At 43.3% G+C, this 432,848-nt stretch overlaps 3 protein-coding genes, 1 long non-coding RNA gene and 1 pseudogene across 53 annotated transcripts; 3 read left to right on the top strand and 2 right to left on the bottom strand.

The window, feature by feature from the left end:
- The first annotated feature begins 1,419 nt into the window (after positions 1-1,419).
- On the top strand, positions 1,420-256,177 carry SORBS1 (sorbin and SH3 domain containing 1). 50 transcript variants are annotated; one of them, XM_021943495.2, is made up of 36 exons: positions 1,420-1,531; positions 74,558-74,643; positions 125,145-125,199; positions 128,801-128,866; positions 131,642-131,737; positions 133,750-133,878; positions 144,060-144,086; positions 144,204-144,316; positions 149,810-150,526; positions 151,140-151,508; positions 155,219-155,363; positions 159,816-159,845; positions 166,819-167,003; positions 168,741-168,804; positions 170,952-171,026; positions 171,357-171,419; positions 181,763-181,810; positions 181,932-182,061; positions 184,414-184,528; positions 190,332-190,415; positions 194,335-194,400; positions 194,974-195,075; positions 198,717-198,766; positions 208,602-208,774; positions 209,281-210,759; positions 211,419-211,504; positions 215,090-215,257; positions 220,111-220,157; positions 225,230-225,344; positions 225,498-225,623; positions 227,610-227,804; positions 229,640-230,413; positions 244,097-244,156; positions 244,755-244,945; positions 248,800-248,912; positions 252,394-256,177. In XM_021943495.2, exons 3-36 carry the CDS (start codon positions 125,190-125,192, stop codon positions 252,459-252,461), a joined length of 6,279 nt encoding a protein of 2,092 aa, XP_021799187.2. In that variant the 5' UTR covers positions 1,420-1,531; positions 74,558-74,643; positions 125,145-125,189; the 3' UTR covers positions 252,462-256,177. The 50 variants fall into 50 exon arrangements, with proteins under 50 accessions (XP_021799187.2, XP_021799200.2, XP_021799191.2 ...); XM_021943508.2 differs by having other exon boundaries at positions 244,887-244,945; XM_021943499.2 differs by having other exon boundaries at positions 166,819-166,991.
- On the bottom strand, positions 157,845-186,557 carry LOC108580430. The gene is made up of 3 exons (XR_001891478.2): positions 186,502-186,557; positions 181,720-181,829; positions 157,845-157,947 (listed from the first exon to the last, which is right to left on the bottom strand). It is a non-coding gene; the product is annotated as an uncharacterized LOC108580430 (long non-coding RNA).
- A 20,076-nt stretch (positions 256,178-276,253) lies between the features above and the next one.
- PDLIM1 (PDZ and LIM domain 1) lies at positions 276,254-330,319 on the top strand. Its single transcript, XM_003904034.4, has 7 exons — positions 276,254-276,761; positions 295,987-296,138; positions 298,494-298,581; positions 303,299-303,498; positions 320,524-320,675; positions 329,220-329,337; positions 329,777-330,319. The coding sequence occupies exons 1-7, from the start codon at positions 276,666-276,668 to the stop codon at positions 329,961-329,963; spliced, it is 993 nt and encodes a 330-aa protein (XP_003904083.1). The 5' UTR covers positions 276,254-276,665; the 3' UTR covers positions 329,964-330,319.
- Positions 330,320-333,870: 3,551 nt separating this feature from the next.
- Positions 333,871-337,105, bottom strand: LOC108587658 (annotated as a pseudogene).
- A 41,143-nt stretch (positions 337,106-378,248) lies between these two features.
- Positions 378,249-394,517, top strand: LOC101026117 (cytochrome P450 2C31-like). The gene is given in 8 exon segments (XM_031652614.1): positions 378,249-378,462; positions 381,449-381,576; positions 383,278-383,438; positions 384,698-384,871; positions 385,805-385,946; positions 386,992-387,179; positions 391,483-391,624; positions 393,841-394,517. Coding segments are annotated over 8 exon segments (1,263 nt in total). The 5' UTR covers positions 378,249-378,316; the 3' UTR covers positions 394,023-394,517.
- Positions 394,518-432,848: the final 38,331 nt, after the last annotated feature.

The following is a 432,848-nucleotide window of genomic DNA, read 5'->3' on the forward strand; positions in this document are numbered from 1 at the left end:
CCCCAGTGTTTTCTCATTTGTACAGTAAGCTTCCAGACGGCTAGGAGTCTTCTTCTTCTTCCTTTTTTTTTTTTTTTTAATACACAGCAGAGGACACCAGGTGGTCACCAAAGACAAAGGGTCACCGTTCCCTGACATCTAAGAATCTTTGCTGATGAGCTTCTGATCAGTCTGTGCAGTCATCAAGGCCAGTCTTTTCCCCACCACCCACAGCCTGTTCACTGGGAACGTGTTCTGGCTGGCTGAATATTCTTGCAAGGGCAGTTGACAAAAATCAGTTGTGCTCAGCCCAAGGGGCGACTGTCTTATCTTCAGGGATGTGGGAAGCTGGGCATGGAGGGAGCAAGTTCCACACCAGTACTTGCTGGCTCTGCGACCTTGGGCCAGCAGTTTCCCCACTCTGATCCCTGTCTCTGTAACTCTGAGGGGAACTAGAGGAGGTTAGGAGAATGGTATAGCACAGTGGTTAGCGCTGAACCCCATCTAACACAGTGCCTTCCCTCCACTTGCAATGACCCTGTTGCATTGTATGCACTCTACTTTTCACATTGCAGAGGATCTTATTTATTTACTTGTTTGTCTCCACTAAAATGGAAACTTCCTGAGGGAAAAGGCCTTGCCTGTCTTGTTCTCTGCAGTTAACACCGGGGTCCAGCAATGCCACAGAGCCTCTAAATATATGTGTGTTGCATGAGTGAAATCTCAGAGCCTGGGTTCAAATCCTGGTTGCACCACTTGCTGTGTGACCTCGGACAAGTCACTTAAACTACACCTCAGTTTTCCCGCATAAAAATTGTAATTATTTTCAGTTTTCTCACTAGGAAAATATGGATTAGTAATCGTTCCTCTCTTATCAGGCTAAGAGGATCAAATGAGGAAATATCCAGCAAGCATTAAGCACACTGGTTGGTACAGAGCACACGAATGATAACAGCAAACGTTTATGTAGCACGACGGCCAGCAGGCACTGATCTAAATGCATCGCCTATGTTAACTATGTTAATCTTCACTAGATTTTACGAAATCGGTACTATTATGCCATTTTACAGATGGGTAAACTGAGGCCCTGGGGTTAAATAATTTATCACTGTTATTTTACGTCTAAGGTTCCTTCCAAGCTCCCCGTGGGCGACCCTTCTGAAGAACCAGAAGGCACGCCAGGCCAGCGTCCGGCCCGGCCAGGATTGAAAGGGTCAGTCGGCCCGCGCACCCGTTACCGGCGGAGGCCGGCGGGCTCACAATGCCAGGAGCCAGGCGCCGGACGCTTCCTCGCCTCCCATCCACGCACACGCCCCTTCCTGTCACTGCCGGGCCCGGCCCCGCCCCCTGGCTCCGCCCGCTAGCCAGGCGCTGCCAGAGTGGACGGTTCCAGAGGCATGCTAATGAGGGGGCGGGCACCGCAGCCCATTGGTTGTCCGCGGAGTGTCGGTGAAGTCAGCGCTGAGTCCCAGAAAAACAGAGCGGGGCCAGCTGCAGCGTGTAGTGCGAGTGGGGCGGACGCGCGCAGCCCGCCTGCCCGGCGACCAGCAAGGTAAGCTCGCGCCCGCCCGCCCGGCCGCGCTCGCCTGCTCAGCAGCGGCGGCGCCGGGGGTGTGCGCGGCCCGGCCCCCGCGGGCGGCGCCTTTGTTCAGCCCTCGGAGGAGGCGCATTTAAAGGGCCAGCTGTTGGAGGGACTTGGGGGACCCCCTCCCCCAGAGCATCCCCCTATGGGCACAGGGAAAGCGGTGGTTCCCCGCGGTCGAACCGTCCATCCTGCCTGCTCGGCGGATCCCCAGTCTTTCAAGGGAAGTTCCCCACGGTGCGGAGGATCTGGGGGCTTCCAGGGTTGGGTCTTTTTTTAATTTCCTTTTTTGGTGGGTGGGGGGTAGTGCGATCGTGGCCTCTGCTAGGAGAGAATGTCCGCCCGTCTCAGGGTGGCTGCAATATGGGTGGGTGGAGGAGACATCAAAGCCCGGATGGGTTTGTGCTGTAAAGTGAAACTACCAAGGAGGGGCACCTCTGCAGCAGCCAGAGGAAGGCGGAGGGAGCGAGCGGCAGGATGGAGGCATCTCAGGTGTGTTCATTCATCAGCATCCCCTGGAGAGGGCGGCGGGAGGGGCGCAAGGACGACGCGGCTGGCCGGACCCGCCTGAATGAACGGGGACGAGTATGCGCCGGGGACACCGCGCCTGCCTGTGCCGCCGGTGCCCCTTTTTCTCCCCAAGTGGCTGACAGCATCTTGCTAGGCAGCTCATCACCGACATGGACAGCAAGCAACTCCTTTCTCCGAATTCCCCGGGCATCCCCTGCTCCCACCTCGCTGCTTTCCGACGTGGCTTCCTTGATACGTGGTAGCGCCATTCAAGATAGAAGGGGAAAGAGACTTGAAGTCATTATGTTTCCTTCATGGGGGAATGTGCTGTCGAATTCTGCATCCCCATACATCCGCTGTCGTAAGATGGCTTTGAAATTCACCAGTGCCTGCTTTCTCCAGGCAGACAAGAATTTATTACGCTATTACATTGCTACATAAAAGCAGAAGGGATCCCACTGAGCGTGGCTCGTTTTATCCAGTCCTCGGGTTTTCCCAGCATGTTCTGGGCGAGCCTTTGGATTTTTGTTTTAAACACTGAGCGTTGGGATGCCCCTGTTGTCACAGGGGCCGACCTGCTGAAATTGCTGGAATTGGTTTCACCGTCAATAGGAGGGAGGTTCATCTAGAGACATCATGGAACCTATCTGGCATGTCAGGCCTCTGACTCCATCTCTCCCCTCAACCCCCCGCCCCCGCCCAGCCCCCCGCGCCCTTTTTCCTCTCTTAAGTGGAGGCGGGGGATGTCTTCACTCTCCTTGTGTTTTGAGCTCCTCTGCTTAGATTCAATTCTGTGTTTTTGGTTGGAAAGGTATCTTGGTGGTGATCGAAGAAAGGAGGGTTGGATTAAAAGTGGGGTGGGCAGCAGAGGGGTCAGCAGCATCAATGACAGAAAACAGATGATGGACATATCTACAGCCTTCAGACACCCATGAGGTAGATGGCTGTCTACAGAGTGAGGGGCATGTGTTTGGGCTGTGAGGGGGAGGGGTGGAGGAAGAGGATGCCCCCAGCAGTTTTCTGCCCCGCCCTCTGGATGCTGCCTTAAATAGCCCCTTGCCAACCAAGCTCTGATGTCTCCTTCTTGGCCTGAGGGGAAAGAAGGGAAGGGTTGGTCTGTTGGCACCTTTGCCCTAGGCACTGTTGGAGCAGATGGTTAGGAAACGGTTAGTTCTCCAGGGGTTGCAGAGAGCACATTTCTCAGCTGGAGGGCCCTGAGACCACTCCTCTAGTGACTTCCCTGCAGGGAATTAGCAACTGAAATGAAGTGCTGTCTACCCTCTGGGGTAAAGAGTTGGGGGGATATTGTCATCTTGTGGACTATACCCACCTTGTTGTGCCCTTTCCTTCTCCTGCTTGCTTTCATTTGTTGTAGTTGGAGAGTTTCTGTAAACTTTTCAGAAGAGATTGGGCATATTGGGTAGTGGGTAGGAGTTATGGGAAAGGATGAGCAAATTCTTCTTCCTGGTAGAACAAAGCACTGCTCAGCTATTCCCATCTTTCCCCTTCTCTAAAATAGAGTTCAAAACAGATAGCAGAGTCTAGGGCTTTCTTTGCAAAGAATGAAAGGGCAGGGCCAGGAAAGAAAGTTTTTATTGTTCAGCATTGATAATCATCGGGTCATCCAAACTTATCTCCTGACCCCTCCCTGGATGTGGAGATAGATTTGCTGTAGAGGGCACTCTATGGTAATTTAGGATTTGACCTGTCTCTAGGAGAAAGGCGTGGATGGTCTCAAAAAGCTTTGGTGGAGGAGCTCTGGGCCAGAGGCAGGACAGCTGGCTTTGGTCCTGGCCACCAATCTTTGGGGTTTGGGCTTCTGCTCTCTGGGCCTGTGTCCTTGCTGGTGAAGTGGAGGATGATAGGGCAGAGGGTCTTCCAGGGTTCCTGACAACTCCCCTGTTCTTAGAGTCACAGTTTGTGATGGCATTTTCAGGTTCTTTCCTGTTTGCTAAACTGATAATAAATTCAAAGTATTGCACAATGGCGTGAAGGAAGCATTCTAGGACGCAGGCTTCTGTTGGATTCACATCTACCTTTTCCTTGATTAGTGTGATTGGTGAGGTTTTACTGTAAGTACATAAATAATTCAGAGCTAGAATGGCCCAGAGTGAGAGGCACAGAGAGAGACCCCAGAGTGAGTGGTTGTCTGTGGGAGATGAGGATGCGATGATAGATTGCTGAGGAAAGGGAGTTTTTGTAATTTGTTCTCTTTCCCTGTGGATGTTTAACTTGCTGGTTTATTTATGGTTCTACAGGTGAACGTTTACCTATCTAGAAGATGAGAGTTATAAAAGACCTCTGTGATTGCCATGTTCCGCCCCCTCCCCTGCCAAACTGAGGAATTTGAGGGGTTGGGAGGTTTGGCCATTTTTCCAAGGTCGCACAGCTAGCAAGACGTGGAGCTGGGGTGGGAACTCAGGTGGAGAGATTGTAGATCTTGTTTCCACATGTATCTGGGTTTTTTTGTTTTGTTTTGTTTGTTTGTTTTTGTGTTTTGGTGGTGGTGGTTGTTTTGAGACTGGGTCTCACCTGTCACCCAGGCTGGAGTGCAGTGGCACAGTCACAGCTCACTGCAGCCTCGACCTCCTGGGCCCCGGCAGTCCTCCTACCTCAGCCTCCGGGGAACTGGGACCACAGGCACGCACTACCACACCCAGCTAATTTTTATGCTTTTTGTAGAGACAGGGTTTTGCTGTGTTGCCCAGGCTGGTCTCAAACTCCTGGACTCAAGCTATCCGCCTGCATCAGCCTTCCAGCATGCTGGGGTTATAGGCTTGGGCCACTGCGCTGGCCTGTATGTATCTGTTAAGCCTCCTCTTCCTCTGAGAGAAAGGATCCTAAGATGGAATAGGAAAACATGAGGAGTAAATAGGAGCACAGGAAGAGAGAGATTGGAGAAACAGACAAGAGAAAGGAGGAGGCTGGGGACAGGTTATGTGGGGAAGGGAAAAACACAGAAACCAAGCTTGGAGGAGAAAAGGATGGAGCTTGAAAGGGGGAGGCTCTATTGTCTCTGAAACAGCTGAGCTCTTCTGCAGCCCTTGGGCTGAAGTGAGGAGAGGTTTGGTAGACTAGAATGGCGGGTGGGGGAGTGGACTGAGAGTTCAGCCTCAACCTGAGACTCACTTGGAATCTCCTTGGGATTGCTGCTGTTGACCCTCAGATTGCAGTGTCGTGGAGGCTGCTCAGTTTCAGGGCCAACTGAGGCCTTTAGATCCATGGGAGCATGCAGAACGTGGACATGTGGAAAGTCAGGTGTGTGGGTGGTGATGCTGGCTGATGCTGAGGTGGGACTCAGTTCTGCTGAAGTCCCGGTTTTTTTGTAAATGCAAAACTCAAAACACTTTTCCGTGGATTTCTTTTCCGTGCAAACGGCATTTTCTCCTTGGATTTTCAACATTTGCTTTGAACGTTTTATGAGATGGTGTTTCACATACTCCCTTTTCAGAGGAGATACTTGGAGATGAATGATCTACTGAATTGTGGCTCATTTGGGGGAGCTTCTGGCTTGTGACCTAAGCTAAGCCTCAGAATTTTCAATGAGCAATTAAAGAGCTGCGAACAGTGGTTGACCAGAGCATTAACCATTCGAAGGCAAGGATAAAGGGTGATAATAGTTCAAGGTCTGGAGCTATAGCCAACAGCTGGCCATGAACAATGTAATTGACTTTGGCTAACTCTTCAAGCCCAAGGAAGTATCTCTGTGGGTCCTTTGGTGGCTGCCCGTTTTTGTGTGCGGTTAGGCATGTGGGCCCGTCCTTGAATCTTGCTGTCCCCCATTCTTCTTTTCCTACCTCTCCCTCCTCTATCCATTTCTTTTTCTTACCTCTTTCTCCTTGCCCTCCTCCCTCATTTTTTCCTTATTGTCAACAATATATCTTTGTAGTTTCTTTTAATCTCTTGCCATTAAAATGTAATGTTCTCTGTTCTTCATTTCAAATCAGTTGAGGGCCAGGCATGGTGGCTCACACCTGTAATCCCAGCACTTTGGGAGGCCGAAGCGGGTGGATCACCTGACGCCAGGAGTTCAAGACCAGCCTGGTCAACATGGTGAAATCCCGTCTCTACTAAAAATACAAAAATTAGCTGGGTGTGGTGGTGGGTGCCTATAATCCCAACTACTCAGGAGGCTGAGGCAGAGAGAATTGCTTGAGCCTGGGAGGTGGAGGTTGCAGTGAGCTGAGATTGCAGAGTGAAACTCCATCCAAATAAATAAATAAATAAATAAATAAAATCAATTGAGTTCAGTCTTTTTCGAATGTGTATGTGTTTTACACACAAAACAAAAAAGAGGCAAATGAACCAAATCCAACTAAATTGCTTTTTACTTCTGTGTGGCCTTCCATTGATTTATCCCCCCCACTTCTCCTGTGGTCAGCAGTGGCTTTTTATAGAAAAAAAAGTTCCCAGGTCTCTGTCATGCGGTTATTGTTTTTACAACAATAGAAAAAAGTTTCCACCCTTGTATTGTGGACCACAAGGGACACCCTCTCTCAAGGGGTGTACCCTGTTTCTAGGCTTCCTTCCATGGAAAAAGTGTCTTTAATGCATTCTGTAACAGAGGCCTGTACTGTAAGGGCTAGGGCTGCTGATGGCAGAGGTGGGGCTCTTCTCAGTGACTGCTGTACTGCTTAGAATAGGGGCTGGCAGGCTATGGCCTAGAGAGCACATCTAGGAAGAATTAGCATCATTGTTTTCTCTGTTTCCTCAGGCTGAGCTAACCTAACTGGCTGTAGCAGGACCCAGACCCTTTTGGAAAAGAATGAGATGCTTGTTAACTTTCTGATTAGTGTTGAGTGGGACCCAAGGTATGCCTTCTGCCCACCTTGGGAGGGTGGGCACCCACCAGCAGTTGCTGGTGTAAAGTCCCCAGATGCTTTGATGGATGGATGCTGTACCGCTTTATGCTTTTCTTCTGACTCTAATTAGTTACAGAGAGGATTGACTCTTGATGCTCAGTGGTCAGCAAGTACTTTAGAATCTAAAGTGGGCCCCGCAAACAAGAAGTCACCTTGAAGTTTGCAGTTTTGTATTAAAAAATCACATGAGTTTTATATTCTCTGTAATATATCTGTGCTGGTTTTAGTATAAAAGTATTTAAATTGCTTTACTGTTGAATACAATTGACGTTCTAGGAAAATGTGTTTATCGTGGGCCCTCATTTGTCCCAGCCCTCCCTAAATACGCGTATCAGTCCCATACCCCAGCTGAAGAAGCCAGGGAAAGGGTAGGCATCAAACCTGCTGGTGCTGAGCCTCCATGCTTTCCTGCTGGCTCTGCCAAACCACCAGATGCCCAGTCATTCTCTACTACAGGTCCCCAAAGGCCAGGCCCCCCTGCACCTCCCACCAGGACTGGTTCCCTCACCAGAAGACTTTTTTCTGCGTTTCCTGGCTGATGCCTTCTTCCCTCAGACTCCCCTCACATCTTAAAGAGATGCCTTTCAGCCGGGCGTGGTAGTTTATGCATGTAATCCCAGCACTTTGGGAGGCCGAGGCAGGTGGATCACCTGAGGGCAGGAGTTCACAACTAGCCTGGCCAACATGGTGAAATCCCGTCTGTACTAAAAATACAAAAAAGTAGCTGGGCACAGTGGCGCACGCCTGTAGTCCCAGCTACTCAGGAGGCTGAGGCAGGAGAATCGCTTGAACCCAGAAGGTGGAGGTTGCAGTGAGCTGAGATCACGCCATTGCACTCCAACCTGGGTAACAAGAGCGAAACTCCATCTCAAAAAAAAGGAGATGCCTTTCTTCTTGCGTTCAGCTTTCTACTTCTGTTGTTATTGCTGGTTCTCTTGTCTGTTTCCTCCCCCATATTTTGAGTTCTAGGAATAGAGTGAGTCTGTGTTTCTTCTCTTTTTAAATTAAATTTTAATTTGTATAAAAATTTTGCATATATATGTGTGTATGTATGTACACAGAGAGTTTCTTTTTTGTTTGTTTTGAGACAGAGTCTCCCTCTGTCACTAAGGCTGGAGTGTAGTGGCGTGATCTCAGCTCACTGCAACCTCCGCCTCCTGGGTTCAAGTGATTCTCCTGCCTCAAGCCTCCCGAGTATCTGGGACTACAGGAGAGCACTGCCACCCCCGGCTAATTTTTTTATTGTTAGTAGAGACAGGGTTTCACAATGTTGGCCAGGCTGGTCTCGAACTCCTGACCTCAAGTGATCTGCCTATCTCGGCCTCCCTAAGTGCTGGGATTACAGGCACGAGCCACTGTGCACCCCTGCCCCACACAGAGTTTCGAAAGTCAAATAGGCTGGGTGTGGTGGCTCACGCCTGTAATCCATTGGGAGGCTTAGGTGGGCAGATCACCTGAGGTCAGGAGTTTGAGACCAGCCTGGCCAACATGGCAGAACCCCGTATCTACTAAAATTACACAAAAATTAGCCAGGCATGGTGGCGGGCGCTGGTAATCCCAGCTACTCTGGAGGCTGAGGCAGGAGAATCGCTTGAACCAGGGAGGCGGAAGTTCAAGGGAGTGCAGTGAGGGAACCAGGGAGTGCAGTGAGCCGAGATCGTGCCACTGCACTCCAGCCTGGGCAACAGAGCCATACTCCGTCTCAAAAAAAGAAAAAAAAAAAAAAGTCAAATAATACTACTAGAAAAATATAAAGGCTGGCTGGGCACAGTGGCTCATGCCTGTAATCCTAGCAGTTTGGGAGGCTGAGGCCGGTGGATCACTTGAGGCCAGGAGTTCAAGATTAGCCTGGCCAACATAGTAAAACCTCATCTCTACACAAAATACAAAGAATTAGCCAGGCATGGTGGTTAGGATGTAGACATCTTTGAGGGGCTGCTGTTACTCTGTTTACAACAGTTACTTCTAATGCACTGAGCTGTTTCTCCTGATATTACTGTCATATTTATTGTTACCTGTTTACAATGCTGTTTTCTGATTGTTCATTTTAATGTTATTTTTGTTTTTCCTTATTTTTGTTTTTGTAGAGACAGGGTCTTGCTATGTTGAGACTTTGCTTGAGGCCAGGGTGGACTTTAACTCCTGGCCTCAAGAACTCCTACCTCGGCCTCCTAAAGTTCTGGGATTACAGGTTTGAGCCTAGAGGTTACTTTTAGATGTTTTGTCTTGATGTCTTACTATGGATTGCAGCCTCTCCTCTGCTCTCCAATACTTCCCTTTCGCCCTATTCTTTCATTATAGATAAATCACAATTTTTGATTACATTGATATTTGGTGCTGACATTATTTTGGCTGTGTAAATAGTGTTCATGACAGAGCCATATAGTATACTATAATATTTTCTTTCTTGTACATTTTTTGAGTTAATAATTATCTTACATTTTCTATTTACTTAGTTTCTATGTACTTGTTGCTAATTTGCAAAGTATCTGACAGCATCTTAAAACATTTGTTTTATAACATGTGTTCCTGTTTATTTATTTATTGAGATGGGGCCTTGCTCTGTCCCCCAGGCTAGAGTACAGTGGTGCGATTGTAGCTCACTGCAGCCTTGACCTCCTGGGATCAAGTGATCCTCCTGCCTCACCCTCCTGAATAGCTAAGACTACAGGCACCACCATGTCCAGCTAATTTTTAAAGTTTTTTGGTAGAAATGGAGTTTCACTAGATTGCCCAGGCTGGTCTCTAACTCCTGCCCTCAAACAATCCTCCCTCCTCAACTTCTCAAAGTGCTAGGATTACAGGCATGAGCCACTGTGCCTGGGCTTGTTCCTTTTTATTTTATTACCGGTTTTTTGGTTTTTTTTTACACCCCTTTGGAGACTTCCCTCCTATGGGTCTCCATTCTCTCTCCTTTGTCCTTGCCCATTGACCTCTAGGTCTGTGGCGTGACTCATCCTGGGAATTTCCTCACCTTATCCTGGGTGGAATCCTGTTTCCTCTGTTGATTTATTCCTCCACAAGTTTCTGAGAGAGGGTCTGTGGAAGTTGATCATTTTAAGCTTGCAGGTCTGAAAATGTTCGTATTCTACATTCATATTTGATTGGTGATTTGATTCATCTAGAATTTGAAGTTGAAAGCCATTTCCCTTAGAATTTTGAAGCCATCATTCCACTGTCATCTAGGTTCCGATATTACTATCAAAATTTGGATACCATTCTAATTCTTGATCATTTATGGATAACCTGCTTTTTCACTGAAAGTTTTTAGGATCTTCTTTCTTTTCCTGTATTTGAAATTTCCTTGCTTTAAAAATGATTGGCCTGGGTCTTCGGTGTGTGCCTTTTTTTTTTTTTTTTTTTTGAGGCAGAGTCTCGCGCTGTGTCACCCAGGCTGGAGTGCAGTGGCGATCTCGGCTCACTGCAAGCTCCGCCTCCCAGGTTCACGCCATTCTCCTGCCTCAGCCTCCGAGTAGCTGGGACTACAGGCGCCCGCCACCACGCCCGGCTAGTTTTTTGTATTTTTAGTAGAGACGGGGTTTCACCATGTTAGCCAGGATGGTCTTGATCTCCTGACCTCGTGATCCACCCGCCTCGGCCTCCCAAAGTGCTGGGATTACAGGCTTGAGCCACCGTGCCCGGCCTTTTTTTTTTTTTTTTTTTTTTTTTGAGACGGAGTCTCACTCTGTTGGCCAGGCTGGAGTGCAGTGGTGCAGTCTTGGCTCACTGCAACCTCCGCTTACCAGGTTCAAGCGATTCTTGTGCCTTGGCCTCTCAAGTATCTGGGATTACAGGCGCGTGCCACCACGCCCGGCTAGTTTTCCCATTGTTAGTAGAGACAGGGGTTTCACCACATTGGCCAGGCTGGTCTTGAACTCCAGACGTCAGGTGATCCGCCGCGGCCTCCCAAAGTGCTGCGATTACAGGTGTGAGTCATTGCATCTGGCCAGTGTGTGCCTTTTTGATCTGAAGATTGACGTCTTTCAGTTTGGGGAAATTTTCTTAAATAGATATCTTTTAATAATTTCATTTTCTCCATTTTCTGTGTTTTGTCTTTGGAATGCCTATTAGTTCAATGTTGGACTTCCTGTATCCAGTTTATAATTTTAAAATGTTTTATTTCCTTTTTTCATTTTATTATATTTTTGTCTTACTTTCAGAGAGCTATCTTCAGCTTTATCTTCAACCCTTTTCCATTTTAAACTTTGTGCTTTCATGTATTTATATGAAACATATTTGCATGTTTTACTTTCTAAGAGCTCCCTAGTTCTCTGAACACTTGCTTTTCTTTTTTAGATGACATTCTATTCTTGTTTCATGGGTGCAGTAAATTCCTTTATATTAGCGGTTTTTTTTTTTGGATGGTTTTCTGCTATTCCCTGCTGTCCCTTGGAAGATGTTGTTTCCTCTAAGTCCCTTTTTCCGCTTGTTTTGGTTACTGTATCTTCCATTGCAGCCATCCTTCCATGCATGCTGATCCTTGATTGTCTATGTATATTTTAAGAATGGACACCGAAATGCTGATTGGGCATCAGTGCCACAAGGAAGGGACTTGTTAACTTCATTGTAGAGTGATCCAGCAGAGAGCCCCCTTTTTCTCTACTGGAGCAACCTAGATATCAGCGCTGGTAGATCTTTTCTCTGGGGCTTTCCTGGATAGGGCTTTCTTGGAAAGGATTTTACCTGGGTGTGGGTAGGGTGGAGTGGGGTGAGTAACAGCCTGGCCTTCTTGGATTCTGGGAGCCTCCATGGGGAAAGGGGCTAGGTATTAGTCTGTTTGATATGCAGACTTTCACTCAATCCCTGGGTCTTTTGAAAGTTGCCCCCACCCACCATCCCTCTCTCCCATCTCTCTGCCTCCCTCAGCTGTGTCCCTCCCTCCGCTGTGTCTCTGGTGTAAGTTACCTGATCAGTGGATCTCCACCTTCTGCTGGCTGAGGCAGGGAAATCACCAGGCTGAGAAGATTGCAAGAGGGACCCTGGGTCTGACTGCTCTTTGTACCAACTTGCAGGCAGGCAGGCACCCTTCTTTTTAGCCCCACCCTGTTTCCCTTTAGAGTCCTTGGTGCCTCCAGTTCCTGAGCCGTCTCTGGATTCTGTGCCATGAGTTGGGCACTTGTTTAGTGGCTCCTGCCCTGCTTGAACTTAGCAGAGCAGACAACGCAGAAACCTAAATCAGCTACTGCATGGTGGTCAGCTCTCCACTGCTGTTGACATAGCTCATCTGCTGGGGTCTCTTTTTCATTAAGAAATGCATCCATCTACTGTCCTTTTAGTGGGAGTCCAGAAGAGAGCAGAGATAAACATGGGTGTTCAGCTCTCTGATTTGACCAAAAGTTTATTTCATTTCTTCATTCACACACTTAAATTTGTGCCTGATATAGGGTGTATTCTCAAGAAATGTTTGTTAAATGATTGAATGCCCGTTCCTAAGATGATATGTGTACATTTAGTCATCAGATTTCAAGAGACCCAAACAGAGAGTGTTACAAAAATAAATCCGTCGCTTATTCTGAGATAGACATAATAACAGGCAGCAGATCCTGCCTATTCTCCCCATGCAGTGGAGGATAAGACACATTGGGAGGGAGACAGTGTTCCAGAGTGTTGCTGTCTTCAGCCCTGTCAGTAACTACCACGAGTCACTTTGAGAAGTCCCTTAACCTATCTGGACCTTGGTTTTCCCAGCCTTACAATGAGATGTTGGTCAAGGCTTGATTCGGTTCTGTGCATTGAGCACCTGCCGTGTGCAAGCCATGATGATGGGATTCTCCACGTGTCTCTTCTAAGGCAGCCAGTGTGGTGGTTTGTATGTGTGTTTGTTTTGGCATGGGCCACACTGAGTTGATTGTGTTTGGTTTCTATGTCTTTCTCCTGGCTTAGTTCAGTGCCTTGTACAGAGTAACTCCTTTGCACATTTTGACTCTCCCTTTTTCTAAACCGAGGGCTCCTTGTGAGCACCACATCGCCATCCTCTGTATCTCCTGTGTCTGCCACCGTGGTTGGTACAGAGGGGGTATGTAGGAAATACTGGATTTTTCCACTGAGGAGTGGAAAAGAACTATGGGCTTGGAGAACAAGGCTAGCTTGTTGAGGGTCTAGCTGCACAGTCCCTGGCCCACTTATGGAGTTGGGGGACTCAAATGCATTGGTATTAAAATCAATGGAGACAGCAATTCTGGACCCCAGCCCTGACACTAGAGGATTGTTTTCTCCCAAACAGATAGTAGTCATATATTTGTTTCAAACAGCACAGTGGAGTGGAGAAAGACTGTTGTTACCAGTTGAGATCAGATTCATCTTAACCATGAAAATGAATTATAGATGTATCCCTGCATTAAGGTGTTTAAAAACATTTAAGTGTTTTTTCATAACTTCTTTTGGTTTTCCCACACTTGTGAGTTTATGTGCCAGGACTAGTGACTAGAAATTTTAGGGAGATTGATTTAGTTCAGTGGAAGAAATTTTTTATTGTAAGAGCAACTTCCTACCAGACTGCATTAGGAAGCCCTGAATTCTGTGTCAAGCCGAGGCTAAATGTCCACTCGCCAGGGAACATGAAGAATTGATGCCTGTGTGGGAGATGAGGTACTATTAGAGCACCTGTAAAGTCCTTTGCTTTTGATTTGTTCATCAAATAGTTATTGAGCACCAGTTATAGACCAGCGTCCATGCTGGGCTCTGGGAATATAGCAGCGAACAAAGAGAAATGGCACCTACCCTCTTGGAATTTATAGCCTAGAGCTGAGCTGTCCAGCATAGTAGCTACTAGCCACATGTGGCTATTGAAATTAATTAGTTTGAAATACCATTAAAAATTCAGCTTCTCAGTCATGCTAGCCACATTTTGAATGCTCAATAGGCACGTGTGGCTAGTGACTGCCCTATGGTCAGCATGGGCAGTTGTAGAGTGTTTCTGTAATCTCAGGAGGATCTCTTAGGCAGGCTGATCATAGAGCTAAGATTCTGTGTTTCTAGATCACATTTATGATTAGCATTTCATGGTGGAGGCAACTGAGGTACAGAAAAGCCATTTGCTTGAGGTTATGTGGCTGGATGGGACTGAGCTAGGAACAGGTCTCTTCTCTTTGAGTGTGGCTCTTCTCTCCCTGAGGTGAGGTGGGGCAACTGAGAGTGTAGTCTTTGCACTCAGGCTGCCTGGGTTCAATTCCTGGCTTTGCTACTTCCTAGATTTGGGTCTTAGGGCAAGTCACTGCCCTGTGTGCCTCAGTTGTGTCACCTGTGAAATGGAGGAAGTAATAGCAATAGCACCTGCCTCACAGGATTGCAGGGAGGATTAGATGATCCAGTCATTCCAGTCTTTAGAACTGTGGGCTGGGCGTGGTGGCTCACACCTGTAATCCCAGCATTTTGGAGGTCGAGGTGGGAGAATCACTTGAGCCAGGAGTTCCAGACCAGCCGGGGCAACATAGGGGAGACCCCCATCTCTACAAAAACTTGAAAAATTAGCTGGGTGTGGTGGTGCAAGCCTGTAGTCCCAGCTACTTGGGAGGCTGAGGTGGGAGGATCTCTTGAGCCTGGGAGGTTGAGCCTGCAGTGAGCCATGATCACAGCACTATACCACTCCAGCCTGGGCAACAGCAAGACTCCATCTCAACAACAACAACAACAAAAAAAAAAAAAAAGGGAAAGAAAAGAACTATGCCTGACACATAAATAGTAATCACTCAGTGAATTCTGATTACTATTATTGAGACTGAGAAGGGGACAGAAGGTATAGGGAGAGCCAAGGAGGCATTTTCAAACAGCAGAGTGGAGGGGAGAAAGACTGTTGTCAGGAAAGGCTATGCTTTTAGAGCTGACCGACCACCTGGGGAGGGATATGCAATGGAATGTTTCTCAGCCAGGGGCTGCTTTAGTCATGCAAGCTGATGTGAAAATGCCAGTATGTCCACGAAGCCCTCTGAGTGTCACAACTGGTCACTGGTCCTCTGAATAAGGATCCTTTCAGTGTCTCCTTTCTCCTGGCTTGTCCGCATGTAGGCTGGTCCCCACAGCCCTTTCCCCTGTCCCCATACATTTTTTTCTCCCCTCACTACATCTCCATCATGGAATGGGTGGGACATTTACCATCACCCCTGTGGAGCAGAGGGCTGCATTGAAGGAATGCGGAAGAGAGCAGGGACAGAAGCCCAGCTGGGCCCTGGTATTTTCTTGGAGGTTTCTCTCTCTTGTTGGTGTCATTCCCTCTGTTGCTCAGTCTTTCACAGTGTTCTAGGGGTGCTCCATTTTGCTGGATGAAGAGACAGAGAGCTCTGATGTTAGCGCCAGGGATGGGAGGGTGCCCATTGGGTAGGTAAATCTCTGCTTATATGTGGAACTTTGGCTTAAGAAATACTTTATTTATTTATTTATTTATTTGAGACAGCATTTTGCTCTTGTCGCCTACGCTGGAGTGCAATGGCATGATCTCAGCTTACTGCAACCTCTGCCTCCTGGGTTCAACCTCAGCCTCCCGAGTAGCTGGGCTTACAGGTGTCTGCCACCGCACCCAGCTAATTTTTTGTATTTTTTTTTTTTTTGAGACGGAGTCTCGCTCTGTCACCCGGGCTGGAGTGCGGTGGCGCTATCTCGGCTCACTGCAAGCTCCGCCTCCCGGGTTCACGCCATTCTCCTGCCTCAGCCTCCCGAGTAGCTGGGACTACAGGCGCCCGCCACCACGCCCGGCTAGTTTTTTGTATTTTTCAGTAGAGACGGGGTTTCACCGGGTTAGCCAGGATGGTCTCGATCTCCTGACCTTGTGATCCGCCCGTCTCGGCCTCCCAAAGAATTTTTTGTATTTTTAGTAGAGGTGGGGTTTCACCATGTTGGCCACGTGGGTCTCGAATTCCTGACCTCAGGTGATACACCTGCCTAGGCCTCCCAAAGTGCTGGGATTACAGGTGTGAGCCACCGCGCCCAGCCAAGGAGTACTTTAACAGAGCAGTCTCATCAACAGTGTAGACATGGCCCCCGCCCTGCACGAGTTTATTTCTTCGTGAACACCCAGAGGGCAGGGCTCTCGTCTTCCCCAACAGACATCAACAGTGCATTTCAGGCAATGAAATAGGAAGGTTCTAGTATGATACAGTGTCCGTGGAGGTGCAGGTAGTGAGGGTGCTCTAGAGGTACATAGTGGATGTGGCAGCTTGCCTCACCCAGGGGAGGCACACAGGGAAAGTACTATAGGCCAGAGATGTATCTGAGGTCAGGTGTCTAGTAGTGACAGACCCTGGGCTGACCTGTGAGGAGACTGTTCCTAGCAAGCCTGATTCTCAGCATGACATAGAAATACAGGTTCTCCCTGATTACCAGTGATCAGGAGTATTGAGTGCTTGGCTGGGTGCGGTGGCTCACGCCTGTAATCCTAGCACTTTGGGAGGCCGAGGTGAATGGATTGCGTGAGCTCAGGAGTTTGAGACCAGCCTGGGCAATATGGTGAAACTCTGTCTCTAATAAAATTTAAAAAATTAGCCAGGTATGGTGGCATGCGCCTGTAGTCCCAGCTATTCGGGAGGCTGAGGCATGAGAATTGCTTGGACCCAGGAGGCTAAGGCACAAGAATCACATGAACCCAGGAGACAGATGTTGCAGTGAGCAGAGATCATGCCACTGCACTCTAGCGTGGGAGACAGAGCAAGACTGTCTCAAAAACAAACAAACAAAAAAGAAGTATTGAGTGCTTGAGGCTTCACCTATGGTACAGTTTGGATGTGTGTCCCCACCCAAATCTCGATTGAAACATAATTCCTAGTGTTGGAGGGGCCTGATGGGAGGGGATGGGATTGTAGGGGCAGTTTCTCATGAGTGGTTTAGTATCATCCCTTTGGTACTGTCCTCACGATAGTGAGTGAATTCTTGTGAGACCTGGTCATTTAACAGTGCACAGCACCTCCCTCTTTGCTCTCTTACTCCTGCTGTGGCCATGTGACATGCCTGCTCCATGCCTGCTCCATGCCTGCTCCATGCCTACTCCTCGCCTGCTCCTCCTTCACCTTCCGCCTTGATTGTCAGTTTCCTGAGGCCTCCCTAGAAGCCGAGCAGATGCCAGCATCATGCTTCCTGTACAGCCTGCAGAATCATGAACCAATTAAACCTCTCTGTTTATAAACTGCCCAGTCTCAGGTATTTCTTTATAGCAATGCAAGAAAGGACTGACATAGCCTGTAACTGGCTTTGCCAGTTCATTCCTGTTTCGGCCTTGACCTTCCATCATCTTGGGTGGTGGTCTAGCTTGTAACAGTTATGATAGGAGTGGGTGCTTAGTAGATCCCGGAATTGTCCTTCTGTTTACATGTCAGTGTGAAAGCTCATTACACATTTATATAATGGCTCGTGCATTGATTATTAACATCAGCCTTTGGGCTGACCTCGGTTTCCTGGTATGAAAGGCCACTAGGACATACCTTGTGAAATTCAGTTTCTCTTATTGCCTGGAGTCTGTGAAACCTGGTGGCTGAGCATATGAGCAGTATGTCTGACGTGTAAAAAGATAATTCATTTGCATATTGCTTTTCTCCGCTTAGAATTTGTCTTTAGTTGGGGCAGATCCAGTGTTGGGTGACTGTTTCCTGTGAGCATAGAATTATGGCCAGGGGTTGTAATTGCTTTTAACAAATTGACAGGGAGGAAAATGGAACTATCTGCCTGGTACATTGATGTGAGGGAGTCTTTCCAGTGCTGCTGTAAGATACACAATGCTGACTCTTCTGGGCTTGGGCCTTTCTTTCTCTCTCTTTTTTTTTTTTCGAGATGGAGTTCACTTTGCCACCTAGGCTGGAGTACAGTGGCACGGTCTCGGCTCAGTCTGCCTCCTGGGTTCAAGTGATTCTCCTGCCTCAGCCTCCTGAGTAGCTGGGACTACAGGCACCTGCCACCACTCGTGGCTAATTTTTTGTGTTTTTAATAGAGACGGCGTTTCATCATGTTGACCAGGCTGGTCTTGAACTCCTGATCTCAGGTGATATGCCCACCTCGGCCTTCCAAAGTGCTGGGATTATAGGCGTGAGCCACCACAGGGCCTTTCTTTGTAGACAGTGCACACAGGAGGCTGGTGATAGGAGACTGGGCAGAGTGTAGAAGCCAGGGATGAGGTAAGAAAGGCTGGAACTGGAGCTGGGAGATCTGAGTCGCTGCCCCAGTGGCCTGGCCAGTGGGGAATGTGGGTGGAGAGGTGAGGTAGGAGTGGGAACTGCTTTTAAGCAGGACAAAGTGAAAAGAGGCTCTGGAGAAAGAAAGCAAAATCCCAACAGGGACAGAAATGAGAGTAGCTGGAGAAAGCTGGGGCTTGGGAGAGCTGAGGGCCTAAGCAGAGTCTGGTGGTGGTTGCTGAAAGTCAAGTTGCCAGGTCCATGAACCGAGGCCAACTCAATGTTAGGCCTTTTAGGACTATTCTGTGTCTGCTTCACAGGGCCTCTATGTTGGACGTGGTACATTAGAGAGCCAGCAATGGCAGGTGTGAGGGGGCGAGGCCCCCTAGGAACTGGGAAATATTAGTCATGCCTGAGCACTGATAGAAGATACGGCTTCTCATCAAGACAGCTGCTCCGGGAGGAGGCTCTGCAGCCGCCAGCCTGCATTACAGTTTATGTTCTTGGTTTTGTCTTTAATTATTAAAGGCATGGGCTATTTAAATACTCACCTGAAGCGTCATTGTGAGTAGTTTTCCCTTCCTGGGGTCAAAGATGCTCCAGCAGGGAAGGGGTTTGGTGGCCTATGGTTCTGGGTTCTCCAGGTGCTTCCCTCAAGGATGCAAGGATGTCATGAGGACATCGTAACATGCCCTTGACAGTAGGGTGCAGACCGCCCTGGGCTGTCTTGCAGATTGGCATTTATTTTGAGTGAGTCCTTCATTTGAGGAGTATAGGGTGTTCCCTTTTGTCGTAGGCAAGGAAGAAACAGTGTTGCTAGAAGATGTAAAATATTTAACACTCTCTTTAAAAAAATTAACTGTCCAGGAGCCTTTGATTGGTAGTGCCTGTGGCAACATGCGTGGTTTGCAGGAGTGTCTTCTCAGAGTCCCTGGGCTCCTCAGAGGGGTGATGTGGGGGTCCATGGGTTAGGGGTGATGTGGGGGTCCAGTCTTGTGAGGGCTGGCTGGGAGGCCAAGAGCCTGCCTGTTCTGCCTGGCTTAGAGGCTGGGCAGTAGCGGGGCTGAGCCACTCCGTCAGAGGGTAGTAGTCGAGTGTGGTCTGTTTTGACAAGTGGAGAGGAGTGAAGGGGAGAAGGAAAGCTCGCCGTCCTTCTTGGCTTGCTGAGTTTATGCATTTGTTTTGTTTTGCTGGCCTCTGTTAGTCCCTGGTGCCTACCATTCTCCGTCCAGCCTCAGGACTTTTGCACGTGTGGTTTCCTTAGCCTGGAGTGTGAAGGCAGCCTTCCTCCCTTATCTGGTTAGGGCCTCTTACCCCTCAGATCTCACCTGGAGCATATGTTCTGGGGAAATTATCTCTGGTCCTGCTTCCTAGGTGACACTCTCCTGTTTGAGGGCTCTTATGGTTCAGTGGTCTTTGTTACACTTGTTTGGAAAATCATTGTTTGCCCACCCTACCAGCCTGTAGGGTTATGACGACAGTGGTCAGGGCTCTTTCTTGTCAGTGGTATGTCCCCAGTACCTAGCATGGGCCTGGCCTACAGAGGGGCCCCGCTATCTATTAAGTAAATTAATTCATTGTTTCATTTATTGTGTTTTGGGTTCGGTAGAGATCCTGGGAATACAAGGAGAATAGAACACCCCTGCTGTCCTCACCGAGCTCCTAAACTAGAGCAGTGGATAAGCCGTGCTCAAGATAGCCATGGAGGGCAGGAAGAAAGCTTTATCAGTCGGAGTTCTGTTTATGCTTTAACTAAAGGAAAGACTTAGCTTTCCTGTGTATAGGAGTACAGATTTTATAATTACTTTGTAAGTATCCTCAAAACTATTTCACAAATAGGAAGATGTGATCAAAAAGTTTGGAGACTACTGGTCTGAAGGGAGAGGCAGGCAAATGAAAGGGTAGCTTTTTTTTTGAGACGAAGTTTCTCTCTTGTTGCCCAGGCTGGAGTATGATCTCAGCTCACTGCAACCTTCGCCTCCCAGGTTCAAGTAATTCTCCTGGCTCAGCCACCCGAGTAGCTGGGATTGTAGTCGAAAGGGTTTTTATGCCAAAGTGTGATGAACAATATGTTAGGGCAAGTACAGGGTACCATGAGGGCATGTGGGCTGGGGGGTGAGCTGGAATCCAACCAGAGGACAAATGGACCAGCACATGCAGGCTTAGTGGATTGGGAGAAGGGCATATACTTTAGTAAGGCAGGAGGAGGGCTTGCTACTGGGATTGGGAGGGGTTAAGAGTTAGGAATACCAAGAGAGATGAGACTGGGCCCCTGCCTGCAGCACGGGCATAGTCTAGCAGTGGTGCAAATGTGCCTTAGGAGAGACACAGCATGCGGAATACTTGGCATTCAGAAGAGGGTAGATATTTTGCTTAGGAGGGATCGGGCCTGGTCATGCTTTAAAAATGGAACATGCTCAAGATCACAGAGGCCCCTCTGTTCATTGTAGAAGGGGAAGAGGAGGGCGCTGGAGGTTGACTTCAAGGCTCTTTAAAGCCCATCTCAGGAGAATGACGTTCTCCTTGGTCTCCTTCTACCCAGGGGGATTTTTATCGTAATGTGATTTAGACCTCTCCTCAGGTTTCATTTTGCAGGTTACAACATTGTATAGGAACAGGAAAATGGCATATGGTATATATAAATAAGCATATTTGGTGTGTTTACTTACCTGTGTAATCATGCACACTCCCGGTAGTACCATTCAGGACATAGGCATGGGCAAAGACTTCATGTCTAAAACACCAAAAGCAACGGCAGCAAAAGCTAAAATTGACAAATGGGATCTAATTAAACTAAAGAGCTTCTGCACAGCAAAAGAAACTACCATCAGAGTGAACAGGCAACCTACAGAATGGGAGAAAATTTTTGCAATCTACTCATCTGACAAAGGGCTAATATCCAGAACCTACAAAGAACTCCAACAAATTTACAAGAAAAAAACAAACAACCCCATCAAAAAGTGGGCAAAGGATATGAACAGACATTTCTCAAAAGAAGACATTCATACAGCCAACAGACACATGAAAAAATGCTCATCATCACTGGCCATCAGAGAAATGCAAATCAAAACCACAATGAGATACCATCTCACACCAGTTAGAATGGCGATCATTAAAAAGTCAGGAAACAACAGGTGCTGGAGAGGATGTGGAGAAATAGGAACACTTTTACACTGTTGGTGGGATTGTAAACTAGTTCAACCATTATGGAAAACAGTATGGCGATTCCTCAAGGATCTAGAACTAGATGTACCATATGACCCAGCCATCCCATTACTGGGGATATACCCAAAGGATTATAAATTATGCTGCTATAAAGACACATGCACACGTATGTTTATTGCAGCACTATTCACAATAGCAAAGACTTGGAATCAACCCAAATGTCCATCAGTGACAGATTGGATTAAGAAAATGTGGCACATATACACCATGGAATACTATGCAGCCATAAAAAAGGATGAGTTTGCGTCCTTTGTAGGGACATGGATGCAGCTGGAAACCATCATTCTTAGCAAACTATCACAAGAACAGAAAACCAAACACCGCATGTTCTCACTCATAGGTGGGAACTGAACAACGAGATCACTTGGACTCAGGAAGGGGAACATCACACACCGGGGCCTATCATGGGGAGGGGGGAGGGGGGAGGGATTGCATTGGGAGTTATACCTGATGTAAATGACGAGTTGATGGGTGCAGCAGACTAACATGGCACAAGTATACATATGTAACAAACCTGCATGTTATGCACATGTACCCTACAACTTAAAGTATAATAATAATAAATAAATTAAAAAAAAAAAAAAAAAAAAAAATCATGCACACTCCCTTCTTTTCTTTTTTTGTTTTCAAGTCCCAGGGCTTGAAGTAATTACGTAATTAGAATCCACAAAGAGTGTGGCTAGATAAGGTGTAATTAAAGAGGAAAGCCTAATTTTGGAAGAATGATAAGAGGTCATTTGACTCAGTCTGGGCCCAAATCCAATCTTGGAAGAACAGTGAGAGGTCATTTGGATGTAGGGAGCTTGAGGCCACCCCAGAGCCCAGACTGGCCTCAGAATTGGACAGATTCGGTTTCAGTTCACTGTGAAAGCCACTCATTGAGCATCCTTTTGGTATACGGTATTGTGGGAGGCCCAGCTATGAGTAAGGAACAGAAGTCCTAGATCTCAGGGAGGTAATGGGGGAATAGGGCCTGAGCATAAAGTGAAGAGATGACTCCTAGGGGTGGGGTGGGGGGCGGTGTGAGGAAGGATTCACAGAACAGGTGGCATTTAACTTGTGCTTTGAAACATAAGGAGGGTTTCTTTTTTTTTTTTTTTTTTTTGAGACGGAGTCTCGCTGTGCTCCCAGGCTGGAGTGCAGTGGCCTGATCTCGGCTCACTGCAAGCTCTGCCTCCCGGGTTCACGCCATTCTCCCGCCTCAGCCTCCCAAGTAGCTGAGACTACAGGCGCCCGCCACCACGCCCGGCTAGTTTTTTGTATTTTCAGTAGAGACGGGGTTTCACCATGTTAGCCAGGATAGTCTCGATCTCCTGACCTCGTGATCCACCCGCCTCGGCCTCCCAAAGTGCTGGGATTACAGGCTTGAGCCACCGCGCCCGGCCAAGGAGGGTTTCAAGAACATGGACAAGAACTTTCTGGGTCTGTTAGAGACACTCAGAGAATATTTGTGGAATGAATGCCAGGCTGAGGCTGGAGGTGGAAGGAACATGGCCATATTGATGGGTGGTCATTTTGCAGTTTGGTGATGGGGTCAAGCTTGTACAGCTCAGACAGTGTAATGACAACTCAGAGCCAGGAGGCCAGCAGGCTTGGGCGCTGACTGTGCAGTGGAGATTGTGTGCAGAGGAGTCAGAGAGCACTGTGGAGGTCATGGGAGGCCTCCGTGTGGAGGGAAACTTGGACAGAGCCTTGAAGGATCAATAGGAGGGAGGAAAGGGGAGAAGGGAGGACCCTCCAAAGGAAGGGAATGACATGGATACCTAGAGAGGGATTAGAGAGGAGATCATCCCCATAAGAGGGGAGGGGCACATACAGGAGCAGGGTGAAACCAGCTTGGCAGGGGTGGGTAAGACTGGTTTCTGGGGTTTGGGTGTGTTGGGCAGGATTGATCCAGTGGGATGGAGGAGCCATGGTAGATTGTTGGACAGGTGAGTGGCATGAAAAAGACATGTTAGGGCCAGAAGAATCCGGCCCTGTTGGTGGGATGGGCTCTGGGGAGCTCAGCCTCAGCTCCTGGGCATGAGGTGGTAGGGACCAGGCGTTAGGCTTGGGAGGTTGGGGCCATCTGCAGTTTCTTATCACGGAAGGGTTCTGGTCTTGGTGCTGAGAGGATGTGAGAAGGCAAGGGAAGAGCCGGAGGTGTTTGCAAGGTCCCAGCCTGGGAGAATGGAGATACTTGAGACAGGAGGGGTACCAGCTGTTGGGGAAAGAGGGCATGAGTCTGGACTTGGTAATTTGAGAGCCCCAAGAGCCCTGTTCTAACCCCTGGTTGTGATCTAGTGGAGAGACCTCAGGCCAGTCCCTTCATCTCCTGAGCTCCATTTCATTGTCAGCAGGAGTTGCTGCCTTAATGGTTCCATCTCACCTCAGTGCAGTAGTTGCAGCCCTGGGCTCAGGCAAGGGGAAGGGTCTAGGCTGGGGATTTCTGAGGCCATCCCTTAGAGTGAGAGAAGAAACACATTGTCCTGTTCCTTGTTATGGAGTGAGCAGGAGCCTGGGGGAGGGTCTCTGGCTGACCAGCTTGGATGAGGAGTTGTGGGGAAGAAGGGGCTGTCCTGACTCAACCAGCCCATCTCAGGGTGGTTTTGAGACTCTTTGACGAAGGGGTGTATGAATTCTAAGCTTATGCAGATGTTGAGGTACGTGCAGTATTCTGGGGCACAGCAGGGAAGGGGTTAATCTGCCTGAATTTGCAGAAAGGAAATTCTCAGGGTAGGGAACTGGTAGCTCGTGAACTCCTACCCAATCTCCACAAAGCTAGCCTTTGGGAAACTTAAGGCCTTGGGTCTTTAGAGACAGAGTCTACAGGGAGGGCAGAGGAGGACTTGGACAGAGTCATGAAGGATGAATAGTATGTTGGAAAGGAGAGAAGAAAGAACTTTCCAGAATGACATGGAGTTATAGTACAAAATTCACGGAATAGATTCCAGAAAGGAAAGCATACGTTTTTTGAATACCTAGTATGCCTACCAGCTCTGTTTGCCAGGTGCTTTCATGATCTTTGTCTCGTTATCTTTACATCATTTCTGCCTTTCTTATTATTAGCCCATGTTACAGATAAGGCAGTAGGATTAGAGGGGTGAGCTACTTTGCCCAGGGTCTCAGTGGTAGGGTGAGATTTCATTTTATTCAGATTTCTGACTCCAATGGCAACAAATACCCATGCCACTATATTCTGCTGGCTCTCTGGGAATATAGGAAAAACAGATAGTGATTTGTCTACATGACTTTACTCCCAAGTTAAACAGTTACCTAAAATGCGGCTGCGGCTGCCACCCCTGCTGCAGCTTTGCAGTACTGTGCAAATCTTAGAGAGCAGTGATGGGAGGCCCTTAGAGCTCCTTGGAGTCTGAAACCCTCATTTATAGATGAGGAAACTGAGGCCCACAAAAGAGAAGAGAATGTGCCAAGGTCAGGGGCAGAATGGGAATGTTCTAGAACTAGAAGAGTCTGGAGACTTTGGCTTTTGTGGTTGTTTAAATGCTTCCTAGGCTCCCTGTGTAAAAGTTTGTTTTTAGACAACAATGGGAACCTTTGTCTGGAGAGTTGGTCTGACCAGGGTTGAATATGAAAGGGTGTGTGTGTGTGTGCGTGTGTGTGTGTGTGTGTGTGTGTGTGTGTGTTTCTTTCCTTTGCTTTAACCTCAGATGCCTTTGAACTAGCAGGAAGGATTCTTTCAGACCAAAGGTTAAGACTAAAGGCATTTAACAGGTGGAAAGAGCATAGGAAGGAGGGGGAAGATCAGAAGCCACAGAAATAGAAGACTAAACTCCAGGCTTGGATAAAAGGGATTTTCCAAGCCTGTAAATAATCACTAACATTTATTGAACACCCACTGTGCCAGGCAGTCTTTACGTGTCATTTTATGTAACTGCCATCGCTTCCCGATGAAGTAGGTGCTGTTTAATTGTTCCCATTTTGCAGATGAAGCAACTGAGGTTCCAAGAGTCTAAGTGACCTATTTAAAGTCATAGAATTAGTACAGGTAGAGCCAGGACTTCAACTCGCCAGATCCTAAGCTCTCCCTTTAACTCCCAAGGCATTTTATTGGACTAGGTGTTCCCAGGTGCCTGAGCATATGAGGATATATGAAATAGCAAACTTAAGGAGGTCATCCTTTGGCAATAGTTCTCATGGGGATGCAGATTTTACCCCCGGGAGACATTTGGCAGTGTCTAGAGTCATTTTTGTTTGTCACAAATGTTACTGGCATATAATAGGTAGAGGCCAAGCATGCTTCTGAACATCTTAGAGTGCGCAAGATAGCTCCTTGTAACAGAGTTACCCCAAGCAGAATGTCAGTAGTGCTGAGGTTGAGAAACTCTGGCCTTTGGGAACCTGGTTGTATCGTTACCACTCAGAGCACAGTGCTAGCGGAAAGTCCCATCTGAGGAACGTGAGTTCTTGCTTTAGCTCTAGAGACTTACATTGTACCTTACTGAATATTTATAGTTTGGGTTTGTCACTGAGTGCGCCTTGATGGGCCAAGGTGGTGGGAGTGGTGTGTGGAGGCTAGAAAGAAAAATTCTAGCAAGGTGTGACCAGCCATGGTGGCCCAGGGCAGCATCTTAGTTGTAGCAGGTGAGAGGTGGTTGGGGTCCACTCCAGGCCACTGAGAATTGATTTGCTTACTTCATGTGTAACTGAAATAAGAATCCAGATGCAGCTAATTGTGCTTTTGTAAAATTTATTTTTATTTTTTTGTGAGACAGGGTCTCGCTTTGTCACCCAGCCTGGAGTTTAGTGGCGCAATCACAGCTCATTGCAGCCTCAACCTCCTGGGCTCAAGTGATCCTCCTGCCTTGGCTTCCCAAAGTGCTGTAATTGTGCTGTTTTTTAAAAAATTAAATTATGGCTCTGACTGCTCAGCATCAGAAACCTCTGAGGAAGGGTTACATGTTGCAGATACACTCAGATACAAGTATGCTGCTTGCCAAATTCCTCTGTTACCAGTTACTGTTTAATCTAATGCTAGTCAGCCCCTATCCACTTGGAGAACTGCGTACAAATGTGGGAGCCCCAGGACCCTTGGCTTTTACTGGAGCTTCCCATGCTGAACCCGTCAGTCAGAGCAGCCTCTCTCCTGAGGGCAGTGCCGAGGAAAGGGACCACTGCGTTACCCTGACTGCTGTTGCGTTCCTTTCCCTCTTCCAAGTCAGACATGGAAAGGTGGCTCTGTGGGCATGTCTCAGATGGTGACCTCCCCAGGCCTAATTTCTGGCCCAGAGCCCCTCCCTCTGTAACACTGGTTGAGTGCTAGCACTGCCTTGCCAAGTGACTGCTCTGGCCACAGACACATACTTATGGCCCTGCCTTCACCCTGCCGGTCACTTCCTTTCTATCACCTGGGACTCACCCCGAGGCCTCTTTCACGAAGCTCTCTGATCATTCCAACTAACAGTGTCCGTTCTCAGGCACTCTCTGCTCCAGTGACTTCTTTGCTCCTCTTTTTTTTTTTTTTTTTTTTTTTTGGAGGCAAAGTCTCACTCTGTCCCCCAGGCTGCAATGTAGTGGTGCAGTCATGGCTCACTGCAGCCTGAACTTCCCAGGCTCAAGTGATACTCGCACCTCAGCCTCCCAAGTCACTGGACTGCAGGTGTGAGCCACCATGCTTGGCTAATTTTTCTTGGAGAGATGGGGTTTCACCATATTGCCAAGGCTGATCTGGAACTTGTGGGCTCAAGTGATTCGCCTGCCTTGGCCTTGCAAAATGCTGGGATTACAAGTGTGAGCCCCTGCACCGGCCTCTTTTGGCTTTTTACCCAGTCGTTAAATTCTGAGTCTTTCCTGGATCACCTTCTGACCTCTCCAGTGGCCCAGCCACTCGCTAGCTATGTGACCACAGGGGAAGCAGCATAGCACTGAATCACTTCCCTTCCAGCATTGGGGTGGAATGAGAGTCATAGTTGTGGGACCTGGGGTGGTGTTCCTCTCAGGTCAGTGGAAATTCAGGTTCTCCTTTGATCTCATACAGATTAATGAAGAATTGAGAACTGGTTGTTAGCAAATTCTCTTCAGATTAAGTAAGCAAGCTTCTTTAATATTAATTCTTCATCTAGCAAGTGTTTGTTGAATACGTGCTCTACCCAGGGGCGTGTGGTAGGTTCAGCAGGGGCGGGAAATAGACCTTTTTGGCCTTGCCCTCAAGGAGCTTACAGCCTTGTGGGGTGGTGGTTGTGTCTGGTCAAAACCATAACAGGGTGGCCTCTCCAGCATGCCACTCTGTGTCTTCCTTAGGACCAGTTATCACTGTTAGGTGAAAGTGCCTGCACCCCCACCCCCAACACTTGAATTAAAGTTCCGGGGAGATGGAATATTTTCAGTCTTATTCACCATGTGCCATGATAAGCAGGCAGTACATATTTGTTGGATGATTGCAGTAATGAATAGTACTAGTTAAATTGCGTTTTGAATGCATGATGAGATTTAGACCTACCTAGATGGGTAAGGGGGCGTTACAGACTGGTGGGGGATGGGGATGGGTGGAGGCAGGAGGAGGGACTGGCATGAGCAAATGGACAGAGGCAGTGAAGCCCAAGGCATGCTGGGCACCTGCAGGCCCACTGTGATTAGACCATGTGGCACAGTCAGAATGCAAAAAGACTGTGAAGTAAGTCAGGCCCAGATGGTGGAGAATCTTGAATTCAAGCCGTTAGAGGGATTGGATTTATTCTGTATAGTAGGATGACCTTGTGGTCCAGTTTCCCAGGGTGCTTCGTCCCAGTGTGACTATTACTAGCGCCCCCTTTCCCTCTCAAGTGTCCTTGCTTGGATGATAAATTACATGATCTTGCCATCCTCAAGGCCATTTGGCACGCCTGAAGGTTACACAGTGGGCCATGGTCAAGCTGGCCTTAGGAAGGTCAGTGTCCACAGTGCCTGCTGGAGCCTAGGGGCAGGAGATGAGATGTCCCCTGGTCTAGGCACTTCAGGCCTGAGCTGGAGGAGTTGTAGTGACTTCTGAAAGGAGGAGGTGGTTACAAACGAGACTGAAAATCCAAGTGACACCCACACATGGTCTCTAAAAAGGCTCCAAAGTGGCTCTTCCAAGATAGACCCATTCTAAAGTTCAGGGATCCCAGACAGGCATTTTTCTGACTTGAGGTTATGACTGATTAAAAAAACCAAAAAACAAAAAACAAAACGAAAAAACATTGTGCCCGCTTCCTGAGCAATTAGCAGTTAAGAGAAGCTTCTGCCCAGACTCCAAAATGGCCTAGTGGAACTCACTGGTATTCACTTTCCTAAACCCCGGCATTGTTCCTTGGAATTCAAAATAGGTTATGAATGTGCTTGATGTCAGGAAAGATAAATCTGTGAGGAGGACTGTAGTCAATACATTTCCTTTTTAAGTAGAAACAATATAAAGAGCTTAATTCAGCCCTGAATCAATCTCACTTTGTTGCCATGATTGTGTAAAACCTGAACTGCTTTACGTCTGTCTTACAATGTTTATATTCCCCTGATGTTCCCCGTCTCAGCCGGCCCTGCAGAGTCCCAGCCTTTTTAGGCCATGTGCGGCTCTCTTCTTGAGGCTGTTTTCTTGGGTGCTGCCAAAGGTCTGTGCGATGAGCAGTGATTTCATTTCATATCTAGGGGTTCTCTTCAGGGTGGCCGTTCAGTGGTGCCCGCAAATGAGCTTCCTTGTCTAAGCAAGTTGGAAGGCTAAATTCTTTTGCCTTTTCCTTTCCATTAAAAGATTATTAAATGTAAAAATAGTTTGATACATACACATGGTTTGGAAATTAAGGCATTATAAAAATGTATATGTTGAAAAATTTCATTTTTATCCCTGCTGGGTCCACTATACTCCCTCCCTCACCCCGCCCCCATTAGCTGGAATGAAGCAGTTTGTCCAGAGCAGTTCCAGTTTACCTTCTTCGTTCCAGTGAATGATCAATCACACCCTCTTTCATTTTCAAAAGCGTCCCAGTTTAGGTGATGAATTATATATTATCCAACAGATAGGTAATTACTTTTATTAATTTCTTGCGTATCCTTCCAAGATTTCTATATGTAGATATATACATGTATATAATATATATATTGCTTTTGCCTCTTAACAGTGTATCCTAGAAAACTCTTATTAGTACAAATGGAGTGTCCTCATTCTGCTAAACTGTCTTTGGAGAGTCATGTTTGTAGAGACTGATAGTTGCCTTTCCCTTGGTTTATCAGTTTAATTGCTGTTTAGGGCTTGCTTCTCTTTACCTAGAGAGAAATGACAGGCTATAGGAAGTGAAGGCAGATTCCTTTACTTAGGAAAACTGAGTTCAGTAGTAAACCCATCCAGGATGTATTTATGAAGCACCAACTTTATGTCTCCCTAACATGGTACTAGGGACTTTGGGTGAAGTGGTCTCTTCTTCATCTTTACTTGTTTACATCCTTCAAAGCCTAGCTCAGATGTCTTAGCCCTCATGAAGCTTTCCCTGATTTGCTGACCAGAATTCCTTGGCATCTGTATCCATCCACTCATCCATCCATTTCTCCACCCCATCATCCATCCATTCATTTATCCATTTCATCAACCAGTGCTTACAGAGTCCCTCCTTGTGTCAGGACTTGCGCTAGATAAGGAGGATGAACAAGATGGTGAGCTTCTTGCTACGGGAGACAGAGACAGATATGGTGCAGTGTGGTAGCTGCAATGATAGTGATATGTCCAGGGTGTTGGGGAAGCACAGAGTGGAGGATTCCTGATCACTGAGCTTGGGAGGGTAGAGAGGTCTTCTGAAGAAGACACTTCCCCTAATGGGACTTGCTTTTCACTTTCTACTCTGTGTTTGCTTTATCCTTACTGTTAGACTGAGATGCTTCATGCTTTCTTCAGCTCTGGCCCCCACCCTTGTCACTGCAACCCCTAGTGTAGTCTTCTTCATTTAATAGTCACTCAAATACTTATTGAATGGGGAAAAAAGCCAAAATGAATTAAACAGGATCTTAACATCAAAAAGAGCAGGTGAGATGTTCTTTGCTGCCCTTGGCCTTCACGGTTTATTGATGTAACTCACGTCCTGAAAAGGGCTTCTCTAAATTGGTGCTGGGGCCTCCTTCCAGTCTCCTTTTATCCATGCCACACAGTCTCTGCCCATTGATCATCCCTTAGCATTGCCGTTGTAGGAAACCCGTATGACTCTGATTAGTGTTGAAGGAGCTGCATGGGCTGGGCGTGGTGGCTCATGCTTGTAATCCCAGGACTTTGGGAGGCTGAGTTGGGTGGATCACGAGGTCAGGAGTTCCAGACCAGCTTGGCCAACACAGTGAAACCCCGTTTCTACTAAAAATACAAAAATTAGCTGGGCGTGGTAGCAGGCGCCTGTAATCCCAGCTACTAGGGAGGCTGAGGCAGGAGAATCACTTGAACCCAGGAGGTGGAGGAGGTTGCAGTGAGCCAAGATCGCGCCACTGCACTCTAGCCTAGGCAACAGAGCTAGATTCTGTCTCAAAAAAAAAAAAAAAAAAAAAAAAAAGAAATAGCTGCATGATTGGGGGCCTCAAGTCATACCCCCTCTCTTGTCTTGGTTTCCCCCTTGGAATTAGGGGCATAGCTGTGACCCCTTAGGATTTCTGGATTTTTGACATTTCAAAAACAATGATTTCTAGACAGTCTTGTGGCTCAGCCAGCTCCTTCTTTTATCTTCTTCTAATAAATCCAGCTTCCTTTGCCATTTCCTGGTGCCACAGGGGGTGATCTGCCCAGGATAAGAGATAACCAGGACAGGAAAATGACCTTTTAATAAAGTTGAAAGGGCTACTGGGAGAGCGGGACGGCCAGTCATGTGGCCACGAGCCTCTTTGCTGTACTGTGTGCTGGGGTCCACAAGAACAGAGGTCCAGGTAGACTCCAGCTGTGCAGCTGTGGAGGCAACCAGCAGCAATGGGTTGTCCTGGAAGATAATTTTGGCTGAATGTTAGCAGACGGTTTCCTAAAACCATGCAGAAGCAGCCTTTTAGGGGAAGAAGTGCTATTTGTTTTTGACAGCTCACACTCCCCTTTCGGTTGTCCTCATCTGTTCTTTCTGCAGTTTTTCACAGGAAGTGAAAAAGTGAGATGGTGTTTCTCTGGTAAGTCCATTTTGGACTGTGGCATAGTGTTGTCTGTGTGCCTGGAATTGCACTGGACATCTCTACATTCCATTAAATCACTGGTTCTTAAACTTGAGGAGCGTAAGAATCCCCTGGGGTGCTTGTGAAAAATGTATATTACTCTCTGGTGGGACCCCAAAATCGTGATTTATAACATATTCCCTAGGTTATGCAGGTCAGACCCAGATTTTTTCAGCTGCAAGTCAGAAACCCTAAGTCAGATTGGCTATGTCCTGCAGTGGGCAGGCCTATGCGAACCTAAGTTCGAGGATGCTGAGAGGCTGAAGAAGGAGGCTGATATATCTGGTTTCTCAGAAACATTCAATAGGGACTTGCGAACAGAAACCATATCTGTGTTTCGGATGGTGGTGAGACAACATGGTGGATCCCTGCGCCATTACCCGCTAGACCCGTGGTTTATATACCGTACCATAGGGAGGGAGTGACTTACGAAGGGATGTGTAGGACATTTGAAGCATGATAACATCAAGGTTGTTCACCTAAGGGCAGGATTTATGTATGTGCTCTTAGACAAAGAAGAACCGATACACTGGAAATCTTAGAGGCCTTCCATGCACAGTGGTTAATCAGAAGTCAACGTGACGGATTAATATCCAAGATGGAATTGTCTAGGCTGCACAGGAAGACAATAGGGAAATTCATTGTCTTTCAAACAGGAGTGGTTTCATGTGGACTGCAGTGCGAATCATGCCCCCTGGAGTTGTGCAATGGGGCCATTCTTAATCCAGACACAGGGCAGGTTTGGGATTGATTGTTTCAGTGACTTGGTGATGTCAACGAGGCCCCAGCTTCTTCCCATCTCTGTCATCCTTGGCATTATCTTCATTTGCAAGCTGGGAATGAGACGGCCACAGCATTTCCAAGCATCTCAGACACAACATTCTTGGGAAGAAGGGTATAAATGGATTCTGGCGCTTCTCAGGAGTCAGGAAGCTTTCGGAGGCACCATCAGCACTCTTCTCATCATGCCCTCTTGGCTGGAGTTGGGTCACATGTCTTCCCCTGAATCAATCACTGTTGACTGAAAGGGGATCCTATTTCCTGAGCCATCTGGAGGAGGGGCAGGTACCCAAACAGAGTGGAGGCTCTGTCAGGAAGGAAGGAGCAGGAACCAGAGGCTGGGAAGGTCCCCAGCAGGGCCTGAGCTGCAGGTGGTGTGCAGGTCACACTTGGAGAAACCCTTCCTTCCACCATCCTGGACAGTTGGGGGTTGTTGGTGAGGTTATCTGTGTCGTGCAGATGAGGAAGTGAGGCTCAGTGAGGGTTAGTGGCTTGTCTTAGATAACAGGCCTTGTAGGTTGTGGAGGTTGGGACTGAGGGAACTGGGGCATTTGAGAGGCCTTTTTAGCCCCAAGAGAGTAACCATCACCTTTTGCCTTCCTAAAGTGTCCAAGCTGCCCCCTTCATTTCTGATTTCTCCTCCATGACTGCATTTATTTGTGGCAGGAGGCCTTCCTGAGTATTTCCTATGGTACGAAATCTCAGGTCATGAGAAAAATATGTATACTGTGTTTTCCCCTCCAAGTTGACTTTGCCTGAAAGTAATTGAAATAATATCAGTTCCTATTCTGGGGGGAGTTAAAATAATAAAACGTAACTTAAGAGGTCGTTGTTAGGATTTAAGTTCACACAATGCACATGTTGGCCCCTGTGCATGTTATCTTAAATCCTAACAACAGTCCCTTAGGTTAGGTTTTATTATTTGTGTTGTGTGGGTGGGGAAACCGAGACTTGGGAAGGTGAAGTTGACTGTGGTGGGTTACATAGCTCGTCGTCGGGAGTGGACCTGGAGCGGGGTCCTACCTGGTTGAAAGTCCATGCTGCTTCTCCATGCCACGCTGTGGCTTACCAGCTGCAGCCAGCCTTGTTTTGCCCCTGAAGGCAGGTTCTCAGGGAAAGAGGTTTTAGTGTCAAAAGAGTTCCAAATGAGCTGAATGTTTCCTATGGGAATAAGTCTCAGAGCATTAGGAAAAAATATCCTGAACATAATAAACACATGAAAGAATCAGGAAATCTGGTTTGTTATATGGCAGCTAAAATACAAATAGGGAAAACTCTCAAAAAGGCTTCAAGGGCTGTTGGCTTTAAAGTGGAAGGCCCCTGTTAAGATGGTGAGAAAACCATACTGGGTCCAGGAGATGACTGATACTTGTGGCCACTGTGGCAGCAATGAGTGGAAAGTCTGCACACCTTGCTGTGAGCCCCAGTATTGCTGCTTTTGAGCTGTGTGACCTCTGGCAAGTCGCTTAGCCTTTCAGGGCAGTTTCTGCACATGTGAAATGGGGCTCTGGCTGGCAGTTTGGTGGGCAGAGGGAGGCTGGCCAGCTGCACAAGGCCTTGCAAAGGTGAGGCAGTAGCAGGTGTAAACCACAGACCTGGCACCTCTGAGTTGGAAGTTTAGTGGCTGCTCTACCTGGCTGCGAGCTGGTAGTTGCCTAGAGCACAGGGGTGTGGCAGAGCATGGCAGAGCGGGCTGAGGGCAAAAGTCTGGCTTCAGCCTCTCAAAGAGAAATCATCTTTGTCTGAAAAGCCCCTCTCTAGCTCTGGACATTTGGAGAGCCTCCCTTGGTGCTTTGCCTGGCACCAGGGAGTATTGTATGGGGACCGCTGCCTCTACAGATGCCCTAGGGCAGATAACATGTACAGGGTGGGCAGAGATAAGTGCCCAGTTCTCAGTACAGAAGGTACAGACTGTGGCAGCTGTGGGAGGGTCTGAGGCTCGGGACGCTCTGGCTAAGCTGGGAGGTGGGAGTTGAAGGAATGTGTTGAGGGTGGACCACAGGTGTGTGGGGGTATTGACAGGGGAGGACCTTTCCAAATGCTGCCAGAACAACTCTCTGGTCATGGTGGCCTGAAGAGAAGGTGACTTGACTTTCCAGATTTGAGCAGAGGAAATGCTTAAGTATTTCTTTCCCCCAGCAGAGCACATCTACACCTTTGTAGGGTTTTGAGTCTGTAGTGAGATATTTTAGGTTACTTTCTCTCTTTTATTCTTCCCGCCTCCCTCCCTTTGTTGAACACCTCTAAACATTTGTTGAGCAACTTCTGCATGGCAAGCTGAGCTAGGGGCTGAGGTTTCAAAGACAAAATCATCACTCTCAAGGCATCGTCTCATAGGTAAACAAGGTGACTACAAAGCTGTGTGATAAGTGCTAACAGGTAAGTACAGGGTCCTCTGGGAGAGGTAGGAAGGAACACCTGGTTGTGTCTGGTGGGAGGAAGTGACACCTGAGCTGGAGCTGGGATGACGGGAAATGCGGCAGGTGAACCAGCTTCTTGGAAGGCATTCTATGCAGAGGGTGGTAACAGCATTCATTCTTGGAATAAAAGAGTTCATTAAGACTTCATATGTGACAGTGGTGATGCAGAGATGGATGGGACCCAGTCCCTGCCATGCAGGTGTTCACAGTCAGGTGAATAGGAAACGGCGGTGCAGGTGACAGTGTTTGGGGTGTAGACAGAGGTCTGTGGCAAGAAACACAGGGGCCCTGCTGAATCCAGTTATTGCTATTTGCTTATCAATCTTCCTCCCAGGGGACCTCTTTTGCAGGTTCTCTCATTGGGGAGAGGCTCTGTTTGAGGACCTAGCTTGCTGTCTGCTGCCCTAGGGGTTGACCATGCCCTTCAACAATTTGGGTTATACTGTGAGGCATCTATTCTTATTTCTAGCTTTCTTCCTTGTGGAGCCATTATTGGACTTAGAAAGTTGGACTTGGGCAAGTCACTTCACTACTTTGGGCTTCATTTTTCTTACAAAAATAGCCCATTGGACCAGGTCAATGTTTCAAGAGTTGTCTAGGGACTACCTACCTTTGAATGGCATGGGGTGCTTACTGAAATATAAAGTCCTTATGGGTAATGCCTTTTTTGCATTCATACAGGTAGCCTCTTTAGGGGCTGGTCCTGGGGTTCTGCATTTATCGGGCACTCCAGGTGATTCTTAAACATCTTAGAGTTTTGGGACCTCTGGGCTACAACATTTCAACCTGCAATCTTTTCCTCACTAATCTCCTCAGCTGTGTGTCTACAGGAACTGGACAAATAAAATGTTAGCTTTTTGAATGTTTTATTGTTGCAATGATGCCCTCGGCAAACTGCTTCGTAGTTTAAGTGTCCAGAATCTTGACAATGTGTGCTTATGAGCTGTTTCTGCAGGCTGTTTTTGATATTCCTTAAGGAAGAAAAGCCTTGTTAACAGGCACCCGAATGTGGCTGTCAGAATCTGTTTAAGAGCTGAATCATGACAGCAAACACTCATCTCAGCCTTTCATGTCTGGCTTTGGAGTATATGACTTGCTTCCCTTTTCTGAGTCATTCTCTCTTGGCCTCCTGCATTCTGAGGAGGTCATTTGCATTGTCTAACATTGGAGCCAAAGGTTTCAACTTCTCTGACAAATGGAATCTCCGCTTTGGTTCCAACCTGACCATCTTTGTAGGGTCCTCCAGGAAGGTTCTCAGTGTTTTAATAGCTGCTACGTGGGTTCTCATTTGTTGGTACCGTGTCTGTGGAAACAGTTTTTTTGGTTTTTTTTTTGAGACAGAGTCTTGTTCTGTTACCTAGGCTGGAGTGCAGTGGTGAGAACTCGGGTCACTGCAACCTCTGCCTCCCGGTTCAAGCAATTCTCCTGCCTCAACCTCTCAAGTAGCTGGGATTACAGGCACCCACCACCACACCCGGCTAATTTTTGTATTTTTAATAGGGATGGGATTTCACCATGTTGTCCAGGCTAGTCTGGAACTCCTGACCTCGGGTGATCCACCCACCTCAGCCTCCCAAAGTGCTGGGATTACAGGTGTGAGCCACTGCGCCCAGCTAGAAACAGTTTTTAATGTACAAAGTATGTAAATAAAGACTCTTAAGCTTTATATAGCTGGCTGGGAGTCTTCCCCAGTTTCTTATCCTTTCCGCTTGGAAATCTCCTAGTTGCTTCTAAGACTTCACAGTGTTGGTGATGTTGAGAAGCTGTTGCCTAAGAACCACTCTCAGGATGACCCCTTTATATCATTCAGGTGTGAGTGAAATGGATTTCAGACAAGGGCTGGACCAGGCACAGCACTGTATTCTGACGCGTTATGAAGAGGTAAACCTTGACAACTGGTATCCTAGATCTTAAAAATTAAAAGTTTTCCTCTGGGTCTTGGTTCACTCCTCATTCTATTATTCTGTGTTTTGGTTTTCCTTGATGAAATCAATCAATCTGTAAACACAGAACTCTACACTAGTAAATTTTAATGAATCCCTCGACATTACCCAGGTCGGGGAAATTCAGAGCTATCTTTAAACAATGTGGTAGATGCAGGTACACACTCAAGAAGGCAGAGCAGGGCGTGAGCCTTCTCTCTATTCTACAAGGGTCTTGCATAGTGTTCTGCCCACAGGGGGTGCCCAGAAAGTGGCTGTTAGAAGAATGGACTTTTAAAAAGTAATAGACTGATAATTAAACTGGCAAAGGTATGCAATTCAAAGGGTAGCTCAGTGTGGTTTTGCATTTGCCCTTGGTTCTTCCTCAAGTTTAATTTTCATGGAGATACCAATTAGATGCAGGATTAGTTGCGATGCAGAATGGCAGAGAGGGGAAAAGGCAGACGCTGCATGCATTTTAAGTTCTTTGGTACATCTGTTAGTTGTTTATTATTTGCCAGTCACTCTGTTATACAATCCCAAGAGATTGAGAAACCCCTTCATTTTGTGTCCAGGGAAACTGAGGCTGAGAAGTGCAACAATTGGTGTAAACTTACGTAGTGAAGCTGTTGGCAGGCTTCCTGATCAGTAGTCAAGGATTCATAGAGCGCCGGCTCTCTACTGGATCACACAGGAATTAAATTTGGCTTTGTGAAAAATGTTAGAGGTGATGGAGGTCAACTATACACTGTCTTGGGGTGTATAGTTGCTTTGTGACATTTCTGTTACATGGCTATTTGGCCTCTGCTTGCGTCTTTCCAAGGACAGGGAGCTCACTACTTATTGAGTCAGTTCATTTTAGTTTTGAATTATTTCAATTGTTAAAATTCTTCATTAATTAATTAATTAATTTTTTTTTTTTTTTTTTTTTTTTTTTTTTTTTTTTTTTTTTTTTTTGAGACAGAGTCTCACCCTGTTGCTCAGGCTGGAGTGCAGTGGTGCGATCTCGGCTCACTGCAACCTCCGCTTCCAGGGTTCAAGTGATTCTCCTGCCTCAGCCTCCCGAGTAGCTGGGATTACAGGCACCTGCCAACATGCCTGGCTAATTTTTGTATTTTTTTTAAGTAAAGTCAGGGTTTCCCCATGTTGGCCAGGCTGGTCTCGAACTCCTGACCTCAAATGATCCGCCTGCCTTGGCATCCCAGAGTACTGGGATTACAGGCATGAGCCCCTGTGCCCGGCTAATTGTTAAAATTATTTCATATGAGCTGAAATCATCCTGTAATACAGTTTTCTCATTTAGGACCCATGTCACACTAGTTTTTACACCCCATGATTCATTCCGCCATTCAATCATATGTATTGAGCAGCGACTGTTTTAGGTTCAGGAGGAATAAGAGTAAACAAGATAGATAAGGTTTTTTCTCTCTTGGAATATAGAGCCTGGTGTTAGTACAGTGGAAAGAAGATTGAACTATATGTCACAAAACCTAAGTATCAGCCAAAGAATTTTACAGAAAGAAAGAAAAGAAGAAATGAAGGTTATATAACACTTATAAACTTGGCTAAGACACTTGAGTATCAGTTTTCACTTCACTTAACAGAGGACATTATCCCATTGGACCTTCCAGAACAGTGAAGGCTCGCTGGGATAATGTACCTTGAAAGATGTTAATTGCTATGTATTACTAAGAGAAGGAGGAGTAGCTCTTGCGTCTATAGAGTAGTTCTTAAAGCATGGTCCTTGGACCACTAGCATCAGCATCACCTGGAAACTTGTGCAAATTCTCCAGCCCCACCCCAGACCTACTGATTCAGAAACTCACAGGGTGGGGGCCCCAAAATCTTTTTTACAAGTAATCCAGGTGAATTTGATGCCTTTCCTAGCTGGAGAACTACTGCTGTGGGTTAGAGCAATAATTCTCAGCCTTGCCTGCACATTGGATTTGCCTGAGGGGGGCGGGGGGCCGGTGCGCTTTCAAAACTGTCTGTTCCCCGCAACTCCCCTCAAAAGTTAGATCAGAATCTGGGGCGGGGCCTGTGCAGAGGCTGCTGGGTGATCTGTAGATGCGCCAGGTCTGAGAATGCTGCTGTGGCCACAGGGCCCAGTCCGGAGGGACAGGGGCTTAAAGTAAGGTGCGGCAGCCTTGGAGTTACCTGGTTTGGTTTGAGTCTGAGCTCTGCCCCTTCCTGGCTCTGCGGCCTTTGGCAGGAGGACTCTGGCCTGAGTTTCCTTTTCTGCATAGTGAGGATAAAAATGTCCATCTCTCAGGGTTGTTGTGACAGTCGATCAGATGATGTATGCAAGCCCGCAAGCATGTGTCAGGCACAGGGTTGGTGAAGGAGGACTGAACTTATTGATGGTAGCTGTGGGTATCTGAGGGTGATGGTGCTCACCTTTCCCTGCAGCCCTCTTTGCTCCATACTAAGCCTCTTTAGCTCTTCCATCTGGGACATAAATTCCAGTCCCCTTTTTTAGAAAACTCCATTTTGTCCATTTCTCTCTTTAAAAGCTGGTATCCAATTTGACAGACAGTATCTTTCAAAATTACAAAGATACCCACTTTATCCTATAATTCCACTTGATGGAATCTGTCCTACAGATATACCTGCATATGTGAAAAAAGATGTGTGTCTTTCTGACAGCATTGTTTGTGGTAGCAAAAGACTGGAAAACCTAAATGTCCATCAGTATAGCATCTTCTTGCAATTGAAGACTGTGCAGTCACAGAAAGAAATGAGGCAGCTTTTTAAGTACTGACATGGGACTCTGTAGCATATATTTTTTGTGAAAAAATAATGTGCAACTGTATGGTGTGCTACCATTTGTGCAAAAACAGGACAGGACATTTGCTTGTATGTGCATATACTACGCCTGGAAGGGTACAAAGGAAATGGGTAATGTTGGTTGCTTTTGACTTCAGGGTGGAATAGGGACTTTTCACTATAAACCATGGGGTGTCTTTTAAACCATGTGATTGGAATCTATTAAAAACAATACATTAAAAGAAGTGTGATGCCCTGAGCTGAATCCTCCGCTTGTGGCCTGACCACAGCAGGGTACAGTGTGAGTATTACTATTTTTTCTGTGAACCGGATGCTGTCCTACTTTTAATGCCATTGAAGATTGCATTACCCTGGGCACTGTGGGCTCTGATGAACCTTGTGGTCAGGATGGCACCCTTCTCTGTTTCCCATGAATGGTTGCCAGGGCAGGTCTCGTGGACTTCAGGAAGTTTAGACCTGCCCCCAGCCTGTACTTGCACAATCGCCTTTGTTTTTGGCCCAGAATGCTGGGTTATTAGGGTCATTTGAATCTTGATTCTGGCATCTATAGCATTAGCTCTTCTTCCCAGTTTTGTGCCATCTAAGGGTTTGATAAGCCTACCCTTCATATCTATCTCTAGTCCAGTCATTGTTAAAAAGACAGTGGAAAGTGTGTGCCTAAGAATTGAACCCTGCATCATGCCACCAGTGACCCTTCTCTAGCTTGTCATCAAGCCATTAGTGATGCCAGTGTATGCATTTACTCACCAGATGTTTATTATGTGCCCATTATGTGCTAGGCACTATGCCAATGCCGAAGGTACAAAGGAATAAGACAACTGTCCTGCTTGGAAAGAGATCATCAGCTTGAAAAGAGGTCATGATTGACGCAGTTTTTCTCTAAAGGGCTAGATGGTAAATATTGTCAGCTTTGCGGGCCATACATTCTCTGTTATAACTAGTCAGCTCTGCCATTGTGGCACCAAAGTAGCCATAGACAAGATGGAGACAAGTGGCGTGGCTGTTCCTATAAAACTGCAAAAATAGGCGATGGGCTGGGTTAGGCCTGTGGGTGATTGTTCGCTGACACCTGTTCTAGTAGAAAGACAAGTAACTCAATTAAGTTTAATAAGTGCTCTGAGAGCGTATGCACAGGGCACAACGGTGGCCCAAAGGAGGGAGTGATGTATGGTCAGTGGGGTAGTAGTAACCATCTGGCTACATAGACAGTAGTGCAAGCAGCTTCACTCTAGTTCACTGTCTTATCTACAAGTGAATCGTAAGAGGTTTTTCTAGATGCTTTGCTGAAATCTAGGTGCATGATATCTTTGGCATCTCACCTGATCTACCAACTTGGTAACCACAAGAGAAAAATCGATTGGTTTTTGGCATGCCTTTGTCATTGTGGACGCACATTGCCTTTTCCCAACATTCACATTTTTTTCGAAATGTTCCCAAACCATTAGTTCTACAATTTTGCCAGGAGCCATTATTGGTCTATAGTTGTCCAGGCTTATTCATTTGTGGATGTCATGATCACCCACTTTCCTGCTTTAAAATTGAGACATTGGCCTGTGTCTCCTACCCTTAGACCCCGAACTTTGTGTGACTTTGAAGTTGATCAATAGCAGTTCTAAGAAACTTATAGGCTGGGCGCGATGGCTCATGCCTGTAATCTCAGCACTTTGGGAGGCCAAGGCGGGTGGATCACGAGGTCAGGAGATTGAGACCATCCTGGCTAACACGGTGAAACCCCGTCTCTGCTAAAAATACAAAAAAAATTAACCGGGCATGGTGGCGGTCACCTGTAGGCCCAGCTACTTGGGAGGCTGAGGCAGGAGAATGGCGTGAACCCAGGAGGCAGAGCTTGCAGTGAGCCGAGATCGCGTCACTGCCCTCCAGCCTGGGCAATGAGCAAGACTCCATCTCAAAAAAAAAAAAAAAAAAGAAACTTATAATCAGCTAAATATGCATGCATGAAATTATACGTTCTCAAAAGAAAAATCGGAGCCACATCAAAAAGTGGAAATCAGCCATGGCCTTGCTGCTCCAGTGTTATCCCTGCTAACATGTTGGTGTTGCTTTTGCCAAATATATGAGAAGTCATCAAAGCTCACAATTATATTGCTCTGGAAGGGGTATGGCTTATAGGGGAGCCTGATGTGTAAGTTACTTAACCTTTTAGAGGGGCACAATTCGTATGTGTTTAGGGGATAGTGAAGGCAGAGAGGAGAAGGGGGTTTGTTTCACCTGAACAAGTGGATGTCTGGGAAAGGCTTCGTGGAACAGATGACCCTTGATAATCAAGTAGAAGTAGCCGAAACAAAACAGAATTGCATACGAGCTATGGTTACAACCATGTGCTAAATGTATTCTTTAAAAACTGCAGGGAACTGTCCTAAAATAATACTGTGGTTGGAATATTGTGGTTGGAATGTTGATGAATGTGGTTTTATTTTCTCTGGGTTTCCAAATGGGAGTCTATTGCCTCTTATAATTATTTTTCTTAATGCAACACATGCATGTCCCTGTCCTCGGGAACTCAGGGCCGCAGAGCTTGGCTGCAGTCTGCTGCAGGGTCAGGGAGCTTGGAGCCGTGTTCCATGCACCCCTGTCTTTTTCATTAGTGGTAGCTGAGGATGAAGTAGTGAATCGAATACTTCTCTGATAGCCCAGCCCTGGGAGTAGTCTAGTCTTAGGCTTGGAGCCTGAAAGTTTTAGACAAATCTTGGAATAAAACTCGAATACAATAGTGCAGATTGCTTCTTTGAAACCCAGTCTAAATAGGTGAGACCTTGCTTTTCCATGCTGAAGTATTTTACTTAGCAAGAATTACTTGCTTTTAAAATGTTCAACTGGGCCGGGCGCGGTGGCTCAAGCCTGTAATCCCAGCACTTTGGGAGGCCGAGACGGGCGGATCACGAGGTCAGGAGATCGAGACCATCCTGGCTAACACGGTGAAACCCCGTCTCTACTAAAAAATACAAAAAAATAGCCGGGCGCGGTGGCGGGCGCCTGTAGTCCCAACTACTCGGGAGGCTGAGGCAGGAGAATGGCGTGAACCCGGGAGGCGGAGCTTGCAGTGAGCTGAGATCCGGCCACTGCACTCCAGCCTGGGCGGCAGAGCGAGACTCCGTCTCAAAAAAAAAAAAAAAAAAAAGTTCAACTGCAGAAGCGTGAGGTATTGGTTCGGGAGGTAAGTGACATTATTCAGGGCATAGAGAAAATGTTTACACGTTTATTTCTGACGCACAGATTTCCCATCCCCAGCATTCGTTTCCACCTGCCTTATCCACAGGCAGAAGAGAGGGCACCCGGAACTGAGGAGGGTCTCCAGACATTCTGAAGTCCTGTCTCACTCCTGTCCACCTCTGGAGAAAGGAGAAGTGTAGTGTTGCATTGTCTAGGGTCCAGACTTTAGTGCTGCTTCTTAACTTGCTGTGTGACTGTGGGCAAAGTCTTGGCGCTCAGCTTTTCTTCGCTATTAAATTGGAATGATAAAATTGGCCTCAGTTGTAAGGATTGATTGAACTGGATAATGTATGTAAGCACCAGCTTAATGCCTGACCTGTAAACAGGTACCTAATACAGCGTGCCTGCTTTTATTCATTATTACTGTTTGATTGTTAGTGCCAGCCTTGGAAATCAGCTCTTGTGTGTCCCCTAAGTGGTCATGCAGAAAGAACCCTTGCCAAGCATTCATTATCAGTATTTTGCACCCATATGAATGATCTGCCCCATGGTTCTAAATATTGACTTGAAGTTGGTGAGCTGTGGAGCACTAGCGGGATGTGGAGCACTAGTGGGATTTGTGGTCCAGCAACACAAAATAATGTTCAATGACATTTCTCTTCAGAGATTATTTTTCACAAAAGACTTTCTTTTTTCTTTTTTTTTTTTTTTTTTTTGAGACGGAAGTCTTGCTCTGTTGCCTCGGCTGGAGTGCAGTGGCCGGATCTCAGCTCACTGCAAGCTCCGCCTCCCGGGTTTATGCCATTCTCCTGCCTCAGCCTCCCTAGTAGCTGGGACTACAGGTGCCCGCCACCTCGCCCGGCTAGTTTTTTGGTATTTTTTAGTAGAGACGGAGTTTCACCGTGTTAGCCAGGATGGTCTCGATCTCCTGACCTCGTGATCCGCCCGTCTCGGCCTCCCAAAGTGCTGGGATTACAGGCTTGAGCCACCGCGCCCGGCCCACAAAAGACTTTCTATAAGATTGCTGAAGGGTTGTGTTCATGAAATGTCAGGTGCTATGTGTGTGACGGCATTATGTTGATGAAGGCAGTGTTAAACTGCATGTGTTAAGTAGGGACTCAAGAAGTAAGTACGGGTTGAATAGAAGAACAAAAGGGAAATAATCAGCAACAAGGGGAAGGAAAGGGAGAAAAGGAGGCACCTTTCGGTTGGGCGGTGGGACCCTGTCAGAGTTTCCACACCTTTCCTGTCTCTCTTTAACCTATAACCACACTGGGACCTGGCTATGAGCTTTATGAGGCCTGGCAAACTTGTGTTGTTGAAGTTAGTGATGTGTCTTCATCCTTTTTCCAGACGCCCCCATTTCACTTTTCTGCCACTCTGAGATTCTACTAAATTCCAGATTCAGTCTTATTGGTGACCAGAAACAAGATAAAATTAGAGAAGGAAGGCCAGGTGCGGTGGCTCACACCTGTAATCCCAGCACTTTGGGAGGCTGAGGCAAGGGGATCACTTGAGCTCAGCAGTTCAAGACCAGCCTGGGCAACGCGTATCGAAACCCTGTCTCTACAAAACATACAAAAATTAGCTGGGCATGGTGGCGGGTGCCTGTAGTCCCAGCTACTCAGGAAACTGAGGCGGGAGGATGGCTTGAGCCCCAGAGGTTGAGCTGCAGTGAGCTGTGATCATGCCACTGCACTCCAACCTGGGTGACAGAGATGAAACCCTGTCTCAAAGAAGAAGAAAAAAAATTATGGGAGGAAGCTCTGTCCTCAATCAGGAAGGCCTAAAGGGTGGGAAGATAGGCTTATAAGTTAAGAGAGAATGCTAGGCATGGTGGCTCACACCTGAATCCCAGCTAATTGGGAGGCTGAGGCAGGAGAATCCCTTGAACCCGGGAGGCGGAGGTTGCAGTGAGCTGAGATCGCACCACTGCACTCCAGCCTGGGCTACAGAGCAAGACTCCATCTCAAAAACAAAAACAAAAACAAAACAAAACAAAAAAAACAAAAAACGCTAAGAGAGAAAGGAAGATGAAAGAGTTACTTTTGTCAGCCTCTTAAGATGAAAAACGATAACTTAGGCTGACATGCTCCTTGGTTGCACTGAGCACCTAGCTCTCTGTGTGCCGTTCGCCTCTGCCTGCTGGTAACTATCAGCTGTATCTGAAGGTGTGGTATGGCATTCAGTCCCTCTTCATCCTTAACCTATCATGGCCATTGGGGACTGGGAAGACAAAGGGTCAGGCAAAGGGGGTATCCTATTAGCACTGAGGTCTGGCACATAGTAGGTGTTTAATAAACACTTGTCTGTCTGGTTTCCTGGTTCAGAATCCATCTGTGGTAATTACTTTGAATTCAGGGCATGGATAGAACTGGAACCATTCTTTGTGTGTGTGTTGCTTTTAAAATATATTTGAGCAGTATGACAGATGGTATTGAGAGTACTGAAGTTAATATATAAAAAAACACTTTAAACATCTTTTTGTAGAAATGTCCATTTTAGCAAATTTTACAGAGAGTAAAAGTCTGTTGATTTCAGTTTAGCTGCCAACTACCCTTTTCCCTAATTTGGAGAACCATAGCTAGATCTAATAGATTAGTTTCTCAGTCTTTCTGCATCCTCTTAGGCCCCCAGGCATTTATTGCCAGATTGTGGGAGCATTTTGTGCCCTTTGAGTATGCATGCATAACGCTTCCTTATTTTTAAATACCTTAAAATTTTAATTTCATAAAGTTGCATTTTACTATTTAATTTGAAGGGGTTTACTTAAGTATATTTAGGCATTTATAAACTTTTTTTTTTTTGGAGATGGAGTCTTGCTCTGTCACGTGGGCTGGAGTGCAGTGGTGAGATCTCGGCTCACTACAACCTCTGCCTTCTGGTTCAAGTGATTCTCCTGCCTCTGTCTCCCAAGTAGCTAGTAGCTGGGACTACATGCATGCACCACCACGCGTGGCTAATTTTTGTATTTTTAGTAGGAATGGGGTTTCACCATGTTAGCCAGGCTGGTCTCAAACTCCTGACCTCAAGCAATCAGCCCACCTCGGCCTTCCAAAGTACTGGGATTATAGGCCTGAGCCACCATGCCCAGCCTAGAAGCTTTTTTTTTTTTTTTTTTGAGACGGAGTTTTGCTCTTGTTGCCCAGGCTGGAGTGCAATGGCGTGGTCCGGGCTCACTGCAACTTCCACCTCCTGGGTTAAAGCGATTTTCCTGCCTCAACCTCCCGAGTAGCTGGGATTACAGGCATGCACCACCATGCCTGGCTAATTTTGTATGTAGAGATGGGGTTTCTCCATTTTGGTCAGGCTGGTCTCGAACTCCTGACCTCAGAGGATCAAACTGCCTCGGCCTCCCAAAGTGCTGGGATTACAGGTGTGAGCCACCGTGCACAGCTTTTTTTAAGAAGCTGGAAATGTCTTCAAATTCTGTGTCTGGTATTTATGGTGGTCCACTTAATATTTGTCAGTTTGCTTTTCTGATTTTGCAGGAGATTGGGTGCTGACTTAGTACAATTATTTTGTCAGGGTTTGTTATGTCTTTGGTGTGTGATGGTTAGAGTGGAATTGCAGAACTCCCTTTTGAAAGGCCTTGGTAAGTAGGGGGAGAGGAGAGCAGGACCAAGGCTACGAGGCAGCTTCAGGTTGGGATGACTTAGCATGGGACTTTGTCTTTACCCTGTTCCCCTTTCTGTATTTTCCATTCTGCCCCTCTTCTTTCCCTTGTTTCTCCCTACTTTCCTGCTCCTGAAATATTTCATATACATTGCTGGATTTAGTGCATCTAGGATTATGGTAAAGAAGAGGGATTTTCCTTCCTTCTTCCACTCCTCCCCTTCTGCTCTTGCTTAAAATTCAGGTTTGATTTTGAGGAACATTTTACAAAGTATCTTTGGCCATTTCCTCCATACCCTGCCATACGTGTAAAAGTCAGCATGGGTTTTGCAGAGTATGGAGCTCAGGAGTCATCTAAAAATGGATGTCAGTTCTTTTGTGACTCCTATTTTGGTTCTGGGGTGACTGTGCTCACTCTTAGTGGGGACAAGCAGGGGGTGGTAACATTCACAGGCGCTGGTGGCAGGACTGGTCTGTGTGCTGGAGGGGACCAGCAGGAGGTGGTGACATCCACAGGTGCTGGTGGCAGCGCAGGCCTGTGTGCTGCTGAAGCCTGGCCAGCACCAGGTGCCTTGGCTGCAGCTCTGCCTGTTGCTAACTGCATTTGGCTGTTGGGTTTTGGCTTTCTGAAGTGTCGTTTGTATCGGCCATTTAGCCTGTTCTGTTTCATAGCCTTTTCATCCGAGGAATCACACAACTTGAGCATTTTTGACCTTGTAAGGCTTTGTAGAAGAGACTGTAAATTCCAGATCACTCTGTACAGCAGTGCAGGGGTTGAAGTGAAGGAAGATCTGTTACTCAGACGGATGGCCTTGGCCTCTGAAGGCAGTCCCTGCAGTTGGTCTTGGGTGTGTGTTGAACACATCCCAGAGGGAGGTGGGGCGCACAGAAGACTGCCGAGGGCGTGAGCCCATGGGAGATTTGGAGACTGACACCTGCTTCTTTGGCAGCATATGGTATTTTTTCAGTTCTCCGCAGGAGGGAGGGAGGTTTGGGTATTTAAATGTATGGTAAACAGTCTCCTTTCCCTTATTACTTATCCTTGGTTCATTCCAAGCCAGTTTCGGGGGCCTAGTAGAAAAGTAAGCGTCCTCTGTCGTTCCCTCCCTACCAGAAAGCTCCAAGTTTCCGGCTAGCCTCCAGTTTGGATGAGAGAGAGAGCTGAGAGGCAGTGTGGCTGGGTCCTGGGTAAAGGCCAGGCAGATGTGGTTTCATGATAGGTTCTGACTGGCAGGTGTTTTTATGTGCTCAACAGCATCCTATCTCTTCTCTTAATGGCCATCTAGTTCATCCTTTAACATTACTGGGGAGGAAGCCTCCCTGGGGCCCAGGGAGGTGAAATGACTTACTCCGGGTCACATAGTAGTGGAAGAACCCACACTAGAATTGTATCTCTTTTCTGTTTTATATCATGTTGCATTGAGTCTCCAAGGTCTGTACATCCTTCACAGACTCTTAGAGAAACTTATACGTAATATGGTGATGGATAGCTGAATATGGGAATATGGCTAAGAGCACAGACTTTGCAATCTGATTTGGGTTCTGTTAATAGTTCTGGCTGTGCTACTTATTCATTATGTGATCATGAGTATGTTCCCGGTCTCCCTGAGTCTCAGTTTCTTCATCTGTAGAAACGGGACAATAACTACCTCATTAGGTTTTGAGGATCACCCAGGACTATTGCTTGGTGCATGTAGACACTCAGTACATTGCAGCTGGCAGCATTATTTTCCATACCTTGCTGTAGAGCTCCAAAGTGTAGTGAGGCTGCCAGCTGTGGTGAGGCTGGCATCCCTCCACTTTGAGATTGAGGTAGGGAGAACTGCGGCACGTCCCAGACCTGCCTGGATTCCTGTGCCATCTTTGCTTCATTCAGCACATGCCCTTTGAGCAGCCTGGGGCATGCGCACCCATTGGAAGAGGATGCCTTTGGGTTTAATAACTTGTGCGTTTAATAATCAACCTTTTTGGCTGAGTGATATGGCAGCAGCAGATTGATTTTATTGGGGCAGAAAAAGAGCTGTGTACTTCTCCGAGTAACCCTGAATCACAGACCGCCAATTTGTTATCTGCACGTATGCATAGTCAGCTGCGCACAACCTCCTCTTTCCTGCCCAGCTGCTCTGGTGTGATTCATTCTACAAATATTTGAGTACCTACTGTGTTCCAGGCACAGGACAAAGTACGAGGGGAAGATACATTGATGAGCGGAAACAGACCTGAGCCCTGACTTCATGGAGTTTGTGAGGTTGTGGAGAAAACAGGCATTAAGCAAATGAGGGTAACATTATAATCAGTGCAAGGCTATGAAGAGCAAGTACATGGGGCTACTGAAGCAGGTACTAGAGAGATTTGACCTAAGCTGGAAGTCCACGGAAGGTTCCCAAAGAAGCGGCAAGTGAGCTGAAGGAAGGCCAAAGTGGTGAGGAGTGGGTGAGGGCAGGACCTGACTCTTGTGCTGTCCCCTGAGCCCAATACCCTTCCTTCATTTTCTTGGTCCTTTAGGAGGCAGTTAATCCTCTTGCAATCAGTCTTGCAGTCAGTCTTCAGATGTATGTTACTTCTTTTTAACTGCATAGTTTTCAGGGCAAAAATAAAGTATGGCCTCTACTTTAGGAGTTCAGCAATGTAAACTGCAGCCACTTGTTGGATATCAACTGCGTGCCAGACACAGTATGCATTTTCATTGAATCCTCTCAACCCTGGAAGGTCAGTATAAGGATTCCCAGGTGAAGAAACTGAGGCTTGGAGAAAGGCTAAGTAACTTGGGCTTTTGTCTCAAGTTGGTTACTGATTAGAAAGCTGGGATTTTAACCCTTTGGCCCATTGCCAAACACTCTTGTGTCCTCTGCGTCTCCCTCTCACAGACAGCTTTGTGGCTTGACCTTGGGATCCAACCACTATCTCCATGTCACGTCCAAGGAAAAATGCAATCTGAGTTCCAACCCTCCAACATGAGCATGAACTTTTGGCGCATGACCTGTTTATCAGTTGAGGGCTGTTGTCTTAATTCTGTGTCAGACTGGCATTGAGACTAAGTGGATCTGTCTCGCAGTGGTTTTAAAATCACCTTTTCAGTTCAAATCCATAATTAATGGAAGATGGTCTTGGAAATAGTCACCTGAGGTGAGTAACAATGGACCAGATAAAAAGAAAGTCAATTTCACCCCTGTTGCGGCCAGTATCCCCATGGACCGTGGGAAAAAGAAATGGGTGTGGGCTGGTAACTTTTAATTATTTAGAGTTAAGTCTCTCATTTTCATGCGCTTTGTTAATGAGTGGGCTCTGGGTAGGGGTAATCTATGCCGGTTACTTCATCTATCTGAGCCTCGGTCTCCTCTGTAAATTGGGATAATGCAGCTTATCTGCTTCAGCATTGCTGTGAGATTCAAATGAACTACAGAGCCTTAGGATTAGAAGATAATACATTTGAAAGTGTTTTGTAGGCCTGTGTATACGATGCTACTTTTATTGATTTACCACCATGGTTCATATTATTATTAATAGCACAACACACTGGTTCTTAAACTTGAGCTATATTAGAATGACCTGGAAGGCTTGTTAAGACACAGATTGCTGGGCCCCTCCTCCAGAATTTCTGATTCAGAAGCTATAGGGTGGGGCCAGAGGATTTTTATTTCTAACAGGTTCCCAGGCAATGCTGCTGGGCTGGTGACCACACCTGGAGAACTACACCACCCAGATCTGGAGCTGCCAGGCCCAGTTGGTGCCTCAGGCCTAGAGAGTGACAGGTAAAACTCACTGACCGTGGTGGAGGGTGGGTGTGGATGTCAATTCAGGGCTATCGTGTGGCCAGACAGAGCTGAGTTGGCATTGGCGAGCCTAGGTCAGGGACTGTGACGTCTGGAGCAGGGTGGAGGCAGCTTCTCTGCTCCCTTGGGTCCCTCAGGACTTAATATGGCCACTGGCAATCACCATTTCTTGGGGCTATGGTGTGTGGTGCAGAAGGTACCTCTCTCATAGGGTGCTTTAGGCCAAACTTAGATAGACCTATCCACATTGGTGAACTCCTTCCTTCTTGAGGCTAACTCTGATCCATCCAAACTCAAGCCCTCTTGGGCTTCTGTAAAGAAATCACCTTCTTTCTAATGATTTTCCAAGGGTGCAGTGAAGGGAGAGTTTCCCTGTGAGGCTGGGTTACTGATCATCATATCCTGTCTCTCATCCTAAGAGATTTCCTACTTCCTGCTCCAGCCACACTCCTTCCTGCCCCCCAGCCCATGTGTGATTTCTTCTTAAATCTCTTTCTTAATTGAGATAGACAACTTTTTACAAAATTACCCCGTATTTCAGAAGAGGACAGGCTGGAGCAGGCTAGTAGCAATTTTCGCACTTTTGGGATCATATCGAGTGGCTTGTTAAAGATGCAGACTCCCTGGCTATCCCCTCAAATGTTTTGATTTCTCGGGTCTGGAGAGATCTCAGAAATTCTGATGCAGGGGTCTGAGAACCATACTTAGGGAGATAATCCAAGAGAATTGGATTTGCTTTTCAGTCTGCTGATATGTGCATACCACTATACTCCAGCTACCCAGTGCCCACGAGCCCCTGCTTGGACATCTGTCCTCTTTAGAGTCTCTGCCTGAAAGCCTATACCCCATATTTGAGAGACGAAGCCGTAGAGTGGGAGGGGAGTGGGGCTTGCTTAATGGTTGCTTTCTTGGTCAGCCAGCTTCAGAGTTTCCATTATGGCCTCTAAAGAGGTCTTTTTACCTGCAGTATCTTCCATCGATATTCTGCCTCGTATACACGCTATTTCTGCCTCAAGGCCCAGTATGACTCTGAAGTCACAGTGACTTTTGTAGCCCATACTTGGTTCCTTCTCACAACTTCTCTGAATGATGATGGGTCTTTTGGTTTTTCTTTTGCCTTGTATGGCTGTCTGATTAGCTTCCATTGGACTGATTTTATTTCTGAAATTATACTGTAAGCGTCATGGAGATTATGGGGTTTGCATGGTGTTGGGCATGCAGTTATCAGTGATTATGGATAACTTGGTTCACCATGATGTTTCTGGGATGGAGTGACCTCTGTTTGATACCTGGTTTGACAGATATCAAAACCATGGCAATAAGGGTCTAGAATTGGCCTGATCTCCACAGTATCTCTTAGACGCAAAGACATTTTAGGCACAGGGCTTTGAGTATCAGTGCCATCAAATAGTACTTCCAGGGGGAACCCCAGGCAAGTCTTGGTCCTAACTGAAACCAGAGGTTTTAGCCAGAAATAAACCAGCATCAGGAAGAGAGCTGGTCAAACACTGTTCCACTGCCTCAGTGGGTGGCAGAGGCTGCTGGCAGGACAGAGTTAGCTGGCATCAGTCACAGCAGAAGATGACTCATAAGGCTAGTTGAATGTGTGTGTATGAGTGTGTGTGTGTCAGAGAGAGACAGAGAGAAGAAAGATTCTTACTTCAAACAGCGTTCTTCCCGTGTCTCCTGAGGATGTATTTTTTCCCCTCAGATGTTTCTTTTTTTCTACATAATAGTCAATGTTCAAGATTTTGACAAAAAAAAAAAAAAAAAATTAGGAAATAATCCAAGAACCCAATATTCAAAAGGGCCTGGGCAAACTGTCAACATTTTGTCAATGGTGCTTTCTAGCCTGGGTTGCTTGTGTGGTGGCGTGCCAGATCCATCCAACAAGATTGCCATTTGCTTTGCCTGTTCTTTGCTCTCAGTCTAAATAACTTCTCAATTCATTCTAGTCCTTTTAAATTTTCATGGCTTGCTGCATTTTGTTAGCTCACTTAAATTGAGAACATGGAATCAATACAGCACAACCACAGACCCAAAGATGGTTAGACTTGCAAGAGTCTTTTCTAGATGGTCCCATCTGGCCCACAGAGATCTTGAGCTCCTTGGTGTCAGGGTCCTAAGCCCAGTTGTCCCATGTCTGGTGAATTTAATTTTCTTCTCCCAGCCCTGTACCTGCCATCTTTGCAATCCTGCTTTCCCTCTGCTCTTCCGTCAACCAAACTGAGGTCTGGCCTATAGAGAGAAATACGTTTCTCAGGCCTGAGGTAGATGGAACCATTTAAAAGTACAAGGAATCCGGTGTGGAAAGGGGTGTTGTTCAGATTGCGTTTAAAAATGGGTTGGGAATAACACTGGCTGTGAAAACATTATCAAAAATCTGCAAAATCAACACTCTTTCTTCCTGCTAAACATGAAGGGCTCGGCAGCTGCACCTCCCTCACATGTGTTTGGCCAACTGCTACTCGGGACATTGTGCCTCCCTCAGCGGCTCATGGGTGCTGATTGAAGCCAGGATTGGCTCTTTGCTGGATCGAAAGGTGTCTCAATGCTCTGAAATGCCATACCAGTCAAGGGTGCAGTTGAACTTAACTGTAGCATATACCTGTCCATCTGGGTTACATGGACACTTTGATGCTCCCCACATCCCTGTTGAGGTTTCACTGCGTCAAGACCCAGGGCAGGCAGAACTGACCCTCCTGCTTAGGCAAAGGTGACTTGTGGGTGATTTCTTTCCGTCAGAATCCTCATCCTCTCAGTCACCCCATAACCTTATACAAGAGAATTTGTTTATTTCGGAGAATCAGCCCACACACAGGTTTGAAGCAAATCCAAAAGGAACATTTGCCACTGTATGAAACTTGTCTCATCTTGCTGCTCTTCGATGAGAACTGGTCCACTACTTCTCCCTGACCCCCCAAGTTGCCAATATCATTTGCGGAAAACTTACTGTTTGGAAATTTACTGGTTTCCCAGAACAGGAGCTATTTGCTGAGTTTCTTTTAGAGAAAGTTGAACTGCCTTTTTGGCGCTCCTAGTCTTCCTTTCTTTTTCCCCCGTGTGTCTTCATAAGGAGATGGCTTGGAAATAGTTACCAAGAAGAATGCAGCTGTGTACTCCAGTCTGATTTCCTGGAGCGTGAGCTGTGTCAGAGGGCTCGGATTCTGTTTTTGACATGGACTCAGGGATGTGCTGCAGATACAGCAGCAGGTGGGCTGAATTCAGGGAAGCATCTAACCAGAAACCTGTGGCTGAAATAGGATGTGGGCGCTGGATGATAAGGCTACAGGTAGATGCACTGTTGGCTGAATTATTAGATCAGATTTACATCCTCGATTCAGGAGGCTTCATATGGTGCTTAGAATTGTGCCTGGACCTGTTCTGGTCTTTTGGTTTTTTTTTTTTTGAGACAGTCTCGGTCGGTTGCCCAGGCTGGAGTGCAGTGGTACGATCTTGGCTCACTGCAACTTCCACCTCCTGGGTTCAAGCGATTCTCGTGCCTTCAGCCTCCCGAATAGCTGGGACTACATGTATGTGCCACCATGCCTGGCTAATTTTTGTACTTTTAGTAGAGATGGGGTTCTGCTCTGTTGCCCAGGCTGGTCTCGAACTCCTGATCTCAAGTGATCTGCCTGCCTTGGCCTCCCAAAGTGCTGCGATTATAAGCGTGAGCCACCACACCTGGCCCTGGTCATTTTTGATCAGATACTGGAGCTCTGGAGGGCAGCCCTGTGAAGTGGGCAGATCTCTCAGAGCTGGGAGAGAGAGCTTACACTTCAAAGAGTGATCAGCACCTAACAGCTCTTTTAACATGTGTCTAGCATCTAGGTTACAAAAAAATCCTATATGTATAGGATGGGGGTGACCTGATTTTAAAAGAAGCTCTTGTGAAGAAAGACTTAGCCATTTTGGATGACCAGAAAAAGAAGGCCCTCCTTAGAGGGCTGGAGGAAGAGGTGGTTCTTTAGCAGCGTGCTCTGATAGCTTTGGGTTTGTCTTCTGGGGCAGTTGACTCTCCTGAATGGGTGATGCTGGGCTCGTACTTCAGGAGCAGAGTAAGTTGGCTCTGACACTAGCCGTCTTCCCACTAGCTGTCTCTCCTCTAGAAAACTACCCTCTCCCCGATGCAAGGCCTCTTCCGTGTCTACACTGGCTTCTCCAGGCAGGAGCCAGCGCTTTTCTCATTTCTGAGGGTTTCTAACTCAGTCCCAAAGGCTGCAGCTGCCTTTGATGTTGAGAAACAACAACAAAAACAAGCAAGAAACAAGGCAGCAACATAGGCTTTAGGAGACATATCAACAGGACGGGCATGGTGACTCAAGCCTGTAATTCCCGCACTTTGGGAAGCCAAGATCGATTGATTAAGGCCAGGAGTTCGAGACCAGGTTGGGCAACATAGCATGACCTCATCCCTGCAAAAATAAAAGTAGAATTAGCTGGATGTAGTGGTGCTTGCCTGTAGTTGGAGTTACTTAGGAGGCTGAGGTGGGAGCATGGAGCCTCCCTTGAGCCTGGAGTGTCGAGGCTGCAGAGAGTCCTGATCTTGCCACTGCACTCCAGCCTGAGCAACAGAGTGAGATCCTGTTGCTCAGGAAAAGAAAAAGAAAAAGAAAAAGTTATAAACAGAAGGCTTTGTATTTCAGTTTATAACTTACAAATAAGCAGCATTTAATTTGATTTTGCAAATGTAGTAAGGATGTGATCTTAGTTCCACATTGCATCAGGTTACAGGTGGCACGGAAAAGGTACAGGTGTGAGAGAGTGGAATAAAACAGGAAGTTGGGGTGGAGAGGAAAGCTAGTGACAAGTAGGGTTGTGGGGAGGAGAAAGCAAAGACAGGCTTGCATGGAATGAAATAAACGTGCATGAGCGGGCTTGTGAGCAGAGTTAGAAAACAGCACAATTTGAGGGGGAACCAGATTTGGTTCTCTTTTCCTTTCCCTTCCCATCCTCATAAGGGTCCTCTCTTAATGCTGTAATTTATGTCCAGAAATTCTGAAAAATTACATCTTTGCTTTCATTTTTTTCCCACTTAAAAAAAAATTTTGACAGGGTCTCTATGTTGTCCAGGCTGGTCTCAAACCTCCTAGGCTCGAGTGATCCTCCCCAGTAGCTGAGACTATAGGTGTGAGCCACCATGCCTGTTAATACCTTCACTTTTCAAAAACTTTTGACAACCTGACATACCTACCTGTCCTTTTAGAATGAACGCTTGATATTGACCGATGGTGCTGTAAGAAGCAAAGACGCAATTTATTTAATAATCTTCCAAATAAAATGCTTTTTCTCAGGAGTTCAAGACCAGCCTGGCCAACATGGTGAAATCCTGTCTCTACTAAAAATGCAAAAATTAGCTGGGCGTGGTGGCAGGTGCCTGTTATCCCAGCTACTTGGGAGGCTGAGACAGGAGAATCCCTTGAACCTGGGAGGCGGAGGTTGCAGTGAACTGAGATTGCACCACTGCACTCTAGCCTGGGTGGGAGAGTGAGACTCTGTCTCAAAAAAAAAGCTTTTTTTCCCCCAAACAAAAACCTTTTTGTCTTTGGATGAGCCCAAAGAGTTAAAGAAAATTGTCTGTATTGATACATGAATATACATATACACATATATATAAAGAGAAAAGGAAATACCTTCATATCATCCAGCAGTTTTTTTCTGGGTGGTAATTTTATGACTATTTTTTCTTTTTTTGTGGGGGAAGGGTGAGTTATTTTCTATCTTTTTAAAAACAGTGAACAGTATTACTCTAATCAGAAAAGGAGTTATTAAGATGTAATGCTCTGGTTGAAACATATGGATAAACAATATTTACATACAGTATTATCATTTACCAAAAGTATTATTTACTTTTTATAGCTAAAGTTTGGAAATGCATGCATTTAGTGTATATTAGCCCTTCCCCTGCTTTCTTCTAGCTTTTAAAATTTGTAGTTTTTACCAAAGTTACACAGGCATAGAGTTTCAAGAATCAAATATTTCTATAGGACCACAGTCTCTGGCACCGTCACCTTTAGCCCCCTGCTGCCCGGGTGGCAGCCACTTTAAACTCTTAACTGATTCTTTTGATATTTACTTCCACATTTGATAGTAACCTGTATGTTTTACTTCCTTTTGGTAGTAAATCTGTCTTTTGGACATCATCTGTTAACTTATCACCATGTAAGATGAAGATTTGGTTCTCTTTTCCTTCCCTTTCCATCCTCATTTTTTTTTTTTTTTTTGGAAGAAAAATCCTGTCTTCTTCTCTGAAAATCTTGGGTGTCAGGCCTTATCCGAGAGGGACAAGGTTTCCTTATTTGGAATAACGTGTGCATTCTTTGGCCTTTTGTGATTTTGCCACTAAGACTTTTAAAGTCTGCTCCAAAACTCTAAGTTATTGGCTTGAATTGGGCCATGTGTTGCTATGAGCTCTGTAGACCAAATGAAACCAGGGGATTGTCAGAATCTGGATTGAATTTAAGGCATCTCCTGGAGGTTATTTTTTGGACCAAATTATAGATTACCAATTATTTTATTATCCTTTGGTCATAAAAGTAGAGTGTAGAGAAAATATACAACCCTAGTAAATTGTTTGCTAGACTCTGGAAAACTTGGCGGGGGTGGGGTGGGGTTCCTAGAAGGCACCTTCCTTGAGCTCTCAGTTTCAGAAAACTCTCAAAAGATGTCTTCTGTTCATATTTGGTGATGTACAGTGTTTGTGGGGCAGTGGTGGAGATGCCTGTGTCTGGGGGACCCAGCTGGATTTCTTTAAAGTCCTAAGAAGTGCCCCTTTTCCAGAAGGGCTGCTACAATCCAATCTCTGGAACGTGGACTGTTATCTGAGTTCTGACAGTTTTACTTTGTTCCCAGGGCCACCCCCAGTCACCTCCAAATTCTTTGTATAATTCCAGAGGCCATTCCTCTGGGTTTATCCTGCTTCCTCCACGCTAGTGAATAACTCCCACCTCCTGCCCTTTGTCTCTCTATTTATGGCCCTTCTGAGTTCTGGAGAAGACTTCACTGGGACTGACGTCAGTGAGCTTAACATCTTTCTCATGAATGAGGAATGAGAGAAGGCAACAGGGCAATGCCCCCATGGCTTCCACTGTAAGAAACTTGAAGACTCTGAATCTTAAAGTTATTAGAGCAGTTGGAAGCCACATGGTTTTAACAGCTCTACTTGTGTACCTCTGGTAATGAGCAACTCACTGTCTAGGAGCCACTCTTTCTAATGTTGGATAGCTCTTCTCATTGGAAAGCTCTTTCCCGCTCATCTGACATTCTTGTCTGGAACTTTCATCCATTTCAGAGGATAGGAGCATTCTTGACGGTACAGTTTGTCCAACCAGTCAACATATTACTCTTCCTTTTGTTCTGACATAAGTGGTATAAAATGAGGTAATAGATGCATTTTGGAAAAAGTAATGGCACCATACAAATGCAAGAAACATTATTGATTGGCTTTTATGGCTTAGATGAGTCTGACTTGAACTTTCAGCATCATATACTCCATTAGTTGAGAACATTGCAGTGACCTTTTTTAGGAAACAGTTTCCTGGAGATTTAGTCAGTGTAGAAAAATACCATATTCAGCCTTTATTCCACAAAAGTGTCACATATTTATATGTCTGAATAGTCTGGGCTGGGTGTGCCAGCTCACACCTATAATCCCAGCAGTTTGGGAGGCTGAGGTATGAGGATTGCTTGAGCCCAGGAGTTCAAGACCAGCGTGGGCAAAACGTCAAGATCCCGTCTCTACAAAATACTAAAAAAATTAACTGGGCATGGTGTTGCACGCCTACAGTCCAACTACTTGGGAGGTGGAGGCAGGACGTTCTCTTGCATCCAGAAGTTTGAGGCTGCAGTGAGGTATGATCACGCCACTGCACTCCAGCCCGGATGACAGAGTGAGACTCTGTCTAAAAAAAAAAAAAAGTCTGGGCCACTACTGTTTTGACTTAGATGCCCTTTAATGTCTTCCTTTCCCTTTCCCTTTCCTTTTTTTTTTTTTTTTTGATGGAGTCTTGCTCTCTTACCCAGGCTGGAGTGCAGTGGTGTGATCTTGGCTCACTGCAACCTCTGCCTCCTGGATTCAAGTGATTCTCCTACCTCAGCCTCCTGAGTAGCTGGGATTACAGGCGTGTGCCACCACACCTAGCTAATTTTTGTGTTTTTAGTACAGATAGGGTTTTGCCATGTTGGCCAGGCTGGTCTTGAACTCCTGATCTCAGGTGATCCACCCTCCTTGGCCTCCCAAAGTGCTGGGATTACAGGCGTGAGCCACCGTGCCTGGTAGCCCTTTAATTTCTGTGTGTCCCATTTTGTTTTTCACATATCTCCCTCTATGTGAACGTGTGTGTATGTTTAGTTTTAAAATTCTGGTTTTTTTTTTAGAGAAGAAAGATATTAAGTAAGAGCTAACTATGGTACCTTTAAAAATGAAATTCGGAAGTTGAAGATTAAATTACTTATACATTTTATTAATTGATACTTTCCAGGAAGAAAGTATCCTGTTTTGTGCAAGGGAAGATCAGGCTGCTTTTCAGGAAGGGATATCAGAAGGTTAAGAACAGGCTTTTTGAGTGGTGGCGGCTCTGTAATTCCAGGGCCTACCCATCCCTCACTTCTAGGTGCCTGTATTCCTTCCCAAGTCCTCACCCACCTGTGACTAGATATGGTTAGGGAGGAGGACCAGTTTTGTACATACCAGAACAAGTATCTTCTAACTGTATTTGAGTCTTGATAAAAATGAGTCTAACACGCAGCTGTTGTCCGGGTGCGGTGGCTCACGCCTATAATCCTAGTTCTTTGGGAGGCCGAGGTGGGCGGATCCCCTAAGGTCAGGAGTTCGAGACCAGCCTGGCCAATATGGTGAAACCCCGTCTCTACTAAAAATGCAAAACTTAGCCGGGCGTGGTGGTGGGTGCCTGTAATCTCAGCTACTTAGGAGGCTGAGGCAGGAGAATCACTTGAACCCGGGAGGTGGAGGTTGCAGTGAGCCAAGATCATGCCACTGTACTCTAGCCTGGGTGACACTGTACTCTAGCCTGGGTGACAAAACAACAACAACAAAGAAAGCATGCAGTGTTACACGTTCTCCCACCTGCCCTAGGACTTCTCTTACCTTCACCCTTAAATGCTTTCTCTTTGGAAAAATCACTTGGGTGCAGTTTGTTGAAACTGGTCAGCAAATTATTGTTTCCATAGGTCTGGCATAAGTCTCATTAGAAATGATTTTATGAGGCAACCGTAAAAGGAGCTGGTTTTCTCAGTATTTAGAAAACTCTTGTTTTCTAAGTAGTGAGTGTATTGCCAGAGGTTCAGTTTTGTTTTTCTTATGATTTTGATTTATTTGAGTCTGATAGAATGGTATCAGTGACATAAGGAATAATTACAGCATCTTTTGAAATTCTATCCTGGAACCCCACCAGGAACTGACCCAGATTGGTGCCAAGGTACACATAATAGGTTTTAGGTTTTTGAAAATTGGAAATGCTAGGCTTTTTGATACTTAAAGACCATTGTTTTAGTGGGTGGAGTTCTTTTTTGATCTTCTAAGTTTAAACTTTTTAGTTCGGGGTGGCCAGTGACCGTCCTGTGTTGTGAGAGTTTAAGAGGCCTCTGAGAAGCAAGACCTGCATGTGTGTGTGTGTGTGAGTGTGTGTGTGCACACATGTGAACACTCACATTTGCACTGTCTTCATTTTGCTGACAAGTTTTAAGCTTTTCTGGACTTTCTGCTTTTACTGAATCTTCAGGATGCTTGCTATCTTAGGAAATTTAGTATGATATTAAGTCTTTAAATAAAGATAAAAATAATTTGCTTTAAACCAAGAAAAAGAAAGAGAGAAAGAGAGAGATTGGCAGCAATAAATTAACATGTTAACATTGGTGGACAGATTCTTGTGTTTTCTCTGAGACTTCCTTTGTTTTCCCAGCTTTCTATGATTAACATGTATTACTTTTATATTAGAGAAAATGATTTGTAAAAAAGCATGGTTGCTTTGAAGTTCATTCTCAGTCTGCCGATGGGATAACAAGGTAGAGAATACAGGAGGGATGACAGATTGGAGCTTAGGGACGTCGGGAGCCGGGGCTGCCATGGGAACTGTTGTTCCCAGCCTTTTTGTCATCAGAGACGCCCTTCTTTTGTTTTTATACTTATTTATTTTTCTTCTAAATACCCCTTGCTCTGAAAAATTTCATCCAACCCAACACCATGTTTATTAAGTAATAATATATTTCCCCACTCTTGATCAGTTGAAGATAGACTTAACTGCCTATTAGAGTTACCTGAGCCTTTATGGAGTTGCTACTGTTCCAGCTGAGAGTAAAGATGTGTGATGTTTGAATTGACTCTTGTGTTAGACATTCATCTATGTCCTCTACATTCGTTTCTACCTGAGTGGAGTTTTCTGGGCTGTGGACCCAAGGCTGAGGCTCTGCGGTTAGGGCTCCTCTGTGTTTTGGACCTAGGATCCCCGTATTCCTTCTGACACTGGAGGCCAGAAATAGGCATTTTTTGTGGCTGGGAAATGCCTCCTCCAATCCATGTTGGTCCTAATCTAAATGAGAAAGAAGAGAGCCAAATTCCCCAACTCCAGTGTCCACATACTCGGGTTTAAACCCACTCCCGTGGAGTCCCGCAGAACACGGGAGGAGGAGCTTCTGGCACCGTTTCCCAGCCCTGTACTCCAGTTTTCTGGTCACCCTTTCTGACGCTTCTGCTGGGGAACTGTGAAAACAAAGAATGGTAACCATACAAGGAAGCAATCCAACTCAAACATAATCAAAATTAATTTAAAATGTTAGTGGATCTCTTGTTGAACACCAACGGGAGAGAATTAAATTATTAATGCCTAGGAAAATGAAATTCTTTCTCCGTCTCTACCACTTGGTATCTCGTACACGATGGCAGCTGCTCTTCTAGAAACTCCCTTTTACTTTTCATCTCCTCACTCTCCACAGCCCTCCAGGAATAGGGGGGCGTAGAAAGCCTCCCATCCCTTTCATCTGGACAGGTGCCGAAGCTAGAGGGGGCACTTGTGTTCTTACAGGATGACCTCAGTTCCATTCCAAGGATAGGGTATAGAACAAGAGTTTTTAGTTTTTATTGGAACATGGACCCCTTTGAGAATCTGATGAAAGCTTTGGACACTTCTTCCAGAAAAATTATATGATAATAACTAACATTTATGTTGTAGACATTGTGCTAAGCACTTAGGTGTATTATCTCTTTTGATGCTCATCACAACCCTGTGAGGTGTAGGCACTGTTATCTCTGTTCTGCAGATGGGAACACTGAGCCACTGAGATGTTAAAAGATTTGTCCAGGGATACACGTATAAAAAGTTGTGGAGTCTTTGCATATAATTTTAGTTGGTGCTCAGGTTAAGATCTTCAGCTCTAGATTATGAGCCACCACCTGCAATCACTTAAAGACAGATGTCTGTACATGTAACAGGGTAGCAGGTGGATACTAATCCCCAGGGCTGGTGACCAACCTGCTTGGCAGGGTGGTGAAGGAAGGGAAAGGCTGCTCTTGGCTCCCCATTTGCAGAGTCCTCCCCCGTCCTCTTCGACCAATTAGGTGAATCTGTGTGTGGGTTTCTAAGTGTCTATGCTTTGCAGCGATCCCACACAGTTATCTAATTGGCATTTAATGTGAGCTGGGAAGTCAGACAATCCGGGCTTCTCTCTTGGTTTTGTTACCACCAGACTGTGCGACTTGGGTAGTCATTCAGACCCTGTGCGCTCATCTGCAGACCAGGGAGAATGAACTCTGGACTTCACTGGATTGGGAGGGTCTTGCTACAGTGAGAGGAAGTCACTGCGCTTAATGCATCTTCCTGTGGCCCGTAAGTGAATGGCCTGCTAGAAATAGTGTGCACATCTTTTTCTTATTAAGATTAGGGCTCCCAGAAACTGACCTGTGACTGCTGACCACACTTGACATCTGCAGTTTTTGGAGTTGCAGTGAATGTTTTCTTAGAGCTCCAATCAATGATTAGTAATAATTAAGATTTTGTAATAGCTTGTACCCCCTCTTCTGTCTGCCCTTCTTCCCACCCGTTTGGCCATGACCCCCATGGCAGGTATCCTTAAAATCACAGAGCTGTGAAATGTCAGTGCTGGAAAGGAACTTGATCACCTGTGGCCAGCCATGCCATTGTGCAGAGTTGGAAATAGGCTCAGAGAGGTGCAGAAACTTGCCCAGGGCCACACAGCTAATCCATAGGAGTAGAGGCTGGGTCATATTCATCATAGTTTCTCTGTTTTCGTCCTCACTGCCTCTCAAACTTCCTCAGTGCATGGAGAATGGAGGAACAAACTATTTGTACAAGCAGAGCCATTTTAGAAGTTCTTCATGGCGCTAGGCCCACAGTTCCTCACTTTCAGGTCATTGTTAACTTCTCCAAGCACCAAGATGAATCTCTGCTATAGACAGAGACCTGGGAAATATCCCTGTCTATTTACTGTGTTATCCCAGGTAATGTAGAGATGGATATAGCCAGGCGGTGTGTTGAGAGACTTTTGGAGGTCAGGGTGGTGTGGTTTATTAATGGCTGTGCTGGAGCTCACTCTGCAGCAGAGGTCTAATTTGGATATAAAGAGCATCTTTTCTGAAGCTGGGTCCAGCTGATCTGAGTGGTGACATTCAGCACTACTAGGCATTAGCTTCTAGCATCTACCACCTCTTGCCACATGCCACTGTGAGTATTCATGGACTTTCTCCTCTTCTCTCTGCGAAAGAGAATTCTATTGCCTATTACTCAACGTTCCTGGTAACACTACCTTCTAAGGAGAAGTTTCTCTTGGTTAGTTTAGTGCCTGGGCCTTTTTCATATGGAGTCAGGGCAATGAGTAGAGGCTGAATTAGAGAGCTAGGAGGTAGGGATGGTCCGAGTGTTTGTGTGTGTGTGTTTGTGTGTGTGTATGTGTATGTGTGTAAGCAGCTACTGGCATCTGAAAGGGCCAATAGTTGTAGGTGAAAAGAGAGAATGAAGGCCAAAGGAAAGGAGGAGGGAGAGGAAAGTGTTTATCAACTGGGGTTTAGGGAGAGTGAGGAGATGAAAAGTAAAAGGAAGTTTCTAGAGGAGCTGTCTGTGTTTAGGATATCAAGTGGTAGAGAAGGAGAAAGGACTTTGAAGATACTTTCCTGTGCATTAATAATTTAATCCCCTTCTTTTGGTGCTCCACAAGAGATCCTCTAACATTTTAAGTTAATTTTTATTATGTTTGAGTTGGATTGCTTCCTTGTATGGCCACCAAATGGACGCTGGGCTACATGGAGACCCAGTTATGTTCAGGCAACACTGGTCTGTTCTATCTGGGGCTGATGGTGAGGCAGTAGAGTGTGAGAAGCACATTCTGGAAGATGGGTGATGGCGGAAGTGCTCTGTGGCGGGGGGGGCCTCGGGCTGATTTGCTGAAGTCAGCTTGTACTTAGTGTTACTTCATTCTGCACAAATCCCAGATCATTTTCCTGTGTTAAAAATAAAGAAATATGTCAGAGTTCTCAGATTCAGTGCTTATTTACTTCATACCCTCTCTTCAAAAATAATTTGAGGCAGTTTGAATTTAGTGGGGAAATGTGGTAATTCATTCAGACTGTATTTTTTCCATAAATAGAAAGGAAATTTGCTTTGAGAAGAAAGAATAGGTTGAGTTTCTAGGCCACATTTTGCTGAAAGAAATATTATTGGGGAAGGATATTTTAATTTTTGTTCTCCAAGAAATTGCTCTTTTGTTCTGCTTTGAGGTGGAGGTGGTTTAGCACAGAGAAGATTTTTAGACCAAGGCAAGGAGCAGTGACTGTTTGGCTTAGATAAAGAGAGTGCTTTCTTCTGTGTGTGCCTCGTGGGGTCGAATCGATCTGTGTGAGCTGCCTGTCCAACATTCACGTTCAGTGAGATGACTTCTTTGAGTGGCTAAAGGCCCCAGAACAAACAGGCTGCTGGGACTTGCAGGTCTGTGCATGGAGCTTCTTTCTGTTGCCTCCTAGAAGGGCAGAGCAATGCTTCTGCGGAAGAGTAACATCCAGGAGACTGACACTCAGATTTCAGGCAAGAGTACCAGGCAAGAGCAGGAAAAAAGACCCGCCTGGTACTGCTGGTAAGTAAATAAGCATCACAGTCTTATTTACTTATTTATTTATTTTTTTAGAGACAGGGTCATGCTATGCTGCCCAGTCTGGAGTGCAGTGGCTGTTCACAGGTGCGATCATAGCACATTGCAGCCTTGAACTTTTGGCCTCAAGCCATTTTCCTGCCTCAGCCTCCCGAGGAGGTGGGACTACAGACCCACACCACCATGCCTGGCTTCAGCAAGGTCTTTTTAGCCCATTGGCCAAGCTGTTGGGTACCTTGAAATTGTCTATATTTTTTGACCCCCGTAAGGGGCCTTGTGTGAGGGCAGGAAGTGTCAGCTGCCTTCTGATGTTTGAAGCAGTGCCCAGGGCAGACGGTGATTGCCTGCCTAGGTTTGAAAGATCTCAGGAAAGCAGCCCTATGCTGGCAAAAGGCCTGTGACCAGTTCCTGGTCTCTCCGTGGGCCACACCTGCCTTGTTCAGGCTGGTCTGTCTGACTGGCTGGGGAAGTCCCCAGGGAGTCTTGCTGATATTGGTCACTATTTCTCAGCTGTGTCAGTGTTTCTCAAAGTGACTTCTAGACCCCAGGCATCAGGATGTTCTGAGGCGCTCATGGGAAATGTGTGTGCCTGGACCCATACCGGCTGGACAGAGTCAGAATCTCTGGGGGGTTCGGGCATCCCAGATGATTCCTTTTACCCTGTAGATGGAGAACCACTGTCCTACTTCCTGCCACTGTGCAGAACTGGACATTGTGGTGAGTAAGTTTGAAGCCAGATGATCCTGAACTCAAATTTTGTGTCCTTAAGGAAGGCGGGGAAGGAAGAAGGGCCGGCAGTGTGCAGGTGTTGAGTACCAGCTGGGAGAAGATGTGTGGTTAGTGCTTCCAGCTCTCTTCTTTTATGTGCGCTCAGCAGCAGCCCAGGGTGTGGATGTTATCGTGCCTGTGTACAGGGGAGGAAACTGAACATCAGAGATTGAGAACTCGTTTAACATCACACATTTGGTAGGTGGAAACCAGTGTGGCCAACCTTCTTGCCTTTTCAGTTATGACTGTAATCCCCACTCTAGAATGATGAGTGCCTCCTTGAGTCTGGCTGTGCATAGGTAATTTAAGACTTTCTAGTAGCCACGTTAAAAAAGTAGAAACAGACAAAATTAATTTTAACAACACTTTTTTCTAACTCAGTATATCCAAAATATTATCATCATTTCCATATGTAATTGTATAAAAAAAACCTCTCAGATATTTTACATTCTTTTTAAAAATTCTGAGTCTTCAAAATCCAATGTGTGCATGACTCTTACAGCACATCTCAAGTCACATTAACCATATTTCAAGGGCTCAATTGCCACCTGTGGCTGGTGGCTGGTGACGTATGTCCCACCCTGCTGTCCAGGTAGCCAGGCATCAGAGTTTTCTAGATCACTGATTTCCAGGCACCCCAGGATGGATTCATGCTGGGCAGACTGCTTGCGTGTCACCTGAGGAGAGGATATTAAAATTCATCCATCAGGCTGGAGCCCCAGGTGATCTTTTTGTGTAACCTGGTTGGAAATGGCTGTGCTAAAAACATTCACTGGCAATTTACTTGGGTTGTCTGTGACTATGCCCGCCCCCTTTTCAGGGACAGTTGCATTCCAAGCACGTTCTCTAGGAGTGGGGGGGTGGTGGGGTGGTAAGAAAGGTGGGAGAATGCACACCCTGAGGGTCTTTTCCCTACCTTACTAAATAGAACTATAGTTTCAGTGGAGAAAAGAAATCCTATTTATTTTTCTGAATGTGATCTTGCATAAGGGGTGGAACCTTTCCTTTTGATGGCTGAGAGCAGGATCCTGTGTTCTCAGGAAAGGCGAGATGAAAGAACCAACATACTTAGGGGAGAATGAGATATTGTGTACTTAAGCTGTGTTCTTTTCCAGTGGTTTGATTTTAAAGTTTATTTGCTGACTTAGAGTAAGAAATTGGGTCCAGGAGTCTAAACCTCAAATGCTTCAGAGGTCAGGCAGGTAGCACGAGATGAAGGGTAAGAGATTGAAGACCAAACTGTTAGGAATGTTCTCCTCTCTCACAAAAATGTTGTGGTCTTCCTTTTTTCTGGAAACATAAGACTCTTGACCTTTCGTTTTCCTGTTTTTGATAGATAAATATTTATCTTTTGTAAGAGAAAACCCGGTGCGTGCAGTTGGGATCAATGGCAGCCAACACTCAGCTTTGGTGTTAGGGAGATGAATCGGAGAGCCATGGCCGTTTACAGGGCAGCAGCTACTACCCGGCTCCATCCAGTTGTTCTCCTTGAGGCCCAGTGTTGCCAGATCCTGTTATTTTTAAGGAGAAGCCACATTTTGAAATTATAAAAGGTTTGGCTTTATAAATTTTATCGTAATTTAAAAACCATTATAAGGCCAGGCATGGTGGTTCGTGCCTGTAATCCCAGCACTTTGGGAGGCTGAGGCTGGCAGATCACTTGAGGTCAGGAGTTCCAGACCAGCCTGGCCAACATGGTGAAACTGTATCTCTACTAAAAATACAAAAATTAGCTGAGCGTGGTGGCGGGTGCCTGTAATCCCAGCTACTGGGGAGGCTGAGGCAGGAGAATCTCTTGAACCTGGGAGGTGGAGGTTGCAGTGAGCCAAGATTATGGCACTGCACTCTAGCCTGGGCGGCAGAGCAAGACTCTGTCTCAAAAAAAAAAAAAAAATCATTATAGACTCACAGAAAGTGGCAACAAATGGTACAGAGGGATCCTGTGTGTCCTTCACCCCACTTCCCCAGTGTTAATATTTTAGGTAGGTATAGTGTGACATGAAAACCAGGAAATTGACATTGCTGCAATCTATAGTTCTAATTCAGATATCACTTGTGTTGTATGTACTCATTTGTGTGTGTGCACACATGTATGTAATCCTATGCAGATTTGTATAGTCACCACCATAATCAAGAAAACCTTTGAGGCTGGGCACTGTGGCTCATGCCTGTAATCCCAGCACTTTGGGAGGCCAGGCAGGAGGATTGCTTGAGCCCAGGAGCTTGAAACCAGCCTGGGCAACATCATGAGACAATATCTCTGTAAAAAAATAAAATAATTAAAAAGAAAATCTTTGGCTTTTGAATTATTTGTGCAAATATAACATATTGAAAACTTTGTTTAGGTCTAAAGAACATGCCATGGGCCTGGTGTGGCCTGCTGGACCTCCAATTTTCAACCTCTGTTCTAGTCTAGCCCTTTCTTTCTTTTATTCAGATAAAATTCACATAACACAAAATTCATTGTTTTAACCATTTAAGTAGACATTTTTTTTTTAGCGTCTTCACAAAGGTTTGCAACCATCACTACTAATTCCAGAACATTTTTGTCACCCCAAAAAGACGCTCCATTCAGCATTTTCACTCCATTCCCCTGTATCCCTTTCCCTGACAACCAACAATCTACTTTCTGTCTCTATGGATTTATCTATTCTGGACATCTCATGTAAATGGAATCATATAGTATGTGACCATTCGTGTCTGACTGGGCCTTTTATCTTACAGAGGAAGAGACTTAGGGCCAGAGAAGGAAGGTGTCATGCCCATAATTATACTGCTGGCAAGCACCCTAGTCTGGACTTGAACCCAGAACCAGTACTCTTTGTACCATACCTTTCTGCCTGTTAGCATTCAGGTCTTCAGTTTGATGACGATGATGGTGAAACTACCACCCCAGCTATTTCTTATCAGTTGGCTTAAGTAAGCATGCATAATAACAATAGTTCTGTTACTTGTACTGAGTATTAATATTCTGCAAAGAGTCACTTTGGAAATGGGAATTGTCAAGGAGCAAACAAGATAGTTTAGTTCAGTGTGTGTTTATTGAGTGCCTACTATGTGCCAGGCTCTGGGCCAACAGGGATGAATTGGATGGGTCCCAACCATCAAGGAGCAGTCATTTGGGGCAAACAAAGAGATTAAAGATAATTTCCAGATGTTGAGGGCAAATATGACTGTGGGGCAGAGAGAAAGGGTATCAGTTCTGGCCTGGGGGTGGGGTGGTGGTGGTGGTGAGGGATGACTTAAGGGGTGGAAGGAAGCTACCAGGTAATGAGGTAGCAGAAAGATGTTTTAAGCAGTAGAGACCTGAGCAAAGGTTTAGGCATGGGATCCAGAGAGCTGAGCCATGAGCTCATTGGTGGTGATGGAGGGCGAAATGGGGTATTGGAGATATGGTTCGAGGGGTGGGCTTGGGTTAGAGTCTTGAAGGTCTTGAAGTCATAAAAGGTCAGACATCCCTGTGGATGTCTGAATTTTTCAAGCTGAGGATGGCTGAATGGAAGCAGAGTAAGAGAAGCCAAACATGGGAACTAGGTTTCCTGGGAAATACCCAAGTCTGAACAATTGGGGTGGAACTGGGGGTATATGGTGGTGGAACCAGTATCTAAGTAGCAACAGACTTGAGAAGAATCAAGGCAAGAGAAACCAAGAGACCCAAGAGAGGCCATGGTGAAGTCCTGCCCATGCTTCATGCCATGATGAAGATGCCACGGGGCATCTTTAAAGGGCTCTTAGGCCTGTTCCCACCGGCCTGCCGCCTCCTCCTTGTTTACCCACCCACCCACTCAGCAACATTTTACTGAGTCTTGCTATGTGTTGTGTTGCTGGGGGTACAGCAGTAAACAAGTTGGGCAAGATTCTTACCGCCTAAAGGGAAATATGGATAAATAAGATAATTACAGATTGTGAGAGGGTCTACAAGGAAAGCGGCTTTTGCTGGCGAGAGTAAGGTTAGGGAGTCTGGGCTGGCCCCAGTGAAAAAGCATATTTGATCTGAGCTCTCAAAAGTGAGAACGCTCTCTTTCCCTGGTGAGAAAAAGGGGGAGAGCTTTGCAGGCAGAGAGACAGCAAATGCAAAGACCCTAGTGGGGAAGGACCCTCTGGCATAGGGTACCCTGGGCTTCGTCGAGATTTTTTCAGGGGGTCTCAAATCAGATAGAAGAGGTTTCTGGAGATCTGGCCCTACACTGTCTTAGGGAGGGGGAGGAGAGAGAACCATTAGCTTTGGGAGGAAGAATACATATCCTAGTGGAGGAAAAATTGTGAAGTCATTGTGAATCATTGAAAGTAGGCATGCTTTCCTTTTTTTTTTTTTTTTTGAAGGGGGAGCTAAACTCATTTTGCTATTTTTCAACTAATTTCGTTATACTTTATGAGCTTTGTGTCATTCAGAGAACTTGGAAACATTCATTCTCCCTCCTACTAAATCAGCGGAGTAGGTGGAAGAGCTTTAAAAAGCTCTTGAGAATTCATCTTCCTTTGCCAATGGATGCAGGAGGAGGACAGCTGGGCAATGGGAACACAGCCAGGAGGTGGTTGGGAAGTGGGAGCCACCTCAGCACTGAGGACCCGGGAAGCTTCAGCGGGGTTCACATCCTGGAGATGTTGGCACCGGTTATGGCCCCAGTGGGTTTTGTTATGGAAAAGAGAGAAGTCTTTTTCAAGGTCAGAAAAGGGATTCATTTTGCATATTAGAACATCATCATCTTAAATAAAATAATGCAGTGTGATTTTAAAAAACACTGCCCATGGCGGGGCACAGTGGCTCATGCTTGTAATCCCAGCACTTTGGGAGGCCAAGGCAGGCAGATCACGAGGTCAAGAGTTCGAGACCAGCCTGGCCAACATGGTGACACCCCGTCTCTACTAAAAATACAAAAATTAGCCAGGCATGGTGGTGTGTACTTGTAGTCCCAGCTACTCAGGAGGCTGAGGCAGGAGGATCGCTTGAACCTGGAAGATTGAGGTTGCTGTGAGCTGAAATTATGCCACTGCACTCCAGCCTGGGCAACAGAGTGAGAGTCTGTCTCAAAAAACAAACAAACAAAAAACAAAGAAGAAAAAAACACTGCCCAAACATGAAATAGATAACTTCTGATTTGTTTCCTTCCCAAGTTGGTCAGCCTCAGGGCCAGTTGGGTATTTTCTCCCCTGGACTGCCTGTGTTTGTTGATGGAAGAGTTGGAATTTGTGGAGGGAGAAGGAGAAGAGAATATGTCGTGAGCTCAGAAAGCAGCTTGGGCCTTGGATTTGGAACAAGGAGAAAGGGACCAAGTCTGAGCTGAGTGGCATGAAATTCAAGGTGTATTTTGAAGGAAACCTGAGGGCTCCAAGGTGCTATATTGGGATACAGTGAGCCAGTCAAACAAAGACCCCTTAAAATTTTAAAACAACAGCAGTAACAAGGCAAAGCAGAAATGATTATATGGATCCCTGTCCATATATAGGCTAGTGGGACAACAAGTGAAAATATAAGTGATTCATGCTAGGAAGGAGAGATATATGGGCTATGAGAACTTGTAACAGGAGAGGCCAGAGTGGTCCAGAGTGGGTTGGGTGGTCTGGATTGATGTTTGGTAGGAATGAGGGTGGCAGAGGCAACTTTCACAATGGTTGGTATTGATCTGTATTTTTGGGATGGGGGACGAATAAGGGAGATGATGGTTCGAGGTCTTTGGCAGGGCCTGGGACGACTCTTGTGAGGTCTTTTGGAGAGCTGGGACAGAGAAAGGTCTTGTTTTAGGCCAGAATATAACAGTACTGCAGGGAAAATTAGTGAATCTTTTAAAAATTGAGGACCACCACCGGGCGTGGTGGCTCACGCCTGTAATCCCAGCATGTTGGGAGGCCGAGGCAGGCGGATCACGAGGTCAGGAGATCGAGACCATCCTGGCTAACACGGTGAAACCCTGTCCCTACTAAAAATACAAAATATTAGCCAGGCTTGGCGGCGGGTGCCTGTAGCCCCAGCTACTCAGGTGGCTGAGGCAGGAGAATGGCGTGAACCTGGGAGGTGGAGCTTGCAGTGATCCGAGATCACGCCGCCACTGCACTCCAGCCTGGGAGACAGAGCAAGACTACTTCTCAAAAAATAAACAAATAAATAAATAAATAAAAATAAAAATTAAAGACCACCAAGAAGGGGCAAATTATGATCTTGAGCTTTTCCTAAACTTCCTCTTCCACCATGCTTTTCCAAGTTTGCATTATGGCTCACATGGAGGATCCTTAGGTTGATGGGAACACCTGCCTGTCTCCTTGTTCCTTGGAAGGATAGTATGGATTGCTGCTGGGCCTTGCAATCAGGAAGGTTGACCTTGGTCAGCTGTGGGTTTCTCTGGTGCTGGCTGCTGCCTGAAGGTCACCTAGTGGCACCTTGTAATGTTGGGGGAAGAGATTTCTGCAGGCTGGTGCATTCAGGGAGCCAGTTTACTCTGATCCGTCCATCATCTTTGCGGTACACAGCATTTACTTTGCCAGTCTTAGCTTGAGATTGCTCAGGTTGTTACATGACCACAAAGTGGAAATCTGGAAAGAGAAGTGCTCAGCCGGGCTTGGCAGGTTTGCAGGTGCTGCATTGATCGGTAGAGTCCTGCCCTTTGGTGGGCAGGAAGGACCTGATCAGAGTGCTTTGGAGCTATTCCTCGAAGGCCATCTGCATAACTGGATGCTCCCACATCCTTTGTTCTGCCAGAGCAGTGAACCCACACAGGTGTATGAAGGCTCAGATCTGCTGCTGAGATTGGACACCCCCAATCGTTTATCAAGAGGCACTGACATTGGGTCATGGTGTACAAGGGATGGGGGCAAAGAGGAAGGCCACTTCACTACCCATTTGCTATTCTGGCTGCTGGCATTCCTTCTTTTTTTTTTTCTTTTTTTTTCTTTTTTTTTTTACATTTACTTAAAAGAAGTTGTGATTGTTGTCATAGTGTGATGCAGAGAGTAGGTAAACATACCAGGGATGTGCTACTCCCCTAAAGATCTGGATCCTTGGCTCCTTCCTGGAGGATGCTGAATTCATGTCCTTGAAGAGGTTTTGGAGCTTCTGAGACCTCTAGGTGAAATACACTATTTTGATAGTGGACATCACCATCATGTGTGAGGAGGTTCTGGACAGTGCTTGGACCTCCAGACCATAGATTCTGATTTAATGGCACTGGTATGTAGGGGATTATTTTGTTGCTGTAGTTCTGCAGGTGTTTCCAATTTTCAGCCATACTCGGGAACCTGCCCACTAGTTACTGATCCAGGGAGACTCTTCCGATTCTTCAGGTGAATTCTGCCTCTTTGTTTCCTCATATGGGCCTTGAACTGGAACCCTACCCTTGACCACCTGTTTGGTCTTTACTCCTCTGTGTGCTTCTTTCCAGCCTGTGTTTTGGAGCGCTTTTCCCCAGCTTTGCCTCAGTCTAGATCAGGGCTGGCGACTCACTTCTTTCTTATCTATGAAGAAAAGGAGGACTCTATGTGCGGATTTTGATGGGCAGATATTCTGGAACATTTTTTCACAAAGCTTCCTGCTTGAGGCTCAAATGCATAGTAGCTTCTTGCTGTGGAAATCCAGGCCCTGGGGTGGAGATAGACAGGGCAGCCTTGACTGGTATGAGAAAAACATCTTTATTTACTGTCTTCTGTCCATCATGAAAGGCTTAGTATTTCTTTATTTCTTTTTTCTTTTTTTTGAGACGGAGTCTCACTCTGTCACCCAGGCTGGCGTCAGTGGCGCTATCTTGGCTCACTGCAACCTCCGCTTCCTGGGTTCAAGCAATTCTCCTGCCTCAGCCTCCTGAGTAGTTGGAATTACAGGCATGTACCACCATGCTTAGCTAATTTTTTATTTTTAGTAGAGATGGGGTTTCACCATGTTGGTCGGACTGGTCTCAAACTCCTGAACTCGTGATCCACCCGCCTCGGCCTCCCAAAGTGCTGGGATTACAGGTGTGAGCCACTGCACCTGAAGGCTTAGTATTCCTACCACCACGTTTCTTACGTCCTGCGGACTCTGGGACAGCAGACTCCAGGGAGTCATAGGTAGGCATTGCCAGGAAGCAGGGCTGAATCGGTGACATTTTTGATATGGGCACTTGTCAAGATAAACTTCTGTAAGTGCATAAGTAGGGCTGTGGATCAAGTTCCAGCAGATGTTGGGTTACGTGGCATTAGGCAGGGGCTTTTAAGACCCAAGGCTAATAAGAGATCTGGACAAGACCAAATTGTAGGGGCTGTTCTCACCTCCTTGCTTTTGCCTCCATTGTCCTCCATTTCTCCCTGTGCCTGGTCCACTCCCATCCAAGCGTTAGGATTTCCTGAGGCCTCTGTCCATGCTAGGAAGTATCTTTTCACCTCCACTATATCAGGTGCCCCTGCTCAGTGCTCCCGTAACACAGGTGCATACTGAGATCACTACACTTACCGTAGAGGGTTTAGCTCTGGGGCAAAGCATTTGACTGCAGATCACTACACTTACCCATTATTTTATAATTCATTTTGAGTGTCTGGATCTATCTTTTATTCAGATAGAGCAACTTGAGGATCTTGTTCACTTTTGTATCTCCATCACCTTTCATACTTCCTGGAGTGTAATGGGGCTCAATAAATATTTAAGTGAATGAATCAATAAATTCTTTGTGGGAGTGATATAAATAAGTACTATCAAGATCTTATTGTTGAACATTGCTTTCTTATTACAGTGCTGTTACCTTGCACATAAACTTATTTACAGTCTTGTATTCAAGATGCATATTAAGGGAGATTTTCCTAGCAGACAAAGTATTCCAGACAGTTTGGGACACTGAGCACTTTTGATGTATGGCAGGCATTTTAGTGGAAAGTGGGGTGCTTCAACTGTATTTCCTTGACTTTGATACTTCTCTGAAAGTATTATTTTTGATAATTATTTTTAATTAGTTAATTGTGTGTATTTGTTTATTGTATTAATTTTTTTGCTTAATAGTATAACACTAGTATGTAGTCCAGCATAGTGAAATAGTCCTGGATTAGGCAATCGAGAGACCTAGGTTGACCTCTGCATCTAACTATGGGAGCGGGCAAGTCAGTTTCCTGCTTTCATTTAATTCATGTGAAGTGGGAGTGTTGTACTTGTTTGGGGGTTGCAAATGTCTGCAGGAGTGAGGCCACCAACTTGAGTTACTGTATGTGCTGTACCATTTTTTTTTCTTGGAACTAGGCCCCTTTTGTTTTCCCACTTTTGTTAGAATTATAAGTAGAAAATATTTCTGTACCACAAGAAAAACAATAATGCAAGGGTAATGACTAATGACAACCCCAGTTCTTCTCTGTGTTGAGGACACAGTAGCGAGTGGTGGGAACTGTGGTATGTTGGAGCAGCCAAGCCTGCCTATGAAGTGTGACTGCTTTTAATGCTTAGCAACACCTGATCATTTTCAGACATAAATGTGGGCCATGTTGACAGGTCTGATTTTTTTTTTTCTTTCTTTAAGAGAAGCCAGAAATCTGAGTTTTTGGGTGATAGCTCTGATTTTTATGTTTGGCTCAGATTTTCTAAACATATCCACAGATGAAACGTAACACTTCCACCCTGGATGTCACCCCTTGTGCTTTCGGTTTGTGATCTCCATTAAAGATGATCTGTGAAGCTGCCTTCTGCGCAAGATCCTGTGATTCTAATGAGTACCATTTCAGCCGGTGAATTAAAGATTCTTGTTCTGCTTTGGGAAGTCAGAGTGGGGAAGGAAATTGGGCTAAAAGAGATAGGGGTTTAAGCCTAAATTGCCTGGCAAATGGTGTTTAAATGAGTCCCCTTGGGGAGAGGCCACAGGGTGCCTGTGATTCACACCAGGTGTTTTGTACATTTGTGATTACAGGAGTTGGCATCGTTTGGAAGAGTTCGTGAAACCTTTCTGCCCAGAGCTCCTGGACCAATGCGTCTTCCCACCACCTTAAACCACTGGTGAATATATGTGTTTTTTTCCTTCTTCTCAGTGAAGGGAAATACTTTGTTAACTGTAGAATGTAATTTGTCCTTCCTATTAGAGAAGGAAGGATACTGAGCTGGGCCTAGGCATATCTGGGTTTTGGTACTTACTTGGTTCTGCCATTTTTACTGTGGGATTGTAGGTGAATTCTTTGACCTCCCAGGCCCCAGACAGAGAAACATATCCTGCTGTTTAAGGATATGTTTGCTTTGCAGACTAAAAGAGATAATCTATGCAAGAAGTAATGTATGCACAAATGCTTATATTTGCCCAGGGAGAATAAAGTCCTAGGCAAATAGAAGGTAATACTGTTTGACTCTGAGATGTAGAGCAAGGCAATTCTCGCCCTACCTGCTACATTTATTAACTTTATTAACACACTTTTTCAAGTTGGAGTTCCAGATGTAAGTGTTACAGTGTAGCTGCCATACTCAGCCCAATTCAACTGACCACCAGTTTGGGGCTTTCTACCTTGACTTTTGTGATGTTCATAGACATCTTCATCTGCTAGTCTCATAGGGGTATTCAAGCAGCGCACTTCTGAGCCAACAGATACATTAAAGTGTGAAAACTGATATGTTGGAAACAATGGGGTTTAAATACTTATTTTCTGAGACTTCCAGAGTGGTTCTTCAACAGATTTCCATTCTCTCTCTTTTTTTTTCCCCTTCCTACCAGTATAGCTACCATTTTCTTGAAAGATGAATTAACAACATTTCACAATTACTTTCATTTTTATTTGAGATCAGAGAATTTCACAGTTAACAAATGTTCTTCTTTTTCTGAAAGAAACTTAATTACTTATCACAGCAGGTACATGTCTTGCTTCTATGACAGTTGAAAGAGGCAAAAATATGTCCTTAATAACAGTGTGTTCCAGTGCTGAGGTGAGAGTGCCTCCAGGTATGATAGCTAGTTGATGCTGGAGGTCTTAGGTGAGATACTGAGGGTAAGGACCACCGTGGGCCAGGGACACTGAACAACGCTTGCATCTTTATTTCAGCTACTCTTTGTAGAGAAAAGCTGGCCTGGTTAACACTGACTACCTGGTCAGCTCCTATGATGTGGATCAGGTGCTCTCGTGACCCACTGAGACAGATCCCAGTGGGATGGTCACCTGGTGAGTTTGCAGGGTGCTGGGGATTGGAACAGGAAGGAAGGGCAGTCAGGATAAGCAGGCCCAGGATTAGGAAACCAGCTCAGCCACAGGAGGCTGGCTGTCCAGACTGCCCTGTCCAAGGGGACATAGTGACATTCTGAGTCCCAGAACCTGAATTCCATCTGGTAGGCAGGAAGAGCTCTGTAGTGGAAGTCCTCAGGGAAGCAGATGGCATCAGGTAGCAGGACACTTAATGCGTTCAACAAATATGTATTAATGCCTGCTCTGTGCCAAGGCACTGTTCTGGGGATTCAGTGGTCATAAGACAGACCGTGTCTGTGCCTCCCTGGACCTTAGATTTGAGTGGGAATGATAAGAATGTGAGCTCCATGAGGGCAGGGGTCTTTGCGTGTCTTGTCTTGTTTACTGTTGTATCCTCAGCTCTTAGAAGAGCACCTCACACCTGATGGGTGTTCACTAAGTATTGTGAGCAATACTATGAAGGAAGCAAACAAATAACTAAATAGACAATCTAATTTCAGGTGGTAATGCGTGGTATGAAAACAGTAGAACAAGGTGAGGGGCTGGCGGGGCTCTTTTTAAAGAATGGTCCAAAAAGGGTTCTATGTGTGTGAGAGAGAAAAAGAAGATTGACTTTGTCTAGAGACCTGAGTGGAGTAAAGGAATCAGGGGAGGAGGAGGAGTGTTCAGGCAGAGGGAATAGCAAGTGAAAAGAAAGGCCATTGACATAGGATAAGGTTGGCTTGTTAGGGGAACAGGAAGGCAGCCAGTTTGTCTGGACTTGGTCTGGGGGTGTTGATAGGGAGGGAGAGTGATGTGAAATGAGAGTGGTAGGTGGGAGCCAGACCCTGTAGGCTATGGTAAGGAGTTTGATTTCTTTTCTTTTTTTTTTTTTTTTTTGAGGCGGAGTCTTGCTCTGTCGCCCAGGCTGGAGTGCAGTGGCAGGACCTCCGCTCACTGTAAGCTCCGCCTCCCGGGTTCATGCCATTCTCCTGCCTCAGCCTCCCAAGTAGCTGGGACTACAGGCACCCGCCGCCACGCCTGGCTAATTTTTTGTAGTTTTAGTAGAGACAGAGTTTCACTGTGTTAGCCATGATGGTTTTGATCTCCTGACCTCATGATGCACCCGCCTCGGCCTCTCAAAGTGCTGGGATTACAGGCGTGAGCCACCGCATCTGGCCAGGAGTTTGATTTTTACTCTGAGAGTGATTGGATTCCATAGTCCATGTGATCTTCTTTGTGCTTTAACATTTTTCCTCTGGATTCTGAGTGCAGAATAGATTCTAGGGGCAAGAGTAGAATCTGTATAACCTATATCACTGGTCCTTCCAGTGATCCAGGCAGGAGATTAGGGTGTGACTTGGATTAGAGTAGTGATGATTGAATGATACAAAGAAGTGGTCAGACTCAGGATACATTTTGAAGGTAGAGCCTTCTAGGTTGCATGTGGGGTATAAGTAAAAACAAGAGTCAAGGGTTAGTCCCGTGTTTTTGGCTAGGTGAATGACGTTGCTGTTCACTGAGATAAGGAGCAAAGAGGGACCCTAAGGGTTCTGTTGTGTCATCTTAGGTTTGAGATGCCCGTTCAATATTCCCATAGAGATGTAGAGTTGGCTGGGGCTGGAAATGGTATCTCTCAGAGTCATCGGCATATATATGATATTTAAAGCCATGTGACTGAATGAGATCATCTAGGGAGAGAAAGGAAGAGATACATAGGATTTTTGACAGAGGAAAGAGGGAAGGCGAAGGCAAAGGGTAGATTTTCCATATCAAGTCCCTACTAAGAAGTAAATGAAGACATGCTAATGAATATGGTTTCTACTTTATGCAAATATGAATTATACAAATGAGATAATGTGATATAAAAGCAGTCATAAAGTCTCACCTTATGTAAAAAATTTGAAGTGCTGTGACTTCCCCAAATCAAGAAAATTAGTTTCAGGATTGCATCATTATAAATCTGGTCAGCTGAGTGAATTATTAGCAAGCAGGAACATCCAGCAGCCTTTGCCAATAGCCTGTAAGCTACACTGCTCGTAGGCAATGGAATTCCACAAGCCATTTCAATGACTAAGTTTAATTTACATTTCAGGTATTTTTACATTTTAAATTATTACATTTCAGGTATTTTTCTCATTCAATAGTTATATCATCCAAAAGTTCATTAATTGAGGGCTCACTAAGTGAAAACATACCTGAAAATCAGTAATTTTGCAATGAAAAGTTAGATATGATAAAATTTTCTGAAGAAGGCCAAACAGGCACCATGACTTACAGGGCTACAAGTTAGAAGATATTTGTGATTATCTTCAAAATATCAAGGATAAATGCTACAAGATAAAAAGTATACTGTGTTTGGGAGGCCGAGAAGGGCAGATCACGAGGTCAGGAGATCGAGACCATCCTGGCTAACACGGTGAAACCCCGTCTCTACTAAAAAACACAAAAAACTAGCCGGGTGAGGTGGCGGGTACCTGTAGTCCCAGCTATTCGGGAGGCTGAGGCAGGAGAATGGGGTAAACCCGGGAGGCGGAGCTTGCAGTGAGCTGAGATCTGGCCACTGCACTCCAGCCTGGGCGACAGTGAGACTCCGTCTCAAAAAAAAAGTATACTGTGGTGGTTGTGGTAGATGTATGCATTCCACCTGTACCCCTCAACTACCATTGACTGATATGCGAAAATCAGTTCTGACTCACACACATCTTCATCTATTTGTGGGCTTCTGGCATAAAATGCAGCTGCTCCATATTTGCTTTGTCTGTTTCCCAGACAAATCGTCCTATTGAGCTTCTTCCATCTTCTCACTGGGCACCTGAGTTTTCCCATTTTGAGGCTCCTAGTGAGTTCCTTTAGTCTTGCAGTCTCCAGCTGCCATAGACATTTTTGCCTCTTCCCACCATCACTGGCTCCAAAGCCTATTTGCCTCCTCCTCCCTCTGACTGCCTTTGTAAGACTTTCAGATTAGGATCCCCCCCAATCCCCCTGCCTCCAGAGCTTTTTAATAGCCTCAAGATTTCCTTCTTTGAAAACATTTTCACTCCTTCCCTCAACCCCAACTCCATGTGGTCTTCTCAGGCCTTTTGTGGAAATGATGACTTAAGAGAGGGCAGGATGATCAGCAGCATTCTGGAATGGGGTCTCTCCCTCCCGTGGGCATGGGCAGTGCTGACTTGCTTCTACATGTGTTTAAAGACTCCCCAGCTTGAGTGAAAACACTCTGAGTGGTACTTCCGGAACTTGGAATCTCTAGAAAATGAGCATTGATTATGTAGTGTTCTCTGTCTATGACCAATGGTTTATGGCAAATGAGGGTTTCAGTGGAATGGTATTTATGACGAATGGCATCAACCCTGGTTTTCATTTGTTGTCTTTTCTCACAGAATGGAACCTAAATAAAATTAGAAAGAGTGAAACTTACTGGTAATTACAGGGGGAGGATTTTTCCTTCTGCTTCCTCCTTCAGTAAGTGATTTCAGGAATTAAAAAGGTATGGGACCTTCCCATGCCCCTGGAGACTTAGAGTGGTTGGACATTTAGAAACTGGTGGTATCCTTCTTAAGTTAAACACACACACACACACACACACACACACACACACACACACAGCTGAGGCTGTAGAATAGTCTTCAGTGCTTGTATATTTGTAGACCATCTCAGGAGGAGATGCCTGAGATGGGTAGCTACTTTAAATTTTTTTTGTGGTATGTTTATGTATTATCTTTAAAAAAGATAATAATAGTATCCCTTTTATTCTTTATAAATGATCTAGAAACATTGAAAGCTTCCTCACCAGTTGGCTTCATAACTCCTCTTGCTCAATGTGTTTTGATTGAGGGCATTGCCTGTTCACAGTGCCTTTAATTGGTCTGAGGCTTCACATTTATTAACAACTTGGGACTTGAGTACTTTGACTTGAGTTTCAAATTTTGCATGTATGGGGATATGTCAGTCAGGCCAATTTCTTTCTTCCATCCTTTCCCTTATTTCTATAAAGGATTTAAAGCTGTTTGTGCTCAATATTTTCTTTATTCAGCAGCTTTAGACAAATATGGATTTGAAATGAGGTGGTTGCCATGAGTTGAGCCACAGATTATTGCCATTTCAACTGAACGTCTCACTGCTGCCCTTTAGGGAAAGGTCTTCTTGCATTGTGGAACAGAACAGGATTTGGAATCCTTTGTGATTGATAGTTTCTAACTGCGGAGTTCAGACACATTAAAAAGCAATTCAAACTCATTTTCTTTCTCTTAAGAATCCCAGCTTCCCTAGGAAAATGCTCAAAATAGAATTGGTATAAGTTGCCACCTCTCTGAAAGAGTAGGGTAGAATTCAGTGTCCAGAACCAATGATACCAGTCACCACACTGCTGTTTGGAGTGTGTGCTTTTGGGGGCAGCTTCTCAGGGGTCATTGGCTAGAAGTATCTCCCTGGGCTGCCATGTTGCTTTATGTCACCAGAGGTTCATAAGGCCACTTTCTGGCCAAAGTTATTGTGACCTACAATGACATCATATCCATTTCATGCGACAGCGACATCTCTTAGGTGTTGGTGTTTCTCCAAGAGATTTACACATTTGAACTTGTACTTTTTAAACAAACAGGAAGTTGTAGCACATTTGCCAGCCACATGTAAAAACAAGATACTTTCTCTTTTTCCATCTAGTGACTACAAATACTGAGTGGAATACATTTTTTGTCTTTCCTTTTTTTTTTTTTTTTTTGCCCTGGTTTGGAGAAGTAAACATGAAATTGTGTTGGGGTCGTCACTAAAACAAGGAGATCAGCATCATCTCCGGTGATTACTGCACGTCATGGGAAGAAATCATTCTGATTGTTCCACTGACTAATTTAGACAAGGCACCATCTGATGCCTACTTCACAGCAGTGCCCTCATCCTGCTGTCTCCTTATCAACATAGAGATGACTCACTCCATGTTTTCCTCACTCAGAGAGAATTTCTCTAGTCTGCTGATTACAGCAGTGATTAAATAAAAAATGGTTCCAGCAGAGGTATGCTTGAAAAAAATGACTATTATTTGTGCTTGTTGAACTTTGGATAATTCAGCATTCCCTATCATAATCAGTAAGGTACTGGTTTTTAGGCTTTTCAGGTAAAGGGTCAGGAACCCCTTTAAGGTACATGTGCACATACACAATTTCCATATATAACACTTCTACATTTTTAGGAGATGACATTCCCCTGCTCAGTTATCATGCTTAGTCACACATCCCATTCTAAGTGTGTCTGCTTCTGGATAGCTCTGTGTGGCAGGTAGGTGCCTGCTGTAAAGGATGGCTTTTCTGATTAGATCTAGGTGAAAGATTGGGGAAGATAGCTATGTTCAAGGCAGCCTAACTTCAATAAAATTTACAACTTCCAGAATTGTCCCAGCATGGACTCAGAAGCTGGAAATAGTCTCTTATATAAGTTGCTAATTCTTTTAATTAAAAAAGGAGGCAGAAGCACCTTTACACTTTCTGTTTTCTTTCTATTTGAGACAGGGTCTCACACTGTTGTCCCGACTGGAGCGCAGTGGTGCCATTATGGCTCACTGCAGCCTCGACCTCCCAGGCTCAAACAATCTTCCTGTTCAGCCCCATTAGTAACTGGGACTACAGGTGTGTGCCACCATGCCCACCTAATTTTTGTATTTTTTGTAGAGACAGGATTTCACCATGTTGGCTAGGCTGGTCTTGAACTCCTAGGCTCAAGCTGTGCACCCACCTCTTCCTCCCAAAGTGCTGGGATTACAGGTGTGAGCCACCGCGCCCGGCCTGATACCTCTCTTTTTAAATAACGACACTAAAATGTAAATGATAGGGAAAAAAATATTGGGACAGTAGGGTAAACCAAATATTTTTTTCTTTAAAGAAATTTGTGTGTTTTATGGCTGGGCCTGGTGGCTCATGCCTGTAATCCCAACATTTTGGGAGGCTGAGGTGGATGGATCACCTGAGATCAGGAGTTCAAGACCCAGGCATGGTGGTGGGCACCGATAATCCCAGCTATTTGGGAGGCTGAGGAAGGAGAATTGCTTGAACCTGGGAGGCGAAGGTTGCAGTGAGCCGAGATGGCGCCATTGCATTGCACTCCAGCCTGGGCAACAAGAGCGAAACTACGTCTAAAAAAAGAAAGAAAGAAAGAAATTTGTGTGTTTTTAACTAAGGGGAAGGAAAGAAAGCAATAATACAATTTTTAAAAAGTATTCTTTACAAAAATCAAGTCATTATATTAGTTTTGAAACATATAATGTCCTTTGTATAATGTGATTTACTCATAAAAATACCATGTTGGGAACATTTATACAAATTTACTCATTACATTTGCTCTTAAATATTTTCATTTTATTTTTCAAATAGAAGTGAACTACTGAACTCAAAGGAGTTGAACATTTCTTAGTTTTTTTTCCTTTTAATAGTCAGACAAAAATATAAAACTGGATAATAGAAGTCGCCAGTGTTTTAATGAAAGAAAGAATTAGTTTTTGGGTCTGGTACCTTCTAAAGCATCTGTAGATTCTAGAAAAGGAACTTCACACCACTACCACCAACAAAAAAGCCCAACGAACCCAAAACTTGAATAACTGAACTTAATCCGAGTTATTCCTATTTTATGAGCCATCATGATCCACATTTTCTGTTTCTTCTCATATCACCATTGCCTTTCTGAAATCATTCTTCTAGACTGCTGAAGACTAAATGCTAGCCCAGATGGAGACTGAATTTCAACGTTTTTCATTTTTAGCTTCTTGGTTTTAGGGTGAGAGTTCATCAGACTGTTGGTATACGTGCCTTGCCACCAACCCTACAACAACCTGCTGTCTCTGAGATTTAGTTGTTTCTGATATAAATGAGATCATGTCTGGGCCTTCCTCAAGCTCAGACATTCTAGAATTCCGCTATCCTGTCCCATGCCGCACACACTCAGTGCTGGGGAAACTTGGAGTACTGGCCATGTAACAACTTCTGTGGGGTTCAAAGGGCAGAGTCTCAGTAGAGATGGGTTCCTAATGTCATCGTTTATTTCATGGCAAACACCAAAGAAGAACTAAATACAGTGAATTATATACTCACCAGCTCATGGTATCATCCTGAACTTGCAGCACTGGGAGGAAATTCTGTAGCTCTGTTTAGTAGATGGTACAGAGTAAACCAGGAAGAAGGGTTTTCATCTTCTTGTCATCCCACAGAATATTTCTGATGACTAGAGCTCTGACGTCTGTGAGCCTACCCGTGTTCACTGGTGCTCATGAGACTTGGACTACTCTAATAATTGGATTTTACAATCCTAGGTTATATTTTTTCTTGATTTTTTTTTTTTTTTTTTTTTGTGGTGGGTCCAAAGCCAGTTGAACACCATCTCTTGGCCGTGATGAGTCAAAATTGTGACCAGTACAAAAAATAAATGGCACAGAGCTTTAGCAGAGGAAACAAAACATTTTGTAGAACATGCTCAGCACAGGATGGTGTAATGGAGGCTGCAGTGGGTGTCTTGCTGTGGGCCTATGTCAGCAGTCATTGGCTAAGAGCTTATAATGGCACTTAGAGCATGGCACAAATGTATATATACACCCACAAAGTATAGTGTACTATATGTGCAATATACTAAACCTGTTGTGCTTATATTTTATACTAAATATATTGTTTTAGGAAGTTATTTCCAAAATAGCCAAAATACATCATTAAAATGATTCAGCACTGCTCAGGTTGGCATTAAGTGGGCTGTGTGTGTAGGAGCAAAGGAGGCATCAGAGTTTTGAAAACTCTGGTTTTAGAAAGGATCCTCTTGGCTGAATTCTAGACTGCATTCCTGGTCCCTGTGCTGATGATACTGTGTATTTTGCAGCTCTTTAGATTGCCTCAAATTCATTGATTTTTTTATTCATTTATTCAACCAACACATATGGAATAGCTCTAATATTTACACAGGGCCTTTTGCCATGCAGAGTACATTCATATACCTTATCCCACCTAAGTGTGCTTGTTTCAGAGCCCAGTCACATGCATGGGCAACAGCCTGCATTGGTTGATGAATGCAATCTCTATTTCTTCCTAGAGTTTTTCTCTTTGCTTTCTTTTGTGCTTGTAAGCAGAGATACCCATGGTTTTGTCTGCACCATTTAGGAAGGAACTTAGGACAGGTGGGCAGGAGGGTTGCTATGGGAGTTGTGCTGGACAGTCATTCCCAGGAACAGAGGAGGTGGGAGTCATCGACTAAGTATGAGAGTGGGGTGGGTGGGAGGGATGTGGTTGTGGCTTTGAGGAAGATGGAAACTATTTGGAACAGCTGACATGGGTTGGGCACTGAGGGCTGAGCAAGAGCTGAAAGCAAGGCCTGCTGGGTGACTGAGAGGAAGCTTCTGTGTCAGCAGGTGTGGCCTAGATGTGCAGGGCGGCAGGTGGAGCTAGATGAGACTCGGGGACAAAAGGAGATGACTGGGGGCAGGGGTGGCATGGTTGCTTGACTGTCGACATAAGGGGACTTGGAGGAGCTGTTTCTGACCCTGATGTGGCCATATAGGGAGTTGTTGAGGTGAACAGCAGGGGAGGTACAGGGGCCTGGAGGTGCTTGGCAGTAGCTCTTCTTAGTTTAGCTTATAAGGCCTTTGATCTCTTAGCACTCGTCCCACCCTGCATGCCCTACTGGGCCATTCCTGAGTGCATACTATCATGCGTACATACTATTCCTTTTTTTCTTTCCTTTTGCCTAATTACCTCCTACCTCAAGCGTTAGCCCAGGAATCACTCCTGGGCAACTGTTTCCGATTGCTGTCTGCCCTGTCCACTGCTAGAACCCTTCACCCTGTCCACACACCTCTCCCTTTGTACTGTACAGACTCATTTACAAGTCTCTCGCATATGTGGATTGGAAGGTTCCTTGGGTGCAAGATTGTCCCTCATACCAAGCGCGGAGTTGCTGGCATGCAGAATGTGTTCAGGAAATGATTGCTGAGTGGATGCATTAACACTTTTGTTGCATCATTAGTGGCATAACAGAATGATAGAACTGAAAGACACCTACAAGATCAGCTAGTCTAAGTCATTCGTTTCATAGTTCACAGAGAATTGAAACCCAGAGGGGTTGAATGCCTAGCCTGAGGTCACACAGCTTGTTCTAGGCAGAGCCAGGACTCAAGTTCACCCCCTCTGACTCCAAATGCCATGCTCTTTCCACCACACCACAGTGGTCTCCAAATGCTTTTTATGTGTGTGAAGACAGCAGCCCTCTGCCTCTGCTTAGCGCCTGGATTCAGCCTAACATCACTATTCATACTGTTATCTAACTTTTCTCATCGGGAGGAAAACTATGTCCTGACCACGCGGGGAGCTTTTCCTCTGCATGCATGGTGCCAGGTTTACAACAGCCCTTACCTCACTGCTTCCCCTTCCCTTTCCGGTTTGTCCTAGTTTATCTTTGGGCCGGGTAAGCATCAGCAACTGTTTCTAAGTAAACAGAGGAATTGCAGATTCAGGATTTGTGGTTTCAAGTATTCAGTGTCTTTTGCTTCGTCCTGTCCCCTCCTGGCTGCCATCACTGCCTCCCCTGTCTCCACATTGCCCCGATTTAGCATGTGTTGAAGACTGATAGTGCATGATGGAGGTTTCTTGCTTGGGGCAAGCAGAAGAACGGACAGAGCATTGAAAAGGGAATCTTTGAGACAGAGAGAGTGGGCACATCTCCGAACCATTTTGTGTCAGTTAAAAAAAAAACAAACCAAAGTGTATCTGCTGGTTTCTGGACCCCTCCCTGGAAGATGGCATACAAGACGGCCATCTAGAAAGGCTTGTGTGTACACCTCCCTTCTCCAAAGTGTGTCTCTGAGCTTTTGAGCAGCACTGATGTTTAATATGTTCTGTTTAGGGTTAAATTTGCAGCGTGACCGAGGCTGGGGTGTGGCTAGTTCCCTTACAGCCTGTCCATGGATGACGCAGTTTTGTGAGGTTGGTTCCAGATCGCCACGGATCATCTGACCTCTCTCCCCATCACCCTGGCCCGAAGTACCTCAGGGTCACTTCCAGGACTGAGTGCTGGGAGTGGGGGTGATTGGTTTGAACCTTTTGTCTCCTCGATTAATTAACTAAACAGTGCGTGGCTAAAAGTGTCTATTTTGGGGAAAAGGACTCTGGAGACCAGTCTTTAAATCCTTCGCTACTTTAATGAACTCTGCAATACTGTTTCCCTGAGTACTTGTATATTCCCCTCACCTTTTTCTTTTTTTTTTTTTTTTAAAGTAAGATGATGTTCAATCCTCCCATTAGCTTGGAAATCCTATGGCTTGGAACAAGCCCAGTGTCTTCAGTCTTAGAGATTTCTGAAGCCACTTTGGACCTTCTTGGCTTCTAGCCACATGGGAGCCTGTGTCTGATCCTCCCTGGGCTGGTCCTGAGTTCCAGGCATTGAGCTGGAAGTACATCAGCCAAGGATTTGGCTGTGTCAGGAAGTATTTTGATTTGCTATATTCTCTGCTTGGCATCTACTCATTTCCTTCAGGGACGTCCCCTTCCTTGGAAAAAATAACTCCAAAGATGCTTGTCTGACTGATGAGCTAAGAAGGAGTTCCAACCAGGCGTTTCCATTCAGGGATCTTGGCTTGGCAGTCACAGGTCACTGAGTGAGGAGGGTGTCACCACACTTAAAATGTTCTTGACATCCCCCGTCCCCTCCTGCCTGCAGTGGTCTTTATGCTGGCCAGTTTTGAGAATGACAGTCTGGAGACAGATCCAGCTTGGACTAGCAGGCCTTAACAATCGTGTATTTCTAAGGTGTCAGCCATCACACTGCTTGGCTGTGACCTTTAGGGGATATCCTCAGTGGTGTCCGTCCTTGCGCCCTAACCTCAAGCTCTCCTCCAGGTGTGCATCGTTTTCCCGTGTGGTGCCAGGGAACTGTGGTTATAAATGAGAGAGAAGGGGCTGTGTGGGGGTCCCAGAAATGTGTTGGGATCCTGTCTGTGAAGTTATGCTCATCTGAGCTGTTGGTCTAATAATTCTATTTTAAAAAGGGAAATTAATTGATACCTTTTCACAGTGAGCCTGTGTCAGTTCTTGGAGTGACACCAAAAGAAAGAGTCACCACTTTCTTTTCTTAGCTATTCATCTATTTAATATTCCAGGCTAGAATTCTTCAGGATGTGGATGCCAAGCTTCTCAGTGTATACTTCTAGACCCTTCTTGGTGTTCATTATTTAGTTCCTCAATTTTTATCACCTTTCCTCCTCTCAGAGGTTTCTGAAAGATTACTGATAGTGATTCATCAGTGACAGTTCAGATTCTTTCAGCTGTCTATGGATGTGGTTCACCTGAGCCTGAAAACCTGAAAAGGAGTAGCTGTCACTCAAAGGGGCTGTGACTCTCCTAGCTCCACACCTGTCTTCTGCCTCAGTCACCTCTTACCAGAGTCTCCCTTTCCAGCAAGATCATTCTCATCGTTGGAGGAGGTGGAAGCAACACGGGGAGAAGTGGCTTCTCTTATAATATGACGAGGGCTTCTTCAAGCAGGTCTGTTATCATACGCTTTGCTTGTCTTCTTGGTCTGATCATAGATTTTTTAAAAAAGAACTTCCAAAACAAAAACCCTGATAGTTATTTCGATTTCTCCTGTTTTAACTCTTCCCGGACCTTAGACCAAGCTTGTCCAACCCAAGGCCTGCGGGCTGTATGTGGCCCAGGATGGCTTTGAATGTGGCCCAGCACAAATTTGTAAACTTCCTTAAAACATTATGGGATGTGTGTGTCTGTGTGCATTTTGTTTTGTTTTAGCTCATCAGCTATCACTAGTGTTAGTGTATTTTATGTGTGGCCCAAAACAATTCTTTTTCTTCCAACATGGCCCAGGGAAGCCAAAAGATTGGACACCCCTGCCTTAGCCTTTTGGACTTTCCTGTGACCATAAATGCTGCTGTTCTTTGGTCAGCTTTGACTCCATTCCTTCTTCCTGTAGCCCAGACATGCAGATAGGGCATTCCAACGTTAGGAGTGCTTTGCAGCCCCTTAAAGGATTTTCTAGTACTTTCCTGGCTCCCGACTTTCCCCACCCTCTTTGGACCACAGAGTTTTTCTCCAAGCTCAGATAACCTCTGACTCCTCATTTGCCCTTCCAAAAACTTTGCTTCTCACCATGGTGTTCTCTCTCATTTTAAGCTGTGACTGGCCCTCTGGGCTGCCACGCATAACCATACAGGGCTGAGTTAGTGACTCAGGTCAGGATTCAGCTGTGCTGACCACCCAGAACTTATTCCCACTCCTACTCCCCAAGAGACCAGCTCTTCGGGACTCCCACCCAGGGCAGGGCTGGGCTGGGTCCACCAATGCCTCTGCCAGGGTTGAGTTCTCCAGGAGCATCTGGGCCTCTCCCTGAGCTGAGGCACAAGACCAAGGCTGCCCAGCCCCTAGGTCAGAGACGAAAGGAAGGAACAGGCTAAGGGTGGGCTGGCCGAGAGTTCGGGCTCCCCGAGCTGGGAGTAGAGTATTTGGGGAAGGGAAAAGAGGAGGAGGTTGGAAAGTTTGTGATGACTCTGAAGACTCTCGGGTTTGTCCCAGGGGGACTCGGTCCACCAAACTGTTCACTTTTCTGCAGCTCGGTGCTGGGAGTGTGCTTTCTCTTGGAGTCACCAGTCCTATTTTGGGATGATTGAGTCAAAGGGGTAGCTCTATCTTGGTGCCTGGAAGTGCCTCACATTTCCTCGTTTTAGACTTGCCATTCCTATAGAGAAAAGCAGCTTAATTCCATTATTAAAGATTCAGGATCATTAAGACTCAGGCTGGATTGAAATTTATCTCTTTAGTGTCTATGGAAAAGGATTTAAGGAGAAAAATCACTGTGAGGGATGTCGATTTAGGAAAACTTTCTAAAGAACCCACTTTAGGAATGTGCATTTGCATACAAACAATGAAAGTGCTAATTAAAATGATTCTCACATCGTCATTTTAGCAGTGCAGGGACTGCTGCTTGGCAACACTTATGAAGTGGAAATGAGTGTACTTTGAAAATAATAAAATATTGTTCCACCCATTGAATCCACTAAGACATTAGGTCCTTTTATTTGCAAGGCACTGTGCTAGAACCACTGTGTGTGTTTGTATTGGTCAAGAGTATAAAACCTAGCCCTTGCCCTCTAGGGCGACCAACTGAGGGGTTTCCCTGGGATAAAAGACTATCAGGAAAGCCTGCGAAGAACCAGGTTGAGTTGGGCAAAACCTACCTTGGGAGTTGAAAGGCTGGCAGGAATGAGCAGTGTTCCTCAAATATTTCACCTGTTGAGATAGGCCACACCTGTTCACATTGTTTTAGAAACAGCATTTTGCCCTGAAGGATGTTTTTGCCCTGGAAATTGAGTAGTCTAATTCCCTTTTGAAGCAAGAGTCTAACATTTAAAATATTTCTGTCGTCATTGTCGTTATTGGCATCAGCTATCACTGGGCACCTGCTGTTTGAGGCCGGGACTTTGCCCTGGAGAGCGGGGGTGGGGCTGATCTGGCCTGGAGATGATGTGAAAACCTTTTAGCTCCTGGGCGAACAACTGCCACCTTATCTTTTTTAAAAAAAGAATTGTGTTTTAGAACACGGAGCCCGGAGCGCAGTAGATGCAGAGTCAATATTTGTGGAGTGAAGTTTATTAACTTTGTGGTTGAGAGTTCAGGGTCTGCAGTCACATAGACTCAGTTTCAAATCCTGGCTCTGCCATTTGCTTGCTTCACGATCTTAGCTTGTGACTTACCTCTCTGAGCCTCCTTTTCTTCATTTGTGAAATTGAGATAAACATAACTTTAGTTATTATATAATATTAATGTTCATATGATAATTATGACAGGCTGCATATTGTGGTATATAGTACCACAAACTCGAGTCAGGCTGCTAAAGTTCAAATCCCCCTTACTAGTGTCATAACTTCCAGCAAGTTATTAAACCTCTCTGGGCCTTAATTTTCTTATCTACAAAACAAGGATAATAATAGTACCCTTATCAGAGGGTTGTTAGATGTGAGAATTGTCAAGCACCTCATCCCAGCCATATGAAAACATTATATACATGTTTGCTGAGCCTTAAAGACTGTGAAACTATTATTAATTATTTCATTTTGGTTCTTATAGAAATCCTGTGAGGTTAGATACAGGGCAAGTATTACTCCCCACTGCCTCATTCCCTGTTTGTTGTTATTGCTTGTTTTGTATTTGAGGGGGAAAAATGAAGTTCTGAAAGGTTAAAGTGGTTTGCTGAAGGGAACCTGGCTAGTATATGTTATAACTAGAACCAGAACCCATGGTACTTGCTATAAAAGATACAGGTGCACCTGTACACATTTATCAAGGGCATGAAGATATTAAGGCTTTACTGTAATAAATCTGAAGACAAGTGACTAGTGTATCTCCCTCTTCTGCACCACCGCCCCCACCACCATGTGCCAGATCTGCTGGCATACTGCTCACTGATGTTCTTTGTGAATGATGGCATTGAGCTTGTGCCCTCTCATTGGGTCTCTGGGGCTTACTAAGGCAGCCAGTTTAAACCTCTTCCAGATTCTAACTGCATCAAAGTTCGTGTTACCTGCTCTCTGGCTGGACTTCCTTTGGAGACCAGAAGATTCTACTATATTCCAATACCTGATTTCAGAACCCCTTAGAGGAGCCATGTCATTTGCTGGAAGCTCAGGCTTAAATAGGAACGCTCCCGTCCCCCTGCCTTTCTATTTGCGATAGAAACTCTTCATTGGTCTTGAGAAACTTAATTAGGAGAGCCATATTATCAGGGAGTGTAAACATAGCTTTAAAACACTTGCCAATCTCTTGTCACCTAGGCAGTTATCTTTAGATTAAAACATTCTCATATTTGTTCCCAAACATGGGCACTTTAACACATGCTGCCACATGAGGGGTTAAAACATAAATATTATCCTATATGAGCAACGAAAGGTGCTTTAGTACTTAAGTCCTATTTTTGAGCTGTGGAATTCAATTCCTTCCTGTTGCCAGCTGAACCTGGGACTCTGATGTATTAGATGAAAATATATTCCTATCTTCAAACATGGACAACAGGACATTCTGTCCTCCAAATTTCAGTGTTTGAATTGGGTGTTACAGGAAACTTGGCACCCTCTCTCTTCAAAATAATAAACAGACATGATGTGGCTTCATGTTTCATCTGATAGGGCTTTAGATGCTATTGCCTCATAAAGGCTGATTCACAGACAAATGGAAACTAATTATAGTAACTTAAAAATAATATCCCTGTTTAAATTTGGCAAGGCAAGATGCCTTGCATGCTTTGTGGGACATGAGAGACTCCGTTTCTTTGGTGGCATGGAGGTGACATACCCATTTCTATTTCAGCCACACAGCGGTGGTGCTGGTTCATTACCTGCCATCTTTATTCTTTTTTAAGGATTTCTTATGATCTCTCACATATACCCCACGCACAAACACTGAACTCCTTTTCCTATAATCTATACAGGGAGTTCTTTCCTGCTATCTGTCCACTGCATTTTTAAGAAACAAATGTCTGGGCTGAGGGAAGTGAATGGCTTTTTTTTCCTTTTTCCTAAGCATTTCAGAATCTCTACTGTGAAAAATTGCAGGAAGTTATTCACTTCTCTCTAAGGAATGAATAGAGGATGTCTGTCATAAGAGACCGTTCTGATTACTTTTATTCTATCCATCTTCCCCAAAACTGTGCATTAGGTTGGAAAACAGTTTTAATTTGTTTTTGAATTTGCTTTAAATAAGTAGGTGATATACGAAATTGACCATGTGCAAAATGTAAAAATTAGTAAAAACATTTTCAGTGAAAAGTAAATCTTCTACCTCTCTCATATCTAGGATCTAGGTACTCTCTTCGGAAGAAATCTTGAGCACCATTTTATTCTATACTCTTCTGGAGATTTTCTAGATATTTATAAATATGTATGTGTGTGTGTATATATTATGCATATAGTTCATATAAATGACACATATTATCTACAATTTTTTTTTTTTTTTTTTGAGATGGAGTCTCACTCTGTCGCCCAGGCTGGAGTGCAATGGTGTGATCTTGGCTCACTGCAGCCTCCACCTCCCAGGTCAAGTGGTTCTCCTGCCTCAGCCTCCCGAGTAGCTGGGATTACAGGTGCCCACCATCATGCCCAGCTAATTTTTGTATTTAATAGAGACAGGGTTTCACCGTATTGGTCAGGCTGGTCTTGAACTCCTGACCTCAGGTGATCCATCCACCTCGGCCTCCCAAAGTGCTGGGATTACAGGCGTGAGCCACTGCGCCCGGGGATCTACAATATTTTGAACCATTTTTATTTAACTCTAATCTTGGGGATCATTCCACATCACACATTGAGATACCTCATTCTCTTTAACAGCTGTCTAATTTTCCATTGAGTAGATGTGCCATAATACATAAACAATTGCCTACGAACGGTAGTTAGGCTGTCTTAATCTCGTGCTCGTAAAGTCATGATATAATGAATAATCTTGTACATCTGCTGTAGGATAGGTGGTCTGTCTCAGTGGTTACAAGCAGGGCTCTGGAGCCCAAGGGCCTGGGTTTAAACCCTAGTTTCTTCATTTACTATTGAAGTATGTGGTCTTGGCCAGTTACTTTATCTCTCTGTGTCTCAGTGTCCTCATTTGTAAGATAGAATTTATCTTGTAGGCAGGATGTAATGGTTAAAAACACTAGTCTAACTAAAGCTTATAGACCTGTGCTGGACGTGTAGACAGGCCTGTTTGTATTTACTAGTGTTATTTCATATGATCTGGAAACATACGAATCCTAAGCTGTTCTTATCTCTGCATGTTTCTGAACCATCTGAGTGGCTTTCAGAAGCCATACCACAGTTGTTGGGTCTCTGGGTTATATCTGTTTCCTTGATTTGTTCAGATGTCACGTTTGTCCTCCTGTCCTTCATCATTCCCTTGTAACTTTTGTGTAACATCCTGGAGGAGAATAGGGAAGATGGTTTTTCAGGCCACTGTACTCATGTGTACAAACCCCTTTAGAGGTATAAAATGTATTGTCAATGGTGATAATTTTAAACAAATTGTCTGACTCCCCCCCGCTCCATTCATAGTTAATTTAGAACCTTACAATACTTAAATATTTACATTTAGGCAAATATATAGGTCATGTGTATGTATGACTCAATACTTAGTAAATCATTTCATCAAGTTTTAAGTTATAAGTTGAATCTTTGGAAAAGACTGCACAGTGTCCTCACCCTCCTTTAACCGACTTTGGAGGTGGATGTTCCAGGGCCTTACATCACCTTAAAAGACTACCAGTTGGATTCAGACAAACCAGAGCTAAAATTGCCACAGCGGGGTTTGTTAGCTGTCTGACTGTGGGCAAGTCACTTAAGCTTCCAAAGCTTTGGTTCTTCATTTACAAATGGTTCCACCTCATGGAGCTTTATGAGGATAACAGGAGAGAGCAGGCAAAGGACTCAGCAGTGTGCAACAGAGGGCAGGTGCTCAAGGGCCATCTGTTCTTCCCTTCCCTCTTCTGCCTTCCACTTCCTCCTGTCACTGCCCCACGGTTGCCTGGAAGTACCCTCCTTCACCTTTTCTTTTTGAGACAGGATCTTGCTCTGTCACCCAGGCTGGAGTGCAATGGTGTGATCAGAGCTCACTGCAGCCTCACCCTCCCAGGCTCAACTGATCTTCCTGCTCAGCCTCCCAAGTAGCTTGGACTACAGGCGTGCACCACCATGCTCAGCTAATTTTTATTTTTATTTTTCGTAGAGATGGAGTCTCACTATGTTGCCCAGGCCAATCTCAAACTCCTAGGCTCAAGCAGTCCTCCCACCTGGCCTCCCAAAGTGCTGGGATTACAGGTGTGAGCCACTGCACCTGACCCTACTCCATCCTAATCTCAGTGTTCTTCCTCTCCACTCTCCTCCTGACTCATGCCCTATGATTTACCAGTGTGCTTTTTCTGCCTTTACTGGGAGGGCAGTTTACAGCTCAATTGTTGTCAATAGCATCCTACCTTAAATGTTAACCAAATGTTCAATGAATGAATGCCTGTACATGAGTGAATTAGAGGCAGGCTTATCATTTCCCTACTCCAAGGAGGTCATTACTATTTCTCTGACAGCAGTAACTAGCAGTGGCATTGTGAAATGAGAATTGGGGGCACAGTGATGTATGGTAGCCCCTGAAGTGATAATAGAGAATGGTAGTTTCGACCTTGATTATTCCTTTGAAGCATTTTGCCATGGCCCACTCACAAAATCCTTTCCCCAGATTTTTTTTTTTTTTTTTTCGAGACAGAGTCTTGCTCTGTCACCCAGGCTGGAGTGCAATGGCGTGATCTTGGATCACTGCAACCTCCGCCTCCTGGGTTCAAGCAATTCTCCTGCCCCAGCCTCCCGACTAGCTGGGATTACAGGCACCTGCCACCATGCCTAGCTAATTTTTTGTATTTTTAGTAGAGGCAGGGTTTCGCCATGTTGGCCAGGCTGGTCTCAAACTCCTGAATTCAGGTGATCCGTCCGCCTTGGTCTCCCAAAGTGCTGGGATTACAGGTTTGAGCCACCACGCCCGACCCTTTCCCCAGATTCTATTGGTTGTTGTTGGGGAATGTGGCAGGACGTAGAGGCAATGTCAAGAAACGGTTTCATCTCATCAAAGCTCTATTAGAATCGCACTTGCGTGAGAACTACTTTGACTCCTTTGCTCTCCACTTTCAAAAGAAAGCATGAACTGTTGGCTTGCAGATTTAGTGGTCCTTAGTTTAGGTTGTTGGGGATGGGCTACAAGGCAGTGGGGGTGGTGACCTGGGGAAGTAAAGCTGCAGATGGAAAGGGAGCAAGAAGACCTTTGCTAGCTCCTCCAAATCACTTATTTGTAGAGGAACTACTCTATTTTGCATTAAGTGTTTTGCTGTGAATTTTTGAGATAGCAGTCACACCCATATTTAAATGTAAGAACCAGTGTGTTTTCCAAAGACATACAGGCCAGGTCTCTTCCAGCTCCAAAAGCTATGATTTTACAAACACAAATATTGGGATAATAGGAACCACTGTTTCCACTTGGAATGCTCTTCCCATTCTTCATCTCTTCCTTATACTGACCTTTCTATCCTTTAAGGTCTAGCTCAGTTCTCACTGTAACTTTTGTAGTTCTTTGACTCTGGAATTTTTGGCAGTTAGTTAGATATGGCATTTTATGTTGAAGAGTAGTTCCTTAAACCTGTTGTCATTTAGGTGTTTTCATGTGTTTATGCCTTGGTCACCCACTAGGTCTTTACTCTTTAGGGCAAGGTGCTACCCATCTCCTGTACCCCTGCAGATGGATGTAGTTCAGTGGTTCTCAACAGGTGCCTCCTAGCATCAGGATCACCTGGGAACTAGTTAGAAATGTGCTCATACCCACTGAAGTAGATAGAAAGTCTGGGGCCAGAGCTCAGCAGTCTGCCCTTTAACAAGCCCTGCTGGTGACTCTGCTGTATGCTGACTTTTGAGAACCTCTAGTGTAGTGGTATGAGCAGGGGACTGAGGGTCTAAGAGACCTGAGTTTGAAGCCAACTTCACCATTTACTCTCTGACTTTGGGAAAGTGAATTTGTCTGTCTTCTCTCCCCTTCTAGGGGTATTTTATGAACATTTATGATGCGGGATGTTAATGGGTACCCTAAGGGTAGGGGTGGGTGAGGGGTCCTGTGGCCAAATAAGTTGGTGAAATGCTGCTGTGGCTAATTTAAGCAGGATTCTTTTGGGCAAAACTTTTCAGATGCCTCAGTATGTGACTGAAGGTCTCTGAGAGTCTCCATGGATGTTGCAAACTTGCGAGCCCCTGGAACACATTTTCTGCTGCATACCTGCTTTTTCTGGGAACACACAGTGTTTTGTGGAACACATTTTGGGAAATGTTGGCTTAGCTAATCTAAGGGTGCTTTGAGCCTCGAGATTTTATGACCTTGTAAATCAGTGAGACATTTAGAAACTTCAAATACAGGTTTAGTCAGACCCGGTGCCAGAATCTATAATTTGGGTAAACCAGGCTTATACAGCAAGTTGAAAATTGAGATGATATGGAAGTAATTAAACATTAGAGAGTAAAGGGTTATATTTTTAAAAGAAGTGAGTTTTTCTTAGGTAGAAAATGGCGTATTAGGGTCAAGGTGGGGAAGATAAGGAAGGGAAAATGTCATTTACTGAGCGTTTTGGAGGCCTGGCAGAAAACATATGGCACATTTAAATCGGTAATTTAATGCGATTTTAATGAAGGAACTATTTATAAAGGATGTGGGCAGGGCTTGGGAAAAGCATCGGCAATGATGCAGGACTTGATTCCTCTGTGTACCCAAGGTTTTACATGTCTCACATTGTCATCGTCATAGCCCCAAAGCAGGTCTTATTATTTCATACCTTGCAGAAGAGGAGTGAAGCCCAAGGAGGCAAAGCAAAATGCCCTTAGATAGGACCTGAGATGGAGGAGACAGAACTCCATTCTGCTCTACCAGGCCCCCAGCCTGCGCCTCCTGGTTCTCATTTCTTTAGGCTGAGCCCCCTTATTTCCTTCAATCTTTCTCTATGTAATGAGGCTAAAAACATTGCTTTGTAGAAGCTCATGTTTGGAGCTAGGTGCGTTGCACTGAGCAATCAGTAGACAGGAGAAAATAGCACCTTAGGCAAATATGTACATTAATAATAAAAGCGTGCAGGTTCCATACGTGGGAAAGAAAGATCGTAAACACGAATTTTCATGTCTGGCCGAGTTGGAGCTGTGGAAATCTGTCATCCATTCTTTCCTAGGATCCATCCATCCTAGAAAATCTTTCTGGAGGAGGTAGGAGCCATGTAAAGGACATGATGTGGCAGCTTAGCTAGTAGGGGCTGGGAAGAGGGAGAGGGAAAATTTTTCAGACAAGGGGGCGCTGCTGGGGAAAGCCTGGCAGTGAGAGTGGAAGGCAAGGGTTCTCCTTGTGCGGGTGCCTTAACCAAATGGCAGTGTGGGCGGTTTGGAGAAGGGGTCACCGTGGGATCTGAGGGTGCTGCTGACCACCAGTTTTTACATCTGGGCCATGCTGTTCCAGTAAAGTCTCTTTAGCCTAACACCTTTGTTAGGAGACGGTAAAGACTGAATTTTCTAAGAACTGATTTTGCTTCCTTTGGGAAGTTTCAGAGTATATCAGTGCTCAATTTCTCTTAAGCCCAAAGACAATTTAGAAGTCATGTTTCTGTGGAGGTTTCTTTTCCCCATGTGAGTTTAAATTTGGGTTGGCTTTTAATGCTCAATTAGAATACTTCTTATGGTTAAGTACTTTCTATTCCAAAAAACAAAAACACCTCTCAAATCCTCTGCACAAGACCTGCCTTTGAAAACATCTGGTAAAAATAACAAGTCACTTGGAAAACTGTGATTCTCAGATGGACCCCCGCCTCTTGGTTAGTGGGAAGTCACTGGGGTAAACCTTTATTTCCTGTTGCTTCCACACAGCCGGCCCTTCACGGAAATATTTCACATGTTTCCTCAGGCAGCAGGGAACCTTGAAGGGCAAACAGAGGGCTGGGGCCCCAGATAGGAACACAGTTGCTGTCTTTGCCCAATAGCGCCTCAGGGTGCGTGGAGAGCCAGCCTCGCTCGGCCTTTGAAGCTGGGCCAGCTCCCTGCCCCAAACTGCTGAAAACCCCAGCTCTCCCCCAGGCTCGAGCAAGGCCCAAACTTGCCACACCTCTGGCTCTTTTTGCAAGAGAGATGTTTTAAAATAGTCTTAAATGTCAGACATATTTTTTTTTTCACAACATGCCTCAGACATCTCATAAATTATTCTGCAGTAAAACTTTAATAGGAATGCTTAGAAAACGAAGAGTTCTAGTCAATGGAGTTTTTGGTAACTTATACAACTGTTAACCCCAAATCACCCTACTTTTTCTACCCCAGAACTCGTTGAAGACAATAATTTAAAAATGGAGATGATTTTTCTGAACCCATGTTGGAGGCTGTCTTTGATGACTGAAGTCTTATGTTTCTTCATAATGCTATATGTTAGTTTGAACAACATGATATTCCAATATTTGACCATTTTTTACTTTAAAAAGGTTATTTGAAATGGTTCAGACTGATAATAATGTAGGAAGTATAGGAGTTGGAGTTCAGTGTTTTCTGACCAGAATATACCTATAAAGTTGATTTTATTTCCTTAGGGGGAAAAAAAAAGAAATCTGTGATATCCACCTTTCTTGCCATTTGCTTCTTTCTCATGAATATGGGTAATTAAAGATTCTGGTTGCAGAATTTGCATTGTTGCTCAAGCTGTGTCTGCTGTCACATTGGCTCCACATTGGGGCTCTTACAAATATGTGTCACATCTATAGCTGTAGATCTAACGAGCTCTTTTTCGTGTGCACATGCTTCTGTACATGAGACTGTGAGCCTTCCTTCCTTTTGTGGTTTTTCAGTGTTGTGGCTTAGATTTATTTCTATTTATAATGCTTACTGTCTTGATTTATTCAGTTACTAGTTCCTGAAAAGTTGGAATTTGGGAAGAATTTTTTTTTTTTTTTTTTTTGAGATGGAGTCTTGCTCTCTTGCCGGGCTGGAGTGCAGTGGCGTGATCTCGGCTCCCTGCCACCTCCACCTCCACCTCCAGGGTTCAAGCGATTCTCCTGCCTCAGCCTCCTGAGTAGCTGGGATTACAGGCGCCCGCCACTACAGCCAGCTAATTTTTTGTATTTTTAGTAGAGACGGGGTTTCATCATGTTGGCCAGGCTGGTCTCCTTCTGAGACCGGCCTGGTCGAACTCCTGACCTCGTGATTAGCCCACCTCAGCCTCCCAATGTGCTGGGATTACAGGCATGAGCCACTGTGCCCAGCCATAATTTTTTTTTTTTTTTTTGAGTCTTGCACTGTTGCCCAGGCTGGAGTACAGTGGCACGGTCTTGGCTCACTGCAACCTCTGCCTCCTGGGTTCAAGCAGTTCTCCTGCCTCAGCCTCCCAAGTAGCTAGGATTACAGGCGCCCACCACCACGCCCTGCTAATTTTTTTGTATTTTTAGTAGAGATGGGGTTTCACTATGTTGGCCAGGCTGGTCTCAAAACTCCTGACCTTGTGATCTGCCTGCCTCGGCCTCCCAAAGTGCTGGGATTACAGGTGTGAGCCACCACGCCTGGCCCAGAATTTTTCATTATTGGGACAGAGGTAGATAATTTGAGCTGGGACTGTCATAACAAGTCTGGAATACGTGCTACATCACAGAGTCATGGTCATCAGTGCCCAAAGTGATGCTGCATAGATGCCTTTTTGTCCATAGGAAGAGTCAATGATATTTAGATGCTAGCATACTTCATTTCATGATATTCCTCATTCTTTAAAAATTGAACTTGATAATTTACCAGTATATTTCCTTATCTAGAACATTCCATTAACTCTGTATTTGGCAAGTGTTTAAATTGACTGGAAATTTCAAAAGTGAGGGTATACGTCCTAGTATATTTTTGTCTTTTTTTTTTTTTTTTTTTTGAGAAGCAGTCTCGCTCTGTCGCCCAGGCTGGAGTGCTGTGGCATGATCTCAGCTCACTGCAAGCTCTGCCTCCTGGGTTCACACCATTTTCCTGCCTCAGCCTCCTGAGTAGCTGGGACTACAGGCACCCGTCACCACGCCCGGCTAATTTTTTGTATTTTTAGTAGAGACGGGGTTTCACTGTGTTAGCCAGGATGGTCTCGATCTCCTGACCTCGTGATCCGCCCGCCTCGGCCTCCCAAAGTGCTGGGATTCCAGGCGTGAGCCGCCAAGCCTGGCCTCTTTTGCCTTTTTATGTGAAATCAAAGCAACAAAATGTCTCTTGCCCCTTTACTTCATCCAAGGCACCATGTTAAAATTCAGAAGGCATATTTGCAGTGACTAAAGAATTTTGCTCCTCTTTAAACATGACACTAGCATGACATTCTCCTTACCGTTTGGTCTGTAGGAAAGCAAAGCCAGTTATCTGCGACTTGACTCAGGACAGCATCCTTTGGGGGAAGCAGTGCTGTGTTGAAAGTTAGAGCCCTTGTTTCATTCCTGTCCAGGTCCCAAGCTCATTGTGACTTTGTGGCTAGACTTTCTCCTTTTCCACCTGAACTGCTTCCTCTTCTATACAGTGAAGATGTCAAACTAGATCATTTCTAAGGTCTTTCACAACACAGTAAACCCAACAATGTTTTTTATTGACTACTTTCCACTTCACAGGGTCCTGAGATAGTTCCAACTGTAAGAGAGCATGTCACACCTGGGTGTTTTCAAAGGTCCCTCATAGATAAGTAAACCAAGAAAACATGTTTGTTGGTCATCCTGCAAGAGCAGAGAGAATGCCAGAGTGTGCAGAGTATTCAGCCCCTCCAGAGAGTTATGTGTGGCTTGGAGAAGAATAAATGATACAGGACCTGTCACATACGTGGGACAGAGAGTAGGCTAGACAGCGAGTGCCCTGAGTGACAGCTGTCGTTTATCAAACATTTGCACCATACCCGACTCTTCCAGGTGCTTTTAATTGCTTTACCTATAATATCCTAATCAAGCCTCGTAGTAACCACATGAGAGGAGTGCTGTGTTTACCCTTTCTTACAGATGAAGACACCAAGATAATTTGCCCAAGTTTCCATAGCCAGCAAGTGGTGGAGCTGGTACTTGAATTTGAGCCCACTTTTTTTTTTTTTTAAAGACAGAGTCTCGCTCTGTCTCCCAGGCTGGAGTGCCGTGATGCAATCTCTGCTCACTTCATCCTCCACCTCCCAGGTTCGGGTGATTCCCGTTCCTCAGTTTCCCAAGTAGCTGAGATTACAGGCATGTGCCACCTTGCCTGGCTAATTTTTGTATTTTTAGTAGAGGTGGGGTTTTGCCATGTTGGCCAGGCTGGTCTTCAACTCCTGGTCTGTAGTGATCCTCCCGCCTCAGCCTCCCAAAGTGCTGGGATTACGGGTGTGACCCACTGCCCCGGCCTGAGCCTACATTCTTAATTGCCTTGCCTCTAAGAGAAGATGGAGGCATGGATAGAGAGAAGAAAAAAGACTGTCGCATTAAAGGAAAGCATGAAATTGCCAGGGGTTAACAATGGCAGGAGAATCGGGACATTTGTGACCATGGGCTACTTAGGTGGACCCATTTCCTGAGGGTCCTCTCACCTTGGTTACCTGTCACTGCCTTGTGGGCCCTGGGGGGTACTGCCTGTCTATTAAGACTCTGGCTCAAGCTTGGCCAGAAAAACCTCCTGCCAGCCCCCTCCAACACTCTGCCAGTGCTAAAAAGAGCCTTGTGTTTACTGGAACTTGGGATATCTTTTCCACTTGAGTTGGCCAGAGCCAAGTCAAGGGAATAAAGAGCTGGACTGAAACAGCCACTTGGGATTGGAGGGTGACCCCAATAGTATAACTATGCAAAGACTTTAAAAATCCCTTTCCAAATTTTCCAAAACTTGGTTTTACTTTAAACTGATATTTTCCTTTTAATGCCTCCATTTGCAGAACCAAAAACTCCCAGTTCTGGAATTTGTGCTGTGAAAGGGTCGGTCAGAGTGAACAATGCGAAGCATCCTCATTAGCTTTCAGTTTATTTCTTGGATGGAAGGGATCACTTGTATCTGCTCAGGGGGCTCAGGACAAACTTCTGTTCACTGTCACTCTCTCAACAGCCATCATCAGTGGGACACTGGCCAGGCATCACATGGCTTAAAAAAAAAAACAAAAAAAAACCAGTGTCTTGCTTTTAAGCACCCTCTGTGCCTTGGATTGTAAGACCACTGCTGGCTGGGCACACTGGCTCATGCCTGTAGTCTCAGCACTTTGGGAGGCCGAGGCAGGTGGATCACGAGGTCAGGAGATCAAGACCACGGTGAAACCCCGTCTTACTAAATATACAAAAAATTAGCCGGGCGCAGTGGCAGGCGCCTGTAGTCCTAGCTACTCTGGAGGCTGAGGCAAGAGAATGGCATGAACCTGGGAGGCAGAGCTTGCAGTGAGCCAAAATCACACCACTGCACTCCAGCCTGGGCGACAGAGCAAGACTCCGTCTCAAAAAAAAAAAAAAGAAAAAGAAAAAGAAAAAGAAAAAAGAGTACTGCCTCCTTGAGGGGCAGTGATAATGTTCATCTCCGTAGCCTGGCACTGAGCACAGCATGTGGTACCAAGGAGACACTCCATAAGCACTTGGCAAATTATTTGTTGAGCACATTGTTTTAATCACCATACAAACAAATGCAATGGAAAGATGTTTTTAAAATGAGGTGAGTGCAAGGAAGGGAAATGCATTGCAAGGCACAGCTTTGTAGTATGAGGCATAATAGTTCTTTTTTTTTTTTTTGAGACGGAGTCTCGCTCTGTCGCCCAGGCTGGAGTGCAGTGGCCGGATCTCAGCTCACTGCAAGCTCCGCCTCCTGGGTTTACGCCATTCTCCTGCCTCAGCCTCCCGTGTAGCTGGGACTACAGGCGCCCGCCACCTCGCCCGGCTAGTTTTTTGTATTTTTTAGTAGAGACGGGGTTTCACCGTGTTAGCCAGGATGGTCTCGATCTCCTGACCTCGTGATCCGCCCGTCTCGGCCTCCCAAAGTGCTGGGATTACAGGCTTGAGCCACCGCGCCCGGCGAGGCATAATAGTTCTTAAGCGCCCTGGGATTTAGGGTCAGATAGATTGGGTTATACATCACAATTCCACCATTTACTGGTGGGGTGACCCTAGAGAAGACACTGGATCATTGCCTCCTTTCTAAATTGGTAACAGTGCCTACTCAGTAAGGCTACTAAGATTAAATGAGATATTGTATGTAATGTGCTAAGCATGAGGTGAGGTTCTTGATGATAACAATAGGGTTTTTTCCCCCTAGCAATAAATAAATTACATCAAATTTAGCTGCCATTCAAAAGAAGTGGGAAGCAGAACTTGTGTATATGCTACCTCCCTGACCAAAGAAAAAAAGTTTGCATGTTACAGAGTGGTATAGTACTGAATATTTTGCAATTATCTGGATCAGAGGCAAATTCAGCAGGATATGAGTGGTCGTTGTGGAAATGTAGTTCAACAGATTTCTGAAGTCTGGAAAACTCTTTATATAGAAAACATGCAGAATTAGAACCATATTTCAAAGCTTTTATAGCAGGAAGAAAAATACTTATGAGATAATACTATTCATATACTGTGAACATAACCAGATAATATAAAGAAAGATTACAGGGAAATTCAGCAAATAATGAGATTGTGTTAGGGTAGTGACATTATAGATCTTTTTATTTCATTTTCAGATGTTTAGTTGTGTGCTTATATTTCTTTTGTAGTTTAAAAAATGCTTTCAAAAATAAAACAAACCTATTCAAAAAAAAGCTTCACTCTTGAAATGAGATGAAAAAGAGTCTTCTTAAAAAAAGTTTGATACTTGAATGGCTGCTTTTGAATTTTTTGGTTTTTATTGCTTTTCCAATTGTTTTCTTTAAGAAACTTTTTCTATTGCAGAATAATTAATAAAGACTATACTTAGTGAAAACACATCGAGAAGTTGGGAATTTAAGAGTTTGATGCAAAATGGAAATTTTCCTTTGAAAATAATATGATAGGATAAAGTATTAATGGACTATTAGAAATCAAAGCCTGTCTAATTAAAAAGTAAACACTCTTTAGATGGCATCACAGATGTGTCAAATATATCCATTTTTAAAGTTATAGTCATTTTGTAGATTATGATATGAAACAGTCTTAAAGGTAGGGTGCCTTTCAATTCTTTGCTTTCCTAAACGTCCAGTCTTAGAAATATTTAAGTTAATGGATGAGTATACTCCTAGTAAACTTCTCACTTGGAAACCCTGTGCCAGACTGTGTGCAGATGGGGCAGCAGTCATGACTGGCAGGCCCAGCAAGTAGAATCACATTTGCACATTGTTTTATTCACTGTGAACATTTTTGCAGGAAAAAAAGAAAAAACTGTCTCCCTGCTTAATGCAATTCTGATATGATCAGTACAAATTATAAATTACATTTAAAGTGATGGTACAAATTAATGAACATTTCCAGCTTTGTGTGACAGTTTAGGGTTGAGCATCATTGTTTAATACTTGGTGTTGCAGTCACTTGGTTGTATTGACCAACATTTCTCAAAATATAGCCCTAAATGACATCTGCCAGAAATGCAGATTCCAGGGCCCCTTGGAACTTCAGAATCAGCGTATCTGGCTGCAGAACTTGTAATCTGCATTTTAAATAAGTTCCTCCCCAGATGATCCACGTAAAGCAGTTTTGTTGAGGCCCTCTAGTACAGTGGGAACGTTTGCAAAGATTATTTGTTATATCAATTTAAGATATTTAGTTTTAAATCCAGAGAATACAAATGTATAATGAAAGTTTGAGAGCAAAGCTGACTTATTTTGGGTCCATATTTCTACTTATAAGTGAGATTTGAGACTTCAAGGCACTGTGGATAGTGTCTTCAATTTGTGCAATAAAATTAATTTTCAAAGTACAAGTTAGAAATTTAGTTGAAGGGCACATGTGAGAATAATTTAAAAATGTTCTTGCTGTTTTTCCAAATTCTCCAATTCATCAGAGTTGACTTGGAACAGCATTGCAAGTGGTCATTTAAAATGCTTTCTCAATATCAATAAGAAAACTTGCATTTGAGAAAATCTCTGATTATTAAATCATTTGTGAATTCATAAAACAGCAAATTTGGAGAAAAAGGGATGAAGACAGAGACCCAATGTTATATCAAGGATTGTAACTAATATTTAGTTCAATAAATATAATTGAGGGTAAATGTAAAGAGAATATTCAGTTATCTGCAAAAGAGATGATGATGGTTTTATTAGGGTCTTCCAACCACATACTTACATTAGGCAGCATTTTTGGCTTTTAAAGTAAAGAAATCAAAGCCAAAAAGGGGTCGGTTTGTATCTGGCTATACTCTGTATAAAGTTATTAATTTTTATTTTTATTTTTTTTGGAGACAGGGTCTTTCTCTGTCTCCCAGGCTGGAGTGCAGTGGTGCGATCACAGCTCACTGCAGCCTCGATGTCCTGGGCTCAAGCAATCCTCCCACTTTAGCCTCCTGAGTAGGTAGGACTACAGGCACTCACCACCATGCCCGACTAACTTTTGTATTTTTTGTAGAGATGGGGTTTTTCCATGTTGCCCAGGCTGCTCGCAAACTCCTGAGCTCAAGCAGTTCACCTGCTTTGTCCTCCCAAAGTGCTGGGATTATAGGAATGAGCCACCACAACTGCCTAAAGATGTTTTTAAGGGATTGACAATTGGGATTAGAGAGAAGCAATCACTTTGAATGTCTTAAAACTTCTTTGAGTTTAAAAGTGATCTCACAGGCCGGGCGCGGTGGCTCAAGCCTGTAATCCCAGCACTTTGGGAGGCCGAGGCGGGCGGATCACGAGGTCAGGAGATCGAGACCATCCTGGCTAACATGGTGAAACCCCGTCTCTACTAAAAATACAAAAAAAAAAACTAGCCGGGCGTGGTGGTGGGCGCCTGTAGTCCCAGCTACTCGGAGGCTGAGGCAGGAGAATGGCCTGAACCTGGGAGGCGGAGCTTGCAGTGAGCCGAGATCGCGCCACTGTACTCCAGCCTGGGTGACACAGCGCGAGACTCCGTCTCAAAAAAAAAAAAAAAAAAAAAAAAGTGATCTCACATAATGTATCTGGGCTTAAATATAATTTCTTAATGTCACTTGTGTAGACTTCAGTGATAGAATAAATAAATAAGATTTAAATAAACTTTAACCCTCCGTTTAGCGAATAAATTTATATATATTTTTATCTTCATAGTTTAATGATTCTTATAATGAATTGGCCTTTCTTTATCCCCTGCTGAAATAGTGTTTGGGCTGGGAAACATTGGTCTCTTTTTCATCCGCTCTGTTTTGCTTGTCTCTGGGGACTCCTTACCCCCATGTCTCATCTTCCTCCATCTCCTGTCCCTGCTTGGCAGCAATGGGGTCAAGGAGACTGAGTGTGGACCTGACACATCCTACAGAGATCAGGCAAGATCAGAAGTACTTGACTAGGCAGCATTTTGGTTTTGCAGCTCCCAGGCAACCCCGATGCTGCAAAGGCATCTTCACATTGGAAGAGGCACACTTTGAGGATGATTTCCTTATCTTCCTGACAGTTGCCTGAAATCTCCCTTCTCGCACTGTGATCTATGAGCTCTCAGGCACTCAATTTATTTTCTTTGCTAGGAATTTCTAGAGCCATGGCTGGGTCACCCTTTGCTTTCCCAGCAGCTGGCTTCACTCTGAACTTAATGAGGTTGCAGAGCTGAGGGGCCACGGAAGGGTTTCCCCCGTTGGAAGGACTCTGCTGCTTGTCCCTATTAAAAGAGTAAATGCTCACTGCTGGGTGACTCCAAGGAAGGGCTTTTCCAGCCAGTTTCCATGTGGTCAGTGTCTAGTGCACATTCCTGAGCCTGCCTGCTCCTCCTTTTCTTCTCTTTGGACTTTAGTGTAAGCAGCAGTGAACAGGAGTGTATTTTAGATCACATGTAGATGTAACTTTTGGAGTCGCTGGGATTTTCTGTCCCTATCCACTGGTCAGACAATTTATCAAAGCCTGTTGGCAAACTCGTGTAACCATCCAGGATTTCATGCTACCAAAGGCCTCCCTGCACCTGATTCTCTGCATTCGAGCTTGCTGGTTAGTTGTTAGAGCTGCGATATTAGCAGAGGGGAATTTGAAATGCTTCGTTGCCATTCTGAGAGTTCAAGTGTTTTTTATTTCTGTTTTTAGTAAGTGCTTAAAACACATATTTTAGTTTTTTTCCCTTACAATCTAGTGTATAAAAATCTTTTTAACTTAGGCTTTATATTCTTACAGAAGAAAAAGCTTATTTATTTTTGTACTTTTATTATTAAACAGATAGGAAAAAAGTCTACAATTATATGCTTCTTAAGCTGGATTTCCTCCAGAAGTGTAATATATTCACCAAACTCCACAAATACCAAAGCTCCCTTTAAGCATATTGGGAACCAACCCAAGAGTTCTAAAGTTACGATTTTCCTGAAGGATTTTTGTTGAATACTTAGGGGAAAAAAAAAAAAAAAGGTGCAGGGGAGGTGAGGTGGGGATTCTTGTGTGGGACCTTTATCCTTTCCCACATCTCTATAGTCTTCTTAAAATGCCCTCTGTCAGACTTTTTGATGGTTTGCTCTCTAGATATTCAAGACGTAAATTTAAACAGTGAGATCCACTATTCAGTGCCCCACATTTAGTTCACATTTAGTGAGCTTTTACTGAATGAATGAGCTCAGAAGCACCAAAGGACATTTGTTTGTGGACTTGCTTTAAGTTAAGGATTTTTTTCTTTTTCTTTTTCTTTTTTTTTTTTAATTTTTAGGAGAAAGCTGACCTGAGCAAGGTGGTGCATGCCTGTAGTCCCAGCTACTTGGGAGGCTGTGACGGGAGGATCACTTGAGACCAGGAGTTCAAGGCTAACCTGGGCAACATAACAAAGCCCTTTCTCTAGATAGACAGACATAGCTAGATAGCCATTTATGCTCCAACTCAGTACTTGTATATATGACTTTAGTTTTAGAGACACTTGGACCTGTATAAATGTTAAGAAACCTTAGATTTTAATTCTCAACTGCTGGCTTTTCCTTTTTAAGAGAGGAAGGGAATGCCACAATGAAATTTTAAAAGCAATTTAGAAATATTTTAGTGCCCTCGTGACTGAAGAAACATCATACAGCTAAACATAGATGACTGTCTTTAGGGAGTGTAACATCTAGAAAGCAGAGCGGGACTACAGACATAGTAATTGTAACATCTGCTGCTGACATGGCTTGCTCCTTGTCCTGTTGGAAGGGCTTGGCAGGATGAGAGTTCTTTGTTTTAGGGAGGACGCGCACCTGGACATTGCATTTTCTCATCTCAGTGGATTGATCAGGACTGTAAAGCCCATGACATTTGGAAACTGTGGTTTTTTCTAGCCCTGAAATGCTTTTTTTCTTTTTTGGTAGAGATATTTTATTTTTTTTTTATAGACTTAGGGGTGCAAGTACAGTTGTATTACATGGATATATTACATAGTGGTGAAGTCTCCAGCCTTGAAATTCTATGATGCTCTGAGACCTTTGGCCTCATGAAACATTCTTAAAGATGATAGTGCCTTGTTTTTGGTCTTGTTTTTTTGAGATTGAACTCAATTACTGGCTTGTTTTGCAGGCAGCCAAGGGCACTGCTGTCCTGTAACCTGCAAAGTTCTGCACAAATGCAAGGTGTTGGATGGGGTCACTACAAGATTTGTGTTGAGTTTTCTCTGCCCAAGGCAAAAAGCCTTCATTCCTGGCAATGCCCTTGTCTCCATGCAGGGTTCAGTACATTGTTGTTAAAGTAAAACAGTGACTAACTGGAGCCTTTTATTAACCAGGATTCCTACTTCTGACTCTCCTCACACTTCATTTTTGGAGTTAGAACAGGATAAATAAACCAATTATGTCAATAGGTGACCATTTACTGAGTTCTTCCTGTGTGTCAAGCACTGTGCTATGTGGGTAAATGGTTATCTCGATTAATCCTCACAACAAGGAGGTTAGTGCTGCTTTTATTCCTGTTTTTCATGTAGGGAAACTATACAGTGGTAGCGTCACTGCCTGAGCACCTAGAATTCTTTGCTAACAGGGTTGTGTGTGAATAATTTAATTAGTCTCTTAAGATCTCAACACACTCCCTCCCTGGCCCCTGCTGTAAACATCCTACACTGATTGGAATAGAATACATAGTTCTTTTCTTCCAACATGGTGTGTTCTATTGATACAAGTTGTGAATTGTGATGACAAGGCCATTTTGTATTGAGAACCATTCTCTTTAACATTTATTAGTTTGGAAATGCTCTAAACATCCCTAACTCTGTCACCTTTTATTCCATTGTAGTGGTTGATATCATAGTGTCTTCATTTAGTTAATAAGCTTCTTTGAGTTCTAAAGGATTTTTCGACACCTTTTATTTTCTGATAATTTTATGTTGTCATACACCAAGGCAATTGGGCAGAAAAAAAGCTTCACTGTGGACAAAAGTGGCAAAATGAGATTTAGGGAGTTTACTCAGAAAATCAGATTCTCTCTTAGCAGCAGTTTTTTCTACCCATAAGCAAGAGAAGACAAATGTAGAAACTGTCACCTATGGTTGCTGCCATCGAGGCTTCTATGGAGTTTTCACAGCCAAATGAGCAGAACAAGTTTGCTGGGAACTCCTCTTCTGGGCAGAGAGGGTGTATATGGTTGAGGCATATTTCATTTTTTTTTTTTTTTGGTCTCATAAAAAGCACTGGGCACCATTGCCCCTCCTGTGGCCCAGCCAGCTCACAGGCAGTCAGCCTGCATGCCCTCTCTGCCCCAGGGCCCCGCCTCTACAGTGCATTCTGCCTGCTTCAGCTGGATCAATCATTGTCTCAACTTGTTTCTTGCTATATAACAGAATACCACAGACTGGGTAATTTATGAAGAGTAGAAGTTTGTTTGGCTCACAGTTCTGGAGGCTGGGAAGTCCTAGATCATGGAGGGGTTGCATCTGGTGAGGGCCCTCTTGCTGCATCATAACATGGTGGACTCATCCTTTTATCAGGAGCCCACTCTGGCAATAACTAACCCACTGTCTTGATAATGACAGTAATCTATGCATGAGGGCAGAACCTTTATGAACTAATCACCTCTTAATGGTCTACCTGTTAATATTATCACAATGACAACTAGATTTCAACATGAGCCTCGGAGGAGACCTTCAAACCTTTGCAATCTTGAATTTGGAAACTTCTCTTCTGCAGAACTCTCCTTGGTTTCATGGCCCAACAGAATGTCATTGCCTGGCATTCAAGGCCATTTTATGGTCTGTGTACACCATCTTCCTAATGTTATTTCCATATACTCTGCAATACAAACCCTTCGTGTGTTCTGTGCTATGTTCCAAACATTACCTATGTGAGAACTGCTTTGGAAACTCTAGACACTTTGTGAGGAAAATAGTTTGTTAAAAGAAAAAGACATGGTACACAAGTTTTTGTTTGTTTGTTTTGAGACAGGGTCTCATTCTGCCACCCATGCTGGAGTGCAATGGCAGAATCATGGCTCACTGCAGCCTCGACCACCCAGGCTCAAAATCAGTCCTCCTGCGTCAGCCTCCTGAGTAGCTGGGATGACAGGCACAAGCCTCCTGAGTAGCTGGGACTACAGGTACATGGCACCATGCCTGGCTAATTTTTATATTTTTTGCACAAATGGGGTTTCACCTTGTTGCTTAGGCTGGTCTCAAACTCCTAGGCTCAAGCGATCCACCCACCTTGATCTCCCAAAGTACTGGGATTACAGGCATGAGCTGCCACAAGCAGTGTGGAAGACAGGTTTTATATATCCTGGAAGAAGTGGTAAAGTTAAAAAAAAAGTTTTATATGTAAATCAAATAATACCTAGCCAGTAACATCCATGAGTATTAACTGTGGGGAGAAAGAGGAGACTAGTTACTTTACTTCTTATGGAAAGTTATGAGAAGATTGTGCTGTTGGGGAAAGACGGGATATGTCACCTCATGAGGGAGAGAAAGGTGCTGTAAGCTCTTAAAAGGAGCACTGACCGAGACTATTCTTTTAATTAGCTTGAAAAGACTCACCTCTCTATGTTGGACATAGAACATCTGCTGCTACTCAGAGAAACCAGATGAGGAGAAAGTGGTTCAGACCCCCGCCCCAGATGCTATTGATGATGATCATTATGCTGAACACAGCTAAAATTTATTAATCATTTTCCAACGTTGTAATAGGCACTGGATGTACTGAACCTTATTCAATCTTTCACCATAATGCTATGAGATTGATGGCTGCTATTATTCCCGCTTTATAGATGAGGAAACTGAGACTTAGCAAGGTTAACTGACTAACTGCATGTAGTAAGCGTCAGAATAGCAGCCCAAATCCACGTTATACTAAGTCTAGGGATGTTGATGGGTGTTGTTGCTTCCTAAAATCTGTTAGAAAATGCTGTATGTGATCTTATTCCCTTTTAACTTCCCCTAATGAAGACTTTCTATGAAGAAATTGATACCATGAGAAGTACGGGCTATTTTGTGCTTTTGTCAGCATGTGCTTGGGTGTTTCCCAGGTAAGTTGTGAAGCTTGGCATTCTCTTAGCTGGAAGATTCCTGCAGCAGAGGGCAGTCCATGGATACTCTTCCATGCTGTTTGTAGTAACTCATCAGGGTTTTAAGGGTTAGTCTTATCTCTCCAATTAGAATATAAAGTCTCTGAGGGCAAGCACCATCTCTTATCTTGATTGATAACGTTGATAATTTAATTGCCACAGCTGGATGAAAAAGCCCCCAAAGACAATCCATTTATCTTTAAGTCTGTATATTCTCCAAGCAACCTTTGTACACAAGAGCATCTTGCTGCAGGCAGGGACTGTTTTGTGCCTCCTTGGCTGAGGTCATGTGGCAAAGTGGAAGGAGCCTGGGTTGAGGAGCCGGAGCCAGGACCTGTATTCCAGCTTTCCCGCTTGCTTCCGCAAGACTTTTCAATGAGCCTTCCAACTTTTATTGAAGCTCAGTTTCTCCATTTGCAGAATAGGTGCAGAAACCTTACTAGGTGTTCTGAGGAGTAAAAATAACGTGATGTGTCAAGTGGCTGGTTCACAGTGAGCATTTAGGAAATGAAGAGACGGTTCACCTCTGTTTCTGTCGTGTGAGCACAGGGCCTTGCGCAGAATGCATACACACTCAGTGTGTCTTGATAATAACGGTTTGGTTCTTTGGCACCTGCACCTAAGGAGGGAGCAACTGTGAAGTCTTTTAAAATATGATGCTTTTTATCAAGAATGTCCTTCATTGCCAGACTTGGCATAGGAAGGCAGACCTGGAAACTTTTGACTGTTTGGTTCTTGAATCCTGCTTCAGTTCATAAAACCTGATGTTTGGTACAGGTAAGTATTAGTAATCTATCAACCTCATAATCAGATATTCAATGATCACATTCATTAGTCTGTTAAAATAATAAACAAAGGATAACAAAGAATAGACCCAATACCTTTGCTAGAATACTTTTCCTTTTATAACACAATTTACAGTGTTTCTTATATACAGTTATCTCTCAGTATGCAACAGAAGTTGGTCCAGGACCCCACGCATACCCAAATCTGAGCAGACTTATGTCCTGCAGTGGGCCCTGCAGTACTCACAGGAAAAATTGGCCGTCCACATATGCAGCTTGCACATCCTACAATGCTGTATTTTTGATCCGAGTTTGGTTGAAAGAAATCTACATATAAGTGGACCCTCACAGCTGAAATGTGTGTTGTTCAAGGGTCAACTGTATTTTAAAATTTAATCTTAAGAACCACTTAATGGGCCGGGCGCACTGGCTCATGCCTGCAATCCCAGCACTTTGGGAGGCCCAGGTGGGTGGATCACCTGAGGTCAGGAGTTCGAGATCAGCCTGGCCAACATGGCGAAACCCTGTCTCTACTAAAAATACAAAAACTAGCCAGGTGTGGTGGCGCGCGCCTGTAATCCCAGCTACTAGGGAGGCTGAGGCAGGAGAATTGCTTCCACCTGGGAGGTAGAGCTTGCAGTGAGCCAAGATTGTGCCACTGCACTCCAGCCTGGGCAACCGAGTGAGACTCCATCTCAAAAAAACAAAACAAAACAAAACAAACAAAATGCACTTAATGTAAGTAGGGTTTTTTATTTTGTTTTTGTTTTTTTGAGACAGTCTTACTCTGTCACCCAGGCTGGAGTGCAGTAGCACAATCTTGGTTTACTGCAACCTCTGCCTCCTAGATTCAAGAGATTCTCATGCCTCAGCCTCCCAAGTAGCTCGGACTACAGGCGTGCACCACAACACCTGGCTAATTTTTGTATTTTTAGTAGAGACAGGGTTTCACCATGTTGGCCAGGGTGGTCTCGAACTCCTGACCTCAAGTATTCCACCTGCCTTGGCCTCTCATAGTGCTGGGATTATAGGTGTGAGCCACCATACCCAGACTAAAGTAGTATTTTAAATTCCCTTTTATGGACGAGTAAACCGAGACTGACAAATTAAGGGACTTCTCAATTTGCACAGCCCTGCCAAAATTTGGATTCTAATTGAGTTCTTCTTACCCAGCTTTTTGCTGCTTTCCTGCAGCCACCAGGCACATATACAACTCAAATCAGAAGTGTGTGCCAGATGCCAACTGAGGCAGAGTCCTTGTAAGTCTATAATATAGGCAAATTGTATGTATGTGTGTTTGTATAAATATAAACACAGAGATACTAATTTTTATATATTAATATATAAATGTATAACGCCAACCTATTTCTAAGTAGTCTGGGAGACAATATAGATTTTAAAAAAAATACTTTCATTGGATTTTTGCTGTGACCTTGATATTATGTTGAATGTTTTAGTGGTTTTATCTTGGTTTGAAGAAAACTCATTACAGAAATTTGTATTGTAATTTCAGTGGTTGGATGTCGTCGCTTTTATACCTGATATATTCAAAAGTTGCCTAAAATTAGGGTAAAAATAAATGAGGATAGGTAAAAGTAGCTAACATGATATATTCACTGGATGAGTGATGGGAGCCAAGGTCTTGCATTTATTACAGTGAGGTGCTAATGATCTGACGTGGTCCATGGCCCCAGAGCCTGTGCTCAGGGATTATTGATTTTGGGCCTGTGTATATGTGTTCCACCTCAGTTATTAAACAAATGCCACCGAGAAGAGAGCTTTTCTCAGAAAAGACGGTGTTTACAGTGTTTCGTATTACCTTTTTGGTAGGTTAGTGTATATTCAGTTACAAGTTCAAAACTTCTTAAGGAAAATAAGCAATTCCTGAACAAGCCAGTGTTATGAACTGAAGTATTTAAGTTATGTGTTTGCAAAAGACCCAAAGTCTTTTTACTGAATGGAGCCTCTGTTCCCTCTTTCCTGAGCATGGTATGGGTCTGTACTGCAGATGTCTGTATAATATATGATGTGGTAAATACATAGCCTCAGGGATTTTGTGGTTTAAAAGAAAAGTTGAGAGGGAACTGTGGATTGTCTGTAAGAGCAGAGCCCTCTCCTGCCATATCAAACCCACCCTGCTTTCCCATTTTCAAGCTCTTAACAGACTGCTTTTCAGCTTTTTAACATTTTTTTTCCCAGCCATACACAGTACTTCTTCATCTCCTTTGCCTACATTGTGGACTATGGCCCAACCTGGATTCTCCTGAGAATCCAAAATGCTTTCATTCATGACCTCTCACTGATAGACATTGTATAGCCACTGCTGCAGAAGAAAAATGGCTTCTGTGTTCTGGGCTTGCCTTTATTATTTTGAGGTTATGTATTTATGATTTAAACAGAGTTAAGATGTCTTGCTTTTATCTCATGAATTTGGGAATCTGCCCTATTTTGAGTTATCTGGATTGTCTAAGGAGAAGGCTCCAAATGTGCTGAATGCCACAGTTAGACAGCTTTGTTTTGGTTCTGTAGACACAACCATATTTGGGAAACACAAATAGGCCAGTTTTTGCTTTTAAGACTTGTCTTGGTTAACAACGCGTGTTTTAGAAACTGTGTGTGCCCGGAGTTTTACATATAAAGGATTTGAGAAGGAGCTCAGGGCTCTGGAATGCCATGAAGTGGGGTTAGAAGCAGGGACTTGGCAGTGAGCAGGCACTGGGAGCAATGGGGGTGGTTTGTGTGTTGTCACCTGGCAGCTCCTGCTGACTATTTTAAGATGAAATGTTTTGGTGCGATTGCTTCTTTAGGAAATCTAGCTGAACAGTCGAGTCCGTTTATTGCCCCTTCATCCTCCTAAGGAACTTCATGGGAGTAGTTTGGCTTCATTAAACAAAAGCAATCACTGATGATGAATGTTAGAATCCCACAAGTTCTGTGGAAGATGGCATCAGGTGGCTCTGCCATGTTCTAATGGACATGACTGTCAGTGGCATTTTTAACTTCTCTCCTAGAATTTTTTCTTTCAAGTTCTAAATATTACACAATTGCATATCAAATGTCATGTAGGAGCTAAAAAAAGATACTTGTCATTAGAAAAGAAATGTATTATAACCACATTATAAACAGTTTGGAAAATAGAAAAAAAAAGTTACCCATAATTCCATGCTACCACAATCACTATTAGAATTTGGACATATTTTCTTTTAACTGTATACATGTGTTTTGCCTATTATGTAATTATAATAACAGAGCCGGGCACAGTGGCTCATGCTTGTAATTCCAGTACTTTGGGAGGCCAAGGTGGGCAGATCACCTGAGGTCAAGAGTTCGAGACCAGCCTGGCCAACATAGTGAAACCCTGTCTCTACTAAAAATACAAAAATTAGCTGGGCGTGGTAGTGGGTGCCTGTAGTCCCAGCTGCTCAGGAGGCTGAGGCAGGAGAATCGCTTGAATCCAGGAGGTGGAGGTTGCAGTGAGTACAGATCGTGCCACTGCACTTCAGCCTAGGCAACAGAGTGAGACTCCATCTCAAAAAAAAAAAAATTGTAATCACATATGTCACACAGACTTATACCCTGCTTTAGTCACCTAATCTTATGAGAAGTCTTTTCCCATGTTGTATGGTCAATGTTAGTTTTTCTCATAACTGTTCAACAGTCCCCCCAGTGGGTATGTGGTCAGGTAATTAGCCCCTCTGTTATTGAACACCAGAGGGTTTCAAGGCTTTCACTGTTACTAATAAAGCTATGGTAAACATCTCTGTATGTATAGCATTATTGTCATTCAAGGTTCTTTCTTTAGACTAGATTCTCCTAAAGCACAGGGGTATGAGGTGCATAGCTCTTGGTGTGTATTGCTGAAGATAATGATAAAAATGTAGTGTCATTGGCCGCATAGGAAAAAGCCAATGTCTTTGCATTTGCCCACATTATTAGTTTTAAAAAAATTTTGGACTAATATAAGAAGTAGAAAAAATGGTTAGTCATTATTTTTATATATCTATCTTATATATATATATATATATATAGTTTGTTTGTTTGTTTTGAGACGGAGTGTTGCTCTGTCGCCCAGGCTGGAGTGCAGTGGTGCGATCTCGGCTAACTGCAAGCTCTGCTTCCCAGGTTCACGCTATTCTCCTGCCTCAGCCTCCTGAGTAGCTGGGACTACAGGCACCCGCCACCATGCCCAGCTAATTTCTTTGTATTTTTTTTAGTAGAGACGGGATTTCACTGTGTTGGCCCAGATGGTCTCCATCTCCTGACCTCGTGATCCGCCTGCCTCGGCCTCCCAAAGTGCTGGGATTACAGGCGTGAGCCACCCCGCCCGGCCTATATTTTTTAACTGGTTGGGTTAAGTAAACGTTTTCTCATAGATTTGTTTATTATTTGCATTTTGTCTTCTGGGAATCATTTCTTCATGTGTCTAAAAATATTTTTCTTGGCAATTAGTATGATTACATTAGATTAAGGATATTAACCCGTCATTTTGTTTGCTGCAAGCCATGCATTTTAATATGTTAGACAATGTAATATATCATTACAAATTATCTCCTAAATTCTGTTGTTTGAAGCTCAAATAATACTGCATTTATAAGACTTGAAACTGTTTGGGGGGCTGAATTTGCTTATTGGGATGGAAGTCAACATTTTATATTTATTTAAAGGCTCCACTCAAGTATTTTAAAATGATTGCAGATTTATTGGTGGTGAATGTTCTAGCTCCAAATCTGCCCCTTCTCTGGCATGAACCTGGAACGAAAGTTTGATGTTGATAGTGGAGTTTGGGCATGGGCTTTCTGAATATTGTGATCATAAATAGGTCTTATTAAAATGAGTTCTTGGCTAGGTGCAGTGGCTCATGCCTGTAATCCCAGCACTTTGGGAGGCCGAGGCGGGTGGATCACTTGAGGTCAGGAGTTCAAGACCAGCCTGGCCAACATGGTGAAACCCCATCTTTTTTTTTTTTTTTTTTTTTTGAGATGGAATCTCGCTCTGTCACCCAGGCTGGAGTGCAGTAGCCAGATCTCAGCTCACTGCAAGCTCCGCCTCGCGGGTTTATGCCATTCTCCTGCCTCAGCCTCCCAAGTAGCTGGGACTACAGGCGCCCGCCACTGGGCCCGGCTAATTTTTTGTATTTTTTTAGTAGAGACGGGGTTTCACTGTGTTAGCCAGGATGGTCTCGATCTCCTGACCTCGTGATCCGCCCGTCTCGGCCTCCCAAAGTGCTGGGATTACAGGCTTGAGCCACCGTGCCCGGCCGTGAAACCCCATCTTTACTAAAAATACAAAAATTAGGCAAGGTGGCACGTGCTTGTAATCCCAGCTATTTGGGAGACTGAGGCACGAGACTCACTTGAACCCGGGGGGCGGAGGTTGCAGTGAACCGAGATTGTGCCACTGCACTCCAGCCTGGATGAGAGGTGAGACTCTGTCTCCAAAATAAAAGAGTTCTTCATCTTCATGACTTTATATGGGGATCAAAACCAAAACTATTTCCAGCCAGTGTGACTACAGAAAATAAAATAAAATAAAATAAAAACTAGATGAAAATAAAAACCTTTAGTTTTTGTTGAACCAGTGCATCTGGCTATTGGGATTGGCCTTAAATTTGGGGAGATGAGGGAAAGGGCATTAGTGGGAAGCAACAAGATTAAAGGCTTAGAAATGGGAACTCTTATCATAATTCAGTAGGAATAGCAAGTATGGTACATGTACAGTTTAGGACTCATGGGAGGATGTGAGGGAGATGAGACTGGAAAAATAACTGGGACGTGATCCTGCAGGGCCTTATGGCACATTATATTTGGACTTGAATTTTTAGATCAGTGTTTCCAAAAGTGTGACATTTGAGGTGATTTTAGAAGGTATGTCCATGAACTTTGGGACATTTTGGTATTTACTCATTCCTTGATTCTCTCTCTCATTGTGCTCCCATGACACTTAAGCCAGATTGCTAGCAGAAGGGTTATCTCATTGTGTTACATTTAAAAGGGCCATGTCTGCCACCCTACAACCCTGTGATGGCCTCAAAGACAGCAATCCTGTCTGATCCTGTTGGCCCCCACTGGGCCAAGCACTTTCCTGGATGCAAAGTAGGTACTAAAGAATTGTTTTTGAATTGTATCATCAGGCCTGTGTTTTAGATATAAAACTCTTTCCCGGAAGCTTTGCTGCCTTTCCCTTGCCCGCCATACTGCCCAGCCAACCCCTCTGAGTGTATAGGAGCCCTGTGGATTTTTTTTCCCCGTTGAAATTTGACCCACGTTGAAGTGAAAGCTGGAGAGTACATAGGTGGGTGCCAGCACAGTGGCTGGAGGGGGCTCATGGAACCTCCTTCCAACACAGCTGGAAAACCAGGAAAATGGGCTGGGTAACCTACATAGACGCTTCTGGTTCTAAAGAAGTGAGCATGTAGTTGAAACAGAATAAAGACCAGCTTAGGGCCCTCTGGCTCCCTAAACTCCTGAAGAACTACAGCGGCCCTGTTCTAGAAGGATCCTCATGGCCCAATGTAAATCAGTTCACAGTGACACTTAGAAATCAAGACCGGAAAGTGTGGGGAGGAGGAAGGAGTTAACTGTCTTAAATGCAGTGGAAAGATCAGTGAAGCCCGGACCAGTGCAGAAACCGTTGGACTTGGCCATGCATGTGCACTGGAAACCTTTCTGAAGGCCATTTCAGATAATTGGTTAGAACGGAAACCGAGTTGGAGGGACTCCAGGAGGAAATGAGAGGATGTGGAGGATGGCCTTTCTGATGTGTTTTCCTATTGCTCCCTCTCCAGAAACATTGGTCTTTTTACAGAAACTTCGTGCTTGTTGTGTTCTGAGCTCCCAGGAGTGTCATGGGATTCTAGACTGAAGTTAATGTCAGGGTCAAGTTTATCCCACTTTCTTCCCCTTGAAAGGAAGTATCAGCGACTCAGTGTTTATCCTTTCTGGCTTCTGAAGAACCTTCTGCACCCTTTGCAATAATGTAGAGGGTGCATTTGAAGAGAAATGACATTAATAGAGATTGAGAAGAGAAGGCGCTGTTGAAAAATTGGAGAAATGTGGCTCTGCTAGTGGATCCGCAAAGTACAAAGAAATAAGGCCAAGCATTTATTCTGGGGCTCTGTGCGCTGTCTCTGTTCTTTTCAAGCTGTTGGAAGTAGCTGTACATATATAAAATCAAGTCCCAGATTATATATATATATATTTTTTTAAATACAGGGTCTCACTCTGTTACCCAGGCTAGAGTGCAGTGACGCGATCTTGGCTCACTGCAACCTCTGCCTCCTGGGTCCAAGCGACCCTCCCACCTCAGTCTCCAGAGTAGCTGGGACTACAGGCATGCACCACCACGTGCGGCTAATTTTTGTATTTTTGGTGGAGACAGGGCATCCCCATGTTACCCAGGCTGGTCTTGAACTCCAGACTCAAGCAGTCTGCCTGCCTCGGCCTCCCAAGTGCTGGGATTACAGGTGTGAGCCACGGCGCCCAGTATCAGACCGGGTTTTCTTTTTTTTTTTTTGAGACAGAGTCTTGTTCTGTCACCCAGGTTGGAGTGCAGTGGTGTGAGCTCAGCTCACTGCAACCTCCGCCTCCCAAGTTCAAGTGATTCTCCTGCCTCTGCCTCCAGAGTAGCTGGGACTACAGGCGTCCACCACCATGCCTGGTTAATTTTTTTATTTTTAGTAGAGATGGGTTTCACCCTGTTGGCCGGGCTGGTCTTGAACTCCTGACCTCAAGTGATCTTCCCACCTCAGCCACCCAAGGTGCTGGGATTATAGGCGTGAGTCATTGCACCCGGCCCAAGATTGGATTTTAAAGCTAAGGCATAACCAGCATTTTGTCCAAGTCGGGAGCTGGCTCCCTTTTAAGGAGCCACAGTGAAGTTAAGGAGGCTCTTGGCTATCTTGAAGGTAAGACTCTGAAGTTAGGTTCTGAAGGTTAAACAGGGGCGAGAAAGGCCATGACTGAGCACCTCCTGCATGCCCAGTGCTGAGGATGATGTAGTTTTTCCTTTCCAGATATTTACAATCTATTGTTGGGGATGGGGGAGCTATGGAGGCAAAACACCATAGAGCATAGGAGAAGCTGGAGCATGCTGGCTGGGAGATTTAAAGGCTCTTTGTTTTCCAAGAACCTTTGCAGGACCTTGAATTCATTTTTACAGACATACTCAATTTCTCCCTAGTCATATATCCCTAAACTATCCATATAAGGACCTTCTTTCCTTTCCCAGCAACCAACCCATATTTAGTTGATTGTTTTTCAGCTGGAAGCATGAGTATAAATTTGGCTTTTTAGTAATTAATCACTTTGTGTCATCAAAACTTGTCTTAGTATAGGGTCCTGGAATTGGCGGGGTAGGTGGACAATATGGAAAGATTAATTATCTGGATGCTTTCTTAACGACTCTGGCCACTTCACATCTTGTTCTTCTCATGGAATGTCTGTGTTGATGCTGTGGTACTTGGACCAAGTACGGCAGGTCCAAGCAGCTCAAAGCGTGGAATGGCGGTTTGACCCCCCGCTGGCACACCCAAGCTGTAACACTGCATAGGCTCCTGCAACTCACTAAGGGAATTAACTGCCCACTTGTAGTTATCTGATTTTGCCACTAGATGGTACACTGTTCGTCCTTTTGGCTTTTACCCAACGGTGCCTGGCTCATTTGGAGGGGGGACTTGTAAGAGACATTCCAAAGTCATGCCATCATGTACTCAACCAAATCAGGCTCTTTACAGCTTAGTTTTTAAATAAATATTAAGTGTTAGAGGTTTTTTATGTAAAATAAACTCTCAAGTTCTCATCTGATTGTAATGACCCTTATTACCTCTAAATAAACAGCAGGGACTAGACTATGATTTTCAAAGCTTTCAGTGTTCTGGTCAAGCTCAGTTTGTGTAGTTTCATGGATGCATCCTCACTTCCCAGGCTCTGAGCACTTAAGGTTGTAGAGACACAACCACTGCCAAGCCACTTGGGATTCAGATCTGGTCAGCCTCATGTCAGGAGACAGGAATGAAGATTCTCCTCTTCAGATGAAATCTTGGAGACTTCTCCCTCCCATCTTCTACTGGTCAAAGTTCTTGGGTGGCAGATAACCAGAAACCACCTCTGGTGAACTCAAACTGAGAAGGGATTTATTGGCAAGATCTTGGGTAGTTCACGGAGTTTATGGAAGGTTGGAGAACTGCACTCAGAACTGGGGCAGGAATTCCAGGAGGCTGAGCTGGCTGGGATCAGAGCCAGAATCAGGCCCTGGAATAGTCTGGATAGGATGTTGCTGCTGTTGCCACCACAGGGGAGGACTGGACACGGGGCACTGTCCTTGGCACTGCTGCCATTGCTGCAGTTCCTTTTCTTCAATCAGCCCGTTCATCCTCAGCACTTTTAATTTTATTTTAAAATGTCCTTGTTTGTTAGTGTCAACTGCTGGAGATTTAATCGCCAGAGTGAACACACAACAGAACCTGCTACTCAAAAAGTCCTCGTGTGCAAGAGCTGGTACTCACCTGTGCATTGTCATTGTCACGTACTATCATCATACTAGGTCTTAAAATATCAAAGTAGTCTGTTAACACCCAGGATCCATTCGCCTTCTACCCTCTAACCATCCAGCCATTAAATGGTTAATAGCAGGCACAGGGAGGGGCCTCCCAGAGAGTGCTACAACTGGTGTCTGCTCCAGTTGGTAGACATTTGTGGCAAACTGATGGTTAAATATTTTGAAGATTATCTCTGACCATGTCTATTTTAGGTCAGTTTGTAAGTAAGAGGGGCTGACACTTAGAAGTTAGTAGTTTCTATATTGAGAAATGTGAAATGTTCAAAGGGCGACCTGCATATGACAGTGATTACTCATCATGTATGAGTTGAGGTATCCCTTTTTGTTTGGTTCATAAGACATCTCCATTCATTCCTTCTCCAGCCTAAGAATGCTGTGTGCTTTGTACTTGTTTTTAAAATTAAGATGAATTAAGCTATACAAAGGAAATTGGTAAATGGATTATGGAGTGTTATTACAATGAAATACAGCCATTAAAATGATGGATATGCTGACTATGTAGAATCCTAGAAAAATGTTCATGAAATATTTGATTTAAAAATTAGAACACAAAGCTGTCCAGATAGCATGTTTACAGCAGTGTACATGCTATTTATGTATCTAGAGGCTAGAAAGGACTCCTAAAAGAATGAAAATAGTTTCAGTTAAGATAGCTTCACAGTTGAATCAAGAAGATTTCTTCAATACTGCTTTAAAAATTGAGGAAAGGCCAGGTGCAGTGGCTCACACCTGTAATCCCAGCACTTTTAGAGACTGAGGCAGGAGGATCGCTTGAGGTCAGGAGTTGAGGCCAGCCTGGGCAATAGAGAGACCCCATCTCCAAAAAATAAAAATTTTAAAAATTAGCCACGTGTGGTGGTGCACAACTAGTCCCAGCTACTTGGGAGGCTGAGGTGGGAGGACTGCTTGAGCCCAGGAGGTTGAGGCTGTAGTGAACCGTGATCACACCAGTGCACTCCAGCCTGGGTGATAGTGCAAGATCCTGTCTCAAAAAAAAAAAAAAAAAAAAGAAAAAGAAAAAAATAAGGAATAAAAACCTTAACATAATACAATTGCTCATGAAAATTATTTATAAAATAAAAGCATTTGGATGGTATCACAACAACCCTTTTGATCCTGGGAGACAAACTAAGGTATCAAAAAATTAGGAATGGAAAACATGAGGACATACAGATAACAGCAGGTTGTGTGTTTCTCAATTGAAAGAACAGATGTTTCCACAGCTTAGAAAACTGGCTGTGTAGACAGCTACTGAAGGTCATAGATAGTCTCAGATGTATTTGACAGTGACAGAGGCAAAGTTACTGCTGATTTGGGCTGCAGAGATGGACTTAGGATGATTTCCTTTTCATCCCTAGCATTCTACTCTGTTAATTACAAGGACAGTAAGCAAAGCAACCATCCAGAAAGGAAATCAGTGTCCAACTTCAGCTTTTTTTAAAAAAGAAGCTAAAGCATGTCTCCTTTTGCAGACGTTCATACCGTATCTTCATATCCCTATTACAGAATTTGTGAACGGGAGCTTTCCTCTGCATCATTGCTTCTCACACCTTAAAATGCAAAGAGAGCACCTGGAATTTTGTTAAAATGCCCATTCTGATTCAGTAGGTACAGGATGGAGTCTGAGCTTCTGCATATTCTTTACTTTTTTTTTTTTGGAGATGGAGTCTCACTCTGTCACTCAGGCTGGAGTGCAGTGGCACACACGAACTAGGCTCACTGCAACTTCCGCCTCCCAGGTTCAAGCAATTCTCCAGCCTCAGCCTCCCGAGTAGCTAGGATTACAGGCACCCACCACCACACCCAGCTGATTTTGTATTTTAGTAGAGACAGGGTTTCACCATGTTGCCCAGGGTGGTCTCGAACTCCTGACCTCAGGTGAACTGCCCAACTTGGCTTTCCAAAGTGCTGGAATTATAGGCATGACTCACCACGCCTGGCCGCTTCTGCATTTTCAGCAAGCTCCCAGCTAATGCGAATGCTGCTGGCCTGTGGACCACACTTGAAGTATCAAGGTTCTGCATATCCCAAGGACTTGTTTTTCAGATTGTGTGACCTTCAGATGTGTTCAGTAAGACTTTATTAGTTGAAGTATGTACAAGACTTGTACTTTGAAAAAACTATAAAACATTACCAAGAGAAATTAAAGAAGACCTGGATAAAGGGAGAGATAGGTCATACTCATGAACTGGAAGACTCGATATTGTTAAAAATGTTAGTTTTTCACAGATTCAACACGATTCCAGTTAAAATCTGAACAGACTTTTTTTGGTAGAAATTGATAAGGTGGTTTTAAACTTTATATGAAAATGCAAAGGACCTGAAATAGCCAAAATGATTTTGGAAAAAAAACTCAAGTTGGAAGACTCACTGTATTAGGCCATTCTTGCACAGCTGTAAAGAAATACCAGATACTGGGTCATTTATAAAGAAAAGAGGTTTAATTGGCTCACAGTTCTGTAAGCTAGCTGTACGGGAAGCATGGTGCTGGCATCTGCTCGGCTTCTGGGAAGCCTCAGGAAGCTTCCCATCATGGTGCAAGGCAAAGGGGGAGCAGGAGTGTCACACGACAAGAGCATAAGTAAGGGTGGGGGAGGTGCCACATACTTTTAAATGACCAGGTCTTGTGAGAACTCGCTATTGCAAAGATAGCACCAGGCCATGAGGGATCCACCCCCATGATTCAAACACCTCCCACCAGGCCCACCTCCAACATCGGGGATTACATTTTAACATGAGATTTAGGCAGGGACAAATATCCAAACTCTATCACTCACATTGCCTGATTTCAAGGCTATGTAAAACTATAGTAATCAAGACAGTGAGTTATTAGATAAAGACAGCTCACTGAAATAGAAGAGTCCAGAAACTGACCCAGCCATATCTAACCAGTCGCTTTTCAGAAGTGTTATGCTAAACAAGAGAAGCCAGACGCAAAGAATTACCTATACTATGATACCATTTATATAAAATCCTGGAAAAGGTAAAACAATAGTAACAGAAAGCAGATCAGTTGTTAACAGGGACCCGAGATGGTACGTGGCTGTAGAGATACACATGGGAACTTTTTGGGGTGATGGAAAGGCTGTATATTGTGATTGCAGTGGTGGTTATAGGATGTATGTATTTGTCAAAACTCATCAAATTGTAAAATTAAAATGGATATATTCGGTTGTATGCAAACTATAACTCAGTAAAAGATCTAGATATATATTAGGGCATTGTCAGTACAATTTAAGCTTTCTTTGAGACCCTACTAAATTAAGGGGTTATCTATTTGAACATCAGGCATTGGTTCCCACCTCCAGGTGGTAGAGCACAGTGCATAGGAACGTGGGCCAGAAAGTCAGGCTGTCTGGGTTCCAGTATCAGCTCCTCCACTGCGGCAAGCACACAGCTTCACCTGTCTGTGTCTCGGTTTCCTCATCTGTGTAAACTAACATGATATTAGTGCTTACCTCCTAGGGTTGTGAGGTCAAATGCATTAATATATTTAAAGCATTTAGAACATTTCCTTGTGCATAGTAAGCTATGTATAAGCATTCAGTATGATCAGTAAGTTCTCAAATCAGTTTGTGTCATGATTTTACCTCTTTCTCCTAAAATGTGTTTTTTCCCTTTCCTTTACCCTCTCTTTAAACCACGTGCACTCATGTAGCTTGAGGTTTTTTTATAGAATGTTAGAGCTGAAAGGGATCTCGGATAACATTAGCATCAAGTATGGGCAACAAAACTGAAACCAGTGAGGTTGAGTGATGTGCCCAAGGTCACAGTAATATGTGGGTGACCATGAACCAGAAGCCTGGCCAGGTGACTCCTGGTTCAGCTCTGTTTTATCAAGGGTTACAGTGTTTGCATTTTTAATACTAACCATTGGGATTTATCGCGAACCTGCCATTCATCAATTGCATTGTGTGGTGTTTGTTTTTCTACAGAGCAGTTCAGAGCCCCAGTTGCAGACGACTTGTCCTGCCACCACCATGAGCTCTGGTAAGTCATTTTAAACTCATCTTTCTCTCATCTACCTGACTGGGCCGTTTACCCAGATTTCCCACGCACCCCGAAGGCCCCACTCTGGCATTATATTTTTTATTTTTTGCAAACTGGGTGAATGCCAAAGCTTTGTCATAAGTTGTCATCATGACTATCATCACCTTCATGGTTAATGATTTTTTGAGTGCCTACTACTATTGCCAAAGAACTGTGCTATACACTTTACATGCACATTAGCCCTCTCTTTATTGAGATGTAACTGGCATACTATAAACCACAGATATTTTAAGTATACAATTTGATAAAATTTGACATATGTGTACACCTCCATGGCGTTTCTTAATCTGAGTGACTGCAGCAAAAGTAAACTGAGTGGCCATAATTGCCCCAGGATGTGAACTAATCTAATGCTTCCTTCATCCAGGCTAGTAGAGCAGTCTGCTCTCTCTTTTGCTTTGCCTTTGGTAGTAAAAGTCAAGACCTAAAGAAATAATCAGTTTTGAGTATTTTTAGTTTTGAGCTGAGGTAGAAAACGTGGGTTAGGGAAGACAGAGATGGGAACAGATCCCTGCTCATCATGCAGCCAAGAGCTGTCAGCTTTCCAACCCAGAATTGGAGCAGAGAAGTTTCCATCTGGAGATTAAGCCCCACCTAGGCTACTGAGCATGCCCTGGAGCCTCCTGAGACCTGCAGGTGGGGCAGGCTGTGGGGTGGGAATATGACCATGTGGATATCTCATTCAGGGGTCTCCCAATCCTGCAGTATTTCGTGAGTGTTGTCAGTGACCTTTGTGGATTAAAAATCATCCTTTTCCATTTATTTGCATACAATATCCTTTTAGCCAAGTTCTGAGCAGGACAGTATGTAGTTAAGACCTAGGAAGGCTCTGGGTGGAATAGCTGAGGCCCACACCCTGACCTCTTTGCTTACTGGCTGCATAGTCTTGGGCCCGTGGTGGACCCTTCTCTGCATTTTCCTCTGCAAAATGGACATAATAAAAGCCCTAGTTCATTGGGATTTAGTGAGGATTAAGTGAGGCAATGCTTTTATTTATTTTTTTTGAGACGAGTCTCGCTCTGTCACCCAGGCTGGAGTGCAGTGGCATGATCTTGGCTCACTTCAGTCTCTGCCTCCTGAGTTCAAATGATTTTCCTGCTTCAGCCTCCTGAGTAGCTGGGATTACAGGTGCCCACCACCACGCCTGGCTAATTTTTTTGTATTTTTAATAGAGACGGGGTTTCACCGTGTTCACCAGGCTGGTCTCGAACTCCTGACCTCAGGTGATCTGCCCCTCTCCGCCACCGTGCCTGGCCTGAGGCAGTGCTTTTAAAGTGCTGGGCTCTGTGTCCAAGGCATGGCAAGGGCTTCATCTTTGGGCTCTTACTGTTATGAGTTCAGAGTTCCTCCCTGCAAAGCCAGGGACTTGGCTTCTCAGCAATTCCTTGAGTGCTTTTGCTGTGTGCGAAGAGGCCGTGCACCTTTTCCGCTCTAAGCAGGCTCAGGAGCTACTGCCAGTAGCTCCTGCTTCATAACTCATTTTTGTCTCTTTGGCTTTTTGCTTTTGTTGTCATTTAAAATAGGCCATGGTGTTTGGCTTTATTTTGTTTTAAACTTTTTCTCTGTAGCCTAAAGCTACTTTCTCGTCCAGTGGCAGAACTGGCCTAACTTTGGTTTACTCCTCTTGGCATTAAGGGCCAGAGAAGGAGGAAGGGAGAGGCCTGGAAGAAGGGTCCACTATGGGTGTGGAAAAGCCCAGGAGACTTCTCCCCAGAATCTCTCTCTCAACGTGGGGGATTGGAAGGAGGCATTGCCTAGGAAGAGTTCAGAAACTCTGGAGCCTTTGACCCGATGATCCCACTCTTGGGAATTTCTATCTTAATTCCAAGGAAACAAAAATATCACCCACATGAAGTGGGGGGTACGAGTAAGTACGTTATGTGTATTTACTTGATGGAATATTACGCCGCTATTAAAATGGTCATTAGGAGAAAAGTAGCTACATGGGAAATATTTGTTTTAATTGCTAGTTAAAAGAGCAGTGTAAAAATGGTGGATTCTTTTTATTCCAGGTTTGGGCTGGGCTGCTAGTCACCAGGTGAAGTGCTTTACCTGTGTGATCTTGTTACATTCTCCTGGAAAACCCTCACAGGTGGGGCGTGGTTTGCCACCCTCATTACACAGATGGGAAAACTGAGGCCCTGAGGGGTTAATAATATGGCTGGGATCACTCACCTAGTGTGTGCTGTGGCTGAATCAAACTCAGGAAGCTGGACACCAACATTGTGCTGCAGAGGTTTGAGTTTCGGGAGATGGAGTTACTAATTTTTAAATACCTTTCCAAAATTTCAAGTTGGGTTACATGTAATTAAAAGAAAGGAAGAACATGGGGCTGGGCCTGCTGGTAGCTCAGAGGCTGCCCCACACTAGCCTGGGGAGGCCTGGAGCAAGGCCTACAATCACAGAAGGAACTAGAGCAGGTGCTTGGATTTCTGGCCTTCTCACCAGCACCCTTCTTCCACCCATCTCAGAAATCAGAGCTCAAGGAAGACTCTGACATCTAGAAGAATTAGCCTTCACCTATAGGTGGGCGTGGGCAATGAACAGGCCACAGCCTGTGAGGCCAGCATGGGGAAGTCCAGGCACCGGGTGGGGCAGTGGCCCTGCTCGTGTATGGCCACTGGCAGCATCCAGACTGGCCTGTCAGTGTGGCTTATAGCAGGCGACCCCCATTTTGGGAGGCTGATTGTTAAGGGCCTAGGTAAGGTGACTTAGGTCTCAGCCTAATGAATTACAGGGGTGTGGGACTAAGCTTCAGTCCCAGCATTTGGAGAAATAGAATATATGTATATACATATGTATGTATGTATGTATATATCAGGAAACCCAAATGTTTATCCCATTTGGGGAGGAAGAAGATGAGCTGTGAGATGGGCAGACCAGAGTTCAAATTTCAGCTTAGTGATCTCGGGCAGGCCTGGAATCCTCTCTGCCTCAATTTTCTTATCTATAAAATAGGCATTCCTAACTCCTAGTTCTGGAGGTCTGGGTCTTAAGGATAAAATGAGATGCTAATTATGCAGTGCTAAGCATGGATCCTCAGACCTGGGCAAGTCAGTGTTTAAAAACCCATAGCTAGTCGTGATTATGTTTGTAGCTTGGTTAACTCTGGGCTTGGAGGGGTTCCTTCAAGCACACATGTCCCAGGGCGACAGGGCCTGCTGGCCTGCCGGCCTGCCTTCCTCGGCCTGCCTCTTTCTATTTTGGGATGGGGACCTGGGTGGGGCTTAGGCTGCAGGTGAGCAGGGATGGTCTCAGCTTCTGTAACTGAGCAGAGCTCAGGAAAGTCTCAGCCAACCCAGAGAACATGACATCTGAGGGGAGCCCCAGGGATGCGTGGAATTTCCATCAGGTGAGAAGGGAGGATGAGGCATTCTCGGCAGAGGGCCTCTTAGGAACCGAGGCCTAGAGGTCTGAAGGTATCTGGGCAGGACCCCTCTGCTTCCTCCTGACTCTGACCCCAGCACCTTCTGCCATGCAGGACTCAGTAAGTGCTGGGGCAGTTGACTCACAAACTTCATGCTCTCTTTCTTTCTTGCAGAATGTGATGGTGGTTCCAAAGCTGTGGTGAATGGCTTGGCACCTGGCAGCAATGGTCAAGACAAAGGTAAGGTTCTTGGAGAGAAGTCTGGATTGGTACTGGAAAGCATTTCTAAAGGTGTGGAGTATGTCAGGCCTTGGCCATCCCATCTGCCTGGTGCAAACACCATTGGCCTAACCAAGCCCTAAACTGGGGACCTGTTCCCTACACTGATTTTCTGAGACCTGGAGCCTGTTCTTGCATTTCGGGAGTCTGAGGCTGCCATTTTCCCACTGTGAGGTATTAAAAACTATCCCTAGCACACAAGGATGCTGTGAATGACAGATCAGGCACGTGGACCAACGCATACTTCATGCCTGGTACAGATGGCATTTATCAGCCTGAAATATCCCTTGCTCAGCCTTTCACCTTCACCTATAATAAACAGTGATGTGTTCACAGTCCTGACCCTAAGGTAAGAGCCTAAATCATTAAAATAAATTATTTCGGTGGCATTAATTTAATGCACATCCTCTCATAGTTTCAGTTTTTAAAAATTTTAGGATAAAAGATTTAAATGTGAAATGAATGATGGATGTGATGAATGACCTTTGAGGTCCTGCTTGGCCTGAAGACTTTCATCCTGACCTCAGTGTGGCTGTGCAGATAGCCTGGCTATGGGGCTCGCGGTGCCACTTTTACTGAGTGGTGTGATGGACCCTCAAGCTGGAATGACAAGGCATGGGTTCAAGTCCCAGCTCTGCCACCATGAACAGGACATCTTGAGAGGCCCTTTATCTTTGTGGGTGTGGGTTCCCTTATCTACAAGATGAGGGAATTTATGCTCTGCCATATTTATTTCTGCTTCAAATTCAGAATTGGAATGAATGCTCATCCAGCTAAATTTTATGGTATACAAGAGGAAGGGCCAGAATACTCGCATTGGGCATTTAAGTCAAGATGCATCTCAAAGAATAATTTCAAACAATTTGGCATTTTGATCTGTGTAATTTCCATCTGGGTCAACAGAGTGTTTCTTTTAAGACAAGGCAAAGTGTGAACTAAGAGGAACCAGCCGTAGAGGGTATGTCCAGAGACTAGGAGGGGCTGGGGTACAGGGCCCAGGTGGTGTGGGGGTGGGTTCCTTGGTGGCCGGAGGGGACCTGCCATGCTCCTGTTCTTGCCTCCCTGCCTGGTCGCCCGTCTGCACCCATGGTGTGGGGCCCTGGACAGTCTCGACCAAGTTGCACTTAGGGAACTGAGGGGCAGTGCCTGTGGAGTGGCTGCAGGCATGTGTTTAGCATCCAGTGAGGAGCATGGAGAGGGGTGGGGGCCCTATTAGTTTAAAACCTGTGGAGTCATCGACCCCATCCATGTGCACTCATTTATACAAGAGACTTAAGGCATGTGGGGGAGGGTGGCAGGTGGAGTGGGTCCTATTCTCTCCTTGGTGAGACTCACCTTTGTCTGCAAACAAGCAGGCAGGGGTGACCTGAAGGGCATCAGAGTGGCCTGAGGTCACTGAACCAGAGCTGGGATAGCCGAGCTCCAGTCTCAGCCTCTCTGCTTGAGAACTGAATGAGCCTGAGCAGTTCGCTGAGCCTCTTGCTTCTTCCTCTGAAAATGGTTACAAAAGTCTCCCCCAAGCCCATCTCCCAGGTGGAGCAGACAGGAAGATGCTGTGAGAGCACATGTGTGTCTTAATCCATGCAGTAGCGTCGTTAGCAACCTAGTCATTAATGACCAGGCGCCGTGTGACTGCCTCATGCCTCAGGAGGTGAGCTGACAACAGGATGGACTGGAAGGCGCACTGTCCCTGGCCGACATGCCTCCCTTCTGTTGCCTTGACAGGCTCACCAGTGCTGACTCTGCAGTGGTGGTCTTGTTCCCAGACAGCCCCACCCGCTGTGTTTCTGTAGATATGCGGCCACAGTTGACTCTGGCACCTTCACACAGAGCTCCCATCCCTCTTTATGTGCTGCCCTTAAAGGAGAGGATGAGGGGAGGCCTCACAGCAGGCTCCGTGTAAGGAGAGTTAGGGGACGTGCCTACCATGAGATTCCAGAATCTGGGCAGGCAGGGAGCCCAGAGACCCTGCCGATAGATAAGTTTGAGCACCCAGGATGTTCGAGCGGTGGCCTTCACTGTGTCCCAGGCAGGCATCCCTGCTCTGCCTTAGCTCAGCCGGGCATCGGGGTCCTGGGCTGTGCACTTGGGGGCTGCCCCAGAGACTACATATACACTTGGACACTTGGCACCTCCTGACCAGGAAAGGGTGGGTTTGAGCAAGGCCATCTGCTGTTTAACAGATGGAGGTTCTGATTTGCTTGGGGCCAGAGGGCTACAATTGTCGGAGCAGGCACAAGACCCCAGAAGTTATGCTATGGCGGAAGTAGCTCTGATGGCTGAAGGGACCAGGCAACTCACGATCTTGTTCCTTCGTTCTTGCACTCATCTGCAGCCCGTGGGCCACCGCCCTCCTCCTCGGAACCCCCTCCCCAGCATGCTCCCAGGAGGCCCTGTGGACCCTGAGTGCTCTCCCCTTCCTCTGTTTGCCAGGCCATCTGTGTGCCTCCGTAAATCTTTGTCCAGAGCCTTGGCAAGCTCCTGGTGTGGCAGGAGGCACCGATCAACACTGACCAGCTGTATTTGGGTGATGGTTGGAGGGGAGGGGTCTGTTGTCTTGGCCTAGAACTCTAAAGAGAGAAAGCAGGTTATTTTTAATTACTGCATCTACTGCCCTTTGTATTGTTCTTGTTGTGTGGGCGACTTCCTCCTATTGTCCCTGCCCAGTTCCTCAACTGCCTGAGTGTTTCCCAAATGTTCTTTCTGGATGCACCATTTACCCTTTTGTGTTTTCAGCAACTGCCGACCCTTTACGTGCACGCTCTATTTCTGCTGTTAAAATCATTCCTGTGAAGACAGTGAAAAACGCCCCAGGCCTAGTTCTCCCTACAGGTATCTCCTTGGGTCGGTTTATTTTCTGTAATTGTGAGCGGGTCATGGCATGGTTTTCCTTTCTTCTTTTCTTCTAACACGCACTTTGAGCTGAATCGTTGCATGTTTAATAGGCATTCCATCTCACTTCCTCAGCTTGCTTCCTTACTTCCTCTGCGTACGTGAATGTCTGTGTGCGTTTTCCTGGGAGCCAGCGAATGTGGGGAAGAACTGAGGACAGAGGGCTCGCCCCTCTTTTCTTTAGGAGAAGGGTCAGTCTGGAGGCTCAGCTTTCCCTTTGGGACGAGTCTGAGGTGCATGGACATTCTAGGCTCTCCCTAGAGGTTTCCAACTCCCAGTACTTTAGCAAAAACTGCAGTCTCCCTGAGAATTAACCTGGTGTCACAGAGAACCTCTGAACGACTGAATTTGAAGCAGCTGCCTTAGGTGCCCAACCTAGACTTGCCTCTGATGCTCACCGGGCCATCCCAGAGCATCCCCTATGCCTTCCCCAATTTTACCTGCAGCCCCTTCCTGCCTCTCCCCTCCAGGGGGTGGGGGAGTACGGTTCAGATGTCAGCTCCGGCTCATCGCTTCCTTCTGTACAAAGTGGGACACACGAGGCCTACACAGTACTTTATCCAATGGTGCTTTCAGAAGTAACTGGGCTGTGTGTCCAGGAACCTATGGATGGGCTGCATCCATCAGTGTGCCCCTCATCCTTTTGAAGTGACTATGAACCAGTTTTCCCAATAGTTTGGTGACATCAGTCACTTAGCCTCTTGATAGAGTTGGATAAGTCAGATGCTCTCCAAGGCTGACACTTGCCCTGCCACACATTGTGCGTTTTGTGCATTGCGTTCAATACAAGAGGTGCTGACGAGGCAGGTCCATTCTCTTGTCTAACGTTAATGATCATTCTCCCTGAGTTGTTGGAAGTGGGCTGCTGGTGTGGAAAGCAAGGAGGGAAGAGGCTTTGCTTCTCTCTGCCCTCGGACAGGAATGGGGATGAGTCGGGTGTCTGAACTCACATCCTGCCCAAACGCACACCCTGAACATCAACCTGTAATCCTAATTGTGACAATTTTAGGTCAGGGATCTAGGCTGTGAGCAGTCTGAAAACAAAACAAAACTGTGGCGTTCTGCATAGCTCAGCTGCACAAAAAGAAACACTCAGTGTGGTCTGCCCCGGTTCCCTGCCTCCGTGACTGATTTCCTGCAGGATGGCATTCAGATCTTTTGAAGCGTATTTTGAAATCTTTCTCAAGGAAACTCTCGAAGTTGACCCGCGTCTGTTATTAGGCCCTAGTGAAACTGTAGGAGACACCAGGACCCTGTGAAGACAGCTGAGGCTCGGTGGACACTGCTCATTGAAGGATTTAGCCTTCCAGGTCGTTTTTGTTGCTGTGCGTTTTCTTTGTTATGTTTGAAAAGTGAGGCTGTCACTCATGAGCTTTCTTGCCAGGTAGCATATCCTTCTGTCTCAGCATTTCGGGAGTCTTGACTTGCTAATCCAAGGAGATTTGCTTTTCCTTTTCCCACTGGAAAACTGCAAGGAGTAGTTGTTCTCCATGGAACTGCCCCCGCCCCCCCGCAACTTCCTTAGTTGCCAACTTGGTCTTCAATGAGAAGAATGGTCTGGAAGCTTGAAACATCTTTCATAAACTCTTTCTTGAACTGTGCCTTACTAACTGGTCAGAAGTCTGCTCACCAACCTAAACTTCATTTAATAAAAGGAATAAACCTGCTTTCATTTTGAAATGTTTTCAGCTGATATTATAACTCATCCATTTACTCAGAACTCACCATTGCCGCCATGTTCCCCTAACTTCCTGATGCACAGTAAACCTCTGAAAACTTGCCCCTCTCCACCACCCACAGATTAATTTCATTGACCACAAGTGTTCAAAGACTTCGCGTGGCTGTAACCAGGTTCATCTCATTCCCCAGCTGTAACAATTTGCTAACCAACTGTCCTTTAATCCTTCAGGAGTCTTGGATTCAGTCTTCAATTTTGGACCTTTTCTTTTCAGACATGGATCCTACAAAAATCTGCACTGGGAAGGGAGCGGTGACTCTCCGGGCCTCGTCTTCCTACAGGGAAACCCCAAGCAGTAGCCCTGTGAGCCCTCAGGAAACCCCGCAACACGAAAGCAAACCAGGTGCGCTGAGGCTGGGGAAGATGTTCAGAGCCACGTGGGAAGGGCGGAAGGAGGCTCTGGTGTTTTTGCTCAGGAGGGTGTGAGTTCATCAGATAACTCTGGGTTCTCTTAGGGACCCCTGGGACAGTCAGCTCCTTTGGATGGGTAGTGGTCAAAGCTTCAAACTGACAGTCATGTGCTGCGGGTGAAGGCACAGCAATAACCACCACTTTATGTTAGCTTTGACTGAGCAGGTCATCCTGTGACAAGAGCCAGTACTCTGCAGACTGCACTCAAGCAGACTGAAATAGCTTAGGGCATAGGGGATAAGCAGTGGGATGGGCTAGAGGTTGGGCTTCTTAGAGCTCATCCCTGCTTCCTAGAGGTTCACTGTGACCTGTCCAGGCTGGGCTGGAGGTGCAGCCAGGGGAGACTGAGAAGTGTGGATGACTTGATGACCTTGCTCCCGGAAAAGCAGAGGTGGGCAGGGCTCAGGCCTGAGATGATCACCAGCCAGCTGCAGGAGCAGGATCAGGAGAGTAGTTCAAAGGCCCAGTGTAAACTAGGAACAAAGGGAGATCAAAGAAGCCACATGAAGCCCATCTCCCCACCTTAACCCATCACTTGGGAAACCTGAGGTATTGAGTTTTAGAATTGGGACTTCAGAACCTGACAGATCTCTGTGCACACCCTGCCCCCACCACCTGTCGGCTGTGTGACTTTGGTCGAGTTATTCACTCTCTCTCAACCCTAATGAACTGTAGAATGGGGTTGATAATAGCACCTGCCTCATAGGATTATTGTGAGGAAGAAGTGTATGAAGTGCTGTGTACCATGCATGGTGGCATGGAATAGACTGTTAGATGTTAGCTGCTATTTGATTATCATTAGATTATTTTGGCCTCTCCAGAGATGACTTTGCACAGCCCAAGTATTCTGGGAGTTGGCAAACGCTGACTTTGAGATCAGGCACAGTTAGTTTAGGGTGAGACAGCACCTCTCCACTCTGTAGGGCAGTGGTTTTCACGCTTTAGCTGCATCAGAATCACTTGGAGTAAAAAGGTAGGTTGCTGGGCCCCAGCCCGGAGTTGTAGAATGTAGGGTTCCCGCTTGCAGGTCTGAGATAGGGTCTGAAGGTTCGCGTTTCTGACAGGTTCTTAGGTCATGCTGATGCAGCTAGTGCAAGGACCGCATCTGAGAGCTGCTGCTGTAGGGGATGGGAGCTTGCTTTCTTGAAGGAAAGGGAGGGAGAAATTGAATGGAGGGGAGGACCACTCCCTTGGGACCAGAGAAGATAGGCAGTAGGGTACACAGATCCCTCTGGGGCAGCGAGAGTGGTGTGTTGTGATAAGACAGATATGATATGTAGGATGGAAATGGCCAGACCTAGCATCCTGGAAGCTGACTTTCTTCCTGCCCAGCCACCCATAACAGGTGCCGGGTCACATGCTGGCGGATGAGGCCAGGCTAGGGTTTGAGCACAAACCCCTTTCTGGTGATGTTGGTCCCTGTGAGAGCTTCTTTATCCTTAGACTGACAGCAGGCCCGAGCAGCCCACAGCCCTGAAAGTCAACAGAGTAGCTTCTTGGTCCTGCATCCCTGAGTCCAGCCCTGATTCCTAACCCACTGGAAAGGTGGGGTTGAGGAGAGAAGGCAAAGTTATTTTATTCTAAGGCTAACCTCATCCAGCCTCTCCAAGCCTAACTGGGAAGACCCAGCTCCCAAGCTAGAGAACGTTTGGAGAAAAGAGAATCCTAAGGGATGATGCAAAGAGAAAGGCCTTATGTGCAGTCAAATGACCTTACAAACCGGCTGTCCCATCCTCTGGCAGTAAATGGAGGTGGTGGAGAGGGAGCCTGGAGCTCCCTCTAGTGGTTACAGTATGGCATTGACGCAGAACACAAGTATGCCTACCAGGTGCACGCCTGTGCTACCAGTACCTTGTGTGGATTTGTTTTTTCTTTTCTTTTCTTTTGTTTTTTTGACAGGGTCTCACTCTGTTGCCCAGCCTGGAGTACAGTGATGCAATCATTGCTCGCTGCAGCCTCGACCTCCCAGGCTCAATCTGTCCTCCCACCTCAGCCTCCCAAGTAGCTGAGGTGCACGCCACCACACTTGGCTAATTTTTATATTTTTTGTAGAGACAGAGTTTCTCCATGTTGCCCAGGCTGGTGTTGAACTTGTAGGCTCAAGTGATTCACCTGCCTCGGCCTGGCAAAGTGCTGGGATTACAGGTGTGAACCACCCTGCCCGGCCCTGTGTGTGGATTTGAGGCACTTTTGGAAACACTCTTACAAAATACATTTGTGTCTTACAAATTCCTACCAACTAATGTGGTGAAAAGAAACTTCACCAAATCTTTTTCACCAAACCATCACCAGATTGTTTTAAAATGCAAATACTATACTCGGAAGAATTAAGGGATAGCTATCAGTCATTCACACCTTACAGTGAGTTCATCTTTGTAAATTGAGATCATCGAATCCGAATAAGCATACATTCATTCAGCATTATCTATGTGCCAGGTGCTGAGTAAGTCACTTGGAATTGTGATGAGAAAGGAGGAAAAGAGAGCAATTCTAGGTGCATTAGGTGAGGGCAAAAGGCAGTATGTTGCAACAGGAGTCAGGTGTGGACTTGTAGTCAGCCATCTTGCTTTCGGGCTGTGGTTAAGTCCTAGTGTCTTTGAGCTTATATCAAGTATGAGGAACTTGGGCCAGATGCTTTCCAAGCCTTACTAGCTCCAGAATGCTCTGTGACCTTAGGAAGTTTGGAAGTTAGCCTGACACAAATGGAATCCTTTTGATTGGTGATAAATTTAAGATGGTACAGGAGGGCAGTTTGTATGAAAAGGAACAAGCTGGGTTTGAGTAGAGGAAACAAAAAAACCCCACATGCTCATTGATGCGTACGAAGCAGGCTAGAATGGGTTAACACTGGGGAGTGGGCTTAAAAGAGGATGTCAGTAAGCTGGGCACAGTGGCTCACACCTGTAATCCCAGCACTTTGGGAGGCTGAGGTGGGCGGATCACTTGAGGTCAGAAGTTCAAGACCAGCCTGGCCAACATGGTGAAACCCCATCTCTACTAAAAATACAAAAATCAGCCAAGCATGGTGGTGCATGCCTGTAATCCCAGCTACTTGGGAGGCTGAGGCAGAAGAATTGCTTGAACCTAGGAGGCAAAGTTGCAGTGAGTGAGATCACGCCACTGCACTCCAACCTGGAAGACAGAGCACGATTCTATCTCAAAAAGAAAAAAAAAAAGAGAGAATGTGAGTATAGACAACTCAGGAATGGAAATCTTGTCCCCTTACTATGCTACCTATTGGCTAGCATCCTGCTGGCTCTTGACTCTGACAGTGTCCATGTCAACCTCCAGATTGACAACTTGCTGGCCTGTACCAGTCTATTATCCCATCCTGGGGCCTGGGAGCTCCTGGGCCTTCCCTGGCTTCATTATAACAGTTTTCAGCAGTATTTGCAGACAGCCATGCCCAGTCTGGACTGGGAGCCCAAGTGTGAGGCGGTGGATGGCTCTTGCCAAGGATTGCTTCCTACTCCCAATGCCTTTGCAGATAGCTAATGTCAGATGGCGTCTGGCTCCCTCCTTTCTCACCAGGGACAGCATTTGTCCCCCAGCTGCTCTCTTTGCTTCTTCACTGACTTGCTCCCTGTTTGCTACCTTCTTCAATGCCTATAGGTGTCCAGGTTGCTGATTATTTGCCTGGACTGGAAGCTCTAGTCCCTACCTGGCCCTCTGATACCCACATTTCAGCAGTGCCCCCTATTTCTAGTCCTTGTCCCAACCCCCTCACCTGGGAGAGTTGATATAGTTTTGGTTTCACACAGTTCTCTACTGAGGCTGAGCACTGCCACTTACTGTCTTTGTGATATGGACAAATTACTCCACCTTATAGGGCTTCAGTTGCCTTATTTATAAATTGGAGATGACCATAACAGAGTTGTTGAGATTAAATGAGCTCTTTTTTTTTTTTTTTTTTTGAGATGGAGTCTCACTCTGTCACCCAGGCTGGAGTGCAGTGGTACGATCTCAGCTCACTGCAACCTCTGCCTCCTGGGTTCAAACGATTCTTTTGTCTCAGCCTCCCAAGTAGCTGGGACTACAGGCGCCCGCCACCACACCTGGCTACCTTTTTTTTTTTTTTTTTTTTGTATTTTTAGTAGAGATGGGGTTTCACTATGTTGACCAGGCTGGTCTCAAACTCCTGACTTCATGATCCACCTGCCTTGGCCTCCCAAAATGCTGGGATTACAGGCATGAGCCACTGCACCCAGCTAAATGAGCTCTTTCATGTCAAGCATTTGGCACAGGCCCAAAGCAAGTGCTCTTTAAGGGTAACCATTCTAGTTCCTGCAGGTCAAGAGGCTTGTTAAAGATTTGAAATAATTTCAGTTTGAAGCCATGAGGGTCTTACCCTAGCATGGTGTCAGTGGGAGTGAAGAGCAGAGGCTGAGGATCAAAGTGCCTTTTGGAGAATGAAATGAGCAGGGCTCCTTGTGGTGTATTTAAGGACCACAGAGAGTAAGACTCCATGTGGCCCAGGAGATGTCTTCCCTGGTTGTCTAGGAGAGTAATTGTGGCACTCATGGAGATGGAGGGATTTGTGAAGAGTGCTGAAAAGAATGTTGAATTCCATCTTTTGACATGTTGAGTTTCTTGGCAAGGGAAGGACTTCCAGGAGAATGTTTCTAATGGGGAAATTTGGAGTCCAGTGTGTGGATTTGGAAGCCATCTGCATCCACATGAACTTTGAGAGAATGGAGACATTCTTGGGGGTGGAGTGACAGAGAGAGCCCTGGAAATTGCCCAGTTGACACTCATTCTCCAGACTCCTCCATTCAAGTGGTGGCTTAACTCAAGATCCCTGACCACAGCTTCCTGATCAGCCTCCTCATCTCTGAATGCGGACCTTGGTTTTTGGATCAGAACCATCTGAAAGGAATAGCAGTAATCTTAGTACCGACTCCCTGCCCCCAGGAGAAACCTCATCACCTTATCCCTGCCTCCTGACCTCATTGCCACACCAGGTCTGAGCGTTGGCCATATTGGTTCAGAGTGACTTGATCATGTCCCAGGTCAGGGTGTTTTCACTCCAGACAGGGAGCCTGAGCTGGTAGGGGTGTGATACCAAGCTTCGTGTTTGGTATAGTCTAAAGATCCTGTGGCTTGATGTATCAATTCCTGTGTTCTGACTTAGGTGCCAGGGTCCAGTTCAGCCCTTATATTTTGTTAATTCTGTACCAGTTGGCTCCAGTCCTTACTGCCTGATTCTTGAATGCAAAGTTAGCTTTGGACATAAAGATTCTTGGACCCACATTCAAATTATTTCCTCTGGTTTGACTCTCACATTTGCTCTCCAGAAATGGCAGCAGCAAAAAGGTACCATAGGAAGGTTAACATTGAAGCAGTTAAAGGTACCCCGTACCTCCATTAAATTTGAGTGTTTTTGATGAGTACACGTGTGAACATTAGGGCCAACTGAGAAGTTGGAGGGAAAAGTCCTCAAGAGAGTGCACCTTCCCTTCTGACGCCAGTTGCAAGTTCAGGGGATTCCCAAAAGCACTATCCGATTTGGTGCAATGCTAGAGGGACTCACATAACGTATTGAAAGCTGCTACGCTCCGGGTTATGGTTTATTATAGGGAAAGGATGCAGATTTTTAAAGGCAAGAGAAGATGCACATAGGGTGGAGTCTGGAAAAGGTACCAAATGCGGAGCTTCTGTTGCCCACTCTGCGTGGAGTCAGGACATATTATTTCCCAGCAGTGATGTGTGACAGTGTTCTCAGAGCATTTTCGACCAGGAAATGTACCCGAGCCTTTGTGTTCAGCATTTTTACCGTGGCTCCATTACATAGGCATGATCCACTGCCCACAGGGCAGATCTCAGTCTCCAGTCCAACTTCCTAATCGATCGAGCTCCTAGTGGCTCAAAGGCCCCACCCCAAGTCACATAGTTGGTGTGACTCAAAGTCCCAGATAAACAAAATCACTCCTATCAGGCAGGACTTCCCAGGAGCTCAGAGATTACATCCCAGAAGCTGAGGGCCAAGGCCAGACTTCTTTTTGGATAAAGTGAAATTCTCTGCTATACAGCATGAATACAAAATAAACACAAATAAGATTTGGAACACCCTTAGACTCACTATTAACATCTATCATCTACCTCTTAAATACTTTTACCAGAACACATCAAGACTCAGTCAGTGAAAATTATCCTAAGATCCCAAGAAGAATTGACTGATCAGCAAAAGACTTTAAAACAGGTCAAAATGAAATTAGCATAGAATGAGATAAAATAAAATATCAGGAGGCTACAGCCACAGGCCAGAAAAGATTGAAATAAAGAACAGCTGGAGGAAAAGATAAGGCAAAGTAAATTATGCATCTTGCAGAAAGGGTAGGTCTCTCAGGACTGCAAAAGCTCTCTAGGATCCAACTTTCCAAGGCACTCCCCCTACCTTGGGAGCTGTAAGGTAACATTTATTGAAAGAAGCATTTTGACAGTCTCTTCAATCAGGAGTTAATAATGGATGATTGTGTGTGCAAAATCTCATACTGCTGCACACAGGCACAAGTGGCCCCAGGCTGCTACCAACCTTCCAGGTTCAGAAGATGAGGTAATAGATGAAGGATAGTAAGATGTCAGAAATACAGCTCTCCTTTAACAAGGAAGAAAGGAACACTTAAGAGGTCCTGGGAACTGCCTTTTTGGGATGGGGAAGGGGAACAGTTTTAAAGACTTGGAGTGAGAGGAAAAAGTGGATGTATCCCTAAGGATCTTATGTTCTTAAAGCTATTTATCACATGGCAGAGATCAACAATGCTCATTCTTGTCCATGGTTATTTTGCCCCCTTATGCTTTGAATTCTGATTTTGCAAAGCACGTGCTTTATGCCAGATACTTTCATTTAGTCCTCGTGATTCAAAAGAGGTAGATATTATCTTCATTTCACAGATGTGGCCAGGTCATTTGCCACAGGATATGCAGTTAGCAAGATAGAGACTCAGGGCTGAAACTGGGCAATCTGATGTCACAGTGATACCTGGAGGTTTCATGATACCTGGAGGTTTGGAAGAACAGTTCACATCTCAGCTTTCCCTGGCATAGCTGTTTGCTAGCGTCACTTGAATAGAACCAACCCAACGGAGACCCAGAAAGTGGGCAAAATAATGTGTCCCCAGTTCCATGTACGAAGTTTACATGCTTCATTAGATAGCCCTTCATTCAGAACCTGTTGACGTTAGTATATGCATAAATCTAATAAATTTGATAGACTTATTTGACAAAGGTGGACTAGAAATAGCAACTTAGAAAAGAAGATGGAACAGTACAAGTGATAGCTGTGAGGGAGGAAGTGGACCATTGTCACGGCATGTCACCAAGTGTTTAAGGGCCTGCCAGGTGTGAGGGGAGCTCTGGGCCAGGGAGCCGTATGGATGCGACAGGGAGTGTGGTGCACTCAGAGGTACTTTCACGTACCTGATCTTTGATTCTCAAAGATTCTCCAATTCTTTGATTGGAGAGAATCAAAGAATCATACTCCCTGTGAGGAGTATGGGGTAAGGATTACATTTTGTAGATGAGAAAAATAAAATTTAGCATGGCTAGTGAACTTGCTCCTGGTCATACAAGCCGGTACATTGCAGTATGTGAGTAAAACATATGTCCTGTACCTTTCCCAACTATGGTCGTCCCTCGGTATCTGCCAGTGATTGGTTCCAGGACCTTCACAGGTACCAAAATCTGAGGATGCTCAAGTCCCTTATATAAAATGACATTGTATTTGTATATAACCTATGCACATTCTCCTGTATATTTTAAATAATCTCTAGATTACTTATAACACCTAATATAATGTAAGTGCTATGTAAATAGTTGTTATTCTGTATTTTTTAATGTTATATTATTATTGTTTTCTTATTTTTTGTTTTCTCCCCCAATATTTGATCCACGGTTGGTTGAATTCACAGATATGGAATCCGTGGGTATCGAGGGCCGACCGCATGCGGTTTTTGTGGGGTGGAGAAGACAAATAGCAGTGAATTGTCCATAAGGAAGTGGCAGAAATGTAACAGGCAACCTGCTAAAAGAATATGTAGCTGAATTTAAAAACTGTTTTAAAGGGGGAAAAATAAAATGGATACAGCTAGTTTTCCAGAATAAGGAAGTTTTTGAGTGTACCTCTCATCGGTGGTTCTCCTGGTGTAGGTTATGGACTGGCAGTCTCAGCATCACCTGCAAACTTGTTAGAAATGCAAATTCTTGGGCCTCACCTCACACTTACTGCATCAGAAGCGCCGGGAGCCCGGCCCAGCCACCTGTGTTTCAGCAAGCCCTGATGCAGCCACACCACTGCTATACATGAATGCCAATCACTCAGAACCTTTACCCTACCTTGCCTTTTGCTCCAGCTGTTTTTGGCTCCCACTACCTCTCTGAAGCATAGCATCCTCTTCCTGGCTGATGGGGAGGCTGGTGGCTGTGGAGGTGGTAGGCAGGGTGCTAGGTTTGGATTCTGGAGACTTGGGCTGACTGCTTTGTCACTTCCTGGCTGTGTGACTTTGGGCAAGTCAGTTGGCCTCTCTGTTTCCTCATCCATGAAGGAGAGTAATTACCTGTTTCACAGAGTTGTTGTGTACACTGAACTAAAACTAAGTGGGGGTAACAGTGACTCACAGTGGCACTTAGAGAGGTATTCAGTAAATGTCTGTAAATCTCAGCTTGGCATCTGGAAAGCCCATGTCTAGCCCCTGAGGGACCCACATTGAAATGGAGGCTTGGGCAGTGAGACTGTAGTATTAGTCCCTCTTTTTCTACATGGTAAGGCAAGAGGAGACAGCCTGGGAGAGGAAGGGGTTAAGGCTTGGCTAGATTAGGGATTGGCAAACCATGGCTGTGAGCGGAATCTGGCCTGTGCCTTTTTTTGTACAGCCCTCGAGCTAAGAATGGCTTTTACATTTTTTAATGGTTGAAAGAAAAATCAAAAGAAGAATGGTATTGTATGCCACATGAAAATTTTATGAAATTCAGATTTTAGTGTCCATAAATAAAGGTTTATTGGAACACAGCCATGCTCATTCATTTACATATCATCTGTGGCTGCCTTTGTCCTACAATAGCAGAGCCAAGTAGTTGCATCTGAGACCATATGGCCCATAAAACCTAAAATATTTACTATCTGGTCCTCTATAGAAAAAAGTCTCTGGACCCCTGGGTTAGATCAAGGATAGAGAGTAGAGACAAGAGATAATACAGAAGATGATAAATAGCAAACATTTTCTGAACTTTGCCAGGCACTGTGGTAAGCATTTTGCATGCATATATGTTCTTATTAACAACACTTATAAAACAGGCATATCATTATCTCCATTTTTCAGATGGGCAAACTGAGGCTTATAACTTGCTCAGGGTCATAGAACCCTTAGGTGGTAGACCCAGGATATGAATTGAGGCCCAGCTGCCTTTCCAGTCAGGTTCGTAACCACTGCAGTCTGCAGCCTCATGGTGCTATGTGCTATGTGGATCAAACTAGGAGAAGTTTAGGGTCTCTGAAATGCATCAGGCAGTGGCTGGGAAGGCTGAAGGGAGACAAGGGTGCTTTGTGATGTGATGAACACTCAAGAAGGGTGATTAGATTTTGAAATGTTTATGTGGCTCATTTAATGGAAAGAAGAAAAGCAGGCAGGGAGAAAAAAAGTCTTTATCGCAGCAGATACCTCCTGGCTTAAGTCATGTTCTGTCCCTTAGCCCAGCACCATCACCCCTGGAAAAAGTGTTGATCCACTTCTCTCTCTCCTGGGCTTGTTAGTTGATTGGGAGTGGTCATTCTGAGCCCACAGCAGGCTCGAGGAAGGGGAATGAGAGGCAGTGAGGAGGGACTGGACAGTAGAGAATTCTGTTGCCTTTTTGTCTGTAAAATAAGAATGTCAAGTGACAATTGTTTCTTCATCCCTGTGAATGTGAGCCTTGTGTTTTCAAAGGTCAGTGCCTGTGAGCACATCATGGTTTTGAGTGGGTTCCTATGGTAATCAGGCCATCGTGACTGAGGGCATTTTGTGTCAGACAACGGGGTGCTGGATTTTCAACCTTCTATGCAGTTCATGCTTGTTTCCTGCAAATGTAACCATTTCTGTTTTTCCCCTTTTCTTGTTTTCATCCTTTCTGCACCACGTGTAGGTCTGGAGCCAGAGCCTTCTTCAGCAGGTATGGCTTCTCTTGCATTCTCACCTTTCTGGCCTTCTACTAAGGACCCCGGAGTTACAGGGGAACCAGGGAGTTATTCCCTGTGAGTGAGAGCTTTTTTTCCTCCCTATTTCTCAGATGAGTGGAGGCTTTCTTCCAGTGCTGATGCCAATGGAAATGCCCAGCCATCTTCACTTGCTGCCAAGGGCTACAGGAGTGTGCATCCCAATCTTCCTTCCGACAAGTCCCAGGTAGGCATGTGCCCAAGGGCAGGGTGGGGACTGGTGAGTGGTACCTGTTCTTGAGTCTCTTAACTTAGACTGGTGACTTCCTGCTTCCCCAACTGGATAATGGAGTAGGTTTCAAGCTTTCGGACAACTCTAGATAAGCTCTGCAAGGACCGAGCTAAGGGAAAGTTGGGGTCAAGGGAAGCAGAGGCACGGAATGAGGTTGGTCTGTACCTGGGTGTTGGAAATAGGCCTTGATGCCTATTTAGGTTTGTTATGTATGTAGAAGTGTTCTGAAAGAGGGAATTCATTTAGCCTTGGATACATAGGAAAAAGGTCTGAGATTTAAAAAAAAAAAAAAAAAAAAAATTCTTTAGAGTGTAATATTTGAGAGAAGAATGCATCTTGTGTTTATTCCAATTGTTTTCTGGAGATGGGGCTGTAAGAACTCCAGCAACAGTATCCTTACAGATTAAGATCAGGTAGCTGTGGCCAGGCTCTAAGTCCAGCAACCCAGGAACAGGCAAAATGACAGTACAGCCCAGCTGTATCCTACAAAAGAAAATCTCCCAAAGCTGTACAAATTGGAATAAGGATACTTTTGCTTAAGTCTTTCCCCCTAGGTGGCTTTCTTGATCTTTCTTCCTTCCCTCTCCTGTTGTTACTTTGTCATTTTGATAAAGGGAATAGACTATGTTTTAATTTAGGTGATCTGTGATGAAAATTTTTGCATACAGGAGCCACATCTGTGGAATCGACTACTACTCCTTTCTCTCTCTCTCTCTGTCTCCCCTCTCTTTCTTTCTGTCTTCCTCTCTCTTTTTTGGAGTCAGGGTCTCTATCTGTTGCCCAGGCCAGAGTGCAATGGTGTCATCGTAGCTCACTGAAGCCTCTGATGGCTGGCCTCAAGCCATTCTCCCACCTTGGCTTCCCAAAGTGTTGGGATTATAGGTGTGAGACACCACACCTAGCCTAGTCCTTTCTCTTAAAGGAAGCTGTGCTGCTCAAAAACTATTGCAGAAATGTGTTCCTTATGTGGTCCACTTCCCTGTGCCTTCCTTCTGTGAAGGTGTTCCCTGAACTCACAAGGGGTCTGGAAATTCTGCAGGTCCTTCCTAGTTCCCACCCCACTTCTCCAATGATCCTCTGGTTCCTGCTCCTGAGGATGTAAAATTGCATTTGCTGCTGAAATGAAGCAGAATCAGAGATGATGTTTTTCTCCCTCCCTACAGATGCTTATCTTCCCCAGCGTGGAATTGGTTGCTTAACTGTCTGCCTTGTATGCTGAGCAACAAACACATTTAGCCTTTCTGCCACCTGCCATCACTTGCCTCTCTAGGTACAGCCATATTGCATCCTGGGTCACCGGTTAGAACCAAGAGCTGTAAATGAGCCTGGCTTTTTGAAGTCCTCATTAGACACAGGGACTGGGGAGGTCACTTGTCCGGTAAAGGACTTGCCATGGTTTTCCCATGCCTAAACCCTCTCACAGTGTATAAATGTGCTGCCTGTGGCAGACATACTACTTTTCAACCATCTCAAGAACGGATGCCATCAGCTCTATGCAGATTGAGAAACAGTGCTGATTAATTCAGAGCAAATGTGGAAGCATGTCCTCTTCTACTATCAGTGACTTAGTTCAAAGGGTAACTCAGTAATTCTTTTTGGCTTCTTAAGCAGCTTTTTTGAAAAGATAATTTTAAAAGCATGTGAAGTAAATAAAAATTCTTTTAAAATAGATTTATTTAACACAGCTTTATTGAGCATCTCCGTGGTGTTCAGATCACTGTGTAAAGCATTGCCCTCAAGAGGTTGATAAGGGTGAACACCCTATAATATCTTTTACAAAGTGTGTTTTCTTATCTGTCACTATCCAAGAATTTTCCTTTTATTGGGGTTCCCTTTAAGGGAACCTGGTAAATTGTTGATAAAGAGGTTTTTATCCTGCATATTCAATGTAAAATCAGCCATTCAAATTTCAGGGATCTTTAGGTCACGCATTACCTCTTAGATGTGTTTTCTAAATGGAAACGTGACTTCTTGTCTGTATAGTGATTGCCAAAGCTTTAAGTATGCAGTGGCTTAGACAAAGGAATTGGTAGCTTACAGAACTGTATAAACTATAAACATACCATGATTTTCCAGAAGCCTCATATTTTTACTGACCCACCTTCTAAAAAGATAAATAGAATTTCATTTGTAGCCAACTGGGCAGAATGCAGACTGCCTGTGTGGTTCCTACAATGTTTACAACAAAAAGTAGTTCCCTGCATGTAAAGTCACTGTGCCTATCCCCTTTCTTCTTCAGGACTAAAAGAAGCCCCAGGGCAGGAGACCTTTGGATCTGAGTGCACTGTTGATGCTCTGGGGAAGCGTCCTCTCTACAGGGTCAAAGCCCTGGGAAGGCTCATGCCTGATGTAATGCATCCCTGGCACCATATATGGTGAGAGCCGAAATAAGTTAGAAACTCACTGAAGCTGATTTCTATCTTTGGACAAGAAGAAATCACATATGGGACATTTGAGCTGAAAGTAAAAGTAAATCTGAGCTCAAATCAAAATGGTCTTTTGCTTACCTCCCTACTGCCATTATCAGCATACCCGCCAGTCCCTTTGGTGCGTGCTAGCTCAAGTGTTTTGTTTCTAGAATCGTTTAGTCTGTAAACGTGTTCACTGAAACCAAGTGAGTTCACCTGAAAGTTTTTGCTGTTGCTTGCTACTGGAGAGGGGCTATTCATTTTGGTTTTTTTGTCTGGTACATATTCACTAGCACTGCCATGGGTGCCCTGTGGAAAGGATAGGCATTGGATTAGCCAAGGGTATCCAAGTGAGCTGCTTCTCCAGTGAGCTTATTTGTACCTTGAAAACTGAGTTTAAGGAACAGGTTATTTACTGTTTCTGGGTTGATGGTCTAATCCGCACTCAAAAACTTTTTTTTTTTTTTTTTTTTTTTATAGTCTTGCTCTGTCACCTAGGCTGGAGTGCAGAGGTGCCATCACAGCTCACTGAAGCCTTGACCTCCTGGGCTCAAGCAATCCTCCCTCCTCAGCCTCCTTAGTAGCTGGGGCTACAGGTGTGTGCCACCACACCTGGCTATTTCTTTTTTAAATGTTTTGTAGAGACAGAGTCTCACTGTATTGCCCAGGCTGGTCTCAAACTCCTGAGCTCAAGTGGTCCTTCTGCCTTGGTTTTCCAAAGTGCTGGGATTACAGGCTTAAGCCACAGTGCCCAACCCATAAAACTTTTAAATATTTTTCACCTATTCACCCTTTCTAACATTCTTTCTTTTTGCCACTTGTATGCCACAAATATAAGAATGAAATAGGCCAGACACAGTGGCTCATGCCTGTAATCCCAGCACTTTGGGAGGCTGAGGTGGGTGGATCGCCGGAGGTCAGGAGTTTGAGACCAGTCTGGCCAACATGGTGAAACCCTGTCTTTACTAAAAAAAAATACAAAAATTAGCCGGTTGTGATGGCAGGCACCTATAATCCTAGCTACTCAGGAGGCTAAAGCAGGAGAATCGCTTGAACCCAGGAGGCGGAGGTTACAGTGAGCTGAGATCACACCATTGCACTCCAGCCTGGGCAACAGGGCGAGACTGTGTCTCAAAAAAGAAAAAAAAAAAAAGAATGAAATAAAATTAAAAATAAAATCAAAATAGACCCAGGTCTTGCACCCTCCTCATTTTTGGTCAAAATTCACTTACCAGATATTGACCAAACTCTAATATACTTCACTTGTGTAATTTGAAGGAAAGTTCTGGTTTTCTTCTAGAATTGGGATATCTTTAAAAATAGGAGCCACTCACGTCTGTAATCCCAGCACTTTGGGAGGCCAAGGCAGGTGGATCACAAAGCCAGGAGCTTGAGACCATCCTGGCTAACAGGGTGAAACCCCGTCTCTACTAAAAATACAAAAAATTAGCCAGGTGAGGTGGCATGTGCTTGTAGTCCCAGCTACTCGGGAGGCTGAGGCAGGAGAATTGCTTATACCTGGGAGGCGGAGGCTGCAGTTAGCCGAGATCATGCCACTGCACTCCAGCCTGGGCGACAGAGTGAGACTCCATCTCAAAAAAAAAAAGGAGCCGTTAAAGAAAATCTAGGCCGTGTGCAGTGGCTCATGTCCATAATCCCAGCACTTTGGGAGGCCGAGGTGGGCAGATCACGAAGTCAGGAAAAACGAGACCATCCTGGCTAACATGGTGAAACCCCGTTTCTACTAAAAATACAAAAAATTGGCCGGGCGTGGTGTCATGTGCCTGTAGTCCCAGCTACTCGGGAGGCTGAGGCAGGAGAATCACTTGAACCCAGGAGGCAGAGGTTGCAGTGAGCTGAGGTCACATCACTGCGCTCCAGCCTGGGCGACAGAGCGAGACTCCATCTCAAAACAAAACAAAACAAAAAAGAAAATCTAGCAAAATGAAGTTTCCTCATCTTATAGTCTAATTCCCAGTTGAGCCACAGGTTGGCAGATGACTCCTGTTGATGTGAGGATCAGACTAGAGGGTTACCCCATTTCCTTGACCCTCTTCTCCACTGAGACCCAAAGGGGAGCAGTGTTGAGAAGAGAGGGATGCTATGTGAGCCTGTGGACCTGCAACCAGAGCTTTGGGCTTAAGCTGTGAATCTGAGGCTGATCATTGACCTCTGGGGCTGATTCCCTTTGTGTGGTGGTGGGCTGGGTGAGATGGGCATGGGGCTGGATTTTGATAAACTAGGCACAGTCCAATCTGGTAAAGGCCAATTCAGTCCTTCATCGCCTGGTCCCCTCTTTTGTGTACATCAAAAATGGGAGACTGTGTGCTTTTAATCTCATGCTTGTCTTCCTTCTAATAATTAGCTTCATCAGATTCTTTCCTCTGAGAAAAGAGCACATGTGTATTCAAAAATCCTTGGCATTCTCTTCTTAGGGCGCTTTAATTTGTTATGCTTACGGAATTGAGTGCTAAATCTCAGTGACTCAGTTAAGACATCTGTCGCCTGTGAACACAAATAAGGATGGCTCTTCCAATTCTCCTTTTCCTAAGGGAAAAGAATGAAAGGCACTCAAAAGAGTTCCAGTGAACATAAACTTCTAAGGCCAAAGGCTCAAAGATAAATCTTGAGGGAAGGAGGTTTGAGAGGGAGTTGGGGGCTTTGGGGCCTCTCCCACTGGTGTTTAGTTCACTTGGCGCCCTTCTTGAGTCAGGACGTCTCATAAAGATGCAGTCAGCCAAGGATTGGTGTCAAAATTGATGTAGCATGTGGCCTGCTGTGGGCTAGGCTCAGCCTCCCTGGATGCAAAGGAGAGTCAGGCCTACCTCTCCAGGTGAGTGGGATTCAGTCTTTGGCTTCACTCAGAGAGAACTGTGGATACTAGGAGTCGTCTAACCTGAGGATGTGCTGAAAAACGTGTTAAGAATTGTTTTTGCTTAGATCATGTTATGCTGTCGTTTCTAATGATCGTCCTTCTTTCCATTTCCCTCCTCTTTCTTTTTTCCCTGTTTGATAACATATCTTGAAAATATTGCTAAAGGTTTTCTCTCCCCCACGCCCTCCTCTCCCTCAAAAGGACCGCTTTGCATGGCAGTCCCCCACCATCCACAATACCTACAAGGATTCCCTCTACCTGAGCTCACCAAAGCCTTACGTCCCACTCAGCACCCCCAGCCAGCAGAACCCCTCACAACCCCAGCCCATCTCTGTCCTCCTGGCAGCTGGATCGGCTCCCAAAGGTGTGGTGTGCCCTGGTTCCTTGCTTCCGGACTCCACGTTCCCCAGTGCTTCATCCCAACCCCAGCAGCGCTATGCAGCCACCAGGACAGTTTATCATAAGAATGTGAGCTCTAACCCATGTCATGAGGCAGTTGGGATTAAAAAGGTCAGCAGCTTATATGTACCTTGTTTATCCAATAACATTTGCCTGGCGGCGTCAGAAAACTCCTCTCGTGTTGCACGTGACCCTGCCAAAGGCACTCCCTCGGAGGCTGCGGGCACCCGAGCACCGGCTCCCAGCCTTGTCTCCCGCACAGCCGGCACAGGAAAACCACCCCCTGCTCCTCCTCCTGACCCTCCCAAGCTATTCTTTGACATCCGTAAAGATGCCGTTAACCGTGGCGAGAGTCCTTCCCTGGGGACTCGGGCTTCGTTCCCAGATGTGAGACCACCTGTGCTAGGCCCCCGGGTTACCTCTGATCCCGAAAACCGGAAGAGCAAAGAATCTTACCTTTTGCAGCCGAGTTATCCAGCCAAGGCAAGAAATTAGGAATGTTTGTGTGTCTTCTCCACTGTCTCTTTCAAAACTGTTGCGAGCAGCTCATTGTTCACTGGGCTGCCCTACCCTCCCTTTCCTCATTAATATTGTTGTGGCTTGAATCCTGAATTCTTCCGTCTGAACCTCTCAGCACAGTACTCTCTTTGTCTGTCTCTCTTTTCTGTAAATGTGTAAGTATGCCGGAGCGTGGAATCCAGAGACTAATAACATGGTGAGATACTCATTGTTCATGTTTTATTACAAGGTGCCAAAGAAATTGTATTTACTTCCAAGCTTTCAGGCTCTATGGTGGTGTTGTGGGGTTAAACACAGCCTGCCTGCCTGTTCTGTTGTTCTCTCTTTCTCTCTCATAAAGTGTTAAAAGGATTCAAAAATAGATGGATGAAAAGCGGAGTTGGATGGGGTTCCCTCTGTGTCATGGAGTGTCAGAAGGCCAGCTGGCCAGCTCCGACTGTCTCATGTACTCTGAGGAAAGGGCACTGATTAAATGTTTCTCAGAGTACCTCACTGCATGCCCACTCTCAACCGTTTAAATATGGAATTCTTTCCTCGTATCATACCCCTTTCCATAACGACCCCCTTATTTCCACAGGATGCCACTTCCTCCAGTGCAGCCCAGCCGGAGGTAATAGTTGTCCCTCTCTACCTGGTTAATACTGACAGAGGGCAAGAAGGCACTGCCAGACCTCCAGCACCTCTGGGGCCTCTTGGCTGCGTCCCCACAATCCCAGCGACCGCCTCTGCCGCCTCACCTCTGACCTTCCCGACTCTAGATGATTTCATTCCCCCTCATCTGCAGAGGTGGTCCCACCACAGCCAGCCAGCCCGCGCCTCTGGCTCCTTTGCCCCCATTAGCCAGACGCCACCATCCTTCTCACCACCACCTCCACTGGTCCCTCCTGCCCCGGAGGACCTCCGCAGAGTCTCGGAGCCTGACCTCACGGGAGCTGTTTCGAGTACCGTAAGCTTGCCGGACTCCCCTCCTCACGGCTTTTCTGAATGTCTCCTCCCAGCAGTCACATTCCCTTTCTCACTGAAGCTCTGAGCTCTGAGGACAGCACTGGCTGCCGCTGTGCCTGCGTGATGACTGGAGCCGTGTCCCCTGTCACTAGCGTGCATGCTTCCCGTGTGTCTTCCCTGGGTCTCTCGGGTTGTTCCCCATCTCTGCAGTGCCTCGTCTGCTCTGTCCTGTTGGGAATGCACATCTTTCTCCCTCTGAAGACAACATCTGTGGCCTTTATGTTGACTGGCCATGCTCTCCACAGGCCAGGTGGGGGGGGTCATGTAGAGAGCGGAGGAAAGCTGAAGAATTATGGGGAAAAGCAACGGTAGGTGTGGTGGTGCTACTTGCCAGGGAGTGGGGAGATCTCGGGAGGAAGAGATTCTTATGTTGACCTAGTGAGTAAATAAACAAATAAACTCTCTGTACTATGCAGAAATGACAGAGACTAGGATTTTTTTTTTTTTTTTTTTTTTTTTTTTTTAGTGAGAGAGTTGGGTTTAAGTGAGCAAGTGGGTCTGAAAGCCCTGTATAATGCTGGGACTTTTACCTCAAAAGGCAGGCAATTGCTAGGGCCCCTGAGGAGGAGGCCCCAGGAGGAGCCTTTGTGGCAAAACAGTACACCCGTGGCCCCAGGAAGTCAAAGGGCCCTGATGCCTCAGGTCCCATCCCATCCTGCGGGTGAGGGAATGAGTTCCCACCACAGCTGGGAAAGCCCTACTGCTTTAGAGTAAAAGCTGAGTCAAAGTGCTTGGGTCTCCTTTTTCCTTAGGAGCCCTGGGAATTGAGAGAATCTGAGAACTTCAGTGCGAGTTGTAATATGGGGATACGTGAATCTACTCACAGGGCTGTGGGTTCAGTGGGACCGAGTAGTAAAAGTTCCTCTTATGGGGCTTGACATAGAGAAGGTGCCTAGTGAATGTTAGCTATGTTGCTGAGGACTTGCCCTGGCAAATGAGGGCCAGGGTCACTCAAAAGCAAGTAACTGGTTAGTTAACAATTCATCATTGAGTTTCTACCATGGTCTAGGCATTCTGCTAAGTACCCCGGGCACAACCATGAGTCAGGGCCTTGTTCCAAAGGAATTTTTGGAGAAGGAGGTCACTTCTCAAGCTTTGTGTACATGGGATCATCTGAGGGTCAGGGAAGCTTGTTTAAATCGTCACCCGCAGGTTATACTCCTAGAATTTCTGACTGAGTGGGTCTGGAGAAGAGCCTGGGAATCTCTTGGGAGCAAGTGCTCAGAGCTTTCAGATGCTGGGGTCCACACACTACACTTTGAGATACAGTCATCTAGTGGGTCATGCAATTAATTGGCTGATGGAACTAAGCATTTACTGACATCCCTTCGTGTAAAGATGTATGCCTGCAAAACTGTTCCAAATGGCTTGTTAAGCTGCAGCCAGTCATGCAGAAAGCAGGAAGGAAACTTTTTATTTGGCTTATTAGATAAATTATAATGAGGCATCAAGCACATCAAAGCTGGGAACTGTTAGGTCCTGAGCTGCGGCCTGTTCTGAAATCTCTAGTGCTGTGCAATGTAGTTAGGTCAGCACCAGGCCCAGTGTGGCCCATGGGCTTGGATATCCTTCTAGCTTTGAATTTTGCAGCTCAGCCCCATTGGAGAAAAATGCTAGATTGTTCCCTGATCTATTCCCCTCTACCTTCAGCCGAACTTAGAATTTAGAAGCCACTCTTGTTTTGGGGACTGCAGGCATCTTCCCTTTGACATGGATTATGTTTGTCTGGAGTAGGGTAAAGTGAGTCTTATGTTTAGTGTCTTCATAGACCGTTGTGAATAGTTTAATTGTGTATCCTATAATTTATCATTTGTGTAGACCTAGGTTTTCATATCAAGTTGGTTTTAGGTGTACCAGGACAGATTAGTTGGGACAGTGTCCTCGATGTCTCAAACCTGACTAATCAGCCTGTTGTAGAGCTCCCAGAAGGACCTCAGTTGGCCTGATAGCTTCGGGTTTGGCCCTGGGAAACAGAGGTGAAAAAGGAAACTCCTTGGATTCCTCTTGTCAGAGGAGGAACCCCTGTGGATGGTGTCTGAGCTGTGAACTGATGCCTGCTCCATCTGTAGCTAGTTGAGAGAAAGAAGGAAGAATAAAAGTCATGTTAATTGATATGAGTTATTTTAGTCAATAGCTGTTTTTGCGATGTTCCAGAAATAAGACACAAAGTAAAATTTGTAAAGAGCTTAATGCTCATATGATCCACCCAAACATCACATTAGGCATTTATACTTTAAAGAGCTGTATGCCTGATATTTTGTGTTTCTTGGATGCATTCAGGCAGTTTTTAATGATATGTCATTTATCATAATTATATCACTTTGGAGATAAATTAGGAAAAGTGTAATTATTTTCCACTTTCTAAATGGAGGAATCAAGGTGAGGCACTTTTGTATAAAATCATACTGTGCTTCTCAAGTCTTGAGAAAAGGTTTTATTTATGAAATTGAGCTGCCCCTCATAACTAAATAGTGGCGGCTGTTTAGCAGACTATCAGAAGAGATAGACTGACCTAGGCAGTGTTGTGAAGTTCCTACTGTGTGTCAGGAGCTGTCCTGGGTGCTGATGCCTATATCCTCTTTTGATAAGCATTTGTTTTCTTGCTACAAACATTTGCTCAGACACACCATTTCTGAAAGATGCCGCCTGTCATTCACGTGGGATTTACTAGCACCTGCTATCTGCAGGGCATTGAGCTAGGTGTGAATGAGGGGGTGGCACTCATCCTGTGGGTACGTTCACAGGAGTTGATCTCTGATTATTGCTTCCAGATAATTATTGCTTTAAAAGTAACTATCAAAATCTTGTTCTTAAAGCCCTTTAAGAAAAGCATCCTCAATTTATGGGTTATAAACTCAAAAATAGAAATGTATAAATATCATGAAGGAAACTATCTAAATATCCCTAGTGCCTTTTGGGGTCTTATTTTGTTTTAAAAGACTGGCATTATCCCCAATATGCAGCTTATAATTTTAGTATTAATAATTTTATTGGTATTTCTGGCAGAGACCTCAGGTTTTTAAAGTCAGGATTCTCACAAGTCTTAGGGATCTTTGTCACTTTAATATGAGAGTGAAAAAATGTCACAGTAGGATAGGATAATATCCAAATCTCAGAAGCAAACATCAGTAAAATTGCTCAGTGATGCTGATGCTAAGGGTAGCTTTCTGAAAAAACTGTTGCTCAACTCCTCCCTGTTCTTACTTGATGTCTTGTCCTCACATTGTCTTACATTTCTCTGTACAGAGTACTAAACTTCCCTGATTTTTCCCAATTAAACCAGCTCTTGTTCTTGGATCGCATTTGGAATTGCATGGTTTTTGCATGTTATTCTACTTGGATTTGAATTTGTTTTTTCAGTAACCGGATTGACCCACAACTGTTAGCAGGTGGACCTAATGAATGATGTTGCTGAGACTTGCAGTAACATTCACCTTCCCTCTCTCCTCCGCCCCATACTAATACCAACAAAGAGAATAAGCATTCCCACTGAACCTTCTAACTGGAATTAATGATATGATAGATCTCATTGATTGCATTTCTTTTTATAATTAAGATCATTGTAAAGCTTTAAATTTCTTCTTTTTAAAAAACATTAACACTAGCTTTTTATATTTACAGTTAGTTACATTGTTTGTTTGTTCGTTTCAGGATTCCAGTCCTCTACTAAACGAAGTTTCTTCTTCCCTTATTGGAACTGATTCCCAAGCCTTTCCACCAGTTAGCAAGCCTTCGTCTGCCTATCCCTCCACCACGATTGTCAATCCGACTATTGTGCTATTGCAGCACAATCGAGGTAAGAGAGGCTTGTGCCCCACTCCCAGCCCACTGGAATCAACATAGCTCTTCCATGACATCTGTCTGGGTCAAAAATTCTGTTATTTCACAGAAATGTTCACAAATCCCATTGTTTCCCAAGGTCATTTGCCCCCGTTTACTCACTCTCGTGGCCCCTAAAATAAACCCCAGCAGACAGACAGAGGCCCCTGATTTGAGGTGATGTCAGGGGTCTGAATAAGTAAGCTGGGTTCGTTCCACTCCTTGGGTGTTCTTGGTTGTCTTCTTCAAATCGTAACACCAAAAAAAGAAGAAAGGAAAAAGTTTGGTCTCTTGATGGTAATAGAGATTTAGCTTCGAAAATCTAGGTACAATAATACCTCTTTTAAGTAGTATCTTAAATGATTTAGTTTTTTGATATGAAATTTAGAGACAGCAGAATTTTTAGTATCAAATTTAGAAAAGAAAACATATTGTGTAGAAAATTTTGTGGAATGTAAAACATGTTTTTGTGCCTTGAAAACAGAGACTATTAAATTTTTCTTGACGACTCACTGGCCTTCATTCTTGCCAGCTGTTTGTCTCTGTACTATGTGGCTCTAGGCAGCCCTGCTTAGAGTTTTCGCGTTTGTTTTCTGTAGTGTCTGACTGCTTCCGGTTGGTTTTTCTGCTTCTCTGAAAAGCAGAGAAGCTTTGAGGTGGGGTGAAGCGGAAGTTCTTTGGGTATATATTGACTCTTCTGCTTTAAAATTCCAGACGATGATTCTAAATCCCAAACTTTCCTTTTTGGAATTCCATACAGGAATAAATTTTCTCTTTACAAAAGTCCTTTGCGGCATGAAATGTAAGGTTTTCAAGCTGTTTCCTCATGTAGAAAGGGCTCGTTTGTCTGAATTTCCGATAACAGTGGAGGTTTAATTATTTTGTTCAGAGCTCACATCTTCCTTTTGACACTGTGCTCTCTGACTTCATAGTTTTCCTCCACTCCTCCCCCCTCCTCCTTCCTCTCTGCATTAATTTGAATGAGAATGGGACTGGAGTCTATTTTTAATTGTTTTCCATACTAAATAGAGTTTTTCTGTTTCCTGCTTCTAACTTGAAAAGCAGATGAATAAAACATTTTCTTTCACTTCAGATCTTTCCACTAAAATCTTAAGGTTGTTTTAGTAGTTTTGTTATTTTTTTCACTATGTATGGCTCCTGCATTAATTTTCACGCATGAATTTGGGTTCTTGAAAAGAAAAAAAGGGTCCCAGCTCCCACACGGAACCATGCAGGAGCCCATTCTGCTTCAGCGGTGCCATGCCCCTTACTGGCAGTGGCTCTCCTTGCCCAGAAAGTGTCTGTAATGCGGGACAAAGTGAAATTTTGTTTCTCTGAACTTCCTTGTGACTCATATTTAAAAAAAAAAAAAATTCAGTCAAACAGAATTAAGTTAGTTCCCAGAAGGACAGGCAGTTTCTTTAAAAATGGGATTTATTCTCAAGGCAACTTGGTTTTTGGGAAATGCCAAGTGTAATGTCAGCTGCTTCCCCTCTGATGACACCTAGTGAGACATCTTTGGGCACAGAAATGCCTGTAGTTCCTTTTTGTTTCTTCCTTGAATAGATGGGTACCTTTTATTTACCCAAATGCCTTTGGCTCTTGCCTTTCTCTTTTGTCCAAGTCCTGCCCTTGGGTTTAAAAATCAGAATTGTGCAGCCTGAGACACACATCCTTCAGAAAAGGATACAAGTAATGGCATTCATTTTTTGGAATTAAATGATAGATTTCCATAAAGAGCAAAACCATATATTCACTAAGCAGGTAGGGCAGGAAGAGTCGAGAAGAATAGGAGAGCCTCACTGGCCCAGCCCCGTATTACTAATCATAAATGGGGTTTAGGTCAAGTGTTTTTGGCATTGCTTTGGAATTTGCCTAACCTGGCAGCTCTGCTTTGCTTCATAAACAGTCCCCATAAAAATAATTTCTTAACTATTGCAGAGACTCCTGAGGGAATAACTTTACTCCACTTCTGGGATTCTAGTTTTGTCATCCTAAAAAATGCCTCCCTCCCTGCCCTTTTTTTTTGCCTAGACTGTCCCAGGGCATAGTGTGGCAATAATCCTGTCTCTCCCGGCCAGCTTCCCCCTGCTGGAAACAGGGGCACTGAGCCTCTGGCCTGGCGCTGATGGTTGTGAACAACACAGCCCTTTCCCCCTCTTTCCTGAGTTTTCACACCGCATGGGTTTGAAGGCGAGTCACTTACCATCTGTCTGGGAGGGAGGCTTTGAATCGGAAAGCTGTCAGGATGAAAAGAGGTGTGTGGGTCCCCTTGCTTAGGGCTTCTCCGTCTCTGTGCATCGGATCCTGAGAGTCTTGTTAACTTGCACGTTCAACCTCAAGAGGTTTGGGGTGGAGGAGACGAGATTCTACGTTTTCAGCGAGCTTGCTGGGCAAGCCAGTGCCACCGGCCCACAAACCACTTTGAGAACTAGAGCTCAGAGGTTCCCAGACTTATGGATACATGAAGCAGTCTAGGGATCACCCTAGGGCTTTTCGTTCTAATGCTTTAAAATAACACCAGTAGAAAGTGGCTGCTGTTTTCTGTGTTGCGTGTCATCCTATGAAAGAAAGGCCATTTCACACCTCAAAACTGGAGACAATGTAGTCTTTTTTTTTTTTTTTTTTTTTTTTTTGAGACAAGGTCTCACTCTGTTGTTGAGGCTAGAGTGCAGTGGTGCAGTCATGGCTCACTGCATCCTCAACCTCCCAGGTTCAGGTGATTCTCCCATCTCAGCCTCTCGATGCCAGTAGCTGGGACCACAGGCGTGTACCACCACACCTGGCTAATTTTTAAATATTTTTTGTAGAGACGGGGTTTTACCGTGTTGCCTAGGCCAGTCCTGAACCCCTGGGCTCAAGGGATCTGCCTGCCTCAGCCTCCCAAATTGCTGGGATTACAGGCATGAGCCACCGTGCCTCGCCAACGTGGTCTTTTTCATTCATTCATTTATTTTTTTTTTTTGAGACAAGGTCTTTCTCTGTCACCCAGGCTGGAGTTCAGTGGCACGACCTTGGCTCACTGCAACCTCTGCCTCCCAGATTCAAGTAATTCTTGTGCCTCAGCCTCTGGAGTAGCTGGGATTACAGGTGTGTGCCACCATGCCTGGCTAATTTTTGTATTTTTTAGTAGAAATGGGGTTTCGCTGTGTTGGCAACATGGTCTTTTAAGTGGAGTACATTCACTTCTGCCAGCTGGAGCTCAGCAGCCTTCAGAATAGTGTGTGGGAACCATAGGTCCCCTTAGTACCAACAGGGCCCTTTGACATAACACAAGGAAAGTGAGGCCGAGAGATTTAGTGGATTGGCCATTGTCATCTGAAAGTTGCTGGCAGAGCTGAGGCCAGAGCTGCACTGGGCTTCTGCATATTCAGCCAGTACGAACCTCATCCACATGGCAGAGGTGGCCAGGCACCGCTTCCCAGGCTGTGAGCTCCTGGGCTGTCCGCTGTTTACTTCTGGTTCACACTGATTGTAGCAGGAGGGTGGGAATGTAGCCAAGGGGAATGATGACAGTACCCACGGGTTGGCAAGCGTTCTATTTTTATCTATGTGGCTGCTTTATATTTAGCAGCTGTGGAAGGTAAAGGTCATTTTTGTGCTGTCATCTCATAGCACGTACACATAGGACTCCACAAAGGAGATAGTGGCTTACCTTCCATGCGAGTGCCCAGGATGGCGAGAAACCAATAGCCCTTCAATGCCAAGGACCAGCAAGGTCTTGATGACTAGAATTGGAATGAACTGTGGACTAGGAGTCAGGGACCCAGGTTCTAGATCCAACTGATTTTCAGTGTTCTCTTGGGCGATTTGTGCCCCTCATCTGAAGTTTCTTGGCCATTGCTGATTTTTTAAGGACTTCTCTTGTACTCTGGACAAGCCAGATTACTATCGTGACTAAGGCTAGGCCTTCGTTTCCTCCTCTGTACAATGGGAAAGAATAATCGTACCCAACTACTAGAATTGTTGCAAAGTTTACAAGTGTTATTTGTAAAAGCCCTAAAACAGTGTCTGGCATTTAGCAAGCTCTCAGGAGACAGTCACTGCCATGGTTGTGTTTATAATTACATTTCCCTCAAAAGGTACGAAGACTGGGGTCATATAAGTCTTGCCACTCGAGGTTGGAGGGTTGGGTGGATTCCCTTCTATTATGGAATCCTCTTGAAATATATAAACAACTAGAAAATTGTGGCAGTCCCCTGAATCCTGGTGCAGATCTGGAAGCAGGGTGGGCTGGGAGACACCACACTGGCATAATGGGAGCCACACTAATACCCCAGCAGTCAGCTGACTGCATGCACATTGTACCATCTAAGTCCAGAGGACAGTGAGGACTCAGAATTGAGATCCTAACGAGTTATGCCAGGGCTTCTTGGTCTTACTATGTGCTGCATAAATCTTACTTATACTGTGTGTTCTTTTATCACAGAACAGCAAAAACGACTCAGTAGCCTTTCAGGTAGGTGAGAAATATTTATTTATGTGTTAACCCCATTCCTGTTGAAATCGTCTTCCGGTCACCGCCCGATGTTCAATCAGCAATATCTTCCGAGATCCTCTGATGTCTTGGGAGACTCTTTGTTGACGGACTACCAAGATGATGAAAATAGGCATAGTTCCTGCCTCCCTGGAGCTTGCAGGGTGGTGGACAGACCAGACCAGTGAGCCACACTAATAAACATGTCCCATGGAACTGTGATAAGAGCCTTGATGGGTAAGAACAGGATGTTCTGGGTTGAAAAGAACCAGGAGTCCAGCTTTAGATGCAGTGTTCATGGCAGGCCTCTCTGAAGAGGTCATCTTTCTGCTGCTTCTATCTCCCTTCTGGGATGTGAGGAGTCAGGGGTTAGGAGATGTGGGCAAGTTCTGTCCTTTTTGGGTGCCAAGCCCAAATGCCAGTAGATGCCCATGGGGTGGTGGGTCCAGGTGAGAACCTTTAGACCAGCAGTGCCCAGAAGACAGTGTGAGAAAACTGCTTCTTGAACTTGATCTGGCATACAGAAATTCCTGGAGAGCTTGTCAAAACTCAGATTCCTGGGCCATCCCCCTAGAGATTTGGATTTAATGGGTATGGGTAAGAATTTGCATTTCTTTTTCTTTCCTTTCCTTTCCTTTCCTTTTCTTTCTTTCTTTTCTTTCTTTCTTTTTTTTTTTTTTTGTAGATACAGGGTCTTGCTCTGTCACCCAGGCTGGAGTGCAGTGGCATAGTCATATCTTACTGCAGTCTTGAACTCCTGGGCTCATGTGATCCTCCTCCCTCAGCCTCCTGAGTAGCTGGGACTACAGGTGTGCTCCACCATGCCAAGCTAGGTTTTTTAAAGTTTCTTTTTTTTTTTTTTTAGTAGAGCTGGAGTCTCACTATGTTGCCAAGGCTGGTCTCAAATCCTGACCTCAAGCAATCCTCCCCCCTCAGCCTCCTAAAGTTCTGGGATTACAGGCACCAGCTACTGTGCCTGGCCAAGAGAATGTGCATTTCTGCCCAGCTCCCTGGTGATGCCAGTGCTGCCCTCTGTGCTGACCACACTAGAGTGTGGCAGGTGGCAAGAGTCGACGGTGGGGAGTGACTGCAAATATAATCAGACATATACAAATATAATTAGCTCACCCTTGATAAAGTGTGTAGGATTGGGACCATGTCAGAGTGGGGAGGGAACCCAGGAAGGGGAATGTGTAGCTATTTCCTTGTGGCTTCCTGTAGCCATTCTGCTTTGAATCCTGGGTCTGGTGCTGCCTCATGCAGGTTATCTAATGTCTCTGGGCTTCAATTTTCTTACTGTCAAGTGAGGAAAGCAGCAGTGCCTCCCAGGTTGTATGACGATCAAATGAGATTCTGCTCATTAACAGCTCAGCCCTGAGCTGCTGCTTAATAGATGCGTGGCTTAATAGGTGTGCATTCCTGTTACCAGGCAGCGCTCTGTGGGTTCACTTACCCTTGTATTCAGGGCCTCCTTTGTATCCTGCACTGCCCCAGACTCTGAGGCTACATCAGGGAACTGTGCTGCCCTTGAGCTGCTAATAGTGTGGTGTAATTTTTCTTTGTTAATGGACTCTTTGAGAGAAACTATTGAAGGCAATAGATTGATTCTCAAAAAAAAACAACAAAAAAAAAAACCACACACGTGTAAACATGTGCACATGATTTCTATGGATTTGCACACACTCATGAACTTTAGGGTTAAGAATCCCTGATTGGTAGATAACAAGAGCTACTGTTTTCTGAACAGCTGCTACATGATTTCTGTGCAACTTCATGCCACTGCTGTTCTGTGATTGGTGGCCAGCCTGGATGGGGAGGACATGGGGTTCTCACACCTCACAGCCTTGTCAGGACTTGGCTGTGAGACCAAGACAGTCTGTGGTTGACCTCAAGGTGTCCTTGGCTGCCCCTCCTTCAGCTGCCACTCTCCAGCCCACTTCATTCCTTGGTCACAGCCAAGGTGCTAAGAGTGGTGGCTCTGAAAAAAAAAAAAAAAAGATGGCTCCTGTGGGCTCCTTCCTGTTGGTGGGAATTTGAAAGAAGGGTAGAATAGCTGAAAAAGGCCTCCAGCCACACATTGGGAGTTACAGAGTTTGGTCCTAGCTCCTTCTTCTTGGAGCTATGTTTCTGTGTGAGTGACTTCATCCCTCTAAGCCAGTTTCCTCATATGGGAAACAAGGGTGGTAATCCTTTGCTCAGCCTGGAGGAGGTGTTATTGTGATAGGAAGTGGGAGGATGTTTTGTGCATTGAGAAAAGACAGTAAAAATGCGAGGGTGGGCCGGACACAGTGGCTCACGCCTGTAATCCCAGCACTTAGGGAGGCTGAGGCGGGTGGATCATGAGGTCAAGAGATGGACACCATCCTGGCCAACATGGTGAAAACCCGTCTCTACTAAAAATACAAAAATTAGCCGGATGTGGTGGTGCGCACCTGTAGTCCCAGCTACTCAGGAGGCTGAGGCAGGAGAATTGCTTGAACCCGGGAGGCAGAGGTTGCATTGAGCTGATATCGCGCCACTGCATCCCTGCCTGGTGACAGAGTGAGACTCTGTCTCAAAACAAACAAAAAAAAGCCAGGGTGGCTCCACTGTGCTGGTAGCTCAGGCTTATTCCTTGGCTCTAAAACAAGCCTGATGCCATCGCTTTCCCTGAGTTTTGGGACAGATCCACTGATGATGTTTGAAAGAGTGGGACCTAAAGTAGGTGCTCACTAAATATTAGTTTATGCTTTAAAAGAAGTAGTACTGCTGTGTTCAGGAGCTCCTGAAAGAGAGAGGGCTGGCTGGGTTGGCACTCTCTAGTCTCTTAGAGCAAGTAAGGCTTAGCCATCACCTGCGGGGATGGGACTCCAGGGCTGCCAGCCTCCCTCTCTGTAGCAGATTTTTGTTGAGCCTCCATGGGGCTTGATGTTCAGGGAGAGTCATCTGGGTATGAAGCCTACATGGTGTTCTCAGGTACCTCTCGGTCCCCTTGGGGAGACAGATGGGATAATAAGATAAGGGCTAGGAGAGAGAGGCTGGCGTAGGGTGTAGAGAGGCCATGATTCTTCTGCAGAGAAGTGTGAACATTGCTATAATCTTCAGTCATCAGTTCTCAGTGTGAAGAGAAGGGAGGCTATCCCACCTCCTACAAACGGAGGCCCCTTCTGAGGTTGTCAGTATTGTCATTTATTTAGTGGCCCAGAACCTTCCCTTTTAAAGCACAGTATAAAACTAGAAGAAGGCTAGATTTGCAGTGCCTCACACCTGTAATCCCAACATTTTGGGAGGCCAAGGTGGACAGATTGCCTGAGCTTAGGAGTTTGAGACCAGCCTGGGCAACATGGTGAAACCCTGTCTCTATAAAAAAAGAAAAATACAAAAAATTAGCTGGGCCAGGTGCAGTGACTCATACGTGTAATCCCAACACTTCTGGAGGCAGAGGCGGGCAGTTAGGGGCAGAGATGGGCAGATTCCTTGAGCCCAGGAGTTTGAGACCAGCCTGGGCATATGGCAAAACCTCATCTCCACAAAAAAAAAAAAAAATACTAGCCAGGTGTGGTGGTGCACACCTGTAGTCCCAGCTACTTGGGAGGCAAAGGTGGGAGGATCACCTGAGCTCAGGGAGGTCGAGGCTGCAGTGAGCCGTGATCATGTCACTGCACTTCAGCCTGGGTAAGAGAACAAGACCCCGTTTAATTAGAAAAAAAAAAAAGACTAGAAGGAAATGCCCCCAGGATGTCATGTGAAGGATCAGCATTTTCCTACTGAGAAAACAGCAAGCCCTCATTGTAATACGGATGGCAACGCCTGATCCTGTCACCTGCATGGTACAGTTAAGTGTCATTTTGGGTTTTCATGATATAAAGTGACACTTTTTCTTCAGGGACTCTCTGTATATTGAAATCCACTCAATGATGAGTCACATGACCACAAGCTTCTCAAGTAAAACAATTCAGGGCTAAATTTTGTAGATCAAAAGGACTCTGACAGCTTTAGGAGAAATCCATGAACTATCAGCCTGATTTTTGCACTCAAATGTGATTGTTGTTAGAGCCACCTGCCCTGACCCTGAGAATGGCATGTCTGTGATCCTCACCATGATCTTAAATCACCATGTAAGAGTGAGCTTGAACTCAGCCTCTTTTCTGCTCACGTTCAACAGAAGGCCCTTCCAGGTGGGAGGAGAATGCTCAGCAGAGCCATATTAAGGGTAGACTTGGGTGACTTGAAATCCCTCTACACTTCCAGGGTTCCTGCCAAATCCTTGGCTTCACGTTGGAATTTTCTGGGAGCATGAGAATTCATTCCATAAAGCCAATCTGGTCTTAACATCGTTTGACATTGACGGTGATAATGCCAGGGATCAGGCTTTCTGAAGCACTTACTAAGCTTAGAAATCGTTTGGCTGTAGGCAGTCTCCCCATGGAGGAGACTGAAAGTTGTAAAACCTTAGCATGCTGAAGTCATTGTTTCCCCCACTTCTCCAGTGTCTCCTCCACTCACAGACATCTGACTTTCTCACAACTTTGCCTGTGTCCTCATGTTCTTCCTTTTCACCCAAGTGTAGTCCCCCCAGTTAGCAGTCTGCATCTTTTCGTTTTTCAAAGACGAGAACCTGTCCGCAGTCAATCAATAAGCAGGTTTTAACTGAGCACTTACTAATTGCCACAGCACGTCTTGATGCCCTTCATCCCTACCTCATGGGCCTCACTCTCACTGATAGGATTTTAGGCTCCCTTGGCCTAAACTTTTTTATTATTATTTATTTTTGAGACAGAGTCTTGCTTTATTGCTGAGGCTGGAGTGTAGTGGCATGATCATGGCTTACTGCAGCTTCGAACTCCCAGGCTCAGGAGATCCTCCCAACTCAGCCTCCCAAGAGCTGGAACAACAGGCATGTGCCTGGCTAATTTTTTAAATTTTTGTAGTGATGGGGTCTTGCTATGTTACCCAGGTTGGTCTTGAACTCCTAGGTTCAAGGAATCCTCCTGCCTTAGCCTCCCAATGTGTTGAGAGGCATGAGCCACGGCACCCAGCCGGCTTAAACCTTTTTGCCCCTAATCTTTTGAACTCTTGAATTACCATCTAGCACACTCCTTCCTCTGTGCTGAACTCCCCACTCACTCCCCCAACTTCCTGCTCATACCTTCAACCCTTTCCCTGCAATCTGGCACCCACCCCCACTGCCCTCCTGAAGTTGCTCTCTCTGAGTGTTCCTGTGACTTCTCTCTTGCCTAATCTAATGCCGCCTCCTCCTCTGCTTCAATTTCTGGTTTTTTTTTTTTTTTTTTTTTTTTTTTTTTTGAGACATTTAACCACCCACTTCTTGGAGTTCTGTCTTTCCTGGTTCACTGGTACCTTGTGTACTTTCCTGGTTCATCTCCTGTCCCTCGGATGACTTTGCATCCCTTTGGGGATTCTTTTGCCTTGCAGCTATAACTGTGGTGTCCTTCCATGCATGACTTTAGCGCTTTACCCTGCCCTTGCTTCTGTCCCCCGCTGAGCTCTGCCATCTCCCTGGCATCAGCCATCACTTTTGGGCTGATGCCTCCAAAGTTGTACTGCTGTCAGGGTGTCTCACCTGGGCCCCTCCATATTTCCTCTAGGGGTCTCTAGGGCATTCCTCTTGAGTATCTTGCTGTCTTCTCAGAGTTACCATGGTCCAAATGGAAGCAGCCATTTCTCCCTCCCTTTCCCAACCCAATTCTAACTTCTCCTTGAATTAAGCCAGGCTCCCAGACTTGAAACCTTGGTACTATCTTTGAAGGAGGCAAGACAGGATGTGGTTCAGAGAGGACTGCTAGAGTCAGGTGGACATTAGGCCACATCACAGCTTGGCCACGAGCTGGTTATGTGGCCCCAGGCAGGGTACTTTAACTTCTCTGTGTATTGATCCTTTAATTATTAAAAAAAAAAAAAAAAAGAGGTGTAATAGTTTCTTCCTCATGGATCTTTGGGAGGATAAAATGAGAGAATGTCTATGAAGAGTTTAGTGCATTGCTTGGCACATAATTAGCCCAGTAGTCCAGAGGCCCTCAAGCGTTTATTTAAGCTGTTCCTCTGGAGCACCCTTCATTTCCTGTGGGTCTGGTTGGCTTCTCTTCTGAGAGTCAGGCCTTGTCACCCTTGCATTCTCATTGCTGGCTCACTTGGTTTTCTGCCCACTAGACTGTAAGCTCCCTGAGGCTAAGATTCTGGAATGCTCATCTTCATGTCCACAAGGCAGAGCGCAATGTCTGCCCAATAAATAAATGTCATAGCTTGGAAGCCAGATTCTATTAAGTAATTTTATAATCTGTAGATCATATCTGGTATCTTTATTAGTGCTCTATAACTTCCAATCTTGAACAAAAATAATCTATAATATACACTTAGAAATGTACAGCTTCCTGAACACTTTGGCATAAGTTACCCTGATAACTCCTCTCACCGCATTGCTGTGAGTTTGCCAATAGAAGTACTATCCCTGTTTTTGGATGGGAAAACTGAGGCACAGAAAAGTTAAGTGACTTCCTCAAGAGGAATCAAAAACTTTCAAGTAATGTTTAGCCCCCTCCTGTGGTTCTACCTGTTCCTGAATTTCTAGAATAGTCAGAACTACTCAGTTGACCAGAGCACGACGTGCATACCTCTCTGCAAAGCTCTGATCACACTGTTGGCAAGCCTCTTTTTTTTTTTTTTAAGGACCAGATAATAAATATTTTAGACTTTGCAGGCCATATGGTTTCTGTCACAGCTACTCAGCTCAGCCATAGTAGTGCAAAAGCATCCATAAATAATATGTAAGGGAATCGGCATGGTTATGTTCCAGTAAAACCAGCCCATGGGCCAAAGTTTGCTGACCCCTGCTCTAAGCAGAACTAATTCCAGTTGAGAATTAGCAGATACACTTCCCCCCAGCTAGCCTGTTCAGGAGTGTTTTGCTTTGCCGCTACCAAAAGAGCTTCAGCTAACAATTGCTTTTCATTTCCAGATCCTGTCTCAGAAAGAAGAGTGGGAGAGCAGGACTCAGCACCAACCCAGGAAAAACCCACCTCACCTGGCAGGGCTGCTGAAAAAAGAGCAAAGGATGACAGTAGGCGGGTGGTGAAGAGCGCTCAGGACCTAAGCGATGTTTCCATGGATGAAGTGGGCATCCCACTCCGGGTACACTTAGAGGTCCTTCTTAGGCTTCATCTTAAGCTGTGACAAGTGTACACCCTGAGTACATGTGAACCCCATCACACCATCATCTCTATAAGCCCCATGAGTGCCAGAGCCCCCAGGAGCTGTGCTCCAGACTTGGTGTACAACAGCTTTTCCCAAAGTGGGTGTTGGATGTTATAAGTCCTATGAATAAAGCATTTCGTGGTCAAGTAAATGTGAGGAAAAGCTGAGTGGGACCAAGTCAGAGAGATTTCTCTGCTATAGAACTTTTCAGAGGCTTTGAGTATCTGAGTGTTCTAGGGACAATGTTATGGGCAGTCTTCCTTCATTATTGTTTTGTGTGATGCATGTTGAGAAATTCCTGGTCTAGGGTTAGACAATCCTGGGGAGAGTGGGAGGCCCAAGGTCCCTATTGACAGGTTCAGGAAGAAGATCTCCCTGGATGGGAGATCACGTGTCATCCCTAGTGAGTAGGGAACACTAAGGGAACCTCAGAATGGATTCCACCAGCCAAGCCTCCAGGACAGAGCAGGTCTCGTGGCATCCCTGACCCAGCTCTCCCCAGTAACACAGGCCTGCCAGTCCTGCAGGCCCTAAGGAATTCCAGGGAACAGGCTCCGATGGGCAAGAAACATTTAACCTAAAGCTGGGCAACTTTTGGAACTGGATTCGGGTGAATTCCGTTCTTTTCCGTGTGTCTATCAGACCATTGCCTGCAATATGTTCCACTGTGAATTCCATTTAACAAATGTGTTCTTTTGGAGGAGGCCAATAGAAACCACAGTGGGCTAAGCCTCAAAATAACTCTTCTCTGGTCCTAAGCAGTAATATAGAAGGAGAGTTATTCCTAAGAGAAATTGCAGCTACCATTTGCTGAGTACATTATCTCATTTAAGCATCACTCACCCGAGTGAATAATGGATACTAATATCATTTCCATCTTATAGATGAGGAAACAGGGACTCAGAGGGATTTGTTACTCATCCAACATTGCACAGCTTGTGGGTGACAGAATGGTCTGTCTGACTCCCAAACCCTTACCCCCTAACCATCGTGTTGGATGGCCCTTCCACTCACCTTCTCATCAGCTCTGTGACTTTGGGCAGTTTGCTTTGTCATTCTGTATCTCATTTTCTCTTCTGTAAAGTGGGAGTGAAAATATCTAGCCAGCTGTCTGTCACCTTCCTTGTTTTATTTTTATCTTAAAAAACAAACAAACAAACAAAAACCCAGCCATTCCAACTTTGTGGTTAGGGTGAAAACTCTGGCAGTGGATGCTGTAATGAGTTATGTTTTAATGTATGCATTCTAAATCTGGCCCTATGCAAGGTGACTCGGATACGTTGCTATTGAATAATCTAGAATGGGTGGGGGCACAGCATGATGAGCAAATATCCTTTGTCTCTTATATTTCTAGGAGACTTTCCTTCAGTTTAGCACAGTCTATATACAGAGGGATTCTCTCTAAAAATGAAATTTTAAAAATTTTAAAATGGATACCTTTCAAGTGTATCCTCATCCACTGTTTTCACACTCTGTATCCTTTCAGCCAAATATTACTCTGTAGACTGAGGTTTGGGATGCTTGGTTTTCTCTTTCTAAAAAGTTTTGCCTTTTTAAAAAAGATGAATGTGGCTGAGTTTTGAATTCAGATATCATTACTTTCCAATTTGATTTTGAAATCATAGGAGGTCTGAAATGTGTCAAGATACTCATTTAATTTTTCTCTTTGCCTTTATTTTTCTACAGAACACTGAGAGATCAAAAGACTGGTACAAGACTATGTTTAAACAGATCCACAAACTAAACAGAGGTACTGATTTTCATTTGTAGAAGCTGTGCTGTGCTATGTGCCAATACACTGTTTTGTGGGCCTGAACTCACTTTGCTAGGATCCCAGAAGACTGGGTCCTGCAGTTGGACCTCATTAGGTACTGGTCTGCCTGAGCCCAGCCATGCACCTTCAGAGCATAGGAGGGAGGAAGCACTTGTGTGCCTGCCTCAGAGTTGGAATTTGAGATCTGCTCTCAAATCCTCCCTCCCAGATGTGGAGTGCAGCAGACTGAGCCCAGCACTGTGCCTGTGCTCCAGCATCTGTCTGCCTGGGATGTGAGCAGCTCCATCTCCCACCTGCTTCCAGCTTTAGGTATATCTCCCTATGTCAGCCCATGACTGCCTTGTGGGCGGAGTGAGTTGAGAACACACCAAACTGGGAATTACGAACACTGTTCTCTGGCCGGGTGCGGTGGCTCAAGCCTGTAATCCCAGCACTTTGGGAGGCTGAGGCGGGTGGATCACCTGAGGTTGGGAGTTCGAGACCAGTCTGACCAACATGGAGAAACCCTATCTCTACTAAAAATACAAAATTAGCCAGGCGTGGTGGCGCATGCCTGTAATCCCAGTTACTTGGAGACTGAGGCAGGAGAATCACTTGAACCCAGGAGGCGGAGGTTGCGGTGAGCCAAGATTGCGCCATTGCACTCCAGCCTAGGCAACAAGAGTGAAACTGTCTCAAAAAAAAAAAAAAAATGTTCTCCCCTGGATTGAGTCCCCCAAGCACTCAGGTAACCTTGGACCAATCATGTACCTTTCTGTGTTTGTTCTGCTTCCCTTCCTCCAGAGGATGTCATAGGGTCTAAAGGAGAACACATTTGGCCTTATGAGGTAGAATTTATAGTACGCCTCTCAGGCTGTGCTAATATGAACAACAATCTTCCCCAGCTGAGAGCCAGCCTTTGGCAGGTAGCCCTGAGAGTCAGTCAGGAGCTGACACACCAGAGCCCGCTCAAGCTGAAAGAGCAGCGCTTCCAGATCAGATGCCGGCTGGGCTATCAGCAGGTGACCCAGCATGGAGAATCGCAGGCCAGTGCTTGGGCAGGACGTGACCCTACCAGCTCCCATCGCTGCCTGTGCCGCCAGTCAGCTGATAGGCAGGATGTACCTGCACCATGGGAAGGGTACCACTCCTCCCACGGGCAGAGCATCCTACCCTTCCCCTTACCCAAATCCAGTCTGGCTGCCTGGCATGGATGACACATGAAGGCAAAGAGAAAGTGTTCTGGTCAGTGTTCCCACCTAAGCCCAGTCTGTCTGATGAGCTGCAGATGCCAGCTAACATCACTGTTAATTAACTCCCTCTGGGTTCAAAGTGAACCTGGGTGTGCCCCTGTTCAAACTATTTCTCAATATTGAAGTGCTCCAAATATGGAGGCGTTTAGCATTTCCAAGTCAAGAGTAAATCCACTGTGGTTGGGTGGATGAGCGTGGTCACAGTGGTGAAACTAAATGCTTGGATTTCTGTGATCAGATGGGGTCATCTCCACTCATCACTTCCTGAAGTCACTGCCCATTTCCTCTTGCAATCTGTGACTCTATCACCTTTAGACCCTGCTTTGGAAGCCTAATTGCAGAGACATGAATGCATGTAAATGTGCAAAATATGTAATTTTGCCCCACAGGCAGCTTTGGTCTTCTCATGTTATAGTTCTTAATCTAAATTGTAGGTGCTAAACAAAACTACGTGCCTTAATGGTAGGCAGAGGTATTTGAAAAATTAATGTTCTACTTGTTTGCTGAATGTCCACAACACAAGCTTTGATTTAAAAAAACATTTTAGGATAGCTTGTTTATTACATACTACTTATTATCATACTTAATATTTCTTGCCTATCAAAAGTAAGAACCTGAAGCTTTATGTTAAATGTTTCTTGCCCATTGGAGCCTGTTCATGGGAATTCTTTGTCCAAGAAGAGTAATGGTATTGTCTCTTTCGATGTGTCTCGGTAATTCAGGCAAAAGGACTGGATTTTTAAAAGCAGTTTGAATTTCTTTCATATCACTAGTGAAGCTTAGTATGTTCCAGAATTCAAGGAGCCTAACTTGTGTGTGGATTCCTACTCGTTTATTCTCTCCATTTGTATCTTCCTCTATTCTCTCTCCCAAACCTGCTCCTCTGCCTAGACACTCCTGAAGAAAACCCTTATTTCCCTACGTACAAATTCCCTGAACTTCCTGAAATCCAGCAAACTTCTGAAGGTACCATAAACTTAGACAGCATATCTGTTGTCCGAGCTTTAAATTAATTCTTATAGTTCCATTGCAGGCATAAGATTTGGGCTTTTAGATTTTGTTTTCATAGTCGTTTTTGGCTGGTGAAAATTTTATTTCACTCATTTGCATGATGTGCTATGTGAAAATAACTAAATCCTTCCTAATTCATTAATCTGTTTTTAAGTGTGATGCCCGTGTGCTTTAATAACACTAAAATATTAGGTAATCAGTCATTCAAAAGAGTCGATTGGGATTTGTCACTTCCTCTACTTCCTGGTGGATAGTTTCAAAATCCACTGCTTTTCTCTGCTACAGAGGACAATCCTTACACTCCCACCTACCAGTTTCCTGCATCTACTCCTAGTCCTAAGTCTGAAGGTAATTAAAGGAAAATTGTGTGCCTCTCTTTGTACTGGTGCTGCTACTTTCTTTTTTACCTTGGGGTTTTTTCTGGTGGCTAAGGGCTGCTTCTCAGTCATTTGCTTCCCTCTAACCTTGTGTTTTGTGGTGTTGTCTCACTCCTTGCTGACTGTATCACCGGTGTCTATCCAGATGGTATTTTAGTCCTATTCCCTTAGGGTTTACATGATTAACAGGGTAGCCAGTGTTAGCTTAGTTATAATGCTTTGAACATGTGGGACTCTGGTAAAAGCTGCCTTTACCCAACTACCCACGGCTTTGTACCTGAGGTGGTCACCTGATGCTGGTGGTTGAGCAGTGACTCAGGGAAGCTGAGTCATTATAGTGGGTGGGCAGGAGGTAGATCGGCAACCATCAACAGGAAAATTACCCGGTTCTCATGCCTGCAACTAACTCATTGCTGGGGCCCTCTTTTCATGGGCCCTCAGGGTATGTGTCTTTGGTAGGGAATTCCTAAAGAGGTATCCAGGTATAAGATTCAGTCATAGTGGGAGATGACATTTCTTGAAAATAAGGGTTTTAGCTAAGCTGGAAAACATTTTATGAAAGAGCTGGATGGGAATTTGTACCTGCTGGAGAAGACAGCCACATTTGTGTCTAAGAAATATTATTTTGGGGGCAAAAAGTCTAAGTGTCAAGGAAGTTTCTAAAAGGTGAGTTAGGGGCAACATCTTAAGAATTATCCTAATAGCAGGGATTATCTGATCTTTGGATGAGTAACCCAGAACAGGGTGAATAGATATGGTATGGAGGAGGAAGTTTTGTTAAATACTGTTCTAGGATGAGACGTTGAGTGCTCTGAACTTCATTCATTCAAGTAGTATTGAATACTTGCTGTGTGCCAGGCGCTGTCGTTGGAAGTAATGCCATGAATAGGACAGGTACCCTGTCCTCAGAAGTTCCCATCTGGCAGAGAGTTCAGCAAGGCCACTTCAGCTTACTGTGTCCAGTGTGGGGGCAGTTGTGACAGCATGTGTCCAGAATGCCACAGAAAACCTTGCTGGCACACAGTGGGTCCTCAGTAATACCTGGAAACACTGATGAGTGAAGGCTTTGGACTATGGAGCCAGAGTTCTTTCTTAGAGATGAATGCTGGTGCCACAATCTTGATACTTCTCTGCTCTAATCAGCTCAGCAGACCATCCCTCTCAGCCCTTCTCATCATTGGTAAAGTTATTCATTTGATCATTCACCAAACTCTTATTGATCAGTCATATATGAGATGACACACTGGGATGTGTTGGATACAGTTAAAATACCGTAGTCCATTTTTGGTCTCTCATATGCCCCAGTCATTGGTTTCCAACCATTTCATGCCTGGGGCCTATTTTGAATGAAAAGAAAGGTCTACCAAATAAACCCAGACTTTCAGAACTAAAAGCTGGTAATTTAATTCTGATCAGTGACTTCCTCAAGGCCAAGAAGAGTCTATTTGGTGTAGAGAGCCCAGTCTTTCTGTCTCACGGTACTGATTACCACACACAAGCACTGGTGAAAAAACAACTGACTGAGTTGAGTTAGGGAGTTTTTTCAGAATAATTTTGACTAGTTGCAGTTTTTGATTTGTGCTTCATTTGGACTTGTGAACCCAGCCAAACTCGTAAGATAAGAGTTTCGTTTAAGGCAAAAAGCACAGAGCATGCAGAAGGCACAGTATCCCACGGACACAGGCAAAGGAAGGCCCACTTGAAGAAGTCCTGTGGAGGAGAACAGTGGCTCCCATCGGACTAGAAGACTGCCTTAGGCCTGCCACAGGCAGCACCCACAGCTTCCACAGTCAGCTTGGCTGTTGGTCCAAAGACAAGGTTTCATGGCTGCACAGCCAGAGCTCCCATGTCATCAGCCACCACACCTAGCAACCGCTGCTGATGATCGTGTCTGATTTTTGGCATGCATCGAGTCCAGCATATGAAGGAACTGAATTTCTTTTCATAGAGGCATAAACAGTAAGGGATGTCATGATAACTTGTCACATATAATTTAGAAGCAAACCTTACTATTTTTTAATTTTCAGAGACCGAAAGGAAGAAATAGTCTTAAAAAATAAAAAGGAAAAAAGTAGATTGAACAAAAAAAAATTAATAGCAAAAATGATTAGACTTTAACACAAGTTTCTAAAAAGACATCCTCCCTGGAGATCTTTTAAAAATAGGGTAAATTCCATCTCACGCCCCCACTCCTGCCTAGATGACATATCCAGGCATAGATCACTGATGTGTTCAATTAGATCAAGGCTTCTTACAAGTGAAGGAAACATTTGAGCTAGATCATTTTAAATAATCACAGGGTTTTGGTTTTGAGGGTTTTTGTTTTTGTTTTTAAACAACCATTTCAAGAGAGTCTCTGGATTTCTTAATCCTTGATTTGTGGTTTTCATGTTGTCTGTGAGCTCCGGCAGGGCCTCATCAGCCCTGTCCGTGGTGCTGCTCCAGCCCTGTGCTCCTCAGTAGGTGGCCCTGCGCTCTGTGCACATCCTTCTTAACATAGGAAAGATGTATGCCTTTCAAAGAAAGCCATTCAAGACAGATTGGCACCGAGTGGAGGCTCTACCCATAGATGTTAATGTGCATTAAGAAACAACGTTACTGAGAAATCTGAGCCATCATTCCAGAGTGTCTCTCCTGGTGAGGAGTTTGTTTTTACCGCTGGGTTTTTTTTTTGTTTGGTTGGTTTTAATTCAGGATTTGGAACTAGAATTATTTATGATAGACCTATCAAAGCCTAGCCTAAGGGCTGCCTTCCCTGTCTAAATTCTAGTTGTTTATGCAGTATAAAACAGACATTTCTGAAGATCTTGAAGCTGATTCTCCTCAGTAGTAAGCGACTGTGTGAAAGTTTGTTTATGCTGGCTTAGCAACCTTCTTTTTTCCCCCAGCTACAGTGAAAAAGCAAACTTCTGGCCAGACTTTTAGACTATAAATAGAGTTATCATGTCTCAGTCAATGAGGGTTAAACTGTTGTTTTTTAAAAAAGAAAACTTTGTAAATTCCAAGAAGGGGCAGTCACTTTTAGTCATTTTGTAATCTTGGAGACTGTTGTCTGTGGGATGGAAGAGATGTTAGCAGAAGGCAGAGGGGCAAACTGTGCAGAAACAGCTTCAGAAATGCAGCCCCCACCTTCTCCCCTGCTGCTTTAAGGAACAGCAGTGTGGTGGCCAACATCTCAGCAGCCCAGAGTGGCAATCCTATTAATAATAATAGTCTTATAATGATATCACCACCACCTCAGTGACTATGTGGCTGTCATTAATTGAGCCCTTGCCACATACAAGGTTCTCTGCTGAATATATCACTATTATTATCTCATTTTCATTCTCCCAGCAGCCCCATGAAGTAACTCTTCATTTTATCAGTGAGGAGTATTAGGCTCAGAGAGATTAAGTAATATATGCAAGATTACACAGTAAGTAGCAGAACCAGGATTCAAACCTAGGTGTTTGGGGCTCTATAAACATAGGCTTTTACTCACGCTGCTATACTGCCCTGCGGATTCCTTTCCCCCTCCTGACTCTGTGTTCTTGGTTGTCCTCTTCTTGCCCAGAGGCTCTCTGGTACCCGACTGCAGGCATTCAGCTTCCCCTGAGTCAGTCCTGCCTCAGTCTGCTAAGCCAGTACCTCCCAGATGGTGCCTGGGAATTTATAAATAGGGACCAGGCACAGTGGCTCATGCCTGTAATCTCAGCACTTTGGGAGGCCGAGGTGGGCGGATCACCTGAGGTCAGGAGTTCGAGACCAGCCTGGCCAACATAGTGAAACCCTGTCTTTACTAAAAATACAAAAAAAATTAGCCAGTGGGTGTGGTGGCAGGCGCCTGTAATCCTAGCTACTTGGGAGGCCGAGGCAAGAGAATCACTTGAATCTGGGATGCAGAGGCTGAGTGAGCCAAGATTGCACCACTGCACTCCACCATGGGCGACAGAGTGAGTCTCTGTCTCAAAAAAAAAAAAAGAAAGAAAGAAAGAAAGAATATATAGTTAGGAAAACTCCCCAAGTGATTGACAGACAGGATTGAGAACCACGGGGATGGGGAAATACTAGTCTTTCCCAGCCCCCAAAAAGAGGTGAAGAAAATTGGCCAGATGCAATTTTGGGAATATGGATATAGGATGAGAATGGAGAATGCAGATTTTAAAGAATTAGTGCCCCCTACTCTGAACATGCCCAAATGATGTTGGCTCACTTGGCACATTTGATGTCAAGAAGAGGGAAAATATTTTCAAATAATGGCTCAGAATTTGCAGCAAAACCAAATAACTGGTATGTTACTTCATGGTCCATGGCCTCTCCTGACTTTCCATGGCCTGTGAGGACCCGCTGGACCATGTCAGCAAGAAGGTGAGTCCAGGTGAAGCCCCAGAGACCAGCTTTTTTCCCGTGCTTTCGGATGCCTCTTCTACCACTTTAGGCTGATGGTGGCCACTGCCACCTCTCGATGATGTCCCTCAAGACACCACCTCTAGGCATCTCCAGGTTGTGGTGCCAAAATGGTCTGTCTCAGTGCTTCTTCCTCATTCCTAGAAGAGATTGCACTAAGGCAATGATTTAAAGATGCTCATCTTCTTAGGCACAGCTGTAGTTGAGTTAAAATAATTCTCTACTGGCCTTACAGGATTTGCAAGAATAGCTTTGTTTTGCTTGATTTCAAGCAAATAATTCTATTGTGAAGATGCTTGGCCAGGATCTGTGCCTCCTGCCCCAGACTCCAGCCAGTACTGCCCAGGGGAGGGGCCGAGTTGCTCTCCTAACGAGAGCCTCCCAGGAGATCTCCGCCTAGCAAGTGCAAAAGCCATTGACTGGCCTGCGGGATAGTTAAGAAACGTAGCAGTTACTCCCTTTCCACCTTCACAGCCCAGGAGTTCGATAGCAGATGAAGACGGTGAGTCTTCTTCTAACCCTATGGTTCTCCCAAACTTTCTCCTTTAACTTATTTTTTGCTCCACCTCATTCTGTTCTTCAGAGTTCTGTTTTTTCTCTGACTATGTCTTCTATAACCACTGTACACCCTAGCCTGATCTTTTTTTGCATTCTTTAGAACTTGATGCCACATCTGTAATCCCAGCTACTCAGGAGGTCAGGGCAGGGGGACCCCCTGAGCCCAGGATTTTGAGGCTGCAGTGAGTTACTTCCTCCAGTCTGGGCGACAAAGCGAAACCCTGTCTCTTAAAAAAAAAAAAAAGAAAGAAAGAAAAAGAAAATAACTTGATGGCCTTTAGCTAAAATGTAGACAGCTTTGTAACACTTTCCCCCAAACTCCCTGGGCTTCCTGACGTCCTTGCCCTTTTGTTTGTTCTTCCCTTCCCACCCCACCCAGACTCAGTACCCAACTCTACATCTGTGTCTTTTCCCCTGACTACTATTTTTGTTCATGGGGGTCATGTATGACTATCTTTACCCTTTTATCCTTTCTCTTCCTAAGTGTGAGGGGTAAAGCCAGAGGAGGATTTAGGTTGCGCAGTGGAAGAAAGATTGTGTCAAAAATGAGCCATTAATATTTGGAAAATTGTTTTAAGTTTAAAAGCCTGAGAAATGCATAAAATTGAAATTTAATTGATACAGGCAAGTGGTTATGCAAATGATTTTTGCCCATCCTCCCATTTTAGTCAGTTATGTAGTTTTTCAGAACAACTTTCAACCAGTACTTTCTTCAGTTGTCTTTGAGATTTTTATAAATTAAAGAAGAAGCAACAGAAAAAAAAGTGATTTGGAAGCTCATTTAAAGTCACTGTGCTTGAAAAAGCAATTATGTGGCTCCTGGCAGTTGTAGGAGAGTGGCTGTCCCCAAATTGAGCTACCAAGGACAGATTGCCAAAGCCCAGAGAAGAATCATTGTGTAAACATTAGAGCCCAGCAGGACCTTCAGAGGCCTAAGTGAGTTGTTTGCCCTGTGTAAATCCCATGCAGTGTTACAGCTTCCTGGAAATCACTGGCATAGGAAGGTCCAAGTGTTGCTGCCAAGGTTTGATGTCTGCTGCCTGGAGCTCTGAGGAGCACAATTAGCACGTGGTTCCACCATGAGCAGAAACCACCAGATTTCTGCACAGCTGAGCCCACTCTGGCATTGTTTTAAAGGCCCTTGGAGAAATACCGAAGGCAGAGCTTCAGGTGCTAGGTAATAGACAATTTGAGAAACATTTCATTTAACGTGTCTTAACTATGTTAAGCACACTTGTCTCATTTGGCTGGCTCTAGTGTGGAGAAATGCAGACATGCTCCTTACACTGTTTTCCCATTCCTTGGTATTTCTAACTGCATACCCATCTTCCCCATTGTGGACTTAGCCTCCCAGGAAAAGGCAGCAAGGAGCAGCAACTATTAATAAAAGGTGTACAGGCCAGGTGCGGTAGCTCATGCCTGTAATCCCAGCACTTTGGGAGGCTGAGGCAGGTGGATCACCTGAGGTCAGGAGTTCGAGACCAGCCTGACCAATATGGTGAAACTCTGTCTCTACTAAAAATGCAAAAATTAGCTGGGCATGGTGGCGGGCGCTTGTAGTCCCAGCTACTTGGGAGGCTGCGACAGGAGAACTTCTTGAACCCAGGAGGCGGAGCTTGCAGTGAGCCAAGATCGCACCACTGCACACCAGCCTGGGCAGCAGAGCAAGACTCTGTCTCAAAAAAAAAAAAAAAAAGAAACAGATGTAGCAAGAGTGACTCAGTGTTACCCATTGTCCCTGGAGACCAGCAAGAGGAAAACTAGAAATGTGAGGCAACTCAGAAAACTTGCTTAAACATCACTGAGGGCGAGGGGATGCAAAAATCGGGCAAAGGCTTCAGGGGCCGGAAATTGGCTCAGCCAACAGTGCAGTGCATGCCTTGAGTTTCAAGACAGCATCTTTCTCTACCTCTTCTATAAGAACATGGTAATAGAGTAGCCAGTCTTTCAGTTTTCCCAGGATTGGGCAGATGAAGCTGGGGTGAAAGAACGCAGTGGGCATCTCTGTCCCGGGGCTACGAGATGACATAGGGAAGTGGAATCTGAAAGACCTTGAATCCATTTCTACTTTGTCTTTCTCACCCTGCAGCCAAGGGCAAATCTTCTCAACCTACTTGGGCTTTAGTTTCCTTGTCTGTAAAATGAGGAACTTGGAGTTTTTTGCAAGGTTTAAGTGAGATGACATTAGTAAATTACCAGCCATTGTTAGTCACTTAACAATGGGAGCTATAATTATTATTTTTATTTATAAGCTGAGGTAAAATATTCTTCCATTAGATTTACAAGACAAGCATCAAAAATTAAAAGAATAGATTTTACATGCCCTAGAACTTGTCCTGCATTATAGTTGTTCAGATGAATCTATATGACTTCAGTTTGTCCTATTCAAAGTTCATGAGCTGAAATCCACATATCAGAACCTGTGGGTCCTTTGAGAGAAATGAAAACTTGTTCACAGAGACTCCCCTGCTCCGTTTTAACCTGGCGTGGGTGAGATTTCTCTACCGATACTGAATAAGAAACAAGTGGCTTTTCTTTTTTTTTAGGGAGAAATTCTTGCTCTGTCATGTCACCCAGGCTGGAGTGCGATGGTACTGCAGTCATAGCTCACTGCAGCCTCAAACTCCTAGACTCAAGCCATCTTCCTACCCCAGCATCCCAAGTAGCTAGGACTGCAGCTGTGTGCCACCATGCGTGGCTAATTTTTAAAAATTTTTTGTAGAGATGGGATCTCGCTATGTTGCCCAGGCTGGTCTTGGATTTCTGGCCTCAAGACATCTTCCCTCCCCAGCTTCCCAAAGCATTGGGGTTACAGGTGTGAGCCACCAGTCCCATCCAAGAAAGGAGCTTTAAGCACATTCAGTTCTTCAGACACCTCTGTTACCTGCATCCCCTAACTCCAACTTTCCTGCTTCTCCTTCTCCTTTTTAAAGTACATACACTGTTAAACTTCCCAAGTAGTGCTATTTTTTTCCCCATCTTACAAGAACTATTTCTCATTTTCTTCTTCCTTTTTTTTTTTTTTTTTTTGTTTTTTTCTTTTTGAGACAGAATCTCACTCCATCACCCAGGCTGGAGTGCAGGGGCATGATCTTGGCTCACCCCAGCCTCCGCCTCTGGGGTTCAAGCAATTCTTCTGCCTCAGCCTCCCAAGTAGCTGGGACTACAGGTGCATGCCGCCACGCCTGGCTAATTTTTGTATTTTTAATAGAGATGGGGTTTTACCATGTTGGGCAGGCTGATCTTGAACTCCTGACCTCAAGCGATACACCCACCTCAGCCTCCCAAAGTGCTGGGGTTACAGGCGTGTGCCACCACGCTCAACCAGTATTTCTTATTTTCTTCTAATAAGCCTTCTAGAGTTCCATGTTAGAAAGCTCTAGAGAGAAACATTTTTTAAAGAGCTCAGGCTTAAAAAACAAAACAAAACAAAACAACTCTGAATATTTAAATGCCACTCCTCTCCACCCAGTGAAAACTTTGCTTCTTACTTCATGAACCAGGTAATAGTTATAAATTAACCTTCATCTCATCATCTACTAATAAGCTGTAATTTCTCCGTGAGATGTGCAGGGTTTTGAGCTAAAATGCTAGACTACATTTTAAGCAGTGCATACATCAGCTTCTAACTAAGCTAACTTTTCATTCGGGCATTTTCATTGCAGCACTTTTTCTAATCAAGTCCCTGTAATCAAAGCTCATTTTTAGTTTTCTTTGACATCATGGCATTTTGTCAGTATAATCAGACGTTCTGTTTAAAAAAACAAAAAACTGGAAACACAATTTTTCAGAATAATCTTTCAAAAAATCTTTTTCTGGATCCCACTTTATCTCCTTCCCCTGTTCTATTTTTAGAAGATAAATAAGCTTACACACTCACTTTAAAATAGTGAAAGGCTTATTGGTAGGAAAAAAACCTTAAGCCCTGTTCAACCTTGATATTGATAAATTCTTAAAAGTGAGGGAAGGAAGTAGGGGAAAAGGCACTTTGGTACCTGATGCCTGTCCCTTATTTGGGCCAAGGGAGACCTGAGACAAATAAAAATGGGGAAAAGAGGGGACAAGAAGTAGTGATTGTTAGAGAGGCTGTCTGAACTAATAGCAATGTTAGCTTATTTATATTTTACAAAATATTCTGGCCTTGTCTCTTCTGAAACTTCAAATGATTTGTATAGAAACAAGGACTTGATTAACACGAAGTCACCTCCATACAGTGAATTCTTTGACTTGTCTTTGCGGGTTAGTTCATGTGCTTTGCTAAAGTTGTCATGAACTTTAGGGAAGGAGTTGGGTCTTCATTCCATGTATGTGAATTTTGAATCCAGATTAGCAAGATGTTAGAACACGGGAAAGGCTATTTCAGACTAACTCGTTTTGGAGTAGTGCTTTGGAGGGATCATCATGGATGTAGTGACTAGATAGAATGCATTTTCGGGACAGTCCCACTTTAAAAACCTGTTCCCATCGATGTGCCGGTGGTCTGATTTTTAGTTCAGAAAGTACAACCACTTCCACAAGGGGTTCAGATCTTTATACATTCTGCAAGTTTTAGAACCCAGTGTCAAGCCTACATAGGGATGTGTGTCATGCCTTTGGAGAGCCACCTCCCACCATAGAGACACGTGTAAGTTTGATTTGTTCCAGAGTTGCAGTTTAGATACTCACTCTGAGTAGTACCTTTGCAGAGGAAGCCGTTTAACCATGGGTCTCTTGTGTTCCAAGGAAACAAATCTACTCAGGGAACCAGATTGAGGTGGAATCAAAACAAATTTTGATGAGGATTTTCTTAAATTCTTCCCTTAGCTGCAGAACTTCTTTGTTAATGATGTGTATGAAAGCTTACCATATAAAACAGGTCAAAGCTGAGGCAAGGAGCTAGAAAACCTACCCTCTGGGCATCTCCTTCCCATCCAGTAGCAGCCCGAGGCCCTGCTAAGAGGCCTTTCAAGACACTGTTGAACTTGGTGGGCTTAACCATACACTGAGCTGGCGCAGCCGGGGATCCATCTCAGCCCCTGCTTCCCATTCAGCCAGACCCAGACCCTGCATTCCAGCTTTGGTTGTGTGGATCCTCTGGAGGAGGACCCTTGGCTGTTTGTCCCCATGCATTTCTTGATGTCAGGCAGCAGCATCCGCCAGTTGTGACTGTCCTGCCTGGACTACAGGTTTGGTTGGATGTGCTCTACAAACCTTGCTCCTCTCAAACGTGCGCTGCCATGGTGTAGCTTCCGGCGCTTCACTCTACTTCTCTCTGCTGGGATCCCTAGTGGGGCTGGATGCTTGTACCGGACTGTGGAAATGGGGAACATACAACTTGGTTCTCTTACCTTCGCCAGACTTCTCCTGACTACATTTTGTTTTGTTCAATAGATGATGATTCAGATCTGTACTCTCCCAGATACTCGTTTTCTGAAGACAGTAAGTGACTTCGAATAACCTGGTTGTGGGGGAGGAAGGGAAAGTGGTGGATGAAGGAAGATAATCACCCTGTTTTCAGTTTTCGTGAGTTTTAAGTCTTTTGTCTGCACTCTTTCTCCAGCAAAATCTCCCCTTTCTGTGCCTCGCTCAAAAAGTGAGATGAGCTACATTGATGGTGAGAAGGTAGTCAAGAGGTCGGCCACGCTACCCCTCCCAGCCCGCTCTTCCTCACTGAAGTCGAGCCCAGAAAGGTAAGTGCCCACTTGTCTCTCATTCATCCAGCCTGGGCCTCGTCAGTGTTCATTGAGACCTAGGAGCCTCCATTCTTAGGAATGTGGAATTTGAGTCTGTCCCCTGTCACCTGTTATCAGTGACTTCTTATTTCTTAGCCTCAATGTCCTCCTCTGTCAAATGGGGATAAAAATAGCGTGGTTCCTAGTAAGGATAGTGCAAGGATAAAATGAGATAATGCATGTAAACATTCCTGGTAGCACTTGGCTCAGAGTATGGGCTTAATTAATATTGACTATCATTATCATCACTTTTTACATTTTCACAAGAGAAATCTTAACTGCAAGATTTGTCACATGTTGTCACGTTCTTTGTGCATACTGTGTTCACATATTCATAGCAATGACTGTAACTTTAAAAAGAAGCCACACTTTTTAATGTCCATTTACTCGTACAACATGTATTATTGAGACATAAGTCTTGGACTTGTTCTAGTGACGACATTAATAAATCTCTTAAAATGCCTGCACCAAACAACACAGTTTTCTTTTTCTTGAGTTTTTTTTTGTTTGTTTGTTTGTTTGTTTGAGATGGAGTTTTGCTCTGTCGCCCAGGCTGGAGTACAGTGGTGCGATCTCTGCTCACTGCAACACTCTGCCTCCTGGGTTCGAGCAGTTCTCATGCCTCAGGCTCCCAAGTTGCTGGGACTACAGGTGTGCACCACCACTTGCGGTTAATTTTTGTGTTTTTTTAGTAGAGACAGGGTTTCACCATGTTGGCTAGGCTGGTCCCAAACACCTGACTTGAGTTCTTATCCCTAAAAATGCCCTCTGAAGCACCCTTCTCATGCTATTTGGACAGGTGTTCCACGCATCTTGCAGCCCCAACTTACCCCACTTCTCAACTCACAAAAGGCTCTGGCCAAACAAAATTATTTACTTCTTCCTTAAATACACATCCAATTTCATACCTCTGTACCTTTTCCAATCTCATAGACAAATTAATGGCTGTTTTAAAAGCACCACACAAACTTAAGTGGCATCTGCCTGAGGAGTTTGATAATTAATTTGAAAAGAAAGCTGGGTATACCTGCAAATCCCGTATAGGTACCTTCATCCAGAACCCACTGGGTGTATTCTCTGCAGATGTATTATGGAAGGATATAGGTATATATAAATCATTACCTGCCTTCAAGCAGTTTACAGCCTTGCAGGAAAAACTTAATATAATCACAGAGCAAAGTACAGTAATGCACAAATAAAAAATTTGCAAAATAGAGCTTATAGTAACCAAAACAGCTTGGTACTAGCATAAAAGCAGACATGTAGACCAATGGAACAGAATAGAGAACCCAGGAACAAATCCATACACTTATTGTGAACTCATTTTCCACAAAGGTGCCAAGAACACACACTGGGGGAGAGACAGTCCCTTCAGTAAGTGGTGCTGGGAAAACTGGCTATGCAGAAGACTGAAGCTAGACCCCCATCTCTCACCATATACCAAAATCGGTTACTGACTTGAATCTAAGGTCTCAAACTATGAAACTGCTATAAGAAAACATTAGGGAAAATCTCCAGGACATTGGTCTGGGCAAAAATCTCCTGAGTAATACTTTACAAGCACAGACAACCAAAGCAAAAATGGACAGATGGGATCACATCAAGTTAAAAAGCATTTGTACAGCCAAGGATACAATCAACAATGTGAAGAGGTAACCCAGTTACCTCTTCCCTATTCCAGTATGGAACAGGGAAGAATGCAATTATGGTAGCAGCTAACATTTATTGTGTGGTTACCATGGGCCTGGTACTCTGCTCAGTGATTTACATGCGCTGTCTCATGTAAATTGTTTAGTCCTTACAACAACCCCATTTTTCAGATGAGGAAACTGAGATACCAAGAGGTGAAATACTTGTCTAAGATCACCTCGCTAGCAAGGGGTGTGGCAGGATTTGAACCACAGTCAACTGGCTCCAGGACCTGTGTTCTCTCTCACTGCAGTAGTGTGAGTGGGAAGTACAGGCATGTCTGTGGAATGAAAAGCCCATGAGAGTGAAGCAAGGTGAAAGATTTTTCCAGAGCCAGCTTTGATGCTGCTGCCACCTCCTTTCCTGTTGCTTTCTCCTCTCCCCTTCCTGGTGCCTGATTTTGAGCACAGGACATCTCAAACCTTTTGTGAAGCGAACACCAAAGTTTAACTGGTTGTTTTGAGAAGCAAACCAGCACAACTAAATTGTTCACCCTGACTCCGATTTTATGCTTTGGATATAAAGTTCTTTGATTACCCTGCAGCCATCCAAAGTCAGACTGTGCCAGAAGCGAATGCCAGTTGTCATGAAAATAGCTCTAATAGAATTTTCTTTCTACAGAAATGACTGGGAACCCCCAGATAAGAAAGTAGATACAAGAAAATACCGTGCAGAGCCCAAAAGCATTTACGAATATCAGCCGGGCAAGTCTTCCGTTTTGACCAACGAAAAGATGGTAATGTGCATATTAAAGTTCTTTTGTCTCACCTTGCCCATGTTCTTTAATCAGAATGCATTGTGCAGTTGGATTACATTCTTTCCCCCTTGAGATAGACTTGCTTTGTTTTGAAGATAATGACAAAAATGAAATACTTTTACCATTTTCAGTTTTGCAGGTGTTCATAAAACAAGTCCCGCGAGTCTGCTTTTAAAAAATCCTCTTACTGTGGCTCTGTTGCTCTTTTTGTGCATGGTTTTAACTAATATTAATTTTTCTACTAACATAAAGATTGATTTTGCTGCTGTCTTTTTTTAAATGTCTAAGTGTTCATTTATCAGGCTTGTCATTAAAGTGGACTGAAGTCCAGTTTTTTTTAAGTGACTCTGAACAGGCATAAATTTTGTACAAGTTGCTAGAACATCATTAAAAGCTACATAACTAATAGGATGTTGTGACTTGGAAAAAAGGCCCCAGGCTGTTAGAATCTATCTTTTAGGTCTTCCTTTTCTGACAAGTGCAATATTGAGGACTAATTTCATATTCGACCTGGTTTATGATTCCCTATAACAGTTCACATCTCTAAGCAATTATGAGTGGGGGAAATGGTGTGTATGCATATAGCAGACCACCCTGGAAAAGCGGCCTCTTCTGTGAAACAGGGAGAATTCTTACACATTCGGTAGTTTCATACCTGCCAATCATGCGTCCTTTTATTCACCCTTCATTAGGAAAAGCTGGTTTGGAATTGTGATCCTAGTTAAGGGGTTCTCCAAAGCTTCATAAACATTGCAGTCCTCCAGCGGGACAGCAGGATGGAATTACTATGCTGGGGGTTGGTTTTTATTAAAATGTGGTCACCACAATGTGTGCAGAATAAGCAGGCCTCTGAAATGCAGGCTCCAATTATGTTCCCTTTGCCTCTTCGGCTCTACAAGTTTTGAAAGAAGAATCGATTTGACTTCTACTGAGATAAAAATGTGACATCTCTAAAAGCACTGAACGATAACTCATTTTAATTAGGACAAAAGGTCAACAGGTCACAGACATACTTGGAGTTGTCATTCTGCAGCGTTCACTATGCACCACAGTTATTTCAAGCAGAAAGTTCAGAGAGGAGCACAGAATTTTACCACTGCCCTTCTTTGGAGGTTCTCTGCTGTTAGAAGATACCGTACGTAAGAAACATGGAAGGTAACCTTGCACCCAGGTGCCCCTGCAAAGAAAGTCATGCTCCTTGGGTTTATTTCCAACATTAATAATAAGTCTGGGACCCACCATTACATATGAATACATTTAAATGATTTCAGGGACTCTGTAGACCTTTGGGTGTTTTTGTCTTGGCAGTATCACCGTTTATAGTTTTTCATGGCTCTTACTGAAGGCTCCCTTTTCTCAATTTCTCCTTTGTTTCCAGCTCCTTTCCCTGGTTCTTAGTCATTTAACCACTACTGAGAACTAGGAAAAACAACATAGTTTCGTTTTTCTCATTGATACTGCGGTAGTTTATGAGAATCTTCCATACCACACTTCTTGGGATCATTTACGTTGTTTTTACAGACCCTGAAAAGTAACACATAGTGCCCCACGGGGCCCTCTTGGAGAATGGTGGTGAGCATGCACATGGATTGCAAAGCTGCTCTGTGTAGTACCAAGCCCTAGGCCAAGCCACTAATGGGGCTTGAACACCAAAGGCAGGCCAGGGCGGAGTAGGAATGTCCAATAGTTTCACCCAATTTAGCTCTGTTCCTCCAAAGAGAAGTTTTAGTTGAATCTTAATCTTTTGACAGTCTGCCCTTCACAGTAGTCGAATTCATCCTTTATGTTTGATTTCGTTTCCTGCTATTTTTATCACATGGACAGAAAAGGTGAAGTGTGAGTTTCAGCATGCGAGTCTTGGCTTTTGGTATCTAGTATCTGGTTTGCCAGAATCTGAGCGTACACCCCCAAAACACACACTTGCATTGTTAACTGTGGGTAAGTATACTCACTAGTGACAGATGTAGAATCTAAGTCTGCTCTCAGATACGCACTACCTCATTTTGGGAGAAAAACTGCTTTTTCCATTTGAGGTACTGATGTCTGCTTAACTCTGGCAATTTAAATTGTGACTTCATAGGCACATCTATGCATGGTTAGCAGGAGAGGTTGCCCTGGAGCTCACCTTGCCCCTGGAGCATACTCAAATCATTCCAGAAAGATGGAAGAAACACTATACTGCCTTCAAAACTCCCTACAGAAGACTTACAACCTTGATGACCTAGTCATCTATTTGAAAGACTCATATGAAGGTCTTTTTTTTTTTTTTTTTTTTTTTTTTTTTGAGATAGGGTCTCACTCTATCACCCAGGCTGGAGTGCAGTGATGTGATCATGGCTCACTGAAGCCTTGACCTCCCAGGCTCAGGCAATCCTCTCACTCTCAGCCTCCCAAGCAGCCGGGGCTACAGGCATGCACCACCATCCCCAGCTAATTTCTTTCTTTGTTTTTTTGAGACAGAGTCTCGCCCTGTTGCCCAGGTTGGAGTGCAGTGGTGCAATCTCAGCTTACTGCAATCTCTGCATCCCGGGTTCATGAAATTCTCCTGCCTCAGCCTCTCGAGTAGATGGGATTACAGGCATGCACCACCACACCCGGCTGATTTTTGTATTTTTAGTAGAGATGAGGTTTCACCATGTTGGCCAGGCTAGTCTTAAACTCCTGGCCTCAAATGATCCGCCCACCTCTGCCTCCCAAAATGTGGGATTACAGCCGTGAGCCACCGTACCTGGCCCCAGCTAATTTTTTTTTTTTTGGTAGAGATGGGTCTCACCATGTTGTCCAGGCTGGTCTCAAACTCCTCGGCTCAAGCAATCTACCCCTCTTGGCCTCCCAAAATGCTGGGACTATAGACTTGAGCCACCAAGCCTGGCACGTATGAGGGTCTTTATCTCTGCTTGGTCCCCTCTTATCATAGTAGGATACCTTTTTCTCTTCTAGCCTTGGAATTGGAGATCTATTGGTCAGTCCTTGCTTTGTCAAAAATGACCTTTTTCAGGACTCATTCTTCATCATACCTTCCTCTAAGTCTCTTACAGAAGTTCAGCTCAGTTACATACGTACATATATGTGTGTGTGTGTGTGTGTGTGTGTGTGTGTATAGTAGGACAGATAGATATTAAAAGAGTGATTACAGACACAGTATACATTTGGAAGTGTAAAACAAGGGGATTTATGCAGCTTGGTTTCTTCCCAGTTCACCCTCACTTTGAGTTCCTTCCCTGACTTTTCAGCATGGTCATTTAGCCCTGCTTTAGCTTGGTGTCATCACAAACTTAGTGGGCCTGTCCCCCTGTGATGTGGAATATGAAAAGGGGAATGTGGTATAGTGTAAAGAACACTGGACTAGGAATTGGAAGATCAGGTGGGTCAAATGTGATAATATGGGTACAGTAACTATGAATATTAATAAAGTACTACACAGACATACCACATTCAGGTGATTTATTTAATTGGAATTTGAAGCTGGTCTCTGGCTTCTATTCAAGAAGCAAAACTGTCTTTGAGGAGAAGCTGGCAATTTTCTGGTGAGTTACCTGCCCTTTTCCAAGGATTTTTTTTTTTTTTTTTTGAGCTGGGAGAATAGCCTGTGGTACTAAGGAACTTCCCCAGGCGTTATGGAATTTTCCTTGTCTGCCAGGCCAGAGTTCCTGCTCTGTGTCCAGAAGGATGTTTTTCTATTGGTCTGTTCCATAACAGGATCCACAGCTGAGTTATACTTGGCAGAATCAAATGCAGATGTGAGGGCTGTGTGGTATCACCTTTTTAGCTTTATTTCTGGGCAGCTCAAAGGACTGAGGCTGGTTGCTCTCACCCATCGCTGTTTGACATAACCTCCTGATTCTATTATGGGCACAGCATTAACCTCCACAGTAAAACAATCTGCAGACAACCTTTGGGAATAAAATGAGTTTTACTTCGGGATCATGAGTACCAAAACTTTCAGGCAGTTTCCCAAAAGAGTTGGTACATTTTATTTAAGAAAAGAGAAAAAAAGCCTAACCATCCCCAGAGGGCAGTTTATAAATAATCTTTGTAAAAATAACAAACATGAAATAGATTTCATGAAACCCCGTCATAGTAGGATCTAGGAAGTCCCAGTGTCTAAATTGCCACTCCTGAATAGTTGTGTTTTTGTACATATCGTACCTCCTTTCGCTGAATTGAATAAATATAGAATCCATTTACTACAGTGAGAGCAAGCCTTCTCCTTCAGGATTTAAACCCTAAGTCCCTAAAGACAACTGGAGGAGGTTTTATCTGCATGCAGGAGGACAGGCCTTGTGTTTCAGTATGTATTTCCCTCCGATTTCAACCTAGCTTGATTTCAGTTAAAGGAAGGTTCCCTGCTGTATTTCCATATCGTCCTCTACCTGTAGCAAAAGTGAAAGTAATGCTAAAGATTCTTTTAAAGATCTTAAAAAAAGGGATTGGTAAAGGTCACTAAGAAAGTTAGCAGCCATTTCTACAAGCTGCAAAGGGGATGTTAACTATGTTGTGAGAAAAGTATAGTCAAGAAGAGCTGGTTTGTGAAGCACTAGCATTAAAGACCTGCACACCAGACATGGCAACCCCCTACCTCAGATGTTATAGCCCAGAAGTAGTGAAGTTTGTTGTGCAGTGTTTTCAATCTCAGTAGAAAGTGTATGCATTTTATATTTCAGGTTATTGTAGAAAATCACCCCAACTCTCTTTTCGTGATTACCGAACTTTTTTGAAACATATATACATATTTAATTAGTCATGAACCTCAAACACTTTTGCCTGATGTAAACATTTCTCCAATTTATTAAGGGGAAAACCTGATTTGCTTTGCACGCGTTCGTTTTCCAACGAGTTTCTTCCAGAAACACGTGTTACTCCATGAAATAGGTGCCAGAACTTTATTTGGTTAAATATTATATCCCATGGAATCAAATTATCAGTCTATTGATACCTCATAGTGTTATATAAAGTGAGAAATCTAACTTATTTTTGTCACATAACTCAGAAGTTTTTTCCCCTTTGTTCTGTTATCTGTCTTGTCTAGCTTTTCTTTCACTTTATTTTTTCCCAATTCTTTAACATTTATTTGTTAAAATACGAAGTATATTCTGTCTGTATTCATCCACCATGGATGCTTGTTTAAAATGTTTTTTTCACTGTGTCCTCTGTCTTTACTTATATCATTTTTCACTTTCACTTTACTATGTATGGGACATGGTTTCCTACCTACTCATGTGCCATTAAAGATGCAGTATTAACCAATTGGCTTTTATAAAGTGTCAATATTTGCGTTTATTTCGAAAACCTTAAGGTGGCTTTGCAAATAAGTACTAAAGTTGTACTAGCCCATAAAAATCTGCTCTACTCAACTGGCATAGATGGCTAAATGTTTGGTGTGCTCACCAGGTAATGTGCTCATAACTAATAGTTCTTTGTAAAGGGCTTTCTTTTCTTCGACATTACTGAAGATTATTGCAGAATGCTGTTATGCCCAGATTCAGACTTGTTGTGTAGGCAGCAGTGTGGTGCAGAGTTGTCCATCTGTAGTCCATTTTCTTCTGCCTTAGGGCTGAGAATGATTCACTCACTGTCCCCTGCCTCAATTTCCCTGTTTTTGTAAACCTGTCCTCTCCCTCCTGTTTTTGCTGTTGTCAGTAAAAACAGATGATTGCTGCTGTTGAATGCAGCTGCTGTATATACCTGGAAACCACTGCATCTCTACTGGCCTGTTCCTATGTAATCTTTGCATAATGTTATCCTTCTCTTTCTTCCATTTCCCTATCACCAACCCCTATAGAGTCGGGATATAAGCCCAGAAGAGATAGATTTAAAGAATGAACCTTGGTATAAATTCTTTTCGGAATTGGAGTTTGGGAAACCGGTAAGTTTAATAGCTTCAGTGGTTATACACCTTTTAAACTAATGCTGTGGATGCATTGTTGCTGCTAAAGAATCAGATGTTTGTAAGGAATTCAGAAAGCAGGGAGCAGTCATGTTAGTTGTCCGTAGTGGGATTGTCTCTTCTCACTACAACCTCTGAGCTTTCCTTTGCCTTACTTCACTGAGAAAGGATAGTGAGCTCTGGAAGTATATCTTGCTGGAATATCCCAGAGAAACACAAATAATCATTGCTTGTCTTAGACCTCCCCCTACTAACAGCAAGTATCACATGCCTTGTGGATGGCATTATTTCAGCCATTGGTTCACTTCCTTGACCAAAGTCTTTATGGCCTGTGAAAGACAAGCTGAAAATGCATTACACACTGAGAAGACCAGCATTGTCTCTGCTTTAAATAGCATTTGTAAAAGCACATATGTAAATGAAGTCCCAGAAGAGGCCAACAAGGACCTCTTTATGCAGATGTGACCCACAAATGCAACCCCATTGTAGGTGACTTTTAGGGGATGATTTCTATTTCCCAAAGTTTGAAATGGGAGTAAGGAATTTGAGCATATTTAGTATTCAGCCTACTCTTGCCCCATGATATCTCTGAATCGGCTCTACAAATTGACTTTTGGCACTTAAAGGAGGATTTTCTTAGCCTTGCACCCAAAGGAATATAAAATAGAAGGGAGAATTGAGCTCATCCTTCCTCTAGAGATAACTGGAAACTGACTTTAAAACTCTAGTTACTTTAAAGTCTTAATTATTATAGCTGCAAAAAGAATTTACAGGTAGAGGATTTAAGTGTATAAACACATTTTATTCAATGATTGTATGAGACTTTAAGCATTGGATCCAGCTTTTGAGTTTCTGTGGTCTGGATGGTAGTTTTATTTGCAGACAGGAATGAATTTTATAGTTCAGTAAAATGTCTTAAGATTTTTTATTAAAACAAAGACAAAGAGAAATTAAGCTGGTGCTTAGGAATTGCTCTTTGATTTGGCGGTGCTGAGCTTTGAAAGTTCAGGCATCTTCTGAGTTAAGAGCACCAGACCTGCAAACAGCCTGCTTGTTCCTCTCTTCTGGTCCCTCCTAGACACTGTCTCCCGATAGCAGCTGAGCTGTCCTGGATGAACAGCGCCACCTAGTGACCAGTGGAGAGGGACGCATCTGACCCAAAGTCTGCACCCTCCTTCTCCCCTTCCCAAAGCATTGGTGCACACCTCATTTCTTCTCCTTCCTCTCCTTTTTTCCCCCCTCTGCTGTTCACCATTCAGACATCAGTTAAGTCTACCTCAGGAAATCTTTTCCACGTGCAGTATTTAACAGTCTCCTAACCCTTTCTCTTTTCTTCTTTTTCTTAAAACCTGGTCAATGATGTCACCAAGAAAAGCTTTTGCTGTGTGTAGTTGTCTCCCCACCCCCAAAACAGACCATGATTGGTATATGAAACAATAATGCCACACTTTAATCAAGGAAAGCAAAAGCTATTAAATTATATTTAATAGAGTCCATGCCATTGATTTTTCAAGTCTGTTTCAGAATCCACAAATTTCTGCCTATCTCATCTGCCAAACAACTAAATCAGGTTTGTCTAAAATGTTAGCTTTCAGGAAAAATGGTGGAACTTTTTTCCTAATTAGTTGTGAATGTTTTACTAAATCTATCATTACAAATAATTTTTGAGGATAATATATAGTATTTTGATGCCAGCATACATTAAATAGTCTCCATGTATAGCTTGATAAATTAACAGTATTGCTGCCAAAAACTTCACTCCAGGTACCACACATCTAACTTCAAACAAATGTTGAGAACACAGTCCAGTTTTATACTGGGGCCTTCCTCTAGTTTGTATCCCTACCCCATTGCTCTAACTGCCTCTTAATTATTTAAAGACTCAGAGATGCTTTTTCAAAATAGCATTTTCTCTGAAACCACATGCATTCTTTGCACAGGCCTCAGAGTTCTTCTAATGAGACTGTTCCTTTTTGTGTAGGTCTTATTTTAAAAGATAATACTTGTGAAGACTTGCCAAATTAACTAAATCAATGCCCATATCCTGAGGAATAGCCCTGAAATGAACAGCTCCTTATGGTCTGAGGCATCCTAATGGTGGGCTTATGACCTAGTTGAACCAGCAGGGTTGGGGAGGAAGGTGTGGTAAGGAAAAATTTTTTCTTCACTTCCTACTCAAACCACTCTGCCACAAAAGAATAAGAGACGTAAATAAATAAAGTGGCATAAACCATGGAAGTTGTTTTGGAAAGTTTTCAGCCATTCAGAAGCAGAATCAAAACTACCAGATCATGAGAATTAGCATTTCTACTTTTTTTTTTTTTTTTTTTTGTCACACCAACTGGGAGCCACTTTCCCCGAGTAAAGCCTGTCAGAACTTTGACACTAGACATTTACCCTGAACTCCTTGCTTCCTCCACCCCTTTGCTTAAACCACCCAAAACGAACTGAAATTTCAGCAGGATTCTCACTAAAAAGATACCTTTTTAGCTCCAACAAGTTGTTAGAATAGCAAATAGTTCAAGACTCCAGGGACCATTTTTGGATGGATTATTTAAAACCAGTTTAATTTGTAAACACTGTCCTGTTTATTGCAGTAAAGAAAGAAATGATCATAAGTCATTAGACTTTAAAAAGTCTGCTTCTGCAGATGAACAGTCCAAGTGTATCAAGTGCTTAAAGATGAATGGTAATTGCTAATATCACTTACTTGACGAAATGCAGAATATACATGTGCAGAGATGACATTACTGACCTGTTGCTGTCAGTGGTGAACACACCTTGGAATCAGATTACTTCTCATTTGCAGATGTATTACAAAGAGCCTGGGAATCAGCTTTTTCTTCTGAGTTGTTTTCCTCTAATTTCTATAGAAATTGACGTTATTTCTATATGTAAGAGCAAGTCAAAATTTCATAATGTGAACCAATTTGAATGCTTCCATAGAGTTGGCTATAATGAAATTTGCACAAAAGTTTAGGAGCTGTTTGTGATCTCCTATTTCTTATCCCCCTAGAGGTCATTATGTAAGAAAACTCAAGTCTAAATAGGCAGAAAAGTGGAAGAGAGGATCCAGAGTTAAAAGTCACCTGTAACCTCTGAATGTTCCACCCTCTGGACTCCTCCCTCATTAAACTTACAACAATCTTTTGGCAAATTTCTGTCTTAGGAATGCAGCTCTAAATCTGACTTGAAGAGTTAAAAGACAAAACAAAAATAACCTTATAGTCCCCTCTTTAAATTCTGGGTTTAAACTCTGTTCTCTAAGAGGGGATGAAAAGTATGTCTCCACCACTATCAAGGTCTAGTTAAATTGTAAAAGGAGATTTTAAAACTACTGGTATGAAATTGCCTAGTGCACTATTTAACACCCATTTTATATGTGGATTTCATTGCTACAAACCACGGAAAGTACATTTGGTTCAGTCCATTGATCAATCCAGTGATCATAGATTCACATACATGTTAATACACAATGAATTTTACAGCAGAAGACTGCCTCAAAAATGTAGAATCTTCAGTGTCAATCTTAGTTTGAAAAGAACAATGAGGAATTTAAAAGTTTCTATTTTTGTTCAAATGTGTGTTAATGCTTTTCTTTCCCCCTTCTTTTCTTTTTTTAAGTTTTCAATATTTAGAATCCAATGATGATTTGCTCTTGAAACGTAGACATAGAAACAGACTTCCTAGGTCATGGTCCCAGCTCCCAAGTCCTCAGGCTTCTGCTCCAGCAGGCAGCCTTGTGTCTGTAGGCAGCACCCACTCCCCTTACTTTTGAGTTCACCTTTCTGTGTTGATATAGTTCTCCTAGTGTGCCCCTCCTTGTTTGAGCCAGTCTCCATGTTTGTCTTTATGTCTTTATGCTCATTTCTTCATTTCCTCCTCTGCTTCCCGTCAGCCTCCCAAAAAGATATGGGATTATACTCCTGGAGACTGCTCTATCCTTCCTAGAGAGGATAGAAAGGTAATTCCGCTGTGCCTCCTCCGTTGGACTGTGTGTGCTCTCTAGCCTTGGTTAGTGTGAGTGTGTTGTGGGTTTGTTTTTTGGTTTTTGGTTTTGTTTTTTTCTTAAATCACTTTTTTAAAAACTTGATGCTGCTTTTTTTTTTTTTTTTTTTTGGTTTGGTAATAAAACTATTTAACAAATTCTCTAAGACATATACTAATGTTTAGAGGTTTTTAAGGCAATTATGTGTTCTTCTGACCAATAGTATTTGTCACCATCACCACACTCTGAAAAAAGAGAAAATAGGCATTTCCTTAAAGGTAGGTTTTTATAGTTCTCTTTGGCAAGTAGAATGGCTTTTTGAAGCTCTGATGACTTCAGGATTTCTGTTTTATATGCCTAATGTTACATTCTCTGTTTTCATGTCTTCAACTAATTTCCTGTGAGCTCTCGTGTTTTAGTCATGCTATCTTGGCCATATGAAAGTATAACACTAAGAAAAAAATTCATTTTTTCTAACTTAACCTTCCATTCTTTCTCCCTTTCGTCTAAACTAAAACCTTCTTTCCCATCTTTTCTTTCTTGAACCAGACTAATCTAGACAAAGATCTCAGCCTCTGCCAGACAGAGTTAGAGGCAGATTTAGAAAAAATGGAGACGCTTAATAAAGCACCCAGTGCAAACGTGCCACAGGTATTTCCTAGTTTTTCTCATGCCATCAGTTCCTTTTCAAGCTGTGCTTTGTTTTCTTCTTTGTTCTATGGTTGTTGATGTAGTTGAGGTGACGGACGGTGATGCTGGCTATTTTAGGCTGCATGGCTTTCTGACTCCTGTTTTAGACTCCTTCCCCTACCCCTACCCAGTTCATTTTTGCTTGGTTTTCTTTTGAGCTTGGCATCTTCCTTAAAGGGGATTCTTCAAATATATGCAGAGAGGCTGCTAAACTACTCTCCCACCTTACTCTCTTCCTCTGCTTTCCAGGGGCGACCTTTTAAGTTCCCTTCCTTCGCCTCTCTCTGCCTTCTCTGAATTTTCAGGGAGCCATTTTTGGCAGTTTCCTTGTCTTTTTTGCAGCCCTGGGAGATACCAACCTCAGAGATCAGTTTCAAAAACTCAGCAGCAGTGCTTTGGGTACCCTTTCTGTGCATGGCGCTGTCAGAGTAGTAGTGTTTGTTATTTTAAAGGTCAGAAAGTTCTCAATGAAAAATGCACTCAGAGGTCAGATAGCCTGGACACACAAAAAGAGTGTTTGAAACTGAGCCTGCATTGATATTTTAAAGGGAGCTATGTCAAAATGTGGTTTATTAAAGGGTATATGAGATAGAGTGAGAGAGAGAGAGAAAGACACCGTGGCAAGTAGGTTTCCAAACAGGAAAAAACCAAATGTTCATAGAATTGCCTGGAGGGCTCCTTGACAAAACAAACGAGACTCTTAAAAGGAAAAGATATCTTTAGAGAAGATACAAAAGGAGGTGGCTTCGCCTGCAATGCCAGCAATTTGGGAGGCCAAGGCAAGTGGATCACTTGAGGTCAGGAGTTCGAGACCAGCCTGGCCAACATGATGAAACCCTGTCTCTACTAAAAATACAAAAATTAGCCAGGCATGGTGGCGGGCCCCTGTATTCCCAGCTATTTGGGAGGCTGAGGCAGGAGAATCGCTTGAATTCGGGAGGCAGAGGTTGCAGTGAGCTGAGATCACATGTCTGCACTCCAGCCTGGGTGACAGAGCAAGACTCCGTCTCAAAAAAAAAAAAAAAAAAGATACAGAAGGAATATGGAGCTGAGGAGGCCAGGAAGGTCCACAAACCATGACAGGAAAAGTGGAAACTGCTGATGGACCCATACCACACTTAAGCAGAACGGAGACGAGGGGAGTCAGATCTCCAGCCCCAGTGACTTGGGCGCAAAAGAAGTCATGAGAGCATCAGAGACTCAAACCAGGGAAGGGGTGAAGAGACCGGGGATTTGGCCAAGGGGTCTGGGATAAGAGAGTCAGGAGCCAAGGAGCTGCAGGTTGCTTGAGGGTGTTAGGAATTGGGAATCCAGAGACAGCAGAGCGTGAGGAAGCCAGCAGGGCCAGGGGTTAGGCTCACCCTCTCCCTCAGCACTTGAAGGAGCCACCAGAGGCACTGCACACATGGGTGAGGCAGGCAGGTGATGGGTGGGGCAGGCGGTGGGGGAGGGTTAGGGGCTGAGTTTCCAATTAGGGTGAAGGGACCAGATTAGCCACTGTGGAACTGAAGGTCCCAGGTGAGAAGAGATCACAACTAGTCCTGGAGTGAGAATGGTGACTGTGGCTGTGGTGAGAGCCCATGCTGGGTGTGCCAGCATGCAGTGAGGCGGACAGATGCAGGCCAGGTCACTGAGGATGTTGCAGTGGGACAGTTTAACTGGTGTGAAGAGCGAAGAATTGAGGGATGGGATTCAGACGAAGACAACGTTAGGGTTTTGGCCAGGCAGCTGGAAGAATGAGGATGTGAGCATGTCACAGAGGAAAGCCGGGAAGAAGATCAGGGCAGAGGCAAGGTGAGGGAGTTGGCTTTAGGTAATGACCTTTGAGGTGTTGGTTGGGTGTCATATAGGGAATATCCGGTAGGCAGTTGGAACTTTAAGACTAGGGTTCTTGCAGGAGGCATGGGCTTAAGATGGGGATTGGAGTCACCTGAGGAGAGGTGATGGTTAAACTCTGGGAGTAGAAGAAGACACCCAACTAGGGAGTAGATGGAGTAGATGAAAGACTGAAGAGGGAATTGTGTTGAGAGAAAGGATGTGAAACCAAGGACTACACATGGGGACGTTGGGTGACGTGGAACAGTAGAAGGGGAGAGGGAGAGAAAGGAGAGTTCACAGAAGCAGAGGGAAAAGCGAGTGGTGGAGCAAGAGAAGAAAGTGTGAGATCTTCCCAGAGGTCCAGAAAGGTGGACTCCCAGGAAGGTCAGTGGATGTGCTGACTAAGATGTTTCCAAAGGCTTTGGAGGTTGCTGGGTGAGTAGTTCATGGCAGTTAGAGTATACGGCAAAGAATCGGGAGCCTGCAGAGGTATAGCACTGAGTGAAAAGATGTGGCCATGGGAGGAAGGAAGGGAGGGGAGTGTTCCCAGAGGATTCTACAGGGTCAAAGTTTTTTCAAGGTGGAAGACCAGACAGGACAGGTGTTCAGAGGTAGGAGACTCAAGAAGGAGAGGATGGGCAGGCAAGACAGTGCAGCCATAAGGGCTGGAGGATGGATGTGGAGGTAAGAGGGGTGTGCTTTCTGAGGAAAAATGGGGGTGGCGTGGGGTACAGTCCTCATCGCGGAGCAGAGGTGCCCTCAGAAATGAAAGCACACAAGCCCACCAGGTTTCAGCAGGCAGGGGGCTAGTGGGTGAGTTTGCCTGTTCTTCCCTGTCATTTCCTTTTCTCTCTTTCACAATCTCTTCCTTTTCTTTCTCTCCTTTCCTTAAATGTCTCTTCTCCAAATAGTTAGTTTTTCTTAAAATGGTCGTTATTAGAGATAAGGGCATTATTTAAGGTAGAAGTATCTTTAAAATTAACCTTTGCATTGATTTATTCAACTACTACCTTATTTTTAAAAACAAGCATGTCAAAGCCTTTGCATTTTTCTCTCAAAGACAACAGAAACCCTAAACTACAGAATTATGTTGCTTTTTCTCTGCATGTAGCTCTTGGTTGTTTTCTTCGTTTTGCGTGGTGCCTGGTAATTTTATAAAGCACTCCCTTATTCATGCCAAAATGGTCATTAATAGGGTTGGTGAAATTGCAAATCTCCCCATTTCTGCCCTCCTAAATTCGCAGGCATACACAAGTTATCTAAATACAGCGTGGTATTTTAAAATACGCTTTTGTACATTCTGGACCTAAAGTGTTGGGTGACCCTCTCTCTGGATGTGGCATTTGGGGTGCATGAAGGGATCTGCAGTGGGCTCAGAGGGGGTCTGAGGGCTGTGGAGAAGCTGATGGAGGATGTGCTGTCCATGTCACTAAAGCATGTTGGCCCACAGTGGGCCGTCACCTAGTGACCTGTGACGGAAGATAAGTATGAGCCAGGAGGCCTTCTCCTGACCCACCCAGAGGGCCTTGGCTGCATCCACTGGAAGGCAAAAAATTAGGAAGGCCCACCTGCCTATACAGTCTCCTCCCAGAGAAAGAGCACCACCCTCCACCAGCACCGAAGACCTGTTCCATCCAGCCCCCGTGACTTCCAGAGGTCCTGATCTAAACTAGGAAAAGAAATTGACCTCTCTCTTTTTCCTCTTGACTTGAAACATATGAGTCAAAATAAATCATCTACATTATTATTTTTTCTTCTTTTTTTTCTTTTTTGGACATTTACAGAGCTCAGCCATCAGCCCCACTCCGGAAATTTCTTCAGAGACTCCTGGATAGTAAGTTGCTATTTTATTTTGTTTACATTGCTTACTATGTTAAATGTCAGAAATGGGAAGAGAGAAGCTTATGTTTTGGACCCAAAGTGTGTTTTGTTTGTATCAGCCTAATGGCTCTGAATAATGTACAGTTTGGTGATAAGAAGCGATCTAATAGTAGTCTTCAAATTATTTTTCTTCTGTTCTCTCCTCCTTTTCCAAATTAATTTTGTGATGATTTGTATTACCTTTCATGAACTTTCCCCATTTCGGCATCTTTACCTTTAGAATGGGAGTTTATTTGTCTAAGTTTAGAATCAAAGTTCTTGCCTGGCATGGTGGCTCATGCCTGTAATCTCAGCACTTTGGGAGGTTAAGGCAGGAGGATCACTTGAGCCCAGGAGTTCAAGACCAGCCTGGGCAACATAGACGCTGTCTCTACCAAAAAAAAAAAAAAAAAAAAAAAAGCTGGGTATGGTGGTATGCACCTGTAGTTCCAGCTACTTAGGAGGCTGAGGCAGGAGGATCATTGAGGCTGCAGTGAGCTGAGATCGTACCACTGCACTCCAGTCTGAGTGAAAGAGGTAGACTGTGTCCCAAAAAAGAAAGAAAAAAAATCTCATTTGCTGGTTCTTGTGGGGAGGTGAGTGACTGAGACAGGCCACATCTGGTGTAAAGACTGGGGGAGGGGGCCACATCTGGTGTAAAGACTGGGGGGAGGGGGTCAGGTGCAGTGGCTCACTCCTGTAATCCCAGCATTTTGGGAGGCCAAGGCAAGTGGATCACCTGAGGTCAGGAGTTTGAGACCAGCCTGGCCAACATGGTGAAAACCTGTCTCTACTAAAAATACCAAAATTAGCCAGGCATGGTCCCAGCTACTCAGGAGGCTGAAGCAGGAGAATCACTTGAACCTGGGAGGCGGAAGTTGCAGTGAGCCAAGATCGTGCCACTGCACCCCAGCCTGGGTGACAGAGTGAGACTCCATCTAAAAAAAAAAAAAAAAAAAAGACCAGGGGAGGGAGTGCCAAGAGGGGGCCGAGAGGGGGCTAACTTACCTGATTCTCACATAGACGGGCATCTGTTTTCCTCTGTCAGTTCTTAGGACTCTGTCTGGATGATGCATGCATACCCCACTCCTTTGTGGGGTGCCACCAGCCTCTTCCCCCTGCCAAACCATCCTGAATCCTATAGTAGGAGGAGAATCCTGTAGCCTTTCTCAGCATTTTGCTATGAAGCTGTTATCCCAGCTGAAAATGTTCAGTGCTACCCTCACCTCCTGTTCTACACGTGTTAAATAGCAAACATTTTAGCTTGTATAGATAAGCCCTCGTGGAGCCTTCCTGTACCCAGGCTCACGTTAGTACCTCATGGCCCTTACTTCTGTTGCTGTATACCTGAGTTATACTCTTGTATTTTTATAATTGCTAGTGTATTATAAACTCCTCAAGGGCAAGGCCCCAGTCTTCACAGTGCCTGGTGCACCCAATGAATTTAGGAAAGGAGCTTGTTCTGGTAGGAGCTTTTCTTATTTTGTCACCATCACATCTGTGTCTTGTTCTTTGAAATATGACAGTGAGGGGAAGACACCCCTATTACCTATTCTAGTAGGGTTGGATAAATCCACAATGAGCAGAGTTGCTGAGTGTATAAGTTTTTTTTTTGACAGATATTGTGGTCTCTGGGACATATCCTACCTACATTGCTGGAGAACGTGCTTTACAGGAAGAGTTTCATTTGAAAGTCAGCAGGGATTTGGGTATTTTGGTGGAAAAATGGAAAAACTTTCATCTTTTTAGGGTAGTGATCAAAAGCTCTAGCTAGATCCATCATGTTAATTTTTCTTCTATAAATATGTATGTTTCATGATTAATATACCCAGGAGCGTAAGAAGAAGTTAAGAAGACATATTAAGATAGCAGCTAGAGAAGCACTGCCTTAGGGGACAGTTCCCGCCTTGAAGAAGGATTGGTGTAAAGTCTCTTGCATTCACTGTGGGGTTGGTGACTAAGTCACCAATATGACAGGTGTCAGGGCTCATGTGTAGCATTGGGACCCGTGTCCCCCACTCTGGCTCTGCAGCTTGCTCCCTTTTAAAGAGCTTCCAATTGAGCCGGGCCTTCAGCTCTAAAAATGACAATAAGTCACAGGTCCTCTAGGTCCTAGAGATGTGCCTTCAGAGGTGAAGCCCACCAGATGACCCTACGCTACCTGCAGATAAAGGGTGTCCTTAAGGCCACAGCTCCAAGCAAACGCTCCTTGGTCCCCCCAGGCCACCTCTTTATTCTCAGCTTGTCACTTCGGCAGTCCCGACTGCCTGTGTTAACCCTGCTGCCTGCTCTCCTCCTTTACCTCCTCACCTCCATCCCCCAAAACTGCACAAGACAGAAGGGGCTTCATGGGACAGCTAGCTGAGTGAATTCCCTAGCTCTACTGGATCCAAGGCACTAAGCTCTGTATTCTAATAGGAATGTAGATATAGTCCCTTAATAGTTTTGGGACAAAACACACACACACACAAATAAGGTTAGTAAATGAAAAGGCAAAGTGGCAAATGCTACCACAGGCAGTCGGGAGAAAGGAGCACAGGCGTTGAATAACACCATTTTAACAATTTATCAGGCATTTCCTATGTGCCAGGTCCTGTGCTTGGTATTTTATCTACCTTACCTCATTTAATCTTCTGAACATTCCAAGATGAGGCATTATTTTTAATCCCCATTTTATAGATGAGGAAATAGGCACATCAAAGCAGTGTAATGCGGTAGTTCCTCAGCAGGTTCAGGGCAGAGCCATATCCAGGTTAGGAACAGTGAAGCTCTAGACCAAGGCACTGGGGTTGGCAGTAAACTCTCATGTGCTCCATACTGATTCAAAATTTGGTAATAAGTTAGCGGAAGATATACTAAGGTTTGATGTTTTTGAGCTATTAAAAAACAATTTAGACCTGGCATGGTGGCTCACACTTGTAATCCCAACACTTTGGGAGGCCAGGGTGGGGGGATCTCTTGAGGCCAAGAGTTCAAGACCAGTCTGGGCAACATGGCAAAACTTCCTCTTTACAAAAAATACTTTAAAAATTAGCTGGGCTTGGTGGCGCATGCCTGTAGTCCCAGCTACTCGGGAGGCCGAGCTGGAGGATTGCTTGCCCGGGAAGCGGAGGTTGCAGTGAGCCAAGATCGCACCACTGCACTCCAGTCTGAGTGACAGAGTGAGACTCTGTCTCAAGAAGAAACAAAAAACAACCTTAACCCCTGCCAACAATTTAAGAAACTATTTATGACATTGAGTTAGCAGGATTGGAGGGTACTAATGTAAGCTGATTAAAAGAGCAAATTGTTTTCAGACACTCTGAATGTGCATGAAGACATTCAATCTGTTAATTTACCAAGAATTCTTATTTATATCACTGAAAATAGGTCTTCAAAGTCTCTGGTTTTCAGCTCTCATGAAATACTTGGCAGGAATAAATGAGTCTTTTCCTCCTGCTATTCTCCCATTTGGGGATTTTTCAGTAATCGGGCTTGGTTTTCCCCCAGTTTATCCAAATGAGTAAGATTTTCTTATATCTGAAATTGGTGAGGAACCAGCCTAAGTGGGGTGCCTGCCACAAAGAAAAGCTTACAAGTAAATGTTTGCTCAATGAATGGATGGATCTCTAACTCTTAATTAACTGAAATCCAACTTGGTTAGCACTGAGGCAGGCAGCTTGTAAGTTGAACATAGCCGTTTTCACTGGTTGGACAGGAATGATGGGTAGGCAGAAACATTGGCAGGACTTGACCTCAACCCAAAGAATGAAGAAGGAGTAGTCACAGGTGGCCCAGGTTCACGGTTTTGTGGCAACTGGAGAAGTGATGGCGTTGTTTTAAGTCCACTTTAATATCTTGGACAGACTTCAGTTGAGAATTTTATTAATTAACCCTGATTACATATGATAATATTAAAAGAACTGGGAACAGTGAGGAATTCACCCATAGTCCCAATATCCTAATACAACTACAAGTCCTTGCCTTCTATATATATATTTTTTATAGTTAACATCACAGTGTGTGTCCAGTTTTGTACTTTATTTTCCTAGCATTTCAGATCTATAAATCAGTAGTCTTAACTACTCATTATTTTCATTTCAATGTATTTCAGCATTAACTTCTTTGCCTAACCAAAGAGCTTTACTCTATTTGACCAGCAGGTGGCACTCAAGAACAAGCAGTTCTTCTCTATATGGTGATGGTAGACTAGCAAACGCTTTTTCCCTTTAATCTGATTTGAGAACAAAACACAGATCATAACCTGAAGAACTGTATGAAACAGCAGAGGTCCTCCTCGTCTTTACAAATGTGTCAGAAATCTGTATGCATGTAGGCATTTAATTTAATAGAATCATTTATTCCACTAATGTTTATTGAACAACCATGCAAGGCACCAGACATGCAAAGATTAAGAAGATAAACTTCCTGCCCTCAAGGGGTTCCAGGTGTAATAGGGGAGACAGATTTGTAAATAACCAGAGTCCAGTGGGGTAAATGCAATGATGGGGCCCAGGAGGGAGGAGTGAGCACCTATTGTTTTGTGGAGGGAGAAAGGTTAAACTTTATAGAGAAGCTGCAAATAAAATGTGAATAACAATATCATCATAAATATAATGTTTTTCATGCAGTACAAAAGACTATAAAATGAAACTTCTAGAGGATTATCTAGACTCCCTCCTGCAAAGCCACAGTTAACAACAGTTAGGTTTTTTCTTCTTCTTCTTCTTGAAATAAGTAAATAATTTTGAATGGTTAATGTAAGCTTTGTGAGGCTGGAACTTTGTGTCTGTTCTGTTGCCTGTTTATGCTCAGTAAATATTTGTTGACCAAATAAATGAGCAGTAGAATGACATGATGAGATCTTTTCTAGACAGAGATGACTGGAGGGCGTCGGGGCTGGAGACTCGGGGAGCAATGTGTGTTTGTTGTACAGTTGTAGGTGAGTGATGATAAGGCGGGAGGTGGAGGGCAAAGGGATTAATGTGAGCTGGGTCCAGGACAGGGAAGAAGCAGGACTTGATAACTGATTAGGCTTAAGGAGCAAGGAGAGGGAGAAGGGGACCGATTTCCTGAGCTTTCTGGGTTGGGCGATGGATGATGGTTTGGGACATGTTGAGTTTAAGATACCTGAGAAACATTCAGATGGATGTCTAGAAGGCGGTTGAATGTATGTGTCTAGAGCTCAAAAGAAGTGTCTGTGTACATAACGGATTTGCAGGTGGATTTTTGTACAATCTCCCCATGCCTATTAGTTTTGCAAGTGAAAGAAATTGAGGCCAAGAGAAACAGACTGTTTGCAAGTTTTTCAACAAGAATGGGTTTGCCTCCACTGATCCACATTCCTTGCTGGAGTCAGGTGGGAATCCCAGTCTCCAGGACTCTGTCCACTGCCTCCAGAGCCTGCCCAGTAGCACAATTGGAAATAGTTGGCCCTAGGATAATTGCTCTGTTCTCTCACTTTATTCTTTCAGCGAGTGTGTTTTTGTTGAATCCCCTTGAAACTCAGCAGCCAGCTCTGCATCTTAGCCAGAGGCTGAATTCTCTGTGCTAGCTCTTCTTGCTTGCTCTTCCTGAACCAAAATCTGGCTTAATCAAGGCTGCTCAGAGCTGAGCTTCTGAACTTAACTTGTTTGGTTAAGTACTCAGCTGCTATTCCTGATTGGGCCTTTCTCAACCAGCTGAGGGGATAAGGCGGCTTCTCTCATCATCTCTGGTACACTTGAACAGAGCAAGTACTCTGTGACCTTGGGCAAATGACTTTGACACTCTGGTCTTCAGTTTCCCCTTTTGTACAGCGAAACAAATGGTCTCTCTTCAACATTAGAAGAGCTGATGGACATGATACACTTAAAAACATTGTTGTGGCTGGGCACGGTGGCTCACACCTGTAATCCCAGCACTTTAGGAGGCCAAGGTGGGTGGATCATGAGGTCAGGAGCTCAAGACCAGCCTGGCCAACATAATGAAACCCCGTCTCTACTAAAAATACCAAAAAAAAATTAAAAAAAAAAAATTAGCCAGGTGTGGTGACAGGCGCCTGTAGTCCCAGCTACTTGGGAGGCTGAGGCAGGAGAATCACTTGAACCCGGAAGGCAGAGGTTGCAGTGAGCCGAGATCACGCTACTGCACTCCAGCCTGGGCGACACAGCATTGTTGTAGAGCTCTTAGGTATTGTTTTTAAATGAGGAGTGCCTTGGTTTCAAAATGTTGCACATCTGGAAAAAGCATGTTTTGTTAGCTTTGGTATCAGAAAAACAATTGGCTGTGGCAAATCCATTCTGAGAGATTTCCTGAGTGCTGGTTTATCGTTCTGGTAGGAAGCAGGGAAAAATGGTGATAATGGGTGGAATAAGGCCAGAGAGTGAGGTGGCTGAGGGGTTGCGGTAGGGTGAGATCTGACCATTGGTGAAGTAGAACAGAGGTATGAGGTCAGGCAGCCAGTTATGGCCAAGAGTCATGACAGAACAAAGTTATTAGGAACTTAGGAAGATGACTTAGAAGTTCTGGCCAGGCCAGGTGTGGTGGCTCACTCCTGTAATCCCAGCACTTTGGGAAGTTGAGATGGGTGGATCACCTGAGGTTAGGAGTTCGAGACCAGCCTGACCAACATGGCGAAACCCCGTCTCTACTAAAAATACAAAAATTAGCCGGGCGTGGTGGCGCACGCCTGTAGTCCCAGCTACTCGGGAGGCTGAGGCAGGAGAATCACTTGAACCCGGGAGGCAGAGGTTGCAGTGAGCCAAGATGGTGCAACTGTACTCCAGCCTGGGCGACAGAGTGAGACTCTGTCTCAAAAAAAAAAGTTCTGGCCAAAGCTGAGGCAATTCAAAGGATAGCAGGCACAGCAGAATGGAAGCTGTTGTCAGTCACTCTGTTAAAAGAAAAACTTTAGACAAATTAAATTTAGCAGATTTATTTAAGGTATAGAAGGATTTATGTTCCAGCAGCCCTCAGAACCAGGGGCAGTTCAGAGAGCTTCACCCAGCAACATGGGCAGGCAGCATTTATAAACAACAAAAGACAGTGAGTACAGCTACAGCTGGATTGGTTGCAGCTCCACAGTTGCCTGTTTGGGCATTTATATAGACATGGGCTGATCAGTTGGTAGCCTGGGATTGGCTGAAGCTTGGCTGCTGTGATTGGCTGAGACTCAGCTACTTGTTATAAGAGCATACTTTTAGATTGTAGTTTGTTTACATAGTTAGGTTGCAGAAGAATAGGAACTCAAAGTATGGAGGCAGCCTCAAGCCCATTTTAGTTTACTGCTCTCCAATGCTGAAGGAGGTGTGGTAGCCCCAAACCAGGGTGGGCGGGGCTTCAGACACCGTACCTTCAAAAGAGACCTCAGTCACCACAACTGTTGGTCAGCAAGGATAAAGGACATCTATTCATGGATGTTTTTGCTGTTGGGGTTATACAAAAAGAGGAAACATAGCATTAAACTGAAGGGCAAAATCAGAAAATGCAACCAAAGGGAAGAGGGTGGATAATGAATAGGAAATTTAGAAAAGGGACATATTTATTTTTAATTAGGAAATTCAAAATTATAAGCCAGTTTAAATCAACTCACATTTATTTAAATTGGCATATGGTGCCGCAGCCTTGCAAGCTACCCTCGGGTTCTTCCAACTCCTCTAAGTAAAGAGGAAAAGCATTTGACCCCCACATCTAGGCCAGAGTGAATGAAGAGGGCCCTGGGGGAGCTCTGACCCCCATCCTCTGCAGTCCCTTGAAATAGGGTGGGTGAAGCCCTAAGCCCGAGGTGGGTACAAGGTGAGGCTCAGTAAGTGGCAGCTCTGTGAGGGGATTACCAGTGCCAGAAGCAATAGTATTGCTCAGGGGACTTTATTATTCTAAGGTGGAGATGTTGTGGTATTCTACCAGAGTCCCCACCTCTTTTCCGTTTCTGACTCCTGCATCTGGTGCCACTCATCTTAGGGGTGTATATATGGTGAGTAACACTCAGCGGTGATGGTGTACAGGGAGCTGGAGCATCCCTCAGCTCCCCTCTGGTTCCCGTAGTGTGCAAGCCACTGCCTTCTTAGTTGTAGGGAAATGTTGTATCTATCAATAAAACAGGAGCTGAAGGTTGGGCACAGTGGCTCATGCCTGTAATCCCAGCACTTTCGGAGGGCAAGGTGGGAGGATCACTTGAGGCTAGGAGTTCAAGACCAGCCTGGGCAACATAGCGAGACCCTGTCCCTACAAAAAAATAAATTAATAAGCAGTGAAATAAAACAGGAGCTGAGAGAGAATATTATCTGTGTAGTACTCAATGGCCTGGTTCAAGTTCCAGCCCTGCCATCCTGCTAACCTGCCTAGTTTGATACGTTACTGAATCTCTCAGTGCCATGTTTCCTCATCTGAAAAATGGCAGAAGTAGGATTGTTAGGATTGAAGTGAGAATGACCAATAGGCACGGTGCCTGCCATGTAGGATGCTCACCAAGAGGCGTGTAGAGTTGTTTTTGCTGTCATTATCAGTGATCATGGGGACTCAGAGGCTGCAGTTATGCACAGAAAGAAAGGCCAGTTTCCCGAAATGTAAAAGCATCACATTATTCATCATTGCTGGATGAGTAGAGGGAAATATAGCTGGACAGATGTGTGATCGAGCAGTCACAGTTTGTGGCCCCTGTAGAAGCTAGGTGGCGGGAATATGGGTGTTCACTCTGTAATTCTTTAAGCTGTTCTATATGTTAGTTGATGTTCACAATGAAACAGAGGGATGAAGGAATTCCACCTAGCAATGGGTCTTCAGAGCTGAAAAATCTATTTTGATACCAGTAACCTGAGTTCGGTAGGAATAAAAGAAGCCCAGCAGAAGCCTATGTGGTTCTACGGGACAGGAGTCATTCACTTAACTGAGAAATGTGTGTGTGTGTGTGTGTGTGTGTGTGTATGCGTGTATGCACGTGCATGTCTGTGCATGTACGTGTCTGTTTGTGAGCGTGTGTGTGTGTGAATGACAGTGTGTTAGTGGCAGGCATAGAAAAGTGGGATTAGGAGAAGGGAGGGACTCGGTGAGTAAGTACCCTTAATTTTTTTTTTTCTGTGCCTCACCTCATTCCAAAAGGAATTTGTGGTAACTTGCAGAAATACCTTGATTTTAACAAGATAAAAATAAATGGAGGCTATAAATGAGCAATCATTTATGCTCATACTGCATGTCATGTCATAATCTTCTGAACACAAACTTTGAAAGAAGTGAGTGCAAATGTGGCCGTGACACTAAGAGCCCATAGAATCCCAGGTTCCAATTTCACTTGGTCACTGATTTTCCTGGATACCCAAGACAGTTGGGCCTCCCCCTTTCATTGATGATTTTAATATTCCAAATGCTTACGTAGAATAACCCAGAAAAATAATCCAGGTAGTGGACTTGGAGTAGCTGGCACTGCCTGGCTACATGACAGAGGCACCACTCATGCCCTCGACTGCACCATCTTGCGTGCAGCCATTGGGTCCTCCTGCACTCCCCTGTGTGTGATCTTCCCCCTGTTCTTCCCTATCCTTCCTCCAACCCTTCTTCCCCAGGCGGCGTTCCACAGAATTTTTCTTTTAAAGCGCAAATGCAGCCATTTCAGTTAGAGAACTTTGCTATTTGGGCAAGATTCCTGAGCATTCGGGGCTCCATGGGCCTGTCTGTAGAAATGTGTGTCTAAAAAGAGCACTCTTTAGAAAGGACAGTTGTTGATTAGGATGCCGGCTGTATTTCTTGTCCTCAGCAGGTAATGTGCTGTTTGAAAAATGTTAAAAGCACTAACTCCTATTCTTATCTTTATGTTTTCCCTTTTCTCTCTTTCTTTCAAAATTACCTGTTCATAGTATATATTCTTCCAACTTCCATGCAGTGAAGAGGGAATCAGATGGGGCTCCTGGGGATCTCACTAGCTTGGAGAACGAGAGACAAATTTATAAAAGTGTCTTGGAAGGTGGCGACATCCCTCTTCAGGGCCTGAGTGGGCTCAAGCGACCATCCAGCTCGGCTTCCACTAAAGGTAATTAACTGGGTGAAGCCTGCAAGGCCTCCATCTCCCATCCACCTCCATTCACTGAGCGTCGGCCGTGGTGAACCTCCAGCAATGGGGATTAGTCGTGCCTTGTTCAGACCCACATCCAGGCCTCAGAGCCCTCTTAAATTCCCTCCCCTATTTTCTTACCGGCCATTTTTCTTTCTGGTTTTAATAGTTTCTGTTCCTTTGACCCCCCCCCAACCTTGCTCTCCTTGAAGATTTCTCTCTCTCTCTTTCTCTCTCTCATTCTAATTATCTTTTCTTAGAAATTAGCTGAGCTTTAGTCATTCCTAACTCTAGCAGGGTAGGCATTTTTTGTTGTTGCATCCTTGCACCTGCTTTGCAGCACAGATTATTTTGCTTCCGGACATCGACTGGAAATTTTTTAAAAGCCCTTATGACAAATGAGCATGTTACCTTTCCTTTTTCTTTTTAGCAGCTTTCAGCTTTAACCTAATGGGTCTATTTATTTTATTCTGCATGCTTACCAGTGGATCGTAAAGGTGGGAATGCTCACATGATTTCTTCATCTTCAGTCCATAGCCGAACGTTTAACACTAGCAATGCGTTAGGCCCTGTGTGTAAGCACAAGAAGCCCCTGTCAGCTGCGAAAGCCTGCATTTCGGAAATCCTTCCTTCCAAATTCAAACCCAGGCTCTCGGCTCCCAGCACTCTTTTGCAGGAACAGAAGAGTATCCTCTTGCCCTCAGAGAAGGCTCAAAGCTGTGAGGACCTTTGTGTTTCCGGTTCTTTGAATGATTCCAAAAGAGGCCTCCCCCTCCAAGTGGGAGGGAGCATTGAGAACCTGCTCATGCGCTCCCGACGGGATTATGACAGCAAGTCGAGCAGTACCATGAGCCTCCAGGAGTACAGCACCAGCGGCAGGAGGCCCTGCCCTCTCTCAAGAAAGGCTGGGATGCAGTTCACGATGCTTTATCGGGACATGCACCAGATCAACCGAGCTGGCCTCTTCCTGGGCTCCATCTCCTCCTCCTCGAGTGTGCGGGATCTTGCCTCCCACTTTGAAAAGAGTAGCCTGGCATTGTCCAGGGGTGAGCTGGGCCCCAGCCAGGAGGGCTCGGAACACATCCCCAAGCACACCGTCTCTTCCCGCATCACCGCTTTTGAGCAGCTGATTCAGCGGTCCCGTTCCATGCCATCCCTGGACCTGTCCGGCAGGCTGAGCAAGTCTCCCACACCTGTGCTGTCCCGGGGCAACCTGACCTCAGCCCGCTCGGCCGAGTCCCTCCTTGAGTCAACCAAGCTTCGTCCCAAGGAGATGGATGGGATGAACTCCAGTGGGGTCTATGCCTCCCCAACATGTAGCAATATGGCGCACCATGCCTTGAGCTTCCGGGGCCTTGTGCCTTCTGAGCCCCTCTCCACCTGCTCTGATGACCTGGACCGCTGTTCAAATATCTCCACTGACAGCAGAGAAGGCAGTAGCAGCAGCGTTCACGGAGATTTCCCCAAACATCGCCTCAACAAGTGCAAGGGCACCTGCCCGGCCTCATACACTCGCTTCACCACCATCCGGAAGCATGAGCAGCAGCAGACCTCTAGACAGCCCGAGTGGCGCCTGGATTCCAGAGGGGACAAGAGCACCCTCCTCAGGAACATCTACCTAATGAGCCCCCTTCCTTTCCGGCTGAAAAAGCCCCTCCACCACCACCCCAGACAACCTTCTCCTGGTGACTCCTCAGGCCTCCTGGTAGGCCAGAAGCCAGACCTCCCCAGTCAGCCCCATCAGGACCAGCCCCCTTCTGGGGGGAAGCCCGTGGTTCCCACACGCCTGTCTTCCCGACACACCATGGCCAGGCTTAGCCGCAGCTCAGAGCCCTCTCAGGAGAGACCCACGGCCCTGGAGGACTACCCAAGGGCCATTAATAATGGAAACTCCGTGCCATACTCAGACCACAGCCTGGACAGGAACAACAACCCACAAAGTGAACTGGCACCATCCCGCGGAGGTGGCATTTTGTGTGTTTGCCTAGTCTCACCTGCCCGTCCCTCCACTTTGCTTGCATTATCCCTTCCTCCTCTGTGCCCTTGGTGCTCATTTTCTGGTCTGTCCTTTGTTTTCTGTTTGTTTTGCTTGGCAATTAATCATGGCTCATAGTGGCTGCACTTCTTTAAAAACAAAGCCCCCATGTCATTTAGACTAACCACCAAACTGTGTTTCGAAAGAAAAATTGGCCGTTTAGCTCAACTGAGAAATGTGTTCATTTGAACTCCTGAACCCCTTGCTGTTTGTACCAAGCCCCAACATATCCCGTGGTTTTTTGAGAGGCAGCCTCTCTCAATGGCCCTATATGTGTGTGAGTGTGTGCCTTGTCCCTATAAGGTCCTGCACGCCTCTTTGTAGGGATACTTTACAAAGAAAGTTCTCTCATTTTGCTCACCTTTTGCCTTCTGAGTAGTTTTCTTTGCATTAAAGTAGTTCACAAATAAATCCAAAAAATGGGGCAGGGGGTGGAATTTTTTTTTCCTTCAGAATTCGACCATTGATCATTGATCAAGAATGACTTTAAAATTTTGATATTTATAATACATGAAAGGTGAACTATTTTCCCAAGCTGGTTTCCAGCGAAATCTTTGCCTGTTTTAACTCTACTTTATTGTTTTAAAGATTCAGAATCGCCAAGACATTTTATACCAGCTGATTACTTGGAATCCACAGAAGAATTTATTCGAAGACGTCATGATGATAAAGAGGTAAATCCCATCTTTTAAATCTCTTAGCTTTTGCTTGGAAAAATGTATGAAGAAAATAAAGATTCTAGACATCTGTCAGAGAGGTGACATGGTCTAGCAATTGGAGACAAAAATTGAGGCTTTCACAAGTGATTTTTTTTATATGACATTGAGCCTATGTCATATAAAAAAAAATCACTTGTGAAAGCCTCAATTTTTGTTGACTTTTTTTTTTTTTTTTTTTTTGGTCGACTTTTCCAAAAAGTAGGACTGATTTCCCCACAGGCACTAGGTTATAAATGGCAAGTCCAGCCAGCACTGCTGCATGGGAGATATGGAAAGAGATTGTCCACTGCAGTACTTAATGCTCTGTAATCTGGGAACCAGAGTTTGCTCTTTCATCCCCCCTCAACCCCACGCTTGATAATCCCTAAGGAAATCCGCCTGCGTATTTCTCCAATACTGCCCACCCCTCTGTTGGCACAAAGCATTGTTCAAATTGAGAAGGATGCAATAGGAGAAAGGAAAATGAAAAATAGTAATGACCTTGATACATTTTATAAAACAATTTGAGGAAGTTGCCTATAACTCTGTTGCCTTCAATTCAGAAGAAGGCAGATACACCAAGAAATACTGGAAAACCCCAGCCAAGAACTTCAAAATGTGGATATTTTCTTGTAGCTACTGAAATGCCTGTCCTGCCATGGGGTGACTGGCAGGGCCTGGGAAAGAGCCCCTTTTCTCGGGGATTTGGGAAGAGGTGATTCTTTGTATCAGTCAAATGGGCAAAATCACAAGCTTCTGCTGGGATAAAGCATTGTGATGATACATGCTTTCTGGGCCTCACATCCCCAAGAAAAAGAGTCCTAGAGATTAAACAAGCTCCCGAGCCCATATTCCTGAAATGAATTAAGAGATGGAAAAATCACATTGAACTGGTAGGAGTGGGGGAGGGAGTGCATGTGTACACAACTCTGTCCCATTCACGTTCGAGTCTGAAGCCCTTTTTCTCTGTTGTTATGCCCTGTTGAGTAGTTCCAGAGTTTAGGTGGGGTTTCCTGAAGGATTTAGGATAAGGCTGACTTGGGGACAAGTGGGATGATGATAATTATTGCCACCAGATGGCGAAACAAAAGACAAAAATAAAAGCACCATGGCCAGGCGCAGTGGCTCATGCCTGTAATCCCAGCACTTTGGGAGGCCAAGGCAGATGGATCACTTGGGCAGGAGTTTGAGACCATCCTGGCTAAAACGGTGAAACCCCATCTCCACTAAAAAAATACAAAAAAATTAGCCGGGCATGGTGGCGGGCGCCTGTAATCCTAGCTACTCGGGAGGCTGAGGCAGGAGAATCGCTTGAATCCAGGAGGCGCAGGTTGCAGTGAGCTGAGATCGCGCCACTGGGCACCAGCCCAGGCGACAGTGCGAGACTCCGTCTCAACAAAAAAAAAAAGAAAGAAAGAAAGTTAAACCGCTGTACCTCTCCCCATCTCCGAGCACAATTGAACAGTATTCAATAAGGAACTTGCACCTGTCCATGGAAAGAAACAAGATAAAGCATCTGATGTACAGTTATTATTGTAATAACTCACTAATGATGAGTATCCGTCAAGCCATAGAGCAGATTCATTTCTATAGCTCTTTGTTAAATATTTCCTGCCACAAGATACAAGATTCCCATGTATGTAGGCCGGGGCTGCTATGATGAAGGAAGATGAAATTCCATGTTAGTAATATAAGCCCTAGTCTCTGACCTAGAAGGTTCTATGGGACAATTCTTGCCTACCACATGGGAGCTGTAGTTTATCTAGTGGCTTAGCAATGGATATATTAGAAGTTACATAAGAAGGTGAGCAGTTGTCTCCTGAATAACACTGGCTCATAGATCCTTAAAAGTTTTGTGTCTTTATCCATGGTTTTTGGCTTATATGGTTAAACTACAGTGCTGAGGGACTTACTAAGGTCAGATTAAAGTACTGGATTGGGAGCTTTGACCCATTTGATATCCACTTCCACTGATTATGTTTAACTCCAGCCAGAACACAAGGGGCCGTGAGTAAGAACTGTGGCAGTCTCAAGCATCACTCCATTCCCATGGCTACAGAAGCAGCTCACACTTCCCAGCTCATGGGATGTCAGTCAGGCCCTCCCCATTGCAAATGCTTTATCATTAACATGGATTTTCAGAAAATGAGAACATATCAGACTTGACAGGAACATTAGTGGTCATGTAGCCAAGCCCCTGGTTTAGTCCAGGAAAGGACCACAGCAAGGTAGTAGCTTGCCCAGGGCTGCATAGTAAGTTAACCTATACCAATAGCAGAGCTAGAAACCAGGGCTCCAGATGCCTGGACCAGCACTCTTTCTATAGCACTGGGCTTCTCAGAGGACTTTCTCATGTCTTTTCTCATTTATCTTTACAACTTACTTGAGTACTGGAAATCCCACAGCCATTTGATGAGTTGTCACCTTGTTATTTGTAGTCTCTGGAGAATCGGCCCACCCTCCTTTGGGGTTGCATGTCACATGAGGCATTTAATTGCCTGCTGGAAGAAGCCTACTGTTTTCCAATGCTAAGAATCAGTTCTAATTCATGCTTTCCTATAAGGAAAGTTAATCCCAGGAAAGTAAGATTGTCTAGTATCAGAAAACACATTTAAAATTCTGTTCCATGGGGTCATTTTAATAGGCATTGAGGGCATTTGGTAAAAAGCAACATTGTTTGATTTTTCAGAGAAGCCTTTAAAAATAGAAATAGATGACTTTTTCCTTACTCTAAGAGAGAATATTTCTTTTAATCTCAGGTACCATTATTCTTAGGGTTTTTTTCTTTATATTTATATTCTTTGTCATTCCCTTTAACTCAGCTTCATTTCACCCAGTGAAGAAATCATTCAGTAAGAAAGCAACTGATGCTCTCTGTCGGCCACATAATTAGCCTGTGGTGTATATCCTAAGGCCTTCTAAAAATTGTGCCTAGGGGAAGACTTGGCTGTCTAGAAGGGGCTTCATCTTTTCTAAAATGGGCTGCTCCACTCTGTCAAGAGCATATTACAGTAATAGATACAGGAATCACAAAAACGACCTGGTGCCATAGACTTCACTAGCAAAAGCCTATAGCAGGTTTAATAGGCCTGAGATGGGCAGGAGGAACTGTCCATCCCTGGTCCTGCCAGGGGAATATGCTGTGGGAATATATCCTTGCCTAAAAACAGGGTAGAGATGGCACTTCCAGCCTCCTGCTGCCAGCCCAGCATGGTTGGGAATGCCCTGGATGTGCCCCTGGCTCACCTGGCCTTTTGCTGCCAGGAGCAGGAGGCTTTGGACTGCGCCGGGGGTAGGTAGTTTGCCAGACAGTGTAATCATGTGGAATCATCCTTCCCCTATCCTGGCTTTCCCAGTGAAGTGCTGCCTCCTTTCTATAGTGTTCGGAGGGTAATTACGATGGGAGTGTAGTAGCTGTGGCTCTAAGGCCCTTGTGACAGCTGACCCTTAAAGCCTCTGCCCCGTTCACCCAGCACCGCCTTCCCTAATTACTTTTGTTGGCAGTTTTCTAATACGCTGGAACAGATGATTCACTGCCCATTTTATGCAATTTTATGGCAGAAACTTTTAGCGGACCAGAGACGACTTAAGCGCGAGCAAGAAGAGGCTGATATTGCAGCTCGACGCCACACAGGCGTCATTCCGACGCACCATCAGTTTATCACTAATGAGCGCTTTGGGGACCTCCTCAATATAGACGATACCGCCAAAAGGAAATCTGGGTCAGAGGTCTGTTTTGGTCACCTCAATCTGCTGCTTGAACCAAAGCAATATTTGCCTATTTGCCTCCCCTCAGCATTGCCCTTTGTAGGCCAATTTAGTTCTCCAAACAGCATTTGTCATCCTGGCCTCCCTTAGGCTTGCTTTGGCTTCTTGTGGCTGGTAAATAGACATGACCTCATTATGTCCTGTGCTCTGTATGTTCAAGCATGCCTGGCTGGGGGACCGGGGTCTGCTGGCACATGCCCCTGTTGCATGCCTTAGAGCATTGGCTGCCTTCGTGAGTCCAGCCCTCCACATCCTGCATTTTATCATGCTACTGTGTTGCCTGTGCGTTCTGCTTAGAAACCTGATACCTGAGTCCATATGCATTGGTAGCTATGGTGTGGACAGTTACACAATTCTTCTTGGAAGAGATGGTTAATGAAACTTTACAAAAGTTAGCTTAACAATACTTTGTACCATTTACAAAGGCCTCCAAATTTAGTGCCATTAATTTTGAAATAGAGAACAATGCTGCTGCTCACATGTAGGTGGATGAATTGTGTGAAACGTTCAGTAGTGCTGCAGTAGTGCGCCTCACTGAAGAATTTTGAAACCCAAAGACTTTCGCAGTTAGGATAAACCCACAGAGGGTAAGAGAGTTCTCCAAGGGACGTTTCATTTGTTCTTTTAGTTTTGACATTTCCAAGCCTAGGCTATGAAAGCTTAATATTATAAAAGGAAAGAGAAGAACAAACTTTGAAGTGATTTTTATCCAGATCTTGGCCTCCTACACTAAGGTCAACATGTTGAAATTCTCATGCTAGCCAAATACTGGATCTTGCGTAAGAGTTTATGCTTTGCCATGTAACCCTTAAGTAGCCCCACTGAAGATGATCTTTTTTAGGGAAAATGGGCGTATCTGGGATTTGGGGTGGGAGCTAGGGAAATGGGGGAATAACACCCAAAGTATGTACTGTTTTATATCCTTTCAATACAGTAGCTTAATATTTATGTTTATTTATTTATTTATTTTTTAATTTTTATTTTTCTTTCTAGAAGCATCATTACCTATTCATCTTTTTTTTTTGTTGTTGTTGTTGTTGTTGTTGTTGTTGTTTTAGAAATGTGACTGGGCATAGTGGCTTACACCTGTAATCCCAGTACTTTGGGAAGTCAAGGTGGGAGAATTGCGTGAGCCCAGGAGTTCGAGACCAGCTTGGGCAACATAGTGAGACCTCCATCTCTAATTAATTAAGTAGATAGATAGATTGGTAGATAGCCAGACGTGATGGCACATGTCTGTAGTCCAAACTACTGGGGAGGCTGAGGCAAGAGGCTTGCTTGAGCCTGGGAGGTCAAGGCAGTGAGTCATGGTCATGCCACTGCACTCCAGCCTGAGCAACAGAGCAAGACCCTGTCTCAAAAAAAAAAAAAAAAAAAAAGTGTCTGGGAAGAAGAGATAGTGAAAAGAGGGAACCAAATTAAAAGAAAGAAAGCTGGCTGGGTTTAGTGGCTCAAGTCTATAGTCCCAGCACTATAAGAAGCTGAGCCAGGGGGATCACTCACGGCCAGGAGTTCGAAACTAGCCTACACATCATAGGGAGACCTCATCTTTACAATTAAAAATATGTGTGTATATATATAATATACATATTATAATATATATAATATTATATTTTATGTATATATAAAATATATAGAAAAATTAGCCAGGCTTGGTGGTGCATGCCTATAGTCACAGCCACTTGGGAGGCTGAGGTGGGAGGATCACTTGACCCCAAAAGTTCAAGACTGCAATGAGCTATGAACACATCCCTCCAACCTGGGTGGCTGAGTAAGATCCTGTCTCAAATTAAAAGAAATTTGAGCCTGTCTCAAATTAAAAGAAAAAGAAAAGCTGGGGAAGAGAAGGAGACTCTAAAGTGATGGAGAAAAAGAAAATCTATCAAGGAAGAAGCAAAAGTTAGCGAGTGTTAATTGCAAGGGAAAGATAGCCCTTGAGCCCTCAACGTTCCAGCTCCTCCTCAAAATGGCCCTTCTCAGAAGGCTCTGAGCATGGTTTGTCCTCACCGACAGTCCTGCCTGCTTGTGGGTAGAAGAAGATGGGAACAGGTAAAGGTGCTAGGGCTGCACACTTACACATGTACTTGATACATGCAAACAGAAATGCACCATGGGTGGAATAACCGTGGACAGAGGCAGGCAAACTCTGCTCAGTGAGCCTGCCTCCCTTCTAGAGCAAACTCTGACAAGTGCGTTAGCATCCCCCGGAGGGCTTGGTAAAATACAAACCCTGGATCCTATCTGCAAAGTTTCTGATTCTGCGGTGGGGCCTGAAAATTTACATTTTTAACAGTTTCCCAGGTGATATTGGTGATACCAGTTTAGAGACCACATTTTGAGAATTACTGCCCTAGAAGTTGACTGATGGACTTGAAAAAGTAGAGACCAACACATCCCAGGTGCACCACACTGTGTCAAGGCACTTCAGTCCCATTCAGTAGGACTGGGGTGACCACTGGTTCTGTGTAAGACCCTATGGGAGGCAGAAAGAACTCTGTCTGTGTGCCCTTGGGGAGCTGATAGTGGAAGAGTCTCCCTCTTACACAGTTATCTCTGTCCTATAGTAAGTAATACAATACTATGAAAGCCAGAGGAGGGAAAGATGGATTCAGTCTTGGAGCTACAGGGAGATAAAAAGGGAGAGGATGCTGCTTTGTATAACCACCGATGACTCACATACACGTCTCAAGAGTTCAATGGAATCAGTGAATTTTAACAGGCCTTCAGTGAAAAAAATCTCACCACACCCCATTATTAACCTAAGTCCACTCACAAATTAATCATAAACTACAAACCTATATAATTATATTGACTTAATTGATAGGAGATACTGTTTTGACAGAACTCAGTTACCAGAGTGTGAATGTGGTGCTGCTTTGGTATACATTTTTTAAAGTTCACACAGCTCTACAGCTGGGTGACATGAGGTAACCTACTTCCTTGTGTTTTTCTATTGGAATCACTGTAAAATTCTTATCCTTATAATTTTGGTCATTTAGTTTTCTTTTGTAAACTTGTCATTTGTCATTAACCCCACATCCGTTCTTTTCTTGTTCACCTGCAACTGTGAAATTATGCCCTTTGGTTACAGACACAAACACAGGTATTGAAATTGTGTGGCTTTAACTTGATTATAAGGTGATCATTCACTTGGCCCCAGTATGTATGGTATAGATAGGTAGGTAGATGAAAACATCAATGTGAAAATGCAAACTTTAAAAATACCTGCGGAAGGCTAGGCACAGTGGCTCACACCTGTAATCCCAGCACTTTGGGAGGCCAAGGCAGGAGGACTGCTTGAACCCAGGAATCTGAGACCAGCTTGGGCAACATCGTGGACCCTATCTGTACAAAAATTACCCAGGCTTGGTGGTGCGTGCCTGTAGTCCAGGCTACTCAGGAGGCTGAGGTGGTAGGATCATCTGAGCCTGGGGAGTCAAGACTGCAGTGAGCCATGATTGTGCCACTGCACTCCAGCCTGGGCAACACGGCAAGACGCTGTCTCAAAAAAAAGAAAGAAATTCCACAGCCAGGCGTAGTGGCTCACGCTTGTAATCCCAGTACTTTGGGAGGCCAAAGTGGGCGGATCACTTGAGGCCAGGAGTTAGAGACCTCCCTGGCCAACATGGTGAAACCCAGTCTCTACTGAGAAATACAAAAGTTAGCCAGACATGGTGGCACATGCTTGTAGTCCCAGCTACTCAGGAGGCTGAGGCAGAAGAATTGCTTGAACCTGGGAGGCAGAGGTTGCAGTGAGCTGAGACCGTGCCACTGTACTCCAGCCTGGGAGACAGAGCAAGACCCTGTCTCAAAAAGAAAAGAAAAAAGAAATTTCAGAGAGAGGAGGGGATAGGAGGGGGTTCAGTTGAGGTGTAGCAAATAGATTTGACTGGAACAGGAACAGTGTCGTAGAGATAAAGGCAATTCGGTAAGAGTAGGGAGAAACTACCCAGAGGCCTTCACCTATGGCAGGAATTGAGATTTGAACTGAGGGAAAGTTGAGAGCAGCAGCCAACTTCAAAGCAAGGAAGAGATGTGAGGAAGAATGTTAGGAATGTTATTTGTGCTCCCGGGTGACAGATTAGAGTGAAGAGAATGTGAAATCAAAGGAAGCTTTGTGTCAATGGAAACTAGGCGTCAGCTTTGAGCAACAGGGTTGCGGAGGGATGGAGGTGTGGAGGGAGGTCCCTCCTGACTTAATGACACACTTGATCAGGAAGTGGAGAAGGGGCGGAGGCTGACTCAGACCTGGGCATCTGGGAAGAGAGGACTACCCAACAGGATTGGAAGTCTTGGCAGGAGTCATTTGAGCTCAGGGACCACTTTATCTGGCTTTTTGGATGAGGTCACAGACCGTAAGAAATATATGGAGTTGGAGATGATGTGAGAAGTGAGTCGGCGTTTCATCTACTTGCATATCATAATTTAAGCAAATAGATGTCCCTAAGGAATAAGACAGTAGATAAGGAACATCTTAGGACTTCTGGCTGACTTTGTCTTTTGTTTGTTTGTTTTTTTAATAGCCATGGTCTGTATGTTTTGAGGAACTGGTACCTCAGCTTTGGGACCTTTCTAATCGTCTCTTCCCCAGATCTGGTTGTTTTTAGGGGATTCTCATGCATGACATACATAGTTAACTAAACATTTATCTAGTATTCTACTAAGGTCAGACAAATGCAATTTTGCCCAGATTTCTACACTAGAACAAACTGGCTAGAGTTAATTTTTCTGCTTTGCTTTCTAGAAATTTGTGAAAATGTGTCCTTGTTGTACCTGAATCCTGATTTTAACTTGTCATTGTTTCTTATGTTCAGATGAGACCTGCCAGAGCCAAATTTGACTTTAAAGCTCAGACACTAAAGTAAGTGCTACCAGTTATATTTATTTATCTTTTTAGCTGCCTCTTTGAAACACAGCAGTTTGTTTGTAGAAAAGAGTTGGAGAAATAACAATTATAAAAATTGTTGTTAAAAAAAAAAAAGAACAAAACAGTAGTTCATAGAGTTTGCTATGTGCCAAACACTATTCCGAGTACTTTGCATATGTTAACTCATTATGGAGTGGGTGCTGTAATGATCCCCACTGTTCAAATGAAAAGACCAAGGGACTATAAGGTTAAGGAACCTGCTCAAGCTGGTGTGAGAGAGTTGGAATTCAAACCTAGGCAGAGGTTGGGCTCTTATACCCTGTCCCACCCTGCCTCCTCCTATGTAGGGGCTCTATTTGCTTAAGTGGTGGCTTGATCTGACCCATCTTTTCTGTGGAAGGATCTAGACCAGTCTCTAGGGAGATAACTTTACCCATTTTGCTACAACATCCCAAGAGATTAAAGGCTTGCATGAACCCACAGGAGACTAGCGTTTCTCTAAGTGTGTTCCTCAGAGTGCTAGCCCTATAAGATTTTTCTCAAAAAGGGAGTTCTGTTGTAGAATGAGTTGGGAAACACTGCATGCTATATCTATACCTCCCACCCACTTTGAAGAAATACTTTGTTGATGGCATGTTAATAGCTCCAGAAGTCTTTCAAGAAAGGAACCTGAAACACGATTTGGGAAATGCTACCAAAGACTGGGTTCCATAAGGAAACAGCTGGCTTTTTATCTAATTATGGATTTAAATAGTCCATGAGTTCTCATCGACAGCTAAAAGTACAATGGACAGTGGCCACCCCATTGTCCTGCAGATGGACGGTCATGCATCTGGTGATCAGAGGGAGAGTTCCCTGTCCTTAGATGCTGGGAAATGCTATGTGGAGCTAACCAACCATGGTTCTGATCTCCTCTATCCCACAAAATGAGCGACCAGGCCACAGTGTCTAGAACCTAGGCACAAATCTGGTATAGTTGGGTTTGTGTGTATTACTCCAGTCCTTTAGTTGGTCAGCTAAAGGAGGTGGCTGCGTACTATACTGCAAAGATTGTGAGCTTTAGAGTCAGGAAGTCCTGTGTTCAAATCCTGACTATGCCACTTACTATCTCTGTGAGTGTAGTCAAGTTATCAACTTCTCCCCCACTCAGTTTTCTTTATCTGCAAGATACGGGTAAAAATGCCTCTCTTTCAGGGAAGCTGGGGTAATACCTGTAAAACATTTTGCGTAGTGTACCAAAATTTAGTGCTCAAAATATGTTATCCTCTTACCCCCCTTTTTTTAAACCAGACAAGATAACAGAGATATATAAATTAATTTGCAATTTAATTAATACACTTTTTCTTTGAATTGAGAAAGGTCTATGTAAGATTTATTAAATGGTCTAGTGATGATAATAGTACATTTTCCCAGATTTCATAAAGAGTCTTAAAACAACTTTTTTTTAGAGCAACCCCGTCAAATAGAACAGGTGAGAAAGCTTAGATCCACAGAAATTGTCACCTTTTATCAACATTGCTAATGCCGGAGAGAGGTTTCCTTCCTTCTGATTCCGTGTTTTCATCACGACATGCTGCCTCCAAAAAAACGTCCACAAAATTTAGTGAAAAAAGTAAATTCTAGCTCCATGGTCTTTTAAGCCCTTCAGTCACTTGGTTTTACATTTCCCCACAGTCAGTTACTCAAAAAAGCATGCTGCCGGGGCCAGGCGTAGTGGCTCATGCCTGTAATCCCAGGACTTTGGGAGGCCAAGGCTGGCGGATCACTTGAGGTCAGGAATTCAAGACCAGCCTGACCAACATGACGAAACCTTGTCTCTACCAAAAAATACAAAAATTAGTCAGGCGTGGTGGCAAGTGCCTGTAATTCCAGCTACTCAAGAGTCTAAGGCATGAGAATTGTTTGAACCCAGGAGGTGGAGGTTGCAGTAAGCTAAGATCACGCCACTGCATTCCAGCCTGGGGAACAGAGTAAGACTCCATCTAAAAAATAATAAAAAAAATTAAAAAAAATAAAAGCATGTTATGGAATACTTGGTTCAACAAAGTTAAACAAGTTTCTTTCCCCTGGGTCTTCTCAGAGCCTCTGCTGTGCTGATGTACACCGTGATGCTCCAAAAATGATCTAAAGCGAATCATATTTCTCAAACCCTCTCACCACCAGACCTGGTCGCGTGGTTCTTTGGGAGCTAGGGGTATAGTCCACAGTAGTGGCAGAATAGGGCCCCATGTTTCCCATAGTAGACTTCCATCAGCCGCAACTACTGATCCCTCAGTTTTTCTCTCACACACAAGTGTATCCTTTGCTTAACAGTAGGACCATTACGCTCCCACCCCCCTCCACAGCTGCGAGATACTTAATATAGTAGAGTCAGGAGCCTGCAGGTCTCCACAGCAGTGAATATGCTGAGGGTCTTGCTCATCTATGTGCCTGTGGTCGGGGGTGAAGGGAGATGGAATTCATAATGCCCACCAAAGAGGGCTGTGGCAAAAATGCGGCCCGAGACATTCCTTCTCACAGAGACAAATGCCCACATCCCCTTTACAGACCTCTTGAGGGTTAGAATCCTGTCTGCTCATGTGAGACCCACAAAGGCTGCCTTGTGCTTTTATTCAGCACAGAACTGACTTTCTATAGTTTTCCAGATGTGCCCTCATTGTTCGGCCAGCACCCCTCACATACCGTGGGACTTCCTGGCATCCTGCAAAGTGAGCACACCCCTTCCAAGTTACAATTGGAGACCTTTCCATCCTATTGGTTTGACACAAATGAAAAAGATCTAGGTCATTTTTTTTTAATTCAGTAAAATGTTACAATTTTAAAATTATTTAATTCAAGAAAAAGTTGTAAGGGCCAGGCGCGGTAGCTCACGCCTGTAATCCCAGCACTTTGGGAGGCCGAGGCGGGCAGATCACCTCAGGTTGGGAGTTCGAGACCAGCCTGACCAACTTGGAGAAACCCTGTCTCTACTAAAAATACAAAATTAACTGGGCCTGGTGGCCCATGTCTGTAATCCCAGCTACTGGGGAGGCTGAGGCAGGAGAATAGCTTGAACCCAGGAGGCGGAGGTTGTGGTGAGACGAGATCACGCCATTGCACTCCAGCCTGGGCAACAAGAGCAAACTCTTGTCTCAAAAAAAAAAGAAAAAGAAAAAGTTCTAATTTTTATCCTTAAGTTTTCATTTTGTTTAAAATTTGCCTTTGTCTAATTTTTTTTTAAAGAGTCCTGGTTAAAAATTAACATCATCTGGGCCAGGCGCGGCGGCTCACGCCTGTAATCCCAGCACTTTGGGAGGTCAAGGCAAGTGGATCATGAGGTCAGGAGTTCAAGACCAGCCTGACCAACATGGTGAAACTCCGTCTCTACAAAAAAAAAAATTAGCCGGGCATGGTGGTACGTGCCTGTAGTCCCAGCTGCTCGGGAAGCTAAGGCAGGAGAGTTGCTTGAACCTGGGAGGTGGAGGTTGCAGTGAGCTGAGATTGCACCACTGCACTCCAGCCTGATGACAGAGTGAGACACTGTCTAAAAAAATAAATAAATAATAATAATAATAACATCATCATTATTAAGGCAAACAAAAGAATGGATATGGAAAAGTTGCAAAGGGGCACAAAGAGCATTTGAAGGAAAATCTACTTTTCTTTCCAACATCACTTTTCCATGTTAAAAAGCAAAGGAGGCCGGGCGCGGTGGCTCAAGCCTGTAATCCCAGCACTTTGGGAGGCCGAGACGGGCGAATCACGAGGTCAGGAGATCGAGACCATCCTGGCTAACACGGTGAAACCCCGTCTCTACTAAAAAATACAAAAACTAGCCGGGCGAGGTGGCGGGCGCCTGTAGTCCCAGCTACTCGGGAGGCTGAGGCAGGAGAATGGCGTAAACCCGGGAGGCGGAGCTTGCAGTGAGCTGAGATCCGGCCACTGCACTCCAGCCTGGACGACAGAGCCAGACTCCGTCTCAAAAAAAAAAAAAAAAAAAAAAAGGAAAGGAACTAGGCCGGGCACAGTGACTACATGCCTGTAATCTCAGCATTTTGGGGGAGACTAAGGCAGGAGGATCACTTGAGCCCAGGAGTTCAAGACCAGCGTGGGCAGCATGGCAAAACCCCATCTCTATGAAAATATATATGTAACAACTGGCCAGGCATGGTGGTGCATGCCTGTAGTCCCAGCTACTCAGGAGGCTGAAGTAGGAGGATCACTTGCGCCCAGGAGGTTGAGGCTGCAATGAGCCGTGATCATGCCACTTGCACTCCAGCCTGAGCAGCAGAATGAGACCTTGTCTCATGAAAAAAAGTAATGGAATTAACATTTATTGAGTGTTACCTACCTGTACAACAGGCACCATCCTAGCTGTTTATTTTTAGTTTGTTGAAGCATTCTCCAGCAACTCTGAGTTAGCTCCAAGTTCAGCTAAAGAAACAGTGTCTCAGATTAAGTATTGTGTCCATGGTCCCAGAGCTACTAAATTTCAGAACTGGGTTTTGGACCAGATCTGCCTAACTTCAGAACCTTTCTACTGCATGATGATACAAAGATGGATGGTAAAATGGATGGGTGGACAAATGGTGAAATTGATGGAATGATAGAAGGATGTCAATATATCACAAATAATTTGAGGGCAATTTAAAGCAACAAAGGCATGTCCTGCTAGGGCATAGAAGAGGATAGTGAAGGTATCCAGAAGGAGACACTTTTCTTCGTTTAATAAACATCAGTTAAGGCAGCTGAGTGCATTGCTGTGTGTTGCATAAATATTCTGAGCATAAGACAGCATTCACAAAAAATGCATTTAGAAAACCACAACAAATTAATAAGGCCTCTGAGCACTTTCAAGGGCTAGTCAATTTGAATGTTAACATCCATCCTGCAAAAGACTGGAAAAATGCCAAATGTGATGTAATTTCCTGAATAGTGGGGTTCTTACTTCCAAATATGGAGTCCCCTCTCTGGAATTTGTACCCTTTGACCCCACTTAAAAGTCTTCTTTTGCTCCAAAACTGAAGTGTCTTAATTTTACACATACTGAAACATCTGCTAAAATGCCGTTGACCCTCTGTCGACAGGGAGCTTCCTCTGCAGAAGGGAGATATTGTTTACATTTATAAGCAAATTGATCAGAACTGGTATGAAGGAGAACACCACGGCCGGGTGGGAATCTTCCCACGCACCTATATTGAGGTACCGCAGCCCCTTTTCTTTCTAAGGAAAAGCCTGACCGTGCCCAAAGCACCGTTTATTTACTAAATGCTTATGTTTTGTTTCCTCCTTTTCGTCTTGTTTCCCTGCTTTCTTCTCTTCCCTTGTTCTCTTTTACCTGTTTCCCTTTCTCAGCTTCTTCCTCCTGCTGAGAAGGCTCAGCCCAAAAAGTTGACACCAGTGCAGGTTTTGGAATATGGAGAAGCTATTGCTAAGTTTAACTTTAATGGTGATACACAAGTAGAAATGTCCTTCAGAAAGGTAAGCTGCCCTTCTCATGCCTTGCTTTGGGGTTCTCTTGGATGGCGCAGCTATGTGGGGAAGTGTGGTGTTGCTATCACATCCCAGTCTGGGGGTGCTGTCTGTACCGTTAAGAGAAGTATGCCGATCAATAATTGCATTAAGGGCTGGGCACGGTAGCTCACGCCTGTAATCCCAGCACTTTGGGATGCCGAGGTGGTTAGATCACTTGAGGTCAGTTTGAGACTATCCTGGCCAACATGGTGAAACCCCGTCTCTACTAAAAATACAAAAATTAGCTGGGCATGGTAGTGGGTTCCTGTAATCCCAGCTACTCAGGAGGCTGAGGCAGGAGAATCATTTGAACCTGGGAGACAGAGGTTGCGGTAAGCTGAGATCACTCCACTGCACTCCAACCTGGGCAATAGGGTGAGATTCTATCTCAAAAAAAAAAAAAAGAATTGCATTAAGGCCTGTAATCCCAGCACTTTGGGAAACCAAGACAGGAGGCTCACTTAAGGCCAGGGGTTCAAGACCAGCCTGAGCAACATAGCAAGACCCCGTCTCTATTGAAGAAAAAAAATAAAAGAATTGCATTAAGGGAAATTGAAGAATTTTCTGAGGTAAGGTATTTTTAAAATAAACCCTAGGCTAATGTCAGGGTTTAACTGTATTGAGCTCACTGATTAAAGATAGTATTTCTGGAGTCTTAGACATCTTTTATAAGCTGTTTTCAACCAACACTTACCAACTAATGATGTGATAATGCACTGTATTGGGAACTGGGTTTTACAATATATTGGTGTGACCTAGTGGAAAAAACAAGTGCATTGATACCAGGAGAAGTTTGAAAAGCTTTGAACCCAAAAGGCACAAACCAGCTGTGCAGAATGTGGGAGTTAAATACTTTTTCAAGCCACCATTTTCTTATAGAAAAAAATGAAGATAGATGGCTCTCCCCTAGGTGGTTGTAAGAAACTTAGGTGAAACAGCTTATGTGAAGCACCCAGCATGACACATGGTATCTGGTTTGTGCTTAGTAGATACAGGAGATGCCAGTATCATTATCATTATCATCACCGTCATGCTTATTCAGACAGAATTATACTGTGCAGAGAAGTTCTTCTTTCCAGAATCCAAACACTCTACATGGCAAAATTCTCTGGCTTGCTAAAGTTACTGATTTTTATTGAGGATTGAGGGAAGTGAGCACATGGGTTAGAAAAAGATGAGCCATCTTATATAACACTGGAAGCAACCCAATTTACCCTACAGCAGGGGATCAGTAATTAAATCATTATATGTGTGTGCAACAGAATACCCTGCAGTCGTCCATTAAGCTGTGCAATGCCATTAAAAATCTAGAATTCTATTTTTTGATAAAGAAGGAGGTTTACTATATACTATTAAGTATTTTTTAAAAAGCAAGTTGGAAAAGTATGGAAATACAGTTCATACTCAATTTTTATAAGAAAAAATATGTGAGGTTTAATTCACATGCGTAGAAGTAAATCTGGAAAGTCCATATGCCAAATATTAATAGTGTTTATCCCCAAATGACTATGTGATGGGTGATGATTGCTTTCTGCTTTATGTTTGTGTTCTGATTTTTCTATAATGATACATTGTAAGTATTTATAATGCTACAAAAGAAAGAAAAAGAGAAACCCCCCAAAATCTTTGCCTTAGAGATGAAGATTGGATATCTGTTTCACATTAAATGAGTCAAAAATACTACATTTGTTCCCTGGCTTAGGGGCACAAATCTGATGTTCTCCTTTACTAAAATACTTAAAGAACCAAGCTAAACTTCCCAGCATCAAGGTAGCTCCTCTGCCATTAGCATCCTCATCCCAGTGGTGGTAATTCCCTCCAGGTTCAGCAGGGAATGTTTTTCCTGAGCTAAGAATGTGGTAAACAATGCAGGACATTGAAGCATGCAGGCAGAGGCCCCAGGCATGCAAAGGCATGCTAGGACAAGGACCCTGTCTTTGCTGTGTCTTCCAGGGTGAGAGGATAACACTGCTCCGGCAGGTAGATGAGAACTGGTACGAAGGGAGGATCCCAGGGACATCCCGACAAGGCATCTTCCCCATCACCTACGTGGATGTGATCAAGCGGCCACTGGTGAAAAACCCTGTGGATTACATGGACCTGCCTTTCTCCGCCTCCCCAAGTCGCAGTGCCACTGCAAGCCCTCAGGTATCTAAGCTTCTCGTCACTGGTTTTCATACTCAGCATGTGAGTTTTCTTAGTCAACAGTGCTGTTGGCACACAGCCTCTCTGGGGAGGTTTTTGAGCACTGCAATTAAAAACTGCAGGAGGCCGGGTGTGGTGGCTCACGCCTGTAATCCCAGCACTTTGGGAGGCTGAGGTGGGTGAATCACCTGAGGTCAGGAGTTCGAGATCAGCCTGGCCAACATGGTGAAACCCTGTCTCTACTAAAAATTCAAAAATCAAAAAAAGATGGCGGGCACCTGTAGTCCCAGCTACTTGGGAGGCTGAGGCAGGAGAATTGCTTGAACCTGGGAGGCGGAGGTTGCAATGAGCTGAGATCACGCCACTGCACTCCAGCCTGGGCGACAGAGCGAGACTCTGTCTCCAAAAAAAACAAAAAACAAAAACTGCAGGAAAGCAGACTGTACACTGGACTTTGTCTTCATGCATACAAATGGCCTTTTCCAGTGCTTGGTTGAAGATATATTATCTCAGGGGAAAAGGAAGAGTCAGATAATTGCTCTGGGAATAAAGTGACTAGGGAAAGAGAAACAAGAGCCTTTATCAGTTGGTCCCTCCTGGGTGAAGCTGTTGGTGTGGGGACCACCACTGTGTCATAAATCCCATGGTCCAAATGTGGTCCTCAGTCATCTTGGCCAAAGTTGGCCTGCAGAAGACAAAAGCTGAAAGAGAGACTTACACCTTCTTCTCGTCAGCCATATAGACCAGGTCCAAAGTGTTTGCATTCACCGGAACCAGGTGACTGGAACAAGTAACTTATAGCATCTCAGTCTCAGTGGGCTGAAAGGATGTAGGTTTATAGGCATGGTAAGATGTTGGCTCTCTCAAACATTAATTATGAATAAACTTGTTTAGAAATATAAACTATTCCAAACTGATCCCCACTTTCCCAAAGCCAAGAAAATGTCAGAACCTTGAGTTCAGGGTGATACAGTGGGGGTGACATCCTGTGAAAAAGTCCAGCCAAACCACCATGTATGTTGTAAGGAGGTTGGCAGAGGAACAAGAGTAGGACCTGGGGGCCCAGGTTGCCCCTGAGACAGTGCCTCTTGTCTAGTCCTCTAATTGTTTCCTCCTCTGACACCTGCTCATCACTGACCCCAGTAGAGGGTTCTTGGCAGAAAGCATTAAGCAGGCTGACCCAGGGCTTCCTGCACAGTGACAGCCGCATCCTGTTGTCTTATAGGACAGGGTGTGTGACTGGGGCGGGACATTCTGCTTTGTAAGGATGCAGAGAACTCGGCTACATTTTTCACTTGACTGTAGCCAAGAGTGATTGTAAAACAAAACTAGTACACTACTCATACTCCTCTCTGGAAGACTCTGCTGAGCTCCCAGAGGAAATAAAACCTCAGGGAAGGGCCATGGCAGTGCGGGGCCACCTTTCCCCATGGTTCCGGGTCAGGGATCTGGATGCATAGGGGCTGGGGGGGCTGGGATAGGGAGCTTCCAGTGGGTCCCTTTGAAAATCCAATTCTGCAAAGCAGGCCGGCCTCATCCGTCACTACTCTGACGGGAACCTCTCTCCATCTCCACACCTGTGGCTGCTTCCTCCACCCACTGCCTGCACACATCAGGCTCACGTTCGCACATGCTCACACGCACACTCACCCATCCTGGTTTCTCCCCAGACGTAACCCAAGGATTTCCTTTTTGGACACCAGAGTGTCCTTGCTCATCCTCTCCATTTCATTCCTCTTTATATACCCCTTGTGATTATTTTCCTTCTTTTTCCTTTATGCTGACACTTGTACCTTTTGCTTCTTTCTTTTGTTTTCCTCTCTCTTCTTCTTTTTAAGTTTTCCAGTCACAGCAAGCTCATCACGCCAGCACCCTCATCTCTGCCCCACTCCCGCCGAGCCCTGTCCCCTGAGATGCACGCCGTCACCTCTGAGTGGATCTCGCTGACTGTGGGGGTCCCAGGCAGGCGTTCTCTGGCCCTGACCCCACCCTTGCCTCCTCTGCCAGAGGCTTCTGTCTATAACACTGACCACCTTGCCTTGTCACCAAGGGCCAGTCCCTCCCTGTCTCTCAGCCTCCCCCATTTGAGTTGGTCAGATCGTCCCACCCCACGGTCAGTAGCTTCTCCACTGGCCCTACCTTCCCCACACAAAACCTACGCCCTAGCACCCGCTTCCCAGGCCTCCCTTCACATGAATGGAGACGGTGGTGTCCACACACCATCTTCAGGCATCCACCAAGATAGCTTCTCACAGCTGCCACTGGGGAGCTCTGATAGTGTCATCTCCCAGCTTAGTGATGCCTTTAGCAGCCAGAGCAAGAGGCAGCCATGGCGCGAAGAGAGTGGACAATATGAGAGGAAAGCAGAGAGGGAGGCAGGCCAGAGAGGCCCTGGCGGACCCGAGATCTCTAAGAAGAGCTGCTTGAAGCCTTCAGACGTGGTCAGGTGCCTGAGTACTGAACACAGACTCTCAGATCTCAACACCCCTGAGGAGAGCCGGCCCGGCAAGCCCCTGGGTAGCACTTTTCCAGGAAGTGAGGCTGAGCAGACAGAGCGGCATAGAGGTGGCGAGCAGGCGGGGAGGAAAGCTGCTCGGAGAGGTGGGAGCCAGGTAGGACTGCAGCATGCCGCGTGTGCACTTGGCGTCTCACTTGGCAGGGTGGGCTGCACGTCTCGCCCCGGTCCATCTACGGAGGCCAAGTGAATGCTGGTGAGACCATTTGCTTGCCTCGGGAGCAAAGAGATGGCCCCGGAGGGAATGGGGGGACATGAATTCAGGTGCCAGGGCTGGATACAGTTGGAGGGAAAGGACAGGCTATATCTGACCACTTGAGGTCATTCGGAAGTTATCTCTACTTTGAATGCCTCCTGGCCTGCTGCAAGGGCCTCTGAGAAGGCAGACCTTCCTCACGTCCCATGTATGCCTTGGAGATGACCCTCGGTTTGCTTTGACTAATACAGCTGAGAACACCAGGCTTTGGTGTGGTGGTGTGGTTTGCTTTTATGTAAGATGCACTTTGTTTCCATAACCCATGGTGCTCTGCTAGTGCTCGGTTCTGTCAGGTCTTTGTCCTGTCTCGTGTTTGTGTGGGCGCGTGGGGCCTTTGTTTGCCACGCAACAAAGGTGTTTTGGTTCTGGAGAGGAGAATGCAGGTCTCCTGGGGCCCTGACTGACATGGGGTATCCTCGAGTAGGCATGCCAGGTTTTTGGGTGAGTGTCCCATCTTCTCTCTGGGTCAGCTACAAAGAGTGCAGCATTTGGGCAAAGGTAGCCTTAGGGTGTTTTGAGACTTGAAAATTTTTTTGGAGTCATGAAATTAGCAACTAAACAAATCACAATTCTGATTTTGGCTATGCTGTTTACTACTGCTAAAGTCAAAGACTTAAGCAACTCCTCTGAAGCAACCAGGTTTGAATGCCAGCTCCACCTCTTACTGTCTAGTGACTTGTGGGTTACTTCCCCTCTCTGAGACTCAGTTTCCTCATCTTTAAAATGGAGGTGATAGCACCTACGTCAAAAAGTGGTTGAGTACAGGGCTTATGATCCTGGGAACATGGTCAGCACTTTATAAATGGAAGCTATAGAGCCACCATCTTGGGTGATCTAGAACTGCTTCTAGAGCTGAGAATATTCTTAGAACCTCCTTAGACCCAGATCGAGTTCCTGAAGATGTCTGCAAGCCATTTATTAAGTATCTAGTATGTATGATGTCCACAGTAAATAGTGCTTAACCCTTAGGCTTGCAACCTCAGTTTCCCTTTGAGGCTGTAGTTATTCCGTCTATGAATAAGACCTGCAGGTACCAGCCTCTGGGCAGAATACAAGGGTCATTTGTCTCTCCTCTTGAGGACCCTAAGTTCAAGGCTCCTCAAAACAAGGAGGAGCCTACAAACATAGCAATACCACCAGGGCAATAATAGAGGCATGCTTGGGGGACACAGGAGCACAGAGGCTTGAGACACACTAGGCCAGACTTCCAGCTCCAGCCAAGCACATGTGGGCCCATGGGTGGGCCAGCACATCAGGAGTAGGGATCACTGAGGGTGAGCCAGCATGGGGTAGTTTATAAGAAATCAGGCTTAGTCTTTTGCTAGAAAGCCACTTAACCTCTCACATGCAAAATAGGAGTGGAAGCAGTCCATCGCTTGTAGGGCAAGGATTCAATGAGGTAATTAATGGAAGTTGGTGCTTGGCACGTGCCAAGGCTCCATATGTGGGATCTCCCGCTGCTGTGTGGGGCCGTAGGAAAGCAGCAATACCTGGCAAAGGCTTTGCCTGGCCCTGGAACAGGTTGAGGAAAAAATAGAAGAGGTGGTAAAGTGGCTAGCTGAAAAGAATTAAACGTCTCTGACACAGGAATAATTCTATAAACGTTCTAAGTCAACCCAAGGCACCCGAGGACATCCTTATCGTCAGTGTTGAGTCATCATCCCGGCCCAATTCCAAGATCCTGTGTGTATAGGAAGTGCGCACGGTGCCGGATCTCCGAGTAAGGTTAGGGGTATACGCTTCCTGCTTCCTAAGGCAGGATAGGAGTGGAGTAGCTGGCAACACTGAAGATTATGTTGATTGGAAAGTCAGGCTTGTTGAAACTTGGTGTTCCTTTCTTGGTGGGCCTCCAGACCCCAAGTGTACCACTTCCTGTCCCCTCCCTTCCTTCTGACCTCCTGGCACAAGCCCCTTTTCCATGGGTGTGCCCAGGCTGTGGCCTGGGGCTCGCTCCCCCTTGAGAGCTGGCATTTGTGTGAAAAGGGCTGCGCCCGCACCTCCCCTTTAGCCGCCTCACTTTCCCCTCCTGTGGCTGGAGCAGGAGCTGACAACTCTGGAAACGGGGTCCTTCAGAAGAGGCTCCTGTGTCTTGGGCCCCCTTTGGGTGACAGACATGCTAAAAATGGAAAGGACTTATATGACAACTGTTCTCTGGCAGCCCCATCAGAATGACGTGACCACAGGAAAAATGCATTCCAGACCAGTTTGTGTATCAAGAGAACTGTCAGACATTATGATCCTTGCTGAACTAAAGAGCTGAAACAAAAGTTCACTTTTATTATAGGTATTGGGGAGGTAGGTTGAGAATCTGACCAATAATGAGAGGGAATTTTACCTGAGAACCTTAAATGAAAAGATATTCTGAAATGTTATGATCATTTACTCTTTGAAGCATTTAGGATATTTCAGGCAGTTTGCTGCAAGAGATAGAGAGGGGTGAACATCATCAGGGCTTCCATTTAGATGTAACTTCTAGGAAGCTGTTGGGGCCAAGGGAAAGTTTCCCTTTTGTCCTTTGAAGTTTCCCTAAAAATTACTGATAAGAAGCAAAAAAATTTTTTTCTTTTCTTTCTTTTCTTTTTTTTTTCTTTTTTTTTTTTTTTGAGTCAAGGTCTCACTCTGTCATCCAGGCTGGAGTGCAATGGCACAATCTCATTGCAACCTCTGCCCCCAGATTCAAGACTTCTTCTACCCCAGCCTCCTCGAGTAGCTGGGACTACAGGCACATGCCACCATGCCCAGGTAATTTTTGTTTTGTTTGGTAGAGACGGGGTTTCACCATGTTGGTCAGGCTGGTCTCAGACTCCTGACCTCAAGTGATCCTCCCGCCTCGGCCTCCTTGGATTACAGGCATGAGCCACCACACCCGGCCAAGAAGCAAATTAATAGGAGAAAAGGCATACAATTTTATGTGACATAGGAGCCTTCAGAATGAAGACCTAACCCCCCAATGGGGTGCAGAAGCTTATACCATCTTGAGGTTACAGAAGAATGGGGGCTCAGAGGATGGCCAAAGACAGGTTATGGTGGTAAATCAGATTTTAAGCAGTAAGACACGTTATGGGAGGGAGAAAAGTAAGGCTTGGCTAGCAAAGGGGGTCTTGTTATTTAGATGAAAGCTCACAAGTAGCAGCCTCAGAGAGAATAGATGGTAAATGTTTCTTTTAGGCCTTTAAAGGTGTCAGCCTGTCAGTTCATCTTTTCTAGATCTAGACAAAGGAAAGCCTCAGAGAAAACCTGGCTGCATCAATGCAGATTTTTCTCTATAAATACAAATCTCCTGCACAAAAGACAGCTTTGCAGAGCTACCTGTTTTTGCTGGCTCTCTGACAGCCATCCCAAAATATGTCAAAAAATATATTTTGGAGTAAAATATTCTGATTTCCTTTAACACCTTTCCTGACAGCCTCCCCCACCCCTGCATGAGTGGATTCAGTGCTCTGACTTTGTGCTGCCACAGCCCCTGCAATGGTCTGAGTGAGTGAGCCTCTCTCAGCCCCCTTTGCTTCCCTGTGTTCCCATAAAGTATCAGTGCTCCAAGGGCAAGACCATGATACCTGATGTACAGAAGGCACCCAGTGAATATTTGTTGAATGAAAGAAAAGGCAAGCCAGACACGGTGGCTTACACCTGTAATCCCAGCACTTCGGGAGCCTGAGGCAGGCGGATCTCTTGAGGTCAGGAGTTTGAGACCAGCCAGCATAGGGAAACCCCATCTCTTCTAAAAATACAAAAATCTCTTCTAAAAAATAAAAAAAAATCAGCTGGGCGTGGTGGTGCATGCCTGTAATCCCAGCTACTTGGTAGGCTGAGGTGGGAGAATCACTTGAACTCAGGAAGCAGAGATTGCAGTGAGCAGAGATAGGGCCACTGCACTCCAGCCTGGGTGACAGAGCAAGACCCCGTCTCAAAAAAAAAAAAAAAAAAAAGAAAGAAAGAAAGAAAAGACAAACAATGACTGACCCCAACTAAAGGAGTTTAGGATCTCCACCAGGGGAGTAAGATCTGTTCCCAAATAATTATAATGCAAAAAAGGAAAGAGAGTCACAAACTACACCCCCTGGAAGATCAAGATGGGGAGAAACAATAACAAGGGAGGAAGGTGGTTGTCTGGAAACCTCAGGAAAAAAAGTGCTGGGCAGGGTGTCAGAGCCCCAGCACAAGGAGGTGGTTGACTTGAGTGTTGGTAAGAAAAATGGACTGATAACAGTATAGGTTTGAAGAAGGAAAGTTTATTAGAAAGAAAGAATACTGCAAAAGAGTGCAGCAGGGCACTCAGTGAGAGAGGACTGAGCGCACTGTGGTGGATTTCCTCAGGAGTGTTTGTGGACCTTAAGGCGGAAGCTTAGGGGCAATTTGTACCATACTGGCCACATAGGTCATAAATGATTACATCTGTAGATGTTTTGGTGCCTTAATGTCAGCAAGGGTTGCACAATGAGTTTCAGCATGCCATTCCAGAGATGTGTAGAAATTCTAGTTACTTATAAATTTGGAGGGAAAGAAATCTGGGACCAGATGCCTGCTTTAAATGATAGGGAAGTCTAATTACTTCTAATTTTCCCAGATAAAGAATTTGGCCTGTTTGATGGTCACCAGGTGGTCATTGCTCCCTTCTAAATTCCTCAGATAAGGAGTTTTTGCCTCTGGGGCCTGCTGGATGGTCACCAGGTGATTTTGCTCTCCTCAAAAAAGTAACATTTAATCTGAGCCTTAAAGAATAAGAGTTTTTCTCACAGATGTACAACAGGAAGGTGGGACTCAAGGCAAATAGCTCAAGCAAAGGCCCAGAGGTAGGACCATGAAAGGTATGGATGGAGAATGATGCATTCCTGGTTTGGGTGAGGCTTCTGGTATCCACAGGTGAATAGAAAAGGGGATTTCTGGAGAAGGGGCTGGGACCAGAATATACGTCAGGAGTCACGGTGACCCTTTGAATCAGTCACCTGCCCACCTCCCTCAACTCTGCAAGTGTGTGGACACTTCGTGTGAAATGGTTTGACTTTTCACTCCTAAACTGGTTTACACTGGGTCAGTTGCCCATGTTTTTAGGTGTGTTTTTTCTCTGAACAGCAGAAGAGAGTGAGTGAAATGAATGCAAGGGTCTTCAGGGACATCAGGAAGGGGTGGGAAGAGCACTGGATTGAGAGTCAGGATTCCAAGTTCTAGCTCTAGCTCTGCCATTGGTTTGCCAAGTATCTTTGGTTGAGTCACTTCTCTTTCCTGGCAGCTACTCTGTCCATAAACAAAAGATTCAGACAAGAAAAATGCCATTCCTTTTAGCTTTGATATCCTTTGATTAGGTAAAAATCCTGCGTGAATTTTAGTTGAAAGGAGAAAGAAGAACACATACAAAAGTTTAAGTCAGGGGTTTATAATCAATTTACAGACCTTTACAATGGAAAAATAGAAGCTTTTCCTTTTAATTTTTGAGAGACAACTTATTGGATGAAAAATGTGCATACAAAATGCCCAAGCATTCAGAATTATCACCGAAGTTCTTGGATTTTCTTGGGCGCAATTTTGGCCAACAACATTTAGAACAATCAAGAAGGTACGCTGGGCATGGTGGCTCATGCCTGTAATCCCAGCACTTTGGGAGGCTGAGGCAGGCAGATCACTTGAGGCCAGGAGTTTAAGACCAGCCTGGCCAACATGGTGAAACCCTGTATCTACTAAAAATAGAAAAATTAGCCAGGCGTGGTGGTAGACATCTGTAATCCAAGCTACTCGGGAGGCTGAGGCATGAGAATTGCTTGAACCCGGGAGGTGGAGGTTGCAGTGAGCTGAGATCATGCCACTGCACTCCAGCCTGGGTGACAGAGCAAGACTCTACTTCAAAAAATTTTTAAAAAGTAAACAGAGGAAAAGAAAGTAAGGGGAACAGGTCTGGTGGTAGTGAGTTATCTCAATTCATTGTTCACAGTCAGTTACAGATCAAATTGGTTGTTCCACTAAAAAAAAGAAAAAGAAAGCAAAGGGAAGATCATCTTGAAAAATCCCATCACTTGCATGATCAAATATTTGCGGAGTTTCTCCATGACAGAAGCACTATTTGTTGACTGGCATCCAGCCTTGGTTTTTAAGAGTTTTTACAATGTGTGAGAGTACCTCCTAGAATTTTTGAATTAAAAAGAATATTTAGAGACCATCTACTCCAGTAACTGATAACTTTTTCTAGATGAACCTTTGAGAATCTGAGATCAGCTGAGGACTGTAGGCCAGTAGTTTGGGGAGGAGAGTGACACACAGTTTTGCATCGTTTGGAGAGGCCCACACCCAAGTCCATCTGTGACAGACCAGCAGGTTAAGAGCCTCCAGTCTTTTACAATGAGATGAGAAAACCAAGGCCTGAGGAAAGTGACAAAACTTTTGTGATGTTAGTTTGGTTCCTAAAGGGAAGGAAGCTAATCAAATAAAATCTCAATATACAGGAAAGCTATGTGTCCTCAAATCACCTGTCTGAGAAGCATGAGAATGAACTATAGGCTTAGAGAAAGGAGAAGGAGGCAAAGTGACTCAACTTAAGACAGAAAGATGTGACTTCAGAGGGAACACTTCTCAACACAAGGAAACTAAGTTTGTTCCCAGAAAGATAAGAACAGAGGCATAGGCCTGCCTTGAGGATGGAAATAAGAAATAGAAGAGGAAGCCGTGATGTAACCTGCAAGAAAAAAGAAAATTTAAATGTTAAGATAATCAAGTAAATATAGGAAACATTTTCCTTTGACTCACTCAGAAGGGAAATCTCTAAATAGAGGGCATTTAACAGCTTACGGGATGGGGAGAGACGCTGGCTGCAGTACTTACAAAAATAAGCAGCAGATATTCTCTCAACACTAATGGTAGGGAACTGGCCGGGCGTGGTGGCTCACACCTGTAATCCCAACACTTTCGGAGGCCAACATAGGAGGATCTCTTAAGCTCAGGAGTTCGAGACCAGCCTGAGCAGCGCAGGGAGACTACGTCTCTACAAAAATAAAAACATTAGCCAGGAGTGGTGGCGAGTGCCTGTGGTTCCAGCTACTTGGGAAGCTGAGATGGGAAGAGTGCTTGGGTCTGGGAGGTCAAGGCTACAGTGAGCCATGATCACACCACTGCAGTCTAACCTGAACAACAGAAAAAAAAAAAAGGCAAGGGACTAAGACCCAAAGCTAAAGTGTCTACCCTTATGAAGGTGTTAGGAGAATGGAGCATGTCAGTAGAAAGTGCGAGCCACAGGGTACTGGACAAATTAAGGTGACCTGTTGGTCAGTATCTCTAGCTTTTCTGATATCTTCCTCTGGCAGAGCACAAACCTCAAAGGTTGGGGTGTGGTGGAGTGTGCAGAACTTGGAGTCTGAGAGACAGATGTTCCAATACTAATCGTTCAAATTCTCAACTCAGACATGGCAGGTCTTCGTTTTCTCATTTGTAAAATGAGGTCAATGTTGAGCACCTTCTTGAGTTACTATGAGAATTAAATGAAATATAATAGAGATGAAAGCAGCTAGCACAGAGCCTGTAATGGGATCATAAATAACCTGTTGTGTGATGTCAAGGTACCAGGGAAATGAAACAGAAGTAGTTTACTTTATCCACCTTACCCTGTTCCACCTAAGAGAGAAAATGGTGGCGGGGGGCGGTGGGGGGAAGAGAAGAAAATAGAGAATGGGAAAATCATTTTACTTTGGGTTGCACAAATCGAGAATTTAAAAAATTTGGAATTTGTGCTCCCCAAATTAGTTTCTTCTACCTTCAGTATAAAGGCATAAGCTATTCTTGGAAAGCCTTTGGTTTCTTTACACTTGAGTATGTATCTGCCATTACTCCCCTAACAGTCTTTTGAAAGAAAGAGAAGACTGTATGATAGTCTATGAAGAGAAGGCTGAGCATTGGGTGAATATTTACTGAGCATGTAAGTTTAGTGTTGTAATCAGATTCAAATTACAACAAAGTAAATGTGTTGTCTATTGAGTGATTAGCAAGGAGATAAAATCTAGGTGGTAAGCAATTGAACTTGTTGTTTGTAATTCATTTTATATTTAAGCTGTGATCTTTTTCTCAGTAAACTTAATAAGATAACTCAGTGGAGTCAGAGGCTGTTTAGAGGGTGCTCTGGTGATTTCCTGAAGCTCAAACCCAGGAGACTGAATCATTCGGGCCTTTCTACTCCCCTGGAAGAGTTTGCCCATGATGTTCCAGTAGGTGCAAATCTTCTATGACTATTCTGGGGCAGTCACTTGGGATGCTTCCAGAAGTGAGCACTCCAGCCATATCTGGAGGCCGTGGTCAAAAGCCTTCCCCCTGCCAGTCTTCAGTAAGCAATGAGTAGAGTGCTGCCTCCCTTAAGCCAACTCAGCCCCTGCCTACTCCTACTTCTTAACCCATAGGACAGGCACATTGCAATCATGGAGCGTTAAAGCCAAAAAGGACATTTATGTAAATTATGTCCAATCCTCTTATATATTTTAGAACTCGAAGTCCTAAGACGTTAAGCATTTTGTTCACAAGACAATCAGTTAGTACAGAGCATGGCCTGGAACCCGATTTTTCTCGCTGTCCCACTGGGAGGTCAGGGTAGGTCACGAGAAAGGTGGGGTGGGGTCTGAGAAGACTTGGGACGTGAGACGACTAGAGGAGTGCCGTCTCTGTGAGACTTGGGCAGATTAGGGGAGCAGCAGAGCCTCGCGCTGTTTCCAGAGGGGATTTGGGGCCGGGGGAAGTTGAGTTTCTCTGTCCTGTCCACATCGTCAGGACTTCCTGCTGTTCTGTAGCCTGTGTGCAATTGATTTGGGTCCACAAGGCCTTGGCGCACACCCAAAGCTGGAAGCGGATGCTTAGTAACTCCGCAGTAGCGCCAGGTGTTCTGTGGATCCAAAGGGATTAACAGCTCCAGGGAGGCTAAGATCTGATTTCTGGGGGATTTCTGTGAACTGAAAGTAGAAGGGCAACAGCAAGGACACATGCAGGTTCACCCAATTGGGGAGAATGAAGCAAGCACTCCAGGCCAGGAGAGGCGACTTGTGTACGAATACAGAAGAAAGCAGTTTCTAGATCACGGACTATCATCTGCTTACTATTAACGGGGGAAAGGAGGGAAGTGCAGTGTGTGTGTGTGTGTGCGCGCGCGCATGTACTGGGCTGGTTGTTTTGTAAACAAGTGAAAAACTAGAATGCCATCACCAGAGTCAGCAATGTCCTTCGCATGAGATATACTCCCTTTATTCTTAACCCTAATGAAGTCCTTGTTAGAATTTGTATCTTCTTTTAGGCTTAAATAAGGGCAGACCCTGAGGACCTGGGGAGGGTTCAGAGCAGCATTGTCTAATAGAAATATAATGTGAGCCACATGTGTGATTTTAAAATGTTCTAGTAGACACAGTAAAATGGAACAACTGAAATTTTAATAATAGATTATAACCCAATATATCTAAAAATTATTACTGAGATTTTACATTCTTTATTTTGTACTAAGTTTTTGAAATCCAGTGTCTATTTTTACACATAACACATTTCACTTCATACTTGCTACATCTCAAGTGTCCAACAGCCACCTGTGGCTACTGGCTACCATCTTGGACAGGACAGGTCCAGAAGAAGCACTATGCAAAGCTGTAAAGTGGTTAGAAAATGGGGACAGGAAAAAAAAAAACATACCTAGAGGGGAAAAAAAAATCTGAGGATAAACAGCCTGCAAAATGAAGGGCTGATTCTTGTGATGGATAGTGATGGTTTCCATTTCCACTGAGGGTCTACCCCCATGCCATGTCTCCATCCCCTGAAAAAAAAAACAAAACAAAACTGGTTTACATTTCAGTTATGTAAGCTATTTCACTTAAATCTAAACAGAGAGAAATTGAGTCTTAGCTAATAGAATAAATGTTTATCTTGACTTCTTCCTTCATTTATTCAACAAATGCTAAGTGAGGCACTCAGTCATCCCTACCTCTCAGGAATGGGGTTAAGTTTGTACTATAATGTTAAAGCTATGATGATGATTATCCTTAGCTTGGGGTATGGCCTGAGACCAAGGAAGGTACAAGGTGGACCATCAGTATCCCTTTTGGTACTATAGTTCACAATTAATGATTGGATGCTATTGCCATACACCGTATCTTTTATATAAGGAAATGTCTTTGAACACCTAGAGTAAAAAGTATTCAAGAAGAGAAATGATAGATAGTGCCTGTTTTCAGACAAGGCAGAAATTGGGTATTGCTATCATAGTTACACAAGCAATCTAATCATGATTCAAGAGGGAGGTGGCAGGTGGTATATGGAGATTAGACGTCAAAGGGCTCAGCTCTCACACTACTTTGTGCAAACCTCACAAGGTCAGATCCCAGCCACCTGGCAAAGGCCTAATGTCCTGAGACATTGTAGAAGAAGCATGAAATGGGCCCTTTCATTTTGTCCCTTCCTTTACTTCTGTCAGAGTCTGAGGTGACTTGTTTGAGTGATTGCAGTTTAGAAGGAGTTTAGAGAACTCAAAGACTCTTCCCAAAAGGACAGGAGTATAGAAGTGGGACTGGGCACAGTGGCTCACACCTGTAATCCCAGCACTTTGGGAGGCCGAGGTGGGTGGATCATTTGAGGTCAGGAGTTCGAGACCAGCCTGACCAACATGGTGAAACCCCATCTCTACTAAAAATACAAAATATTAGCTGAATGTGGTGGCCCACGCCTGTAATCCCAGCTACTTGGGAGGCTGAGGCAGGAGAATTGGTTGAACCTGGGAAACGGAGGTTGCAGTGAGCCCAGATTGCGCCTGGGTGACAGAGCAAAACTCCGTCTCAAAAAAAAAAAAAAAAGTAGTGCCTGGGATGGAACTCCTCTGAGCCTTAAATTCCTTACTCTGCACTCCTCAAGTCAGAGGGTTAGTACAAAAGTCAGGTATGTAACGGACCTATATATCCTTGTAAAATATTAGGTTCTTTTTACTGTATTTGATTCACTGATCCTGTTTTCAGCACCAAATTGTTTGCCAGATAATTGATTCCAGTCACTCCTTTGGGATGAGTGAAATTGAGTGGAAGGATGCTAGGTTTCTGTAAGCTATGGAGATCTTGCCAAGAGATTGTCTATATCCTCTCTTTTTTTTTTGTATTGCATTTGACCGGAGGTCATGAGGCCACCAGCTGGAATTTGGAAATATTTTATTTTTTATGAGAACTTTTGTTTTCATGAGGTGTGACCCAGACCACCGGTCTTGGCATACTGTAGCCAAAGAATCTCAGTGTAGGGCAGTTGAGGTCCTCTGCACCCTTGCTGCCTAAAGTTGGTCTGTGAACCAGCAGCCTCAGTACTACCAAGTAGAAATGCAGAATTTCACAATACAGTCCAGGTGTATCAAGTCAGAGTCTACATTTTAACAGGGTCCCAAGTGATATGTATATATACATTAAAGTTTAAGAAGGATGGCTCTACAATATCCCAATTAGTTATAGTCCACAGCAGCCTCAGCTTAAACAGCTGCCATGGCAGCCAACTCATTTCCTCTTGTGGCAGCCCCTTGTATTGTTGGATTGTTTGGAAGTTCTCTCTTCTGTCATGTTAAAATCTGCATATCATTATCACCCACTCAAGGTGCCCAGAGTAAGTTTCATTCTTCTGAAAGCCCACATAGAAGTTACTTGGAAATGTCCATTTCTTTCCTTTGTGATACGGACACCTTAATCCAGAGGCGGTGAGTGGAGTGTGGGTGGTAGGTGGAGCCACACGAGGTCGGCTCCCAGTCACCCGGCAAAGACCTAACATCCAGAGTCATTGCAGAAGGAGCATGACATGGCCTCTTTAGTTCTGCCTCTTCCTTTGCTCCTGTCAGAGTGCAGGGTGACTGGTTTGAGTGGTTGCAGTTTAGAGGGGATTTGGAGAATTTGAAGAGGCTTCCTGAAAGGACAGTGGTATTGAAATGATGCCTGCAATGGAAGTTAGTCCTGCAGGGCTTGCTAACGGATGAAGACATTTCCAGTGGAGGTGGACAGGAGGGGGTGGTCTGGTGGAGGGGAAAGAGCAGCCAAGCCACTTTACCTCTTACTTGCTGTGTGATATTGAGGAATGCATGAAACCCCTTTGAGCATTAGCTTCCTTGGTTGTTAAAGAAAACAATGACAAACCCTGTCTTTCCTGACTCCAGGGTTTCTGAGGGACTCACTGAAGATGAGGTCAATGGGCACACTCTATAAAGTAGAAGATGGTCTGAGGATGAAAGACAAGGTCAGATGGGACAATAGATGAAGCCAGGAGAAAAGCCTACCACTGACTTGCTGTGTAACCTCAGGGGAGGCTCTCACTCTCTCTGTCTCTCTGTGAAACAAGTGGGTCATACACAAAAGATTTCTAAGTGCGCGTCTAGAAGTCCCTGGAATTGTGGCCTGTTGCTTTTTTTTTTTTGAGACAGGGTCTTGCTTTGTCACCCAGGCTGGAGTGCAGTGTTGCAATCATGGCTCACTGCAGCCTGATTCTCCCTGGCTCAGTTGATCCCAAGCAGCTGGGACTACAGGTATATGCTGCCACACCTGGCTAATTTTTGTATTTTTTTCGTAGAGACGGGGTTTTGCTTTGTTGCCCAGGCTGGTCTCCAACTCCCAGGCTCAAGCAGTCCTCCCGCCTTGGCCTCCCAAAGTGCTGGGATTACAGGCATGAGCCACCATGCCTGGCCGGCCTGTTGCTATTATTGCATGTTACCTGGAGGATTTTTTCAAGGTTGGCTCTTCAGGGTATTTACTTAGAAAAACTTCCTAGAGCTTAGAATTGAATCCTGTCTGGGGGACATGGTTCTAAACACTCTTCTAGTGAAGGCCTGGCCCCTGCAATGGAAGCCCCACTCAAAAGGCAGGTCTGCTTGACCATGTGTTTCTGGGTCAGCATGTGGTACCTGGGTTGGTAAGTGAAGGGTGACAGTTTTGTCACACACAGTCCTATTTCTGGAAGCAAGCTCTGTCCTACAAGCTATGTGAACTCATCTCATACCTCACCGGAGTGTGTCATTTGCAGATTTTTCCAGGGGAATGATCTTGGTTGATACTTCAAATCTTACCAAGGAAGTTTTCAAAATGTTATTCCCTTTTCTAAGTTTCTGAAATACAGCAGACCTGATGGTTCTACGGGCCTGCTCTGCTAGAGGGGCCTTCCTGTCTACAAAATAACCAAAACTGGCTTTGGGTTCAGCAGCCTTCCCTAGATACTTACTAGCCGAGCGTGAGGGGACCAATATGTGTGAAGGGACATGGCTAAGATGGCCTTTCTGAGTCTCTCTCCTACCAATCTGGGGACCCTGTGTTGTTCATCCTCACCTCACTGCAGCCATGTTTCCAGTTTCCCATTTCATTTCCCAGATGCTTGCTTCTAACTCTACATTTGCGTTTTCTTCTGTGCACCCACCGTGTTGTTGTGGAGACTTGGTGGCCATAGGCCGCCAGTATCCGGTGTCATCCAAGCGTGATGGTGTGGTACGTGGATTTGCTCATGCTTTTATTTTGAATCCTTTCCAATGTGACATCTGCTAAAATGTCTCCCTTATAATTTGCTTGGTGATCACAGCTTTCTCATCATTCATTGAGAGCAGGACCTGATCTCACAGAATCTGAAAAGAGCTATGTGGTAAGATGCCTGTTGAATAAGACTGCAGCCTTTCCAAAGAGAATTTTTACTGATCCTGCTTTTGGAATCTAGACTAGAATGATGCCTGGTTAACCCACAGAAACATTATTTACAAGAATTCTGTGGCTATTATAGTAGAACGAGATGTTAGGCCACTCCCTTACCCCCAGCCCCTGGTAAAGAGCAGAGGAATTTAGAGATAATATTTCTACTTTGCCTATATGTGGGATTACATTAATGTATTAGTGCATGATTGGGGATACATACTTGCATTTCTACCCTAAAGTATTCCATTTGTAACAGTTACTCACTAATTACAGGCTTTTATGCTGCTTCCTTTTTTTTTTTTTTTTTTTAATATTCTTACTAAATTCCAAATTCTTCTGTATCTTACCTGTTTTTCCATGCTTACGCCTGGATCCCTCCTGCACTCCACTACTGGAATATCTATTTTTTTAACCTGGATCTTCAACTCTGTTTTCTCCCTGGACTTATGTGCTTCGTCTGGAATGTTACATCTCTTCCTCTCTTTCTTTTTTTTTGTCCCCATGTTGACTGTTTTATTGGGGTTTCTGGATATCTTGGGGCCACCTCACAGGAAGCAGTTTGCAATGAGATCATAAACATTGCCGAAAAATCTGTTCATTACTGCAGCACTGTTTCTCATCCCCTTGACTTTCATCACAAGGTATCCCCTTCTGACAATAAATCATCTTTAATCATTTCTCAGCAACCTCAAGCCCAGCAGCGAAGAGTCACCCCCGACAGGAGTCAAACCTCACAAGATTTGTAAGTACTCCTGGTGACCTTCAGTTCTCATGTTCCCAGAGGACTGTTGGTCTTAGAAAGCGGGTCACTGGCTGAATATGGGGCAGTTGTTTGCAGAAATGAGTGAATTCCTCCCAGGTTCTCTCCTAAGGATTTCTAGTGAAGGACATGTTCCGCATCAGCCGAGGTGAAAACAGGTGGCAGGTAAATAAAGGCCGTCATAGACTGCTGGGAGAGAGAGGCAGGTAAAGATTAACTGCTGTAGAATGGCAAATGAGAGCTGTGCTGACTGATTTCAGTGCTAGTGTAGCAGGAAGTTAGAGGAAGGAATGGTTCATTCTGACCAGCCATGAATGAAAGGGTTGCTTCATTCATTCATTCATAAAAAATTATTGGATACCTCCTATGTTTTAAGCACATAGGAGAAAACTCTGTGCACAGAGAAAGAGAGATTTGGACCAAGCACTGAAAGACAAATTGGTTTCTGAGAGCTAGAAGAGGGAGGAAAATATCTTCCCAGAGGTGAGGACCACATGTGCAAGGGCATAGAGTGGGTGTATTTGGAGAACTTGAAAGGGCCTGTGTAGCTGCAGCATATGCTTCATGGAAGAGATAGAGATGAAGCTCAGAGGTGGGATGGGACCAGATGGTAGATTCCAGAATGCAGTCGAAGTAAGTTTGGATTTTATTCTGTAGGTACTAGGGAGCCACTGAAGGTTTTTGAAGTAAGGAACATATTGATCATATTTTGTTTTAGGGAGATAACTCTGGCAACAGAGTGGAGGGTAGATTTCATAGACCAGGGACAAAGATGCTTGTTAGAAGACATCAATCCAGCTAAGAAGCCATGAGGGCCTCAGCCAGGACACAGTGGGCATTTTGTAACCGTCGAAGTGAGTATGATTACCAACAGAGATACAGGTAAAGAAGCCTAGCCAGCCACAGAGACAGAGAAGGGGCAACAGGAGATGCCAGTGAGGGTCTAAAGACGTTCGCTTTCACAGAACAGCTGCAGCATCTGGCAGCAGTGTCACCTGCCCAGAGAGGCCAAGAGTGGGAAATGAGAAATTTCTACCAGGCATTTTCCATGGCAACTGGAAAAATCCCTGGTGACCTCTGATATGGCAGGGTTGGTGTTAGTAGGGGTGGCAGCAGGTGCTGTGTTAGGAAGGGTCGATGGTGAGTGGAAGGCGGGGGGCTATAGATCAAGGGAATAGCAGAGGCAGGGGAGGTGTTTTTAGGGTGCAGAGACAAGCACATTTGTACCAGAGTAAAATGCCAACTAACGCAAATAAGATCTAAGTGAGGCCAGGTGCTCACAGCTGTAATCCCAGCACTTTGGGAGGACAAGGTGGGTGGATTACGAGGACAAGAGATCGAGACTGTCCTGGCCAACATGGTGAAACCCTGTCTCTACTAAAAATACAAAAATTAGCTGGGCGTGGTGGTGCGCGCCTGTAGTCCCAGCTACTCCGGAGGCTGAGGCAGGAGAATCGCTTGAACTTGGGAGGCAGAGGTTGCAGTGAGCTGAGATTGCACCATTGCACTCCAGCCTAGAGATAGATCAAGACTCTATCTAAAACAAAAAGGAAAAAAAAAGAAGTAAGTGAAGGAAGAGCCCAGGAAGGGGGCTCAACATGGCTTGGAGAAGGGACCTTTCTTTCCTCATGTGTGGGAGCAGAGGCAGGAAGGTGAGTGGAGGCACAGAGACTTAAATCTGGAGGGGAGGAGGATTAAGGTGCTGCGCACAGCAAGCTTCCAACTCCAGAAGTGGGGGTAGAGTGAGAGCTCTTGGCTGAGCTGGGGACACCAGGATTGGCAGGAGAGCTGGGGGAAGGACCCCATGGGACAATGTTCTGAGGAGTATGAGGTTCATCCCAAATTAGAACTGACTGGGGGACCCAAGCAACAAGAGTGTGGGACTTTGTCCAGCCAGTCTCCACTGTCTGGGAGTGAAAACAGAGAAGCAGATATTGGAGTTATTTCCCAGGGCTGAGGCTGGCAAAGCAGCCATGGTGGGAGTTAAAGGGCCCAGGCATTCTAAGAAGCTGGCAAGAGCATGTTTTGGGAGGCCAGTAGGGGACTCCAAATTGAGTAGGAGACAGCAGGCAAATACAGAAACATGAAAAAAAAAAAAGTATTTACCAATTGGAAATTGATCTTCATCTCTTAATTCCTCATTTGAGACCTTCCTTCTGGCAACCAGATCCATCCACCAAATTATCAATACGTTTGGATAAATATGGAAAGTAAAGTTGTCCCTTTGGTTTTAGCAGAGAAGAATGAACCTCTCGTTCCTGGGAACTGACTCCACTTGCTTGTTTCTAGTCTTTCTTGCTCACACACTGGAATTCATTGACATCTGCTGGAAATGGTAGATGATTGGCCCATTTACAGTTTTGCCTGCTACTGTTGTGTCTCAAAATAATAAACAGAGTTGTGAAGTTGGTGCATAGTAGGTGCCTCTTATGTATTTGTTGAAGAAATAAATAAAAACAAAGCTTTTCCTTGGTGCCAAAGCAAGGATCAGATTTCACCACAAGCAGTTCAGCTGTCTGCAGTGGCTGTTAGAACAGACAAAACAGCATAGACCCAATGCCTTAGGCCAACTAGCAAGTAAATAAAAATCTTGCCCTCAATGCTCACTGGGATAGAAAAAAGAAAAAAAGCTTTCAAGGGTTTCAGAAAAATGACATCCACATTTAAAAGCAGTGAATGAAATGTGTTCAGGCATGTAAAGAAACTCAAGATAGTTTTGCTAAACAGTGAAGCAATTGGAATGTACTTTTAATAGCATATATATAGCTATTATATGTATTATATATGACTATTATACACACACACTTTTTTAAAAAACAAATGTTTTATGTTCTCCATTTGTATGACCAGAATGTAATGTCTCTGGGCCCAAATAACTTCTGATTGTGCTTCATAATCTACATAGATTATCCTATGTTAAGGAAAAGGCTTGGTTTACTTTAAAGCAGGGGTCCCCAATCCCCAGGCATTAGCACCTGAGCTCTGCCTCCTGTCAGATCAGCAGTGCATTAGATTCTCACAGGAGCATGAACCCTATTGTGAACTGCACATGTGAGGGATCCAGGTTACGCCCTCCTTATGAGAATCTAACTAATGTCCCCATAGTTTCATCCCCAAACCATCCCCCAGACCTCACCCCGTCTGTCGAAAAATTGTCTCCCACGAAACCAGTCCCTGGTGCCTAAAAGGTTGGGGACCACTGCTTTAAAGGCAGAGGTCGGCCGGGCGTGGTGGCTCACGCCTGTAATCCCAGCACTTTGGGAGGCCGAGGCAGGCGGATCACGAGGTCAGGAGATCAAGACCATCTTGGCTAACATGGTGAAACCCCGTCTCTACTAAAAATACAAAAACTTAGCCAGGCGAGGCGGCGGGCGCCTGTAGTCCTAGCTACTCGGGAGGCTGAGGCAGGAGAATGGCGTGAACCTGGGAGGCGGAGCTTGCAGTGAGCCGAGATCGCCCACTGCACTCCAGCCTGGGCGACAGAGCCAGACTCCGTCTCAAAAAAAAAAAAAAAAAAAGGCAGAGGTCGGGGTAGAGTGGGAGGTGCTCTAGATAAAAAGGCTTGGCTGTGGTGACCAAATGAAGCTAAGTAAGAGGACTGATCATGGCTTGCTTGTCAGAAGTTCTCCATCCCTCAGCCTTAATTAACTTATATGTGGAATGCATCTCCACAAATGCTAAGTTATTAGGGAAATAGTCAATAAAATGCTTTTATCCCTACTGATAAGTAGGAAACACTACTGAAATGTTGATTGAACTTGAAATGGAGTTTAAAAATTCATTATTTAATCCTGTCAACATTTGAGTCACTTACTATTCATTTTTTTCATGTATAGATTTAGCTATCAAGCATTATATAGCTATATACCACAGAATGATGATGAGTTGGAACTCCGCGATGGAGATATCGTTGATGTCATGGAAAAATGTGACGATGGATGGTTTGTTGGTAAGAATCTCATCATGCTTTTCTTACTAGTTGTGTATTGAGGGAATAACAGGGGGCGAAGAGCCATGCAAAAAGCAAAGCAATCTTCTCTGCACAGAAAGAAGAGCCTTCTGAGCTTTTTACAAGCTTGGGAATTCTGGGCCACCAGTCTGTGTTGCTATTAGGATGGTGTGGATGTTGCTTATGTTGAACCTGAAACCAAATCTGCTGCACAGAAGAGCAGTAGTCAAATTTATTAATTGGATTTCCATTTATTTTTTATTTTTATTTATTTATTTATTGAGACAGAATCTTGCTCTGTCGCCCAGGCTGGAGTGCAGTGGCGTGATCTTGGCTCACTGCAACCTCTGCCTCCCAGGTTCAAGCAATTCTCCTGTCTCAGTCTCCCAAATAGCTGGGACTACAGGCACCTGCTACCACGCCTGGCTAATTTTTGTATTTTTGGCAGAGATGGGGTTTCACCTTGTTGGTCAGGCTGGTCTTGAACTCCTGATCTCCGGTGATCCACCCGCCTCGACCTCCCAAAGTGTTGGGATTACAGGCGTAAGCCACTGCGCCTGGCCCTAGTTTCCACTTACATTTATATTGTGCACGTGTCTATTTTGCATCTGGAAATTTTATCTTTAAAACCCTTGTGAAATAACACAAGAAAATTTTTGACTGACCCTGTGTCTCCACCATGAAACTCAGGCATATGTGTAGACATTCTAAAGACCTTGTTTCCTCCAGGCTTTCAGTAGTATTAATCAAAGCAGCCTGCTTAATTAAAGGATTTGCCTGTATAAGAAGGAGAGAGATCAAACTTATTGAGATTCTGTTACAAACCAGACACTGTGTTTGTTATGCTTTTATTGACGTTCTCTCAACAAACAGCCCAGTAAGATAAGAATTATCCTCATTTATCAGATTTGAAAACTGAGGCCCGAACAAGAAGATCACCAAGGTAGCAAATAGTGGGGCCAGGATTTGAACTCAGGCCACCCATCTCTCCTGAAATCTGTGTTCTTTCTGCTCAGGCATGCATATAATGTTGGGAGATATTGACCCACTCTTTGCCTCAGTTTCTCCCCATAGAAGTGACTTTACCTTCATCTTCTTTCCAAAGACCAGCCCTTCCCTGATTTTTCTGGCAAAGCTTTGTTAAAGCAAAGTAATATCAGGACTGGGGTGGTGAGGACAGCAAGACCTCAACATGAATGAGAAGTCAGAAAGATTTACTTTGTGCTCACCAGCCTCTTAGAGAACTACCCCATCCTCCCAAGGTTCTCAGAAGCCCACAGCCCTCACTACCTTGAGTCGTCTGTTCATTAGAAATCAGGTCTGAGGCCGGGCGCGGTGGCTCACGCCTGTAATCCCAGCACTTTGGGAGGCCGAGGCGGGTGGATCACGAGGTCAGGAGATTGAGACCATCCTGGCTAACACGGTGAAACCCCGTCTCTATTAAAAATACAAAAAATTAGCCGGGCGTGGTGGCGGGCACCTGTAGTCCCAGCTACTGGGAGGCTGAGGCAGGAGAATGGCGTGAACCTGGGAGGCGGAGCTTGCAGTGAGCCAAGATCGCGCGGCTGCACTCCAGCCTGGGTGGCAAAGTGAGACTCTGTCTCAAAAAAAAAAAAAGAAATCAGGTCTGAGAAGTCAATGACCACTCCAGGGCAGCACAATCCAATAGAAACACAGTGTAAGCTGTGTATGAAATGTAAAATGTTCTAGGAGCCACATGGAAAAGAGTAAAAAGAAACCCGTGAAATTAATTCTAATGTATTTTGTAAACCCAGTGCGTTCAAAATGCTATCATCTGAACATGTAATCAATATTAAAAATTGTTAGTGAGTTATTTTACAGACATCTTTTCATACTAAGTCTTTGAAACCCAATGTGTATTTAATAGTTAACAGCGCCGCTCGTTTCAGACTAGCTGCATTTCAAGTGCTCAGTAGTCACACATAGCTATCATTTTAGAGAGTGCAGCGCTAGTAAGCACTAGCTGTTAAACTCGTTCAGCAGTATGTTTTTTTATGAGAACTTAGGTGTGGGAAGGAGCACCAGTTCTCTAACAAAGGCCTGCCAGGCAGCTGGGTAAAGGAAGTATTTTGGGATGAGTATCTTCCTTGCATCCTTGAACTCTTCACTCTTTTTTTTTTTTTTTTTGAGATAGAGTCTTGGTTTGTCACCCAGGCTCAAGTGCAGTGGCATGAACTTGGCTCACTGCAGGCTCTGCCTCCCAGGTTCAAGCGATTCTCCTGGGTCAGCCTCCCAAGTAGCTGGGACTACAGGTCAGCATCACCACGCCTAGCTAATTTTTATATTTTTAATGGAGATGGGGTTTTACCATCTTGGCCAGGCTGGTCTCAAACTCCTGACCTCAAGTGATCTGCCTGCCTCAGCCTCCCAAAGTGCTGGGATTGCAGGCGTGAGCCACCATGCCCAGCCTCCTTGGTCACTTCGAAAAGTAGCGTTTTCAAACTACAAATAAAGTAGCCTAGCAGAACTCATTTTTCTCATCCATAAGGAAAGATGCTGACTAGCTATGTGGCCCTAGGCAAGTTTTTTATTATCTCTGGACCTTACCATCTCAGTTCTCTAGCCTTCTTAGCCATTCTCCGTAGGAGTTCAACTAGATGTTTTAGGTGTCCTAAGCTTTAATATATTTTTTTTAGCTTAGAAGTTTCACTTTGGGTACTAATTCCAACCTACTGGTAGTGGCTGCTTGAGATGTTGTGTGCAACAGGATTCCGAAGCCAAATCTAAGCCAATTGTGATAAGGGTGCAATTATCAAATTGGGATGTCTGCTAAAGAGAGGATAATGATGACACAACATATATCTGCCACTCCTGCTTTAGAGAGAGAATCCCAAGGGAAGGAACTAGATTAAGGATCAGCAGTGCTGCCTGTGGAGCAGCCCAGGAAGGGCTTTGTTCCCAGATGGCTCAGTGCTCCTGGCTTAGCAGGAGCCCTAACAAGGTTAGTACCAAAGATAGGGACTCAACTGGGGTCTTAGGCACAAGCTTGATAGGAATTTCCTTTTGATGGGTGGCCATAGTCAGTGGGCTTTCAGAAACTGCATGGTTTAGAAAATCTAAATCCCAGGTATCTTCTTGTGTCAGATAAATGTGTGAATTCCTCCACAAAGCAGAAGTGTTGGAAAGAGCAATGGACTGGGAGTCAGAAAACCTCGGTTCAGATTCTGCCTCTGATACTTACTAAGCGGTGGGACCTCAGACATGTTACTTCCACTCTCTGAACCTGGGTTCCTTCTTCTGAAAAACAGGAGTACTAGAAATGCCTACGTTGCTTACCACCCAGCATTATTTGGCAGCCTAAGTGAGATAAGGTAGGGGAAAGGACTTTGGAAACCATATGGTGTTCTCTAAGCTGCAGGACTGTTAACAAGGGGCGTTTGAGCAGACATCCCTGCAGCGTGCTATCTCAACTCAAGTGAATGGGTCTTCTCACGTTTCGTATGTGTGTGCTTTTTTATAGGTACTTCAAGAAGGACAAGGCAGTTTGGTACTTTTCCAGGCAACTATGTAAAACCTTTGTATCTATAAGAAGACTGAAACCCATGGAGATTATTTTTATTGGAGGATGAAGCATCATTCATGAACCGATCTTTTTAGTTGAGTCAGTAGGAAAATTAATACAGTGGATAAAGTAAGAAGCAAAAGACAGGGACAGAGAAGTGTTGTGTTTAAAACCCAAGCCTGTCTAAGGTTACTGTGTATTAGACAGGGCTGAACTAGTGTGCTGAACAAGAAGAATTGAGACAAATTGTATTTACTTAGCCGCTTCTGGGAGCCACTCCAGCCTTTCCCCTCCCCTCCACCTCTTGGGTAATCTGACATGAAGCATAGTCTGGGATCAGAGTTAGCCAGAAATGCCTCCTCCTGCCCCAGCCTTAGAGAGCTCCCATCTCAAAGGAATCATTGATCCTGAAGGCTTCAAGCCCAAGGATGCACCAAGACCCCCAGCCTACATTTCCCAGCTCCCCTGGAGCCAGCTGATCCTCTAACTGCTGGAGGTCAGTCTGGGCTGCCAATACTGTCCCCTAGACAAAGGTGGAGTCCCCCAAACTGCCCCAAGACCAAATCCCTCACTCAACCTGCTGAGGTGTGGATGGGGAAACAGAGGCAAAACTTAGGCACCCACTGCATTCAGCCTGCTGTGTAGCAGTGCCGTTGACTGCCCTGGTGTTCAGACAGAAAAGCACACAAGGTTTGCCCATGAGAACTGGGGAGCAGATGGCCAAGCAGATAGGTTATGTCTGTTTTCTGAGTGATGAAGTCAGGAAGCCCTGTGGCTCTGGAGGCCACTTGTGGTTCATTCTTTTCCCGTATCCTTGGCTTTTAGAAATGGTTACCTTCAGGACAGCGCAGCTGCATTTTTCAGAGCACTGTTGCTAACCTTTCTTTTCTGGCTTGTGTTTGTCTGGGACAGTTTGGAATTGGGAGGCCTATTCTCATAGAAAACCAAAAATGATGTTCATTCATTCATTTAACATACAGCAATATACACTGGCTGCTGGGGGGACAACCAAAAGCAAGACATGCCCAGGGTTTGCTGTGGCTCCAGATCTACTCCCTGTAGGAGTTCAAGGATCACACAAAATGTAGTAACCAGGGTTGTGAATCTGAGTACACCCTGGCAAGGCTTCTCTTCAGACTGAAGCAGCAATTCTGCCACTACCAGCAGCAACCAGGACGTCTGTTCTTTGTGGGGGCCAGATCAGAAGAGAGAGGCCCCTGTGACACCTGGGGTGCGTGGTCACAGTTCTGTCCAACTCAAGGACGTTTATCGGCCTCTCTTAGACCCCTGAGTGAGACAAATGCAGAAATGACCCATTCCCTGCCCACCAGGAACTCGAGGTGATTGGGGAGGCAGACACAGGAAAATGAACTTAATCAAGAGAGACCGTGATAAGTGCTGAGAAGGGCGTGAGGGAGGAAGAGATGAATTTTCCCTGGAGGAATCCTAGAAAGCATTGTCATATTTCCCATCTCCATTAGCTCACTTTTAAACAACTAGGGTGCTGGAAGAACCTTTGTCTGAGGGTAGTTCATAGCTGGAAATACCTGGAATATTTTCCAGAGTCTCCAAACTGTCATCTTCCCCCACAGATACACATCCAAGCTCACAAATAGGAGTAACAATTATAGGTGGTAGGGTTGTATACAGGAAGCCCTGGCTGTCTGCATATAGCTCAGAATTACCCCAGGACCATTGTCCCAAAGTCTAGAGTCTTTACAGGTAGGCAAAATTTGTTTTCAATGCCTGTGGCTCAGCTGCTGTCACAAATACCCATCTTAGGATCCCACCAGCTTCCCACCCTCCACCAGACAGCTGCAGTACCCTCACTTTCTCCCTATTGTTCTTTCAAATCCTGTTCTCAGGAAAGAAACTGCCACTAATTCATTCACACTAAAGTGTAAGTGATTGATAATAGGAATGAGTTACCTCTTCCCACAGACATTTGTTTTGAAGTATGACAGAGCAGGGCCTTAATCCCAAGGGAAAAGGCTATGGCACTGGAGGGGGTGAGCTTTCTGGGTAGAAGGAGACGTCCTGATTTTCCTTAAGACCCAGTAAGAGTAAGACGTATTGCTTTGGAAGGTCTGCTCCACCATCTAAGAGCACTGGTTTTTTGTTGTTGTTGTTGTTGTTTTTTTTTTTTTTTTTTTTTTTTTACTGTCTCTGAGGGAATATAGTAAAAATGCATATGCATGTGCAATTTGCACAGCAGCATTTCACCGATTTTGGAATGTATTGGCTAATGTATTTTCTGGTCTTTAGATGCAAACGATTAATAACACTATCTTATCTAATAGTTTTTTGAGGGGTGCTTCTTGATTAAGTAGGTAATTTTGAACACCTCTTTAAATACAGCTAGAAAATAAAACCAATTTGTAAAGCCACATTTGCATATGATGCCAGCCTCACGCATTTGTATATCTCCAGAAATTCAGGTATGCCTCACCAATTTGCCCGTCTTTAATGAAATCATGTGTTAAAATTTGCATCACGTCGCCTTCCTATGTATGATGAAACAAGGAACAGAGGTTTCCAATTGCTCTTTTGTCTTCAGACATTTAGTAATATAAAGTACCTATTTTTATGCTGAAATGTTTATACAGGTTTATTAATAGCAAGTGCTACTAACTGGCGGCATGCCTTGCAACACATTTTGAGATATTAGCCATGCTTCCGGGTAAAGGCAAGCCCCAAACTCCTTATCTTTTGCAGTCTCTCTGGGATCAGTAAAAGAAAAAAAAAAAACATCATGTGCTTAAGAAGTGGGACTGTAAATATGTATATTTAACTTTGTATAGCCCATGTACCTACCTTGTATAGAAAAATAATTTTAAAAATTTGAATGGAAGGGGGTAAAGTAAGGAAGTCATGAAGTTTTTTGCATTTTTATTTAAATGAAGGAATTCCAAATAACTCACCTACAGATTTTTAGCACAAAAATAGCCATTGTAAAGTGTTAAAATTTATGATAATTATTTTATTGGGGAGGGAAGGTAACTATGATCTCAGTTATAGTTTTTTTTCCTTTTTAATTTCATTATTTTGGTTTTTTGGTTTTTGCAGTCCTATTTATCTGCAGTCATATTAAGTCCTATTGCTAGAATAGGTTACTACAAAAAAGATTATATTCTGAAAGAAAAATAACTGATATATAACCAATTAATTTAAAGTATTGCCATTTAAATTACACACTGAGAGCATGTCCTATGCAGACATAGATTTTTCTGTTCGTTTATTTTTCTTCATTGCAGTGGATTGATTTGATAAATAGATGTGTTGAATTACTACATTTGCTGTACATATTATTTAATAAACTTTATTCAGAATTGTGTGGCATATGTTTGTTCTGGTCATTCATTGTTTCTTTCCTTCCTTTGCCAAGCTTCTCAAATGAGGCTTAAATTCACTGCTTCAATTTCTCATACCGTCCTTTCCATTCTTAATCATTTACCATCTGCCTTCTGCCACCTCCTTGAAGACACCACTTCTTACCTTACTTTTTTCTGAATAACCAAACTCCTGACCCTCTGAATTAATTGATTACTGTTGACCATTTTGCCATTATTTCTAAAATATGTTTGTATTTGTTCTGATAACAAAAGTAATGCACAAATGTCTTTAAAAACAAAAGTAAAACATTATAAAATATGTATAACGGGTCTAGATTTGCTGTATAAAACATGGGTATGGGAAATGACATAGCACTTTGTTTTTCTAAATAAAATTAATCTGGCTGTGAGTCCTCTCTTGGTATGGGTGGGCGAAAATGCAATCTGTCCTTTTTCTCCTCCAAACCAAATGTGTTGAGGCACTAGGCATGCAGTCTCCCCTGGCATCCCATGGCTACAACTACCGCCATCTTAGTCTGGGATGGGGTCTGCTGTACATGAGGCACGGATCTGTCCCCTAATAGGAAAGCTCACACCTCTACCCTCTCTCCCTGGGTTCTGTCCTCCACCTCCAACTAAATGCACCAGTTTGCAATGCTGCCTCTGGAGTAACTCGGTGTACCTGGGCCTCAAACAGGTGTAGGAGAGGGGCCTAACAGTCTCTTCTTTCAAGGGTCTGACAGTCTTTAACACTAGGCCCTGAATCACAGGCCCTATGAACCCTTGTCTCCAACAAATCCGTCAGCTTACCTCCTAACTACTTTTAGAAGCCAACCACTTCTACCAACCTAGCCCAAGCCGTTTTCTCTCACCTGGATCATTGCAATAACTTTCTAACTGGCTTCCCTGCTTCTGCTCTTGCCCCCTCTAGTCTTGTCTAGACAGAGCAACCAGAGTGATCATCTAAACGTTGGTCCAAAACCCTCTAGTGGCTTCTCATCTCGCTAATGTACAATGGCAAGTCCGTAAACATACTGCTCCTCCCCTCCCCCGACCCCTGAATTATCTCCTCCATTCCAGCCACACCGCCCTCTTTGTGGCCTCAGACTCATTAAGCACATTTGAGGTTTAGGGTCTTCATGTTTGCAATCCCCTGGAAGGCCCTTTCCCCAAGAGCTGCATGGTTTTCTTCCTCCTTTAGGTCTTCCTGTTGTCTTCTCAGTGGGGCTTTCTGTGACTACTTTACATACATTTAGGAAACTAGTGTCCCCACCCACTGCGTTTCATCCCCCTCTTCCTGCTCTGTTTCTCCATAACACTTACCACCATCTGAGATTTGTCTTCACAAGCAATCCTGTAAATTTGGTGGGGTTAGTGACTCTGCTTTGCTAATATATGCCTGGCACCAAGAAGAGAGTCTAATGTGGCACTCAATCCTTTGTTGATCAAACAAACGGATAAAGAAGCCCTTGAGACCAGAGATCCTAGAACTCAGAATATGTTCTACCAACAATGAAAGAAGGGAAACCATTTTCTTACAGTGGCAGAAACAACGAATTAATCTTTCATATTATGCTGGTTTCATACAAACATAGAAAGTGAAAGTTCTGCGTAATAACACTCCTCACAGAGATCACTCCAATATATGGTCCTCCCAGCTTGCTTCTCTACACATACTAAACACACATGTCTCTAAAATGCTTTATGTAGTCTCATACACTTTTACTTTCCTTTGGTAGAACTTGGATGTGTTTCCATAACTTACTTAACCCATCCTCTATTGATGATGCAAGTATTTGAGGTTATTGCCAGCTTTTTACCACAACAAACAATGCTGCTTTGAGTAGAATTATTGGCTCATAGAGCAGGAACATTTCAAACCTTAAGAGATTTCCCAATTGCCTTCCCAAAAGTTCCAATTATACTCCCATCAAGTCCATGGAACTGTGTTTCCCACCACCCAGTTAAAACTCCTACATTGTCTGCTTCCATGAGTTGCTGCTCCTTGGTTCACCTGCTTTTGGCTGGCCAGCCCCTTCTTCATCCTCTTTCTAGATCTTCACTGCATTCTCAGCCCTCTGTTATTTTCTCTCAATACATGCTCCTGCGGAGAGCAGATCTCTCCCAATATAATTATGGCCCAAAGAGTCAATTGTGGGAAGGCCCTTTCAATGATTAAATGGTAGACGCCTAGGCTGGGCATGGTGGCTCACTCCTGTAATCCCAACACTGGGAGGCCGAGGTGGGTGGATCATCTGAGGTCAGGAGTTCGAGACCAGCCTGACCAATATGGTGAAACCCTATCTCTACTAAAAATACTAAAATTAGCCGGCCGTGGTGGCGTGCGCCTGTAATCCCAGCTACTCGGGAGGCTAAGGCAGGAGAATTGCAGGAACCCACGAGGCAAAGGTTGCAGTGAGCTGAGATCGCGCCACTGCATTCCATCTCAAAAAAACAAAAACCTAACACTACTGCATTGGCTGAGACATACCAAAAGGCGCTGGAACTAGCCTCAGTCAGGGGTTAATCCAGAGACTCAAACTCTCATCATTATTTGTCTTATTCTTGGCGTTTTGTTTGGCTACATTTTCACCTACTGAATGCCCCAGTGGGAAACATGGTTGCAGGCTACTCCAGCCTCCTTCTTCCAGCTCTCTGACTCCAAATTCTCAAGGCAAAAGTACTTTCCTATTTGGCTTTCCCTGAAAACAACTCCAGATGCTGGCAGGCCCAGTCTGGATATTTACCCTTCCCTAGACTAATCACTTTGACTAAAGAGGCAACTTTAGTTGTAAAAACCTTTGTGGCTTTTGGCTGGGCATGGCGACTCACACCTGTAATCCCAGCACTCTGGGAGGCCGAGATGGGTGGATTGGCAGCTCAACCAAAACCTCAAAGAATGAGGGAGAGGAATGGCCGGGGGAGGGGGTGTCTGCTCTAAGAAGGGGAAAAGGAAGCCGGAGAGATAACTCAATTGTCTACTGGACTTGGAGAGTTATTGTAACACACTTTGAAAATGGAACACTATTGTCCTGTCCCAGTATAAACTTCAGTGTAGCTGAAAGCAGGCTATGTGCTGAAGTTTTGCTAGCCAGGGTCTTGACAAGAATAGAGTGGGAGGAGAAATCCCAGAGGAGGCAGCCAATGTGACCAGGAGTGCACAGCACAACCGTATCTCATGCTAAAAATATCAGGATTCTTTTTTTTTTTTTTTTTTTGAGACGGAGTCTCGCTCTGTAGCCCAGGCTGGAGTGCAGTGGCCGGATCTCAGCTCACTGCAAGCTCTGCCTCCCGGGTTCACGCCATTCTCCGGCCTCAGCCTCCCGAGTAGCTGGGACTACAGGCGCCCGCCATCTCGCCCGGCTATTTTTTGTATTTCTTGGTAGAGACGGGGTTTCACTGTGTTCGCCAGGATGGTCTCGATCTCCTGACCTCGTGATCCGCCCATCTCGGCCTCCCAAAGTGCTGGGATTACAGGCTTGAGCCACCGCGCCCGGCCTAAATATCAGGATTCTAATGGAAGGGAACCAAGTTAATGTCTCAGAAGTCACAGAGGATGTTTGGATGAGTTGTACATGGGAGTATTTTTCCAAGTCTTAGCACATAGACACCACCACACCTGTCTCAGGAACACTTAACCAAGGTCTTTTAGGACAAATCAAAGAACTTATCACTTAATACAGGTAATTTTTGGAACAAATTAGCCAACAAAGTGGTTCAGATTGAAAATATTATAGAACATTTAAGATAAATCCATAGATGCAAAAATCCATAATGAGAAGTTGTGAACGACCGTGTGACGCTATGAAGTCTGTCCCGGAGGACAACTGCACTGGTCTTCCAGGACCCTCACTCTGGCCTTGTCAGGGGCAAAATACTGAGTAGATTAAGAGTCTCTCTACCCTTAGGGTTTACTTGTTTTTCAAGTAATATCTGACAAACAGACGAATCTGCAAAAAGGAGATCAAATCATCTTCAATAGTAGCATAATATAAATTGATGATCTCAAAGCATGGTTCATGGTCCCTTTGGAATCTCCAAGCCCTTTTGAGAGATTCATAATGTCAAAACTATTTTCAAATCATGTGAAGGTGCTTGTGGTAGTCAGTGTCCAAAGATGCCTCCAGTCACCGTAACCTCCTGGTATTCAGGCCCTTGTGTGGTCCCCTTCTCCATTCTATCAGGATTGGTTTGTGTGACCAGTAGAAGGTCGCAGAAAAGTGCAACTTCCAAGGTAAGGTTGTAAAATCCTTTGTGGCTTTTGGCCAGGCATGGTGACTCATGCCTGTAATCGCAGCACTCTGGGAGGCCAAGGTGGGTGGATCACCCGAGGTCAGGAGTTCGAGACCAGCCTGGCCAACATGTTGAAAACCTGTCTCTACTAAAAAGACAAAAATTAGCCCGGCATGGTGGTTGGGCGCCTGTAATCCCAGCTACTTGGGAGGCTGAGGCAGGAAAATCGCCTGAACCTGGAGGCAGAGGTTGCAGTGAGCCGAGACTGTGCCACTGAAAAAAAGAAAAAAGAAAAACCTTTGTGGCTTTTGTCTCATGCTTGGATCACTCACTTGGGGAGGAGTGGACTACAGTTTAGAACTTCTGGCCGGGCGCGGTGGCTCACGCCTGTAATCCTAGCACTTTGGGAGGCCGAGGCAGGCAGATCATGAGGTCAGGAGATCGAGACCATCCTGACTAACACGGTTAAACCCTGTCTCTACTAAAAATACAAAAAATTAGCCGGGTGTGGTGGCGGGCGCCTGTAGTCCCAGCTACTTGGGAGGCAGAGGCAGGAGAATGGCGTGAACCCGGGAAGTGGAGCTTGCAGTGAGCCGAGATCGTGCCACTGCACTCTAGCCTGGACGACAAAGCGAGATTCCGTCTCAAAAAAAAAAAAAAATAGAACTTCTAAGTTCTGGTATTTTGTTGTTTTGGATAAACGCACGAATTCTTGAAAAAAGGAGAGGTATTGGAAAGAACAATGGGCTGGCAGTCTGAAGACGTGAGTTCAAAGACCTCTTAGGCTTACCTACTTTGTGAGACCTCAGAAATGCCACATAGGCTGTCTGAGTCTGAGTTTTTTCATTTAGGAGGGAAAGATGCCTGGACCAAAGTGAGGTTCTTCTAGGAAGGAGGAAGAAAAGGAAATTTGGAAGGCAACCTGCAATGTCCACATTGGAGCTCCCCAATCTTTCTATTGCCTACTGTACACCAGCACTTTCCATGCATTATCTTTTAATACCACCTCGGTGAGGAAAGTATTCCTATCTCCATTGACAGGTGAGGGAACTGAGACTCAAAGGAGTTCAGCCCCAGGGTATATGTGCAAGTACATGGCTTCAGTCTGACTCCAAAGCCAGTGTCCTTTCCATTGATCACACTCTACTGCCTGCAAGGCACAGAACTGGGACAAGACTGTGGACCAGTATACCTCTGGATCACCTAAACTTTACCAAAAGACTATAACATCTTCAAAAGCTACCTCATTGAATAATAGTGATAACCATTTGATGAGCACCTACTATGTGCTTGAACACTGAAAGTTGCATTAAAGGTGTATGTCCCTCCTCGGTCAGTCTTCTGCCAGAGCCGAGACAGCAGTAATGGCATAGAAGAAATCTGCCAATTTCATGTCATCTTATTCTCCAGCACTCACAAACCTCTCAGAAGTGTGGTCCAGCCTCGAACTTGTATTTCCTGACCACCAGTCTGAACTCTTTGTCACCTGCACTGTAGCTCCCATATGTGGTGTTAATAGATCTGCAAAGCTAAAAGTGGACAAAAACTTGCACTCTTATTTTCTGTATCAATTAAGAATAACTCCAGCTGCAATAACATACGGCCCAACGAATGCCAGCTTATGTGATGCAGATGTGTCTCATTATCTTGTGGAAAAGAAGACAGGGCTCTGGGTTAGTATGTCCCTTGGCCTTTCTCTCATAATGGCAGTCTGGCTACCATGGCAGCTCCAAGCATCACATCCTCATACAATTGCGTTTGAAGGTTGGAAGCAGGGAGCAACAACACAGGACAGAGGTTTTCTCTTTGCGTGTTTCCCTCATCAGGGAAGAAAAATCTTTTCCAAAAGCACCCCGTCCACACCCCCCACAACCCACCCAGCATCTCATTGGCTAGAAGTGACCATGTGGCTACTCCTAACTACGAAGAAATTGCTTCAAGGAAGTGGACAAGGCAGAGAGGACTGGGAGTGGCCTTGAAGTAGCCAACCAGGGGGGGTTTTGTAAGCAAGTCCTTTTTGGGAGCTGTATCTTTTTCTTAGGTTTCTGTGAGATCTTCCTGCCTTTTCCTTCAGTTTCTTTCTTTCCTGGCTTCTCACCTTCTTCTCATTCCCTAAATATGAATGTTTCCAAGTTTTTCTCTGTAATCTGTTAGTTGGGCAATCTTATCTATTCCCTTTGTTTCAAATATCACCCCTCGGCAAACTACTTGTTTCCACTTTTTAAATTAAATAAAACAAAGTTGTTAGCTAAACTTTAAGAAGTAAAACAAACTGAAAACTTGTATAATCAGCCGGGCGCGGGGGCTCACGTCTGTAATCACAGCACTTTGGGAGGCCGAGGCGGGTGGATCGCTTAAGGTCAGGAGTTTGAGACCAGCCTGGCCAACACGGTGAAACCCCGTCTCCACTAAAAATACAAAAATGAGCCGGGTGTGGTGGCACGTGTCTGTAATCCCAGATATTCGGGAAGCTGAGATAGGAGAATCACTTGAACCTGGGAGGCAGAGGTTGCAGTGAGCTGAGATCGTGCCACTGCACTCTAGCCTGGGTGACAGTGAGACTCCATCTAATAAATAAATAAATAAATTGTATAATCACCACTGCTGAGACATAACCTCTTTAAAGTGCTCTACCAAATATATATATAGGTGATATGTGTATAAACTGCTTTTTTTACTTACTAGATTAAAAAGTCCTTTCTTGACAATATATATTCATGTCTGCATCATCACTGTAATGGTTACATGATATTCTGTAGTATGAACATGCAACCCTCTATAATTGATACTTGGGATGTTTTCAGTATTTTGTAATTATGGAGAATTCTATAATGAACATCCTTTTCCATACTCTTGACACCTTGAATGGCTCCTTTTTCCGGATAAATTCCTAGAGTGGAATTGCTAGATCAAAGGGTATGCTGTATTTAAGAATTTCGACACGTACATATTTGTCATCTGACTGTTGACAAGACCTGTCAGTTCTTCCTTTTAAATTATCTTGGGTTTGTCCTTCCTCTCTGTCTCTAATAATCATCACCTTACACCGTACCTCGCGCCATTGCCTGAAATCTCTTCTTCTATGATAAAATGCTTCCTACCCACAAAATGGTTGTGGATTTAGAGGTGCCCTTGTCACCTTCAGTTTGGGAGTCCAATTGCAGGTGAACCAGACTTTAGTATTTTTGAAAAGTTTCCAGAGAACTGAAGAGGGGGGTCCTTAACACAGGGCATTGGGAGTCAAGGAAGGCAGCTGTGGTAAAGGGGGCGTGCTTAGCAAATTACGGCAGAAAAAGGCCAGATGGGACCAGGGAAAGGGGGAATCAAGGAAGAGAGAGAAGCTTTCCAGAAGAGCTGCAAAAAGAAACGTGACAGGTAGGAAGTTAAGCTTTAATCCACTGGGCATTGAAAGGTCAACCCAGGGCAGGGTCAGACCAGAAAGGAGAGTAACAATAGTGCCCCATTTACCTAAGAACAATGGAGGGCCCTGTATACAATTACAGCAGCCTCTCTATTACCCTGCTCAGAAGGCCTATACCCCTCTTTTTCAATTAAGGAAAAACCTCTCTCGTTCCTGCTCCTCCTCCAGCTCCTGCCTCATTTCTCTCGTTCCCTTTAAGGTAAAACACCTCAAAAAAGCTGTGGATGCTTGCTACCTCCAATTCTTGTCCTCTCATCCTCTCTTGAACCACTCTGTTTAGGATTTTGACCTCTTGCCTTAACAAAACCATTCTCTTAGGACCCTCAATGACCTTCCCAGTATTAAACCCCATGCTTGACTTTCAGTTCTCAATTTCCTTGACTTTTCAACAGCATTTAGGATGCTTGAGCTTTCCTGCCTCCTGCAGAGGCTTTCTTCACCTGCTTGCAGATGCACCCTCTCTAGATTCTCCCTGCTCCTTCTCAGTGTCCTTTGTTAGTTCCTCCTCATTTCCCAGGCTCCATCCTTGGCCTCCTCCATCTTTTTTCCTACTCCCTGGTGCCCTCATCCACACTTGTGTCTGAATATCTTCTATATGCTGATCTCTTGCCTGGACTCTCCCCTGGAATCCAGACTCCTATATACAACTGCCTGCTTTACATCTCCACTGAAATATCTCATGGGTGTCTGAAACTTAAATATATTCAAAACTAAATTCCTAAACTCAGCAGTATCCCCAAAAGCTGCTGCTTCCCCTTTTCAGTTAATGGCAATTCCATCCTGTAGCTGCTGTTCAGGCCAAAAAACATGACTCATCCTCAAACATCCCTCCTATACCTTACTTCCTATCTCTCAGCAGATGCTTTAAAATGTAGCCAGAATCTAAGCGCTGCTACAAACTCCTCGACTCCCACCCTGGGCCCAAGCCAGTCATCAGCTCTCGCCTGGACGATAACAACAGCTGGTTACTGCTCCCCTGCTTCTGCGGCTTGCCTCCTCCATCTGTTTTCAACACAGCAATCAGAGTGCTGAAAACATAAGTAAGGCCATGTTCATCTTCTGCACAAAGCCCTCACGACCTTCCCTCCTACTCCTGGTGCTTCTCAAATGTCCACGAGGTGCTGTCCAGTCAGACTCTCTGTTATTTCTCTGACTTCATCTTCCCCACTCTTTCCCTCACTCCCTCAGCTCCAGCCCCACTGGCCATCTTGCCGGTGAACGCTCCAGGCTTGTTCCTGTCTTTGAGTGTATTATTTCCTGCACATGGACTGCTCGTCCTCCAGATATCTCCATGGATTGCTCATTCACCTTGTTCAGACTTTCCTCAATTCACTTTCCCAGAGAAGTCTTCTTTCATTACTCTTACTGTTGGCATTTGTTTTATTTTTGGCCCTGCTTCTGTAGAACACAACAGCATCTATTGTACCATATATATATATGCATATAGTTTTATACACACACACACACACACACACACACATATATACACACACACAGAGTTGTTTGTTTGTTTGTTTTAGAAAACATTTTATTTGAGCCAGGCATGGTGGCATGCACCTGCAGTCGTACCTGGGGCAGGATGATCACTTGAGCCTAGGAGGTTGAGGCTGCAGCTGCAGCGAGCCAAGATTGTGCCAATGCACTCCAGCCTGGGTGACACAGCTAGACTCTGTCTCTAATAATTATATATAATATTGTATATGTTTTATATATATTATATATATATATAATTGACCAAGCGCTGTGGCTCATGCCTGTAATCCCAGCACTTTGGAAGAGGCGAAAGCGGGTGGATCACCTGAGGTCAGGAGTTTGAGAGCAGCCTGACCAATATGGTGAAACCCTGTCTTTACTAAAATTACAAAAATTAGCTGGGCGTGGTAGTACTTGCCTGTAATCCCAGTTACTTGGGAGGCTGAGGCAGGAGGAATGCAGCTTGAACCCGAGGCGGAGGAGGTTGCAGTAAGCCAAGATTGTGCCACTACACTCCAGCCTGGGAAACAGAGAGAGACTTGGTCTCAAAAATATATATATAAAATATATAAATATGTATAATAAATATATATATAATATATAAATATATAATTTATATATTTATATAAATATATAATAAATAAATATATAAATATATATAAATAAAAAATATAAATATATATTTATATATATTTATTATCTGTAAATAATAGTTATTATCTGTATGGATTGTGGATTTTTATTTTCTCCAATGGGTTATAATTCCTTTCATAATTATATTATATATAATTCCTTTTATAACTATATTATATATAATGTATATTATATAAATATATAAAAACATATACCATACAATACATATATATTGTATACTTAATATATATTATATATAAATGTATCATGGTTGCAAAATGGTATTTTTGAGACTGCTGCACTTCCCTTACATTTATCAGTTGGTATTTATAATTCTACTGTAAGCAAGAACCCTTGCTTCCCACCCATCCAACCGTCCATCCACCCACTCATGCATCCATCCATTTATTTATTTATATTTTTTGAGACAGAGTCTTGCCCTGTCACCCAGGCTGGAGTGCAGTGGCATGATCTCGGCTCACTGCAACCTCCATCTCACAGGTTCAAGTGATCCTCCTGCCTCAGCCTCCAGAGTTGCACCACGCCCAGCTAATTTTTTGTATTTTTAGTAGAGATGGGGTTTCATCACGTTAGCCAGGATGGTCTCGGTCTCGATCTCCTGACCTTGTGATTCACCTGCTTCGGCCTCCCAAAGTGCTGGGATTACAGGCGTGAGCCACCGCTCCTAGCCTATATATTTATTATTATCTGTATGGATTGTGCATTTTTATTTTCTCCAGCGGGTTATAATTCCTTTCATAATTATATATATGTATATAAATAATGGGCTGGGCGCAGTGTCTATGAGGCAGGTGAATCACTTGAGGTCAGGAGTTCAAGGCCAGCCTGGCCAACATGGCAAAACCTTATCTCTACTAAAAATACAAAAATTAGCCAGGCGGTGTGGTGTACACCTGTAGGTCCCAGCTACTTGGGAGGCTGAGGCATGAGAATTACTTGAACCTGGGAAGTGGAGGTTGCAGTAAGCCGAGATTGTACCACTGCACTCCAGCATGGGAGAGAGTGAGACTCTGCCTCAAAAAAATAAAAAATAATAAAAAACATTTTGTTTGGGAATAAATTCAAAACTACATAAAAGTTACAAGAATAAGGACAGTACAAAGGGCATCCATATGTCCTTTACCCAGATCCCCCTTTTGTTAACATTTTATACCATTTGCTTCTTTTACTCCCTATACCCATCCTGACCTCAACACACACACTCACATACACATAACATTTTTCTGAACCATTTGAGAATAAATTATACATATTGTGGCACTTTATCTCTAAATACTTCAGTGTGCATTTCCTAAGGATAGAGATACTATCTTACATAACCACAGTCCAGTTATCAACCAGTAAATTTAACATTGATACAATACTTTTATCTAATCCACCATCTGTATCCAATTTCATCAGTTGATCCAATATTGTCTTTTTTTGTTTTTGTTTTTGTTTTTGTTTTTGTTTTTGAGATGGAGTCTTACTCTGTCGCCCAGGCTGGAGTGCAGTTGGGAGATCTCAGCTCACTGCAATCTCCGTCTCACAGGTTCAAGCAATTCTCCTGCCTCAGCTTCCTGAGTAGCCAGGATTACAGCCCCTGTTACCACGCCCAACTAATTTTTGTTTTTTCAGTAGAGTCGGGGTTTCACCATGTTGGCCAGGCTGGTCTCAAACTCTTGACCTCAAGCAATCCTTGGCATGATTTCTGCTCATTGCTGCCTCAACCTCCTAGGCTCAAGTGATTCTCCCATCCCAGCCTCCTGAGTAGCTGGGACTACAGGTGTGCGCCACCACACTCAGCTAATTTTTGTATTTTTAGTGGAGATGGGGTTTTGCCATGTTGGTCAGGTTGGCCTTGAACTCCTGGGCTCAAGTGATCTGCTTGCCTTGGCCTCCCAAAGTGCTGGGATCACGGGCCTAAGCCACTATGCCCAGCCTATTCTCCTTTAATCTGAAACGTAGCTACAGCCTTTCTTTGTCTTAGGACATTGCCTTTTTGAAGACATAGTTCCACCCACATTCAGTTTTCTTAATAGGGGATTGTGTGATGTTTCCCTATGATTAGATTCCGGTTATGCATTCCTTCCTGGAAGGTAATGTATGAGGTGTGTCCTTATCAGAGTATCATATCTGAGTTACACAAGGTTCTTCTGCCCCTCACTGGGGATGTTAATTTTGATCTCTTGGTAAGGTATTGTTGGAATTTGCTATGTATCATGCTATAGTCCATGCTATGGTTTGAATGTGTCCCCTCCCAAATTCAGGTGTTGAAACTTAATGGCCAGTGTGATAGTATTAAGAGATGGGGCCTTTAAGAAGTGATTAGGTTATAAGGAGCCTTCCTTCATCAATGAGATTAAGGCCTTTACAAAAGAGGCTTCACACAGAGTGTGGTTCTCTTGGCCTTCTGCCATGTAAGGACATAGTGTTTCTCCCCCTCAGCCTTCAGAACTGTGAGAAAATAAATGTCTGTTCTTTATAAATTACCTAGTCGCAGGTATTGTGCTATAGCAGTACAAACAGACTAAGACAGAAAAAATGTTTGTGTCCCCCTTCAAAGTTCATGTGTTGAAATCTAACCCCCAAAGTGGGGCCTTTGGGAGATGATTAGATTGTAAAGGCTCCATCCATTTTTTTTTTTTTTTTTTTTTTGAGACGGAGTCTCACTCTGTCGCCCAGGCTTGAGTGCAGTGACACAATCTCGGCTCACTGCAACCTCCATCTCCCGGGTCTAAACGATTCTCCTGCTTCAGCCTCCTGAGCTGGGATTACAGGTGTGCACCACCACACCTGGCTAATTTTTGGATTTTTAGTAGAGATGGGGTTTCACCATGTTGGTCAGGTTGGTCTCAAACTCCTGACCTTTTGATCCGCCTGCCTCAGCCTCCGAAAGTGCTGGGATTACAGGTGTGAGCCACCGTGCCTGGCAGCTCCATCCTTATAATGGAATTAGTGCCCTGGTAAAAGAGGCCCAAGGGAGCTCGTTTGCCTCTTCCACCATTTGAGGACACAGCAAGATGATGCTATCTATGAGAAAGGGAACCCTTACATGATAATCCCCTAGTGCCTTGATCTTGGACTTCTCAGCCTCCAGAGCTGTGAAAAATAAATTTCTTTTGTTTATAAGCTAAAGAGTCTATGGTATTTTTGTTAGAGCAGCCCCAACAGACTAAGACACATCATTGTTGTTTTTTCCTTTGCATCGAATAAGCAGTCTGTAGGGAGATATTTAAGACCATATAAGAATCCGGCTCATCATCAAACTCTCACCCTAGATTTTGCATCCAGTGATGATTCTTGCCTAAATAATCTTTACTATTACAGTTGCAAAATGATGTTTTTGAAACTCCTGCACTCCCCCTACATTTATTAGTTGGCATATTAGTTCCACTATAATCAAGAACCCTTGCTTTTCACTCATCCATCCATCCATTCATTGATTTATTATCTGTGTGGACTTGTGGATTCTTATTTTCTCCAATGGGTTATAACTTCTTCTTGTTGTTCTTATTATTATTTGAGATGGAGTCTCACTCTGTTGCCCAGGCTGGAGTGCAGTGGCATGATTTCGGCTCACTGCAACCTCTGCCAACCAGGGTTCAAGCAATTCTCTTGCCTCAGCTTCTCGAGTAGCTGGAATTACAGGCATGCCCCACCACACCCAGTTAATTTTTGTATTTTTGGTAGAGACAGGATTTCACCATGTTGGCCAGGCTGGTCTCAAACTCCTGACCTCAGGTGATCTGCCTGCCTTGGCCTCTCAAAGTGCTGGGATTACAGGTGTGAGCCACCGCGCCCGGCCAATTCTTTATTATTTTAGTGCTCAAATTGCCGCTCATGTGGCCAGTGGGAGCTCCCGAAGCAGGCTTCTGTGTCCTTTAACATGCCCCTATCACTTTTTACTTTTTTAAGTTCTTTTTTACTTTATGCATAATAAGCTATTCCAGGCTCATCTTATACCTATCCTGCCACAGCAACCTATTCTGGAATTTCTCTGAGGGATCATGGTTCCTTTTCATTTAGAAACCAAGGTATGGGTACTGGGTGTATATATTGCTCTGGAGTATTTTTGCTTTTAGGCCTTTGGGGCAGAAAAACATATCCATGCAAATACAAGTACCTATACATATGTATATTCATGTACATACATATATAAATACACACGTACATAAACATACATATACAAAACATACCATATAGTTTACTTATTTATTTTATTGTGTCCCCTTACACTAAGATGTCAGCTCCACAACGGAGGACATTTTGGTTAGTGTTGTTTGCTGTTGATTTTCTAATACATAGAACAGTGTATAGCCAATTCAATAAATAGTTGTTGACTAAAAGACAATAAAGAAACAGCTCTAGTAGGCTGAAAGACTTGTCAAATCCTCATAGCTGACAAATAGAAGAACTCTTTTTTTTATAACCATGCTTCGAAGACTCCAAATAGGAGCTAAATTTGGCTAGGATAGTATTAACAGATCATCTTCATTGTGATTTTCCCACCATTATTGTTTTTCTGTCCTCTTCTATCTCCAGACCTCTGTCATTTGTATCTTCTCTTCCTACCCTCTGGGATTTATAACTTCAGGTGGTCAGTAGGTAGGAGTTGAAGGCAGAGGCTAAGTGGGCAGGCCTGGGGGTAGAAGAAGAGGACCCCAGGCCCACATTACCCAGTAGTAATGGCTGAGCCCCAGCCTGGTATGTGCCCTAATGTGAAGACAGGAGGAGAGGGGGAAATGGTGGTGGTACCTGGAGCCAGCATTGTCACTGCTAGCTGGTCTTCTGCTGTGTTCTCACCTAGCAGCAGCCCTGATGCTACCCAAGGAATGACACTGGAAGCAGTGTAGGAGGTAACTGCAGAGAAGGTGGACCTAGAGGAGGTGGGTGGGGACCCAGCAGAGAGGAAGTCGCCCTCTAGGAGCCCTGGTGTCACGGAAACTGGCGCTGCCATTCTATCTGTCCTCAAATACTATAAATAGTCAGCTTCAGTATCAGCTATGGCCAGACCAGGCCAGCAGCACAGGCAAACCCTGAGAGGAAATGGATTGGTGGGGGAGGATGGAGTTATAGAGACAGAGTGTATGGGTGGAATGAGAGGGGCTGACGGGAAGCCTTTGCCTGTTCCCACCGCATCCACATCAGATCACTGACATTCAGAGCCCTCCCCAGCAAAATTTCCAGCCTGCCTATCATCAATAATGTTATTCCACCAGGCCATCCCACTCCCTTCCCATTACCTTGTTCATTCTGTCCCTGCTGCCCATATGGCCTTTCTGACTCCATAGTTGCTTGTACTTTTAAAGTATGTTTCAAATTCCACTTCTTCCATGGAGGAAACTGAAAAAGCCATCCCTGAAAGGATCTAGTCTAGTTCCTAGATGCTGACACTTGGGCTGTGGGCATCCCTGTTAGCACAGGAGGAAGATTTAGCTCTTTGGACCTCCATGAATTGTGGACCTGAAGGGTCTCCTGGGGTACCAGGAACCTCTGAATAACCTTCTGCCCTGTTAACAAGGCCCTTCACATCCAAAAGCTCTTCCCCTGCCTCTCTAGCCCTTTTCCTGCCTCCTTTGCCCTGTTCCTTGGTTACTGAGTGATTTTAGGGAAGTCTCTTAGTCTCTCTGGATCTGTTGCAGGCTGAATTCCCTGGTCCTAGAGACAGTTTATCAGGCAGGATGTTATTTAAAGAAGGTCATGTGCCACCACACCCAGCTACTTTTGTATTTTTTGTAGAAACAGGGTCTTGCTATGTTGCACTGGCTGGTCTCAAACTCTAGAGCTCAAGCGATCCTCCTGCCTCGGCTTCCCAAAGTGCTGGGATTACACGTGTAAGCCACCGTGCCTCTCCTAATTGATTAATACTAACATATTACATTGTCTTTTTGTTTTAATTTTTCAATATAAACATTTAATATGAGCCACCGTATTTATGACCCTGTTTTGGAATTTCTTCTTCTCGTTTTGATATTCAAGGATGCTTGAGACATTATCGCCCAAGTTTCTCTCTGCTTTTGAGAACACTAGTGCCACCTGTCCAGGTGGAATGGGAACCACGAGGCAGGTGGGTGACATAGCTGTGGTCCCTGGGCTCGTCCCTCAGTTCTTTGTTTACTAGGCACTCGGCAGGCCTCAGATCTGGCAGTTCATCTGCTCACACCTCACCAGCCCTGAGGGAACGCCAGCCAGGTCTGTGCCCACGTAGGGGTCTTTATATCCAGAAGCCCACGGAGCATGCTTTGTGCAGCTGGAATCCGAGAGGCACCCAATTGCCAGTGGACACTTCAAGATTTCCCGAGCTGGAGCAGAAAGCGGGAGAAAAGGATTGGGAGCTCAATTCCCTGTCCAGTCGCTAGCGCCGCCAGGAGAGCCTCTGCCCGCCGGGTCTCGCACTCAGCCAGCTGCCTGGAGCAGCGCCGCGACGAGTTGCGCGTGGGGCTCCATCAAAGACGCGCAGACCCTGAGCCGGGGGTGACACAGGATAGCTCCGGGCGGGTAAAGATGTCTTTGTTTTGCGAGGCTCTGAGCCTGAGTTTCGGTTCTTTTCACAGCAAAGAGAAGCAAGTTGCTTGTTTGATCAGGGCGCCCGCGGCAGCCAGTTGCACCACTTTGGAGACGTGAGAACCGGTGCGCGACCTGCACTCAGCCGCGGTGAAACCAGAGCTTCCGGCGGTTCTTTGGTTGGCTGCGCAGATCCTGGCCTCACAGACAAGAGCGGACCTCCCAGTCCGCAGTCACACGCTTTCGCTTGGTCCCAGCTAGAAGCCTAGCCCCACAGAGGGCTCTTGAATTAGCTGGGCAAGTCCAGGACTTGTTCTGCAAAGTCAACGAGACTTACTGTAAAGCTGAGCACAATCTTAGACTTACTGCCTTTAAGAAATGGGGCTGTTGTTCCAGGAAGCAGTCTCCACACAGTGGCTCTAAAAGGTCCTGGCAATTGCACCCTGGGTGTGGGGGTTGCCAGTTCTGCAGAGGCCAGGCTGGCGGAGCCAGGGCAGCAACCATTTCCCACCCACGTCACATTGTAAAACTGGACTGAGAGCTGGAGAGACCACTGTCCCACCCTTGCATTTTCTACCCGCCTTGCCTCCTCTTCTCATTCTCCCTGCCTGCCCTAGAACACCCAGATGTTGAATGGAGGCTGTTTAGGTCAACAAACTTTCATGGAATGTGTTATAATAATAAAAATAAGGCAAACTGAAGTTCAGAGAGGTTGCTTAAGGCCATTCAACTAGCACTGGGCAGGAGCGGAGGGTCTGAGGGAACTGGAAAGCATGAATAAATAAGTAATGGTGTTTAAAGTAAGGGAAGATTGTTTACGTTTTGGGGTGAGAGCTGTCAATCTGTTTCTGGGTATTTTCTGAGTTTATATGCTATGTGCCCAGTTCAGAGCTAGCTGGCTGGGGGAGAGAAGAGGAGATAAAAAAGATAAATGGAGGCCGGGCGCGGTAGCTCACGCCTGTAATTCCAGCACTTCCAGAGGCCGAGGTGGGTGGATCACTTGAGGTCAGGAGTTTGAGACCAGCCTAGCCAACATGGTGAAACCCCATCTCTACTAAAAAAAACAAAAATTAGCCAGGCGTGGTGGCAGGAGCCTGTAATCCCAGCTACTTGGAAGGCTGAGGCAGGAGAATCGCTTGAACCTGGGCGGCAGAGGTTGCAGTGAGCAGAGATGGTGCCATTGCACTGCATTCCAGCCTGGGCAATAGAGTGAGACTCTGTCTAAAAAAAAAAAGTTAAATGATCAGGTCTCTATCCTGAGAAAGCCTAGCATTTAGTCTCCATCCAAGGAGCTGGGACCATTTTGATGTTTATTATGAAAATTTTGCATCATTAGAGGCAATTATTAAAAAAATTCTCATTCTGTCTGCCAGTAGTTTTCCTACTTTCTCTTAATTTCAATAGGTATATAAGCTTTTATTTTTTTAACATGGGATACAAATAATTTTGTTGCACTCTTTTTATATATTTTGAAAACACATTTCCCTGTCTCTTCATAGTTTTCATGGTTATTTTCATGCTGCATACTCTTCCCTCTTACAGCCATACCATATTTAGCCACTTTTCTGTTACTGGTTGATTCCAGTTTTTTGTCATTATAAATAATGCAGCTATAAATATCTGTATACATATAGCATTTTTCTTTTTAAAAATTATGTCCTTGGAATTGTTGCCCAGAAAGTGGATGACTGGGTCAAAGGGTTGACTGTTTTATAGCTCTTGCTATGTAGAGCTAGACTACAACCGAGAACATTTAACAACAAAGCAACTGAGGACTCAAGTCTCACAGACATTTTGCTAACACACTAGCGCACTATGTCTGTATAGACTATTGTATGGAATAAACACTTATCGATACCTACTATGATTGAGGTCCATGCTAGCAGGGCACTTGGAATGAATGAAAGGCAGTCTCTGCCCTCAGAAGCACAGAAACTGTGGCTTTTCAACCCTTTTCTCCTTCTAGGACAGAAAATATTCAAGATGGTTACACATCTAGGGACAGATTCAGAATTTGGTGATTCCTGCAAATTCTGCAGGGACTTGAAACACAGTCATGCTTTCTCATCAACAGAGTCTTGAACAAAGAGAATGTATTTTTGGTGTTCATAAAGCAGGTAGCTGGTTACTGGCTATAACACCATTCCTTTTTCTCAGGTTCAGGAAAGAATATCAGGATGCAAGAGGTTGAGAGGGATGTATAATGATATAGCTCCACTTTGATTTCCTTTTTTTTTTTTTTTTTTTTTTTTGAGACCGAGTTTCGCTCTTGTTGCACAGGCTGTAGTGTAATGGCATGATCTAGGCTCACCACAACCTCCACCTCCCTGGTTCAAGTGATTCTTCTGCCTCAGCCTCCCGAGCAGCTGGGATTACAGGCATGTGCCACCACGCCCAACTAATTTTTGGTATTTTCAGTAGAGACGGGGTTTCTCTATGTTGGTTAGGCTGGTCTCAAATTCCAGACCTCAGGTGATCCTCCCGCCTCCACCTCCCAAAGTGTTGGGATTACAGGTGTGAGCCACTGTGCCCGGCCCTCCACTTTGATTTCTAAAAGCAAACAAACTATTCCCAAACATAGGCATTTGTGCTGTCACACAATTGGACGAGCAAGGTAATCTTTTTATGTGTAAATCTGTATACAGGGCTCCTCAGTAGGTAGGCCAGGATCACAGGGAGACAGAGCTGTGCACTGAACAAACTCATTGAGCATGAGCTCTATGCCAAGCACTGTGCTGGGGCCTGGGTACCAGGATGAATGGGTGCCAAGAAAACTGTGAAGAAACTGGGCCCAGAGAGAGTGAGTGGTCCTGAGGATGGCCAATGTGTTACATCCATTAAGTACTATGTGCCAGGCACTATTGTAGGCACTGGGGCACAGCAATGATTTAAACAGATAAAAACCCCTGTCCTCATGGAATTAATGCTTAAGAGTGGGGTGGAACAAATACATATGCAAAATGTAGAGTATGCCAGATGGTGATACATACAAAGGAAAAAAATAAGGCAGGGGAAGGTAATAGAGCATTCTAGAGAGGATATCTTAAATGATGCTCAGAGATGACCTCAGAAAATCACATTTGCATGTTTTTTTATTTTTATTTTTTTGAGATAGGGTCTCACTCTGTCACCCAGGCTGGAGTACAGTTGCAAGACCACAGCTCACTGCAGCCTTGACCTCTCTGGCTCAAGCCATCCTCCCATCTCAGTCTCACGAGTAGCTGGGACAGGTGTGCGCCACCAAACCCGGCTAATTTTAATTTTTTAATTTTTTTGTAGAGACAGGGTCTTGCCATGTTGCTGGGGCTGGTCTAGAATTCCTGGGCTCAACTGATCCTCCTGCCTCAGCCTTCCAAAGTGCTGGGATTCCAGGCTTGAGCCACGTGTCCAGCCCCTAGAAAATGGCATGTGAACACAGAGAGTGGTGGGGATGTCTGGTAGAAGAGCATTGCAGACAGGGTCCTGAGGCAAGGCCCTGAGTCAGGAGCAAGGAGCACAGCCTGGCAGAGTGGCGGGCAGGTGAGGAAAGGGCAGGAGGAGTTGGGGTCAGAGAGGGAGTTGGGGCCATTCTAGGTGTGGCCCTGTTGGCATTGTAAGGATCTGGGTTTTTACCCGTGGTGAGGTGGGGACGCCATGGACAGCATAAGACATGATCTGGTCCGGCATGGAGAATGCACTCGACCGGGAGGACGTCAGGCAGCCTGCCTAGGAGGCTGATGGGAGGCTGGGAATCCAGGTCTCCGCACTCAGCTCTTTTTTTGCACTTAGCCCTTGGCCCGCCCCAAACTTGAGGTTTGAACTGTTGAGGTCAGAACCTACCACGAACTCCATCCAGCCTGGAGGAAAGATTTCTAGGAAGGTCTTGAAGTTCAGTTATAACCTGTGTGATGGTCTCATTAGCATTATAAAAGTTCCAGGATGGGGTTCTGTAGCACTGGGACCTGGCAGTGGTCCAGATGCTGAGGAGTGGTGTAGCCTCGGGCAAGTCTTCTCATCTACTGAGCAGACTCAGTTACTTCATCTGTAAAATGGGACTAAATGCCCGGGTTGCCTCAGCATCAAATGAGATCATTCGAAAGCACCTTTTAAACATCATTACCGATTACAAAAAGCAAATGGGAAGCCGGAGCTGACCTCAGAGGGCTGATTTGGCACAGCACTTCAAAAGTTCTCGTTTTACAAAGCACCAGGCGCGAGTTTGTCTCGCTGTTGGGACCTGCTTCCCTCTCACCTAGCACCCGCCCCGGGCCTGAGAGCCGCGGTGCGGCCGTGCGTACAGGAGGGAGGGAGGCGCTGTGGGGTCCCCGGCAGAGCTGCCGAGAGCCCCGGCCCCGCATCTGACTCGCGTTCTCTTGGCGGGACTCTGGGCCGGGGCCCCTAGGCAGGCGCGCAGGGCGGGGAGCGGCTGCGGGCGGGAGGACGGGCGGGGCGGAGGGCGGCGGGCGGCTACGCGGCCTGGGCGGAGCCCACCCCGCCCTGGCCCTAGCGGTTGCCCTGCCCCCGCCAGCCCCAGGCTACCCGGGCCCGCGCCGCGCTTCTCTTTCTACGACAGCTGCCGGTGGAGCCCTGTAAGCCGTGCCGCGCGTCCTGCCCGTCTGTCCCCGCAGGCAGTCGCCCGCCACAGCCGCGCCATGACCACCCAGCAGATCGTCCTCCAGGGCCCGGGGCCGTGGGGCTTCCGCCTCGTGGGCGGCAAGGACTTCGAGCAGCCTCTCGCCATTTCCCGGGTAAGAGCAGCTGGGACGCGCGTGGAAGCGGGGCGCTCTGGGAGGGGATGTGCGGAGACTGGGGCCCCGCTGGCGCTGTCGGGGACGGAGTCGGGACCGCCGCGGGGCGCGTCCAGGTGCGCTGTTCGTTGAGCGCTCTCCTAGCGCCCGGGCCCCGCCGCTCCCCGCCGCACCTTCGCGGAGGCTGCGCTCCCGGGCTGGCCGGCCAGCTGCGGGCGCGCTCCGTGTATGCCAGAAAAAAGAAGGCAGTTTTCGTTCCTTGGCCCCGGAAGCGCGGCGGGGCGGGTGTTAGTTCTTTGTCGACGAGCGAGGGGACCGGGGCGCTGGGAGATGGCACTTCTTCCCAAATCGCAGTGCAGCCGAACGCAACAGGAAAGACCTGGAAAGTGAGGTGGGGTGGGTGGGAAGTTTACTGGGGTGGGGGGTAAGTGGGGTTAACCTAAAAAAAAACAACTGAAACACGCTCTTTGGACTTGATCCACGGCCGAGGCTCGCCCGTTGAATGCCTTTTGAAGAATGTGCTGGATTTGGGAAATAAACACAACAAACAAACTCAAGTAAACCCTCTTGTTCATTCTTCTCCCCTCTGCGGAACGTGGCCCCGCCGTCATTCTTCCTAGCATTCCCAGATTATCTCCTTCCCCTCCCCGCACCAGCCCTTTTTTCTCAGGGCATGAGTAGATACTGGGATGGGGTTTCCACCTGGGGTGGGGTGGTGGTGCTTGAAATCTTAGAGGGGCCTCGGATCTTTAGAGGGACTTACGTTGTATCAGGGGCCACCAGAACCATTGCCCCCCTGATAAAGTGAAACCCCCAGGGAGACCCAGACTCAGTGTTCAGAGGTCTGGGCTTTGGCCATTTAATCTGGCCAAACACAGGTTGATGTCCCACTGAGCGATGTCACGTTCAGTGCTTGGGCACCAAGAAGAGACTCAATAAGTCCCTCGAATGAGGAAAGGGAGAAAAAGAAGTCCCCTTTTTCTCCAACCATGGCCACTCCTTGCCTGTAGGCGGCACATTCCATTCTTGGGCCCTTCAGCTTGTCTCCCAGGCCTTCTAAACATCCTTCTTTTTGCTTGGGGTTGGGGGAAGGGTGGAGAAGAAAGGGAATGATCCTTATGGATCCTTTTGACTCAAGCCCCTGCCTCCAGCAGCTGAAGGAGTTTGGTGGGAGTTGCAGGAGAAGAATTGGTGGCCTCCTCTTGACTTGTCTGCCAGCCACAGTCCTACCCATGCTTCTTTCCGGGTTGGCCTGGCCCAGTGAGGAGATCTTCTCTGACTGTCTCACCCCCCTAAAAGAGTAGGCAGGTCAGTTTTTGGGCCTTGTCTTCCACCTGTTTGCCTCGTCCCACAGAGATCTCTGATTATTCTCAAAGGTACACACTGACTTTCCAGCCACCAGCCTAATTCCTCAAGCGCAGGAACTGTGCGTTCCCCAAATTGCCCCCAAGCTTGGTGCAGACCTGTGCCTGGCCGGGCTGGGTAAATCCTTGCAGGCTTATTAATAAATGCTTGTCTAGGGAGGACATTGCCTCTGCACATTTCAACTCGCTTACCTCATAGTCCATTTGTCCCTGTTCTTTGTGTCTATAATTAACCTGTCAGCCTTCTCCACTTCTGAGATTTATATATGACATGAAACCCTTTTTTAAGTAGTGGAGGATGTATTGGCAATCTGTTAAAAGGGCAGTTACTGCCTTTCATTTTAGCTGCTTTTAAAAGTCTTAATGCATGAATGAATGATGGAATGGGGTGGAAAACACCACACTGTGAATTCAGCGGTTTTTGCCTTCATATATTAATGAATTCATTTATTATTTATATTATTTATCGATGGCATGTGCACGTGTTTAATGAGCAGGTATCATATTCCAGAAACCACATAAACTCTTCAGAAATGAGAGGGCACAGCTCCATTCTCAAGGTGTTCATGGTCTAGTAAGGGAAGCTAATCTTTATAATGCCCTTGGCAGGTGCTTTAATTGAAAAGTGAAAGTGACTCAGAAGAGGTAACCTTTTCATGCTGACAGTAATTTACTTGTTTCTCTTCAGCTTCTTATTAACACATGGAAAAATTGTGAGCCTGTTCACCTCATGGGAATGGGAAAGTCATTGTTATAAAGGGACCCTGGGATGGCCATCGGAGATCTGGTGCTGGTCCAGTGTCTGCTTGCTTCAGCTGTACCTGGGGTGAATCTTCCACTGTCTGAGGCTACTTAAAAAAAAAAAAAAATCTCTGCAGTGTAGATAGCACCAGCCCCTGGCTGTGAGTTAAGGTATGTGACAGTGCTCCATAAATAGTGATAGTGAGGAAATGTGAGCATTGACAAAGAGCTGTACACACTTTCTGATTGGTAGGTATGCTACATTATTTATCATCCTGGGCAGTTTGCTGGTATGATTTTGTATATGATAGACTTTGAGCCTCCACACCAAAGCAAACCATAAAATTAGGCTTGGAGAGGAGTGCCTTTTATTTAAATGACCATGTTTGCTTTCTCTTGCATGAATTATTCTGGTATTGGCTCCAGTCTTTTGCTAAACTGCTAAAGCTTCTTAATATAACGCTAATCTTATGTACCTGAAATTTTTTTAGTTTTTAACTTATTTTTTATTGTGGAATAAAAATATCATAAAATACAAATGCATAGCAAATTATTATAAAGCAAGCACCTGTATAGTCACTACCCAAGTCAAGAAATAGAGTATTGCAGCACCAAAAGTTCCGTAAATGTAACGCTATCCTGACCTATGGTAATCCTTGCTTTTCTTCATAGTTTTACCACCTAAATTAGGTATCCCAAATACCATAGCTTAATTTTGCCTGTTTCTGAACAGATTCATACAGAACGTGTGTGTGTGTGTGTGTGAACAGCTTTTTTAGCTCCTTAATGTTTTCATCTAGTATTGTGATCAACTTAAAATTTCAATCTAGATTTCCAACTTTAAGTGGACATAGGCTAGCTTTCTTATTTTACCCACACTCTTGTTTAGTGCTCTTGCCTTGTGTTCCCTGATGATCTGGCCACACATTTGCCACTGTTCTCTAATATTTTTTTCTGTTAGTTCCTGCTTCAAATCAACACTTGCCCATTTCCTTGAGGTGTTTTTTTTTTTTTTTTAAATTAAAAAAATTTTCCACGCCTATTTCTTATTCCCTCTAGTTACTTTCAATGGAAGCCTTCAGAGAAATACTCAGGCCAACATTGCAACTCAGTTTATGTTGACTGACTGTTTTTCTCTCCCAGCAACTGATAAAAGACAGGAAGGGGTGAGGCCAAGATCAAGGGATGCCCTTAGTTGGAGGAGTTGCTCATTTGTCTCTGGAGTCCTGGGGAACCCTTTGCTAAGAACTGAGCGGTTTTGTGGCAAATGCAATGCTTATGCCTTTTCTCAAGTATCCCAAGGGGTGCTTAATAACGGATACTGTGGCCAGAGGGTCATTTCTGATTTTTAAGAGTGGTATTTCCGGATTCAGATTTTACATCATGTCCTAAAGATAGAAAGAGAAGGGTTTGTCTGTCAAATTATGAAAAGCAAGAAATGTCCAAAAAGGCTCATTATGTTTTAATGGCCATTGTGCTGCATGCCCTTAGTCTGTGAAGTTGATACCTGGGAAATATTAGCGACTTCAGCTGCTCACAGTTGACTTAAGGAGAGAGGGGGAAGAGGACAAATCAAAGAGAATGCCTGAGCCTGTACTGCGTTATCACCCTCTGACCAGATACTCTCTCCTCCCCAAACTCCTGATGCCAGCCTTGCTGGTTTATTTGAGGAGGCAAGAGGGAAGAACAATGGCTGTAGGGTATTGCAGCCAGGCAGATGACTGAGAGGACAGTGTCGTCTAACCATCTGGGTCATATTCTCCTAGGCTGACCAGGACTGGGAAAAGCACCAAGGAATTGCTGTGTGCTGGGACCAGGATAGGACTGGCACATTCTTAGGCCATGCCTTACTCTTGCTCCACAGAGGAGAGGAAAGCTAGCATTCTTTGCCTTTTGCAAATAGGAAAGCTCAGGTGCCCACAGGTTAGGTAATTTGTTTGAATTTACATAATTTCTCACTGGCCAACTTACTACTCAGCTTCCTTGTAAAGGATAGGGTAGAGACTGGAGCAAAAGTGGTTGTGTTAGAAAACTAACTTTTAAAGGATTATTTTACTTCCAGTAGGTCTCAGAGGAAAGCCTGGGGGAAGCTTCCAGGACTTTAATTGGCGGCCTGGTACAATGTCCAAGGCAGGGACTCAAGCTGAGTTCTAGTCCTGAGCACCTCGGTGAGTGATCCTGGAAAAATCGTATGTCTTCTCTTGGGTTCAGTTCCCTATAAAGATAAAATAATATTCCCTGTAAAGATAAAATAATAAACAAGCAAGCAAACCCAGAGGTTTTCATACCCTTTGAATATGACAGTGTACTTTTTTTTTTTTTTTTTTTTGAGACAGGGTCTCGCTCTGTCGCCCAGGCTAGAGTGCAGTGGTGTGATCTTGGCTCACTGCAACCTCCACCTCCCGGGTTCAAGCAATTCTTGTGCCTCAGCCTCCTGAGTAGCTGGGATCACAGGCATGGGCCACCACGCGTGGCTAATTTTTGTATTTTTAGTAGAGATGGGGTTTTGCCATGTTGACCAGGCTGGTCTCAAACTCCTGGCCTCAAGTGACCTGCCACCTTGGTCTCCCAAAGTGCTAGGATTACAGGCATGAACCAAGAGCCCACTTTTTTTTATTGTTAGAGTGTCCTAGTCTCTCATGGCATTAGTTGTACCTTCAATCATAAGCTGATTTAGAAAACACTATGAATTCAGGAGTGTTTCAGATGAATTTGTGTTCTGTTAATCACAGCAGCATCCATTTACATTTGAAAGATTTGTGTGAGAAATATTTATTTGATCTGCTTGCAATAATAACCATAGTTAAAACATATACAGGACTTTTAATATGCCAGGCACCATTCTAAGACCATAATATATTCAGTGATCTTCACATGTATTTTGTGAGGTAGGATTCAGATCCCCGTTTTACAGATGAGGGAACTGAGGCGTGGAGACATTAAGTACACGGCCTGCATCATATACCAGTGAGTGGTAGAGCTGGAGTTTGGCTGGGGAGTCCGGCTTCCAAGCCTGTAGTCTTAATCTCTATGCCATAGTAATATATTAATAGCAGCTAACATTTTTTGAGTGCCTGCTCTGTGCTAAGCATGCACTTACATTATCTTCTGTATTCCCCACAACCCATGACAGAGGGACACAGAACACAAAGTCAGACAATTGCAGAGCTGGGAAGTGAAGCCAGGCAGACTCACTTCCAGGCCAGCTTTAACCACTATGTTCTGCCTCCTAATAAGCCATGACTGTCAAGATTTCATTGCTAACGGTATTAATCCAGCACACGGCTTTGAAAAGTGCTAAGGGTGGTGCAGGCTTCAACATGAGGGATGAGACACTCCTGGGCTCCACACCCTGGAGCCTCTCATGCCCCTGAGGTTGTATGCGGTAGCTCTCCAGTTGCCTTAGAACCTCAGCTCAGAGCACCTCAGAAAGCAGCACCTCCCTTCGCTGTCCCCCCTGAAAAGCTGGAAGTCATGGCCCCACCTGGGAGAATTTATAGTCCAGTTATGAGGTTCCATGCCCACTTGGACAGTGAAGAACAGAAGAGCAGAGGAGTGGAAGGATTGGCTAGAGAAAGACCAGTTTGTGGCGGGTAGGAGGGCATTTGGGAACGGTTCTTATGGTAGATGAAGATGACCAGGCAGTGAACAGTTCCACCTTGCGGTAGCCAAGCTAAGTCCAAAACCGAATATACCCATGAAACCTAAGACAAAAAAGGAATATCTGTATGGCTGTTAGCACCCTGTGTGATTATGGATACTGTTGTTAGTCTCATCCTGGGTAAATCAGGCTGCTTATCCGTGGCTGAGTTCTGTGGTGTACTTTCCCATATGTAGTACACTGTCTCGTTGGTAGATGCCATAAATACTAAAAATGATTTTCTGAAGAACACAGTGGTCTTGTAGGAGGCCAGATTCCTGACTGAAGACTCAGGGACTACTTTTTACAGACATGACCATTCATATCAAATAACACAATAAGAACATAGATAGGACCTAGTTTGGATAAAGATATTGAAAATGCATACGGAGGCCAGGCACGGTGGCTCATGCCTGTAATCCCAGCACTTGGGGAGGCCAAGGTGGGCGAATCACCTGAGGTCAGGAGTTTGAGGCCAGCCTGGCCAACATGATGAAACCCCGTCTGTACTAAAAATTCAAAAATTAGCTGGGCGTGGTGGCAGGCACCTGTAGTCCCAGCTGCTCAAGAGGCTGAGGCAGGAGAATCGCTTGAACCCAGGAGGTGGAGGTTCCAGTGAGCCGAAATCATGCCACTGCACTCCAGCCTGGGCAACAAGAGCGAAACTCCATCTTAAAAAAAAAAAATACATACAGATAGATTAAATGTGGTTGATACAGCAAATAGTTTGCACTCATTTCTTTAAAAAAAATATAAAAAATCCTTATGCTTCTGAAGCTGAACATACCCATACCATATAACCCAACAGTTCTCCTAGTTAAATACTCAATAGAAACTGGGTCCACATGAGTGCTAAAGGACAAGTTTGAGAATTTTCCAAGCAACACTTTTCATAATAGCCCCAAATTTGAAATGATTCACATGTCTAACAGCAATAGAATAGATAAGTAGTGGGTGTAATAATATAATATAAAACATCACAGCAACAAGAATGAAGAAATTACAACTATGCACAGTGACAGGGAGGAGACACACACACACACACACACACATTGAGAGAAAAAGGCCATACCTAAGAGTAAAGAGTGAATACTGTGTGATTCCAGTTACATAAAATTAGACAGAATTAATCTACAGTGTTAGCAGTCAGGATCATGGCAGACCTTTGCTAGGAGGTCAGTGACAGAAAGCGGGCACAGGGAGGTTTAGCAGTTCAGGTAATGTTCTGTTTCTTTATCTCATGCTGTTTCCTTGGGTGTGTTCTGTATGTGAGAATTCAATCAGCTGTATAGTTAGCATTTGTGCTGTATACATGTCATCCTTCAGTAAAGGTTACATAGAAGCCCGTGTCATTGTTTAAAAGATCGGACAATATAAACCTACAGAAAGCATAAGGTAAAAAGCTTTCCCAATCTTACTTTACAGAGGTAAACACAGTGAACAGCTGGCTGCAAACATTTCCAGACTTTTTCCATACACGTAGCATTTCTAAAACCAAATTACTATATCGCAGTGAACTATTTGGACTTCATTGCTTTGTGCTTTCTGCCTTATTTTTACTGTAACAAATCAAGAATTAAAGATATCTTAATGTCAAGGGAAAAATACATTTTTGATATCTGCTAGATCTGGCTCAAACCTTATCTTGTCCATTTACTAGCTTGTATGTTCTTGGACAGGTTGACCCCTGAAAATTCAGTGTCCTCATTTGCAATGTAGGAATAATAGCTCTTGTCTTCAAAGGTTGTGGTGAGGATTAATATGATATATAGAGAGAGCCTAGTGGTACTCTTAAACAAATATTAATGGTAGCTACTGTATATTGAGTGTTTATTACATGCCAGGCATTGTTCTGAACTCTTTACAAACGCAGTCTCATTTAACCTTTCCAACAACCTGATGAGGTTGATGTATTATGAATTTCATTTGACAAATGAAGATACTGAGTCAGAGAGAGTAATTCCCTCAAGGTTTAGTGAGTGTTTAGGCTTTGGGTTATGGGTGGTAGCTGTTGGAGCTATTTAAAAGCACATAGGGCTCATAGGAGCTTGTTTGGAAACTTTTGAGGAACTTGATGACATCATGATGGAGTCTCGCTCTGTCGCCTGGGCTGGAGTGCAGTGGCATGATCTTGGCTCATTGCAACCTCCATCTCCTGGGTTCAAGTGATCCTTCCACCTCAGCCTCCCAAGTAGCTGGGATTACAAGCATGCGCCATCATACCTGACTAATTTTTGTGTTTTTAGTAGAGATGGAGTTTCACCATGTTGGTGAACAGGCCTTGAACTCCTGACTTCAAGTGATCCGCCCGTCTTAGCCTCCCAAAGTGCTGGGATTACCGGCATGAGCCACCGCGCCTGGCCTCGATGACTTCTTAAGAATTTAGTCAGGGTATTCTATTTGGCTACCTGTTTTATTGTATTCCTATCTGAGAAATGGTTGTTGGTCTTTCAGACTGAGAGAGGAGCACATCTCTTTGAACTGTCATCCCTTAGCACTAATAACTTCTTTTTGCATCATGCACAGTGTGAAGCTGGATTAAGGCACAACTTATCTACAAGCACTTACCCTATTTTATTGCCTCACTTCCCTGAGAAAATGGTCATAGACTAACCAAGAACATTTTGAAACAGTCTTATGTTTTCAGGTCACCCTGTATAAGTGCATACAGCTTCTGCAGCTATAATGTGACTGTGAAGTCTGTGCCACAGCCTCGGCCTACAAACATACTGAGTCAGAAGATTCTGACTAAAGAGAGTTCAAATTCCACATCTAAATGGCATCCTACAGGGCTGGGTCCTGCTTTATCCCCAGTTTAGAAACTGTTAAATTTGTACCCAGATACCTCGACACAACCATTAAATCAGCGGAGATTATGCTTAAAGGCGTGTAGCATTGAGATTGAACTTGAATCTCACATTTCTCTATCCCAGTTGTATATTATTATTATTAATACTATCATTATTTAGGCTGTCTCTTTCACTTACTTGCAGGCTTGTCTTAGGCTTGTCTTTCACTTACTTACATATTTACAATATTTAAAACACAAGAACACACATAAGATTTAACAAAAAATTGGAACATAGAAGAGGAAAGAGAGAGAACTTTGAATCAGTTGGTTCTGTAATTGCACACTACATTTAGCTCTGAGTTTTCTGGCCAAGGGAAAATAGGACCCACGTCGAGTTATTTAGAATCTTGTTTGGAGTTAATTATACTTCTACTGGATGGACGCAGTGGCTCATGCCTGTGAAACTAACACTTTGGAAGGCCGAGGTGTGAGGATTGCTTGAGGCCAGGAGTTCAAGACCACCCTGGCCAACACAGCGAGACCCCCATCTCTGTTTAATAAAAAAACAAAGCAAAATGACTTATATAATGCTCCATTTGCATAGCACTTTCAGGGGTGTTAACCAACATTACAGGGGCTGTATTTTTTTGTTTGAGACAGCGTCCTGCTCTGTCGCCCAAGCTGGAGTGTAGTGGTGCTCATAGCTAACTGCAGCCTCGACCTCCTCCCAGCTTAAGCGATCCTCCCACCTCAGTCTCCTCGAGTAGCTGTGACTGCATGCCTGGCTAATTTTTAATTTATTTAGAGACAGGGTCCCACTATGTTGCCCAGGCTAGTTTCAAGTTCCTGGGCTTAGGCAATCTTCCTGCTGTGGCCTCCCAAAGTGCTGGGATTACGGGCATGAGCCACCCCTGCCTGGCCTATTTTTTTTTTTTTAAGTCTGTTTTGGTAAGAGATAGATAAATACTGTTCTAATGGATACTCCTTTCAAGGACTTTCTATGTATTTTATAGGAGTATAAGTTCTGCCCTTGAAGGCGTTTCTGGAGGAGCTCAGATTTTAGGGTCTAATTACTTTTTATCTACCTGTTAACTTTAACATTCACTCAGGGAGAGAGTTTAAGGGGAAAAGATAGTCATCATCTCCCTTGGTGTTTCCAAACCTGATGAGCATTAACATTTTCTGGGAAGCTTTAAAAATATATGGGTTCTTGGATTTCACTGTATAGGCTATCTTTGGTGGATCTGAGATGGGGTGTAGAGCTCTATCTATATTTTTAATCCCTGCCCCCATGGGCTCTGAAGACCAACCTGTTTGGAAACCATTGCCTCATCCTTGCAAATATCACAGTTGGCTGAGTGTTAGTGAGCGGGGTTGATTTCTGGCATGAGGTTTAGATGCCAACTCCAAGGGGCAAGGTTAACAATGTTCCATCAAGAGTCAGGAAATTGACCTGTAGACCTGTTCACAAATAAACCTTCTGAATAGACACGGCTTTTCCCTCAAGAAAAAGAAAAAAATAAAACAAAAACCTCTGCCTTAGAACCATTTAAACCATTTGACAAGTATTTGGTTAAAACCCCCACCTCTGTCAAAAAGGCAGCAGTACCGTTTTTCATCCAGGCTGGAGTACTTCTGAGAATGAAATGGGGTGGTCTTGATAGTTAAGCTGGGAAAATAGGTTACTGTTTTGGGCAAATCAGGGTGTTTGGTAATCCTAGTCATAAAGTATTTCTACATATAATCCTGCTTTCTATAACTTAAACTGAGCCAGTGGTCACAAACTCATTTGTATCAAGGGGCTAAGAGGCAATCTAAGAGTTTTTTTTTTAATTTTTTTTTTTTTTTGGAGATGGAATCTCGCTCTGTTGCCCAGGCTAGAGTGCAGTGGGGTGATCTTGGCTCATTGTAACCTCTGCCTCCCAGGTTCAAGTGATTCTCCTGCCTCAGCCTCATGAGTAGCTGGGATTACAGGCACCTGCCACCACCCGGCTAATTTTTTTGTATTTTTAGTAGAGATGGGGTTTTGCCATGTTGGCCAGGCTGGTCTTGAGCTCCTGACCTCTAGTGATCCACCCACCCTGGCCTCCCAAAGAGCTGGGATTACAGGTGTGAGCCACCATGCCTGGCCTAAAATTTGTTTTTTTTTAAAAGAAAATTTACTAAAAAGGACTAATATGCTCATACTTACTCATTTTTGTTAAATTCTGTATGTTATATATGTAAAAGAACATTTTAAAAAATGCAACTTTTAAGAAGCTGGGGCCGGGCGCAGTGGCTCACGCCTGTAATCCTAGCACTTTGGGAGGCTGAGGCAGGTGGGTCACAGGTCAGGAGTTCAAGACCAGCCTGGCCAAGATGGTGAAACCCTGTCTCTATTAAAAATACAAAAATTAGCCGGGCATGGTGGCACTTGCCTATAATCCCAGCTACTCGGGAGGCTGAGATAGAGAACTGCTTGAATCTGGAAGGCGGAGGTTGCAGTGAGCTGAGATCACGCCACCGCACTCCAGCCTCGGTGACAGAGCGAGACTTTGTCTCAAAAAAATAAAAAATAAAAAAAATAAAAAGCTGGCATTGGGTTTATGTTGCCTAGAATTGAAGCATATGGCCTGTTTGCAGCAGGAAGTTGCCTGGTAAATAATATTTTTCCTCATCTCTGAATCCCAGTGGGCCCCCAATGGGATCTCTGCTGTCTTGTCTTTGCCCACCAACACTGTTTGCCTATGAGAATTAAATAAGAATGTTGCTTGTCTTGTTTTAGAATCATATTTTCTTGCTGCATTCATTTCTGCTTTAGTAATTTTACAGAAGGCAACTTATAATCCCTAGTCGAAACCGTTTTTAGCACAGGGACAATGTTTTACTCCCCTGAATAATCACAGTGAACTCTGACTCTGCCCAGTGTGTAGCATACAGAGCTCAGCATGTTGGTTGAATCAACAAACGATGATGGACCAGACCTCCAAAATGGTTTCCCCTAAAAACTGGCAGCCTTTAAGGCAGTGGAGAGGAAAAGCATTAGAGTTGAGGTTTGAATTGCCTCACCCAGCAAGCTCTACTCAATTATTTTTTCCTCATACTGTATTAGAAGAGTCAAGAAGGTAGTTATATGGTGGTATAAAGTATAATCATATGTATATATTAAAATGGGAAAAAGTGTCCAGAAACTTATATACCATAATAAGTGAGTTTTGAGTAGGTGAGGTAGTCAGAAAATTAATAGCTGCAAGAATGATGATAAATGTTAACAGGTACTGGGTTTCTGTGGCTGGGGTAGTAGAGCATAGTAGAGCCTATGGCTAAATGGAGAGCATGTGTCTCATATAGAGGATCAGAGGCTCCTCATTTGGTGCTGATTGTTGCCATATGGGGATCTAGGCCCAGAATTGCCAGATTTTCTGATTTTTCAAAAGAAGATGAGAATCTAGGGGTTTGAGTGAAATTTGCTGATATATGAATATTGGCATGTAATTTAAATGTAAGAAAAAAACAAGACTGCGGGCTGCGTCCATTTCAGGGGCCTCTAGGTTTCAATCTTGAGCCAGTGAGTTAAAGGAACCCCATCTAGCTGTCAGTAGAACATGTGATTTTTAAGTAGGACTGCCTTCTGAAAGACCCACTAGGGAAAGCCAGCCACAGAATGGCTGACCTAGAGGCCGAACGGGTGATCCCTTGAATGGGTTTGCTGCTTTGAGCGGCTGTTAGAGAGTGTCTGTCAAATGCAGTCAGCTTAATCTCAGCAGAGCTAAGGCTCAGTGGTTGTTTCTTAGCAGTTAACTGGGCAGTCAATGTCAGATGCTATATTTCAACTTCTTTGTTGGTCTCCTAGTCTGTGTTTACATCTCCAGCCTCATCCCCGTCCTCTCGCTTCACTTGCTACATTTCTTTCTTTTCTTTCTTTCTTGAGACTTGGCATGCTCTTTCCTTTTGCTTTTCCTTTTGTGGCTTTGCACAGTTTTAAGCAGCACCTGCTCCAGGGAGTGTTCCGTGATTCCACCTTTAGGCTCCTACTGTCTTGTTGGTTCTAGCACCACACTCATCAGCTGTTCTACATGCTTGTCTCCCCCAGGAGATTGTGAGCTTCTTGATGGCAGGCACCACCCTTTTCACAGCTGCGTTCCAGTGCCTTGTGTGGTTCCTGGAATCTACAAACAATAGCTTACATTTCTGGAGCCCTGACAGTGGGGGCTCTGCCTACATTGCCTCATGTAATCCTTGCAACAGGCTTCTGATGTCAAAGCTATTCTTTTCATCCTTGGTGCATCCTTGTTTATACAGAGATAAAATATCCTGCCCAAGGACACTTAGCTCACAAGCCAGGCAGGACTTGAACCCTGACCATCTGACTCCAGAAACCACATCTTAATGAACAAGTTACACCGTCTTTCAGAATGTACATAAGGATGTCTGATAAGTGAATGAACAGAGAGAGAAGGAGGGAACAGGGGAGGGATGAAGTGGAAACATGCCATTATCATGGAGGAGGAGAGTTATCTTTTTATTTGTCATGGGTATGCATCCAGTTCTGTATAATAGTAGTGTCATTTAGGTATGTAGTTATTTAAATGTAAGTTGAAGAAAGTGGGAGAGCGACATCGTCATCCTATTTTATTTACACCAGTTAGAGGTGCAATTAAACTTCAAAAGCCTTCTTATGTGCTCAGGACTGGCAGCAGTGGACAGGTCTTAAAGATGCAGTATGAACTTGGAGTAGAGAACGTGTTGGCCTCTAAACAAGCAGTATCTACCTGGGGGTGCTGGTGGGGACAAAAAGTGAGGGACACAAGAATGAATTGAGCAGAAAATGGTAGATTGTTCATTAGTGGAAATTGTGCCTAAACCTATTTGCTCTTTTTTTTTTTAGACAGTCTTACTCTGTCTCCCAGGCTGGAGTGCAGTGGTGCGATCTTGGTTCACTGCAACCTCTGCCTCCCGGGTTCAAGCAATTCTCCTGTCTCAGCTCCCTGCGTAATTGGGATTACAGGTGGTGTGCATCACCACAGCTGGCTAATTTTTGTATTTTTAGTAGAGACGGGGTTTCACCATGTTGGCCAGGCTGGTCTTGAACTCCTGAGCTCATGTGATCTGCCTGCCATCTGGCCCTCTGACCTCCCAAAAGTGCTTGGATTACAGGCCTGAGCCACCATTCCTGTCCCCATTTATTCTTATGCAGCAAGAGTTGTGTGATCTAGTTGTATGGTCTCTGGCGAAGAAGGCTGGCAATGAATGGCATGTTCATTAAACAAATGGGGGTGAGTATACAATTTTTTTTTCTTTTTCTGAGACAAAGTCTCACTCTATCACCCAGGCTGGAGTTTAGTGGCACAGTCTTAGCTCACTGCAGCCTCTACCTCCTGGGCACCAGCCATCCTCCCACCTCAGCCTCCTGAGTAGCTGGGACTACCGGCATGTGCCACCACTCCCTCAAAATTTTTTTGTATTTTGTAGCGACAGGGTTTTGCCATGTCGCCCAGGCTGGTCTCGAACTCCTGAGCTCAAGGCGAGCCACTTACCTTGGTCTCCCACAGTGCTGGGATTATAGTCATGAGCCACCATGCCTGGCCCAGAAGTTTTTTTTTTTTTTTTTAAGAAATTGAAGCTGACTCCATTAGGAGCTGGTTCTGATGAACTTGATGGTCAGGAGGAAATTAGAACAGATAATGTGGCCTAGCTGGTTAAGTGGGTGGACTCTGGAGCCTGCTGTGGCCTGCCGCTCACCAGCTGTGCAACCTCAGGCAAACTGCTTAACCCCTGTTCCTCCATTTCCTCTTCTGTAATGATGCAGATAACATTGCCTGTCTGGTAGCATCACGTGAATATTGGTGAGTTAACCCTTGCTAAAGACTTTGTCATGCTTGGTACCTAAACGCTCATTAACTGATGGCTGTCGTTATGATTATGATTGTGATTAATAGTGTTTGGCAAGGATTGGAATCCACCATTCAAGACAGGAACTATCCAGTGTTAGAGGCACAGGACTTCTGTCTCGTAACCTTTGTCACTCTGTGTTAGGATTTGTTAATTTTATAATGGGTGGGGTTACTGGGCCCCAGATCAGTACAGGGTGGGGGAGTGACTGTCCTGTGGTGGGGAGGCACTCAGCCAGCAGCAGGACTTTGTGACACCCCAGGTCCTATGTAGAAGGCCACTGCAGATGAGTCTCCTGGACTTTTTTTTTTTTTTTTTGGCTTTGACAGTTGAGTTTGGAGCCTCTGCTTGTGGCAGTGTGCTAAAGCAAAAAGGAATGGAATTTGCAATAAGAGAGCCTTTCAAGTTCAGACTTAGCTTTTAGCTGTGTGAACTTGAACCCCTCACAATTTCTCTGAATCTCAGTTTCCTTAATGGTAAAGTTTATCTAATATGTTGATGGTGAGGTAATCATATTATTATCTCAAATAGGAGATTGTATATGAAAGGGCTTTGGAAAGGCAAATCCCATAATTTGTTTAAATCCACTTTTTCCTCCAAAAAAGATATCTCATAAAAGAATGTGAACTTAATCTGTATGTGTAATTTCTTTCAAGTCCTATCTGATGTTGCTTGTGACTTTCTGAGATTTCCTTTGGCTTCTTACCAGTTTGGCTTTAAAAAAAAAGCAACAAAGAAATTAGACTGAAAGATAGGATGACCAGACCTCAATTACTCAGGCTTGGGGCTCCTAAGACTGGTTCTAGCTTGTCCAGGACCTGTTGGGATATACTTAGCAGAAATGTCTCTCCCACAAAACAGTTGGAACCAAATGCTGGACATTCTGGACTTCTCAGCAGTTCAGTGTAAAAAAGTGAAAGGAAACTTTTTTTTCATCTTCTCAACCTCTCCAGTTCCAATCTCATTATTTGAGTTTTGTGAGTGGTCATGCTTCAGGATAGCAATGTAGAGGGAAATGATTATTTGATTTTTGAAATAAAAATATTTTTGATGTTTTTGAAATAACTCGTTTTAAAGATAAAAAGAAGCAGCCTGATTACATATTTAACAACACTAGGTGTTTTAGAGCCAGTTGTTTATTATACAGATATTTATTGAGCACCTACTATGTTCCAGTTATTGGGTGCTGAGGATACTGTAACTGCCCAATGGGTTCTTGCCCATTGCCCAGATAGAGCTGATTTATCAAGACAGAGGATTTGCGATACAGAAAGTTTAATACACATAGAGCTGACTAAATGGAAGACTTGAGTTTTATTATTACTCAAATCAGCCTCCACGAAAGTTGAAGGCTAGGAGTTCGGCAGGCAGGGGGCTAGGGAACGTCAATGCTGATTGGTTGGGCATGTCATCACAGGGGTATGGAAAATGGTGTGTTGAGTTTGCATGTTGGTGGGGGGCATCTGGTAGTCAGAAATGCACAAGCCTGAAAGGACATCGTGAAAGGCCAGTCTTAGGTTCTACAATAGGGGTGTTATTTACAGGAGTAACTGGGGAAGTTACAAATATTGTGAGCTCTGGAATAATGGCTGGTAATCATTTAACTATACCTATATATTAGCAGAATTCAGGCCCCTCTCGTCCTCCTAACCTGGTGGCCTTTCATTAGTTTTTCAAAGACAGTTTAGTTTTAGAAAGTGCTACCATCATTTAAACTATACACTAAAATTTCTCCCAAAGTTAGCTTTGCTGATGCCCAGGAATGATCAAGGACAGTTTGGAGATTAAAGGCAAGATGGAGTTGCTTAGGCCAGATCTCTTTCACTGTCATAATTTTCTCACTGTTAAAATTTTTGCAATATCACAGCACAGAAGGCAGACAAAATCCTGTCCTCATGCTCCTTACTGCTGAGTAGGCCTTTCAACATTAAACAAACTAACCCACCAAGGAGGTTTGGAAACATAAAGTGACCAGTGCCATGAGGAAGAACCAAGTATACTAAAAGGATGACTGGGAGTGGTGGCTCATGCCTGTAATCTCGGCACTTGGGAGGCCTAGGCGGGTGGATCACCTGAGGTCAGGAGTTTGAGACCAGCCTGGCCAACGTGGTGAAAAAACCCCATCTCTTCTAAAAATGTAAAAAATTAGCTGGGCATGGTGGCGTAGCCTGTAATCCCAGCTACTCAGGAGGCTGAGACAGGAGAATCGCTTGAACCCGGGAGGTGGAGGTTGCAGTGAGCTGAGATTGCGCCACTGCACTCCAGCCTGGCAACAAGAGTGAAACTCAGTCTCAAAAAAAAAAAAAAAAAAAGACTGTGGGGGTATAGCTTAGATTGGACGTTGAGGGAAGGCCTCTTTGAGAAGAAGGGTTGTTTACACAGACACCTGGAAGATGAGAAGTTAATCAGGCCGAGGTAAAAGCAGGTGTGAAAGTCCTGAGACCCTGTAGCTGGAGCCCAGTGGGGAAGAGGCATGATGCGGCTGGGGAGGGAGGCACTGGCTTTAGCAGCCTTGTTAAAGATTTTGGATTTCGTCCTAAGGGGACTGCTCTTTGAAACTGCTAGATTTAGCCATGATAAGTGAGTTCCATCAGGCATTATTCTCCTTGATTCAGGTTACTCTCCTTGGAGTTAGAGTTTGCCCGTCAAGAACCCTTGCCAATCCCAAATAAAGTGATGCTTAGGGCCATTTAAAAAATAAGCCTGCGTTGTCCTTTAGTAACAGTGAAACGTATATGAGGATGCACCAGATCAATCTTCTCAGGACAATAGGTCAGAAAATGGAGGATTTTTTTTTTTTTAATTGTGCGCACTGGATGACACAGAAGCTAATTCTCCATTGTTCACTGAAATGAGAGCGGCCTGTGCTTGCCTGGATTAAAAGTCCTGTCCCAGTGGCTGGATGAGGGGAAGATCTGAACCTTGAATCAAGAGGCTGCTTTCGTTTCCTAAAACCCAGATCTCTGGTAAACAAATGATGGGAAAGCCAGAAAGGAAGGTTAGGAGGTCAGGATCTCGGTACTGGTTTCCACATCCTGCCACATTCCAGGAGAGTTTTGCCTGATAAAGTCATAGAATGTGCGGGCCAGAAGGGACCTCAAGGATCAGCTTGTCTTGTCCTCATTTTATGGGGTCAGGGTGCTGATGGGGAATGCACCATAATAGCGGCACCACACTAGCTGCGCTGAGGGCTAATTGGAAACTGTAGCTGCTGAAAACTGCATCAGATACTGAGGTTTAGGGCCTAACTTGTGTGTCCTGGTTTGGTGCCTTGAAGAACCTGTTACCTGTGGTTCAGCCATAAGGAGACACCCAGGTGTTCATAAGATCTTTCTCAATTGGATCCCGAGAGTCAAGGGCCTTCTCCAAAGGGTGGCCAGAGCCCTGTGGGCACTGGGAGCCGGGGTGTTACTGCCACCCTGCCCCTGCGGGCTTGGAATTCCCATCCAGGAAGGTCTTGTAATGTGGAAAAAAAAAGTTGTGGACTTACCGTGGGATGATGACAGTAATATTTTTAGTATACCTTAGTTTAGAAAATCTAACCAAATACATTGGTTAGAAATAGTACTCTGAGGTGAGTACTATTTCAAAATGAGTTTGGATCTTGTTCATTTTAATAGCATCTATATTCACTTGAAAAATAGTTGTCCATCAGTGTAGGAGATGTGGTATGTATTGAGTCCGCGTGTATTGCTCTGTAGGCAGGTGAATTTAAGGACCTATTGCAGTAATTGATTGGCTTCCCCCAAGCATCAGTGATCTGTCAATTTGGAACCACTGATTTTAGAAGCATCAGTCTGCAGAAAACCAGCTGCCTATATGGAATGACCCTGGTCATTTTGGGAGATTAAACCAGTATAAACCTATACTACCATACTTTAGGATATCCTTGATTGCTTTTAACAATTTTTTATTTTTTTATTTTTATTTTATTATTATTTTTTGAGACAAAATCTCACTCTGTTGCCCATGCTGGAGTACAGAGGCGTGATCTTGGCTCACTGCAACCTCCACCTTCCGGGTTCAAGCAATCCTCCTGCCTCAGCTTCCTGAGTAGCTAAGATCACACCTGGCTAATTTTTTTGTGTTTTTGGTAGAGACAGGGTTTCACCATGTTGGTCAGGCTGGTCTTGAGCTCCTGACCTCAGGTGATCCACCTGCCTTGGCCTCCCAAAGTGCTGGGGATTACAGGCGTGAGCCACCATGCCTGGCCAATAATTTTTTAAATTAAAAAGTAATTCAGTATTATTGTAAAAAACATTGCAAAACTGTATAACTGTGAACAATTTAGTGTGCAGTGTTTCTACTTTCTTTTGTATATATAACATTAAGATTTTTAAAGAAACGGTGTTATAGTATATAATGTTCTCTAAATGTGTGTTTTTTTTTTTAATGTAATTGTTAACTAATTTTAAGGAAGCAAACATGGTTCAGTGGGAAGGACATCAGATCTGTTCAGGGTTTGTGTCCTGGCTCAGTAATACACTAATTGGAGGACTAGTAATATAATAATATACTACTTGGGTGATCCTGGGTAAGCCATAGGTCTTTCTAAGCCTCAGTTCCTTGTCTTGGAAATGGGGACTGCTATTTGTCCTCCTTTCTCACGAGGTTGCTATAAGGATACAATGAGATCATATTAGAAAAGCACTCTTTGTCAATGATAACATAATATAAATGATTGTTGTTATTTAAGCTTATGATTTCAGCCCTGTTTTGTTTTTCAGGGCTTTGCTCCATATCAGTGAATACTTAACTTGGTGATAACTTAGTGGTTGGAGACAAATAGTAACTAGCCTACTCTCCCCTTTTTTCTAGGTCACTCCTGGAAGCAAGGCGGCTCTAGCTAATTTATGTATCGGAGATGTAATCACAGCCATTGATGGGGAAAATACTAGCAATATGACGCACTTGGAAGCTCAGAACAGAATCAAAGGCTGCACAGACAACATGACTCTCACTGTCGCCAGGTGAAGCCTATGGAAACGTCTTGTTCATTTCTGATTGAGTAGAAGCTGTTTGTGGGCAGGGACTGTCTTTCCTATCTCAGAATCCCCCAGACCTTCTAGCTCAGTGCTGTGTAGCTGGGATTACAGATTTGCACCACCACAGCCAGCTAATTTTTGTATTTTTTGTAGAGATGGGGTTTCACCATGTTGGCCAGGCTGGCCTCAAACTCCTGACCTCAGGTGATCCACCTGACTTGGCCTCCCAAAGTGCTAGAATTACAGATGTGAGCCACCATGCCCGGCCCCCCTCTAATTTTCACAGTGCTTCTTATGATGTGGGCTTCTTTCAGTAAGATATCTACATTTTCATTTGATTCAACTTAACTAACCAAAATTTTGAGTAAGTAAAATGTCCTGGCCAGGTGCGGTGGCTCTGCCTGTAATTCCAGCACTTTGGGAGGCCAAGGCAGGCAAATCACTTGAGGTCTGGAGTTTGAGACCAGCCTGGTCAACACAGTGAAACCGTATCTCCACTAAAAATTAGAAAATTAGCAGGGCGTGGTGGCAGGCACCTGTAGTTCCAGCTACTTGGGTGGCTGAGGCAGGAGAATCACTTGAACCCAGGAGGTGGAGGTTGCAGTGAGCCGAGATGGCACCACTGCACTCCAGCCTGGGCAACAGAGCGAAACTATCTCAAGAAAAAAAAAAAATGTCCTTTAGGAGGATGCTGCTCCTACTGCACTGTACTGAGCAGTGAGCAGTGGGTACCATGCCAGGAGATTTCCATAACAGAGAAAAACTTCAACACATTAGCAGCAGAGTGCTGAATGTAACTTTAAGTACATGACAAGCAGGGAGTGCTGGGGATAAAAGGATGAGTGAGGACAGTACCTCGGGAGCTGTAATTAGGGTAGAATTTCCATTCTTTCGTTTAGCCTTGGAAGGTGCCCTGCAAAGGCAGGATTTCAGAAGTGATTTGGTTCAACCCTCAGTGGCTCCCTATTTCCTACTGCATCAAATTCAGTGTTTCATTCTGATCATCTGTTATTTCACTAACCTTAGCTGCCATAGCTCTTTGTCATGAACCCTTTGCTTACATTCTCATCTGTGAAGTATGTTTTTTGCTTTTTTTTTTTTTTGGCCTTGTGGCACAGGACTAGCAGGTGGATCGAGTGTGGGGGAGTATCTCAAAATATTTTGTACATTTCAGAGACCTACCCCATGAGAGGTACACCGTGTTACTACTACCCCCTCCAAAGCACATCTGCCCTTCATTCTCATCTCTGTTTCTATCTTAGTCCAAATCCTCTCCTTCAAGCCTGAGTTCAGGACATTCTTTCATTGATTGATTAATTGATTTTTAAATTTATTTGCTGACATGTTAAACAGGGACATCTTGTATATATCTGGCACATACATTGTGACAAATATAAAGTTAAGTATGGCCAGGTGTGGTGGCTCATGCCTGTAATCCCAGCACTTTGGGAGGCCAAGGCGGGTGGATCACCTGAGGTCAGGAGTTCAAGACCAGCCTGACCAACATGGTGAAACCCTGTTTCTACAAAAATACAAAAAAATTAGCCAGGGATGATGGCAGGTGCCTATAATCCCAGCTACTCGGGAGGCTGAGGTGGGAGAATCGCTTGAGCCTGGGAGGTGCAATTAGTCGAGATCATGCCATTCATTGCACTCCAGCCTGGGCGACAGAGCGAGACTCTGTCTCAAAAAATAAATAAATAAATAAATAAATAAATAAAATAAGTAAAGATAAGTATAAATATTTTCTACCTGCAAGAGAGGAAACAACTACACTAATGAAAACTGAGACTAAAGTAAAATCATTGCTCTGTGATTGGTACAAAGAAAATTGTCTATAAGCACAAAAGAGGGGCATTCTTCTCTCTCTCTCTTTTTTTTTTTTTTCTTTTTTGAGATGGAGTCTTGCTCTGTCACTCAGGCTGAAGTGCAGTAGCACTCTCTGGGCTCACTGCAACCTCTGCCTCCTGGGTTTAAGCGATTCTCCTGCCTCAGCCTCCCGAGTAGCTGGGATTACAGGCGAATGCCACCACACCTGGCTAATTTTTGTATTTTTAGTGGAGATGGGGTTTCACCATGTTGGCCGGGCTGATGTTGAACTCCAGACCTCAAGTGATTCACCCACCTCGGCCTCTCAAAGTGTTGGGAGGCATCAGCTATGAATGTTATCAGATGGGGGTGTTTAAAAGATCAACCTGGTGGCAAATGGAAGGTAGGGCTGATGGGAGGGTGCTAGTTCAGAGTCTGGTCCAGGAAAGAGGGGGCATTTTTCCAGTTTGTCTTTGGTATGTATTATTTATTTTGCATGAGTGAAACAGCAGCTTTGTTAATCTGTTGTAGATCTGAACATAAAGTCTGGTCTCCTCTGGTGACGGAGGAAGGGGGGAAGCGTCATCCATACAAGATGAATTTAGCCTCTGAACCCCAGGTAAGTTCTTGCTCACCATTGCCGCTACTCTCACCACCCAGCAGTTTGCCATTTCTGACACTGCTCAGCACATTCCTGTTTTTCCTGCCCTGGAGGCCTGAGGATGAGACCGCAGGGAGAGCCCTCCACTGTCACTGCTGGTATCTGGCTCTTGTTCAGTTCTTCCCGTAAGGGAACTGCAGGAGGAAAGGGCTGGAAAACCCCAGGGCAGTGACGCTGTGTCCTCGGCTGGAAGCAGGGGGTCGGAAGGCGATAAGGGAAGCCGGTGGAAGCCTTCCTGCGTGGGAAGGGTTGGCAGGATCACAGTGAAGTCAAGGAGCTATTCAGCTCGTTATAGATTTTAGCAACAAATGAATCCTGACAGGGATGGAAATAAGTTTAGGTCTGGAGGCCTAGAGCCTGGAAGAAATCGGGGGATATGTAATAGGAAGCCCTGCTTCTCCCCACCTTATGCCCCTGTTATGTTTCTGTGAGCCATGGAGTGGAAATCTCTATTTTTGTTACAGTGAAACTTCTAGTGAGACTTTAAAATTACTAAAACAAAGTGGCAATTAATATAAAAAAAGCAGTATGTAGTACACAATTTGTCACCCAGACAGAATTTCTCAGGACAGTAGACTGCCCTAAGATCCCATATTTGTGAATACATCTCTCAGAAGTTAGATTATAGATTATTTTATTTCTTTCTGCCTTATGTGTGTCTTCTACACATCTGCATGCATGGGTATTGTTTTTGAAATAAGAGACAAACTTAGAGATGCTTAGAACATCTTTTGTAAAATTCCTCACACCCAACATGCTACTTGTCATAAAGTATGTGTCTGTTGGATACATTAATGAATTAGTAATGATAAACTAGTATGTTGATAATGCCTTTTGAAAATTTTAGACTGGTTTGTGATGGTTATGCATTTGACCCAAGTTGAAGATTTGAAATTTAATTTATTTTTTGAAATTGGGGATACTATTTAGTGTTTATGGTGAATTAAGATATAATTAAAATACAATATATAGCTAGCTATCTTTTATACATAAAACAGAAACTTGTATGACGTTGAACTCACTTGGTATATTAGTGTGTGTTAATTGGGTGGTTCGATATAAGTCATATTTTCTCAAATAGAATCCATTAAAATTTCAAAAATGAAGTCACACAAATTTTTTGCCATTTTAAGATAGTAAAAATAATGATTAAAAATCCCAAGAGTCATTTTAAGGATCATTTTGCATCATTTCAAAACTGACGTGAACATATTCTTCTCTACAACTCCTCTCAGAAAAGTTTGTAAAATGGCACTTGGTCTATACACTGGCCGTTGTGCAAACTAATTTAAAACATGCCACAGTTAGTTTCAGTTTCCTTGGGAGTTTTCAGCTACTTCATTAAATTTACCATAAATGTTAAATTTTAATTGTTAAATTTTAATTTTTACATATTTTATAACACACAAGGAATGATTTCGTTTTAACTTGGTCTATCTGAAATCCTCATTTTCATGTAAATAAGGTAATTATGTAAATTTCAGTTATACTTTTCATTTGTAGTATATTTGAATTTTCATTTTAAATCTATAAACTAGTTACCTGTATTAATCATTTGAAGGTAGTTCTCTTCAGATTACAAGAATTCTCAAATACTTTCAACCCTAGTATTTTTCTTGTGATTCCAGTAATGCTTTATTACTGTAAGAAAAACTTCCCACCCATCATTTTTCCAAAGTCTTTTACTTCCAGCCATTCTAAAGCAGAGGATAAATGAGTAAGAGCAGAGTTCATCTATAATAAAAAGATCTGTTGGTTCATGTAATGCCAACCAACACCCCAGCTTATCTGAGGTCAGCATAGTTACACACCTAGTTTGTATTTCCTCATTATTGAGTTTCCTTGGAGACTGATAAATACAAAGCCCAAACAATTATGTCATCCCTTCTAAAAGGCAAGCCCTGAATCTGCCTGCTTTCTGGAAAGACCAGTCAGTATTCAGATGAGGGTAGAGATATTCCTTTTATGTACAAACCAGATGCATTCTTGAAAGATTCTTTATAAAGTGAAATCATCCGAATTTTCAACCTGAATTTTCCATTGACTTCCATTCTAATTAGAAATGTGTTTCTGGGGAGGGAGAAGGGAATAGACCCTGGATGAATATGTGCCACGAGCCAGGCACTGTACTTGACACTCTGGTAACTCATACAAATCCTTGTGAAGGCTTTTTCTTCTACATTTTAAAGGTGAAAAATGGGCTCAGAGGGGTATTCCTTGCTCATGGCCAAACAGGAAATTGCAGGGAAAAATTGAGCCAAGGCAGAAAAATAAAGACCCTTCCCTGGGGCTCTGCATCCTCTGCTGCTCCTAGGAATTGCCGTGGGGATGGAGAGAAGAAGAAAGCATGACCATCCTGGCTGCGACATATGTAGGCAAGGGTCCCCGGCCACCAATCTGTAAATCTCCTGTCTTCATGACCGCAGCCTTTAATTACCATATATGATTTCTTTGGGTAGCTGTGCCAAAAAATTTACTTAACTACTCTTCGATAACTGCTGAAATTTTGTGTTGTTTTTTATTTTTTATTATTTATTTTTATTTTTTCTGAGACAGAGTTGCTCTGTCGCTCAGGCTGGAATGCAGTGGCGCAGTCTCGGCTCACTGCAACCTCCGCCTCCTGAGTTCAAGTGATTTTCTTGCCTCGGCCTCCGAGTAGCTGGGATTACAGGCAGGTGCCACCACGCCTAGCTAATTTTTGTATTTTAGTAGAAACGAGGTTTCACCGTTTTGGCCAGAGTGGCCTTGAATTCCTGACCTCAGGTGATCCTCTTGCATTGGCTTCCCAAAGTGCTGCAGTTACAGGAATGAGCCACCGTGCCTGGCCTGTTTTGTGTTTTTAGAGATGGGAGTCTTGCTCTGTTACCCAGGCTGATGTGCAGTGGCATGATATGGCACACTGCAGCCTCCATCTCCTGGGCTTACACTATCCTCCTTCCTCAGCCCTCTCAAGTAGCTGGGTCTGTAGGCATGCACCATCATGCCTGTCTAACTTTTTTTTTTAGGACTGGGGTCTTACTATGTTGCCCAGACTGGTTTCGAACTCCTGGGCTCAAGCAATCCTCCTGCTTTGGACTCCCAAAGTGTTGGGATTACAGGCATGAGCCACTGCACCCAGCCAAAAAAGAAATCTTTTTTTTTTTTTTTGAGACAGAGTTCTACTCTTGTTGCCCAGGCTGGAGTGCAATGGTGCAATCTTGGCTCACCTCAACCTCCGCCTCCCGGGTTCAAGAGATTCTCCTGCCTCAGCCTCCCGAGTAGCTGGGATTACAGATATGCGCCATCACGCTTGGCTAAATATTGTATTTTTAGTAGAGATGAGGTTTCTCCATATTGGTCAGGCTGGTCTCGAACTCCCGACCTCAGGTGATCTGCCCACCTCGGCCTCCCAAAGTGCTGGGATTACAGGTGTGAGCCACCGCGCTTGGCCAAAAAGAGAAATCTTAAACATAAAAATATTTTCAATTTGTTTTATTTTATTTTAAATTAGGTACTCAATAAACCTGTTTTCATATTTTTTTTTTTAAGAAAGCATAAAATACTTAAAGATTTAACAAAAAAGAAGAGAAAAAAAGGAAGTGCAACAGATGACAGAAACTCTTTTGGGGGCAGCTGTTCTGGGCCTGGGTGTTTTAAGAAAGAGATTAGAGTTCAGGAAGATTTTTCTGGAAAACACAGACACTAAGACACATTTTGAGTTCAGCAGGCTGCACAGAGCATGCATCACCTAGAAGCCATGGGTTGATCCAGACACCCATATAGAAAAGACCCTGCTAATTGGGCTATCAGAAAAACTGTGATGCTGGCAGGTGGGAAAGAAAAAGTAGAAAAGTTGTAGTTTTAGAAAACAGGAATGTTCATTTCAGAAGTGGTTTTGGGGGTTTGTAAAGGAGCTCTGAGATGTTGTAGCTGTAGTAATTATTCACCTGACTCCTAGCAAGTCTAGGGTGGGGGTGGAGGGAACTTTCTCAAATTACAGAAAGAGGAATGAGAATACAACGAACTCAAAGTCCTTTTCTGCAGCTCTGCTGGGTACCGCCCCTGTAACAGGTATCCCCTGACCTTCTATCTGATTAGCCTTGTCTTTCTCCCAGAAGAAACAATAGATAGATCCTTAATTCCCTTTACCCTTGTTCTGCAGGAGACTGAGGCCATCTCTGCCTAGTCAGCAGCTGCTTCCCCTGTGACACCACACCCTCTTATCTTGCTTGTCTAACCTGCTCACTTCTGGAGAATTTATCTCCACCTTTTATCATCTCCTGTTTTGCACTGACCAAAGTGGCTGCATGTTTCTCTCCACCTAGTGCTTTAATCCCTTTGGTATGTGCCCTGAAAGCGTGTTTTAGCTCTGACTTCAATCTTACAGCCCAAAGCATCAAGGGCTGTCTGGCCCGAGGGTGCCCAGAGGGCAGGCTTTGCTGGGCCTCAAGGAAGAATCAAAAGGCAGAGATGATTCAGAGGATGTGAACTCCCAAAGGTGCCCATTGTGGGAAACTTCCCCAGTCATTGCCCGTGTGTCTCAGCGGGTGTATCAGTGCCCCTCAGCTAAAGTTTGGGTTGAACTAGGGCCATCTTAGCAGCTGGAACACCTCTCCCTGGCACTCAGCCTGCACTGCCCATCAAGGGGTTTGCATTGGATGCCCCCCTTGATTTGTCCTCTGATCCCTGCCTGCAGGAGGTCCTGCACATAGGAAGCGCCCACAACCGAAGTGCCATGCCCTTTACCGCCTCGCCAGCCTCCAGCACTACCGCCAGGGTCATCACAAACCAGTACAACAACCCAGCTGGCCTCTACTCTTCTGAAAATATCTCCAACTTCAACAATGCCCTGGAGTCAAAGACTGCTGCCAGCGGGGTGGAAGCGAACAGCAGACCGTAAGTAGTCCTCCTCTGAGCTGGTCCTGGTAGGGGCTTTCACATCAGGACCAGGGCTGCCCAGGCAGGTGCAAGAGCCACTACTCCAGGGAGAAAAATGATTACATTAGCAGAACACTTATGTGTTCATTTTCTTCATCTACACAAAGAAGGCAATACCTCCTGCTTTATAGGGTGTCTGTAAAAGTAAGAATTAACATGTAAAATGCCCAGCATTGTGTCAAGCACAAACAAATCAGTGAATCCTCCAGAACTGTTTTTATTTGTGTTTTGATTTCTGTGATCATCATCTTCTAATTGAACACAGTCCTTCCTTGACAGGCCTGCTGCTTCTTGAGAAATTCTTCAGTATTAATAGTCGGGGAGTGTTTGAGAGAATCTAGAGTAGCCTGTGCTTGTGTTCACCATCTGAACTAAGGGAGAAATACTTCATGGTGCACAGTTTTGGTGAAGCAGTATTTGCTTTTCCCCCAGAGTGGACCAGAAGTCATAAAAGAAAAGTCCCTAAGGATATAAATGCTTGTCCTTAAGAATGGGTTCTGATCTGGGGACAGAGGCAGGCTTAACTGGGGGAGAGGTAGGGGTGCAGGTGGAAAGGAGAGAGGTATCTGAGGAAGTGCCTTGCTGGGGACTGAGGAGGTATGTCCTCTTCTGTCACAGATCATTTGGCTGCAGCTGCCTTTGAGTCTTTTTTTTTTTTTTTTTTGAGACAAAGTTTCGCTCTGTCACCCAGGCTGGAGTACAGTGGTTTGATCACGGCTCACTGCAGCCTCAACCTCCTGGGTTCAAGTGATCCTCCTGCCTCGGCCTTCTGAGTATCTGGTACTACAGGTGTGTGCCACCACACTTGGCTAAGTTTTGATTTTTTTTTTTTGTAGAGATTGGGGTCTCACTGTGTTGCCCAGGCTGGTCTCGAACTCCTGGGCTCAAGTGATCCTCCCACCTCAGACTCCCAAAGTTCCGGGATTACAGGCATGAGCCACCAAGCCCTTTGAGTCTTTATTGGAGTCTCCTGGATCTTCCCAGCAGAGGGGCCCAGTCTGCTCCATCTCAGACTCTTTGAGGATGAATCCAGAAACACTGGGAATCCCAGCAAAGGGACTGGGTTTGAGGATGGGTTAGAGATGGGGCCAATTCTCCGTAGGTGTAAAGGAGGTGGACTAGGTTAGGAATTTCCCACTCAAATACCCAAAAGTGGCAGGCAGGATGAGGAACTGAGGCAGAGCTCTGAGTAAACAAGGGTGCCAGGTAGGGGTGGGGGTGGGGGTGGCAGCTAGAGCCTGCATTCCTGGTCCAGAGGGGCCGCTGCTCCTTGGCTCCAGCTGCGTGCCACATGCAGGTCTCGTTTCTGCTGATTATTTCCATTAAAACAGAAGTTGGAAAGCCTCTTTTTATCGGAAATCTCCTGATTTTTAAGTATTGGTGACATTTAAATTTTGGTGGAAAACACTATGTGGTCCAAACTTGCCTGAGCTCTGAGAACCTTTCCCACTTGGAATTCTCAATTTTTGTATTGCCTCTGAAGCCTGCTTTGCCATTCAGTTTCTCCCCAGTTCACCTTTAACAAGAACCTGCTCAACTCTTATGGTAATTAAATTGCAAACCAATGGCTTCAAATGCAGGTTGAGAGATGTGAAGATACTAGTGGTTCCAAACTACTTAAATGTTTGGAACACCTCTCAAGGGCTCCTTGGCCATTCCGTGCATATAGTCACCCCTCCCCTCCCCACAGAGAGACAGATGTCATTGGAAACCCATGGCATGCGCGTCCCTGTGCCCGACACTGAGAGGACACTAAGATTTCTTTCTTTCTTTCTTTTTTTTTTTTGAGACGGAGTTTCACTCTTGTTGCCCAGGCTAGAGTGCAATGGAGCGATTTCGGCTCACCGCAACCTCCACCTCCCCGCAACCTCCGCCACCTGGGTTCAAGTGATTCTTCTGCGTTAGCCTCCCAAGTAGCTGGGATTACAGGCATGCGCCACCATGCCCGGATAATTTTGTATTTTTAGTAGAGATGGGGTTTCTCCATGTCTATTAGGCTGGTCTCAGACTCCCGACCTCAGGTGATCTGCCTGCCTCAGCCTCCCAAAGTGCTGGGCTTGCAGGTGTGAGCCACTGTGCCCAGCTGACACTGAGATTTCTTTTAACATTTCTTTGAGTCTAGTAGGGCAGACTTTTTTCTGTGTGACTTTGGCTTTAGAAGATGTTAAAGGTTACTGGCCATTTATCATAGTAACCAAGGCAAAGTCGCCGCCAGTGCTGCTGCTTCCCCAAATTCTGGTTCTTGCAAGGGCTTACTGGCTTGAGATGATGATCCTCTTCCAGGTGACCGTGGGGACATTTGAGACACCTGAGAAAGGCTTTCCACAGACATACCCTGAGGGGAAGCTTCCAAGCAGCTCAGGAGTGGTGGAAACACTAGGGGCTGTGATCCTTGTTTTTAGCTGCTTTGGTGCTGGGGAGGCTGAGAACGTGACCCTCTTTTACTGTCCCAGAGTGGAATGTTCCATGATCTGGACTTAATAACCCAGGAAATGACACATCCTTAATTGAAAGAGCTGCTATGCATTGGGAGAAATATGTGCCTGGGAAATATTTTTAGTATGGCCTTGGCTATTTTTCCTTCATTAATGTCTTTCTTCTTCTCTTACGTTCCTTGCATGCTCCCTGCCCTGAGTCTGAAACTACCAGGTGGCTGTGTAAGCCTTTCCTCTAGCCCCTGGCCCAGACTCTTCGGCTGCAGTAGTTTCCGAGTATCAAAATTTGTCTCTTTGCAGGTTTTCTCAGCAGAGGGGGTCCCGTTTCTGTTCCATCCCACACTTTTTGAGGATGAACCCAGAAACAGTGGGAAAACCAACAGCCTAAGGCAGAGGAGCTGCCTAACTGGCCATGCTGCTTGTATGGGGGGGTGGGGTCTCAGCTTGCTGGTGTATTTCTAGTGCATTCCCACAAAGAAAGATTCTCCTGTGAGCTCAGCAGTCACCCGGTAACTTTGCTTGCTCAGTCAGCACAAGTCCCAAGTGCTCGCTCCCTCCCACTGTTTAGTCTGTGAAACTCGCTGAGGTTCCAGAATTGGCTCACTGCATACTTTGCATCTGAGGTCATCATCCATTCTCTGGGGCTTGCCCTGGATTTCTTTGTCCTACACACTTGAAGGTATCATGGTGTGTCTGTGGCTATCTGTCTTGTAGGTCTTTACAGAGCTGTGTCCCAGTCAGATAAGAACAGAGATAGCCTTGCCAACTGGTAAGGCAGGTGCTTCCCTTCCTCCCAGTGCACACAGTGGAGGGGGAGGTCCTCAGTGGCCTTTTTCCTCTAGGTCAGTTCAGCATAATAATCATTTATCAAGTGCCTACTGTGTACCAGGTGGGTGAAGAAAATGTCAGTTCAGCAGAAAGCTAGCACCTTTCCTCTGATCTCTTTTAATTGAGTTGAGGGGACCTGGTCAAAATCAGAAAATTCAGAGCCCAGATTTCATTGTTTATATGATACTGCCTGATGCTTCCTAAAGGCTTGGAAGATAGAGGGGCCTGAGCCTTGAATTCCACCTCTGCCTTTTACTAGCTGTGTGACCTTGGGAAAACCATGTAACATATCTGAAACTCAGTCTCCTGAGATCTAAGGTGGAAATAATACTAACTTCTTCACCACCAGATTGTTGAGACAATGCCATGGGATGTGCACTGAACACTCAGCACAGTGCCTGGCCCCTGGTAGGTGCTCAGTAAATGCTAATTATTGCTGACTTTGGTGTCCATGAGTAACTCCGTCCCCATCACTTCTGAGAACTGGGGGCTACAGAAGTGTGGAAGTACATAGACAAATGTAATGGAGAAGACTTTGCTGTGGCTTATGGTACACTTCTTTCTTTCCCATTAAATTTGGCCAGCCCACACAGCTAATCAGCTTACTGATGGGGTGAAGGTGTTCCCTTCAAGGAATGATTGGAGAGCTCCTATAACCAACATACTAGGCCCTAGATAATAGCTCTTCCAAATTGTGTTGTAAGATGTTACCCCCAAACACTCATGAGGGAGATTTATAAGCAGCTGCCCTGGAAATAAAGGGATGCATCATTTTCTATTCAAATGATATCACAAGGATGATATTAACCCTGGCTTCTTCAGAGCTGAATCAGAAGTACACCTCTGTGATGAAGGCTGCTTGCCCCTCTAGCTAAACTTGCCTGCCACCCACAGAAAACTGGCTCTGGTGTGTGGACGTTCCTCTCTCTTTTTCTGGTGCCCACAATTACCTCTCTGGTTTCTTATTGCAGGACCAACACGTGTGCCTTTGAAGACCAAAACTTAGGAAGCATACAGGCCAGGCTTCCCTTCTGAAAATGATTACATAGGGTTTCCCAGAATGGTGTTTGTGCGTGAACATTGGGGTAATCAGGCTGGGACATTTCATTTTTTGCGATATGAGATAGGAAAGATTTTTCTGGGTCCTTCTACCTCCTTTACCCCCACCTACATAAAAAAACAAGTATTCCTCTACATTATTTCCAGTTAGCACATAACTTCTACCATTTGGGGAAAATACTTCTTAAAATTAATTAAAATTTTTATTTTGAGATAATTGTAGATTCACCTGCAGTTTTAGGAAATAATACAGAGAGATCCCCTATACCCTTTACCAATTTCCCTCAGTAGCAACATCCTGAAAACACAATAGTAACAAAACCAGGATATTGATATCAATACACTCAAGATACTGAACATTTCCATTTCTGCAAAGGTTTCTCATGTTGCTCTTTTATAGCCACACTCACTTCCCTCCTGTCCCCTCACCCTCCTTAACCCCTGGCAACCTACTCATCTACTCTTTATATTTTTATTATTTCAAGAATGTTATATTAATGGAATCATACAGTATGTAACCTGGGATTAGCCTTTTTACTCAGTATAATTGGAGATTTATTTAGATTTTTGTATCAATAGGTTTATGTATCAATAGTTTGTTCCTTTTCTTCTGTTCTGTGAGTTTGTCTTTTTTTATTGTGTTAAAAAACACATGGAATTTATGATCTTAATCGTTTTTAAATCTATTGTGATGTTTACTGTATGTACATTGTTGTGAAACACATCTCTAGAACTTTTTTATCCTGCAAAACTGAAACTCTATACCCATTAAAAAACAACCTCACCTTTCTCCATCTCTCAAGCCCCTAGCAACCACTGTAATACTTTCTAAGAGTTTGATTACTTTAGATATCTTATATAATTGGAGTCATGCATTTGTCTTTTTTCAATTAGTGTAATGTCCTCAAGGTTTTCCCATGTTGTAGTATATGACGGGATTTCCTTTTTTTTTTTTAAAGGCTGAATAATATCCCATTTTTTTTTTTTCGCATTTTCTTTATTCATGTTGATATGGTTTGTCTGTGTCCCCACCCAGATCCCATCTTGAATTCCACATGTTGTGGGAGGGACGCAGTGTGAGGTAATTGAATCATGGGGTCAAATCTTTCCCATGTTGTTCTCGTGATAGTAAATAAGTCTCACAAGATCTGATGGTTTTAAAAAGAGGAGCTCCCCTGCACAAGCTCTCTCTCTCTCTCTTTGCCTGCTCCATCCATGTAAGATGTGACTTGCTCCTCCTTCCACCATGATTGTGAGGCCGCCCCAGCCATGTGGAACTGTAAGTTCAATTGAACCTCTTTCTTTGTAAATTGCCCAGTCTTGGGTATACCTTTATCTACAGCAAGAAAACTCACTAATACACATGTTTTTATGGACGTTTAGGTTGCTTGCATCTCCTGGCTATTGTGAGTAATGCTGTAATGAATGTGGGTGTGCAAATATCTCTTTGAGATTCTTCTTCATTTCTTTTGTATATAATCAAAAGTGGGATTGCTGAATCATGTGGTAAATTTTTAATTTCTTGAGGAATCTCCATACTGTTTTCATAGTAGCTATACCATTTTACATTCCCACCATCAATACGCAAGGGCTCCAATTTCTCCACATCCTTACCAACATTTGTTTTATGTCTTTTTGATAGTGGCCATCTTAACAGATGTGAGGTGATATCTCATTTTGGTTTTGATTTGCATTTCTTTAATGATTAGTGATGTTGAATATCTTTTCATATGCTTGTTAATCATTTTTGGCTAAATGTCTATTCAAATCATTTGATCAGTTTTTAATCGAGCTATTTGCTTTTTTGTTGTTGAGTTGTAGGATTTTTAAATATATTCTAGATATTAATTCCTTATCATACGTATGTTTTGCAAATATTTTTCCTATTTCGTAAGTTGCCTTTTAACTCTGTTGTTTCCTTTGTGGTGCAGAAGTTTTAAAGTTTTTAGTTCTATTTGTTTATTTTTGCTTTTGTTGCTTGTGTTTTTGTGTCATATTCAAGAAACCATCGCCAAATTCAGTGTTAGGAAGCTTTATTTTTATTTTTTAATAGAGACAGAGTCTCAGGCTGGTCTCGAACTCCTGGGCTCAAGTGATTCTCCTTACCTTGGCCTCCCAAAGTGCTGGGATTACAGGTGTCAGCCACAGCACCTGGCCCCCTATGTTTTCTTTTAGAAGTTTTATATTTATAGTATCTGGTCTTATGTTTAGGTCTTTAATCTATTTTGAATAATTATTATTATTATTATTGAGACGAAGTCTCATTCTGTTGCCTGGGCTGTAGTACAGTGGCATGATCTTGGCTCACTGCAACCTCTACCTCCTGGGTTCAAGTGTTTCTTCGGTCTCAGCCTCCTGAGTATCTAGAACTATAGGCTTGTGTTGCCACTCTCGGCTAATTTTTTTGTAGTTTTTGGTAGAGATGGAGTTTCACTGTGTTGGCCAGGCTGGTCTCGAACTCCTGACCTCAAGTTATCTCCTGCCTCAGCCTCCCAAAGTGCTGGGATTACAGGCATGAGCCACGGTCCCTGGCCAAATTATTTTTTATGTGGTGTTAGGTAAGGGTCCAGCTTTATTCTTTTACATGTGAATATCCAGTTTTTCCAACACCATTGAAGAAATTATTCTTTAACCATTGTGTAGCTGTGGCACCCTTGTCGAAGATCATTTGACAGTGTGTCCAAAGGTTTATTCATGGGCTCTCTATTCTATTTCATTGGTCTCTATATCTGTCTTATGCTAGTACCATACTGTTTTGATTACTGTAGCTTTGTAAAATGTTTTGAAATAAGGATGTATGAGGCCTCCATTTTTGCTTTTCCTTCTCAAGGTTGTTTTGACTATTTAGGGTCCTTGGAGATGTTATATAATTTTACAATGGTGTTTTTTTATCTGTAAAAAATGCCATTAGGGTTTTCATAGTGATTGCATTGAAGATGTAGATGCTTTGGGTAGTACAGATATTTTAACAATCTTAAGTCTTCCAGTCCATGAACATGAGATGTCTTTGTTTATTTGTGCATTCTTTGGTTTCTTTCAACAATGTTTTATATTTTTAAACATTTAAAAATGTTTCATAATTTTAAAATGTACTCTATTCAGTGTACAAGTCTTTCACCTCCTTGGTTAAGTTTATTAGGTATTTTGTTCTTTTTGATGATTACACATGAGATTGTTTTCTTAGTTTTCTTTTTGGATTATTCATTGGTAGTGTACAGAAACAACTGTTTTTTGTTTATTGATTTTGTGTTTTGCAACTGTGAATTCATTTATTAGTTCCAATAGTTTGTGTGTGTGTGTGTGTGTGTGTGTGTGTGTGTGTGTGTGTGTGTAGTGGGGGGATCTTTAGAGTTTTCTGTGTATTTGATCATCACGTCTTTGAACAGATACAATTTTACTTCTTCCTTCCCAATTTGGATGCCTTTTATTTATTTGTATTGCGTAAGGTCTCTGATTAGGACCTCCAATGCTATGTTGAAAAGAGGTGGTAAAAGTTGGCGTTCTTGCCTTGCTGCTGATCTTAAGAGGAAAAGCTTTTGGTTTTTCATTTTGAGTGAGATGTTAGGTGTGGGCTTTTCATACATGGACTTTATTATGTGGAGGTAATTTCCTTCCATTCCTGTTTTGTTGAGTATTTTTATCATGAAACTTTGTTAAATTTTTTTTTTTTTTTTTTTTTTTTTTTTTTTGAGACGGAGTCTCGCTCTGTCGCCCAGGCTGGAGTGCAGTGGCCGGATCTCAGCTCACTGCAAGCTCCACCTCCCGGGTTCACGCCATTCTCCTGCCTCAGCCTCCCGAGTAGCTGGGACTACAGGCGTCCGCCACATCGCCTGGCTAGTTTTTTGTGTTTTTTAGTAGAGACGGGGTTTCACCGTGTTAGCCAGGATAGTCTCGATCTCCTGACCTCGTGATCCACCCGTCTCGGCCTCCCAAAGTGCTGGGATTACAGGCTTGAGCCACCGCGCCCGGCCGAAACTTTGTTAAATTTTGTCAAATGCTTTTTCTGCATTCAGATGACTGTAGTTTTTGTCCTTCATTCTGTTAATGTGATGTGTTACATTGATTGATTGTTATATGTTAAAACATCCTTGCATTACAGGAATAAATTCCACTTGGTCATGGTGTTTAATCCTTTTAATATGCTGTTGAATTTGGTTTGCTAGTATTTTGTTGAGTATTTTTGCATCAATATTCATTAGTAATATCAGTCTATAGTTTTTTTTTGTTTGTTTGTGGTATCTTTGTCTGGTTTTGGTATCAGAGTAATACTGGCCTCATAGAATGAGTTTGGAAGCATTCTGTCCTCTTCAGCTTTTTGGAAGAGTTTGAGAAGCAGTAGTTTTAATTCTTTTAAAATTGTTTGATGGAATTCACGAGTGAAGCCATTTGCTTCTGGGCTTTTCTTTGTTGGAATGTTTTTGATTACTGATTCAACCTCCTTACTAGTTATAGGTCTGTTTAGAAATTTTTAATTTTTTTTTATGACTCAATCTTGGTAGGTTGTGTTTTTGGGAATTTATCCATTTCTTCTAGGTTTTCTAATTTGTTAATATATAATTGTTCATAGTAGTCTCTTACTATCCTTCTGTGGTATCAGCTGTAATGTCTCTTTCATTTCTGATTTATTTATTTATTTACTTACTTACTTAGAGACAGTCTGTCTCTCTTGCCCAGGCTGGAGTGCAGTGTCTCACTGCAACCTCTGCCTCCTGGGTTCAAGTGATCTTCTCACTCCAGCTTCCTGAGTAGCTGAGACTACACAAGTATGTGTCACTATATCTGGTTAATTTTTTTTGTAATTTTTGTAGAGACGGGGTTTCACCATGTTGCCCAGGCTGGTCTCCAACTTCTGAGCTCAAGCAATCCTCCTGCATTGACCTCCCAAAGTACTGGGATTATAGTCGTGAGCCACCATGCCTGGCATGATAGTATTGTTGAATTTTTCTGTATCCTCTCTGATTTTCTGTCTAGTTGATCTATCAGTTGTTAAGAGAGGGGTGTAGAATTCTTCAGCTAAAATTGTGAATGTGTCTCTTTTCCTTTCAGTTCTGTCAGTTTTTGCTTTACATATTTTGAAGCTCTGTTGTTTGATGCACGCATATTTAGCATTGCTATAGCTGTTGTTAACTCTTTTGTGATTATATACTGTCCCTTTCCATCTCTGGTAAATTTACTTGTTCAGAGGTATACTTATCAGATATTATTAATAATATAACCACTCCTGTTTTCTTCTGATTAATACTGGCATGATATATTATTCTCTACCCTTTTACTTTTAGCCTGCTTATATATTAATATCGGAAATGAGTTTTATGTTGATAGCATATGTTTGGGTCATGTTTTAAAATGTACTGTTTTGTATCTACCCTGTTGGTTTCTGTCTTTCAGTTGGTTTGTGTAGATGATGAACATTAATGCAATGATTGATATGTTAGGGCTTAAGTCTGGTATTTTATTTTTTGTTTTCTGTTTTCCATTTCTCTGTTTTCTTTTGCCTGCTTTCCTGTGGGTTATTTGACATCATTTTTTTTTTTTTTTTAGAATAACATTTTTATTTGTAGTGTTTTTTATTCTATGTGTTTGTATAACCTTTTCAGTAGTTATCTGGGTATTACATTGTATATATATATATATATAACTTATCACAGTTTACTGGTATCATCATTTCAGGAGTTCAAAGAAGTATTGAAACTTTGCTTCTCTTTGTGAACCTCTGCCCTCCCCTGCTTACAATATAGTTAAAATAGATCCTTTTATACACTTAGAACCACATCAGACAGTGTTACAATTTTTGCTTTACTTGTCAACAAGAATTAGAATATATTAAGAGGGAAAGCAGTTTTTAAACCCATGTTTTTGCTTATGGGTTCTTTTTTCATTCTCGATATTCCAAGGTTCCTTTTTTTTTTTTTAAAGACAGAGTCTCACTCTTGTCCTCCAGGCTGGAGTACCGTGGTGCGATCTCCGCTTACTGCCACCTCCACCTCCCGGGTTCAAGTGATTCTCGTGCCTCGGCTTCTTGAGTAGCTGGAATTAACAGGCGTCTGCCACCATGCCCAGCTAATTTTTGTATTTTTAGTAGAGACAGGTTTTTGCCATGTTGTCCAGGCTGGTCTTCAACTCCTCACCTCAGGTGAGCCACCGTGCCTGGCTGGTTCCTTCTTTTCTTTTTTTTGTCTATTTAGATAACTTCCTTTAAACATTGTTAGGGTAGCTTTGCTAGAGATAAATGCTGTCAGTTTCCCTGTATCTGAGAATGTCTTGATTTCTTCTTCATTCTTGAAGGATATTTCCACTGTATACAAAATGCTAAGCTGGCAGTTTTTTTTCTTTCAGCAGCTGAAAACATTGTGCTACTTCCTTCTTTTCTTTATGGATTCTGATAAGAAATCTGCTGTCCTTTGAATTGGTTTTCCCCTCTAGATATGGTGTCATTTTTCTCTTACTGCTTTGAAAATTCTTTCTTTGTTGTAGTTTTCAGAAATTTACTATGCTGTGTTTTGGTGTAGATTTTTTTGGGTTTATCCTGTTTCCTGTTCACTTCACTTATTTATGTCTTTTGCCAAATTTAGGACACCTTCAGACATGATTTCTTCTAATACTTTTCTAGTCCCACCTTTTTTCTCTTCTTCCAAGACTCCATTGACATGAATTTTTGATCTTTTATATATTCCCATAAGTTTGTGAGGCTCTTCATTTCTTTCTTTTCCTCCCCATTCTATTTTTCTACGTTCCTGAAATTGTATAATTTCTAATATTCTACCTTCCAGTTCACTGATTCTTTCCTTCGTCTTCTTCATGCTGCTGCTGAGTGTGTCCACTGTGGTTTTATTTCAGTTATTTTGTCAGTTCTAGAATTTCCATTTCATTCTTTATATCTTCTGTTTGTTGAGACTTCACTTTTTTTGTTTCAAGTGTGCTCATAATTGTTCATTGAAACATTTTTATGATGACTGTGTTACCATCTTTGTTAGATAATCCCAACATCTCTGTCATCTTGGTGTTGGCATCTCTTTATTGTCTTATTTACAGTTTGATATCTTCCTGATTCTTTGAGAGATGTGATTTTTCAACTGACTCTTGAACATTCTTGTTATTATGTTATTAGATTCTGGATCTCATTAAAACCTTCTGTTTTCACTGGCTTCCTCTCAGATAGGGGGTTGGGGATGCTGCCTCATTACTGACAGGTGGGGGTAGAAAGTCTCATTTCCCCACTCTGCCTGTGTCACACCTGAGGTCATTGGGGCCACTCATTACTGCTGGATGGGGTGGGAGTTCTGGCTCCGCACATGGCCTCCACTGACACCTTATGGGTGAGTGGTAGCCTAGACACTGCTGAGCAGTGGTGAGAGTCCTGATTCTCTCCTAGGTTTTCTTCATTACAGCTGGGTAAGAATGAAATATGGACTCCCTATTGGGCTTTCTCTGAGCCTATCCCAGTGATAGTTGGGGAACCACATCATAGCCTGGTGAGACTGGAAGTCTGGACTCCCCACTTGGCCTTTTCTGGCATTTGGCTGGAGAATAGTGGTTGTTGTTTCAACGTATTGTGTTTTGCTGGGCTGCCCCTCTCTGGCCATTTGGTCAGAGACAGCAGGCTCCTCTTGAGACTTCTGTCTGTGCCCATTGCCCTTTCCAGGTTGCTGCCCTCAGCTCCATGTCTGGGATGTCCGAGGAAACAAAAACACCGTGGGAGCTCACCATCATGGTCCTCAGGACGCGGGGTCCCTAGCCAGTCTGACTTCTGTTGCCCTGTCAGAGTCTTCTCATGTTGTTTTATACATAATGCCCTGGGTTTTTGGTTGTACTGGGTGAAACAGGGAAAAATATATCTACCTCATCTTCTCAGACAGGAAAAGGATTTTTATGAGGAGACCATCTTCTCCTGTCTGGATGCTTTCAATAATTAATGTAATCCCCCTTTCTATTCCAATCTTTGTCTCACAGGTAGTTTTATTAAAGTATCAAAATGTTCTTACTATGTGAGAAAATGACCCTACTAAGGTTATATCAGCAGTGAGGATTTTTTTCTTATGGCTGTCTTGTTTTAGCAACCTCTGCCTCCTAGATTCAAGCGATTTTACTGCCTCAGCCTCCCGAGTAGCTGGGATAACAGGCGCACACCACAGCGCCCGGCTAGTTTTTTTTTTTTTTTTTTTTTTTGTATTTTAGTAGAGATGGGGTTTCACCGTGTTGACCAGGCTGGTCTCAAACTCCTGAGCTCAGGCAATCCGCCTGCCTCGGCCTCCTAAAGTTCTGGGATTACAGGCATGAGCCACCGTGCCTGGCCTTGCTGAGATTTATATACAGATAATTAAGTTGCTGCCACAGATGACGGCCCAAGTTTAAAAAAAAAAAAAAAAAAAAGCCCCTTATATCCTCACTCTGGGCACTTCATGGTTCTGATAGAGTAGACTTTCATCCCAGGGTTGCTGTGCTGACCCATGCTCCACAGCCATGGACATACTGCTTTCCATCCTCCTTGTCCTTCTGACCCTCACCCCAGCTGCCCTTTTGGCTGGAGCAGCTGTGAGAGTCACATAATGTCTGCAGGCTCAGCCTCCAAAATCCTTCTCTGGGAGGTGGGCTCAAGGGGAGTTTCTTCTTATGTTCTAAAGACCACTGGGATCCTCCTACACCTGGCTCTGTCAGCCACCTGATTCGGCAAGGATGGGAGTGGCGTGGCTAGAATAACCCTGGGGCCCTCAGGTCAGGTCCTAAAATAGTGGGAGAAAATATTCAACATTTAGGAAACTGATACACATCAGCTCCCAGGGAGAAACAAGAACTAGGAAACTTTGTGCAATGTATTGTTACTCCAAAGTAGTTGAATTTCCTTAAACTCGTTATTTTTTTATTTTTTTATTTTTTTTTTTTTTGAGACGGAGTCTCGCTGTGTCTCCCAGGCTGGAGTGCAGTGGCGTGATCTCGGCTCACTGCAAGCTCCGCCTCCCGGGTTCACGCCATTCTCCCGCCTCAGCCTCCCAAGTAGCTGAGACTACAGGCGCCCGCCACCACGCCCGGCTAGTTTTTTGTATTTTTAGTAGAGACGGGGTTTCACCATGTTAGCCAGGATAGTCTCGATCTCCTGACCTCGTGATCCACCCGCCTCGGCCTCCCAAAGTGCTGGGATTACAGGCTTGAGCCACCGCGCCCTAAACTCGTTATTAAAACTGTACAGAGTGGGTTCAGAAGAAAGTGTTTATTTTCACTGTTCCACCCTCAAAACTTGTTCTCCTGGAAACTGAATGGTGTGTGTTATATTTTCTGAAGCCATATCACTGTAATATTCTTTCTCTCATTGCTGTTATTAATATCAAAATGAGAAATTTTTTGTTCCATTTCTCCTTCATATTTTTGTCATCATTTTTAAAGGTATTGTGGTAACATGTCAATACCTTGTAGTCTAGTGTCTAAGACTTAGACTTTGGATCTTAGGATGTTATTTTTGATTCAGGTGTATCAATACCTTAAGTAAGGTAATAGATATAGAAAGTCTTTTATAAATTATCCAATGGTGTAAAGATACTATCATTATTGAGGAAAAATGGTAAGTTATTTTTTTTTAATCATTACTCATTATTGACAGGTGGGAGTAGAAAAATCACGTAAATCCTTCACAAGGTGATTTGCTGGGAGAATATTTGATGGCCTTGTGGTCTGGGTTCTGTCATTTTTTCGGTGTGTTCTGTTGGTGGCTTCCAGACATAACATACACCAAAGAAGAGGAAAAATCTTTCCCAAGAACATTCCATAGTCTGATCTCAATTTTAAAATAGTCCTAAGTGTAATAGAAAAAAGATTTATCCAAAAATAATGTAATATGCTTATTATGGGGCAAGTTCCAAACTCAGGACTCCTAAAAGAGTCAGGCATATAACTCAAAGAAAGGGCTGGGAAGTGAGACAAAGAAAGACCCTTGGTTAAAACAACTCCCCCAGGTGGCCCCATTGCCTGCCCTAGGAGGCACCCACAGGTCCCTGCAGGTGGGGGAAGAGGCCAAGCAGAGAGCAGCTGCAGTGGGCAGGACAGGCAGGGATAGCTGCTTTCCCTCCCCCAAATGCAGCCAGCCCGAGTGACCAACCCATGAATCTTGCTACTTAAATTCTGACCACCTTTGGCAGCCGCAAAGCATATGTCACTCTTTGGGTGCCTTTTCCTTTATTGTGAGAACATGGTTGGAGTCTAAGGGAAACACCTGGATCTTGATTGCTGTGATTGACTCTGCCTTTAGCGGTGGACCTGAGTACTGAACATGCCCCAGAGGTTGTCTCAGAAAAAAGAAAGGAAGAAAGGAGAGGGAGAGAGGAAGAGGAAAAGGTAACTTGCAGAGAATTACCCAGGGCAAACATATACCCTGGAAATGAGTAAGCGTAATTGATATAATTCAGTGACTCCAACCCTAAAGAGAGACTGGTTAGAGTTGCTGGATAAAACCACTCCTGGCCACTGCCTGCATCTGTAAAGCTGGGAGGCAGCCTGGTGGGCTGGAGACTTTATAGCTTTATTACTCAGGAAGCACCACTTGTTTATATACAAATCTATCCATCTGCATCAATAAATTGCCCCACCATCTGATATTTGCTCTTTGGTTCCACTGGGCATGCTAGCCTTCCTTCCTAGCAGCTCAGGCTGAGCGGAAGGAGGTGATTTGGGGCCAGGAGGTGGGGCTGCCCATGTCCCTGGCAGAGCCCTCAGAGGCCGGCTGCCCTGGAGGACTTTGTGAGCCTACAGGAACAGGGGGAGCGCAGCAAGGAGGAAGGAGGCCCTGGACCCACTCTGCAGTGTACATTCACTTGCTTGATGCCTGCAGAACTGTGACCTGTGCCTGGCATTGAGCCAGGCCTGGGAGTGTGATGGGGAGCAAGACAGGCCATGTCCCTGCCCTCCTGGGGCTTACTTTCCAGGGGGAGACAGACAACAAAGAAATAAGGGAATGCAAGTGGAATCCATGGGGAGAGAGCAGGTAGGGAGTTAAGAGTGATGGTGGGGATGTAGCGGACTGTTTGGAGTCGGGGTCAGCAAGGCCTCTCTGAGGAGTGCACTTGAGCAAAGACCTGGATGAAGCATGGGAGCCATGACAACACCTGGGAAGGACATTGCAAGCTGAGGGCGCAGTAGGTGCATAGGCTGTGAAGCTAGTGTTTCCCAGGCACAACAGGAAGCCTGGTCTCAGTAAAGTGAGCCAGGGCTGGCAGGGTATGTGTATGGAGGGAGAAGCGTGGGACACATATATGAGGACTTTTTCCTCTGTGATAACATTTACTCCCAAAAAGTTTATTTTGATTAAACATATTTTAGTATTAAAACTAAATATTTTGTGCTAAGTCAAATGAGAATACATTGAGCCACAGCATGACATAGTCTGATTCATGTTTAAAATATCACTCTGGGCCAGACACTCTGGCCCATGCCTGTAATCCCAGCGCTTTGGGAGTCTGAGGCTGGAGGATCACTTAAGGCCAGGACTTTGAGACCAGCCTGGGCAACACAGCAAGACCCTGTCTCTACAAAAATAATGACAAAATTAGTGGTGGATGGTGGCACACCTGTAATCCTAGCCACTCAGGAGGCTGAGGCAGGAGGATTTATCTATTGAGGCCAGTAGTTCGAGGTTACAGTTGTCTGTGATTGCACCACTGTACTCCAGCCTGGGTGATAGAGTGAGTCCCTGTCTCTAAAAAGCATGAAAAACATCGCTCTGATATTTTGAATAGAGGCCATCACTCTGGCCTCTAGTCAAAAATAAGACTGTCCTTGGGCCGTCAGTGACAGTGGAGACAAGTCACGCATCTTGTCAGCTGTGCTGGTAAGGCATGGCACGGCTTGGACCTGGGGGAGTGGGGGAGGTGAGAAGGGCTCAGATGCAGGATAGATTTACAGGTATAGCTGATGAGAGACTACCGTCCTGTCACCGTCCACCACTTAGAAAGTGGAGCCCTGGGGGAAAGAGGCAGGCTCTGCCTGTCTTGTCCTGTTCTGGGTCACCCAGAATGACAGGAGGAAGGTGAGGACGACAAGGCCTGGCTTGCCCAGTCCCTGGGCCTGAACATCAACACTTCACAAAGCACTTACATGTCCCATCCTTACCACCAGCCTGTGAACCAGGCAAGGAAAGTACTGTTACCTCTGTGTTATAGGTGAGGAGACCCAAGCGCCTGGCCTTGAGAATTAGGAAGAATTTATAGACAGGGAAAGCACGGTGAGACCGTTGGGAATGGAGAACACTGTGATTCTTGCTCGTGAAAGCAATGTTTGTGGCCCATACAAGGGGGACCCGGCTGAGTTCTTCATGGTCGGGCTGTGGTTGACATTTTTTTTTTTTTTCTAAATTTTCTCTGGACATAATGCTGTTGATGGAATTTATAAAGAGAGAGAGCATTCTCATTCCATGGGATTAGGCCCAAAAGTAATTGAGCTACTGAAGCTATTTAGAAGAAGAGCCTCTGATTGCATTGAAGCAGCAGCCAGCTCTGACTACAAAGACATCTCAGTTTCACTGCGCTGGCAGCAGATCTGTGGCTGATTTAGGAGAGGGCTTTGAGATCATTTCTATCCATCCTTCAAATCAGCAGTGTCTTTGCCTGGAGGAGGTTCCTGGTGAAGTTATTTTTAACTTCTGTCATGTCCTAATCAATTTTTCAAACATTCTTCACAGCTTAGACCATGCTCAGCCTCCAAGCAGCCTTGTCATCGACAAAGAATCTGAAGTTTACAAGATGCTTCAGGAGAAACAGGAGTTGAATGAGCCCCCGAAACAGTCCACGTCTTTCTTGGTTTTGCAGGAGATCCTGGAGTCTGAAGAAAAAGGTAATCAGCTCCATCTGCAGTCAGAGGCTCTTGTTGAAGGTCAGATGTGAGAGTCGGTCATTGCGGAAGCACAGGTGAACACACTCTGGAGCCGGCTTTAGAGGGCATGGGCTTTTAAAATGCTGAAATTCTTTAAAAGAGATAGCGAGAGGAAGAGAGGGTGCTGACCACATTTTCCCATCTGGGTCTGTATTTAAGAAACTCCAGGCTTGGCCAACTGTGTCCTGTCATATGTACAAGAGGATGCTGAGGTTGGGGAGAGCCTGACTGCTGTGGGAGCCTGTCGGTCTGTCCCTTAGCCATTCATTTGCTTTGAGCCCAGAAACAATACCTTGGTGGTGGCTGAGGAAGGCGAGTGATGAAGGCCATGGGCAAAGCAGAATGAGAATGCATTAGCGCTCAGTGAAGCCAGGGGCTGGCTTTGCTTGCGGGCTTGTGTTTGCATTTGCTCTAGGGAGGGTGGCCTCTTGAGGGCCTGAGAGCACCCCCTTGTGGCCATGTTGTTACTTTGTGACCTGTGGCAAATCTCTGAACCTTCCCAGGCCTGTTTTCTCATCTGTCCATCAGGGATAAAAATCCTTTCCTCTAAGATTATCATAGTCATGAAATGGCATAAGTTGTGTAAAACATCCATCATTGTAACGGAGTGCTCGCTTCATAGTTATTGTGATGTTTGAAATGTCATGAAGACGCTTTCTTGTCCTTGGGGTGAGCTTTGATGTTGAGGCACCCAGGGTCACCCCGTAGGGTTCTGCAGGTCTCAGGAGACACGCTTCTCACTGAAGACAATTATGTAATGTATACTTATTATGATCATGTTTAAGTGAATAGCTGTAAAAGTATCTTCACTTAATAACAATGCTATACGTTGAGAAATTGTGACAGGTGGATGTATTGAAGAAGGGACGCTTTATTCCCTTCACAAAAGTGACTGTGGATCAGCAGCCCTCACACCTGCTTCCTCCCAGGTGGTTCCTCATGAGCACCTCCTGTGACGCTCATGGGCTGCCTTTTCCAGAGAGCTGGGTTTTTACCCTTCCTAGTCCCTGTGATGTCCAGTCCTCCACACTCTCTTCCTTTCTTGAGGCTTGGGCACTTCAGTGGGGTCTTGCTTTCTATGCCCTCTTTCTCTCTCTCATGGACCCATCTGCAAAGAGACAGTGGATGCCCCAGTGAGGGGACACCTTGTGATTGTGAGTGTGGGACCTGCCTCAGCCAGGCTGCAAAGGGATTGGCATGTTGGCTGAGAGGCTAGTGTCCTCTGGAAGATGAACCTCCCCCTCAAAGTCTGCAGCTGAAGATTCAGCTTCCTGGGGAGCCCTTTCTGATAAGAAAGTTCCCTTCTGAACACACCCGACACCTGGGCTTCCTCCCCATTTGTGTGATTTCTTTAGAGACGGTGGCAATTTACAACCATAGGAAATCAGGAAACCATGGGCCATGTGTTTGCATGTGCTTCTTTTATGCTAAAATGATACTGTTCTACCACTGCTTTCCTCTTTTGCTTGGAGTAGCTGAGCAGCTGGGAAGTAGTGAACCATGCTTTGTATCAAGTTCCAGTATTAGCTTCACCTGACAAACAACTTGGGGGCCAACCCTTGAGGATGACAGCTTTGTTAAAACATGTGGGAAACCACAGCTTATTTCACTCTTATGTGGATGTGAAACCCTTTAATGAGAGGCAAGGTCAAGTTCATCCATGCCCAAATAAACAAATGCTGCAGGGCTCATCTGGACTCACAGAGAAGGACCTGAGCATGGATTTGGAAGCTCCATGCTTTTCAAGATCTGGACTTCTATCCTGCATGCCAGCAACCAAATTTGTGGCTTCCATTCCCAAGTTTACTTCGTGGTCCTGGTTGGCAGCTGGTGTTCCAACCATCATGCTTACCTCCAGGTGACAGGGAGGAAGAAGGGAGATAAGGCTAACCGGGAGTCCCTATTTCAGATGAGCCAGCTTTCTCCTTCCTAGAAGTTCCACACTGCTCTTCCATTTAAATTTTATTGACCATGATTTAGTCACCTGGCTACACCTAGTTAAACGAGAGTCTGGGAATTAGGATTCGTTGTAAAAAAATTTTATCCCTTAGTCTGGATGGTTCTTGCCCCAAAGAGAATCAAGATTCTGCTGGAAGGGAAAAGGGAGATAGTAAATCTTGTAGTTTCTCCTATATCTCTTAATGTGTACCTGCATTACATCTTTACTGACTGTAACAGGATAAATTCCATTCTAAACATTCTTTACATGCAGAAGTCTCTTGGGGGAAGGAACCCAAATGCCTGTTTTTTTGTTGTTGTTGTTGTTATTTGTTTGTTTGAGACAGAGTCTTGCTCTGTTGCCCAGGCTGGAGTGCAGTGGCACGATCTCGGCTCACTACAACCTCTGCTTGCCAGGTTGCAGTGATTGTCCTGCCTCAGCCTCCTAAGTATCTGGGATTATAGATGTGCACCACCATGCCCAGATAATTTTTGTATTTTTAGTATAGATGGCTTTTCTTCATGTTGGCCAGGCTGGTCTTGAACTTGTGACCTCAGGTGATCCACTCACCTGGACCGCCCAAAATGCTGGGATTACAGATGTGAGCCACTGCACCTGGCCCCAAATGTCTGTTTTTATTTGAGATAAAATGATGAAAGGTTAAGGCAGTAAAAGTAGTTGATGAGGGGTCCTGTTATTCAGAAAGGCCTCTGGTTTAGAACACAGTGCTGCAAGGCAGAAAGAGGACTGGCGTCCTGGATCTGCCTCTGACCTGCTGTGACACCTCCAGCAAGTTGCCTGCCTTTCTAAGCTCTGGTTTCTGCACAGCTACAATGAAGCTAATAGCCAGGACCTCACCGGATTGTTTACAGGGTTAAGTGAAGCCGCGTCTGTAAACTGCCAGGTGCACAGTGAGTGAGGCCCCTGAAGGAAGCTTGGCTACAGCAGTATTTGGTCATAAACCTTGAAGACCCAACACAGGCTGTCTCATTTTGGGTAAAATTCAGCCCCTAGGAGAAAGGGCTCTTGGTTCCTCAAACTTCATCCTGTTCTGGATCAAATTCCAAAACTTGCAGGCAGAAGAAGCCGTTATATTAAAAAAAAAAAAAATGGTGAAATATACTTAACATAAAATTTACCATCTTAACAAATTTTAAGCGTGCAATTCAGTGGTATTAAGTACATTTATGTGATTGTGCTATTATCACCACCATCCATCCATAGAACTCTTTTATTTTGCAACACTGAAACTGTTCTCATTAAAGAGTATCTCCCCATTCCTCCCTCTTCCCAACTCCTGGTAACCACCCTCCTACTTGTCTCTATGAGTTTGACTACTCTAAATCTCTTATATAAGTGGCGTCATGCAGTAGTTGTCCTTTTGGGCCTGGCTTAGTTCACTTAGCATAATATCCTCAAGGTTCATCCATGTAGTGTGTGTCAGAAATTCTTTCCATTTTAAGGCAGAATATTATTCCATTGTTTGTGTATACTACATTTTATTTATCCATTCCTGTGTCCATAGAAGGAGACTTTTAATGATTGGAGGTTTAGAAGGAGCAGTCATAGGCTGAGAAAACAGTGGTGGCCAGAGGCTCTGAGATGAGAAAGCTGGAGACTTGTTCAGCAAGTACCAAAGCTCGTTTTGGCTGGTGCCCAGGGTTCCAGGTGAATCCTTGGGTGATCTCGAGTTAGATACGGGGGACCACCAGGTGCAAGGTTAAGAATCATAAACTTGATTCTAAAGGCAGTGTGGAGCCATGCAAGGTTGTTGAGCAGTGAAGTGGATAGAAAAACAGCTGTGATTTAGCTAATTTTTTCTTTTTTTCCAGAAATATTTGGGATACAGTGTTCACTGGAAGAAGAGAAATTTGGAAATTTTTGTAGTTGCCTGGAGTTCAAAGGAAGCTAGTATTTTCACTGTAAGCTGGTTGAGAAGAAAGAGAGATTTCTTTGGATTAGCAGTGCTGGCTGGATATGTGAGAGAAAAAAACCTTGAAGCCAGCAGGTGGCGCTGTAGGGCTGAACAGGCCATAGTGAATCTTGTGTTGGGCAGGCAGCCTTCTCCGCCCCAGCTGTGCTCAGTTTTATCCAGGTCAAGTCTCTTCATTCTAGAAACAGATGTGGATTCTCCCACCAAGTGGAGATTTCATGTCCCTCCTGGCTTTTTCTCATTCTACCCTTTTGCAGCCTCTCTTCTTTCCTGGTGATTTTTCTGTGGATTGAGTGGATTCCAGGTCTTTAAGTGTGAAATGTGAAAAAACCCATTGCATAAGAGAGCCCGACATCACTGAGCTGGTTCTCAGCCCAATCAGTGCCTTTGCAAACTGCCCAGGTATGTAGAGATGCTGCCATTTTCTTCTTGTCGTGGGCAGGCAGCCAGATGGCTCCATCAGCCAGAAAATGAGGGTATACATTTGGGATGCTTGAGGCATGATTCTTAGACAAGATGCCCCCCAGGCCCTTCTGAGATCCCTTTAGGCAGGGCCAGGATCAGCGTGAGGTGGGGGAGGCACTGCTTTGAGTGCATAAATTTTTGTTTTTTTAGGCCGCTCTGTCGCCCAGGTTGGAGTGCAGTGGCGTGGTCTCAGCTCACTGCAACCTCCGCCTCCTGGGTTCAAGCCATTCTCCTGCCTCAGCCTCCCACGTAGCTGGGACTACAGGCATGTGCCACAATGCCTGGCTAGTTTTTGTATTTTTAGTAGAGATAGGGTTTCACCATGTTGACCAGGCTGGTCTCGAACTCCTGACCTCAAGTGATCTGCCCGCCTTGGCCTTCCAAAGTGCTGGGATTACAGGCATGAGCCAGCGTGCCCGGCCTTGAGTGCAGAATTTAAGGGGGCACTGGAAAACTCAATAATCAAGACAAAAATGACATTTAAATGCAATATTAAAAAAAATACAGGTAAAATATGTGATGAATAAAATTGGAGATTTGGCTTCCTCCCAAAGGAAGGGAGGAAGGCTTGGGAAGGGCAAGAAGGTGCCTTAGGCTCAGGGAGAACAGAAGTACCAAGGTGGTTTCTCCTTATGCACCTGCTGGTGGGGCAGAACTGAGTCTTCCCCAAGCCCATCCGTAGAGCTCACCACTTAAAACCACGGAGCCTCCTAATGTCTGCCCCATCTCATGTGCTGCCAGGTGGACATCTGTGTGCATCGGTTCCCAGTGATGAACAGTCCCAGCTTTGAGGGGGGAAGCCTAAGTCTGAGCCATGGCACCATGATAGGGCTGTTGACAGTTCAGGCTGCATTCACATATACCCTCTTGTTGTTCCCCATAAGCCAGCCAAGTACCCCAAACCATCTCTCATATTGTATTAGTCAGCAGTGGGTAACCTGTATTTCGGAGGGCTACCGGACAACTGTGGTTCTGCTGGGCTTGGCAGGGCTGGACCAGGCCCCCTGAGTCCTCTCATTCAAGCCCCAGGAAGGGAGAGGCACTCTGGTGCTTGCTGTTTTCATGGCAGAGGCAATAGCTCTATGGGGACAGGGCCAAACCACACTAGAGCCCTTAGTGCTTTTGCCTGTACAAAGCTCACATGTGCTCACATTGGCCAAAGGCTGGGGATGGGGAATTCTACTCCATTGAGAGCAGGGTTTCTCAGCCTTGGTGCTATTGACATTTTGGGCCATATGAGTCCTTGTTGTGGGGCTGCCCTGTGTATTTTGGGATGTTCAGCAGCATCCCTGACCTCTGCCCACTGGACGCCAGTGGCACCCCCTTTCAGTGTGACAATCGAAACTGCTCTCTAGGAGACACAATTGCCCCCAGTAGGGAGCCACTGACAGGAGGTAAGCATGGCAAGAGAGGGGCGGGGCAATTGTGGTCAAAATACAGTCAACCATGTATTCTAAATGTCCCTTGTTGCCAGGTGCAGCGGCTACTGGAGAAGCTGTGGTGGGAGGATCGCTGGAGGGCAGGACTTTGAGACACAACATAGTGAGACGCTATCTCTAATCAGTAAAAATAAAAAATAAATGTCCATTGTGTGAACATGTGTCTCAATTTTTGGTTTGGAAGTATTGGTCAGCATACAGGGACTCTTTCTGAAAGGACAGGAGAGCTAAGGCCCTTGTCTGTCAGCCCCACGATTGCCCAGCGTGACTGCAGTCACGGGGTGACCCTCTCCTCATCCCCTCGCCTGGCACAGGAAGCTGTTTCTTTGCTCTTGTTCAGTGGTTCTTGGATCAACAGCAACTGGGAACTTGTTGGAAATGCAAAGTCTTAGGCCCCATCCTGGGCCTTCTGGATCAGAAACTCTGGGGGTGGGGCCCAGCAATCTGTGTGTTAACCAGGCCTCCAGGTGATTTTTACCATTATTAATAGCTACCATGGTACAGGGCTTTGGTACCTAAGATGTGATGAGTGGGGCCTTAGGCAGCTCAGCATCTAGCTACTAGGGGCTTATTTTACATGCACCAGGCTGTCTACAGAAAGGTTCCTTCCTCTGATCTGTAGGAGATGATTGTCATCTGGCTGCTGTAGCATGCTGTACTCTGATGGTTTTTTCTTTCTGTGATGTGGATTTCTTTTCTTTTTTAAAAACTTTATTTATTTTTAAATTTCCAACATTTAAGTTCAGGGGTACACGTGCAGGATATGCAAATTTGTTACATAGGTAACGATGTGGCATGATGCTTTGCTGCACAGATCATCCCATCACCTAGATATTAAGCCCAGCATCCATCAGCCATTCTTCCAGATGCTTTCCCTCCCCCACTCCCCACCATCTGACAGGCCCCAGTGTGTCTTGTCCCCCCACCATGTGTCCATGTGTTCTCATCATTCAGCCCCCACTTGCAAGTGAGAACATGTGGTATTTGGTTTTGTGTTCCAGCATTAGTTTGCTGAGGGTAATGGCGTTCAGTTCCATCCATGTCCCTGCAAAGGACAAGATCTCGTTCCTTTTTATGGCTGCATAGTATTCCCTGGTGTATATGTGCCACATTTTCTTTATCCAGTCTATCATTGATGGGAATTTAGGTTGATTCTATGTCTTTGCTATGGTGAATGGTGCTGTGATGAACATAAGAGGGCATATATCTTTATGATAGAATGATTTACATTCCTTTAGGTATACACCCATTAATGGGATTGCTGGGTTGAATGGTATTTGTGCTTCTAGGTCTTAGAGGAATCACCACACCGTCTTCCACAGTGTTTGAACTAATTTACACCCCACCGACAGTGTAAAAGTGTTCTTTTTTTCTCCACAACCTTGCCAGCATCTGTTGTTTTTTGACTTTTTAATAATAGCCATTCGGACTGGCATGAGTTGGTATCTCATTGTGGTTTTGATTTGTATTTCTCTAATGATCAGTGATGTCAAACTTTTTTTCATGTTTGTTGGCTGCATGTATGTCTTCTTTTGAAAAGTTCTGTTCTTTGCCCATTTTTTAATGGGGTTCTGTTCATGTTCTTTGTCCTTTTTTTTTTTTTTGAGACAGAGTCTTGCTCTGTCACCCAGCCTGGAGTGCAGTGGCACAATCTTGGCCCACTGCAACCTCCATCCCCTGGGTTCAAGTGATTCTCTTGCCTCAGCCTCCTGAGTAGCTGGAACTATAGGTGCATGCCACCACACCTGGCTAATTTTTGTAATTTTAGTAGGGGGGGGTTTGACTATGTTGGCCAGGCTATTCTCAAACTCCTGACCTCAGGTGATCCACCCACCTCGGCCTCCCAAAGTGCTGGGATTATAGAAATGAGCCACTGTGCCCGGCTTATTTTTTTCTTGTAAATTTGTTTAAGTTCCTTGTAGATGCTGGATAATAGACCTTTGTCAGATGGATAGATTGCAAAAATTTTCTCCCATTCTGTAGGTTGTCTCTTCATTCTGATAATAGTTTCTTTTGCTGTGCAGAAGCTCTTTAGTTTAGATCACATTTGTCAATTTTTGCTTTTGTTACAATTGCTTTTGGGGTCTTCATCATGAAATCTTTGCTCATGCCCATGTCCTGAATGGTATTGCCTAGATTTTCTTCTAGTGTTTTTATAGTTTTGGGCTTTACATTTAAGTCTTTAATCCATCTTGAGCTGATTTTTGTATATGGTGTAAAGAAGGGATCCAGTTTCAATTTTCTGCATATGGTTAGCCAGGTCTCCCAGCACTATTTATTAAATAGGGAATCCTTTCCTCATTGCTTGTTTTTTGTCAGGTTTGTCAAAGATCAGATGGTTGTAGGTGTGTGGTCTCATTTCTGGGTTCTCTATTCTGTTCCATTGGTCTACGTGTCTGTTCTTCTACCAGTACCATGTTGTTTTGGTTACTGTAGCCCTGTAATATAGTTTGAAGTTGGGTGGCGTGATGCTTCTAGCTTTGTTGTTTTTGCTTAGGATTGTCTTGGCTTTTTGGGCTTTTTTTTTGGCCCGGTGTCAATCTCCTGCTTTTTAGAAAAATAAACTGGGGACCAGAGAGGTTAAGTAACTTGCCCAGAATCACACAGCAGAGTCACTCCAGTTCCCATGGCCTTGCTTGAACATATATTTATAACTGCTTCTGAAGAACTGAGTGATACTTAAGCAATTCTGCCCTTCCTGGCCAATGAGTGTGTTTTCCTCATTTCAGGGGATCCCAACAAGCCCTCAGGATTCAGAAGTGTTAAAGCTCCTGTCACTAAAGTGGCTGCATCGATTGGAAATGCTCAGAAGTTGCCTATGTGTGACAAATGTGGCACTGGGATTGTGTGAGTATCTGCTTCCCACAGCCTTTGTAGACCCTGCAGGTTGGGTAAACCATGAAAATGTGGAAAGTGCTGGATGTTGCACATTTTGCTTGTGAAGGAGACAAATCCGTCCCAGAAAAATGCAGCAGAGAGGCCAGGAAAGTCCCGTGTCCCAGAGCCAGGTTGTGAAGGTTTTCCTTCACTGTGGAGCCCTTAGGTTATGAACATGTAAAATGAGAAAAATCAGGGCTGCCCTGTTGAAGTAGGAGGGGTTTTTGGAAAAATGTCTCTGGACCCTGGGAAGGAGAAGCAAGTCCCTTATGATTGGAGGCCAGTTGGGAGGCCCTGGTTTCTGGGTGAAGCCCCAGGCCCCTGCTCAGGAAGGATGGTGCCACCTGCTCGGGTGCCACCTGCAGGTGCTTGTCACTGATGGAGTCCCTTCCCTGCCTTGCTTCTGTAGCGGTGTGTTTGTGAAGCTGCGGGACCATCACCGCCACCCTGAGTGTTACGTGTGCACTGACTGTGGCACCAACCTGAAACAGAAGGGCCATTTCTTTGTGGAGGATCAAATCTACTGTGAGAAGCATGCCCGGGAGCGAGTCACACCACCTGAGGGCTATGAAGTGGTCACCGTGTTCCCCAAGTGACCCAGCAGATCTGACCACTGTTCTCCAGCCGGCCTCTGCTGCAGCTTTTTCTCTCAGTGTTCTGGCCCTCTCCTCTCTTGAAAGTCTCTGCTTACTTTGGGTTTCCTTCTGCTTCTAAAACATTGAGTTCCCTCCCCGCCTTGGTTAATTGACTCACACCAGCTGTGCGATGCCTGCTTTTACAATGAAAGGAAAACTGTTTTGTTCACTGTCCCCTTGTCAGCAACACCATATCCCTTCCTCCCCTCTGTTCTTCTCTGCTGCATTTGGACATCAGCCAAATTTGAACCCAATCAAATATAATGTGTCTGACGTTGATTTTGTTTTTACTCAATAAATTTATAGACTCCAAAGCAGTGTGGTGTCTGTTATCTGATCATGTGTGGCGTTTCCTACTCAAGCCTGATGAGAGTTCTGAAGCCTGTCTTCTTGTTTTGGGTTTCTTACTTCTCAAATAATAGGTGGGAGCGTTAGCAGTTGGCTTGGAAACATTCCCTAGTAAGTCCCTCTTCAGTCTGGTTGCTCACATCACAGCTGCTCCCCTTTGTGAGGGGCAGCAACCTCAGGAAAGTGTCCAGCAGCAGCAGAGAGGCCAGGACATGGCCACTGTGTCCTCCTCACAGAGGAGACTGGGGACCCTGGCTGCTAAGAAAGAGTCCTGAGTCAAGATCTGAGGTCACCACAGTTCATCTCCTGGTGACTAATCCCTCATAGGGTCAGTTGAGCAAACAGTGGTGCCCCCATCCCTCCAGACACTGAGACTAAGTTATATGAGAGGCAGACAGGGTACTCCAGGCAACCCTCCTTCCTCCAAAGGAGCAACCGTCTATTCTTGAGCATGCCCACCACCCTCACTAATCGTTCGTGACCTTTAATTATGAATGCACTAACGTGGTACATACTCTAAGCATAAGAATTTTAATCAGTACGAGGATTTCATACCACAGACTCTGAAGCCAGAATGAACGATGGACAGTTTATGCACATGAGCCATTTTAGTGCCACAACAAGCAGAACTAAACTGTTCAGGCAGAAAATCATGTCATGTTAAAGCTCTCGATTTTTTTTTTTTTTTTTTGGCAGTTAATGAGTTCTTTCTTTAAACCCCATCTGTTTCTACGCTTGTAAAAGTCAAGGAGGCTTAAACTTTGCAATTCTTAGAAATCAACATAAAATGAAAAGTCTCTGAACCACAGCAGGTCTGACTCATTTACAAAGACATTAACAGTTATGATTTGGATTTTGATTGTATGGAATAGATGAGTTATAGATTCTTAGAACTTTCTCTAATCCCTCTCCTCAGATACTGTGCCAATCAAATGTCTGACATTTGTCAGTATTACTTCTTAGGTGTGGGTCTTTCATACAGATATCTTGGCTTCCAGGGGAGGCCAAACACTAACAATTTCAGGTGACCATTATTACTATTCAATATAGCCTGTATGAGGAGTTCATTTCCTGATTGAATAAATGAAATAGAATTGTCAGCATTACCACCCCTAAGTGCAAGCTGTGTGATGTGGCAAAGAAGCCCTTCCCTTTGGCCCCCAGTATTTGGCACATACAAATATTTACTGCTCTGCCAGGTGTGGTGGCCCACGCCTGTGATCCCAGCACTTTGGGAGGCTGAAGCGGGTGGATCACTTGAGGTCAGGAGTTTCAGACCAGCTTGGCCAACATGGTGAAACCCTGTCTCTACTAAAAATACAAAAGTTTGCTGGGCATATTGGTGTATGCCTGCAGTTCCAGCTACTCCGGAGGCTGAGGCAGGAGAATCACTTGAACCTGGGAAGTAGAGGTTGCAGTGAGCCGAGATTGCGTCACTGCACTCCAGCCTGGGCAACAGAGTGAGACTGTCTCAAAAAAAAAAAAAAAAACAAACATATATATATATATGTATATGTATATACAAAAAACTGTTGAGCGCAATTTGTGATTTGGCCTATTTTTTTGTGCTTCATGCCTACCATATTTATCTGATTGTTTCTCTTTCATGCTTCCTCTAAAAGGAAAGAAGATTGGAAGGAACAGTCTAACTCTGTAGCCATCTTTGATTACTAAGCTTTCAGAAAATTTCCTGAAAAGGAAAAAGTCAGCCAGAGTCATGCAGACTTTGGTCAAGCTGTTTTCCCTGACTTGGTATGCTCTTCCTGCACCTCTGGATTACTTAACGTTTAATAAAGTTCTGTTGTCTTTTGAGATTGAGCCACCCCCTCCTCCAGACAGGTTTCCTGACTGCCCAGCATGACTTGGATGCCACTCTCCTATGCTCCCATATCCAGGGGACACCTCCTTCTTGGCGTGCATCACACAAGACACTAATCACTCATCTCCTGAAAGGAAAGAAGCTTCCATGAGAGCTGATCCTTTGTCTTTTTCAGCTTTTTCTCCTTGGCACTTAGCTCAGTACCTCACAAGTGGCAGATAGTCCACAAGCTAGGTAAATCTGTAAATGGGTGATTGCTGCTTCATTGCTGTCAAATAGAAGTATGATGCAAGGCATGAATGTAATTTAAAATTCTCTAGTAGCAATGTGAAAAGAGAAAAGCAGGTAAAATTAATTGTAAAAATACTTTTTTTTTTTTTTTTTTTTGAGACGGAATCTAGCTCTGTTGCCCAGGCTGGAGTGCAGTGGCACAATCTTGGCTCACTGCAACCTCCACCTCCCGGGTTCAAGCCATTCTCCTACCTTAGTCTCCCAAGTAGCTGGGATTACAGGCACGCACCACTATGCCCAGCTAATTTTTGTATTTTTAGTAGAGAAGGGGTTTCACTGTGTTGGCCAGGCTGGTCTCGAACTCCTGACCTTGTGATCCACCCACCTTGGCCTCCCAAAGTGCTGGGATTACAAGTATGAGCCACCACGCCTGGCCAATAATACTCTTTGTTATTTTTTTGAGACAAGGTCTTGCTCTGTCATCCAGGCTGGAGTGCAGTGGCACAATCATGGCTTCCTTGACCTCCTGGTCTCAAGTGATCCTCCCACCTCGGTCTCCTGAGTAGTTGGGACTACAGGCACAAGCCACCATGCCTGTAGTTATACACATGCACAAAAAAATAGGCCACCATGTCTGTAGTTATGCACAAAAAAATAGGCCACCATGTCTGTAGTTATACACATGCACAAAAAAATAGGCCAAATCACAAATTGCTCTCAACAGTTATATATATATATATATTTTTTTTAATATATAAAATTTTTATTTATTTTGGATCCCTTCCATTTTGGAAATTATATAAAAAAATATAATTTTTATATTTTTAAATAGAGATGGGGTTTCGCTATGTTGCCCAGGATAATCTTGAGCTCCTGGGCTCAAGCGATTAGCCCACCTCAGCCTCCCAGAGTGCTGACATTACAAGTGTGAGCCACCATGCCCAGCCAATAATACATTTTATATAATGCTATATATCCAAAGTATTATCATTTCTTTCTTTCTTTTTTTTATAGTTTAAAGCATTTTAATAGCAAACTTACAGGAACAGCACAGAAGATAGACAACATTAAAAACATGTACTTGCATGTAGGACAACTCAGAAAAGTATAGTGAATGGATGGAATCTACTGTATGATAAAAATGCTACGAACACCATTTAGTTGCCGTCAATAAGAAATTTACCTGTTTTAACAAAATCTAAATGCTGGCATTGTCTAGAAAAATTTAACAGGTTTATTTATAATTATTATAAAGGTGAACCGCTGAAACTTGTTCACTGAAACATTTTAACTTGCATTAATGCTTTATGCCTCTGCATTTATATTAAAAATTCACACACAAATGAAAATGGAAAAACTGCCAATACCTGATTTCTGTCCCCTATTTTTCCACTCGCAGTTATATACTTAGGTACCTTTTGACCCCATGGAAAAAAATAACGTTCAGAACTACCAATAACAGGAAGAATTTTTTTTTTTTTTTGAGAATGAAATGTTTTCCATCATAGTGGATTCTTAAGCACGTTCTCCACGTATGCGGCGTGCTAGCTGGATGTCTTTTGGCATAATTGTTAACAGGTTTGGCATGGATAGCACACAGGTTGGTGTCTTCAAAAAGGCCAACCAGATAGGCCTCACTTGCCTCCTGCAAAGCACCGATAGTTGCGCTCTGGAAGCGCAGATCTGTTTTAAAGTCCTGAGCAATTTCTCGCACCAGACACTGGAAGGGAAGTTTGTGAATCATAAGTTCAGTGGACTTCTGATAACTTCTAATTTCACGGAGCGCCACAGTACCAGGCCTGTAACGATGAGGTTTCTTCACCCCTGCAGTAGAGGGCGCACTCTTACGAGCGGCTTTTGTTGCCAGTTGCTTCCTGGGTGCTTTACCAGCGGTCGATTTGCGGGCAGTCTGCTTTGTACCAGCCATGGTATAGATACCTCCTTACTTACCCCACTTCTCCTTCGGCTGGAGCTCGGCGAGTGAGAGGCGGTGCTGGCGTTGGAGAGCGACGGCGGCGTGGCGGCGGCTGCGAACACAATTGTATTATCATTTCAACATTTGTCACAAGCCACATTTCAAGTGCTCAGTAGACACATGGAGGGTAGTGGCTACTGTATTGAACAACACAACTTTAAACTCATCTTAAAGACATTTTAGATTTCTGCTTCCCTTCAAGGCTACCAGTTTTGATCTGGCCCAGAGCAGAAGAGTGATCTGCAGCAGGTGCAGGCTGTGGTAGAAGTGGCTCTGTGCTTGGTTCATATGATCTAGGAGATCCTATGATGTCAGGGTTTTCAAGATGGTGAACCAGTGGGAGAATAAAAACCCAAGCCCCTTGGGTTCTAGAACAAGACTGCCATCTGCAGTACAGAACTTTATGCTTTTCATAAAATAACTCCTGGCATTCTTCCATAGCTTGGAGAGAGACAAAGCCCCTGATCATGGGACATCAGGTGGCAGAACTGCTCATCATGATTTGGGTTCTCTCATTCTCATTAGGTCAGAAGGTCAGGCATCTCCAAGAGCAATCCCTCATGAGATGGAAGGACGACTTGAGCAGGGCTGAAGGAAATACGTGAACTGTAGGAGCACAGAAGCCTGGATCCTCATGCTGTCTACTGCTGTGCCCCTCCCTCAGCTCTTCCCCATGGCTGATAGGGGATCCCATATGAGCAGCAGATGGTGGAAGAGGAAGCCCACACTTGATTCATGGATGAGTTGGCTAGGCATGTGGGGGCATGCTGAAATGGTGGCTGCACTGCTGTACTTCTTGAGCTGGCCTTGTAAGAAGAAAAGAAGTCCTCCCACTGGGCAGAGCTTCCGGTAGTGTTCCTAATGATCTACTTTCTGTGGCAAGAGGAGTGGCTTCAGTATAAATGTGTCTGGACTTATGGACAGTGGTGAATGACGTGGTTGGCTGATCAGAGGGGAAAGATGAGAAGATCAGGACGAGGAGGTCTGGCGTAGAGGAATGTGGATGGACCTCTGTTAACCCTCATTAGAATAAACCATGGAAGAGACAGTAAGGGATCAGGTTGACGAAATGAATTAGCCAATGGACATGAGCCAGCCTGTTGTTGGCCACCCCTATGTTGGCATAATGGGTGCGTGGGTGGAGTAGCCATGATTGTCGGCGATAGAGGCTCTACGTGGTTGCAGTAAAGATGGGCTTCTATTTCAAGGCCAATCTAGCTATTGCTGCTGCCAAATGTTTAACCTTCCAGCAAGAATGACCAACTGAACAGTGCTATCTTTGAAGACACCAGTGAAGCCGCTTGGTGGCAAGCTGACTAGCTTGGATCCCTTCCATTTTGGAAAGTGCAATGATTTATGTATTTAGTCAGAAATAGACCCATATAGTATGTTGGGTTTGCCTTTGCTGTCCACAGGGCCTCAAACACAACACTTTCTGAGGACATAAAGACCTTTAGATCCACCAGCGCAGGATCCCACACGGCCTTGTGGGACCAAGGACCCATTTTACTGCAAAGGAGGCACAGCAGTGGGCACATGACCACGGAGTCCACTGGATCTATCACATTCTGCACCACCCAAAAATGGCCAACATAAAAGAGCGATCGTATGGCCTGTTGAAGACATAGTTGAAATGCCAATTTATATACGTGCCCTTGTGAGTGTAGAGCGCCATTTTCTAGAACGTAGGAGCACTCAATCGGTGAAATTTACTTGGTGCTGTGTCCTCAAGAGATAGACTGTATGAGTACAGGAGCAAGGGGGACAGCAAGAGCATTCCTGCTCAGGATAACTCCTTGTGACCCACTTGGGGAATCAGTACTCCCCACACGATTATCAATTATGAAAACAAAAACAATTAAAAAATTCTTTCAGCTTTTTTTTTTTTTTTTTTTTTTTTTAAGCAGGCAGGAAAGAGGGCACCTGAACATCTTATCTAAATTTTTTTCCGTGTAAACTTATATGAAAGAATTTGGAGTGGGACTTCATGGGTTCAAATCCTGGCTCCACTTCTTGATCACTGTATAACATGGATAAGTCATGTAATCTCTCTGAACCTTAGTTTACTCATCTGTAGACAGATTAGTAATAACAGGAGATTGACAGCTCAGGGAGAACTCAAAGCACAGGGTTGTCCCTGGTAAACACACAACTTTTGGCCAGGTATGGTGGCTCACGCCTGTAATCCCAGCACTTTGGGAGGCTGAGGCAGGCGGATCACCTGAGGTCTGGAGTTAGAGACCAGCCTGGCCAACATGGTGAAACCCTGTCTCTACTTAAAAAAACAAAAAACAAAAAAAACCCAAAACAAACAAAAAAAAGCCGGGCGTGGTGGCAGGCGCCTGTAATCAATCGTAGCTGAGGCAGGGGACTCGCTTGAACCCAGGAGGCAGAGGTTGCAGTGAGCCGATATTGCGCCATTACACTCCAGCCTGGGCGACAATAGCGAGACTCAGTCTCAAAAAAACAAAGAAAAAAAAGCACGCAACTTTTATATTTAGCCTTGATGAGTCCCGGAGGTACAATTTCTACCTGGTTAACTGGATACATCTCACCTCTTCCCCTGGTTTTGCCCCTTCCTCAGGCTCGCAGAAAGACGTCGTCCTCGCAGATGTTTTAAAAATACTATGCACCAGTCTGTAGGAGAGGGCGCAGGGGGTTGGCGAGGCAATCTCGGCCTGAGCGCCTCTGGCTTTCCTTTTGGAGGAAGCGCCCCCTCCACGAGCACACGCGCGCCTCTGAAGGGGACGGAGCTGCGCATGCGCGGCAGAGTCGCACTGCGTAGCCAGATTCAGGCGCGGCCACGCGTGAGTCCCCGAGGCTCCTTGCGGGCCGGCGTCCCAAGCCGAGGGTAGTGGCGACCTGCTTTCCAGAAAGGCCTCACAAGAGGCTCAGCTCTGCTCGCGAGCAGGAGGCGACGGCAGAGGAAACTTCAACTCGATAAAGTTCCCGGTCGCGGGAACATTTGCCTCCTCCTGCCACTCACCGCCTCTGCTCTGGTCCCTCCCTCCAGGAATCTTCATAGCGTCCTTTCGCCCTACCCTCTCTCATCCCGCGTCTTCCATATTTGCCCCAGCTTGGCTCAGGGCCACAGTTCTGCACTCTTCAGCGGGCGGCGCCACCTGCAGTTGTTTCTACGCGGGAAATAGGGCAGCCGCATCCCCGCTCTGCCGAGTGCCCAAGGATGGTAAGCCGGGGAGGGCAAGCAGCTTCTTTTCAGGGATTCTGATCTCACTGTACGAAGCGGAAAGAACTTTGAGGGTCAAAAGCCTCAACTGAGGGCCTAGTTTGGTTACGGGAACTTAAGATAAATGAATTAACCAGGGGAACTCCGTCCCCATTTTCTCCTCCTACTCAGTCTTTAAAATCCAGAGAAGGCGGGGGTGGGGTGGGGGGGATGACCCGTTTTGACTGTTTGGAGTGGTGCAAACTCTTTTGTGACGCCTGCTGTGAGAGCTGCGAGAGGGTCTTGGGAATCGACGCCTCTCAACCACCCATACACTCAATCCCAAGGGTGAGAGAAAATGCCTAACTTCCCACGTGCAGCGGTGTTGGGCAAAGGAGGCATTCTTAAATTGGAAACAACCTCAGTCACCATTAACGTTAAGAATGGATAAATTCTGCGTGTATTCATATAATGGAATTCTGTATAGCAGTGAAAAAGAATGGACTGTTGATCCATACAACAACATAAATGAATTGTCCAGGCATTATTTTGTGAGAAGACGGACACAAAAGAGTGCAAACTGTATGATTCCATTATATGAAGTTCGGGAACAGGCAAATTTGACCTGCACTTTAGAAGTCAGAATAATGGCTACTTATGGGGGAGGGGCTCAAAGTAAAAATTGATAGCAGTTAGAGGCAGAGGCAAGCACTTCGTTCACTGCTGCTGCAACAAGGAGTGGTCAAGGGAGAGAGACTTAATGAGCAAAATTTAGTTGGGATTGTTTAATTGGGTCAAGGATCAGAGTGGAATAGTGGTGAGAAAGCACCTTTTTTGACTCACGTCCCAGGAGCAGTGGCATGTAATAGCAATGAGCCCATAAAGCCTAGATCTTGATTTCTATTTCTCAATATTCCTGTGATTTTTGTGGTCAGCAAGCTCTGAATCAGGATGATCCATGGTATCTACTTGCCACCATCTGCCCTTGGAATTTATTGCTCCTTAGAATTTAGTCTTCTTTTCTCAACCTCTGAAACTGTCTTTAGGCATAGAAATTCAGTCCAAAGTTCATGAAAGAAGTATAGCTTGCACAGAGGTATGAGGACATGAATGAGAGCCCAGGAGGCAAAAAGTATCCTATATCTTGATCTAGATGGTTACAGGGGTGTGTATGTGTGTAGACATCCATTGAGCTATTCATGTAAGATCTGTGTGCTTATTGGTCATGATAAACTAATTTAAAAAGTGAATTTTTATATTTAATTGCCCAGAAAAATATTTCTATTACATCGTTGAGTGAAAAAGGCAAGTTATGCTAGAGCATTTCTCCCTGAACTCACTTCTACCAAGAAAAAAAAAAAAAGTTACATATAAGAAGAAAGAAGATTAGAAGAATATACTCCAAAATATGAGATTGTGGATGAGGTTTTTTTTTTTTTTTTTTTTTTTTTGGTTGTTTGCATTTTCTACACTTTAGAGATATTCCTATGTATTGGAAGCAGTCCAGAGTCTTATCCAGACTCCCACAGCCCCAGGCTCAATAGCAATAACCACAGCATTCACAATCTCTGACCCAATGCATTGGCAACATCATCAGCTCTACCAGACAACCAGAAGTAGCCGTCTTCATGCATGATCCCTCTGTCACCTGTGAGGTAAAAGCATGTGGCCTCTTGCTGAAGCATATTCCTCCAAGCTCACCTGATAGAATGAAAAATCCAGAAATCTACATTTACTTCCCTTTCACAATCATTTAGTGATATGAATTGAGCACTCTGGCTAGCGCCAGGGGAGACTGAGAAAAATAAGTAAGGATCCCCACTCTCCAGGGGATCCCACATAGAAAACTTAACGCACACGGAGAACTTTCCTTGGTCATTTCTTTTAACTTCTACTTTTTTTTTTTTTTTTTGTCTCAGCTAGAAACAGGTGTAATGATGGCACTTCACTCAGAAGTTTGTCCTGAGGCTTAAATGAGGCAACGTGGACACAGCATTTTAGCACAGGGCCAGGTACACTATGTGTAAGGGTTGTTGGCTGCTATTTTCTCTGGCTTATCATCCATCAGATGCAGTCACTGCTCCCTGTCTTTGAATTGTGCCTTTAATTTTCGTACTGCCCATGACCAAAATTCCATCAGAAAAAGGTGATTTTAGCTTAAGGTTCTTACACCAGAAACACAATGAGAGTGATTGTGAAAATGTCCCTTTGCATGAGACTGGCCCATTTTGCAGGATCATTCTGTGGAGTGTTCACAGATAATTTTTTTTTTTTCTTTTTATTGAGACAGAGTCTGACTCTGTCACGCAAGTTGGAGTGCAGTGGCATGATCTCGGCTCACTGCCAACATCTGCCGCCCAGGTTCAAGCGATTCTTGTGTCTCAGCCTCCCAAGTAGCTGGGATAACAGGTGCCGACCACCACGCCTGGCTAATTTTTTTTTTGTATTTTTAGTAGAGATGGGATTTCGCCATGTTGGCCAGGCTGCTCTCAAACTCCTGACCCCAGGTGATCCGCCTGCCTTGGCCTCCCGAAGTGCTGGGATTACAGGCATGAGCCACTGCGCCTGACCAGATTCTAACAGCATCTGACTCATTGCTGTAGAGACCATGTCACCAATTTGTTCAGATTCTTAGATCTAATGGACAACCTGCTTATTAGAGTTATAATAAACTTTAGTGAAATGCTGTGTAAGCAGCTCATTCTCAAACAGCACAATAATCCCAGTAGGTACATGAGATATCTGGGTCTCTTCTTTGGAATCTGTCTTATGGGTGAGAATATGATTTTAAAGTCTCACTGTATTGAAGTTGTCTTATCAAAGTTTGAACATATTAAGCTTTCTCACAGAAATTCATAATATTAAAATATTTAAACTGTTTTACCTAGGCTTTAACTCAAAAACCCCACAAGAAATACTCAAAAAGGGTTTAAAGAGTTAACAAGAATACTCATTGAAGAAGTATTTACAATATAAAACATTGGAAGTAACCAAAATTTGTAACAATAGTAGATATGTTAAATAGGTCATGATCATTCTCCTTGATAGGATTCTATAAAATTATTAACAGTGTTTTCATATAAGGGCTGGGTGCATTGGCTGTCAGCACTTTGGGAGGCCAAGGCAAGTGGATCACTTGAAGTCAGGAGTTCCAGACCAGCCTGGCCAACATGGTAAAACCTGGTCTTTACTTAAAATACAAAAACGAGCTGGGCATGGTGGTGACAGCTGGTAATCCCAGCTACTCATGAGGCTGAGGCAGTAGAATTGCTTGAACCCGGGAGGTGGAGGTTGCAGTGAGCCAAGATTGTGTCACTGCACTCCAGACTAGGTGACTGAGTGAGGCCCTGTCTCAAAAAAAAAAAAAAACAGTTGTCATATAAGATTTCAGTGATATCTGAAAATCATAAGTAAAAAAACAGGCTTCACAAAAGCTGATAGAGTACAATCCCACTTTTATACAACAATACACATCCATTCTGGCTAACACAGTGAAACCCCGTTTCTACTAAAAATACAAAAGAATTAGCCGGGCGTGGTGGCGGGCGCCTGTAGTTCCAGCTATTCCGGAGGCTGAGGTGGGAGAATGGCGTGAACCCGGGAGGCGGAGCTTGCAGTGAGCCGAGATCGCGCCACTGCCCTCCAGCCTGGGCGACAGAGCAAGACTCCTTCTCAAAACAAACAAAAACAAATAATCAGAAACATATAAATAGAAAAAGAATGAAGGATATATACACATCACATGTTAATAGTGGCTAAGAATGGTGGCATTATGAGTTAATACGCTTTTCTTTGGTCTTTTCTATATTTTTGAAAGTTGTCTATATTGAACACGAGTTTTATTATCAGGAAAGGCTAAATAAATATTTTAAAATTAATTAAAGCCCCCCTTTATAGATAAAATGGACTGCTCATCTTTATGAATAATGCCACCTAATTAATGTATAAGAAATAGCTGTTTGAAAATCACCATTCTGCACCCCCCATTTTATTTATTTGTTTTTGAGACAGGGTATTGCTCTGTTGCCCAGGCTGTAGCACAGTTGTGCCATCACACCCAGCTCATTACACCCTTGACGTCCTTTGCTCAGTTTATCCTCCCACCTCACCTCCTGAGTAGCTGGGACTATAGGTGCACACCACCATGCCTGGATAATTTTTGTATATTTTTTTGTAGAGATGGCGTTTTGCCATGTTGCCCAGGCTAGTCTTGAACCCCTGGGCTCAAGTGATTGGTCCATCTTGGCTTCCCAAAGTGCTGAGATTACAGGCATGAGCCACTGTGCCCAGCCACTCTCTATTTTAATAATTGTTTCCGAAAAGAAAAGAATCATCTATGGATGCTAAAATGATTGGGTGAAAGTTAATTGGAGAATAGGATATTTACAGAGTCTCAAATTGTTACACAACAGATTATTACTAATTACAAAGAGGAAAATGTACCTTTATAATGGAGAGAAGTGGCACTCACCTCCTTAATCAAAAGATCAAAATTATCAGCACCCAAAATGAGACAACCTAATGTTTCTCCTCTATAAGCAAATAAAAAATATACATAATCTGCATAATATTCTTGAGAAAGATGTTTATCCTGGATCTCGTTATAAGGAAACAAAATAGGTAAGCCTAGAAAGTGGGGCATTTTTTAACACAACAGTCCTCTGCTCTTCAAAATGTCCACGTCATGAAAAACGTGGTGGTGGGACAGTTACAGATAAAAACAACTAAAGAGATACGAGAACCAAATAAATGCATGAACCTTGATTGAATTCTGGATTTACAAAAGCTGTAGAACACATTTGAGTACAATTGAGAAAGACTAAGTATTGGCTAGATATTAAATAGTATTAAAGAATTATTTTTAATTTTCATAGATTTGATGGTGGTGTTGTTTAAGAAGAAAGTCCTTATTCTTAGGAGAATGCTGCTGAAATATTTAAGGACAAAGTGTCATAATGTCTGCACTTACTCCCAAATGCCTCATCAGAAATGTACAAATATAAAGTAAATGAGGCAAAATCTTAATAAGAAGTGAATATAGGTGAGAGAGGTACAGGTAGGTGTTCATTATGCTACTATTTAACATTTTTGGAGACCCAAAAATTTGCAAAATTAAAAGTTGGGACAAAAGTATTTGGCAAATCATAAAGTACTCAACAGTAATGGCACTATGATTAGTAGCAACAATGAAAGTATTTGGGAAAAAAGAAAATTTTCTTACCGTGCGTGGACAGTACAGAGAAGCAGATTGGTTTAGTTTTATGCGAATTGCAATATTTCCTTCTTCCCCTGGAGGCAGGATATTTGAGTTTTCATCCACAATTTGAAATTAGATAATCACTAAAGGAATTTTCCTTACAAACCATTTGTGCTCTTCCTAAAACACCACAAGATCTAAACTTAAGCTTTTCTACCCCCATTTAAGATGCCAGGAAAGTGCTTGGTTGGCATACCTAGATACTGGGCAACCTAAGAGGCAGTGTGGTTCAGTCATCAGTGTGAGGGTGCCAGAGCTGGAAATATTTGGGTTTGCGTGTCCACTCTTTGACACCTTCTGACTCTGAGAACCTTGAATACTTCTCTGAACCTCAGTTTCCTTATCTAGAAAATCAGAGATTTAAAAATGCACCTATTACACAGCTTTATTATAAGGATGAAATAAGATGATACAGGTAAGGGCTCCATTGCCTGGTTAGTACAAAGTTTTAAGAAAGCCAGCATCTCAGAAAGGCCTTTCAAACAAGGAACTTAATTACCTATCTTATGTATAAGAAAAGAAATATAAAGAACATGAAAATTTAAAAACAGATTTTGTAACAGTCTAGGAGGTGGTGTTATTTTTTCCTATTAAGAATTAGAGGGTAGGTTAGGAATAAATAAAATACAGTTTGAAAATAATGAGTTATTGGCCGGGTGCAGTGGCTCACGCCTCTAATCCCAGCACTTTGGCAGGCCAAGGTGGGCAGATCACCTGAGGTCAGAAGTTCGAGACCAGCCTGACCAACATGGAGAAACCCCATCTCTACTAAAAATACAAAATTAGCTGGGCATGGTCGCGCATACCTATAATCCCAGCTACTCGGGAGGCTGAGGCAGGAGAATTGCTTGAACCCGGGAGGCCGAGATTGTGCCATTGCACTCCAGCCTGGGCAACAAGAGCAAAACTCTGTTTCAAAAAAAAAAGAAAGAAAATAATGAATTATTTCAGCCGAGTAGCCTCTTTATTGACCTGAAATGGAAGGCATGACTATGAAATAATGTGACAGGAGTTAAAAAGTACACTGAGATGCTAGCTCAATTTTGAGGGCTACAACCTTCTAAGTTTTCACCTTGAAAAGCAATATTCATACTCATTTTGAATTTATCCTTGCTGAATACTTTGAAACTTTTCTGTAGAAACTACCAGCCCTGAGGGTCAGAGGGTTTTCAGGGATAGTACATCTTTATACTTTGATGATGAACTTTAGACTTTAGGGGAAAAAAGTGGCATTTAGTACTAAGTCTAGTAAATTAGATGAATTATCTAGAGAATACATTTTTAAATGAGATTTAAAAAATTTTATTTTCAATGAAATTGTTCTATTTTAGTTTTTGATTGTTTATTGATACTATATAGAAATACTATTAAAATAATTTTTTGTATATTAAACTTATTTCCTGCAACTTTGATGACCTCAATTATTAGCTCTAATAGTGTGTGTGTATTCCTTAGGATTTTCTGTATACACGGTCATGTCATGTTGAATAGATATAGTTTTACTTCTTCCTTTCCAATTGGGATGCTATTTCTTTTTCTTGCCTAATTGCTTTGGATAGAACCTCTATGTTGAATAGAAGTGGGAAGAGTGAATATTCTTGTAAGTCTTGATCTTAGTGGGAGCACTTTCAGTTTTTTACTGTTGAGTCTGACGTGAGCTGTGGGGTTTCTGTATGCCCTTTGTCAGGTTGAGAAAGTTCCCTTTCATTGCTAGTTTGTTGAGGGTTGTTACCATAAATAGGTGTTGGTGTTAGATTTTGTCAGTGATTTTTCTGTGTCTGTTGAGATGATCATGTGATTTGTGTACTTTGTTTTACAGTATATTAATTGATTTTTATAGTTTGAACCAACTTTGTATTTCTGGAATAGTCCCATTTGGTTATGGTATATAATCCATTTATATGTTCCTTGTTAGGTTGGCTGGTATTTTGTTGAGTTTTTTGGCACCTATAGTCATAAGAAATATTAATTTATGGTTTTCTTTTCTTGTGATGTCTTTGGTTTTGGTATCAGGATGATCCTGGCTCATACTATGACCCCATTTTGAGTCACAGCCTCCAAAATCCTGGTGTTACATGTTTTTGGGGAGTTTGTGAAAGATTAATGTTAATGCTTCCTTAAATGTTGGATAGAATTCACCACAAAACCATTTGGGCCTGGCTTTTTCTTTGTGGGAAGTGTGTGTGTGTATGTGTGTGTGTGTGTGTATGTGTGTTTTGGATGGGGAGTGTAAGGAATGAAGTTATGATACTTCATTTTGACAAATTAAAAAATATCTCTTTCATCTTCCCCCTTTGTGTGGGTCCTCTTCTCCTTTCTCACCTGAATTTAAGAGAAAAACCTCTAGTGAGGTACAGTTGACATGCAGAAAGCTATACATATTTAATGTGTACAACTTGATGAGTTTGAAGATAAGTAAACAACCATGGAACTGTCACCACAATCTGTGCCGTAAACCTATTCATCATCTTCAAAAGTTTCCTCCCACCCTCTGACTTATTATTATTTTGGTAATAAGAACACTTAACATAAGATATCTCCTTAGCAAGATTTTAAGTATGTAATACAGTGTTGTTAACTGTTGGCATTATGCTATACAGTAGATCTCTAGCAGTTACTGTCTGTGTAGCTGAAATTTTGTACCCGTTGGTGAATACCTTCCTGTTTTCTCCTCTCCACCAGGTCCTGGCAACCGCCAATTCACTTTCCGGATCTATAAGTTAGACTTTTTTTTTTTTTTTTTTTTGAGACAGATCTTGCTCTGTCGCCCAGGATGGAGTGCAGTGGTGCGATCTCTGCTCGCTACAACCTGCGCCTCCCGCGTTCAAGCGATTCTCCTGCCTCAGCCTCCTGAGTAGCTTGGATTACAGTTGTGTGCCACCATGCCTGGCTAATTTTTGTATTTTTAGTAGAGATGGGGTTTTGCCATGTTGGCCAGGCTGGTCTCGAACTCCTGGCCTCAAGTGATCTACCTGCCTTGGCCTCCCAAAGTGCTGGGATTACAGGCATGGGCCACCTTGCCCAGCCAAGATTTTTTCTTAATTTCCTTTTTGATAATTTATTGTAGTGTATAGAACCACAACTGATTTTTGTGTATTGATCTTGTATCCTGAAACTTTGTTAAATTTGTTTATCTTAATTTTTTTGGTTAATCTTTAGAATTTTCTACGTATCATGTGAAGAAATAAAATTTTCTGCACATCTATAAGATCATGTAATGTGCAAACAGAGATAATCTTCTTCCTTTCTGATTTGAATACTTTTTTTTCCTTTTCTTTTCTACTTACTCTGGCTAGGAATTATAATACTATGCTGGATAGAAGTGGTGAGAATGTGCATCATTTCCTTGTTCCAGATATGAGAGAAAAAGCTTTCAGTTTTTGACCATTGAGTATGATGTTAACTGTGTGTTTTTTATAGATAGCCTTTATTGTGTCGAGGTAAATTCCTTCTCTACCCAATTTTTTGAGAATTTTTATCATCAAAGGGTGTTGAATCTTGTGGAATGCTTTTGCTGTGTCTTTTGTGATTATCATGTCATCTCTGTCCCTCATTCTGGTAGAATGCATCTGTGAAGGCATTTGGTGCTGGGCCTTTTTTTGTTGGAAGGCTTTTGATTACTAAATTAATCTCCTTATTAGTTATTGGAGTGTTGAGACTTTTTAATTTTTTATGATTCAATCCTGGTAGGTTGTATGTTTTTAGGACTTTATCCATTTTTTCTAAGTTGTCCATTTTGTTGATACATATATATTTTTTCCTTCCTTTTTTTTGAGACGGCGTTTTGCCCGTCACCCAGGCTGGAGAGCAGTGGCATGATCTTGGCTCCCTGCAACCCCCGCCTGCCGAGTTCAAGCGATGCTCCTGCCTCAGCCTCCTGAATAGCTGAGATCAAAGGCACCTGCCGTCATGCCTGGCTAATTTTTGTATTTTTGTAGAGATGGGGTTTCACCATGTTGGCCAGGATGGTCTTGAACTCTTGACTTCAAGTGATCCACCGGCCTCGGCCTCCGAAAGTGCTGGGATTACAGGCATACGCCACCACACCTGGCTTTGTTGACATACAATTATTCGTAGGGATTCTATAGGGATTCTTCACATTTCTGTGGCATGAGTTGGAGTGTCTCCTCTTTCACTTCTGATTTTCTTTCTTTTTTTTTTTTTTGAGACTGAGTGTCACTCTGTTGCCCAGGCTGGAGTGCAGTGGCGAGATCTTGGCTCACTTGCAAGCTCTGCCTCCCAGGTTCAGGCCATTCTCCTGCCTCAGCCTCCTGAGTACAGGCGCCCGCCACGACGCCCGGCTAATTTTTTTTGTATTTTTAGTAGAGTCGGGGTTTCACCGTGTTAGCCAGGAAGGTCTCGATCTCCTGACCTTGTGATCCGCCCACCTCGGCCTCCCAAAGTGTTGGGATTACAGGCGTGAGCCACCAGATTTTATTTCTTTGTGTATTTTTCTTATTTGTTTTTCTTAGTTATAAGGTTTGTTGATTTTGTGGGAAGATTTTTTTTCTAAGAAAATCCTAAGAAACATTTTATTTTTTTATTTCATTTTTGTTTAGTAAGCAAGGAACATTTTAATTTTTTCTTTTCTTATTTTTTGAGAGGAAAATTACATGCTCATTTTATTCATGTCTCTAAATGCAAAGGCCCAAACAAATAAAAATTACGAAATTCAATCCAAGAAAATAAAAAGAAGAAAGAAATGCAACGAAAATTTAACATTTGAAAATATCTTTAATTAACTCTAACATATTAATAGAGAAAAACTGTTTTACCTTTTTAACAGGATCAGAAAACACACTTAATATAATGTAGTACCTATTCATGATTATTGGAAAAAACAAACATGTAGACCTCAATGTATTAGGTTAACTTCCACACCCTGTTAAATAATATGTAGTAAAACTGGATAGGCAAGCAAAAAACAAAAAATAGAACTCTACAGTAAACATTATCTTTAACAAAATTGGGTCGGTTTCAGAATGATACAATAGTTAAAGTAAGTACTAATATTTGTTTCATTCAGGTGGATAACTTACTATTTTCTCTTGACCAATGTTAAAAAAAGGCAAGACAGGTGTGAAAGCAAAGCACTATCTTAAAATGAATAATGGTAGTTTTATAACAGCTGCTAATTTGAGCCTGCTTTTATGTAATAAAATCCTAGACACAGCATTTGCCCTATCATCTTAATATTGCTACCTCTGCCCATACTGTGGATTCACCTACATCATTTGGGAATCACACTACAGTGTTTATAATAATCAACACCTGAGCAGCTGACTTGTGGCTTAGACTTCCCACTTTAGTGTATTTTTAGTTCAAGTACAGAACGCTTATTATGGTGCATTCAAAATAGTTGCCTTTATTTTGCACGTATCTTTCTAATAGCAAATTTTTTTTTCTTTGCTTTCTCCATGTTTGAAACTTGCACTACATTAAAGGGATATTCTGCAAAATTGTCAGCATCTCTTTCCCTCATTCTTGTGTCTGGGCTCTGTATTCCGAAAGGATATTGAGGGGGAAATAAAAGCAGTAATGTGAGATTGTCCTTGGGGTGCATTTAGAGAATGCTGTACTTTCCTTGTTGCCTACCTTTATGTTAGAAATTTAGATAAACCACTCCAAGAGCTCACTTGATAATAGCTGTCATAATCATTACTATGATCTCCTACCTGGACACTATAAGGTGGCAGTGGCTTCCCCAGAGAGCCTGGCTTCAATTTTATTGTTTTGGAAGTGGCACAGAGTAGACCCTGTTTAAAGAAATGCAGACAAGTTTTTCTTTAAAAAAGCAATAAATTAATGGATCTAGTCATTGATCATAACCAGACATTATGTGCCTCCTAACAGAACAACATTACACAGCCTAACAAAATCTTGATTTAAAAAAAAAAAAAGATCAAGCAAGAGTGTGACTAAATTAACCTCTAGATCAATTTACAGGAAATTCAGGGGAACAGAAGAACATGTAAACCATACTACAATTAGCAAAATCCAGGCTGTGAAATATTCAAAAGAACCAACAACTCAGTTTTTTAAAATAAGAAATTGCAAGGGAAAAAGAAGGTAATGAGGGAATTCATAGATTAAAAGATATACAAAAAACTTATCAACTAGTCACAATGTGTGAACTTAATTGGAACAAACGGTAGCAAGAAAACATGCATGACTTAGATGACGGATGAAAACGTCAATGGTAGATAATTTGTTGATAAAAGGCAATTATTGTTAACTTTTAAGTGTAATTGGAGAATATGTTTGTTTTTGGAGTCCTTGTTTTTTTAAGATATATATGCTAAAGCTATTTATGAAAAAAATGTAGCTTTTGAGATTGAAGAGGAATAATGATAAAACAGGATTAGGTAATAATTGTTGAAATGGGCAGTGGATACATGGGAATTCAATATACAATTTTGTCTATTTTTGTATGTCTTTTGAGATTTTCAATGACAAATGTCTCAAAAATAAGTAATTGTTGGATGCTGAGAAATACTTCAGCATACATGTAGGGCACCCCGAAGAGAGCACAGAGGTCTACCTTGGAGGACATGAGAACTGGATCTTGAATGAGTCAACCATGGGTGTAATGGGATGGAGAAAAATTTTTTTATTAAATTTTACCCCTAAAATGCTGGGACTATAGGCATGAGCCACTGTTCCCAGTTTAGAACAGGAATTATTTCTGTCTTCTACATGGTTATTTCTCCAGTACTTATTGCTGAGTCTTAACACGGAAAAGAGACTTAATATTTTCTTGTGTTTACATGCTAACAAATTGGAGCCCCCAGATTCTGAATGTTTTTGAGGATGGCCATAGTGATCTCTCTCTAGTGTACTATGATAACTAGTTTTATGGTTCCTTTAAGAACTCCTCCTTCCTTCCATGTAATCTGGTGGGACTATTAACCATGGTCCCGTAGATCCACTTTTTGGGATGAACAAATATCTCAGGTTAGGCCTCTTAAGTTACAGTTCAAGGGAAAAGCATATGACAGAAGCATGGTCAGTCAGAGTCTGTTCCAAGAATTTTCCAAAGTAGAAGTAGAAGTAGGGCTATTTTGACCTTGTCTGAAGGAGAGATGACTCCAGAGTTACTGGTGTTATTCTTGTCTGCTTTGTGGAAGAAAGTCATCAGAGAACAACTCAGAGAAAAAAGCAGATGGAGCAATTGAGAGGCAGAGAGAGAGAGCGAGCTGATGTTTTAAGAGTTAATATTTTTTAGTCCTGGCGTTTTCACCCCTCCAGTCTTGATTCCATAAGCCTTGAAGCTGTTCCCAGCAAAATGGACTTATAATTTCTACTTTCACTCAGGCTTGTTTGAAATACGTTTCTGTCACTTGCATCCTAAATAATGCTCACAAAACACAAGGCTGCTTAGCTATTGCCAGTACATTACAATTAAATGGAAGATGTACATTTTCTCCTATGCAGGCTGTATGACTGACTAAAAATGCCAAGTTTATTAAGTGTTGCTGGAATCAGATCAACTTGGTGTATCAACCTTGCTTATTTCAGATGTTCTGAGTGTCATATTTGTATTTCATAAAAAGAAAGATAAAGCCAAAATCATTGTTGCCTAAGATGTGCTGTTTTCTTGCTAGACAGAATCATTCACAACCTGAGATCAGTGGGGAAACATAATGCAATGAATGAGTCCTGGGTGCTGAAAGTGTCAACTCTTTGGATGTAATTAAATGGATCTGTGAGTGTGGTATAGACAGAATCTGAGACAGAATTTGATCATTTCTCAAGTTCCCTCTTTTACAGTTTTTAATTGTAACCTGCCTGCCAAGTGTGAGCTTGACTGTGAGGTCTCAAACATTTGAACCTTGTGTTCTGAATTTTCTTTAACTTTCTAAGTGAGGGTGTTTCCTGAACCATATGGAACTACATAGCTCCACCAGGGTCCTCAAACTATAGACCTCTCCCCAGAGCCTGGGCTATCAATTTGACTGTTTCATCTTCTCCCACACAGGTTGAGGTTTTCCTAGTCACCAAAGAATGCTTTTGGAAGTATAAGGACTAAGTCCTATAAAAAGGCTTTGGTGTTACCAAGATGATGGAATTCCCTTCTTAGTATAATTCAAAAAAACAGTAGTAATATATAAAACAAATATAAGAAATCCCTACACGCCAGCCCCCCCACCCCCAAATTCTTATTTTTCCCATGCTGACTATTTGAATGTTTTAAAAATATTGGATATTCAATTCTTTAAAAAATATTTTGTGTTTCTGCTTCTCAGAGAGCCTGTTTTATGGACCATCTAGCATGAATGCAGTTAATCCAGGCAGCACTTGCCTATTTTCTTTTCTTTCTTTTTTTTTTTTTTTTTTATTTGAGATGGAGTCTCCCTCTGTCGCCAGGCTGGAGTGCATTGGTGCGATCTCGGCTCACTGCAACCTCTGCCTCCAGGGTTCAAGTGATTCTCCTGCCTCAGCCTCCTGAATAGCTGGGACTACAGGTGCGTGCCACCACGCCTGGCTAATTTTTTGTATTTTTAGTAAATACAGGGTTTCACATGTTGGCCAGGATGGTCTTGATCTCTTGACCTTGTGATTTGCCCACCTTGGCCTCCCAAAGTGCTGGGATTACAGGCGTGAGCCACTGCTCCTGGCCCACTTCCCTATTTTCTGTTGTTCCTATCTACCTGGAAAACACTGAAACCAATTCATGTCAAAATTTGGCCACCAGCCTAAGGTACCAGCTCTCCATTCCTATCTGTGGTGTTTCCATCATGTAAACTTTTCTGCTTATTTCTCGTTTCCTGCATTCTCATCCTCATGTTGCGGGAATAGCACTGTTTGTTTCCTGACTCTTTCTCTCCCTCCAGAAACTTTTCACAGTGCCCTCTAGATAGAACATCAATTGAGTGGTTAAGGAACTATTCTACATCCACATCTATATCCTCTTTACTGGATGTTGTCTTCATCAGTTGCCTTTCCAGAGACCTGGCTCTTCCGTGGGAAGAGGTTTCTACTTATTTTTTTCAAGTGGGATCCCCTCTATGTATCTGTTTTGGTACCAGTACCATGCTGTTTTGGTTACTGTAGCCTTGTAGTATAGTTTGAAGTTAGGTAGCATGATGCCTCCAGCTTTGTTTCTTTTGCTTAGGATTGACTTGGCAAAGCCAGCTCTTTGTTGGTTCCATATGAACTTTAAAGTAGTTTTTCCCAATCCTGTGAAGAAAGGCAGTGGTAGCTTGATGGGGATGGCGTTGAATCTATAAACTACCTTGGGCAGTATGGCCATTTTCACAATATTGATTCTTCCTATCCATGAGCATGGAATGTTCTTCCATTTGTTTGTGTCCTCTTTTATTTCCTTGAGCAGTGGTTTGTAGTTCTCCTTGAAGAGGTCCTTCACATCCCTTGTAAGTTGAATTCCTAGTTATTTCATTCTCTTTGTAGCAATTGTGAATGGAAGTTCACTCATGATTTGGTTCTCTGTCTGTTATTGGTGTATGGGAATTCTTGTAATTTTTGCCCATTGGTTTTTATCCTGAGACTTTGCTGAAGCTGCTTATCAGCTTAAGGAGATTTTGGGCTGAAATGATAGGGTTTTCTAAATATACAATCATGTCATCTGCAAACAGGGACAATTTGACTTCCTCTTTTCCTAATTGAATACCCTTTATTTCTCTTGCCTGATTGCTCTGGCCAGAACTTCTAACACTATGTTGAATAGGAGTGTTGAGAGAGGGCATCCCCATCTTGTGCCAGTTTTCAAAGGGAATGCTTCCAGTTTTTGCCCATTCAGTATGATATTGGCTGTGGGTTTGTCATAAATAGCTTATGTTATTTTGAGATACATTCCATCAATACCTAGTTTATTGAGAGTTTTTAATATGAAGGGGCGTTGAATTTTGTCGAAGGCCTTTTCTACATCTATTGAGATAATCATGTGGTTTTTGTTGATGGTTCTGTTTATGTGGTGGATTATGTTTATTGATTTGTGTATGTTGAACCAGCCTTGCATCCCAGGGATGAAGCTGAGTTGATCGTGGTGAATAAGCTTGTTGGTGTGCTGCTGGATTCTATTTGCCAGTATTGTATTGAGGATTTTCGCATCCATGTTCATCAGGGCATCAGGGATATTGGTCTAAAATTCTCTTTTTTTATTGTGTCTCTGCCAGGCTTTGATATCAGGATGATGCTGGCCTTATAAAATGAGTTAGGGAGGAGTCCTCTTTTTCTATTGATTTGAATAGTTTCATAAGGAATGGTACCAGTTCCTCTTTGTACCTCTGGTAGAATTTGGCTGTTACTCCTTCTCGCCCTGGACTCTCTTTGGTTGGTAGGCTATTAATTATTGCCTTAATTCCAGAGCCTGTTATTGGTCTATTCAGAAATTCAGCTTCTTCCTGGTTTAGTCTTGGCAGGGTGTTTGTGTCCATAAATTTATCCATTTCTTCCAGATTTTCTAGTTTATTTGCGTAGAGGTATTTACAGTTCTCTGATGGTAATGTGTATTTCTGTGGGATCAGTGGTGATATCCCCCGTATCATTTTTTATTGTGTCTATTTGATTCTTCTCTCTTTTCTTCTTACTGGTCTTGCTAGCGGTCTATCAATTCTGTTGATCTTTTCAAAAAACCAGCTCCTGGATTCATTGATTTTTTGAAGGGTTTTTTTTTTGTGTCTCTATCTCCTTCAGTTCTGCTCTGATCTTAGTTATTTCTTGCCTTCTGTTAGCTTTTGAATGTGTATGCTCTTGCTTCTCTAGTTCTTTTAATTGTGATGTTAGGTTGTCGATTTTAGATATTTCCTCCTTTCTCCTGTGGGCATTCAGTGCTATAAATTTCCCTCTTCACACTGCTTTAAATGTGTGCCAGAGATTCTGGTACATTGTGTCTTTGTTCTCACTGGTTTCAAAGAACATGTTTATTTCTGCCCTCATTTCTTTATTTACCCAGTAGTCATTCAGGAACATGTTGTTCAGTTTCCCTGTAGTTGTGTGGTTTTAAGTGAGTTTTAAAATCCTGAGTTCTAATTTAATTGCACTGTCTAATTGCACTGAGAGACAGTTTGTTGTGATTTCTGTTCTTTTACATTTGCTGAGGAGTGTTTTACTTCCAACTATGTGGTCAATTTTAGAATAAGTGCGATGTGGTGCTGAGAAGAATGTATATCCTGTTGATCTGGGGTGGAGAGTTCTATATATGTCTATTAGGTCTGCTTGGTTCAGAACTGAGTTCAATTCCTGGATATCCTTGTTAAACTTCTGTTTCGTTGATCTAATATTGACAGTGGGGTGTTAAAGTCTCCCTTTGTTATTGTGTGGGAGTCTAAGTTTCTTTTGGGTCTCTAAGGACTTGCTTTATGAATCTGGGTGCTCCTGTGTTGGGTGCATTTATATTTAGAATAGTTACCTCTTGTTGTTGCATTGATCCCTTTACCATTATGTAATGGCCTTCTTTGTCTCTTTTGATCTTTGTTGGTTTAAAGTCTGTTTTATCAGAGACTAGGATTGCAACCCCTGCTTTTTTTGCTTTCCATTTGCTTGGTAGATCTTCCTTCATCCGTTTATTTTGAGCCTATGTGTGTCTCTGCACATGAGATGGGTCTCCTGAATACAGCACACTGATGGGTCTTGACTCTTTATCCTATTTGCCAGTCTGTCTTTTAATTGGGGCATTTAGCCCGTTTACATTTAAGGTTAATATTGCTATGTGTATATATTTGATTCTGTCATTATGATGCTAGCTGGTTGTTTTGCCCATTAGCTAATGCAGTTTCTTCCTTGCATTGATGTTCTTTACAGTTTTGCATGTTTTTGCAGTGACTGGTACCGGTTGTTCCTTTCCATGTTTAGTGCTTCCTTCAGGAGCTCTTGAAAGGTTGGCCTGGTGGTGACAAAATCTCTCAGCATTTGCTTGTCTGTAAATGATTTTCTCCTTCATTTATGAAACTTAATTTGGCTGGATGTGAAATTCTGGGCTGAAAATTATTTTCTTTAAGAATGTTGAATATTGGCCCCCCTCTTCTGGCTTGTAGAGTTTCTGCCGAGAGATCCGCTGTTAGTCTGATGGGCTTCTCTTTGTGGGTAATCTAACCTTTCTCTCTGGCTGCTCTTAACATTTTTTCCTTCATTTCAACCTTGGTGAATCTGACAGTTATGTGTCTTGGGGTTGCTCTTCTCAAGGAGTATCTTTTTGGTGTCCTCTGTATTTCCTGAATTTGAATGTTGGCCTGGCAACATTCAAGGTTGGGAGGCCTTGGGAAAGTTCTCCTGGGTAATATCCTGAAGAGTGTTTTCCAACTTGGTTCCATTCTCCCTGTCCCTTTCAGGTACAGCAATCAAATGTAGATTTGGTCTTTTCACATAGTCCCATATTTCTTGGAGGCTTTGTTCGTTTCTTTTTACTTTTTTTTCCCCTAAAGTTCTCATCTTGCTTTATTTCATTCATTTGATTTTCAATCACTGATACCCTTTCTTCCAGTTGATCGAATTGGCTACTGAAGCTTGTGCATGTGTCATGTAGTTCTTGTGCCATGGTTTTCAGCTTCAACTGGTTATTTAAGGTCTTCTCTATACTGTTTATTCTAGTTAGCAATTCATCTAATCTGTTTTCAAGGTTTTTAGCTTCCTTGTGATGGGTTCGAACAACCTCCTTTACTTCGGAGAAGTTTGTTATTACTGACCTTCTGAAGCCTACTTCTGTCAGCTTGTCAGTCATTCATTGTCCAGCTTTGTTCCTTTGCTCGTGAGGAGCTGCGATTCTTTGGAGGAGAAGAGGAGCTGTGGTTTTTAGAATTTTAGGCTTTTCTGCTCTGGTTTCTCCTTATCTTTGTGGTTTTATTTACCTTTGGTCTTTGATGATGGTGACCTACGGATGGCGTTTTGTTGTGGATGTCCTTTTTGTTGATGTAGATGCTATTCTACATTTCTGTTCGTTAGTTTTCTGCTATTTCTGTTTGTTAGTTTTCCTTCTAATAGTTCCCCAGTTCAAGGTCTGTTGAAGTGGGGGTCCTCTTGTTGCTTGAGAGGCAGGCATTGGCATAACTCAGGCATGACTAGACTTGAGACAGCCTGCCTGACTTTCTCAGCTTCCACTTTAACTTCCTGGAGTGAAGGCTCAGATTTCTCCTTCTAGGTTATCGCCTGGGGTATATATCCATCTGAGCCTGGCTGCTCAGGGGCAGTTAGCCTTGGTAAAAGGGGCTAGATTGGAAAGTATGGAGGAGGAGTCTTCATTCCTTCTGGTGGTTCTTGCAAAAACGGTTTTTCCTGTAGCTTTCCTTTTTCTCCATAGCTGATAGCACAGTCAGCTGACTTATCTAGGACTTCTTTTTTAACTTTGTGTTTTCCCGCAAAGCTGCTTTCTTTTGGCTCAAGCTGTGAGCATTTTTGCAACAAGCTGCTAGTCAAGCCTGCATCCAGCCATGAGTCAATATAAGAAAATTTGGTCTGAATGCCTTGACTGTCCTCTGACTCCAGTCACTACCTTAAATACACCCCCAATTGTTTCCTTATCTATAGTATCTCTGGCAGGCCAGCCAATACTAAAAGAGGGCTATTCTAATTCACAGAGAGTTCTTAGCATCTGAGGGCTTAACTCCTTAATCTCCTGCAAAGCCTTTCTTAAAGTTCGTTAACATACATTCTAATTCTAATGTGGTGGGTTTTGATGCTCTTTCTCCTATCACGGTGCAGCATTCACCTTTCCTTTCACTCTGGACCCACTGGATGGTTGGACCTGGTTGGTCCTACACTGCTGGGAGCTTACAGCCTCTACTAAGAAACCTGCAGCCTCCTACACATGACTCCTCGCAGTGGTTCTTCCCAGAACTGTCTCTCTCACACTCACACATGTCCTCACTCCTAATTCCCTTTACTGGTTGGGGCAGTGAGCCACTTTCACCGCCTCCAGTTTCTTATCCTAACCAACTTAGCGAGCCACTCCTGTCCTGTGTCGGTTACTTTTAGTCAAAAGGGGCGAACCACTCTCACTACTTTCAGTTTCCTTTCCTGACCGACCCACAAGCCTCTCTTGCGCCCTGTCAGTTAGGGTGAAAGTTTCATCCAAATCAATGAGCAACTCCCGTTGTTCCTAGTCCTTCTGAGTCGGATTAGTCCTCACACCCTGGGAGGTGATTAGGCTCCCCTTCCATCCTTAGGGACGGGTTCTGCCTCAGGGCCCAAACCTTACCGTGGTTCAGATACTATCCAGCAATCCCCTTTACTGGTTCCATTTGCGCTGTCAGAAAGGGCATCTGGACACGGAGGGCCGATCCCCTTTTGGGTTGAAGCTCTCCCATTGGCATCAAGGGTCCCAGTTCTTCCCTGTCCAGGAGCCTCAGTCCCACAGGCAGAGATAGAAACCTGCCATCCCCAGTCCCAGGTTTGGGCACCAAAATGTTGCAGAAAATTAAGAAACTGTAGAGACCAATCCGGAGGCAGGAGAGCTTTTATTTTAGGTATACTCTGGCTCAGCAGACATGCGTCCTGAACGTCTGAGCCTTGAACAAAGAAAACCAGTGCCTTTTAAGCATCTTGAGGCAGGAGCTATGTGAAGCAATAAGCAGGCTTGCAGAAGTGAGAACAAAGACCTTTGTGTCTCTTTTGCAACATATTTTACATCTTTGGGAAACTTGGTTTGCAACTTACGCTTATCTGTTTTGTGACCTTGCAGCTGTGTAGGGAAGAAAGAAACTGGAGTTTACGGAGCTTGCAAAATATGTGGAGGGTAGATATGGTCAATGTGTCTTGAAACAGACACTATTCTCTTTAACTTTAGAGGGGCTACTTAAATTCTTTTTAGCCTTTGTTAATACAGCAATTCATTGTATGAACTATTGTTATTTTTCTTACTATTACTATAATGTTTACTATTATTATGCTATTATATTATTTTCTTAATTTCTTACTTCAAAGCGATTGCTCCAAACATGAGACAGGGAGCAAGTATATTACATATTTATACACACACACACACACACACACACACACACACACACACACACACATGTTTTTTCATTTACTTTTAAATCTGCCATTTTTTCAACAACATAAATGTACTGAGGCAGTTGTATGGAATTGGATAACTAATCACTGCATTTCTTTGTAATAAACAGATTCCTTGAATCTTGGTTTTCCTAAATTCTAAAGATTATAAAGGGACAAACTTTTCTGAACTCTCATTTGTATTTATCTATGAAAAAGTTATAGACTTAGTGACTGTTCAATTTTAAATACATTGTTTAAGTCCAAAGTGAGTCTATGTGTTACATAATAGGTATTCAAAAAATATTTATGGTGGGTAATTGAATTGAGATTCTTCCCAATGCAGAGTTCACAAGTTGTTAAACCAGAGTTGGTATCTTTTCCTGCCTTAGCAGTAGAAATTTGGGTGAATCTCATCAGTTCATTTTCCTCCTTTGTAAAATGGATAAAAATTACCTGCCTGTGTCATAGGTTGATTATGAGATTCAAATAATAACATATTCACAAAGGTACATCATAAGCTTCACAGAACTCTACAAATAAAAATAAATATTATTTTTGAACTAAGAAAAACATTTTCTTTTTAAAAAGAACTTTAAAATTCTAGGCACTTATTTAAAAACCTAATATTACTTTTAAAGAAGATAATGATAAAATTAAGTTCTCTTACAGAAGTGATATAAAGAGTGGCATTTTGATTTTCTTTATATCCTTTGCCCACTTTTTGATGAGGTTGTTTGATTTTTTTCTTGTAAATATATTTATGTTTCTTGTAAATTCTGGATATTAGACCTTTTCAGATGGGTAGTGTCAGGCCTCTCAGTCCAAGCCAAGCCATCGCATCCTCTGTGACTTGAGGTATATGCCCAGATGGCCTGAAGTAACTGATGAATCACAAAAGAATTGCTAATGCCCTGCCCCGCCTTAACTGATGACATTCCACCACAAAAGAAGCGAAAATGGCCAGTCCTTGCCATGATATTATCTTGTGAAATTCCTTTTCCTGGCTCATCCTGGCTTAGAAAGCTCCCCCACTGAGCACCTTGTGACCCCCACTCCTGCCCGCCAGAGAACAACCCCCCTTTGACTGTAATTTTCCTTTACCTACCCAAATCCTATAAAATGGCCTCACCCTTATCTCCCTTCGCTGACTCTCTTTTCAGTCTCAGCCCACCTGCACCCAGGTGAAATAAACAGGCATGTTGCTCACACAAAGCCTGTTTGGTGGTCTCTTCACATGGATGTGCATGACAGGTAGATTGCAAAAATGTTCTCTCATTATGTAAGTTGCCCGTTTACTCTGATGATAGTTTCTTTTACTGTGCAGAAGCTCTTTAGTTTAGTTGGATCCCATTTGTCATTTTTGGCTTTTGTTGCAATTGCTTTTGACATTTTAGTCATGAATTCTTTGCCCATGCCTATTTCCTGAATAGTATTGCCTAGGTTTTCTTCTAGGATTTTTATGGTTTTGGGTTTTCCATTTAAGTTTCTAATCCATCTTGAGTTAATTTTTTAAAGGTGTAAGGAAGGGGTCCAGTTTCAATTTTCTGTATATGGTTAGTTTCCCCAGCACCAGCTACTGAATAGGAGGTCCTTTCCCCATTGCTTGTTTTTGTCAAGCTTGTCAAAGATCAGATAGTTGTAGATGTGTGGTGTTATTTCTGAGGTCTCTGTTCTGCTCCATTGGTCTATATTGTCTGCTTTGGTACCAGTACCATGCTGTTTTGGTTACTGTAGCCTTGTAGTATAGTTTGAAGTCAGGTAACGTGATGCCTCCAGCTTTGTTCTTTTTGCTTAGGATTGTCTTGGCTATACAAGGTCTTCTTTGATTCCAGATGAAATTTAAAATACTTTTTTCTAATTCTGTAAAGAATGTCAATGGTAGTTTCATGGGAATAGCATCGAATCTATAAATTACTTTGAACAGTATGCCCATTTTCACAATATTGATTCTTCCTATCTATGAGGATGGAATGTTTTTCTATTTGTTTGTGTCCTCTCTATGAACAGACACTTGTTAAAAGAAGACATTTACACAGCCAATGCACATATGAAAAAAATCCCAACATCACTGATCATCAGAGAAATGCAAATGAAAACCACAATGAGATACTATCTCATACTAGTCAGAATGGTGATTATTAAAAAGTCAGGAGATAATAGATGCTGGCAAGGCTGTGGAGCAATAGGAATGCTTTCACATTGTTGGTGGGAATGTAAATTAATTCAACCATTGTGGAAGACAATGTGGTTATTATTCAAGGATCTAGAAGCAGAAATATCATTTGACCAAGCAATCCCATTACTGGGTATATACCCAAAGGAATATAAATCATTCTACTATAAAGACACATGCATACATATGTTACTGCAGCAGTATTTACAATAGTGAAGACATGGGACCAACCCAAACACCCATCAATGATAGACTGGATAAAGAAAATGTGGTACATATACACCATGGAATACCATGCAGCCAGAAAAAGGAATGAGATTATGTTATTTGCAGGGACATGGATGGAGTTTGAGGCCCTCATTCTCAGCAAACTAACACAGGAACAGAAAACCAAACACCATATGTTCTCACTCATAAGTGGGAGCTGAACATTGAGAACCCACGGACGCAGAGAGGCAAACAGCACACTCCAGGGTGTGTTGGGGGTTTGGGGGAAAGGGGACGGAACTTAGAGTATAGTTCAATAGGTGCAGAAAACCACCATGGCACACATATACCTATGTAACAAACCTGCATGTTCTGCATATGTATCCCTCCCCTTTTTTGAAGAAATAAAACAAAAGTAAAAAACACAAAAATAAAAACAAAAACCAAAAACATTTATCTTATTACATTTAGATCCTGATCTAAATATATCATGTACTTTTCTGTGGAATCTGGACATGGTATTATTTCTGGACTGAGATATTTTTGATCTAGTCAGTTCCCCACCCTCCTCTCTTAACTTATAAACTTGACGACTCCTTATTAGCCTTGTTTCCCTGCAGCGACAGAAGATGTGAAGGAAATTCTCTCCAAACTTTCTGCTGACTTCCTCTAGATTGCCCCTGCCTCCTGCAACACCGAGCACAGCTCTTCAAAAACAGTGTAGGAGACTAAGGAACATTGAGAGTCCTGTGTTGGACGCTGCATATACATGGCTGCTAGTCTGGGAACTCCTTTTCCTTTCTGCTGCTGTTGTGTTGGTGCCTATTGCTTCTTTAAGTATAATCGGCAGATGTGATGTGTCAGCTGTGTCTTCCTGGATTCAAATTCCAACTTTATTCCTTATTTGGTTAGGGAAATATCTGAATTTTCTCAGGTTAATTCAGCTGTAAACATTGCTATCACATATAGTTTTTTAAAGATTCAGTGATTTAACAGGGTCTATCTAATAGGATTATATAACCTAACTGGCGCAAAAGAGCCACTAAAATATTTCTTCATTTACTATTGTGATGCTGGTTATGTGCTATTTCTTCATGTAGCTGTATTTTGAAATAAAGCTACTTAAATCTTCTGAAGGATTTATTTTGTATTTATACATGATCGATATACTCGCTAGCAATGAAGAAATTTCTAGAACTATTGTCAATTCTACTAAACTTTGTAGTTTTTGTCATTGTTATTTTGCACTTAATTTTTGATACATAGAATTTACTTTTAGTCTTTCCTTTTATTTGGTCCATAGTGGTCACTGAGCAGTATATTCAGGAGGTGCTGCCTGTAAATGCTTATCTCATCTTAGCAGAAAATGAGACATCTTAGTTTCTCATCTGATGAATTTTATCTAATGCTTATTAGAGCTCATGTTCTTATATTGTCCTCAGGATTAACTTTCCTTTATATCATTTTGCATTTTCTCTACTGTGAAAAAGGTATTAAGGTTTTGGTGGTATATATAAAACTTTTAGTTAACAAATTGCCTATTGCCGTTGTTTGTATCTGTCTATGTAATCAAAGATGAGAATTAGTATCAATAATCTTTGTTTGGCAGTAAGATACCCCGTTCTCAGAAATTTGAGAATTCTTGTTTTTTGTTAGCTTATTTCAAAGGCATATTTTTCTTACGGCTTTGTTCTTTTTTCTTATTAGTTGCCTCTTTATGTATTTATTTATTTTTATAACCACATTCTGAAAACAACATTATTGGTTTGTTCAGGTTTTCTATTTCCTCATGGTTTAATCTTGTTTCGTTGTATGAGTCTAGGAATCTGTCCATTTCTTCTATATTTTCAAATTTATTGGCATATAGTTGCTCATAATAACCACTAATAATCCTTTGAAATTTCTACAGTATCAGTTGGAATGTCTTTTTTTTTTTTTAATCTCTGCTTTTATTTATTTGAATAGTGTCTCTCTCTCTCTCTGTCTCTCTGTCTCTCTCTCTCTCTCTCCTTTTTAGTTACTCTGGCTAAAGGTTTGTCAATTTTGTTTAACTTTTCAGGAAAAAACCTCTGCTTTATTGATCTTTCTTTTTTAAATTTAAATTTCATTTATTTTTCTCTGATCTTTATTATTTGTTTTCTGCTACTGATATTGGATTTGATTTGCTCTTGCTTTTTAGTTCTTTAAGATTCATCATTAGGTTGTTTATTTATTTTTGTGTTTATAGCTGTAAACCACTCTTAACACTTTCTTTTTGCTATCCCACCGTTTTGGTTTGTTTTGTTCCATTATCATTGTTTCAGGACATTTTTCAATTTTCCTTATTAATTTCTTCATTGACCCACTTGTCCTCATTTTAGGAGCCTCTTTTAAGGTTCCATGTTTGTATAGTTTAAATTCCTCTTGCTTGTCAATTTCTAATTTATTCCATTGTGATCCAGAAGGATACTTGATATTATTTCAATTAAAAACGTTTTAAGACATTTGTGACACCTGGCATATGGTACTGTCGTGAGAATGATTATATGTACTTTTGAGGGAAAAGAATGTATATTCTGCAGCCCTTGGATGAAAATATTCTACAATAATGTATGAGTCCATTTGGTTTATGGTGCAGATTGAGTTGGATGTTTCTTTATGATTTTCTGTCTGGAAGAGTCTGTCAAGTGTTTAGAATTAATGAGTGTTGGAGAACAACAATTGAAAGCTAGTTGGACTGTTTACTTTGCTTTCAGTATCTCTTTTCCATATATGTCTTGGTGCTTTAGTCTTGAATTATTTTTCTATTTACAAATGTTATTCTCTGCAGGGGTTGACCTCATCATTATATAGTATTTGTTTGTCTCTTTCATTTGTTTGTCTTCAAAATGTATTTTGTTTCTGAGGAGTTATCCTTGGCTACTTCTGCTCTTTTTGGTTTTTAATAATAGGCTTTTTGATCATTTAATTTGTAGTCTGTGTGTGTGTCTTTAACAACCAAGTGTGTTTCTTATAGGGGCTGAGCAGTGGGTCTGTTTTGTTTTATCCATCGGCTTCTCCATGTCTTTTAAATGAAAGAGTTTAAGTCATTTACATTCAATCATTATTACTGCTAAGTATGGACCCTAATTCTACCATTTTTGTTATTTTCTTTCTGGTTGTGTTGTGGTCTTATCCTACCCTTGTTTTTCCTCTGTCTTCATTTCAGTAGTGATGGTAATTTCTCTGATGCTATAAAAATAATTTTGTATTATATTTTGTTGTATGTTATTTGGTTCAAAGATTACCATGATGGTTGGGAAATACTATCTTATAACTTAGTATATTCAAGTAACCTGTACTGTTTATAAACAAGCAAGAAAACTTAATAATCCATGACTTTTTAATCTCTCCCACAGCTATAACTTTTTATTTTGCTACTATTTTATATTATTGTATTATTACTTAGAAAAGGATTACTGTAGTTACCTATTTTGGTAGTTTATCATTTAATCTTTCTGCTCAGGACTAAGTGGTTCACATACCACCGCTTACATATTATATAATATTCTCTGTTTCCTCTGGCACTACTATTACCAGTAAGTTTCTACCTTCAGATGTTTCTCTATTATCATCACTGTTCATTCTTTTCTTTCTGATTGGAAATTACTCCTCTTTTAGCATTTCTTATAGAGATTAGGTCTAGTGTTGATGACATTCCCTCATTTTGTTTGCCTGAGAAAGTCTTTATTTCTCCTTCAGGTTTGAAGGGTATTTTTGCTGGATATACTATTTTGGGGGAAAAGATTTTTCCTCCAGAACTTTATCTACGTCATGCCACTCACTCTGGCCTGGAAGGTTTCCTATGAAAAGTCTGCTGTCAAATGTATTAGAGCTCCATTATATGCAATGTGTTTCTTTTATCTTGCTGCTTTTAGAATCCTTTCTTTATCCTTAAGTTTGGGAAGTTTGATTATGAAATTCCTTGAGGTAGACTTCTTTGGTTAAATTAGCTTAGTGTTCTATAACATTATTATACTTGAATATTTATATCTTTCTCTAGGTTTGGACAGTTCCCTTTTAATATCCTTTTGAGTAAATTTTCTACCCCTGTCTCTTCCTCTCCCTTTTCTTTAAGGTCAATAACCCTTAGATTTGCCCTTTTGAAGGTATTTTTTACATCCTGTATATGTGCTTTTTTTTTTTTTCCCCTTTTGTCTGCTCTTTTGAGTATTTTCAAGTAGTCTGTCTTTAAGTTGACTATTTTTTTTTCTTCTGCTACATTGGATGTTGAATAAGAGTGTGAGAAAAGGCATTCTTTTCTTGTGCTGGTTTTCAAGGACTCTGCTTCCAGTTTTTGCCCATTCAGTGCAATGTTGGTTGTGGGTTTGCTATAGTTAGCTCTTATCATTTTGAAATATATTCCTTCAATACCTGCTTTATTGAGAATTTTTAAAATGAAGAAGTGTTGAATTTCATCAAAGGTCTTTTCTGTATCTGTTGAGATAATCATGTCTTTTGTCTTTAGTTAAGTTGATGTGATAAATCACATTTATAGATTTGTGTATGTTGAACTACCTTGCGTCCCGGGAACAAAGCCTATTTGAATGTGGTGGAAAAGCTATTTCACATGCTGCTGGATTCAGTTTGCCAGTATTTTGTTGAGAATTTTAGCATCAATTGTTCATCAATGATATTAGCCTGAAATTTTCTTTGTTTTTAAATTTTAGATTCAGGGAGTACATGTGCAGGTTTGTTTCTTGGGTATATTGTATAATAATGGGAATTGGGCTTGAAGTGTACCTGTCATCCAAATAATGACCACTGTATCAATTTTTAATCATTCCACTGTTTCCACTTTTCTTCCTTTCCCTTTCTGGAGTCCCCAGTGTCTGTTTTTCATTTTTATTTTTATGGATGCTCATTGTTTAGCTTCTACTTAAAAATAATATGCAACACTTTATTTTTTGCTCCTGAATGAGTTTTCCTAGGATAATGGCCTCCAGCTTCTTCTATGTTGCTACAGAGTATATGATTTCATTTGTTTGTATGGCTGTATAGTATTCCATGATGTGTATATACCCCCATTTTCTTCATCTGACCAACTGTTGATGGACTCTGGTTAGTTCCATGACTTTGCTATTGTGAATAGTGCTGCAGCAAATATACAAGTGCAGCTGTCTTTTTTATATAATAATTTCTTTTCCTTTTGATACATACCCAGTAGTGGGATTACTGGATAGAATGGTAGCTCTATTTTAATTGTTTTTGAAATATATTCATACTGTTTTCCATAGAGGTTGAACCAATTTACATTCTCACCGTAGTGTACAAGTGTTTTCATTTCTCTACATCCACATCACATCTGTATTAAAACATTTTTTAATAGTTGCCATTTGAGGCTGGGTGTGGTGGCTCATGTCTGTAATCCCAGCACTTTGGGAGGCTGAGGTGGGCAGATCACAAGGTCAGGAGATGGAGACCATATTTGCTAACACAGTTAAACCCCATCTCTACTAAAAATACAAAGGAAAATTAGCCTGGGGTGTCAGGCGCTGGTAGTCCTAGCTAATGGGGAGGCTGAGGCAGGAGAATGACATGAACCCAGAAGGTGGAGCTTGCAGTGAGCGGAGATGGTGCCACTGCACTCTAGCCTGGGCGACAGATTGAGACTCCGTCTCAAAAAAAAAAAAAGAAAAAAAAAAAGAGTAGCCATTCTGACTGGTGTACAATGTTGTCACTGTGAGTTTAATTTGCATTTCTCTGAAATTAGCAATGTTTAGCACGTTTTCATGTGTTTCTTGTCTGCTTGTATTCTTTCTTTGGAGAAATATCTGTTAATGTGTTTTGTACAATCTGTAATGGGGTTTTGTCTTTCTTTTCTTGTTCAGTTGTTTGTGTTCCTTATAGATTCTAGATGTTATTACTTTGTCAGCTGAATAATTTACAATTAATTTCTTCCATGCTTTAGGTTGTCCATTTAGTCTTTTTTTTTTTTTTTTTTTAAATATACTTTAAGTTCTAGGGTACATGTGCACAACGTGCAGGTTTGTTACATATGTATGCATGTGCCATGTTGGTGTGCTACACCCATCAACTCGTCATTTACATTAGGTATATCTCCTAATGCTATCCCTCCCCCCCTCCCCACAATAGGACTTGGTGTGTGATGTTCCCCTTCCTGTGTCCAAGTGATCTCATTGTTCAGTTCCCACCTGTGAGTGAGAACCTGTGGTGTTTGGTTTTCTGTTCTTGCAATAGTTTGCTGAGAATGATGGTTTCCAGCTGCATCCATGTCCCTACAAAGGACCCAAACTCATGCTTTTTTATGGTTGCATAGTATTCCATGGTGTATATGTGCCACATTTTCTTAATCCAGTCTGTCACTGATGGACATTTGGGTTGATTCCAAGTCTTTGCTATTGTGAATAGTGCTGCAATAAACATGCGTGTGCATGTGTCTTTATAGCAGCATGACTTACAATCCTCTGGGTATATCCCCAGTAATGTGATGGCTGGGTCAAATGATAGTTCTAGCTCTTGATCCTTGAGGAATAGCCACACTGTTTTCCACAATGGTTGAACTAGTTTACAATCCCACCAACAGTGTAAAAGTGTTCCTATTTCTCCACATCCTCTCCAGCACTTGTTGTTTCCTGATTTTTTAATGATTGCCATTCTAACTGGTGTGAGATGGTATCTCATTGTGATTTTGATTTGCATTTCTCTGATGGCCAGTGATGATGAGCATTTTTTCATGTGTCTGTTGGCTGTATGAATGTCTTCTTTTGAGAAGTGTGTGTTCATATACTTTGCCCACTTTTTGATGGGGTTGTTTGTTTTTTTCTTGTAAATTTGATTGAGTTCTTTGTAGGTTCTGGATATTAGCCCTTTGTCAGATGAGTAGATTGCAAAAATTTTCTCCCATTCTGTAGGTTGCCTGTTCACTCTGATGGTAGTTTCTTTTGCTGTGCAGAAGCTCTTTAGTTTAATTAGACCCCATTTGTCAATTTTGGCTTTTGTTGCCATTGCTTTTGGTGTTTTAGACATGAAGTCCTTGCACATGCCTATGTCCTGAACATTGTTGCCTATGTTTTCTTCGAGGGTGTTTATGGTTTTAGGTCTAAAATTTAACTCTCCAATCCATCTTGAATTAATTTTCGTATAAGGAGTAAGGAAAGGATCCAGTTTCAGCTTTCTACTTATGGCTAGCCACTTTTCCCAGAACCATTTATTAAATAGGGAATGCTTTCCCCATTTCTTGTTTCTCTCAGGTTTGTCAAAGATCAGATGGCTGTAGATGTGTGGTATTATTTCTGAGGACTCTGTTCTGTTCCATTGGTCTATATCTCTGTTTTGGTACCAGTACCATGCTGTTTTGGTTACTGTAGCCTTGTAGTATAGTTTAAAGTCAGGTAGCATGATGCCTCCAACTTTGTTCTTTTGGCTTAGGATTGTCTTGGCAATGCAGGATCTTTTTTGGTTCCATATGAACTTTAAAGCAGCTTTTTCCAATTCTGTGAAGAAAGTCATTGGTAACTTGATGGGGATGACATTGAATCTCTAATTACTGTGGGCAGTATGGCCATTTTCACAGTATTGATGCTTTTTATCCATGAGCTTGGTATGTTCTTCCATTTGTTTGTGCTCTCTTTTATTTCACTGAGCAGTGGTTTGTAGTTCTCCTTGAAGAAGTCTTTTATATCCCTTGTAAGTTGGATTCCTAGGTGTTTTATTCTCTTTGATGCTATTGTGAATGGGAGTTCATTCATGATTTGGCTCTCTGTTTGTCTGTTATTGGTGTATAAGAATGCTTGTGATTTTTGCACATTGATTTTGTATCCTTAGACTTTGCTGAAGTTGTTTATCAGCTTAATGAGATTTTGGGCTGAGACGATGGGGTTTTCTAAATATACAATCATGTCATCTGCAAACAGGGACAATTTGACTTCTTCTTTCCCTAACTGAATACCCTTTATTTCTTTCTCTTGCCTGATTGCCCTAGCCAGAACTCCCACCACTATGTTGAATAGGTGAGAGAGGGCATCCCTGTCTTGTGCCAGTTTTCAAAGGGAATGCTTCCAGTTTTTGCCCATTCAGTATGATATTGGCTGTGGGTTTGTCATAAATAGCTCTTATTATTTTGAAATATGTCCCATCAATACCTAGTTTGTTGAGAGTTTTTAGCATGAAGAGCTGTTGATTTTGTCAAAGGCCTTTTCTGCATCTATTGCAATAATCATGTGGTTTTTGTCTTTGGTTCTGTTTATATGCTGGATTACATTATTAATTTGCATATGTTGAACCAGCCTTGCATCCCAGGGATGAAACCCACTTGATCATGTTGGATAAGCTTTTTGACGTGCTGCTGAAGTTGGTTTGCCAGTATTTTATTGAGGATGTTTGCATTGATGTTCATCAGGGATATTGGTCTAAAATTCTCTTTTTTTGCTGTATCTCTGCCAGGCTTTAGTATCAGGATGATGTTGGCCTCATAAAATGAGTTAGGGAGGATTCCCTCTTTTTCTGTTGATTGGAATAGTTTCAGAAGGAATGGTACCAGCTCCTCCTAGTACCTATGGTAGAATTCGGCTGTGAATCCATCTGGTACTGGACTTTTTTTGGTTGGTAGGCTATTAATTATTGCCTCAATTTCAGAGCCTGCTCTTGGTGTATTCAGGGATTCAACTTCTTCCTGGTTTAGTCTTGGGAGAGTATAAGTGTCCAGGAAATTATCCATTTCTTCTAGGTTTTCTAGTTTGTTTGCATAGAGGTGTTTATAGTATTCTCTGATGGTAGTTTGTATTTCTGTGGGGTCAGTGGTGATATCCCTTTTATCATTTTTTATTGCATCTATTTGATTCTTTTCTCTTTTCATCTCTATTAGCCTTGCAAGGGATCTATCAATTTTTTTGATCTTTTCAAAAAACTAGCTCCTGGATTCATTGATTTTTTTGGAGGGTTTTTGTATCTCTATCTCCTTCAGTTCTGCTCTGATCTTAGTTATTTCTTGCCTTCTGCTAGCTTTTGAATGTGTTTGGTCTTGCTTTTCTAGTTCTTTTAATTGTGATGTTAGGGTGTCAATTTTAGGTCTTCACTGGTTTCTCTTGTGGGCATTTATTCTATAAATTTCCCTCTACACACTGCTTTAAATGTGTCCCAGAGATTCTGGTATGTTGTATCTTTGTTCTCATTTGTTTCAAAGAACATCTTTATTTCTGCCTTCATTTAGTTATGTACCCAGTAGTCACTCAGGAGCAGATTGTTCAGTTTCTATGTAGTTGAGCGGTTTTGTTTGAGTTTCTTTGTCCTGAGTTCTAGTTTGATTGCACTGTGGTCTGAGAGACAGTCTGTTATAATTTCTGTTCTTTGACATTTGCTGAGGAGTGCTTTACTTCCTACTATGTGGTCAATTTTGGAATAAGTGCAATGTCGTGCTGAGAAGAATGTATATTCTGTTGATTTGGGGTGGAGAGTTCTGTAGATATCTATTAGGTCCGCTTGGTACAGAGTTGAGTTCAATTCCTGGATATCCTTGTTATCTTTCTGTATCGTTAATCTGTCTAATGTTGACAGTGGGGTGTTAAAATTTCCCATTGTTATTGCATGGGAGTCTAAGTCTCTTTGTTAATCTCTAAGGACATGCTTTATGAATCTGGGTGCTCCTGTATTGGGTGCATATCTATTTAGCATAGTTAGCTCTTCCTGATGATTGATCCCTTTACCATTATGTAATGACCTTCTTTGTCTCTTTTGATCTTTGATGGTTTAAAGGCTGTTTTAGCAGAGACTAGTATTGCAACCCCTGCTTTTTTTTGTTTTCCATTTGCTTGGTAGATCTTCCTCCATCCCTTTCTTTTGAGCCTATGTGTGTCTCTGCATGTGAGATGGGTCTCCTGAATACAGCAAACTGATGGATCTTGACTCTTTATCCAATTTGCCAGTCTGTGTCTTTTAATTGGGCCATTTATTCCATTTACATTTAAGGTTAATATTGTTAAGTGTGAACTTGATCCTGTCATTATGATATTAGCTGGTTATTTTGCTCGTTAATTGATGCAGTTTCTTCCTAGCATCAATGGACTTTACATTTTGAAATGTTTTTGCAATGGCTGGTACCTGTTTTTCCTTTCCATGTTTAGTGCTTCCTTCAGGATCTCTTGTAGGGCAGGCTTGGTGGTGACAAAATCTCTGAGCATTTGCTTGTCTCTAAAGGATTTTATTTTGCCTTCCCTTATGAAACTTAGTTTGGCTGGATATGAAATTCTGGGTTGAAAATTCTTTTCTTTAAGAATTTTGAATATTGGCCCCTACTCTCTTCCGGCTTGGAGAGTTTTTGCTGAGAGATCCGCTGTTAGTATGATGGGCTTCCCTTTGTGGGTAACCTGACCTTTCTCTCTGGCTGCCCTTAACATTTTTTCCTTCATTTCAACTTTGGTGAATCTGACAATTATGTGTCTTGGAGTTGCTCTTCTCGAGTAGTATCTTTGTGGTGTTCTCTGTATTTCCTGAATTTGAATGTTGGCCTGCCTTAATAGGTTGGGGAAGTTCTCCTGGATGATATCCTGAAGAGTGTTTTCCACCTTGGTTTCATTTTCTCTGTCACTTTCAGGCACACCAATCAGATGTATGTTTGGTCTTTTCATATAATCCCATATTTCTTAGAGACTTTGTTCATTTCTTTTTACTGTTTTCCCTACACTTCTCACTTCATTTCATTCATTTGATCTTGTATCGCTGACACTCTTTCTTCCAGTTGATCGAGTCGGTTACTGAAGCTTGTGCATTTGTCACGTAGTTCTCGTATTGTGATTTTCATCTCTATCAGTTCTTTTAAGGACTTCTCTACATTGGCTATTCTCGTTAGCCATTTGTCAAATCTTTCTTTAAGGTTTTTAGTTTCGTTGTGCTGGTTACATAGTTCCTCGTTTAGCTCTGAGAAGTTTAATTGACTGAAGCCTTCTTCTCTCAACTCATCAAAGTCATTCTCCATCCAGCTTTGTTCCATTGCTAGTGATGAGCTGCATTCCTTTGGAGGAGGAGATGTTTTCTGATTGTTTGAATTTCCAGCTTTTATTCACTGCTTCTTCTCCATCTTTGTGGTTTTATCTGACTTTGGTCTTTGATGATGGTGACATATGATGGGGTTTTGGTGTGGGTGTCCTTTCTGTTTGTTAGTTTTCCTTCCAACACTCAGGACCCTCAGCTGCAGGTCTGTTGGAGCTTGCTTGAGGTCCACTCCAGACTCTGTTTGCCTGGGTATCAGCAACAGAGGCTGCAGAAGATAGAATATTGCTGAACAGCAAGTGTTGCTGTCTGATTCTTGCTGTGGAAGGTTCGTTTCAAGGGTGTACCCAGCCGTGTGAGGTGTGAGGTTCAGTCTGCACCTAGTGGTGGATGTCTCCCAGCTAGTCTACTAAGGAGTCAGGGACCCACCTTAGCAGGCAGTCTGTCCGTTCTCAGATCTCAACCTCCGTGTTGGGAGATCCACTGCTATCTTCAAAACTATCAGACAGGGACCTTTACCTCTGCTGAGGTTTCTACTGCTTTTTGCTTAGCTATGCCCTGTCCCCAGAGGTGGAGTCTACAGAGGCAGGCAGGCCTCCTTGAGCTGTGGTGGGCTCCATGCAATTCGAGCTTACAGGCCACTTTGTTTACCTATTTAAGCCTCAGCAATGGCAGCACCCCTCACCCACTCACCGGCACCTTGCAGTTAGATCTCAGACTGCTGTGTCAGCATTGAGGGAGGCTCCGTGGGTGTTGGACTCTCCGCACCAGGTGTGGGATATAATCTCCTGGTGTGCCATTTGCTAAGAGCCTTGGTTATGTGCAATATTATTGTGGGAGTTACCCAATTTTCCAGGTGTTGTTTGTCTCAATTTCCTTTGGCTAGGAAAAGGAAAACCCTTCCCCCTTGTGCTTCCCAGGTGAGGCGATGCCTTGCCCTCCTTCAGCTCTCACTGGTTGGGCTGCACCTGCGGACCAGCACCAACTGTCCCACATGCCCCAGTGAGATGAACCTGGTACCTCAGTTGAAAATGCAGAAATCACTCGTCTTCTGTGTCGCTCACTCTGGGAGCTGGAGGCTGGAGCTCTTCCTATTTGACCATCTTGGGCACACCCCCGGAGTCGAATCTTTGAATAGACCAATAGCAGGTTCCAAAATTGAGGCAATAATTAGTTGCCTACCAACCAGAAAAAGTCCAGGATCAGATGGATTCACAGCCGAATTCTACCAGAGGTACAAAGAGGAGCTGGCACCATTCCTTCTGAAACTATTCCAATCAATAGAAAAAGAGGGAATCTTCCCTAACTCATTTTATGAGGCCAATGTCATCCTGATACCTAAGCCTGGCAGAGACACAACAAAAAAATAAGAATTATAGGCCAATATCCCTGATAAACATTGAAGTAAAAATCCTCAATAAAATACTGGCAAACTGAATCCAGCAGCACATCAAAAAGCTTATCCTCCACGATCAAGTTGGCTTCATCCCTGGGATGCAAGGCTGGTTCAACATATACAAATCAGTAAACGTAATCCATCACATAAACAGAACCAGTGACAAAAACCACATGGTTATCTCAATAGATGCAGAAAAGTCCTTTGACAAAATCAACAAACCTTCATGCTATAAATTCTCAATAAACTAGGTATTGATGGAGCATATCTCAAAATAATAAGAGCTGATTATTACAAACACACAGCCAATAGCATACTGAATGGGCAAAAACTTGTAGCATTGCCTTTGAAAACTGAGACAAGAAAAGATGCCCTCTCTCACCACTCCTATTCATCATAGTATTGGAAGTTCTGGCTAGGGCAATCTTTCTTTCTTTCTTTTAATATGTCTTTTTCTAATTTTAATTTTAATAAGTGTTTCTTTCTTTCAATATGATGTATCATATTTTTTTTCCCCTATGATAAGCCATTGTGGCATATCTGGCATGAATCCAACTTGATCATAGTGAATATTCTTTTCAGTGTGTTGTCGAATTTGCTTTGCTAGTGTCTTTTAAGGAGTTTTATATTGACATTTATTAGATATATTGGTCTGTAGTTTGTGTGTATGTGTGTGTTCTTGTTTGGTTTTGGAATCAGGTTATGCTAACCTTGCAAAATTAGTTTGGAAATATTTTTTCTTTTAATTCTAGAATAGTTTGAGAGGAATTAATATTAATTCTTCTTTAAATGTTTGGCAGAATTCTGTAGTTAAGCTATCATATTCTGGGCTTTCTTTTGATGCAATAGCTTTCTGTACTGATTTAATTTTCTCTCTATATTTATCTGTTATATTTTCTATTTCCTCATAATTTAATATTAGAAGGTTGTATGTCTCTGGAAATTTATACAATTATTCTTTTATTAAATTTAGTTACATATAGTTGTTCACAACAGCTTCTTATGATCCTTTGTATTTCTTTAATATTATATGAATGTCTCTTTTTTATTTCTGATTTTATTTGAGTCTTCTCACTTTTTACTTCAGTATTCTTGCTAAAAGTTCATCAATTTTCTTTTTTCTTTTCAAATACCAATTTTTTTATGTTTTGAATTACTTCTCAGTCTCTATTGCATTTATTTCTGTGCTGAGGTTTATTATTTTCTTCTTTCTATTAATTTTGATTTTATTATTTCTTGCTTTTACAGAAGTGAGGGTTATCATTTAGTTACAATTTTAGGTTAAACTTAAGAACTAATCAATATTAAATTAATTTTTGGTTTTACTTCTACCAGCAGTTCAAGGTGTACTAAAGATAAAAAAAATCAATCATCCAAAGTTCAAAGTCTTAGTACATAGTTGGTGAGGAGCTTGCCCTTTGGTTTACAAAATCTTTAGATTCTTAGCTTTCAACTGCGTTTTCAAAGAGCCCATCAATGGATCTCTTCATCATCCTGGTGATTTGTCTTTCTTGTCTGATTCTTCTTTCTCTGTGGAACCGAAGCTATGCCAAAGGGAAGCTTCCACCGCTATTATCCTCTCCCCATTTTGGAAATATTCTACAGTTAAATGCTAAGAGGTATCCATAAAATCCATAGAATGGTAAGTATGACTAATTTTCCTATAGTTTTCTGCAGTGAGTAAGTCAGATATCCCCATAACTCAGGAATATATGTCCCCAGATACCAAGTTTTAAAGAGATGCCTTTATAGAGATGTGTCCATTAGACACCCAGATATGCCTTTATAATGTAGACATATAGAAGAACATGCAATCGGTACATCCAAAAGAAATGAAGAAATCAGCAAGTTTGAGACAAATAAGTGTTTACTCCAGAACGGATGTTTCAACTGGAAAGCAATTATAGACTGTATCACCTAAGAGAAATGTTGGAGATAAATTCTTGGTGCCACAAAGTGAAACTAGCACTCAGGCAAAAGTTTTCTCAGCAAGGCAATTTACTTCCTCAGAAGGGTGCTGCCTGCATCAATCACGATCACAAAGTATAGTGAACAAAGGAGAGAAGGAGGTTTTATCTCTACCATGTAGTCTCTACCTCTGTGTCACTCACCCCATGGACTACGGTTAGACCACACAATCTAAGCTGACCTGATTAGCTATTTGTGAATATTTTCTTAAATAAGGAAGGGAAGGGAGATGTGAATTACAGTGGTGGGCTATGAAGTTTCAAAGAGTGGAATGGGTGCAGAGTGGGTAACTAAGTAAATAGAGGTGAGTTATTGATTAGAGCTGACAGGAAAGTAACTACGGGCAAGGAGTCATGGAGAACAAGAAAGTTGAGTTTGAGAACAAAGAACAAGAAGGAAGTTAACAGGCTAAACCTTTGAAGAGAAATTCATTTTATGCAAGGAATATGGGGGCTTCCATTTATATATAGGAACTCGTTTCAATTATATAAATTGTCAGATTTCTTCATTGGTAGATTAAACAAATAATGCATCATCAGTCATTAGTACAAGAGTGAATGTGCATATATGAATCAGATATAACATATACAAAGTTTTCTTGTATTGTATATTGTTGATAGCCCAGTTGTTTGTGAAGAAAATGTTTTTCACAATTCCTTATTGACGTCAAAGTTTATCAGCAGTTCAACGGCAGTAGTTGCTCAAGATGTGAGTCATTCCTGCCACCATTGGAACATTGCCAAGATCATTGATCCATGTTATGATTGTTGACATTGCCAGGAGCAGAAATTCTTTGTTGATATTGTAATCCAGGTTGCTTTAACTCTTCTTTGGTAAATGCTAGTGAAAATGGAACAGCTTTTAGTTTTTTAAATAAGCACTGATTTACAGTGTCACAGCACCACGTTTTCATAAAGCATATATGAATTGAAATCAAGGAAATTACTAAGGGTTCAGATCTTTCATATTTCATACTGTAGTTCTCAATAAATGAGTAGCTTCTCTACTGCAAGTTGTTTACGTAGCAGTTGCTCTCTAAAGCCTGAAGAATGATCTGGAATCTGTCTTTCTCTTAAGAAAGCCAGTTACTGGAATACTGCTTCTGGAAGCTCATTCTTCCTATGCCTTGGCTTTGAATTTAAAGAGATTGTGTCAGCACCCTAGCTCATCTATTGATTATTTAAATTCACAAATTTAGGCAGGATTAAAACCTCTCTTCGCTTTAATTTCCATTTCTTGAAGATGTAAATAAGAAAGATTTTGCACAGGTTACTTTAGTACACCACATTTTCTAGAAGTAATTAAATACCTCCTTACATGGTGCATGTGAGTTTCAATGGCAGAAAGAAAATTTAAAGTGACCCTATCATTAAGGAACTTACAGTTTAGAGGATAGGAATATATTTATGAAACAACAATGCAAGTAAAGGTATGATTACAAACTGTGTAACAGGGACATGGTAGAAAGAGACCATGTAATTTCAAGTGACTAACCAGTTAGAGCAGCATTCAGGCATTTAGCAAAGGATTCTCTGAGTAATTGAAGTTGGAGCTGATAATCGTAAGAATGATTAGGAATTAAACATATCAAATATCAACAAAACCCAATTTTACATGTTTTCAATCTGGGGGAGAATTGCTTCTGTTAATGAAAAGAGTCAAACTGCAAAATACTTGAAGAGATTTATTCTGAGCAAATGGGAGTGACTATGACCCACGATACAGCTGTCAGGAGACCCCGAGAATATGAGCCCATGGTGGTCAAGGCACAGTTTGGTTTTATACATTTATACGTTTGAGTATGTACACATGAGACTCCTGTCAATACATTTAAGATATACATTGGTTTGGCCCAGAAAGGTGGGACAACTCGAAGCAGTGGGAGAGGGGTTGCTTCCATGATATCCAGATTTTAAAATTTTGTGATTGATGATTGGGTGAAAGAGTTATTGTTAATAGAGAGGAATGTCTGGGTTATGATAAGAGTTGTGGGGACCAAGGTTTTATCATGCAGATGAAGCTTCCAGGCAGCAGTCTTCAGAGAGAATAGTTTGTAATTGTTTCTTATCAGAGTTAAGGTCTGTGTTAATGTTAAATGTTGGTCAGCTTTTGAATTCTAAAAGGGAAGAGGGCATAATGAGGCATGTTCAATGCCCCTTTCCCATGATGGCATGAATCAGTTTTTCAGGTTAAATTTGAAGGGTCCTGACCAAGAGGAGGAAGTCTGTTTAAATTGCTGGTGGTAAGGGAGTTGGGCCAGCTGGCGGTGAGAGGGGTGCTTTGAATTTTATTTTTGGTTTACACTTCTCTCCCTAAGACCCTGAAAAGAGGACAAAAGTGTTTGTAGTTCAGAGAGTAAGTAAGAATATGGTACAAGCTGAGAGTAGAGAGGGAAGCAGGGGACAAGATATGCAGGCCGGACACGGATGTAAAAACACTTGGTTTTATCATAAGATCAATATGGGCGGAGCCTGGTGGCTCACACCTGTAATCCCAGCACTTTGGGAAGTGGAGGCAGGAGGATCACCTGAGGTCAGGAGTTCGAGACCAGCCTGACCAACATGGAGAAACCCCATCTCCCACTCACAGTAAAAAATTAGCAGGGCATGGTGGCATATGCCTGTAATCCCAGCTACTTGGGAGACTGAGACAGGAGAATCGCTTGAACTCGGGCGGTGGAGGTTGCGGTGAGCAGAGATCCTACCATTGCAGTCTAGCCTGGGCAATAAGAGTGAAACTCCGTCTCAAAAAAGAAGGAAGGAAAAAAAGAGCAATGTGATACCATTAACATGCTTAAAGGACAGTCAGGTTAACATCTTCCTTGTGAAAAGGTAACTATAGTTTGTAGAATGAATTTTTAGGTCGGCAAAAAAAGTTCTACAATAGAAAAGTTGAAATATTGTAAGTCCTATATCATTTAGGATACCACATAAGCTGATATTACAGAAAGATGATGCTGAAAGAAGATAGGAGATTATTTCTATCTCACACAAGAAACTCTAGGTGCTCGCTGTCAGCTTGCCTCTCCTCCATGATGCCATTAAGAGAACCAGTTTTGTTTTTTTTTAAATCTTTGTAGTTCTAGTATCTTCTGCCTCTAGACTATTTTTCTCATTTGCATAGTCATAGTAGGGGCATCTCCATGCTATTATTTCAACCCATGGGCGGGGGCAGAAATGAAGGGGAAGCAATTGTCTGTTATGCACAAATGTCGAATTTTATCACAACACTGTGCTTACATGAGTTCATGGAAACTGAGTCACATGGCTGCATCTAGCTTTGAGTGAAGTTGGGAAATGTGTATGACCACATTGCTATGTTATCATGCATTATAAAAATATGGCAGTGTCTCATGCTAAAAGTAAATTTATCAAGAATGAACAATGATGGACAATTATTAGACTACACATGAGGCAAAGTAGATGGACTTCCCTTAACCCAAAGAAGAAACACAGAATTTACTGTAATTGTAAGAAGATAGGAGAAAGTTGGTACAATTATTAGTTTGGCATAAAAATTTAATATAATAATAGGAACAAAATGTATAATATAGCCCCTGTGATATAGTAGGGGCTGAACAAGAAATAAATATTGAAGCTGATACTAACACTAATATAATTATTACTAATAAAGTGATGATAATTACTATTCAAATACTTTTTTCTTATCAAATAATTGATTCTAAAGTATTAAATTTTATATAATTGGTGGATAAGTATTAAAACATCTTTCTGGCAAGTTTAAAAATGTTTCCCTAAGCTATCTACATTTTATTTTTGAAATTTACACTTTATTTGCATCTGCTATTCTTTTTGCAGCTATCAAAAGATTATGGCCCTGTGCTCACTGTTTATTTTGGCATGAAGCCCACTGTGGTGTTGCATGGATACGAAGCAATTAAGGAAGCACTGATTGATCAGGGAGAAGTATTTTCTGGCCGAGGGAGTTTTCCAGTGGCAGAAAAAATTACCCAAGGATTCGGTATGCTTCCCTTTGGGGTATGTGTGTGGGTCTGTAAGTTGTAAAAATTTGAAAAATTTGAAGAAATTGAGAAATCGTAAGTATTAAAAAAATTTATGAAACACACTTTTCATATTTTCTACCTGAGGCTAAGAATAATTTTTCTATAAAGGATCATTAATCTATATTTAAAATCCGTGAAAGTGACACAATGTCCCTGTTAAACATTATATTCATGATAACAAGCCATCTAGCCACTAATTTTTCACGAATTTGTTACAAAGAGAAGTTCATCATAAATTATGGTCAGTTGAAAAAATAGAAAAGCAATAGAGAGATGAGAGAGAGAAGGAATATTACTGAGTTATCTTATTCACCAAATATTTTGCTGCCAGGTCTTAGTCATGGATACCCAGAGATTATTTTAGGAAGCTTGAATAGTGTGCATGGAACCACATGAGTTTGGAATATTTCTATCCTCACCTTCAAATATGATTCTAAAAAAGCATGAGCACTATTAGAATACAACAGAAGACAAAGCATAAAGCAAACGTATGTTCTGAAAACATCATGGAGAAACATGATCAGAGTATGAGTATGTATCAGAATTGATATTAGAAAAAGATTTTTTGTTTAAGTGCTGGAAATTTCTTTTATTTGTTTTTGGAGCTAGCCTTAAACTGTCAAGTCTTCTGGTGGATCACAGGGTTCTGGCAAACAGAGATATGACCTGAACGGGGTTCTGACTTCTTCTGCACTGTTTTCTTTTTTTTTTTTTTTCTTTTTTTCTTTTTTTTTATCATGTCAGCCCCTTATTTATTTATTTATTTTTAAATTTATTTATTTATTTTTTATTATTATTATACTTTAAGTTCTAGGGTACATGTGCATAACGTGCAGGTTTGTTACATATGTATACTTATTATGGCATGTTGGTGTACTGCACCCCATCAGCTTCGTCAGCACTCATCAACTCGTCATTTTACATCGGTATAACTGGTAATCCCTCCCCTCCCCTCCCCATGATAGGCCCCAGTGTGTGATGTTTCCCTTCCCGAGGTCAAGTGATCTACTTGTTCAGTTCCACCTATGAGTGAGAACATCACGTTGTTTAGTTTTCTGTTCTTGTGATAGTTTGCTAGAATGATGATTTCCAGCTGCATCCATGTCCTACAAAGGGACACAAACTCATCCTTTTGGCTGCATACCTTCCATGGTGTATATGTGCCACATTTTCTTAATCAGTCTGTCACTGATGGACATTTGGACGATTCAGATGCTTTGCTATTATTGTGAATAGTGCTGCAATAAACATCGTGTGCATGTGTCTTTATAGCAGCATGATTTATAATCCTTTGGGTATATACCGGTAATGGGGATGAAATGGGTCATGGTACATCTAGTTCTAGATCCTTGAGAATCGCCATACTCTTTTCCATAATGGTTGAACTAGTTTGCATCCACCAACAGTGTAAAGTGTTCCTATTTCTCCACATCCTCTCCAGCACCTGTTGTTTCCTGACTTTTGTATTCGCCAATTCTAACTGGTGTGAGATGGGTATCTCATTGTGGTTTGATTTGCATTTCTCTGATGGCCAGTGATGAGCATTTTTTCATGTGTCTGTTGGCTGTATGAATGCCTTCTTTTGAAATGTCTGTTCATATCCTTTGCCCACTTTTGATGGGGTTGTTTGTTTTTTCTTGTAAATTTGTTTGAGTTCTTTGTAGGTTCTGGATATTAGCCCTTTGTGTCAGATGAGTAGTGCAAAAATTTTCTCCCATTCTGTAGGTTGCCTGTTCACTCTGATGGTAGTTTCTTTGCTGTGCAGAAGCTCTTTAGTTTAATGAGATCCCATTTGTCCAATTTTGGCTTTTGCTGCGTTGCTTTTGGTGTTTTTAGACATGAAGTCTTTGCCCATGCCTGTGTCCTGGATAGATTTTCACCTAGGAGTTTTCCTCTAGGGTTTTTATGGTGATAGGTCTAACATTTTAAAGTCTCCAATCCATCTTGAATTAATTTTCATATAAGGAGTAAGGAAGGATCCAGTTTCAGCTTTCTACTTATGGCTGGCCAATTTCCCAGCACCATTTAATGGGAATCCTTTCCCATTTCTTGTTCTCTCAGGTTTGTCAAGATCAGATGGCTGTGGAGTGTGTGGTATTATTTCTGGGACTCTGTTCTGTTCCATTGGTCTATATCTCTCTGTTTGGTACCAGTACCATGCTGTTTTGGTTACTGTAGCCTTGTAGTATGGATTTAAAGTCAGGTGGCGTGATGCCTCCAGCTTTGTTCTTTTGACTTAAGTTTTCTTGGAGATCTTGGGCTCTTCTGCACTGTTTTCCTAAAGAGGCTCCCTGGAAATGTTTCCTAAGGCTATTTTTTCCCCTTGATCTGGTCTTGACTCACAGCCTAATATTGAACTTCTTTGATGTTTCCTTCCATATTTCATGGGAGAGATTTAATAAATAGAAATGTTGAAATGGGGCTAGCTGTCTGTTTAATGACTGTACCCTTATCTGAGAAATGATTATCAGGAGATATCTTCCAATGAAAAAATTGCTGTCTCACATTCTCCTGATAATTCTCTCCTCTTGTTATTTCTCTTAAAAATTAACACAATTTGAAAGAAGCCAGCCCTGAAAATTTAAGCATGACCAGGACTCACCATGTTTATTGCTGCAGGATCATGAGCGGCTGCCTTCATGATTTTAGCATCTGTAAAAATGGGACAAAGCCTTCCAGTTTACAGAAATTATTCTGAGGAGTTTAGTGCAGCTGGTGGATTAAGAATAGTTTAGCAATATGAATTAAGAATCCTGACGTTAAATAGTAGTTTGGAGTTCAAGGGAGGCAGGTGTGATGAAGGGCTCAATGTGAATCCCTGAAGCTGACACCATTATATTTACATCCTGCTGAAATGTCAATATCATCTCCTGAGATGAGAACTGTCCTTTCGTATTCCATGACAATGAAGAATATTTTCTCTCTCATTTTTCTTTTTGTGTTGATAGGGTTATTTTTGGCAATGGAGAAGATGGAAACAAATCCAGTTTCTCTCTCTGGTTTTGAGGAATATGGGAATGGGGGAAGAAAACAATTGAGGCCGAATTCAAGGAGGAAACTTGTGTCTGGTGGAAGCATTAAAGAAAACCAATTGGTGTTTATTTCTTCATATAATTAGCACTAATAGTTTGGGTAGAACAAATGGTATTGTAAATAGACTACAAAATATATGATGATGGCTTTGAATCATAGTTTACTTTTACTCTATGTATTAATTAGGAGGTGGGGTGTTTGGAATAACAGTCTTTTTAGGTACCAGGTTAATTTATTAGCTGATATCTTCAGCAAATCTTTCAATATCATCAATGATTCATATCTCTGTGATACAGGAAGGAGAAAGAGCAAGTTAAAAAGCAAATGCACTAGGCCAGGCATAGAAATTGGCACAGTAGCGTCTCATGTGTGCCACTTGGTAACAGAACCACCTTAACTGCAGAAGCTGGAAAATGTGGTTTACTCTGTGCAGGAAGAAAGAACACGGTTTTGGCAGTCGTAGTCTTGGCCACATATGCTTAAAATTAGGTAACTTTTCTAGTAAAGTGTTTAAGAACAATACAGGGGTTGCAACTACCACCAAAGTGTGGGGCTGCCATCCACCCCTCATAATAGAGTGTGGATATGAAGAGATGGTACTGCAGCAGCAGATCTCTGCGGTGCTTAGATGTGTGTGCACCTGCAGGGCTGGGAGAGTGAAGAGAAAGGTCCAGGCTTGGGACAAGCAGGGGTAAGATCATAAGATATATGTGGTTTTATAATGTCATGTATTGAATGAATATTTTTGTGTGTTTAACTTTTAAGTGTTTTTCAAGAACAGTATTAGCTGGAAAGTACAGTAGTCCTTTATTTTGGACACACCAGGGTTTATTTAACTAATCCTGTGTTTTGGCCAGATAGGTTGATTCTAGTTTTTCCTGCTCTTAATATACAAAAGTACAACTCATATTAATTATTGTAAATCTCTGACTACTTTCTTTGAATAAAATTTGGAAATAGAATTAGTCAAGCAATGAATATTGAATTTTGGCACATATTATCTGTGAAATTATTTGTATACTTAATTTGTATTGAAGCAGAACTTGTTATTAACTCGTTCAACTTTTCCTGTGGTGGCTATTACCCTTCTCTCAACTCCCTGACCTTTAGTCATCCAAAATCTACTTGATTCCACTTTGTTGTAGGGACCTCACACTCTTGGGGAAGCCCATTTCATCACTAATAACACTAACAGTTTTAAGTTATTTCCACAGGTTGAGGAGAGCTAATTTACGTCATAACTTCTAATTTTTGATCTGAGCTTGCATTGTCTTTCTAGAGTTGTGGTGTTGTCACCACACAGAGGCAGGAGGGACCTACCTATCATCCAAAATCTGGTTTAGATGATTACAATAGGGACGCCACACAAACACCAATAGGATATGAAAGGTTTGTTACTCACATAATGTTGCTTTCAATGAAGATCAGGCTGACACCCAACCAGGTCCAAAATGACACTGAAAGAGCAGCAGGAGGATAGTGGCATGAGGTTTTCATGGCAATTAGGGTTTAGGGCTGGGTTGAAGTTTCCTGTGTGCAAGTCAGGGCTTGGGTGGCTTAAACTGTCTATTAGTGCTAACAGAGAGAACTGTTACGTACTTTTTTTTTTTTTTAGGCATTTGAAGTTTATAGTAGTGGTGGCATGTCCAGGTAGTTTCTATTACGGAAACATCTTAGAAATCAATCATTTCCAATTATTTTAAGCAGTCAATTTTAGATTTATATGAAAATTGTGTATTAACTTCTGACTGGCATTGTTTGTAGCATCTCCCTGTGATCCAACTTTTCTTCTGGGTTGTGTACCCTGTAATGTCATCAGCTCCATCATTTTCCAGAATCGTTTTGATTACAGGGATCAGAAATTTCTAACCTTGATGAAGTATTTTAATGAAAACTTTGAAACTGTGAGCACCCCCTGGATACAGGTAAGGCCAAGGTTCTTTTTAGAATGTGTAACAGTTTTCAAGCTCATCTATAGCTCATGCCTACCCCATCTCTCTGCCCTATTTAAAAATGTCCAAAGCAATGCTTATCAAACTATCATTTGCAACACATTAGTGAGTTATCAAATCAATCTAATGTGATGCAATAAAATTGAAAACATGAAGTAATGTAGAATAGAAAAAAATACATAATCTCAGAGTGCTACATTTATAGCAAGATTTGTTTGGATGAAACTTTTTTGTTGTTTTTTTAAGATCCTCAGATACAGAGGGTAGTGATTTAAGATGTATTTCTTATTAAAGTACACGGTCAGAAAATGTCAGTAACCTATGTTTTACAATCACTAACAACTAAAATTCTATACTGATCATAAGTTCCTGATGTGACCTACCTTCAAAGGACCCTAGAGAAAAAATAATCTAATGTCTCTTATTTACTGGAATGGGAAACTGATCCAGAGCTATTAGGCATATTTTTCAAAATAGCCTAGCTAAGACAATGAACATCAAAATCTAGAATCTAGAATTCCTGATTCCTGATTCTGTATCTAGTTTGATTTAAGCTACAAGCCTGAATATATTATGTTGATGCCTTCCAAGGGTATTAGGTCATTAGGGTGTTGTCTAAATTAAAGCATGTTCTGTAAGCTCTAGGACCAGCAAAAACATGAGTCAGGAAAATATGCACATTCTTTGCGGTGGAATATTTAAATTATATATATATGTGTATGTGTGTGTTTGTGTTTTTTATACATATGTATACGCTAAGTGATTTGGGCACTTTCTTAATCTTTCAGATGTACTGTTTCTTCATTACCACAAATGAGTATGAGTCTTCAAAATTTTTAGAGTATCCCCTGGTAAAACATATATTGTGTATACTGGTGCAAACACAGGGTATTAGCTCCGAGATCACTAGTTTGGTGTCTTCAAATTGTTGATTAACCTTATGAACTTCAATTTCCTCATCTAAAGAGAGGTGACAACAAGGGTAATTTCCTGACTTCCTTCAGAGAGTTATGGTTAGGAAATCAACGTGATTGGCCTTGAAGTTGCTTTGTAACCTGTGCATACTGTCTCTGCCTACTTTTTCAGTGATCTCTCCTTCAAATTCAGAATGCATTCCTGTGCAGGAAGCATGTCTATTCATCTTTATCTACTTAGCATATAACCAGTGTCTGATAAATGATAAGGACCAGTTTTTGGTGAATGAATTAATGATGGATTCTTCCTTCTTTCAGCTCTACAATGCTTTCCCCTTTTTACGGGTTCTCCCAGGAAGTCATAATGTGTTATTTAAAAATTATGCTCTCCAAAGAAGTTTTATTTTGGAGAAAGTAAAAGAACATCAGGAATCTCTGGACATCAATAACCCTCGAGACTTTATTGACTATTTTCTGATTCGAATGGAAAAGGTACAATGTAATTCTGATTTGCTACTTTATCTTTGTGGGTGTTGTGACTCATTGATATGCTTTGATTTTCCCGGTGAAACTGAGATATGAAAACAAATGCTGTATCCTAAAGTGTATTAATTGTTTATGCAACATATTACCTGTGTAAGCCATATTGCATGTCTCTGGATATTTCTAAGTTTTCACCCTAAGAGACTTAGGCTTTATGTTTACCATGTTAAAGCTGGTTCTTTATCTGGGGGCAGATCAAAATATGCAAACACACACACGCACACATCCATTCAAGACTGATGATAACATATCATGGTTCTGTGAAGAGAAGATGTATCAAATGAGGGAACACAGGAATGGATAGAAACCCAGACAGGCTTACTTTTGAGAAATCTCTAAGATATATTCATTTACAGATGAGGTAGGTTTGAGGAAACTTTGACTTAAACAGGGAGGAGAAAATAGATCCAGGAGATGATGAGTATAGTAATCAAGTTTGTGAAATTTTCAAAGAGGCTATAATGATTGTAATTGAAGAGCAGTCTTGGGTGTAATGACTGATGGAGTTGTAAATACTGCTGTAGTTTGGGTGTGATTAGTTCAAGAAACATGAATGAAAAATTAGACATGATGAAATAGACATTAGATGCTAGAGTTGACAGTGATTAGCAGTGATGACTTAATCAAAAGTATGTTTAAAAAATTACAAAGGAACTGACTGGCTCTAGTGGGTTAGAAATTGAAGATTCAGAAAGTACTTGAATGTTTGTGAGTCCGATGCTATTTTAAATTTGAAGCAATTCTAACAGTTCACCTAATATTATCTTCACCCATAGCACACTCTAAAGTCGGGCTTAATTAGCCAGGTACTGATGTTGTACTGAATAGTATAGTGTTACTTGAAAAGCTTTTTATTAAGTAATTTTAACATGTCATTGCTAGGAAAAACACAATAAAGAGTCTGAATTTACCATGGACAACTTGGTTGCTACTATATGGGATATGTTTAGTGCAGGAACAGAGACAACAAGCACCACAATGAGATACGGACTGTTGCTCCTGCTGAAGCACCCTGAGATCTCAGGTATGAACAGATGATGGGCAGGATCAAATTTCAGGTAGAAGCGGACAGAAAATACTGATAACCACCCCACCATTTACCTGCCAACACAAGGTACAACAAAATTTCTCATCATTAGTACATCTACCTACCACTGGGTGGATTCAATTCAAATTAGTTCCTAGTATAAAAGGAGAATAAAATGTTTAAATAATGATAGAGATTTGAAGAGCAGAGGCCATTATTCTCCCTGCGATGGTATAGGATTCTTGATTTGGTTTGGAACAGATGCAGCAGTGTGGCATTGTTATTTTGAACAATGAGCTGTAGACTTCAATAGCGGTGCCTTTGAGTTCTGATTCTACTAATAGGTGGCTTGCTTGACCTGCAGACACATGATTACTTTCCATATCTGTGGTCCCTTATCTGTTCAAGGGGATAATATGGGAAAGACCACATATTCCCTGAGCATCCTTAGGAAACTATTTACTTCTGTGGACTTGTTTCTTTGTAAAGTACATGAAATTATACCTACCACATAGAAGTTTTTTGAAGAATTATAAAGTAATATAATGAAGAGTGCAGTGTGTCTGTCCTATATTATTAATACCTTCTGAATAAATTTTAACTTCTTAAGTTTTTGTGCTGAATCAAGTTAATATCTCATTTCCTGAACTGCACTGTGTACTTCTTAGATTATTGAAACTTAAATATTTAAGATAAAATTGAAATACACAAAATGGTTAAACTACAAGGTCTTCAGTGATTCTTCAGGATCCCAGATCTCTGAGTCTGTCAAGAAAAAGTACACAGAGTAGGGAATCAAAGTTGAAGATTGAATGTCATGGTGCAATTGTATTTCATACCTGCATACCTGTGTCTAATGATCTTTCAATTTGCCCAAGAAATGTAAACTGTGTGTCCTTTTTTTTCTCTTGTGGAGGTAGTAACACATAATTTTCCATCATTGTCCCATCTCCAACTACAATGGGACAATGATGAAGGGATCCTACAAATGGTACCTCAAGTTTTTTTCACTTCTCATAAATTCTGACTCCTGCCTTGCCAGCTAAAGTGCGGGAAGAAATTGATCATGTGGTCGGCAAAAACCGAAGTGTCTGCATGCAGGACAGAAGCCGGATGCCCTACACGGATGCCGTGGTGCATGAGATCCAGAGATATATTGACCTCGTCCCCACCAGTGTGCCCCATGCAGTGACTCAAGACATTCGGTTTAGAGAATACCTTATTCCAAAGGTGAGAGATATTATGTCTATACCCTTCCTTAGGTGTCTTAGGCAATCAAATATCATAGCAGTAGAACTGTAGATTGCCTAATCTACAGGTATGGCATAGTCATAACTCAGGCATCCTACCCTGTAACCACATACTTCTTTCCTTCTAGTTTTTGATACAAGTTTCTAAATATGAAAGTGCCTAGACTCCCACAGGATTTTCCATGCTTTGATAGCTCCACACTCTGCCTGTCCATTAGCCCAGTGTGCTATCCTGTCCCTTCCTTTCAATTTTATGTTTTATTACTCTTACCAATTAACCTGTATCCTATATCCCACCCCTTCTCTACTGTCCCTATGACTTACTTGTGAAAAGTCCAACATAAAAGTCTCCTTCCTCCCTGCCTGATTATTGGCTACTGACCTGTGCTGGAAAAGACCATGCAGCCCAGCAGGTTGATATTGTTATCATCAATGCCAAATGTGGTGGTTTAATTGTCATCAATGCCAAAAGTATTGTCAATCTTACCCAACAATCCTGCTTTATAATCTAACTCAACTTGCTTCACCATACTCCACAATGACTTTCAACCTTGAACTCTTGTCAACCTTTCATTATCTTACTTTTAATAGGTGACCTACTCTTCCATCTCACAGAAAAATTAGTCACTGGAAGTGGACTCCTCTAATGCTTTCCATTAGATTTACATACTTGGCTACATTTACAACCTTTGATTCTCTTTCATGTCAGTTACTGTGACAGATGGGCTTTCTTTTGTTCCACTATAAGCTGTTTTAACTGTGGCATGGATCCCTTCTCTCTTACTTTTTCAATTATCTTTCTTAAATAATTATTTCTTCTTCCTTCCTCATCATCTTCTTCCTTCTTCCTGGCTCCTTTTTATCAGCCTGTGAGCATGATCAATTCTCTTTTATTTATGATTGACACCTAATAATTGTTCATATTTTTAGAGAACAACATGATGTTTAGAAACATGTATGAGTTGTGTAATGATTAAATCAGGGTAATGAATATCTCGATCACCTTGAACATTTATTTATTTATTTGTGATGAGAGTGTTCAAGAACCTCTCTATTAGCATTTTGAAATCCATTTGTATTAGTCTGTTTTCATGCTGCTGATAAAGACATACCTGAGACTGGGCAATTTATAAAAGAAAGAGGTTTATTGGACTTACAATTCCACATTGCTGGAGAGGCCTCACAAACATGGTGGAAGGCAAGGAGGAGCAAGTTACATCTTACATGGATGGCAGTAGGCAAAGAGGAAGCTTGTGCAGAGAATCTCATTTTTAAAACCATGAGATATGAGACCCACTCACTATCACAAGAACAACATGGGAAAGACCTACCCCCAGGATTCAATCGTCATCCACTGACTCCCTCCCATGAAATGTGGGAATTGTGGGAGCTACAAGATGAGATTTTGATGGGGATACAGAGCCAAACCATATCATTCTGCCCCTGGCCCCTCCCAAATCTCATGTCTTCACATTTCAAAAGCAATCATGCCTTCCCAACTGTGCCACAAAGTCTTAACTCATTTCAGTATTAACTCAAGAGTCCACAATCCAAAATCTCATAAGAGATAAGGCAAGTCCCTTTGCCTATGAACTTGTAAAATCAAAAGCAAGTTAGTTACTGCCTAGATACAATGGGGGTACAGGCACTGGGCAAATACAGCCATTCCAAATGGGAGAAATTGGCCAAAACAAAAGGGCTTCAGGCCTCACACTAGTCTGAAATCCAGTAGGGCAGTCAAATCTTAAGGCTCCAAAATGATCTCCTTTGACTCCATGTGTCACATCCCAGTCATGCTGATGCAAAACAGGTTCCCATAGTCTTGGGCAGCTCTGCCCCTCTAGTTTCTCAGGGTGCAGTCTCCCTCCCAGCTGCCTTCATGGGCTGGTGTTGAGTTTCTGCAGTTTTTCCAGGCACATGGTGCATGCTGTCAGTGTATCTACCATTCTGGAGTCTGAAAGATGGTGGCCCTTTTCTCACAGCTCCACTAGCTGGTGCCCCAGTAGGGGCTCTGTATAGGGACTCCCACCCCACAGCTCCCTTCTACACTGCCCTAGTAGAAGTTCTCACTAAACACCCTTTGGAAGTCTCCAAAGCTTGAGGCTTGCACCCTCTCAAGCCATAGCCAAAGTTCTATGTTGACCCCTTTCAGCCACATGTGGCATGCAGGACATCAAGACCCTAGGCTGCACATAGCATTGAGACCCTGGGCCCAGCCCATGAAATCACTTTTTCCTTCTAGCCCTTCAGGCCTGTGATGGGAGGGCTACCACAAAGGTCTCTGACATGCCCTGGAGACATTTTCCCCATTTTCTTGGTGATTAACATTCTTCTCCTTGTTACTTATGCAAATTTCTGCAGCCAGCTTGAATTTCTCCCCAGAAATGGGATTTTCTTTTCTATTGCATTGTCAGCTGCAAATTTTTGAAACATTTTCCATTTGCATTTGAAACTGAATGCCTTTAACAGCACTCAAGTCACTTTTTTTTTTGAGATGGACTCTCGCTATATCACCTAGGCTGGAGTACAATGACATGCTCTCAGCTCACTGCAACCTCTGCCTCTTGGGTTCAAGCTACTCTCCTGGCTCAGCCTCCCGAGTAGATGGGATTACAGGCATGCACCACCATGCCTGGCTAATTGTTGGTCAGGCTGATCTTGGACTTCTAACCGCAGGTGATCCACCTTGGCCTCTCAAAGTGATAGGATTATAGGCATGAGCCACCACACTGGGCCTACTTGTATTTTGTTAAGATTTTTTGCATCTATGTTCTTCAGAGACAATGGCCTCCAGTTTTCTTTTCTTGTTTTGTCTTTGATATTAGGGGAATCATGACCTCATAAAATGAATATGGAAGGATTTCCCCCTTTACAATTTTTCAGAAGAATTTCAAAAGAATTTTTCTTGGAGTGTTTTTAAATGTTTGGTAGAATTCAGCAGTGAAGCCAAAAATAATAGTCTTTGGCTTTTCTTTGATGGGAGATTTTTATTACTGATTTAATTTGTTATTCAATTATTATCATTTTCAGATTTTTTATTTCTTCATGATTCAATCTTGGTACATTATATGAGTCCAGAAATTTATCCATTCCTTCTAGATTTTTCAATTTGTAAGCATATATTTGTTCATAATAGTCTCTAATGATCCTTTGCATTTCTGTGGTCCAGTTGTAATGGCCTCTTTTTCATCTCTTGTTTTACTTATTTTGGTCTTCTCTCTTTCTTCATAGTCTAGCTAAGGGTTTGTCAGTTTTGTATATCATTTCAAGAAAACCAAAACTTTCTTTCATTGACTTCTTTGTATTTTAGTTTCTATATCTATTTCGTATTTTATTGATTTATTCTATAATATTTACAATTTTTGTCGTTCTACTTATTTTGGATTTGGTTTGTTTTTGGTTTTTATAGTTTCTTAAGTTTCAATGTTAGATTGTTAGTTGAGATTATCCTCTTTTTTGATGTAAAGGTTAATTGTTTTAAACTCCATTGTTAGTACTGATTCTACCATATTTCATAGATTTTTGGTATGTTGTACTTCCATTATCATTAGTTGCAAGAAATTGTTAAATATTTCCTCTTAATTTTTTCATTACCTCATTGGATCTTTATAAGCATGTTAATTAATTTTTAGGTATTTGTATATTTTCTGTTCTTCTTGATTGCTAGTTTTATTGTACTATTTTCAGAAAAAAATAGTTGATTTGATTTTAAGTTTAAAACTCTGTTAAAACTTGTTTTGTGACTTACCATACGATCTATCCTGGAGAATGTTTCATATGCTGTATAGAAGAATGTGTATTCTGTAGCTGTTGGGTGGACTGTACTGCGTGTGCCTGCTAAGTCAGGTCAAAAGAACAGTTTAACACCACTGTTTGTTGTTTGATCTGTCTATTGCTGAAAATAGGGTATTACGTTCTCTACTATTATTGTTTTGAAGTCTATTTCTTCCTTTAGGTCTATTAATATTTGCTTCATATATTTAAGTGCTTTGATGTTGAGTTCATGTACATTTATAATTTTTATACCCACTTGATGAAATTCCCCTTTATCGTTATATGATCACCTTCTTTGTCTGTTTATACAAGTTTTAATTTAAAGTCATCCCTTGGTATTCATGGGGAATTGGTTGCAGGACTCCTTGTAGATATTAAAATGTACATATACTCAAGTCCCATAGTCAGCCCTGCAGAATTCATGCATACAAAATGTTGGCCTTTCCTATCCATGGCTTTTGCATCCCATGAACACTGTATTTTGATCTGGTTTATCTTTTTTCTTTCAGGGCACAACAATCTTAACAGATCTGACTTCTGTCCTGTACGATGACAAGGAATTTCCCAATCCAGAGAAGTTTGACCCTGGCCACTTCCTGGACGAAAGTGGCAACTTTAAAAAGAGTGATTATTTCATGGCTTTTTCAGCAGGCAAGCAAGCTTTTTATGTTCACATCAGGGGTCATGTAAGATAAGGAAGGACTCTGCATGGAGGCTGCTCTGGGCTGAACAATTTGCCATTTGCATAAGGTCAGAGGCACCACTCCCAAAGACGGTTATTTCTCATGGGACTGGTGACTGCGTTCATAGATTCTGCTTCCTGGTCCACTACGTAGGTCATTAAAAGTTCCTCCTAGAAGTCCAGTTCTAGTAAAACTTTTCTCATTTACCCTGAGAAGCCAGTTCACTCAATAAACTTCACTGAGTACCTTATATATAGCAATGCTATGCTCAGGTGCAGGCATACAAATGTGAATAAATATTAGATCTTTAAGAGAAGGGAAAACAAATGAACAGGTAATGAAATTCCAAGATCACAAATGCTATGCTTGAGGTTTCTTTGGGAGTCCAGAGAAAGGGAAGGAGAGAGAGAGAGTGAGAGCGAGAGCGAGAGAGAGAGCAAGTTTCAGATGATGTATTTGAGAGGGATAGGGGCAGAATAGTTGTAAAGTAAGTGAAATTTTCTTGCAATAAATCACATTTGAGTATCTTCCCTCAATTTTTGATGGTCCTGGAAAGAAACATGCAGCAATGTCAAAAAGTTTAATAAAAGAGAGTTTAATAAAGAGATGGTTTTGAGAGGTCTGGGCCAAACAAGGGGAGTAACAAAATGTGGGGAAGAACTCAGGACTAACATCAGCAAGAAGATGTTACAATCCTAGATCAAAAGATTCAAAGGAAGGAGAGTGTTGCTGGCACCTGAATAATGAGCAGATTCCTCATCAAGAGAAGCGTCTATAGGTAGAGGAATGTTGCCACTGTCAAAACTAACCTGACAGGGTAGGATGGAGGGAACAAATACTCTGAACTTTTCAACATCTGAGCCTCTGAATGTATCCAGAACCCAGAAGGGAACTACCTCCTGGGTTAATGCAGTTCTTAGAGGTCAGTTTCCTGGGAACAGAAAGGCACACGAGATAAACACAAAATGGATCTGGAAAGAGGAAGAAATGGAGAATATTCAGCACACTTCAAAGAAGTAGGAAGAGGATAGGAGGGTAGAAGACGTTTCCAACAGAAATAACTGAAACAGAGACAAAAATAAGAGATTTGTTCCTGTTTAATTATATAATAAAGTAAGTGTAGAGCAAGCCTTGATGTTGTGTTCTCAAGATTATGTGCATTGCCCAGAGATAATCTGAAAAAAAGCCATTGCTATGTGACTTCTTATCTCCTTTTGTATTTTGGAGTCCACTATTGCACCGTGAGCCTGCTCAACATTTCTATTCATTTCACATGGCTTGCAGGCCAGCTCTTGTCCTGACAGTGGGTATTACTGTGTGTATTATAAGATCTAAGGGTTTACCTTAAGAATTTATATTCCAGTTTGTAGAACAGATGAATAATTTACAGTTCATGTGAAATGTAGTGTATTAGAAGCATTAATGAATGTTGTGGAAAACAGATGAGAGTGTGAATTGTATGTCCTGATGTATCAAAGAAGATTGCATAGAATAAATAACATCTGAGCTGAATCTGGAAGAATATGGGGACTATTGGCAGGCAGAGCAGAGTAGGAGACCATTCCAGGTAGAAGAATACCTGGAATCTGAGAGGAATCTTGAAATTGCCAATCTGTTTTGGGAGTGGTGAATCATTAGTAATGGCTGGGGTGAGGGGAACTGGGTGGAAGATGTGGAAAGAAATGATGCCCTAAGAATTGCCTGTGGCCACTTGGTGACATTTCTTTTTATACCTGGCAATAATAAGCTCTTGACTATCTTTTTAGAGCATGTATGTGGCAAGATTGATTATCCTTTAGAATCCAGATAAGGACAAATAAATCTATTTGTCAAGTCTAGGGTCAGAAGTATATGGAGAAGTAGATACAGTGTTGTGTATCATGCCAGTTGGGGTAGATGTGTGTGTGTGTGTGTGTGTGTGTGTGTGTGTAAAGATGTCACTGGCAAGCTGCAACACAGCAGTTCCAATGTGCATGGACAGAAAAGATTTTTTTCATATAGTACATTCACAGAAATATGTGCTAAAGAATAGAAAAGAAACCAGGTTTGGGTGTAAATAGAAAAAGTTGTAGGTTCATTAGTCATTCATTAATATATTTCTTCATTCCACATTAATTTCAGCCTCCCTGTGTGCTAACTCAGCTAAAGAATTAAATGAGTAATGATCTTGTGTGTAATTTTTAGGAAAAAGAATTTGTGCTGGAGAAGGCCTGGCCCGCATGGAGCTGTTTTTAATCCTGACCACCATTTTGCAGAATTTTACCTTGAAACCTCTGGTTGATCCAAAGGATATTGACACCACCCCAGTTCACAAAGGCTTTGGCACTATACCACCCTTCTATGAGCTTTGTTTCATCCCAGTCTGATGAAGTGTCTGGCTGCTAGATTGCAGAGCAAGGCCCTTCAGTCTCTTGTGAAAAATGCAGATGTTTCCTTGCCTGTGTGTCAACCATTATCTCTCCTATCTTAATAGGAGGAAGGTCATCTCTGAGCCCTATCTCTTTTGATTGTATCCATCCTCCAAAATCCATTCCAATTTTCCCTGTATGAAAGAAAATTTATTGTTTCATTTCCAATAAAATTATGTTTGTACCACAATCTTAAGATCATATGCTACATTTTATCTGTAGTCATATGAAATGGATAGCACCCTATAAATGCCATATTTTGCTTTGCTACCACAAATGAGAAATCAGAAATTATTGCGTGAGATTTTAAAAAAATGTTAAAAGTATTAAAACATGAGCTTTATTAATCTCTCACTCCTATCTAACTGTCTAGGCAAATGATCTCTTGACAGATTAGCTTGTATACTTTCTTTTTTCCCCCCGTGGCTATTAAAATATAATTACATGTACATACATGCATGTGTTGGATATATATGTTGTGTATGTGTTTATTTTAGCATGTATGTGCATGTGTATAAATGCAGGGAGAAAAGAAAAGAAGGTCACTTTAGCCAAAGGGAATGACATGATATAAACTTGAATTAGCCAGTCTGTCCAAGGTTATCCATTCTTTTCTCCCCCAGTGGTTAAATACACACACACAGGGACACACACAGATGTACAGACATATTAAGGCAAAGAAAAGAGGAACATGTATTTGAATATACACAAACAGAAATATGTGTATATGTGTGTTTATGTGTATATGTAGAATATAGCTGTAATTTGGAGGCGACAGTTGTATAATAACATATAGATATTTTAAAAAGCAACATAAAGAAATGTAGCTCATAATGTCCTATTTAATGGCTATTCCATATTTTCAGAATTATTTCCAGCTTCAATGATGTTTAGATTATTTTTGAACTGTTGTTTACTACAAGTGCTGCTATCTGCATACATCTTATATTCTTATTTCTTTAAGGTGGTTTTATAGATAAAAATGGCTGCACCATAGTGTATATAATCTTTTACTTTTCATAAATACTGGAATATAGTTCACTAAAACTTATATATGTGTTTACTTTTCTAACATGAGTATAATAGAAAGACTATTTCCCAAATCCATGTAAATACTGAAGATTGAATTCTTTGATAATTTTAGCAATTTTGGGTTACCTTTCATGGAGTTTTCAAATAGTAAATCCTTTCATCTGCAAATAATGTTTCACTGTAACAACGAGAAGTTTTAAGAAATAGCACCTACTGAAAATCTTTGTCAATATCTGTTTCTGTCTCTGCTCTTTCCTCTCAGTTACCCATTTCTCTCTCACATAGACACGCAAATATGTATTTTTATGGAAACTGATAAAAGTTGTAAAGATTTGTGGAGACAGAATAACAGACAGTTTAGGAAATTCATTTGGCAAGCCCGATATTTTATGCAATTTATCTGTTGAAATGATTGCTGATTTGAAATCAGTAGCTGAAAGGCTGAAATTCTGGCTATAAAATTTCATTTAGAAACTTTAGAATTGGGAAATAATTTCTGGCAAATTCCCAGAGTTAGAGGAAATTAAATGGAGTACAGAACTTTTCAAGTGAGAAAGACCAAGTAAGCACTTTTATTTCAGTTGAAGCCTAAAGGCCATATGAAGGTTTGCAACCAAGGATTAGAATAAACCTGCAGTTGAAAAGGCCTCATTATAAGGCCATAGTCTTGCTTTAAAAGTATTGTCATAACTTTATGACATAAAAGAGAAATTGTTTTCTTCTTTTTAGCATGGAAATACTTTACAAAGCCATTTGCTGGGTGACTGTGTGATGGCCTCGTGGTTTGGATTTCATGATTTTTGGTGTTCCCTTGAAGGGTTCCAGATATAACCTATACTAAAGAAGAGGAAAACTTCTCCAGTACATTCCATGATCTGACCTTGATTTGAAAATAGTTCTAAGTGTAATAGAAAAAAGATTTATCAAAATAGTGCACTACACTTCCTATAAAGCAAGTCCTAAACACAAGACTCAAAGAAAGAGTCACGCATATAACTCAAAGAAAGGCTGGAGGCCAGTCATGGTGGCTCATTCCTTTAATCCCCACACTTTTAGAGGCTGAGGTGGGAGGATATCTTGAGTCCAAGAGTTCAATACCAGCCTGTGAAACATAGTGAGATTCCATCTCTACAAAAAAGACAAAATTAGCCAAGTATGGTGGTTTGGTCCTGTAGTCCAAGCTACTCAAGAGGCTAATGGAGAGGAACCGTTGAGGCTGCAGTAAGCCCTGATTGAAGTGTGAGCTTTCTCACACTTTCTCTAGGGGGTAAAGAGAGATGGGGTTAGGGTAGACTGTTTTGAGTCCTAGATGAAGCATGGGAGCCATAGTAGCACCTGGGAAGGGCATTGCAGGCCGAGGGAACAGTAAGCACAAAGGCTATGTGGTTGTTTTGTCACAGGCCCAGCAGGAAGGCTAGTCTAAGTAGAGCAGGGTGAGTCAGGGATAGCGGGAGATATCTCTGGAGAGGGAAGCTAGACCACATGTTTTAGGCCCTTTGTCCATTTTGTGATAAACATTTACTTCAAAATAGTTGAATTTGATTAACGTTGTGTTTTGCTATTAAAACTGTATTTGATTCTAAATCAGTTGAGAATACATAGAGTGACAGCATGACAGGGTCTGATTGGTGTGTTTAAAATATTACTCTGGACTGGGCATGGTTACTCATGCCTGTAATCTCAGTGCTTTGGGAAGCCAAGGAGGGAGAATTGCTTGAGGCTTGGGGTTTAAGATTAGCCTATGCAGCATAGCAAGATCCTGTCTCTACAAAAAATGATGGCAAAATTAATGATACGTGGTAGTGTGTGCCTGTAGTTCTATCCACTGGGGAGGCTGAGACAGGAGCATTGCTTGAGCCCAGGAGTTTGAGGCTGCAGTGAGCCATGATCATGCCACTGCATTCCAGCCTGGGCACCAGACTGAGACTCCATCTCTAAAAAAATAAATTAAAAAAAATAAAGCAAAGTATCACTCTGCCTTCAGATTAAAAATATGACTGTCCTGGGCCTAAGAATGACAGCAAAGAAACCAGATAGGCAGCTAGTCAGCCGTGTTGGTAAGGGATGGGGTGGCTTAGACAGTGGAGCCCAGGGTAAAAGAGGCCTCATCACTCTGCACATCTCATCCTATGCTGAAGCACCCAGAATGACAGAAGGAAAGTATGAGAGGCAAGGCCTGGCTTGCCCAGTCCCTGAGCCTGAACATCGACAGGTCACAAAGTACTTGCATGTTCCATCCTCACAACCAACTCTGTGAACCAGGAAAGGAAGGTACTATTGCCTGTGTGTTATAGGTGAGGAGACCCAAGCGCCTAGTCATGAGAATTAGAAGGCATTTATAGAGACAGAGAAAGCACTTTGAGATAATCAGGAGTGAAGAACACTGTGATTCTTGCTCATGAAAGGAATGCATGTGGCTGGAATGGAAAGGATCCAGCTGAGATTTTAGCAGACAGGTTATGGTTGGCAATTTTCTTCTCAATTTTCTGTGAACATAATGTTGTTTATGTAATTTATAATGAAAGAATGCATTCCCATTCTATTGGGTTAGGCCACAAAGTAATTAAATTACTGAAGCTATTTGAAACAAGAGCCCCCAATTGCACTGAAGCAGCAAGCAGCTAACTACAAAGACACTTCATTTTCACCGCGCTGGCAGGTTGTGGCTGAGTTTGGATAGGGCTTTGTTCATTGGGATAATTTGTGTCAATCCTGTGAATCAGGGATGTCTTTGCCTGGAAGATGTGCCTGGTGAAGTTTCTTCTAACTTCAGACATTTCCTAATGAATTTCCAAACGTTCTTTACAACTTAGACCGTGCTCAGCCTGCAAGTAGCCTCATCATTGGCAAAGAATGCGAACTTTACAAGATGCTTCAAGAGAAAGAGGAGTTGAATGAGCTCCTAAAACAGTCTGTCTTTCCTGGCTTTGCAGGAAATTCTGGAGTCTGGAAAACCTGCAGTCAGGCTGTCATTCAAGGTCAGGTGTAAGAGTCAGCCATTGTGGAAGAACAGGTGAACACAGCCTGGATTAGGTGTAAAGAGCACGGTGTGATTTGGAGGGCACGGGCTTTTAAAATGAAGAAAGTGAGAGAGAGGGAGAGAAAGAGAGAGAGAGAGAGAGAGGAAGAGAGAGATTGAGCTCACAAACTACACTCCAGTGGTGGCTGAGGAGTGGGATTGGGAGTGGGTGAAGACCATGGGTGATGAAAAGCAGAATGAGATTGAATCAGTGCCCAGTGAAGACAGGTGCCAACTTTCCTCTGGGGCCATGTTTTTGGTTTTTCTCTTGGGGGAATGTCCTCTTCAGAGCTTGAGAGCCCTAGTGTGGCCATGTTCTTACCATGTGACTTTAGGCAAATCTCTGAACCTTCTGAGGCCTGTTTTCTTGTCTGCCCATCAGGATAAAAATCCTTCCTCCTACAATTTTTATGGATGTCAAATGTCACAAATTGTGTGAAACGTCCATCACCAAGACCAACTGGGTGCTTCATTATTATTGTGATGTTTCAAATCTCAAGAGGCTCTCCTGTATATATATCATATACTCAGTGTATGGTATATAGTATATGGTATATACACTATATACCATATATTTATTATGATAATATTCAAGCAGATAGCAGTAAAAGTATCTTCACTTAACAACAATGGCATATTGTGAGAAAGTCTGACAGGTGGATGTATTCAAGAAGGGATGCTTTTTCCACGCTCATAAACCTGATCAGCAGTTCTCATGCTCTGCTCCTCCCTGGTGGTTCCTCATTAACACCTCCCATGATACTCATTGGCAGACTTTTCCAGACAGCTGGATTTGCATCCTTTCCTAGTTTCTGTGATGCCCAGCTCTCCACACTCTCTCCCTTTCTTGAGGCTTGGCATCTCACAGGGGTCTTGCTTTCTATGCTCTCTTTACCTCTCTCATGGGCCCACCTGCAAAGAGATAGTTCGTGCTCCCTGGGGTGGGAGGTACACCTTGTGATTATGTGTGTGTGTGAGACCTGCCTTTGTAAAGGAATTGACATGTCGGCTGAGAGTTTATTTCCTTCTGGAAGAAGAAACTCCCTCCTCAAGGTCCGCAGCTGAAGATTCAGCTTCCTTGGGAGCCCTTTCTGAATAGAAAGTTCCTTTCCGAACACTTGAGACCTGAGCTTCCTCCCTATTTGGGTGATTCTTTAGAGAGAGTGGCAATTTACAACCATAGGAAATTAGGGGAAAAAAGTGCTTCTTTCATGCTGAGATGATATTGTTCTACCAGCACCTTCCTCCTTTGCTTGGAGTACCTGAGCAGCTGGGAAGTAATGAGCCACACTTTGTATCAAGTTCCAGTATTAGCTTTGCCTGCCGAACAACTTGGGGATCAACCCTTGAGGATGACAGCTTTGTTAAAACATATGGGAAACCACAGCTTATTTCACTCTGTGTGAGTGGGTGTGAAACCCTTCACTGAGAGGCAGTCAGTCATCGCAGAGCTAACTAGGACATAGACAGATGCTGCAGAACTCATCTGGGCTCACAGTGAAAAACCTGAGCATGGAGTTGGCAGCTCCATGCGCATCATGATCTGGACTCCTTCCATCCTGTGCTCCAGCAACCATACCCATGGCTTCTGTTCCCAAGGTTACCTTGTGGTCTTAGTTAACAGCTGGTGCTTCAGCAATCATACACACTTCCAGGCATCAGGGAAGCAGGGAAGAGGAATGGAGACATGGCTATTGGGGGAATCCCTATTTCAGATGAGCCAGCTTTCTCCTTCCAAGAAGTGCCACACTACTCTTCCATTTACATTTTATTGACCACAATTTAGTCACAGGACCATATGTAGTTGCATGAAAGTCTGGGAAATATTTACATAGTTTATCCCTTAGGCTGAATGCCTTCTTTCCCTCAAAGAGAATTGATACTTTGTTGAAAACAAGGAGGGAGATAACAGATCTTGTAGTTTCTCCTGTATTTCTTAATAAGCACTTGCAATTAAATATTTACTGAATACAATAGGATAAATTTCAATCCAAACATCCATCACATGCAGAAGGCCATCCAGGGAGGAAACCCAAATGCCTGTTTTTATTTGGGATAAAATGTTGAAAGCTTAGGACAGTAAAGGCAGTAAAGACCCTGGATGAAGGGTCCTGTCTTTCAGAAAGGCCTCTGGTTCAGAAAGCAGCACTTCAGGGTAGAAAGGGCAGTAGGATTCAGAATATCTCTTTATATAGCCACCTTCTTTTGGAGACTGTTTTAATTGGGTATATAATTTTATGTAGTTAAAAATCATTTGTCAAAGTTTTCTACATTATTTTTTCCAACATTTTCTTTGCTCCATTCTGCTTCTCTTCTCCTGTAGAGACTCCAATTAGATATATAGCAGATGGCTTAATATGATACCAGATGTCAACTAATGTCCTCTTCTTTGATTTTCAATTTTGTTCATTCCTTTTTCTCTCTGTGCTGCAATTTGTATAATTTTTATTGACATCTTCTACTTGGTTCCATTTGCTGTTATGTACATCCAATGCATTCTTCACTTTTGATATTGCAATTTTAAATTCTAAAATGTCTATTTGGTTCATTTTAGGGTTTTTTTCTGTGCTAAATTTGTTCATAGTTTTATTCATTATCTCAAATTCCATCTCTCAATTCTTTAACATATTTTTGATAGATAATTTCATGTCCTTTCCTGCTAATTTCAACATCTTGGTCATCTGTGGGTCTGTTTCTTCTGATGGATTTTTGAATCATGTGTTACATTTTTCTGCTTTGTTTCATACCTCGTAAGTTTTTATTGCGTGCTAAAGACACTGGATAAAACAACAGTAAAAACTGCAGGTTTGCCATACCTTTTTCCCTATCAGGCCGAATGGAAAGCTAAGCTCTTTGAATTAATCATAAGTTGGGTGCCTTTGGTGTTATAATTCAATTTTAATTGGTTTCAGTTGATTCACTTCATTGTTACGAGAGCAGGATCATGCCCCTTTCCTCAGCAGGGCTTGAGATGTAAGCACCTGAGGCTTTTTGTTTGCTTTGCCGCTGAGCTCCAGCTTTTTGTACTAAGGGGACCTCTTCTTCCAGCCCATCCTCAGTGTGCTATACTCTGCTGTGTGTATGGTAAATGACTGTTGGGGGGAAACTCACTGGCAGTAAGGAATGGTGTTATGTTTAGGGCTCCTTCAGTTTACTGTTTGTTACTCTCGGCTCCTCAGTCATTCAAAATTCATCTGATTCTTCTTACTCTTTAGGTGTAAAAATGGCCATCTAGGAGGAATCTAACCTCCTCTGGAGTTGAGTTGCCCCCTCAGCTCTCCTTTAGGTCAGTAAGATTATGGTGCCTCTCCAGTGTGTTCTTGATGTTACTATGGAAACAATGGTCTTTCGTGACCATCTACAATGTAACCAGAAGTGAATTTCACTCTTTAGTCCTATTCTGACCCAAGTATTTTTCTCCCCAAATAAGCTTTCGAAAAATTTAAACAGCATTTCACGAAGGTAAAATGATTTGAATGAATTTACACAATCAGTAACAGGGCAATATTTTCTCACAGAATAATTGTGTGTTATCTGTCTGTGAATATATCATGTGTTATTGGAATGACATAATCTCGTGTCTATGGAACATAAAACAACTATAGGCACAGATGTATTTGTCGCTTAATACAACTGTATTTTTATTGCCAGACATAGATTTGACTCTTTCTTCCTGGGTCCATATTTGTGATGCTTTGGTGCCATCAGATCAATTAAAGGGCCTTTTAATGGATTTCGCTTTCTAATTACGTTTTAGTGTTTTTCATTAAGTGTGGTTACTCTTTATATAGTTTATTAAAATTAACAATATAAATTTCCTACAGATTTCCTCCATTACTTACTAATTAGTGTTTCATCATAAACCCTTTAAGAAACAGTAGACCACAGAACAATTATGGAATACACACAAATACCAGTAAATAAATGGACATATTTAACAATCACTGCTTCCTCTTTGTTCACTGTCAATACTTTTTTTCTATTTTCAGCATTCTTTATCTTAAATAAGTTATATATTTTTAGTTTGTTCAATGTTGCTACATACATATTTTTTATGCTTTCATTGGAAAGAACAATAATGTTGCCACAAAGAAATTCCAGAAGCTGCACCATTGATAAAGAAAAAAGGTTTATTTGGCTTACAGTTCTGCAGATTGCACAAGAAGCATGACACTAGCATCTGTATGGCCTGATGCCTCAGGTTGCTTTCACTCATGCTGGAGGCAGGAAGGAGACAGCTTGTGCAGAGATCACGTGGCAAGAAAGGAAATGAGAGAGTGGAGGAGGTGCCAAGCTCTTTTTTTGGGTTTAAAAATGTAGATTTTAATTTTCTGATTTTGTGTAACATAGTAATTTTTCTATTGTTTATTTTTTCAAATTTATTTTAACTTCTAGGATGCATGTGCAGGATGTGCAGGTTTGTTAAATAGGTACACATGTACCATGGTGGTTTGCTGCACCTGTCAATCCCTAACCTAGATATTAAGCCCTGCATGCATCAGCTGTTTATCCTGATGCTGTCCCTGTCCCCATCCCCCTGACAGACCCCAGTGTGTGTTGTTCCCCTCCCTGTGTCCATGTGTTCTCATTGTTCAGCTCCCACTTATAAATTAGAACATGTAGTGTTTGGTTTTCTGTTCCTGCGTTTACTGAGGATAATGACTTCCAGCTCCAACCTTGTCCCTGCAAAGGACATGATCTCGTTTCCTTTTATGGCTGCATAGTATTCCATGGTGTATATGTACCACATTTTCTTTATCCATTCTATCATTGATGGGCATTTGGGTTGATTCCATGTCTTTGCTATTGTGAATAGTGCTGCAGTGAACATATGTGTGCATGTGCTTTATAATACAATGATTTATATTCTTTTGTTTATATACCCATTAATGGGATTGCTCGGTCAAATAGTATTTCTGGTTCTAGAGCCTTGAGGAATCACTGCACTGTCTTCCACAGTGGTTGAACTAATTTGCATTCCCACCAATAGTGTAAAAGCTTTCCTATTTCTCCACAGCATCTGTTGTTTCTTGACTTTTTAATAATCGCCATTTTGACTGGTGTGAAATGGTATCTCATTGTGGTTTTGACATGCATTTATCTAATGATCAGTGATGTTGAGCTTTTTTCATGTTTGTTGGCTGCATAAATGTCTTCTTTTGAGGAGTGTCTGTTCATGTTCTTTGGTGCCAGGTTCTTTTTAACAAGCAGCTCTCCTAGGAAGAAATAGAGGAGGAGCTCATCCCCTCCCTCCACAGGGTGGGCATTGATCTGTTCAGAGAGATTAACCCCCACTCCGCAAACACCTTCCACAAGGCCCCACGTCCAAACACTGCCTTATTAGAGTTAAATGTCAACATGAAGTTTGAAGGACAAACTTCCAATAGCAATGTTGATAATGGGTTAAAACATTGGTGGTAATTATTTAACGCGCACTACCAGCTCTGATGACCCATATGGTGCCTGACTCTGCAAGGGCTTAAACTCGCACAATGGCTGATTGTCATCTTGCATTTGAAAATGTCTCCACTTTTTTTAGGATGGTCTTTTAATCTAAATGAATGGAGATCGATAGCAAATCAGTATTCAGGCTGAAAATCATAATAGTCTTACTTTACATGTGCACTTCTTCAAAAGAAACTTTCATATTCCTTGAAAGTTCATCTGTAAGATAAAGGAATTGAGTAAACTATGGTCACATTTTGAAATACATGCATTTTGTTTTCGTTAAAGGTTCTATGTGGCAATATCCTAAAAGGCCACAAGATGGCATGCATTCCCTTTAAAGTAGAACTTTGAACTACATGTCCAGGACTTTCAAGATTTTCTCTTAGGTTCATGAAAACTAGGAAACACGACCTTTCTTTCTTCAGTTTAAACCCATGCTTGTAGTTGGAAAACAAATATCTTATTTTTATTCTCTTTTCATGCAAAGATGAAAATCAAAACATGCTTGCCTTTAGGAATGTCTACTCATTTGTCTTAGTTTTTCTCCTAGAGCAATATGGACAACTTTTTGTTTTTCACCTGTAATCTTTCAAGTATCTCACTTTATTCTCTCTCCTCTTTGTCTCTTTCTCTTTCTCTGTTTCTCTGGACCTATGCTCAGTTACTTTTACTTCTCAGTATGTAAAAGGGTTTCAGTTACTTTTACTTTTCAGTATAAAAAAGTACCCTGCTTTTTTATACCAACGTTTAACTGTCTCCAGGCTTTGCAAGCAGCTATCAGTCTGTGCTGATAGCTGTAATTACTATGTATAAAGCTTTAGAAGAGTGGCCTCTTATGTTTTTTCTTTTGCTTTACAGAAAGCTTTGGGTGAAACAGGCAGGATGTGTGAATGGGTATTTGTAAGGCCATTGTTAAGTGACTCAGGGTGGTACAGTTAATTCAAGTTTGAAGGAAAGGTGGTATGTCTGGTTTTATACATGGTAACTTTTGGTGACGTAAAACTCTTTTGGTGGATATTACTTCAGAGCTTTTCGAAGATAATTTGACCTTAATCTCAAAGATAGACTTGCAATATATGCTATATTGCAAGCAATACATACTATATTACAAGCAATACAACATATTTTCTACCATTTAGCCTCGCTCTTTGATTCTGCCTTTCTGCCTGAGCTGTGCTTCCTGTGATGTGATATGCTTGTATAGCTTCTAGAATCATTTTCATTTTAAAGATTAGAGTTTAGGCCAGGGGCACGGGCTTGCATCTGTATTCCCAGCACTTTGGGAGGCCAAGGTGGGAGAATCACTTGAGCCTAGGTGCTCCAGACAAGCCTGGGCACCATAGTAACATGCTGTCTTTACAAAAAATTAAAAAAAAAATTAGCTGAATATGGTGATGCATGCTGATAGTCTAACTTACTGGGAGGCTAAGGTGGGAGGATTGCTTGATTCTGTGAGGTTGAGGCTGCAGTGAGTCATAAGAGCACCACTGCACTCCAGCCTATGTGACAAAGTGAGACTTCCTTCACAAGAATAATAAAAACATCAGAGTTTTATTAACTTGATGAAGAAATTAACTGAAGACATTAGGATTTTGAGTTCACCAGGAATTCATGTGAGGCCAATATACTGTCTTCCTCAGCAATTATTTATGCTCTTGTCTAAAATTTACCTAGACCATCTGTGACATCAAGTGTTTTAACACTGAAGTCCTTCCTAGAGCTCAGAATCATCCATCCGGGAAAGACCCTGGTGATTACATAGTCCTATTCTTTATTTTGTAGATGATGAAAGGAATTCTCAGAAATAGAAAGCAAAGTTTTAAAGATTGTTCAGAATCTTAGAACCTAAGCAAAGAAAATAGGGCTATAAAGCAAGCCCACTGGCTCCCTGTGCAGGGTTTTTTTCACTGTATTCTAGCTGGTTTTCTGTAATGCATTGTGGTATTTTCAAATGACTGCCCATACCAGTCAGCTCTGACCTAAGGGTCTTGTTGAAATGCTTTCAATTCCTTGAGGTTGCCCTCTAGTCAACACTTCAGAGACTCAGTCCTCAGACTAAGTGGCTGACTTTACTCTGGAGAGCAGAAAGCACCACCCTGGAACAAAGTACTTTTCGGTTTTGGAGATGTACAAATTTTGCAGTGAGTGATACTGCTCTTATTTAATTGAACTAGGTCTGAGTTTGGATACTCTAAGTAAGGACTTTGGCAGCTTCCATTTAGCTGAGTTAGGAATACTGAAATGATTGGAAGTGTTTGGATCAGAGCCATGTATCACAGTTTTACCCTGTGCTGACCTGACATGCCTTGGACTTTGCATAATTATTAATTAACTGAGTAATTTTTGAGAAATCATTTAACTACTATGCTCCATGGTTTCTTCATCCGGAGTTGGATTTCATGCTATCTTAGGAACTTTCTCATTTCTATGATATTGATTCTATTTCCAGTGTCATCTTATAGAAATAGAGCACTGACAAATGTGTGCTGCATAGAGGGTTCCAGATTCCCTACATCTCTCCTTATCTGCAAACTGTGTATCCACTAGTGAGTCCCTATAAATGGATTGTCCCTAGGTAGATTCCCTTTGTCCAATCATTTCTTCTCAAATTTATCATTCTTTATCTAAATACCATTAAAGCATCTTGCTTTGGCCACTTCTTTGGACTTAGCTCTGTTATGAAGATTCCCATGTACATGTAAAATGAATAAAGTTTTTATGCATTTTCTCTTGTTAGTCTGCTTGGTGTCAATTTGGTTTCTAGATGCAGCTGAAGATCCCCTATAAGCACTAAGGGGAAGTTGGAGGAGATCTCTGGCAGTCCTTTGAATCTGGCACCAAATATGGGGTTCTGCTTCACTTGCTGGAACAGTGCTTGCTCCAGAACTACTGTAGCTGAGGTCCTGGACCTATGAAAAAGGCTCGCAAAAGTTATACCCCCTATAATATTGCCACTTGCTACCAGTTTCTTTCTGATCCAGTCAGACATAAGAGGCCTGTAACTGGATCCAAGCCCATTAACTACTGAATCCAGCCCAATCCTGCACCCAGTCCAGTTTCTCTCATGACTTATAAACCCAGTTTCAATCAGAACTTTGCTTGAAGAAACTTGGAGAGATCAAAACCCATGTCTGTGGAGCTTCAGAAGGCAAAAGATGAGTTACTATGATCCCCAGTTGCTGCAAGAGAGCAGTGAACACAATGGACCTGGCAGGTACCTTGCTTGGTCACTTGGCACTCCTGGGGGTCACTGGAAGCTCTACTTCAAATCCCACTTCTGACATAATGTGATACAAGAAAATTCATAGCCCAATTAAATTAAACAGTTTACTTGAGCAAAAAACAGTTCACAAATCGAGAAGTCTGCCAAGCCAGAGAAAGCTCAGAGACTGCAGTGCAGCCATGTGGTGAAGAAGATTTATAGACAGAAAAAGAAAAGTGCATTCAGAAAATGGAAATGAGATACAGAAACAGCCGAATTGGTTACAGCTTGGCATTTAGCTTATTTGAACATGGTTGAACAGTTGGCCCCCTTTGATTAGCCAAACTCATTGATTGACAGAGAAGTAGGTTACAGTCTGTTTGCATGTCCATTTATGTTATAGTTCACCATGTACAGAGAAACCTTTAGGCTGAGCTTACAATATGTAAGGAGGCAGCTTTAGGCTAAACTTGATTTAACAGTATGATTTTCTCAGAGGAGTTATCTCCACTTGTCACTTCTGATTCTACTGAAGCTGTTGGAGTCTCTGGGAAACCTATTTCATTGCACATATCTCAAACCACCCCAATATTCTTATGCCTTTTTTTTTTTTTTTGAGACAGAGTCTCACTCTGTCACCCAGGCTGGAGTGCAGTGGCATGATCTTAACTCACTGCAACCTCTGCCTCTCGAGTTCAAGTGATTCTTCTGCCTCATCCCCCTGAGTAGCTGGGACTACAGGCGTGTGCCACCATACCTCACTAATTTTTGTGTATTTTTAGTAGAGATAGGGTTTCACCATGTTAGCCAGGATGGTCTCGATCTCCTTACCTCATGATTCACCCTCCTTGGCCCTTCAACCCTTATGCCCTTTTAACAAGCACCATGCCTTTCTACTTCCTAAGTTCTCACCAATAATCTTTTTAGGTAGAGACTTGTTCTGTACTTTTAATTCCATCATAAAATGTAATAAGGAAGGTATTTTTATTTTTCTACCTTTAGACCAAATGTCAAACTTCCTACTCTCTCTCTTGGAATCCCATCTTGATTTATTCCTCCAAAGAGGATACAATCTTAAAAGATATCCCAACTAGTCTTTGGGCTTCACGTGCAAATGAGATTGGACTAGTACTGAGTACAGAACCTGTAGACATTACATGAAAAAGGAATAAACCATTCCCATCGGTAGCTAAGTACTCACTGTAATGAGATATGGAGTGTGGAATCGAACCTATAATAGACTCTCTTTTACAGCAGGGTGTACTTATTTTTACCACTTCACCCAGTAGCATCCCCTTGGTGCCGTCCTCATGACAGTGAGTTCTTATGAGATCTGGCTGCTTAGAAGTGTGTGGGCCCTCCCTATCTCTGTCATGCTCCTGCCTTTACTACGTAATATGCCTACTCCCCCTTTGCCTTATAGCATGATTGTAAGCTTCCTAAGGCCTCCCCAGAAGCAGAAGTCACTATATTTCCTGTACAGCTTGGAGAACCATGAGCCAATGAAACCCCCTTTCTTATACCTAGTGTCCAATATTTCTTTATAGCAGTGCAAGAATGGCTTACTGTACAGTTGCTGAGAAAGTTTCTGAAATTCCCCCTTGTTCCCTCCCCACCTCCCCATTGGGGCTGGACAAAACTCTTTTTCAGGTGGTAGCCACTTTGCTGTAAGCTGTAAATCACTGTGCATAGTGTGAAGATAGGCCATTTTCTGGCTATGTGACCTTGGACATGTTACTTAACACTCTGAGCCTTTCTAAGGGGGTGATAATAGCTACCTGGCAAGATCTTATATTACAAATAATATGGTTCCTACCACATAGTGGGTACACAGTATTAAAGTGCCTTCTGCTCCTTTCCTCTTCACAGGGGGATGCTCCTTTCAGTCCATCCCTTCTGGTTGAAGTATGCTTTCTCTGAGAGATTTTCTTTGTGATGAGCGAGCTGGGAGCGTGTAACTTCCTACCCAGTATATCCTTACAAATATCATTTGATTATCTGCTGTCCAGGCCTTCAGATTTGTAGAGATATGCCCTTGAAAGCAGAGTCTACATTGTAGCTTTCTTCTCTGTCATCTGACAGGACTGGACTGCTGCACCTCCTGGTGAATTTCTGTGGAACAATTACTTGCTAACTTTTATAAATCATCACTGTCTAGAAGGCATGTTTCCCACCTATTTTCTTATTAATTTCACAAAAATTATGCCAGTCGTCCCTTATAAGAGCCTTAGGAGAGAGTCATTGCCCCATTTTACAGGCAGGCATCTCAGCTCGGAGCTGCACTGAATCAGGCAGGGTCACCCAGCTAATCAGTGGTGAACTTGTTGTCCATCCTGTTCCTTTCACTCTGAATTCTGTTCTCCACATCATTGCTTATGCTGACATTGGCCTAGTATCTGAGTCTGTTTAGGCTGCTCTAACAAAATGCCACAGACTGGGTGACTTCAACAATAGGAATGTATTTTTCACAGTTCTGCAGACTGAGAAATCCAAGATCAAGGGACCAGCAGATCTGTTGTTGGCAAGGTCTCCCTTTCTGGCTTCTCCCTGTGTGCGCAAGTGGTTTCCCCTCAGTTGTGATAGATAGAACAAGAGAGATGTTAATCTATCCTCTTCTTATAAAGACACTAATCTTGTAAGGGCTGCACCCTCATGGCCTCACCTAAACCTAAAAACTTTCCAGAAGCCTCCTCTCCAAATACCATCATGTTGGGGATTAGGACTTCAACGTATGACTTTTGGGGGAAAATAGGCATTCAGTCCATAGCACCTTTATATGCATCCCTTGGTGATGCAGAACTGTGAACTTCTCTAGGGTCTTCTGCGGAAGGAAGCTTTTAAAGTCACTTTGATATACAGAAAGGGTAGGCCAGGAGGCCACTAGGGTAAAACTAGTCAAGAGGACCTCTCAAGGACCCAGCCTATACATTGCATTTCTGTCTCTGAGTCCTGAAGAAGCAGAACACCAATTAGGGTGTTCTGAGGTCACAGGGTCTCTCAGGAAAGATCGTGACAACAGATGTCCTCTTGTCCTTCATGAACCACCTCAGTTTATGCCTTCCCTTCCCTCTGGAAGCCTTCTTTGACCACTGTCCTACACTTCTATGGGAATCACTATTGACCTCATAGCTCCTTTTGGACTTGTATATATTCTTAGTCATAATTTCAATTTCCTTTTTCCTTGTTTCAAAAGAAACTAATAATCACTACAGGGAATTTGAATAAACAAAAATAAAAACATAATACTGGTTATCACCCCACTCAAATGTAACCAGTTCGTATTTAACGTGCAATCTTTCAATATGTTAGGTGTGTATATGTATAATATGTAATAATATATGTATAATTAATATATGTATAATATATAATCTATGTGTATATATATTATAATATATATATTTGTATGTATATATGTATATATGGAATGTGAACACATTTTACATGTTGTTTTGTAATTTGGTGTTTTGTTAAAATTATGTCTTGAATATCCTCTGTTGCAATGAAATATTCTTCTACAACTTCCCCTCACAAGCTACAGAATGGCGGAAAACATCTGAAAGCCCCCTATCTGACAAAGGCCTACTGTCTAGAATAGATAAAAGAAAAATACTCAAAATTCAACTGCAAAAAAATCCAATTAGGAAATGGGCAACAGACTTTAACAGGAATTTCACTAAAGAGTAGATACAGGCGAGGGGGCCAAGATGTCCTAATAGGAAGAGCTCCAGCCTCCAGCTCCCAGCGTGAGCGACACAGAAGACAGGTGTTTTCTGTGTTTCCAACAGAGGTACCAGGTTCATCTCACTGGGGTGTGTCAGACGGTCGGTGCAGGACAGTGGGTGCAGCCCAATGAGCGAGAGCCGAAGCAGGGTGAGGCATCACCTCACCTGGGAAGTGCAATGGGGAAGGAAATTCCTTTTCCTAGCTAAGGGAAAATGTGACACACAACACCTGGAAAATCGGGTAACTCCCACCTTAATACTGTGCTTTACCAAGGGTCTTAGCAAAGGGCACACTAGGAGATTATATCCTGCACCTGGCTCGGAGGGTCCCATGCCCACGCAGCGTCCCTCATTGCTAGCACAGCAGTCTGAAGTCTTAACTGGAAGGTGGCAGTGAGGCTGGGGAGGGGCGCCCACCATTGCTGAGGCTTAAGTAGGTAAACAAAGCGGCCTGGAAGCTCGAACTGGGTGGAGCCCACCGCAGCTCAAGGAGGCCTGCCTGCCTCTGTAGACTCCACCTCTGGGGACAGGGCATAGCTAAACAAAAAGGAGCAGAAACCTCTGCAGATGTAAATGTCCCTGTCTGACAGCTTTGAAGAGTAGTGATTCTCCTAGCATGGAGTTTGAGATCTGAGAAGGGACAGACTGCCTGCTCAAGTGGGTCCCTGATCCTGAGTAGCCTAACTGGCGGACATCCCCAATTAGGGGCAGACACCTCACACCTCACGTGGCTGGGCACACCTCTGAGTTGAAGCTTCCAGAAGAAAAATCTGTCAGCAACACTTGGCTGTTCAGCAATATTCTCTCTTCTGCAGCCTCTGCTGCTAATACCCAGAGAGTCTGGAGTGGACTGCAAGCAAACTCCAACAGACCTGCAGCTGAGGGTCCTGACTGTTAGAAGGAAAACTAACAAACAGAAAGGACATCCTCACCAAAACCCCATCTGTTCATCACCATCATCAAAGACCAAAGGTAGATAAAACAACAAAGATGGGGAAAAAACAGTGCATAAAAGCTAAAAATTCTAAAAATCAGAGTGCCTCTCCCCCTCCAAAGGAACACAGCCCCTTGCCAGCAACTGATCAAAGCTGGACAGAGACTGACTTTGATGAGAGAAGAAGGCTTCAGACAGTTAAACTTCTCAGAGCTAAAGGAGGAACTATGAACCCAGCACAAAGAAACTAAAAACGTTGAAAAAAGATTTGATGAATGGATAACAGGAATAACCAATGCAGAGAAGTCCATAAATGACCTGATAGAGATGAAAACCATGACACGAGAACTACGTGACAAATGCACAAGCTTCAGTAACTGACTTGATCAACTGGAAGAAATGGTATCAGTGATTGAAGATCAAATGAATGAAATGAAGTGAGAAGAGAAGTTTCGAGAAAAAAGAGCAAAAGGAAATGAACAAAGCCTCCAAGAAATATGGGATTATGTGAAAAGACCAAATCTACATCTGATTGGCATACCTGAAAATGACGGGGAGAATGGAACCAAGTTGGAAAACACTCTGCAGGATATTATCCAGGAGAACTTCCCCAACCTAGCAAGGCAGGCCAACATTCAAATTCAGGAAATAAGAGAATGCCACAAAGATACTCCTTGAGAATAGCAGCTCCAACACACATAATTGTCAGATTCACCAAAGTTGAAATGAAGGAAAAAATATTAAGGGCAGCCAGAGAGAAACTTCGGGTTACCCACAAAGGCAAGCCCATCAGACTAACAGAAGATCTCTCGGCAGAAACTCTACAAGCCAGAAGAGAGTGGGGGCCAATATTCAACATTCTTAAAGAGAAGAAGTTCCAACCCAGAATTTCACATCCAGCCAAACTAAGTTTCATAAGTGAAGGAGAAATAAAATCCTTTACAGACAAGCAAATGCTGAGAGATTTTGTCACCACCAGGCCTGCCTGATAAGAGCTCCTGAAGGAAGCACTAAACAAGGAAAGGAAGAACCAGTACCAGCCACTGCAAAAACATACCAAATTGTAAAGACCATGAATACTAGGAAGAAACTACATCAACTAATGAGCAAAATAGTCAGCTAACATCATAATGACGGAATCAAATTCACACATAACAATATTAACCTTAAATGTAAATGGGCTAAATACTCCAATTAAAAGGCACAGACTGGCAAATTGGATAAAGAGTCAAGACCCATCAGTGTGCTGTATTCAGGAGACCCATCTCACGTGCAGAAACACACATAGGCTCAAAATAAAGGGATGGAGGAAGATCTACCAAGCAAATGGAGAAAAAAAAGCGGGAGTTGCAACCCTACTCTCTGATAAAACAGACTTTAAACCAACAAAGATCAAAAGAGACAAAGAAGGCCATTACATAATGGTAAAGGGATCAATTCAACAAGAAGAGCTAACTATCATAAATATGTATGCACTCAATACAGGAGCACCCAGATTCATAAAGCAAGCCCTTAGAGACCTACAAAGAGACTTAGACTCCCACACAATAATAATGGGAGACTTTAACACCCCACTGTCAACATTAGACAGAGCAACCAGACAGAAAGTTAACAAGGATATCCATGAATTTAACTCAACTCTGCACCAAGTGGACCTAATAGACATCTACAGAACTCTCCACCACAAATCAACAGCATATACATTCTTTTCAGCACCACATCACACTTATTCCAAAATTGACCTCTTAGTTGGAAATAAAGCAGTCCTCTGCAAGTGTAAAAGAACAGAAATTATAACAAATTGTTTCTCAGACCACAGTGCAATCAAACTAGAGATCAGGATTAACAGACTCACTCAAAACCACTCAACTACATGGAAACTGAACAACCTGCTCCTGCATGACTACTGGGTACATAACAAAATGAAGGCAGAAATAAAGATATTCTTTGAAAACAATGAGAACAATGATACAACATACCAGAATCGCTGGGACACATTTAAAGTAGTGTGTAGAGGCAAATTTATAGCACTAGATGCCCACAAGGGAAAGCAGAAAAGTTCAGAAATTGACACCCTAAGATCACAGTTAAAAGAACTAGAGAAGAAAGAGTAAACACATTCAAAAGCTAGCAGAAGGCAAGAAATAACTAAGTTCAGAGCAGAACTGAAGGAGATAGAGACACAAAAAACTCTCCAAAAAAATCAATGAATCCAGGAGCTGGTTTTTTGAAAAGATCAACAAAATTGATAGACTGCTAGCAAGACTAATAAAGAAGAAAAGAGAGAAGAATCAAATAGATGTAATAAAAAATGATAAAGGGGGTATCACCACCGAAATACAACATACCATCAGAGAGTACTATAAACACCTCTACTCAAATAAACTAGAAAACCTAGAAGAAATTGATAAATTCCTGGACACATACACTCTCCCACGACTAAACCAGGAAGAAGTTATATCCCTGAATAGACCAATGGCAGGCTCTGAAATTGAGGCAATAATTAATAGCCTACCAACCAAAAAAAGTCCAGGACCAGACGGATTCACAGCCGAATTCTTCCAGAGGTACAAGGAGGAGCTGGCACAATTCCTTCTGAAATTATTCCAATCAATAGAAAAAGAGGGACTCCTCCCTAACTCATTTTATGGGGCCAACATCATCTTGATACCAAAGCTTGGCAGAGGCACACACAAAAAAGAGAATTTTAGACCAATATCCCTGATGAAGTTTGATGCAAAAATCCTCAATAAAATACTGGCAAACCGAATCCAGTAGCACATCAAAAAGCTTATCCAACATGATCAAGTGCCCTTCATGCCTGGGATCCAAGGCTGGTTCAACATATGCAAATCAATAAACGTAATCCATCATATAAACAGAACCAAAGACAAAAACCACATGATTATCTCAATAGATGCAGAAAAGGCCTTTGACAAAATTCAACAGCCCTTCATGCTAAAAACTCTCAATAAATTCAGTACTGATGGAACATATCTAAAAATAACAAGAGCTATTTATGACAAACCCACAGCCAATATCATACTGAATGGGCAAAAACTGGAAGCTTTCCCCTTAAAAACTGGCACAAGACAGAGATGGCCTTTCTCACCACTCCTATTCAACACAGTGTTGGAATTTCTGGCCAGGGCAATCAGGCAAGAGAAAGAAATAAAGGGTATTCAATTAGGAAAAGAAGAAGTCAAATTGTCCCTGTTTGCAGATGACATGATTATATATTTAGAAAACCCCATCGTCTCAGCCCCAAATCTCCTTAAGCTATTAGCAACTTCAGCAAAGTCTCAGGATACAAAATAAATGTGCAAAAGATCACATGCATTCTTATACACCAGTAACAGAGAAACAGAGAGCCAAATCATGAATGAACTCCCATTCACAATAGCTTGAAAGAGAATAAAATACCTAGGAATCCAACTTACAAGGGATGTGAAGCACCTCTTCAAGGAGAACTACAAACCACTGCTCAACGAAATAAAAGAGGATACAAACAAATGGAAGAACATACCATGGTCATGGATAGGAAGAATCAATATTGTGAAAATGGCCATACTGCCCAAGGTAATTTATAGATTCAATGTCATCCCCATCAAGCCACTAATGACTTTCTTCACAGAATTGGAAAAAACTACTTTAAAGTTCATATGGAACCAAAAAAGGCCCACATTGCCAAGACAATCTTAAATCAAAAGAACAAAGCTGGAGGCATCACGCTACCTGACTTTAAACTATAGTACAAGGCTACAGTAACCCAAACAGCATGGTACTGGTACCAAAACAGAGATATAGACCAATGGAACAGAACAGAGTCCTCAGAAATAATACCAGACATCTACAGCCATCTGATCTTTGACAAACCTGACCAAAACAAGAAATGGGGAAAGGATTCCCTGTTTAATAAATGGTGCTGGGAAAACTTGGTAGCCATTAGTAGAAAGCTGTAACTTGATCCCTTCCTTACATCTTATATAAAAATTAATTCAAATGGATTAGAGACTTAAATGTTAGACTTAAAACCATAAAAACCCTAGAAGAAAACCTAGGTAATGCCATTCAGGACATAGGCATGGGCAAGGTTGTCATGTCTAAAACAGCAAAAGCAATGGCAACAAAAGGCAAAATTGACAAATAGGATCTAATTAAACTAAAGAGCTTCTGCACAGCAAAATAAACTACCATCAGAGTGAACAGGCAACCTACAGAATGGGAGAAAATTTTTCAATCTACTCATCTGACAAAGGGCTAATATCGGGAACCTACAAAGAACTCAAACAAATTTACAAGAAAAAAACAAAGAATCCCATCAAAAAGTGGGCAAAGGATATGAAGAGACACTTCTCAAAAGAAGACATTTATGCAGCAACAGATGCTTGAAAAAATGCTCATCATCACTAACCATCAGAGAAATGCAAATCAAACCACAATGAGATACCATCTCACACCAGTTGGAATGGCGATCATTAAAAAGTCAGGAAACAACAGGTGCTGGAGAGGATGTGGAGATATAGGAACACTTTTACACTGTTGGTGGGATTATAAAGTAGTTCAACCATTGTGGAAGACAGTGTGGCAATTTCCCAAGGATCTAGAACTAGAAATACCGTTTGACTCAGCCGTCTCATTACTGGGTATATACCCAAAGGATTATAAATCATGCTGCTATAAAGACACATTCACATGTATGTTTATTGCAGCACTATTCACAATAGCAAAGACTTGGGACCAACCCAAATGTCCATCAACGACAGACTGGATTAAGAAAATGTGGCACATGTACACCATGGAATACTATGCAGCCGTAGAAAAGGATGAGTTCTTGTCCTTTGTAGGGACATAGATGCAGCTGGAAACCATCATTGTTAGCAAACTATCACAAGAACAGAAAACCAAACACTGCATGTTCTCACTCATAGGTGGGAATTGAACAGTGAGAACACTTGGACACAGGAAGGGGAACATCACACATCGGGGCCTGTTGTAGGGTGGGGAGAGAGGGGAGGGATAGCATTAGGAGATATACCTAATGTAAATGATGAGTTAATGGGTGCAGCACACCAATGTGGCACATGATACAATGTAACAAACCTGCAGGTTGTGGACATGTACCCTAGAACATAAAGTATAATTAAAAAAAGAAAAGTTTACACCACCTGGGTATAAAACACTTACATCTTCAAAACTTCTTGAAATTTCTGATTACTTAGCATTGAAACTAGTTGCCTTTGATTTCTTCTAATTTTAACGAAGACTGACTCAAAGTATTTGGGGCTTATAATTGTCAATAGTAGTTACCCTTTATCTGCTGTTTTGCTTTCTGATGAAACAGATAATTTATGAGTTGTAAGTTATAAATTGTGCACAGGTACTTTAATAAAATGCACTGAGTGGTGTGGTGGAATCTCAAAAAGAAAAAAAAAAGAAGATACATTTGGTGAGAAAACACATGAAAAGATATTCCACAGCATTAGCCAATAGGGAAATGCAAATTAAAACATGATGAGAAACCAATATGCACCTATCAGAATAGCTGAAATAGAGATTACAATGCCAAATGCTGGAGAGGATGTGGAGAAATTGCATTACTCACATGCTGCTGTGGGAAATGTAAAAAGGTTCAGTGACGACTTGGTCCCTCTGTTCCTAATGACTGTTCCTCATACACTAACAAAAATGCCTTAGTAGGTAGTTTATAAACAACAGAAATTTATTGTTCACATTTCTGGAGTGTAGAAAGTCCCAGATCAAAGGCCAGAAAATTTGATGTCTGGTGAGAACTTGGTCTCTGCTTCCAACACGGCATCTCGTTGTTGTGTCCCTCTATGGTGGAAGGAGTGAACAACTCCCTTGTATCTCTTTTTTCGGGTCACTAATCTCATTCATGAATACTCTGCCCCCTTGACTTACTTGCATCATAAAGAGACCACCTCTTTATACTATCACATTGGTACTTAAATTTTTACATGTAATTTTTTGAAAAATATATTCGGACCGTAGCAATGATTCTGCAGAAACTGTTTGACAGTCTCTGATAAAACTAAATATGTAACTTCCATACAACCTAGCAGTTGTACCCCTGGGCATTTATCTCACAAAATAAATATCCACAGAAACCTGTGCAGGAATGTTTATAGCAGGTTTATTTGTAAGAGCTCAAACTCAGAAACAACCTGGATGTCCTTCAGTGAGTGAATGATTAAACTAACTGTGGTACATCTATACCATACTGACCAATGAAAAGTAATGGACTATTGATACAGGCAACGCCTTTGAGGAATCACAAAGAATTATGATGAGTAAAAAGTATTATCCAAGAGATTAGATATTTATGTTTCCATTTATATGACATTCTTGAAGTGACAAAATTATACAAGTGGAAACAGATTATGGGTTTTCTGGGGTCTAAGAATTGGGTGGAGGCTGAAGGGGGGAGCATGGATGTAGCTCTAAAGGGGCCGCATAAGAAATCCTTATGGTGATGGAATTGTTCTGTGTCTTCACCGTACCAATTTATATGTCCTGATTGTGATATTATAGTATAATTTTGCAAGAGGTTGCTATTGAGAGGAACTGGGCAAGGGGTACATGAGATTTCTGTGTATTACTCCTGAGAACTGCATATAAATATGCAATTATCTCTAAAAATTTGGTTAAAAAGTAAGAAAATATGGATTTTTAAAATAATTGAAGTAGGCATGCAAGTAATTTAATAGAAATTTTAAGATTACACAAAATACTAGGTCTCTTGTCTTTATTCCATTACTTAACTAATATAAATACCCTCAGAATAATATATGCATGCCAAACACAGTATTGGCTGCTAACTTGTCATTTTCATTCCCACTTTTGTAATTCTACATCAATTTACTTTGAAATTATGAAATAACTCACCCTGAATCGGAGACACCATGACAATTAATAAAAGAAGGCAGAACACTAATTTTGAGCTCATGGCCAGTAGTTGAAATTTTCCGTGTAGATGGGAAGAGTATGGTGTAGACCCTAGCAGCCATGTTCTCAGGTAAACCCCCAGGTAAGTGAGAAGACTGATAGACACAGTCTGTGGTCCTGAGAAGTGTCTCTGTCTTGATGATACCTATGTGATTTTCTTACAATATTCTTTTAACATGTACTTATGCCTATATGAGGCTTTCTGTGATGGTTAATTTTATATCAGCTTGACTTGGCTAAGGCATGCCCAGATAGCTGGTGAAAGGTTATTACTGGGTATCTCTGTGAGAGTATTTCTGAAAAAGATTAGCATTTGGATCCCTCGACTGAGTAAAATATCCATCCTCAGCCATGTAGATTGGATGATACCCAATCCATTGAGTGCCTGAGTTGGAGCATCCATATTATCCTGCTCTGGGGCCCTAGAGCTCCTGGTTCTTAGGCTTTTGGACTTGGACTGAATTATACCACTGGATTTTCTGGTTCTGCAGATTACAGAAGGCATATTGAATATTGTGCCTTTTCTCAGGCTCTTTAATTGTACGAGCAGATTTTCATAAGAAATCTTTTTTATCTACATATCTATCTATCTATCTATCTATCTATGTATCTATCTATCATCTATCTAATCTATCTATCTATCCTCTATTTTCTGTCTCTATCATCTGTCATCTCCTGCTTGTTTTATTTCTCTGGAGAACCCTAACACACCAACAGAGAAATTAGACTCCTGGCTAGGTTTCTTTCAATGTAGATCCTGCAATCTAATATTCCCAGGTATTCTTGTTTAAAGATTTTTTAAATTATCAACAAGAATAAAGAGGAAGAGATGATGTCTTCAATTTATAGTCCAGTTCCTTTGTGAGCTTAGAGTGAGGGTTTCAAGTAAAATAACACTGCTACCTATACCATTCTAAAAGTTTCATAAACTTTTAGACATTCAATGTTTTTGCATAGGGGAGTTAAAATTTAAAATGAAATATTTTCTATTTTATGCTATGCTTAATTTTTTTTCAGATTTAAGTGATAAACAAATCTTACATTGGAGGAAACAAATACCCTTCAACTAGCACTCTGTGTGACTATATGCCAAGATTTGTTGCCTCTCTGAGTCATGATGTTATTGCTCCTAAAACAAGGAAGTAAACTATTTTATCAGAAGATTTCTTGGATCTTTCTAGTTCAATTATTTTTGTTAGTTTTTTTTTTTTCTTCTGTGAAGTAAAAAAGGGCCAGGCAGATATACTTTCATGAAGATCAAAAAAGCAGAGCCAAGACACAAGTTTCTTAGGCAAAGGTGTTGCAAGAAATTAAGGAACTGTAGAGACTAAACAAGATGCAGGAAAGCTTTTATTTTAAGTGTACACCAGCTCAGCAGACATGCGTCCTGAAAGTCTGAGCCTTGAACAAAGAAAACGAGTGACTTTTAAGCATCCTGAGGCAGGAACTATGTGAAGCAATAAGCAGGCTTACAGAAGTGAGAACAAAGACCTTTGTGTCTCTTTTGCAACATGTTTTACATCTTTGAGAATCTTGGTTTGCAGCTTGTGCTTATCTGTTTTATGACCTTGCTGCTGTGCAGGGAAGAAAGAAACAGGAGTTTACGGAGCTTGCAAAATATGTGGAGAGTAGATACGGTTAATGTTTCCTGGGACAGACAGTTAGTATTCTTTTTAACTGTAACTTCAGGGGTGGGCTACTTAAATTGTTTTTAGGCTTGGTTAATACAGCAATTCATTGTATGAGCGATTGTTATTTTTCTTACTATTGCTATAATTTTTACTATTATTACTTATACTATTATTCTGTTATTTTCTTAATTTCTTACTTCATCCTTCCTTTTGGTGCTCTGTATAAATGTTGGTTAATAGAGAGCACCACAATTGTTTATTTCTTCTTGAGTTTCTACATATTCCTCTTGGGGCAAGGCCTGTTACTTAGCTAATGTCATTATTTGTGTCTGGCTATGATTGCCTTTATAGTTGACTGAACACTTCTGATGAGAAAAGGCAGGAGACAAGGAGTTTGGTGACTATCTTGACTAAGTTTGAACTGGAATGTGGGCTAGCTTTTGCATCTTGGCAGTGATTTCTATGACTGCCTTTCTATTATCATCAATTTCTAGACAACAGTCAGATTGAACTTTCTACAGACACTTCCTTTTGAGGCTAGGAGGTAATCTAGTGCCAGTCTGTTTTGATATATAGCATTCTTCTTCCGCATGGCTTGTATAGCCCATAGGTCTAAAGCCTTGGCCGTATCATTAGTGATGGTTTTTAGTACAGCTTGTAGTCTTATCATGTGGTTGAGCATATAGGTTGGGGTACGATATCTTTAGGGCTTATTTTGTGACTAGGTGGCTAGTCAATACTATTTGATGATTCATTCAGGAGGCTACTTATCTTTCTAGTCTTCTATGTCTACATCTCTTTGATGTTTGTGTCTATTCTTGTGATTATGCTTTTTAAAAATTTTTCTTCTATCTTCATCATAAATTGGGTATTCTAAGAGTTCCTCTTGCTTTAGAGGAATTAGAAAGTAGGATGGCTTGGTTGTTCTTAATTCACATGCGTCTGTCTATTTAGCTGGTAGTTGCTGATATGCTTGCACTTTATGCATCTAATATAGGCTAGGGGGTGCTTTCTAAGCATTTGGAGCCTCTAGTTGATGCTAAGAGTGGCTTAGAGAATTGAGAGAAAGGGTTTGCATCTGGTAAGTAGGAGTTGTTATGGGCATTTCTCTATAGAGTCTTATTTTTAGTCTCATCATAATAGTGCTGCCTTAGGCAGGTAGCCTCATGGAAGGCTGCACCTTTGAATTTTGCTTGACAAATATTAAAGTACAAGGATAAGGTTCTTTTGTATGTAGTTGGGACTTAGGTTTTATTTAGAAAGGCTCCTTTTATTGACTTATCGTGCATCTTAAACTAATCTCCAGGCACAAGTTCAGGGTCATAGCATATATAAGGCTGGTTATCTCCTGGGTCACAGATTGAGTAGGTGGTTTGGTTTTAAGTACAAATTCTTAAGAGAGTCTTGGTGCATTCATAGTATGTATGGTATAATAAAGTTTTAACTACTGTGTTTCTTATCTATGTGGTATGTATGCAATATGGACATCTTTCTTTAAATTGTATTTCTTTTTGCTTAGCCTCAGGCACTACTATTAGTAAAGAAAAAAAAAAAACCCAAAATCAATATTTTTATACTAGACATGGGCAGGTAAGATTTGTCCTTGGAAAGAAAAATTGACAATAATGATAACATAGTAACAAGGCAATCAACAACACTAAGATATCGATCAAACTTAAAATTGCTACCTACATTTACTTATCTGATTTCGACTCTTTAAGCTTCAGCCATGGATAGATTAGTCAGCTTTCATTGTGATTAGAGCAGGGCTTCCTCTTTCCTTAAGCTTCTGCTGTGTGTAGACTGGTGAACTTCCAGGGTGACCAGAGCAGGGCTGTTGTCATCTTCACTAGCAACACGGTCTCATCACAGGATCAGTCAGGTTGGATGGTCTGGGTCTTGTTTTCTGGTCCACTTGTCCTGGGCTGTCAGTTTTAGCCAACCTTGGTGGATTTAAGGCACGACACTTGGAACTTTAACAGCAGTGGGAGTGGACAAAATTACAGTATGGAGCTTATCTTATATGGGTTTTAAAGTAGTTGGATTCTACTTCTTAACTTAAACAAAGTCCTCAGGTTTGAAAAGGTGTGCTGGGTCTGCCAGACTTAGCAGTATTTTTTCTTGCATTTAACTATGAATCTTTTGCATAGCCAGGTTTAAGGTTTACATCTGCCTTCTTAAAGTTAGTTCTTTTAGTTCCTCTAGGTCACTTTTTTTTTTTTTTTTTTTTTTTTTGAGGCGGAGTCTCCTCCAATCCCGGGCTGGAGTGCAGTGGCGGATCTCAGCTGCAAGCTCCTGCCTCCCGGAGTTCACGCCCATTCTCCTGCCTCAGCCTCCCAGTAGCTGGGACTACAGAGCGCCGCCACCTCGCCCGGCTAGTTTTTGTATTTTTTTTAGTAGAGCGGGGTTTCACTGTGTTAGCCAGGATGGTCTCGATCTCTCCTGGCCATTGATCCGGTCTCGGCCTCCCAAAGTGCTGGGATTACAGGCTTGAGCCACCGCGCCCGGCCTCCTGTAGGTCACTTTTAACTTGATTTATAATTGAGGGTGGTTGGCCAAACAGAATCTCATTGGATGAATACTTTGTTTGTTTGTTTGTGGGGTTACACCTGACTCGGAGAACTATGGGAAAGACTTGATCTTACTTCAGATGAGTTTCTTGACAAAATTTCTTCAGCAGCTGCTTGAGTGTCCAGTTCATGCATTCCACTTTTCCTGAGCTTTGTAGCCAGTGGGCTGTGTGTAACTTCTACTTTATTTTTAATAGTTGAGTCAATTTCTGAACCATTTTAGCTACAAATGCTGGTCTATTATCTGATCTTAGAGTTAGAGGCAGTTCAAATCTGGGAATAATGTCTCTTAACAACACTTTGGTCTTGTGCCTTCTCTGTCTGAGTGGGGAAGGCCTCGTCTTATCCTGAAAATGTGCAAATGAACACTAACATGTACTGATAACTTTCTGCTTGGGGCAGTTTGGTGAAGTCTATAAGCAGGTTTTCATTTCACTGGGCATGGCTCCTGTTTCTTGAATTCCTGGGGGCCTTTGTCGAGAGTTGTTCTGAGCACAAGTCAAACACTGCTCACAAACAGTTTGAGTGATGGTAGTGGGCCATGGCACATAGAAATGATTCCCTAATAGTGCCTCTAGTGCTGTCTTTCTTTCTTTCTTTCTTGTTTTTTTTTTGAGATAGAGTCTCACTCTGTCGCCCAGGCTGGAGTGCAGTGGCACAATCTCGGCTCACTGCAAGTTCCACCTCTCGGGTTCACATGATTCTCCTGCCTCAGCATCCCAAGTAGCTGGAACTACAGGTGCCCACCACCATGCCCAGCTAATTTTTTTTGTTTGTATTTTTAGTAGAGACGGGGTTTCACCGTGTTAGCCAGGATGGTCTCGATTTCCTGACCTCATGATCCGCCCACCTTGGCCTCCCAAAGTGCTGGGATACGGGTGTGAGCCACTGCGCCCGTCCAGTGCTGTCTTTCTTATGTGAGTTCCTTGGCAGAACTGTTTCACAAATCTAAGGGCTACTGTCTCAGGTATGGCTAGCTTCTTATTGGAGAACGTCTACTGTCTTCCTTCACTACAATTCTTTTTTTCCTGGGTAAACCAAGCCTTTTTATTAGGAGCATTGCTTGAGGCCTCTGGGAGGGGACTCTTTGGGAGGCGAGGCATAGCTAAGGCTTCTTTAGAAGGCGGAGTGGTCATTGCAGTCTGCTTTGCCTTTTTGTCAGCCTTTCTGTTTCTTGTAGCCTCTAATGTTCCTGCTTTCTGGTGCCTTTTGCAGTGCATTACTGCTCCTTGTTTTGGGGTTCATACAGTGTCTAAGAGCTGTAGAATTTTTATTTATACTTTTTTTTTTTTTTTACTTCCAGCAGTTCAGAAATCTCTTTCTCTGTAAATAGCTTCATGAACATGCAAAGTAGCAAAGTCTATTTAAAATCTGTGTAAATATTTGCCTTCTGGTCTTTTGCTAGCCAGGGAGCTCTTGTCAGAGCTATTAGCTTTGCCTTTTGAGCAGAAGTTCTTGTAGACAAAGACTGCGCCTCCACTACTGAGTCTAACATCACCGTGCACACTTGCCTTGGCAGACTTTCTCCAGTATGAAGCTGCTTCCATCAGTAAAATATTCAGTGTCTGGGTCCTTGAGGAGCTGATCTGTCAAATCTCTCTAGCTTGAGAACACTTCATTTACTTCATTCACACAGCAATGAAGGGGGGCCTCCTGGCACTGACTTGATGTGAAGCAAGGTAGCTGGATTAGGGCATTTACAGTTTCTAAAGTTACACAGGGACTTTTACATAAGAGCCTTTGGTATTGGGTTATTTTTGGATTTGATAACTAATGGTGCCTCTTTAGGTTTATTAAAGTTATAACTCTCGTAACTGAGTGTGGTACTTGGATTGTTAGTTGTTGTCTTAAAGTCAGTTTACCAGCTTCCTGTGCCAGCAGAGCAGTGGCAGCTAGTGCTTTAAAACAAGGAGGCCATCTAAGTGCCACAGAATCTCATTGCCTGGATTAGTATGCCACCGGGCAATGCTATGACTTTATGACTTGAGTTAGAACTCCTATGGCTATTCTCTTTCACTCATGGACACACAAAAGAAAGACTTAGTTAGATCTGGCAGACTTAAAGCTTGCACCTGAGTTAAGGCTTCTTTGATTTATTTTAAAACCTTCTGATCAGCTTCCTATAGGAGGGGCTTTTTCTTTCCTCTTTTTGTGGCTTTATGTAATGGCTTAGCCATTAAGGAAGGAGACCACCCCTCATATTGTCTTATGCCTGATTTCTGCCTCCAAAAAAAGAAGAAGTAAAAACTAAATGGCAGAAATGAAATCCATAGGCAGACAGCCCAGCACCGCACCCTGGGCCTGGTAGTTAAAGATCAACCCCTGACCTAACTGGTTATGTTATCTATAGATTACAGACATTGTATGGAAAAGTATTGTAAAAATCCCTGTCCTTTTCTGCTCCATTGTGATTACTGGTGTATGCGGCCCCCAGTCACATACCCCCTGCTTGCTCAATCAATCATGACCCTCTCACACTGACCCCCTAAGAGTTGTGAGCCCTTAAAAGGGACAGGAATTGCTCACTCAGGGAGGTCAGCTCTTGAGACAGGAGTCTTGCTGATGCTCCCGGCCAAATAAACTCCTTCCTTCTTTAACTTGGTGTCTGAGGAGTTTTGTCTGTGGCTTGTCTTGCTACATTTCTTGGTTCCGTGACTGGGAAGTGAGGTGATTGGCGAATGGTTAAGGCAGCTCCTTAGGCAGCTTAAGCCTGCCCTGTGGAACATCCCTGTGGGGGACTCCAACCAGCCTGAGCTACCTGAGAGTGCTCCCAGGTAGGCATTTGCCCTGGTGGGACACCTTGCTGGAGCAGTGTGTGGCAGGCGCCTGTGGAGGATCAATGCAGTGGTTGAACATGGAGAAGGAACTGGCACTTGGAATCCAGGTATCTAAAACTTGGTAAGACTGGTCTTTGGCATTGTCTACTCCATTTGGGTGGAAGCATGGCCTGATCACCCACAGTGTGCCTTTATCGGCACTTTGGTTTTGGTTTTGACTTGGTTCGAATTTCTTGACAGGACTGGTTTTGGGAACTTGCCCACTCCATTTGAGTGGAAGTGTGGCCTGATCACCCACAATGTGCCTTTATCGTACTTTTGTTTTGGTTTTGGTTTTGACTTGGTTTGAATTGCTTGACAGGACTGGTCTTGGGAACTTGCCTACTCCATTTGAGTGGAAGTGTGGCCTGATCACCCATGATGTGCCTGTACTGGCACTTTGGTTTTTGTTTTTGACTTGACTTGGATTGCTTGATACTTTGGTTTTGGGTTTTGACCTGGCTTGGATTTCTTGATACTCTGATTTTGGTTTTGATTCTGGTTTGGCGTAAACCATAAAAGTGCGTATGTGCTCTTTTTACCCATTCTTTGTTTTGTTGTGTGTGTGTGGTGTGAGCGTGGTGTTTTTTTCTTGAGGAAGCATGGGTCAGGCACAAAATAAGCCCACCCTACTAGGAAGTATATTGAAAATTTTCAAAAAAGGATTTAAGGGAGACTATCGAGTACTATGACACCAGGAAAACTTAAAACTTAGTGTAAAATAGACTGGCCAGCATTAGAAGTGGGTTGGCCATCAGAAGGAAGCTGGAACAGGTCCCTTGTTTCAAAGGTATGGCACAAGGTAACCTGTAAAGCCAGGACACCCAGACCAGTTCCCATACATAGACGCTTGGTTACAGCTGGTTTTAGATTTTTCCACAGTGGTTGAGAGAACTGCAGCATAAACAAGGCAGAGAGAGAGAGAGAGAGAGAGAGAGAGAGAGAGAGACAGACAGAGAGGAGAAAGAGAGAGGCAGAGAAAGAGAGGAAGAGAGGCAAAAGGAATGTCAAAGAGAGAAAGACAAAGTCAAAGAGAGAAAGAAAGAGTAAGAGAGATATCTACAAGTAGTTAAGAAACAAATGTATACCCTATTCCTTTAAAAGCCAGGGTAAATTTAAAACCTATAATTGATAATTGAAGGTATTCTCTGTAACCCTATAACACTCCAATACCACTTCGTTGTCAGTGTAAACAAAGGCGTAGCCTGAAAGCACTGAGTTCACTGACAACCTGTAGCCTTCCTATCAAAAAATCCTTAACCTATCTACAGATGGCTAAAATGCATTCCATCTGTTGTGGCAACTGCTTTGCTAACAGAAGAAAGTAGAAAAATAACTTTTAGAGGAAACCTCATTGTGAGTGTACCTCATCAGTTCAGAAGAATCCTAAGGAAAAAGAAAAAAGGGGGTGGGGGGAAGGTGGGGCAAAATGTATGTACAAAGAATATTACATGGTAAATTCTTGTCCTGAAATAAATTAACTGGTTGTTTAAAGAAAGAAATGTTTGTAATAAGTCAGAAAGTTAAGGCATGTCGAAAAATTGCCTGTAAAAGTCGTGAAAAAAAAGTTATTAAAAAAGGTGTGTTAGAAAAAGAATTTATGCAGGAAATGTAGTATAATTTAAAAGCAATTAGGCCTCCTGAATATAAAACTATTGAAGAGAGAGTTTATGTGCAAGGTGTATAAGGAAAGTAAAGTATACCTTTGGTAAAGGGATTATAAGGAGGCATAAGAATGTGGAGTTTTACCTACATTAAAAATTTTAAAAAATTTTTTTAAAGGTTTAAGCAAGTTTTCAAACATTAATTGTATGTAAATTCTGTGTGTAAACATATTAGCTAAAGTTAAATAGGTTTCTTCCAGTTTTTCTGTAAAATGGACATTAAAATAAAAGCATAGCAGGTTTTTCTTAAAGCACCAATCTGCTCTTTAGTGAAAATTATAAAAGGTTAAGAAGAGTCTATAAAATCTTACCTTATAGTCAAACATTAAAAATTAGATAAATATATCTACAAGGTTTTATTAAAATTAGGTTTAACATTAATAACACACTAATATAAAGGTAAAATTTAGCTTCTCTGGTATAAAAATCATACAAAAAGCATTATTAAATATAAAATGGTGTTTGTCTTTCTTTGGTCTAAAAGCTAATAAAAATAGGTGCTAAAGGAAATCTCAGTAAGAAGGTACCAAAGATTATAAACTCCACTGTTGATGTCCCCACATTTAAAACAAAAGGTCAATTTCTTAGAAATTATATACTTGGTTTATCTTCCACTTTCCTCAAAACTAGAAGTCTTTTAGCACATGCACCACCCCTAGAATTTCTGGTAAACCAGCACCAGCCTGAATATCATGTTCTCATCAAGGGGTGGAAAGAAGAAAAACTCAAGCCAGTCTGGGAAGGACCTTACCTTGTGCTGCTAACCACCAAGACTACTGTTCATACAGCAAAAAAGGATGGACTCATCATACCCGAGTCAAGAAAGCGCCACCCCCTCCAGAGTCGTGAGCCATAGTCCCAGGGGAAAACCCTACCAAACTAAAGCTAAAAAAAAAAAAAATTAACTCTTTTCATCTATTCTATTACTCTTTCTTCTTTCCTCATTCTATTGCTGACCATCTAGTTATTAACATAACCAAGTCAATTTCACCTCAAACTATTGCATTTAATGCTTGCCTTGTTATACCCTGTAGAAACTTGTCAAGTCAAAGACAGCTTTCTACTTCAGAAAAGTACTTCTGTCCCTCCTGACTCTCCTCAGCCTGGGCATTAGTAAACTAGGACCATTTGATCCGGGGAGATTTCAATAAAGACCCCAGTGCCAACCAGAAGTCTTGCCCCGCAATGTAGAGGTTTCATGCCATATTTGGTCCAACGTTCTGTGGACCACTAATGAGCAAGGATGGACTGCCCCAACTGGTTTTTGTAATTTCCTAAAGCCATACATTCATTTTACTAGAGGATCATAGAAGTTAAAGATGTAAAACAAACTTTAGTAATTAAGACATGATACCAAGAGGCAAATGCCTGGTTGAAATGGATCAAATATTCCATCTGCACTTTAAACAAAAGTAATTGTTATGGTTGTTCACATGGCAGGCCAGAGGCCCAGATTGTCTTCCTTCCACTAAGGTGGTCCTCCAGTCGACCAGGCATAGGCTGCGTGGTAGCTCTTTTCCGGGATTCTACAGCCTTGAGTAATAAGACATGCCAAGCTCTCTCTGCTATATCCTGAAATCCGGCACCCTGCGGGTCAGTCCCCAAGGGCTGTCCAGTTTCCATCTGCCAACACTAAGTTCACTTCATGTGTCTCATGACAGGGAGGAAACTTAGCATTCCTTTGAGACCTGAAGGGATGTGATGAGCTTAATAATTTTCAAGAGCTTATCAATTAGTCAGCCCTTGTTCATCCCCGAGCAGATGTGTGGTGGTACTGTGGTGGACCTTTACTGGACACTCTGACGAATAACTAGAGTGGTACTTGTGCTTTAGTCCATTTGGCTATACCTTTCACCCTGGCATTTCATCAACCAGAGGGAGAAAAAAATGACATTGTAAAGCAAGAGAATTCAACTCTCACATCGATTTAGATGTAATTGGAGCCCTGCAAGGAATACCAAATCAATTTAAAGCTTTAAATCAAATAGCTACAGGATTTAAGTCAATGTTTTAGTGGGTGACAGTTAATAAAAATGTAGATTAGATAAACTATATCTATTATAACCAACAGCAACAAGCTTTTCATGAGTTAAAAAAACAAAAAACAAAAAACAACAACTCACATCGGCCCCAGCCCTGGGGCTACCTGACCTGACAAAACCCTTTACACCCTATGTGTCAGAAAGAAAAAAAAATGGCAGTTGGAGTTTTAACCCAGACTGTGGAGCCATGGTCAAGGCCAGTGGCCTATCTCTCAAAACAAAGAGATGGAGTTTCCAAAGGCTGGCTCCCATGTCTAAGGGTCCTGGCAGCAACAACCCTGTTAGCATAAGAAGCAGATAAGCTAACTCTTGGGCAAAACCTAAACATAAAGTCCTCCCATGCTGTGGTGACTTTAATAAATACCGAAGGACATCATTAGGAAATGAATGCTAGACTAACTAGATACCAAAGCTTGCTCTGTGAAAATCCCCACATAACCATCGAAGTTTACAACACCCTAAACCCTGCCACCTTGCTCCCAGTATCAGAGAGCCCAGTTGAACATAACTGTATAGAGGTATTGGATTCAGTTTATTCTAGTGGGCCCAACCTCCGAGACCATCCTTAAACATCAGTAGACTGGGAGCTGTACGTGGATGAGAGCAGCTTCGCCAACCCCCGCAAAGGGACTCTGAAGAAGACGACAAGCCCTGCTCCAGTCACAACTGGAAGCTGACTGGTCCACGCACAGCCAAAGCATGAGGAAACTCATCGTGGGACTCATTTTCCTTAAAATTTGGACTTGTACAGTAAGGGCTTCAACTGACCTTCCTCAGACTGAGGACTGTTCCCAGTATATACATCAAGTCACTGAGGTAGGACAAAAGATTGCTACAGTTCTGTTATTTTATAGTTATTATAAGTGTACTGGGACTGTAAAAGAAACTTGTTTATATAATGCTATTCTATCCAAGGTATGTAGCCCAGTCTCTAAAGTCATTTCATGTTATGTTGTGGAGGAGCTGTAATGGGAGATCAATGGCCATAGGAAGCCCGAGAATTAGTGCCTACAGACCCAGTTCCTGATGGATTCCTAGTCCGAAGAATCACCCTGATAATTTCTGAGTTCCAAAAGTCTCAATTATTGGACAATATTGCATAGCTAAAGAAAGAAAAAAATTCACTCATCCTGTAGGGTGACTTAGTTGCCTGGGACAGAAACTATATAATAGTACCATAAAAACAACCACCTAGTGGAGTTCAAACAACACTAAGAAAAATCCGTTCAGTAAATTTCCAAAGTTGCAGATCATTTAGGCCCACCCAGAATCCCACCGGGACTGGACAGCCCCCACTGGGCTATACTGGATATGTGGACATAGAGCCTATGCTAATCTGCCTGACCAGTGGACAGGTAGTTGTGTTATTGTCACTATTAAACCATCTTTCTTTCTACTGCCCATAAAAACAGGCTTCCCTGTCTATGCTTCCCGTGAAAAGCGAAGCATAGCCATAGGAAATTAAAAAGATGATGAATAGCCTCCTGAAAAAGTTTTACAATACTATGGGCCTGCCACTTAGGCACAAGATGGCTCATGGGAATACTGGACCCCTACTTACATGCTCAGCTGAGTCATATGGTTGCAAACTGTCTTGGAGATCATCACTAATAAAACTGGTAAAGCCTTGACTGTTCTGGCCTGGCAAGAAACTCAGATGAGAAATGCTATCTATCAAAATGGACTACTTGATAGCCGCTGAAGGAGAAGTCTGTAGAAAATTTAACCTTACATTGCTGCCTGCACATAGATGACCCAGGGGCAAGTAGTAAAAGATATAAAGACATGACAAAAGTGGCACATGTGCCTGTACAAGTGTGGCACAGATTTGACCCTGAAGTCTTGTTTGAAAATGGTTCCTACCGCTAGAAGGATTTAATACTCTTTAAATTATAGTAGTTATAGGAACCTGCTTACTGATCCCTTGTTTACCACCTGTACTCATTCAAATGGTAAAAGGTTTCATCACTACTCTAGTTCACCAGAATGCTTCAGCAGAAGTCTACTACATGAATCACAATTGATCTGTCATGCAGAAAGACATAGGTAGTGAGGATGAAGGTGAGAACTCCCACTAATAAAATGAGTGAGAGTCTCAAAGGGGGGGAATAAGGGAGGAGACCACCCCTCATATTGTCTTATGCCTAATTTCTGCCTCCAAAAAAAGAAGTAAAAACTAAAAGGCGGAAATGAAATCCACAGGCAGACAGCCTGGCACAGCACCCTGGGCCTGGTAGTTAAAGATCGACCCCTGACCTAACTGGTTATGTTATCTATAGATTCCAGACATTGTATGGAAAAGCATTGTAAAAATCCCTATCCTTTTCTGTTCCATTCTGATTACCAGTGCCTGCAGCCCCCAGTCACATACCGCTGCTTGCTCAATCAATCACGACCCTCTAACATGGACCCCCTTAGAGTTGTGAGCCCTTAAAAGGGACAGGAATTGCTCATTCAGGGAGCTCGGATCTTGAGACAGGAGTCTTGCCGATGCTCCCAGCCAGATAAACCCCTTCCTTCTTTAACTCAGTGTCTGAGGAGTTTTGTCTGTGGCTCATCCTGCTACATCATGAGCAAGAAATTTGGGATCTAGATGTGGCAGAACCTTGCTTCCTTTAGGAACTTTTTAATGTGTCACTGGGTAGTTGGAGTGGAAAGCGCACAAACAGCTTGCTTTCATTCAGTACTGAGCTATTGTTTCCCTTGGCTTACAGAGAAGCCTAAATACTGAACAGTTTCAAAGCAAAATTGAGCCTTTTTCCTTGACACTTTATATCCTTCCTTCTACAGCAGGTGCAGGAGGTCTTGGATTCCTCTTGGGTGCAGTAGCCTTTGGCCAGTGGCTTTTTCATTCTATAGCCTTGAGTATTTTCTTTATTATTATTCTCTGGACATTCATCTTTAGCCTTGGCTGCCTCTCAAATCCTTGTCTAGACTGGCTTCTTCCATGACTGCATTTACACCTACATCCACACCTCTTTGCAAACTAGCCTCTTTTTCTGTAAGGGCTGCTGTTGGGAAATTAGCCTTTCTTAAGCCTGTGATCAGCTTCCTTCTTTGCTTCCTGTTCTCAGTTAACTTATACCTTGGTAGCCACTTCAATGAGCTGAGTAGCCAAATTTCCACCTGATATTTCCTTGGGCCTGCCTTATAAATGCCATATTCACCATGTGCTAATTCTCAGCAGCCTCAGGGTTAAATGGAGTGTAAAACTGAAATGCCTCACAAAGTCTTTCATAAAACTAGCTTGGACTTTCATCTAGAATTTGGAGCACCTCTGAGATTTTTCCTATATTGATTGCCTTTTTCTTGCTGTCTCTCAGCCTTTGCAGAAGTCCTTCTCAGCAAGTCTACAGGCACTGAAGCTGGGTTGCCTCATCTGGGTCCTAGTGGGGGTCCTCTTGTTGCTTGAGAGGCAGGCATTGGCATAACTCAGGCATGACTAGACGTGGGACAGCCTGCCTGACTTTCTCAGCTTCCACTTTAACTTCCTGGAGTGAAGGCTCAGATTTCTCCTTCTGGGTTATAGCCTGGGGTATATATCCATCTGAGCCTGGCTGCTCAGGGGCAGTTAGCCGTGGTAAAAGGGGCTAGATTGGAAAGTATGGAGGAGGAGTCTTCATTCCTTCTGGTGGTTCTTGCAAAATGGTTTTTCAGGTAGCTTTCCTTTTCCTCCATAGCTGACAGCACAGTCAGCTGATTTATCTAGGACTTCTTTTTTAACTTTGTGTTTTCCCG

Source organism: Papio anubis, chromosome 11, assembly GCF_008728515.1.
Source record: "Papio anubis isolate 15944 chromosome 11, Panubis1.0, whole genome shotgun sequence".
Classification (NCBI taxonomy): Eukaryota; Metazoa; Chordata; class Mammalia; order Primates; family Cercopithecidae; genus Papio; species Papio anubis.

Coding starts and splice junctions, on each gene's coding strand:
- SORBS1 (XM_021943495.2), top strand. Junction 168,805..170,951: donor GATCCACAAACTAAACAGAG/GTACTGATTTTC, acceptor TCCTCTGCCTAG/ACACTCCTGAAGAAAACCCT. Junction 225,345..225,497: donor TCCCACGCACCTATATTGAG/GTACCGCAGCCC, acceptor TCCCTTTCTCAG/CTTCTTCCTCCTGCTGAGAA.
- PDLIM1 (XM_003904034.4), top strand. CDS start 276,666: ATGACCACCCAGCAGATCGTCCTCCAGGGCCCGGGGCCGTGGGGCTTC. Junction 276,762..295,986: donor AGCCTCTCGCCATTTCCCGG/GTAAGAGCAGCT, acceptor CCTTTTTTCTAG/GTCACTCCTGGAAGCAAGGC. Junction 298,582..303,298: donor ATTTAGCCTCTGAACCCCAG/GTAAGTTCTTGC, acceptor CCCTGCCTGCAG/GAGGTCCTGCACATAGGAAG.